Raw genomic sequence first — 576,716 nt, 5'->3', positions numbered from 1 at the left:
TCCTTTCTACAGATAACGTAATGAATTTAAGCATTGCCAATATGTGAAAGATGGGACGATGTAGGCTAAAGGTAAAATGCAGCTAGAAAGAAAATCATTGACAGGGTCATAAGATAGGAAAGGAGCTAAAGAAATGTTATTGTCTCAGTTATGGTTTGTTTTGGTAATGGCAAGAAAACTAAAGGTTAGTGGGTTTCAAAATTCAACAGTGATTTCATATCTATATTTATATTCTTACTACAGCTCATTTTTGCAATAATTGATAAGAAATATAACCACAGAAAACATTTCAGATTTTTTAGACACTTACACACTCCACACCCCACACTTTTAGTTAGAGGTCCCTGATAACTCTGGGATATCAGCAACTACAGTGGATTGTCTTTCCTGGATGATGTCCAGTTTTTGTTTTATTGTGAAGTGGGTCAAAACAAGCATGAAACAAAATGAGGATAGCTGTTCGTTGGGAAAGTAATTAGTTTTTCTTGAAGATTTGGCTATGTTATCCTTTATTTCTCCATTTTTTCACTGTAAAACAATTCTTAAACACCTTACTCTAAGTAAGAGTAATAGGAAAATTACTATATTCTGACTAAAATATCTCTGATGCAACACAGAATTAAAAATTCTGACCAGTAGTGTGGTGGTAAATTTCAAGGTGCAGGAGCACATAATGACAACCTACCCATAGTCACACCCCCAAGGAGGGTCCAAAAATGCAGGTATCTGTGTCAATCCATTCTACACACACACACACACACACACACACACACACACACACACACACAAACATTCCATCAGATGCAATGATGTTATCTGCCAGAGTGCCTGAGTAATTGACAGACTCACCTTGCTCTGGTAAGTGAAGGAAGTGATAACAAAGCTTTCAAGTTTTACTATTGTTTGTGAAATATTAGCAGTCAAATAATGAGACTAGGTTATGACTGCCAGCAGATACTAATAAGTTAACTGGCCCTGAGTATAAGACGCCCCCTAATTTTTTACATTATTTTTCAGGGAGGAAACCTAGTCTTATACATGGAAAAATACGGTACTTTTAAATTGCATTAGCACAGGAAGACTATAATATATACATAACCAATGCCTTGCTTGTATGCCAAGGAGGTATTTTCAGTGATGATATTCTGTGTGTGAAATGTTAACCTATGCATAAGCTGAACACTCAACATCTGAACACAGAATCAAAATCCTGGCAGAATGGTGGGAACTTTAACTCTGTAGCATATGGGATGAATAAATGTGCTTCTGAATTTGCTCTGGTATAGGGTTTTAAATATGGCACGATGACTGACATTTGTTAAACTTCATGCTGAGATATATATATATATATATATGCAGGTTTTGGTGTCCTCGGGTGTCTTCCCGTGTAAAAGTTGGGGTGTCTAGGCGACGTTTATATATATATATATATATATGCGCACTGGTATAATGCTATACCAACCCAACCCATTTCAGCAGGTAGACTTTGGTGTTCCATTCACCAGTCAAAACACCCAAACCTTCAAGGGAAGAATTTGGCCTCAAAGGCATGAATGGTGATTTCCGCCCCTCATCTGAATGTGAAGGGAAAAGGTAAGTCAGTTTTCTTATCTGGTAAAAAATACTTCAAGATATATCTGCTAGCACAGGAATAAGCAATGGGGTGTTCTCTAGATGTTGTTGGACTCCAATGCCCATCAGCCCAGCCAGCATTGCCTACGATCAGGAAGGCAGGACTTGAACCAATGGAGTCAAGTTTTAGTTGAGATTCCTGCATTGCATGGGGTTGGTCTAGATGATCCTTGGGGTCCCTTCCAACTCTGCAATTCTATGATTTTATAATTATAAGAGTTGTAGTCCAACAATGTCTAGATGACATCATCTGTTAGCTAGCGTATGAATGACTTGCTCAACATCCAAAGGGATCATTATTTTTATGAATGAATAGGGGAAAGGAGGAATAAACAATGGAGACTGTGGCTGCACTCACACTCCCATTTACTTTGCACTTATTGCATTTTCAGCAGTGGGTTTTTAATCTGTGTACACACAACGTTATTCAAAATGCATATGCATCGTGTACTTTGTTCTCAAATACTACTGCTTGATGTGTTCTTTCTCAAATCAGCTTCACACCAGCTGAAGTCCTTAAGCCATTCTTAATTTGTCTCTAATCAATGTCTGAACACTTTTGCATATGGTCAAGATATCACAGGACATCAATGCCCCCTAGCATATACACAAACCAAAACAAATATGACACTAATGAAGCCATGCTGATGTGAACAGCTAGCAAGCAAAGTTAGCTGTCAAACACACCAGGTACATCTAACACACCAGGTACATCAGGACACTTCAGTCTAAGGTAGTAGTGCTCTATATGCTGAAGAATAAGCCTGAAAAACAGGAGAGAGAGAGAGAGAAAGTTGGATGAAATGAAAACAGACTGTGAAGGGTAGAGCAGGAATGAACGTATATTCCACAGCAACCTGATTATTAGCACAGGGGTGTCAAATATATAAGTGAGAAGCAGATGGAAACTAGCATTAGATAATAGATACCAGCTTCCTAAAACAAATAATTTGTTAGAACAGGATAACCCAATTGCTAATTCCCATTTATTACTATTTTAAGAGGTCGGCTGATTTATTAGTATTCAGTTTCATTCATTCATTCAGCATCATATTGGGGCGCATCTCTTATTTTGCCATGGGAAAATCAATTGATACATGGTGTTGGAATATATGTTTGTTTCGCCACGCGCACTCAGGCGGGGAAAAGTTAGGGAGGAGGCTTTATGACAAAATTTAGCTGTGGGGAAAAGGTTAATCACATCACCCCCTGGTGCTGCTTCTATTATAACATTCACAATTCCTAGGCTGTATTTCATAGGTGGGGAGATCACCGAGAAGGGAGGTCACACAATTTGTGACTTTGAGGTGCATGTGTTTTTAAAAACAATCAAGTGGTGTATAAATTTTAATTAAAAATTAATGAAAATTCATGGTATTACGTGTAATGTGAGTCTCGGAGAACTGTGATTCTGAAAAGTTAAATAGAGTAGGAACAATTTTTGCCCGATTTTGACTCCGTGTATGAAGGGAATAGAATGGCTGTAATAATAATATACTGCTTAGAGCCATTTATGAAGACCTTAGCAGCACTGCTTTAAAAGTAAAACCATTTAGAAAAAAAAGAACTGTAAATGCCATTGTTTAATGAAAAATACACCAACTGGCCTGGCAAATGCTGTATGTGAAATTATTATAGCAGAATCCATAAATCATATTAAATGGCCAATAAAAGTGTTCAATCAAAAGCTCATTTTAAGATACCTTGTTAATGAACTGTACATAATGATGCTTAATCAAAACCTGACACCTTGTATGGGGGGAAAAAGTGCTACAGGACCTCAGGAGCCCTGTTGTTCTGAACAAAAGATAACAGTAGAACATTATAATTAATAGCTTGCAGTCATGTGGCATTGTCTAGAGAATCTCATTTTATAAATGAAAGGTAGTGTTAGGGGTTTTTTATTTTAAAAGCAGAAATAATGCAGCCCTATATTGCTAATGCCTTGAACTTGATCAAACATTGAGCTTTCACCTGTTAGGTAGATTTTTGCACTGGAGGCTTGAACATCTTCATTGAGAAAGTTCTTCTCAAAAGCCAAAACTCTCCAACCAAGTACAGTGTTTTCAAGAAAGAAAAACGGACCAGTCTTTTAACCTTCAGCACTGCCATTTCTCTGAAGTTAATTAATTGAGTTTTGGAAGGTGTTTGATTACCATCCCACAACTGGAAGTGCCATTGCTGATATTTGCATCGTTGGAAATTGGTGCTGGGCTGAAACTTCTCAAAAGTTTTCTTACTCTGCGAAATACGCTTCCGTTTTTCTGCTACTTTCAACAGGCACGTCATCATTTTTTTACAAGTTGAGTGAGTGTGAAGTTGAGCTTACATTATTGTCTTGAGGTAGCCATGGGTTTCCTGATCTGACAAAGCCACACAGGAGAAGTTTCCTCTGACATTTCCCCCTGAATCTCAGTTGAAGCATGGAAACCAGGTACTAAGCACATAGAATCAGGGCAGTCACTGATTTTGTTTTTAAAGGAAGTTCCCTATTTTACTTGGAGGGGAACGACACCTTTCCTGCATCTATTTCTTGAAAAGTAAAAACAAAATCAGCAACCAGAGTGCAGGCCCCTTGAGAGATTATTTGTAAAACAAAAAAAGGGGTGTGCTCAAATACCCACTGGCCACCTTGAAAGTAAAATAAGCACAACTAAAATCCTGGCAATCCACCCATGAGAATTTTATTGGCATTTTCTCTTCCCTGCCATAATTTTCAAATGTAGCTTATTTTCTTATAAACTAATAGGAAATGGTTGGGGGAGGGGGTAAAATACTAGTAGACACACTAGTGGAATTGCTTCAATTTAATACAGTTAAATCTCTGAGTGGGAGGTTGACATAACTGTGGTGCACATCCATGCATATTCCTGCGCATGAACACTAAGGCATCACCTGGTGCACTGTTTGCAATTTCACATGCTGAGTGAGGCTCCATTTTGGAAAACAGTGGCAAAAGATTGTAGGGCAATTATGTTTTCCAGCCAATATTTCACCATAAGAAAGGGCACCAACCTTGGCTTTTAAATCATCTGTTGCAAAACAAATGGATTCCCTATTTTCTTTAGCGAAATGTTGGAGGGCACGTCCATATGGGGCTGGAGTGAGGACAAGTCAAAGGTTTGTTCAAAAATATCTCCCTGTATGCAGGGACACCCATCTCCCTGCCTGCCTGTGGCCTGATCCCTCTGAGATTAAGCAAGAAGACTATGGGGGATGAATCAGGAAGGTATTCTTATTGCTGCTGTAGTCAAGGCTAATTGATAAAGGAGAGGTGCAGCCTGCTTTCTACCATCCAGCAATTGATGGCACACTTTGCTTGCTGTCCTTTGGGAGCAGAGCTCTGCTGTTGAGGGAGTTTCTGAGCTGACAGCTAATGTATGGCAAGGCAGGGGGTTGAGGCTGAGAGTGAAGAGGCTGAGCCCTGAATAGTGAGCGGTTTTCTAGTTCTTTTACCATCCTATAATATTCATGAACCCTGTCTTTTCATTACAGTTGAGATCCTTTCTGAATGATTTAAAAATGATAATAATACTGGACCATCTTGAGCTTTAAAACTCTTCTGGTATTTCTACAAATATGCCTTGTTTGGATCAGCCTTTAGTATCCTTCATGCACATTCTTGGCTCCACTGTTTTCTGTATTTATCTACCTTGTTGCTCCCTGTTGTTTCTCTCATGGCATCCTTGAACCATTTATCCCACCCTGTGTTTCCCCCCGCTTCCACTAAGTGTAATAAATGGCCAAAGTTGTTTTCATATTTTAAATTCAGAGGTGTGCTCTGTCTCCCCCCCTCTCCTTTTTCTCTTGCTCTTCCATTTTTAACCTTTACTTCTTTCTGCACCGTGCAGCCTCATATAAAATATGAAATAAAAAAAGCAATGAAACATTCAGAAGGGAGATATCCTCCCTTCCTTCTGGGTGGTTAGAGAATATACCAATGTGCTGATGTTTCAGTTCACATTTTATTACTTCCAGTAAGATGCTGAGAATAACAATAACCCACCTGCCTGTGCTTGTAGTTTCAGAGAGAAGCAACTTGTTCCAAGATCTTCTCACCATTTCCCGGAGTCGCAAATAGAAAACTTGAGCAAAGGATTGAGTAGGTTTAAGTGTGTGTGTGTGTGTGTGTGTGTGTGTGTGTGAGAGAGAGAGAGAGAGAGAGAGAGAGAGAGAGAGAGAGAGAGAGAGAGAGATTGCGTGCAACTGCATACTGAAGTGTTTTAAAACATCCTTCAAACAGATTGGTCATAGAAAACATAAAACGGTGGACGGAGTGACGCAATACCCTTGGCAAAGCAGTCTGCACACCACGCCCACAATCCACATGTTGCCAGTTTCAAGAGAAAGGCACCTTGAACTGGTTTCATTGGATTCTGTGTCTGTGTCCTTGCCTTAAGGAGCATTGCCTCATCCCATATTCTTGCATTGTTGTCTGTCATGATTCTTTTGATCATCTGAATCTCCACTGTATGACATAAAATAATCCCTTCATTTCAAGCACCAAATAAGATGCCACTAGTAAGAGATGATCTCTCTGTGATTCTCTCTCTGCATTTCTACTAGTATTTTAAGTGCCACTTCCTAGATCCTCTGCTGGTTCAAGCAAGCAAATCCACTACATTATGTTAGAAGTATGCTCCTGACAGAAAAGCCTGAAGTGCACAGAGCAAGACTATGCAGTTTACAGGATTACGGTAATTCAGAATCATTTTAAACTATGTGGACATTTTTTCCCTATTGTACAATGCCATAATAAGACATCAAACTACTACCATCGGAGCAATCTCACAGAAGCCTTATTGAGGTCTATAGGATTACACCACAGTTATTTTAGTACAGTAAGGGGTTGAAGGACTCCTGCTTGAGTTTCGAGGAGCATTCAAAGAACATTTTCAAGAGCCATTTGAATTCCAGAGAGAACTAGGAGCAATATGGTTCTTAGCTAATCTGGATTGAAGATAAAATTATTGACATATACATTACTTAGAAAGCAATGTCAGCAGAATGCAGGGCCAGGGTGATTGTCATTGACACATGTTTAAGGATTTGACTGAAAGCACCAAAAAGCCATGTAATGCTTCCATGTTTACAAATGTTCTCATTAAATACAACCCTGAACCCTGTTGGATTTGATACCTTTGGTTTTGAATCTGCAGTAAGTGGGCATATATAGAGTTGTACCTTGGATGTACAAGCAAGCATAGCCTGTATGCATGTTAGATTCACATATGTGCAATACCAAGTAATGAGAACATACTGTGGGGGAGGCTGTTGCCTGATTAGCTAAAGGCAGACTAGATGGACCTTCGGTATGATCCAGCAGGGAACCTCTTTGGATCTTAAAGTATTCTTTGCATTCTTTACCCTGTTTTAAGAACCAGAACTTAGCTTAGAAAAGACATCATCATCATCACATGCACTGTCTCAGTGCATATGCAGAGTACAAATCCCTAGAGCAGACTTCCTCAACCTCTGCCCTCCAGATGTTTTGAGACTACAGTTCCCATTATCCCTGACCACTGGTCCTGCTAGCTAGCTAGGGTTCATGGGAGTTGTGGCCAAAAACATCTGGAGGGCCGATGTTGAGGAAGCCTGCCCTAGAGAGTATTTTCCAGGTTGTATCTAAGACTTGCATGTTGATGGCACTTCTTCTTTTTAAAGAGAAAGAGAAATAAAGAAGAGGAATCATAGGTTAGGGAATAAATTAGATACGGGCATTCCCCCCCCCCCCAAATATCCTCCTACTCAGAATGTCATGTTCTGCTTCAGACAGCAAAATGTTTGGGGTGGGCCTGCTCCCATGTGTGAGTTGCCCCTGTGTCTTGGTGCCCAGCCACCTGCAGTCATCACAGCTGAGCTGGTGACCTAGCCCATATATGTCACACATTAGCATAGCTGCGTGACAAACAGGATATAGCTTCAGAAATATCATTCTTATGATATAGTCTTTATGAGACTTCTCTATCACCTGATAAGTCTGAATGTGCAGTTTGGCTCTTAGTTGAGCGCAGCAAAAAAGGCTAAAAAGAGATGGCTGAGAGAATGATTTGGAAAGATGGAGAATAAATGGATGACTATGACATTTGGCTCACAGCAAAGTGCTTTCTGCTTTTTTGAATTAAAAATAGATGCTCAGCCCGATGAAATTTCACATTGGCCGGCTCTCTGGCATTTAGCAAAAGCTTTTTCCCCCCAGTGGTGCTATCAGAAGAGGAAGTATTCTGGGCAGTGCTGGATTTATGTATAGGCTAAGTAGGCTGAAGCCTAGGGCCTCTAAATCTAGGGGGCCTTGCCAGCCCACCCACTCCCCAGTGCCGCAGTCTCCCCTCTCCCAAAATTGCAACCCCAAGACTTCATGCAAGGGAAGGGCAACTCAGGTCCAGCAACTATGAGACTCAGGGCTAGCCAGTGGGGCCCAATTTGAAGCAGTGGGGAGCAACTTGAATTTTTTTTTTTGTACTGCCCCAGTTCACCGCCACAGTCTGCAAAATCTTATAGATAGAAATAAAATCCATCTAGATTGCCCTGGTGCAGAGGCCCCCTTAGGAGCAGCCTGCGGGGCCCAATTTGGCCCAGTTGCTCCATTTGCCTTAAGGTCAGCCCTGATGAGACTGTGCAGGGGTTGGACTGACAAGCCCTGTACCTTCAAGGTCCCTGGTGTCACCATTCAGAGTACAGACTCAAGGACTTGTTATGGAAATAAAGGGGAGGCACTTATTGGAAATCAGTTTTGTCACCTCTCCCCCCACCCAACCCTGGGACAATGAGCCCAGCCACCTTTTATTCACAGTCGCATAAGCACTACACTACAGCATGGCCATAAACCTGTACGTTCAACCGCTGAAATATGCACCTTATATGTAGCAATGGAGATTTATGTTACTGCTTTATGAATGAACACTGTGTTTTATGAATGGACTCTGTATTTTGTGAATTACCTAAGAGCCACCAATAGGGAGCTCTAGAATCTGACAGCTAACCAATTGGGTACTACAAATCAGTGACCCCTATTGCTGAAAGCAGGTAACCAGCATGGAACGCTTCCACTCAGCCTTTGCACTGTTGACTGAACACCGCCTGCTGTGCAGATAATGGAGAAAACTCGTAAATTGTATCCCTTCTGGCATCCTGGCCAATTCTATTATGCTGGTGTAAACCCGGGTTCAGCAGAAGCCTAGAATAGCAGCAAATAAAATCTGCTCATACGTCAGCGACTGATAAGACTTGTCAGCCAGTTCTTTCAAAGTCTTCCTAAATTATAAAGTTCCAAAATACAGGCCAAAAGACAGCAAGTCTGGGAAAAGAGAGGCATACAATGGGCACCACCGGTGAAAAGGCCCTGCTCCGTGTAGCTCCTGCCCTGTCATTTGATAGAGTGCCCACTTGCCCTCCTTCTTGACATGGAATGCTCTCTATTGGAGTCTCCAATTCCAAAAGACTAAAAGAAGGGAGAGCAGGGACCTTGAAGTTCGCAACAGCTGTTAATCAAGCAAGCAAGAAAGCAAGGACACAGGTCACCTTTGTCACAGTCAGGACGCCTCTGTCCTGGCCCAGCCTGCATCCAACCTTGTTTTAGTACAATCTTGTTTGTCCTCAGTAACCAAAATTATATTATCAACATATACAAGCAGAAAAGTTGCTTTCCTTCATTTGCGAGGAATCGTACAAAACAAAGTGGCACTAATAAAGAAAAGTTCCAGGGTGGCAACAGAAAGCAAACTAAAAATGCTTTTGCGGTTCATCAAAACTATCCAGCAACATCAAGTTATAGGAAAATGGGTGCTATTAACAGTAATCCTTTTAGCTTGTTAATTGGTTCGGCAACTTCCATGCACATGACGTGCTAATTATTTCCCTCAAGAGTTAAATGATAACTAATCAGAGGCAGCTACAGTTGCAAATGGCAACAAAATATCTGTGAAAGGAAGAGGAGCAGGTTTGCTCAAGTGTGTTGCAGGTAGAAACACTGTTTGTAATGAAGTGAGAGCAGTAGTTTTCTTGCTTTAATTAACAAATAAGAAAGTTTTGAGAATTTAAATTCTAGATTAAAATTGAGAAGGGGGTTGTAAGAGAAACACTGGGGCCTAATTTGAATAGCAGAGTGCCTGCTATCTGGTGGGCAATCTCATCCTTTATTTCCACACTGTGGCTGCAGACCAAATCACCTGTCAGGAGAGTTATGAGATTCAGGTGAGGGTCAGATGCCTTGTCAATCCCAGCAGGTATATAAAAGGATGAGTGCTCTGGCCAGGCCTTTTTAAAAATCACCATGGTATTTAACAATAATATATTATGTCCTTTAGAGGAGAAATTGTGAATTGCAGAATTTTAAATACCCATCATCATCCTTGGCTTCACTCAATTTTGTTTATAACACACTTCCATTTTCTTCTAGTTGTGGGGGGTGGGGAGGGGTCTCACAAGTGGAGTAGCCTAGGGCCTCTCTTCATCTAAATCTGGCCCTGATTCTGGGGATGTGGCATCAAGAAGGGAACTTACACACTGTACATAGACAGAAGGTATAGGATTTGGGAAAGAACAGAGAGAGAGGATCTCAATAGAGCCTTGGAAGGAGTTACTGGAAAATATAACGGGCACCATCACAGCAAATTAAGTCTCAAATGCTTTTGTGCATATGTTAATTACTTCATTCTAAGCACTTAGAGGCTATTCATGAATCTTGTAATATGCTATCATAAAAAAAAATGTTTTGCTTTCCCGCCTTAAAGTTGTTCATTTTAATGTGCAAAGTCCCTTTGCTGTGACTTTTTGTGAACACTGTGTCCAGTGTTCATGTCCAAGCACTGGTATAGTTACTTCCTTTGAACTAGCCTGCAGAATTGCTTTATAGGTCTGCCATAGGGAATACACATTGTCTCTTAAGCTGGTTATGGGGTGTGTGTTTGTGTGTTCTGAGATGGTTAAGCTCTTCTTCTGAGCAACTCTTCACAATTGTTCTCTTAGCACAGACTAATCAGAGTAGAAAAGTGTTTGCATGCCAGCTGTCTAGACTACACTGCCTATTGTATTTTCCAGGTGCATTCTTGCTGACCTTGAAGATAACAAATAGGTGCAAATGACATTCAGTCCTTTCCACTGCTATCATTACAGCTTCTTTGTTATACTGGAGGAAACGCATTAACATCATAATGTGAGAACAGTGGTGTAGGTGAAAGAGATGCCCAAACCGCCTGGATATTACAGCTTTGGCTCCAACTCCTGAGGCATCAGGCCAAGTGATAACAAAATGTATGTCTAATTGAGAATCAAAACTCTTCTCACATTAGCACTGAAGATCAGGCTTAAAACTGAATTAAAAGGGGGAGAGTATTAACGCTGCGTCAGGACTTACTAAAAGTAGTTTAAAAGGAGCATAAATATTTTCACCCCTAACATGGTGGGAATCAAGTCATGTTTTGAATGTTCTGAGGGATCCAGTTGTTGAACAAGCTATGAAAGCTCAAGTTCCATATATTCATTAGGGTTATATTTATATTATGACAAACTACTAACTAAAATGTCATATATTGTTTCCAAGAGTTCACCTGAACTCTTCTTTAGACTGAAGGTTAAGCACCCTGAAAGAAAAACAAAGTAAAAATTAGGGAGGGGGACAGGACATAATGTGGAAACTCAGAATCAGGCATCTGTCAATTTTGGTTCTATCAGTTGCTCACTGAACCAATATTAAATTCATTCTCCACATTTCTGCAGCAATTCATGAATTTTTTTTCTTAAATCTTCATGAAAATGTATCAGCAGTTTATTGCAAAAAAATTCTAAAAACACATTTTTATGCAGTTTTGCCCAATATACATGATTTTGCAAGCAATTTCTCCCAATATATTGCATTTTCTATTTTATTTTCACTAATTTTTCATTAATGCACACTTTTCCCATATCTTTCGGTTGGAGAATTGCATCACAAAATTCAGGTAAGTGCAAATTTTTGAGGGTTAATTATGTTTCGGTTCTCAAATTCTTTCAGAAAGTTCAGGTGTGGACTTAATAGCATTTCCCCTTGCCATCCCTACCCAGAAGTCTAGAGTCTGCATTGCAGGATGTGATACACAGAAAAATAATAATAGAACAGACCATGTTGTATGCAAATAGGGCCCAAGACATTTTGCTGCTTCAGGCAAAGAACAAAATGGCCACACACAGAAGCCATCCTGACTAGCAGCTGGATCTTAATTCTACACTGCCAATGGGATAGCATCTTCCACCACAGCTGAGGTCAGCAGGCTTGGCACACCTGGCTCTGCCCATGGCTCTTCCACTACTGACTCACCACTCTGCCTGGCACCTGCTCACTATGTGCTTAAACAAATGACGCAATGCAGCACCAGTGTGCAGCACCTGAGCAGAGCATCACATACACGTGCAATGTCTACTGGTCTAGCTGCCTTTCTTCCTGTTTGCTCAGTCAAGAGCCTCTCCCAAAGGATCTGTCTGTAAAATGGATCAACTCCTCTATGAGAAAAGGTCACAGTATTTGGGACTTTTTAGTGTAGAGAAAAGGTAAGTAAGGGATGACATGGTCGAAGTTTATAAAATTATGCATAACATTAGAACTCATGGACATCCAGTGAACAGATAAAAGAAAGTACTTCTTCTTCTTCACACAGGACAGAGTTAAACTATGGAACTCATAGGAGGCAGTGTTGTCCACCAATCTGGATGGGTTTACAAGAGGATTAGACAAATTAATAGAGGAGAGGGCTATTGATGGCTACTAACCATGATGACTATGCTCTGCCTCCACGGACAGAGGCATTCAGGCTTCTGTATACCAATTCCTCGAAGCCACAGGAGGTGAGAGTACTCTTGTGCTCTATTCATGCTTGAAGGTTTCCCTCAGGATCTGGTTGGCCACTGTGAAAACAAGATTCTAGACTAGATGGGCCATTGCCCTGATCCAGCAAATTCCTATGTTCTTAATATGTGCGAAGAAGGCAAATACGACAAGGCTGTGAGCCAGGCAGCCAGGCCAGCAACAAGAAAGCACTGAAATTAATTTACTGAGTTAGGAAGAATGTCTGAAGGGGGGGGGGTCTGTTGCCACTATCAAGACTTGCCCCACTAGTATCTGTCTCTTCCATTGGACACCTCACTCTGCCGAATGTAGGAACAGGCCTGGAGCCCTCCAACTCCTATCTGCCCCAATAATTAGCAATGGTGGGTAATATAGTTCAGCACTATCTGGAGGGCCCAAGGTTCCCCAGCTCTGGTCCACTGGAGCAAGCATCAAGGCGTTCCCTTTTTTCTTTTTTCTCAGAATATGAGAGCTGCCATATATTTTTGAAAGGAAAAGAACCATGATAGGCTAATCTAAAGCCCGGCTGTGGGATCCTGTTCTAAGCTTCATGGCGGAAGGTTGAGATGAACTGTAATAGATAAAATATTAGGCATATTGGAGATATAATGACAAAAACCACTTAGGCATAAGATGGTATTTATTTATGTATTTATTTTAATAAATCTTCAAAAGGAGTATACAAATATATCTTCTTTTAGTTAGGAGATGAAAATTAGTTAATAACCCTCTTGTAGCTGATAATGATGGCCAGCTGGCATTACACAGATAATACAGCAAGATTTGATAGGCATTCTTGATTCATCAAAGAGTGGAGATAATTTTAAGTTTTCTCAGATGGTGCTCACACAACGTGACTTACATAAAAAGTGCAAAAGAAAAAGAAAAGAAAATTTGGGCAGGCATCAGTCAACTCCCACTTGAGTTTCTACACAAATCCACTCAGCCTCATAGAAAAATACCACAGATCCAAGACTGTCTCCGGTGTTTATTATCTCCTAGCTCCGTGTTTTTCAACCACTGTTCCGCAGCACACTAGTTGCCTGGTGTGCCGTGGGAAAAATTGAAAAATTAAAAAAAATGTCAAATTTTCGCCCACTAGGCGGGCGCCGGACTGTGTCCACCCTATTTTCCATCCATCCTGGGTGGGGATCAGACAGGCGGTCCGCTCTCATCCGATTCCCCATAGAGAGCAGCAGGGCTCTGACATCTCCCTCTCCGCACACAAATATTTTCTGGTTCAATGTACACTGCCCTCCTCTGTATTGTCTGCTCTTTGGGGACATATTGTTAGGGGAGGGGTTTAAAACATGGTTTTGGAGTACAGCTCCCACATTCCTGGCCCCTGGGCATGCTGGCTGGGAGCTGTAGTCCAACTGGAGTGCTCCGTGTTGCCTACTCTGCTGGGGAGATGCCTTCAAGAACAGTAATTCCTGTTCAAGACTTAACCCATAGTACTTCTTGCCCTATGGTACTCTTGTTTTGTGTTGTGTCTTCACTGCTCTCTTAATAGCTGAAAGATTGAGGAGGAGGACATGGGCATTAACATGGAGATGGCAGAGATCCCAATCAATAGGAAGGTCTATATTAGGGATGGGGAACCTTAGGCCTAGGGGGGAAATGTGCCCTTGGAACTCTCATTAGGCCACACTCCTGTCCCCAGGCCACACACCTAGCGAGCCCTACACCTTTCACTCCTTGAGTGTTTTTGCATGGGTGGAAAGTGTCGTTGAACTCTGACAATGCCTCTTGGTGGCCTAGCTTGAAGATGGGGAGGGGAGGCATAGTAACTAACCTTCTCGCACAGAGACAACATTTTAATTTGTTGTTTCACCCTTCTTTTCCCACCACTGGTAGGTGATACTTGGAAGGTTGCCCAGATGGGAATGTGGTTGTCAGGCTGCAAAAGGTTCTGCATTTCTGGTCCATCTAATATGGACAGGAAAGGGATCACTGCCCACTAGTAAGCTCCTGCTACAAGTCTGACAAAAATCTCTCCCCTGCTAGGGGGAGTGTCCATTGGTCACATTGTCAGGATTTTCATCAAGAATAGAGGGGGCAGAAAGGATTAAATGCCTCTCACAAAGACACACACACACAACTGCAGTGTCGAGTAAAATCCCTCCAAGCCTGCAACAAGTCTTTTTAAAAATACACACAGAGAGAGGTGGTTATAGTGACACATCTAGTTGAACCTTTAGGGGTTTTTGGAAACCAATTATGTGTGACAGTCTCAGGTATTCAACCTTAACTTTACCAGTTTGTCACGGACAGGTCCTCAACTACCAGTTGCTCACAAACTGGTGTGCCCATTTCTCTCTTTATTTTCTCATGCTCATGTTATTTTAAAATAGTAGGCACTCTGGCAAAAGATTATGACTCTTGATATTTGTTCTGGGTTATGCAGAAACACTAAAAACAAACAAACTGTGTATAGTCCATGTAAGCAGATGACAGTTCAGAGTGATGCATGGCTTGCAGAGCAGTAAGCAAGAAAATTGGGCCAAACCTGATTTTCTTCTTGATGGTGTGAGCCTCTTTCCAAAAAGAAAAAGAGAAAAAGGTTTTAGAAAGATTTACCAGACTCTCTGAATCGCCACATATGTCACACAAACCAGTCAGACAAGATGTTTGTTTCAGACTACTAGACTGTGGAATAATCTTGGTTCAATTAAAAGTTCACAGATTCAGAAGAATACTTACATTATCTTATCCTAATTTAAATGCAGATACAGATGAGCACAAAGGGAAATGCAGTTAAAACAATCCCCTTTCAAAGTATGTCTCAAGGCATTTCGAGCAAACAGTTATAAAGAGACACCACAAGCCATCTGTGCCTCCTCCCTCCCAGTATGTGCCCTTCTGATTTGGCCAGAAGAGAAAATGAAAAACCAATCTATTTAATAATCAGAGCAGTATAAAGCCTAGACTGCATATTATGTGCAAATGCATAGAAATGGCAGCCCAGACCTTTAAGACTGCAATCCTATGCAAACCTTCCTGAACGTAAATGCATGTAGAATTGCACTGCAAAGGTGGAATAGCTGCTTACTGTGGAGGGAACTGGGAGTGGAGAGCCTGAGGTTGCCTTGAGAACTCATGAAACTCCTGCTCTAAAACAGCTGCATAGGCTGACAGTTCTGGGCCCGCTTCAAGGTGTTTAAAGCTCTAAACCCAGCCTCCAAATAGCTGAAGGACTGCCTCCTACCCTACAGATCCTCACAGGTGTAAAGATAAGCAGAGGGTGCCTCTTGGTAGGTCCAACTGGTCTCAGAGGTTTGAGAGTGGTGGTGGCATCCCCAAGTTGTGGTATTCCCTAACCACAAGGTGTGTCTGACATCTTCATTATGTGATTTTTATTGTTTGCTGCAGGTATACCTCTTTACTCTATCCTATGACCCCTGAGATACATATTTTAGGACTTAACCCATTCTCTTGATAGTAATTGCTTTGTTTTTAATACTTGTTTACTTACTTCGTCCAACCTTTATCAGGCATTTATTAGATAAAAAGGTAAAGGACCCCTGACTATTAAGTCCAGTCGCAAACGACTCTGGGGTTATGGTTCTCATCTCGCTTTACTGGCTGAGGGAGCCGACGTTTGTCCACAGACAGTTTTTCCAGGTCATGTGGCCAGCATGACTAAGCCGCTTCTGGAGATCCAGAGCAGTGCATGGAAACGCCATTTACCTTTCCGCCGGAGTGGTACCTATTTATCTACTTGCACTTTGACATGCTTTTGAACTGCTAGGTGGGCAGGAGCAGGGACCGACCAATGGGAGCTCACCCTGACGTGGGAATTCAAACCGCCGACCTTCCAATTGGCAAGCCCTAGGCTCAGTGGTTTAGACCACAGCGCCGCCCGTGTCCCTATTTATTAGATAGGCAATCATAAAACATTCATATATACAATTTTAAAATATATAATGGTGACATGGGACGAAGGTTTTATTGACTTGGGATTAGTGCTGATTTATGTGGGCAGTGTGCTATGTTACTTGGCTAGAAAGACATGTGTTTGATCTAAACCAGGAATGGGGAACCTGTGACCCTCCCACTGTTGTGGGACTACAACTCTCATCATCCTTAACCACTGACCATGCTGAGAGGTGTGAAGGGAGTTGAAGTCCAACAATAACTAAATGCCCACAGGTTCCCCATTCCTGGTTTAAACCTACAATGATGTTTCTATAGAGCAGAATTCTTCATACAAGAAGGCACAAGAAATTCCTTTGATGCTAGAAAAACAAAAGGTAATTTAAAAACAGAATTTGTAAATGAGAACACTCCTGACAATCCTATGTTTCTGAACAAAACCATGTCTTTGGTTTCTTCCTTGCCTTGGGATCTAACACACGATGTATTGAGATCCAGAAGAGCTCCAGTGATAATCCATTTCATTGCTTTTAGAATCCATGCCACCTTTTTCCTTCATGAAACTAACCTTATGAAACTAAACCTTATGAAACTAAACTGTAACTAACTGTTACATCCTGTCTTGTCTAGTTCCTTAGGTTCTGTCTTTAAAGTCTTTGGGAAGCTATTTTTTTATCACTGTAGCAATACTGTTACATTCACTAGGAGTAAAAGGTACTTGAAGGTCAGCTGAGTGACTGTGTTTTCAGTTATAGGTTGATGCTGAATCAAAAAGGGAGTGAGGGAGAATAAATTGTACAGCTGGTTGTATTTAAGATATTATGATTGTGATGCAAAGATTGTATATAATTCCAATATCCCCTTGTAATTAATCATAATGTAATTGTTCTGGTCAATGATGTGTGTGTGTGTGTGTGTGTGTGTAGCTTTTCAGTGTTTTTACGGATTGTTTGCTATTTACCTATCACATTGTGGAACAATTAGTAGCCAGCAAACCTCCTAGAGATTCTAAAACCTCATTAAGATTCTAACTTCAATCAAAATAAGCAATATTCAGTTTCTAATATTAGGTTAAAACAAACAAATGAAAAGGAATCTGGGGGAAAATGTAGTTGAAAGCTATTTTTTCTTCCTCTCTTATCTTTCCCAAGCCTCTCTCTTTGACCTTGCGGTTGAAAGCTTCAGTTTGCTCACAGTCTGATAGGGAGAAAGCATTTTAAGCTTGGATATGCAGCACATGCTGTGGACTTGGACTTGATGCACACACCTGCCTTCTCTTATTCTCTTATTTCTTTTGTAGTCATTTTAAACATCCTTTATAAGTTCCTTCTCCGTCCTTGTAGCCAACCATTCTCAAGAGAATAGCCTATTCACACACACCCACACAGGGTTTTTGACTTTTATAACCATCTGCCTCTTGGCCTTCATTGTGGAGAGGAAGTTTCTGCTTTCCATAGTTTCTGCCTTTCAGAATTGTCTGACAGCGTCAGTCTTGATGGAGATGGCCACCCTGACAAAATACAAATGTTTCCTATTGAAGCTAACAGACACAGATGTTCTGCAGATGATCATCTTCTACTTGGGTGGCTCTACAAACTCCAGATGTTTTTGGGTCTCTTGCATCCAACAAGGTCAATATCTTACACATGTGCCCATGGGAATGCTCAGGTGAATTGTACCTACTTTCACTCATTACAGCCTATTCCCATGCTTCCAGTCTATGGAATAAACTGATATTCTCTGTCATGTTATTAATAGGAATCTCTGGGCTTCATCTTAAGTGTGGCTCCAATATGAACAGGGTGAAATACAGCCAGCAATTTGCTTTCCCAGTGAAGGGTCTTTTTAAATAACATGTGGTACAAGCTGAGAGCTATCTTCTTATATTTTTGACCACAGCCATTCAGTATAGAGAATACATTCTTCTCCAGCAGGGAACAATAATCTGAATCCATGCTTTTGGCTTGCAGATGATTTCTAAAAGGTGAACCATAAAATCTTCCTGAATCCTCAGCCTGGAATGGCTAACCATCAGGGGCTTCTAGGCCAGTGGAGTGTGGGACCATAAGTGAGTGTGGTTACCCACAGTTCTCTCTCACACACACTCATCTTACACATGTGCAGGAAACACAAACACATCAGCTGATCCATATAGATCAGTTGAGGAGGGCGGTTATTGCCCCATCTCCACTCATTGAATGATTGATCGGCAGAAGGAACAATTTATATTCCCATCAGGCCACTAGGATAAACCTCTCCATGCATCTCAGTGTCGTGTCTACTTTAATATTTGCCTTCTTTTTGTTGCTACTGCTAATAATGGCAAGGCCTTGAGCAGCCCCCCCCCCAAAAAAAAACAAATGCTTGGGGGGCTGGATCAGTCACCTTAAGGCTAACCACATGGAATGAAGCTCATGCATCCTAAAGGTTCATTTAGCTCTGGAGTAACTAAAATTCAAAAAATCTATAGGGCTGTATGCAATTGTATTTCCCCTTTGTCTAAAATGTACCCATAAATTCTACATGACACTCAGCTCCCTAAATAGCTAAGAGGGACCAATGTGTGCAAAGACGTGCACATCTTCACTCCAAGAAGAATTTCAACTTTCGCTGCAAGCTGCAAAGCTGGCGTCTTCTAAACGGTACGTGATTGATGGCATCTCATAGTTCCTCATGTTCTCATTCTATCCCCCAAAGGTAAGCTGGGCAAACAATGAAGGCCATTGTCTGCTAGGCCCTGTGCATTTTCTCTCTCCTTGAATAACTCTAGCAGCGTCCTTCATAAGAGAAACACACTATGAAACCTCACTGAGTTGTGCAATTAATGTCAAAGAAATTTATGAAGTCCTGTTTAGCAAGGAATTCACATTAGCCAATATGGTGTGGGTTTCTGTCTGCAGGAACTGTCTCCCCCTGCATGCCATTATATGTGAGAATTCAAGAACCATGCTAGTTCAGAGTACTTGCTCTTCCATTGGTTCATCCAATGTCTTCTTTACAAAGGATAACATGATTATAAGGATGAAATACCTTTCCATCCTATCTTGACTACCAACAACTAATCAACAGGATGGCTGCATCCCCCAAAGAGCTTTACAAGGTTTCTAATTCACATTTGATATACCTATGTCCAGACAGTGCCATTAGACAAAGGTAGCCAATGTACTGCTCTCAGAGCACAATGGGACCAGAACTCATATCAGACAAAATAATCTAATCTTGAAATAAGTCATGTGTGTTGGGCACGTCTGCATGAGGTCCCTCTAAATATCTACGTGCTACAGAACACAGAAAGCTGTTTGGGGAAGCGAAGGATGCCACAGGCTTTTTTAAAAGTTCCTTTTTTATACCATGTTTGAAATCATTTCCTTTTTATTTTGCTACATACTTTCTTGACCTGCTGATTGGCAGTTCTAATCCGCATGACAGGGTGAGCTCCCGTTGCTCTGTCCGAGCTTCTACCAACCTAGCAGTTTGAAAGCATACCAGTTCAAGTAGATAAATAGGTACCACGGTGGCAGGAAGATAAATGTCATTTCCATGCGCTCTGGCTTCCATCACGGTGTCCCGTTACACCAGAAGCAGTTTAGTCCTGCTGGCCACATGACCCAGAAAGCTGTCTGTGGATGAATCCAGCTCCCTTGGCCTCAAAGCGAGATGAGTGCCGCAACCCCACAGTCGCCTTTTCTCACTATGCACTCTAACCACAGTGCTTGCTTCATAGGCTCATCTTGAAAAGAAGGTTTACAGCTTTGTTTTTACTGCTCTAACAGCCCTATTTATACCAGGCAGTATTCATTGCTAGGCAACTCTACCATCCTTTTGCCTGCCTTTCCTACTGCCGACCACACACAAAACTTACCATCTTCCTAATACTCATCCTCAGACCGTAATTCTTCTCCCTCCCAGTTTCCTTTGGGCCGCTCTCCAATTACCCAACTCCCATGTCCACCACCAAGGCCATCCAGTTGTTAGACTCCAAGCCCTACCATGGGCCTTGCTGGATGGGTTCTTCAACCCACAGTTCCTCAAGTTCAGATGTCATGGGAAACTAAGCCTAGTTTTAGATTGAGAACAGAAGCTTTCAATCCCCTTCAGTGATGCACAAAAGAGCAGGCAAAGAGAATGTGCAAACCTGAGGCTCGGGCAACCTCCAAGTCTCCAAGTCTTACTTCTCTGATCCAAGTTAATGAATGTACATTGGGAAGACAATAATGAATACAATGCTCATGTCATGCATGTATGTACTTGTAGACAACTCCACTAAACAAGGAATAGAGTTTTTCCTGACCAGTGATGCAAATTTCATATTATGAACAACATGAGACAATGTTCAGGGATCTTGAAAATACTGATAATTGTGTTTGGCTCAAGCTAACACTTGCTGAGAGCTTATAGGCAACATATTGATTCATCCTAGTCCTCCATCATTAGTGAGTCTTTAAATTCTCTTTGCAGTAAATTATGTGAGTTATTCATTCTTTCACTACTCCAGATTATTTATTAACATAATGGGGAGAATTGTTTGTTGGTCTCCTGTAATCAATAATTTCAGAATGAATGGATGTGGAGTGGATTTCCTTTTGGCTACTGTTTATTAAGAGGCATTCCAGTTTTGATGTACAGTATGCTCTTGGGGAGGGCTTTCCTCTCTCCCAAGAAGCTGGTAAGATGTTTCTTTCAGTGTGAAAGCAATTATTTAATTTTATTTTTTAAAGGAGCCTTTCTTTGTTCCATAAGATGTTTTCAATATGTAGCTCTGTAGCAGTGGTTTTCCAGCTGTGCTTGTGGAACCATCGAGTGCCTTGGAAACTTATAAGAGGTTCCTTAAGATGAAGATCAGTAATGTAGCCGATGCAAGCTCTTTGCTGCAGTTTGCCCAGGGCTACCAATTTTCCCCTCCAAGGGGAATGTTAGGTATGTTCCAGATTTGTTTTTCTTGTTGCAACTTGATTGGACCAGTGTAGAAAATGTGGTGTTGCATAGTCTGTAGGAGCTATAGGAAAACTGTAAAGGAAACTATACAGATTAGGGGTTAGGGGAAATTCAATCCAGTTCACATTTAAGACAAACCTACCTAATTTGCACTTTCAGAAACCTCAATGCAGCCATCCTTCAAAATTCACACGTTTTCAAATTTTGCAATGCTGTTCTCCATCCAAGTAATGTGTAAAGCAAAATGCATATTCCAGTTGTGCATAGAAGTACACACATTAGTGAAAATAAGGTACAAAAATGCATTACATTGGGGAAAACTGCTTTGCAAAAATGTGTTTGTTAGTCAAAGCTGCATATAAAATGTGTTTATTAGGGAAAAAATTGCACTAAAATGCTGATGAACTTTCAGAAGGACTTTTAAAAATCATTATCATCATCACAGGCTGATGTGGAAATATTGAGAACTGAATTTTAGACCAGAAAAATGAAAATCTGAGAGCAACCAAAACTGACAGCTCCACCCATCCCTAACAAGGATACTGTGGTGCGCTCTTGCCCAAGTTGGTGAGGACATGCCCTGCTTAGCACAGCTGAGTAGTGGATGGAGCCAGGCCTGGGGTTCCTGCAGAGCTTTAGGTCAGGGCATCTGTGCCCCCCAACCTGGTGCCCTCCCAATCTGAAAACAATTTCACCATAAAAAGCATCAGTAATAAAAACAATTCTGTGTGTAAATAACAATTAAAAACTATTCCATAATTTCAAAACAAGTGAAAACAAGTCCATATATAGCAACAATTTCAGAGCCAAAACATACTGGCTTAAAGATCTCCACTTAAAAGAATTGTTGACAAAATAATTTATTCAATAAGCACCAATATCCCAACTTTTTCCCTGACATGGACTCAAGGCAGTCACTCCCCTTCAGGAGTCTCAAAGCGGCTAACATTCTCCTTTCCCTTCCTCCCCCACAACAAACACTCTGTGAGGTGAGTGGGGCTGAGAGACTTCAGAGAAGTGTGACTGGCCCAAGGTCACCCAGCAGCTGCATGTGGAGAAGCGGAGACGCGAACCCGGTTCCCCAGATTACGAGACTACCGCTCTTAACCACTACACCACACCAGCCCTTTCCTTAAAAACTATCAGTTCCCAAAAGCCTGTTGGAACAAGAAAGGACCAGCAGAAGGACCACAAGGAGAGAGCCAGTCTCTAGGAAGGTAGTTTTAAAGTCTTGAGTGCAGCCACAAAGAAAACGCTCTCCCACATCCCTACCAAGTATGCCAGTGAGGGTGACAAGACTGAGAGGAGGGCCTCCCTGAAGATCTCAAAGCCTGGGCAGGTTTATATGAAGGAATACGGTCTTTCAGAAAGCTGGGATTTAAGCCTTATGTGTAATGAGAGAGGGACTTCAACTCACAACTCATCTGATAGGAGCTGTAGTCTAAAACATCTGTAGGACACCAGGCTGGGGGACGTTAAACTAAGGCATCTATGCAGATAGTCGCTCCAGAGAACAGCAAAGGTCTTCCTGTCCCATGGCTGTATTTTTCTACCTTTCCCCTGTTTTCTTGTCTCTCCATCAAAAGCACAACTTCTGCACAAGCGTCTCTGCAGCTTCAGTTCCAAACTGCTCCTGGCAGAATCTGATTTGAAAACTCATAGCAACGTTTAACAGTGTGAACTGGGTTTTGATCGTGAGCAGAATACCTTGCAATGCAAAGTGAACTATCACTATACATTAACCGCCCCCAGCAAATTATTATTGTCCTTCCCTGACTTTATAAAGTTTTAATCTGGTCTCATCTCCATTTATATCACAGGCTGTGAAAGCCTGTGTTTAGATCACAGCTGTTCTTAAACCATTATTTGGGAATAGCTCTACTGACATAAGTGGTACTACTCCTGATTAAGTGGCTTGAAGATTGTGGCCTTAGACATTTCAAGAGGAAGAAAAACGTACTGTATATCTTTATTTTATAGCAGTAAAGCATTTTCTGAAAATCTGTCCCCCACTCCAACTACCATTTCATAATTTGTGGAAGGATTGCAACTCAGGAGCAGAGCACATGCTCTGCATACAAAAGGTCACAAAACACCAATCCTGATCCAACTGCACTGGCTGCCAGTTAGGTTTCGGGCTCAATTCAAAGTGCTGGCTTTCACCTATAAAGCCTTGAACAGCTCTGGACTGCAATATCTCTCTCAGATATAGATATAGATATAGATATAGAGAGAGAGAGACTCCCTGGGATCATTGGATGAAGGGCAATATAGAAATTTAATAAATAATAACTGACCCAGAGCCTGTGGTCATCATCTGAGGCCCTGCTTCAAGTGCCCCCTCCACAGGAGGTCCAGAGGGCGGCAACATGCAAATAGGCCTTTTCTGTGGTTGCTCACCACTTGTGCAATGCTCCCCCATACTGCCCAACATCTGGGGATGGGAAAGCAGGACAAACACACAGTGCCCAAACTCTGTGCTCTTTCTCTCCCCCCCCGCCAAATCTCCATATTTCTCTCACCCTCTGCAAACTCTCTGCGCTCTCACTCCCCACCCAAACTCTGCACTCTTTCCCCAACCCAACCCACCTGAACACCATGATATTTCCTCCCACCCCCATCCAAGCTCCACGATTATTCTCCTAGCCGCCCAATCTCCATGAGAGTTTTTAGGAGAGCCCTAGTCCCTTCAATAAGGCTGCCATACGTCTGGGATTTCAAATATGTAATTTGGCTCAACAGCTTTCAAGGCGCCCTGGTTTTTGCATATTGAAATATGGCAATCCTATCCTTCACAGAGTTCTCAGGATGATCAATCTTTCTTTTCACAGAACTCTGGGGATTGTAGCTCTGTGAGGCAAACAGGAGTCTCCTAACAACTTTCAGCACCCTTAAAGAAACTACAGTTCTCATTATTCTTTGGTAGAAACCATGACTGCTGAAGTTGTACCATAGAGCTTTAAAGGTACAGTTCAGATGTACCCTCTGTGGCCTTAAGCAAGCCACTCCCTCTCAGCCTGATTCCTCACTCCTGCTACAATCTGGGCAAAAACTTACAATGTTGTTGTAAAGATTACATCAAAGTAATGCTGGTGAAACATTTTGAACACTTGAAAGAATTGTGCAAGTTTTAAGTATTGTTATTATTAAACTATTACTCGACTATTGTAAGAGCTGTCGTCTTTATTCAGAGAAACTCTGTGTAGATATTCTTTGAACATACAGCTCTTTTCATGCAAGCCATTAATGGGGGAAATGGATTTTTAAAAGCCCTTGAAGATAGATGACATCATTGGGTGCCCTAAAGCCCTTGCGCTTCAAGGAACTGCTAGATGGGGCACGGGAACTATGTGTTCCCTATGTTCACTATGGACTCAGCTAGACTGGCAAAGAAAAAGTGATTTATATGCATTGTATGTGTGATATAACATTGTGCTACCAGATGGCGAAGTGGAGTCCTGTTTTTCTCTACCTGTTTTCCCTGTTTAAATTTACAACACTTTGAATTGAAACGCTTCTTTGATGTGTCTAGATCCAGCCGATGTGTCTAATATTAGCACAATGGCTATGCCCAGTTTCACTGTTTTCAGTCAGCATAATCACGTCTAATTCTATGCTAGATTGTGATCTATGCACATATATTGCATAATATATTTTGGCATTAGTAGCCAGAGTTGGCACCGACACTTTAACATTCTGGATAGGGAAGATAATATTAACAAATGCCTTTAACTGAATCACTGCAGAAATATTTCGGGCTTGTAACATTTGGGGGCTTGCTAGTCCCCAAGCAATACAGAGAGATACATATTTTTATTTATGTACACTAATTAATTAAAATGAAAGAAGGTTTTCATTAACACTCAGTTTTGTCACAACAGATACTCCAATTATTTTATGAAACATTTTAGAAGTGATAATGTTATGTGGATTCAGCCTCCTGAGAACAAAAATACCCTCAGTTCTTTGTGCCCTTCAGCTGTGAATGTGCGGAATCCTTTGTTTCTTTGCTTCTGTCCCTTTTAAGATCCATTCCACACCCCTCTGATACTGGGAAATGTCCCATAGAGAGAGACAAGACATTAGAAAAATGAACTGAAAGTAAAACTAAGAACATATGGAATTGAGAGGAAAGGCTCAGGCTTTCCTTTCTGCTTCTATATTGCCTACAACACTCACTGTTGGTAATACACGCCAACACTCCATATGACATTTCCTTTCATCTCCAACAGACTCTGGAAAGCAATATGTACTTCAACTTAAACACGCTTTCATATGCCAAACTTTAATGGCGACCTCAGCAGCGTTCAGGAAGAGTGGCTTTCCAAACTAGTGGACTGTGTTGGAACCAGATGTGCTAATCTGCTGATACAATAGAGTTTAAAGCTGCTGTGAAGACTTTGGGTGAGATTTGAATGTTCAGGAGAGTGGAAAAGGTGCATTTCTGGAGACTGCCATTAATGGCTAATGGATTGCAGGCATTCATTCTTTGTGGGGTGACAGAAGGCATTCTTAATACACAAATTCTCATAAATCTAGGTACGTTCTGATTCAGTTCCTATCACCTACATAATGGGAGGAGTGTACAGAGAAGAAATGCCATGGTGCACCTGTAGCAGCAAAACCAGACGCCATCATCTGCCCCAACTGCAACAAAACATGTCTCTCCCATATTGGTTTCTACAGCCACAGCAGGCGCTGCAACAATCCAACAGTTTGACTTTGCTCCAGAAGGTGCACTCTTCCATTGTCTCCCAACACAGACAGATGCCAACTATCACATAATGAATACATTCATCATAAGAAGCCATGAAATGATTACACACGTCAGATATGACTATTGAAAGAAATATGACATAGCTTGGGAACTACTTGACCCAGTGCTGTCACTGGAAGCCATGTGGCCTCTGTAGTAAGGGATAACACATATGGCTGTTCTTAGACCAGAACTGTCTGGTGCCAGTCATTCACACTCCAGTAACTTTACAATTGGACTCTTGCAATGCACTGTACATGGGGTTATCCTTCAAGATGGGTTTGGAAGCTGCAGATGACACAGAACTCTGATGCCTGGCTATTCAACAGAGCAGCAGAATGAGACTACAGTGGTACCTCAGGTTACATACACTTCAGGTTACAGACTCTGCTAACCCAGTAATAGTGCTTCAGGTTAAGAACTTTGCTTCAGGATGTGAACAGAAATTGTGCTCCAGCAGCACGGCGGCAGCAGGAGGCCCCATTAGCTAAAGTGGTGCTTCAGGTTAAGAACAGTTTCAGGCTAAGAACGGACCTCCAGAACAAATTAAGTACTTAACCTGAGGTACCACTGTATATATATCACCTATTCCTAAATGACTAGTTTCCAGTGGACTACAAAGCCAAATTCAAGGTTTTGGTATTAGTGTATAAATCCTTAAAATAACATCTATTCCAATACTTGCCAGACCAGGCTCTGCTCAGGTCCTATTGATGGCCTTAGTCCATTGTATGTTGATGCAGGATAGGGCCTTCCCTGCTGAGGCATCCAGATTGTTGATCCCTGCCCCATCCCAAATCACAATTCTCCCCCTCACTATCATTAAGCCACAGCCTCCGTTACCTGGGTTGTGTGGTGCTTGCCACAAGACAACAGCAATAGTTTCCAGCGAGATCTCACAAGATTTTGGCAAAATCTCACGAGAACTCACTGGCAACCAGTGTTGGCACCACTTCTCCACCACCAGTGGAGGTAGTGTGGTGCCCCAGAGGTGCTGCCTCTTTTGTTCATCCAAGTATTTAGGTGATGAAGGTGGCCTGATGCCTCAAAGATGATGTTATGCTCTGTTGGGAAAATGCTTCTTCATCTACATTGGCTAATACTACTCAAAGGCTTCCATGACATTAAAACGGAAGTGAGCCGAATGGCATGGCACAGTTTTCCAGTCTCAGTAGCTCTTTCTCATCAAGCATTATCCATAGCTTTTCTACCCTTGCTAATCTAAGCTCATAATCCAGTGAAACACACTTAAAATCATTGATTCATTGGGTTTAGGAGTACTTATGACTGTGATGGATTGTGGCTTTTCTTTGGACACAGGGAACTGAATATCAAGCAACTGCAGCGGTATTGCATCCTGGATAAAATGCAGTTGCAACAATTTCAAAAGTCCATAGCCACATTGCTGGCTAGACTCAAGAGTTATTTGTTTGGGAGACTCACAGTTTCTTGCATACATGCAAGGCCAGTGCCAGAGGCAGGCATCAATGGGCATCTGCTGAGAGCCAAACCCTCACAGGAGGCCATGTTCCTCCTCCTCACTGTCTCTGTTTGTTCACCAGCCCTCCCTGAGCATGCAAGCAGTGAGAAGACTGAGAAAATGGAGCAGCATCCTCTATTTGTGATTGTCGTCTGCTTGTGCCTGTCACATTCTCTGGTCTCAATCCCTCCTGTGGCTCAGAGGAAGACTCAGAGGGGGGTGAGTCATCACCTGTGGAGCCTCTCCTCACTACTTCAGGACAGAGAATGTGGTTTTATACAAGTCCTCAGAGTCAGGGTGGGCTGAAGGACACATCTTAATGCAATCCTCACCACCTCCATTTTATGGGAGCCAGCAGCTGCAGAACTAGGAAACAGGCATTTAAGAAACACTGGCCTTTCAGAGGAAATGGACTTAACAGCAGGTCCATACCAGCCAGCCTTCCCAAGGCCTCTGCATGCTTCTGAGACAACACATCCTCCTTGGGTAAGCTCCTCCCAGTGCCTGCCACGCCCACCTGCCCAGGGTTCTGGCAGGCGCTTCTCTGCTCAAATCACATCTTTTGACTCTGCCCTATTGGCTAAGACTCTGCCTTTCCAGTTGGTGCCTCTGCTTCTGATCATCTTTTGCTGGTAGCCTTGAGCTGTCCTTCTGGTTGGTTGTACGGAGTTGACCAGAGGGAGAGGACAAGTGTATTCACAACAGTGACAGTAGCCAAGGGGTGCTACTCAGAGAGAGGAACCCATGCAGGGCATCTTGCACAGCTTCCCCTGCCCAAAAGCGGTTGCAGCACTTTAGCCCTGTCTGTCTCAAGCTGCGCCAACCTTTTAAAGTTTAGAGGCGCTCCTTCTTTTTGCTTCAGCTTGCCCTTATCTGCTCCTATCATCTTTTTCCTCTGCAGCTTAGAGAACAGAAGTTTACACTGTCTTTGGTCTTTTGGTGACTATATCTGCAGTTCTAGGAGTGTTTTCTGTTGGCCTACATGGATGGCACACTTTTATTTTGTAAGTGGATAATATTCCAGAGGGCATACAGTGTTCAAATATGGTCTTAGACTTCCTCTGCAGACTGCAGCTATGCAGGCTTCAACAACAGAGCTTGTTCCTCTCCCCCCCGCCCCACGCTAAAGTTTTTAGTTATCCAGAATGCCCAGGCATCTGCTAGATTGCAAATCTGCTTTGAATATATGCAGTGCCTAAGCCATCTGCACAGGAATGGCTTCCAACGTACATGATTAAGTTCTAACCATAACAATTACTGCAATGTATTTACATGTTGCATTTTTACCTAATTTATAGCTTTCTTGGGAGGAAATAGGCTTACATAATTCCAAAGGGAAACATATAGACTGATGACAAATTATGAGTGCTGTTATTAAGGATGTTTGCTCCAAATATATTGTTCAATGTACTCATGACATCATTGTCTTGATATTCTTTGACATTCCAGTGAAGATTTCAGACAATAGCCATGCAAGAATAAAAACTGCAGATTTGTCTTGTTCCCTTTCCTTAAATGTACATGTTATATATCTGCATTTTTTTCTACTTTACATGCAGATAAGAACTGCACGTAGCTTTTCGCAGTCCACCAGGAACATCACCCACACAAAGCCATTGCAATGAATGGCTGTGACTCAAGAACATAGATGAATGTCATTCATTTCCTTTGTAACCTCCTCCACATCCTACTTATGCGGGTGGCGCTGTGGTCTAAACCACTGAGCCTCTTGGGCTTGCCGATTGGAAGGTCGGCAGTTCGAATCCCTGTGATGGAGTGAGCTCTCATTGCTCTTTCCCAGCTCCTGCCAAGTTCGAAAGCACACCAGTGCAAGTAGATAAATAGGTACCGCTGTGGCGGGAAGGTAAACAGTGTTTCCTTGTGCTCTGACTTACATCACGGTGTTCCGTTGCACCAGTAGCGGTTTAGTCATGCTGGTTACGTGACTCGGAAAGCTGTCTGTGGACAAACACCGGCTCCCTCAGCCTGAAAGTGAAATGAGCGCTGCAAGCCCATAGTTGCCTTTGACTGGACTTAACCTTCCAGGGGTCTTTTACCTTTTTACCTTTACCTTACTTACTACCCAACACTTTTGCAAGAACTGAACCTGGACATTTCAATTCAGCAAGAAGAGAAAGGTTATGTAACAAGACATTATATTGCCCCTCCCCCTCCCTTATATTTAGAACTGCTTTCATACTAAGTAAACATAACACACCTGCTATTAAGAGAAAAAGTAGGACAGGGTCAACTTTAATATGGAGTAAAAGTAAGCCATTGCTTCAGGTTGGAGATTCCAAAAGTCACACCAAACTAGTTTTCTCCCTTTAACTGTTTTTTAAAGGGGGGGCACCTTTATTTAGAGTGCTTGCTTGGGTGCCAGATGTCTAAGGTCAGCAATGTTAGAAGCTATGGCTTCCTGATGGGTTAAAGTCTAAATACCTCTTGCTTAAGAAATATATTGCTGGCAGCATACAATTCTAGGCATATATTGTCCTACTCAGGGTTTCCCCGACACCATCATCTTGGTGGTATGGTGTAAACAAAAGGTATTTCTGTAGTCCCAGACAAGCCTAGATGCAATAAATGTCCATGGTTTTGTTTTCAGGAGCAACACTTGCATATTTGTAATTACAGACAAGTGTCCTGACTATATTTATTCACGTATTGAAATTATGTCCCACCCTTCTGACAGTTAGAGCTGTTCAACAGTGGGACGGACTCCCTCTGGAGGTTGTGGACTCTCCTTCCTTGGAGGCTGTTAAGCAGAGGTTAGATGGTCATCTGTCATGCATGATCTAGCTGAGATTCCTGCATTGCAGGAAGACCCCAGGAACTTGGGGTCCCTTCCAATTCTAAGGTTCTATGATTCCCAAGGGACCCAGGATGGCACCAATTTGTTGTCTAGAAGCAGATTTTCTGTAGTGTCTAGTCAATTGGTACCCTCTTGTTCCTGTACAGACCTTTATATATACTAGGGAATTTTACTAATGGCACTGCACTCTATAGAATTTCACAGAGCAGTGACCTGAAAGCAGTGTTCCCCAGCATTTTCCCCACACTGTAGAATGTCCTTCCCTCTGCTGTACATGAAGCATCATCTTCCAGTTCCTTTCAGATATATTGCAAAGGCACATATTTTTTTTACCAGGCTTTCCCTAACCCATAAGACTGGGTGGTGTAATTACTCTTTTCCTGTTTTTATAATGCTCTTTTAGTACATTTGGGGTGAGATTCAGCTAACAAGGCCTGTCAGCAAAGCCTACCATTTGTGCATTTCCCCACTCCCCAATGCCCCCCAAACTGGCTCTTGGGGAGCTGGGAGGACCCCCAGAATAGCATGAGTGGGGGGGGGGGAGAGATGAAGGATCATTTCATCTGGCAAGCTGAAATTATTCTGCAGATGGAACATTTGTCATAGGGTGAGATTGAATCAGACCCTGTATGTTTTATCTCTGTTTTCATGACTGATTCTATATTGTATTTTTGTATGCTGCTTAGAAATTTAAAAATATTAATTGATCTAAACATGTTTTTAATAAATAAACAAATACTTATTTTGCATCTTCCTCCAGTCCCATGAGTTTATCAACAGTTACAAAACTACGTTTCAAGTTACATCACCAAGTGACCAGATTCTCCATACAGTAGGAACCACCCCATAATACAAGCATAGGCAAACTGTGGCCCTCCAGATGTTTTGGAACTACAATTCCCATCATCCCTAGCTAACAGGACCAGTGGTCAGGGATGATGGGAATTGTAGTCTCAAAACATATGGAGGGCCACAGTTTGCCTATGCCTGCCATAATACATTTCTTTAAAGAGGCCTCCATAGGGCAAATGTCTGAACCCAACTTTTCACTTGACTTTCAAGCATGCCTGAACTAATTACCTTTTACTACAGATTCTCCGCTACCACCACTGCCCCATTCTTCTTGTAAACTCTCTATCTTCCAGTTAAATTCAATCTGTTTCAATTTGGGTTCCCTAATTGCTAAATATTCAGATTCCCGATTCTGCCCCAAAGCTCTTGAAAAATGCTTATCAAGCCATACCTTATGATGATCTGCACCATGATTACCGGTACCTTATGGATACCTATAGGAGATGCAAAGTATTATGTGAGGATTAAAGTAGTCAACCTTCTAACCGAGCTAAGCAGAGGAATTAATTCAAGATCCACAGGGCAAGTTGTTTGGAACTGGTTGTTGTCATATTGCAGACAAGAACCAAATGTTGTCTCTCTGTGTGTGGTAAATATCAAAGTATTAAATACATTCCACAGCACAAGGTTCAGAGTGTTCTTTTTTCCAGGAGTCTTCATATAAAACTTTCACCAGGTATAGCAATACTGAAGCATTTTAAGAGTTTAATAACTTCAGTGGTGTTTGGAAATAAAATAAGAAAATCTTCCCATTGGTAGCTAATGAAAATGAACTGGTTTGTGCTGAATGTAGCTTAAGTATATGAGGAGAAAAAACTGCATCCTAAATGGGATAGCAGCTCTTAATTGCAAATTTTAAAATAAATGGCAACATATATAGTTAAATCTTCATAGTGTCTAACTATCTGCATAACTTTTCCTCACTGTTTTGTTTCATTTTGTTTTAATGAAGTTCACAGGAATTGATTGTCTGCAGGGGAAAAAACCCTTTGTTTAAAACATTATTTCCATCTGGTTACATGGTCTCTTCTCTCTGACAAGCAGCAAAAGTACATTCTAGATTCACAACAACTTCCTAACAATATTCTGGACTGATAGTATAAATAGTAAAGGGACAGTTGGCCAGGAAGATATTAGCTGATTGCATTGATAGCACCTCTATAGCTACATTTAGAAATGCAATTTTAAACCGCATGTGGTTACATAATGGCAGTTTAGTTATTGGTTGTTTGATTTGAGGTTGACAATTAGAGATTCCAGAAAGAGACTTACACATAAGCAATTTTTAAGGTAATGTATGAAAAGAGTTATACATTCTTTCATGCCTAAGGTCTGCACCTTAGTGGTAGAGGATCCAAGATTCAATTTCTGGCATTTCCTGGTAGGGCTGAGACACACCTCAGTCTGAAACCACAGAGAGCCCTTGCCCATCAGTGCTCACAACTATGAGCTAAAAAAACCAACGGTCTGGCTTGTACATGGCAACTTCCTGTATTCTTACTACTTTAAATATGTCATTGTGATATTTTGTTTTATTGGAATCAATCCAATTTCTCCAGGTCCTTTTGATTTCAACGCAAACTCTTTGTATTGTTTGCTGTTCCTTCTGTTTTTCTTCGCTCTGAATGTTTGGAGGGTATCTTTCCATCAATTAGTGTGTTAAATGGCACAGGACCAAGATGGAAAAATATGTGGAATGCCATATCTAGTTCAATCAAAACCAATTGCATTCATATATTATTTTCTAGGTACACTTTTCCAGCTAATTGCATACTCACCTTTATCCAATTTCTTGAGCTGAGAGGTGTGGACATTGAGTCACAAGCAGATCAGTGAAGCCACGGTTTCAAACAAATGGCATGTATCTATGTGGTAAAGCAAGCATCATCAGGAATTCAAATCTCTTTCAGTCATTTATTTGCATTTGTGGTTGTTCGATATATGCATGCAGATGCCTTAGATATTTACCTTTCAAAACAAAGAAATTGTATTTTTATATTGGCACAAAGCTTCTGTTTCAAACATAATGTCATAATACCATTTCCCACCTATTCACCCTGTTACAGCCCCACTGAAATCAAGTGGAACGAGTCTGTGATTCAGCCCTTTAATATTTTGTAAAATTTATACTGAAAACGACTCAAAAGACTCATTTAAAATTTCCCCATTTCAGTTTCTACAGTCAACTTTATGTGTCTCTTGGTATAATGCAAGATTGACAAAGGAAGGTCTGTGAGGATTTTCCCAGCCATTCTGATATCGCTTTTCTTGTTTGATAAACGTGAAAGCTGAAGAAAAGTGTTTCATGGCTTCGTTTATAAGTTTTCTGAACTTTCTGATGACATACTCCCTATGGAGTTCCTCCAAGGCTACAGCCTGCTCTCACTCTCTCTATGAGTCAAAATATTGTTGTGCTATCCCAGGTGTATTAAAAAAAGAAAGAAATCAATATCAGTGACTCATGTGGTAATGCATAGAATGCCGACCATCAAAAATACTGCTCTGTGAAAGCACTTTGTAATGACTGCTTTTAACATCCATAAGGCTTCACACTTCTCTGTGCACACCTAGACACTGTTCTCCCTCCATTTCTTGTTGCTATACTAGCAAACAAAATATCATACAAAGTCAACCATGAAGCCAAATTAGAGAATATATAAATTATGTTAGTGAAACTTCAGTGCCAAAAAACACCTATAATAGCTTATATTCAAATGAAAGCAATTCCCCCCCCCCCTCAGTTTCATGCACTCTTTCATTTCAGAAAATGGTACATATTCATAAAGGACTTTGCTTGAGATAAAGCAATGCAGCTATTCAACAAATTTATCCATCTTGTATTTCAAAATCAGCTTTGTGGATAATTTCAAGTGAGATCAAACATAACATTAGTGCATGAGATTTCAGCATTGATGTTCTTGCCCAAGCAGTAGCACCCATGGAGACACAAGCATAATTATCGCACAGAATAATAATCAATGCTTTTTCACATATCTGCATTATACCTACTTCTGGTTTGTGCTTCATTCACTTTGGTTTTTACGGTTATGGTAGGCTGAGATTTTCACTCTGTAGCTCAACACACCACACCATGCATGTGCACACATACAAACACACACACACACACACACGTAACAAAAACGTAAGTCCCAGATCTGCCTGTCCAACCCCTTGCCACAGGTGCTGTCCCCAGCAGCAGGCCTCCAGGAAGAAGCAGAACCAATGCAATACATTGTGCCCAACGCCCAACCCACAGAGCTGCTCCAGAAAAACATAATAGTCCACATAGGAGCCAATGCCTAAGGCCCAATTCCCTTCAGCCCCCCCAATAAAATATTTGAGAGGGTTGGGTCCCCCCAAAGTTTATGTCCATTGCCATTCAAATGGTGTGTTGGGCAGAGCTTACCTGCCCTCCACATTTTATTCAAATTGGCACCCCTGAATTTGGTCAGTGGGATCAAATGGCTTTGAGAGAGCAATGAAAATAATAAAGGTATCTATCTCCTGACAAAGGTCAACAGTTAAGGACAGCTGTGTAGACAAATGAATGCCCACCTAATGTTATACCACTGCCTGGTCAGTCGTGCTGTGCAACATCTTCTCTCTGCCCTTTTAAGTAGCATAGGAAGCACTTGCAATCGAAGTGGCTCCATGCTAAGCATTACAGTCTTTCTGAGCTTTAGTGTTCCTCTTTTTCTCTTGTCTTTATCAAGTACTGCCCCCACCCCAGCTTGTTCTCAAATATGCTAATATCATCCATCATTGTTTCTTATTGGCTTATGTTACCCTGCCTTGAGTGTTGGAGAAAGAGTGTTAAGCGCAGAAAGGTTAGAAATCTGACGAGCAAGGATGAAGATTGTGTGTTTTACAGGTTAGAACCTCCTGCAAATCCTACAGCCACATAAGTGGTCAGAATAATACCGGAAGGAATATGCCTCCTGTCCACTTTAGGATGGAGACAATAGGCTCCTTTCAACAGTGCTTTCAGAGCTACCATAGCTGTTTAAACTTATTAAAAAGAAGAATAACCTGGTCTGAGGCAGCATATAATCATGTACCTTGCAGAAATAGGGGGTTAATAGAGCATGCATTTGGACAGCTGAAAATTTGCTTCAGGATACTGCATTACACAGGGCAGGTGGAATCTCTTTACTTCCCAAGAGCTTCTGAGACAGAAAATGTATTGACTATATTGTGAAAAGGGACAAACATTAACCCATGGAAGAATGGAAAGCACCTGCAATTTAAAAATGGGTTTTGGTAATAAGTGATATAATATTCAGGAAGATCCAGCAACAAAAGGTTTATTAAGATAACTGTAAGCAGAGGAAAAGCAAAGCCACTTTTTGTTTCAGCTGTAAGTGGACAGTGCCAAGGTGTGATGCTAAAAATATGTAGATCTGGCTATAGCAATGCATTTGGGATATGTGATGTAGCCTTTTGTTGTCAAGTTGAATTGATTTCATGTGCATCATAATGTCACTTTTTATGAAAGCACCTAGGATTATTATAGCAAATGCCTTCCAAACACAATGTACACATGTTTATTCTTCTTAGAACAAGGTACATTTGTTACTGATTTGACCATGTATTTCACACAATAAAGTGCTTGTGTTTGGGGGTCACTGGTATCAAGTAAATCTTTCCGTAGATATGGAGAAAGAATCCGTTTCTGTCTACTGTATTCTTCTGTGAAATTCTATTGATTTCAGATGCAATCCAACTCCTTCCCAACACCAGAGCTTTATGAAATGGTGGGGTTGTGCATAGTGACCAAGGCAGAAAGTTGAGGATGCAGTAAGCACATGCACCAGCCGAGAGCTGGAACTGCTATCAGGCCCACATCAGGTCCAATGCTGTCATGCATTGGCAATAAGATCGGCTCAATTCCAACAGATCATGGGATGGCTCACTCCCTCACCTCTAAAATGTCACATCTGGGGACCTTGCACTGGCTATGTCAGGAATGAGCCAGCTCCAAGTGAAGGTTTGCAGTCAGCTGCAGAAAGCAGCCAGGAACAGAAAGGCTTACATGTTAGTAAGGCAGGGGTGAGCCAGCAGCCGCAGACTTCGGCTCCTCCTGACTTTGACAGGCAGGCTGATAAGGCAGTAGCTGAGAGCAGGCTAGAACACAGCCAAAGCTTGCAGGAAGCACAAAAAGGTGTGAATACTCTCAGAGGTAGCCTCTCAGACCAGGAAGAGGTTGAAGCTGATCCACTAAGTCCAAAGAGTCGGCTAATTGGAGGGCTGTTAGATAGGAGGCAAAACAAGAGGTGTAAGAGCAGTAAGTTCAATATCTTCTGTCGACACCAGAAGGAGTCTGCATAAGGGTCATCTTGAGTAATTATGCCAGAGGCTTTGTTAGAGCCGTCCGGAGCTATCTGTTTGTTTTTGCAATAAATCCTGGTGGAATGGTAGAGTGCTGCATCTTCAGTGTTCACTCATATGTCACTCTATCTGCAATGGCTGGCAGGAGCCTGGCTTAGCCATGTGAGCCCCAGCAGAGGGACACGTCAACCTAATCAACCACTTGGATTGCTGTGCCCATGATATTTCCTATGAGCATTAGTCCCAATCTGAATGACTGGGGGCCATATTAAGGGCATCACTTGTAGGCTTCTTGAAACATCATTTCAAATGCAAATACTGTAATCTGCGCAGCCGGCAAAAGAGGTAGAACTTCCCCTTATCTGGGTTGCCAAAATTGAATGACTGTCTCCATGCCCACTGACACATGGTAGTATCTTAGTAGTAATTTGCAGTGCTGTGGTGATTGCCTCTATCACATGCGTAATCTCTTGTTATGCATTGTAAAGGTGGTGTTTCCCCTTCGCAGTAACACTCCGGCACAGTCAGTGTGGTATTTACAGTCTCTATTACATATATACAAGAAACAGCTACAGTTCAGAATTACGTGTCTGAACCTGTTGAGTCAGAATCGGGGAGTGGCTTCCTACGATTCCCGCGCCAACAAAATAGGCGTGGGAATCGCGTGAGTCGTCTTTGATCCTCACGTTTCATTTCCCTCCTTTTTGGTGCTGATTTGAAAGCCCCCTCCCTTCCTGAGTCTGAACTTCCTCCCCGAGCCTGTGGGTGGTTGCAGGGCTCTTCAGCATCCCTGAGCCCTTGCTCTCCCTGGCTACTCAGCGCCCTCTCTTCCATTTCCTCTGTCTCTGGGTGGTTGTGGGGTTCTTCAGCATTCCTGAGCCCCTGTTCTGCCTCTTCTGTCCATTGCTCCTCCAAATCCTCCCTGCCTTGCATCCCTTCCCCCACCCACCACCACCTTAGTGGTAGGATTCAAAGACCTTTATTGAAAGAACATCTCAGGCTTGATTCTTATCAAAGATGCATGTCTGGAGATTCCCTACATGCAGTTTAAGAACACAAAACAAGGAAGCATAATTATTTGTAAATGCTCTTTGTCTTGCTACATTAAGATTTTAGTTTTAAATCAAAGACACTGGATCTGAATTTAATAACATGCAGTGGCATAGGAAGGGGAGTGCAGTCCACCCCAGGTGTCATCACTGAGGTGGGGGTGACAAAATGGCAAAAATATGTGTTTTTAAAATAAGAAATTCCCATCGTGGAAAAAAAGTTTTTAAGTCTCACAATAAACCAGAAAATAACACCTGCAGCTGTAAGTTTCTTATTTTTCCTTCTTTTAATAATTTCAAAGTGGGGGGGCTGACAAGAAATTTTTCGCACTGAGTACCACCTGATTTTGCTACACCACTGATAACATGCTCTTGGAAACTAGAACTTGAAATCAAATTGTGGGTTTTATTTACTAAGAGTCATATTATTCAAGCAGTGAGATAAAAGCAACAGGAAGGTAAAAGTTTCATTTGAAAAGGTAAGTCGTATAAAAGGAGAAATTAAAATTAAAATACAATGAGGAAGTTTAATCTATGCTTTTAGGAAGGAAAAAATAAGTGACTCATTAGTAATATTATGTTATATTAATAGTGACAAATGTATTCAACTTTCTTCATACATGATTAGATATTCAAAATCCTTATCAGTATAAAATATAATGCCAGTTCTTGTAATTAATATATGACTAATTCTTACTATGTGACTGTAATATAACCACCTTTGAAAGGAAAGGCCTCAACATTTAGTAATGTGATGGATTTGTGAACTTCCTTTTGCTTGAACTTTCAGAGCTGTACTGAACATGCCCATCGGATGTGCAGCCACCCTGGTGTGGCTGCACATGTATCACGTATTTGACCTTACAAGATACACTCCTCCATTTGAAGAGTTGTCCGGCCCAATTCTGATTTAAAGATAAAAATAAAGAGCAATAAGAACAGAAGGCAGAGACAGTGAAGACACATGAGTCATGTGGTCAGAGTCTTTCCCACCATGGTGAAAGATTTCTGCTTACATAAATTATCATATGCTTGTTTGGTGGGGTGATCCGTTCTCATTTTGGGAAGGGTGCATATATAACCCACATAATTACTTTAATATTTCTGCACATTCTCAGTAAGAGAGTTGAAGCAGGGAGAAGTCACCATTACGGGCAGTTCACCTACCTCAGTGCAGTTGGCTATCTCCTCTCTGTAAGGCCTTGCACTGTTAAGCACAAGTGAGATTTCCTTTAAAAAAAATAAAATGAGTCATGAATGTCTTCCAAACTTTAAGTTCGTTGTTTACGTTCTTTTATGTTATAAGGGGTCTGTAAATTCTATTTTCCCAAGTCAGTGGCACTACCAGCCATTTTGAGAAGACTGCTGTGGAGCTGAGGTGAATGAGAAGAGGCAATTTTCCTTCTGCAACCAGCAAGATCAAGCTTCAGGGAGAGCAACTGTTGCTTAGAGTGACTGACTGGAGAGCTTCTGTAGCAGCAGCCAAAAAGACAGGACTCTCAAGGAACAGTGTTCTATTTTATGGTTCTGTGTCATTTATGTAAAATCTTTATATATCTATGAATATGTCGTTAAGGTAGAATACTATTGTCATTTGATGCTTGAGAATTTTATGCCATTTACTTCTCTGAAATTCCTTTGTTCTGTGTTTCTCCAGAGACCTTCAATAAAGAATTTTAAATATAGAAAAGAATATTTAAAATCTTTAAAAAGAGTTACACAAATGTGACCACCTAAGCCAAACTGAGGCCATATCCAGGGACCTCTTTCTTTATTATTATTTTATTATTCTTTATTCTTATTATTCTTTATTAACTTAAGGGTGGATCAGAGTGAAATAGCCCCTTCCCAAGTCCACTCTCAATCACGCTCCATCACTAGCCCAGCCATACTGCGCAACGCTGTCTAAGAGATGGAAATTAGGCACTCCTGCTTAAAGCCAATTGTTCAATGATTCAGGTAGCATGCTATTAATACGTATTTGTGGTATTTCTATTTATTTATTATTTGCCTCTGTGCCTCAGTTCCAGGCCAGAACAATTGCAATAAGAATCCAATTTAAACCAAGCAATAAAACAAGATAAGGTGACAGCACAAAGCTAAAGCTACAGAATCATTTTTAAGCACTGTATCCTACAGCAGGAAGGTCTTCACCATCCTTAAAACAAAGGCAATGCTGGCCATCTAATCCTTTCAAGATAGGGAGTTTCCTAGAAAGGGTACTACCATAGAGAAAGCTCTAGATGAGACAGACAGCCACCACACTTGAAAGGGTGAGAGTACCCGTAGCAGAGCAGGGAATATGTTGTTGTTGGCACATGTCTGTCTCAAGAGACAATAGAAAGCATCTCGAGGGGTGAAGACAAACTGCTGCATTAGCAGCACCAAAGTGACCTCCCCAGGGTTCAAGCCTGGGCAGAGTGTATGGAGGTTCTGAGCTGCCCAGACAAGACCCCACTCTCGGCCTCATTAATGTGGTCCAAAGGAAAGCAGAGCAAGATGTTTGGCACCAGCTTGACTGCAGGAGTTCCCAGAAGGAGGCATATTAGGTGCTATCCAACAGTCTTAGGGATTCAACTCTGGAATTGTGTAGGGTTTATTCCTTAGCCTTTTCTTCCCTCAAAGATGTCCCACAAGGCAACAGAGTTTTCCCTCTTCTATATCGGCTACCTTCCCAGGTTAACGAGCTCCATCTACCCACAAGGAACATAGCATTATGAATTCATAGTATTGTTAATTTAATGTGCAAAATACTGGCTAGAGAAATTTAACCAATTTACAAGCCCTCTTCACGTGGCACACAGAGGACAAAGCAGAACTGGAACTGCTGATGCTACCCAGTTTCCTGAAAGGCCATGTTGTCATGTGTAATATGGTGGAAAGCACATAATGTACTAACTACACAGTTCTTCCTAGGCAGGGAATTCTAGAGAGTCAGAATAATAAACAAGTAAAACACCCTCTTTCATTGTTCCACCTAGCTACCATAAATAAGACAACTCAGAATAAGGCATCTCCATGTCAGAAAGTAACTTAAACAAGGCTACTCAGTGAGTTTTAGAGTGGAATAGGGATTTCAACCCTATTATCTCCAACCCGTGCAATGTCACAGCCCAGCTTTCCCCAACCTGATGCTCCCCAGCATGGCCATGCTGGCTGGGGCTGATGGGAGTTGTAGTCCAAGCCACTGAAGAGCCCCAGCCCCTACTATAGCTGCCACACTTGCACAGCACACTTACCTTTTCAGCCTCTTCATCATGCCACTTTTCAAACCACTTAAGATTCTCTTCACCGAAACAATTACAGCTATAGTTTCTCTCATGATCACATCAAATAATTCTTCCTTATGCCCATCAATATGGGCTAGAATGATGATAAAATATGACTTGAAGGGCTATTTTTGAAAGGAGAAGGACAATACAGTTCTTCTCATATCATTTTCTGTGTGGCTTTTCAGGTTGCTGCGAAAGAAATCTCCCAGAGAGAACGGGCAGAATAGGGGAGAATTCTCTGATCATAGTGCTGTGTCTCTTCTTCCCTAGGGTATTATGATTCAAGCCACTTTTATGTTTTAAAATGAAGGGATGAGAATTTAATGGATAATAGAAAGCGTTTTATTTAAATTTAATAATTCACAAATGTTACAATTTTATAAATTAGAGCCCTGAGGGCAAATTAGATGATTGTGAACCTTGCAGATGTGCAATGCAGGCTGATCTAATCAGCCCATGGCACTTGATGAACTGTAATGGAAAGAGAGAATCAATGTTAAATAGATTCTGCATTAATATATATTATCTTATCTAAATATTTATTTTTCTTGATGCGTCTCTGATGCTACTGGGAAATCATTAGAAAGAGAAGATGCAAAACACTGGAGGCTAAATTCTCTTAATGCATCAACTGATGGCTCAGGCTGATGTATTGCTTTGTGTGTTTTGCTCTAGACTTAAATAATGGATATTAATATAGGTGATGATAGGAGACTGGGATTTCATACACCAGTGGTTCTCAAGTCAGGAGACCTATCCCCCATCCCATAGCAGTTGTGTGATAGCGCATTTTCTTTCATTCAGTTTCTGTGACCTGTTTGTCATCTCAACGGTTTTTCACACTTATTCCACTCAATGATGTGGTTAGGAAGAGGCTCATGCAGTCACTGCTCCGAATGGTGCATTCGGAAAACTGTCCTTAGTAAACACTCACATTCTTTTGTTTAGTTCCTGACCACTTATTCATAGTGACCATGCCATCAAAATCATAACACAATGAAGCTGATTAATTACAAGTTTGAACAATGGTCCTCCTAGCCAAATACTGACAAGATGCCTCAAGTGGGAAAGCAGGATATTGATTGGGTAAAATAAAAATAAAAGAAATATTCTTGCTTGCTTTGAATCTCCAGGTGTCTTCCTTAGCTCTGCAACCTAAGATGTTTCTTTAACTTGAGCGATCCTGGGGTCTTATACATGCAAAAACATGTGGCCTATGACTGAGAAAAGCATGTTTGGGATTGAAGCTCTATGTTTTTATACGTCTGCGTACATAGCTGAGATAATGAGGGAAGGGACAGAGAAGGGTCTCAGCACAAAAGACATGAAAGGTGGTATGAGGATAGGGCAAAGAGGATCAATAATCACATTCCCAGATATATATATAGCACGGTAATGAGAAATCTTCTATACAACAATTGTATATTTTCCTATATAAAATATTTTTAAGTTTTAACATATGTCTATGTCCGCAGGAATCTCTCATTTCCTGCATTTCATATGTGTCTGGGGCTGGTTCAGCAACCAAGCGTTCGTGCAATTGGTGTGCATTAGAAGTCCAACTTTCCATTTTGTATTTACATTTTGGTCACTGCAAAATATGTCTTCCAGCTGGTTGGCTTCACTAATAAGCATTATTTTAAATGAAAAGAGCTGTGTTGCCTTTTGCTTTAGTGGAAATGTTTTTCTTTATTCTAAATATTCTTTTCAGTGGACTTTACTGATCACGCCAACTGGCACTCGTTGGCTAATTCAGTACCAAGCTTTGGAGAGGAAAACAGAGAAGCGTTGGACAGTGAAAAAGAGACATTGACAAAGGCCAATTCTGTCCTAGGCTTACCTTAAATAGTGTAGTCTTTTTGGAAGCATAGCTGTGGTGGTAACTAGTTGATCCGTACTTGGCCTCAGTTTTTAATCTCTGCTCTCTCTCTCTCTCCTAGTCATGCAACCCAGCACCAAGATTTGACCTGGGCTAGATGTTTTGCCACTTTCACAGCAAGGAAATGTATGGCACTTGTCCACCAGGCTCCAGACATGCTTAGAAGCCTGTCTGTTAAAAAGGCTTCATGAACGGCCTCCCGCAGGATGTAGCTGATCAACAGCAAACACTCATCAGATTTTTGTTTTAACTTGTTAAAAAAAGCTTTATGGCAGCTTTTGCAGCTCCTGGTTCCTATTGGCTAATAGTTAGGAGGAACAGTGTAGGCAGGAGCAGTCAATAGAATGAGGTATCAGGAGATAAGAAAGCTAAGAGAAAAGATGCCAAGAGCCTTGAGGAAGGGCTGCAGACCAGTGGTAGGGCATCTGTCTTGCCTGCAGAAGGCCTCAAGTTCGATTCCCATCATCTCCAGGTAGGGCTGGGAGAAACTTCTGCTCAAAATCGCTGCCAGTCAATTCTGAGCTAGATGAACTGTGGCAGCTTCCTGAATTCCTGCAGTGGCTAAGGAAAGAGGACAGAACAGGCAAAAACACAAAACTGAAGGAAAGGATACATACATGTGAAAAAGAAAGTAAAGCAAAGAATAGGTGTCTAAAGAAAGGAAATAGGAAAAACCTTGCAGAACCTAATATGAGAAGAGTGTATGCTGTTAGCAGGAAAGGGGGACAGAGAGACATGTTGAGCAGGAAGAAAGAGTCAATAAGGAAGTGAAAGAGGATATGTGCAAAGCTGATAAGCAGGAGGATGAGGAGACATTGCTGGAGGCATCATGGCATTTAGGAAGCAGGGAACAATGAGATAGTGAAGCCCGCCAAAACATCACATAGGATCCAAGGCAAGGCTGGTATGTTGTTGGTAGGAAGGATGTAGATGGGCAAAGTGGCACTGAAGGTTTGAGGACTGCAGGCCAAGGAGACTAGGGAGTTGAGGTCACTAAGGCCACACCCTGAGATGCTCCTATATTTTACATGTTACATATAGAGACACAGTTCTCTCATACAGCTGAGTATGCAGAATATTCCATTTCAAGCCCTCACTTCTCCAGTTAAAAGGGTTGTATAGGAGATGATGGGAATGACTTCTGCCTGCCACGCTACCAGTCAAAGTAGACAATTTTGGCCCAGATTGGCAAATATTCTGACCCAGTAGAAGGCAACTTCTTACATTCACAGAAGGTGTCAACCCATGTCCCAATAATTCAGCACTATGACTGGAAAACAACATCCCTGAAGAAATGTTCTGTTTTAAAAACTGTACAGAATCGTTCTCGAGAAGGGAAGAGAGTCAAACTTCATCAACACACCAATTAACCAATTATTGTGGGGCACGGTAGGAAAAGAAAGCTTTGGGCTGCTCTTGTAGATACAAATGGGTTAAGTTGGTGCTTTGTGGCCTGAGTGGGCTCCTGTGGCTTTTATTTTCATTCTAGCAGCTGAGTGCGGTTTTCTCCTCAGTCTAGTTATGTTATAATAAAGTATGGTTGTATTTGAAAGCCTGATTGTGTATTGTTTTCTCCCTGAACCCCAACACATCAGCTGCATAGCTACAGGCAGCAACCTCTCAATGAAGTGCATGAAAGTGAATGGAGGCAAAGGAGAAGACCAGAAGGATGGCTTCCATCATTCTTTCACTGAATCTTCGAGCTGCTCAAAATATTGACTAACTCAAGAACTGGGTAGTAAGAAAAGCATGATGAACCTAGGAAAGTTGGAGTCATGAAAGGCAGGCGGCCAAAGTGATCAGAGGGAGGGGCTGCTCAGAAATTAGAGGTGAAACTCGGGACAGGGAGTTGCCCAAAGGAATAAAAGGGACAAAGCCAGAGAAAGAATCTGATCCTCTTCATTCCTCTGAACAATCTGGAAGAGTAAATAGGCAATCAAGAAAGGCACATGGCCAGTAGCTGCAGAGGTGAGGGTAGTTGAGACATTGGCTTAAAATAGCATGCAGACCTCTCTACAAAGAGTAGTCAGCACGGTGTCTTCAAATGTCGATGAAATATGATTCCCATTGTCTATGACCATTAGCATGCTGCCTGATAGGATCTGGAGTCCAGCAATATCACAAGGGCTTCATTTTGATGACCCCTGCTCTAGACAATTGTAATATTCTAACACCACATAAAACATATTCAAGAATCAGTATTCAGTCACAGTAAGCATTGTAAAATACGGTGGATCATCATAAAATAAATTCAAATGGATACAGAAGCAGAGGGAAACAATCTGACTGCATTACAAATATTTATATTTTATAGATATATAAAGTTGATGAAAATGTTAAATTTCAGCGTGTGCAAATCATTTTAATATTCACTTCCCTGGCTCAGCTATAGTTCAGGACACATACAATGAACAAATAAGTTGTCATTCTTTTGTTGTTTTTGACAGACCTGACAATGTCTATTAAGACTTTTGATTACTTGCTTCTACAGACTCCTAAATGCATCTGGAGCCTGTTTTGCTTTTGTTTATAGCCAAGTTCTTAATTTGCACTTGATTACACCCAGTCTTCTAGGTTGTTAGGCCAAATGCTGGAAGATCCTGAGCGCCTACAGCTCCCCTAGAAATCATAATTTCTCCACAATGTGATAATTATTGCATTCCAAGAGGATTAGCATAATAAAAGCCATACTTATGGTAGAATAAAATCTGATTATAACGAGGGAGAAACTTCCCTCTGGTCATAATCAATTTTCACACTATCTAAATGGAATAAAAACTCACTGAAACAATTTGGGACTTGCTCTCTATTCACTGAACATAAAATTTACCCAGTGGAGCATGGCGACACAAAAGCATTTTCTATGTATAAAGACGTGAGACATCATTGTAGAGATAATCATTTGTGAAGGTTGCCCAAGTGCTTGTTTCATCATGTATGTGTACAGTTTACATCTGCTGGAATATCTGGCCAATCACAACTTTCCAGAACATGTACACACAGTGACAAAAAATGCATGACACGTACATGTTCCATGCCATTCAATGCATGGCTTGATGGCCATCTGTCATGTAGATCTAGTTGCGATTCCTACATTGCAGGAGGTTGGACTAGATCAACCTTGGGGTCCCTCCCGACTTTACAATTCTATGATTATATTATATGTTTATGTCATAAATGTTTAACATTTGATTCAAAATGGGGAGTTGAAACTGCTGTTAAAAGAAAAGCTGATGTTGCCATTGCTCATTTGTAGAATGATCCCTTTAAATCTACTAAAAATATCCATTACTCAACAGTAAAAGAACTTTTTTTTAAAAAAGATTCGTGCGGCAAAACTTAAGCTCATCCTTTGCAACCTAATCTGAAATATATTGTACACTTGCAAATATGAGTACGAACTAACTTTAAGGCTTTAGAAATTTAAGCAGAGAACTCATATGGGAAGGATGACGTGCTCCAGGAAACTGGGAGCAAAGCAGCAGAATCTACTCCCCCACCAGAGAGATTATCAGTGCCATCATATCTGACATTACCAAACATCTGTTTGGTTGTCAGGAAGAGGGGGCAGAAGGCCTCTGGTCTTAGTCAAGCACCTGCTTCTCTCTCTCCCTGCCAAACCGGTGACTGATACTGTCAATAATCATGCTGATCCTTGCACAGGCAGGATGTACACAATGCATGTACTGTGAGCGCATTAGTGTCCAAATGCTCAACTGTGGTTTTGGAGACCCGCAAGCAAAACCAGAATCTGGCTGAATAAAATGCAGGATGTCTATTCCCCGAAGGTATCAGTAGAGAGCCTTGATCCAATGTAGTGTCGAGTCAACTCGCATGCTTTTCTAATGTAACTATTTTCATAATGATATTGCTATTAGTTTTTCTGATTTTCTGGAAATTCTATATATGTTAGGAAGCGAGACTTCTCCTGCTTCGCTACGCATTTTTTCTATCTGCTTTATAAAAATGCATGAGAATAAAAAAGGCACATGATGTATCATACTGATAAGCTGATTCTAATAGGAAATATTTGAATCTAATAGTCCATATGCCTCTGCAGAAACAGATACCTTTGCTCATATCACAGTCTTGCTCTGCTTAGTTCTCTACACGTAAACTATGATTTAAATTTAGTATAGTTTTCTGTGTCACTCTAAGATTGTAGAATGCACTACACTCAGAACTATTATCAGTACCCACACTCTCCACTTTTAGAAAAAGTGTCCAGAAGCATCTTTTTCATTTGGCCTTCAAAATGTTTTTCTTCTTCTTCCAAGGATTTGTAAAGGATGCTTCATTGTTTATTTTCATGTTTTTAAATGATGTTTTGATTTGTTGTGCGCTGCCTTGGTGCTTTGCAGAAAGGTGGTATAAAAATATGGAAAACAAATAAATAAATTCCACAGGACACTTTTGTGAAGGGTAATAGGAAAGTAGAAGCATGCCAATATCTGAACACAGGATTAAATAGACCAACCTTAATGTAGAAAAGAAAGGGGAGATCCTGTGGGTACATCTAAAGGAACCTCAATTCTAGGGTGCAAATGTATCTCTCAGACCTCTCCACGGGCCATGCCCCTCACTGACCCTGCATCAATTTGCATTTAAAGGTGAAGCATACTCATTCACACTTTCCAAAACAATACGTGAATTTTGCAAGAGGGATTTCCAATCAAGCATTTGCACAAAAATGTCCACATTAGGTTTGAATGTGCATAAAAATGCATATATTGGTGAACATAACATACAAATGTACATTACGTTGCAGGAAAATTACTTTGAAGAAGGAGTGTATCAGAAGACATTTGCACTAAAATGCTGCCGAATTTTCATGGTGGAGGGGAAGTTGCAGATTGCTGTGGAACTGTGGGTTACTGAAATTAAAACTGGGAAAGTGAGAAACTGAGAGAAATCAGATTTGAATGATTTGCCCATTCCTACTTTGAGCTGTGAAGAACTTTGAAGGTCAAAACCATCCATCACTTTGATTTGGGTGTTATTTTGAAATTGTTTGGAGCTGGTGAAGGAGACTGGGATTCACAGTATTTGGGCACTGGGCTGTCGCAGTTCGTGGCAGGCCCTTGGCAGGGGTGAGGGCAGCCAGTTATGCTTGCCCCGGGCCTCAGATGGCTAAATTGGTATAGGGCCCCTTCCAGGGACAAGCTGCTTTTTTGTTTGGGTTTATCACTTTATCCTAAAAAGACTTCCACCCAGGCCTCAGACAAGCTCTGTACAGGCCTGGTTCATTGAGTATCAAAATGCAAAGCCCCAGATCTTCTCTGCAGCTTGGAGTGGGAAAGGATATGGGGATCTTCCTCTAAATTGCATTGCACTTCTGTAGTACTCTGTGTGCTTTCAAAGCATAGCACAAGAGCAATCTGCCCCATTCCTTAGCTCATCAAACTTTTATGGTTGCAAACAACTTTGAGGGTGGTTTATTATTATTATTATTATTATTATTATTATTATTATTATTATTATTATTATTATTACAATCAAGCAGTCTACAAATTTTATGAAATAAATACATGAATAAATAAATAAATAAATAAATAAATAAATAAATACTTGCCAGAGGGCAATGGAACCCTAGGGAATGGGACAAGTGGAATGGTGGAGCTCTGCTTATGTCCAAAAAATCAATATAATTTCTGTTTCACATTCGAAATGGAAACTTCAGTTCTGCAGTTCTGTTGAGAATCTATCTTTTAAAGAGTGCTATAATGTTTTGGAGAAAAGAATAGCTGAATCAATAAATGGAAATCAAAGCTAGTCTGCTTCAAATTAGAAATGAGGCACAAATCTTTAATGACAAAGCATAATTAACTATTCACATTGCTTGCTGGGGAAATACATAGAATGGATAATCCATTATTTACTCATTTAGTCATGAGTAAGCACTTTGTTAAAAGATGTGCTTTCATCCAATAACAACAACTGAAAATGGCCTATGTTTTATGTAATACTGACAGAGGCAATCACTATTTGAATATATACTTGTGCTCAAGTCCTATAAGTGTGCAAGTCTTAAGTCATAAATAAATAAATGATGTTTTATCTTACATAGTGTACATCACCTTGATATATTTTGTGATATGGCTATGATATACAAATACTATACATCCTTCAGGCTGAGGGAGCTGGCGTTTGTCCATAGCCAGCCTTCTGGGTCATGTGACCAGCATGACTAAACTGCTTCTGGTGCAACAGAACACCATGGCGGAAACCAGAGCGCACAGAAACACCATTTACCTTCCCACTGCAGTGGTACCTATATATCTACTTACACCGGCTTGCTTTGGAACTGCTAGGTTGGCAGCAGCTGGGATAGGGCAGCAGGAGCTCACCCCATCATGGGGATTCGAACCGCCGACCTTCCAATCAGCAAGAGGCTCAGTGGTTTAGACCACAGTGCCACCTTTGTCCCTAATATATGTAAAATCACCATTGTGAAGATAAATAATAATTGTACATGGTTTTTTAAAAAAAAATCAAAGGTTTATAAAGGTTGTTGTGGAAGATATGTAGCAACATCAGATATTTTCTGATGTTTTAACATAGAAGCTGTCTTACACTGAGCCAGACCATTGGTCCATCTAATTCAGTCTTGTTTACACTGACTAGCAGCCACTCTCAAAGGTTTCAGACAGGGATCTTTCACAGCCCTATCTGGAGATGGTAGGGGTTGACCCTGAGACTTTCTGAATCCAAAGCCCATGCTGTATCACTGAGCTCCATCCGTTCCTCAAGCACTTTAAAAACTAAAACATAAGCACTTTAAAAAATGGACAATCAAGCATCTCAGTTGAAAAGATTTACTGTTTAAAATATTTATATTGTACAAGCAGTAGTAGACCTCTGCAATGTCAAGAGTTCAGTCTCTTCTTGATTATTATGGGGCGGCGGGGGGGGGACATAATCAAGCACTATAAAAGTTTATTGCAATCAGCAGCCAACAGACAGTAAGTAAACCACAAGACTAAAATGTCGATTCATTCAGTCAGATGCCATCTGTGAAAATTAATGTGTTGAAAATTTGATATATTTAGCAGTTGCACCTGGTTCCTCCCTCTTTGACTCTGGACATTCTAAGAGGCCTGCAGTTCTGGGGAGGAATGATTATATGCATTGGCGGGCAACAGAATGTCCAAATGGAGCATGATCTCAAATGATCTCAAATGCAGCAGGATCTCAAATGAGGCAGAGAAAAATAGGTGAGCTGGGGGTCAACGTCAAGAACCGCCCCCCCCTAAGTCGTCTAATTTTAATTTGAAAATCAACTTTAGTCTTGCAGCAAGATAGGCTACTCAAACTCTCTACCGTTGGAGGTAAATACAAGGGCTGCACACATCCCTCAATCTGATTTACAACCTGATTTGGCAATTCCCATTGGCCCCAATCCAGATTGATGTGGGCCCAGTCCAGCCTGCCTCCCAAATCTGGATCATGATTGAGGGGAAAGAATATTTGGAAATCATTTGATTTGCATTGGCAAACCAAAATGGCAGTAGTATGCTGCATGAAATTTGAAGGCATGGTAGCACCTATAGAGGAAATTAACCCTGACAAATTTCAGACAGGTATCTCCAGGATATTTTGTGCTAGCCATCTTTAAGGTTGCTCCCCCCTCCTTTAAGACTACTTAAGACTACATTGAGGTATGAAGTATCACACTGTATGTTTGCTGGTTGTGTACTTACTGTGTACAATATATTGGACCGTGTACAATGTATTCACAAGACAGTCAACACACATATCAATAGATACCCTAAAGTTTCATTGCCAATTTTCAGACCTGTGGTAATTTGAATTTAGAGAAAGATCACATTTGAGTTTGTTTGCTTTTCACAAAATAAATGTCCTCTGGTCTTACATATTCCTTCTTTTTCCTTAATTAGTTCTAAAATTTTGTCCTTGGATCTTTGTCAACAGTGTTTGACATAATTTAGCAGATGCACACCAAACATTTATCTGAACACTTCCTTCGATGGAGACAGATGCAAAGAATTCACTCTAAGGTAGCCTTCAAATGTTGTTGGACTACAGCATTTTTAAAAGAAAATTATCATGCCTTTTATAGTCATCTCGACTCTCCTATTTAACCAAGTTGACATCATCATGTTTTTTTCCCCCTTTCTACTCTATAATATCCATTTTGTTTGAGCTCTGGTCAATTCAAAACATAAAAAAGAGAAATTCTGATAAATGTAATTCTTATGTATTACCTTAATTGCATTGGTAAGTTGGAAAAATTATTAGCATGGAGAATTTCACTTAATTAAGACTGAGTAAATGGGCTAAACTTTTTGCAGTAACAAAACCTTAACAGTGGAAACCCTTTAAGAAATCATTCTTCACAATTTAATTTTTTGCAGTTATTTAACATGGTAGGCAGAGCTTATACTGTTCTTTTGTTGGAGGATCTGCTTTTGTTTTGTAATCTGGAGGCTGAACAGAATGTGCAGTGCCAAAAAAAGCAAACAAGCTGAGCAAATACCAAATGCAGATTTTAATTTCATCTGATAAATAGCAGTCCTAAAAATCAGTTCTACTGTAAAGCTGTTCATTTCCAAAGGTGCCAATTCATCCTAGGTGAGACAGCTATGGTTACTTCAAATTCTCTCACATATATGATTATAAGCATCCCTTTTCTGAAATAAGGCATACACACCTAAACAGAAAGTCAACGAAAATAATTTTATTTATTTATTTTATTACAGTTATTACATTTATATACTACTTTTCTTCCAAGGAGCTTAAGGTAACATACACGACACCCTTTTTGCCTCACAACACCCCTGTCACAGTGAGATCATGGCTGACTGTGGATTTGAACCCAGGCCTTTGCAATCTTAGACTACATTCAGACAGCACTTTATTCTGTTTCTGTATCAAATCTTTTTTGATATTATACTATACTACACTGAAATGTTTCAACGTTCCTTTGATTGTCCTTGAATCTCCCTGCCACACCAGGCCGGGGCATCCCCTTATATACCTGCTGGGATTGACAAGGCATCCGACCCTCACCTGAATCTCACAGCTCTGCTGTAGCTGCCTCTGATTAGTTATAATTAAGTTGCCAAACCAATTAAGAACGAGAAGGGATACTGTTAATAGCACCAGTTTTCCTATAGCTTGATATTGCTGGATAGTTTTGATGAACTGCAAAAGCATTTTTAGTTTGCTTTCTGTTGCCACCTTGGAACTTTTCTTTATTAGTACCACTTTGTTTTGCACGATTCCTTGCAAATGAAGGAAAAAAACTTTTCTGCTTGTATATATTGATAGTATTGTTTTGGTTACTGAGGACAAACAAGATTGTACAAAAACAAGGTTGGGTGCAGGACTGGCCAGGACACAGGCATCCTGACTCTGACAAAGGTGATCTGTGTCCTTGCTTTCTTGCTTGCTTGATTAACAGCTGTTGGGAACTTCAAGGTCCCTGCTCTCCCTTCTTATGGTCTTTGTACTGGACCTGGAAACTCCAATAGCGAGCATTCCATGTCAAGAAGGAGAGCAAGTGGGCATTCTATCAAATGACAGGGCAGGAGTTATACGGAGCAGGGCCTTTTCACTGGTGGTGCCCATTGTATGCCTCACTCTTCCCAGACCTGCTCTCTTTTGGCCTGTATTTTGAAGCTTTATAATTTAGGAAGACTTTGGAAGAACTGGTTGACAAGTCTTATCAGTTGCTGAGGTATGAGCGAATTTTATTTGCTGCTATTCGGTGCTTCTGGTGCACCAGAGTTTACACCAGCATAACAGAGTTGGCCAGGATGCCAGAAGGCATACACTTTACAAGTTTTCTCCATTATCTGCACAGTGGGGGTGTTCAGTCAACACTGCAAAGGCTGAGCTGAAGCGTTCCCTGCTGGTGACCTGCTTTCAGCAATAGGGGTTGCTGATTGGTAGTACCCAATTGGTTAGCTGTCAGATTCTAGAGCTCCCTATTGGTGGCTCTTAGGTAATTCACAAAATACAGAGTCCATTCATAAAACATCTCCCCTATGTTTGGAAGCAGAAAGTGGTGGAGCACATAAAAAATAAAGAGAAATTGTATGTCTGTGAATCTAAGCATATTACCTTAAAGCGAGACTTGAGGGATTATTGATCCATTCTAAGTGCTCAAAGTCAGGTGTGATGCAACCTCACTTCTTCTCAGTGACTATTTGACCACCCTATAAAGCTACACAAAGAAGGGTGAACATAAGAGCAACCTGATAGAACAGGCCAATAGCCCTTTTACTCCAGCATTATGTTCTCACACATACATGGAGGCATTATGTACATCATGAAGCAGGTAACAAAAAAACACAATGTATTGTGACATAGATTCTTTGTTTGTTTAAATGATTTAGAATCCCTCCCAACCTAATTCTCATGTCCTCCTAGCCTTTACAGAACAAGTGTGAAGAATGGTGTCATCAAAGTAGCTGAACAGAAGAGTAACACTCTGTTAAAAAAAAATTGCAGTGTGTTGCTTTAGAAATATGCAGCAGATGTTTGCAAATGAACTGAGAGCTTCCTATGTTGGTGACAGTCATGAACTTTTTAAAATGAAGGAAATGTTTATTCAGTTTCAAGCAGAGCAATTATTCTTCGCATGAAGTTCCTGTATTTGTTTCTGAAGCACACTTATGGTAATTCTGAAGGAACTAATATATATATTTTTAAAAATCTCTGCACAATTTTAAAATGCTGAATGCACACAAGCTCTTTAGTGTCAAGTTTAGCTAGAGAAGAACAAGAATGGAACTATGATGGGTATTGGTAGGAGGATATATTAATTAGATTTAATCCTCTACAGACCCACATGTGTGGGTTAACAAAGGAAAAATGGTTGGTGCCTGTTTTTAAAACCATAGGGCTTGCACACAGAGAACCCCAGTAGTGGAGCTTCAATCCCATCATTAGGCAGATTAATGAAGCATAGGAAGAGGCTATTAAACCTTATTTTAACACATTCCAGCTGCTTGAGGCAGCTTCCCCCCCCCCACCCGCATGCAATAAAACAGATCACACTTTGAAGTAAGTTTAAAAATGCTTTACTTACTTAATCTGAGGTCACAGCCACACATTTTCCTTTTTGCAACAATTATAAATGCAAGTAACTGTTCTTGAGTAATAAAATACAGCAAAGGCAGCCTCAGACACATATCTGAGGCAGCGAACTAAGTTGAGGCATGTCTGTCTCTGTTGCATGCAGCAGGGAGAGAGTGTGGAAAAAGAGAGAGACAGAACAGGAACAGGAAACAAGCCTACTTCCGTCATCTCAGGAGAAAAAGGCGGATGATCTCACTGAGCCTTCTCTAGCAATTTAGAACTCTGTGGTCCTTAACCACAAAAAGTGCAAAAAGAAGAAACGCCATGGTACACCTGCATCAGCACAACCAGACACCTTCATCCGCCCCACCTACAATAAAACATGTCTCTCCCATATCAGTCTCTACAGACACAGCAAGCGCTGTAACTCTCCAACGGTTTGGCTTCACCCCTGAAGGCATACTTTTCCATTGTCTCCCAAGACAGGCAGGTGCCAACCAGAGTCATTAACCCCTTTCTGTACTAACTTGCAAAATATGCATTGTTTGGTTTTACTGCTAAAATCTCCCACAGAAACAACTTTGTATTTTATTTATTACCTGTATATCATGCCCCAAATAGTACACCTCCCCCCCGACTCTATTAATTTATCCTCACAACAACCATATAAAGAAGGTTAGGCTGTGAAACACAGTTACTGGTCCAAGGCCATCCACTGAGCTTAATGGATGAGTCAGCATTTGAACCCACTTTCCTAGTTTTAGCGCAGTCCTATTCAGATTCCTAATCCTAACTGAAGAATTTCAAACAGAATTATAGCTAGCAGAGCTATAATCCGTCTGCTTCTGGGAATCAAAGGAAATACATTAAATTGCTCAGGGTATTTGTCCATCTCTAGCCCAGTATTTTCTTCCCTCACTATAAACAGCTTTCCAGGGTCTCATCAAGAGTTTACTCCCATCAGTAACTTTCTGACTTTTTACACTGTAGATGCCAGAGATTAAACTTGGGAGAGAGCGATGTATTGAAAGCATGTGCAGAGAACTGCAGGTCCCCTCCCAAAAGAGTCACAACAATAGCCACCAATTGCAAAGTGGGTCTTGCTGATATCCCTGGTATCAAAATGTTTTTTATATTTAGGGTGGAAAAGAATCCTCCATGTTCCTGCTCCATATGGAAATATATTCAGTGTATAGCATTGCCAGGACTGAAAGATCAGTTTTCAATTTCCATTTCACCTACCAAAGGATCTTTCTAAGAAAACAGGAAAGAAAAAAAGGAAAAGATGAATAGCAATACTGCAGATGTGTATTATAATATCTGATTCAGGTTATAGCATGAAAATTCCTGTGAATTCTGACAACTCTGAGAGCCAGTGTGGTGTAGTGGTTAAGAGCGGTGGACTCGTAATCTGGTGAACCGGGTTCGCGTCCCCGCTCCTCCACATGCAGCTGCTGGGTGACCTTGGGCTAGTTACACTTCTCTGAAGTCTCTCAGCCTCACTCACCTCACAGAGTGTTTGTTGTGGGGAGGAAAGGAAAGGAGAATGTTAGCCGCTTTGAGACTCCTTCAGGTAGTGATAAAGCGGGATATCAAATCCAAACTCCTCTTCTTTGAGGCTTTGGGGTTATAGTCGCAGTACCACCTACCCCTTGTCAGTGTCTATAACTCAGGTAGACAGCAATCTGGATTAATAATGGCCACAACTTTATTGATTACAGAATGTAGGTGGAATTTTGGCTCAAGCATTGGGTATATCCATTCCAGCCTTCTGCTGAAGGATTGAAGTGCTGCAGGGTCGTGCCAGGATTGTGGCCTCTCCAAGACGGCAATCTACTGAGTTGGCCACCCTAGGACTGGCGCTGGAAGCCCTATAGACCCATCTGCCATATGCTTGGCCTCAGGGCAGGGACATCCACCGAAACCCCTTTAACAGGATATGCTGAAAATGCCGCTGGATCATATTGGGTGATACACCACTTCACCCCATGCTTGAAGACTAGGATTCCACCCAATGCCTTAATTGCCAAAGTTGTGATGATTTGCTACAAGAAAGGCAAAACCTCTAGACCGGCCAATTTGTCAACAGAGAAAATTCCTTCCTGGCCCCGAATACAGCAACCATCTGCGACCATAGCAAGGTCAGGCAGCAACCTGAAAGCAGCAACTTGAAAGGCAGAAAACATCTAAGAACAAAATGAAATTGACCTGGAAAATAAAGAAGATTAGTGGTAAAGGGGGGGTATGTTTCTCCGCCAACTGAAGAAGAAGAAGAGTTTGGATTTGATATCCCGCCTTTCACTCCCCTTCAGGAGTCTCAAAGCGGCAAACATTCTCCTTTCCCTTCCTTCCCCACAACAAACACTCTGTGAGGTGAGTGGGGCTGAGAGACTTCAAAGAAGTGTGACTGGCCCAAGGTCACCCAGCAGCTGCATGTGGAGGAGCGGAGACGCGAACCCAGTTCCCCAGATTACGAGACTACCGCTCTTAACCACTACACCACACTGGCTCTCTACTGTGCTCTCTCAACTGTGCTGAGACTGGACAGTGCTGCCGGCTTTCATGCCTTGCCATCCGTGAAGACAGGCGTGCAACCAATGCCCTCCCAGACTGCGAGGCACACCCACTAGGGAGGCCTCTGATTGGCCCATTTAAGATGCTGCAGCAGGCAGGAACTTGAGCTGGGGAAATTTCCCTAACAGACATGTGTGCCCAGCTCTGACTGACCAGGGATGGCGGTCGAGCGCAAGAGGTCACAACAGGAGCCCACCCAGGAAGGGGTAAGCGTCCATTGTTTTTACAATACCTATTGCCTCTTTCCTTCCTCTTCTCTGCCTTACATCTAGCCACTTTCCTTCCGGTTTCTTTCTCCCTTACATTATTTTGCTGGGAGTGCATCTGCAGTGTGTGAAAAGCACTTGAGTGTGAAATAAAGCCTTTATTGTAGCGTTAAGCAGAGCCATAGCTATTGGGGTGGGGGCTAGCCTGGTTTTTTTGCCCTAAGTGAAGCCTCCAGAGGGACACCATTGAGGTTCACAGCCTGGGGGAGGGGGGGGGAATTCCAAACTGGGTCTTTGACCCGAGTGAAATAAAGCCTAATTTTGACCCTGAGTTAAATGATGGGTTACATTTGGGACTGGGCCATCACAGTTCAATTTACCACAGATTGATGGACGATGAGAGTTCTATTTCTGAAGAAAGCAAAACAGGGAGGTATCTGTATCAGGCTTGGTGGATCTCTTGAGAATTACTAGATTGATGTTTTTGCATCTGTTGGAAATATTTACAACCGTGTATAACCAATCGTTGCCCTGGCATGTTTGAGATAAAGGGAAACTGCAATCGCCTCTTTCATGTGACTAAGCATGTGACTATGTTTGATTGGTATACAATTTAGTTTTGCCTAACTGGTTTAACAGCATCTCTTATCTTTTTAATCTACTTCTTATCTCAAAAATTCTGAAGTCTCAATATGACCATGGCGAGAAGGCCCAGCCTGTGCAGCTGCCAAAAATGTGTTATTAATCATCCTGAACTCAGCAAGAGTAATTTTGCACAGACCTCCACATGATAGATCGTTGTCCACTGCCAAAATGCTGGCATAGAAGAAAATCCTACATCCACCACTGCAGGTGTGGTGCTATTGAGTCAGTATGGGAGGGAAAATAGAGATGGAGCAGGATTCTTGAGCTTGTGGGGAATGCATCCCAAACACATGCTTGTATAGGCAGACACCCTTCCAGACCTGTATAGTGTTATGTATTCAGTGGTCTGTGTTTGCCTGAGCTTGAGTCTGGACTAAGGATTCTGAGCCCCTGCGTTCTGATTCGATACATGATATCCAATCACAGAACATTTCAGGATTTGGGCCTCTGCCATTGGCCCTTAAACTCTGAGTCATGATTCGCAGCTTGGGAGTTTAGACAGCCAATCACGTTGGGAGTGGGAGTGGCACAGGCCTTCAGAAATGTACGTAAGCAGTTGCTTTGCCCTTGTTGTCCAGTTCTGTTAGTTCAATAAAGGTTCTTGCTGTTATCACTGTGTCTTGCCTCGTGGGAACCCACCTACCATTCAATAGTATATGTATATGAACGCATACCATCCTGCTTGCCCTTCACCTGTCATAAAATACTTGAAAAGGGCTCAAATGATGAGAAATCAAGGGGTTACACATATATGAAGCAGCGCTTTTCCAAGTATTTTTCTCTTTAAATTGATTTGTTGAAAATCCACACTCTCATTTCATCTCTTAAGAGAATCAAAACCAATTTACACAATTAAATATTGCTATAAATTATCTCGCAGTACCACCCTGTCTTGGAATGCATGCTCACCTGAAACCACTCAGCTTCTTTAGCTGATGCATCATAGCAGCCTCTTCCACAAAGAAGGAGCAAGGTCCTGATGACTGATTTGCACACTGTGAACCTCTCTACTCTGTTCCTTCTGCTTTCCTGGCTCTCTCAGGTTGTCCTGAATCATGCCTGCATGATTTACCTACTTCCTGCTCCTTTTTCCCATTCAGCAGGTGAACAGTGTGCATCCTGGGGGACTCACACAGCCCCCAGCCTCATTTTATGCAGCCTTCGGTGCTTTCTGAAACCGCCCCATTTTCTTGCCTCATCATAATCTGTTATTTCCTGTTTGTTCATTTCCACTGCTTGTGTCTCCAGAATGTGTTTGTAAAGTCAGAAAGAAGTTGTTTTCCCTTCCTTTTCAGAACAGTAGCTGCCTTAGTCTACTGTACTAAAACAAAAACAAAATCAAAACAAAAGCATTCTTTATGCAAAACCAGTAGGGCTTACTTCTGACTAGACATGCATAGGATTTTGAATTCTAATTTAAGGTAGCTAGGATAAAATATAGTCTTTATTGTGGAGTAGTCTATCACTTTTTACTCTGCTCTTCGTTGGCTCTGGCTTCAGCAGAGCATCCCTTAACAGATTAACCACTCCACCCCAGAAATGTGGCCCTCAAGGGTGTGGGGAGGCCTATCTCATTCCTGATTCTTCAGTGCACACATGCAGATCAAGAAGCATTTACTTCCATAGGAAGTAAATTGCCAGCAGAAAATCAGAAACCTTTGATAATTTGTAAATTGAAAATATGCTGAGTTGCACGGCCACTTGCATGACCACTTCAGCATATGCTAAACTGCACATGGGTGGATCTACTCTGCCCATATTCACAACATGTTCATATAGTTGTGCTTGTTGAGCATTCATTACCTGTATGCAGAGCCAACTGAAACCAAGGAATACAAGTGAGCTCTGGACCAGAGAAGGAACAACATTTCCATTCTACGTTACCTACCCAAGTGGGGTTTTGAATTTGCATTTGTACATTTTATATTTTTCCCCCTCTGTCCGTAAATATAGCAAATGTTTTGAGACTTTACAGCCTCTGAACAAAATTTATAGGCCACCCAGTTTTCCTCCATAAAAATATTCTCCCATAATTAAAGTGTAAGCAGCTATTATCAAGCACACTTCCAGGAAAATAGTCACTCCTAGTCATCAATTCTGAGGGAAGCACTAAAGCTGTGGCTCTTTCTGGGTGAAATATTTATGTGCGTGTTGAAACACATGAAAACCCATAGTGAGTGTTTGGGGAGAGTATTGGAGGGGGGGAAAGGGAGCTAGCAAAATGACCAGGAGGACATTGCAGTTCCTGTTAAGTTGCCATGGCCTGACAAGCGCCTTCTGATAGTTTGGGATGTGGCCTCCCAGAGGAATCCCTAAAGCTTCCTGGTAAACATATTAATACAACACTACACCTCTAGATTCCTAGGCAGCCTTTAGCAATCTAACAGGGCTGGGCAAGCTTTGACTTATTTAAAACTCAGCAATCAATCAGTTATGTTATTTAGGTCCCAATAAGCAGATGAAAGATATGATATTCTCTTTTTGAAAAGTGCTAGCCCCTAGGTCATTCGCTGCTTGTAACACTGCTTTGTCTTCACTCCCTGCTCCGTCAGGCCAGCCTTGACTGCAGACCTTTCTGCCTTCTGTTCACCAACAGAACATGTAGGGTTCCCACCTGCCCAATTTTAGAGAGGACAAGCCTTTATTTGAAGGGCTTCTGGTACAAGTCTGGTTTGAAGATAAGGAACTGAGCAGGCACCCAGGCCACCTGATCACAGGCTTCCCCACAGAAATAAATGGTATTTCTATTTAAATCATAGTTGGGCTGCCATACACCTGAGATTTCAATGGCGGAATTGAGGAAATGTGGTGCTTTGTCCTAGATCTTAGGCAAGTCAATAAAAATAAAAAAATCGAGATTTTTTGGGGGGGCAATTCAGGGGGGACTCAACATCTTTAGGGTATCCTGGTTTTTACTTTTTGAAATATGGCAACCCTAATCATAGTAGGTGCTTTTACATTTGTATCTATGGCTATAAAGCAGCAATCACACATTTTTTTAAGATCTCTTTCATTGAAATATGGCAACCCTAATCATAGTAGGTGCTTTTACATTTGTATCTATGGCTATAAAGCAGCAATCACACATTTTTTTAAGATCTCTTTCATCTCTTGTCCTCTTTTGTTGATGCAAATCCTCCGTTGGGGGTGAAGTGACCTCCCTATCAACTTATGTTACCCCTTTCCTTCCTTATACTGTCAAGGGGAGCCTCTGGTAATGAGCCTTGTTCTATAGATGTTGTTATCTGAACTCTCTTCAGAAATGTTCCTCATGCTTGTTTTCTCACTGGATGCTGGCTAGAAATCATCTTCCATCTCCTCCTTCCTTCCTCTCTCTTTCTTGCACAAGGGCTGTTATTTTTGCTCTTTGTTTTTAGCTCCTGTTAGTGCATAATTTCACTGTGTTGGTCTTTTGTATTTGAAAGACCTAGGCTCCTATGTAAAGATGAATACTTTTAGTACCTCTACACTTAGAAGAACATCTACTTCTGCTTCATTGACTATGCAAAAGCATTTGACTGTGTTGACCACAGCAAACTATGGCAGGTTCTTAAAGAAATGGGAGTGCCTGATCAGCTCATCTGCCTCCTGAAAAATCTCTATGTGGGGCAAGAAGCTACAGTTAAAACGGGATATGGAACAACTGATTGGTTCAAAATTGGGAAAGGAGTACGACAAGGCTGTATATTGTCTCCCTGCTTATTTAACTTATATGCAGAATTCATCATGTGAAAGACTAGACTGGATGAATTGACTGGATGAATTGCTGGAAGAAATATCAGCAATATGCTGATGACACAACCTTGATGGCAGAAAATGAGGAGGAATTAAAGAACCTTTTAATGAGGGTGAAAGAGGATAGCGCAAAATATGGTCTGAAGCTCAACATAAAAAAACAAAGATCATGGCCACTAGACCCATCTCCTCCTGGCAAATAGAAGGGGAAGAAATGGAGACAGTGAGAGATTTTACTTTCTTGGGTTCCATGATCACTGCAGATGGTGACAGCAGTCACAAAATTAAAAGACGCCTGCTTCTTGGGAGAAAAGCAATGACAAACCTAGACAGCATCTTAAAAAGCAGAGATATCACCTTGCTGACAAATGTCCATATAGTTAAAGCTATGGTTTTCCCAGTAGTGATATATGGAAGTGAGAGCTGGACCATAAAGAAGGCTGATCACTGAAGAATGGATGCTTTTGAATTATGGTGCTGGAGGAGACTCTTGAGAGTCCCATGGATTGCAAGAAGATCAAACCTATCCATTCTTAAGGAAATCCATTCTTAAGCCCTGAGTGCTCACTGGAAGGACAGATCGTGAAGCTGAGGCTCCAATACTTTGGCCACCTCATGAGAAGAGAAGACTCCCTGGAAATGACCCTGATGTTGGGAAAGAAAGATGGCACATGGAGAAGGGGACGACAGAGGTGGTTGGGCAGTGTTCTCAAAGCTACCAACATGAGTCTGACCAAACTGCAGGAGGCAGTGTATGACAGGAGTGCCTGGCATGTTCTGGTCCATGGGGTCATGAAGAGTCGGACATGACTAAACGACTAAACAAAAACACTTAGGGATGCTGTGCAATGAAGGTGCCATATACATTTCTGGTGGAGAGGGAGTTCCACAGCTTAAGGACTGCCACACACAATACCCTTTCATGGGCTACCCTGCCCAAAAGCCTCTGAAGGGAGAAGCACTACCAAAAGGGCCCCCTCTGCCAATCTTTGCACCCAAGAGAGACCATAGAGAAGTAGATAGTCTTTCAGATACAAAAGACCAACACAGTGAAATAAAGCACCAACAGAAGGAGCTAAAAACAAACAGCAAAAATAAAGAGAGAGGAAAGGAGAAGGAGATGAAGGATTTCTTATTTTTATTATTGTAAGTTGCTTTAAGCTGTTCTTAATGTTGTGTTTTAATGTTGTAAGACACCTTGGGACCTTAGAGTGAAAGGCGGGTAGTAAATTAATAATAAATTGATTTCGTCTTCTTCTGCTGGGGTAGGGTTTTTTCATTTTATTGTGGATTTTATTATGGTTTAAATTCATTTGCATGATATCTAGAAAATGACTTCACAAGGCATCTAAGATGCAGAAGTAAATATATGTATGTCTCCTACTCAGCCCCTCCTTTCCCCATGAAATTCTCTAGGGCTGTTTCAGAGAGGTATGCTTACCTCGATGCATCCACTGCTTTCATAGTTTTGTGCCATTAAAGGGGGACTCTGGGGCATGTGTGGGCCATGGGGCACACTTTTCTGTCATTTTATAGTGCGTGCAATTTTTCTGTTGAAATCCCAGAGCGAAGGCAGCGTAACTTAGCTTAAGTACCTCCACATCACATCAGCACACCACCTGGCAAGTACAGAAGTGGAATACTGATTCCATGGCCAGCAGACTTATTGCTTTAGAATTGGTGATTTTGTGGCTTGTGTATAACAGAAACTCATTTCATGGAGAATGAAAAATGGATCCCTTCTATTATAGAAGACTCACCTCAGCATACCTCATCCATTGCTTATCAAGGCAGTGACTACCCTTGCAGGGAGGGTTGCCTTTTCAGCAATAGAAAACATTTAAAAAATAATAATACACCAATGCAGAGAAAAATTGCTTCATTATCATTTATGCTGTGCTACTTTAAAATGTGACCAAAATTTAACACCATAAATTATATTATACATGAAAAAGATTACATTATGAAGCTATCCACATACCTGATTAATCCCAGCTACTAAACTGCACATTAAATAAAAATATATTGTTAGGATCAGAAGGTGCTTGGGCTTTGGCCAGCCGCCAAGAAAAGAGTTTCGTGGGAGACCAAAGAGTCCCATGGCACCCAAAAGGCTTAAGAGTTGGCTTCAGAGCAGAACCATCGATAGCAATGGGACAGTGATAGGAGTTATCCTAATTGTTTTTGTTGTTTAGTTGTTTAGTCGTGTCGGACTCTTCATGACCCCATGGACCAGAGCACTTCTGTCTTTCACTGCCTCCCCCAGCTTGGTCAAACTCATGTTCATAGCTTCGAGAACACTGTCCAACCATCTCATCCTCTGTCATCCCCTTCTCCTTGTGCCCTCAATCTTTCCCAACATCAGGGTCGTTTCCAGGGAGTCTTCTCATCTCATGAGGTGGCCAAAGTATTGGAGCCTCAGTTTCAGGATCTGTCCTTCCAGTGAACACTCAGGGCTGATTTCTTTAAGAATAGATAGGTTTGATCTTCTTGCAGTCCATGGGACTCTCAAGAGTCTCCTTCAGCACCATCATTCAAAAGCATCCATTATTTGGCGATCAGCCTTCTTTATGGTCCAGCTCTCACTTCCATACATCACTACTGGGAAAACCATAGCTTTAACTATACGCACCTTTGTTGACAAGGTGATGTAAAGTGAGAAGCAATTTCATGGATCTGCCATCTAGCAATGGAAAGATCTGCCAGTTTCAGTTCTCTCTGTGTCTAATGCTAATTCAGTTCTCCACATTTCTTCCAGCAATTTGTGATTTATTTATTTTTAATCCTCATGAAAATTCTTCAACATTGAAGTGCAAATTTCTACTAATAAATACATTTTTGTATACCATTTTGACTAATATACACAGTTCTGCAAGTAATTTCCCCAAATATAATGCATTTTTGTATGTTATTATATATATATATATATATATATATATATATATATATATATATATATTCATTTTTATGCACTCTTTTCCTAATATATGCACTTTTGTAAGCACTGTTTTGTTGGAGAGTTGAAAAATTCAGAAAGGTGCAAATTTTGAGGGATGGCTGTGTTTTGGAAAATACACATTTGACAGATGTGACATTAAATGCAAACTGAATTAATTTTCTCCCCATCCTGACTGCCAACACATCCAAGAGGCTGCTGGCTCATGCTTGCCAGGGCAGAAGCAGCAACAGTTTTGCCAAGTTTTTCAGCACATCAGGTTTATTCCCCCCCTTTTTTTTTCATTGCTATGTCAAGTCCAAGTTGGCACATCTGAGGTGCTCAAACCCTTTCAGAGGAATGGAGCAGCTCTGGATCCAGTTGATCCATAGTCAACTGTGCCTGCACAATGCTCCATTTCAGGCATCTGCATTTGCAAGAACACTGCTAGTGGTAACTTTTCACGCACCAATATCTCTACGTACTCAGTGGAGGCCCCCGCAATAGTGGCATCCTTCCACCACCCACAGAGGCTGGTGAGAGCCACCTCCACCTAACCCACTCCAGCAGGCAACATCAGCATTGCTTAGCCATGACTTCAGCAAGTCTACTCTAAGCATGACTGAGTCTGTATCCAACCCTAACACTTTAATCTTGGCTTCAGGTTTTGGATACAACAGCCAACTGCAGGGAAGTGGTGTCCCATAAGAATCAGAATAGCTAAGGCTAATAGCTCCCCAGGTGTTAGATTTTTCAGCCTTAGTGCATCCCATATTTTTGGGAAACAAACCTATCCCCACTCACGAAGGTGGAGTATTCTTATATTTCCAGTGTGCACAATTGTGTAAATATTATGAACCAGAGCTATAGCAATATTCACGAACCTATACATGCAAGGAAGGTGTGCGTATATATAAATTCAAATCAACTTGAATGATTTGAGTATGTCCCAGGGTAAAATGGCTTGTAATTTGATAGAATGTCTGATGGGAATTTCATGGACTCTTTAGAGAGATAACAATCCTTTCATCTGTAAAATGGGGTAGTGATATGTTCGCATCCACACAAGATTGATGTGAGGCTTAATTCAAGTTTAAAAGTCACTTGAAATGCTTCAATGAATTATAGATTAGGAAATGTGAATAATATAGAGTTATTATCTTTAATGGTGACCCTAACGGCTATTACTTTATTAGGTCAAGGACCTCAGTTTAATTGTCACTTTTCACAGTTCTTAACTGGAAGAACAAGGTTAGAGATGGAGTCAGAGGTGTTTGTCACCTTATTACATTTATTAGAAATGTTTAAGCCTCTTCATTTATTCCCAGGTATATAATCCTATTATTCAGCTTTCCATAAAAAGTACCAACTATTCTTAGCTAATCACTGTTTCATGGCTAGAACCTCTTTGTTTAAAAAGAAAGCATTGTAATCTTTGGGATTTAAGCAGAATTAAATGTATTAAACAATTTTTGTAGCAGAGGAGACAACTTCCACAATGAGCCACTACATACAACTGGCGTGAGTTGACCTACACACATACCTCTGTTTGCATGGGAGCTACTTCTCCATGGTGCCTCACACTAGAGCAGTACATCTGCAGGCAGGGCCAAAGATACCAGGGTGCAGTGAAAGGAAAGACATGAAGAAGAAGAAGAAGAAGAAGAAGAAGAAGAAGAAGAAGAAGAAGAAGAAGAAGAAGAAGAATAGTAGTAGTAGTAGTAGTAGTAGTAGTTTGGATTTGATATCCCGCTTTATCACTACCCGAAGGAGTCTCAAAGCGGCTAACATTCTCCTTTCCCTTCCTCCCCCACAACAGTCTGTGAGGTGAGTGGGGCTGAGAAACTTCACAGAAGTGTTACTAGCCCAAGGCCACCCACCAGCTGGAAGAGCGGAGACGTGAACCTGGTTCCCCAGATTATGAATCTATTGCTCTTAACCACTACACCACACTGGCAGCTTGGGATCAAAATGGCCACAACTATATTGATTACAGATGTAAGTTGTCTTTGGCATATGAACTGGGTATGTATCCTGAATCAGCCAACCCAGCTGCTGGCTGATGTCTTCATCAGGGTTGAACTTGATGATAGGGATACCCCACTGATTCAAATCTAATGAGTGATCCCACCGGGTCACCTTTTGGGGATGTTCTATGGCTTGTCAGTCCACAGATTAGTCATGCTGGCCACACGACCCAGAAAGCTGTCTGTGAACAAACACCGGTTCCCTCGGCCTGAAGTGAGATGAGCATTGCACCCCGCAATCGCCTTTGACTCGACTTAACCGTTCAGGGGTCCTTTACCTTTATTTCTTTTTGACTCACTTTCTGGGGCTTCAGACAGAACCCAGCCCCTGGATCCCTTTACTATGGTACCCTGAATTTTATCCTGGGCCTGGAATGGTACACCCATCCCCTAGGTTTAGACACCTGGTGAAAAGGGGCATTGAGTTGACAATGAGGAGGGCAAAACCCTCAGACAGGCCCAATTCACCTGCAAGCAAATTCCTTCCTGGCATCAAATACAGTGACTGAAAAGTTCCACAGTGAGGCCATACACGTGTGCCGCCCGCTTACTTTGGGGCAGGGCCATAACATACAGGGTTAGTGGATCAGTTGACTTATTCCTGGCTGTGCTGCCTATGAGCACAGCAGCCAGCTTTTATAGCCTGCTGGTGGAACCAGCAGAAGACTGGCCCTATCACGTCCATCACCGGGGCATCACTGCTGCTCTCCAGGGTCTTGATTGGCCCATTCAAATGTAAACATTTTTTTGGTGGCCAAAGCCTCCCATGGCATCAGCCAACTGTGCAGGCAATCTGCTTTCCCCACCACCACCACCATCACCCCTGGGTTTCTGGAAGCTGCGCCAGGCCACAACTGCTGCCAGCAGTTGGAATATAGTATGTGGTCTGTGTCAATGCCAGAGGCATGCAGGAAAGCCCAGGCTGGGTTTAAGGAGCTGGTGTTGTCCGATAGAGTTCAAATGGCTTCAGTCTCAAGCATCTGAAGGAACACCTCTCCTTATATGAGCCTGTCTGATTTCTTAGATCTGTTACCTTTCTTGTGTCCCTAGTATTGGGCAGAATGCATCATGTAATAAGAAGATAAAGGCCTTCTTCAGCAAGGGCACCTCAGTTGTGGGATGCCCTAAGCACAGCTGGTGCCAATGTTACCTGTTTGTATAATGCGAATACTAGTCTGATGCTCCAGTGGGTTGTTCTGTGTGGGCTTCTGATTTTAGGGATCTATTGTGTCATAGCTTTCTCTTTAATCTTGGATGGCTCTAAAACAAGGTTGGACAAAGGCTATCAAGAGCTATGAATCTAGATGGATATGTTCTATGTCCATGGTCAGAGGCTTCTGAATACCACAGGAAGGGAGAATATATTTGCGCTCAGATCCTGGTTATGGGCCTCCCATGGGCACGTGGTTGGCTACTTCAAGAAAAGCATGCTGCACTAGATGGACCACTGGCCTGATCCAGCAGGGCTCTGCTTGTGTTTTTTATGTTTTATTCCATTATAACCCATCCTGGGAATGATACGGTGAAGGGCAGTTTTAAAAGACATTTAAACAAACTGGCTCAAGTTTTTCTGCCACTCCAGGTAGGTGAGGAAGGAAACAGGAAGAATGCATTAATTGGGACCACAACTATCTTTCTCTGAATGCATACAATTATATTTATAAAGCCATATGGAATCTTTTATAAGCATCCATGCTGTAAAACAGATGAAATTATACAGTGGGTTACATGAGGACCTCAAGCTAAATGTATTATTATACCAAGGCTCTAATTACGCAACTCATGGCTCTTCACTAATCAATGCCAGTTAAAATGTTTCAGGCAAGCTTAAAGATATAGATATATAATCAGATATTAAGTACCTTCACAGGGCTCACTCTTCTCAGATGCTTTTCGTTTTACATTCTGAATGCTTAAACCATTTTAGCTGAATCAGTATGTTTTCTATTCTAACATCATGAATTTATCATATTAATTTTATTTCATTCTGTTCCATTTCCTCCTATTGTTGTGGCCTTCGTTGTTTTGCCATGCTTAACCACAGTCTCTGGTAATTAGAATGGTCACGGTCATTATTCAAAACGAGCGCATATGCCAGGGCACATGAATACAGTGAATCAGAAGGACCTTTTGAAAGGTGAGGTCAGGTCATTATATAAAGCTGTACATACCTGTTTATCCATGACTCACCATAGCTGAAGAGGGTTTTTTTAAAGCAATTAATTGCATTTGCTCAGTAAATAAAACAGCTGGATACATTTGGGATTGACTCCATATGTCAACACACAATTTAATTATTCCACAATAATTACATGGAGCCCAGTACTACACTACAGTATTCAAACAAGGGTGCAGATCTCTTGGCTGAAAATGAATTAAAGGTCCAGATTAAAGTGCAATTAGGAAAGTTTTATAAATTTGATTGCTTATATCTCCAAATATCTCTTGGCAAGGAACAAAGCCATATAAAGTAGTTGATCCTTGAGAATTACTCTTTCACTTGAACAAATCACCTTCTGTTCATAAAACATTTTTAAGAGGCCACTTTTCATTGCAAGAGAAGTTAAATCTCAATTTGATCCCCTTGATGCTTGAGCTGAAACAGAAGACTTTTGTGTTAAATCAGAAATAACTGTACCACTTAGTGTGCTTTATACTTTGAATAAGACAGTGAAAAATCTTGCAGCGGGGAAGGGGCTGTGTGGAGGGAGCCCAATCTACCGATTGGGAAAGGTAGCATACAAGTTTCATACAGTGTCCATTGATATGACCATTTATAATGTGTGTAGTATATTGTGGGTATTGTAAATTAAATACAGCTGTAGTACAGTGGTACCTCGGGTTAAGAACGTAATACGTTCTGGAGGTCTGTTCTTAACCTGAAACTGTTCTTAACCTGAGGTACCACTTTAGCTAATGGGGCCTCCCACTGCCGCTGCGCTGCCGCTGCGTGATTTCTGTTCTGATCCTGAAGCAAAGTTCTTAACCCAAGGTACTATTTCTGGGTTAGTGGAGTCTGTAACCTGAAGCGTATGTAACCCAAGGAACCACTGTACTAGGAACATTATACATTCATGCTATAGTACTTAGACTGTCCACTTATGACTGTGCAGACCAAGAGTCAGATCACCACTCAGACATGAATCTCATTACCAGTAGATGACTTTGGGCTGGTAACTCTCTCGTAGCCTAACCTAACTCACAGGGCTGTTCTAAGGCTAAAATGGAGTAGAAGCTCCTGGAGCTCCTTGCAGCAAACATGGGATATCCTTACCAGGCTCTGCTGAAGATTTCCATTACTAGAGGAGTTCAGGGAGTGGTGGTTCATAGCAAGGCCTGCTCTGCAGTGGCTCCCTGCCTCTGGAATACTCTCTGGCCTGAGACACATTTGTCACCAAAGCTATTAACTTTTTTGTCCCTAACTTGGACAAGGCTACCTATGCATTAAGATCTGTGGAGGAAGGTCTATCTTGTTCCATCAGTGAGATGCAGTAACACGGGATAGAGTCTTCTCTGTGATGGCACCCAGACTGTGGAATCCCCTCCCCTCTAAGTTATAACCGACACTGATGTTGCTTGCCTTCCACCATCAGTGGAAAACATACCTCTTTCCCCAGGTTTTTACAGTACTGTAGCTTCCACAGTCAGCTAAAGTAATGAAGCCAGCTGAAAATCAATGGTGAATCTGTCTTCTTTTGCTGTGCTGATTGCTGGCTTGAACTGGTGTTTCAACTGTGAGCTGTTTTATCATTACAGGTAGGTAGCCGTGTTGGTCTGCCATAGTTGAAACAAAATAATAATAATAATAATAATAATAATAATAATAATAATAATAATAAATCCTTCCAGTAGCACCTTAGAGACCAACTAAGTTTGTTATTGGTATGAGCTCTCATGTACATGCACACGTAAGCTTATACCAATAACAAACTTAGTTGGTCTTTAAGGTGCTACTGGAAGGAATTTTTTTAAAAAAATTTATCATTGTAACCTGCTCTGGGATCCTGAGTCAACATAAGGGCGGGCGAGAAATGGAAACAAATATATAAATAACTCTATTTTGATTCTGGCATAACATTCTTTTTCCTCCATAAAAGGAATATATGTGAAAATGTTACATCAGAACTTGGAGTTAGGGGGGAAATGTTGAACAGGAACTGTGATCAAAATAATTATGATTGGGATTTTCTAATAAGCAGAGAGAAAGGCTGCATCGCTTTGTCAGCCTGTCTCCTACTGAGGCATTTCTTTCACAACCTATTTTTCGCTGCAGTCTTGTCAAATAATATATATGTGGATTTTTGCCCCAGATCATACAAGTCTATTTTATATTATAGCCTATTCTTTCCTGCAGCAAAGGAGTCAAAAACATAGAAAGGAAAGAGAGAGCCAACAATTTCCAGCAATTACCTGGCTAACCCTTGATTTGTAGTTTTACTGCATAAGGATTGTCTGTAGGGAGAACTGACCTAGCAGCACGCTATGCGCTTTTTGCCTGACTAGACTCTCTATTAAATGCTTACATTTGGCAAGGCAGGCAAAAAATAATAAGGCAGGTTTAAAGAGCGGCAAAGAAAGAAAGTGCATTAGAAATGGGTCATTCTGCTATGTACTATGAAATGATTTCTTTTCGTTTGGTTTCCTTTCCTTTTTTCATATACACTGTTACATGCAACTCTCAAAAAGTGGCAGAACTGAAGTCCACCATGACAATGACTCAAGCGGTTGCGCCAAATCATTCACAGTTATATAGAAACACTCCACCCACTTTCGAAGTCACACACATTCAGACTCCAGTTAAGCGGTAACATGATCCAGCAGTGGCCATCAGGGAGGGCGTCCCATTAGCAGCGTTGCTGCAGTGTACTGGAAAAGTACATTGATGTGGCAGATGGCAGTGAGGTCCAGTGCTTTGTGTGCACTGGCAGGAGTGTTGGATTGGCTACTCTGGTATGCCCAAACTACCCTGAACTCACCATTGCCCTGCCCCACCCCTTCACCATTCAACAGGGGCACCAACTATAGTGGTCTCTGGGTGCCTGAGCGCCCACAATGTTTTTGTTGTGGGTGCTCAGCACCCACACTGCAGGGCCCCCAACGCAACTTCCAGTGCCTCACAAAGCACCGAAAGTCACATCTAATGCCTCGCGAGACCTCGAAGATGCTGTCTGAGGTCTTGCAATACCTCAGAACTTGAGTTCCGGTGCCACCGCCAGGTTCCGAGGCCAGGGGGGTGCATGTGATGTCACAACATGATGTCATGTCGTCACATGCACTGGGCACCCATAACCTCGGGCCAAGTCGGCTCCCCTGCCATCCAAGTACATGGCAGTGGTGCCACCTCCAGGAGACTTGGAGGACTATGATGACACCTCTCTGCACCATCCACTTCTGCCACGATCTACACACAGTATCAGAATTGTAGTGTTGGAAAGGACCATGAGGGTTATCTAATTGAGCCCCTTGCAATGCAGGAATCTTTTGTCCAGCATAACCCATGGCCCTGAGATGTACGCACCTTCCTTCTCAGAGCCACTTCCAAGGGACACAACTCTTTAATGTCATGTCCACACCATATATTTAAAGAACGTGGTTTCCCCAGAGAATTCTGGGACCTGCAATTTGTTGTGGGTGCTGAGAATTATAGAGCTGTGAGGAGCAAACTATAGTTCCTAGGAGTGTTTGTGGAGAGCCACGTGCTTTAAATGTAGCCATAGTGACATTGTAACCATAGTGGTGTTCTTACATGCTAGTCTGTTTTCTGAAATTCTTTTACGTTTTTCAAGATACAGTACCTCTGAGGAAGACTAAGCTCTTCACTTTAGCTGCTAGCGTTTGGTTATCCATCAACACTAAACATCCATTGTCTGCTTCCTTTTATCAACTCATGAAACCCCATATCCAACCACAAATTATACACCCCAAGCCCTTTATTTCCTTGATTTTAAATACCCCTCAGAATCTCAAATTGTACAACTGAATTCTGAATTCCATTCTGAATGTGTATAGAGGACTACTTACTAGGATACGAAGAGCATTTTATTTTGGGAAGTAGCAAAAAAACCCAGCTATTTCAGCAGCTGAGCAGCAAACACCATATTATCACATAACTTCCACCACACTGCTGCTATGTGGCACTGAAGTACGACTTTCTTTATAAGGTGGGAGATGCAGATCATAACAGTCAATGTCAGATATAGAATAAAGAATCTCTTGATATCTATATTCCTTGAAAAAGCTAGAAATTGCATTTTTCCTTTACATAAGAGAGCATATAAGGTATAATCCATGGTTGGATTGGGACTGAGAAGTCCTGAGGTGGTACTTCTGCTTGTGCAATGGAATGTGTTCTCCCATGGGCTCACTGCATGCTCCCCAATTCCCCTGTGGAGCATTGGGAAAAACCTCATAACAGATTTAGTGATAGGAGAGAGAGAGGGGAAACATCCTTCTTGTTGTTTAGTCGTGCTCGACTCTTTGTGACCCCATGGACCAGAGCACGCCAGGCACTCCTGTCTTCCACTGCCTCCCCCAGCTTGGTCAAACTCAAGTTCGTAGCTTCGAGAACACTGTCCAACCATCTCATCCTCTGTCATCCCCTTCTCCTTGTGCCCTCAATCTTTCCCAACATCAGGGTCTTTTCCAGGGAGTCTTCTCTTCTCATGAGGTGGCCAAAGTATTGGAGCCTCAGTTTCAGGATCTGTTCTTCCAGTGAACACTCAGGGCTGATTTCCTTAAGAATGGATAGGTTTGATCTTCTTGCAGTCCACGGGACTCTCAAGAGTCTCCTCCAGCACCATAATTCAAAAGCATCCATTCTTTGGCGATCAGCCTTCTTTATGGTCTAGCTCTCACTTCCATACATCACTACTGGGAAAACCATAGCTTTAACTATAGGGACACACAGGCAGAAATCATTGCACTAGCAGAACTTTTTCATTGACTGTCACCCCTGATTTCAAATCCTTAGTCATGAAGCTGACTGGTGGGAGGACATAGACATAAGTTTTATCCTGGGTTGGCCATCCAGTGCAGTATTGTCTACACTACCCAAAGGCATCTTTCCAGAATTTCATAATGCATCTCTCCCAGCCATATCTAGGGATGCCAGGTCCCTTTTGCAAGCAAATATGTGCTCTGCCCTTCAAAAGGGTGGCTTTAGGTCAGTCATTACCTGCCAGCTTAGCCTATGCCACACAGTTGCTCTGAGCATCCAAGGAGAGAGAGAGAGTGTGTCATCTGTAATGTCAAGAGCTTCACAAAAAACCACAGTGGGCTATAAATAAAATAAACAAATAAGCTATCCCTGAAAATAAGAAAGGCTCTACAGATTGCCATACAAATCATTATGATTTGGCATTCCATGTTGCCAGCTGCATTGCATGCCTGTGGGAGTTGTAAAAATAAAGATCAAAATTTTAAAGTTGCATTTTTCATGTGGTAGGATGGAGATTTTACTTTAGAAGAGTAGCAATGTGCATTTGTACTGTTGGAAAGATAAACTAGGGTCTATAAGCAAAATGGGCATATAGCTCAATATGTGTACTTAAGGACAGGTGAGCAAGGATTTATTTATGAACTGAACAAGAAATATAATTCCGTATATTGTGCATAATTGAAAAGATCCTTTCAAATTTTTGGCAAGTTGCAATGGGCACCAGTCTCTATAGGCAACCCAACACAACCTGTGAATAATCAAAGAGAGATTTTATCACCTTGTAAATGTGGCACATAAGAAAGCTGAATGGAAACAGAGCAGAAAGACTGGTTATTGTAATTTTTAGAGTGGGAGCAGCTGTGGCCTGTTGCAGCCTGGCACAGCTGCTGGGGAGTCAAGGGTGGAAGGTTAGAGGTCCCATGTAGTCAGCTAATGTCAGCTGTGGCATCCACTGGCCCTGGGGGGCTAGCAGGATTTCCCACCAATAAAATTTAAATTTAAATGGGCCAATCAGTGGTCCAGAGGGGCAGGGGTTACCCCACATGCAGACCTGATTGGGAGTATGTCTGGAACTGTGATGTGTGCCTGCAATGTTCTCTGAGTACAGTTTGGAAAACCCTATGAAACATCCAATCATTGGTCCAATAAAATTACATTGCGTGGACAGGTGGAGTCCCCAGATCCCGTGCGGTCCCCCCGTCATGTGGAATAACGACTCAAGACAACGTGCTATGGGATTAAATTGGCCACAACTTTATTAAATTTCAAATGTGGGTAGACCTTGGCTCAGGCATTGGGCGTTCTCCCTCCCCAGTCCCCAGCCGGGGACCTAGGGAGCATCAGGGTTATCCAGTGTGGGGGGGGATGGGCCGGCTCTGGAGAACATATGTTCAAGCAGAGATAGCCGCCCCCGTTACACCGCCGCCGCAGGGGAGAGCAATGACAACCTTTCGGCGTACGGTCAAAGCCTCCCTTCAGAAAACCCCTTTAACGGGGAACCCTGGTATCGCCGCCGCAAAGGGGAAGATGGACAAAAGGATTCCACCCAAGGCCTGATACCGCCAAAGTTGTGATGTTTTGCTATGGGAAAGGCGAAACCTGCCAATGCAGGGAAATTCCTTTCCGGCCCTTTAACAGTGACCTTAACGTAGCAGCGCCCGCATACCTGTGAAGAAAAGTTAACCTGCAAAACCTGTGAAGAAAAGTTAACCTGCAAAATAAGACGTTAACTGAGCGTGGGTAGGGTGGGAGAAGCTCTGGAGCCAAGTGAGGATTCCCAGGTAAGATCCTCCCTCTATTATGTGGGCAGGTAATCCCTCCCCTACCTGGCCTGATCTCCTTGGCAACGCTTCCCCCAGGTGGGATTGGACAACTGACTGAGGTAGGCGGAGACCTCCAGGTATCCCACCTGAGGGAAGGCAAAGCCAAGCCTATGCTGTTGGAGCCGCTCCAGATCTAGTGGCTGCACGCGTCCACGCAAAGGGCACCCCCCGTTTTGAGCGGGGAGCGGTCATTATCTGCTTTGTGAATCTTGGGTCCTTTAATGATCCCTGGATACACCTGAACATCTTTGTGTTACAAATTACACAGTGCATTGAGCCTAACTCTTACATAATAGACCCTGCCAGTTTGTACATTTGAATTAATGATGTGCAAATAATGCCGACATTACCATGAAGAAACTATAAGTTGATTATCTTGATCCTGTGTTTTCTTTGTGCATACAAAGTAGCTATTCGCTCTCTGAAGTTGGCTTGATGAAATCCCATATCATTGCATTATCAGTGAATTCCATCCAAGAATTCAAAATTTAGCATGCTGATATTTTAAGCAACAAGCTTTATTTGGTTCAGTAATAAGGAACTTCAAACTTGTTGAGTAACATTAAAGTGCAATGATTAAAGTTTAATACAAAACGAGTTTTGGAAGCAAGGGGAACCTGTGAAAGAAAGAGGACAATGTAGACCATTTAGCAAACACATAATAAAAAGCAGTTGTTTGAAGACTCTTTTGGAAGCAACTTTACTTAATTTCTAAGGAAATATTAAAGTGGTGCAGAACTGAAGTAAAAAGAAAGTTCTAGGAGCATTATGAAAAAGGTGAATATTCCAATTCCATTTGTTAGTTCTAATATATGCTTGCATTTATTTAAAAGCAGTGCTAAATAAGTTTAGGGGTACTCTCATTTTCCTACTCATATTGAAATACTGCCCCTCAATGAGGCCAAACTTAGATTCACAAAATGTTTAGGGGTATGCATACCCCTGCATCCCCCCAGAAAAAAGCACTGTTTAAAAGTCACTATTTTCAATCCTTTTGAATCACTGTGTCAATGAAGATAAGACTGAAACCTTCATATAGGTTTCAGTTTCCACTGAAGTGCTCAAGCAATGCTCGGGCTCTACCACTGCAGGCGACAGGTTCACATAAATTAATGTTCTTGATTTTTACAAATAATCCCTCACATAGAAAATTTGTCTTTCAGGGAGAAACTAGCCTAGGCCAAAGTTGCTATCCCTGACACTTAGATTTTTTGTTTAAGAATTGTTTAGAATAGACTTGCTATGTTTTTTACTACCTTGAATATTCAGTAGAATATTTATGCCAACTTGAAAATTCAGTCAAAAAGTGGACTATATGTTTTAGTACTGTACTGAATACATAACAAATGAAATAGGCTAGCTTCACCTAAGAGTTTCCAGAGCAGGTACACCATGCAGACAGCACCAGAGAAACACACCCTTCCCATTAGTTCAGGCTTCCTCAACCTCAGCCCTCCAGATGTTTTTGGCCTACAACTCTCATGATCCCTAGCTAGCAGGACCAGTGGTCAGGGAGGGTGGGAATTGTAGTCTCAAAACATCTGGAGGGCCGAGGTTGAGGAAGCCTGAAGTAGTCGATCCCAAAGCAGAAGTGGCATGTCGTGCAAATGGCCCAGAAATTGCTTTAGAAAAAATCAGCAAATACCATTTTTATAGTTAAATCAATGGAGTACATGGGGCACAATTGGACACTTTGAAAGGAAGGCTACATGTTTTAAAAGTAATCTCCATGCACCTACTACCTCTGTTCCACCCCATTCTTTCACACACAAATGCCACAAACCTAGGAACATAGGAAGCTGTCTAAGACAGACCATTGGTCCATCTAACTCAGTATTGTCTACACTAGCTGGTAGCAACTCCCCAGTCTTTCCAAACATTTCCAGTCCTTTCTGGAGATTCCTGAGACCGAACCTGGAAAAGCAGAACAAAGCAGACGTTCTATGACTAAGCTATGATCCTCCCCTGTCACTCAATCAGTTTCGTTTACTGATAGTTCTGGCGCCATCTTCTCTCTCTCCCCCCCCCCCCCAATAACTGCTCAAGTGTTTGTTCATATAGAAAGAAGGCATTTAAAAATAGTCACATGTACTTATGTACTTTAAATATAAAAATTGCATCCAGGAGAAGATGATTTGTAAATGGAGGAGCAGAAGAGAACAGATGAAAAGCGGTGACCCCAAATACTTCCACATGTCTTATTACAAATGCGGATATGTATGTAATTACCCAAAGATGCCATGACACTGTTTGTTACACAGAGCTACACAACTGTGCTTAATATTGAGTTGGGAATTATATAAGAGCTTGCAGCTCTGTATCCCCACAGTTTTGATTGATTCATTGCTCTGAATGAAACAGGGCTCCTTTTTATTTCAAAGTAGCTTGGAACAAGAATGTATGGCCAATTCTTTTCAGCAGTAGGAACAAAAGAATAGTTCAAAGATGGAGAGGTTTTAAACCCCAAGGCAAGTTGGAACGCTATGAGGAAGTTACAGCGTCACAAGCAGTCTGGCAGACATTTTGAAACACTCTGCCTAAGGACAGACTCATAACTTTTCGGGTTTGAACTATTTAATCACTGAATGATTAGAAGAGGGCAAAAGCACTTCTTAAAACATATTTCTCCACAGCTATGGAAATACATTTTCCAAGTGGTTCTCAATTCTGACCACTTTTAAGGCAGAAGGCAGATTTCATAACAGGATGTAGCGCTGAAAGATTTGTTGTGAGAGGTAACTGGAGGACGGTTCCTTCCTCACCCCTCTTGATATATGCAGACTGCAAAATGTGCAGCAGTCCAATGATGAGTTACATTAACTCTTTTTTCCCCATAGGAGTGAATGGCTTCTATATTTCTGTGGGGAAAGTAAGGCAGCTTTCACTTCCATGTAAGAAGTCCCTGAAACTGGAAGACCTAGGAGACCCTCTCACAAGGAGACATTAATCATCTTCCTGGCCTAGCCAGCTGTCCCCTCCCTTCTAGTTTTTATCAGCCTGGAGGGGCAAGGGAGTGGTTGCCCGGACTGATCCCGGCACCCTGTCCACATCCTCAAGCCTTACAAACTGAAACTCAACCAACATGCCAGGATTAGACAGTGCCCCAGGCACCTCTCAAGATTCATCTGCTATTAACAGTGGAGCCCATGTCCTGCCGAATGCCAGTGATTTTATACTTAAAATGCTTTGCAACCAAGCTATAGCCAGTTCTACCACCTCCTTTGGGCCAGAATGTACCATATTTTTCCGTGCATGATGTCCCCGTGTCCAAGACGACCCCTATTTTTTTTGAACCAGAAATTAAGAAAACAGTATTTTAGGGTTGCCAGAACCCTAAACTAGAAGTGAAAATCCACACGATCGACGGCAGCAGCAAGTTGCCAACCATTTGGGGCTGATTGCCACAACCCCCTATGACCCCACCGAACACACACTCCAGCCCAACCAAGCCAAAATCCTGGACATTTGCTTAAAATTGTTTTAAAAAATCTGCCCAGATTACCATGTTCTGTATATAAGATGACCCCCAATTTTTGACAAAATTTTAAAGGAAAATAACCTCGTCTTATACACAGAGAAGGACATGGGTGGTGCTGTGGGTTGAACCACAGGGCCTAGGACTTGCCGATCAGAAGGTCGGTGGTTCGAATCCCCGTGATGGAGTGAACTCCTGTTGCTCAGTCCCTGCTCCTGCCAACCTAGCAGTTTGAAAGCATGTCAAAGTGCAAGCAGATAAATAGGTATCGCTCCAGCGGGAAGGTAAACAGCATTTCCGTGCGCTGCTCTGGTTCACCAGAAGTGGCTTAGTCATGCTTGCCACATGACCCGGAAGCTGTACGCCGGCTCCCTCGGCCAATAAAGCGAGATGAGCGCCGCAACCCCAGTCACGACTGGACCTAATGGTCAGGGGTCCCTTTACGTTTTTATACACAGAAAAATACGGTAAAAGGCCCTGCACTGCTTGGAAAAGCTCTGCCAGGCAGCACCATGAGGATGCAACGGAGGCAGTAAAGTATGCCTTCTTTGCTGTCTTCACTGCCACTGAGTAGGCTCAATAATGAGCCCTCAGCAGTGTCTAATTTCATTCAACGAGTTTTGCTCCACTTGCATTCAAGCCATGTTCCAATTTGTCTCATTGCCCTGAGCTCTGGAGTATACCAAGGAGCCAACTCCACTGTTCCTACCCATTGGCCATGCTGGGATTTGTATTCCAGTGACATCTGGAGGGTTGCACATTTCCCACCCCTGAAATGAATGATACTAGTAGTGTTGAGAGATCCTACCTATTTTGGAATGGTGAGCAAGGGATCTTATTGCCATTTCACTGTGTCATAAGCACCTCAATGCATCCCTGGCATGCTGAGCAACAGAAATAAATGTTTGCTTGACATGTGCTGCCTCAGTATGACCAGCTGAGACTGAATTCAAACATGCAGATACAGTGGTACCTCGAGTTACAGATGCTTCAGGTTACAGACTCCGCTAACCCAGAAATAGTACCTCAGGTTAAGAACTTTGCTTCAGGATAAGAACAGAAATTGTGTGGCGGCATGGTGGCAGCGGGAGGCCCCATTAGCTGAAGTGGTACCTCAGGTTAAGAACAGTTTCAGGTTAAGAACAGACCACCAGAACGAATTAAGTTCTTAATCCGAGGTACCACTGCACACTTAAACATGCAGATGCACATAGAGCGCCTACTTCCGCATCTCCCTCTATTTCAGAGTATATGATTACTTTGAGAAACAATATATTTCTATGAATTGACTTTTTGCACTAATCCAGCTCCTGTACACATTCATTACCTAGGCCAGATATTATACCTGCTGGGAGGAGAAGTTGCCACCTCACTCCTCCAAAATACCTGCCAGAAAAGTTTTACAATGATCCTCCCTTTCCTTTGGCAACCATCCTGGAGAACCACAGCAATTTTACAGCATGCAACTCTCTTAATGGAATGATAATTAGAGACTCGGCCTTTCACTTCTCTGTTGTTGATTCAGCTGTAGTTCAGATGTTTGTCATGCACCCTATTGGTTGTTTCATGTGAAGCAGGATAGAGTTCCTTATCCTGAATCTATCTCTAACTTCTACTAGCACAGCCCTCTGCCTTTATGAGCCAGCCATGTCATACCAACAATTACTTATTTCGCTGGGTTGTGGTTTTTTAAGGGAAATCACACTTAATATCAGAATTGTTTGTTTGTTTGTCTGTTTGTTTTACACATGCATGTTGTATGGAAAGACAAACTGAATCTTTGTCAATCAGATTTCTTACCAAATAAAAACCACTGAACCACATTCACCAATACTTAAGTGCTGTTTTTTCATATATAAAAAAATGCTAATGTTTTAGTTAATAGTGAGAATAAGCAGAATCCAAATTAGAATAGGAAACATCTATACAAGGCCGCCATGCCAACACCACCACAATGTGGTTTTTCCACATATTTGCATAAGCAACTGTCTAGATTTTTGGAAAGCACAACTCTAATGGTTCATATCCCGCATTAAACTCTTTCAACAGCAATGATAATGAAGCATAAAACATGTTCTTTCTTTGGCAAAACAAAACTGACAGTATGAACAATGTGCCGAAAACAAAGCCGATTTAATAATGAAACCATTACCGGCTACATCAATCACTGAGCAGGGTCAGGCGATGCGCCTCTGCCTCGTTTCTACCCATTCACAGAACCCTGAACGTGTAGGCTATTTGCATAATGCTAATTACTCCATCAGCCCAGGGAATCCCCTTGCACGTGATGTCTGAGGGTGACTCATATGAAACTGCTTCAAATAGGTGTGACTAAAATGACAGTGCCAAGTCATTTCAGCAGCACATGTGGGACTGCTCTGAGGTGAAGGAATGGGTATTTCTGAGCACTGAGGCGAAGCAGATGTAGGGCTTTTTCCCCTCCTTTGGCTAAAAATAAGGCACAAATGAACCATATTACATTTTCATGAACTGCTAGCCTGTTTTGTTTGGGAAGATTTGTTTTATTTTATTTTTTATTGGCTCCTGGGCCCTCTCACAGTCAATTTGATGCTTTTAATAGCAGCTACTATCGGACTCTGACTTCAACAATAGCCACACACAGAAAAGCCAGTGACTGTGCATCTGCTAAAACTATTAAGTAGTTAATCCACTTATGGACTCTACAGTGTGCTTTTATTGTGCATAGTGTGTCTCCCCCACCGCTACCCCACCACAGATTCTGACACAGTTCTGAAGTCCTGAAAAATAAAAGGATCCTGTTAGAGATCCATTGGGTCCCATCAGCAAACTTTACTTAACGCTGTTGAATCTGGAATTTGTTTCCGAGCATGCATTTCTTACATGAATGTCTAACTATTAAATCTTTTAGCAAAAGTTATGCTTTTTTTCTCCTCTCCAAAATCCATTTCTGCCTCGGTTCATGTGACAAATTGGAATGTGACCTGTGTATGTATGTATGTATGTATGTATGTTTTAAGCCAGACCTCCTAGGGGAACACACCGCAAATGAATGATCTGGATCACTCATCACTCTCAACCACAAAAATGGCATGAATTTGCATGTCACCACTTAAGTCACATTAGGAAGTTCACGTTTGCAGTTCACATGCAAAATCAGGGTTTCTGCTCATGACTGAAAGATTCAGACATGCATAGTGTGTTCTGAGCAGAGAAAAGGAAAATAAGTGCCTGGACATGTTGAAAGTCAGTAAAGTAAAGTAGCTTATCATTGCCTGCTATCAGCAGAACATGAAAACCACATTTTTTCAAGCTCACACAATAGAAATGTGCCAGCTGCATGTGGCAATTCCAGGTGCTTCTATGTGTTTTTTACATGGAGCAGAAATATTTTGTTTTCTGGACTATGCTAAAACCTGTACCTACAGCTTTTCAGATTATTTAAACTATCCACCTACAAAATAACAGCCATGCAGAAGCAACTCAAAATTAAATCTGCAGTTTGAATGCCATGGACACCACAGGGAAAGGAAACTAGCGCATGGTTTATCCCCATAGTTCCAGGAAACATCCCTGTCCATTGTTTATGAGAGCATGGATAAATCTGTGTGGTGGCAACCAGTTAATTAGGTAGACTGTAGCATCTAGATAGTTCGACATGTGCAGAATTAACCATGTGGGTGGAAGTTCAACTGGCCTCCATTTAATTATGTATGCCAGTGTATGCCAACTGGGACTCATGTGAAGGATATAGAATTTTGCTGAAGGGGCTGGGAGATAAAGCACATAAACACCACTTCAGGCTGCATGTGGTGTACTCATTTTTAGACATTTACATATATGAAAATATCTCTGTGTGTTCAAAAGCTTCTTTGACAAGGCAAAGGATAATTTCTCCTTGATATTCACAGGTTTGTTTGTACAGAGAAGGTTTTGTATGAAGAATCCATTCCCCCCCCCCCAACCACACACACACTGGACCTGTCTAAAATAGTATCTGCATAACAAGAGGCAATGTTTTATTTCTCAATTAAATGAAAGTTTCCAGTTGAAGTGTTTTAAAAGAACCATTAATATAATCATGATCAGCCCTTCATTCATGGAGCAGGGAAAGTATCCATGAGAATGCAAAGGAACGTTTATAGCCAAATCTAGACATAGGTGAGGCATGATAAAAACCCATTTGTTTTATGAGCAAAGGGTGTTTCATGAGCTGTGCTGCTTTGCAGCTAATGTTCTTCTGTATTTATGTTTCTCCTACTGATTTCCTTATGAAAGCTCCAGTTCTCAGAAATGTTACCAGATTTGGAGCTTTCTTCCTTGTAAAGTCATCTATAAAGGAAGGATCTATTTCAAGGCTCTCTTTCAATGAAGGTGAAGCAAAGGACTGTAAAATATGCCACGGTGGGAGGATATGATTATAGCTCTGATTAAGAGCAGCAAGTTGATTGGCACAACCTATGTGACAGGCTGGACTGAATGAATCCCAAGCCAGAATTAAGATTGCCAGAAGAAATATCAACAACCTCAGATATGCTGACGACACAACCTTGATGGCAGAAAATGAGGAGGAACCTTTTGATGAGGGTGAAAGACTAGAGTGCAAAATATGGTCTGAAGCTCAACATAAAAAAAACTAAGATCATGGCCACTAGTCCCATCACCTCCTGGCAAATCGAAGGGGAAGAAATGGAGACAGTGAGAGATTTTACTTTCTAGGGTTCCATGATCAGTGCAGATGGTGACAGCAGTCACGAAATGAAAAGACGCCTGCATCTTGGGAGAAAAGCAATAACAAACCTAGACAGCATCTTAAAAAGCAGAGATGTCACCTTGCCAACAAAGATCCGTATAGTTAAAGCTATAGTTTTCCCAGTAGTGATGTATGGAAGTGAGAGCTGGACCATAAAGAAGGCTGATCGCCAAAGAATGGATGCTTTTGAATTAAGGTGCTGGAGGAGACTCTTGAGAGTCCCATGGACTGCAAGAAGATCAAACCTCTCCATTCTTAAGGAAATCAGCCCTGAGTGCTTGCTGGAAGGACAGATCCTGAAACTAAGGCTTCAATACTTTGGCCACCTCATGAGAAGAGAAGACTCCCTGGAAAAGACCCTGATGTTGGGAAAGATTGAGGGCACAAGGAGAAGGGGATGACAGAGGATGAGATGGTTGGACAGTGTTCTCGAAGCTACGAACATGAGTTTGACCAAGCTGAGGGAGGCAGCGGAAGACAGGAGTGCCTGGCGTTCTGTAGTCCATGGGGTCACGAAGAGTCAGACATGACTAAACGACTAAACAACAACAACAAAAATTCACTGAGAGATTGCATAAAAGCTTCCTTCTTGGTGAAATAAACACTCAGCTTTTTCTAAATTTCAGTGCTACTTCTTCTCAAAGTTTGCACAGCTTAGTCAGAAGTTTTCCTTGGTTTTGGCAAAGCTTTGTGTTTTTGCTCCTGGATTGTTGGAATTTCAACCAATACATATTTCCCATGCATTTAAAAAGAAAAAAAAGATTCAGTAGCATTAGTGTCTAAATTGATGCCTATAAATATATGGCTACATGTAAACTTGTAAGTGTTAGAAGTCTATATTCTGTTATCTCTCTTATAAGTGTGTAAGAGAAGGCAAAGGTAATAAGAGATACTTGACTATTTTTGTATTTCCTGACTCTGAAAAATGATGTCATACTTTTGTCCTTCCAGAGGTTGTTGGACTCAAACTCCCATCAGCCTTGACTATCGGTGAAGTTAGGGTTGATGGGAGATGTAGTACAGCAATATATTAGAAGGACAAAAGTTCTCCACCTTGGCATATTTCATTAACTGTTTTGGTGTTTTTTATTAAAAAAGAAAAGCAAGTGGCAATAATTTCTTAAAGTTATTTATAAAATGTAAAGTTAAAGGACCCCTGATAGTTAAGTCCAGTCGCGAACGACTCTCGGGTTACGGCACTCATCTCTCTTTACTGGCCGAGGGAGCCAACGTTTGCCACAGACAGCTTTTCCGGGTCATGTGGCCAGCATGACTAAGCCGCTTCTGACGAAACCAGAGCAGCGCACGGAAACGCCATTCACCTTCCCACTGGAGTGGAACCTATTTATTTACTTGCACTTTGACATGCTTTTGAACTGCTAGGTTGGCAGGAGCTGGGACCGAGCAATGGGAGCTCACCCCGCCAAACCCCCAACCTTCCGATCAGCAAGCCCTAGGCTCAGTGGTTTAGACCACAGTGCCACCCGCATCCCAAAAAGTTATTTATAAAAGTAGTCAAATCTGAGTCAATGTGCTTAATTTTTATTTCACTTAATTCTTCTATCACAAAAGCACAGAGACTCAAACTCTATTCAGAAGGCTGTGCCTCATGTCTTCTCTGGAATTAGGACTGGTCACTAGCATTCCAGAGATTAAAGAAGATTGCTGAATGCTTACAACTACCTCTTCACATGGCACTACATGTGAATCTTGATGCCACACTACGTGCAAGACTATATTTGCAGCGTGATGCCCATACGCCTTGCAATCAACATTCCTATTTTATATGCAATTAGGATGTGGTTAATAACCTGACAAGACGTTCCAGTTTAAAAGTGCCCGTGTCTTTATACTGTATATCTTTGTTGTGCAGTGAATCAGTCTCCCAATGTCATTTTTATATGGATGTCTTACAGAGGAGCTGACTAGCAGCTAGACCTAAGTGCCACCTCTGTAAGTGGTACAGTAATAATTTTGTGACAACCCTCACAATGAGAAGGATTCAAGTGCAGGATGTGAATGTGGCTCCCAGGTGTGAAACCAGACCAATCTGGAAAGGTGTAACCAGTTCTGCAGGACCAATAAAAAGAATGTGAAAGACTGATGGTTCATAACTCTTAAGGGCTTGTCTGCAGTATAATTTACAGTCAGGTGACCTCCCTTGAACTTCTTTCAACTTTCAGTTTGTTTACATATAAACAGAAGGGAAACTCAAAGAGGAAGAAAGTTAAAAGTAGGCACAGTTGTTTTAACAGGTTCAAAGCCTGCATACTGAATAGAACAAAGGGGTATCCGGTTTTAAAATGGGAATTTTCTATCTACATATTCCTGTTCTGGGAAGAGGCAAGGGGACATTCTCCATCCTTTGATGGTTGCCCCTCCTATGCAATAAAGAGGCAAGGACAGCATGCTGACAGGCTCCTCCTGCTGAGGGACACCCCCCCCCCAACCTTCCACATTTTCAAGAATGCTGACTGGAAATAAAACAGCCCTTGACTCTGCTGGCCTTGAAGCCCTCAGGAGCTCTACAAAATCTCCTCCCCTTGGTGGGGCAGAGGGGGAGAAGTCAACAGAGAGGGAGCCTGATGAATGAACAAGAGGAAGCTGCACTAGAAGTGAGGTGACACAGCCCTGCTCCACACAGCCAATGTTTATAGAAGGTGAGGTACTGCAATGTGGCAAAACTTGCCTACCATGCTGAACTCAAGGTGGATGTCCAGATCAGACATCAACAGTGGACATACAGTGGGAGGGAGGAATGCCAAATTTTTAAGGGAAGGGAAATTTCCTTCTCAAAAAAAAAAAAGTAAAGCAGGGTTTGATGGCAGAATCGTTCCTTGCCACTTTTCCTCATGTCCTGGAGGCCACATTCAGTAAGATGCACAGAGCCAAGTTGGGGAAAATTTGACTTGGCCCCATCCATTGCTCTGCCAATGGCAATGGCCTCAGCAAAGGATGGAAGAATGCGAACTCAGTGACACTACCTCTTCCTCCTTTTCCCATCCTCCAGCCATCAAACCTGGCAGATCTAGTGTTTAAAGCCCCAAATTAGGTACTGGTGCAGTGTGTGCCCACATCAAATAAACAAGCCCAAGCTTGTCTGATTTTCCTATTACTTTCCTTCGTGGAGGAAGTCAGGCAGAAGCTGTTTTGCCATTTCTGATATCTCACAGTTCTTATCCAAATGGGGTTGTTTAGTACAGGTGTGCACCAGCCACAAGATTCGACTTGCACCGGTAGCTTTGGGAAGCAGCCCGATCTCTCGTGGAGATGCACTGTGTCTTCCAATCTTTCTCATTATTCAGTACAGTGGGTACCTTGGGTTAAGAACTTAATTTGTTCAAGAGGTCCTTTCTTAAACTGAAACTGTTTTTAACCTGAGGTACCACTTGGACTAATGGAGCCTCCTACTGCCGCTGCGCTGCCGCCGCACAATTTCTGTTCTCATCCTGAAGCAAAGTTCTTAACTTGAGGTACTATTTCTGGGTTAGCAGAGTCTATAACCTGAAGTGTCTGCAACCCGAGGTACCACTGTACTGAATTAGATCTGCTAAAACAAAACCTCTGTTTTCAACCCATTCACTATAAAGAGCTATAACTCCCCCCCTTTTTTTCCACAGAATTGAATGCAATTTGCTGACATTGTCATCCTTCCTGAGGGGGCAAACTTTGCCCAATTTCAGACTGGTATCTGCAGTGGTTTTCTCCTTTGCCATTTTATGATGGATGCCATAGGAATCATAAGTGGTGACAGCGACTTGCACAGGAGAAAGGGAGTGGGGAAAGAGCATGGATCACTCTCCCAGCAAGGACCCTGTTGGGTCAAGGATCATTGGTGGCGGGCGCCTCCCTTGTCCTAGCCCCTTCATGCATTACCTAGAGCAAAACATGCTCGTTATATAAGGCTGTATTTCTCACAAATATCTTCTCTGGCTAATACCTTTTATAAAAATTGAATTAATTTTCAAGAAAAAATATAAACATAAACATTATCAATACTTTTGCTTTCCCCTTCCCTTCCCTTCCCAACCCCCAAAACAGACTACTAATGTGTCAATTCTTCCAATAAATCAATATGCCTAGTTGGTGTGTACCAGTCACCAGGATGTTCATTTCAATATTTTCTAAAGGGGCATCGTATTTCAACAAAGTTGTCCATATCAAATAAGTCATTCAAGCTGCGGAGTCTGTTAGCTAGTGTCTCAGATAAAGCAATTGTCCCTATGTTCTGATTCCATTATGTGATGTGTAAATGATCAAGTCCTTTCCAATGTTTTGCTATAAGTAATTGTGCCACTACCCAAAGGAAAGTGATAAGTTTTTTTGGGTTATAATTTAAGATGAATATATTTGAAGATTGTTAATAAACCTAGGCATGGATAGCATGGTATATCCTGGTTCGCGATTTTGCTTAGTTCTGCAAATGCTCTATTCAAAAATGGTTGCACTAATTCAGAGGTCCGCCACACATGAAAAGTCATGTCAATTACCTTGCAACCTGTCCAGCATGCTGAAGAGGATGCTTTACCTGTATAGCTCAGTCTTGCAGGAGTTAAATGTCATCTATGCATTAGCTTAAAAGAATTTTCTCTGATGTGGGCTGATGTTGATTTTAGATGGGTTTTTTGTCCATAGATTGCTCCAATTTGTGTCTTCAAATTCAGTGCCTAAGTCCTTTTCCCAGTTTCATTTAAAAACTGAGCATTGTCCAAAAGCCAGATCAGTATTTTATATAAAATTAACAGTATATTTTTGGATGTTCAGTCATTCTCAGAGTCAATCTTTCAAATGGTATTGCTGACCTAATTGCTTGAGATTTAACTGTTGAATTTGAGATAAAATGCATCACCTGATAGATTAATAACCAGAATCCCTATATTCTTTCCATGATTTGCCTTGCTATCAGTATCATTTTTACAAAAGTGTTATCAATCTGCAAAAGCCTTTTTCTTTCCATTTCATAACAACCAGTTTTCTATTAGGTGTGCAAAAGGTCAGGAAGTACATACCTCTAAGTACTTAGAGCCTACCAAGTTCACTTGTTGTCTTTGGCACAGCTAATTAGAATTCATTATTACGTAGATTAGCTTCCCTACCTTCCCCCAATTCAATTCCAGCTGGTCTGGTCTGGTCTATTCCTTAAGTCAGGAAGTCAAAACAGACTGGCAAGCAGCACAATCCTCAAAGTTTTCTCCCTGTTAAAGTAAACAGAGCTTCTTCTGTTAAAATACTTTGATGCATCAGGTAAAATAAGATATTAACCATGACAAATGCCCATGCCTTTCCAGGTACAGTACTGCGGGTTTATAACAACACCATGAATAATAAGCATGATTTGGAAATTCTAAGAAAATGCAAAAGGGTACAAGCCATTCTGAGGGACATGCCCCTCTCTACCTGGAAGTAGTTTAACCATTTCAATCCTTTCCTATGTATGTTTCCTTAGAACCGATTTCAGATGGGATTTACTCCTGGCGGGCATAGGAGTGCAGTTTTAAAGTATAACACATGTCTATTCAGAAGAAAACTCCACTGAGCCCAATGGCACCAAGTCTCAGGTAAAGGTGTATAAGGCGGAAGGCTTTAATCTTCAAGGGCTGGTTGTGGTTATTCAAAGGTGTGGGAGAGGCATTCTGCACATGCTTAAAAGGGCACCCTATTTTTGCTTCAAATGTTCAAAGTGCTGAAATTGCTTCCAGAGCTGTGCACTAAACTGAAACCAGCACCAGACTTTGCAATTCCAATGGTAAACAGGAAACACAAGTCACTCAGGCTTTCACATGGACCATGGAAGTTGTTGTGCTTGAAGCCAGTCTTTGATTAAGCACTGCTGCCTGCAAACTCCTCTCATAATCTATACTAACACTCTCAAAACACTTCTGGCACGAGGTTTGCTTGCAAGGATTTGAGGGCAAAGTGTATGGTTGTCATTAGTGCTGTGGTGAGACCTGCCATGTGACTGCCTGTCACTGGAAAGAGGGTGGGATGCACACATTACAGGCAAGAACAGATACAGAACCGGCAGGGGTGAGGGAAAGAGAGAGTGTGAATGTTCCATTTAAGCAGGAAACAGGTCAGGCACTAAAATCTTCCATCAGTCACAGTGTCCTCAGTTGACTTGCCCTCAGGTGTGGCACTGCTACATAATACATTTGAGGTGGTAATTTACTGAGAGAGATAATTGGATAAAACCACTTGTTAAGACCGATTGCAATCTAGTTCCAGGCCTGGTTTTAGTTGAGAGATAGCCTTGGTATCTCTGATGGATGAATTCTGTTGGGAGATGGACAAGGAGAGTATCTCACCATTAATTATCCTGGATCTCTTGGACGCCTTCTGTACCATCAAAATTCAGTTTATAAAGTGCAAAATACAGTTACTAGGACTACTAACTGGAACTAGACACTGGCTCTTGGTCTGTTACAGAGGACAAATCAAAATGCTGGTGTTCACCTACAAATACCCATACAGTTTGAAACTTAGGGGCACCTCTTCCGACGCCAACCTGTCCATGTTCTTAGACCATCTAGTGGGGCACCAAAGTCTCTGCTTTGGATGCCTCACTTTCTGAAGCAACACTAGCCGCAACCAGGAAGTGAGCCATCTCATTTGTGGCCCTGAAATTTTGATAGTCCCTCCCCAGGGAATCTTACCTAGTACCAACACTGTTGTCTTTTCAGTTCCAACTGAATACCAATTCAATTCTTTGAAGCTTTTAAAATCTTTAAAATTCTTTCAAAAGCTGATTTTGAAATTGGTGTTTTATCACTACTTTACACTAATGTTTTTAAAGCTGTTTTATGTTTTCTAAACTGCTCTGGAAACATTTGTTGAAGGGGGGGATATAAAAGTAACTAAATAATAAGCCCCACGTTCTCCCCTCTGGTGATGATCCGTAAGGCTGCCATTGACATGATGCAGAATAGCTTAGCACTCATTGAAGCAGTAAACCTGCGTCTGGGCTATTTTTTCTTACTAAAGGAACAGGAACTAGTCTAGCCTTCTCCTTGGCATGCTTCTCCCTGACATGCTGTGCAAAGATTTATCTCTGCTTTCATTTATTTTTGGATGTAGAGCATTCAATCATATGAGCTCCCACCAGAGTTCTGGCACAGGTTTACCACCTCACTGAAAACTGGGTTACATCCATACTTGGATTATAGTATAACATCAGGGATCCCAATTTGGCTGTGACCCTTTTTCCATGCTAATTTGGTTGTTGGTCAATCCAGATCTGGCAGCTATATTGTCGTTATGTTTTAGGTTGTGAAAGCCGTACTTGTTTTGATAACATTAGAATTTCAGTCAACAGCGATGAAGTATCAGCTGTTAGCACATCTAATGCTTGCCCCACCCTCCTATCTAATTTCGATCCCCATGAACCCCCACCCACAAGAGAAAGTCAATTATCTCATCACCTTTCCTTCTTCAAAACACTCCATATTAGCAGTATCACCATGTGGTTGTTTTTCTTTCCATGGAAATACATGGAAGTATACACATGTTCTCATGTGTCCAACTCATCCTCCCACATCTCTTCTTAGATATATGGTGTTTTATTTAGGATGGATCCATTGCTGTCAATGGCACCAGATGTTGATTCTTGCTGCCTCACAGAAGCCAACTGAACTGGGTGCTGGGTCTTACTTCAATGCAGCACCCTCCACTGGACCTGTAGACAGATGCTAGTTGAAGGACAAGTTGCATGACGCATTCTGCTTTGCACTCCAGCACCTTGATGCCCTGCCGTTTCCCCCCAGTGTGTGCTGTCTGACATGACCACCTCACTCTGCCTAATGGTAGGGGTGGCCCTGATTCCACGATGGGGGGGGGGAGAGAGAGATTACAAAAATGGCATGCACGCACCTCAAATTCCTGCTGAAAGAGAAGTGTTTATTGGCCTATGAAGAGGACATTTTTTGCCAGGATCACAGTGATTGCTTCAGCCAACTCCCTGCACTGTGCCACTATCCAGCAATTGCTATTATACAAGGAGGGAAATGTACATTCAGGGTAACATCTAGTTTGACTCTCATTAAGGCATATGGCGAGGCTTAGGACATGCTTCCTAACAGGACAAAGTCTCCAATTCATCATGTGCCTATACAAAACAGAACCTTGTATAAATAAAGTGCATGTAATGTAGTCTTCAGTCAGCTACTATTTTCAACTCCCCATTATTCAGAAAAGCAATTAACCTACATTGGATGAAACTTGTTCTTTATTCTAAATTATTAATAACAAAAAACATTCTTTCAGCAAAATCTATATACTTTAATCATTCAGCATGAAAAATAGGATTGAACACATTAACAGTAATAGCACTTTTCTTTGATTAAAAATGTAGCAAATGGTCTCTGCTTTCTTTGCTTTGCATATTACAATTAGGATTTCTTTTAATATATTGATCATATTTAAAGTATATTCATATACCCTTTAAAAGGCTGGTATTTTAGGAAACAAGAGATTAGGGAAAGGTTGTTTTCTTGCGCATGGTCCATCCCGTAGCTTTGCAAAATAGAGAATAAAAAGACTCCAAAGTGCTAAATGCTTAAAATCAAAACAAAGCAAAATGTTGCATTCAAGTGAAATGTGTATCACTGTTTATGAACTCAGTTCCATGTATTTTATGGCATGGTGTTAATGCATACCTTGGTGTGGATTTGTATGAAATACAGTGGTACCTCGGGTTACAAACTTAATTTGTTCCGGAGGTCCGTTCTTAACCCCAAACCGTTCTTAACCTGAGGTACCTCCCTCCTCCCACTGCTGCCACGCCGCTGGTGCGCGATTTCTGTTCTCATCCTGGGGCAAAGTTCTCAACCCAAGGTACTAATTCCAGGTTAACGGAGTTTGTAACCCGAAGCATTTGTAACCCAAGGTACCACTGTATATGCAACCTGGAGCAATGACACAGTTTGATCTATTTGGACATAGGACATTGTCAAAAGAAAATGTTAAACATGAATTAATGGTTTTTAAATTAATTTGATTTAGCATTATTTCGATGTGACAGAAAGGGCAATTCATTGCCTTTTAAGCATAAAATTCCACGTTTCAGATTTCTACTTAAGAATTTATATTAAAACATATAATACACATAGCACTAAAAGGTACTTTAAAATATCAGAACCAAAAATCATATATTTCAGTATGTGTTTTGTTGCATTTTAGTTGCTACAGTGTTGATCAGGGTCAGTTACTGCATAAAAGGGCAGCATGGACTCCAAAGTCTATCGTAATAAATCATGCAGAACAACTATATTTGCATATACTGACACATTTATGGATTTTCTAAATCCATTTTTTTCTAATTAATCTTTTGCATTAGCACTAAGATGATTTTCTGGCTACAATTTTTTTGTAATGTTGCATTTGGTATTTTAATGCTAATTTTTCAACAGCAAGAAGAAGAAAAATATTCAGGTTATTGTTATTTTAGCAATATCATATTTCTCTCTCTCTCTCACTCACACACACACACACACACACACACACACTTCAATAAAATATGTCCAATTTTGCTTTCTGATCCAGTTTTTCAAAAATATTAAAATATTGGATAAATAGTCATACAGTCATATATTTGTAGAGATGGAAGGGATTCCGAGGATTAAATTGTTTCATTTACTCGCTAAATGAGAAAGTGTAATAACCAAACTGATATAATAAAGCAACAACAACAACCCTGTTTTGCTCAACACAATTTTGTTGACATGGCTTTTTCCTAATTGGTATTGGTGGTTGTTGTGATGGTGATGATGATGATGATGACGATGTAGTGGTGGTGGTGGTAGAGGTGTTAGACTTCTCTCCTAAGGAGAATTTAGGGACAAGAGTGGCGCTGTGGGTTAAACCACAGAGCCTAGGACTTGCCGATCAGAAGGTCAGCGGTTCAAATCCCTGTGACGGGGTGAGCTCCCGTTGCTCAGTCCCTGCTTCTGCCAACCAGCAGTTTGAAAGCACGTCAAAGTGCCAGTAGATAAATAGGCACCGCTCTGGCGGGAAGGTAAACGCGTTTCCGTGCGCTGCTCTGGTTCGCCATAAGCGGCTTAGTCATGCTGGCCACATGACCTGGAAGCTGTACGCCGGCTCCCTCGGCCAATAAAGCGAGATGAGCGCCGCAACCCCAGAGTCGGGCCACGACTAGACCTAATGGTCAGGAGTCCCTTTCCCTTTAAGGAGAATTGTACTGCCTCCTTTCTGTCCCATGGCACCAATATCATGACTAGAGATGAACAAACAAGTCACTTTGTTTTCTCACCTCATTTTTCCAAGTTTCAGCTCTCCACATCCATTCTGCAGCCATTTGAACTTGGGCCCTGTGAATCACATTGCTACGTACTGAAAAGGCTCAGGCTATAGGCTCATGACAAAAATGTGCACAATATTTGGATATGTTGATTACAGATACAGATTTTTGTCTCTAAGCAAATTAAGACTTTGTTGGCTGTAAGCAAAAACTGGGGAAGGGGGTTAGAGATCTGGGGCCCAGCCCCTAACAACACTATGAATTGCAACCTTAAGGCATGAATTTGGGAGAAAAGGTAGGAGAAGATGGGTCCTCACATTTCCTTTCACAACTGGTGAAAAAGAGCAATAACTGCTTGGAGCATTTCTGTTTAGGCAGATATCTCCCTGTTGTGAATATACAAGAGCAATACAGTTCCTTATAAGTGACGACAGACCGCTGAGTGATAATTGACACAACCACAATCCTCTTTAGGCATGCCTTTGCTGTCTCAGTACAATCAGGTTTCTGAAAAAGACAAAACATAAGACTTTTCCTGTTTCCTCTTGGCTTTGTTTTGATTAGTTCAGTCGTTCAGTTCACTCACGTCCAAAAGTTGTCTCATTTCCTCACTCCAGTTGTCCATTTTTATTTAAATTGTTTCCTCCTTCTGCAAAAGTAACTAGATTTCAAATGTTGGGATTTAAAATTAAAAAATAAAAATCTTCAGTCCTAATCTGCAGATCCTCCTACAGCAGTGGTAGGCAACCTAAGGCCTGGGGGCCGGATGCAGCCCAATCGCCTTCTAAATCCGGCTCGCAGACAGTCCGGGAATCACTGTGTGATTTACATGAGTAGAATGTGTCCTTTTATTTAAAATGCATCTCTGGGTTATTTGTGGGGCATAGGAATTCGTTCATATTTTTTTTCAAAATATAGCCCAGCCCACCACATGGTCTGAGGGATGGTGGACCGGCCCCCTGCTGAAAAAGGTTGCTGACCCCTGTCCTATAGTCACAGCAGAACCTTTGGTTATGTACAAAGCAGATGTTCTGTACATGCAAACCCATTCTGGATTCTGCCGGGGGGAACGAAAGGGCATATGTAGAGATTTGCTCTCTATTCAATAGGTCAGGTCTAGATGTTTATGCTGTAATACATTTGTTAGTCTCTAAGATGCCACAAGAATCTTACTTGTTTTTGTTGCAGCCACTGAACATAGCTGCCGCTCTAGAAATGTTATTGGATGCTGTATGAACTGTATGGCCTTTGTTTGCATCACCTGTGTATTGCCCAATTAACAATCTTCTGGAAAAGTTCAAAGCCATAAAAACGAAGCAAGAATCCTTAAAACGGCAGTATGGTATAATGGTTAGAGTTTTGGACAAGGACCTGGGAGGCCATGGTTCGAATCCCTGCTTGTTCGAATCCCTTCCACTGGCTTGTGGAATGCTCTCCCCAGGGAGGTTTGCTTGGCACCTTCATTTTACATCTTTAGGCCCCTGGCAAAACGTTCTTCTTTAACCAGGCCTTTGGCTGATTAACATCTAATGCCCTTTTAACTTACGTTGAGAAGGGGGGTGGGGTACTGGCAGTGGCGTCACAACGGGGGGCAGGGGTGGAGCGCCCCGGGTTCCACATCTGGCAGGGTGACAAGTCGGGGCACCGTGAGGTGCTTTCCCTGCCGCCCTAGCCCAGGTGCAGCGGTGCGAGCAGCCATCATGCCACCACAGCCGCATGTGGAGGATCCTCCGTTTGCGGCTGCAGCCGCGAGCAGAGGATCCGGTGCTGGCAGCAAACCGCTATATAAAGCGCATGTGTGGCGTCACTATGTACAGCGCATGCGTTGTACATAGCGACACCACACATGGACCCTAAGTAACAACATCCCACCCCAGGTGTCACAACGCCTTCATTCGCCCCTTGGTACTGGGTTGGTTTTGTTTTGGTTTTTATTATGTATAGTGGTACCTCAGGTTACATATGCTTCAGGTTACATACGCTTCAGGTTAAAGACTCTGCTAACCCAGAAATATTACCTCAGGTTAAGAACTTGGCTTCAGGATGAGAACAGAAATCAGGTTAAGAACGGACCTCCGGAACGAATTACGTACTTCACCTGAGGTACCACTGTATTTTGTGTTTTTATATTGCGATTTTATGTTATAACCATCCTGAGACCTGCAGGCGTAGGGCGGTATACAAATATAATAAATATAATAATAAATCCACAGGGCAAAACTAATTAAACAAATAAAACCAGCAAAAGCCAAATATAAATTCACACAGAGGAACTAAAGATACTGACAACCTTGAAATGATCTTAATATGCTAGGGAAAGTAAAGCGGTGCTGAAAATACAATAACATAGACACTAGGCAAGCCTCCGCAGTGAGGGTGTTCTACAGTTGGGGCACCACCACTGAAAAGGCCCTTGCTCTTGTTGCCACTGCTGTACCTCATTTGTGGTAAAAGGAAATGATGCAATGTCTCTGGAGCAATGTGTACAAGTACTATGGCAGCTGACAGAAATCAGCTATTTTGCTGTCATCACCACTACCCCCTGAAATGAACAGGCACATGGGAGTCCTACCAAATGAGAATCCCACACACAACCATTCATTCCTCTGTGCATTCATTTTGGAATACTGTATTGAACCAAATGAGCCGCCTTCGGTTGAATCAAAGAGAACTAAGCAGACATTTCCATTTCAAATACATCCACAGCTAAACCAGTGATTATGAATGTCTAACTTCTTTCTGATATATCCTCTGGGCATTATGCTAATCACAAATATGAGCTCTCTTATAGAGTCTTCTGCAACAGAAGAGCAACCAAGGATGGTGAATTATATTAAACAAAACAAACATTAAACAAAAATAACCAGGTTTGATCATCCTCATTGTGTGCACATTGAACTTTTCTAAAATACTTCTTGTTTCCAGCAGGTTCTTATTTTAAAATAAAATATAAAACTTTTTAAGCCAATAATGTAAAGAGTTATACTCCTAGCTCTTCTTTCTGTCCGGATTCTTTTTGTGTAGGAGAGGTTCAAAAAATAAAGAAAGAAAGAAGAAATCATGCTTTGTATATCCTGTCTGTTTTATCCTTAATAGAGACTTTTATTTGGCCACCGTTCTGATAATTTCTCAGGTTAAACCAAGTTATAAAGTTTATCTTTAAAGAGTAGGCATTTATTTAATGTACTCTTCTGTATTTTCCAGGACAGAGGACCCATCGAATGCTGATTGTCCTTTTACCATCCTTGCTCCTCTCCTCTTATGAGATGACCTTCCCAGACCAAGGATTCAGCAGGGAGTTATGAGGTATGCTCACCCACAATGTCTTGATTAGATGTCTCTATAAATCTGTCTTACTGCTTCTCCAGTTCAGTAACTCAGGCCTCCAGATAGCATAGAAACCTCTGTCACTGCAACCTTTGCTCTGTGCTTGCACACTTTTGGGCAATAGGGCATGTAACACACTTTTTTTCATCTGCCAAGATGTAGAAAATCAATTTTAATGTCCCTATATAAAATGCCTAGTGAAGCAGAAGGGTATTACATCAGCCACTGTACTAAGGCTAAACGTTTGAAGAATAGCTCTCTATAGAGGGGGGGGGGACTAAATTCCATTTTCAATCAATTGTTATTGTGGCAGCAATTATCAGTGTATAGCGCACAATGAGGAAATGAACTTTAAAATAAAAAACACATTCTCACGTTATACTTCTTCAAAGAAGAGTATTAGGCTTTTAATGAAGGGGAGAGGAGAGATGCTGTATTCCTCCTGGCTCAGGAGATTCTGATTTACCAGCCGCATGTAGAAAGTATAGATTAAGATATTGATATACAGCATATAAATCCAGAGATTTTCATGTCACTCTCTGCAATCCAGCCTGCTGTTACTTATGAGCAGGGAAGGAGGATATTGCTTTCTCTTCCAAACAGCCTACTGTCTCCCTCTAGCAGTACATTGCTTGGAGAAGTTGTAATTTGGAGGGGGCCTGGGGGCAGGGCTCTCTGCTTTCAGAAAAGAAAGGAGAAACCTACCATTGTACATCCAATTTCTCCATGTTCGCCTGCCTTCCAGATTATAATTATGAATGTAAAACTATTGAAAATTATAACAGCGGACCCACCCTTCAGATGACAGGCGCTTGAGAGGAAACACTTGATCATCCATTGGTCGATATAAAAAGCATCTCTAGTGTAATGGGGGTGTATGAAACAAGAGGCTGCCTTTCTGCATGAAGTTCAGCACATTTTCCTTCATGGTTATGCCACCCTCCAGAGCATTTCATTCTGTTAGGTTCAACGGCTACATCTTTATTAACACATTTCTTAACACCTGAAGAAGAAGAAGAGTTTGGATTTGATATCCCGCCTTTCACTCTCCTTCAGGAGTCTCAAAGCGGCTAACATTCTCCTTTCCCTTCCTCCCCCACAACAAGGTGAGTGGGGCTGAGAGACTTCAGAGAAGTGTGACTAGCCCAAGGTCACCCAGCAGCTGCATGTGGAGGAGCGGGGAAGCGAACCCGGTTCCCCAGATTACGATACTACCGCTCTTAACCACTACACCACACTGGCTCTTGAACCAGATTGGATATACAGAAGCCAAGGGGTGTGGTGATTAGAGTGTTGGACTATGGTAGGAAAGAGCCAGGTTCAAATCCCCCCCTCAGCCATGAAGCTCACTGGCTGACCTTGAGCTGAGCCAGTCAGCCTAACCTACCACACAGGGGATAAAATTGGATCAAGGAAAAAGCCATGTATGTAGTCTTGAATTCCTTAAAGCAGCAGTAGTGAGCCTACTGCACATTCTGCAGCCCTCATGCTGCCTTCCCAAAGCCTGGTAACTGAGGTGCTGGGTTTGGGGAAGGAAGCGTGTGGTCTCTGACAGGGTTCTGGAGTACCCCTGCCTCCTTCTCAAAGCCCAGTGTCTCACTTAGCCAGCTTTGTGAAGGTAGCGCATGGGTTGTGGGGGCGTCAGATTTGAGGCTTGCTCCCCACTCTGTGTGACAAGGCAGTGTGCAGCCCATGGGTTCTGTGTCAAAGTACTCTTGCAGTCCACTTCAGATGAAAAGTATAACAATATAATGTAAAAACAACAAATAGTACTAATCAACTCCAGTGGAATTTGTATGTTACTGTTTTATTTCTGTTATTTTTCAATCTACCACTACTTGCATTTTTCTCTTTCTCTATTTAAGTTAAAATATCTTATTTATTGCATTTGCTGCTTTTTTAACATTTCTACTTTATTTTGATGGAAATTCAGCCTATAAATCTTTTATACAAACAAAAATGAATAAACTCATGTTGCATGCTCGGTTCTCTGCCATCTGACTACATATAATCAGCTGGAGGTCTTATGCTCCTCATCCATCACATTCACAGATGTATCACACACAGAGGCCGCCCACAGGTCAAAAGCTCATGTTCTTTGTTTGACATTTTGAAGAATTAAAAGTGTGGGAAGTGCATCCGTAAAGGTCATGTCACCTTGCCTCTTTGGACAGCACTAGTTGTGAAAAAAATGCTGGAAAAGACCACATCCATGGCAATAGGCAGCAAGCGAGTGCAGGATGAAACTTGCAGTGTATGTGGTACAGGTTACATAAGTACCACCGAGAAACCTGGCCTGCATTGCAGTCTCTCTCATTGCCACAGTGCTGCTCATTTGCTATAGAATTCCTTAACCATGAATATGGTGATTAACATGCATAGTTAGGCAATTTTTAGTGTCTGGACCATAGTAGACAACTCCTAAGAGCCAAAGTCCCTTCAGCCCCCTGCCCAATAAAATATTTGAGGGGCAGGGGCTCCCCAAAGTTTATGGGCATTGCCGTTCAAATACCTGCCCCCCCCCCCCAATATTTTATTCAAGTAAATAAAAAATTTGACCGCACACCACAGGTTCAGGGACCAAATGTGGTTCTCCAGTCTTCTCTGTCTGTCCCTTGAGAGGACTCTCCCTAGCCCCCTCCCTTTGCTGCCCCTGTCTGAGTGCTCTCGCCTAGCAGAATGCAGACATGTGCATGCAGAAACCTTTTGACTTCCATGCGGCTGGAAAGTCACATTCACTGCTCCCCCAACTTTTGCCTCTGGTTTTGCCCACTGATAAAAGGTTCCCAACCCTCGTTTTAGATCATGACTCAATTCTATCTTTATTTGCATCATGTTGTTTTGTTTGGATTCATCCCATAGCCTCGCTTGTAGAGACAGTAGAATTCTAGAAGAGAGGTCAGGCCCTGAAACAAAACGTTGCAAAATGTTTCTGGCATGCAGGTGTTACAAAACCCTGTGGCCGAAGGGGCTGAAAAATAAAACTGAGCATCCGAGAGCAGAGGTGGGCATTTCTGCTCTCACTTGAGTCTTACATGCAGGCTTTGAGCATTTGCAAGTGTATCCAGTCTGCTTGGGAGACAATTCAGCAAGGAGGCCTCTATGGGGAGTAGGCTGCTTGGTTTGCTTGGTCTCGAGAAAGGGAAGGCGTTTAAGCAGTTCCACCCTGAAAATAAGAGTGGAATACATTTCAGGACTGCTGACAGCTGCTCTCCTCCTCTCAGCCCACCAATCCAAATTGCAACAGGGGGTACAAGAATGAAATATACAGCAGCACTGTTATGTACTACCTTTCAACACAGCGCTGTGTGGATAAAAGAAATGGATACTACAGCAGAGTTGTCATGAGCTAGGGATTCCTCCAGATGATGTGCTTATTCAGCATTCATCCTGATTTGCTTGCACAAAGCTTACACAGTTGTTAGACTTAACGTCTGGTCTTTATTGAAGTGATTTGTTAATGGGGCATTTATATGACCATGATCATTCACTGTGATATACTTGTGGTGTATTTACAGGTCTTCTGTTAATCATTTATTCGTCCCAAAATGTTTAGTACATTTTCTCTTCACTTTCCTAACCACAAAAAGTCCATTAAAAAAAGAAACAGATTTGTGCTTGAATCCTTCCAGCAAAAAAGTGACAGTATAGAGAGACCCTTATTCTCTCAACTTCAGCCCAAGCTGCAATAGGGGCTCGATATCTCTGCAAGATTGTTGTAAACCACTCAGAACCTGACCTGCAGAGTTTAGTTTAACTTAGAGCACTACTGCTGGGGGGCAGCTTGAGCACTGACGAAATAGTGGCATAGGCTGGTAGCTCCTTTGCAGGACGGTAAACCATCCCTGACTGCTGTTCTTCAGGACAGCTGCAGTGTTCCAAATTTGATTTCTGAGTGGGGTATGCAGTCAGGAATGAGCAGGCCCAAGGATACTAGCATTCAATGCTATTTTAAAGTGTCAAACAATTAGAGAAGTTTGGGGCATGAGAATGACGCTGATTATTTTGCAATCAGGTGTGGGATTGCCTTGCTGTCTTCCTGTTTGTAATGATAAAGGAAAATGTAAAATGAATTAAATAATAATAATAAAAGAATGCTACTGGTGCAACAATTTAGTTGCTGAATTATCCAATATCTGAGCTTTGACTTCTCCTAGCCTGCTTGGTTGCTGTTGCTCTTAGCTACCTTAGTTTTATCAGCTCAGTGGCATGAGCTTCAGGCTATCTCACCTTTGACGCCCATCTATCTGTGATGAGCTTTGTTGTGTTAGCTCTCAGCTTTCTAGATATTTATCCTTTTTGAGGTTGTTGCTTATAGCTAGCACAGCCTTCCTACAAGCTCTAGGAAAATTCATTTCTAACCACAATACAGGAGAAACTAGACATGACCTTAAGCATGTGACTGGTCCCTGTGTTCCTTGGTTTTTTTCATTAAATAGAAGCTGGCATGTTTTTTTGAAAGGGGAATAAAGATCATGCAACAGATTTGGGTATAGTGAGGAGCAGTGGTGATATGAGAAGATGGACCTGCCTGTGTCATGTGGGCTGTACTGCACCCTCTAAGCTGCACACCTTTCTTCCTTCTTTGGTGGAAGACACTTTGAAGGAATTGCCAGGCTGGTCAGCTTCTCTCCATGAAAAAGGAATATGTGACATCTAGATTGGACTGAGACAACTGTAGCCACTTCTTGGGAAATTAAAATACTCATACGGTAGCTCAGGTGAAATCTAGCCACGTCTGAGCATATTTCAACCTTTTAAAAACTGCATCCTTTATCTGGAATAAATGACAGCAGAGCAAACACGTTTGGCTTCTGTTTTATTTTCCCTGTAAATGTTTCACATAATTATAGCATCCTGGAGCTACTTCTGAAAGAATGTGAAGAGTGGAAGGAGCCAAGTGGAGCAAAGCGTTTATGAAAGTGTTCATCAATCCATTTACATGTGCACCAGAACTGAAGATCTATAGCTCTCCAGAAACACCTAAAATAAACAAATGTTGGTGTGAATAACTGTTTCCATTACAGCCCATCTGCTCTCAAGATTTATCACATTATTCTGCAACAGAAGTGGCTTAAATGTATTCTTTCTGAAGCATTCGTGGAATGAAAGGTTTGCATAGATACAGCACTGGGGGGAAATATTTCAGCATACCATGACTTAGCACTTCAAACATTTATGAAGTATATCCACACAATGCCCGTTGTTGATGGCGACTGCAATCCCCTTCATCCCTAACTAGCAAGACCAGTGGTCAGGGATGATGGGAGTTGTAATCTAACATCAGCTGGGGATCCAAGTTTGAGAAACACTAGAATAATGGGCAATCAAATAAAATGAAGAGGGTCCAGCAATAATCAATACTGCATTGATAAGTAGTGCTATGGAGGTTGCATGTTACGTATTAATTGTGGCTAGATAATTTAAGCACTGGACTTAATTGCTTTCCATAAGGAGGCCCCATTAGATAGCTAAGTATTGTACTTCAGTTATGAAGCACACAATTAACATTTATACAAACACCAGCAATAACTACCACCTTCTCAATTAAAATGACTTTTGCATGTTTCTTTCCTAACTGTTCAGCAAGGGTTCACCACAAAGCAGCTGACATTTCAGGGCAAACCAAAAGTGGAAATTTAACACTACAGTTAGGGATCTAGATCTTGTGAGCCCCAATTTAGGTGTTGTCATTGCAGACACCACCATTTCAAAAGACAAAACGCAAAGGCAACTGTGTTGACTTATAAGAAAAACTCCAAAATACTCCGGAGGTCAATATGTTTATCAGGACTGACCAAAAACTTACAGAATAGTGAGTAAGCTTAGGGGTTCTCCAGGTTGGGTGTTAAGCAAAGTGGGAGCAGGAAGGAAGAGAGAAGCTAGCAGGGTGTTAAAGCATCAGGTCTGCATTGGTTGCAGTCTTACATGTTCTGCAGAAAATGAAAGCTTGGTCACCACTGATTTTTTGACTTTTTGTTGATCCTAATAAAAGTATCAACCGTCTGTGTATTTTGAATGTTTTCGTATTGTATGGAATCCTAAAACTAGAGGAAGAGTATTTTATACCTCCTGAAGATGAGGTTTTATTCTTGGGGGGGGGGGGTACATTTCCTCCAACCACTAAATAAAGCTATCTATATTGCTTTCTACTGAGGTTTCTTTTTGCTGCACCACCTAGAATTAATCTCTGGCTTTGCCAGTATAAACACATACATGTTTCTCTTTAGTGCTGTCCTCTACCAGAAGGAAGTTGTGTGTTTCACTTAAGACTAGAGGAAGACATGGGCAACTGTTGGGTTTTATACCCTGTTGTAACAGGGAGGGCTTTTCTACTCTCTGCCTAATTAAAGAGCCTGATCTTCTGACCCTTCCCTGCTTGACATCCAGCTTGACGGAGAGTTCTAGGGAACTTGAAAGCTTGTTTGCAATTTTGTGACCTTTGGCTTGGTCCTAATAAAAGGCATTGCCCTGCTGTGTATTTTGGAGCATCTCAGAAGGGGCATTCTCTCCTGTGGGAGAGCAAGAGGAAGGGAAATGCCTATTCACCGAAAGCTACCCATATATTTGTAAGTATTTATACTGGAAATAATGGACAGTTCTTAAACAGCAACCTGAAGCACACCTTTTTATGGGGTTATTTGATAGGCTAGTTAATTTAGTGACTAAACCAGGGGTGGGAAGCCTATCTGTGCAACTTTTCAAAAGACCACATGCCAGTGCTGGAAAGGGCTAGAAGCAAAAGTAGACAAAGCAACAAATAGGAAGTTACATTTGGACAGAAGAGTAGTTTCTAGGCATGCTATTTTTCACCTAGGTGAGCAAGAATTTAGAGACACATTCCAGCCAGGCAAAAACATCCAAGCTGAGCCAGTGAGCGGGGTGGCCTGGGGAGATCAGATTGGTTGGAGAGGGAGGTGGGGTATGAGGAGAATCCTGATGGGCATATAGCAAGTCCTGCAGCAGTAATTTGCCACCCTAGAGTGTGGCCTGTCTCTTCCCTAGGTAAAAAGGGAATTAAGCAAGGCAAAACGCCCCTAGTTGGGATTAGGTCTATTAAGAGTTCTCTTGAGAGGAATTCATCCTTCACATCTAAAATGCAATTCTATTCAGTCGGCACACATTATTCATTATTAAATAAGCCTAAATCTTTTATCTTTCTGTTTACCATTTGCAAAGGACAAACTGAATTAAACCAGCAGATAACTGTCAGCAAGAGAAGAAACACAAAAGGCAAATGTTGTGTAAATTTATCTTTTTCATTTAAGAAGTGGATATATACATTTTTATTTTTAAAAAAATATCATGGGCTTTGTTGCATTCTTGTTATTCTGACTTTATGAAAATGTGACACTTTAAAAAGTATTCTCTGTGCCAGATGATTGTACAACAGGAAACATCTAGACATGAAGGGAACAATCTGGTGGAAAGTTATCCTGTGGAAGCATCATTTAAAGGAGCTGGTTGAAAGTTTTGCACCTGAAATGTAAGAGAGATGGTGCTGCTAGCCAAGAACCTCTTAGCAGCTTCACCTGCCACCTTCCCAAGCCAGAATTGCTTTTTCATCCCTGGCCAAATTCAAGATTGCACAAGCCCTCCTCTTCAGGGCCACACAGGATGCAACATTAACTGTTCAAATGCGGTTAACTTGCACATTTAAAAATAAAAATAAAACAGCAGCTGAGGGTGGCAGGGAGTGTGAACAGTGTCAGGATCCCTGGCACCACCACCCTCCCATATACAGCGGTTCCAACAACAAAAAACCTCCCAGATGATATTTGCAGCAGGAGATAAGTCTCCATTAGTAGCACTGGCACTAGATCAGGAACAAGGAAGCAAAGACAGGTCAAGCAAAACTCAGGTTCCAGCAAGGCAAGGTCAGACAAAGCAGACAATAGGTTCAGATAAACAAGAGCAAGCAAAGCAGAGGTCAAGGTCCAAAAGGCAAACAAACAAGGTGGTAGCACCCTAGATAGGTCCAAGTGGACATGACATGAGGCAGGCTGAAATGTTGCTCCACCTACCTGCAAGCTCAGACCAAGCTTTAAGCACATAAGAAGAGCTATGATGGATCCAGTCCATTTTGTCATAGTGGCCGACCAGATGCCTATGGAGAGCCAACAAGCAGGGTCTCCGTGCAACAGCTCCCTCTCCACTTGTGAGTGTCAGCAACAGGTATTCAGAAGCATACTGCCATCCTCCATGAATTTGTCTTATCACCTTTCAGAGTCATCCAAACTGGTGGCCATCGCTACGTCTTGTGTGATGGAATTCTATAACTTGACTGTGCACTGTGTGAAGAAGGCTTAAACAGGGTTGCACTTTCCTCTGAGCAGCTACCCCCTACTCCATCTTACAATTAAAGGACCATTGTCTCAATTGACTCCAGTAGTTCAGGACAGTCTGGAGTTTTCCCATGACCTCTGAGACTAATGAAGACAATTGACCTTTTCATGCTGTATCAACACTGAGGCATCATGGTCTTGTGACTGCTGGTCTTGGGATCAATGAAGAGGTAGGGACATTAAAGGCTGGTTCTGAGGGCAATTCATCCTCCTGCACTGAAATGTCCATGACTTCTCCCCTGGGAGTCAGGACCCTGAGCCATGACACAAAATATCATCTACCTACCCAGTTGCTCAGCTCTTGAAGAATTATCTATAAGAATGTGTGAGCTCCCTGTGAATTGGGTGTGGAATCTGTAACTCTCTAGATGTTGCTGGACTGGAACACCCACCTTCCTCTGGGCTGATGCGAGTTGGAGTTTAACAGTATATGGAGGGCCACAGGTTCCCCCTCCCTGTTCAGTTAAACATCGCCGTCTCCAAATGTTTAATAATCCACATAGACCAAAGATACTCAGACATCTCCTGCCAACACCCCTCATCCCAATCAATTTGTTCCTGAGATTACTATTTTAAAAACTTTCCATTCTTTCAAAGCATGCTGGTAAATAAAGTTTGTGGGAGTGTGCCTGTACAACCCACTCCAGCTTTGGGGCTGTTGTGGATTTAAGCCAAACACACACAGACACACACACAAAGTTAATCCACTTCACCATCAGCCCCTCTGGGGGTTCATAACTCAACCATGAATGTTTGTTTTGAATTGAAACTTGTTATGCAGGTTTTAGGCCTAGGAGCAATTTGAGAGTGGAATGAGAGAACATTTGAGCAGGAGTCTTGCACGTTGGCTAGAGGTTCTGAGAAACAGTGGAAGGAGGATTACTTCTAAGACGACGAGAAACAGGAAACCCTTACAATGGTATCTAATACCATGTGGTTGTTTCATTTAAATGTTGCATTATGTATCTACCACAGCCAATCCATCTGATTTACGCTTAGAGCTCAACAGAGGAGAACAATTATTTCCTTAAAATGTCGGCTTGACACAACGTACAAATGACTGCTCACAGAAAATTGGGAAGGGCCATAGCTCAGTTGTAGAGCACATGCACTGTACACAAACGGTCCCATGTTCAATCCATAACATCTCCAGGTAGATCTGAGAAATACTCCAATCTCAAACTCTGAAGAGTTGATGCCAGCCAGTGCAGACCAGGGATAGGGAACCTGTGGCTTCACATATATTGTTAGACTCCATCTCCTATCAACTTTGACCATTGGCCGTGCTGGCTGGGGCTCATTAGAGCTGGAGTGCATTAACAAATAGAAGGTCACTGCTCCCAATTTCTAACAATTCTGTGTTAGATGGTCCAAAGATCTGATTCAGTTTAAGGCAGCTTCCTGTGTTCCTAATGTTGAAAGTGTCTACTCATACATATGTATCCTAATAGATCCCTGGCTGAGGATCTTTGGAAATTTTTAACTAGGGTCACATTTTGTGTGAGAAGGTAAAACTGCCTACTGTCAGATACAGTATTTGGTTTCTAACGTTTCCCAGTTATGATGACTCCTACTTAAATGTTGTGGTGGTGGTGATAGTACTTAGACTGCAATCCTGTAGGTACATCTTTGTATTCACTGAATATAATTGAATTCAGTGGGGCCTTATTTCTTTGTAGGACTGCACTATAATTTAAAACTCTAATTATATTGGACTTTCTTGCAACTGAAAACACTGGGAGTTTCCATCCCTATCCTCTGGCACTTTCTCCAGGAGCCACAATCATATGGATGGCTGCCAGTGACTCAAGTATGCCGGCTGTTTTTCACAAAATATATTGTCTCTGTTGGGTACTCATTTGTATAATCCAGTAGAGAAAATGAATAGTGTGCCCCAGCCTCTTCAAGAGCGAGCAGGTCTTCTGATTGGACAAAGTGGAAGCGACAGGCACAGAGCCTTAAAGGAACTGGGGCTAAAACTGATGTCCTGGAACATAGCAGGTTGGCATTCAAAGCAGAATAATAAAAGCTGATGAACTATTTGGAGCAATTTGATATTATTCTGCTACAAGAAACATGGCACAATGTTTCTATAATGCTTAACAGATACAAATATCACTCACTGACAGCCACTCCCTCAACAAAAGGTGGTAGGCCCAGTGGGAGTCTAGCATGCTTCATCTCCACAAAGTTGAATGCAACCACAACAGCCATGATTTCATGTAACCTGTTTGCAACTACTGTCTTGGTTATAGTTTTAAAAGTGTGTTTAATGCTGATTAACGTCTACATACCACCTTGTCAAAAAAAATCTGTAAATACTATCTGGACAGAACTAGAGAATTATATAGAATCCCTGGAGTCCCTATATCCTACTGCAGTGTTTATCATTGCAGGGGATTTTAATGCACGTATGGGAGCCAACGATGTAAATTTATACACCCATTACAATCAGATTCTGGAACCAGATATTTACTTAGCTGGAGGTACCTCCTATCTGTCTAAAGATCATAGATGTAATTATTCAGGGCTTTGTTTAACCCAAATTGTAAGGTGGGGGGACTTGCTAATATTACATAGCATGATAAAGGGAGATTGGCCCGGAGAATATACCCATTTTACAAACCATGGAGGCAGTGTGCTAGATTATATTGTGATTTCACAATTTGCCTATAGGTTTGTCATGGAGTTTGAGGTGGGCCATAATACTGAAAGCAATCATTTACCTCTAATAATGGTACTATGCCCAGTATTTAACAATTCTTCCCACAAAATTCAATTTACCTATAATGCAAACTTAGGTGTGACTGCAGGCAATAGAATTTAGTAGACACCAGTACTCAATCCAGCGCTGACTCACCTTCTTCATACAAATGACTTAAGGGCTATTCATACTGCTATCATCTAAACTACCTCTGCTGCTGAGACTATGAATTTACTTAAGATCTTGACTGACAGGTTGCAAGACCACTTGAGAACTGAGATCAAGAACAGTGGCTCAGGAAGATCAATGGGATCTTCCAGCTGGTTTGACAAAGAGTGCAAGCAGCCTAAAAGCCAACTGAAGAGAGTTTACCATAAATATAGGAACCCTAATTTACCCCTCTTAATTAATGAATGTTTCCCTCAGACAGAAGTATATGTCTGTCCCTTCTGCACTCCAGCTCACTGGATCCCACAATAGGAGAGGGAGAGAAAAGGGGGCTCGTAAAACCTTTATATTAGCTGGCCCCTCCCTGAGTATAAAGCAGCAAGCCGAAGAATGTGATAGTGTACTTGAGCATCCTCCCAATTTTTTATTTATAGCTTCACCTTCCTTTTCCTCCTCTTTCTTTAACTTTTGTTTTTCCAATGATTTTATATTTGAAATGAATATGTTCTTATGAGAAGACTGACAGGCTGTATGTGTGCACTTTATTTTATATTGAATTGACATTTTTGAACTCCAATCTAGAAAAACACATGAGAAGAAAGGAACTGTCCTGAGAAAAATGTGCAAATGGCTTACAAAATTTTGTAAAAATGGCTTTGCAAAATCTTCCATCTTTTGTAAATGCATTTTTTTTGGGGGGGGTGAGGGTGGGGTGGAGAAATATAGAAGGATCCATGCCTGTGACCAGACAGCAAGATGAGCTAGAGATACATTATGTTATAAAACACATTGGGGAATGATTTAGAGAGGGAAAGTGACTGGCAAGGAATTAAATGATCACCTGACCTATCTCTGTGATGGATTGCAGCCTCTAGTGGCTACTTTTCATTTAAAAAATATCATGTGGAAGTCATATGAAAGCACATCATTTTGTCCTGCAGTAATCAGTACTGTCCTAATAATCTGCAGTACTGATGGGAGAAGGACCAATGTGGGGCATTCTTAAGGCTACAGAAGGTAAAGTGTGCACAGAAGTACATTGAATGTGTCTCTGGGACCCATTGGGACTAGTAGGACGAAAGGCAGGGAGCGCAAACTGCAGGTGGAGCCAGAGCCAATGGCAGGCAGAGCCAACTAATTCTAGCTTTTTGTCCCTAGCCTCTTCCCTGTTGAGTTCTACAAGGGCATCTTGGAGACTAAGGCAGAGGAGAAGGAAGCTGACAGGCAGATCCACCCCTTGTACTGGCTGTAAGTAGGAAACTCGGCAGATGGGTGCTGGCTGAGGGCAGAATGAGCTTGGTGGTGCCCTGTCTGCCCTAATAAACTAGCCTTCACTTGTCCAGGGTGAATTGTTGGAAGAAGCAGTGGTACATCAGTTCAACACATTACCCTAGGATACAACAACCCCAGTGACAGGCCACAGTTTCCTCCTTTTACAGATGAGTGACTGAAAGGCAGAGACTTTCTCTTGGGCTTGCAGTGCCTCTCCTCAAATGCAGGCACCTCTTCCAATGATGCTTTACTGATGGAACAGGAATATTGGTGTGACAAGAACCTCTTTCAGCCATGCCCAGCACATCTCTCTGGTGCCTCCTTAAGAGTGAGGAGAAAGCGGCGGGTGGGTTATTTCTGACTAGGCTTAACTCCTCCCTCTTGACCTCCCACTTTCCAGGAGTAACCCCCCCCCAAAGCATGCATTGCATACAAAACCTGTGCTGGGTGTGTCTTGTTATCCCATGGAAGCTATCAAAAGTTAAGTAAAGAAGAAATATATAACCAGTCAAAACTGTTGCAGCTTGCAAGCTGTGCAAGGCTGAGTGGTAAAGCATGAAAATGCTGACACTGTGTAGGTGTGGATTGTTGGTGATCTTGTGTTTATAGAGTTAATATGTACTTAAACTATGGTCATTTTCATAGTCTGTATGTATTGCACCCACACCCACAATAAGACATATGCCAGTGGACTGAACTAGGCCACACCTAGTTACAAGAATAAAGTTACCTTTTACAAAGAATACGGTGGCTAAATCCTAGGGTAGAGGTAGGAGCTGCTTAGCAAGCCTCTACCTCCCCGCTGTAATGGATGAGCTCAGAGTCTGAGATAAGGCTCCTCATCTTGTCACATTTCTTCTTGTCACATTTCTTTTTGCATTGAAGGAGGCTTGTCCCATCAACTTCCTTCAACCCTGCATCTGAGTTTGTATCAGATGTGACATGACTAGGGATGTAAGAAGGGCATAATTTTCCATCCTGCCCCATGTTTATTGCATGCTGTGCTGTTTCCATTCCGCTGCAGTTCACCTTTCACCAAAAACAATGTTATATTGTCTGTGGTGGTGAAATAATGTAACTTGCATAGTTTATGGAGTAAATTATGTACATTGTGCAAATTACATTGTCATTACATTATTCTACCCCATTCATTTCACTAGAAAGCAAATGTAATGCTAATCAATTAGGCTTCATCTGTGGACTGAAAGCAAAGAGGACAACAAATACTGATCATATTAGCTGAACTGATTTCTGTTCTGGACATGGGATGAATAAGCAAACATCGGTAAAGTCTGCTTTCATCGGAATTATCAGACATCCCTAGACATAGCCCTGATAAAGTCTGAAAGCTAATGAAATATCCCCAAATCCACATTGGGCCAATGCCTTTAATAGGTTGTTGTTGTTAATCAGTGCATGTCCCGTAACTTTCTGCTAAAATCCTGTAGCATTTTATATCCCAAATGTTTTGGTGGTGGCAGTGTTTTTCCACGCTTGTTGCTCTATAGCGCAAGAGTTCATCTCCAGACAGCAATAATGCATTAAGGCTGGGGAACCACCTTAGAAGAACTAATCAAGCAGAATGTTTGTGGATGCTCCAGTCAAAATCTGCCACGAAGACACTATTATTGTGTCAATGACATGTTGCAAAATACCCCTTCCCCCTTAAACAAACAAAAAACAAAAAAAAACCAGTAGTCGGGAGGGGGGCTCTGAAGTGTGCAAGCTTTGGGGCTCTTCAGAAGCTAAATACTGTTGGCGCTAACAAAGGTGGAGGTTACTTTTAGGTGATAACCTAAGAGCATAATAGATGCCTGCTGCATCAATTCAGGGGTCATCAAGTTGAGCATCTGTCCTCACAGTGGTCAGGTGGATGCCTATGGGAAGCATGTAAGCAGGACCTGAGAATAGCAGCAGTCTCCCCTCCTCCATCAGCTGGTATTCAAAAGCTGCTGCCTCTTGTCAGTGGAAGCAGAACATATCCTAAGTTGATGTGATAGCTTAAAAAAAAATGATAAGTCAATGGAAGCTACATTTGGTTGGCAGTTTTATCAAGTTGTTGAAGAAAATGTTTCCTCCAAGGACAAAGACCCATATTCAGATGGTATGAGGATCTTTTCCTTCACTTTAGTAACCTGGTGCTGAACAAGCTACATTTGCCATTCTCAGGTAGCTTCTGTTTGTAGAATAGCTACTATTTAGCATACTGGTCCTTTAAAACTACTCACACCATGGGATTTTCCGAAATGATTGAAACTGGCATAATTGTTACTATTAAGCTAGTTAATGCTTGGCAGCTTCAGGAATTTCCCACTTTTAATGACTAACCTGCAGCTAATTACACCTCAGTAATATTTCTGCATGGCTCTTAACAGATACATCATGACAAGCTTGATGCTCCTTACCATGAATGTAGTAAAGCTTATGTGTGATCTAAGAATAGAACGTTCCCCAGGAAAAAAAACCCAACCCTTGAGGTTATTGGCCAATCTTCTGAGTGATATGTGTGGTTTCGAAATGAGGATGGAGGTTTTGGCATCATCCAAATTATGCCTTGGGATCCAAATACTGTACACACATCAACTGGAAGGAATTAGCAGCACACATGTGAACAAGTGTGTTCGTCATAACCACATGTGCTAGACAGAATATAGTTCCCTGGTAGGAAAAAGGAAATCTGTTAGTTTCACATAAAAGGAGAGCCGCATAAACCACACTCTTGTAGATTAGATTAGAGGAAAAAGTGATTTTGCCTTTGGACTCAGTGTGCCAGTTACTATAGTCTGCTACAATGCAGCAACAGATTATCATTATATATAAAGACCTACTAATCCTAACATTTTTATGAAGAATTCTTAATACAAGGTATGACCAGAAAGTTTGGTGAATGATCATAGAAATCAGACAGCGAGAAATATTCGAACATACCGGTACATGCCTTTTGTTGTTTAGTTGATTAGTCGTTTCTGACTCTTCATGACCCCATGGACCAGAATACGCCAGGCACTCCTGTCTTCTACTGCCTCCTGGAGTTTCGTCAAATTCATGTTGGTCGCTTCTATAACAATGTCCAATCATCTTGTCCTCTGTCATCCCCTTGTCCTTGTGCCCTCAATCTTTCTCAACATCAGAGTTTTTTCCAGAGTGTCTCATCTTCTCATGAAGTGGCCAAAGTATTGGAGCCTCAGCTTCAGAATATGTCCTTCCAGTGAGCACTCAGGGTTGATTTCCTTCAGAATGCATAGGTTTGATCTTTTTGAAGTCCATGGGCCTCTTAAGACTCTCCTCCAGCACCACAATTCAAAAGCATCAATTCTCTGGCGATCAGCCTTCTTTGTGGTCTAGCTCTCACTTCCATACAGGCCTTCAAAGTAGGCCCCCTCTGATACAATGCACCATTGACAACGTTCGTTGAACTGTTGGAAATTTCTGGAGAAGTCCTCTTTTTGTACTGCTTTCAGTTCCCTCGTCACAGCAGCTTGGATGTGTGAAATGTTGGAAAATCTGTGCAGTTTTGGAAAAAGAAAGAAATCCAGTTGTGCCAGATCGGGAGAATATGGAGGGTGGGAAAACGCAGTAACCTCAGTAATGATTTCACGCGGAATATGCAATTCTTCTGCCATCATTTGGATGGACAAACAATGATCCTGCATCAAGAACTCACAAACTCTGTTGACATTTGCCACCGTTCAGCTCATCAACGGTCTACTAGAATGAGGGTCAGCTTTGATGGTTTGCCACCCTTCACAGAAATGCTTAAACCACTCATACACTGTCTTTCAAGTTACAGCTTCATCTCTGTACACAATTGTGAGCATTTCGTGGGTTTCTGATGTCGATTGTATTTTTGAATATTTCACGCTGTCCGATTTCTGTGACCATTCACTGAACGTTCTGGTCACACCTTGTAGATTTGTAACCATTCCTGGAAAATAGCCATTGTGGCTAGCAGCCATTGATAGGCCTAAATTCTACTTCTACCGCCAGAGGCAGTATGTCTTTCTTTTTTTTTTTAATAATTTTTTTATTAATTTTCACACAAATAAAACATACATAACACATCACATTTTCAACTTTAACAAATTTTTCCAATTTTGGACTTACTTCAGCCTCTTTGACAATCATCCAATTTTAAATTTTAAATACACAGTTCTTGAGTTCACTATTACCTTTAGTAAACCATTTACAACTTATTTTTCCTTTTTTGCAATATTTCTTTAGCTTTTACAGAGCTTCTTTGAGTGCCACCAACGTTATTTCTCTATCACTTGTACTTTCCCAATAGTCCACCATCTTTCTCCAGTCCTCGATAAACTTTTGATCTCGTAGATATCTAATCTTCCCTGTCAATTTATCCAGTTCTGCATAGTCCATCAACTTTGTTCTCCACTCTTCTAGTGTTGGGACTTGTTCCTGTTTCCAATTCTGGGCCAGTAATATTCTCGCTGCTGTTACCGCATATAGGAAAAGTATGTCTTTCAATATCAGTTGCTGGGACTCTCAGGTGGGGAAAGTGCTCTTGCCCTCAGGTTCTCCTTGTGAGTGTCTCCTGGGGATGTGAATGAGCCCTGTGGCCTTTGGCTTGACCCAGCAGGCTCCTCTTCTTACGTTCTAAGAATATACAACTCCTACAAGATACAAAGCTTGCAAATTTGGTTCCATTTTCTTTGCACTATTAGTTCATCAGCAGGATTTGTCCTGCTTTGTCAGCATGTTGAGATCTGTCCTTTATGTTTATTTCATGGAAGATGTGTTGTTTATCTACACAACCAAAGTCCATTGAGGTGGTAGAACTAAGGCCTGTATCTTCATGTTCCTTTCATTCAGTTTCATTTACCATATTGTGTTCTTCTGCCCCTGAGCTAGAGGCTTTCAACACACCTTACTACCATGCCAGGCTAGGAAAAGGAGCTGCTATTCAGCAACATCTGGAGCTGAATCCCACTGACTACCCCTTCTCTAGCTGGACTTTTTTTGCTGAACTGAACTTACTTCAACCTTTATGGGCCAAACTAGGCAATACATTAAATGTGTGATTGCATTGTTGTTGATGTTATTTTGAAGAAACATGGGTGTGTGGAAGGAATCCAGATCAGATCAAGACTGTGAAACAAAAATGGGAGTTTTAGCCCATTCCACATGCTGTTTTCCTGACAAAAATAGCCCCCACACCAAAGCTACTATTTGTTCTGGGAGAGAAGTAAATTTTGGGTGCAAACAGCAGCTTGGAGGAGAGATTTTCAACTGGAAAAAGACACAGGAAATCCTCTCCCCTGCTGTCACAGACCAATCTGGATTTGCCCCTCCACCTGCTGTTTTATGATTCATATTTAATATATCTGTTGCTCTCGGAGTTCATACAGTGATTTTCATGCAACACTTGAATTCCTTGGGACGGAGAGGAGGAACTGTGAATATATTGCACACTATTGCTCATGTCAGCTTTGGATAGTCATGCAAACCATTTCACGAGTAAGGTTGCAATCCTATGCAAACCTTAGCATTAAGAAACCAGGATAAGGAGAACATAGAATCCATTGATCCAATCTTTCTTGGGATTGCACAATCCTACGGACTCTTTGCCCCGTGAAAATAATGAACTTGCATTTGAGCAATACTGTTTAGGATTTCAGTGCATATGCTGGGTGGGCTGTGGGAGAAATTTGATAATCTCCACCTGATCTGGACCCAGAACAGAGCAGACTTGGTTTTCTACGCAGCTTTTGATAGCTGGGTGTGCATATAATGTACTAGTTTAAAACACTTTGATGGAAAAGAATTGTATGCTATACCAAAGGCCTTCAGGGCTGTCAGCTGATGCCCTTCTCCCCTGCAAAAGCATCTGTTCTATAACAGAGTTTCTTTAAAATCACAAGATGATAAGATTTCAGAAATGTAATATATTGTTCACTATTTCTATGTCGCAATGCTTTCTATTAGCTGGGTAGCTCAGTCAGTAGAGCATGAGACTTGTAGTAACAGGGGTGTGGGTTCAAGCCCACATTGGGCAAATGATTCCTGCATTGCAGGGGGTTGAAGACATGACCCTTGGGGTCCCTTCCAATTCCACAGTTCCATGGGTCTATGTATGTACCTGTATGTATCTGTCTACCGCCCTTGCATCTCACCATCAACTTACACTGACTTGGGTGGTAAAACAAGATTTCAAGGTCTGGTTGGCCTTCCTCAAGGCCTACAATAGAGTTTCCTTCTGGCAAGACCTACAGGAACTCCCCACAATTTCCAGGTACGTTCCGATGACTCCAGCAGTCTGGGATTGGGGGTCTGTTTCAGGGGTTGTTATTGCTCCTGGCCATGATCTGATCATTGTTGGGAGCAGGGGATCACACACAATCTCACCTTCCTGGAATTCGTCCCCATCCTGGTAGCCATCCACTTTTGGTTAGACTTATTCCGCAACTTCAGGGTGTTATTCTAGTCTGGCAACGAGGCAGTGATAAGGGTTCTGGTAAAGCAGTCTTCTCAGTTCATCTAGATCCTCAGGTTGTTACAGGGCACTACTGAAATTTGAGACCCCAAGATCCGCCACTGGGTCCAGACACTCAGACAGGGGCTGATGTGGCATAGCTCCACCAAGGTGACCTTGAGCAAGTCGCCCTGATTTGGTGTGCATCATAAGGTGACCCACAACCTTGGTTAACACTGGCAAAATAATCAACCAGCAGATGGATTGGTTGGCTTGGGGTTGACACCCAATACCTATGCCAAAACCTGTTGACATCTGTAATCAATAAAGTTGTGGCCTGTTTAAATCCCAAGCATTTGTCCTCTGCTTACTGCAGTTTTAACATGCTCGGACCCCACCACCTGAACCCTACAATGAAATGTCCTTGCTTTGTAGCTCCAGCCTTTTAAATCACAAATGCAGGAGTAAGCACACCAGCCTTTGGTGGGGCTTGCAGTTCGCTGGATTTAGACCATTGATTATTTGATCTACTCAGGTCCTCAAGAGGTTATCATGATTTGCTAAATTTAAACCTAATGGGGCATCCATACACTGAATATATTCTTTTAGATGTAATTTCTCAGCATGAACAGCCTAAAAGATCTGAGGGTTCTTTTCTTCCCTGCTCTCTCTCTCTCTCCTGAAGAGGCTCTAACACAGAAGTAGACTGAGAAAACAAATCTGCCCTTAACACATTGCTAAATAGCTTATATGTACAACATGTCCACGTCAACTTCAAAAATTAATTTACCTTTTAAAAAAAATTAAAAACAGATTTCAGAGCATGTAGCATCACTTTCACACTAGTGGTTTCATCATTAATGAGTTTCATCATTAAGATGATTGATATTCTTAAGCAACATTTTTCTAGACTTAGAAGTTTCACAGGGATTGGTTCATTATTTATAAGAAACTACATATTTTATATGGTATTGGGGATTCGGTGTGATAACAAATCACTTTTGAACCACTTCATGACTTTAAAGTTTTGTTCTATGTTGAACACATTTAGGTAGGTGCTTTCTGAATACATACAAGAAAGTTATGTAATTTGGAAACCTAACAACTACCCCCCCAAGCTCATCAGAGCAGGAACTATGACAGCAGCATTCTAAAACACCTTTTAGTCAGGGTGGGTGGTGATGGTGCGAATTTCATTGGCCCCCATATTAAAGATTTTAGCTGTTAATAAATTCACTTTTGGAGTTAGGCAATAACTGATATTTGATTATTCATATATATATATTCTGTTTTACAGTTTAAAATACTCATTCTGCATCCTTAAGCTATCAATGACTTCCCTTCTTCTCTTTCCATGGTTCATTTTACATTTCATAAATCCCTGAATATTTTACAAAAACTATACCATTCAGTATTCCATTATTGCATCCATCAAAACCTATTTAGACTGTTGAATTTATCTTGATACTGCCAGCATTTTCAGCTGTACAAAATTATTTCACATATATTCCACAAACGTTTTCCAATCTTCTTTAAATGTACGTTCTTCTTGTTCTCTTATTCTATATGTTAAGTCTGCAAGTTGTGTGTATTGATTATTCATTCTTAGGACTTTTGAATAGGTCCACCGGTGTGCACACCTTAAATTTCCTCGAGTCAAAACCAAAACAGAAATACCTACCTTATGCATATAAAAAAAGCCTTGCAAAAGTGGAAATTTTTATTGTGAAAGCTGCCGTAAGAAAGAAACAGCATGCATATTATTGCCCATCTTTAAGATAACTAACGAGTAGATCTTATCTTGCCATTCTCAAGGTCACTCTGTAAAGCCATGCAATCCCTCCTTTGGGAGAAATTTCCCAATATTTGTGTTCAGACTTGTCACTTCCCAGACCACAATGGAGTGTGGATGCCTGAAAGCCAGGAGCTGCCTATGAGGCCTAGCTATGAGGAAACGTGGTTTCAATCTGCTCAGCCAAGCTCAGGTGACCAGGGGGCAAGGACACCATATTTCTGGCCTCTACAGCTTCACATGGTTATTGGAAAGAAAACAGCAGAAAATGATTGCCAATTATATTGTCTCGATCCTATAGACACATATTGCTGAAATTACGCATCGTGCACCTGGCATCAATGTAGCAACAGTAGCATCCTGCAGCCGGCAAGTGGAGCATGTAAATTGCGCTATGCTGCTTGTCAATAGCAATTTCACTGGAAATCATTGCTAGTGACAAATATTAGGTGCATTATGTTGGACTCACATAACTTCTGCTATGATGGCCAGACTCTTTTTAGTATGCAGCACAGGTGATTACATTAATATCGGAACTCTCAGCACCTGATTCTTTGCCTCATGAGCTTTAGAAAAAGGCTTTAGCCTGGTGGTAAGAGCACATGTTTGCATGCAGAAGGTCCCAGGCCAGGGGGGAAACCCTCCCTATCTGAAACCCTGGAAAGCCACTCCCAGTCAGTGCAGACAGTACTGAGCTATGGATGGGCCAACGGTCTGATTCAGCATAAGGCAGCTTTCTAGCTCTTTGTGTAAAGCCATGACACTTGGCTTGTGTTTTATTGCTCCTAGAGTTTACATCACAGTTTGTATACTGAATGCAGTCAAACACATTCATTCATAACATACTGTGCATGTTAGCTGGCTGAGTGGATTGAACAGGAATTGGAGAGTTGAGCTACTCTCGTGATGTACTCAAAATTCATGCTTTCACCATGATAGCTACAATCTTATAATTCATTTTTTTATTCAGATGCTTAGGAATCCACTATGCTTTCGAATTAAATGGATTATTTCGCTCTCCAAAGTAAGATGATAATTCTGTTTCTAATGAGGAACAGGAATTGAAACCTGTGCTAGAAACATTCTGCAGCACAAAGAAACTCAGTGAAGATCAGCACCCAAAGTTATGATAAAAATCTGAATTAAGCTATGAGATCTTCTGTGGTTTGTTTATCACTTGCTATTGTTCTTTACCTAGAATTCAGTTCTATGCAAATTCTACATCATCATGAGTAATGAGAATAATAGTAAATCTCTAGTTTGATCATCCAGGCAACCTAGAACTACAGCGGTGACTGACACTGCAGAAACAAAAACAAAGTTCTGCTCCTAAGCTGTAAGTTTATTAAATTTTCACAACTGGGAGTGCTTACCAATACAATTGCAACTTTTACAATAAGTGAAGGTTAGACTTCCTGTCATCCATATGTGTCACCTGGGCTAATTTCAGCATCCATGTTCCTCTTTAAAAATTGCAAGAAATGTAGCTTTAGTATAGCCCTCACCATCTTCCTATTCCAAAATCAGGGCCTGGTTGGTTTAGGGGGTTAACAGGTCACTAAGGCCCATAAATAAAAACAAAGTCAGGAGTTTCAGAAGATTTCATTAAATCCTGCTTCCAGTTCAGTTTCATCCAATAACTCTACATCATCTCTGACTTCTTCCTAGAATTCCACATAATTTTTCAAAAAGGCCGTGTTTCTACAGAGAAAGGAGGCTTTTTTCTATGTGTGAAAGGAAAATCATAAGAGTGTTTAAAAAGCTTCTACAAATTAAGAAACTGACTTTGCAGTCAACGTTGAGATAGCTGAAAGACAATTCACAGCACAATCCTAACCACTCATCAGTAAGTCTACTTGCAACCTTCAATGGTGCTTACTCCCTGGTAAGTTACCACCTTTCATTCCCATTTTCTTGGACTGATCACTGCCGTTATCTATGTCTGGTCAGTGCAATTTTTTCAAGAAAAGGGGGTGCCAGAGCTCACCACGGACTTCTCCTTTGTTCTCTTAGAATGGCAATAGCACCCACCTGAGAGGTGCCGGAACTGAGTTCCAGTGAGCCCTGGCTGAAAAAAAAAGCCCTGTGTCTAGTGACTAATAAGGAAGGAAGGAGGTAGACCACATCATAACATGCTTAGACGATTTCTATGTACATACGTCAACAAGAGGCTGCATAGTTGCTGGCTTAATGAGAGACTGCTTTCTCACATGCAGCACTAAACTATCCATCTGGTGGCTTACATCAAATCCCTATAGCTATGTAGCTACATCAATATTTAAAAGGCCTAGAATAGGTGTAGCTAACCTGATGTGCTCCAAATGGTTTTGGACAACAACTTCCCATATCCCTGACCATTGGCCCTGCTGGTTAGGCTGATGTAAGTTGAAGTTCAACAACATCTGAAGAGCATCATACTGGCTACCCCAGTGGAAGGGAATATGTATCTGTCCAAGTCTCTTATGCAGTGCTATAAAACACTGAAGCATGCTCTTAATGAACGTGAAGCCTTAATAATGAAGAAGGTGTCCTAAAAAGAAAATGAACTATTAATACATAACAATAATGAAAATAATTTTACATATTTATTTCATAATATTAATACACCACTTGATTGCAAAAAAAGAACAAAACTTCAAAGTGGTGTACACGGTAGCATGTATATTGGATAAATAGACATACATTTTGCTCTGACTATACAGTTATCAAATAGCCATTTTTATGTGGCCTGCAACAAGAAATGTGGCGAGGTTTTTTTGTGCTAAGGGGCACTGTTTAATAATGGAATTCAAAGTTATTCACCACCAGCTCCCTTGCTATTTACACATTATTAGTAAGCCAACACAGTCAATTTGTAAAATATTAGTCAGACATAAATACATATGTATATCTAAGCCTTTTAAAAATGTGTTATGGCACATTTTAAAAATCTTATTAAGGTTTGGAGTGTTTTTGGGGGACACGGGGATTTGTTGAAAAGCAGCGTCTTGAAATAACTGTGAAGCGAAACATAAAAAGTCTTCTTTAGCTTTCTCCAGTCCTTTGTTTCCAGTTCAGTAGGTTTCTCTTGGAGTTAGTTCAGCTCTTTGGTGATGTCATTCCCATTCAGAATCAGTCCTGCTCACTGGGATCAGCCAATCCTCATTATATTTCACTGCAAATGGTTCTCCCAAAATTGCAGCTTCCCTGACAACGAGGGTTTTTTTACACAACCAAAAACCAAATGGGCAAATTCTATGAAGCAAATAATAATGCACCCAGAACGTTTCTGTGAATCTATAAGGCACCACACCAGAACAGTGGATATAAAGCATTAGTGAGCCATTAAGGTAAGCAGATTGTTGCGCTTGAGGTTTGACTATTGTTTAGGAAAGCTTCCCCCAAATCCTGAAAGAGCCCGCTTGATAAGATAGTCTGGTCATTTTTCAAACAGACATTTAAAAAAAGACTTCATAGTGAGAGCTCAGATTTGACTCATAATCAAGATTGTCTGATTCAAGGAAAGGTCAACCTCCTGTGGATTTCTCAAGAAGTTGGAAAAATACCTATCCCACAATGGTAACTTCTTCCTGTTGTTATTTCATATAATTTATGCAGATAGCGTCACATCACACAGTGTAATTTCCCAGTCTTCTAGCATCATCTAACACCTCTGAAAGGCAAAAATTCAACATAAGTAACCAAAATAGAATCCTCTTCCTAGCCAGCCTTCAGACTTTTGGAATCCTAGAGTGGGGGAGAACAAATCCATGGTTAAAAAAGATGCAGTGATCTAATGCCAGAGACTTGAAGTCTAAGTGGCAAGTGATAACAACAGAAGCAGGAGCTGAGTGGAATCCTGGCTGTGATATAGAAGGGACAAGGCCAAGTAAAACATTGGCAAAGGCAACCCAGGAAGTGTAATTCATTTGCCAGGGTCATTGTTCAACTGGCTGGTAGCCATCCTCCTTCCTGTGAAACTGTTTTATTAATCTTATCTAAAAGATGGTGTGCCCTGTCTCAGCAGGTGACACATGGTATGAGCCTCCTGGACTCCTAAGAAGCTACTCTCTGCTTTCTAAGCCCTTTGCAACAGGCTTCTTAATAGCCGACAATCAGGTGGCTGTTGGGTCTTGCAAAGTGCCTTGCAAAGCCCATGCCAATGGTCAGGTCCTGTGAAGCCCTTTCACACAAGTATGTAGGTACCGTCAATCAGCTGATCATTGGTGCCTGCAGGCCCCTTTCATTCAGCTAAGCCAGCTCTTTACCTGCCCCACACCCAATTTCATTAGCTCACAGGCCAAATAGGAAGGCCTAATTAAGCCTGTGGGTTAGAGGTTCCCCATCCTTGCTCTACTGAATCAGGTCTTGGTCCACACTAGAACAGCACTGTGTCTACTCACTGACAGGAGCTCTCCAAAGTCTCAGGACGGGGCCTTTCTCGATCTTGTTGCCTGATTTCCTTTTGATCTGCCTCTCCACAAAGAAGAGGACCATCGGGATGGTTATCTTTCCCAAGTACAAGAAGTAGTTGGGAAGAAATCTAAGATGCAAAGACCTTTCGCTAAAGGGGCACAAAGAATATGGAAATGGAGTTGCATCTTTCTACTATGTCCAGTGGTTAGAAGCAGAACCACAAAGGAGAATTGCTTTTTCACTGGATTCAATCTACTGGCAAGAGGTTACTGTAGACCAGCAGTCAAATCCTTGTATGGGGAACAGCAGCAGAAATAATAGGATGGAGAAAGAAATGTGCCATCTCCCTTGGTTCTGGAAACAGAATCCTGGAGAAATGGCTGCAGAGAAAGGGAACAAGGCATGTCTTAAATATTTAGCTTGAATGAAGGTTCAATCAGTCTTGATTTAAACTAATTTCCAGCTTTCATTCTGCTTCTAGGCCAACATTCCATTTTAATGCCAGGTCATACCAGATACTAAAGACAAAGACATTTGGCGTCTGGTTGGCCAAAGAAAGAACAGGATGCTGGACTGGATTGGCCATTGGTGTGATCCAGCAGGATCTTCTTGGGCAAAGATGACATGTAGTTTTGCTTTTTAAATCCCAAAGACTCAACTTAAGACAAAGCCAATACCCTCTTGGCATTACTGGCCATTTCAGTGTCACTGCCAGCAATATTATTCTGTAGAAGGGGTTTGTGTGAGCAATTTTTCTGTCATCCTTTGAAAGGCATCAGGTGAACAGTAGTCAAAATAGCAGTGCCTCCCTGGGACAACTTCATGCTGTTACTTGGCATGCCGTATTCATGTGACCCTGCCTATCTTTTAGTGAAGTGTGTGTGGGGTTTTAAGCAAGCTTTGCAACACAGTGGTAAAGGATCTTTCAGTTAAGCAGAGATGAATCCTTAAAATAATCCTTTGCACAGCTCTCTTGCTGTCTGATACAAAAGAACCCAGAAGACTAGGAGAAGGATACATAAAGCAATCCCAAAAAAAAGAGTGAGTGGCTTTCAAAGGCAGCTCTTTACTTTATTGGTTAAAGGCATGTTATGAAGAAGGGAAGGAGGAGGGGAAGGAGGAAGGGAGGAAGGGTAAAGCAAAGCAGAGTACAGCAAAGCAAAAGATTACTGTCTACCACTATATCAGCAGTGGCTGGTGCTCATTGCAACTGGCAGAAAACAGGGGTGCCCAACAAGAGGTGGAACCAAAGCCAATAACAGGTGGAGACAAGGCCAATGACAGGTGGAGCCAAGTAATTCTAGCTTTGTCCCAAACTTCCTGCTGAGTTCTACAAGGACAACACTGAGACTAAGGAGGAGGAAGCTGACAGCTGGTTGTAAATAAGAAGGCAGGCAAGAGCTGGCTCACAGCAGACTGAGGAGGGTGGGGCAGTGAGAGGGGCGTTTCCAGCTATCTCACCCCTTGCCCCTGGAAGCCTGATAAGATGCTGCTGCAGCAGAGGGTAGTGTGAGCAATGGGAGGGGTGTTTCTAGGATTGTGAAGCTCCCTTCTTATTTTGCTATTGGGTGCTGCATGTTGTTTAAGTAATCTTGTTATATTTACAGTACAGAAATGTGGGGGTTTTTGTATATTATTATATTTTCTATTGTTTTGCTATGTTGCTGTGAATTTTTTGTAGTGCTTGTTTGAAATGTATTATTGTTTTGTTTTTTTGCAAGCTTCTTTGACCATGACTTTTCCTATGGAAAAGCAACATACAAATAAATGGAAAATGAAATGCTTACAATATCCGTTCATTATAAGAACTAGAGTATAGGAACAGCTCTGCTGGATCTCACCAGAAGACTATGTAGTCCCACATCACAGTTTCCATCCTGGCCATCTAAATACCTATGGGAGGCCAACAAGCAAGACCTGAGCCCATGAGCCCTTTCTCTCTGTTGTTTCTCAGAAACTGGTATTCAAAAGCATGATGCTTCTGAACCTGTAGATAGTATATATCTCTCATGACTAATAGCCACTGATAGTCTTCGTCACCATGAATTTGTCTCATCTCTCCTTAAAGCCAGTCTAAGATGGTAGCTGTCACATCTTGTGGAAGTGAATTCTACTCTCTAACTATGTGCTGTGTTGCAAATGGTTATTTCCAGTATTGTTTTAAGGTTTACCCTAACTAATATGGTAATGTATTGAAATCATTTGGGGTGAACATGGAAGTGGTATCTGATCTGTGAATGATGAGGGTTTTAATGTAGAATGTTTTAGAGACGTGCTTTAGCGCCTAGCACTGTAACTGCATCGCCTCCCTAGGCATTGATGACATGGCTGCTTTGCATCCTAAGTGCCTTTTTTCTACATGTCAGAAGCTCCTGAAAGCTTTTCTTCTACTAGTGGTGCACAAAACCTCCTCAACCTCACACCTTTATTTTAATGTAATAAACATTTTAAAGTAATTGTCCAATTTCCAGTTCCTTTGGTGTTTTGAGAGAGGGGCAGTAATCATTATAATTCAGCCTCTGCTAAGATTTGTCTAATGTAATTCAGCATTAATTAGCTGAATCATTATTTTAAAGTGTTAGTGAATTGCCTTATAATTACCACATAATAGTGCTTGTAAACGAGACAATGGAAAGAAGCGACAAGTCCCCCAAATGTGCTGAATTTAAAAGGTGTAACTAAGAGACCAATATAACATGCTGTTACTGTGAGACAATGGCTAAATGTGAGACCATCATTTCACAAGGGGTAATTTACCACGCCATGCATGTAACTACTCACCACTTGGCAGGACCATTGAACCAAGCTGGGGATAGTTTAAATATTCCTCAGCTTCCCCACATTTCTAATAAAATGGACTGTAACATTCTCACCACCACCTGGCAAGATGGAACAACCAACCAATGCTAGTTTATTGTGAATGCATTCATTGGTATGGAGCACTATTACTTTGTTTGTTTGTTTGTTTGTTTGTTTGTTTGTTTGTTTGCTTGCTTGCTTGCTTGCTTGCTTGCTTGCTTGCTTGCTTGCTTGGTTGACAAGTCAGCCATTTTATGCTGGCACCTACAGCACTTTTCTCATGATATGAGCAGCAGTATCTATCTTTTTTACAACAACAACAAAAAGCACTGCAACAATCAGTACTACTAGTTACCACTGCATCAAAATTCATCTGTGCATTGGAAGAGTAGACAATGCAGAGTCCTCAGATGTTGTTGGACTACAACTCTCATAACTCCCAGCTGGCATGACCAATGGTCAGGGATTGTGGGAACTGTAGTCCAACAAAATCTGGAGAATGGCTTCTATCATGACCAAGGCCTAAGGTGCCAGATGATTCAGTTGCAATTGCAATTTCAGATAGACCCGGGTCAAGTGGGTGGATTGCCTCTCCTCCGTGCCTCCCCTCAATTAAGCCATACACATCTAAAATAGTTCTGGGGAAAGCCCTCCTCAACAGGATGTTTCTCAAAATTTAAATGCAGTCTTGCAAGCTATAAATTCTCTTCATATTTTTCTTGCTTCTCATGATGCGTATACTCTCAAAGGCCCAACAAGAGTGTTAACTGTTGCCCTGACAACTGGCCTACTCTGACTGGGCAATAGTAGCTTCCTGTTAACTTCCTGTTGTCCCTGCAAGTGATTTTTAAAAACGTATTCCACACCATTCAATCCTAGTTTTGTTGCCTCGCCAACCCAACTCAACCAGCATGATTCCTCCCACGATTGCAGGAGAAAAACAGGAGCAGGCTCCAGACCACTGCATAACAGCATAACAGCAGCTATCAGCACCACTATACAGGAACTGACTCCCCTTCCTCTGCACCAAACCTCTGTTGTATAGGGAGCTTTCTGGTCAGGAAAGGAGAACACAATAATAGCCCTGCTGAATCAGGCTGATAGTCATAGGGTTAGAAAGCATTCCAAGGGTCATCTTGTTCAATGCCTGTAATGCAGGAATCAGTTAAAGAATCTTTGACAAATGGCCATCCAAACTCTGTTTAAAAACATCCAGTGAAGGAGGTTCCACTACTTTCTGAGGGTAGTCCATTTCATTCTCTCCCTAAAGTTTAATCAGAATCTCTTGTAGTTTGAATCCATTGGGTTGGGTCCTACCCTCTGGAGCAGCAGAAAACAAGCTTGTTCCATCTTCCATGGGATATCCCTTATGGAACTTATAATAATATAATAATAATTTATTATTTATACCCCACCCATCTGGCTGGGTTTCCCCAGCCACCCTGGGCAGCTTCCAACCGAATATTAAAAACAATACAGCATCAGACATTAAAAACTTCCCTAAACAGGGCCACCTTCAGTTGTTTTTTAAAAGTAAAATACTGGTAGTTGTTTATTGCCTTGACATCTGCTGGGAAGGCGTTCCACAGGGCAGGCGCCACTACTGAGAAGGCCCTCTGCCTGGTTCCCTGTAACCTCACTTCTCGCAGTGAGGGAACCGCCAGAAAGCCCTCAGCGCTGGACCTCAGTGTTTGGGCTGGATGATGGGAGTGGAGACGCTCTTTCAGGTATACAGGACCAAGGCCGTTTAGGGCTTTAAAGGTCAGCACCAACACTTTGAATTGTGCTTGGAAATGTACTGGGAGCCAATAGTTTACATCCAGAGGAGGATAACCTCCCCCACCCCAACCTATTATTATTATTATTATTTATTTTGACTTATGGTTGCATTTACTTTGGCCAATGTCGCATGCCAGATGTGGGAGTGGCCAAAGCAAAAGTGTTGTTGTTGTTTAATCGTTTAGTCGTGTCCGACTCTTCGTGACCCCATGGACCAGAGCACGCCAGGCACTTCTGTCTTCCACTGCCTCCCACAGTTTGGTCAGCAAAAGTAGATGTGGCAAAAGTAGGCATGGCTGCCCTGCATATGTAATAACACACATAAACACACACAGCAGCAGCAGCACAACTTGCATAATTGTTTCTTGGAACCAACATTTTTTCCTGCATCCACATGTGTTCCAGAGGGATCTTTACCACCCAGATCTGCTATTATACTGTAACTTCATAGATATATAATATTCATAACACAAAGCAACTAGTTAGAATTTAAATTAAACATGCTTCCCTGAATCACAGAGGCTCACGTAGCAATAGTTTTTTCCAACTCACTTGACCAGTACAAAAGAGAATATTCAAGAGACCAGCAGATTTTAATTGTGTTAGACTAATGGAGAACGAATGCTGTGCAACCAGTTACACTAGCAAGTATACATAACTTGCATGCCTTGCTACTTCTGGATATTTTCAAAGCCCTTCAACAAGTAGTTTAGCATTTATAAACCATTGTATTTTGTCATATCCTTCTTTTCACTCTTCTGTGTTTTCACTTTAGCAGTGCTTTAGCATTTCTGTTGCACGTTTTAAAATAAATTTTGTCTGTTAAAGTAATTTGTGATGTGCCATTAAATTAGGTACATATGAAAAAATGAGATACTCTTGACAGATTACTCTCAGGGCCAGCCCTACTGTTAGACAGAGTAGGGCAGCTGCATTATATGGCAGATATTGAACAGTGGATAGCAGATGTAAGATGCTGAATAACACAGCCGTGCGTACCACATAGGCTTCCTAGCGCATCAAGTCTGTCATCCATGGGTACAGAGGAGGGCATTCTCCTGTCAACAGGAGGTTTATAAAACCTTAATATTTTGTAGCTTATCTCTCTAAGTTTACTATACATTGCTTAGCTATAATTGTAAATGACTGGCATATAAATTGTCAAAATAAGTAGTGTCACAGTAAGATTCAACTGCCAGTCCCTGTGGCTTTTCCACATGGAGAGAGAGGAGGCACCATCTTGTGTAAACCATCTTACTATTTATCCAAATGAATGTTGTTCGTTTCTTTATTTCTATGGGCTCCAGGCTGGAAGTGTAAACAGGCCATTGTCTCCCATACTACTACTAGAACTGTAAGACAGGTATAAAAACAAAGCTTTTTGTATCTTGTTCAGACTTACCTGAATCTTTCATATTTAATATTTTTTTAGAACTTTGCCGGGGGAGGCCGTACAGCACAATCAGACAGAGAATAAAATATTATTGTAAGTGTAGAACATTGCTGCTGCTGTTGCTGCCAATTCTGCCAATGGTGGTTCATGGCAGCCATGACTCAATGACCTGGATCTGCACTAAGAGGCAGCCTAGATGGCCTCTTTTGTAGCTGGTGTCAGTCAGGGCCCTGCCCAACCAGGCCAGGTGGGGGAAAGGGCCTGCAAGGCAGGGAGCAGGTCTTCCAGGTCTCAAAGCCAGGTTTTTCTGTGATGAGAAATACCGTATTTTTTGCTCTATAAGACTCACTTTTTCTCTCCTAAAAAGTAAGGGGAAATGTGTGTGCGTCTTATGGAGTGAATGCAGGCTGCGCAGCTATCACAGAAGCCAGAACAGCAAGAAGGATTGCTGCTTTCACTGCACAGCGATCCCTCTTGCTGTTCTGGCTTCTGAGATTCAGAATTATTTTTTTCTTGTTTTCCTCCTCCAAAAACTAGGTGTGTCTTGTGGTCTGGTGTGTCTTATAGAGCAAAAAATACGGTAATATATGGTGATAGTATTAATACCAATATATACCATATAGAAAGCGAGGGATATATGACAAATAGGGAAGCAGAATAAGAGGTGGCAGATAAACATGTCTGTAAAATTAAAAAGCAGAAATCTGACAAAATAATTTCTCTGTCTTAAAAGCTGGCCCAGTCTCCCTCTTGAAGTTGTAAAATGAGGACAGGTAACAATAGATCTCGTAGACATTTATATGAACATGCATAGCAATATATATGCACCATACCATTGTGCCTCTGCTACCTAATGGTATGTCAACGACATGATATAACTCTTTTCATTAAAGACTGTAAACCCATAGGAAGTCAGTGAAGGGAAACACAGTAAACATCAAGGGGTGGGGTGCGGGGTGGGGGTTGCGAGCAAAGAAAGAAAACAAAAGGAGCCAGACAGATTAGGACAATAGCACAGAAAACAATGAAAGCTTTATAGCAAATCCCTTTGGAGTTGGTGGCAGTCTTTCCATTGATTTCAGAGGCTCTGGGATTATGTCCAAAAGGAGATTAATTTCTGAAACTTCATGCAACGAAGGGAAAGTTAAACTAGGGGTGGGGGAAGGAACCGTGACACGGGAATTTGGGAGAAATCCCAAACGTAACCTGCCTTAATGGGCCAGTGTGATGCAGCAGATAAGAGCCATTTCACACTTTATGGGAGCGGCCAAACTCTGTGGGTGTTCTGATATGCTTACCATGGTAAAAATTAAGTGTGAAGGGGAGATGCGTATCTCCAAATTGCAGTGGTCATGCTCCATGGAGCTGCAGCGGAGCATGCTTCTCCAACCCAAATGCCTTGAGTGTTTAAGGAAGTGTGCTTCCCCTATAAGCTTTCCTGGCAGTTGTAGGCAGCAGGAAGCTGAAGTGGCTCTGCAGCTGAAAGCTTCTGTACACCTGCCCCCAAGTCCCACTGTGAAGCCAGAGGCTGGGTAGGCATCATTAGGTTCATGCAGGAGACCCATCCTCAACCATTAACTTCTCCATATAATACATATGTCTATTCCATAGAGTAATAATGTATAACCCAGAGAGTAGTGAGTACTACCTTGCAAGAACAAGAACAACATGTGGGCATCTTGAATCAGGGCTAGGGCACAGTAATGAATTGGATGAGGGTGAACAAACTGAGATGATCTATACAGAACCGAAGGAAGGGCAGCAACTCCGTGGTAGAGAAGAAGAAAAGAGAAGAGGAGTTTGGATTTGATATCCTGCTTTATCTCTACCCTAAGGAGTCTCAAAGTGGCTAACATTCTCCTTTCCCTTCCTCCCCCACAACAAACACTCTGTGAGGTGAGTGGGGCTGAGAGACTTCAGAGAAGTGTGACTAGCCCACGGTCACCCAGCAGCTGCATGTGGAGGAGCGGGGAAGCGAACCCGGTTCACCAGATTATGAGTCCACCGCTCTTAACCACTACACCACACTGGCTCTCTTTGCATGCAGAAGGTTCCAAGTTCAGTGCCTCCACTAGGGAACAGACTCCTGTCTAAAACTCTAGAGAACCGCTGCCAGCCAGAGCAGACAATACTAAGGTAGGTGGACCAATGGTCTGACTTGCTACAAGGCAGCTTCCTATGTTCCTGTATGCATGTTGGAAATTAATTGCTCTCTGAGTGAAATCAGGTGTGACAAAAAATGAACCAACATAAAGCCAATGAGAAACAAATGGTAGGTATTGGCATTCTCAGGGGACCCCTCAGGTTTGATGAATAAGCATTTATCGATCTATCAATTTATCTAGGTAAAGTAAAGGTAAAGGGACCCCTGACCATTAGGTCCAGTCATGACTGACTCTGGGGTTGCGGCACTCATCTCGCTTTATTGGCTGAGGAAAGCTGGCGTACAGCTTCCGGGTCATGTGGCCAGCATGACTAAGCCGCTTCTGGCGAACCAGAGCAGCGCATGGAAACGCCATTTACCTTCCCGCCAGAGCGGTACCTATTTATCTACTTGCACATTGACGTACTTTCGAACTGCTAGGTTGGCAGGAGCAGGGACCGAGCAACGGGAGCTCACCCCGTCACGGGGATTCAAACTGCCAACCTTCTGATCAGCAAGTCCTAGGCTCAGTGGTTTAACCCACAGCGCCACCCACATCCATCAATCTATCTAACACCCACCAAAAACACAGCCCAATGAAAACTGAGCATGCTACTTAGCCAAAGCATGTTGAATGTCAGTTGGGAATAGAAAATGTGGTAGGGGCAGCACTGTAGCCAGTTATCCTTGTTAGGTGAGGCAGCCAGATTTCTAGGTAGGGTATTTTGGTTAGGGTGCATACTGCCACCCAATTCCCCTCACTGGCATCGAGGATGTGAGGCTCAGGCCACCTTCATTCTTCCTCCATGCAGAGTGTGGGTTAACTTACATAATGGACTATGTAAAGGTCAAGTCCATTCTGAAGGAAATCAGCCTTGAGTGCTCACTGGAAGGACAGATCCTGAAGCTGAGGCTCCAATACTTTGGCCACCTCATAAGAAGAGAAGACTCCCTGGAAAAGACCCTGATGTTGGGAAAGATGGAGGGCACAAGGAGAAGGGGATGACAGAGGACGAAATTGTTGGATGGTTCTCGAAGCTACCAACATGTGTTTGACCAAACTGCGGGAGGCAGTGGAAGACAGAAGTGCCTGGCGTGCTCTGGTCCATGGGGTCACAAAGAGTCGGACACGACTAAACGACTAAACAACAACAACAACAAAGGTCAAGTTAACATAAAATTTAGCATTTGGGTATGAATGAAGTTGAATCTGATGAATTGTCTCACTATTTTTTTGAGAGATTTCCAGGAATACCAGACTCAAAAACTTTACTTCCACCTGTGCTCTGTGCCCCTCTGTTCTGATTCTTCATGAACTTTGGTAATGACAATGAGCTGCTGAACTGGGCTTTGCTACTGGATTAGGTATCTCATCTTTAGATTCCACCTGAAAAATGAACTTTTCTGGTAAAAAAATAAAATACTTTAGGGTCTCTGTGTTAAGTCCTTCTTGAGGGTTCCTGCTTCTAGTCTTGCTTCTGTCTTGTTAGATTTTCCTTCCTGTTGAACGCTTGAAGGAAAAGTTTTTAACTGGTTGCTATATAAAGGGCTAACTAAGCAATTTGAAACTAATAGTGGAAAGCAGTTCTATCTTCTTTTTTTACTGATTGCTGGGTTCATATTTCTGCACAGAAAACCCCAAAAGGTCTCATGCTGAGCTACTCATGTTGGGGAAATAATAAATTAGGCTAGAGTTATAGCCTAAGTAGCCAGTCAGCTGTCATGTGCACACCGGTGTTTCTGTTCCTCTAGGGCTATTTTCATCCTTTGCCATAAAGAACTCAAGAAAAAGAATTAAAAAAAAATAGCCACTATGTTTGTGAGTATAGTGAGTGCTTTAAAAGAGCACAGTAACTTGTGTAGACTTTTTCAGATCACTTTATCTCTTTATTTCACTCCTTATCATCATCCTAACTGCAGAATAAAGAAACTCGCACGTCTTACAGTAGGCAAACAAACATGCCTCTTTATTGCTGGCTGGATAAAGAGCACATCTGAAATTGAAATACAGAGCAAAGGAAAGTCCAAGATGTGGTGTCTAGCAAAAAAAAAAAAAGTTCTAATATTTAGCTCCTCAGGATCATTTCAGTAATTACAGGGTGATTGTGATGATGAAAAATCCGCCCTCAGTCAGAGAAAGTCTTGAGTGAGCAGCCTGCTTGAGGCTCCTACAGCTTGCACCCTAGAAGAAAACCAGCTGGCTGGAAGCCATTTTGCTGTGCAACAATATGGGTGCCTGCCAGCCAGTTCCCCTCTAAGTGTAGAGTTAATCTGATCCTAATTAAAAATAAAATAAAACCAGCAACTTACATGTTCAGCACAGCATTTTTTGCAGAATAAAGCAAATATGATGCAGCAATGAAATGTGGCTTAGTTCACAACTAGCTGCTCTGTTATCCTCACATTCACAGTACAGTGGTAGCTCGGGTTACAGACGCTTCAAGTTACATACGGCTCAGGTTACAGACTCCGCTAACACAGAAATAGTACCTCGGGTTAAGAACTTTGCTTCAGGATGAAAACAGAAATCATGCTCCTGCGGCGCGGTGGCAGCAGGAGGCCCCATTAGCTAAAGTGGTGCTTCAGGTTAAGAACAGACCTCCAGAACCAGTGGCGTAGCGTGGGTTGTCAGCACCCGGGGCAAGGCAAGTAATTTGCACCCCCTAACTCGTGGATTTGCGCCCCCTAACCCGTGGATTTGCGCCCCCTAACCCTAACTCCCACGCTGCACCCCCCATGCTACGCCACTGTCCGGAACGAATTAAGTACTTAACCCGAGGTATCACTGTACAGTCGTACCTTGGAAGCCAAATGGAATCTGTTCCAGAAGTCTGTTCAACTTCCAAAAACATTTGATAACCAAGGCGTGGCTTCTGATTGGCTGCAGGAGCTTACTGCATGCAATCAGAAGCTGCAGAAGCCGTGCCGGACGTTCAGCTTCCAAAGAACGTTTGCAATCCCAAACCCCAGCCCCGTTTTAAATGTGCATTCTGTATTTGACTTCCTTTAACCATGTTTCCTTTTGAAATCTTCAATATAATTTTTTGTTGTTGTTAACTGCATTAAATGTGCATTCTGCAGTTGACCTCCTTTGTCATGTTTTATTTTGAAATCTTTAAGATAATATTTTAGTTTCCAATTAATTATGTTGCTTTGAATGTGTCCTTTATATTTGGCTTTATTCAGCGATGTTTTATTCTGGATTGTTTTATTTGATGTTTTAATGTAGATTGTTAACTGGTTTGAGATTATTAAAAATATAAAGTGGTATAGAAATAGAATGAAATGAAATAATAATAATAATAATAATAATAATAATAATAATAATACATGTAGTTCATCTGAAAGGCTTTCTATCCATAATGTCCTGCTTTGGTCCCAGGTCAGAGTCTTTATAGGGAAAGGGCCAGAAGTGGGTGGGGAAGCTCCAGAGACAAGAAGTATGACTGTCAATCAGATTGACTGATACATTAACCACCAATATAGCAACCACTTTAAATTTTGCCTAGTCCCCTTTCTCTCCTTTACCCACCAGTCTTCAGGTGGTTGATACTGGAACAGCCCATACATACATACCTGCAATCTGTCAGGGATGATGTAACTACATCTTGTATTGTGGATCCCAGACTAATGACCTCCAAGGTCGCTTCCAAAGTTATCACACAAGCAGTATTTGGCCAGGGGAATGGGGAAGCCACGAAGACAGTGAATTGCTATGATAGCTCCCTTACCTTCCATAGTACATCAGAACAGCAGGTTATACAGTAGGTCTTGCAATAAAAGAACCCACAGCTCCCATTCTCAATGTTCATACTTCATCATGGAGGCTTATGGCCCCAGTCCAATCAAGTCATGCTTTTAAAAAGCATTTATGTACTACTAGAATGTGTCTGGAAAGCAATGCATTTCAATGCATTTACTGATCTAAAAAGTAGCAAGTGCACAGACTGGAACCTGTCTTTGCATGCTGAATTTGTTCTCTGGATCAGGGTGGATATTCTTTTTTTAAAAAATCCTGAAGCCAAAAGGTAGCAGCTCTAGGCATCTAGTTAATAATATTACCATACAACTAGGTGACAGTTACTTTTGCTTTATGACATTCTTTCACTGAGTAAAATGTGTGAGTGCAAATGAGATGCCCAGATAAATAGTGTCTTACTCTGATGCAACTGCAAATTCAAATGCTGCATGTGCTATCAGTGCTTCAACTGAGAAAATTTGCCAGGCTTTGCAGGGCTTGAACCTGGAGCCATGGAAAGCAGTTTCCAGCTACTTACACTAAACCACCAGGACAGCTAGTTGGGAAGTTGGGACTGCAAGATCTCCAGATTAACTGACAGAAGCTTCTAGGCAAAGCCCTTCAGAGAGAGTCTAGTTATCCCTTCCCACCTCTGCCTACACAAACTGCAGGACCTGCTGTTGTTTCTCAGTGTGACTGGCAAGCCATCAACTGTAGAAGTTTGACTGCTCCTGAATGCCTAGCCCAACCTTCCACGACTGCTGCCACCAGTACTTCTCCTTTCTATACTCACTCGACTAGGGGATTGACTAAGGGGCCTACAACAAATTAGAAACACCCAATTTCCCCCTCCCCTTGGTATCCACTCTTTTAGACAGAGCATTTTAGAGCTAGTTATCTGACCAGACTCTCACTAATTTCTTTAAGAAATGCCTTGACTGGGCTGTGTTTCCAAATGATGCCCATTGCAGTCTTGAATGACCACTTCAGCAAGATCCCATAAGCAGACAGACTTTGTATTTGTGGTCAACCTCAGGTGGAAGACACCACTCACTATCTGTTAGGCTGCACCTTATATAGAAACCAAGAGATCTCTTTTTTTTAAAAAATATTTTTATTAGTTTTAATGAAAACAAACATCATTTAAAAATAAACACTGAAAAGAAAAAAAAGAAAAAGAAAAAACAACTGTAACATTTTTCGTTCTGTTTATACAATATCCAAATGTGGGATTTCTCAAATCTGTTGACTCCTCCCTACCCTCTTGATGGTTCCATGATTTCATTATTATTTCATGCATGTCCAAATTGTATTCTCCATCTATTTGTATCTAATTCTGTCTTTTGTCATAAAATTGCAAATATTGGGGGATTTCACCAACGGAAGCAATCTCAGTAAAGAAGCCAAATATGAGAACAAAGTGGATAACATATAGAGAATTATTAGTTGAAGTAGATAATCAATTAAAATTGAGATAATACAATGAAGTAAGAGGTGAAGTAATGAATTGGTTACCATACTTCCAGGTAAATGAATTATTTTAAAATAACAAACAGAAAGGATTTGCTCATGAAATCTCAAAATCACAGAGAGAAATAATAGAATGTGGTACAAAAGTATTATCGAGAATGTACAATTTGTTGTTGGAAAGGGAAACTAAGGATGAAGAGGTCAAATATGTAATGATAAAGTGGGCTAAAGACCCAAGAGATCTCTTTTTGAAACATTTGTTCACACAAGCAAACCGCCACACTCTGGCAGAAATGGTTTGGTTTATTTTGTATCTTTGTAACACAGAGAGTGGCCCTCTATGCATTGGCTGCAAGGGGTGGGGATCAGGAAAAAGGAAAAGGAAAAAATGCTATAAAATGGTTGGTGATCAGAGATTAATCTCAAATCAAGCTGGATTTGAGTTTTCTGGCATCTCTGGTAACCTCTCTCACATCATGGTTGTTGGCAAATTGGATTTTAAAAAGGCAAATTAATATGAGAATTGAAGCTGTCAGAGATGCACAAGGGAAACTGTGTTTTAATGCTCAGGAACTTGCCAAAGTCTTTTTTATTATGGATTTGTATATTATGGATTGTGTTCTGCATTCTTTTATTAATACCACTGCTTAATACAAGTGTGTCATAGCCTTTGGCTAGAAAAGCAAACCTATGAACTGAACTACTCACTTGACTACACTTGTTGCTAACTCATTCCAGATGTTGTTGGACTACAAAACGTATCATCCTTAACTGGCTGGGGCTGATGGGAGCTGAGAAAGAAACATCATCTGGATCATCATCAGCTGGAGGTAGGCTGCTCTTCTACTCAGACCTGAAACTGCACCAATGGGTCCCTGGTCAATGTAGCCACTGCCAAATGCTTGATCAATGTCATATTTCAAACATGTAATGCTTTGCCAAAACTTCAGTGCTGAGCTCACTGAACAAAAGTACAACATTAAAATATGTTTGTAACCTGTTTCCAAATGCCATGTTCTGCCCGCCCCCCTCCAATACAAGGCCGTGGTTGCTAATGTCAATATGCATTAGAAATGTTACTGTACTATCCTTGGAAGTGGTTCAGCCACATTTATTGCTTGGGCCATTAAATGGCATTTAGGAGTGGGGGAGGGTGGGGGAGAGAGAAACTAGGTTAAAAGGGAGCATATCCTGTAATTCAGCTAAATCATTCAAGTATATAGCTGGAGTTGGGACACTAGGAGTTAAAAATAGATTGTGGGTTAAATATTAATGCAAAATAAGAATGTAAACAGAAAGTATAAGATGTGTTGATGTATTTCATTTCATTAGGCATAAAAAGTTGAAAGCATCTCTTTGGAGCCTAGATCATGTTAATAAAATAATCTAGTAGATTACAGAACACTGTATTTGCTTCATCTCGGGGGTCATGTCAAGACAAAGTTTGGTTTTCATTTTGCCTCTAACAAAAGAAAACAGCCTAGTGAAAAATATCTACAGCTGTGGCTCAATTTGACCCAGAGCTTGTGCCTTGGAACCAGCGTAAAATACCACCAACACATGACCTTAAAAAAATACTAAACAATAAGATGATTGCCTTTACATATGGGCAGAGTACCCTGCCCTCATTACGATGAATATAATCATCCCCCTTATACACACATCTGAGAGTAGGAGGAAGGGCTTCCTGGTCACAGAGCTGGGCTTCTAGTGAGTCACACCACCTCTCCTGTGAGAAATTAATCAGTAACAAAAGTTGAAGAAATAACATTTAGAACTGTAATGTTCTATGCGATAGATGTTGATCAAGCAAGGTTGGAATAGCAAATGCCCAGCTGCTTGAACTGGAACCAATTCAAAACTCCATCCACTTCTCAAAATAAGACACATGACCATTAAATAACACTGTACAGTAGACTGATTTGGCACTGCACCATTACTCCTGCTGCCCCCAGTATAAACTCAGTCTAGCTGTAGGGTGGAGGGGAAATGTGACACTTGCTGAACTTCAGCGTAATCTTGTTTTGCAATGCATTATCCACAGCACATTTATCTCTATCTATCTTTGGGAACAAAGATGACATCTGCCACAGAATGGCTTACATTTGTCTGACTGCTGCTTTCAATGTCATGTATCTGACACAAGTTAACCTTTCTTATAAAATCTAATGGAAGGGAAGAGAATTTCTCATCTGAAATGCCCTTACTGCTACTCTTGACCTACTTGGAAATTGTGGCCTGATGCTCTGAGCATTCACTTATTACTGCATGGCTGCAGTAGGTAATCACAACACACTTTTGGCTACATTTTTTTAATAATAATAAAAAAACTCTTCTCGTTTAGATGATGAATCTTAAAACTCATACAATCCTTGATCTCTTTGCACTTGTGCTGTAAGCAGGAAGTGTGTTAAGACAGATATTATGGTATTTTGTAAATTCAGCTCTGCATGGTGGGAGCACTATTTGGACAAAGAGAAAAATATTGTGTTAATCTACCCTGAAAGCATGTTCCACTTAAAATTGTGTGTGTGTGTGTGTTTATTTTGAAGGGCATCTCCAATGACCTAGGGCCTTATTAATTCATAACATTTAGGATTATTATTTTTGTTCAGGATATTATGGTTGTTAACAACAGCTGTTAAAAAGTTACTAAAAATACATGTGTTGCCACTTGCTCCTCTAAGGCACAAATGGAAAGTTTAGGCTGCAATCCTATACACAATGAGGACTGACTTCTCAGTAGTATCTGAAGAAGTGTGCATGCACACGAAAGCTCATACCAAGAACTAACTTAGTTGGTCTTTAAGGTGCTACTGGAAGGAATTTTTTTTTTCTCAGTAGTAATGCAGGCATGCTGTTAGTTCCCCAATGAGTGAGTGGGAAACTGAGCATCCAGGTCTGAATTTTTCATTCTTTCAGTAGCCATCTCTAGTGACACACAGTATCATTAAATATAATCAACTGCATTAATAAGCAAGTCAGTCCATATCTGGCTAAATGTTGCTGATAATTTTATGGCCACAACCTGGAAGCTGTCTTGAGTACACAAGCCATGACGCCAAAAATGGTGAACTGGTACCAAGTGTGCTGAATAAGGTTGGATGTGGTTTGTTGTTGTTGTTTTTTGCAAGTTCTATATCTCAGCAATTGGGAAGTAGGTGGTGACCTTGCAGTTATCACAGTCCTATTTGCTTTTTATGATGCTGAGGTTGGTTCACGGTTCCTTATTCAACAGAGCACTCCATGAATAGCCTAAACCGCTAACTTGACCCAATAACATGCATACACTATATCATACATCTCCATCACTGGGAAACTCTCCTCTTTGAGGTGCATCATCATGTTCTGGGACAAAAAGAAAGTTGCTTTTGTGCAAAGCAGATTAATGCACAATGACCTCAGTCTGCAGTTATGAGTAAGGGAACCGTAGCCGTGCACCTGAAAATAAGCATTAGGCCACCCCAAATGACACATCTGCACCACCAGGGTGACATGCCATAGAGCCCTCAGAGAAGTCCAGCTGCTCAGCCCCATTCCTTTGCCTCTGCCTACCGGCTGCCAACAAGGGAAGACTTCTATCACAGACTGAGGAAGACCCAGCTGCCCTGCTCCACCTGCTTTCCCCTGATATTTTTTGGTTGGAGCTGCTGCCTGGTATGCTGCCAGAGAGGAACAGGGGCAAGGGTAGGAAATGTTGCCTGAATAATTCTGCCTCCATACAGACACCCTGCAATTGCTATTCCTGTGCTAGTTGTGATTGTCTGTTGAGCATCTTCACCGAATGGTGAGGGATGGGCAAGAAGTCCAATAGATAAACAAGCTGGAGGGAGAGGCCTTGGATGAGAAGATGGAAGATTCAAAATAATTGTGACAGGCTGTAAAACTAGGCCAAAGGCAACATGATAAAAAGTCCAGTGAAAGAAATAAAATCCACTAATATAGGGTAGACTGGAGGACTGTCATTCAAGGGAGATAGAGCAGGCTTCTACTCTGTTGTTCCTCGTGGCAGTTCTAGAACCAATGGGTAGAAATTGCACAGAAGGAAATTCCAGCAAAAACATGAGAAACTTCTTGGCTATAGGAGTTGCTCCATGGTGGACCAAACTGCCTGAGCAGGTGGTGGCAGACTTTGTTTTGCTGGAGCAAATGTATCTGAGCAAACTAAAGGCTGGGTGGCCATTTCAGCCATGCTGTGGTTGCATCCTGCATTACAGATCATGCACTGAGCATGGGGTTGTTTTGGAGTGGCCTTTGTCAACCTGGGCCCTTGGCTATATTTTAGACCACAACTCCCTGTGCTGCCTGGGGCTGATGGGAGCTCTGGTCCAGAAGAGCCCCAAGGATGGGGAAGGCTGGGCTAAAGGACCTCCCAACTCTTTGGGTTCCAATGTGTGATTTTGCACCACACCGTCTGGAATCTGGATAATTCATGGTTTGTGCACTGAAGTCGGCAGACATGATACGGCGAAGGCAGACTTCCAGTTAATAAATCATGATCCCCGATGAGTTTTAGCCTGATCTAAGCCCGTTTCACATCGCCAAAGGGCGCATGGATTGCGCTGTGAGCCCACCCGCCCCTCTCCAAACCCACCGAGTGATGAAATCCGTTCTTCTTTCGACTCTTTGGCGCTGTCCTGCACGCAGCCCTCAAACTTCCCCGCGAGAGGAGGGCCCGGTCCTTGTGGCGGGGTGGACGCGCCGGGGGGGGGGGCAGAAAAAGAAACAGGAACCTGTTGTGGCGCGTCGCTGGATGTGGGGCAGAGGGTGGGAATCCTGGCCCGGGAAAGGCGCGCCTACTGTAGGTACAGTACGCAGAAGGCGGAAACTGCCCTCCCCGCTCGGAGCGGGAGCGTTTCCCTCCGCGTGATGCGTGTGCAGCTCAGCCTTGCCCGCCCGCCCGCTCGCTGGCTGGGCTGGCCTTGCGTGGCCTGCTCTACCCGCCTCCCCTCCCTGGGTGTGGAAGCGCGGCTGGGCGGCCAGCCCTCGGCCCTTGCAGCGCTCCCGCCGTTGCCTGCACTTTGGTGCCGGGAGGGGCGGAGAGGCTGCTCTTCCGAGCCCGCTGCCGCTGCTGCTGCTGCGAGACGCGCCTGGAAAGAGAGCGAGAGCGCGAGAGAGGGAGGGAGGGAGGGAGACCGCTAAGCTCCTCCTCTCGCTCGCCTTCCCTTCCCTCCAGCAGCTCCAGGAACCAGCTCCAACAGCAGCAGCAGCAGCCCGCTGGGTGACTGCGAGAGACGGAGCGAGGCGGAAAAACACACCGGGAAGCAAAAGCGGCGAGGAGGAAGGAGGAAGGAAGGGAGGCGTGGGGGGGGGGGAGCGGCGGCAGCAGCAGCAGCAGCGGGAGAAGGTGAAGAGGAAAGGACACGCGCGCAAAGGAGGAGGGAGGGAGAAGAGCGGAGGGGGCGCGCAGTGGGAGAGGGGGGGGAAACCCCCCAAAAGTTTACACCCTCCGAAGCTGGTCTCCCACCCACCTCTTCCCTCGGCGGCGCTGCTGGCGCGGATGGGAGTTTCACCTGGAATGACAGAAGTTTCAATTTTATTTTATTTTGGGTGACCCTTCTCCACGGCGTCTGTCTTCTCATCAAATAATAATAATAACAATAAAACAAAAAGAATAAAACCTGCCGGATCCGACGCTCCCTCCCCTTTCTACCTCCCCACGCCCTCCAGCAACGGTCGGCGATGTGACAGCCAGGGGGCAAAGCTTTTTCGCCAGCCCTGCCGTGCGGAGCGAGCTGTCAGCGCGGAGGCTGAGCCGAGCGGACGACTTCTCGCTGTCGCGGCCCCGGCGCCCCCTCCAAAGAGGCTGGAAGTACGGCGGCGCTCTCCCCCCGCTTCGCTGCCGGGTCTTGCGTGTGAGAGCGTTGCAACCTCCTCCTCAGTCTCTCGCAACCTCCCCCCCCCCCGCTCCCAGCTCCCAGGATTTAACCCCAAATCTCCTCTGGATCCACCTTCTTCCGTGGCCATTCGTTCCCCATTGGCTGCGGTCAGCGCTTCTGGATCGGACTCGCAGAAGTGCAGGGTCTTGCCTCCTCCGGCCATTGCACGACGCGGGGGGTGGCGGAAAAATGAAGGTGAGTACCCGGGGGTGGGGTTGGGTGGGGGGCGGGCAGCTCGCCCCACTTTGCTTAGAGTCCCAGAAAAGAGCTTTCCTTTTTTTAATGGAGGGGAAGAGCTGGAGGTCCAGATGTATTTAGTTCTCAGGATGGTGAGATTTTATTTATTTATTTTTGAAAAAGAGCGAAGTAATTGGGAACACCAGTAACTCAGGATCTCCTCTTGGGGAGGGGATGTGCAGAAAAGGCACTTGCAGGACGCTGCTAACTGCTGGCCATACCCAATTTAAAAACTTGGTTGGGGGTTTGGGGGGGGGCATTGCACTCCGGCCTTGGGAGAGCAATTCGGGAGCTTGCACTAGTTATTCGGCGCGTAGAAACGGGGATCGATATCTGTCAGAAGGGCTGAAACCCGGGGGGGGGGCACGTGACTTCTAAAATAGTCTGCCGATATTGTGGAGGTCTGCTGTGCCCTCTCTCTTAGGAAGAAAACAGTCTTTGCAGTTTTAAATATGCACGAAGCCGAGGTAGTGTGTGTCAGTCTGTCCGCCTGCGCGTTTGATTTTCGAGTCGCCTTTTGGAGCGGTTTTCTCGCTCGTGGCAGAGGTACTTTTTCCGCGAGTCTCTCTCGCCCAGGGTGCCTGGAATTCCATTAAACTTTATTTCTCGGGGAGTTATTTTGGTCTGGGTATGAAATGGAGAGAAACGGGATCGAGAAGGGTGTGTGCGCGCAAACCGAGGGGAGGGGGAAGGCGATGTCTGCTGTCGGGAGGAAAGGGGGGTGGGAATCGCTTATACCGCTGCTGTCGACTTCGGGTTTGGGGGGAGGTCAGCATTTGGGGAGGGGGGCACGGGCGGGCGGAGGTGATCTTGCTTCCTTGACCCCCCGGAAACGTGCGTCATTTCAGCCAGCTTTCCAGACGGAGAAGTGGCGGGGAGGGGGGGGGAGGAAGAGAGAGAGAGAGAGAGAAATGTCCGTGCCTTCCTAAAAATATATTTAGAAACTCTGCCCTCAAAGATGGAGCGCGCGGGGGGAAATGCTCCTTAGCTCTCCTTGGGGGTCTCTTGTTTTGGGGGATCCGGTTGGAGGGCTCCCGGGTATTAGCCCGCGCAACTTTCCTAAATAAAAAGAAAGAAAATGCCCCGAGCAGGACTTGGCGAAGAAGATACCAGACGCAATGAGCGAACCAGAGGGCAAGTCCTTGAGGCGCTTCGTGGGTTTCTGTGTGTGCGTTTTCCAAAGGGGGGTGGAGAGGCAGGAGAGCTGTTTCTTGCATCGGCAGCGCTTGTGTTCGTTTCTTAAAAGAAATTTATTAAGGGGGGGGGGTGACACGAAAACGTGACCGTTGTTGCTTTTGCGGCTCCTGGCGGGGGGAGGCGGGGGGAGGAGGGAGAGGCAACGGTTCGGGTGCAGAACGGAAGCGGCCCCCATCGCGCTCACCTTGGTACAGGTGGAGTTAATGTCTCCGAGAGACCTCGGGAGGCGGGGAAAGGAGGCTGGGAAGCCAGCCCCCGATCTGGATATCGCCTCCATTAAAAAGAAAAATAAAAGGGAGGGGGGAAGGAAGGAGGCGCAGCTTCAGGGCATGGGGGGGTGTGGATCCAGCTCCAACTCTCGCCTGAATGGATTTCTTCTGCGGGAAGGCTTTGCTAAAAAGCTATTTTCCCTTTCGCTGGCCATATGTTTTGGTGGAGCGCTTTAAACATTATCCGATTAGTTTCTAAGTCTCGCTCTTCCCGGCAGCTCCAGCTGCGAAAGGCACTCGGGAGGGTCAGGGGAAGGGGAAGGAAATTTACAGGTCCCCCCCCCGCCCCCCCCCCGCGCAAATCCCGCCGGGGCGCCTCTCCTAGGTAGGCTCTGCAGCTTTAAGGAGAGATACATTTTCTAGCTTGTGTCGCAGCAACTTTGTATCAGTCATGTCGCCCGCCAGGTGACTGACAAAAGCTTCCGCCCAATGGGAAGCGCCGTAGACCCTGGTGCCGCGGCTCGGCTCTCCTCGCCGCCCAATGGGAGAGAGGGAGGGGCGGAACCCGGTTCTGAACTTTATCTGAGCATGTGACATGTTTTTAAAAGGACTTGGCACCTTCGCACGCGCGCCCCCTCCTCTGCTCGCTCTCTCGGCCCTGAATAGTGTCATTGGGCGACACAACAAATCTCGAGTTGGGAATAACTGTCCGGAGAATAAAGCTGGCTGCTCGTTATTTCGTCCTCCGCGCCAAGACAGACTTTCATTTCCGACCGTGGAGGTTGACTTTAGGCGGGTGACACTTGCAAGGGGACGTGCGCATTATGCCTACAGGTGGAGGGAAAGTGTAATAGGTGTGCTGGGCGGGGCGCGCGGGGGGGGGGGGAGATCGTGACTAGCAGGGAGGAGTGACTGCACCCGTTAAATTATAGCAATACTGTGTAGCGGGAGAGTTCAGGGACTTCTAATTAGGAAGGTAAACGTAACTTTTTAAACGTGCATTAGAATCATGCTATATTCGCACGTGGGGACGCAAGTTTCCAATGTTGCGTGTTCTCTCCGGTGTTTCCTGCGCGGGCTGGACGAGCCACAAATGATCGGCCATTCTGTGCAACTTTAAATATTATTTCTGGCAGATACAACCCTGAGGAGATCCTTAGGAGGAAAAGCAGAACCTAAATATCCTGTCTCAAGAGGACGCTTCTGGGTCAGGGAAGACATAAGGAGTCTAAAGTTTTTTGTGGGGTTTGGAGTAATTTGTCCACAGAGCGAAGGAGGCAAATGCTGTTTTTAGGCTGGGTTTGTCTGCGTTGTTTGGATGGGAAACTAGGTTGGGTTAAACTGCATGCTGGGTTTTTAGAGGCTAGGAGAACCGTGTTTGGAGGCTATAGACTAGGCTTTCTGCTGAGTTAAAGGGCTGTGAGCCAGAAAAGCAACCACCAAGCTAAGATACAAAATATAGGATAGCATGCCTTGCAGGAGTCGGATAGTGTGTGGAATTTTCAATGTTTCATTGTCGGGGATTGCTACTTCTACAGTAAAATGTGTATTTCTGTATCAAAGCTGATAGTCGCATTTAGGGTTACTCTGGTTTGCTGGTTTCTGTGGAACTCACAGATTTTACTTCAATGTACTGTAGTTCCAAATGTGACAGCTTGATAAGCGTATTTTAGCTTCAAACTTATGCTAGAAAGGGGACATGCATTAGTTACTGTTTCATCATATTTAAAGTTAACTGCAAGTTCTGTTACAAATGCAAGCCATGATGGAAGAGGCAGCAATTTCAGACCCTGTGACGTGTAGCTTATTACTTTAGACAGTTATAGAATATATTTCTTTTTTGGGCCGGGGGGGGGGGGAGATGGAAAGAAGAAGCAATAATTGAGTGTGAGATTTTATATCAATTTATACTGCTCGTAGTTGTTGTAAAATGGGGGAAGCCTGCTTCAGTTTATAAATAAAAGCATAATCTCCATATAAAATATTTCGAAGTGAAGTGTATCTAATTTTCCAACTCAGTTCTGACATAATGATGGACACCAAAAGCCAGCTTTCATAAAATGCTTTCTGTGTGTGCCTTAGCCGCCCCAACATACATATGGTATGTGCAAAGACCACCCATCTAGAAGACAAGATGGACAAAATAGCACAAGAACCTTGAATTGCAGAAAGCAACAGGGAGTAGGCGCAAATTTCCTTGTAGTGCCGTGAACAGTGTTGACTTAAGATCATGGTTAGCAATAAAGCTCTGGGTGGCCTATGGACAAGTCATTCTTGGCCCACTTGTTAGATGTGTTCATAGGTAAAGTTAAATAATGTTATGCCCCACGCTCCATGGAGAAATGCTGTTTGCTAGTGTCACCTTTGGAAGCGGTGGGCTTCAGAATTCTGTACCAGTGGAAGCTTCCAAGTGGACATAATAGATCATCTAACAGACTTTCAGCTTTGAGGTTATGAATGCATACACAACAGTTGCCAGGTCACCAGATGAATGGGTTGAAAAATCTTTAGGCTGTTCCAGATATCTAAGATTTTAGGTACTAGGAGCCTCTGTCCTCCAAAGTTATCAAGCTTGCACAATACCTAGGGTGTGAGAAAGATACAGGAGTAGCTTAATGTCTTTGCTTGTGTGATCTAGTAACACATATATCTTATCACAGTCAACCGTGAAAAGGGCACAGAGAAATCAGCAGGGTAAAAATGCTCAGACAATCTTCAGGTGAACCTCACTGACCAACAGCAGAAGCAGATTCTCAGTTTCAAGTCCACACTGGGGAGTAGGACATAGAAATCCAGTGTTGGTTTCACCAATATTTGCTTGTTCTCTTACTTAAAAGTTACTTGTACTCCCTATAAAAAGTTTATTTTTATTTTCATTTTCAGGGGGGTTTTTTGGGGGGTGGGTTGAAGAAAATAGTAAACAAAGTAACAGTTTTAAGTCAAGTTTAGTTCATTTTTTAAAAATATGCAATTTATATTTAACTCTAGGGGGAAGTTGAATGAAGTGATGCACATTTGATAGATACATGCCATGATTTGCTACACGTGGCTTCATGTGAGTTAAGCAATGTTATAAATATTTTACGGCTATGACGTTATGCATGAATTTGTCACTTTGCTCTGTAAGATTTCACAAGTGTGTCTCCCTTACAAACCGGTCTCTGTGTGTTTAGGCTAGCATGACCTTTTATCTCTTATTTACTTACAGAAATTAGAATGATAGGCTTCTTAGATTTAAGTCACCATGACTTTATTCATACCTGGTTTTTTCAAGTTCTAGCTAGTCTACACAAAAGTATATCTATTACTTCAGTACAGAGAGCAATATGAAGGGAGAAGACTAAGGACTAAATCACTGAAACAGTAGATTATCAACAGTTTGACAAGGGCAAGTAAACAGATGACAAAGTAACGCTTAAATAAGGAGGCATAATGTTTAGCAAAATTAAAAATGCAAGCATGTGCATTGAATAGAAATAAGGCATGCATTCTGCAAACAGATCACCTGAACATCTTTCAATGCATGTATTTTGAATAACATGCTGCCTTTATTATTAAAGATTTAAATCATCTGGTCTTTTTGTTTATTAGAGTATTATTAAAGATGACCAATTAATTCTTTCTCCCTTTAAAGATTACAGTTCAGTTGCACAGCAAGAATATAGCCTTGTATATATGTTTCTCTAGAGGTTATTGTTGGTCAATTGGAATATGGTGTAATCGGTCTTAATCCTAGATACAGAAGTAAATTCCACTGAAATAAGGTAATTTGCTTGTGGATTTCGGACTGGGGTTTCAGTTTGTAAATGGCTCCTCAGTTATGTGAGAGGGAAAATTGTGTTATGAACAGTAAAGCTGTAATCATAAATGCACTTCCTAGAGATTAAACATACTGTATATAGGAATGTGCTGCAAAGCTACAATCCTATGTACACTTACCTGAAAGCAAACACTGCTAAATGCTGGGACTTAATTCTGAATAAGCATGCTTTGAACTGGGCTCCATATAAAATTATCATGAATAATCTTTCAGCTCAAAGAAAATGTATTATTTTTTAACTCTGCTGATAAGAATGAGGTTTTAAGAATTAGAATTCTTAGACTCCAAAAGCCAGATTTAATTTTGATTTCATTATGCAGATGTTTGGCAAACTGGTTAAAGTGGCAGTTTATGCATCGTGTAAAACCATGGTTAATGGTGCACCATGAACACACCTACCTGGGCTCTTTTCCCATTTAGAAACAAACCACTAATCCTGGCTATGCATTGCATGTGAATCATGGATCATTGTTCCTTTCTTCCCTTCAGTAGCAGGGAGGAGCAAAGCGGTTGCAGTCGGCTTATGCATGGTGAGCCCTGATTTATGGCTAACTGTGACATAATAACTCATCAAGTGTGTGTTGGGACAACAATATGGACCTGTCAGGTCCATCTGCCCTACCTTGGTCTCCATGCATTTGATATAATATCGACACAGTTTAGAGTGCTATGTATGTATGCCCGATACCCTTTGAAATCAGAGCGTTATCAGGTATGTGTAAGACTCTTCAACTATGTTCACCTTTTGAACACTGTGCATTAAGCTCTCATGAATTGAAGGGTAAAACTCCATATTAGCAGATATCCATGGGCTATATTAAAAGAAGATGATGACCAGTTTTTGTAAGAGTGAGCTGTGATGGGACCACAGAAAGACCCTTGTCATCTAATGCTAGTATGCCAGCCTTCCATATCTTACCTTTTAAAATCCCTTTGCCAGTGTCACCACTCACTGAAAATTTTTCTCCACCCTCCTTGACCTCTCAACTGCTAAATTAAAGAAATGGCTAGGAAAGAAACTGATGCCCATTGGTGACCCATTGGTGACCCTTCCTGACTTTCCATCTATGAGGATGGCTTAATCATGTGGATGGAATGGGCTGGTCATCATGGGCCATCCTTGGGACCTCAAAGAGCTTGATAAGCACCCCAGCTCTTAGGCTTGACAGTTCTTATTTAGATGCTAGTTTGAATGTTCAGTTTACACAATCTGCTGAAAGCATTCCAGAGGCATTAAGTGACCTTTTAGACACGTGTTCAGGTACCATAGCATTTTACATTTTATTTGATGTGTTCTGGGAGACATGCTGGCTAGCCTTAAATTGGAGGATGAGGCTACAAATCTATTCGATAAGGATTGCAGATATTCTAATGAATAAAAACATGTTGCATGGTGTTTTTTGGGATGATAAAATTATTATCTTCAGATGGTTTGCATATCGTTATAAAATGTTTTTAACCTGTTAACATTAAGTATGCTTAACATTTTGTGCATGTTCAATGTGCCTTATTTGTGTTCAGCATGTTTGTTTCCTGACCAGTGGGTTTTATTCTAGATTATGTGCATGATGTTAAGTTGAAACTGTAAACATCATGTTTCTAAAGGGTACAAATTTAGAACAAATTAATAAATGATAAACATATGATTTACATTTGTATAGATGTGAGGGAAATACCCCTCAACAAACAGATACAAATGGTTCTGCTTGTCCATATGCATATCATTTAAATTCAATTATTTAAACAAAAAGGGAACATGTTGTATCTTGTATATTTATAGTGCAATCATCTACATTGCATCTCAGAAGTCCCATGTAGTTCATTGGGACTTATTCCCAGGTAGGTAGGTATAGGATTGCAACATTAAGGTAGCAATTTCAGTACCTGGGATCTCAAGTCAACATTCTGTCTAAAGTTGCTGCCTGTAATGTAGACCTTTTTTGGACTACACGGACTATTGATGTGACTCAATAAAAGACATCCTTATGTTCTTATAAAATAGCCAACATTAATACAGCATTAATATTTTGTAATACAAAAGTATGATTTTTCCTTGATTAAAAAATGTGGGTTTGTATTTTGTATCCCCCCTCCCTTTTAAAAGTCCAAATGCAAATCAGGGATGAATTGTATTTCTTATTGATATTACTGAATAATGTCGCTTGGAGATCAGCCTCCTTCCAAGCACAGAATACTTTTCTGTGGCTTCCTCTTTGATTTATGTCCTCTTCCTGTCAGTTTTCTGATTCTTAATGAAGGAACAGAACCATGGGCTCAGTTTATTTATCAGTTATCTTTGATCAATACCTTCTGGGTGACTGTACTGTCAAAAAAAGTGGTCAAACATTGGGAACTATAGAACATCATTTTCATTGGAGATTCTTAGTCCCACGACAGGACCACCATTTATAAAGTTCCTAGAAAAAAAAATCTTTAGCAGTTAAATATGTTATGTTTTGGTGTCAAAAGGGAGGGGTAAGAAACCTGTCTTACTTCTTGCCTACTGAGTTTGCTTGAGTTTCCAAAATGTATTTATTCATTACCTATACCATTGTAAGAACAATTAAAATGCATGGAACATGCAAATGAAATATTAAATGTACTCTGAGGTAATTGTATCCACTGTCAATAGAAAAGATAGTTGAATAACTTTACCAAGTTGTTTTAGTTATTTTGGCTTAGAAAGTTGAAAAAAAATATTTCCCAAGGGTGGGCAAGGTACAAAATATAACATTCAGTATCATAGTTTTAAAAATTAGTTTATATGTAAGTAGTGAGGCTTATTCTTATGTAAGTGTGATTTCAGCCATAGTCTGTTGACATATCACAGTGGTTACATATGCATACATACTTACATTTTAATGTGCTATTTTCTTTTTATAGTTATGGAGACCAAAGGCTATCGCAATTATCCAAAAAGCCTAGATATGGAGAGACGCTGGAGTCAAGGCTCCCAGTCGATGGAGTATACTTCTGCAGGAGCAGAAGAGCGGTCCGAAGAGAGTAATAACTATATGGAGATAGTAAACGTGAGCTGTGCTTCTGGTGCTTTTCCAAACAGCAGTGCTCAAGGAAGCAACAAAGAAAAACCTGAACTACTTTCTTGCCTTCAGCAAGACCATAATCACCCTGGCATTTCACCCTCTGACATAAAAACTGAGTCAGACTCAAAGGAACTTTCTGCAACTGTAGCTGAATCAATGGGTTTGTACATGGATTCTGTAAGAGATGCTGATTTTACCTACGACCAGCAGAGTCAACAAGGCAACATAAATCCTGGAAAGATGTATCAGAATGTGGAACAACTCGTCAAGCTATACAAAGAGAATGGTCACCACACGTCTCCCTTGAACACCCCAAGCAGATCCCTGAGACCTCTAATATTGGAGCGTGCAAGCTCTATGAATGGTGGCATCATGCCAGGCACTGTCAAAAGCCCAAGAGTATGTCGAGAGAAGAGTCCTCCTGACTGTAGTCCTCAGAACATGACGACTTCAGTGTGCAGCCCTCCTGGAATTAATTCTGTATCGTCATCTACACCTACTAACTTTGAAAATTTCACAGTAAATAGCCCGGTCAACCAAGGAACTCCTTTGTCATGTTCACCCAACATTGAAAACCGAGGCTCAATGCTGCACAGTCCTGCACATGCTAGCAACGTGGGATCTCCTCTTTCTAGTCCTATAAGTAGCATGAAATCACCCATTTCAAGCCCTCCTAGTCACTGTAGTGTGAAATCTCCAGTTTCAAGTCCTAATAATATCACCATGAGATCCTCAGTATCCAGTCCTGCAAATATAAACTCAAGATGCTCTATTGCCAGCCCTTCCAATGCCAATAATAGGTCCACACTTTCTAGTCCAGCTGTTAGTACTGTGGGATCCTCTTTGTGTAGTCCAGTAAATGGTTCACTAGCCTTTCCTGCATCGAGCACACCTGTTGGACCTGGCACAGGCCAGGACATCGTTCCTAGTCCAGATACAAAAGACAATAAAGGTGCTCTAGCAATCATATTTCCTAAAATAGAGGAAATGGAAGATGCCATCCCTAATAGTGAAGTAGCTAATCAAATGACTCTTGTTCAGCGTATAAAACCTGAACCCGAAGGGGTATTCAGTAGCTCATGTCTTGGAGAAAATAGCAAAATCAGTTCTGATTCTCCATTTTCAGTATCAATAAAGCAAGAATCAGCTAAACATTCTTGCTCTGGTGCTTCTTTTAAAGGGAATCAAACTGTAAATCCATTTCCATTTATGGATGGGCCCTATTTTTCATTCATGGATGATAAAGACTTCTATTCTCTTTCTGGGATTTTAGGACCACCTAATTCATTTGATGGCACATGTGAAAGTAGTGGGTTTCTAAATCCAGGCCTATCTGTAGGAATTAAACAGGAGCCTGATGAGAGCAGCTATTATCAAGAGAACACTCTGCCACCCTCTGCCATTGTTGGTGTGAATTCAAGTGGACAGTCATTTCACTATAGGATTGGAGCTCAAGGCAAAATATCTGTACACCGACCTGTGGGCAGAGAGCAGTCTTTTCAGCATATGACCTCGTTTCCTCCAGTAAGTACTCTTGTGGAGCCATGGAAATCACATTCAGAATTGTCTGCCAGAAGAAATGATGGGTATCCAGTCCTAGAATACATTCCAGAAAATGTGTCAAGGTAAGTGTGCTCTTCTTGTATTGCATGAAAATAACGCTTGCCTTCATTTTCAATTTTGTTTTTGTTTGGTGATATTCTTCAAAAACTGCACAGTAATGTGTGTTGCAATGTGTATTATTAGAATATTAGTCGGTTTCCCCTGTAAACATGCCAGGTTTTGTTATTGGCTAGTTATGCACACTCAAGCAGCACATTTAAATTTAAAATTGTTAAAACATGTAATAATGTTTTTACTCATTTTAATGGTGATACTTTAGTAGGCTTATGGGTTTCAGCATGAAAAGATCATTATATACAGAACATTAGCATGGAGATTCAATGGGGTTTTTTTTGGGGGGGGGGTTCTATCATTACTCCCAGTGCTTTGCAACCATTGCCTAAAAGTGTGAATCATATGGAGAAAAAATAATAATGTGCCTGTCAGGGATTATATTTGCAAAGTTTCCTTGATTGCATGTATGCATTAGTTTCCAATGGGCTAAATTTAGAAAATTATAAAGGCTTTTAGGAGCATTATTTCCCTGTTTGCACTAATTTATGAGCATGGTAGCTTAATTGTACTCTCAGATGCCTCCTGAAATTAGGAGAGTAGTAAAGCTTAATAACTTCTGAAACAATTACAAGATTGTAGTACAGTCGTACCTTGGTTTTTAAACAGCTTAGTTCACGAATAACTTGGAACTACTGTAAAACGTCACAAACCCAGAAGTAGGTGTTCCTGTTTGCGAACCTTGCCTTGGAAGCCGAATGTCTGGTTCGACTTCTGTGGCTTCTGATTGGCTGCAGGAGCATCCTGAAGCCAATCAGAAGCCGTGCCTTGGTTTCTGAATGTTTCAGAAGTCGAATGGGCTTCCAAAACGCATTCTGTTCAAAAACCAAGGTATGACTGTATAGTGCAGTCTAGTCCATTGAAAACAGTTCCACAGTATGAAATCACTCCTTGCACAACAGACCACTGTAAACAATCCTGAAATCATAACCCTGTTTACTCAAGATGTGATCTACTAAATTCTGGGGGACCACTCCACAGTTGTCATAGTTGTGCAGAATGCTTAACCTTTTAAAAAAAAATACATGTGTGTGTTAAGAAAAGGAGGCTCCTGTTCAGATTTCTAGGGATGTCCTAAGAAAGTCTATGGTTTCTTCTTTGCACTGCTTGTTTGGAGTTTCCTCCCAACCTTTCACATCCTCTTCTCCTGGTTTTAGTCATACCTTTCTCACCAGCCCTTTCTGATTAATTATTTTATGTATTATTCTATATGTTGTACCCAAACACATGCAACTAATCCCTAACACTGTGCTTTAAAATGAAAAGTCTGAATGGGTCACCACTGAGTGGTTGCTCAACCCTTTCCATTGCTCACCATTTCTTCCTCCAAATTGTCCTACTAAGTAGCTTGCCCATCCTGTGGGGTTTCCAAACACTTCTGGAACATTGTTATGGAGGAGAATGATCCGGAGTGGAGGAGGAATTCTGGGTGAATAAAAAGGATCAAGTTGCCCTTCTTTCCCCTGCCGCTTCTTTGTTTTAAGTTTTTCCATCTCCAATCAACTTTTCATCTTGAAAATTGTGCAGTTAGGCCATCAGGAAGCAGTACTGGGTGGGTCATATTCTCTTTACCCTTTTCAGGCTTCCTGTTATTTGTATAATTCATCATTTAGTTTTCTGAATCATCTGTTTGCTGGTGGTTTCAAACGCTACTGTTCTATATACCTGATTGGTTCTCCTGCCTCTCTTGCCCTAGTTTCTCTTGGCTATCCCTGAATCTATGGGTGCCTGTTTCTCTGTGTTTAACTCAGAGCGGGGTTGGGGTGGTGGAGGAAGGGGGAATCTTGTCTTTTCCTTTTATCGCCTTCCTTCTAACAGCCACCTTCCTCTTGTTCCATGTTCTTCTGCTTGCCAATTCTTGTATTTCCCCCCACTTGATTAATATTTATAGGATTTTAGAATTTTCTTCATATTTCTGACTAGCTTGTCAACACAGCTTTGTTTTTAAAATCTGAAATAAGTTGCAATTCTTAAAAAAAACCCGGTTTCTTTAAAAATAATGTTGGTATATTAGAAGTGTGTATTTGCCTTTATAGAATGGAGGCTATCAGTTAAGTTATCATGTATGGTCCTGTCCTTCTGTTCTGGTGACACCGAATCATTTTCCAGATCATATTACATTATGTTGGTAGAACAGACCTTCTACATTTTCTCTAATTTGGGGACTTGGGAACTCTTGTCACTTTGAAGTGCTCTACCATTGATATTAGTTTTATCCTCAAGGTAACCTACTGTCAGGTGGGGAATTAATGCCCAAAGAGTTGTGCATTAGTTATATATATAGTATTTCCTAGGTATGCAATTATCTGGGAGAAAAGGCTGCTTGCAATGTTGAACCTGCCCAATTTGACCGATATTGTATCCGCTCATTATGTTACTAATAAACAATGTTTTCTTTAGAAAATCCATAGAAAAAATATAACAGTTGGGAGGGGACGTCCATTTTACAGCATTGCTAGTTCTACTTTTCCCAGGCACACACAACCTTCAGAGTTTGTTGGCCTCACTTTAGAAATTTGGTTTGTCATTTCCTGATGGGGGGTGCATGGCAACTGTAGTTTCCTGTGTTTTCCAGCCCAGTTAATTTAATTGGGGTACAAACTACAATGTGATGCACCTCAGCTTCTCTGGTCTTCTTCAAGCCAGTGCTTTTTTTCTTAAAAAAAATGTTTAAGGGTTCTCTCATTTTTCTACTCATATTGAAATACTGCCCCTCAATGAGGCCAAACTTAGATACACAAAATGTTTAGGGGGTATGCGTACCCCTGCGTGCCCCCAGCAAAAAAAAGCACTGCTTCAAGCCCTTTTATACTTTCAGCGCCCCCCTCCCCATTCCCAAAGGGAAGTTTGCTTAGGAAGGGGTTAAGTTTCTGGGATTTCTGCAACAAACTTCCCAAGGTTTGTTTGCTTTTTTGAATTTTATTGGGGGGAAAGCTTAGAAAGACCCAACCATTTTCTAGAAGAGTTTTGGGGAAAAGTCACTAGTTAAAAGTGTGGTAATGACTAGCAAACTGAACTTCGTTAAGTGATTTTGGCTATGCATTTATTGGAATCCACACAGGGCTGTTTCACGTGGAAGATAATAGTAGCATCAACTCACTAGATTAATGGTTCTCAAATCAGACACACACTTCCTGCCTTATTTACAGTAATGAATAATCACCTTCTAATATGCATAAAAAATTAGTGTTTTATATATTTGCTTGGCAAAGCCAAACACTTCCAAATGATCTTGGATTTAAGAAGCACTCTGCCTATAATTATCCTAAGTAGTTTTGCATAGCATATTTACCTAATTTTGATCAGAAAGGTACAAATAAGTTACATCTTCAGGAACTGTATAGAGAAATGATCAGCAGCTATGTTTTTTTTTTCTAAAACAGCTGCTTGATACAAAACTGTGCTAGGATTTTCATGTATGTTGAACAATCAGAGATCTAGTTCTTCCTGCGAGTCCTGCAAGTGAGGGGAAGTGATTAACAAAGGAGGGGCTTCCTGTAAGGGCAGTCAGTTTTCCTACACTTTGTTGTTTGTCTTTTCCTTACACAACAACATAAACTGGATCTTTTCAGACCTACAAAATACCATACCTGCTAAATGTTGTTCTCAATATCATCTTTGTTGTTTTATATATCTTAATGGGTTTTTAATTAGCCAATTATTTGTTGAGTGGTTTTTTTTTATACAAACATTTTATATATTTTATTAACAAAATACATTAGAAATACTTGCATATTTTTCTGCTGTAGGAATTGGCCTCCTACTGTTAGAACTTTTTGGCTAGCCAAGAAACAGTCTCTCTCACAAGCAAAGTTGACAGAGAACTAGGGGATACAGTGGTTTGATCAGCAACAGGGAAGACAGATAGGCCTGTGAAAATCCATGCTGGAGATGGATATATTCCTGTGTGGGTTTTCTAGGGAAGCTCAGGAAGTAACAAATGAATCTGGGGAAACCCTGTGTCATTTGTTCACAATTATTTTCAAGCCTAATGGGCCTCCCTGAGGATTTCAGGCTGAACAGGGAAATGTTTTTGGTGATCATAAAGGACATGCTCGTAACTTTTCCCTTGTACAGTACAGTAATGCCAAAGTTCAGGATAAATTGAGCCCTAGTTCTGCTCGAATTTAGCATAAATTCAATGGGAAGAGAAGGCCATCAGTGTCCATACAATCTTCTTGTTCCATTTGCTGAGTATAAAGATTTGGTGGTCAAATTACACCAGTCTATGGAATCCACCAACCCTCTCAGAAAACCATATCACCCTTTTAAATGAGGAAGGGACAAATTCTTCCCTTCCATCAGCTGTCTTTTGAAAACTATATTGCCGTATGAATTTTCTCTTTTGAACCAATCAGTATTTGTTTATGTTTTATTGATGTTTTCATAGATGATTTCCGTAGTATTAGTTTTGTAAGGTCTTGATGTATTTTTTGAAACTGTGGATTATGAAAATAAAAGTTTCAGGGGTCACAATTACATCATTGTATGGAATCCACCGAACCCCTCAAAACTATAGCACCTTAAAACAAAAATACACAGAGGAAGGAACAAATACACAATGAGTCATTATTCTCATGTCTTTCCTACAATGAGTTTGCAAAGGGCTCATTACTTTTGCAGTGTTTGTCATGGCATCGCACCAGACAACCAGGAAGTGATGCAAGCAATTTCTCTCTCACTCAGCTGAGCTTTGCTGGGTTTGGCTTGAGTGGAGGACTATGGGTGGAAAAGTCTGAATGAAATTCCCCCTAAGCCCAATCCTTCACAGGCAGTGTTAGTGTGGGAAGTAGCCATATCACAGATCCCTGCCATTTTCTTTTCTATGTTACTGGAGCAATTTGGGAACAAATCAAACACACAGCTTTTCAAGCAGCTGTTATAATACTGAAACTGGTTCTTAGACCCAAGTAATCTTCCCTGCCACCTCTCAAATATTCGAAACTTTCATACACATGTAAAATTCTTTTTTTATTTCGATGATCAAGCAAGGCTTAAAGCCCACCAGAAAATGGTATTTGTGTCACTTCAGTGATTGAACAATATATTTAGAGTCAAAATACAATACTTTATTAAAATGATTGTCTGAATGAGAGTGCAGTTCTAAACTTGTGATTATGCCAGCAACATAATTTTCAAAAGTGGTTTGGGAAAATGTCACAGTTACTTGAAAAAACAATAAAGCTGAAGAGGCTGACCTTTTGTACAGCTTCAGCAAAAGTTTTCCTTTAAAAAAAAGTCAGAGAACTCTTTGCTTGCAACTTTCTAGATACCCCGCCTAACACATTTATTTTTCCTTAGTTAGGGTCTCATTTTTTTTTAGAAACAAAAGGGGCTAAACACATTGGGTTGGATCCAAACCAGATTGTCCTATTGATTGCAGATGGACTACAGCATGACTAACCTGGGCTGCAGTCATTTTGAAAGTAGGCCAATTGAACTGAATGAGACTGACTTCTGAGTAAATATGGACATTGTTACCCTTTGAGTCTGGATGCAGCCCACTGCATTTGGTCAGAAGTGTGAAGTTAAAAGGGTGTATTGACTAGGTCAATCCAGCATATCAGCAATCACGCTTAGAGTATTATTACTGTTCCCTGAGACTTTTTGTTTTGTTTTGTTGAGGTTTCTGCCCATTTCTAATTGCCCCATTATAAGATTTGCTGCTCAATTGAACAACTGGCATTGTAGACACATTCCCTTGGTCTTGCAGGCAGATATTTGCAGTGTTGCAAACAGTGCAAATATTTGACTTTGGTATACACAAGTTGAAATATAGGCCAACCCAGGAACGGTCACATTTTCTTTGTATTTTGTTCTTTGCTTTTCCAAACAAGACTTTTGATTTTCATCTTTTTTTCCCGACAACTAGGCAAGCATGATGTCCCGTTAGTTTTTAAAACTATGTTTTATAGAAGCATTGTTGAAATTTAACCAGAAACTGTAAGACAGTAAAGAATGCTGTCGTGCTGTCTCCTTGTTTATGCATACTTTCTCCCTTCGGTTGTGTTTTTACTTCTCTTGATGCTTATCAACTTAAAAAAAAAAATACTGTACAAGATGAAATGTGCCTCTCCTCCCCAGGCCTGGAGAAATCATATGTAGACATTCTCTCTGTTTATCAATTTGGGGAAGTTTCTGTTCGAAACTGTTTCTTGTTATGGTGGGAAAGAGGAGCTGTGTGTTTATGCTGGCTGAACCCCCATGGGCCTTGCTGAAGCAATCACATTTAGGATAACTGCCAAAATGAGGATGTTCATATTGATTTTTGGATTCTAGTGATAGTTGGACAAACTTGGTCAGTGACATTCTAACACCTGGAACCCAAACAAATTACTTGGAAATAAGTTCCATTGAAATTCAGGGAACTTAGCTTCCACACAATGTGTTTAGGGTTGGGCAGTAATTTAAGTTAAAAGTTATTTTAATTTAACCTTTTATTTCCTTATGGCTGCCTGTATTTGAGTAATTTTGTGAACCTGCCAACTTTTTAATGGCTTTGAGTTCCCCTTAGTCATCTTCTTGGGAATCCAGGGACTTGGCCAATCATGACAGTGGTTCACAGGGAAAAATACATACCGGTATCTGACATAGACAGATTTCAGGCATGTAAGAAAGTTCAGAGAAAAGATCCCATTGTGTTAATTATTGTCAATTTATGGAAGTGTTTCAGTGTTGGGATGCTTGCAATGGAGCATCTGTTTAAGAAAGTTTGTTTTTAAAGCAGTTTTAAGAATGAGTGTGAAGTCTATGTAACCCTCCGGTTGGAAGGAAACTTGCTATTTTGAAGTTGGAAATTTGAATCGAGATTTTCTCCCTTTATAAATGTGTAGTTGAAGTGTTAAGGCGAAGGCTGCCTTCCTTATATCACTGCATACTATTATTCAGCAAAGATCTTGGCTCCGATTCAGTTCACTATGCACATGCAAACGGCTCTTCTTGCCAGACATGGGAGGCAGAGATCTCCGTGTGCAAAGCTGATCCATAGCAGATAATGGGAAAACCCCAGGAATTACTTTGATGGATTGTAGCCACTGGGTACAATACCAAATTCTACCAAAGAAATTAGCTTAGTTAAATGGGATGTGGATTGCACCCATTTTGGCAGAGCCGTGGGCTCTGTCTAGATGTGGGAGGTCTGTTCACACTGTGGGGCTTCCTCATTCCTTGCAAGGATAGGAGCAACTCTCCATACACACACCGCCGCTCATTAGACTGGAGAGCTTTGGAGTGGAGCCACTATGATTGAGAGGCATGATTTATTTCTACAGTACTTTAGGGCCTCAATCAAAGTTCACTGGAGATGGATAAAAAAAGGTTTCTGTTCTTGCTAAATGCTGAATCAAGGCAGTGGCAAGTGGAAAGGAGGGGGGAGGTAACATATTGCTTATAAGAGCTTTAAAAAGGTCAGTGGTTAATTAGTTACCAGGAGAATAAAGACTTTCTCATTTGCTGTGGGTTAACACAGCTATAATTTTAGTTATAGCTTACTGTACTTTGTGCTGAAAACCATATAGTCTGGGGGGCGGGGTAGGTGTGTTTGAAAAGATAAATTTGCTCAGTCCTAAAAACTGACTTTCTGCTCTTGAAACCTACTGTCTCCAGGTGTTGTTTTGTATGATATTTATGTATTCTGCATTAACTATCTTATTTCTACATTATAGTTTGAATAAAAGACACTTTAAAAAATTGAAATTGCAACAATATCCATTATCTGCTATGTAGTCTAGGAGATCTCTTAAACTCTGGAGAACACTGTACTATTAAAATCTGAAACTCTTGCACACTGCCTATTTCTGAATTAGTCCCTGTCTTTAAATTGAATCTTATTTCGTTATTTAAAACAGCCATTTCAACTTCCATTGCTGTGTTAGAATATACTGCTTGTGGTTTACTGCAAAATTAGAATCGAAAAATGCAATGGAGCAAGTTTCAGTATACCTAGGAAAATTGTTCCTAACTTGATTAAGCCGTCCTAGGCCTATGGTTGACAATTTGGGTTGTCACTTTGAGAAGGCAGAGGGGGTTTTTCAGGGACATATGTGGAGGCAGGACAACACTCGTCTCCAGCTTTGTCAAAATAGGTCATGTGCTTCTTCTTACTGGGAGTGGAGAATGGGAACTCTAGATATGTGCCCAGCCATGCACTTCTGTTGCTTCAACAAACTCAGAAGCAATAACATAGGAGAAGAACTCTGCTTGAAATGTGTGGTTCATTTTAACTAGCACTGAGCCAAAAAGCAAAGAAGTGATTTTTGTGAACTTAGTTGTTGGTGTTGAAAGAAATTTTAAGGGGAGGATTGTTGCAAAGGGAAATAAAATTGTTCACCTGTTTTGTTTATTATTTATGAAAACTTATTTATATACTGTCTTTTATGAAAACATATTCAGGTGGGTTACAATAAAACCCATTAACAATACAGTAACAATGGTAAAAATAAATCCAGCTGCATTAACACTCAGTACAAAATTGATTTTCAAATTATAGCAATTCACTGGCATTAAGAGCCAACAAAGGTCTCAAAAAACCAAGAGGGTTTTTAGCATGTGCCAAAACAGTATCATTGTGTTTGCCGTATTTCCGGAAGTCATGTGCTGTTGTTTCTAGAGAACCTTGCAGTTTTACAGATATGCAAGTGTTTGTGTTAAATAGTCGTTCCATTCTTTAGAGGAAATCTGCACTTCAGTTCCAGACATGTCTCTGAAAATGCCCATTCCATTAATTTCAATGTAATTTACTTCTTTATTTCCAAGAAGGAAATAAAGAACCACATTATGTGGAAGTGCCCATTGAAATTTAAACTGTCAACCAGTTGGTCTAAGATCGGTCAGATAGTAAAATGGCAATGTTTCATTGCTTTAAGGTAGCATTGCCCCACCTACCTAGATTGAATTTGCCCTCAGTGATGTCATCTAGAAGTGACTGACCTGGTGGGGCACTGCCACAACCAGAGCTCTTAGCAGCTGCTCACTGGGGTGAGCCACTTCTGATGTCTTCACCTTTATTATAAGATAAACTAGGATTATCTGTGTGACCTGCCCAGGCGACATAGCATTGTGGTGTCATCATGTTCATGGCATTATCCCTCTAGGAATGAGAAATAAGTCATAACCATAGGAAAAAATGGTGCAGATGAAAACAGCTTAGAAAAAGATGATAACGGGCACAATGAACAGCTTTGAAGGGAAATATCTCTGTCTCCTTGAAAGCCAAAAATCAAAAGTGGGTGAGCATTGGTGCAGCCCTAAGTGTTAATGTGATGGTGCCTTGGTTCTGGCCAGCCTACTGAAGCATATGGGAATTCTAACCGGACTTATTAACTCATTAATATGCTATAGGATTGAACATGGGTCTAGATACCCTACATGAGAGAATTCATATTTGACCTTAGTATTAGGGGTGTTGTCTGCTTGGCCAAGTCACCATTTGGTTATCTAGGTTCTAGGATCGGATGCCACCTGCTGTTCACTGAATACATTGCAACATTCCTTTGATGTGTAGCCCCATTCTATATTAGAGTGGGGGGGGGGTTAGTGCTATCCTTTTATACAGCTGTTAGCTTTAATATATTAGACTGGATTGGTCATATCACAGGTAGCACCTCTACTTTAGATCCAGCCTAGCATTTGCTTCCTTTTGACATCATTGATCACAAATCAATATCCACTTTTTTTCTTAATTAAAGTTGACAGCTAACTAAAAAGTATAGTATCCCCCACTCTCTCTAAATTCTTCAGTGGCTTGGCAAAGTATAGGATTTTTAAGTTAATCAAGAAATTACATATCAAATTAAAGTTAACACATGCAGAGCGAAATCAGAGGCTTTCTGCTGTGGATTATACTGCACATATATATTTACATTGCCATATTTTATGCTGGATATTATTTTCCTTTTACCTCTGACATAAACAGCTTTGATATCAAGTGCAAAAGGATTGTCCACCACTATGCTCTTTATATGTAAAAAAAGTCTGTTCTTTTAATTCTAAGCAATTCTCTTCCAATTCAGTATCAGCCAAATCTAATAGGAAATGTGTGGGCAGACCATGCTGTTTACAACGCTCTAAAGTATATTCCAACGCCAACCTTGTCTCATACTTCAAGAGCCATCAACCAACATAATCCTCTCCACCTCCCACATTTCTTGCTAGATGTTGCACTCACTAATACGTTTCCTTGCTTAATGAAGGGATCTTGCCTGAATTCTAAGGTGAACCTTTAAAGAAGGAATACAATCTGGTATGACATTAATGATAGAATAATTTGTTTCAGAACAGTGGTAAGAACTGTGTAGACCAGTGTTTGAAACTTCCAATGTTCTAGGTGCATTTTGTGACAGGGAATTTCATTAGCGTGAGCAGTTTCTGAGCTCTGGGTGCAGTACTGTGCCTAAGATTTCAGAGTAAAACTGCAGAGTGGAAGGAAAGGAGGACCCTTTTCTGCCTCCCCACTTCCAGCTATTCTCTAAAGACTGGAGAAGGGACCCTCTTAAGAATATTAGGGGGTTGGGCAGGGGTAGCATGGCTTCGTTTTTGCAGTCTTCAGATGAGGACTAGATCATGTGAAAAATGGATATAAGATTTTAACTGCAGTTCATTCATTTTCAGCTTTGTAGCCTTGTTATATAAAAAAATGTGTGCCTGGACATTCTGTTGTTGCACCCATAACCTAGGTTTAAGGTGCTATTTCATATCTCTGTTTCTAACACTGGTGTAGACTGAATGTGCATATAGGATGGAGAAGGATCATACCCACTAGTTCTCTCAATCTACCTCCCTTCCACAATGAGCATAATGCCTGCATGCATACACACACACTGCACACATCAGCTTTGCAGGCATTTATGCTCAGTGTGTGTTGAAGGGAGAAAGGAACAGCATGCATGCCCCCCCCGCCCTCTTTCTCTGTTCCCCAATATGCACCAGACCGGCACTTATACCAATGTTTCTGCATCTCTATGTGCAGTGCCCCTCCCCCTTCTTGTAGAATACTTTATTCCAGATTCTCTATTTGGTGGTGGTTGTTGTTTAGTCGTGTCCAACTCTTCGTGACCCCATGGACCAGAGCACGCCAGGCACTCCTGTCTTCCGCTGCCTCCCGCAGTTTGGTCAAACTCATGTTCGTAGATTCAAGAACACTGTCCAACCACCTCGTCCTCTGTCATCCCCTTCTCCTTGTGCCCTCCATCTTTCCCAACATCAGGGTCTTTTCCAGGGAGTCTTATCTTCTCCTGAGGTGGCCAAAGTATTGGAGCCTCAGCTTTAGGATCTGTCCTTCCAGTGAGCACTCAGGGCTGATTTCCTTAAGAATGGATAGATTTGATCTTCTTGTCGTCTATGGGACTCTCAAGAGTCTCCTCCAGCACCATAATTCTCTATATGGTAGAGTCACATAAATTTATAACTGGAAGAGGCTTGTGCATCCCTTTAGAGTCCATTTCCCTAAAGCAAGGTTGGGGAACTTTGGGCCCAGGGAATGAATTAAGCCTCCAATATGCCCTGTCTGGCTCTCAGGACTTTTCCTGGCCACACGCGTCCCTAGTCCTGTTCTGTGCCCTCCTCAAGTGCTTCAGCGTAGTTAGAATGCATATTTCAATAGTGGTCTTCTTCTTTCTTGCCTAGATGGGAGTTGTGTGCAGGTGTGTATGTGTTTTGTGTGTAGAAACCTATTGACCTTTACATGGTTGGAATGTTGCCTGTTGTAGAAATGTAAGAATCGCGTCCACTTTTGCCTTAGGTGCTACCCAAAGGTTGCCCATGAGGAAATGAAACCCTTGAGTTGAAAAAGGTTGATTAACCTGGCATAAAACATTCCCTTGTCTGAAAGATTAGAAGGAAGTCAGTCACCCAACTTCCCTAGACTAGGCAATTTCTTTCTGAACTGACAGCATTTCTCTTTCCCCACACTAACATTTGACTTAAATAATATCTTCGCCTTGGTCTCAAAGGACAGGGTGAGTGGCTGTTTTGTATGTTCCTGCCAATATCCTTTTATATATTTGTAGCTTTATACTCTCATATGCCCTCCCTCCCATTTTTAAATCTTCCACATAAATTTTACAGATTTATCCACAGAATAATTTCTGTTGTGTATTCTTAGATCTATGATTGTGTACCAGTGATTGTAGACTTTTCTTAACTATAATGAGCATGAGCACGGGTCAGTCTCTTGCACAATAATTGTACCAGTGTAGCTGTATCCATTATTTGTCTTCACATTTGTGTGTGTTGGTCCTAAAGCAAACATTAAGAGGGCAAATTACATAATGATAAGGTGTGAAAGTACAAAGACTGGCAGTGTGCCACTGACATCATTCATTGTATGCAATGGCTGTTAGTACTGAAGACTTCAGAAGCATCTTGGAATTTGGCAGAACTGCTTTAAAGAAGGTGACTGTATGAGCAGGGCCATTAAGCTCATTGCAATATGTTATTGATCTGAACTAATTGTAATATCACTCTGTAATATGCTATAATTTAGTATAGTACTATAATTTAATTTAGTACTAGTTATTTTTTTGTTAACTAGCTTTTGCTTTTTTTCTTGTCTTTAGTTTGAATTCAAGAAAGGAAAGCCTTCTACCCTTTGCAGCAGCTAATCTACTGTTTAATCCATGGGAGCGTCTCTTTTTCTTTACTGTACAGTGGTACCTCGGGTTACAGACGCTTCAGGTTACAGACTCTGCTTACCCAGAAATAGTACCCCAGGTTAAGAACTTTGCTTCAGGATGAGAACAGAAATAGCACCACAGCAGCAGCGGGAGGCCCCATTAGCTAAAGTGGTGCTTCAGGTTAAGAACAGTTTCAGGTTAAGAACGGACCTCCAGAACGAATTAAGTTCTTAACTCGAGGTACCACTGTATTTCTTATAATATGCTTATCCTTTCCAATACCTGCTATAGATATGGCAGTCAATATCGTAAACTCTCACAACTGAAACAGGATGCATAAAATAAAGACAGCCATGGGTTGTTTTCAAGCCAGGGACCAGAAATGCTTAGGAATTACGTTTGACCGCAAGGATCTTTGTGAAATTGAAGGAAGTAATTTACCATCTTCTTTATTAATATAAACAATGAAGGGGCACCAGGTAATGGAGAAAGATTTTTACATTTTGACTCCTCTAGACTGTCTATTGCGCTCTGCCGATTTCTCAGCCAAAACTAATCAACTAACTCTGTAGATTAAATTACATGTGGCCACCTTGAACAGTGTGGAAAGGGGCATGGGAGGTGGGAGGTTGCTGTGGGGAGAAAAGGGACAGGAAGATTTCCTTCTGGGTGATTCTTTAAGTTAACTCATCCCAAGCCATTACGTTTAAGGCAATTTTTCATTAGACCTTAGCTTAGTGAGCTGAAGCGAAAAGTTGTCTCAAACAGTGTTTCTCAAGATGCATTAGACATTTCCCGTTTAAAGATTCTCATCGAAAAATGTCAGGAAGCATCTACCTCTTGCATTTTCTCTTTTCGCTGCTGCTGTTCTTGGTAACCCCCATTACAAAAGAAAATCAAATGTTAGTTTGTATTTTTTTTTAAAATGCGTCATTCTGGAAAACAATTTCTTAGATAGTTCCTTTATACGCAGCTAACTATATAATAAAGAGAACAAATAGGTTCTCTTCTATTTTCTTATTATATTATAACTTAATGTATTATGTTTGAGAAGACTGGCAGAAAAGCTGAACGTTTGATTCAGCCTTTTTTGAGGTTTCTCCTGCCTTTCCCAAAACAAGAGGAGCGCTGGTGATTACCACCAAATTAGTCAATTTCTTCACAAGCCGAAAGTAAATGTTGAGTGGGGTTTCCTAGCAACAGTTGTAAGGTTAATCTTATCCAATGAAATATTGATTCTACTGCACACTGTTCCTTTTTCCCCTTCATGGATTTATGTCTTGGTGTGACACCTACAAAATATACCACCACCACCACCAAGGATGATGTATGTCACTTTTCTCATAGCTGCCCTAATGTTGATAAGCGGCAGCATTATTTGATGCCATGATCTGCATTTTATTAGACACTCTATAGCCATTGCCTAACTTAGTCAGAACCTGTTTGAATTGGATTGGCTTGTTCCTTCTGCAACAGTTGCCCAGGAAAATAGCATTAGCATAGCTTGTTGTGAATAATTTGTAGAATGCTTTGGTTGGAGTTGATTCATTTTATTCATATTTTGAATTGGTGCAGTCTGAACCAATATCTGAATTTACCTGTCATGAGCGCTGCTAAAACTGAATGACATTTTCCCATCACCAGTTAGCCTTACCGATGTAGATTAAATGGTCAATTGTTTGAAGAAAAAAACTAGACTATATATGATATGTAGTCTGATGTATATGCATGTGTGAATCAGGCCTAATTATGTAAAATGTTGTTGTTGGCCTAAATTCTTTAATCTAAATATTTTCTAGGAAAAGTTAGCTATTGTCAAGGGAACTACTGAAAGGAGCGAGAAACGTATGGTAGAAGATAGATTGGAAGAATCAGCAAGTGATGCCTGCAGAATACGTTCTGTCTTTTAATAGGAAAATAAGAAAATTCTATGTCAGGGCTTCCAATTTAGAAGGACAGCATTCAAATTAGTTTTGGGGATTCTTGCAGGGAGCAACTTCAACAAACATTAAAAAATTAAATAAATTTAGGTTAAAAAAAAAAATAAGATTTCAGTTAATTCAGTTTTCAGCAGAGCTATTATCCAGGATCTACATTTTAATTTTAATGAAAACTGATACAGAAGTGCATTACACACAGTGTTTTAGCTTGTGTGTTGGTCTTGCTACATAATTATCCCTGTGTGAACTGGTAACTTATAGATAGCCAGTAGAAAGAAAGGATTGTGTCCAATGTTACTCATACACGGAGTGGAACCATTGGAATTAATGGATATGAGTAATTTAGCACTGAGTATAACTTAGTTGGAAAAAACAGTAATAATGACATAACTTTGTACATTTTTCTATTTTCCCCAAAGGTAGGAGTATGTTTCTTAAGTTCCTTGTTGGGAAGGCAACTCACCTTGTTTTTAAACATGCACACTATCCATCATTTGACCTTACCCCTGTTTTCAAGTCCAAGCTGAAGGGTCGGTGGCAAGCGCTGTGGTAAGACTGGACCAAAAATAAGCCATAAGTTAGAACCAGTACTTTGATACCACAGTTAAGGAAGGTTCTTGCTCAGTGAAAGGTTGGGACACAGAGTTCTTACCCACCAGTATCTATTGTGGGTTGGGGTGGCCACATGAAGCTTTTGTCGTTTCCATTCACTTTTAAACATCTCTTGCTAAAGGATTTTATGACAGGCCTTTCTGCATACTTAGTTCCCTGCTCCAAATGTAGCCTCATTTCTGGGTGACAATGTTAATCTGCAAGCTTTATTCTACAAGCCATGTTGGCTGGCTGACCACTTTTTAAGACTGTTTGAATTATTGGGAACAAGTTGCTGATGGAAAGAATTCTCCTCTACTTGCAACTAGATTAGTGAGTCTAGAGGGAGTGTAGAAACAATGACTGGAAGACGGCAATTGTGGGAGGCAATGCACAAGCAAACACTATATGTGCAGTATTTAGAGGAGTCATTTAATAGCTAATCATAAGGAGATAAGAGGTGAGCAATCCTGAAAAGCTCTTATACTGCTGACTTGCATTTTGGAGACTGCAGATTGGAGACAGAGCTGTTCAATTCAAGACAAAGAAAATACTTCTTCACACAGCACATATTTGGAATTCTCTCCCACAAAACACCATCAAATTTAAAGATGATGGGACAAATTCATGGAGGAGAAGGCCATCAATGGCTGTTAGCCACACAGCGGCTGTGTTCTATCTCCGCTGCCAGAGGAAGCAAGTCTTTGAATACCACTTACTGGGAATTGCAGATGGGACTCAAGTTGGACTCGAGTTCTGCTTGTGGTCTTCTCCTGGACATCTGGTTGGCCATTGTGAGAACATAATGCTGGACAAGATGGGCTTTGGGCCTGATCCAGCAGACTCTTCATCCATTCTCTTTTAGCAGAAACTGTTGCTTTCAAGTAGTTTCATAATGTTTCCTCAAGTTTCATAGTAGGATGAGAATACAAAAGGAGACAAAGGAGTCAAGGGGGGAGGGGGTTGTTACATTGTGATTAGCAAGAAAAGCTCCTTGAAACTTTTTAAGAAGGAGGATATTCTAAGCCAGTCATGGATCTCTTGCATACTGGGAGAAGCGACAGGATTTTTCTTTCTTGTTGCAATTTTGACATCAAATGATAGTCTTTACAAAATTATTTATGGAATGTTCAAACTATTTAGTAGGACCTTATGTGTTCCTTTAAAGATTGGATGCAGGCCCCCCTGCTCTGGGTATCCTTAATCTGTACTGCAGCAATGGCAACCAATTACGGTATGTTGATGTTCCCCAAGAGCTGCTCCTACATAATACAGGAGACATTATATAGGAGGGGGAGGCATGTAGAGATGTTGTAGTGAGACCGCTTGCATCTTGCAACCCTAGACTTAGAGCAATCCCTGATCTCACTGATTTGCAAAGCACTACCAGGTAGATTTCCCATTTTGTTAGAGGCAAGAACCTGCTACTGTCTATTTATAGCACTACAACTGAGGAAGGGATTCATCAAATCAGCAGTTTAGTAGAGCAATACTGTATGGGGAACAGAGATATTTTTAATAGGGAAAAGTAACTCTAGTATTTGATTATGTAATTCCGGTATCATGAAATTATTTTAATTATTACAGTTTTTGTTTTGAATCTCCATGGGCTATACATGTCTTGCATTGAAGCAAATTAAAATTTACAGATAGTATCTAATTGAACCATGGCATGCCCAAGCTAGCTTTCCCTCTTCACTTTAAGTGTTTTAATTTATTTTATTTACTTGTATGTGGTGCTAGAAATGGTAGCTGAGCGTGAATGTGATTTTATGAAGCTATCTCCTGGTTTGAACTCACCGAGTTTCTTCTTGTATTTTTTTTTTTTTTAAAAAATGTGCTAGTGGTGAGCTGCTACTGTGAATGAGACAAGAATAAAAATGACCCTGGCTGGCAAGAAAGAGAAGTAGCTAGTTGAAAACGGATGTGTTTTCTTGGAGATACTGCGGTAGATAAATGTGGGTTCACAACATCTCTTTATTGGTTCTATTGAATATATCTGAGATAGGGTGTACGCAACCAAAAGCAAGAGTGACTAATGAACCTGTTGTTGTTTTCTAAGCTATATTATATTTAGCACATGGGAGTATAGATGTATGCCCTTGAATTGAAAAGAGCATTTCAAATAGAAATCTGAAGAACCTGAGGTTGCTGTATGGAATATAACAGAGGCTTCAATGAATAATTAAAAAGTGAAAGCTAATAAAATATACAGCACACAAGATATTGTAACTCTGCCTTGGGGATGAATACTTTCCATTACTTTTAATTGTTGCCAAGGTTGACCTTCAAGGTCTTTTTCTGGCAGATAATTTGTTATGGTAGGAATAAGTTCAGTAAATATTTCAGCAGAAGATACAGATAAGTTCCTAATATTATGGCATATTAATATTTTCAAGGAGTTTTCCCTTAGGAATCTGTTTCTGTGCATAGTATATTTTAGGCTGTATTTTAAAAGTACACATACCATGTGCACAAAAAGCTATGGAATACTGTAATTAGTAGTCAGTGTTAGCTGGATATTTGTGTCTTACGGAGTTACGAAAGTGTGCATCTAGACTGAGTAATGCGGGTTCAAATTCTTGCTTGGTCACAAAACCTATTGGGAAAGGTTGAGCCAATCACTGGTTCACAAAGTTGTGAATATAAGAAGAGGGAGCCATGGATGCTGTTTGGAGTTCCTTGGAGGGGGGAAATTATGAACATAATTCAATATGGCCTTTGGCTCATAACCAGTTGTCTCATGCCAACAATGTGCGATGATAATTGCTTCATGAAGCCAGCTTAACTGGTGCCTGATTAAAACTTTTTGCTCTGGCATTTTAAATGGAATTTCAGTAATAACTGCTTCTTCTGTTCCTTAATTTTATGCTCTAAACCTATCTCTTACTTTGTTGGATATATTTTTCATATTGTATTAATATGAATCTTCTGATGAAGAGCAGTGAACCTGGAATCTTCTGATGAAGAGTAGTGAAGAAATATTTTAAACCAATAAAACAGATAAATACATTTTATGTTGGACTGTTCTTGAAGCAGTTGGAAAACTGCAATTGTAAAATGCAGTTTTGTGGCTTTTGGCCAGAATGATCTAGAAAGAGTCTATTCAAGAGGCTCCATTGGTTGGTAATTCTTTTCTGAGCACAACTCAAGGCACTCTTGTAAGTCTTTAATGCCCTAATGTTTAGATGCAGTATATATCACACTGTGCTTTCTTTGGTATGAATCCTTTATAATAGTCTGGAGATGTCTTGCACCGTGGCCCTCCCTCAGAATATGAATGGTGGCCTACAGTAATGGGATTGCCTCCCATTACTGTAGGTAATGTAGAAGGCTTCTTAAGGCATTTGGGTAGAGCCAATCACTTGATTTTATTCTTGCAGCTACTTTCATAATTTGATTTTATGAACTGTAACTCATTATTTATTTTAATTGAGTTATATTGTGAGCTACCTTGAATACCAGGTATAGATAATAGTGCCAGTGTAAGTATTGAAAAAATGACAAGAAAGATAAAGCAGAAGAACATATACTCATTTGCTAGCAAGTACAGGTTATGTGACATGTCCTTGGTTGACTGCAGAGTTGGACGTGATGAATCCCATGCTCTAGGAAAAAAGCTAGAGAAATATTGGTTTCCTTACTTGATGACAGTACCCTGCTGCCAGTGGCACCTCCCTTTAATAATTTTGTGCAGACCATGCTGCGGCATTCACAGTTCATAGAAGCGTTTGAGATGGGAATCGAAATACATTGGAAAGTAGTTTGTTTTGGATTATAGGTTGCAGACTTCGGTTAGAAACTGATCTTCACGCCTTATGACCAGATACATGCTGCTTCCTGAGAGGAAAGGTTTTAATAGATGCTTTTCTGGTTGTTTTTATTGATCATGGCGCTCCTCTCAATTCAGTGCTTTTGTTCAGAAGTCACATTTGGTTATTAACATCATCTGTGAAACTACAGTTGTTTTACTCCTAGCAGCTGCAAGTCTTGCTTTGCTAGTTCTTCTTGAAGCAGTCCTCTTATTCACCATACAAACACTGACTAAACCAAGCCAAATTGCTTTAGCCAGCTCTGCTTAAATTGACAGGCAACAGCTGCCATGTTGTTTCAGTTAGTCCTTAAGGCTGGTCCTCCCTCCAGTATGCATTTCTGACATACCTCTAATGTGCCAAAGCCAACTGGTAAAAACATGGTCCCCACCCCCGTATGGCATATAAGAGGACCATCCTCAGAAACATACTCTGATTATGCTACTTGGATTTTTCCAAGGCAACAGTCAGGATAGGGAAAGTGGGATGATAGGCTGAAGCTCTGTAGCAACAGAGATGTGAGACATAGAGGAAAATAAAAAAAATTCCTTCCAGTAGCACCTTAAAGACCAACTAAGTTAGTTCTTGGTATGAGCTTTCGTGTGCATGCACACTTCTTCAGATACACAGAGGAAAATAGAGGAAAATAGTCTAGATGTATTGAGGGAAGGACCTTTCTGAAGCCTGCCAGTGGCTACTTAAAGCTGCCAGAATATGGACCAAAGAGGAGTACCCTGCACCTAACCTAGGATGTCATAGAAGGAGGAGGTATGGGAGGGAGGGAGGAAAGGGAGGGAGGGAGGGAGGAAGGAAGGAAGGAAGGAAGGAAGGAAGGAAGGTGTGAGCAGCAGCCCTTTCTTCCATGATGTCCAGGCAGTTGTAAAGAACTAAGGCTCTTCTTGTTTGGGAGGAATGCCCCAAGAACTTTGATACCCTGTTCTTGCGCCACACCAGATCCTTGCAAGTTTTTTTATGAGATTTATTCTTAAGTTTGGAGGTGTAGCCAAAATAGCACCATCCATGCACAAAAGGGAGGCATCATTATGTTGCCTTGGGGACCCCTAAGGTTGTAGAAGTAGAAAAGAAAACTTATGGAGGGGAACCCTAAGGAGAGAATCCTCAAAAATAGTCCAACAAAGCATGCTCACCATAGAATGCTGGTTGACAGGTGTGGGTGGGTGGAACACCAAGGAGAAGGCCATGGCTGGCTGGCTGAATAATTGCACTTTGTACTATGGCACTTTAGTGCAGGGCCCACTTGCCTTTCCCAATGTTAAAGTTGACAGTGAAACTTCTGTTTTTTGTTTTAAGGAAACATACCCACTATTTATTTTGCATCATGACTACATTTTGCTACCCATCATACAGTTACATTCTTTGTGAGTACAGAAATCTAGCCATGTATGGGCAGTGGCAAGATCATCTATCATATCCCAGCTGAGAGTTTCTTGGAAATTATTCAAAACAGACTTGCTGATTTTGCTTTATATCGGATCAGACAGAAGTTGTAGACATCAGTCTCCCTCCGTTCCCCACCCTTATTTGGGAAACATTTGTTATGTGGGAGACTTTTCGCAATATTTTGTTCTATTATAAATATAAAAAGCAGCATAAGAACACTGGAAATGGGATGCAGTTGGCCAAGTGTATGTGTTAGAGAAATTAGTTTTAGCTTTCATAATTGCCTTTGTAATTTATTGCAGAGAAGACTATAATCAATAATTCTAGAAGTTTGCTTTTTCCATAGTTTTTGTACTTAAAATTCTTCCTGAAGCAGCAACAGCTTTCATTTCAAAATTACAATTCTCTGGTGTGTGACACATACAAAGGTGACCTTAGCACAACATCAGTCCAGAATCTAAACTCTAGAATTATTGGCTCTACAACACCATGGTATAGTATTAGCTCCTGACAAGTGAAAATATAGGCGATGAGCTGGAACTAATCTAATACTTATATTATAGAATACCAGGGTCTTACTTTGAGTTTTGAAAAATGAAAGTGCAGAAAGGGAAGTGACCTACCTGTCATGGGGTTCCTGTGTGCAATTGTGGTATTATGCACCCTCAGAACTTGATTGCACTGGGGTTTTTAAGCAAATTCCTGTCAAAGGCTTGTCTTTGCAAAGTCATAAATCAGAGAGTTATATGCTGAATCATGTTAGCTCGATTTGAATTTTATCCTAGTTACAGTTTAATTCCTGGTATTTGCCTTTAGTCAGGCCATCCTTAGTATTGACACTTCTTAGAGCACATGCTTTTCATCCTCTAATCTTGACCACAATGTTCACATGACCCTTGGAATCATTTCCGTTAACGCCTTCTCTTCCTTATAGTTTGCTTTTCTAGTTTTCTAGCTCAGAATGGGCAGTAAAATGGCAAATACACTTCAGTGTAAATAAGTGTAAAGTGATGCATGCTAAGGCAAAAAAAATCTTAATTTCACATAAATATTCACTGGGTCTAAACTGGCAATGTCTAACCAGGAATGAGACCATCAGATCATAGTGGATAGCTTGATGAAGATATTGACCCAGTGCACAGCAGTTGTGAAGAATGGGAAATCCATGCTAGGGCTCGTTAGGGTAATTAAAAACAAAACTGCCAATATCATAATGCTATTATACAAATCTGTGGTGTGACCTCATGTGGACTACTGTGTGCAGTTATGGTCACCTTACCATAGCAAGGATATTGTAGAGTTGGAAAGGGTTCAGAAAAAGGAAGCCAAAGTGATCAAGGTAAGGGAGCAACTCCCCTATGAGCAAAGGTTACAGCATTTGGAGTTTAGAGATATGGTGAATAAGAGGCACATAAAATTATACATGACCTGGAGAAAGTGGATAGTTGCACACTCACTTGTAACACCAGAATGTGTGGACATAGTCTAATGTTGGAAGATTTGGGACAGGCAAAAGAAAGTAGATCACATAGTTGAACTATGAAATTCAGTCCCAAAAGAAGCAGTGATGACCACCAACTCTGATGGATTTCAAAGTTTAGTCAGACTCATGGAGTCAATGACAACTAGCCAGGATGGCTATTCTCTGTCTCCATGATCGGAAGTAGCATGCTTCTGAAAGCCATTTGCTGGAAACTGCAGGAGGGGAGAGTGCTGTTTTTCTCAAGCCCTGCTTGCATGCTTCCCGTGGACATGTGGTCAGTCACTGTGAGAACATGATGCTGGAGTAGATGGACCATTGGCCTGATCCATTACAGCTATGCTAAATTGGACAGGGAGGACCTGTAGTAATATTTGCTCTGCCCCTCCCCATCTGCTTGAAAGAACCAAGTGTGAAAAGGGAGCTTAGATGTTTTGATAGTATAACATCTGAAGGATGGAACCTCGCTTGGCCAGGGTTTATACAGGCTATGTATGTTTTGCTTTTTTATCTCACCTTTCTCGGCTCTGTGACTGGCTGGCACCTCTAAAAAGTATCACAGAGAAAATGCTGTGCTGGACAAGTTAATATGGTGCCTTCCCACTGAAGCCCACATTAGAGAGTAAAAATGAGCACATTTTGTACTTAATGTTCAGAGTACATTTTATTTGCTTGCTCTTTCCCCCTGTATCTTACAGCCTGAATTATATTTTAAGAGACATCCCTGGGGTCTTTTAAGCTTTAAATATGGGAATTTATTGTGGTAGCTATAATCATAAAAGAGAGGTAATTTCCACCTGTTCTTCTTCCCTGGAGTAATATAGCCCAGAGAATTGACTTTTCATAATGTTTTGATTCATCCAGGTGAGGATGCTGAAATGTTACTCTTGCAGTGGTACAGCTCTTGCAACCCCAGTTAGCTTGCCAAAATGAGTTGCTTTAAGGCCCAGACCTATATTGCAGCTGTTCTGCTGCTAATGTGGGGGAGGAGGTTGCCATGGGCAATATCACCATATCCCAGAAAGTCTGGATAAGGCAGGAATCTTGAATTAAACTGACTTGCAAATGCAGCCATGTGAAGCTTTTAACACTGCTGCAAGTATACAGCTCCTAACACAACAGCTGCAGTTGCCTCACAGATTTCCCTTCCTTGCTCAAAGATAATTCGAGAAGAAGAGAGAGGCAGGATTCTTTATCATTCCTTTACCTTAGATCCTCTGGGCCTTTTTGAGCACATCAAGTAGAAGCAATGAGGGTGGGAGAATAGATGTTTTCTGGATCTAAACCTCCTGGAATTGTAGTTGTCAGTATCACCCTTTTGCAAATGTTTACCAGTTTTCTTTCCTTTTTTTCTGGTAGAAGTATTTGTCCTTGTGTGTGTAGTTTTTGCATTATTTATTCCTCTAGTAATGGCCACCGTTATTGAGATTATTTTGAAAGAAATTAACTACTGAAATAATTGGAGCAGACCAGCTGGCAACCAGAGAATCCTGAACACTTGACATTGAACCAATTTGCTTCAGAACTTTCAAGCTTCTGCCAGGGCTGTGTGCCCTAAAAATATTTTTTTGATTGCCTCACTCAACAGCTCCCTTTCTCCCCCTAACATCACATCTATTGCCACCCTTTATTGTTCATTACTGTTCTGGTTTCCAGACCCCTTCCTTGCCTTCTCAGGCAGTTACAACATACTCTGCCTCTGTAGTTGTGGCTGCTGTGTCACTCAAAATCAGTGAGGCTAGAATCCCCTCCCCCAGAACCAATATTTGCTTTCCTACAGGGATGGAAAATAAAACGCCATCTTTAGGATTCTATAAACTGTTGTATGCTGGATCTGTTATTGGTCGCCCAGGTGACAAAGTACCAGGGCATTTTTATTTTTCCCCCTCCAGTTGAAGACATAAAAATCAGGGCTTCCTTCGAGCCAGGGCTGAGATCCAAACCTGTTTTTGTGCTGGGTCTTTGCCATAGAATGTGGAATGATGAAAAGATTGGCTTCTTCCCCCTAGTGATTAACCACAAAATAGCCCCAATTTTGCTGGGATAGTGGGCATTCGTCGCTGCATCTCTTCATGGAAACTGAGCAAAACATAACACTACATTTTACTAATTTTAGGTGTATATATTAGGCAGATATTTAGGACATGAGAGCTAGTAACTTGTGGTACAGATTATTTCACAGCCAGTATATCCAATGTTCAGGGGAGATAGGAGTTGTAGTCCAACAACATCTGGAGGCTAATGGGTTCCTATTCCTCCTCTAGGTGTGTGCTTTAGGTAGGATATCTGTGTCTAGTTTTGTTGTTGCTGAATACATTTGTATTGACTTGTTAGGTTAGCCTTGTTGTTCTCCTCCTCCCCTTCTTTGAGATCTTTTAGGACATACTCTAAAGGGCTTTTTAAAGTTTAGCTTTAATTCAATAGAAGTGTCTCTTTAAAAAAATATTCCTGTTGACCATGTTGAAGGTTATAGTCCCAATCCACTGGGACAATTCACCAGGTTTTGTCTGGAGCACAAACCCACTGAATCTTTTGTCCTTTGTCTGGGAGAAACACTAGATGCTTACTGTAAATATGGAAGACTGCCAATCTGTGGCGCAGATTCTTTTTTTAATACTGTAAGCTGGCAAGTGTTCAAGAATTACAGTCCTGCCTCTCTTATTTGCTTTCTCCTTCCTTGTGCATTAAATAAGCAAGTTCAAGGGATATAGGAAGGGTACAGCTTTAGCACTGTTGAGTGAAAGAGTCTAGATTGCATAATTTAGTCAATATAAAAGTTAATCTGTTGAGACATTTCTTGCGGTTATTTTTTATATCATTTTTTAGAGGAGGGGATCGAAACATCTTTTCATCTGGAAAAAGTTTAAACATGGAAGGGCTTCTGCAGCATTTTAAGTTTGAACAGAATAGGATTTCTCATGCCTCCTTTTGAAAGTAGCTTTCCTGGCTCTGGTTTGATGCCTATTTGCTATTCCTACCCACTCCTTTAAATACATTTAATCTTAATAATGCATGCTTTATCCCTGCAGGCAAAAAACAGCAACACCATGGAAACATTTATACATTAATTAAAATATGTTTCATCTGTCTATGGTTTTATCTACATGTGTCTAAAAAAGAAGTTAGATTTCCCTCCAAACATAGTGTTAAACTATATAGCAGTCTGGTTTAAAATCTATATGTGGAAGTTATAGAAAGGAGTGGAGTTCTTGCAATTTGTTTTAAAATGCAAGATGTGTCTTCAAGTGGTTTCTTTTCCATTCCACAAGGAAGAGGTTAAGGAATTAACATTGTAAACTTTTAATTTAGGGTGGATTTTGGTACATGCTTGTTTCTTTCAGGCATGCATGAAGAAATTAATTACCTTTTGATTTTAAGAAAGTGGTGGTGCGGTGCAGGGAATGGACCTGTAACATTTTAACTAGCTGCCATGATGCCATACACACAGGGCTCAGAATTGGGTTGTGTGGCCAAGATAAGTAAAACAGGTGGTTAGATAACCATAATTGTGGAAAGCAAAATATAATCTCTTCTATGAATTGGGAATGCCTGACAAACAGCTTTAACACTGTTGTGTGAAAGATTCTAGATTGCATAATTTAGTCAATATAAATGAAGTGCCTCCACTTCATGATACTACTTGAAAAACTTTGAAGAGTTGATTACTTTCAAGTTGGGATACTTGAGGAATATAACATTTGTGAATTCCCATATGATCTGGTCTTATCCATAACTCCCAGGAACAGACTGGAATTTAGCTACCCAATAACGGCCTCGGCCCAGTATACCTGATGGAGCGTCTCCACCCCCATCATTCTGCCTGGATGCTGAGGTCCAGCACTGAGGGCCTTCTGGTGGTTCCCTCATTGCGAGAAGCAAAGCTACAGGGAACCAGGCAGAGGGCCTTCTCGGTAGTGGCGCCCGCCCTGTGGAACGCTCTCCCATCAGATGTCAAAGCAATAAACAACTACCTGACATTCAGAAGACATCTTAAAGCAGCCCTGTTCAGGGAAATTTTTAATGTGTGACATTTTAGTGTATTTTTGGTCTCTGTGGAAGCCGCCCAGAGTGGCTGGGGAAACCCAGCCAGATGGGCGGGGTACAAATAATAAATTGTTATTATTATTGTTGTTGTTATTATTATTATTCCACACTTCCTGAGTATTCTGACATAGTTTTTTCATCAACCAAAGTATCAAAATTTGCTAAAATTATGCATTTTGTGGGGGAAAACTTTTAGAAATGTGTATTTTGAAATACAATACACATATAACATGTTAATACTAATGAGAATTTTTGTTCAGTTTTTTAAAAAAATATATCATAGATTAATGTGAATGGAATAAATTTGTGTGTAAACACATCTGAAAATGACACAGGCTGGAAATGGTGATTTGTTCATCCATACTTTCAATGTTTTTGTGTCTACCAGTGTCAGAGAACTTCATATGAAACGCTCATCCCTACTGGCATATCCATGACTTCTCCTGACTGCACCTTAGCCCAATTTTTCAGAGTCTTGTTTGGGCTATGAGTAATCCCACTGTTATTTATTTATTTTTACAGTGGAAACAACAAACCTATGAAAGGTCACCACTTTTAAAAATTAAACTGCAGCTGGTAACATGCTTTATTTACTAAGATGTGCTCTATCGCATTCATCAGCAGCTAGTTTCTGAACTGCCTTGCAATACTGATCGCAAGATAATTGTAAAGGGCAACAAATATCACCACATCTCCAGACTGGACTAATGTCCTTTATGAAGTTGCATGACTTTTCAGCAGCTGTGAATATTAACATATGACATTGATTTAATAAAAGCATTATTTCTAGGAGTTGTGATTTGTTTTTAAAAAGAAAAATATCCAGCTAATGTTTTAACAGTTAAATATAACTATATTTGGTTCAGTATGAAATGTACTGTGGAGGGTTTAGTTTAAGCATACAAAAGTTTTAGGCGAGTACTCAGAAATTTCAAACATTTTAATGACGCTCACTAGTGTTGCCATTCTTTTTAACTAATGTAGCAGACATAGGTAGCTTTAAAAATAATAGGAAAGAATAACCACAGTGTACAATAGTGCCCTTTCCTGCTTAGTTTGCTTTAATTTACATTGCCATTTTAGTTTCTGCTTAAAATCTGTTCTCTAAATTGCTACTCAACCCCCCCCCCCCTTCTGTAGCTCATTCTGTTCCTTGAGATTAACTGCTACAGTGGTGCCCCGCAAGACGAATGCCTTGCAAAACGAAAAATGCGCAAGACGAAAGGGTTTTTCGGTTTTTGCGTCGCTTCGCAAGACGAATTTCCCTATGGGCTTGCTTCTTGTTCGCTTTTTTCCTAAAGCCGCTTGAAGAGGCACAGTTGCGACGGACCGTGCTTCGCAAGACGAAAAACATCGCAAGACGAAAAGACTCGCGGAACAAATTAATTTCGTCTTGCGAGGCACCACTGTAACTACTTTTTAGTTACCAAATGGAGTTATTAGTCTAAGTTGTGCTCTAAAATGTTGTGCACCCAGGTGCATTGCTGACTTGTTATAAATAATTTGTAATAAAGGTAGACTAAATACAACAGCCCAAAGATGGTATTATAATAAGCACATTTGAGATAATTCTTTATCAGTGGAATACTCTTAGTTCATTTCTTAGTAAAAGCTGCTTGGAACAAGGCTTTGATATTTTCCCCAAAGTTGTGTCTGTCCCTGGAGGTAGTAACCTCCAGCCTTATCTCCCCCAGTGAGGGGGTGTGGTGTGACCTCCTTGACATTTTGGAATATCTGCTTTCATTAATGAAGAAATTCCTGTATCTGAAATTAGGTCAGGGTTTCAGTTTGGAGACTGGAGTTTAGAGTTGTCTCTGAACTGAACTCCTGTCCTAATTGAACTTCAGGCATTTTTTTTATAGGAAAAAGTAGATATCCCAAATTGCCATCTTGGCAGATCTAGAATGCCTTTCTCCCTTCAGTTTACTAACTTTCGAGTTGACTGTTCTGTGACATCTTCATTTCCCAGCTGGGGGGAAATGGAGCACTGGAAGGTGCTAAATTTCAGAGGTTTCCCTTCCTAGTCCAGTGACTTGGAGACAAGAAAGTATTTATAAAATAAATATTGTGAGTTTCAAGAAACGTTTTACCACAACCCTATCCTAAAAATGTTTACTTGGAAGCAAGTCCCACTTACAACTTAATGTGACTTAGTCTGGATGAGCTTTTTTTAGGAATGCAGCTTAAATAAACTTTCAAGCTATCTAGAATTCAGAAAGAATTATATTCTTAAAATGACCTCTGATCATTTCTGCAAATTGGGAGCTAAGGTGTCCAAAATATATTTCCTCTCCCAAAATCCCCCACCAGAAGTGAGTTCGGATAAAAGGTCCTGTGATTGCCAAGTATCTCTCAAAACTTAGTCCACAGAACTTGCTGTTCTTAGAGGATTCTGCTTTGTAAAGGTGGATATTGCCTCTTGGGCAATGACAGAGGTTCTTCTAGTGCAGTCTGACTGAGGAAGAATAAGGGCCTAACAAGTGGTACTTCTCTGCTTTATTCTAAATTGTCTTTTGCAGTATTTTCCACACACATGTGCATGATTATAATCTGATTATGCCATGTCACAGATAGGTGAAATTAGGTATGAAGAGGAAGGCAGACCCTCCAAGTGCCCCTATTTTCCAAGTTACAGTCCCGGATTTACAGAAGCCATCCCAGTTTCTGATTGGATCCCAGAATGTCCCACTTTTCTTTCGGACATCCCTATTTTCATTTGAGAAATGTTGAAGGGGACGTCTCTATGTTCATTGGATAAATGCTGGAGGGTATGGAAGACATCCCTATTTTGATCAGAGAAATATTGGAGGATATGGAATAGGCTGTCCCTATTTTCAGCGGAGAAATGTTGGAGGGTATGGGAAAAGCTAGCACATAATGAAGAGCATTTTTTTTCTGCAGTATGTAGTTTACCTTAGGAGCTAATGTTTGCATTAGTATTAGTGTGGGTGGGGGGCATGATTGCCAGTGCTGATCTTCAAATAACAGTATAGTTGCCACATAGCTGGACTGTGTGAGAGCAGGGCTGCGTGGGCCCCCACCTCACCATTGCTCCACCCAGATCCTGTAGTGTTTAAGCAGCAGCAATGTTGCTGTTAGGAAGGCAATTCTGTGGCACTGCCCCACCATGCAAGCCGCACTTGTTTGGGAGTGTGGACTTCTGTGGGGCATCTTCACGTATAAAACAAAGAGCATCCTGATGTTCATTATATTCAACTGATTCACTGAAGCCTAGGCAGCTTAATGTTACATATTTAATGTGCATCTTCCCTCTGTTACTGTTTTGTGATGAGAATGTTCTATTATCTACACTCTTGCGGTGTAGTGATAAAATAAATAATCTAAATAATCTAGTATGGCTGCAAGGAAGTGCTCTCATCATTTCTGGCTGTGTGCATTCCCAAAATGTAATGTATTCTGAGTTTCCCATCCTCCCCGCTGCCTCTTTTCCTACCCACAGTGCCACGTTCATTTTGCATTTGCATCGTTTTTTTTAGTTCTGTAGCTGTGTACACATCTCCCCAATAAGACTTTGGGGCTGCTTATTTAACAGTGTTTTCAAATGTGTATTCAGCTGTTTGAGGAACAGAGTGGCAGAGAGGATGGGTGCTACACACTGAGCTAGGTTTATATAACAAGTTTATTGCTTATAATTTCCAATGATTTACTGTAAAGGAGGGAGTAATGCAGCAGTGTTGCTGTGGATCATCTGGATGCTGACCGGGAGAAATGGACCCACACTACCTGTGGGAATAAACCGAGGAGAAGACACAATCTGAGAAAACATACAATGTGAGCTGCTGGTAATGCCCGTTGCCACCAACCTGGAGCTATGGTTGTTGACTAGTCCCTGCATTGAACTTGGCTGTGTGGTACCTAGTCTCCTGCAGCCAGGAGACCACTTTGTCTGACATCCTCCCTGAATTGTGGTCATTTCCCAGTGCCTAGTTGCTACTTGTGACATTAAAAATGACATAATCACTTGCGTCAGCCAAGTTATGCTGCAACAACAACAACAATTTTGCTCCAAGGGAGGCATAAACCCTTAGCATGCCACACTAGGAATCTAGTAGATTTGCTTCCAGTTGTGTCAACTGGCAACCAAAGTCAAAAGGAAGATGTCAACTCCATAAGGTGGGTGGGTGGGTGGATATAGAAAGGAAGTGTGCGCTGGCCTTCTAGGTCAGAGCCAGTTTTAAATTCCAGGGTGGAATAGTCCCCATGCATATTAGTTCAAGCCCACCCTCATCCAGTCATCACCAAGCTGGCGACTAAGGGGTGGGACATCCTGAATGGGAGTCACGGTCAGCAAATGATATTGTAATGTGTGGGCTAACCACCCTTCCTTTTCACCTATCCCTTGCTTCAGGCAAAAATGGGGTGGTGGTAAAACAGTACTTTTGCTCCTGATTTATTTTCTTAAACAACCGTAGGCATTTGGAGAGTGTTGAATGCCTTATATGACTCTGCTTCGAAACCTGTTAAGTCTATTCATACATACAGTTCAGCCTTTCTTTTTCTACAACTGGAAAAATAAATTTTTTTTAGTCTGCTTCTGTAATTACATGCTAATTGTTCATGATTAGCTAGAAATTAAATTAATTATTTGGAATATTTGTCATGGCCGTGTGTTCTGGCATTTTATGTAAACTTAATTATTTAGCTCTGCACAATCCCCGGCCCTCTCTTAACTACAGACAACTTCAAATATGTCTACTAAATGCTATTGAATTTTGTCTCCTTGCTGCTTAAGCATTAGCATGAGATAAAATAGCTAACTGAAGTTCATGAAACTGAGTCAAGTCAATTTAAACTAGTTTTGGATTAGAGCTATGGCTGTATTGATGACAACAGCTTTCTGCTGAAGAGCAAAGCTGATATGTAATTAAGAGTTCAGAATGAGGCATCTTGTGTACTTGTTGTGTTTGTTGGGCTTTCCATTTCCCTTTTGAATTGTTAATTAAAAATGGAAAGCCAACATATTTTCTTTCTGGAATAATTTTGTTCAAGATGGTGTTGCAGCAATGAGGGAAAGCCTTTGAAGCATCTATTGTCCTACAGAAAGAACTGCTGAACAACCAGCTAATTTTAATAGCTGGTGTGCCCTGGTTGCATGGCTTTATCTTCAAGTCCCAAGTGTATAGACTAAATAATCACAGCTTATCACAAAAGATTTGGACATGGTTACAAATACCAGAATAGAAATCATGTGCATAATTTCTGAAGGACACATTTCATGTGTTATTTACCCCTTCATTCTTGAGTATAAGCAATTTGTGTCCTTCACAATTTAGGCATGTGTATTTGATACTTTGGTTAACTGTACATAAGTATCTGCTGGATGTTCCACATGGTTGGTGGGGAGGTTTTGGAAAGCCTGGAGGGACACCCTAAGAAGGATTTTCAGTGGGCAAATGAATTGTTTGCAAACTCCATAATAGGTCAGTTTCTGTTATTAAACATCCTGCTTCTCCAAACATCTGCACCTGTGCGCAGACCATCAAGCTCAAGGTAACTCCCCACTCCCTGAATTTCTACAGTGACATCCAGTGGTGCCAGTCTGCTTTTGAAACAGATGTCCACTCATGTGACCAGACTTCTCCTCCCTTTCTCCCACCCTCACTCCCACTGCGTGAGTCCAGAATCTGCTCCAGAGGGTTGAGGGTCATTCCAGAACAGATGTTGGCAAACACAAGGGGCAGCAGAGGAAAGAGAGGGATGGCAATGCATGAGCAGAAGCCCACTTGAACAACATTTGATTTTGCTGCAGTTTTTGTGGCTGAAGTCCAGGTTTTATTATCCAGGTGGTTTCAGACAATCATGATATGAGTGCAAGTGAGTTGGGACCCAGAATTCATGGAGCCCTTATTAAGTGGGGAGGGGATATATGCTCCTCATGTGGGTGCAGCAGACAACACACCCCCTCAGAGGATGTGCATTTTGGATATTGATGATATCTGTGACTCATTTGCTCTTCCTGCACTTTCACATATAACTAATGTGCAGAGCTACATTTATTTAGTTATAGTCCGACAAACAAGTTATCAATGATAGGTGACATGGAGAGTCAAAATTATATTTTAGGAATATAGAAGTTTGCTGCCTGCAATAAAATATTATGCAGTTTTGTCATGAATCTCAGCTGTTTCTTTTTTTCTTATGTGAAATCCTAGACTCTGTGGTAAAGAGAACTATGTTTTGGCACTTCCTTTTTTCCCTCCTTTGTGGTGTTCCATTTCTCTTCTGCAAACAGCTAGAATGAACTAAAGCATTCCCTGTTTTCCATTAGGTCTCATTTGCTACAGCTTTCTGCTTTTAAATTACTTCTGAACTACAGAATCTGGCAGAGCTCATTGGAAGGCATTTGAGGACAGCTATTCAATCTGGAGTCTAGCCATGTACAGTACTTGGAGGAATAGGAAAAGAGTTGGGATTATTTTACTAAATATTTATGGCCTTTTCAGGAATAACATAAGAATTACAGAAGAAATAATGAAATATGTCAATCTATAAATACAAACGTTTGAATATTCGGGGATGCATTTTGGTTTTTTGGTTTTGTTTTTTTAAAAAAACACCCAGACAATTTCACACCACCACCCTGGTTAGTGTCTCAGTTCTAATATTGCTTGTATAATCATGGACAATTAAATTTATATAAATGATTGATAACATCAGACTACCTAATAAGTAATTGAAGAAGATCTGTCTGGCTTAGCAGACTGAATTCTTCCACTGCAATCATATACATACAGTTGATTTCCACTCTGCATTTTTAGAATCCACCTCAAAGTGAACAAAATTGATAGGTGGGCTTGCATTTTTTAAATAGCTTTCATGTCAAAGGTTTCTGTGAGAAACAATTTTTCCCTCTCGTTTTCCAGAAGTGGGTTGAAAACCTGCCCTTATTTTACTGGGCCAAAATTTCAAATATTTTTCTTGTGAATCATTTACAATAGTAGCAGATTTATTTTCAACCGGCATGAAATTTCCCAGACTCTTTAAGTGATGCCAATTAAGCCTGAAGCAATATGAGTCATTCTATAGGGTTTCTCTCTCTGTCAAAAGAGGGAATTGACCAAAAATCCACAGTTGTCTGTATCAATTGTGAATTGTTTCACTCTAAATTGCAGTCTAAAAATAACAACCGCATGCCGTTTTAGTGTTGGCATTCCAAGGCCAACTGATTACTTAACAAGCATAAAAGGGGAAGACACATCTCTAGAACATCTACCTCTTAATTTGCTTTTCATTCTCAAAACCAGCACACTACCAGCAAGTTGACCACTGTAGTTCAAGAAAGTAGACCTGAGAGGCCCAACCAAACAGAAGCTTACTTCTTTCCTATTTGATTTTTTCCCTCCTGTTTCTAAAACTGCTTGACTCTTAAGACCTCTTCTGCCTCTTGTGTGTCTCTTCTTCCCTGCTTAGAACAGTGCCCTGTGCTCCATAAAAGCAGTTCTGCTGCTTAAAAGGTGCTGCAAGAACTTTTTTCTTCTTCTCCCACAAGCTGGAAGCTATTTTGAGCAGTACGAAGAAGAAACTTGGCAGTATTCAATGCATTCCTTATTCAAGCTGAGCTGCAGAAGAATGAGGCAAAAATTGGAACAATTCACTGGTATTAAAAACACAGTTACACCATAATAGACTAATACAGTGTTTGACTTCATCGTAAGGGAACATTCCTTAATCCTACTGTACTCAGCACAGCCAAGATAGTTTGTGTGAAGCTGCAAAACAGGCATGGGCAGAACTACAAGCAGAAGACTTTGGAGATGTGCAACTACTGCTATATAAGTAACAGGAAAAGAGAAATAGAAATGGGAGTCGAGAAAAAACAAGAAAGCTGTAGTATGAAAGTGCATTTCTCTTGTTCATGGTAATCCGACACATCCACATGTGGTTGTACAGATGGAGGTATCTGTGGATGATGGCTAGCTAGGAAACTAATTTCGCTGAGAAGAATATAAGGATTGTAGGGGGAAACTGAAAATGTAAATATTGTAATAGTGTGAAACAAAAATCTGTACAAACTGAGTGTTCCTGCTGACATGGATTTATCTGGATCCACTTCATTTGGGGTTTAGGTCTGATTTGGGGACTTAATGAGCCTTGCTCATCCTGATTGAGGACCTTGACTGAGAGAGGGACAGAAGGAGTTCAACCCTGCTACACTTACCTGATCTTTCAGCAGCCTTTTGATACCATTGACTATGGTATTCTCTTGGATCAAATGTTTCAGCTGGGTTTTGGAGTCACCATATTACAATGGTTCTGTTCCTACCTGAGTGGTTGGGTCCAGAAAGTAACATTGGGGGATCTTCTTCATCTCCTTGGCATCTGTGCCATGGGGTTCATCAGGGCACTATGTTGTTCCCATATATATATAAAGCCACTGGGAGTGGTAATTTAGGAGTCTTGGAGCATTATGCCATCAGTATGCTGATGACACACAGCTGTATTTGTCCATGACATCTGAATCAGGAGAGGCTGTGGAAGTCCTGTAAAGGTAAAGGTAAAGATACCCCTGCCCGTACGGGCCAGTCTTGCCAGACTCTGGGGTTGTGCGCCCATCTCACTCAAGAGGCCAGGGGCCAGCGCTGTCCGAAGACACTTCCGGGTCATGTGGCCAGCGTGACATCGCTGCTCTGGCGAGCCAGAACTGCACACGGAAACGCCGTTTACCTTCCCGCTAGAAAGCGGTCCCTATTTATCTACTTGCACCCGGGGGTGCTTTCAAACTGCTAGGTTGGCAGGCGCTGGGACCGAACAACGGGAGCGCACCCCGCCGTGGGGATTCGAACCGCCGACCTTTCGATCGGCAAGCCCTAGGCGCTGAGGCTTTAACCCACAGCGCCACCTGCGTCCCTTTCGGAAGTCCTGTACCAGTACTTTAATTTCAGTAGTGGGCTGGATGAAGGCTAATAAGCAAAGTTTGAATCCTAGGAAGATGGAGGCTCTGTGTGTAGGTGGTTCCCATATCTGGAAGATAGACTAGTTGTCTGTTCTGGATGGCATTGCACTTACACTAAAGGAGCCTTCACACAGCTTGTGTTTGTGCATTGGGGGGTCCTTCTGGATACATCTTTGTCATTGAAGGCCCAAGTAATTTTTATGGTTAGGAGTGCCCTTTATCAGCTTATTCTGGTATGCCAGCTATAGCCATATCTGGATCAGGATAACTTTGCCACTATAGTTCATGCATTGAGACAGGATGGCTGTAATGTGCTGCATGTGAGACTGCCTTTGGACCTGGCCCAGAAGCTCCTGCAAGTGCAGAATTCTGTAGTTAGATTGCTGATGGGAACAGATGGCTGGCTATATGCTACAGGGCTAGGTTCAATGTACTTGTGTCGATATTCAAAACCCTGAACAAATTGGGTCTAGGATACCTTAAGGACTACCTGAGCCCTTGCATTACAGTTTATTCACTGAAATAATCTGGAGGAGCACTGTCGTTGCAGAGGCCAGAATGTCGTCAACTAGACAAGGCATTTAGTGTTGCCAGTCCCATGCTGTGGAAAACTCTTCTAGAATAAATTTGGCAGGCTCCCTTGCTTTTGATGTTTGGGCATCTCTTGAAGACTTTTTTTTTATGCTGACAAGCCTATCCAGCAGTTTGAAGCTTCTTTTTCTTCATCTTTTTTAACTGGCCAGTCATTTTAATGATTGTTTTGTACTGGTTTTAATGTTGTTTTATGTCTTATTGCTGTACAATGCCCTGATATTGCAGTCTATAAATATTAAATGGTGGCATATAGATAATTTTATAAATAAATAAACACAACATAGTCTGCTTATGAGTGATAATATCATTCAGCTGCATATTAGTAAGATACCATTAGGAAGGATTGTCATTCAGTTTAGGTGGTCATACTTCAAGGGTGATGTCAATCTGAAAAGATTCAGAAGAGAGCTGTGTATCTCTGTGTTTATCTATTGTGTCTGATCGGACTAGGAAGCAGTTCATATGAAGAGAGGCTGTATAAATGGTGTGGTATGGAATACATGTTTCCTCATATTTAAAAAGATGGAAGCTGGAGAAAAATGAGTGGGTCAGTGTCTACAGTCATATGCATCACATGTCGCACATAATTCCCCAAGGCTGCCTGGGGGAAGAAAAAATATGGGGTGTAGCATAAATCAGCTTTGTACAGCAAGGCACATATGCAATCCTTGGGATTGCTTTGGTGGTCCAAAGTCAGGAACCAAAGAATCACACAAGTAGTTCTGCCTGCCCAAGGCAACTTTGGTCATGTGTTTATCAAACAGTGGCTCTCTGTGCCACTTGGTAAATCCTGTTTTAAAACTGAGAAGGCTTTCAAAAAGCTGTTTTTGCAAAAATAAAACAACAACAAAAACAGTCTCACTGGGCATGTCCAAGAATATCTGAAAGGTAATGGTCCTAAGAACCAAAGCATTATATCCAGTATTTGTCATACTTAGAGTAGACCCATTGAAATTAATGGACATTAGTAACTTAGGCCCATTAATTTCAATGGGTTTACTTGGAGTCAAACCATTATGGCGAGCTTTTTATCTAACAGAACTGATCAGTAACCCAAAAAGCTTTTGAGGTAGGTTGTGCAAATACCTCCCATGTTATTTGCGAGTAAAAGTTTAGGTAGAGTTCTTGAGATACTGGGGTTGTTTTGCCTTGGGATCATCAGGCAGTCTGGGGACCATGTGGCCCTTGTGAGAATCTTGAGGTGAATTATTATTTCATAATAATTTTGGTGATGCTTTATTTAAAGCAGTGGTAGAGAAAATTTTCAGCCTGAGTACTGTAATACCGTTCATATTCTTCCCTCTTAAGTGTTTTTGTTGTCCTTAACTAGCCAGCTATTATGGTGTTATTTTCATCAATGCAATGTGTTCCCACATGCCAATCACAAAACAAAAATATATCTTTAGGGCAAACACACTAACAATGTAGCACAAATTATAATAATTGCACAACAAATAGGTATCTGCATCCAATACAAATGTTTGTTTTTATTCACTTTATATATTCTGGTGGTGGGACAAGGAAAGATTAAATGTGCTTTTGTTTACTCTTTTTATTTTCAGCGCCATTTTATTGCTAGTATTTGCAGCAATGGTGCATTACATTTGTAGAAACATTGTACTAAAGGAAAAAGGTGTGTCTATCAGGATAAATTGGTTACTAAATGTTACAAGTGGTTTTGTAAACCTAGGCGGAGGAGGGAAAATTATGATGGCGTGGTTTCACAAATGTGCTTACCTCAATACACTTCTATATCTGTCTACTCAGAAGTAGAATGGGACTTATTTCCAAGGAATCCTGGAAATCCTGCAATACTAACCACTCAGCTGGAATTCAGTAGGACTTGCTTGTGAGAAGGTGTGGTTAAGAGTGGATGTGAGTGCAGAATTGTAGCTTAAATGAGTACAATGGTACCTCGGGTTACAAGCATTTCAAGTTACAAACACTTTGGGTTACAAACTCTGCTAACCCTGAAGTAGTACCTCAAGTTGAGAACTTTGCCGCAGGATGAGAATGGAAATCGCGTGCCAGCGGCACGGTGGCAGTGGGAGGCCCCATTAGCGGAAGTGCGCCTCAGCTTAAGAACGGTTTCGGGTTAAGAACAGGCCTCTGGAACGAATTAAGTTTGTAACACGAGGTACCACTGTAATTGTGTTTTGAGGTGAAGCAGGACCAGCTTGGAATGACTTTTTTCATCTATGAGATAGGCAAGAGAATACACGTGCAAAAGCTGAGGTGACTAACCACAGACACTGGCTGACATTAACTTTATGTCATGGCAGTTTGTTGTTTTTAAATCATAGAGGTTGTTGCTGGCCAAAATCTACAATGGCTGAGTTAACACACCAACGTTTGTAAATATGAGAATGTACTTGGAGACAGGCAGCATGACTTCTGTGGATAAGAAGTATAATGTCTTAACCAGCCCTTTGATGCAAGGAAAAAGAAAAGCCAGATAGGTCATCATACAAGCCAAAATGCACAAATGAAGGAAACCATAAAGCAGTAGGCCCAGAACAAGAACTTGTTTTCACAAAATGCCCGCTAAATGGCAATGCCACATTAAAAAGAAGAAGAAGCCAGTTGTGCCTTCTGAAAGAACCACTTGCCTAAGTTTTTGTGCTCACTGGTGGGCTCACAGGGGTGCAGCATACTGTGTATTAATATTATTTCTCATGCAGTGAGACTGTTATCTATTGCTACACACTGTATCTAAACATCTTTTTTTCTAACTTAAGAGCAAACAAAATTCAAAATATGTGAATGCAATGAATGGAGTTCACTTCTTCCTTTCTTTTAAGTTTACATATGTAAAATAAATACGTAGTCTACAGATGGGGAACCTGTGGCTTTTCAGCTTCCACCAGCTCCATATAGCATATCCAGTGGTAAGGGATGGTGGGAGCTTTAGTCCAATGCCATCTAGGCATGGGCACAGATTCCCCATCCCTGATACAGCATTTGCTGTCTTTGACATTTGATGAATTGAATAGTACAGTGGAGGTCCTCTTGTGGATGCCCTCCGCACCTGAGAAGAAGCGGATGAATACCAGAGAGTCTTCTAGGCTGTAGCACCTCAGCTGTAGAACACTCTTTCCATAGATGTTACCTTATTGTGCTGTTGGTGCCAAAGACCTTTTTTATTTTTACAAGCTTTGCAAATGCATGTTATGGTGCTTATTTAATTATTTGAATTTTAATTCTTTAATTTATAAAAAAACAGCTCTGAGAATACAATTGAAGTGTGGCATAAAAATATAGTAAATAACAGACTGTGCTTTGACAAAAAATTGCCCTTTTGTGCTCTCCTCTACACTATTCTCTCACCTCTCAAGTTTTCTTATCTTCAAGCATCACCTTTCACAGCATACCATTTATCATTGTTTTTTGAACCCCTTTGAATTTGTTTGTATGGAATTCCCACTTACATAATGAGAGAAAACCTATATAGGGTATGGGGAAAACACAAAAATTTATTGGAAAGAAAAATGCTAATGTGGCTGTCAGCAACAGAGGTCCTTGCAAGGAAAAAAATTAACATACAGACAAATTGGAGTACATATAGACTTGCTAACTGTCACCGGGGAGGAATATAAACTGAAAGAGAATGAAGAAATAAAGGACAAGGTGACAAGATTGGTTAAGTTATCGTCAGTTGAATGCAATATTTAAGCTAGATAAAAAACATGAATTTGCAGAACAAAACTCACTATTTTAAAGGGAGCTTTTAGGATCCAGGGTTAAACTATTATCTAAAATGTATAATTTATTACTTGAGTGGAATACAAAGGATGAAATGGTGAAATCAGCAATGATAAGTTGGGCCAGAGACATGGGACACAACATTGATTTTGCACTATGGGAACAATTGTGGAAAGTAAATATACCGGTAACGTTTACAGCATGGTACATGCTAAGGGAAAACTTCATAAAGATGATGCACAGGTGGTATTTGACGCAAAACAGACTAGCAAAAGTGTCAAAATCAACAATAGGCAACTGTTGGAAGTGCAAGGTAGCAGAGAGAACTTCTCACCTCATGTGGTGGTCGTGCTGCATAATTAAAAATTACTGGGAAATGATCCATAATGAACTTTTAAAAAGTTAAAATTTATTTTCTAAAAATCCAGAAGCATTTTTGCTGGGGTTAATAACAACAGAAGTTACTAAAAAAGAGAGAGAAATTGGTTTCTGTATGCGACAACTGCCACCTGTGTGTTATTAGTGCAAAAATGGAAAACAGATAAGGTAACAACAAAGGAAAACTGGCATATTAAACTGTTAGAATATGCAGAGCTAGCAGCGATGACCACTAGAATAAGATATCAAAATGATAAAAAATATAAGGAGGACTGGATATTTCTTATTGAATATATGAAAAAGTATTATGAGCAGAGAATTAACCTAGCAGTCAGATGGTAAAATTATCAGCAGTGTAAGAGTTTACTAAAGTTTATAAGGAGTTTTGATAGATGGGGATAGCACTAGCACTGGAGAGCAGAGTGGCAAGTTGGTGGGCCATCTCCATGAACAAATTTGGAGGCAACAGCAGGAAGATATCGACTTTCCTTCCAAAGCAAAAGACCACCTTCAAAAGAAAGCAGAGGAAGAAATTTTCTCTGTGTGCGTGATCTGATTCCATGAATTATGCCCCCCCCCAGCTGATGCAATTGTCTTTTAAAATTCTGTGCGTTAGAGGCAAATATGCATTAATGTCACTTGTAGTTTTAGCTCTTAGTTTCATTGCATTGGGCTCGGAAAAAGTAACTCCTACGTGTGTGGTTTTTTTTACATATGGCTGTGTTGAAATTCAGTCCAGAAAGTATTTAAATGGAAATACTTGGTTTCAAGCCATTTACATTTATGATGTCTTATTAAGGACTGCATTATCATATCTGCCTGCAATTTTTGTATGACATTCTGGCAAAGCTAGAACGATATTGTTTGTGGTAGCATGCTTATGCAGTAGTCAGTATGCTTTTAGTTCAAGATGAAATATTTCATACTGTCTTAGAACTAGGCTTCACTCCTAGTGGAAACTTCCCTTGAGCAGAGTTTCACTTAATGGGGGAAGGAGCAGCTTTTGCCTATTCCCCCTTACTCCTAAGATTCCCCAGTACCACTTTCCACTTGGGGGAACTCTCTGGTGGGTCCTGTAACAGGCACACGTGATGATCTGGCTTGCTTATTACTTTTCACATGGAAGCACTTTCCTAATAATAATAATAATAATAATAATAATAATAATAATTTATTATTTATACCCCGCCCATCTGGCTGGACCTCCCCAGCCACTCTGGGCGGCTTCCATAGAAACCAAAAATACAGTAAAATATCACACGTTAAAAGCTTCCCTGAACAGGGCTGCCTTAAGATGTCTTCTGAATGTCAGGTAGTTGTTTATCGCTTTGACATCTGCTGGAAGGGTGTTCCACAGGGCGGGCGCCACTACCGAGAAGGCCCTCTGCCTGGTTCCCTGTAGCTTTGCTTCTCGCAATGAGGGAACCGCCAGAAGGCCCTCAGCGCTGGACCTCAGCGTTCGGGCAGAACGATGGGGGTGGGGACGCTCCTTCAGGTATACTGGACCGAGGCCGTTTAGGGCTTTAAAGCTCAGCACCAAAACTTTGAATTGTGCTCGGAAACGTACTGGGAGCCAATGTAGGTCTTTCAAAACTGATGTTATATGGTCTCGGCGGCCGCCCCCAGTCACCAGTCTAGCTGCCGCATTCTGGATTAGTTGTAGTTTCTGAGTCACCTTCATGCCCCATGTAGAGTGCATTGCAGTAGTCCAAGCGGGAGATAACCAGAGCATGCACCACTCTGGCGAGACAGTCCGCAGGCAGATAGGGTCTCAGCCTACGTACCAGATGGAGCTGGTAAACAGCTGCCCTGGACACAGATTTGACCTGTGCCTCCATGGACAGCTGTGAGTCCAAAATGACTCCCAGGCTGCACACCTGGTCCTTCAGGGGCACAGTTACCCCATTCAGGACCAGGGAATCCTCCACACCTGCCCGCCTCTTGTCCCCCAAAAACAGTACTTCTGTCTTGTCAGGATTCAACCTCAATCTGTTAGCCGCCATCCATCCTCCAACCGCCTCCAGACACTCACACAGGACCTTCACCGCCTTCACTGGTTCTGATTTAAAAGAGAGGTAGAGCTGGGTATCATCCGCATACTGATGAACACCCAGCCCAAACCTCCTGATGATCTCTCCCAGCGGCTGCATGTAAATGTTGAAAAGCATAGGGGAGAGGACAGAACCCCGAGGCACTCCACAAGTGAGAGCCCAGGGGTCTGAACACTCATCCCCCCACCACTTTCTGAACATTGCCCAGGAGGAAGGAGCGGAACCACTGTATGACAGTGCCCCCAGCTCCCAGCCCCTCAAGACGGTCCAGAAGGATGTTATGGTCGATGGTATCAAACACCGCTGAGAGATCCAGCAGAACTAGGAAACAGCTCTCACCTTTGTCCCTAGCCCGCCAGAGATCATCAACCAGTGCGACCATGGCAGTTTCAGTCCCATGATGAGGCCTGAATCCCGACTGGAAGGGATCCAAATGGTCTGCTTCTTCCAGGCATGCCTGGAGTTGTTCAGCAACCGCTCGCTCAATCACCTTGCCCAAGAATGGAAGATTTGAGACTGGGCGATAGTTGGCCATCATGGCTGCATCTAAAGATGGTTTTTTAAGAAGTGGTTTAATAACCGCCTCTTTCAGCGGGTCTGGGAAGGCTCCCTCACGGAGGGAAGCATTCACCACCCCACGAAGCCCATCGCCCAATCCTTCCCAGCTAGCATTTATAAGCCAGGATGGGCAAGGATCCAGGAGACAGGTGGTTGGTTTCACTCGTCCAAGCAGCCTGTCCACATCCTCGGAGGTAACAGATTGGAATTGATCCCACTCAACTTGACTAGACAAAACTCTAGCACTCTCCCGCCCCGGCCCTGCTCCCATGGTGGAGTCTACTTCTTCCTGAATCTGAGCGATTTTATCTGCAAAAAACTTTGCAAAATCATTGCAGGAGAACATGTGGCCCGTACTGGGCCCCGATGTTGCAGGTGGTTCCGCTAAATTGTGAACCACCTGAAAAAGTCTCCTGCTGCTGTTTTCTGCAGATGCAATAGAGGCGGTGAAGAAATTCTTCTTCGCCGTCGCTATCGCCACTTGGTAGGCTGGACGTTGAGCTCTAACCTGTGTCCGGTCAGATTCGGAATGAGTTATCCACCACCGGCGCTCTAGCCGTCTCAACAATTGTTTCATTGCCCTCAGATCCATGGAAAACCACGGGGCTGTCCGGGCTCCATGCAATCGGAGAGGGCGCTTCGGAGCCAAACAGTCAATAGCCCTGGTTAACTCCACATTCCAGTGGGCCACCAGGGAATCAGCTGAAAGGCCATCAACATGGGATAAAGCATCCCCTACCACTCTCTGGAAACCATTTGGATCCATTAAGTGGCAGGGGTGGACCATCCGAATTGGTCCCACCTCCCTGCAGAGGGGATGGGTGGTACCTCGGGTTAAGTACTTAATTCGTTCCAGAGGTCTGTTCTTAACCCGAAACTGTTCTTAACCTGAAGCACCACTTTAGCTAATGGGGCCTCCCTCTGCCACTGCGTCGCCGCTGCACAATTTCTGTTCTCATCCTGAAGCAAAGTTCTTAACCTGAAGCACTATTTCTGGGTTAGCGGAGTCTGTAACCTGAAGCATATGTAACCTGAGGTACCACTGTAGTGGGAAAAACACAACACACATTTTTGAGCAACTATTTCTTCCATGGGCTTCTTAAACTCATTTTTGCATAGAATAATACCAGCCACTTAATTTCAGTATGCCAATACTGGATTTAATTTTTGTGTTTTGTAGTCAACATCTGAAGGAAGACAGCTTGGTATCTCAGCTCTTTGAAATTTTGATTTGAAGCTCAGTTCTCATTTACATGTTAGACAAATCCTTGGAGGATAAGGTTATTGATTGCTGTTAGTCATAATGGCTGTGTGCTAGCTTGAGGATCAGAGCTGGCTTGCCCCTGAAGACCAGTCAGTGGGCAAAAACAGTGGGAGAGGACTATTTTGCTAATCTACTGCTTGTGGGTGTGCCAGAGACATCTGATTCTGGGAAGCAGAATGTTGGACTGGATAATCATTTTGTCTCATCTAGAGGGGCTCTTCTTAGGTAATTATAGAAAACAAATGTTCAAGAAGACTTATGTTTAGTTCCGGGAACTTTTGGGAGGTTAAGTAAGCTCAGGAAGACCAAGACCTCCTTCAACAGTTTGTGAAACCACTTCAAAATGCAGAGCCTGTAAAAAGGCTCCTTTTTTTTTTTAATGGCTCAGAGTACGAAAGTTGGCTGAAATGTGATTACCAAAATATACTTACAGCCATTGTGAGGCAAAGTTTCAGAACACAAGCAAAATTAAAAGATTTAATAATTAGGAAAATATTTATTTGTGGTTTTCCTTGCACCAATAAAACAGTGGGAAAGCAGTTGCAATTCATTCTGTGGATAATAAAATATTATACAACCCAACAAATGCTATTGTGATCACTTATATTGTTCTATCTTATGACACATGATTAAAACTATGTGTTGAAAAATTGTCACGCCGAGTTTTTTTTCCCCCTTCAGGAAAATCATATTGCAGCATAAGGAAAAGTCCTTGTTCTACCTTCCTGTTCTCTAACAAAAATAAAAAAGCAGCCGGTGAAAGATAATTAGAAATAGCGTTACCTCAGCCTGAATGTATTCATGGTAGTGCAATGAATTCTGCTTGAAATACCCAGTGATGAATGATGTTAACAAGCTGTGTCAGACATGCTTGCCGTATGCTGCAGGCTGAGGATGGAAACATTTACTTGTGCATGAGAGATGAGTAGAGGCATAGAAATGGTGTTCATCTAGGCCAAAGTTGGGGAAACTTTGGCCCTCCAAATGTTGCTGGACTCGAGCTCCCACCAGCCCTAGCCAGTATGGCCAATGGCTAGGGATGATGGGACTTGCAGTCAAAAACATCTGCAGAGCCCAAGCTTCACATACAGTGTGGTGAAGACTGTAGCTGCTCTGTCACTTTACAAATTTGCCTAGCTGGTCCAGGGCCATTTGCAGGAGCTTCAGAGAATCCTCTGCTGGCCTACTGATAACAGTTCATAGGCTGCCAGTTTGCCATTGCTAGTCTGTAGACGGATAGTTAACCTTAAAATTACATACTGGGCATTTATGCTGAAGAGGTTGGTTGGGGTCCTGATCCAGAGACTTCTCATGTGCAGGAAGAATCCCATAACACACACACACACACACACACACACACACACACACACACACATTATCAGGTTTTTATGTTACTGATCATGTGTTCAGCAGGGAGAAGAAGCGGGTGCTTGGGCTTACTTCTCCTCCAATAGGAATACTCCAAGTGACTCAAAGTTAGTTTCAACTGAAATGCCATTTGCCCAAGCTGGTACATTACGTGACCCATGAGAGCCACCTGTAAGACCATGCAACATGCCACGTGCAACATTTTGTACTTTTCCAGCAGCAGTTAAAGAGTGCTTGATACATTTTACTTTTTCATACTTAAAATTGACATGTAGAGCTACAGATGTCGAAATGTGGAGCTACTGAGCTTTTGGTGTGTTGCTGTTCTTTTAAAGTAGCCTGTAGATATGACAAATGGAAATTGTCTGCGTGTGATGGCTATCTTCAAAGAAATGTTTGAAATCAAAAAGAATTTCTAGAGCTTCCATTGTTTTAAAAAATAGTGTGGGATCCAGATTTATTCTCTCTTCCTGTTTCTGCTGTTACCTAAGTTGACTTTTGAACATTATGACTCAGAGATCCCTGCGGATGTAATGCGTGTGGATTATTAAAACAAAACTATAGTGCAGTATGAAGGGCAAGAGTTTTTTGTGGTTTTTTTTAAAAGCAGTTTCTATACTGCATATTACTATCATTTTCTGTTCATTTTTCTGCAAATGTAACACCATTGCATCAATGTTCTAGAAAATAAATTATTATTATTATTATTATTATTATTATTATTATTATTATTATTATTATTATTTATGCCCCACCTTCCCGGTTCAGAAACCAGGCTCAGGGCAAATTTAAAACACTTAACTGTAATACAACATAGAAGCAGCATAAAATACAGTATAAAAACATGAATAACAATAAAATTCAAAGTTCAAAAATCAATTTGGGGAAAATCCATCCAATACGCATTAGATAGTCACCAGGGCTAGCTGGCTGAATTAGTCCAACTTGGGCCAGCAAGGAGGCCAGGGGAGAAGCTGTGGGGTCTCAGAGCAGGTAATCTTCATAAAAGGGGAGGGGGAGGGAAGAGAAGGAAAATTAAAGATCAGACTGAATTCAAATTAAAGGCCAGGAAAAAGATGAAGGTACAACTAACACAATTATCTCCACACAGCCAGCAGGATTTCTCCTTTATGTCACCGAAAACCACCCCCCAATGGTCTTGCTCAAATGCTTTTGATGCAGAAAGGAACTTCAGAAACTATGGAAGAGCAGCTCAAAGTGGAGCAATGACTCTCTGGGATATAGCAGTGTTTCTGTGCATCTAAACTCCTTCTCTGGACTGTAGTACAAGACTCCAGTTCTTGGCAGATAATGAGGTGTTATGTAAACCTGAGAAGCTGAACTGGTTTTCTTTGCTAAGATGGGAATCTTCCCCATTTAGCTGGAGGGTTATATGCAGGGAAGACCTTGGGGAAGGTTTCCTTGGTTTACCTTGGTTTCCCCTAGGCCTTAGGTCAGAGGAAAGGGAAGAAGGGAGGGTGTGCTGTGTATTTATGCATATAGGAGTGTGGTGTTTTAAGGAAATGTTTGTTTTAATGCAAAGGTTAACAGTTTAATGTTTGGAATAAATAAACTGAATATCATTTGTAGATTTCTGGTTTCAGAGATGTTAGCAAAATTTATATATGTTATGCTCCTTAAAAAAACAAACACTTCTTAAAAATCTGTCAGCACATTCTGTTCCTGGTTTTTATAGTTTCTACTCAAATCTTGAAACAAGAATAGTATAGAATGTAGCTCTTAAAAGTTCTAGATTATATCGTTGCTATTATCATATACCTACAAACAAAAGATCGCCTAGTGTCTTCTAGTTGATTGATGGGACCTGAATTGTGGAGGTGTCAGTGCTGCATGACCAGCACAGGTGGTATTATATCATCTACTAGTGCAATGGAATATCGAGTAAAGTAGGGAAAATCACAAAGCTGTGGTCATTTTCCTGCTCCCCTGCTTATTGCACAGAAGGCTTAAGAGCATGTCCCATTACCTGCCAGCTTGGCTATTCTCCCTTTCTTCTCTGCATCTTAATATTCCAGACATTTCTACTACAAGTGTTATTGGCTTATTCATTTTGGGTGGGGTTGTTTTTATATTTTATTTTATTATATTATATTTTATATTTTAAATTTTATTTTGGTGCTCACCTTTAAAGCCCTAAATGGCCTTGGCCCAGTATACCCCAAGGAGCGTCTCCACCCTCATCGTTCTACCCGGACACTGAGGTCCAGTGCCGAGGGCCTTTTGGCAGTTCTCTCGCTGCAAAAAGCCAAGTTACAGGGAACCAGGCAGAGGGCCTTCTCAGTAGTGGCACCCGCCCTGTGGAACGCCCTCCCACCAGATGTCAGAGAGAACAACAACTACCAGACCTTTAGAAGACATCTGAAGGCAACCCTGTTTAGGGAAGCTTATAATGTTTAATAGACTATTGTATTTTAATATTCTGTTGGAAGCCACTCAGAGTGGCTGAGGAAACCCTGCCAAACAGGTGGGAATGGATTTATTTATTCATTCATTCATTCATTCATTCATTCATTGGGTTGTTGTTTTTATTTTGGTTATATATTTTGTGGTTTTATATTTTGATTTTGTTCTGTGAACCGCCCTGAGATCTCTGGGTATAGGGCAGTATATAAATTCATATTATAAGTTCAAGAGTCGGACACGACTAAACGACTAAACAACAACATTATTATTATTATTTCATGCTTGACTTAAATACCAGGTGTGCTCAGTAGATAATGTACAACTGCAGTGCAGATTTATTGTTTCAGGTGTGTATTGAAAGGGCTACTGTAATTTGTTGAAAATTGTTTTTAATATTGGTTGGGGGTCGTCCGTCGTCCCCCCCCCCCCCCGCAATTGCTACGCCTGCCCTGGGGCTTTATGGTGCAGAGTGGGCAATAAATCAAATGATTATTGTTACTACTAGTAGTATTATTTTATTGATCAAATAATTGATGAAAGTGTAACAGAACAAAGAATTTTCACTGTTAGACCTTGTGTGATATAGTCAGTTTACGCACTGCATAAATATAAAGCGTATCCAAGAAAGATATGCAAGGAATTCTGCATACTGGAATTTCTCTTTCCTCTGCATCTCCTCAAATCTGTTCGGGGGGGGGGGGGTTCCACAACCCCCTGGAGCAGGTTACTCTGCCCTGGTAATTGCAGCTATAGACGAGAGATAGTTCCTGCATTTTTTCATTGGATCACTGGAGTTTCAGAGAATGCCAGGAATCTATATAGTGAAGGACAAACAAATTGCTTATTTGTTAAGGGTAACTCTATGAGGTAATCACCTTATGCTATGTTGCGTAATCATATTATGCAATTTTTGCATACCGTGATAGCAGCGCATTTCTTGTGTTTTCAGTGAGTTGTGATGAGAGTCTAAACGCTGGTAGCATTTTGCTTCTGGCTGCCAAGCAGTAGGCGAATGACAGTACAAACCTTTGATGGTTATTGGCTGATGTCTATTCTGAAAGAAAACTGAATGCAGTTCACGTGCATGTTTGTTCATGCTGCAAAGGCTTGCTTTCCTGCTGCCCTCTAATATAAGCTGCCGTGCCCTTGAACAATGAAATGGGAGTATGAAACATTTTTCTGTTCCATATTTAATTCGTGGCATTATATTGTGATTCAACATTCATTCCCCCCCCCCCCCGCCCATCTCAGAGGGTAATGATGGCTCACTTGCTCTTAGTCATATTAGGAATTAAGGCTGTATTCCCATTCTGGAAAAATCCATGAGAGTTCTGTCATTGACATGAATGGGAACAGGATTGTAGAATAAGTGGGTTGTTGTTTTCTTACCTAGACCATCCTCACATGGCACCTTCCATGATAGACCACATCTTCCATCTTCCCTGAAGATGTCAGCTTTGTTCTGTTCCCCTTTCTCATAAAATAATACAGTGGTACCTCAGGTTAAGTACTTAATTCGTTCCGGAGGTCCGTTCTTAACCTGAAACTGTTCTTAACCTGAAGACCACTTTAGCTAATGGGGCCTCCTGCTGCCGACGTGCCGCCGGAGCACGATTTCTGTTCTCATCCTGAAGCAAAGTTCTTGACCCGAGGTACTATTTCTGGGTTAGCGGAGTCAGTAACCTGAAGCATATGTAACCTGAAGCGTATGTAACCTGAGATACCACTGTAGAATGGTAGAGTTGGAACGGACCCCAAGGGTCATCTAGTCCAACCCTCTGCAATGCAGGATTCCTGCTCACAGCTGCTCCTGGGTGGGCTTGAACCACCAGCCTTCTGGTTAACAGGCAAACACACTAACCCATTGCACCACAGACGCACTTACCATTCATTGATTTGGTCTAATTGGGCTGATTTGGTTGAAATTTGGCGCAGTAGTTTTTATTTCATTTCATCTATTTATTTTAAAGGATTTCACACTACGCCTTTCTCAATGAACACAGTGTTCAAGGCTTTTGCAGTCAAAGCTTTAGCTGGAAGGGCCAATGTGGACTGAAATTAAACATCCAGGGTCAGCTGGAGTATAGGATGTATTCTGATTCTTGGGCCAGGCATCTCCTTATGACAGGAAGAGTGGCAGAAGTCTTACACATCTGAGACAACTGTGAGCAAACTGCTCTCTCTGGTTGTGAGGATTGAAGCAACTACAGTGGTACCTTGGGTTACAGATGCTTCAGGTTACAGACTCCATTAACCCAGAAATAGTACCTCAGGTTAAGAACTTTGCTTCAGGATGAGAACAGAAATCGTGCAGCGGCAGCGGGAGGCCCCATTAGCTAAAGTGGTACCCCAGGTTAAAAATAGTTTCAGGTTAAGAACAGACCTCCAGAACGAATTAAGTTCTTAACCTGAGGTACCACTGTAATAGCAGCTGGTTGCTTCACACCATCTTTTTTTGAAGGAAGGGGTGCAAGTAAGTTCACCTGGGCAGGGTGACGTGGCTGGATGAACCAGACAGGTGGGCAATCAGTTACGGAAGGCTGTGATCTTCCTTCCATAGTGGCCTGGATGAAATGTAGGCTGAGGTACTGCACTCCTTAAGAAAGCTGTGGACTTGAAACCTCATGTGCTTTTTGCCAGACATCATTCCAGCTGCTCTGTGACATACAAGTATGTACACGTATGAGGGCTGGTAGTTGCTTAATTGGTAGAAGCTGATTAAACTTCTGAGTAAGCGTAAGGCACGTGCCTGAAGTAGGGCACAATATTGCCAAGTACTTAAAAGTCCCCGTGATTTCTGCCATACTGAAACCAACAGAACATACAAGAGCTTTTAAATATACATTTGTGCGCCAGTGTTTGACCCATAAGACCTATGGCCGGATTGGTCTAATTGGTCTAACTATGGCTTCTTTTTGCATAGGACTGCACCCAGTGGCTGTATGTGCAGGGCCCTATGACAGGCAAAGCTCTTCAAGGACACGGGCTCCATTTCCTGCTTATGCAGGTCTGCCTGCCTTGCTGGACCACATCCAGTTATTTTAGAAACTGGATATTAATAATAAATTGACTTAAGTGGGACTGAATTACATCACAATTTTTTGGAGGGGGAGCAACTTAGCACCAGTAATAGAGGTTTGTATTTGACTTTCCTAGAGTTCCCACATTGCATCAATTTTTGATGGAATTAATGAAACGTGGCTAATTTTTAATGAAATTATCAGTGGGTAGATGGGAACCTCCGGCCAAAACTAATATACGTTTTGCCTGCTGCTCTTTGTCTTGGTCACTTTTGGACATATTGTCAGTACAAAGTCCTCTTTTTGGATGGAAAACATTATTAAGGACATTTGCCTTTCTACAGTCACAGGAGAACTACTGGAATATCTTTTTCATTACAATTGTTGGCAGAAACTTTTTAGATTGAATTAATGAGGAGGAGGAATCCCAACTTACTCAAAAACATAGACACTGGATTATACTAGTTTAAAACACTGGAGGAATAATAATAATAATAATAATAATAATAATAATAATAATAATAATAATAATAATAATATATCTCATTTTAAAACCACCCTTCCTCAATGAAGTGATCCTAGGGCAAGGTACATCAAATATAAAATCAACAGAACCATTCCAGTATAACAATTCTTTCTCCTTATTACAGGAGTCAGTGGCCTGATATAACAAGATCCCTCATTATTAAAATCTTGGATAAAGAATCACAATTGTTTGTTAACATTGATTCGTCACTGATTTAAAACTAAATTGCTTGTAAATGTGATGGAAGTTTGTAGGCTTACTTGAAGTAAGTTAATTCACGAGGGATGCCTGCTTTAAGGTATTTATGTATAGGATTAGGCTGGTGTTAGTATACATATGGAGCATATTAATTCCTCTTGAAAATCACATTGTGTGATTCCAGTCTCACTCCAGTTTTGCGTCAGGGTAATTTCACTGTCACTAAAGTTTCAACTGGTCTGAAATGGAACATACTGTTGAGATTTTTCTGTGTCAGAAATAATACAGTGCTGAAACAGAGTTGCTGTTTTCATAGTATAACATGTGTCCTCAGGGCAGAATCCATCAATAGTATAGCTTAGTGGTTCTCAAAACTTTTTCTCTGAGCCACAGTTTCAGAATAAAAAGTTGCTCACACCACACCATTTTTTAAAAAAAGAAATACGTTGGAAAACGAAAAGAAAAAGCTCATAGCAGTGCCTGATTTATGACACAGAGCATAACTACTTTATAATATGATTGTGATATTAGGACGTCTAGAGCGTATAAAACAATGCAACTACATAAGAACGTGAATCATTCCCAAAACATAATTATAAACAAGTCTTCTTCAGCACTCTGTTCAAATGGTGATTCTGGGTCATAACTAGAATGGTCCTCAGTATCAGCTGATGATCTTGCTCTCCTTTTAAAAAGATATCTATCCATATTCTGGAAATAAAAAAACTTATTTTGATGCTGTACTATACTAATATAATATAATATACTGAAATGTTTCTTTGATGTCCTTGAATCTTCTCACCACATGCCATCCACTCCTGCCACACCAGTGTGGCATGCCACACCCTTTAAGAACCACTGATATTGCTTAAGATAATAATTCAAATACTGCATGTGGACACAAAGATTAGAAATATTTAGTACTGTTGATGTGAATTATGTTCTAGGAGGAGGGAATAAATATGGAATTCTATATGTGTCATGAGTGCTGTAGATAATGGGAGAATACCACAGATGAATGAAATAAGTCTGGATTTACTTTCTATCCATCTTTATATATCTATCTTTATACTAGCATAGCTAGTTGGGATGCTATGCTTCTCCAGTAGTTCTGTCAAAAACTCCCTGGTGACTCTTGATTATCTATAATTTGGTGCTTCGTACTTGCAGGCTCCATTGCAGGAATAGAGCTAGGGCTTGTGGTGGCTGTAGATATCTGTGAGCCCCAAGGCCAGTGTATCTGTGAAGGGTTCTGAGAAGACAAATAATATTAGTTGTTCTCCTTGACTTCTGTTTCTGCAAGCTGCCCTTTCATCAAAGTTACCCTCCCCCAAAGCCCCACAGAACTTGGGGATTGAATGATGTTATCCTATGCTGCATGTCTTTATATGGTGAGCTGTGTTCCCTTGGTGGTTGTCTGGGCCAGCCCTATGATGAGGCAGAGTGAGGCAGCTGCCTCAGGTGGCAGATGCTGAGGAGCAAGGAATAGACAGAGCAGCAAGTTCCTAAGCTAGCCTGCTGCTCTCAAGTGCCGTGGAGGATACTGTCCTTTCACTGGTATTGGAGTAAGATTCAACTACCAGTCCATTTAGTTTCTCTATCTGCCTTTGGGGAGAGAGTCATTTTGTCCTTTGCCTCAGCCCTGCTGGTTCTTATATGCATCTGTTACTCTGCCCTGTATGACAACTGATTTTGTAGGCTTCCTGCTCTCTATTGTGGCTGGGGAGAAAGAGAAGAAACAGGAACATTTATTTCAGGTTTTTCATAGTTCTGACAGCTATTTTTCTTCTCTAATATTATACTGGTGGGATGCGGGTGGCGCTGTGGGTTAAACCACAGAGCCTAGGACTTGCCAATCAGAAGGCTGGCGGTTCGAATCCCCGTGACGGGGTGAGCTCCCGTTGCTCAGTCCCTGCCCCTGCCAACCTAGCAGTTCGAAAGCACGTCAAAGTGCAAGTAGATAAATAGGTACTGCTCCGGCGGGAAGGTAAACGGTGTTTCCGTGCGCTGCTCTGGTTCGCCAGAAGCGGCTTAGTCATGCTGGTCACATGACCCGGTAGCTGTACGCCAGCTCCCTCAGCCAGTAAAGCGAGATGAGCGCCGCAACCCCAGAGTCGTCCACGACTGGACCTAATGGTCAGGGGTCCCTTTACCTTTACCTTTAATATTATACTGGTACAGGAGGTGGGAGCATGCCCAGGATCGCTGTCGAAATATGGTTTGTTGAATGGTGCTCATCATATAACCAGGGGGACGAAGTAAAGCATAACATAAAATGCCAGTGAATGATGGGGAATAGTTCAGTGGGGATTTGCAAAGACTGGGATGTACGCCATGGAAAAAGAGAAAGTAATTCTTCTTTCAAAACACTAAATCTTCTTAAAGTAAATGGGTATCTGACATTAATTATTTGTAAAATTGAATGGAAAACACAGTTCTCCTTATTATCGGTTGTTTATGTATTGAGATTTTAATAAGCTCTCTTTTATTTACAAAGGTAAATGTGATATCCTGCCAGACAGAACACCTTGGAGCCTCTCAAGTCTGATGAGTTTAGAAGAGATCTACTATGTGTGGGTCTTTCATTTCAGTTATATGTAATAGCTTTGCAGTGGATTAAGGATTACTTTCTATACTAACTGCTCTCATTACGTAGTGCGTAACTGTTAATGGCAGGAAAAAAGGATTGGAAACATATTTCTCAAGTGACATGAATGTATCTAAGCAGCTTTTCTGCTGGAGTTTATTATAATTGAAGTGTGCTATAGCAGTTGTGATAACCAGAACTGAATGAATGCCACATAGTGCTACTTCACAGTATGAAGTGTTTAATAATTCACATTCATTCTGTGTATTCCATCACTTTCTGCTCACCCAGGTTGTATACTTAATATTGTGACTTTGTGGTACATGTGTGTACCTGTATATGATACAAAGGCAGATTGGGTACGTGAAGAGGCTGGTGTGAGAAGTGTTCCATTTTAGCAAAATTTATATACTACTTACCAAAACAAAAGGCCTCTAAGTGATTTACAAGAGTTGTTTTACAGGCATACAATGCAGGTGACACACAATATGGAGATGTGCTTGCAAAATACAAAATTGTGGTTATGGTAACTTCCTAAAGCAAATTCATCGAAAACCCCCAAAGTGATACTAGATTGCCTATGGCTTAATGCATTTCTCTGTGTCTGCAAATGAGAGGGTTTTTTTTAAAAAAAACAAACCCCACAATGGCCTGCTTTCTAATTTTGTGAATAACATAAATACATAAAATTTAGCTCTAGAACTTTATGGCAGCGGTGTTAAGAAACCCAGTGAATTTCAACTAGGTATTAGCAAACTGATGGATTCAAGTTGTGAACATTTCTAGTTTAGTCTTGACAATTCTGTCAAGACAAATTTGAACTTTGTCAGTACTTGTCATCACTTCAGAAGACATGCCCAAAACCTTTGCTGTATTGGTGATTTCAGCTGCAGTCAGATGCATGACCAAAATACTCCATGATAATTTGCAGTCTTTTATATTCACTCTGAGAACGGTTTTTTATTAAACCATAGAAAGCAGGTTAAATAGCTGTGTGCTTGCATATTACGGCCAGATATTATATGGCTAGGAATAGAATCCTAGGTATATTTAGGAGGAAGAGAAGCCAGTGGGACATAATAAAATAATAATAATAATAATAATAATAATAATAATAATAATAATAATAATAATATGCTGCTCATCTGACTGGGTTGCCCCAGCCACTCTGGGTGGCTTCCAGTAAAATATATAAAACTCAGTGAAACATCAAACATTAAAAACTTCCCTATAGAGAGCTGCCTTCAGATGTCTTCTAAAGGTTATATAGGTGTTTATCTGTTTGACATCTGATAGGAGAGCATTCCACAGGGTGGGTGCCACTACCAAGAAGGCCCTTACTTACATAGAAACAGATAAGGGGAAAAGTCTTAATTTCTGTGGACGTGGAGTATAATCATTGACATTTGCTTCCAAGTTTAAATATCAAAGTGCAAGGTTTGGTTTTGCTAGTCTACCTAATTGGATCTCTGTCACAACAACAAACCTTGGTTACTTTTTGTAGTTTGTTTGGAGAGAAACAAACCAGAAACCTGGATTTGGACATCACAACAAGCCAGCAACTGGAGCAGGGAAGGAATGGCATGATAACTTTTTTAGCAGTGTGCTCCAGCAGGCTACATTAAACTATAGTTTGTTTTAAAAAGTGTGGTTTAATGTGATGTGTACACCAGACCTATGAGTAACTTGGTTATAACTTCAGAAAAGGGAGACCGTTCATTGGTGAAATTGAGAGCCAGTGTGGTGTAGTGGTTAAGAGCGGTAGACTCGTAATCTGGGGAACCGGGTTCGCGTCTCTGCTCCTCCGCATGCAGCTGCTGGGTGACCATGGGCCAGTCACACTTCTTTGAAGTCTCTCAGCCCCACTCACCTCACAGAGTGTTTGTTGTGGGGGAGGAAGGGAACGGAGAATGTTAGCCGCTTTGAGACTCCTTCGGGTAGTGATAAGGCAGGATATCAAATCCAAACTCTCCTTCTTCTTCTGAAACACATGCTTTCCATGCAGAATGTCCCAAGTTCGATCTTTGGGATTTCCAGCTCTACATTTATCCGAGATGCTGATGAGTTGTTGCCAGTCAGAGGAAATATGTCCCAAAGCTCTGTAGTTTCATAACACGGGCATTTCCCACAAACTGTCAAGAAGCACGTGTAGCTAGATGTCAAACCAGGAGAGAGGCATGAGTTGTGCCTGGCTACCTGGAGGAGAGGAGAGGTGGTTTGGTGTTTGAGCAGAGCTGTGCAAAGAAGTCGGATAACTCTTACTCCAGGTGTGCCCTCAATAAAAAGAGCTTTTAAAAAAGTGGTCCCATGGAGGTATCTGCGTTTCTGCTCCGTTATGCTGTTTACTGTTTCCTTTTATCTAGACACTACAGCCATAGTAATGGAACATCAAAAGGCAGGAGAATGGGGAATAGATAGAGCCATTGTTGTGTTGGGAAATGTGGGTTGAAAGAAGCTCCACCAATGGGGATAGAACAGGTGGCAGGAAAATGGAGAAGTTGAAGACGTAGACAAGATAACTGAGCATGAATGGAACAGCAAAGGTTGCAGAAAAGTGAAGACAGAATGCAAAACCTGGGCAGCAACGGCAGTGGGATATAGGAAGATGTCAGGACACTTGCACTTTCAGAATTTATTTGCATTAAATTTAAATGGTATCTGCTTTGGTTTTAACTGGCTACTTAGATTTTTTTTTAAAAAATTAATTGCTGGCAACTCCTGCTGGCTTTCATTGCATGTGTTCATTTTGATCCTTTCTCTCTCCCATATTTAGTATTGCTTTTCTTTTCTAATTATCTTGCTGTTGGGTTGTTTTATTTATTGTATAGTTCTAGCCACCTTTTGTTGACTTTTGATAAGATAGGGTGATATATGAATGTTTAAAATAAAACAATAAAAAATGCCAATCAACAGATGATGAGGAAAGAAAGATTTTTTTTATTTTTATTTAAAAAGATATGCACAGGTTGTTGATCTTGTGCACTGGAAACTAGGTTCAAAGTCACTCTCCCTTGGCCTCGTTTTCCTCTACAGGGTTGATGCAGAGATAAATGTCATATAAACTGGAAGTTTCTATTGGCATTTCAGTCAGTGCTGATTAATTCCCTTCCTCCAAATCTGAGATCAGAGAGAGATGGAGGAGAGTTGGTAAATTATCTAGTCCTTGGTCCTTTGGCTGTAACCCAAATGTGCTAGTTAAGATCAGTGGGAATGGATCACTTAAAGTGTTTTATGAGCAAGTTTCTTTTGCAAATATTACTTCAGTTACTCGACCAGGGATAAATCCTTGCTGGGTAAAAATATAGCAGAGCAGCTGGTAAACAAAAAACCAAAAAACAATCGAACAAGCCAAAAGCAATCCTTCTTATCTGACTTGGAACTCAAAATGGTCCCGTAAAAGTCCATGTAAAAGTGTGCTTTGGTGGCTTGTTAGCTTCTGCATCTGTGGCCTGCAAAATGGGTTATTTGGAGTCTGATGGAACTTTTAAAGATTTAAATATATGTCTTGGCTTTTTCTTTCGAAATCCAGCTTCCTTATCTGTGTCACACTGACCTAATTCTACAATGTCTCTTAATATGGCTCTTGCATTGGTATCAATGAACAGAGTGTTTACTGTACACCACTATGATATAAGCCAATTCTGCCTTTGAGGGTCCCTCTACATGTTCCTTCCTCTGTTAAGACTTCAGGTATCTGTGAAAACATAGAAGCTGTGCCAAGCACACTTGGTCCTTGTTTATGTATTCAGCATCTTTTCTATTTCCTATCTGAAGTTCTGTGAAGACTAATAGATCAGTCTGTGTTTTCTCTATCACATAGAGAAGAAGACAGCATTAAAAATATTAACAGTGTGTATTTAAGAATGAATTCATAGGAATGCCTGTTAAATTGGAGGAGAGTCAAACATAGGCACGATTCTAAATTCTCTGAGGAAATATGGAATGATGTGTGTTGGTGCTAGTATTCTTGATCTCCAAGCCATGACCTATTTAAGTTAAAATATGCACACTGAAATCCTAGCTGAAGTTTATGGGGGAGCTATAGCTCAATGGGATAGCACAGGCCTTGCATGCAGAAGGTCCTAGCTTCATGTTCCAACCCCAATAATTAAAAGGATTGGATACAAAGGGATAGGAAAGATGCCTTACCTGCTGCCAGTCAAGAGTAAACAATAGCCAATGGAATGACTGCTTGCCACAGTACACAGCTTTGACAATTTGAAGTATAGGGGTTGCGTTCTGAGGCGCGCACCCTTTTAGTGACATTTCACTGACGTCTTTATGAAGTTTCTGGGTCACTTTCGGGTTTGCACGTACACATGGCCATGCACATATTGAAAGGGGTCGTCTGTACACATTATAGTGAGTTTTCCCGTAAGCTTCCCGAAAAGTAGCACAGTTTACTGCGATGTTACAAATATAATTATTAGCTTTTTGCTTTGTAATGTTTTCTGCAGAGTTCAGTTTGCATGAATAAGGTGAGTTGTGTGGGTTTTTTCTATTATCCAGAATCATTATATATATTACCATAGACCGTTGGGTTTTTTTTGACAAAACAGTGCACATCTTTTTGTCACTTGGCTAGAGCCTGCACAAATGCCTGCCCCAATGGAGTGACTTACATGACTGAATATAATTGACATAAACAAGAATAACAGGAGTGAAGAATTCTTTTGGCTGACTGGAAGCCAGCCTTTGTTCCCATGGCAACTTTTTGATGTTATAGTGCCTGGGTTACTAGCAGTGGGTTTCATTTAGTGTGTGTGCCGGAGGGGGTGGGCAGATTGGTAGCAATTTTAATGGGAATCTCACCTTTGCTAACCTAGTTTAAGGTTTCACAGTCATCTTTTCTCCCCGACCCCCTTAACGCAGCTCACGACTGTTTTGGTTAGAAAGCTTTTAGGTATATAAAACAACAGATAAATATTAAAAGATGTTCCCCTTCATATACTTGTATTGTAATTTGGTGGCGTTTGCAGGAAGATGAATATTCCTGAGTGACTCTTAAACTACAATAGATGGGCTTGCTGTGCTCTGAAATGAATGAGCACTTATAAGGGGTAGTTCACATAAGAACGGCTGCCTAATTGCTTGCTTCAGCTTTACTACCCAGAAGCAACTGTAGCTGCTTACACTGGCCGGAAATCCCAGCTATACTTCCTGCTCACTACCAGTTTACTTTCTGAATACTCTGTGCTTGCAGTGAATTGTGAAGTTCACTCACGCCTCTCAAGCATCCAGAGATGAAACACAAGCGAGTCAAGAGCCTCTACTAAAACCAGGCGGGGCTGTTTTCTATTGAGGCTTATATCCATGTGAATTGCTAGTTACTTCTGTAGGAACTCTTCAAGGCTGTGTGTATTACTTTTCTAATATCCACACATGCTTTAAGAATGGGAATGTAGCATAGTATGTTTTTCTTTCTTTCTGGGGGGAGTTCATGTCTGGTGAATTCACCCCAGGCTGTCCAAGCGTTTTGTTAGATCCTCTGTGTCCTGCATTGCTCTTTGATGAACAGACATATCCTAGGAAGGGTGACCTCAGACACCGTTCTTATACTGTTTACGCAAACAGTGAATGGAGATATCACTCCATTCTAAAGGGTGGTCTGCACACCTGTATCTTCTTGTGGAAACTACCGGAAATGCCACCTGTAAATTTGAAAGATTCTCGCCAAATAGAGAGTCCCAAATGTGGATGTTTCTTCAAATGGTCACCAAGAGCGCCCCATGTTATGACTATATGTGCACTCTATAAGAATTAAAGTCAGTTAAATAGGTTTACATGCCTCAAGTGTGTGGTATAAAGTTTATAAATTAATCAGCAATGATTAACTAGGTCCTTCCATGGGTAAATGAATGTTTCTGCCTTATCTTATCATATAATAGACTGTAATTTGTATTCAGCCTAACTGACACCAATGCTGGAGCTGTTTATGTGGCACTTGTTTTGTAAGTGAACCCAGTATTTAATAATAATAATAATAATAATAATAATAATAATAATAATAATAATGGCACTGTTGTGCCTTGCCATTCTTCTGTGCCAGTTTTCTCCAATCGGGTGCCCACCAGGTGTCTTGCTACACCTTCCATAAGCCCCAGCCACTATAGCCAACAGTCAGGTATGTTATAGTCCAAACCATCTGGAGGGCACCAGGATGCAGAAGGCACCATCTTTTTCTCTGCCTACTGTGCATGGTTCTATATTAGCCTTCAAATATATTCCCAGGATGGTTTTTAAAAATAGTAAGTTTTCTTAAGTAAAGTCATCAGATTAAGATGACTCCCTCTTTGACCTAGATGAGGGCAGTCCAACTTTTCATCCCAAGTGGGCTGCAAGAGTACTTTGACACAGAACTCGGAGGCTGCACACTGCCTTGCCGTGTGGGGGTAAGGGAGCAAGACCCATATTTGATGCCCCCTGCCCTTGCGCTGCTTTCCCAAAGCGGTGTAAGTGAGGCACTGGGCTTTGGGAAGAAGGCACAAGGCTCCAGCAGGGTCCTAGAGCCTTCCCATCTCCCTCCTTAGAGAAAGTACTAACTAGCCTTTGGGAAGGAGGAAGGAGGACTCTAGGACCCTGTCAGAACCATCACTTCATTACCAAAGCCCAGCACCTTGCTCACCCAGCTTTGGGAAGGGCTGCGAGGGGAGGAGGTGTCAGATGTTGCTGAGGGACATCAAAAAAGGTCTCAAGGGCCACACATGGCCTTTGGGCTGTGTGTTGGACCACTCTGATCTAGACTAATCAAAGCCAAGATGCTTAGGCTGTGGATGAGTATAACTGCCTTTTAATGCAGAAGTTGTGGAATTAGAACTGGCTTTTGCACGTGATCCCCCTCCAGTCCTTTGGTTCTAAGTGCCTTGTAATAATGGTGACAGAACTCTGCTTTTCTCACAATTTTTTGGACATGAATTGCTTTGATAGTGATCCCATAAGCTGTGTTTCCTCTCCGAGAAGGCACTATAGTACTATAGTATAGTACTATAGTATAACAGTACTCAGGTTTATCTGTGAGGAATGAATTTGCATTTTACGTGCATTCAACAACGTGCTTGAAGAGAAAGTGGGATGAAGCCTGAAGAAGCGGCCTGATATCTGTTTGTGGCCAACTGCAATTACTAATGGAGTCTGAACTACTGAAAGCACCTAGTCAATTTTATTGAGAGTCTACAGTGTGTCTGAGCACTTTACTGAACATCGGAGTAGCAGAGTTCAGGGTCATGGAAGTGGGATAGAGGAAATGTGGTAGTGGTGGAACTGTTATTTTGAGAGAGACTATGTAGTATATGTATATTGATCTGGAGGAGAGGAGAATGAGTTCCTCAAACAGAGCAGGTGAAGCTGGTTCAGCTCTAAGCAGAATATGTAAATTTTGATAAAATATTCTGTTCACGTGATCAAGGAATGAGTGAAAGGTCTAGTGAGAACGCACAGGCTGTTTTTCCCCATTGGATGCTCAATATGTGGTACCTAGGGGTGTGGCCAGCAGGTGTACCAATATCAAGGAGGTTTGGCTAGCTCATATATTTTTGCTACCTGCTTCATGCATTCAATAGCTATGGATACCAAATAGACTGTTAGGGCTTGTGCCTTCTGTCATTTTGTTTGCAACTAAAACAGCTTTTGCAAAACCCATTCCTCTCTACTCCAGAACAATTTTTCTTTCTCTAAATATGCTATCCTGACTTTGGCCTACCCCATGTTTACTATCCAGGTAGGGTACCAAATGCATGATTACGGTTGTAAAATTAAGAAAAAGTGAATTGGGGGGAGGGTACTGTAGCTCTGTAGGAAAGCGCATGCTTGCATGCAGAAAATCCCATGTTCAATCCATGGCATTTCCCATTTGAAGGATCAAGTTGTAGGCAATGTTAAAGGCCTCTGTCGGAGTTGAGAATAGTAGGCTAGATGGACAGCTTGCTTGATCTGGTGTAAGCCAGCCTCCTGTGTTCTTATGTAACAAAAGAAGAGAAATAGAAGCCAAGAGGCAGGATGAGAAATGAAGAGTATATGATGAAGCACTTCTGGTTTGAAGAAGAGAGGCTTGTGGTACATACCACTGCAGTTCCATTAATTTCTGCCTTCCAGATTAGAGTCTGAAGTCACTTAGCAGTTTGCCATACTGAAAACCTTGCTTCAGTTTTTACACAGAAGGAGGTATGTGTGTGGTGTTCCTCTAGGCTAAATGTAATATAGATGCTTCCCACTGATGACTCATAAATAAGAAATCAGATTTTGAGCCTAAAGAGCTTAACCCTGCAGTTGAAATGCTTTATGATGCCTGCTCTGTGATGTCCCATGGAAATGGTATCCTGTCATCTATGATGTACACATCCTATGCTGTTTGGATAGGATAACTGCCTACTAGTTCAGATTATGTTTGAAATAGATGGGGCTTGTTAATTCATTAGGCTAGTTTGTGGCATTGAGTTATGGTATGGCTGGAACTAAGAACAAGCGGAAAGAATAGTTTTCTCAAGGAAGAGGATGGAAAGTTAGTAAGAAAAATGAACATTGTTACAGAACTAGGTTATATACCATGACCTTACATTGTCCTAACAAAACTGCATGGGGAGTTAAAAGTTCTGCCTGCCAAGTTGAATGTACATTTTCTGTTGTTGAATTATAAGAGGTTGAAACATATTCAGGCTTGCAGGGCAAGACCTTGAATGACTACTGGATTTTGTCTGGGAGACTTAAAGGTCTCTGTATTACAGAATCCTAATATGGTGAGGGCACATTTTAAACTGCTGGGTATTATATGATTTGGAAGGTTCTGTGGTAGTCACAAGTCAAAATGTTCACAGTCCTGGATGTGTGATGTCTTAAGGAGCAAAGGTGAGAAAAGACAAGTGAATTGGTTGGTTGGGAGGACAGCGAAAACTCAAGAGTATAAAAAAGGGTTGGGGCCAAAACCATTTCTGAAGGAACCGTACCCTTTTTTTTCAAGAGTAGATGGACATTACAATCTGGATCTTATTGAAACCATTGCAGCGTTTGCCATTGACTTATGCATGTTCAGTGAAGCTAAGCTAATTGCATGAAGCTTGAAAATATCTGCCTGGTTAGACAAGCTCAGGAATTGCGCAGCATCTTCATTCCCAAGGCATAAGAGCATCCCTGGTTTGCTTATAGTTCTCTGGAGCCTTGAAAATAGCATTTTGATGTGTCTAGTGTCTAAGATGTGGACAAGAAGTAAATAAACTTTTGCCCATTGAAACTGATAAGATAATAAGGTACAGCCAGCATATACACACACACACACACACACACACACACATACACATACACACATATACACATATACACACACTCTAAAAGAACTCAAAACTAATTCTAAATCAAACTGTGGGAAGTTTACATGTCACTATGCACAACATCTCATCAGACCCTTTTATGTTTTCTCTTGGTAGATGAACCAGAAAAAGAGAAAGATGTAGTAGGACGGAGTATATATTACATAATTTCAATAGCCAGCTGAATTACTGTGCACATAATTCAAATTCTTCTACTTTGTTTACTTTGGGATGTGAATTACATAGAGTTTCAATGAAAATTGTTGGTGACAAAACCGTTGAATAACTGAATAGCCCATGAAAGAGTTGTGTCAAATCTAACGTTATTTCTTTTTTCCTTTCAAATGTAGCTAATATTTTAAGAGTGCAAATGTTCAAGGTTGTATGTATTTCAAATTCTTTGTATTTACATATTAATTAGTAATTATATTAGAAAAGGTGTAGAGAGCTAGCTCATAATTACTCATTTGGGCTTAAATAAAATGCAGAAATTTTGGGACATGTTTGTTAGAACTTGAAAACAAGCATTCCAGACATGATTTCTCATAATGGTTTAAATTTTTCCTCATATATTTAACATCTGGTTTGAGAAGGATAATAACCATATAATCAGCTTTTAAACATGATTATCTACCGTAATTTTATTGATTTTTTAAAAAATGCAAAATCCATTCTTTTTAATTAAAATTCTGCAGAAATGTTACCAAAGCCAACTTAGAAAGCCAAAAATGGACTTATGGCAATAGTTTGTCAAGGTTGGTAGTTTAAAGCCACCATTAGCATTGTTAAGCACATCAAATTAAGCTCATTTCCACTCATTCCCTGTAAAAGTGGGTAATGAATTACTCCAAGAGAGAAATGTGAACTAGATGCAGAAAACTTAGCATACAGACATAAAATGGTTCATCTAATAACACAGTGCTACTTAAGCTGCAATCCTGTATCTGCTTACTTGAGAGTAAGCCTCCATCAAATTCAATTGAATTTACACCTGAATAAATAATAGATAGATGAGTGCACTGTAAGCCATTCCAATTTATTATTTGTAAACTCTCAAGAACGCACACACTGAAGCCAGTTACAATTCTCTGTAGCCCTCTCTTCTTTCCTTCCAATTTTCTATTGTTTTCTTTTGCAGAGCCATTGGCCCACCATGGCTAAGCATGACTGAGCAAGGCTGAGATTGCACAGAGTGAAATTTTTGCTCTTCCCCTGGTCCAGTAATCCCACTGGTCCTAGTAATTTTGCTCTTCCCCTGGTCCAGCTGCACTATCCAGAGCTAAGCCATAGTTTGGCTTAGTGTTACGTCAAAACCCAGCCTCGTGCTTCGTCTCCTTCTGGCAAACATTGAGTGATAAGCAAAGAGCAAACCATGGCTGCAGCTTGTAGTATATCTGGAGCAAGAGGAACCATGGTTTAGCTGGAGTGAGACGAACTATGGGCTTGTGCCTAAGCTTCAGGTGGCTCAGCAGCAGGACCAGGGGACTGCAAAGCAGCCATGGTTGTAACTCCATGCACTCACATGCTCACTTGTTCATGCTTTCCCTATGACTCATCTTAGTGTTATATACAAAGCAAGCCACTGTGTTGCTGGTTTATACATTTCTGCTGCCATGTGGGAGGCCACTTCATATCACTTCATATGAGAGTGATTACTGTGAAAAAAGTCTAATGTGAATTGGGCGCTATTCACTACAAACTGAATTGAGAGATGAGAGAGAGAGAGAGTTGACAGCCCATTTGGGAAATGATGATGTTTTGTTCACTCAGTAGTAAGAATGCTATTAAACTGGAGTGTATAAACTCTCTTCTTGTGTGGCCTATCACACACGATCTATCACACACCTCTCACGCAATGGCTATTTGGATTAATGTGTCTGTGAAGTTTCTCATGTTTATTTCTCATTTTTCCTTGTCTCTTAATGTTGTTAGGTGTGCAGAGATTTTGCACAACTGACTTGAAAGTGCTATCACATCCTTGGTTTTTACGTGGGTTGAGGAATAACAAAACGGGGGGGGGTTTCAATGATGTAACCATTGTTATATCTTTTATAATAGATCTGTTATATTTTTTATAAGACATGTGAAGGCAGCCCTGTTTTAATATTTTAATATTTAATAATGTATTGTTGCTAACACTTGACTGGGAGCCGCCTAGAGTGGCTGGGAAAACTCAGCCAGATGGGCGGGGTATAAATAATTTATTATTATTATTATTATTATTGCAGTTTATGAGATGGCAGTATTACTAAAGGTTCTCTAGACCTATCATAGAAATCTCCCCTAAATGTAAAGCTGAATATGTGTGGAGGGGATTTGGAACCACTCTCTCCCTACCTCTGGGGTTGTATGTCTGACAGGTCCTTTTCTTGACATTAATATAATGAGCATGGACATCTGCAAAGTGCAGGCCAGATAACTACATTCAGCTGAAGGTTTCTAGGTTTCTTCTTTGCAGATTTTCAGCATGCGGGCATTCTGGGGGCAGAAGCAATAGGGCATGCATTAGAGATGGAACCAATACATGTGGATGGCAACATCTGAAGATGTTCCTGGCTCCTTGTGTGTGCCTAAATTGGACTAGGAGTTACACAGTGCTTAGCTACTCCCTCCTTAAGCCACTTGTGTAAGCCCCTGCATGCTCTTACATTGCTCCCCTTTATCTGCTGTACACTTGCCATGCTTCCGTTTCAGTGGGGATTTTGCAGGAGAACAGGGAAGATTGTGTCTCAAATCGTTAGGAGACATAGGAAGTTGTGTTCCCAGGCATTTACTGTGAGAGGGGCAGCTCCAATGTTGTTGTTTTGTACCTCATGGCAGAAGAAGAGCACTATCAATTATTCTATTTTAAAAATGGTGTCATCTGTGAAGAAGGCATTATGCCTTGGAACTGCTGGAAACCTTGGTCATTACACCAAGAAAACAGAGCTTAGCTTACTCTCCTTAACAATACAGTGGTACCTAGGGTTACAGATGCTTCAGGTTACAGGCACTTCAGATTACAGACTCCCCTAACCCAGAAATAGTACTTCGGGTTAAGAACTTTACCTCAGGATGAGAACATAAATTGTGCGGTGGCAGCACGGCGGCAGTGGGAGGCCCCATTAGCTAAAGTGGTACCTCAGGTTAAGAACAGTTTCAGGTTAAGAACGGACCTCCAGAATGAATTAAGTTCTTAACCCAAGGTACCACTGTACAGCTTGATTTTGTTCTGATATTGGGAAACTCTGTCCTCCAAATATCATAGAAATAAATTACTTGGGGGCTGAGTGCTGGGAGAGTATTTTTGTTATTGTCATCAAGGTAAATGCTTCCATTGTGATGTAAAGTGCCTCTGTCGGTTCTCCTTCAGTTGCCTTTGTCTGTAGTTTCATTTGACCTAGTAAATTCAGTGAGAGCAGAAATGCAGATTCCTTGCTGAAATAAAGTATGAAACCACATTTAATGCCATCCTGTATCAGGTTACAAATATAGGTATAGATGAATTATAGCAGCGACCAGCCTTAGTGCTGTTAGGCAGTGTTAGATATCACTTACGTGCACAACTAAAATGTAAAATAACATTGCTCATCCATTCATATACATTTGCAAGGGCTTCCCTGAATGTATAATAAATAAGCCATTGTCATCATCCAACAATTGCCAGACAGTGTTATGCTGTTATGTAATGAATGTATAAATATCACAATGAGTAGGGCTAGTAAGCCTCACAGATTAGCAGAGGCAAAACGGGAGGAGCAGCATTATTTCCAGTGTGGGATTAATGCACTGAATGCAGATTCATTTAAAAGGCAGTTTAGTTATATGCATGTAAGAGGCTCAGAGCCAATACAATCCTAGTTCCTAATCTGGTCTGAGCCACTGATATTTGTGACATGGCCTAGGATAAACTACTTGACCTCAGCTGGTGCAGCCATAAACCAGTACAAAGGCAACTGCTTGTATTTAACCTACAAGAAAGGAATCAGGATGAGATCTAATCACACAAGTAGTTCCATGTGCCCAATGGGGCTTTGGGTTTAAGTTTTTCGAAGAAAAGCCACATGACAGATCACTTCTGCAACTGTGTAGGCTCTTAAATTTAGATTGGTAGAAGGTTCCCAGACCCTATCACAGTGTGTGTGTGTTTTTTTTTAAAAAAAATTCCACTGGGCGTGCCCAAGCCCTCGGGTGCACCTGAAACAATTGTTTGGATCCCAGTTTAAATGGCACCCCTAAGTGCTTTTGTTAACTCTCACTTTCATAATGAATGTGAACTCCCACTCTCATAATGAATGTGAAGGTTACATAATTTTGAAGCTGGAGAATTTTTAGACTGCAGACTTCCACTTTCTAATGTCAAATTATCCTGACACCATAATATACCATTTATGTAGCTGTGCACAATTATGAAATAGTCTTTGTATAGCTGAATAAATTTGGAACTTGATCTAAAACTCTTCTGGGGATATTTTTACTTTGCATCATAAAAAGCTGACAGAGTTAAAATTAGTGAGCTTTTAAGATTGTGGAATGTATGTTGTGTGCAAGGGGAAATAGGAGGATGTAAAGGTCACTGTTGAGCTCATCCTGGTTCAGGGGTTTGAGAGTTAGAAGGGGATCCGGAAGCCATGCCTCTCATTACATCGGCATGCAGTACACAGCACAGGCACTGCATTTTAAGCAGCAGAATGTCAAAATCACACGTATAGTTTATAGCATTTTAATTATCACTCTACGATTCACCACTATGCTCCTTCAGTTTAGACACATTAGCACTGTTCACAGGTTCTGTTTTCCTACTTTGAATGCCACCGTGCCGCAACTTATGGAATTTATGGTGGAAAAGTCATCTCCGCATTTTCCTACCTGGATGTTAGCCAATACTGCCCTGCAACAGTAGTCAGTGACATGGATTGATGGTGGTGACAGTTTGTAACTCCCCATCTTTCTGCATTACCAGTGCTCCTGACTCCTTGTCTTTCCCATCTCTCCCTCTCCTGAGCTCGTGGATTTCTAGGAGAAGCTCCTTTTCAATCATAGTACCAGTTTTTACACTGAAGGGCAAGGGAAGACCTCTGGTCAGTTTCTTTAAAAAATACTACTGCTCTGTAGTATTGACCTTGAAGCCTTGACCTTCATTCATGTTCTTTTAAAGGAAGAAATGTGATTATCTTTTTAGAAGACTGAGAAAATATAATAATGACTCAAAGCAGTTCTGGGTCTTGCATCCTAAAATACTGTATTTTTTGCTCTATAAGACTCACTTTTTCCCTCCTAAAAAGTAAGGGGAAATGTGTGTGCATCTTATGGAGCGAATGCAGGCTGCGCAGCTATCCCAGAAGCCAGAACAGCAAGAGGGATTGCTGCTTTCACTGCGCAGCGATGCCTCTTGCTGTTCTGGCTTCTGAGATTCAGAATATTTTTTTTTCTTGTGTTCCTCCTCCAAAAACTAGGTGCGTCTTGTGGTCTGGTCTTCTTATAGAGCCAAAAATACGGTACTTAGAGGGAGCTACAGCAAAAATCCTCCAAGTTAAGGCCCCTTCCAAGTGCTCCCAAGCTGTCTTCTCTTGAATCTGTCTCTTTTTGCCTAATGTCAGTTGTCTTGCCATCAAATAGTTGTCTTTTTCTCCAGTTCAGCTAGAGCTGAGCCTTTCTACCATAGCTAAGAAAAGGAGTACCAATAGCTGAAGTTGTTGCCTGGAGTGTTTGTGTAAGAGCAAGGGTAAACGTGCACTGAACTTTTGGACAGCTCTTTCCCTCACCACAGGAAACTCCTGTTTTCTGTTCCCCAACTACAGGTGCTGCTAACACCTGCCCATCTTGCTTGCTATTAGACTTGTCAGTTTTGTCCTGTGTGATTGCAGCTAAGCAGAGGAGTTGCTAAGGTGAAAGCATGGGGCGAAGGCCTACCATGCCTTGCCATTGTGCAAGAACCCACAGTCCTCTCCGTCCCTTTTAAAAACCTAAAATAGTTGGATGTGCAATCATCCTTCCAACACAGGAGCACACACACCGCCTTTAAAAGGGAAAAGGGCATCTTCCTCCGCGGCCATCAATTGATTTAAAACTTTCATGCCAGCATACCGACAGCAGGAGAGAGTCTCAAAAGTGCTTTAAGTGGCATGTATGAATTCAGTCTCAGATATTGCTGCCAATTACTACCAGCCATTAGCTAGCAAGGGTAATGAGCAAGCCAGTTACCTGAAATGTGCTTGAAGCTCACTACCCCCCCAGAGCTTTCTTTTGAAAATTGCTTCCCCTCCAACATGTAAGCTATACTTACATAGAGCAGCCGTAGAGTCTACCAAGGCAGGCAGAGGTTAGCAGGAGCAGGGAAAAGCCACGGTGCAGCGCCCATGCATATTTCTCCACTTATACTGCAACTGCTTCTCCTCCTCCCTCTCCTTTTATCAGCTAAGAGCCCCGAGTTCCAGCTGTGCTAGGAAAATGGTCACTTCTAAATCCTAACCTAGATTCCTTTATTGAAGCTCTTTTGGCTTCAGCCCCTTCTCTCTTTGCTAAGCAGCACTCCTTTCCCTTAGAGAACTGTCTTTTCCCTGGGCATTCATTCCGGTTGCTATATCTAATGCTTGGTTAAAGGTAACAGACATGGATATAAAATTATCATATGATTCTGAAGCTCCCATTGATGTGCATAATAGTGAAATTAAATACTTCCCGTGGTTAAGGCAGGCCTTCTAGCTCTGAAATTATGCTCTAGCCCCAGAGACCAGCCAAAAAAAGATGTTTATGGCCCAAGATGCACATAGCAGAAGAAGATGAAATCTCACACATCCCCATTCATCAGTACTATGGCATCCTCAATGCCTCAGAAGCAATAGACTTTGGGAATGGCTGTCATAGCTATGGAGAGTAGAGAACTTAATTACAAGAAAAGGGGGCGTTACCAGGAAAAAGAACAGCAGGGAAATGACGGTTCATTTTATTTAGGGAAGGGCAGCACCCCTGATGGGACCAGTATGTGAATTGAGTAGTGCTTACAGGAAGCTTTTAAGCAATTGCCATCAGTGCTGGGGAGACTGCTATACTATCATTGGCTTAGATTGCTGAAAGAGTGGAGAAATCACTTGCCTGCTAGGGATGGTGGAGAAATTCAATTCAGTACACATTTAACACGGAACCCATCAAACCTGCAGTTTCCAAAATAATATGTGAACCAATATACATCTAACCTTCAAAAGTTGCACTTACCAGAATGCTATTTGGAGTGGTGTATGTGTATACAAAGACAGAAGTGTGTGTATACAAAGACAGAAATATTCTAGTGAAGTTTTGTGAGTCCCTACTTTTAAGGTTTTTAATCAGGCCGTGACTAATGGACATACTTGAGTAGAACTTTTCAGTGCACTCATTTAAAGAACTATTCAGGTGTAAGATACATTGAATTTAATGGGACTTGCCTCCAGGCAAGTGAGTATAGTAGTAGTAGTAGTAGTAGTAGTAATAATAATAATAATAATAATAATAATAATAATAATAATAATAATTCCAACAAAATATTAAAAATACAATAAAACATCAGACATTCTGATGTAGTTTGGTTTGGCATTAATCTCAACATTTAATGCCTGTGCATTTGGTCTTCATAAAAAATGTTTTTAAAGCATATGCTGTTTTTTCTAAATGGTTAGCCTACTGTAATGTGTGAATGCTTTCTTCATATGTTTCCTTGGTGATTTTGAGGAGATAAAGGAGGTAGATTCCAAGGAGGAGTTGGGTTTTTTGTGATTGCAGTTTTTGTAAATTGTAAGTTTTCAAAACTATTTTAAAGTTGTATTTTAAATTGTTGTAATCCACCCTTGGGCATTAGGGTGAAGGGCAAGTAATAAATTAAAATGATGATGGAGTTTGTGGCACTCATTCAATCTGACTGCGCTTGAACATTTGATAAATCATGGTTCCTCATGATATGAATGAGCTCAGCATCCTGCTGTGCTGCACTGCTCCCCTGCTCTTTCTGTAGCTGTGAGGAGGAATTCAGACATTTTCACTTTTATTTTTGCTTAACCCATTTGTCATGTCATCTGAACCCAATAATCTCTGATTGATCTTAACTACAGTTTAATTGAAACAAGCCAGCTTCAAACTGTGGCTTATGAATCTGACTTGTTTCAATAAACTATAGTTAAGATTAACCAAAAATTTACAGTTTAGATGCAACACTTCAATGTGACTAACCATAAGCAAAGGTTTCTGATCTCACAGCAGCTCTGGAGGAGAGCCTGAAGGAAAACTAGGTTTGTTCCCTTAATGATAATCGATAACGATAGTTTACTGTGACATTCAAAAACAGTCACTGTGTGTTTATGGGTGGTTTTCATATAACAAGTGAAATCTAACACAAACAATGCCAATGTCAAGGGGTTGTGGCTCCCTAAATTCATGACCCTTCTAGTCATTGAACACACATAACAATGAATTGGAGATTACCTGTGGCAAGTATGACTTGAATTGATCGAACTTGTTTTTTCCCCTCCCTCATAGCTCCTCATTGAGAAGTGTGTCGTCTGGATCCTCAAGACCTTCCAAAGTCTGTTTGGTGTGTGGAGATGAGGCATCTGGGTGTCATTATGGAGTAGTTACCTGTGGCAGCTGTAAAGTCTTTTTCAAAAGAGCCGTGGAAGGTAAATCCTCATGTGGGTTCTTCTTTTATATTCTTTCTTATATGATTATAAGGAATTTTCATTCCATGTTCCACAATGCCTTTAACCTTAAGAACTATCACTTTAAAATGATTCCAAAGATGTATGCACCATCAGCTTTATCTACAAAACACCTGGCCGCAGTCTGCTGTATGCCTCTAAGCTTTAATTCACATTTCCATAACTTTATTTTAAACCCTGATTTGTTTCATCTGCTAGAAGAAGTAAAGTAAAGAATTTTTCTGTAGCCACAAATAAACATGTCCAAACCTTTCATAAGCTGGAGGGGGATTCTGGGTAGAGTCAGGCAGATGATGCATCCAACTGTTCTTCAGAAATCCATAAATAATAACAAATGTAGCTTAAAGCTAATTTATGCATGGTAGTTATACAATCATGAACCCACCCTTTTAAGATTGATAAGCATTTGCATTCTCCTTCTAAAAAAGAAATGTTTAGGCCTGGGGAGGAATCTACTTTTCATTAAGAAGCATGGGTTTCAAGTGCCTGGAAATAAGTGATTTTTTTTTTTTAAGAAGGCGTTTCAAGAACGCATACTTGCCTCTAGTTCTCACTCTGAAAACAATATTTTGGACTATTCTGTATCCCCTACTCTTTTTCACTCATTTGCTCTAGCTCCATTTCACAGTCCTGTCCCTTTATCCTGGCAATTTCTCTCCACTTTCTGTCCTGTTCTTGATCTTAGTTAACACACCTTCCCTTCCGTAGTGTTGTGTCCTGCACTATATTAGACTGTTCATGCCATTCAACTGTACCTATCAGTATAAAGGTTTAAAGGTGAAGGGCTGGAAATAGAACAATTCAGCAAAACAGAGTTTTCGGGTAACTAATTTTCCTCTAGAGTTATGGACTTGAATTCTGTGCCTCTGTCTTCCTACTAAGCAGTTCCGCTGAATGTAATGGGACTCACTTAAAGTGAGTGTGACTGAGGTTACTATCTTAGGGTGTTTAATGATGACACACTGTTGAAAAGGTCAGCATTATAAAGTTCATTGGAATACCCAAATTTATTGAGTGGGAAAACTCACTACTAGATGATATGAGACAGCATATTCTATTTTACCAGGTGTTTCTTATATGGATAAAAGGAGAAAAAGAAGCAGGCTGCTGCTTTGAGTGACAGGCACATTGTCCTCCTAACCTCCAACTCGTGCCTCTGAATGTATCTTTGGCTCAATGTAGATGTCAAGCTTAACTATAGTTTGGCAGGATGTCTGAATTGCAGTTGGCTAGAAGAAGGGAAGAATCTGATTTGGGTTTGCAAGCAAGGGCAGTGATAGCTATGGACTGGTGTGATGTCTGAATTAACAAGTCACATTTACGGCCATCACTCTGCAGTGACTGCTGCACATGGAAACAGGTGTGAATTTATGAAGCTGAACCCTGAGATAATGAAATGTGAAAGAGGTTGTCTGGTGTATATTTGGAAGCTCATACTGTGGTTTGAGGTCTAGAATTATGGTTAGAGATGGTGTGGGGTATGTCTCAGGGTTGAATTTGTGTTTATATGCATGCATGTCTATTCCTTTGTGGGGGCTTATTTGTATAGGGGCCCAGAGGCAGATTAATAGCTCTCTGTCCATCTTGTATTCAAAACTTTTGTAATTACAGTGGTACCTTGAGTTACAAACACCTCAGGTTACAAACACTTTGGGTTACAGACTCCGCTAACCCAGAAGTAGTACCTCAGGTTAAGAACTTTACGTCAGAATGAGAACAGAAATCGCGCAGCGGTGGCATGGCGGCAGCGGGAGGCCCCATTAGCTACAGTGGTACCTCAGGTTAAGAATGGTTTCAGGTTAGGAACGGACCTCCGGAACGAATTAAATACTACTGTACTTGTCGTGCTTGTTTTGCTACCTTTGGAATTGACAATTAATTTAAGCATCCCAGCAAAAAAGAAAAAAAGAAAAGAAGAAAGAAAGAAAAAAGAGGGAAAATAGAGCTTAATCTAACAAAAATATTAGATTCACAGAATTGGTATGTTTTCAGATTCCCCCTCCCACTCATTTGCCAGCAGATATTCTCCCACATGTTCAAAGTGATTCTGCATCCTGTAGTGACTAGATAGACATGCGGTGGCAATGTATACAAGGGTGACTGGAGTACTGCTTTTCAGTATTTTTCTCTATGTCTTTTACCTGGGCATTATGTTACTGTTGACTGCTTCTAGCCTCTAGAGTTTAAATTTACTTTTCTGTTAGGAAAAAGTACAGCAGACCTGCAACTTATGCACACTTAAGTTGTGCCATTTAGGCACTATCCCTGAAATGTAAGCTCCACATAAGTTGTGGGTCTGCTCCATGTAGCAATAGTCTGATATTGTCTTCTCCAACTCTAGCTTCCCTCCTTCTCTAATGAGATTTTGGCCACATTCAATTATTGTGCTAAAGATGCAGCAGAAAAGAATCATGATTGCTTGTGTTCACCTGTTGACTCTACCTTTCTCCCCTAGTTATTCCTTTTACTAACAAAATTGAGATTGTATGTTCTTCAAGACAGAGATCTGTATAGTTTGCTTACATTGCTCTGTAAGGTGACATGTAGGACAGTAATGCTATATACATAATAAACTTGGCAAAGAACATTTATGAGAGATATTAAAGGCAAGACATTTTACGATGGATCATTTACAAGTTGTTGGTGATCAGTGTTCAGTTGTTGCTCGTCACTTGTTGCTGCAGGCTTGTGTGAACTACATAGCAACAGCACAGTGAAACTTAAAGCTTGGAAGGCGTTAGGTACATAGTACAGATGGAATAAGCTTGTCTGTTACCTGATTAAAGCCCTTCATTTTAAAAAGGAGCAAGGAGCGAGTTACCATTTTAGCTGATTCAGTAGCACAGTTAGCTACAAACAGAAGCTGCTTAGGATGGTGTGGATTTTTTTTTAAACGACATCAATTTTTCTACTCAAATTCAGAAAATACTAGTATAGTATAGACTTGGTGTCTAGTATAGACTTGGCGCTAGTATAGACTTGGTGTCTGCAATGGGGTGGGGGTTGAAGTTGCCTATTAGTATTCTCTGTTTCTCATTAGGTTTACTATCTGGGTGAGCACTTGTTTGGAGTGTCCCTCCCCTCCAATGTGGACTATTGGGGCACATTAGAGATCCTGTACCACCCATCTCTGCATTCTCCCTCTGCCTGATCTGATAGTGGTGATCTCAAACATGAGGAGGAGGAACCTCCAGAATGGATGTTCTGGGAGACCTCAATATCCATGTCAAGGCTTACTTGTCAGAGGTAGTTCAGGATTGTCATGGCAACCATAAGGTCATGGAGCTGTCTCCAGTTGTCAGTGGCCCAACATGTGCTAAAGGTCATGCTATGGTATGGGAATGAGAGGGATTTTTCTTCTCTCCTTTCATGGCCAAATCACTTTTGATTGAGATTTAGGCTTGCCGTGTCTTCCTCTCTCTGCATGGGTGAGAGAACAATCCATGGGTGAGAGAACAATCCAATCTCAGGTTGATGGGTCCTAGAGAGAGTTATGAGAGCACTTGCAATATTTCTATTAGCATGGCTGGTGGTCCTGTCAAAGCCCTGGTTGCTTTGTGGAATGTGGAAATGACTCAGTTGATGTAATTGCTCCTAAGCTCCCTTTTGGTGCTGCTGGTTTGGCCCCTTGGTTTACAGGCAGATATGAGTGGTGTATGAGAACAGACAGTGATGGGAATGCAAGTCAGAAGTGGATCCTGCAAAACACAATGAAAAGCTAATCTCAGAGTCTTCTGTGACTTTATTTGCTAAGCACTTGGAAATTTGCTTCCTTAATAATTTGCATGCCACTTCATTGCCATTAAATGGGTCGCTAGTGAACTGGGATTAATTTCATTTATTGAGGCCTAGGGACATAAACAAGGTGCTTGGAAGAGTACAGGGTGCCATCTTTTTGCTTGGCCGTTGCTGCTTCTGGCTCATAATATTGAGCAGGAAGTAATAAATACCTGCTTGCTAGAAGGTGAGTTCTGAACCACCTTAAAGGACTATTCCAGCTCTCAGCCAATGTAATATTTTTGGACACTGCTCAAGTGGATGGTTGTTGTGCAAGACTTGGATGGCACTGATTATCTAGATCCATTTCAGTGTACTTACAGGGTTGAACTTTGCACTGAAAAGGCTATTTGCAGATAAACAGTGATTTGTACACTAATAGTTACCTTGGCTGTGAACATGGATAAGTGGAAAGGCTATTTGTAGGATTGGCCAAAGCAGTCTAGGTTCTCTATTATTAGAAAACTGTAAGTCTTGGTGAAAAATAATGCAGGTTCCTACTGCTCCCCTCCCACTTCTTGATCCTTGTGCATTTTCTTTCTCTTTTTCCTTTTTTCATATCTGGGACCAATGGATTGCAATCTTTGTCTGTGCATTTGGAATGAACATAATCTTTAAAAAGGAAAGGCAACTTTATTAATCTCTGTGTCTGGGAGTTTCACATTTCTCCTAAATGTAATTTGATACCTGAAGCCAAGAACTCAATCATTCATTCTCTGCCACATGGATCCAGAAATAAGACACTTCTGTTAGCCTGTGCACCGCATAATGCATGCAAATGCTATGCTTAACAATGCTAGCTGGAATTGTGAAAGTGATAGGTGCTTATTTGCTCTGATATTGTGTCATTATAATGATATACTATTGGGAGAAATTAATAACAGCACTCATTGTTTAGTATGCACTAGCACGTAAAATCAAAAACTAATGAAAGCCAACACTGTTGGAAAGTAATAATCTCAGACTTGCCATCATAAAACAGAATAGCCTAGCAGTGAGGAGAAATTTCTGCAGAATCAAACATAAAATGCCAAATTGAAAGATGGGAACTTTACAGGCTTTGGGAATTGGGACGGATATCTCATATTTGTTTTCCCACTGGGTCACCTTGTCGGTACTTGCATGCTATTCAGTTTGAAACATAAGAGGAAGCCATTTTACAATAATATGCCTTTACACTGATTACAGGCACACAAATGTCTCTATCCCCAATAAGAGTGTGACATTTAGTCTTGATTTATTAGAACCAATTGAAATGTGATTTATTGCTTGGTCTCTGCTTTACTCTTTCACAATTAATTTGTTGAGGACACAGTATCCCCTAGTTTGGAGAATGTTAAAACCTTGCAAGTTAGAAATGCGAAGGAAGGGGTGGGCGTGGCTTGTTGGAAAGCTAAATGGCAGCATAATTCTGTGTCTCCAATCATCCTGGGACAAAATCTAAGCAAAGTGGATCCTATTGACATCTGATCAAAAGTTTTATATAGCCTCGGCAAGGAGATGATTCAAGGAATACATGGACCAAAAAGCAAACCTCCAAGGTTAGTTAGAGGGAGCTTTATCTGAGGCTTCAGCGGAGGCCTCAGACACTGACATGGCTAAAAGCAGCATGGAAGTGGCCAAGGGCAGGAAAGTAGCTGCTACAATGGAGGAGGCCAGAGACGCAGATGTGTACATTAACAAAAGAAGGCAAGCCCTAGCCTTGGACTGGAGAGCAGCCCTAGCTCCACTTGAGAATAAATTCGATTTGCTATCTGACCAACTGTCAGGTGTTTCTAAAACTGCAAATGATGCACACAATCTTGCTCTAACCACCCAATCTGAGATCCAGCTCTTACAAATGGAGACTGAATATTTAGCTGTGAAGCTGGAGGAACAATCAGACAGGGACAGGAAGAGAAATGTGAAGGAACAACTGATGCTGGAAATGAACTTTTAAAAGTTGCAGGATGTAGAACACATATTTGGTGCAGTTTGGTAGCCTGCCAAACATATTGCTTCTGCAATATGGTGGCAAGGCATTTGTACAGCGTAACATTTGACCCAATATCTGGCTTAGTTCCTGGTGATCATACGTAGAGCCATATCTTTTCTCTAGCTTTCTGGAGGGCTGTAGGCAACACAATGACTGGGCAACAAAGGTGAGCAGTTTGAAATTAGCATGGTCAAACACACATGAGAAACTGTCATAGGGTTTCCTGTGTGGCAGTGATGATGGCTAATAATTCCTACTTTTCCATCACCATTGCATTTTTGATACATTTCAATAGAAGAAAAAACGGAAAGTAATAAACAATAGGAAAAAAGAGTTACATATTCTATTACATTCAAAAATACCATCACTGACGGACTTCCCTTCCTTAGTTCCTTTTATATTCCACTTCCTCTCGCATCATCTTAGTTTCCCCAATCTTTCCCATTAATTCTCATTCTGGGCCTGCCTTTTAAGATAATTTGAAAACTTCAGATGGTGCATTTAAAAAATAAGCTGAGCCTCCCCGCATGCTCACTCACTGGTGCAATTGTGGGGAAGAGCTCAGAAGCTTTCTGATTAACTATAATTTCTCCTGAGCCCTGTCCCTTCAATTATTTTTTAAAATAGATTAATATTTATCCCACCCATCCCTGGATAGCAACAGTAGTCAGTGGGGTGACGCCACAGCCCTTACTTGGCATCACTGCCTACTGAGAGGGAGAGGTCAAAGGTCAAGGCGGAGGCATGGTCAGCACAGTGCAAACTCAGTGGTGGGAGCACTGATGATGCCAGTGATGGGAGGTCAGGCAACTACTGCCTCCCTGCCCTGCCGCTGGATAACATTCTGAGAGCACTGCCCAGTGTTTCAAAGAGCATTTAAAACTTATACGAGGACTCCCAAACATCATGCCTGCATATAGCAGTTCAGTGCCTGGTTGCAGTTGTGGACTGACTGAGGGCTAAGAAGCTGATAGAGACATCGATGACAGATAATTCCTCTAGATGAGTGAAGTCTGGAGTGGGTTTATTTGACAGTGTTCTCTTGGCTGAGGAATGCTCTTCTTAAAGAGGCTTGCTTGGTGGTCCCACATTAATAATAATAATAAAAACTTCTCCCAATAAATGCTACTAACGATATATATTTACCTCTGCACATTGATGTTTGTTGCTTGCTTTTCAGCTAACATAAAGCGTTTTGGGCTGTTTTGTGTATTGTTATCCATTTCTATATGCTTAACCTCTGTTTTACTTTCTGGTGCTGGTTTGGACTTCAGCATTGAATTGATTGTATTTTATTGTGTTCTTAATTTTGTGTTACATTTAAAGTGTGCATGTCTTCTAGAATTCATTTTGTGCAGTGACAAATAAGGGTAAATGTATTATAATCGAGATAAAATGCCACATTAGTTTTACCACTACTCTGTGGTAAACAATGTATGTAAACAATACTCTGAAACAATATGCACAAATTTATATTAGATGTAAGCCTTTTTATGAATCCTTTGGTGGAAGCAGCCTTGGCTACAAACTACACGATGAATGAATAAGATATATTTTTTCAGATGCATGTTGCAACTGATATATCAACAAGCTATATTTCCATTAAGGAAAAAATCTGATATTCAGACTACATCATGACTAGTAGTCACAATATAGCCTTCTGATCCATGAATTTTTCCAATCTTCTTTTCTTATTATAGAATCCTATAATAAAGCTAGGTGTCTTCTTTTTCTTGTCCAGCTTGTCAAATATGGGGGTTTCACAATAATACTATTTCAAAATTTAATCAAGTGTTTAAGTAGGTTGAAGTCCTCACATTATTTCAAATTGCTGTACTTATTTTCAGCATTTTCAGAGTTGAAACAACTTATTTTCAGCATTGTATATGAATACTTTCTATTAATATCACCAGCTGCTGCTTCTTTTAGCAGGGCTCTTAGCATTAATAGCTTCATGGCTTCTTCTTCTTGTTGTTGTTTTAAAAGCTGTTGAAAATCTTCCTGCCTGCAGTTTGTAGAGGCCTTCAACTAAAGAAGTTGGCAAAACTATTGTCCCTTAGCAGGAGACACACACTTAAACAAAAAGTGACTGACAGACTAAATCAGGGTTAATTGCTTGGCTAAATGCATTGTTGTAAGTTAACTTGTGCCCATTTAGAGGTGTCAGAAACATGGAGTTTGGCTTTGAGCCCTTCTGTGTGTTTGCATAGTAGGCATTAATCATTATACTCATTACCGGGGTTAACTGACCACTTCCGAGCAATAGTGAAAATTGAGGTCATCAGTCTTTCTTGTTAAACCAGAAAGAGAGATCTCTCTCACATTATATTAATCATTAGCTCACAAATTGTGCAACATTTATACTTGATTTTTTTCTGCTAGGAACAAACTTTATCTTCTTTTTCTTCCCTCCGCCTTATATATGTCTATCTATAAATGCCATCTTAATTATGGTGGGTTAACCTCTGTCACATCTACATAACAAATTATAATAATAAATGAACTCGTTACCTAATTGAAGTACAAGCACTTGTTCTAGACATCAGTATTCATTAAGTCCTACTGCCAGATTCAATAGCTGTAGCTGGAATTGGTCAGTGTGATTTCCTGATATGAAGCAACATTTTTATGGAGATCGTTACTTCTACACTTCTTTTGTATTTTTACTTCTTTGTGTGTGATCAACTTGTGTTACAGTATCAGTGTCTCAGTTTGGAATGTCTCAGTTTCATTTGGAACGAAGTTTGATGAATGGAACAGTTAAACATCAGGACCAACAAAATGAGCAGATTAGTCAAAGAACATGATACTTCTTTTTAAATTATTTCTATTAGAGGCCCTGAAATAATGCTCATTGCCTTACTACCATGAAGAAGATTAATCTCTTAAAGCTGAGATTTCCCAACATCTGAAGTACTGGGGCAATCAAAAAATAATCTGAAAGTTGACTTTTAAAGTGCTTTCAGTACCCCTGGTTATTAGATAGGAGAGCAACAGATATTTCATAACTAATATTTGTTCATGTTCATGGGTTTTTTTTTAAAAAAAAAACCACCCTCCAGTTTCATTGACAATTTTAGGAAACTGCCTTGTATGAAATGAAGTAAGGACATAAACTCTTTGTGAATGAAATATTGTTTAAAATCGAGAACTTTTCCAAGCAAGTGGAGAATTGCTATATTTTTAAACAGGTTTTTGTTTGTTTGTTACATTTCTCTGTTTAGCTGGCCTTTGCACGATTTGAGTTTGGCACCATATTTTAGGGTTATTAAAAATTCTGTGATGCGGTGGGGTTTTTGTGTTGGCATAAGGAGTGGAGCCAAAGAATTGGAATGTGATTGTTGTTCCATACGTTTCCTGCATCTTCTGTTGTTTCAACAATACTTGGCAAACAGAAAAACTAAGAGCAGCCTGTAAAACGTTATTATTTAGTCTAAGAAACTGAACACACTCTTGAGCTGCAATAAGCATGCCCGTGTTGGGAATTATCAAGGACTGATGTTGACAAATAAATGAATTAAAAGGAAGACAAAATTCTTAGTAAAAATGCTCACTTCTTTCTTTGAGGCTTGTTTTCCTGGTGGTCTAAGCATATATTGCTTGTATGGAAACAGTAGAAAGGCAATGAGTAATTACATATGCAAGTACTGCTGTTTAATATTTACTTAATGCCAGAACTGTGTAAGGCATTGCAGTGATATGAACCATGCCCTGGAGGCTTATGTGGCACCCCAGACATAACAATATGCTAAACATACTTTCTTTCTTAGGATAATGGCATTCCAAGTGATAGAAAGTGACGGATTTCATTTGCAAATAGAATAACTTTGATTCCTCACTTTTCCTTGCTCACCTGCTTTAGTGAATTTGCATAGGAATACTTTAAGTATTGTAATCATCCCTGTGCAGTATTGTAGAAAAGCAATTTCATTCTGTTTTTTGTATGTGCAATATGCTACAATTGACCTTTCTGGATTTGGGGCTCTTCATTTTATAGGCATTAGAAACTGTGATTTACTTATTTTTTTAAACCCTACAAAACTCCACTACAGAAATTATGCCTTTTAAAGTGTGTCATGTCTCTCCTCCACCCCCCCAATGTTGGTTTTGGCTACTTTCCAGCTTTGAAAACCTCACACTGCTTCAAGAGTGTACATAAGTGGGAACATACTAATCAGTTATATGAAATATTTTACTACGTTTCATTATAATCTACTTACTAAAGTGGAAAAACCTTTTTAGCACGCTAAATTCATTTGCTCTAATTTTTGTTTGATTTAGTGCATGTGGCATTTTCAAACACACCTCTTACAGAGCTAATTTTATCTGGTTCACAGCCATACTAAGAGAAATTCTTGATTACCACCATCTTTTAAATCAGAATGCATTTTATGCAGTGCCAGATTTACATATAAGCTAAACAAGCTATAGCTTAGGGCCCCACTCTCTTGGGGGCCCCCAAAAAAATTTAAAGGAAAAAAAACCTGGATGTACATTTCCAAAATATAAGATAAAAAACAAATAAAATAAAACCTACATACAGCAACAGTGTTTTATTTTGTGTTGTGTAGGCTTTTGTGATGTAAGTAATGGGCCCCACCTGCTAGCCTGCTCCCTAAAAGATCACTGGTTTGCTCATTTCTATATATAGGGTGCCTACATTCTGCATGGACTGGTTGTATGGCAACATGTGCAAATGGCTTTAGATAGCTATTAGGTCCATAAATTACCATATAGCATATATTCAACACACAAAAAACAGTGACAATTTGTTGTTGACAAAGGACAGCTGGACATATAAAAGGCTCCATTACCTTCAGTAGCTTAGGGCCTCCTCAAACCTAAATCTGGCCCCGATTTTATGGAATATTTAAAAGCATATGTTTAAAAATAGGATTGTGGTGTTGCCATAGCAGAACCCTTCACTTTAGGCTTCAGAATACCAGTTGCCAGAAACCAAGGGAGGGGACTGTGCTCTTGTGCTCAGGTCCTCAGGAAGCTCAGGCTTCCCATAAGCACCTGTTTGGCCACTGTGAGAACAGGATGCTGGACTAGGTGGGTTGCTGCCCCATCCAGAAGGTTCTCCTTATGTTCTTACATGAGTTAATGCTGACATTTTTTGTCGAAACTGCAAGCCAGGATCAATGAAGTTGGTAGGTCCCAAGGCTCTAATGCTGGTAACATGCTTGGGCTGGAGAGTTCCAGTGTCTTAACCAATACCTTTCCATTCACTTCATTCTCAGGAATGGGTCCACATGCAACCTCTGTTGTACACACAGAGCTCTCTGTGACACTGAAGTGAATGGGGAAAGCTGTGATCATGCAGGAGTCTCTTTGTCTGATATGAATTGCAATAGCACATGCTTGAGATAACTAAACATAGTGACTTCCCCCCCTCAACCATTTTATTGAAAAAGCTTTCACTGATAACAATGAACCCAAATCCCCCATCCCACTCTATCAGGTAAAGTGCAATCACAAAATCAAATATGTAAGCTCGTATTCTCTCACTTTCCCCTGCGCTCCTAGGATTATGGCAAATATTTGTTTCCTACAAGGATAAAACTGGTGAAGGGGACTACTCTTTTGCATTCATAATAGAGAGACCAAGGTGATCCAATGCATGGCCCAAGGGCAGCATGCGGCCCTCGAGGCCTTTTTTGGTGGCCCTCGGCAACATTTGACATGCCCCACTCCCGTCTTCACACTGCCTTCCCAAGGCTGGGTAGTGCTTTGCTCACTTTCAGAAGGATGTGGGAGGGCTCTTGGACCCTGCCAGAGTCTCACACCTCCTTTCCAAAGCCCTGTAACTCACTTATCCAGCTTTGGGAAAGCAGCATGAGAGCTAGGGTGGACGGCTGCCAAATTTGGGACTCACTCCCTGCCCCCCATGCAAAAAGGCAGTGTGTAACCCATGGGTTCCTTGTCAAAATACTCTTTCAGTCCAGTTGGTATGAAAAATCGGACCACTCTAAGATAGACTATGGTAAATTGTTGTTTCCTCCTTTTTCAGTATACCGGTATGCTTCTGATGGTGATGAGAAGGAAGCTCAGGGTGGGAGTCCTACTGAATATACTTGTCCAAAGAGTGTGACCTTTTCTGTATGATATTAAACATCAAGCACTCTTGAAATGAGGCCCTGAATACCAAACGTCGCTTTGCTTTCCCATTTTGCTTCTGCTGAGTTTCATCATTAAGTCTGCTGAATTATGTTGTTGAATTCAAACCTTCCCTCTCCACCCGGTTGCTTCTGTGCTCACTCACAGTGTTCGCTCACAAGAAGCTCCCTGTTTGCCTCAAAGCAAGATGCATTTCTGTATGCATTCTTGGGTGCAACAAAAGTTCTTCCATCCATTTAAGAAATCCCATTGTGGTGGAGCTCATCCATTGCACCTGTATCTATGGAGGCAGCCTATGAAATACATTGAGGCCACCATGATAGAGCTGCTGTTGAACTGCAAATAGACCTCCCATTTTGGAATTCAGTGTAGACTTCTAAAATTTAAATGTTCTGACGAATGTATGCTAGAAACACTACAAATAACTTCCCGTATCTCTTGAACCATCCAAAGGAACAAGATAAAACCAGCATTTATCTTCCTGATAAAGTTACCCTAAATAAACAGAGTCCTTTTTTAGGCCTCATTAGGACTTGAAGCAAAGTTAAAGACATGCTTTGAAAGTCACCTTCAGCATAATAAGGCTTCCTTTTTATATATGCATTTTGAACCCCCAATATAGTTGATGTGCCTCCAATTATTACATTATTGGCAACCTGTAAAAAATCATCCATCTTAAAGCACTAGATCAGCAGATAGATGGATTTACCGGAGTATTTTAGTGGCACTGTTTAAGTATAATTGTTTCATAATCTACACAAAAGAAACAGAGGGGAAATGAATATTTGGAGCATGTTGAAAGACACATGCAAAAAAAGGAAAAACATCTACAAGGCCTGCTGAGAAAACTGTAACAGCATAATTGTAGAAAATAGGAGGGAGGGAGCAAAGGAAGGAAGAAGGGGGCAAATACATATTAGAACAGAGATACAGAACAATCATGTGTTTGTTGTAATCTGATAATGGAATGGGCAGTATGATCTATGAAAGATAAAGCAGGAGACACAATGCCTTTTAATTGAATTTTGTTATTTTGTTTTGTTAAAGTTTAACATATCCTGTTTATCAAACATTCACAGTTAACATAAATGGCCTTCACTATTTGTGCAGATTATTCTAGCAGTTCTGTTCATTTAGCTCAGAGTATCGCCTGCTTTCTTCCTTCGCGTCCCTTTTGAAGGGAATATAGGAAAAATCTTTGTAGCTGAAAGTGCACAAGCATTTTGAGCTTCACAGGCATATTTGAACTTGTCTATGAGAAAAGGTGAAAGAGGCAACAGGGCAGGGGCAGGCAAAGAAGAAAAGAAATAGGAATATCCACTAAAGATAAAAGATACGTGAATCTATAAAGTCCGACATATGCTGGCCCTATGAAAGCATATTAAGTTATTGGTTCCTTTTGCTGAATGTAATGGAGGGAAACAGTGTTTCCCCACCCCCCTTCCTAGCATACTGCCTCTCATTGGTTTTCACATCTTCCCAGTGGGAATAGATAATGCTGTGTTACATCTTCTAAAGCACACAGGAGTGTTAATTAGTGTAAAGTGGTTGTGTAGTATTGTCAGTTTCAATATATTAACCATATCGGAGATCTGAAGTACTGAACTTTCTTGTTTATATGCATAATTACTTAGGTATCCATTTAATTGAGTTTTTTTTTACACTGGCTGCCAATTAGCTTCCAGGCCTAATTCAGAGCACCGGTTTTGACCTATAAAGCCTTAAGCAGTTCAGGGCCGCAATACCTCAAGGACAGCCCCTCCTCATATTGCCTGCCCTGGGCCCTGCGCTCATCATCTGAGGCCCTTCTTCATGTGCCCACTCCACAAGAGGTCTGGAGCATGGCAGCATGAGAACAGGCCATTTCTGTGATGATTCACTGTTTGTGGAATGCTGTCTCCAAGGAGGCTTGCCTGGTGTTCTCATTACATATCTTTCTTTGTGAAAACAAAATTATATGAAATAAAATCCCACCACACCGAATAGAAATGATCAGCATGTTTCTGTACCTTAGATAGGTGTAATTTATGTGTCATTTTTTCTTTCAATAACTAAATTCAAAATAGAATTTGGTTCAAGTGGTTAGTGCATCTTTCTAAATGAAGAATAGGAGAGATCTATGAGACTAAGGGTTTTGAGCCAATGATGGTTGAACCCTATTGAGCTAGTCCTCTTTGCCCCGGACATTTTATTCATGCTTAGAACATGGTGAAAGAGAGCTGGATGGGCATATTGGAAATGTGCATATATCTCCCAGTGCTTATTATTTATTTGCTTGTTTTATGCATTTGTACTCCCCTTCATCGATAGGAAGAGCTGTAGCTCAATGGTAGAACATCTGCTTTGCATGCAGACGGTCCCAGGTTCAGTCCTCGTCATCTCCAGCTGTATAAATTTTATTGAATGAATGAATGTACCTGCTGGTCTCTTGTTCTGCCTGTATATGTACCTCTGTGTGTATGTACACATAGAACTAAGGTGGGAAACACCTCCCTATCTTAATACTCTTTGTAGAGATGCTACACCAATGTTGTGAGTGTACACTTTTGAACTGCCCTTGGGATGCAATTGGAAAAGAAGCCAGATAATATCATGTTAAATCACTTTGTAGTAATATTAGACAATGCCGCTTTTATAAAAGAATATTTGCAGAAATAGTATCTTGGGGAGAAGATAGTTTCTAAAAATGAAAGTGGAAACTCTAGATGGTATAGAGAGTTGGAAGACTGAAGATGTGAAGTCAATGTGCATACTAATTATTATGAAATATCTAATTTACTTGGGAAAACGAGCCATATTCCTTTTGTGCCTTGCTTAAACATTTGCTTTTCTACTTTTAATTGTGTTATTTTAACATGTGCTTCAACAGAAAGGTGAGGAGTAGAAAAAATTATGAAACGGGGAATTAAAGTACTGTAATGAGCAACTGATCTCTCCATCGTTGATAAAGATACTTTGGCTGCAGTTCCCAGTCCACTTACTTGAGAATAGTTCCATTTAGTCAGCAAAATAATAGAAGCCACGATATGGAAGGAGGAAACAGCAGAGATATTCAGACTAAAGCGAAAGTTAGAATAAGAGAGAAGCAGAGATAATGGATAAAAAAAGGAGAAAGAACACTGAAGATAAAATAAGTAGTAGAAGCAATCTAGGTCAGCAAAGAAAGATGAAATAAATGGTATAATCCACCAGAAACTTGTGCAAGCCCTAGGTAAATTGTGCTCAACCATTTTAGAAAGAAAATAACCTTAAAAGGAATGACAAAGTAGTTGATTGAACTGAAGAGGGGGAATATTATCACATGGTTTTAATGCAGGGGGGAAGTATATTAAAGTTGCATATGTATACACACTCTGGAATTAACTTGTGAGCATAGGTGCATGAGACACTGTGTGAGGGTTCAGGTTTTTGGAGCCTGTTGTGTTTACTCAGATGGTGTGAACATTGTGCCTTGATGACTCAAAATAGGTGTAGTTGTTGGTTGGTTAATTAATTTACCGCTTAATGCCAAAATAGTCTTTTAAGTGATTTACAAAATATTTCTTTAAAGTTACACATTATAAAATACACCATAAAACAATCCCATTAAAACATTAAAACCTTTAATCATTAATGTTGGTGGTTAAAATATGCAATGAAATAATCCTCAGGTACACTGTGTCATGTCTCTAGGGTCCTCAGGCCTCTTGATTTAATTATCTTTTTAGCTTATTTAGCAACATGAAGTTGTTTCTGGTTACGGCCATATTGTTACTGATGCTCCCCTTTGTTTATAAAAATAACTAATGATTATGAATGTAATTTCCTTCTACAATACCAGGTGGGCTCTTGTTTAGGAATGCCATGGTCACGGTGATAATCTGTCACTCTGGAGCTGGGTGGCAGAGGCACATGCATCCCAGGCAGGATCAGGGCCCGCTGAAGGTAAATCAGCAGTCTTAAGTCATCTTTGGAACAGGAGACTAAGCATCTCACCAGAAAAGGATGGCTTCTCAGGACAAAAGGAAAAGCAAATGGCTGATAATTCCAAGAGAGGTTAATCCAATAGCCGAGAAATGGGGCAAAGAATATGGAAGGTGGTGTGACAAAGCTGGGGAAAGAATAAATGGGTTAACCTTGAATTAGACTACCTGTGACCTGAGAGTTCAGTGCTCAGGTGTACTGAGTCCTATGCTAGCACAATGAAAATGATCAGTGTGCAGGGAGAATGTTGATTATGAAAATACATTGCATGGAGACAGACTTTAAATTATGGGAGTATGAAAATCGGTTTGTGTGTGCATGCATGTATACACACAGAGAGACATTTGCAAGTGTGTGTGAGAGAGAGTGTGTGTGATCACATCTTGCTATTTTTTCCTTGATTTCTTCTCTTTTTTTCTTGAACAGACCTCTGGAAATTTACATTTGTTCATGACACAACTGTGCAGGCTCTGATTCCTTTAAATCTGTGTGCTGCAACTCAGTAATTCCCAACCCCTCCCCCTCCCCTCAAAAAAAATACTTTGCAAGCTTCTGGCACACCCTTGATCTACTTTTTGTAAATTACAATTAATTAAATTACTGTACATACACCTGAACAATGCAGGCCATTATTTATTAGTTTACTGTTGCTACTGCATAGTCAGAATGCACTGGTTTGAACAGAATTGGGGAAGTTAATTATCACAAGCTTTAGTTTGCTCTAATAATAAGTAACCAGTTATGGAGAGAAACTGAACATAAGTGTAATATTTTATTAAGTGGTAGGAATTTGGGCATGTAGTTGAATTTGCATTGCAGAATTTTGAGGGACTGCCTAATCTGTTTCCCGGGTTGTTCCAACCAGTTCAAGAGCAGTAAAACAAGGTTATGTAATTGACATGTGATGTAGCCTAAAATAGTGAGTGCAAACATAGGCTGCTGTTGCTGGGCAGTTGGCAACTGCTTTGAAAAAAAAACCTGTTCACTGTATAAGAGAGAACATTTTAAAATCGAAACGTATAGCTCAGTTTTTAAAATCTCACAAAATGGAAAAGTTTGTGGACTTTCCCCCAGTAAAATACAGTGAGGTGTTTTTTTTTAAAAAAAGCTTGAAACAACAGATGTTGTCAATTGTGCTTTGTTTTAAAAATGATGAGTATTAATATTGAAAGAGAGAAATGGCATGATGCCTGTGTGCCTATCTGTCTGTGTTTTAAAACATATCACATGCTGAGGATGGGCTTGCGTTGTACCTAATACAGTAAAAGTGAAATATTATTTAGCAGTCATGTTTCACCACTTAGGAGATTGCAGGCATGCGGTGATATAACAACACTGATTTAAGTAAGTGAGGTATTGACTTGAAAGCTGCCAGGAAAAGATGTATTTCACATGCAGCTGGGTGAGTCGAAAGGAAAGGCTGCTGCTGAATTATATGATTTTTGTTCTGCAGCAGTAAAGACTGCTTCACTGAGCTTAAGGCAGAGAGGGGCAGATCCCTCCACTACAGAGAAAGGCCTGTTTGAGAGCTAGATTTCCAAGAGATGCGTCCTCCCTGCTCCCAGTCGCCTTTTCCTCATTGATTTTCCACAGCATATTTTCATTCCATTCCACTGGGCAAATAATTAAAACAGCCAGTTTCAGAAGTGAAACGAGACCCAAAATAAGTATGTGAAGTTAATGTAGCCAAGGGGCTGTTAATAATGTTTATTTATGAGCATGAAGCAAGCTTATGAATGTGAAGAAAGAATCTGGCCTTGGTTCCATCCCTCTGTAAGTTAGGAAGAACAATCTGTGGAGCTGAGTTTTCTTAAAGCCCAAATGAAAAATCACACAGGTATGCATGCCATCATTTCACTACATTGGTATCATCAGAATAAAACCCCTTTTTTAAAGTTCAACACCCATTCTAGGGATGCCCTAGGACCTAGGTAATATATTCCCAAAGTCCAAATTACTTAATTAGCCCAATATGCAGAAACATTATCCTAGCTCTGAAAACTCTACATTCTGTAGCCATTTTGTCAAGCCATATCGCGCTTATTAACACATACCAAAAGCAATTCATTCAGCATAAGGAGCAGTGGATTTTTTATCCTGATTATCAGCTGTTGTGCGACTGCCTGTGTTGTGGTTGTCATTCTCTTGGTCCACTCAAGGGTGTTGTGGATCTTGCTGCAAGGGATGGGAAGGCAGGGAAATTAGGCTGCTATGCCTCGTTGTTAATTTATTGCAACATGAAAGGCTACTTCCCAACAGCCTTGTTTTGGAGTTTCTCATGGGCCTGTTGGAAGGTTAGATTTGATTACTTTGTGTCTTTAAAACGAACATAACATAAAAAGTGCATGGGCAGAGGGGATGTTGCATCTTAACAGTTCAGCTAAATTCAATCTTGTGAAAGTTGCGCCCTAAAACATACAAGTGTGGGGGGAAACACAGTACAGTGGTACCTCGGGTTAAGTACTTAATTCGTTCCAGAAGTCTGTTCTTAACCTGAAACTGTTCTTAACCTGAAGCACCACTTTAGCTAATGGGGCCTCCTGCTGCCTCGCTGCCGGAGCATGATTTCTGTTCTCATCCTGAAGCAAAGTTCTTAACCCAAGGTAATATTTCTGGGTTAGTGGAGTCTGTACCCTGAAGCGTATGTAACCTTAAGCGTCTGTAACCCGAGGTGCCACTGTACAGACCAAACCTGACTGTTTCTTTTAAGCAAGAGCAGAGTTCTTAATTGCTCATCTGACAAAACCTGGTCCGTAAACTTTGAATAATGCACCTGACCAGCTTTGTGGTTTTGGTGCAAAGAAAGGGTCCTCTTTGGCTGATGTGAACATAAGAACATTCAATCTGGATCAGACCAAAAGCCCTTTCTAGTTCAGTATCCTATTCTCGCAGTGGCCAACCAGGTGCTTAGGGGAAGCCCCCAAACCAAATATTAACACAACAGCCCCCTCCTGCTTTTTCCCAGTAACTCCTTTGGTTACTTCTTTCCTTGGTAGGCATAGTACATTCAGAGGGTTGTACGCCATGTGTCCCTTGCACCAATGGACGGGCACCTTTGTGCAAGTGACTAAGGATCCAGCACAGACTGCTGTTTGAGAGTGGGGGGTGTATTGCTGATGCCTCTGCATCACCTGCTTCTGCATCACTTCCCATACTGTTGTGGTGGAGGATCCCCAAACCCTACAGTGTTTTCCTTCAGGGAAGGAAAATCAGAAACTCATACCTGCATTCCTCTAGCTGGAGCATACCACATATTGAGTTCCAACCCAGGGCATGCAATATGGCTGAATTTTGTAAACTGGGCTTTTACCTTTTGCAGGTGGGACTTGATTAGCAACAACACAAGTATTTATTTATTTTGCAATATTAGGGTGATTCCATTAGCTCAATTTCTTCTGTAGTGCATGATTACTGTGCTTATTTTGCATGCATTTAAGCCAGGGCCATGATCACCTCTGGTAAAACTCTGAAAGGCTTTGGTCAGCATGGATGTGCACAACACACACAGGCACACTCCCCTAGTCTTCGGCTGATCCATTTAGATCAGCTGAAGAGGGCACATAAAACACACACGGAACAAACAGACAGACACACTCTCACACACGGGGATCAGCGCCTCCTTTTTGCTTATCAGATCACTCATCTGATGAGTGAGGGCACAGTCTGTATCTCCAGCGTGGCACTGGACTAAGCAGAGAAACTGAAACCTCTCTGCCTGGCCCAGCACCATGATGAGGATAAAAAAAACGCACCACCTCTGCTGCTGGCGCTCTGTATTTTCCTCCTCAGTGGTAGTGCCGCTACCAGAAAATTAGATCAGGGACTGCCAGGCCACCAGGGAAGGCTTTCTAGACTAGATCAAGCCTGCAAGCCAGCGGTTCACCACCCCTGATTTAAGCTTTAATTGAACTCTCACTAGCCAAGCTTTTCGCGTGTCTTTTGCCATTTTGACCCCATTTTGTACAGTTTGCCCTCTGTATCCTTGTGTTTATAAACCTGTTAACTCAGAATAATGCTTTTTTGCATTTGATAAAGTGAATTCTAGTCCATGAAAGCTGGAACTCTAGACTATATATATAATGTGCATTAGCCTTTATGGCACTACAAAGGTCTCTGTTGTTTTTGCTACCTCTTTGGAAGTTTTTACTAAAGAAGCAACTTTCCTGATTTTATGCTCTTCATTTATGAATTCTGTTCTGCTCTCTTGGGTATTGTGCTGGAGGGCTCTTTTCTTTTAAAAATTGTTTTATGATTTAATGTGGTGTGCTGCATCAGGTGCTCTGGAGGGTTTGTATTTAAAAAGATGTAACATTAGATTGCAAACAAGGGAGAAATCCCTTCTTTCATCGCTAAGTCTTTATACAGTTGAATGCAGTAGAATATAACTTTTTTTCTTTTTCTTTTTTTGTTAATGCAGGGCAACACAATTATTTATGTGCTGGACGGAATGACTGTATAATTGATAAGATTCGAAGAAAAAACTGCCCAGCTTGCCGATTACAGAAATGTCTTCAAGCTGGAATGAATTTGGGAGGTAAGCATATATCACTACTAGATACTCACTGAGAAAACATGTTTTAAACATGTCTATTCTTAAACTGGTATCAGCTGGATGGTCTCAGAAGTTTTATCCTGAATTACTCAACTAAGAAAGAAGTATTATACAAAAGCTACTAAAACCCTATTGTCATTCTAGGTTTTTTCCTTTTTTTTGAAATATGTATTTTATAGCTCAGAATAAGGAAGGTGGGTGTTAGATGATGACAGTAATTTTAGTAGAGTTTCACACAGCTAAGAAGATTAAAGCATCAGGAGTTGTGCGGGTTTTTTGGTGGTGCTGTGGGAGCGTTCCAAAAGAATATCAAAATAGAATTAACTGAAAGAAAGTTCAAGCAATGTGTTATCTGCCAGATTTCCTGCTAATTTCCAGCCTAGTAATATATATATTTATATTAAAAATGGGCAGAGTGATCCAAGAGGGCGGGGAGAGCAAGAACCAAAGGCAGACAGACCGCCTCTTCCTAGGCTTTTGCCGGGCTTCTGCTGGCAGGTTGGAAGATGGTAGTGATGATGGTAGGTGTCCCTCCACTTTTTTCACTTCCAGTTCATTTTCTTTTTGTTATTTTAAAAGCAGTTTTATCTCTCATTGATACCAACGGGAGAGAAGCAAATTGCATGTGTAGCATAGTTGGTTTTCCTGTTGTTGGGTATGTCAGAAGGAGAGGACTGTGGGATCTTTGCTCTCCAGCCTCTTCTCACACCCCCTCAACATGCCTATGGAAATCCTTCTCTTTTCCCTTTCTGACATCAGAGTCAGAGATGAACCAGCTTCAGGTATTCCCACAGCCTCAGAAAGGGGGTATCTGATGTCAAGACTCTGTCTCTGAAGGTGAACCTCTTTGTCCGTCCTCTGAGAGGAAGTGTTGACAGATTCTATGTACCCTATATTCATTATTAAATTGAGTAATTGCTTTTAGCAGTATAATTTCATACCTGCGCTATGAAGATACAAAAGTCCATTTCTAGCCAGGCCTCTCATAAATGTAAGGTTTCAAGTTGACCTGGGCCAAAGCATCACCAAAATATTTTTGTGTGTGAGGTGAAAGGGGTTGTTAGGTAGAAAAAGTGTTCCACGTACCTTTGTTATTTTTATGGGTGTTTAGCCACTCTGTCGTTTTTACCTGCCTTCTGTGTATCTCTGAGCAGGGGGAAGTAAAAGGACAGCTGTCGTCCAACATATGTCCAACATATTCTAATATCTTTCTAATTACAACTGATTTCATAAATCACTCACTTGTAGGGACCTCAAGCAGAAGGAAGCATGTCCCCAAATTGCCTAAGCAACATCTCTTTTTGTGTTGCACTGCAACCTTGCAGCACAGCAAGGGAACAAAGGAGCAGGTCCTTGTGCTACCGCAGCAATGCAGTTGTGTACTTCCTTCCTCTTGCCCCTTGCAAAGATCAAAGCCCACCAAATATGAAGAGCTTTCTCTCTTTACAATGTGTCTGTGAAAGGGGGGCAACTTCTTAGCCAGCAAATCTTTGTTTTGACTCCACTGCAGAAACTGTAGTGAATGGAGGCTTAAGATGATGTAATCAGTTTGGAAACAGCGTTTCACGGGCAGAATGCCCTCTGTCCTTGAATTTTAGAAGCAAATGACATGTAAAATCAGCAGCAGCAGCATCATTAACCTGCATTTGCAACAAAACATATTTATGCTATAAGTATTCCAGTGGTGGTAAGCTGTAGCTGGCTAAAAGAAGAATGACGGCCGAGGGTAGAGGGAGGGGGGACTTACAGAAATTGCCCTTCAGTTGCACAGGAAGGAAGGAAACTAAAGACTCCAGGCAGGAATTGGGAGGGAAGGGTGAAATTCTGATGAAGAGCAGGGACTGGCTCTTGGGAGTAGCAAAGTTCAGCCAGAGGGAACAGTTGGGTGTGGAAGCAACCAGGGGTGGGGGTGGGGAGCTGGAAGGAGGATCGGCCAGTCTTAATTCTAGTAGAGACTAAGTTGTTTCAACAAAGTTAGCAGGAGGGTGCGATGAAGGTGCTTACTTTAGCTACGGGATAGTGCCAGAGAAATTAAGGAGGGAAGAAGGATGATGCAGAAAGATGGTTCTTTAATATTAGAATGTTTGCTAAACCTGGAATATGCTTTTAAAGAACAAAATATTTCAGTTGCTCACATAAATAGCTCATTTCTAAATTTTATTGATGAATTGTATCTTGTTCCTAAAGTAATCCAGAAAATAACTTAGTCTACATCCGGCATTTAATTCTTTTAATTAGCTCAAATGAACTGTGAATCTGGTGAATCAGTCTAACGGATTCACTATTTTGGTCAGTATGGTTAGAGTATGATAACTTTTCTAGATTTAGCAAGAAATTTGTGCGCTATTATCTAAACTTAAGATAATGTTTAGTTTCCATGGAATAAGCTGGGATCAGTGAGGAGAAGAAGAAAAAGACCTGTAGCCTGGTATGTACTTAAAGGGTGTGTTATGTGAACTTTAGTGCAAATTGCATCAGATTTAATTTGAGCACTATTTTCAAAAGAAAATATTTGATTGACTTCAGATAAGATCAGCAGGGTATTCTATGTTTTTGTAGAATTTTGCTCAGTTGTTTGTTATTTTAATGTGAGATTTATATTGCTAAAGTATAGGGAATCTGTAAGGTTTTCTAGAAAGGAAGAGCATTACAGCATTTCATGTTGAAATCAGTAAGATACCTCCTCATAAAACAATGACCTCTAATTTACCTACTTATCTTCCATATTGTCATTTAAGGCATGTTTACTCTGGCCTATAATGTAATCTAAGAGGCTCTGTACCCTAGAGCCAGACCACCTATGGCCATGAGCTTGTTGGTTTTCATAAATTAAGCAGCACCTGGCTACTCTTAGAAGAGAGAGCTGCAAGTAAATCCAAGTTGCTAACAGCAGTTGAGTTGGTGATTTATTATAAGGTGTTAACTTGATATATTCTTTCCTCTAAGTTACTGCTTGACATCCATACCTGCAATTGTTCCCCAACTGTGTTTTTGGCTTTTTGGGCTAAGCATGACCCGGTCATCCTCAACCCACCCTATTTAGGACACTCGAGACTTAAATTGTTCCATTCAGGAAATAGAAGCCCACTTATCTTGTCACATGTATGTCCTAGATAATTGGATAAATTCTTTGATTTGGCATCTATAGTGTCAATCAGAATTTGGTCGGGCAGTTTCTGTCACACAAACCACCACAATGTCTTCCAATTAGTTCTTGCAATGTGTTCCAATTCCTTGGTGTAATATACATTATCCACCGGGCATCCCAGCTTGCAATGTACAAGGCTGTTTGTGTAGACCCATTTGACTCTGAGTTCAGATCTGAATCAACCTTGGTTACCCTAATGGACAACCTTTATTGAGGTCCCATCAGCATTATACATTTAAAGCAGTATCAAATTTTTAAATAGTTTTTAAGTGGGCTGAGGTTTCTTAGGCCCTGTTTCCTTCACAGAGCTGTAATTTCCAGGGTGCTTTAACAGAAGTACCTCTTTTCAGGAAAGTCTGGAAATAGTAGCTTGGGGGCAGGGCGGGGGAGTGGTTCCTATGCCTAAACAATAGATCAGTTACCTGCTCTGGACAGGATGCACTCTCTCTGGAGGAACAGGTACACAGTATTGAGGTGCTTCTAGATCCATCTCTGTTGCTTGATGCATAGGTCGCCTCAGTTGCCAAGCGTGCCTTTTATCAGCTTTGATTGCTAAGATAGCTATGACTGGTTTTGGTAAGATAGTTGTGACTTGGTCCAGGCATTGGTAACGTCAGTATTGGATTACTGTAGAACGTGAGGCTTCCCTTGGAAATAGTCTGGAAGCTGCAGGCAATGCCGTTGTTCAGGGTTTTGCTCCTAGCATTTAAGGCCCTGCACAGCTTTGGGCCAGGCCACCTGAGGAACCACCTTCCATCATCTACCCCTCCTGGCAATAGTATTCTTCTGATGGGGCCTTGCTAAGAGGGGTAGCTGGCAACAAACGAACAAAAATACTCTTTTAGTGCTGCAGCTCCAGCTCTCTGAAATCAGATTCCTATCGAAACTAGACAAGCAGCTAGCATTCTTGCTTCTGGGTGGCATCTGAAAACCTTTATTTTGAATATTCTTCCCTGATTTGTAACTCAGCCATTTTGTACATTGAATTTGATATTTTAAGACTTGATTTTACTCTGCTGTGTATATATTTAGTTCTTCCATGCATTCTAATATTTGTATTGTAAATGGCCGGGGAGCCATTTATAAATTCATTAATTAATAATAATAATAATAAAATAATAATAATAATATTCTGTCTGTGAAAGGCAGAACAACAAAATAAAAAATGTATGTATGTGTGGGTGTGTGGACGCATGAGGTTTTGCTAGCAAGGGCACATAAGGGCACAATATAAGTAGGCAATCTGCATTTATGGATCTCTTCTTTCTCATGTGGTTTGCTGGAGTTCTGGTTTCAACACATCTGAGTAAACAGTGCAGGATCTTTCTGAGTGGGAGTACATGTCTATGTTGGTTATATATTATGATCTCTTTCCACACTTATTTTTCTTTTGTTGATTACATCCCACCCTGAGTAATCTCTAGAAAAGAATGTGAAATTATCCTAAATAGATAAACTCTCATTTTCTTACCCATTACTTCCTTATATATTTCCTTCCTGATAAATTTAGGAATGGGTTGAGAGTCAGACCTCCCTAACTGTGCATCTTAAAGCTAAGAAACTGAGACTTGCATAGCCAAGCATCTCCTTAGAGCTACTTCTTAACAAGCACCTTTTAAGATGTTGACTGGAGAAAGTAATGTGGGAGCCAACATCTGCCCTGAATGAGCCTATAGTCTCTATTTCTGAAGAAGCCCATCATTGGGACTAGATGTTCTGCTCAATATGTATTACTTTGGTCTTCTTTCCATGTATTCAGATCATGCTAAGAGATCCTGCTCAGAGCACCATTCTCATCATATGAAAAGCTCATTGTCTCAAGGAGTAAGATTCTCTCCATAGGATAGCTCACCAATCTCCTCCTCTGCTATGCACTTGTTTGATAAGCATTTGGATACATTAACTATTCTTATTTGTTGTAGCACTTTTGATAGTTCTCATTCATCTCTAGGCATTTCAGAGATCTGTCCCTTCAAATTGTTTAGAACACTGTGTGTGGTGAAGCCTTATAAGATCAGTGGGCACCTTCCTCTCTATTCATTAAAGGTAAAGGGACCCCTGACCATCGGGTCCAGTCATAACCAACTTTATTGGCCGAGGGAGCCAGCATACAGTTTCCGGGTCATGTGGCCAGCATGAGTAAGCCGCTTCTGGCGAACCAGAGCAGCACACGGAAACGCCGTTTACTTTCCCGCCGGAACAGGAAAGTACTTGCACTTTGACGTGCTTTCAAACTGCTAGGTTGGCAGGAGCAGGGACCGAGCAACGGGAGCTCACCCCGTCATGGGGATTCGAACTGCTGACCTTCTGATCAGCAAGTCCTAGGCTCAGTGGTTTAACCCACAGCACCACATTAGGTTGTGGCTAATGTCTTCACTTGTCTGTCTTGAGCACCCTTTCATGAGAAAACCAATAGGATAGGGCATAAACATAGCCTTGTGACTCAGTGATGTTCCTTTAGTCCAAACATTCTTCTAGTGTCAAGTCAATAAACATCCATCTGACCTTCATGATATTTTGGTCTACATTCTAATGTTCGTGTTTTCCCCGCACTACCTTTTTTTTGTCACACTGTGCACGTTTTGCTTCTTGTTTCTCTGCAGCATCTCCAGAAGTCCTTCTTCCTGATGCCCAACTCCAAAGTTCTTGTCCTTGCTATTTCTTAACTTCACTAATGCAGCCTTCACTTTCCCTTCCAAGTTTCCACGTCATCATATTGACTGCATCCAAAATGATTCTGCAGAAATGAATAACCCAGTCTGCTTCATTGACAGATGCAAGCCTAATTTTAAAAAGAGGCATAATATACACAGAGCGACATTATCAATTTTTTTCTGCCTTCCAATAAAATCTCAGTTAAGGTAAATGGAGATATAAGGTTGGCAATTTTAGCACAATGGAAGCCCTGCAGACACAACAATTTCTGTTGGATACCAGCACTTCCTTTCTGGAAGAGAAGCCGTATGATGACTCCTGAATTTGGCATCTGCACTGCATTAGTACTGTTTCCTTTTCAAAATTCTACTTTTATATATTTTTTTAAGGGGGGTGGAATCTAGAGTTCTTTGTATACCCATAATAAAGTCGCCCAATAACCCTATTCAGGCAATCTGACTCACAAGTTGAATCAATGCGTGGGGCCATGCGGATTAGCCTAACCCTCGATTTGTCTTGCTCTGAATCTCTCTGCTCCATGGCATCTGCACAAACGTATGGAGAAAGATGAAACTTCACAAATACAGCTGTATACACTTAGAACTCTCATGCAAGCTGGAGCCTTCTTTGAAATCGGGGTTCTGGGTTCAATAGAAGCCATCACATGCACAAATGTGCACATTAAGCAGGGTAAAGGTTTCATCTCTGCAGACAGTCATGGAGCACATGCATGACATCTGGGAAAAATCCTAATTGGAGCACCCAGCATCAGGGGTGGACTAGCTAGTGTGGCCTGAATTGGGTGGCCTGAACAGGACTAATGTCTCCTATCAAAGCAGTAGTTGTGCATTTGAAAAACAGATAGTTCTTCAAGACATTCCTCTTGAAATATTCTCAGAGTCGAGTAGTAATTTCATGCTTTTTATTTCAGCTCATAGGAACAGTGATTGAATCCCCCCCCCCCAAACCTCAGGCTTTATATACATTATTTACACAATGGGTACCGTCTGGTTGATTATGTTTCCCTCCTGGCGCCTGATTGGCTGCTGCTGCAGGCCAATCATTTGTTGCATCCTAGTATCCTACCAGCCTCATAGGCTGATTAACTTCCTCCTGGGGTCTGATTGGGCTGCTCCTGCAGGCCAATCAGGTTGTTGCATTCTAGGATCCTACCTGCCTACTGTTCTAGGATCCAAGCTTAGTACATAACGCCCATGTATTGGGATACATCATGATCTGTGTATCTGAAAAACAAGTATGTGTCAGGAAGATCCTGTATATTGGGGCACATCTGAAACTTCCAAACTCAGTATGTATATAACCAAGGCAGTGTAACAAAATACCTTAGTCTAAAGTGCTAGAGAAAAGAATTTTTACTGATTTAAGCATCTCAAAAGTCTGGGCACATCCGGACTCATTTAGAAATGTGGAGAAGGGTATTTCTAGAGTCTCCCTTAGAAACATTGAATTGTCCATGTTTTGTGATTTATCCCTGCCAGATATATGAGAAGAAAATATATATACCAGATCATACCATTTATATGAATGAATGAATGAATGAATGAATGAATGAATGAATGAAGGCAGCAGAGAGTAGAAATCATTCATGACTGTAAGGCCAGGTGACTTAATCCATTTGTTTTTCACAAGATGCAAGGGACAGGTTCTTCATATGCACATGCTTAACATACAACTGAACAATTTTCAGGGATGCTCAATCTCTATTAGGATAATTGTCTTCCAAATATGTATTCACATACATACACACATACATACATACATACATACATACAGTGCAGTGTAAATAAATTATTGTAGCAAATCTTTTTTTTTAGTTGGCACAGAGTTAGAAAAACATTGATAACTGCTAAATCTTGAATGTCTGTCATTTTATGGCTGGATGTCTTTCCAGACATAGTTTTGCATATTTCTAAAATCCTAACTTTTGCCTAACTTTTTTTTATATATAACTGGTAAGGTGAGTGGAAGATTGGAGAAGGGTATGGTCTGCAGTCATTTGGACCCCACCTGCTCCATCCACATATAAATAAACAAATCAATAAATTAAAAACACAAGGTTCATTTTAAAAAAATACTAACTGATCTTTCTGGTTCTTACTGTATTATGTCATTGACCTGGTTACTATTTCCTTAGGTGTCATTCATACTCTCTTTTTTATTGAAGAGACAAAGAAAGCTGATAACATTTTCCCCTCTCCCCCACAGCTCGTAAGTCAAAGAAGTTGGGCAAATTAAAAGGGATCCATGATGAACCGCAGCAGCAGCAGCAGCAGCCGCCACCCCAAAGTCCAGAAGAAGGAACGACGTATATCGCTCCAGCTAAAGAACCTTCTGTAAACACAGCACTTGTTCCTCACTTATCTGCAGTTTCTCCGGCACTTACTCCCTCGCCTGCTATGGTCCTTGAGAACATTGAACCTGAAATTGTATATGCTGGGTATGACGGCTCCAAGCCAGATACGGCAGAACACCTGCTCTCCACTTTAAACCGTCTTGCTGGCAAGCAGATGATTCAGGTGGTAAAGTGGGCAAAGATACTTCCAGGTAAGGGGGCTCCTCTAGCACATCCCTTTAATAAGGGCCTCGTGGCTTTCAGGCATGCCTTGCCCAAAAGAACTTGGTAAGAATACATTCCCTGTATCAACATTTAATTAATAGCTTCCTCTGAGAAGCAATAGTCCTTTGTGTGTGACCCTGCTTGTGTCAGTGAATGGAAATTTAAACTTCCTCTCCCAAGAATGCATGCGTTTTGCATAAGCTATTGCCTAAATAAAATTAATATTTGTTTAGAACACATGAAAACATAGCATCCAACTGCTCCAAGTTGGACAGAAACCCAACAGCCATTCTTAGGCCTTCTCCCCTAGATATATATTGTTTCATTTTTTTAATGGGCTCATGAGGACTCTGACCTGGAATTATTTCAAACAAGAGAGGCTTAACCATGAAAATTGTGAAATGACAGTAAGGACTTAAATTGTCCCTTCCTAGAGAGAGCCAGTGTGGTGTAGTGGTTAGGAGCGATAGATTCATAATCTGGGGAACCGGGTTCGCGTCTCCACTCTTCCACATGCAGCTGCTGGGTGACCTTGGGCTAGTCACACTTCTCTGAAGTCTCTCAGCCCCACTCACCTCACAGAGTGTTTGTTGTAGGGGAGGAAGGGAAAGGAGAATGTTAGCCACTTTGAGACTCCTTCAGGTAGTGATAAAGCGGGATATCAAATCCAAACTCTCTTCCATATACTGGCTGGATTTCCCTCCATTTCCTTGGGATTAGGGTACAAAGTATGTCAATTACGCATGATGTTAGCCATGTAGTTTTGCCATTAAGGATGGTTTGTGATGAAAACTAGCCAGTGTGGAGGAAGGGCCATATGGATCGGGACCATAGTGTGTTAGGGCAGAGGGCTCTGCCCCCCCCCCCACTCATGTGCTTGGCAGTTGAAATTGCAAGTGCAGATGGCCCAATCCAGATTGGATCCATAGCAGGGCAAAGGGTAAAAGACACCCCTCCCTACATACTTCCTTGGATTTAAGGGTGGAGATAAAGTCAGATGCAGTTTGGACCCTGGAGGGCGTGGTTTCCTAGCAAGCCTGAACCTCAACACCTCTCTCTAAAAATTAATCACTGATGCGTCTTCAAAACGTAGCATATTTCATTGTTAAAAATGAATGTGGATAAACTGCCTGCACAATGGTGTTTTGTTTTCCATACTTATGATGGTGGTAAAGTAGCTCACTGATCTATTAAATGCTGTTTTTGATTTGTTGTTCTGTTCTTCAGGTTTTCGAAGCTTGCCTCTTGAGGACCAAATTACTCTAATCCAATATTCTTGGATGTGTCTATCGTCATTTGCCTTGAGCTGGAGATCATACAGGCATACAAATAGCCAGTTCCTCTATTTTGCTCCTGATTTAGTCTTTAATGAGTAAGTTATCTGTCAAATATTTGCTTTTACAAAGGAAGAATAAATAGAGCACTATTAGATAGGCAGAGATGCAAAGGCCGCAAAATATGGATGCCAATGAAAGAGAGCTCAGGAAATATCTTTCTGAGAAACCTTCCTCCTACCCATCCATTTGATCCGTATCTGCCATTGTATCAGATACTGTTTCCAAAGCATTAGCATTCCATTGGCTTTGAAATTTAGCCGATACGAAACCTAGATTAACAGAAAACATCATTCTTCCCTCCCCCCCCCCCCCGCCTTTGGTGCCTACTGTAGTTTGGAGGACTCTCTACCTTTCAGTATACAAAAACACCCATATTGCTGGATTTCTAAGCACATTCACAGAATAGTTATTTTGTATACAGCTAGCAGTTTGCCCAGTGTGTATTCATGACGATTATAATTCCTTTTCTTTGCAGTCTTGAAAGAAACCAAAATGTTTTAATGAAGCATTCCTAGCTTCATATCATAGCTATAACTGCTGGGGGAAGGGAGCCATTCCATGTCTGTCTTCCTTTCTGTTTTAAATTCACCTTTAAAGTCTTGCCCATGCTATCCTCCAGATTCTTAAGGCGCTCTGTCTAGCATGTGCCCTTTTGCTGTGTGTGTTGAAAGTATTTGGAATGTATTAAACTGTTACACTTGCATATTTGCTATACCGTTGCAATATTGTTATTGCATATTTGCTATACCGTTGCAATATTGTTATTTGTCCTGTGATACATATGTTATGTGGGTTGCAGTGGAACACTACTGTTGTAAATGTTTTCTTCTACAGACTAGCAGTTCAGGTCCCCCCTGAGCTTCATTTGTGGATAAAGTAACATGTAAACCAGACTGTCCCAATGTAGATAGCAAAGTAGTCCCCATAATCTCAGCAGCTCAGTCGGTAGAGCATGAGGCTCTTAATAATATTTTATTTGTAAATCGCCCTCCCCAGCCGAAGCTGGGCTCAGAGCGGCTAACAACCAATTCAAAATCAAATTGATGGCAACCATTGGGCTAGAGTGCTATGAGGATTACAGAAGGAGGGAGTCAGGCTGTGCCCTGACCAAAGGCCTGGTGGAATAGCTCTGTCTTGCAGGCCCTGCGGAAAGATGTCAAGTCCCGCAGGGTCCTTGTTTCTTGTGACAGAGCATTCCACTAGATCAGGGCCACAGCCGAAAAAACCCTGGCTCTGGTTGAGGCCAGCCTAACCTCCCTGTGGCCCGGGACCTCCAAGATGTTTTTGTTTGAAGACCACAAGGTCCTCTGTGGGACATACCAGGAGAGGCGGTCCCGTAGGTACGAGGGTCCTGGGTCGTATAGGGCTTTAAAGGTTAAAACCAGCACCTTAAACCTGATCCTGTACTCCACCGGGAGCCAATGCAGCTGGTATAGTCTATGAGTCTAACATCTAAAAATATTTTCTATTCTTCAATTCCTTTTATTAGCCCAAAACTGTTGGAATTGCTCCTTGGCCCATATATAAACATTAAGCATGGGGATTCTTTCTGTGACTACAGAGGGTTTGATGAAATTCACATATGATTTTACTATTCATCAGGTTTAACTTACTGCTAGTACCCCTAGTAGAGTCCAATGCAGGGGAACAGTATGCTCAGATTAATATGAAACAAATAAATGGAACAGCATAGCTAACAAATAAGTGCAGGGGTTTTTTCAATGTTAGATTTTAAAAGTGTTTCCCAAAAAGTAGGTCAGAAACCAGTAGTGTGCAGCTAGTTTATTGCCTAATGAGAAGCACTGGATTTTAGGGCCAGATAACATATATCTGGAGTTTGGAATCAACAAATAGATATGGGCAGTGCAGCTGGCGTGCTGTATTTTGAAGGGGCACTTATTTTTAGGAAACTTTTTGTGATGCAACTTTTCAGTTTAAATATGCTATACCGTGGTGATACTGAAAGGCAATTCTGAAAGCAGGTTAAAGGTAAAGGTAAAGGTACCCCTGCCCGTACGGGCCAGTCTTGACAGACTCTGGGGTTGTGCGCCCATCTCACTTAAGAGGCCAGGGGCCAGCGCTGTCCGGAGACACTTCCGGGTCACGTGGCCAGTGTGACAAAGCTGCATCTGGCGAGCCAGAGCTGCACACGGAAACGCCGTTTACCTTCCCGCTGGTAAGCGGTCCCTATTTATCTACTTGCACCCGGAGGTGCTTTCGAACTGCTAGGTTGGCAGGCGCTGGGACCGAGCAGCGGGAGCGCACCCCGCCGCAGGGATTCGAACCGCCGACCTTTCGATCGGCAAGTCCTAGGCGCTGAGGCTTTAACCCACAGCGCCACCTGCGTCCGAAAGCAGGTTAGGCAGCTAGAATTCACATGGGATGAATAGGTGTCCTTGGCTACTGCAGACAACTCTATGTCAGTGAATCATGAATTGAAATGGGCAGTGAAGATGGGTAATGCTAAGAACCAGTCATATTTTCAGTTAAGATCCAGTACATTAGGCCTTAGTTATAGCTAGGATTTTTAAAAATTTCCTTTTCTAATTGATTTTATAAGTGTTCTGGTCAAATAACCATTCGGATGAGTGCCTTTCTATTGTGTCATGTGCAGTCACTGTGGGAATCCTTGCTGAACTTGAGAGCAATGGGTTTATCATTGCATAACACACTGTAAGGCCGCAGCTACCTCTACGTGACCTTTCAGCTATTTCAGCTTGTAACTCTTCCTGGTATCCTGAACAGCTAATTCTGTGTTAACAGTTAAGGAGGGAGGAGAGTAAAATAAAAGGCTGCGTTTTCAAGCATATCAGATTTACTTTAATTGTATAGTTTCAGAGGAGGAAAAGCTCGTTTGCTGTCATTGTTGCATTTAGCAGAGTATTATTCCACAACTTTCGTAGGTCATTTGCTATATTGCCTTTCCTACTGACATTCGTTTTGGTTTCGCTCTGTTAATCCCATGGGCCTAATTTTAGGAAGCCTTTTATAATCTTGTAAATATTAATAAAACATTAACACCTATGTTATTTAAGTATTTGGCCAGAGAATTTTTGCAATTGGTCTGACAGTGAGATGTATACAGTTGTGCATTTAATGGGTAAGGGTTGTAATTCATGATCTTGTTGGAGAATCAACCAAGTATTTTTGGTATACTATCCCATATATTTTCTGCTTCAGAAGGCCTGGACTTCATGGAAATGTGTACCAAAAGTTTAACAAGAAGTTCAGACACACACATTGGATAGATATTCTTATTAACAACTTACATCAGTATTTCTCAACATTTTTTTTAATCCCATGCTCCTTTTAGCTAATATTTTTAAAAATCCATACCTGGCTTCCCTAATTTTTAAAAATCCTTCAGGCCTGGCTTCTCTAATTATTTTATTTGACTTTCCAAAAGGATTGAAATATTGCAACTTTAATTATAAATCATATTTTTGGGCTTAATAATGAAGGCAAATGAAATTATTTTTTAAAAATAAAAATATTTTTGGGCTTAATAATGAAGGCAAATGAAATTATTTTTTAAAAACTTCAAATTTTCAAAAAGAAATCACATAAAATTTCAAAGTGTCCGTTTCAATTATGTGATAAGTTGCATGCTTGCCACAAGCTTTTGGATTTAGGGTGTTGTGGAAGACAGAACACTCCTTAGGTCACTTTCAGCATCCAGACTGTTGTGCTGCTTTGTTTTAATAGCTATAAGAACGGAAATACCAAATCTACAAAGGCATGTATGCAGAGGAAAATAGCAATTTCCATTCCAAGCTGTACTTGTCACAATCAGCGCTGCTTCCATTTTGCTGCACTTAGGCTTCCCACCAAATACTGTTATGCATCTCACTGTCTGCTATTTAGCAGAAGTTATGGATATATTTACAGAACTTTTGTTCCAATGTAAAGGAAATGTCAAAACAGTGTAAAAACAAGGCCATTAATTAATGTGATGTGAAAAAATTCCATTCTTGATCAGAGAGATACATGCAAACTGATGCAATTTCCACTTCCTTTTCTGCCTTCATCAGTATTCTCCAACATCTGTAGCTGACAGCACCAATTATCTAGTGGGCTGGACATGAGGGGAAAACAGGTCCTGGACTCTGTTTAGGTTCCTCTTGGTCCATACCCCGATAACTGCTGCTGTCAGAACATTTGTTGTTGTTGTTGTTTAGTCGTTTAGTCGTGTCCGACTCTTTGTGACCCCATGGACCAGAGCACGCCAGGCACTTCTGTCTTCCACTGCCTCCCGCAGTTTAGTCAAACTCATGCTGGTAGCTTCGAGAACACTATCCACCCATCTCGTCCTCTGTCGTCCCCTTCTCCTTGTGCCCTCCATCTTTCCCAACATCAGGGTCTTTTCCAGAGAGTCTTCTCTTCTCTTCTCATGTCAGAACATACAGTGCTACTAATCTTGCAGAAACACGGTTTACATACATTTGGTGCTTTATGTGGCATACTGCATCCCTTCTCCCTGGCCCAGTGCTGGTTATGTATTTCTCAGATGGAGGGGAACTTATCCTCAAGTGGCGTAGCAGCCATAGTTCTTCTGTTGCACGGAGTATCTTTGGAGCTTTATAGGACATAATGCTTTCTGTAATACATCTTCATGCGTAGTCTGTACCTGCACTGCTGTAACTTGGTGTTGCACGTGGTATTCTGTTCTTGTAAAAGTGGATATGGGGGATTATTGGGTTGCTGTTTTTATTTTGATTATCTATTTTGTGGTCCTGTATTTTGATTTTGTCCTGTGAACCGCCCTGAGACCTCCAGGTATAGGGCAGTATATCAGCTCAATAAATAATACTAATACTAATACCAAAATACTACTAATAAAAGAATAATAACTATCAAGCACACGTGCCATTGAATTCTAAGCAAACTGTTACTGAAGGAGATTTTTCCACTGCTATGGAAATAATAATAATAATCAAACATCAGGATCATGAGAGCATTTGAAGGTGCTGGAATAAATCAGTAGTATAAGGTTGAGTTTCACAGTACAAGGGGGGGAAAATAATATTTTCATTATACCTGACTACCAGTTGTTGGGGAATATACGTTGGGAGGGTGCTGTTGCACTTAGATCCTGCTTGCGGGTTTCCCATAGGCATTTGGTTGGCCCGTGTGGGACAAGGATGCTGGACTAGATGGGATCTTCTAGCAGAGCTCTTCTCTGTATCAGTTCCTTGCTTTGTAGTGGTGGCTACTTAGTCTTGTGAGCAGGTCATGGCCTTCTCTGTTAGAAGCTTTCTGTATGACACTCCCTCCCTGGTTTTTAGTGCTGTCTTAGTGCAAGCCTTGACACTGGTGGAGGAAGAGGAGTGTGGAGGGAGTGCCCTGCCCCCGGCAGGGCAATCCCCAGGGTGCCATTGCGGCTGCTCCCTCCCACCCGCATTGGGTGCCCCAACCCTGCAGGTGTACCCCGCCCCCAGGATGGGTGCCAGCCCTGCCCCCGCATGCTCTCCGCCCCCGGTGCCAAAGCATGAAGCTCTGCTACAGATCCTTGATCCATGGCCGGGGCCACAATATCTTACCCTTTTGGAGATGAGCACAGAGCCTCCATAGAAGAAATGTGGGGGGGGGGGATATGTCAGGATATATGTAGTTGTGAAAGCAGAATGGGTAGTATCTTGATGTTTGGCCTTCTTTGAGATTTGAGTGCTACAGTGGGGAAATGCTTGGTTGAGAGAGAAATGGATAAATAAGTAAACATGTTTTTTTAAAAAAACGGGGTGTGTTGCTCTTTGCCAATGACATCATGGCCACTATCTGAATAGATGTCTATCAGATTTGCATAACTGCTTTCCGTACAACAGTCTTTATTGCAATAGATAGGGAAAGGACCTCTGCATTCCTTGAAACATAAATAACAACTGTGCAGTTATTGTGTAACAAAATGATTACCTTGCTTGAAAGGTCTGAAAATGGTTTTAGACGCTTTCACAACTTGCTGCAATTCAGGTGCTGCAATTTGTACAACCCAGCTGGAGATGGGCCTTTGAGAGAATTTTGCACCATTGCTTTCAAGTCTGTACAGTGGTACCTCTGCTTACAAACACCTCAGGTTACAAACACTTCAGGTTACAGACTCCGCTAACCCAGACGTAGTACCTCGGGTTAAGAACTTTACCTCAGGATGAGAACAGAAATCTTTTGGCAGCAGTGCAGTGGCAGCGGGAGGCCACATTAGCTAAAGTGGCACCTCAGGTTAAGAACAGTTTCAGGTTAAGAACAGACCTCCAGAACAAATTAAGTTTGTAACCAGGGGTATCACTGTAGTGGCTACTTAGAGCTTTCTGGGCACAGTTTAAGGCACTGGTTTCTATTCGTATATTCTTAGGGAGATAGAATGAACATTCTTCCTCAAATGACTGACAAAAGCATTAGTTTGATAGTGCTATGTAGAAGGGATGGCTAACCTGCAGCCCTCCAGATATTTGCTGGACTACAACTTCCTTCAGCCCCTGCCAGCATTACCAATGGCCAGGGATTATGGGAGTTGTAGTTTAGTGCCATCTGTAGTAACACAGATTAACTACCACATATCAATATATTTTTTATGGTGGTTGACAGGAGCGAGCCAGCAGTAAATCGCACAATGCACATTGGAGTCACCTCTTTATTTGCAAGAACAGTATCTGCACAGACTTGGCAGAATGTCAGGCCTAATGATCATGGAACTCACCCCCAGTATGCTCCCCCGCCCATGGATCAGTTGCTAAGACTGAAGGTACCTACAGCAGCCTAAGTCCCCTCCTCTCTGGGGTTTCTCCCAAGCAATCTGAGGAATCTGCACCTGTGTGGTGCTATCTTATCTTTTGCCCCTTTCATGCCTCTCTGGGTTCTGGGGTGGGGGTGGGGGAGGAAAGCTGGTTGCAGTAGGAAATAGAGTCACCTGTGACTCCCTACCAGCCAGACGCATCTCTGCCTTTTGCCCTCCCTCCTCTCCTGCTTCAGCTTCTGCCTCTCATTCTGGGTTCCTCTCTGCCACAGACTCTCCCAGCTCACCAAGCCCTGTTACCTCTTCACCTTCTGATACCTCCACCTCCCAGTCTTCTCCCTCTGACCACTCATTGTCTTCACACCACCACTCCCTGAACTCTGAGCCTTCTTCCCTGGGGGTTCCCCAGCCGATTCCTCCCATCATTCCTTTGTGTCCAACCAGTCCATGACAGTGGTCGATCTCTGGCTCTGGGGCTTCATCAAGCACAATACAAGTGTTTGTATTTAAATGGATGCATTTCGTCCTCTCTGTTCTCTCTCTCTCTCTCTCTCTCTCTCTCTCTGTGTGTGTGTGTGTGTGTGTGCTATTCTCCCCCTCTCCTAAATAACAACACTAGTATGACAGAGTGCCCAGCCTTTCCTTGTTGCAAGCAGCACTCTCTCAGGTACTTTTTGGGAAAACACTCATATTTATGGTTGGTGACAGCTGGATAAATCAAAAAGCACCAAATTACAGGAGCTGAACTATATTGCTTTATCTACTGAAAGAATCAGCTAGCTTTCAATGTAATGCATGACTTACAGCTGAGTGGGTGGTAACCATATACTCCTTCCTCTGAGACTGTTGAAGAAGTACAGAAAACAACTCTGAACATTTGTCCTTACAAACTTCCTTTTTTGCTTTCAAAACACTATCTAAGAAGTGATACCTGAATTCTAACATAAGCCTTCATAAGAGCAAATTATTCCTGTGATTCATTCTCTTGCAACACAAGTATTCTCTTTTTTAATATCCTAGAGCTTGATCTGCTATATTTCCAGGAAAACATGTATCATTCACTAGTTAGAAAATGAAATCTATTAGGGTGGCCTTAATGGTGTATATATTTAGAAATATGTAGTGGTTGAGGAACTCTTCTATTTAATTCTGATGTTCACTTTAATATACAAATGTCCTTCCACAGCATTAACCTGTGAACTCCTTGATAGTTCACACTTCACTTCTCTGAAAGTGGTTGCACAGTACTGCACATCTAGTTTGACCAGTCTCTTGCCTTTTAGAAATAATTTTACACTAGACTGGGATGGGGTAGAAATTGAGCAATTTGGTTGTGAAAGTTTTTCTAAGCTGATGTATATAAAATCAATAATCATTGGTTTCCTCTTATAACTTCACTTGCTCAACTAAAATATCAATTGATGTTCCTTCTGTAGTTCTCAACGCATTTTGCAAGCACTGTATGTTTAGTAATACTGAAGTTTTGCTCCCAACCAGGGAAAAACGTTACTGTGGTTAAAATTAAAAGTTTTTAAAATGTGTAGTAGCATTGTGCCACTGTTGTTCCCCAGCAACTAGCGTTCAGAAGAACACTGCCTGGGATATTTGATGTAACATTTAGCCATCATGGCTTGTGGCTGCTGATGGCCTTCATTCTCCATGAATTTATCTATTCCCCTTTTAAAGTCATCTAGTAAGTTGGTGGCTTCTAAAGGTCTGATCCTTGAGTTTTCTCTTCAGAGCAAGATGAATGAACAGTGGTGGCCAACTCCCAAGAGACTGCAATCTACTCACAGAGTTAAAAACTGGCAGTGAGTTTAACTCACAGAGTTAAAAACTGGCAGTTTTTGTTGAGTTTTTTTCATGGAGGAGGTAAAATGTTGAGCTTTTTTAGGGGAGCCACAGTTGTTCAGCTTCTTTGGGGGAACCAGTGATCTACCGGTGATCTACCGCACACTTCCAGTGATCTACCAGTAGATCACAATCTACCTGTTGGACATGCCTGAATTATAGAATTGCTCGAAACTGATGTGCTGTATGAGTGTTGCCTTCAAAGTGTGTCATGAGATGCAGCACTAAACTTGACTGTGTCACCAGTCTAGGGTAGGAAGTTTCCATGATTTCATATATATCTCCAGTTCAGGAATTTTAGGACCAACAAGGACCTGTCTGGCTTAGGAGGAAGTTAGCCGATGGTTGAGCTGCATCAATACTTACAACTAAACATGTCCTACTTGTGCTTATTTCACAATGTGTATATGGCTGTGTGATTTGACTCTTAAGTAAGTCGGGACTTGCGTAGCCTTGGGACTCTACCAACCAAGCTTGCCTATTCTTACCTGTATTCTGTCCCTTTTTTTTCTTTTGCAGAGAGAGAATGCGCCAGTCTGCAATGTTTGAGTTGTGCCAGGGGATGCACCAGATCAGCCTTCAGTTTGTTCGCTTGCAACTTAGCTTTGAAGAATATACTATAATGAAAGTTTTGCTGCTATTAAGCACAGGTAAGTTTGCCAGTTGATTCCAGTCATGATTGTCAACTGTGCTAAATTTACATATCATTCTAAACGACTAATCCAAATGACTCACTAAATGGTGAAAAAGGAACTAGATTGCAGGAGCCACAAGGCCTTGGTGCCAGTGTTTTGAATCAGACACCTACAGCAAATTGTTTAAAACAAAGACCAAATGCTTCTGAGGATGATTGCTGTAATACATTGTATGTGGATCTGCCTTTGAAGGCTTCAAAGTCCATTAAAAATACAGCCACTTAGCTACTAGAACATACAGTGGTACCTTAGGTTACATACACTTCAGGTTACATACGCTTCAGGTTACAGACTCCACTAACCCAGAAATAGTACCTTGGGTTAAGAACTTTGCTTCAGGATGAGAACAGAAATCATGCTTCTGCGGCGCGGCAGCAGCAGGAGGCCCCATTAGCTAAAGTGGTGCTTCAGGTTAAGAACAGACCTCAGCAACGAATTAAGTACTTAATACAAGGTACCACTGTATTGGTTGTTGGGAACATGACATATGGGTTGCAGAGCCCTATAATATTACTGTACTCTCAGTCTGTTTCTGAGCAAAATTCAACCTGCTAGTTCTTAGTGTTAAAGCTATTTAAGAATGTCTGTTCTCATACCAACCTGCTCATGTGAAGAGTTCTTTTCCAGCACTCCCAGCTGTGCTAAGATGGGTGGTAAGCAGAGCGAGGGCTGTTGGGAAAGCGACAGTTTGCTTGTGGAAAATCTCTCTCCAGGAAGGCTCACTTGGCACCTGCATTGTTGCCTGCTTGGCACCAGGCTTTTAAAATGCTCACAGCATTTTAACTGCTCATTTTAACTGCTCTCTTAATTATTGTTTTGCTTGTGTACTTTATTATGTTGTTATTTTACTGTCAACCTGTCTCTTTCCTGTAAACTGCCCTGGTTGTTTACATGGTAGAAGGGCATTCTAAACATCTATGCAAGAATATTTCTGCTTAAGTTCATCATAGATCTAAAAATAATAATAATTCAAAATGCTAGGTGCCAGGATTAAAAGGTTAAGCGCTACAGTGATCCAAAACCTAGGTCTTTTCTAGCATTAAATGCATCATATGAAATGAATAGCCAAGAAACATTCCAAGAACAGATTGACATTTGTGGGGGAGACAGAAGGGAATCCTGCTGTGTGCATAACTCAGTTTTAACAAAAACAGCGAATAGCTGTAAATGGCAGCTCAGTTCCAAATAATGCCACCCATATACTGCATTACAGTATAGATTTCCAAGCTAGTTTGATTTTATTTTTTTAATCATTTGACTAGCTGTTGGAATTTGTTTAGGAACTTGAATGATGGCCACATCAAGGAAGTTTTTCTCAATTAACATTGAAGAAACCACACATTACATCTCAATTGTTTTCTTGCTTTTCCCCAGCCCACAGAGTAGGGACGTTTGCCAGTTGCCTCAGCACATTTAATAATCGGAGAAACAACTGGGCGTATGTCCAACAATCTGAAGTTTCAATTGTGTTTCTGATTATTGTAATTTTATATAATTAATTCTGTTTGATGCTAGTGTAATAATTTTCATATTTGCCAGTAAAAAAAGCATTCAGTACTCCTTCACACATTTATTTGGGTGCCAACATCGTATAGGCACATAGAAATGATCTTTATTAAAATGAGGCATGCAACGTATGTCTGCTTATGCAAACCTGAAACCCTCGGGTCTTCAGTGGATCTATAAACATTGAAACCATTACACATAGAGTGGTAGGCAACCAAATCATACTAAAGAATAGAGACCGGTGGATCCACTCTGAATAAGACTTAGTTGCATGCTGCCCCTTGAGCACATGATGTTGGATGTGCACATGAGTGTGCAATGCTACCATTTGATTTGGACAGGCACTGATTTATTTGCAAAGATTGTTGGGATATGATGCTTTTTGAATACATGAAGCATTAGAAAGAGAACAACAATTTTATTCTCTTCTTGGAATGAAAATAATTATTGCTGTGTGGCAGCTTTCCTAGAACGGACTCACATAGCAAGAACACCTGTCGGTGGGGGTGGGGAAATGGGCAAAGACCCAATATATGATGAAATGCCCAATGTGTAGTCAGATTAGGAATACTGGGTCAGGGCCAAGCCGTAACATAGATTACTCCCATCTCACATATGGAGGGCATGGCTACCTTTCTGGGAGTGGAACCTTTCCAAGAAACTCATTGTTTCCAGAGCCAGCTTCATTAATGGGTGCATGTAGACCTTCTGGCTTCCTCTCCCTGGGAGATGCCAGTTGTGATGACACAATTATAATATTACAGAAGCCAAAAACCTCCACCACCATCCACCAACAGAGCCCCTGCAACAAAAGCGAAAGGGTCTGTTAATTCCATAGTCCAGGGGTACCTGGGAAAAAGAGAGAGAAAAGGTTCCCAGCCCAATTGCCTTATGAATAACAATACCCATAGTGAGCCTGGGAGGAGAAGCAGGGACTTTGCTGACCATTTTAGCCTTACTCCCGTATATGCTGCTTCAAGACCACAGCAGATAAGTTCACCCCTGCCCTTCCCTCCAAACAGTGTGCAACTTATTCTTGCTATTCCGGGATGGCCCATTAGAACTTCTCCTCCCAGCGTTAGCCCAAACAGGCTCCCATTCAAATATATGATCTGCCATTTACCACCCATTAGGCATTTTTTCAAAACCAAGATTGTCTAATAACTGCTCCCAGAACAGCTATTTGTTTGTAGGCAGCTTGTCTCATGTTGCTAAATTATTTACATGCACATCTAAAAACGAGAGCCATATTGAAACAGCTATTGTGCTTTCCATTTCACTCTCACTTTTAATTTTTTCCCCCAATTCTAACTCCTGACATCTTTTTGCAAAATCCAGCAATTATTGTTGTTGTTTTTAAATTAAGTGTTGGATAACTGGTCTGGGATCTGAGTGTGTGGAAATCGAGGCAAGGATTTCTCATTTCACACACCAACTCTGACTGGTCACAGGGAGCAGCATGCAGCACATATTCACAAATTCCAGGGTTGTCTCTAATGGAAGGCAAAGTCTTGCCACTGATCATCCCTTGTCCTCTTGTAGCCTTCACCAGGCCTCACCAGAAGGTCAGGGAGACCTTCCAAACATTGTTAGGGGCATTGGGAGCGGGGAATTGCCTGCAATCAGACCAGGGCATCCTGTGATTCTCTTCCACTGCATTCTCAGACGACCCACAGCCCACAATGTATGGGAGGTTGCCTCCATCCCTCTAGAGAAGCTTCTTTTGGGAGAGTGTGTGTTTGGCTGGGGGGGGGGGAGAAGAGGGATAGATCCCGTGTCCAATCTGCCACCTCATTAGGAAACTAATCTGATATTTGTGCAAGTTAGAAATTAAGTACTACTACTAATAATTAATAATGACATTGGATACACCCCCCTAATGTTCTGTCTGAATTATGCTCCCCGTCAAAATATCTTTTTTGTAAACTGCTTTGAGGGGTTTTTTTAAACACAATCAAGCAGTATATAGATTTTTAAATGAGATAAATCAATCAAAATATTTGAACATGAAATCTGAATCTAGCGAAAGGCAGGTCGTCTCTATTAACAGCATTAAAAAGTAATGCATAAAACAGAAATTGAAGAAGAGGGTGCAGTCAGTCATAATAAAAGAACTGATTATTCTTAAGGTTATGACTAGGTGGCTTGGTTTAGAGGAGACGTGAAATAATCTCTCTGCCTAATAGGTTACCAACCATCAGAACAGACATCTTCTGTACAGTGCCGAGATTTGTGAAGCCCAAATAGAAACCAACTGATGTTGCTTTGAATCCCCTAGTTATAATACAAGCATCTTGATGGTTGTTCTAATGGCAATGGAATTAGATTCTGTAGCCTTCTCTCTGCAGATGCAGTCCCGCCACCAGTGCTCCCCTTGCCACACCTAGGCTTGGAAAACCCATCATATTGGCTCAGATGGGGGGCTTTTTTTCAAGCTGAAATGCAAACCGTTAAAAATGCAAACCATCACTATTCGGTAAAGAATGTAGTACACAGACCCTGAGCGGAGTTTGGGAGGGGGGCGGAAAGGCAAAACCAAAGGTTGAAAGTATATCTGAGAGTTTTATGCATATAGGCCATAACGTGGCACTGGATTCCAAGTGGTTCATAGATTAGTGAGAGGAGATATCCTTGAATCAGAAGGAGCAGCCTTCTTGTAGCCTTTTGATCAAGCATGAATATTTGCAGATGACCCATGCCTGAGTAGCACTACTGTGTCGATTGGAGAGAGCACACTTTTAAAACCTGGATGCATCCTAGCACTGAAATTGCAGTCCATGGCACAACAATATTTCATTTTATTCTGTATAGCATAAAACTCCATTTTTATTTCAGCACGTGTGCTCAGAAACATATTTCCAACCTAAAAGCATTTTCATCCCTAGGAATAGATTTTGAATTCATCGTAAAAAGCAATTATGTGTATTTTTATATTTTTACGCAACTGTTTAAGAGTATGCAGTATTAGAGTTGACTGGAAGTTTAAGAACCTATTTTTTTGTTTTCTACAAGAAAAATCTCTCCCCTCTGTGTGTGTGTGCACAGGCAGGCATGGTTTTCTCTTAGGTCAAAGTGGGTAATCAACACATTGCTTTTTACTGTTCTCCAGCAAGGTCTTTCCCATATACTCACCTGTGAAGAATGTTTGCAAAACCTCAAAGGATTTATGAAGCTGCTACGTTTTCATAATGCACAAGAAATATGGGGAATGCATTTGTACACAGTAGCAAGCTTTTCTGAACGTTAGTGAATGGCCTTGTCGCAACACATTGTTCTCCTTTTTTAATATATATGTAAACTTAATAGTTCATTGATTAATAAATATTTGTATCCTTTTATGACAGTACCCAAGGATGGCCTCAAGAGTCAAGCTGCATTTGAAGAAATGAGGGCAAATTATATTAAAGAGCTGAGGAAGATGGTAATTAAACATCCAAACAGTTCTGGGCAAAGTTGGCAGCGGTTTTACCAACTGACAAAGCTCCTGGACTCCATTCATGATGTAAGTAATTGGCTTGATAGTTTGCAGGAGACTGTTATATACTGTAGGAATCAAACAAATCCCTTGACTGAAGTTGATTGGTATTGTGATGTAGTGTTGTTACAAAAAAGTGAGGTGATACCTGTTCATCAGCGCAAAAGGTGAGATGGCAGGCAAACGTGGCTCGTCAGTAGCAGAAGTGGCACTGAGCAATGGCGAAGTGGTACTAATGAACCCCCCATTACATCACACCATACAGGAAATGCACAGTGTGATGACATCATACATTTCCCTACCTACCTACCAACTGGAGAAAAGGAATAGTGGGATTCAGGTTGCTGTTTTGAGTTGCAGGCGCATGAACAGTATTAAGTCTTGTTCAGTTAACAAGCACCAAATACGAAAAGAAAAAATAACTAGTTTGTAGATTTTTGTATAGAAAATGAGTGGTATCCAAGTGACTGCCTTTATGGACAGGGCTTCAGCAAGGGCACCAACACTGCCCACCCCCCTGTATTGTACTGCAATCTTCCATGGAATAATATTTACTGTTGCAGACAGTCGCCCAAACCCTCAGGAACAGCTTGTGGGTGGGATAAGGTGGATGCAGGAGATAGTTTGGTGAAAACTGGCTGATCTGACTTGCAGAAAGGGAAGCGCTTCCACAAAGGCAGTGCCACCATTGAATACAACCAAGTGAGAAAGCTACTTTCTGGGCCTACTGGGTAATGGATCTGCTTATGTGCTGGGAGAAATAATTTAATGAGTAATGTTCTGCAAGCAAGAGGACAGGAAGTTGCTTTTGAGTCATCACATGGTTTAAAACAGAAAGCAAAGTTCATGAACTGTGCTCAGAGCTAACCTTGTGAGTCAGTGCAAGTCAATTTTAGGCACTCGATCAGAATTCCATTGAAATGTAAGGGTGTAATTACAAATGCTGAAAATCTTTGTATGTGAAACCCAAGTTTTCAATTGCTGCTGTCCTCTGCCCCACCCTCACCCTCGCCACCCCCTGCCCTCCAGCCACAATTCTCAGTACCTCTTATTTCTGCGTAATCTTATTGAAGTCCACGCAGCCATTTCAAAGTACGGCTATTTGTGAATAGTATCTCCAGTCTTTCAAAGACAATGCAAATTGCTTTGAACCAGAATGAGTCAGTCATATGCAGGCTTTAAAATTCACCAACTCATTTAAATGTATTATTATTGACATAATTCCCAACTTATTCTCCAAAGGGATTTGGGTTTCTTTATGAGCTTCTGTTTTGTGGAACCACTAGTTACAAGAGGACAGCCTACTGCTAAGCGCCTCTTTAAAGCTGTTTAATTGTACAGCAAGAGCAAGCAAACTCCTCAGCTCCATTCTTATGATGTAGCAAGGAAATACGCTTTTGATACACATGCTGTGCACAGAATCTTTGGCCTCAGTATGTGAGAGGCCACATATAAATGTGCTTCTTTGTACTTGACTGGCTTATTTGTGAAGACGCAGTACAGTATGGTGCATTTCAGGTCAAATCTGCACCAAAGCCTGAGGTCTGTTTACAGAACATACATATGGAATTATTTGTCAAGTAATGTGCTGTTAATTAAAACACTGAAATATCTCGGTGGGAGTCAGAGTATTATTAGTACTGCAGTAACAGCTCATTCCTTTGAGACTAGCTTTTGCTTTTGAGGAGGGGGGGGGGTAGATGTTTTTCTGCTCAACATCAGCTTGCTCTGCAAACCAGATTAGTTAAAGTCCTTGGATTCAAGCCAGTAGAGTTGCATTGAAGTCAGTGAATCCAAGTCAGCATCAGTTCAAATGCTTCAGATTTACCGTTTTATGTAGCAAGCTGCCTGTGAAAGTTGGGCTGGTGCGTGCGTGCAATATTTTGAACCGTGCCAGTAAAATGGTGCATCATATATTTTCAGAGCCAGAACTAATTATACTCTCCATATATAATTGGACAGAATTTAACAAACACCAGGGGAAATATCCGTTATTTGTGGGCTGTTGTACTGTCTGAAAATGTGTTGGGGGACACTGCTGCAAAAAGTTGTTCATGTGGCGTTCCCCCACATCGGAATCTCTGTGCACATGGAAGCCTGTTGAAAGGTATTCAACGAAGCTATGCTGACAGTTAAAATCCATAGACCCAGCTTTATATTATGAATTGATTTTAGTCCATCTATCTACTTGGAGTAAAACTTAAGTTTAATGCCAACCAATGTGTCAGGGAGAAATAAGAGGGTGGCATTGTTTCACACAGAGTAGACCCTCTAAAATTCATGGGCCTAAGTTAGTCAGTGTTTGTTCATTTAAATGGGTCTACTTAAATGAGTAATATTTCGCTGACTCCCACCTATTGTCTTCTGAAGAAGGAAAGAGCGTGTGTGCTCTTGTCCAAATTGGTCTGAGGTAGCAAATCTCATTGACCGGATCCAGCAGTTTTTTATGTTCTAATGCTGGAATTTTCTATGGGTACATGGAGTCCATTGATTTCAATGGGACTGACTCCTGGGTATGAGGGTTGCAGGCTGTGAGGATGTAGAATAGAAACAAAATTAAGGCAACACAATACTCTGTAATATAGGGAGCACAAGTGAAGGGAAATATTTTACATTGCTCAGTGGTTTTAGCTGGCCTTCCACATGGTGAACATATGTGCATGCAAAAAAATATGCCAAGGTGTGAAAAAAAATTCCATGAAAGGAAAGGTAAGCAAATACGAATTTGAAAGCATCAGCAACTTTATTTACGGAGCCCCTAAAAACAAAACAAAGCAATTATAGAACAGCTTGAATTCAGACCTGCAGAGGTCACAATGCTGATTAAGGCAGATTTGTGCTGATTTAAGGCCCCTTAGTCATTAAGTCCCACCTGCAAGACATGCTTAAGAACATTAGGGTATGATGTCTTGGAGGGGCAGTGACTGGAGCATAGCCTGTATGAAAAAATAATTGCAGGTAAATACTTGAGTAATTTTACATTCAAATAGTTTGTGTCATGGGAGGGGGGTCAAAGCTCTAGTTAGTCCTCTTCCTCCCAAAAGAAATGTTTCAATGTGACATAATGGCAATTCCTTTTAAAAATGTAAACGAATAAAATTATGAATTGAGCACTGTATAGACTTGAAACAATTGGGGGGGTCCCTTTTCCATCCATTTCAGAAGGGTTTTATGCTCAAGCTCCCCACCAAATTCAGAGACACAAAATATCAGCAGGCATCTGATATGGACGCAGAAATGCATGTTATATCACTTTGGGTTGGAGAGAATGGGTGACAGCTTAGGTGCTGATATAGAGTCTTACTGGTTGAATTGAGCTGTTCACTTGCTAACACAAAAAGCACTTAATAGCTACAGAAGCACAGCTACTTAGGGATACATTCAGTGGTGAGTGGAATTTAGAAAAGCCTGCAACTAAAGAACGGACTTCAATTGACGCCTACTTGGTATCAGGTAATACTTCTGTTTTTTTCTCTGAAAGGGAGAGAAACCCTCACTGGCGGATCAGGGCTTTTCCATCTCCTCTGCACTGCAACCACCAGCTCTCTTAAAAAGTTACTCCTGAGGGAACAGCATGGGAACTAGCATGGTATACTGCCAATGAAGGAGAGTGAAAGTTTAGACCAGGGGTGGGGAGCTAACGTAGTCCAGCATCCTTGATTTTGGGTAATGCTGAGGCCAATGAGAGTTGGAAGTCCAACATCCGGAAGCCCCAAAGTTTCCCATCCCTGATGTTGACCAATGTGTTATTTTTGTCATCCAGCAGTTGAACCAGTTCGGAGGGGCGGGGGGGGGGAGATGCCTATACCTTTATAAGCCAATTTTCATGGCTTAATGAAAAGAAAATGCATTAAAATGATGGCTTTTGTTTGGAGATTCTAAGCCTGAAATCCAGCCCTGGAACAATGAAAACCACAGTGACCACACTGAGTTAATTGCATTGCACAATTGTTATTTCTATTGATAAGATTAGGGAAGAACCATTTGTTGATCGTCCACCAAAATAACAAACTCACTCTCTCTCTCTCTCTCTCTCTCTCTCTCTCTCTCTCTCTCTCTCTCTCTCTCTCTCTCTCATTGGAATCATTAGAATTTCTGACCGGTCTTAAAATCTAGAAAACATAAAGCTGAATTGATAAGACACAAATTATTATTGAAAATTTTCACTCCACTTAGTTTGCTTGAGCTAGCGGTGGTAATCAGAAAGGGATCAAAGTCAGATAAGAATAAAAAGAATGTACAAATCAATTTATAAATGGAAAATATTAGATGGGCAAATAAAAATAATTACCCCATCAGCTACCAGTAAAGCATATATAATACTAAGCCCTTAATTGCTTGCTCATAACCTTCCACCTGTTCAAACTAGTTAAAAGCTTACTAAATCCCTAGCCTTACAACAGTTCAACCTAAAGATTAAGGGGTGGGTGGGGTTTAGCTACCATTCCAAGAAGGGATAAAAGAAACTTTTTTTGGACCTGGGGCAAAGTTGAGAACGATGAACTCAGGATCTAGTGTAAAGGCTTCAGCATCGTCCAAATGGTAAATAGGTTCATGTAAAAAATAAAGGGAGGATGTTTAAAATTGGAATTGCAAGATTTGAGTCACACAAGAGAATAAACAGAAAGTAAAATAAAAATAAATAGGATTTTATGGTAAAGAAACCTGCATCTATTCAAAACTGTCCATCAGCCAAACTTCCAGACCAAAAAAGCAGGCTCAGAATAAATGAGCAACTTCTAAAAATGAAGGTGGGGCGTGCAGAAAGCAACAAATCCATTCTCCTATCAGAGAGGACAAACTGGGCTCCAAAAGTCTGATCATAGGACTCCTTTTAGAAATCTCTTCTTCTTAGTAGACAGCCCCATGTGGTCTTAGCAACATAGTTCCTACGTGTGCTCTTTTGCCAGTGTGCATAAAACATTGTTCAGGAAGAAAAGGTGTTATTGAGAATCTGGCTTTATATTCAGAGGCATGTCTGGTTTGGTTTGTTCTTATTTTTTATGTTGTGAACAGCCCTAATCAGAAGTATAGAATAAACTGTGGTTGCTGGTGATGGGAGCTCTCTAACGAAGTCATAGTCAGAAAAGAAGCAGTTTGAAAAAAGGAGCTCTTCTGTAACCAAAGGTTCTATTTCTTTTACACACACAACAGAGAGGAACATGGTGTCTGTGTGGACTATTTACATGATTGGAACAAATATTCATTTGTCATAAACCAGAGCAAACCCCATTGATTTCTGTGGGAATTAATTGGTACGAAATTTCTCTGGCTTCTAACTACTCTTTACTAGCACATCCACATATGAGTGGTGGGTGGGGAGGTTACTTACTGGTCTTTGTCCGATACCTATTCTACTAAGGAAAATTGTTTCTTAACGCTGTTTGTTTTTGCATCATGAAGACTTTCTACATCAATTTCAATGCGCGCCATTCCTGACCCTTTTCCCCTGTTGCATTTCAGCTTGTTAGCGATTTGTTGGAATTCTGTTTCTACACCTTCCGGGAGTCTCAAGCTCTGAAAGTGGAGTTTCCAGCCATGCTGGTAGAAATCATCAGTGACCAGTTGCCCAAGGTGGAATCTGGGAATGCCAAGCCCCTCTACTTCCACAGGAAGTGACAGAAAATGTCTTAATGGAGAGAAAAAAAACTTTGCCTTAAGTTTCCCTGTGCTATTCCACACCCATGAAGGACCCGAGAAGCCAACATTTAAAACATGCTATACAAAATTGTTCAATGGTCTCTAAATAGTCTGAAAACCATAGCCAGGGTTTGGAGGATGGAAAGCAGCTTATGTGAACTAGACGAGCAAAGTCGTCAAGATGCATCTCCCCCCCAATAACCCAACATTTAGGAGAGAAAAAAAATATGTTCCTGTTCCTCTGGATGAAAAGCCATATCTAGTCAAATAACTCTTTGATTTTGATATTTTAAGAGATGAACATTTTAAATATGCCATGTAGTTTCTGGTATTGTTTGCTTGTTTTAAAAAGGGTTCAAGGACTAATATGAACTTTTGAAAAGCTTACTGTTGGTTTGCACATAAAACAAAGTCAATATGGGGCATTAATAATTGTACTATACACACACACACACACAAATCCCTGGATGTGTAAAATAAATAATGGAGCATTTGGTGTGGAATAATCTTGGTATATTAACCTGCGGCATTTGTTATCCCATATTATCCATCACAGATGATCTACACTGTGTTAAGTGTTCATTTATTATTTAACTTGAAAGGATAAGATGTTAAAACAAATGCCCCGGTTTCGATTTCTAGTATCTATTGTGCTGGCTTTACCAATAATTTTTCGCAGTCTTTTGCTGTATTGTACATTGCTGTATGTATAAATTGAAGGACCTGGAAAAAATGGTATAAGGAACTTTTGTAAATGAGACCTAAAAAATCTTTAATGGTTAATAGGATGAATGGGAAAGTATTTTTGGAAGAATTCTATTTTGCTGGAGACTATTTAATTACTCTTTTTGTCTAAACACAAGGTAATTTTTTTTGTAAAGTGAATTGTTCTGCATGCATAATGAACCGTTTACAGTGTATTTCAGAAAGGGAAAGCTGTGCCTTTTTAGCATCATATCTAATTTACCATCTGACAGTGTCTGCTGTAAATAACCACCCATAGCCATTTTCAGTTGCACTTCTTTTCTGTCCATTTTCATCCATAGTATCTGTCTGCTTTTACATGACTCTAGCACACAAGAGTTCTGCTCCATGCCTCTAGCTAGCTGTGTTTGCAGCTATCTGCACATTTCACATCTACCAAGATAGACTCCAAAGGGCACAACCCACTAAGAAATTGTCTCGCTGAAGTGAATGAAGATGATGTAGCACACAGTACTTCATACATTTCAGTACAGCTTCCTGAGGACAGTATCCTATTGGGTTGTGCCTAGAGTCTCCTCAAAGGCTCGTCAGTCCTGGGACAAGGTGAGATTCTGCCTGCCAATCTGTTTTATTTCCAAGGCTGCAACTCAACACACAGCTAGGCTGAAATCCTATACACACTTATCTGGGACTCACCTTTGAGCAGACATGCATAGGATTGCACTCCTTGATTTCAGTGGGGCAGTTTGGGTGTCTAATATTGTAACAAAGTTGTGGCTAAAAGGGAGAGCTAAATAATAATAGTGGGGTTGGTTTTTTTGCTTCTCCTTTTCAATCTGGAATGTACATAAACTACAAAAAATGGGGCTAAAAATGTGAGAAAATAAATTTCAACACACATACTAGGTAAAATTCTGGAATGATATAATTATGTGAAAGAAGATACGCTTTTGACAAATTTGGACTGGGATGTGTGTGTTATCCTAGATCATAAACCTACTTATTTGGAATTATGTGCTACTGACTTTTAGTACAAATTATTTCCTTGTAACTATGTTTAGAATTACTGCTCAACTAGTTAGTAACTTAATATTAATACCATAACACTTTTACAAATCAGTGCTAAAACATAGCTAACAACTTTAGGCATGAGCCTTTAATCTGGATTTCTCTCAAGACTTACTTTATGAACTGAGATGATGAAAAATGTATCTTTCTTGGGGTGATCAACATTATACATTTTATAAATAATTTAAACATTGAAGTCTGCATTATAGCAACATTTCCTATGACCATTGATATTAAATACAAATGTAAAGAGAATAATTGTCAGAGTTATACTTCTGGTAAACTTGTGTCTAGGTAAAGTTTGTGAAAATAAAAGAAACCTTAACAAAGTCTGGGATCCAAAGACCTCCAAGTAGGCATTGCCCAGTGGGATTTTCTCTCCCCCAGCTGAACACCAGATTCCAATGATGTATCATAAGCTGCTTTTGAAGGTGCCCTCAGTTTCAAAGTGGTTTTCTATGTGGCACAGAGAGAAGAAAAAGAAGCCCAAAGTTTCCTTACAAAGTCTCTTTGTATCCTGCCCGCAAACTCTCAATAATCAAGTGTGCATTAGATTCAGAAATTTGAATGTTTGCATCTCATAAACAGGATGCAAACATTACTACTACTATTTTTAAGTCACATGTCTCATTGAATGGGAAATCTGTTAAGGTACGCTCAGAAAGAGTCAATTTACACATGCATATATTATTTGCAGTTTTAGAAATCTAATTCATAAATCAGCTCCTTTGATCTGCACAGCAATATGAAAGCTGCTCTTCTAAAGTGATAAAAATACACCGCATGCAGACTGGTTGTTTATATTGAAGAAGTGGTCACAAATCTCCCTTTCATTTACTGTTTTTTTAAAAACCATACTGAAATTGGAATTTCAAATTATTCAGGTTTGTGGTAAACGCAGTATGGTGCTGCATTTTTTTATTAACAAAGTTACTGAATCTTTTTTTATCACTAAGTAACTTTGCCTAATTAAAATATTAAAGCCATATTCTTTTTTTAAAAAATCCACTGTTAGATGTCTGTCCCAATTCACGTTGTTGTCTGATTGCTATTATTTTTTGTACCTTATTGCATATAATCTTGGTTTGGTACAATTCATAATTCACAGAAATGTCATAAGTAAAACACTACATTAGTTTTAAAAACAGTTTATATCTTTATGCAAAATATATGTCTGTCTTTGCAAACAATTGTAAGCAGATTATAATAAATCCTTTACTTTAATCACCTGTTTATGAAACCATTGATTATTGCTTAGAAATAATAAAAATGAAAAATGAAAAAAGGAAGAGATCAGGAGTACATTGTACTTTAGAATGAAACAGGCATCTGTCTCCTGCAAAATAAGATAAAAGTTAACTTCAAAATGTCAAAATGATAAATTGTGTTGATCGAGTGTAATGATTTTGTGGCTATGAATGACTGAAAATATACAGCAAGAATATTGTATTCTTAAGTAAAAAATGTAAAATAGTTTTAATTTACTGCAGTGGGTATTTCAAGAATAACATTGCATTGCAGTGTGTAACCATTTTGTTGCACAGAACAAAAGAGAAAAAGGACTAAAAGCTTGCAATATCAACATCTTAATAAAATATACTTTATAATCAATAATGCAAAAACCTAATTCACAGGGTGGTATTTTCACTGACTTAAAAAAAAACCTTTATGAATTTAACCCATTCTACATTTAATGCACTTTTGATTGTCTATTAAAGATGTGACTTTTTTATAGAGGGGGAGGGGGGAGAGAGAGAGAGAGGAGAGAGAGAGAGAGAGAGAGAGAGAGAGAGAGAGAGAGAGAGAGAGAACGAACGCGCAGGAGGGTGCAATTTCATCTGGCAGGTGAATAACCTGATAGGCAGCAGTTATAATGCCAGGATTCTCAGTTATGTTTCAGAGTTCATGGAGTTGAAGAGCACATTCCTCTGGGAACTTTGCACTTGTGCAGAAGAAGTTCTTGGCAGATTGTGTCCTGATTATATAATGCTAGATGAAAAATATAGAGCAGGCAGCAACTATGGTGTAAAACGACATCTATGCATAATAATGCATTAACAATTAGGGGCTTGCTTCTGTATGTTTAAACTTTTTGAATAAATAGAAGATTACTGTTTGGCCTTTATGTTAATGTCTTTAAGTACCTAATTTTTTATAAGTTGTATAAATATACACAAATTAAAATGGTGTGATTCCCGGTATTCCTTGCGCTTTGATATCAACCACACTCACCTCAAGATGCATCTGTTTCTTTGGGGAAATGCCCTTGAGTGAAATTAGATACATTATGCAGTTTTTGTAAGTCTTATTTGCAACACCTGCCTTCGTAGTAACAAGGGCTTTGATGGTGCAAGTTGCTTCACCTGGGCTTCACCATTCAGGTAATCTCCCCGATATTGTAGACTGGCACAAATTGCCCTTAACATCCAAGTAAACTTATTCGGATGAGGCAGCTAAGGGCAATTTGGCTCCAAGAAGCCAGTATTGGAGCATTAGGGTTGTATCCTTAATTTAGCACCACATGGCAGATGGCTTTTGAAGGGAGCCCATTGCTGGATTTCCCATTGGAAAAGGACACGATTGCCAGTGTGGGCTGGAGATAGGAACGTTTTATGACACAAACGTAGGGGAACACTGAAAGGGATGCCTTTCACAGAACCTTTGTGGGCGGCAACTTGGCAAAGATGTTTAAACCATGCCTGGTGCAAACGAAAGCCCAAAGCTTTCTCTGAACACCTGAACCATTTTATACATATACTGCTGGCAACAGACTTCTCCAAAGCTGGCTGCTACTTTTTTGACCTTCTTGATATAAGTAATTATAATTTACACACCCATTGGTTTAAAAGAAAATTGGACCATGTTCCTAAAATAATATTCACTGGAATACTAAGGAAGCAATTCTGCCTTTGCAGATAATACTGAAGGTCAAGCTACCCACAATCTTTATCATGGGGACAAAGCGGGAGAAAGATTTCAGTGTAGTCCCAGCACAGCAGCCATTAATTGGTTGAATGGGTGATGTTCTTTGACCTGGCATGGAGAGTTTCTATGTGACCACCATCTTGTCAGAAAGTGGGAATATAACCATGCAACTTCTCCGTGTAATACCAGAGCCTCACTTCGCAAATCAAGAGTACAGGGCTCAGCTGGTTTTTAATTCATGCTGGCAAAATGCACATTCCCCCTCCCCCCAAGTTAACCACCAGTCTTTGGGTGGCAAAAGTAAAAGTCAGAACCAAAACTGTTCCAGTCTGATTGTTTCGTCTGCACATATACATATCCTCCCTAAAACACTTAAGAATCACCTATGCCTCTCTCTCTCTCTCCCTCTATAATTTCAGCCTAGTTGTTTATGCACAGTCACAAAGTAGCATGACCAAGCAGTAAGTTGCCACCAAAATGTTGTCTATTATCTCAACTTTCCACGTTCCCCTTCAAATCAGCACCCGACTTCTGCCCCACATACATACGATTGTATGGAGCAGCAGGATGCTTGCTGACAGCTCCCCACATCCAATCCCACTGCGACTCTGGAAGATGTTCAGGCTTCTTCTCCATGCAGAGGTCACTCTCAACATGCAGAAATTATGCAAACGGCACCTTTCATGGTTGCACTGAACGCTCAGGGCTAGGCCATAAGGTACAAGTCTGTTTATGCTATGCACATTCTTTACAGCAGTAGTGAGAAAGAGTGAAATGACTTACATCCATAACGTGTGCCTCACTCTCTTCCCCCCACCATGCCCTTGTAACAGTTGGAAAAGAAGAGAATCTGATTTCCATTACATTACTCCGCAAGCATCTGCACTGTTTTCGGTCACATTTCCTAACTGCTTGATGATCTCCCAAGTAGAATCACCTTAAAGCTATCTGGCAAAGATTATAGCCTCAGACACAAAGAAGTATATTAATGCCCCACAGCCTGGGAGAGTTCCAGTTGGACCAGGGAGGCAGAAGTACATTGGATCACAACTGCACCATCTGGAAATGATTTGTGAACACTCTGAGGGCCTTATAGTTCTGGGCAAAAGAACAGACAATGATTGTCAGTTAAAGCTCATTAAAGAAAATAATCTGAAAGTATAGTAACTGTGAAGTGTTTTTTTAATCAAACTAAGTAGACAAAGCTCTTTTAAAAGATTATTATTTTTTTGCCATTAGTTAGGGAGTTTGCACAGGTAAAATATTTACTGTTTATTTATTTAGGAGTAGGTGTACTTTTAAAGCAGATTAACAGTTGATTAAGTCATTTCATTAAAATCCCTGCCAGTAAGATATACAGCAGGCACCCCCAAACTCAGCCCTCCAGCTGTTTTGGGACTTCTATTCCCATCATGCCTGACCACTGGTCCTGTTAGCTAGGGATGATGGGAATTGTAGTCCCAAAATATCTGGAGCTCCGAGTTTGGGGATGCCTGATATACAGCCTACGTGAACCAATTTTGGTTTAGGAGTGAAATTCCCACAAATACGTATCTGGTAAGCAAGGTATATGGAAGGCCAAACAGATCTAATGGGGCCCTGTCTCTGTTGTTTTTCAGAATAAAAATGATTGTCATTTGGGGTGGGTAGGATTTCCTCAGCAGCTGTAAGTTTCTTCTACTTGTAGCTTTCTTTGCTCTATCAGGTCATGTGTGTGCAAAAGCATACCACCATAATGCTTTAAAAAAAACAACATTCTGGGATGTACACATAGCAACAGTTGCTAAATTAGGACCCATAGCTGCTCTGCTTAAGTTGGTAAGTGAATTGTCCCAAACACATGAAAACCCTTGTCAAAACTGATGACAGGGGCCCTTTCTTAGGCTGGTCTGCCATCAGGCAGCTTCCTGGCATAATCGGGAATCTGTTGACTGGGACCAAGGCCTTTAAAACATTTAATGCAAGTATTTTTAAGGGGGGATTGGGCCTTCTGACACTTTCCGTTCCTCAACTGACACCCTATTAAAACAGTTAATAGAGGGATCACCTCTTTATTGTTCTTGCTGCAAAAGACTTAAAGAGTCTTGTGGCACTCTAGAGGCTAACAAATTTATTAGACAATTATCGGTGAAGTGGACTGTAGCCCAGAAATATTTACTAACAATATAATTGTTAGTCATATAATTTAAAGTCAATTCAGATCTGACACTTTTCACAAATTTGCACTTTGGGCTGAGAGTCATCAATTACATGGCCAGCAAAGGGATGTGTTTGGATATAGGAAGCATCATCTGAATACTTCTGTTTAAGTAGTTCCATCGTCTCCCTATCAAACCCGGAGGCAGAAGAAAACAAATCCTTTTTATAAAAAAAGTGTTGTATTTAAACAACTCTGGTCATAGCAAATTAATAATACATGTGAAAACTTACAATCATGAATGAACAGTATATTGCAGTAAAGTGAAGCTTCTTTCTTTTCACATTAACTGTGATGTGAAACTGGCAGTTGAAGAGCCTTTCCATTATTCTGTTGAAAATAAGCAGTGCATAAATTATCCCTGATTGTACGCAAAGTTACATGGACAACTAAGACTCAAAGTAGATGTGATACGTAGTCAAGTGTATCAAACTTAAAAAAATAAATAAATCCAAAAGCAGCCTTGTGGAGAGCAGGTTCCTTAAATCTTTCCCTTTCAGTTTTTTTTCCTGGTAAAAAAAATCCCCTCCACTCAGCTGCTTGAAGATGAAGGGTGGAGGGCTTCTGGGGTGGGGGTGGGGTAGGAAAATAGTTGCAGGAGAAGAGTTAAGCAGTACTCCTTCCAATTCCTCCATGTCAGTTTTGGGACTTGTCTTAAGGGAAAGAAAAAAGTAACAGCATGCTACTACTAGTTTGAGCCTATGTAAAAATGAACTTCCATCAACATATTATCAAAACAGTAAACATACTTTCCACAGCATTCCACGGAACAAGATGTCCTGATTCCAATAAGTTGACAGTAGGAGGAAACCTACAGAACTCAGAGGATCATATATGTGCCTTTAAAATATATAATAAGTGAAGCCATATAATTTGTTATAAATTTATCTGCACCACTGTGGACATTTGAAAGCTGTATTTTATTCTTCCTTCCTGTGAGTGTAAATTAATGATGCTTCCGCCAGCTAGATTTCTCCCTTTCAAAATAAGGGAAAACTAAATTGACAATTAACACTGTAGCAGCCTGCTGTAACCCTCACAAAGATACCAGCTTACACTGAACTACCAACATTTCCCCAACTTTTTCAATAAGGTGGGTAGGTCAGGCTGGCCGGGGACTGGGTTGGAACCAGAAAAGATTCAAATGTCTCAGATCGTTAAGAGTAAAAGTAAATACTGCACAATCAAGTCTTTTTTTGATTTAACATTCATCTTACAAACATACATATGTATAATTATGACTCTTTACAAACCTAAAGTACTATTTTTAAAATTACCCACCCTTTCCCCTCCCCATATAAAATTACTGCTCAATTCCTATTTGGCAAAATATTAAGTCTTTATACAGATGAAGGTCTTCCATCTCATTGTCAGGTCCTGAACTGATTAAAAATAGGTGAAGCCAGAGAGAAGCAACTGAATCATAAAATCCATGGATACCATGTACACCTTCCAGGCATTCAACGATGAAAACTAAAAAAACTGGACATAGTTTTGGGGAATGAGTCCTCTCTTCCCATTTAGTGTTCCTTCTAGCCAGCCGGGTTCCCGTGAAAACTGCACTGTTGAAAGAGGGGAGAAAACAGACACACTCCTATTAATCCACTATTAATGACAGAAGTCACAGAATTGTACAGCTGGAAGTCAACGATACAGCTTAAGTCCATGAAACTCTTTTACTCACAATCACAAAGAGATAGAGGGAGTCTTTTGAGTCTCTATTTTTCCCAGAACTACTGCTCATTTAATTACAGATTTGTATGAGGGCCAAACTCTTGGATGAGTCTTGCATGAGCCCCCACTTCAGCGACAGAACTTTAAGGAGGGTGGAATCTTGAGCAGAGGATCTGGTGATCAGTGGGAGCGAAAGGGCTGCTTTAATGTTTCCCTACCCATCATTTGCTCAGCGTTCCCCAACCCATTCTGATGTTTCTCCACCATCAGCAAGGAAAGACACAGGAACTTGTACCATTTAATACTATTCTATTTGAAGATGAAACTCCAAACAGAGCAAAGAGGTAAGACTACCTTTAAAGGCTTATTAGAGATACACAAATAGGAATGTGGTTCTCAAAAATGCCCCCCCCCCAACCAAGCTTCACCAACATTTTAACGTAAGATTGGCACCGTCTTTTGTTTTCACAAGAATAGCCAGTCCGACGATGAAACCTTGTAACAGGCAATTTAAAGAAATTTCAGTATTTGGGAGAAGAAATGATTGCGGATATCTTAAAAAAGTTAGCGAGGTAGGAGGGAGATTTTACCTCCACTTTCAAGTCTATTTTTGCAGGCAAAAGGGAGAGATTTGTATTTTTTTAAGTATGATATTCTGAGGCTGTTCAATTTTGCGTTTGTGCAGAATACTGAAACACATGAGCCCTGAATATATTACACGTGGGGAAAGTAAATTTAAGCGCACACACAGGATGAATTTTCTTTAATTATCTTTTCACATAATTGTAGAGTTGGAAGGGTCCATGAGGGTCATCTATCTAGTCCAGCCCCCTGCAAGGTAAGGAATCTTTTGCCCAAGCTGTCCCTACATTGCTTGAAGTGACTGCGGGAGCATTTCCTCATGCAGGAGGCACCTAAATAAATAAATATCCCTTCATTCCCAGTAATACCGGGGATGCCAAAGGAATGTTCAAATGGACTTGTTTTTAATACTGAATCCAACAGGAACCCTTTGTCCACCCAGGAACTCACTGGTTCTCCCAAAGATATTTGGGGGTGGCCTCCACTTTTTCTAATCCCACACATTAAGTTACTAAGAGTTTTGCAAACAATACCAACGCAAATCTATAGGTAGCACAGCAAACACTGCAGTAACTGGATACTTACTACAAATGGCTTGTAGGAGGACAGTGAAGCCATTATCACTCCCACTTGTCAAGGTGCACCAACGTCTTTACAAATGTTTGATGCACACAGCTTCAAAATCACAAAATAGGTATTTACACTGATGCTACTTTTGGAGGGGCGGGGGGAGGAGGACACAACATAACTCAATGGAAAGTTTTGAATATCAAAAGGAATACCTAGAAAAATACCACTCTCAAATGGTATTAAGATTAAAAAAACTATAATTGGCATAACATTTACCCTTTGTAATTTTCATTGCACAAGGTAAGCACACGTTTTAAATGGACTGATTCCACATCCCCACAATTGGGTCTCTAAAAAGTTCCTTCATAGCAGCTGACACACGACGACATACATATTAAGATTGCCGAGACAGTACAGATGAATACACATTAATCGGGATACAAACATATTAGACAGACTACTTCTGCCAGCAATTATCTTAAAGGTTAAATTATAATTGGCCCTATTTTATCCATACTAAGCAGCCTTTATTTTGCATTATAAAGCTCACAGGAGTCTTGTCAGTGACAGGGCGATGGATCAAACTGATGGTAATGGATATACCAACACTGTTTACAGTTCAACTGGCCATTTAATTTTGAAAGAAAGAAGAAGAAAAAAACAGGTTTTTTTACCCACATGTAGTACTTTTGTCTTAGCACTAAGATTGGAAAATGTATGCGGTGGTGAAGCCATTGAGACATGTCCCGGTAACTTCATGGCTGAAAATGCTTACACTGGTGACATAAAAACGTAAAGGTAAAGGACCCTTTACCTTTACATAAAGGTAAAGGTCCAGTCGCGAATGACTCTGGGGTTGCAGCGCTCATCTCGCTTTACTGGCCAAGGGAGCTGACATTTGTCCACAGACATTTGTCCACAGACATTTTTTCATGTGGCCAGCATGACTAAACTGCTTCTGGCGAAACCAGAGCAGCACATGGAAACGCTGTTTACCTTCCCGCCGGAGCGGTACCTATTTGTCTACTTGCACTCTGATGTGCTTTTGAACTGCTAGGTTGGCAGGAGCTGGGACCGAACAACGGGAGCTCACCCCGTTGCGGGGATTTGAACTGCCAACCTTCTGATCGGCAAGCCCTAGGCTCAGTGGTTTAGACCATAGCGCCACCCCTGTCCCTACTGGTCCTCAGCTGCAGAGCAGAATGCTCATGTTCCCCAAGAAAAGGCCATCATAGATGCAAAAGAGAGGCCTTGCGAATTAGCCATTATCTGAAGCTCAGAGTTTAAATGCTACTTCATGAAAGACACAACATCTGCTCATCTTCAATAGTTATTGTCCACAGAAGTAAATTTAAACTCAAGAAAGCTATACCAGATCATTTCATACCTGTTGAATATCACCAAGTTTGTTCTGGGTATAAGCTTTCTGAAGAAGTATGCATGCACATGAAAGCTGACATTCAGAACATATTAGTTGGTCTCTAAGGTGCTACTGGACATTTTTTAATTTTTTCCCGACTGCGTCAGACCAACACAGCTACCTGCCTGAATCTAGTACCACCAGGGGCATGGTACTTAACAGAGTGACTATCAAAAATAGGTCTCTACGGTAAGATGCCAACATACCAAAATTTGAAACTGAAGAGGCAACAGACAGGAAACAGAAGGAGGTATAGGCGACCAGGGTAAGAGTATGCATGCATTCAGTTCAGTTCCGCATACTAAGACTGAGTTTTAGCGAGGGAAGAGAGCTAGGGAATCACTAATGCCAAACAGAGTTTGCTACTGTAAAGTTTTCTTGGATGCCTGCTGGTCCAATTTAGGCAATTCTGAACATGGCACATTCAACTTGGATGAAAACTTTCTCAGAATTAGTTCTCAGTTCTCCCAACAGATTTGTCTCTACCCCAAACCTATATGAGGCATCTCTTCTGCACTATGTCTGGCTAATGACAATAGAATTGGGCTCTTTTATAAACACAGCTTTATTCATACAACATAAAGACTAAAACGTGAGAGACTGTGGTTGTACAGACCGAAATCAATGAGCTTACGCGGACACTTCTGCATTGGGGCTGCCTGTATGCAACAAATTATATGCATAATTTCTGCCGCATTAACTGAAATGTCTTTGCACTGCACAGAGTCTATTAGGCTTCCATTTGAATCACTTAAGCTATTTTAGTCCCACTAAAATTGGTGGCACAGGAGTAATTTCAAAACGAGCAGGGTATAATCCTGCTTGATGTCTGTGGGATCTCTCTGGGATACATGGTTTTAGGACTGTGGCACTTTAGCTTACACGACACAAATCAGCTCCTCTGTAGTTATAATTATATAAGTTTTAACAATCTTCCTCCAGCTAACCATGATAAAGAAAATCTACTCACTAAGACATACAGCCTTTCCCTCAAAACTGACATATTTTTAAACAAATACAAATTGCCTTCATGTGTAGTTTTGATTTGCAGAGGGAAAGATAAATATGTCCTTTCACTTCAGTAAGCTGTACTATTTCCTGGCAGTATATTTTTAAATCTATAAATATCAACCCTATATTTATCACAGAGAAAGCAGTTGTGGTGCAGGGAGACGAAGTCACCTTTCATTCATGCACACCACACATGCCCATTCTCTCCCCCTGCCATGCTCACTCTTACCCACACCATTCTAGTACTCCTTAGATTTGCTTCTCCCATGTTGCACACTCCAAAAGTCTCATAAGAGGGGATGTGTGTGAGCCAGCTGACTGACATTTATCTACTTTCTTGACCCCAGTGGTGAGGACCCTTTCCCAAATCCATTCCTTCATGGACAACCTGGGGCCACATGCCAATAGTGGGTGAGGCCAGAAGCAAAAGTGGCTGAGCTACAAATGTCTCTCTTAACTCTGTGCAGCAGGAAACACTTGAGGAGAGTGTGGAGCAGGGCAGGGTGAGATCTGGGTGTGTGTGGAGTAGAGTAGAGTCTCAAGGAACAGATAGAGGGGTCTGGAGGGCCACATTTCCATTAGCCTCTCAAGGGAGTTACTCTGAGGCTATTCTAAGTGGAGGTGACACCGATTGAACCTGATACCTTCTTTTTGCTAACAATGCACCATAGCAGATCACATCACATGCATGTACAATTTGTATGGTGGTGAAAGTGTTAGTTATGACAGCAGTAGCTGCAATGAAGTGGACACCTCATGGCACATGAAAGGGAAGCTATCTTGAGGGCACCCTTTGCTCTTGACACTGTGTGGAATATTGCACTAGCCAATAGTGCTTGGACTAAATCTCCTCTGCCTCCATTGCCCAGGTTAAAAGTGCATGGGCAACTTAGCTCACAGATGCACGTGATAATTAATGAGATGCCCAGACTCTCACTAAGTTATCTGTTACCTCATTGTCACATTGGCTTTTTCCCCCTTACTCCCAGACAAAAAGTGGAAAAGGTGTTAAGAACAACTCTCATTAGATCCTCTCAGGTGATACTTATTGTTCCCCAGGAACTATCATAAAGTGACTGCCAACCAAAGAGGAAATTTTCTCTTTTCTGTAGTACCCTGCAATGATGACAGTAGCTACTTGAGGTAGGAAGGAATGCACGCTATTCATTTTTTAGGAAAGTTAAAGATACATATGTCATGTCTTTGCTGTAGCTTCCACTGGGACAGAGGCCACAAGAAGTAGAGTATATTTGATTAACAGGCAGTGGTTTCCACCCCCAAAAACAGTTCTTGTTGCAAAAGGTACCAATCTTGCACCTTAATAAAACAATCCTTATAGTTTCAAGATCTAGCATGTGTGAGAGAGGTCCAATAGATTTTCACCTCATTTGGTTTCAGATTACCAAGAAGTTAAGGACTACTGGCACCTATAGCCAGAGTCACATAACCATGGTAGTTATTTATTTAGATGTCTCAGTTCTTCCACCCCTTTCAGAAACCTATGAATGAAGAGAAGCAGCTTTTAAAAGTATTTTGACAATGTTTAGAAGTGTCTGCAGCTAGAAAGGATAGCAATGATCTTTCTTGCACTTCCTTCACCACTACAGACTCCACTTTATACGTGACACCACCATTATTGTGGCTGTTTCTGTTTTAAACATTGCATATGTATGCACAATGCATTAAAACCGAGTGCCAGCCATGCAGATGGGCACTGGGAGACCCTGGAAGGAGCTTGAGCTTCCCAGAGATGGCTTCTGCCCACTTTTGCATATGCCCCTTGGAACACTGCTCACTGCTCAGAAGGGAATGTGGCTTTCAGGAGGGAAAAAAATGTTCCCCACCCCTGCTCTACAAGCATGCATAGATGGGAGCCTCTTCTTTAAAGAGGCAGAATAGCAGGTAAAAACAGGTTAGGAAGGAAGCAAGCAAGAGCGATCTCTTTACTGTAAGCTTTGAATCAGCAGTTTTGTCCTTGGGGAAAAAACTGCTTGGGAAAAACCATTAATCAGTTGCTGAAAGGCTGTCCAGTGCCCTAGCCTGCTATTTGCCTTCTGCAGCATCAGGCTGAAGCAACAGCTCTGAGGTCCAGTCAGCAGATTCTGGATCTGCTGCTGTATCCAGCCTCTGCCATTCACTTTTTTCACTTTGAGCCAAGTCCAGCCGACATCTGAGCCCCCTATCCCCACCCCCGTTCAAGCAGGAGGGGAAAGAAGCTAGGCAAAAATGGGGAAGCTCTCTTAATTCCACAGCCACCTTAAGGGTTCCTCACTTTAAAGTATGAAAAAGAAAGGGGAGGGGAATACAGATGGAGGGGGGGCCAAGAGGAAAAATAAAATGGAGGTAGGGAGGGGTAAGAAAGATATAAAATTTCCCTTAATGGAAGTGGCACCTCATGTCAGACACTAATTTAACAGTTATTTTAATGGTTGATACTAACAGTATGTCAATTTGATTGATGCACTGTCACTTTGATAGTTAAAGTTATTGGTAGAGCAGCAGAAATGATGTATTATTATCTTAATTCTTCATTTAAGGGCTTATTAAGGCATGTGGGAATTTAAACTGAGTGATGAATTTGAATTGATTCCATGGAACTGGTACGCAGTCTAAGTGCACAAGGGGATAGGAAGGGAGATCAGGAATGGAGGAGATGTGACTTATTCAGAGGACTGTTGAAGGGCAAACGAGAACAAGATGGTTTTACAGATTTAGTAAATATGGGAGCTTAACTAATCATTCCCTTCAGTAATGAAAACTTCTGTTACACTGTGTTTAGAATTACCGTGCTTTTTAAAGCTGAAACCACCTGCAATAAATGGGTTTTCACAATGGAGGGAAGTGAGCAAAGGATCATACTTGTTCCAGACTAGAGGCAGAAGAATTGTAAGACAGCCAAGTTTGAACACAACACCTAATTATTCAGGATATTAAGATCTCGAGCAAAAGTAAAGAGCTTAAAACAGCAAAAAAGGGGTAACATTCAATGTAAGTTACTTCAATGTGTAGGTATCATGGTAAGTTACTTTATAACAGGGTCAGATAATTTATCCATGTAGTCTAGATTTTCTACCCTGAGCAGCAGTGGCTTTCCAGGGTTTTGGCAGAAGTCTTTCATATCACTTGTCACCCATTTTTGAAACTGCAGATATGAGGGATTGGAACACAGGAATTCTGCATGCAAAGCAGGTGCCCTACCATGAGCCAGAGTCACGCCCCAAGACGCCCAGGAAAGAAATCTTAGAAGAACAGGATGTTGCTGAACTGGCAATAGTGTAGAACAGAGAACATGGAAATCTTTCTCGCATTACCCTATGAGCACATCTCCTTTCCTATAGTGTGAAGGGAACAGCAGAAGCCTTGGGTCATGTGGGAATAGCTGCAGCCTGATCTTATACGTGGTTCTGAGTTTTCTGATCTTAACTTCGCAATGTGGGGAGAAGCCATGCCACAGAAGCTCATATGCGGGGGGGGGGGGAGCTGTACATTTACTGACTGGGGAGCATTTCCTCATGCCTAAGAAATTTTAGTTTAGGACAAACCCTGAAGCTGAGAAGTGGTGGATGCTCTAGTTACTGTTGGAGTACAACTCCCATCATGATGGCTGATGGAAACTCTAGTCTATCACCACCTGGAGGGTCTCCTCTCCTAGAATAAAGAGTGGCACGCAGCAGGTTTACAAAATTTATAAATGGTGCATGGGTGGTCCAACGTCTTGGAAATTGCCCTGAGAGAAAAATTAACTAATGTGAGCAGTATAAAAAGAGGTGTGAAAGACTAGTTTATAAGCACTTGGTATCTACTCACTGTGTATACAGTGAATCAAAGCAATGTTAAAACTCTTGGGCGTGATTTATTAGGTTTTTATTTTGTTTACCGCTCCCTTTTAGCAATCCCTTTTCTTTTTTTGTTGCTATTGTGCTCTTATAGGTTTGTGCCCTACCATGTAGCTTGTACTGTATTTGGAAAAATGGAAACATTCTCTCTCTCTGACACACACACACACACACACACACACACACACACACACACACTCCTTCATTATCAACATCATCATCATCCAGGGCCATCTTATTACTTCATCAAATATATACAATGAATGTAAAAATCCTCAAAGTGGTTTACAAAAAAGATAAAACAATAAAACCGGGCGGGGGGGGGGGAGAGAATTACAACCCCACTTTAAAACATATCAAAGTTAAAATACTAAAACAGATTAAAATTACCTCACCTTTCTAAGCATCTGGGGAGGCTTGCCTAAGCAATAATGTTTTTAGCAGGCGCTGAAGAGTACAGTGAAGGTGCCTGCTTGATCTGAATAGGTGGGAAGTTTCAAAGTGCAGGTCCTGCAACACTCAATGATCTGAGTTCTTACAACAGAGCCATACAAGGAAACTTGAATGGCTGCGGGGTTCTGTATTAAACCAAAAGCAATACCTTACGCAATGCATAATTAAGCTACAGAATAATTCATTGCCACCAGATGTGGCTACTAGTTCAGACACCTTCCGAAAAAGACTTGCCAAATTCACAGAGGATTGGTTCATCAGTGGCTATAAGCTACCATAATGGAAATATCAACACTGTGTCCAGAAGCAGAGCAGCTCTTAGCACAGCTTCCAGCCAGCCAAGACTGGGCTAGACTTTCAGCTTGATGTAAGTAAAGAATTCTCACCACAGAATGGGTTCAAGGAGGCCCTGAGTGGAACAAGCAGAAGGGCTGAAATATATGCTCTGATTTTTATTACAGGCTTCATTAATAACCTTGGCTGCTGGGTTGAGCTGACGTAGAATGTCCGAGAGGAAAACCTGGGACAAGCCATTTTTGAAGGTAAGAAGAAGGTCATCTTCTCCTGTCCATGAACCTGTCCAGAAAACGGGCTTTAGAAGCCCAAGAGAGCAAAGCTGTCTCCCTTCTCCTTCTCTTTCACCCAGAGACACAGCTCGAGTAATGGAAGATTACACAGCAGTGCTCACATTACATTACTATGGGCACGTGCACATGTAGTTGGGGCAGCTTGTCTGGTTCTGAAGCACTCCCACGATAGCTACCTGATCTGGAAGGCATTGCTGTGGTGGTTCAGAGCCACAGGTTTGAAGGTTTCAGTATGTTCTGGGAATAAAGACACACATGGAAACTCCCATGCTGCTACAGTATTTCTTTCAGCAGGACCTAAGAGAGAGGACCTTAGTGCTTTCCCCCTTTTGAGGAATAAACACAAGGTGTGACATGCCTGAAAATTCCTGTGCTGTGAACCACGTGCTCCAGGAGACTGTCTTGTCCTCAGATTTGACTAGAAGAGTTCTTCACGGATATGCTAAGGATCCCCACCCTTACAATAAATTTAAACTTGCTTTCAAGAGAAAGCTTTGAAGAACTATATATTTATCTAATTCTTCTTTTATCACACTTGACTCAAACACAATCTGGCTGCAAGGTAGATTTTGACAGGAAGCATCTACACCAGGCATGTTTTCTTAACAGTAAATATTCAGGCCAGGTGCATAGGAATAAAGGGGGGGGGGGAATAAGAGGAGATGATAGGAAAAGTCCATTTCCCCCCTATCCGCTGCAACAAAAATAGCAGAATCCAGGGACATCTTGTTCAACTAAATGCATATCTGCAAATTCAAACAATGGACTTGATGCAGATTTCTGGTTTAAATTATTCCTTTCCTCCCTTCCTCTGTGCCCCCTTTTCTGGATTCTTTACACGCCACAGCCTGTTTTAAAAATGAGAAGAATATATTGCCAAGCCTTGGGGTGATGAAAAGATTAGGTTCATGAGAAACTTTCCCAACTTGTATTTTTGGGATAATATATAAATGCCAGTAGGGAGCACTATGGGAGAAACAGGCCATATTTAGATGACTTCTTTAAAAAATGATTTTTTTAAAAATAAAAAAAGCTTTTTTTCAACAGCGCATTTTATTGGCTCCCATGGACCTAAAATGGAGAGCTCAATGCTTTCTTTCAAAATATGAGTGAAGGGATTGTTGGTTATCCCTTTTGATTTGCCCTCTTACTGAGGATCCATGCTGGCTGAGAACAACGTCAACTATATTCCTATTGGAGACGAGGAGGGAGCATGACTCAGAACACTTTCCCTTCTGAAACCCAGCTAGAACCAACCCACATGTATTTTAGGCACTAGTTGAGCATACAACTTTCTACCTGGGCATATGCAAGACACTAGTCTGGAGCCTATTGTTCTAGTGTTAATTATCTTAGTGGTTTAAATGGACTGATATTCCTTTTCAGCCAGGTTTTATTGCACTGTCTCTTATTAAAGCTTATAAACCTCTTTTGGATTACCTCTCTGGTAACGAAGAGAAGGTAATTAATATTTTAAATAAACAAATGAAAGATACAGGTAAAACAACCTATGAATGGTTTGCCTTCTCATTTCTCAAGGAGGCAGCTATTAATAAAGAATGAATTGGTATTTTTCTATATGAGAGGGCAAGGGTGTAGAAGGCATTTCTGCAATGGCTTTGAACAGAGGTGTTCTGGGTCATAACTTATCAGTGAAGATTCTGCTGTCTGTTAAAGCTGAGTTCTCTTGTAAAGCATGCAGGTGGCAGCTTTCAAGCAGCAACTGAAGAGCAGAATTAAATGAACAAGGAGCCAGTTCACAGCTCCTTGTGGCTATTGTATGTGAAGCATTCCTGTGTAGTTTTTACCTTTAAACTCCTGAGGCTCTGGCCTTTAGACACTGAAGTTGGAATGAACACCTAATGGATATTTCTGTCGCTGTCAGAGCTGTCTCCTGCTGCCGCACCATGAATAGTGACTTGGTTTTTGCTAGAATCTACCTCAGCCTTGGATTTGGCAGTAGCCTTCCTTATGACACCATTTTTTAAAGAGGGCACAGGTACTTCCCCCCATATCTCAGGAGATATATGTTTAAACCATTCCTTTGCAAGCCATAGTTCAACAGATTTGATTGTAGTTGGCCCCGAAAGCTATAATACTTACCATCTTCAAAAACTGCCCCAATTTGAAAAGATAATTCAGAGCTATGCTCCGCCTCACATGGATACACTGCTCTTGCTTTTCTGGTGACAACAATAAAAGAATATCAAAGATTTTGTCAGCATTAAACATTTTTTTGCAAGCTTAAAATTGTTTAATTTTGCACAACATTGTGCATACAGCTATATAGGGGGCAGTTCTATGTGCTCAAATAGTCAACTGTACTAAGACAGCAAAAACCTTTTATGGGAAATATATTACTCTGCCATCTGATCAACAACATGACTAATGCAGGTTATGTATGGTGCTAATTTGCATTTAACACAAAATATACTGCAAGGCATGCAAAAGTCTATGTTTCCAATCATGCAAAAACACAACATGTTTTATTGGACAATAACTACTACTACATCTCTGTTCAAATACGTATTACTACCCTTAGGTTAGGAAGTTACATTCTGGTTTGCACATAAAGCAGCTGATCGGCATAAACCAAAACTGGTACTTAACAGATTAAAGTAAGTAATTTGGCTATTAAAACTGGAGAAATTACATATTCCCTGTACAACTACTAGCGGTTCTGTTCAAAATTAATGTTGAGGGAGAGGGAAAGAGGGACCTGATGAAAATGGCAGCTTCAACTGCTGCATGATAGCTCCTGTTCCACCCAAAGAGATGATGCACAATGCAACTGCTTCACACAACATGAACAGGTTCTGCCCAAGATAGCATGACACAATTGAAAATGCTAGTTTAAGTGAGTGGAGATTACTTTGCCTCTCGCCACTACCAGTTCGATTCACTTACCTCATTATGGGGGGAGCCACAGTCAAGGCCCATAATGGGGCAGTCTAGTCTAGGCTTTAGGTTTATTTAGACTCTTTCTCCTGTTTCACTTTGATGCACAACCCACACACCAAAATATAGAAATCATTCTTGTATCATGAATGGTATTTTTTTTTGTTTATCTCTGTAAGTTACTGAACTTAATATTTAAAAGTTGGTTTCTTAGCATGCTGCCTGACTCCCGTACAGACATCTTTACAAGGGAACAAACAAACCTCCATGTTTTGCTTTTATTATAGCATAAGAGTTAGCAACAGAAAATTAACTAAGTAGCACAATATTACCTTCCAGATGGTCTGTCAGTCTCTCTTACAGGGAAAGGAAAAGAGAACGTTGATGGTGCTGGTGTGTCCGAGGTAGATGCTGTACACGCCTGCGCTTTCATCCAAGAGACCATTGATGAATGAATGTCACTGGAGCTGAAGGAAGACATTTTCAAGCAATAAATTAATCATTTGTATCTTCAGCTTCATACCATTCAGTAGTGGACTTTTGTGAATAGGAAGCTTAAGTTTTTAGACCCGTGAAGTCATTAACATCATTTGCCCACTACATTTCCCCCCCCCCTTATATTATCTTTTAAAATATGCCACCAGGTCTGTACAAAAAGCTTGTAATCATAGCAACCCTCCTAATAAAGGAAACATTTCTGTTTGTATCATGAAAGCAGATATGATTTTACTCTTTACTGAGCTTTATTGCTGTGTGAACCATATAATGCTCTTAGACAAAATAAAATAAAGAGGCTGAGTTAAATACTGACATTTATACTGAACAGGGTTAGTTGGCAGCTAGTGTGTTCTAATGAAAGCCTGAGAACATCAAACAATTGCTAATAGCTTGTCTAACAAGGAGTTACAGGCTGTTATAGTGCCATGAACACTGGTTAATATCCCTCAAGGAGATATGAATAACTATAACAGTCTATCAGCCTATTTTGACCTTTTTTTTTCCTTTCAAAAAGGAGATTCCCTTCTCTTTCTAAAGAAACTACACTCAGCTGCATGGCAGTGGCAAGGAGAGTAACCATGAGAGTGATGAGATGCCATCTAAATTCTAGTATTTAGTCTCTTAGGCTCAACTGAAGTTCATATTTCAAGTTGGTTTACCAGGTCCTTTTAAAGACTTTACAGCCTCCCAGAGACTGGGTTTTTAAAAATATAATCCCTCCTCCAAAAATAGAGCAATATTTCATGTAATTAAAACTTTATTTGCCCTAGACTGACTTTAGCCCAGATCTTTGAAGTGAGAAGGAGCCGTGACAGTGATTGCTGCTCTTTCCTCCCTTCACTGCTGTTCTGGGGGTTATTCTGAACCCCAAAAGCCAAATTCGGGGGCACATAGGATACACATGGAAGGAGATGGGGCAAGCCCTGTTGCACAAGCAGAAGTCTTTGTGCAGGACTTCTCTGACAGGGTGTGTTTGATGAATTCCGCTTGTTGTATTTACATTCACATGCCATATACATTCAGTATGCCATGTGACATAGTGCATGCCAAATGTTATCTAATGGGTATAGTGCAAACTGATTATTATTTAGAACAGTTTCCAACTGGCAAAATAAATCTTGAAAAGGGCAGAAACCTTTGAGCTCCATGCTGCTTTCTCCCCAGCTTTACGAGAAATTCAGTCTTGCTGTAGAAGAAATCACTGCAGTGCTCCTGTCAAATACAGCTTGTGGATATATATGAAGGGTTCACAGACTACAATGCGGCAAAGACAAGCTCTATTTCTGAAAGAAGTGAAATCTTCTTGGATGCAAGTGAAAAGGACTCTGCCTGTGAAATAGCAACATGGACCATTTGCAGCTAAGCTGACTCTCTAAATACACACATTTGGCATATGCGATGGTAAAACCAACTCCTGAAAAGTCAGATCCCTTTGATTACCAATATTACAGTAAGTTAAGAACATATTAAAAGTTCTTAATTAGAAATGTGGGAGCACATATGTACATTTTTAAACTATCACTGATGAATGCAGAGGGTGGCCAAAATAGAAGCAGTAACATTGTCTTCAAAGGGGGGGGACCACACACACTTGTCAATCATCTTTCCTTGACAAGAAAAGTCGTTGGGGGTGGGGGCTTGAAACCTGGCAGAAAATAAGCTACAGATCTTTGCTGATATTCAGGAAACAACTCCTGAAAAAAAGATTTTATTGGATATTTATCTGACTCGTTCCTAAGGTAACTCTGGTAAACAGAAACCTCTTATCTCAAGAATCAGTGAGCAAAGATGCAAAAGGGAGAGAGGCCATAGAAGGAATCTACACCGACTCTTTGGTAAAAAAATCCATCTTGTTTAGCAGAACTGTCATAGTTGTCAAAGTCGGCATGCAATGGGCATGGAACTTCGTGTGATTTTAAAATGCTGTTACTATAAAAACTCAGATAATGCACTTTATATTCAATATGCAATCCAGAAAGAACTATACAGGCACCAAGAAATTGATGCGTCGTGCATATTAAATATTCCATGCTGTATGTGAACTTCTGCTGTTGACTGGGGATAAGGATAGGGAAGAACTGTATCCTTAAATCTCTTGTTAGAATTTTGCAGCAGGTTGACCATGACTCAAGGGCAGAAGTTCTTTACTTGGATGAAAAGGAGAAATCCCCCTTGGGAGCAGGATTAGACAGGGCTTCCCACCACATGAAGTGCTTGAGACATGCACAAAATACTGCAGTGGATAAAAGCATAGCCAGCCTAGGCTGCTATACTTTCTTTAAATGTAGACTGTAAACCTCTCAGTGAATCAGCTAGCACATTAGCACAATGATCTTTCATGCCAGTCTAGTGATAAATTTGAAGCTGCAGTTGTCCACACTAAAGCACTTGAAAATTATAATTTAGCTGTAAAGAAATAAAAGTAGAAGTTATTTAATCCGGCAGACTACTGACTAAATGAGTTGCTTTATTTGAGAATCAGGGGGATATGTTTTTCAGTTCCCAAAGAACTACTTTGTAAGGAAACTAATACGTTAGGCACCCTTGGGCAGAATTGCCTGCCCCCACAAAAATACCATTGTTTCCGCAGTAATATACAATTTAAGAACTAAATGTTAGCTTTATTAACTGCACAACATACATGGATTTATAAAGGTGTTTCAAAAATACAAGGGCTATAAAAATACAGGATAGCTTATAGGATAAACAAAAATATTTGCTATGGGGAAAGGCTGTGGTACAGCACGTTCTTTGAATGAAGAAGGTCCCAAGTTCAATGCCTGGCACCTCCACCTTTCTGAAATTCTGAGAGTCATTGCCAGTCAGTACAGACCATACTGAGCTAAATGGAGCAGTGATGTCTCTTGGGTATAAGACAACTTCTTATGTTCCTGTAAGAGCCAGCAACTCAAACCTATTTGCGCCCATGGGAAGGCCTAATTTCTCTACTATTCCCCCTCTTGCCCCAAGAGTCATGCATGTTTTAAAAAATACAGATTTAATCCCCTAAGCATCTCTCCAATTCAATCAATGATGAGCTGTAGTATGGCATAGCTCTGCTGCCCACCAAGACAAACCAACCCCATAAGAAGACTATTAAGTGCCAGACAGTGTTTGAAACTCCCATTGTTCTAGGCGCATTTTGCCACAGGGAATTTCATCAACGCAAGTAGTTTCTGAGCTCTAGACGCAGTACTGCACCTAAGATTTCAGATTAAAACTACAGAGTGGAAGGAAAGGACTCCCCACTTTCTGCCTCCCCACGTCCACCTACTCTCTGAAGACTGGAGAATAGACCCTCTTAAGAATATTAGGGGGTGGGCAGGGGAAGGATTGGGTCATGTGAAAAATGAACATGATATTTTAGCTGCAGTTCATTCATTTTCAGCTTATTAAAAAAGTGTGCCTAGACACTACGTTGTTGCACCCATAACCTAGGTTTAAGGTGCCATTTAGCGCCTAGCTTTCATATCTCAGTTTCTAACACTGGTGCCAGATCTACCCACAAGGAAAGCAAGAGCTCTCAAATCCAGCCCCTACTTTCAAAGTATTGTCACACAGTTTAAGGGGTCTTGCCTACTAATTTCTTCAAAATTCCACCTTGAGTGAAGACCTCATGGAGGTACTTTGGATTGTGACATACTGTGGCCAAGACTGATGTTTTTGGTAAGCCATTTTACCATGGTGAATGAGGCCACTGGCTGTATAGAAATTTTTAGAGGCATTAAAACCAGTCCAATCTGATTGTGTGATCAGCTAAAGTCTTTGTCGTAACACAAGAAAGAGCAAAAGCCATAGCAGCAACTTTTTAACAAGCAATCAGCCATATAGGCTTCCTTCTGGGTGCTTTGAATTGCAGTAAAAGATTCACTTCTTTAAAAAGGCTTAGTATTATTCACTTTCTACAAAAGGTTTAGCCCAGAATAGAATGTTTCCCTGGGCTACAAAGCACAGAAATGCTATTGCGACTGCACCAGTCTTCAATCTTCCACTGTGACTGCCACTGTGATTCCACATTTCTCTTTTCCAAATGATTGCACAGAGGGTTGAACTTTTAGATGCCATATTATTGGGGGACAAGGGAGACGCTGCACTGCCTCAACTGCTTGCCTTTATAATAATTCTAGGTTAATTACAAAAATGTTTTGCACTTATTATTCCAAAATACTAAGATACTGATGCATTTTCCCAAATGCAAAACAAACCTAGGGCCAAGTGTTTCCCTACTTTATGTGCACAAAGAACTGAAAGAGGAGTTTGGAAAGTGGGGGGAGGGGAGGAACTTTACTAAGCTGGAGTGTGTGTGTGTGTGTGTGTGTGTCTGTCTGTGGATGGAAATTGCACAGACTGCCTGCATCCCTGAACTGTTTTTCCAAGAAGGCAGGCAGGCAGGGAGGAACAGGGATATAGTGAGTTCTACCGGGATTCCTTTCATACAAAGTCACTATTGTTCTCTAAAATGGTCCAGCCTCATTTCAGATGCTGTTGGCTGATATACTTTACAACAATCAGAACTTGCACCATAAGCGTTAATTATTTGTAAGTGTAACTTACAGGAAACACCATGCAGTACAAGTGTTTGTCTTGGGTTTGCCTGTTGTTTAGGGTTTTTTTTGGGGGGGGGCTGTTGCTGCTTTTCATATTAACTTTTGGTATCTTTTAAATTGTGTTGTGATTTATGTGGAAACTGTTTGATTTGGTTGTGTAGTTTTTGATGTTTTATTTACTGTTTGTGACTACTTTCGCTATGTTTGTAATTGTGTATTTTTTCATGTTGTAAGCCGTTTCGTGTTGTAAACTGCTTTGAGCATGGTTTTAAGTATGGAAAGGCAGCATATAAATATAATTATGTATGTATACATATATGTCTTCAACATGAGCTTTAATAATCAAACGTAACAGAAGCAGCTGCACTATTGTCATGCTTTTCCTTTTATTTTCATTAGAAAGAACAGAAAATCTGCTTCCCCCCCAAAAAATGGTAAACATTGCTTTCCACTTTCTTTAGGGTTTGTGAATACAAGAAATCGGTATGCCGGGAAATTTTGAAATGACGAATACTTACAGACTGGTTGTCCCATCTGCTATGTCACCACTGTCAGCTACAAGTTGATTTTTCTCTGCCTCTGGAGGGCTGCTGGGGGCAGCAGTCGTAGGAGACTGAGAAGACAAGGAATCCATGCTACCAGTGGGTGTGCATTCTTTTGGAGGGCTAAGACTGTCACCTGAAGAATGAGCGAGAAATATACATACTGAAATATATAGAAAGGATACTAATTGAAGGCAAAACACAACACAGATAATACTTGCACAGAAATCTAGGACTCCTTTTGAAACAGATTCTAGTGAATGACTTACGACCCTGGCTTAGAATTGGCTTCAGGCTAAATGTAAATTTAACTATTCATGAAACCCCTGCTCACTAAAACTGGAGGAAAATCACGTGTCAGCTTTTCACCCATAAAAATAGCACATGCCACTGACATAACTGTGGCATCATCCAGAGAAATATGAGTAATGTTCATAATGGCTGTCACTAAACAACTTAAATTTAATATTTAATATCCACATCCAGCAAATATCAGACATGCAACATTAAATAGGAGCTACAAGCCAGCACACACGCAGGTACATTACTTGATCATTCTTTGGTTAATTATTTCAGTACACTGAGTGAACTGGCTGCACTGACAGGATTTTGAGGCAGTGTCTGAAGGCATTTAAGGGCAATCAAGAGGTCATTCTATTTGTTCCATATATATATATATATATATATATATATATATATATATATATATATATCCATCCCTTACTCCAGCACCAATCTTCCTGGTAATTTCCAAGAAACACAGTAACTATGTGACTACTTACAATAACACAAAACCAAACACACTGATGGGGGGGGGGAATGATCTGAATATGTCACCCTGATAAGCAAAATTAGCTTGTACTTCAAGGTAACTTTGAGGAGTAGAACAATAGTTTCTGAAATGCTGCATTCAATTTCCAGCCTAATCACACTATGGCACATCAGATCCATTACTTTGCTTTTGTGCATCATACGCTCTGAGCTGCTGATTTTTAGATGTTGCAGTTCCCATTTGCATGGCATGGCAAGAGCTCTTGTAGTAAATTAGACTGTGTGATATTCCAACATCTAATTTGCAGGTACACATGTCACAATACGAAACATATTCTAGGAGATTAAGCGGCAATACAGTAATCTTTTAGAGTAATTTGCTCATTATTATTTTTTTCCAACACAGAGATTAATATTCATATCTTAAAATCATGTTAATGTGCAAATGGCAGCACAATATTGCTTTTTTCATCCTGGAAACGCACACTGGAAACAAAGAGCTGCATTGTAACTACCACATGTGGAAGACAGCTTGTGGAAGAGAACTGTCAGAAAAGAGACCAGGCCAAAAATGGATGCATAACGACCACTTTATTTCCAAGAAAAATCAAAAACAGTAGCATAGGTGGCTGCCTCAGTTCAGACTCAGTGCCACCCATAGGGGTTATAGCGGCTGAAACTCTTTATTAAATGTCTTATCCTGCCCCCTTGAAAAGTCTCTCTAAAGGGATTGGGGGACTCAAAGTAAGGTGGGGTGCAAACAGCTGAGAAAGGAGGAATGGTCTAAAATCTGGTGGTGCCATTTATCACATAGTACAATTTATATGATTCCTTTCTCTCCTGGTCCAGCAGGCCACATGCCACACCCCACACTGTTAATGCTTGAAAGGATTTTCATGGGGGGGGGGAGAGGTGACTCGAAAGGGAGGTGACTGGAAAGCCTCCTTGTGTGAGCTTCCTTCTGCTCACAGCAGCGTCAGATTTAGGGCACTGTGGGCTGTTCCCCCACACAGGGCGCCAAGGCGAGGGGCACAAAACAAAAACAACAAAACCTATATTTATATGGGCACCTGGTGAAAGTACCAAAAGGAATCACTGTGAAGAGAAGAAATATTTGGGGGGGCACCAAAATCTGTCCTTGCTCAGGACGCCATATTACCAAAGTCTGCCCTTGGATTCAGCTCAGTGAAACTAGCACCCAAGGCCCCGTTCCAGCAAGGGAGAGCAGTCTTCCACATGCACTGCCATTATGATAGTAATCCAGCACCACATCTTCTGATGCAGACAGAGACATTCACCCTACCTGAGGCTACTAGCTATTGCATATGACCAGGGTTGCAAGCATTCTTAGTTGAAACAAAGTCCCAATGACCTTAACAAGACTTCAGAGTAGACAGTAACAGACTGCAGTATTGACACGAGTAGAGCTGGATTGAGACCCTGGTTTTTTTTGCTTCAAACGGGGTGGCAGACACTTGTCATTCAACCCTAATATTCATTAAGTGAAATATGTAAACGGAATGTAGTCATAACAACGCGAACTTGTGAAAAGCTCTTTAAAAAAAAAATGCAACATTTTACAAATATTTTCCAGACCAGTGGCAAAAGAGATACAATTGCAGGTTTTGAGTGTGCATGTTGATAATAATATGTTACAACTGTGAATGTCAGAATCAGCTGCATTGAGATATCTGGATAGGCTTAAGAAAAGAAGTCACAGAGTATGAAATTTATGTCCCTTTATTAAGCGACATTATGATGCCAAGAACAAAAACCTCTTCCAAAAGGTCAACAGAAGACAGACAACATGAATTAGATTGAGAAGCAAGAAAGACAAATTAGGTTAGAGTGTCGATACAAGTCAAAGCAAATTAATTTACAGTGTGAAGCAGCATGGTTATATCATAACAGCAGCAGACATCAAAAGCGAAGTCCCTCTCTCTTGCAAAGCATTCTCAAATCCTTCAAAAGAAAAAAACTGCATAGGGGTTGTACCATTCACTCAATAACCAGCTTGCAGTTCAGGTCTGGAGAGGAACAACAGCAAAAGCAGATAACTTCTCGTAAATATTTCCTTTGCTACCTTTTTTCCAAAGAGGATTGTCGGAAAGCAACTGTGTAACTCGGATAGTTGTTATGGCAGGAATAAAAACCCTACATTGATTCAGGGGTGCATGGAGTGTTAGGGGAGAGTTAGTACCACTTGTGAAGGACATGTGGTGCTCCTTCTGGGGTAGTCTGTCCACCTTTGGTCCCAATCCTGCACTCAGCTCTCACGTGTAGCTCCTAGCAGCTGTCAGCATGCGACAGCAGCCACAACCCAGGGAAATGGTTTCAATTGGCCAGCTTAACCGGCGGAGGGTAGCCAATGGGTCTCAAACCTTTGGTGAGTTAGGAACTTCCCTTACAAGTCTTAGGGCTGAAGAGGGCACCAGATATCTAATTCCTTCATCAAGACAAAAAAAATCTTTCCAAATATGGGACTAAGGGGCTTAGTATCTGCAGTACATATTTTAGCTTAATTAGCAATGTCTGTTTTACTACTTTGATATGCAAAGCCATGGATGAAAAGAAGGTTCTGTTGCACTTTTCTCCCAGACTTTATCCATGGGACTCAAAGGAAGATAGTATCCTCAAAGCAATCACCTGAGTCCAGTGAAGTGACCAGGTAGCCATCCAGAGAGGGCAGATTGCAACCTCCCATTGTACTCATTGTATGAGTCCTGTTGACTGAACAGGACCAGGTAAAAGTCCTGTTCTTGATAGAGAAATTCCCATTCAGCTCTGAAGATAAAGACCTCACCTTAAAACCATGGCAGAGCTTCAGGTTGGACTCTTGTATCTGCTTATACACATTCCTGCTTGTTCCTCATATACACATCAGCTTCCTGCAGCCAACCATCTATTACCTGATATTCCCATCTCTACCCCAAACTTGCCTCAGCCCACTTCACAGGAGTACATGGTAACTGGGCAGGGGCTGGAAGCTTGGGTGCTAAACCACTCATTTCCCACAAGAAGAATGCTCTGCATGTGCTTCAGCAGTTTTTGCTGCTTAGGTGCTTCACAAAGGCACTTGCTTCATCTCCTGAAATGTTAGCCTTGTTTCACTCTAAGGCATGTTTGCTCACTAAGAACCTCTGTTCTCTAGTAGGAAGGAAATGCATTACAAGGCAATTGGCTGGCTAGAAGAAGACCGAGCCACGCCTAGCATCTTCAAATAAAAAGAACCTACAGATGTGCATCTTCCTCTTATGTGAACCTCTCATCGAGACAGCTAAAAATAAAAGGATCAAGAAATCACAATCTCATCAAGTTGTTGGAGAGAGTTCACAGCAGAGTCACAGATATTGTGCCAGGGTGTTAATTTAGACCTCATAATTAAAATGCCAAGATATGATAGATCCGAGGGTTGCCGTATAAAAAGAAATCAGATACAAGCAGAGCAGGGAGAGGAACGCCATGCTAAATTGAGATTAAAATGGGATGCAGAAGCGTTATCAATTAGAAACACACACACACACACTATCAAACAGAAGGGTGAGCACACAATCCTGATTATCTCAGACAAGAGGAAAATGACAGTGACTTGTTAAAACAAAGGTATTTCGCGATTTCTTGTAATATTATGCAGTATTACTAATAGCTTTTAGTCTGACCTACTGCCTAAATGGGAAACAAAGCACATGCCCCACTTTGCCTCAGAGCTGTAGAGACCAGAATTCTATTTCAGTAGGGAGGTGCAAGGTTCATTCAGCAAGAGGAAGGGCTATGCATGCTATCACAGTGAGCTGGGTAGGGACATGCAAGGGCAGAAGATGGCTGAGAGGAGTTTCCTTAAAAAGCTGTATGAAGGCTTCAATCTGCTACTCAACTTAATGGAGCTCAGCAAGAATTTCAGCAACTGCTATTAACTATCTTCTTAATGGCAAATGAGAACCTTTAACCTGTTCCTGTTTTAATATTCCTAAATATATTAATAAGCAGGGGTGCCAAGCATGTAGGCTATTTACAGTTCTCAAGGTACTAGTGAGCTTTTATAGCATCCTCAAAATACCAGGAGTTTAACATCATGGTCTAAAAATAGGTCATTGTTTTGAAACTCTTGGTAAACATAAGCTGTAAAGCCCAATACCTTAATTCAAAATGAGCTAGCAACTTAAAGACAATGAACCAGTTCGCCTTTAAAGTGCCACAACAATGTTGATGCTGCTGCAACAGGCTAACATATCTAACCTGTCTAAAATTAATTTAAAATGATAGTTCTGACAGAATCCCAGAACATGATTTTTAAAAATAACTTATGTCACTATAATATACATAAACAAAGCACATACTAATTTCCCACCCAATCTTATATTACAGTGTGCATGTGGCAATTGTGTGTTTTTTTTAAAAAAAACTAAGCACACACAAACATGCATAATTTTTTTTGAGGGGGGAATCAGCTATTTTAAGACAGAGTGAAAAAGTACAGGAGGCAAGCAATATCATGTGCATCTATATTTTAAAGCTAGCAGTTTGACAGAGTTGTTCTGCATGTGCTTAGAATTTGTATTCACAACTTTTGTTTGCACCTTTTATTCATCAATAAATGCAGTTGATTTTAATAAGTTTATCAATATGCTCCATCTGTCTACATAAATCCTAAAATTAAAAACCCTCTAGTTTCATCTCCATGCTAGAAACAATACCATGTAACCAAGCCCATTTTACTCTAAATACAGATATAATTCAACAATGATATAGGGAGAAACAAGACAAAGAGGATGCAATAATTTAAACATTCAAACACCTGTCAAGAACAGCTCATGCCCACAAAGAAACGAAAATGGGTAAGACTGTATGAAAACAACACAAATGCCATCCTTTATGACTTGCACAACAGATTATCCAACACATCCTGCTTTAACACTTGGTAGTCAACTGTTTACCTAATGGCTAGTAGCTGTCAATATTACTATTTTCCAGACTGGCTTCTGGTCCAGATTTGAGCATTCAAGTACTGTACATTCATTCTCCTAATTCAAGCAAATCTGCTTAACATTTTGGTTCATATCTTCCATTTATCTTACAATTTTATAATTGTCGACAGAGGTCAAAGAGATTCAGCTTAAAAGAAAACTGAATCCCTTGTTAAGAGGAATGAGAAAGTTCTCCTGAAGTTCCAGATATATACAGTACTAAGATATAAGAATGTTACTCTCCCTGCCTCCTCTCTCCATTTTCCAATTTAAAAAAAAGAAAGAGATAATAGAATTTGTGAAATGGAAAACTACTGTAGATTGCCCTGATGACACAAGATATACTGCAACTCAACTCTGCTGCCAAGATAGAAAATATAATTAACATCTTACTGTCATCCAGCTCAAGACAGAGATTATATACAGCAATGGGCCTCTTATTACGTTGCCCTTGTCTTCTTGATTGTCGTGGTGGGGCATTTGGAGGAGATACCGACACAGGAATTGGCTCGGGGAAAGTGGCATCAGGCAGAGTTTGAAAAATCTGCAAAGAAGAGCACAAAGGGCATTAATTATTTGCTATGAACAGCAACCTGTAAAAATGCAACTGTAAACTATTATCAACTAACATTTGTCTTGGATGCTATTCAGGCATGAAGAAGCCAAAACTATTCTTTGAACGTGGGGAGTGTGCCATTATTCTTTTTAAAAAATTAAAAACAAAACCAAATTTATAAATAAGCATAAATACCATCTACACATCAACTGTTCTGCAAATCATTTAATCCACAAACCTAAGTATGTGCAATTGTTCTTGCCAGCTAGCAGGGCCCACAGAAATAAGATTTATTTGTGAATCACAAAAGGCAAGGTCACTGGTTCAAAAATTTCACTGGGCCATATATTTTAGCCAAGTCTTTCATTTTAATTATCAAAATGGATAATAGAAACATGAGACAATAGTTTCTTTATAATTTTGCCTTTAATATGATTTGTGGAATCATGTCTTTAATATGATTCCCCACACCTACCAAGTTACTAAACTTTCTCAAATTGGATCATACAAGGCACATATTAACTACTGGTACATGAACATAACCCTTGGTTATGCTCATTTTCAGTAACTGACTGCTAAAACTTTCAACAAATGTCCCCACTGTCTGGGGCTAATGGCAATGGAGGAGAGGATCTTTTTCAGCTGTTGTATCTTGCCCGTGGGACTCTCTCCACAGAAAGTCACACTGACACTAACGTATTTTAGGCACCGCACGAAGACCTCCTTATTTTCTTAGTCTTCCAAGTTCTGGTGTGTAGGGATATCTCCACATATGTGGGGGTTCCGTTCTCGGCCCCTGCACACATCACTGAGTTGCACACAAGTGGGGATAGCCCCATTTCGCTCCACTTCCATTCCGCCCCCTTTTGTGTGTGCTGATTGCACACAGGTGGGGAGATCCCTGTATTTTTGCCCAGCTGCAATTGTTTATCACTGCCTTTTACTGTGTTTTTATTAGTTATTGTAAACCGCCTTGGAAATTTTGAATTGAGGGGCAATACAGAAATGTTCTTAAATAAATAAAATTAAACCCTTTTGAATTACAGATACTCTGTCCACCCTTACCTACTTGTACTGCCAGCCTTTCCTACCATTTGCAGCAAAGCAATAAATACACCTGCTTGCTTTTGCCGTGCAGGTACAGGTGGCTAAGCTCTTGCAAGAGAATCTCATGTCTTCCAGCAAACATAGTAGCAATGACCCTAATTTCAATTGGCCCTTTTGCCATGTGATGCAGAGCCCTTTCACACACATTGGGGCGTACACTCTCTCTCCCTTGTTCTCCATGCGTTGTAACCACAGCGTAACAAGGAAATGCTTCACACAAGCATGAGATACAGGTTTCAAAATCCACCTGCAGCCAAGGGGCGTCCAGCTAATCTGTGTTATGAGTTAAAGGGTTGTAGTTTTGCTAGGCCATTCTGTCCCTCGCACCCCCATTAGCCCTCTCTTCTGTAGCACGCAGGCAGATCAACATTTCTTTTTATTGCACGGGGGGGGGAGTGTTTGTGTCTGTAAGTGTCTGCTGGAAAGGGTCAAAGCAGCTATTAAATGTATGACATTATCAAGTTACTGTTCTCCAATAAAATCAGTGGGGAAAGACGGCATTTTGTCAAGTCTAGGAAGACAGAACTTACATATACATTTTTGTTTCTGCATACACTTGATTAGATTTCTGTTTTTTTTTCTATTTTCAGGCATTTACAAATATTTCATTACATCTCATACTGGTGAATGGAATTTCTTTTTAAAAAGCAATTGAAACAAGCAGTCCATGAATAATAAAATATAAATACCACAGCACAACGAATTACAAATGTAAGGACAACAAATAAGGCAGCAGGGCGAGGTGCAACAAATGAGTTTATCAAAAACTGTTGGGCAAAAAAAAAAATAGTTCAATAAAAATCCACATACCACACTTGGGAAATAATCAGAAAGCAGTGAAACTACTTTGCAAGTCCAAAATGACTGTCCTAATAATAGCTCAGATGCGCCACTATGTTGTACAGTGGAAGAAAAGCACTAGCCTAGCTACTGTGAAGAGCCACGTCATGGTTCCCAAAGGCATCATAGCAATAACACACAATATTTGACCTTAAAGTACAGAAGATAAAAATAAACACACGTCAGGTCTACTTTGGTATAATCATAGTCCCTGAGCAGCTCAACCTGAAATGCAGCAACAGCAATATCCTGTGACCGACACAAATTTGTAAAACACTAGCTTTCCTTATGAGTACTATGCCATGTGAGAGTCTCCTTTGGGCCTAGGCCAACCAGGTGCCTCCTGACATTTTTAACTACAAGTACCATCAGCTCTAGCCAGCACAGGCTGGTGTTGACAAGGTTCATAGCCCTTGGCTGGGAGGTGGTATTGATTGAGTACTACTCAATCAAAAGGTATTGGTTGAGTACTACAGTACTGTAACCAGGTCCAATCCACACTGGAGCATAGGAAACAAAACAGAAAATATACATTCCACATGTCATCTTAAAAGCCTCTTTGGAACTTATGGAAGCCCCTCAGGTTAGTAAAACCCACGCACATTCCAGAACTGAAAGGAAAAAATGATTTCCCAACAAAATTTTCAACAGTGAAGGAGATTGTTGCTTTAACTCTGTCTAATTTATATTGCTGCTGCTCGGTGCTGTATGGTTTTAGACTGGGTTCGATATGGCATTTTACTGACTCTTATTGCTTTAAATGGTTTCATTTTTATTCTTACAGTTTTGTTAGCTGCCTTGAGAACCAGGAGAAGAGATATCAATATGAAAAATTAAGAGCTAGCCCACAGAAATGCAAGAGACTGGTTTCTACATAAAATTACCAGCAGGGATATGTGTGAAGTTTCTTTACCTACAGTTCAGTGCTTTAAACTGCTCATCCTGTGTACATCAAGGATCTCTTGAATTGAAAATTCAATTATTCAAGGAGTCATTACTACTGTCTTTCATTAGACACTAATGTAATTTAAATATATCTCATAAATTCCAGGTTTCATTAAATCAGGGTAAACTGAAATAATTTAAACATTATGAAAAAAATTTCCCCGAAAAAGCTTGAAGTTTGAGTAGGGAGCCTGTGACCCTCCAAATGTTGGACTCCCAACTCCTATCAGCCCCAACCAATAGTGACAGATGGAGAGAACTGTAGTCTAGCAACATCTTGAAGAGGGGATCCCCCAAGTTTGTCCTAGAGTATTTGATCAGCATAAAATGTTGCAATGGAAGTGTCTCTTAACCCTTGCAAGGTGACATTTTATTCTGCATAACTATTATTAGCATGCAATCAAATTGCTATGTAAGATGTTAAGACACAACTGACTCGCAACATTTCTTAAAATTATGTCGTTTATGTTTAGTGTACCAAACTATAGCTATTTTAGCATTCTAGACATAATATATAAAAGGAATCTGCTGCTCATCTTCCTGAAGATCCTGGTGCTTGCAGACCCTTCGGCCACAGTTCATCTTGCCCACCTGCACAATGGCTTGAAATCCACCCCATCCTTTTATTCACACACCCGCACAGCTGTGCCAGTCATCCAAACCAGTCCTGGTTAGAACCCTCAGCTGTCCTCTCTATGCCTTCCAGTGGTAAGTAGGTGAGTAGGTGTAAGGCCACAAAATGAAACAGAAGTTAATGGTTCCAAGTTTAAGGAAAAGAAAAAAAGAGTTCCATGTCTAAATCCTATACACACAATTGTATACTCAGCAGTAAGTGCTATTGGGTTCAATGGAACGTCTCCCACATAAATGTGCATAGGATTGCTGCCAGGGTGCTACGGAACTGACAGAGGCTTTGCATTCATGGGCCCATCAACTCTGCAGAAGTTTTGTTATTTACCAAATCTGTTCTAATTTTCTCATGTAAACTGAGAGCCAATGTATTATTATAGTGGTTAGAATGGTGAATTAACACCAGGAAGACCTACCTTGAAAAGCCCACTCAGCCACAAAAATTACCGGGTGACCTTAGCCCAGTTATTCTTTCTCAGGCAAACCTACCTCAGAGGGTTGCTGTGAGTATAAAGGAGTGGATCATGCATACCACCCTGAGGTCTTTGTAGGAAGGGAGGAAGGATGAGTGATTGGACAAAACAAATAAAAAGGTGTGTTAGGATTGCATAACATGCAATTGAGTTTTGGGGAGTATTTCACCTGGTTATAGATTGATAATCTATACCGAGAAAGGAATATTATTATTATTATTATTAGTATTCAGAAACCAACAGAGTTAATTTAAAAAGAAAAGGGGGGAAACCTGCCAGGTACCTTCAGATTACTTTTCTCTCTCTAAGAAGACTGCAAAAATAGAAACAGGACAGAGATCCTGCTCACTGGTGCACACCATTCCAGCTCTAATGCAGTTCTCCCCAGCTGTCAGAGAGATGTCTCACAGGAAAGTCAGGAGTTCAGAAAGTATGTATTACTCCCAGCAATTCTTCAAAATACTTCCCTAGCATTTTTTCTTGTCTCCTACCCTTTGATTTTAACTCTTGCCAAAATCTACAGATTACAGAAGCTTTCCTCAATCTGGTCCATTCCAGATGCTTTAGGCTACAACTCCCAACAGCTTCTGTCAGCACTGGCTGTGGCTGATGAAAGTTGAAATCCAAAACATCTGGACAGTAAGAGGTTCAGGAATGCTGTGCTAAGCATGTGTAGAATGACATGTAGGCGGAGTTCATCGTGTGCCATTACACTGTGTATGTTTGTGCAGAATGGGTTTAAGTACAGAAAAGCTACTATAACTATACACTGTAACTTTCCCCATTATCATTAGAAAAAGACATTAGAAGCAGGATGGTCAGTTATAAAACTGTATTTTAAAAAACCCCAACACCAAGGTTAAAACATAATGTATGCTCTTTTATCATGCATATTTTACACATTCGTTAACTCAGCCTTTTCTAAAAATAGCACTCTTAGCAAAAAGGCAGCGACTTCCTCTGTATCCTGATCATGTCCCACATTTAACAATTCATGACACGAACATTCCCGATAGTATGCGCTGGACTGCTGTCATTTGAAGAATAGGAGGCAGAGTTAAGCATGCTGGGATTGAAATGTAAACACCTGTCAATGACATGAGCAAATACAATGGAGTCATCCAGTATTCTCCACTGCTGCCTAAATAGCAAGAATATTAAAAAGAGTGCCAGTTCTGTCAAGCCACAGACAGAACAGAACAAATCTGCTTTTCCTGGCAATTAATGAACACAATCCTATTCTACAAACTTTCAGTGTTATATTAAGTCAGAGATGAGTAAACATATATTTTAGTAGTAGCTTCATTCTTCCTCTACCGACAAAGACAGCAAAAGAAAAAATACTGCTTAACAAACCTTTAGCTGTGTACAGATAAACCTAAGAACAGCTAACACAGAGGTAAATGAGCTATTATTTTGCTTAACCCCCTGGTTTTATCTTTGTTACCTGGAAATGGGGAAAATACACATTGCCGAGATGCCCATATTTCATTTTGTAGAAAATCAAACATGAGAATTGAAAACAAATTGTGTTCTCTTAGTTACTTAAAAGTAGTCAGTTGCAAGAGTGCTATTCAAGCTCATGCACTTAGTCTAATCCCCCCCCCCCCCCCGGTTACATCCATCCTAGTCATTGCATTATCTCCTTTATTATTTCCTTTATGCACCTAGTCATGCCTATAAACTTTAAAAAGTGCCATCATCATCATATTATTATTATGAACAAAGGGCACAATCCAGCCAAAACTAAGCATTTTCACTGACCCCTGAATTTAAGGACAGATCTAAGCACATGGCTTGTCCTAAATCTATGGAACATAAAAACTTTGGTTGAAACATTTAATAATGTAGCTCTCAACTGACAGCTTCTAAGAACCACCATAGGAATGGGTCACATATCTGTTTTTTAATGAGAATGTGTGTAAAGACGCATATGTGTATGCAGAGGGAAATTTTGGGGAACCATCTAGAGCACACGGGGCTTTGCTGACGCGAAATGGCAACTGGCTGCACTTGACAAAGGCAGGAACTGAATGACAGAGGTCCTACCTCCCAAAAGGTTGCTACCTGCCTTCAACTGTCAGGTGGAGACAACCCACCCCACAAACCAGATACTAGGGACAGGAAAACAGGGGTGTTTGCTGGAGGCAACAGAAGCTTATAATTAATCTACCTTGGAGGTCTTCATCAGAGGACTCACACTGGGGTCCCCTGCCCATGTGTTCAATTTTTTCTTTTCTTTTGTTCACAGAAAAGCTACAAAATACAGAAGGTTCAGAAAGGGGGTTCTGAATAGCCCCCCATACCAAGAATTATGCCATAAGATTTCTCAAAAATACTGTTGCATTGTTTGCATCCCAATTCATACTTTTTAAAAGTATTTAACAGAATTCTCCTCAGTCTTCATGTGCCATCTTCAAAGACTAAACATAGGCAAAAAAGAAAAAGAAAAAAGTACCATGGTGAGTCTTAGCAGCCAGTACTAAAAGGAGTAGTAATAATCTGTATTCACTTTCTTATTCTTGCTTCCGTTTGTCTACTAAAAAGTCTATGACGTTCTCTGTTTTAAACAGCAGGAGAACAGCTGTCTATTCCATTTGGAAATTTTATATTTGAATCCAGAAGATGTATTCCAAAATGATCTATGGTATATGAAAATTGAGAAAGCATGCTGTGGATGTTAGAATTTACAATTTGTATTGCAATGTTTTGGCAGCTTGTTTTGAAAATGAAAGATTCTCTCAAACTATGTTGATTTACACCGTACATTTATTCTTGTTTCTCAAAAATGTACATCTGAGATCTACTCTGTATGATGCCAGAGGCAGATGCTCTCAAACACAAGGTAAGTGCACGACCATCTTAGAATTTATATGATACCACTCACTGGAAGAAGAAAGAAACAGAGCACAAATCACCTTACTCAGGATATGTGGAAAGGACAAATAGAAATGGTTTTACAAGGCGGCTTAAATTAAGAAAAAATGAAAATGTATTTGAAGAATCACCTTCTTTGTAGTTTTAAATAAGAAGACTGGCTAGAGATGTGCTGGGGTGCTATAGAACAGTCTTGCACAATATTTTCTCCCACACAGGGAATGTACCTAATTAAGGCAATGGTTTGGCCCAGTGAGCATGAGTTGGTCAGTATGCTGGCTATGTAGCTAGTTGGTATATTAACATAGTTGGCCGAGTTCTTAGACATGTACTACCCTCTAGTGGAAATCCACACTTTATTCCCAGATTCTGTTTTATTGCCAAGGATTTTTTTTGTCCCTTAATTTCAAATGGATGTAGCATAAGGGAGTATATGGGGAGAAATGGCACTGGGGAGTAGCACAGTGTATTGGAGGAAGTAGACTTAAGATATCTGTAACCTTTCTCTTGTTCCACCTCTGCACCTAGCTCTTTGTTTACAAAGCTTCCTGCTTATTTGTCTTCTGTTCGTTCGAAATGTCATGTCGGTTCAAAACAAACACCTATCATTCACAATACAGATCTGGAATAAAGCTGTCCCAGCATATAATATGGAGATCTAGCTAGGTGATAAAGACAGTGGCAGCCACTCCTTAAAAGCCTTCTTTGTATTTAATGGTACTGATAACTTCTGGCTGGTCACGAATCTCCCTTTTTGAAATGAGGTACTTGAGAGTGGTGGCTGGTCAGTTTAGGTATTAGACACTTAGAAGAGACCCATTATCTTGATCAATTTCAGTCTGATTTTAGGTCCTAAAACGGTCTTTACTCTGACAGTTTTTCTTTACAGGATGAGTAAAACCCTTTTGATTCTGCTAGATCTCTTGGGAGACCTGCAGATATGCATTCTATCCCCAACATTTATGTTAAGTTGCTGGGCGAAGTCATCAGGAGACTTGAGAGTTGGCAGCCATCAACGCCTCTTTTCTTGTCATCTGAATTAGATGAGGCAACGCATCTGGATTGGTGTCTGGCCACTGTATTGGCTGAATGAGGGCTAATAAATGGAAGCTAAATCCTGTTAAAAGACCAAGATACTATAAACTGTTAAATTCCCCTTGAAATTACAGGTCTGTAAGTCTGAGGATACTTGTGGACTCTAGCTTGTTCTTGGAAACCCAAGTGTCAGCAGTGGTATGGCGTGCATTTTCCCAGATACAGATGTTCCTGGACAGGGATAGCCATAGCCAAAGAAATTCATGTTCTGGTTAGATTACTGTAATGCAGGCTATGCAGGATGCCCTTGAAGGTGACTCGAAAACTGCAGCAAAATGCAGCAGCTTGGCTTCTGAGTGGAGTCACAAGCCCAAACCATATTGTACTTGTTCTTAACAATCTACATGGGCTGTCAATGTGTTTTTGGTCTGAATTAAAGATGTTGCAGGTGACTTGCAAAGCCCTGAACACCTTGGGACGCAAGTACTTTAAGAAGTATCTCTCCCTGTGTAGTCCTGCCTGAGAGTTAAGATCAGCCAGGGGAACTCCTTTGCAACCCACCATTGGGAGCAGCACATCTGGTGGTGAGCAGGACTTCTCCATGGTGGCACCCTGAGCTTAAAACATGGCTTTTTGCATAAGCATTCGGAAATGTGAACTGATGTCCACACTGACTTTGATATAATATTTGTGATTTTATTAATACTGACATGTCTTTTTAAGAGGAGAATGTAAATAATTTATTTATAAATGAATAAATTGCTGCTTTGTAAATGCTACTTATTGTTGCAACCTGCTTCCAGGGGCATTTCTGGTGGTAAAGTTATGTATACATTTTAATATAAATAAATAGGAACCTGTCTTCAGATCTACTGAGAGAGACTTTCCTGTCTCTAATTTCCTTAAACGTGGGGAAAGGGGGGGGGTTATTCCTTCTTTCCTGCATAGTTATTTTGAGAATATGTCAGTATTCTTATAAAAGCAAATGGGCTTTTGTATTACCAAAAAAAAGGTTTAACAGATAAAGCGTTCTAAAACTACTTAACCACGCTTTTAAGCTTTCAGGTTCGACCCAGCATGTCTGCTGTAAAGTATTATACTGAAACCACATGAGGAAGATATAAGAATACTGATGTTTTATACTGTAAAGTCCTTTCCTTATGAAGGAACTATTATAGTAACAATGTCTAACATAAAGTGGATGTGGAAAACCTGGTTAATGTGTTTTATGTGCATGATCATTTTGTAGCTAATTACCACCACATACTGTAGCATGCATATATTTAAAGTAAGAGAGCCATCTCTTTCTCCCTTTCCAATGGGCCCTCAGGTTTTGCAGACTCTGATGGCCTAATATACTAAGCATGATTGAAAACCAAGACCATGTTTCCTTGATCTGATTTTAACATTCAGTATTCAATATTCAAAAAGCAACTGAAAGTGTAGACAAGGTGGGGGGGGGGTTTGCGGTCTTAGTTTTAATTTACTTCAGTATTCAAAGTTATGTGGATAATCTATACAATTTGGAAATATCTGAAAAGACCTAAGATTAAGTAAAAGGCTATCGTATTTCAAAAGAATTTAGGATAGTGTCGGAAGTTGCTGGATTGGAAGCTGCCCCATGTGGTGAATTACTGAACTGCAGGTGGCAGCTTCTCTGTGAAATACCTTCAGGGCCTGGGCTGACTCTACCCACCTAAGCGATCCACCTGGGAAGTATAAAAGGCTTCAGATGAGCACTACATGAGCACTGGTGTTAGTCTTATAACATATACTTCGTTCAATTCTAATGAGCTTTGGTATCCTTCTTTAGTGCGGAGAACCGATTTGCCTGAAGGCTTCTTGCTTGCCTCAGATTTGCTGTCCATAGCCCAGCCCTGACACATAAATGCATACACACACCCTTATTTTTTCCTATCTAACACAAGAGGTATGGAATTTGTGGATTTAACAAATCATCTTAAGGTGAAAACTTCAGAATAAACTATTATGATCTCAGTTTCAACCAATCCACACTCAGTCAGGCCCGCCGTAAATACTTTTTGTCACTCTTTAGTACTGGTGTAGCCCTGACAACATGTCTGATAAGTTAAATATCTTTGGTTAATTTAACTGGGCCGTTAACCCACTCAATAACTTCTTAAACCCTTCACCAACAGTTCCTATCTGTTATATGAAGATAATATTGTTGAACTCATGTAGATGTCATGAGTATTAGTGACACGGTGCATGTGAAGTTTGATTAATAATAAACTAGATTTCTTTCCTACCATGAATTTATTAGCTAGTCTCTTGCATCTTTCCCAATAATAAAAGAGACGTGTCTTAGAATGTCAAGAGTAAGTAGAGTTCCTTTTGCATGGGAGCTAAAGTGCAGCCTCTGAAAAATCCATTTGCCTCTACTGCCACCTCTCTGATTTTACTGTCTGGGAAAATAAAATTAATTTTTAAAAAGAAAACATTTCTAGACTGCATTGATGTGGTGCTTCTATAGACATCTGTCTGCCAGTTTGCCTATAAGGAATCTAGCCGAGTCTCCACCATACCAAAAGCAAGCTTTTTGCCAGTCTGGAAAGCAGCAGGAGTGTGTGTGTGGGAGAGAAGAGTCAGACGAATAAGCAGACACTTTCTGGCAAGTGCAGAAGTGGTGGCAGAAATATAAAAGCAATTAAAAATATTAAAGTAAAATATAACTTATATTTCTCAGAACCCTGAGGAAAGTATGAAGACTGAGCAAGAAAAGTCAATACTTTTCATTCTCATTTCCCTGGATTTTTATTTTTTGGAATGAAGATAAAAATACTAAGACTGCAACCTTAAGCATAAAGTCATCATTAATTTCCTATAGCAAAAGCAAGAAGTCGGGGGGGAACCCTCTCTAGTCTGGTGCCATTTATATAAATGGTGAGGTAGGACAGCAATATGGATACGAAGGGACCAATGGCGATGGCTTATGAGCCCTTTCTTTGCTATAGCTGCCACTCAAAAGTTTTCAAGCAATGCTTACAAATGTTTAATGGACTAAGTAATGGTGTAAAACTTGCTGTTGCACAATTCATTATTCTATTGTGCATTGATGAGAATAGATTGGTATGTGTTTTGAATAAACACACCTCCAATTCAAGCATGTAAACATGCATCAACCTAGGCACCTCAGTCAACTATTTTATTTAGTCCTGTTTCATTTATATGCTGCTTTTTGTCCATGGAATTAAAAGCAGTGCACAGAGTTCTCTGGGGTTCTCCTATCTAGGCATTGATCAGAACCAGACTTAGCTTCAACGAGGTTATTGCATCAAGGGCTTCCAGACCATACCTTGGCATCTTTCTATATGGGCAACAAGTTTCCTTGCCTTTAACATGAGGGAAAAGTTTCTCGTCAATTTGATAACAGAGAATATTTCTGAAATTCAGTGCTTGCCCTCAAAGCTTCTGACATATGAAATACTGAGAAGAGTTTTATTGCAATGGCACACAATGTAGTCCAAAGCCCATACTGGGGAAAGGGGCAGTTTAAAAGTTCCTAAGAGGCAAGCATGTTCCTGCCTTCAGCACTATAGGTAAAGGTACCTCTGACCGTTAGGTCCAGTTGTGGACAACTCTGGAGTTTCAGGCTCATCTCGCTCTATAGGCCAAGGGAGTTGGCATTTGTCTGCAGACAGCTTCCGGGTCATGTGGCCAGCATGACTAAGCCGCTTCTGGCGAACCAGAGCAGCGCACGGAAACGCTGTTTACCTTCCCGCCAGAGCGGTACCTATTTATCTACTTGCACCTGACGTGCTTTTGAACTGCTAGGTGGGCAGGAGCTGGGACCAAACAACAGGAACTCACTCTGTCGCAGGGATTCAAACTGCCAACTTTCCGATCGGCAAGCCCTAGGCTCTGTGGTTTAGACCACAGTGCCACCCGCGCTTAAACACTAGGAGGCACTAAATTCACTTGGGTCCAATTGGGCAGCATAGGAGAAAAGCTGAAGCAGTGGATGCTGAGAACCAATGAGCCGGAAATGAACGAGATTCTATAAAGTCACATGTGAGTAAAATGGGAGATTGTAGTAGGGAGGGTGTGGTAGGGAGAAAATGGAAGTGAACAGTTTAGAGAAAATGAAAGGTTGCAGAACTGATGTGCTTTAGGCATAAACAGACCCTATTGAGAAGGGGGTGGCATTTAATGGTGTTGGACTTCTTTCAAATTTTCATATTATTTGAAGAGCTAGTATTACTGTCTTACACAAGTAACACAAGAAATAAGACAATATCATGAACATGGAATAAAATCAGTGTGAGGCACCTGTCCAAGAAGCCCATTACACCCTTTTGCAAGACATTCCATTCACTCTTCCACCAGTTTCCTGGGTTTCCTCTCCAACAGTCTGTAAACAATTTGCCCACTAATCATTTGTAATGCTCACTGAACAATTCCACCCCCTAAAGTTTTTTGGGGGGACTTCTGCAAACCTTTTCCCCAAGTTAGCAGATACCTTTTGTGCGGATATTATTTTGACAAGGAAAAACAGCAATCAGTCTGAACATAGGAACACGTTACATTACATATTGTGGAATAAAAGCAAAATCCTCCCTGTTTCTCCCCATTTACCTTATCATGGTTTTCAATTAGGATCTCCACTACAATATTCTGAAACTTCAGGTCCATGAGGGCAGCCACAGTTTCTTCCTGTGGTCGCATTAATGTTGGTCCAAACACTACTCCTAAATTTGCTACAGTCATGAGATTCTTCTTGGCATGCTTTGAAACGCTTTTGAAGAACAAAAAGAAAAAGAGCTTTCAAAATTATGAAGTTATAAAGCAGAACTTTCAAGGTGGGCGGGAGCAGATTTCCCTAGCTGAACTTGTATAATGCTTTCCCCACTTTTCTTTCCAAGTTTAGAAATAGAACAAAACCTGATAGTTACACTCTAAAACCAAATGAATCTGAAGATACACCAATACATTAGACTATCACAAGGAAGCAGTGTGAAGCCAATTTAAATTTACCAATGAATCTCCAAAGATCCACAAAAAACCCTCTGTTTACCTTTGATCAAACCCACAATAAACATCTAAAACTGTTAAGCAAACACTTGGATGACTTCATCAATGGATTGCATTTCAGCTTATTTCTTCTAAGAAACATATAGAACAAGACAAGCTTCACATCTGTGTTGTAAATTATGTTCCTGTATAGAACAGAATCCAACTCTGAACATAATGAAGCCTACTTTTTTAAACATCTGAGAACTAAATTAGAAGACAAGATGCTTACTTTGCTAAGTGTTTCACCAAAATATCGAGCATTTCTTTGTTCTTGTCTGGAAGTTTATGAACCAAGAAATGGATAGCGTTAACACGGGACTCGGGGGTGCCACTTTCTACATAAAAGAATGAAGCAGTAATTATTAGTCATACATTTGACACAACATACATTATTGATTAAAAAAAAGAAAACTAAGTATTTCCTCATTTCTCCTTATTCCTGGATTTCTCTCTCTTTTTTGGGGGGGGGGGGGAAGTATGGTATTTTAGTTATCTTTCTTTTCTACCCTCAATAATTTTTTTAGATCAATGCTATTATTTTGGTTGGCCACTTCCATTTCTCTAGAAAGAAACTGCAGAGTAAAAAATTTTATTACTGTAGCAGAATGACCTTTTTATTCTCTTGACATAGTGAAATCAAATCAAGCAGAGGCATCTGCTAACGTAAGAGAAGGCGAGGCAATTTTCTTCAATTCCGTCTTCCTGCTGCTGTGTCTTCCTGAATATCTGTTCCAGAGGGTTGCAGGACCCACAGGAACAGTGTGGAAGATGAGGCAGGGGGGTGAAGGGGAAGGGAGTAGGAAATCAGGGAAAAAACACTTAGGGGCAATAGAAATGGGGTAAGGAAACAGGTAACAAAGGAAAGAAGGTGCTAATGGAATAGCAAGGGGAGACATGGGCCAGAAAGGCTCAGGCTCAGTAGCTACAGTCTAGTTGCTATAATCTTCATATTGGAAAAGAAGAGAAATGATGCCAGTTGTGGAATCTAATGTCACTGCATCATAACCACAGGTGGTAATGAGAATGAAGAGGCAGCATAGGTGGGTTGAGGCAGAACATCTCTCTCATGTACACAGATTTGAACTAGGTAGTCAATCTTTTGCAGCTGTTCTGCATTGTGCCTTGTGTGTTCAGCCTACTTAATATAACAATGAATAAACGAGGCTAACCAATGAAAGGGTAAACTGTCTGTTGCACACCTTTTAAAAAATAATAGCGACTTCATTGCTTTACGGAATATTTTAATTTCACTTGCTTAGGTATCTCATTGATATTTTGCCAAAATCTGCTGCCCATAATGTCTTTTTCACCTTAAAATGAATTATATTTCTGCAGCTGTGCTTCCTTCTCCAAGTCTTCCTTTTAGTTGATAAAAGTTTAACACCACCTGTACATTCATGACTTCTAGGAACACATAAGAATCACAGAATTGCAGAGTTGGAAGGAAGTCATTTAGTCCAACACCTTGAAATGCAAGAATATGCAAGTGGTCCATACAGGGTTCAAACCTATGAACTTCATGCTATCAGCACCACACTCTAACCAACTGAGCTTGAGATATGGACCTCACAAGGATCTTGGTGCAAAGAAATATCAGGCAATAGGAGATTTTGAGATGTAAAGGTTTATGTGACACTACCATTTCTGGGGTATATTATTTTGCAGGGGGAGGAGGAATTAACAGGGACATGAAAAGGTACTTCCGCAGTAAGGCTAGCACTAGTTTTAAAGTAAGCTAAACAATGTCGTAGGTAATATTAAAACTTTAAGTATATCCAAGACTGTCAGTGTTTTACTGCACGAGGCTATTAATATGCAGATCATTTTTATGTATATAATATATTGAGGGGAGGGAAGAAAAAACAGTTTTCAAATGATTTCCATGTAAAAAATGTTTGAGTTAATTTACTCAAAGCAGAAATTTAATCTGATCTCCATCGTAACTGTTTTAAAAGAAGTAAGATGTATTTGTAAGTCAAATATTTACTGGCAGGAACGATGAACTCTCCGTGTAAATCATACGTCATCAGGGGCTCTGGAAGGCTTCTGTTAAGACAAACGGTGTGGAATTATTAAGAATGCCTATTAATATGTATTACTATTCCAAGTACAAACACGTCCAAAGAATAAAATCCATATACTTTCTCCCTCCGCATTTGGTGCACTTTTTATAACAGTGGGAGGAATCCCCATCTCACCAGATATCCCCTTGGGTATCATTCCCCTGGTATACAAAAGTGGGGGGAAGCGTTGGGTATTCTTACCAGGGTAAAGAAATACCCCACAGCCCATGTGTTCTGCAGGACACTCCATAGGTGCAGACTATGAGAGTTTTATTTTTAATATTTCCACAAATATTTCATAACCCTCTATAATAAATTTGCACTTTTCAGTGGAACAGTACAATGTTTAAATCAGGCACAGGCAAACTCGGCCCTCCAGATGTTTGGGGACTACAACTCCCATCATCCCTAGTTGTAGTCTCAAAACATCTGGAGGGCTGAGTTTGCTTATGCCTGATTTAGATCTTCAGTATGTCATAACTAAGTTAGATTACAGTAACTTTAAAGCTCAATGTTACCTTAAGTATAGTTTCATTGCACTTGTTATTGTCTTCACTTCCCATTCCATGGAATTTTCCAAGTCAACTTCATTACTTGTTTTTGCATCTAGAAAATAACCCACAAAAAGTGGGGGGGGGGGAGATTAGATTTGTACATGGGTTGAAACATTCATTGATCCCATTGGGAGCAAGCAGGCACTAATCTAATATTACTCTTTCAATCATGGCATCTCTTCCAATGCAAACAGCCAACCTCCTCTCCCAACTTAATGCATATCTTGTTGATAGGCTGTGCACCACAAAAAAACACCACAATAAACTAGACCAAATTATGTTATTCCATGTTGCTCCCATGAAGTGTAATTGTTTGTTGTTAAAGGAAATGGAGTGGGGAGGGACATCTAGGCAAGCAGTGGGAAGCTAAGCTGACTTTCTTGCAAGTGTTCAACAAGAGAAAATGTGCAAGGTGCTATCAAAAAGGAAAGCAAAAGGTCAACATCATTGTCCAGCGATCAAATAAAAATAGCTTTTGTTTGAAAGTGTTGTTTCAGATGTTGATACTTCCAATCAACACCCAAATGTTTGAATAAAGAAGCGCCCGTCCCAGCATACAGATCACATATTCAACTAATGGAAAACAGACTTTTAAGCGATAAGAAATTTAAGCTAATTTTATTTCATTACCTCATTAAAAAGAAACTTAAGAAATTGTTTGTGCAGTGACACTTTGAATACTCGCCCCCCCCCAGCCTTCCCAAAGTGTCACTGCACAAACAATTTCTTAAGGCTGTAGGGGGCAAGTATTTTCTTTTATAGTAATAATAAACCTTGCTGCTCAAGAGCAATATAGTAAAAACATATTCACATGTAATGCCTGTTTCTGTGCAAGAAATTGCTAGAAAATATTCACTAAAGCTATGGCATCTAACCAGAACACGGGGGAGTATGCTGCAGAATGAATCTATAATTAAAGGGAGTGAAGTAATGAGTGAGTTATACTTCCACATTTCTTCTTTTACCATCAAACAACTCAGTCAATGTTACACAATACATTGGCCACCATATCAATTTCATTTCCTGTAAGTAGGAAGTGGCTCAGTAAAACTGAGCTCTAAAATGCCTGACTGATCAAACACAACAGATTCTTCTTGACAAAGAAATGAAACTGCATTGACGATTTCTTTAAAATATAGTCCTGTTTTATCTTGAAGATAGCATGTCACAGTCCAATACATCACAAATTGACTGAGGAACTTTGTGATTTAAAAAATATATACATGTCAATTTGTTTTTTCTTATGGTGAGTGATAGAAAATTTAACAAAAACTAAAGCTGTAGTAACTGACACCAATACATTTTAGATTTCACATATAACTGGGCTTGCCAGAGCAACAACAAATCAAATTAGGTCTCCTTATTAAAGGTGTAGTCCTTTCTAACAGAAACCAAGTAATTCTCTTCTAAAAGCTATGCCAACCAATTAATTCTTATAACTGAATATTCTGTCTAATTATGTCAATTATTTAAACTTAATTTAAATAATACAAATCAAGTAACATTTTCGACCAACTTGCAAGCATTAACTACTATCCAAAAGGCATGCCTAATTTTGTTCTTGTCTTTCAGCATGCTATCCTCTTCCAAATCTTGAAATGTCTGAGCAGAGCAGAGCCTGAGGAAAGGGAGGGGGTGAAGGCTGTGAAAGGAAGAGAACTCCCTCCTCTGTAGCTATCTCGATAAGCTCTCTCAAGACAGAAAGCTGATGGGGCTTTGTATCCAACCCTTCTCACCAAGAACAGCCAAAACTGGTGCTCTGAACCAAAATGATCCAGAACTTGAACCCAAGAAGTGAGCTGCAAGGGGGCAAACGGGAAAAGAGTTGGGTGTTAGTTAGAGCCATCCATTTCCCTATACACATACCCAACAAATTTGCTGGGCATTTTGCTAGTTGATATATTATATAGTTACATATGAAGATGATGTGTTGATTGTTATTTAGGGATTAGTACAGAGATCTTTACCCAATGCCCAGTAATGTTCTGCAGGTAAGGAAAAAAAATGTATTTGAACAAAACAAACTGGATCAGATTTTTGTTTGTTCTGTTACCATACCATGGGTTGGGTCCAGACTTCCAACTGTTGATAATGAATTCCTCCATTAAGAGATCTATAAGCTCAGGATATGATCTGAAGGAACATAAAGCCACTACTTTGCTGAAGCTAACCTGTTGTGCTTGAATGTATGACCAGCTTGGAACTACGTGTAAACTACCTTGGGTTAATGATGAAAGTCAGGTGGGATATAAATAGACAGCAACAGCACCATTGTATGTTTGTTGGGGTAGTGAATCAATATTGTGTGATATCCACAGTCAAGACCAGTTTTGTGACTGGTGCGTACAGCACTTTTTCAAAACTCAAAATGTGACAGCTGGTTCAAAGAGATTGGCAGCCCCTGGCCTACTCATAAACCAGAATGTGATACTTGAGTGAATTAACTATCACTTTAGACCAGTGTTTCCCAACCGGTGTTCCGCGGCACACTAGTGTGCCGCGAGACGTTGCCTGGTGTGCCGTGGGAGGGAGGCAGGCGAGTCGGGCGGCGAGAGGCCTTAGGCGCCCTGCAGAAAGGCGTCCTCTTTGTGGGTGGGTTCTCCCCCCTCCCTTAGCGCATCGTATTTACTTGGGGATTCTGGAGAGGGGGGCGGGGGCGCGCTGGCCCCGAGCGGAACAGGCGCTCCGTCGTCCCCACCTCCCTCTCCTCAGTAGCTCCGAGCCGACTGACTGAGGGTGGGACGCGGCCAGCGGCGTCCTCTCTCTCTCTCTCCGACTCCCAGCACCGCTTTTCCCGAGGCGGGCGCGCGCCTAAGGCTGAATGGGAGCAGCCTGGAGGCTTGGCGGCCTCTCAGCGGCTCATGACAGGCGTCCCCGAGGCGGGAGGTGCTGAGCAGGGGCTCTGCGAGAGGGCGCGAGGGATGCGTGGTGGTGCCTGCGCGCGCGTGACTTAAGAGGGCGACCTGCTGCCTCTCCTCTCTCTCCCCTCCCTCCCCTCATGGGCACGGAGTCCCCGGCACAGCTTGGCGCTACTACAGCTACAGCTGCTGCTGCTCCTGCTTGGATGAAGGCGGCGGCTTCTTCCTAACGCCCAGCCTCTGAGGGACCGCAGTCTCCCGCCCTTTTTTTTTTTTTTTTGGCGGGATGCTGAGGTAAAGGATCCCCTCGCGCGCGGGTGGGCATCTCTTTGGGCAGGGCGCGTGTGGAGGCTTAAGGTGGGGAGTGTGGAGGGGTTGCCGCTTGCGAGGGGAGGGTTCATATTGTATTGGGCTGCGGTGTGGGCGACACGGCTCTCCAATGGCCAGCCCGCGGAGGAACATTGAGTTGGAGCATTATACTGTGGAACTATATGACAGTACACGCTTGGCTGAAAAACACCTTTGCCTCCCAACAAATTATGCAGCAGTGCAGAGCTAAAGAAAGAAAGCACAACTGCATAAGAATATGTGACTATCTTAAACTCTCAAAATATTTATTTAGCTAAAATTATTTTCATAATATCACGGACCTAGATCAGCAAACCTCCCTTTAAGGTAGTTACCATTTCATGTGAATGCAATAATTCACTTTATTGTATTCATTCTAAATGAACATGGAACTGCCTTCAGTTGTTTCTTTGCTATTTTAAATATCCCAAGTGTATTGTTAATAGCTAAACAACTTCCTTATGAAAACTCTGAATTCCAGAGCAACCACCCACATCTATTTTGTTTCAGTGGCTTTTGATAATCTTCTTTTTCAGTTCCCAATACTTCCCGATGCTTCAAGATTCAGGGAGGTTTATATGCCATCTTTGAACACCACAAAATTGCTAACAGTGATTAAAGATATCAAGTAAATTAATATTTAGCAACATCATTATGACAAACTGACATGACATGGGATACAAGATCTCAAGCCTGACATGCTATCGTAACTCCTAATAGACAGCCTGTTAAAACAGAGCCATACAGGTGGCAAGGATTTGACAGCAGCATATAATATAAAAGTGCTTTGCCATTCACATAATGTCTGGGGTAATGAAATGAATTCACTTGCTGGTTTCCTCTAGTTTTCTCTGCCAAAGAACACTGTGTTATCAGCACAGATGGAGCATGCATGGTTCTGGAGAGGAGCCTGTTGCAAACTAGCTTCTCTGAATATCAATGAATCCTTGAGAATCAGACCCATGCTGCTGTGAGGTGACAGGTCTGGGAGACTCAGAAAACTGAAATAATCCCACTGGTCTCATCTGACTGCATGTATTGTCAAGCGCTCTGGACAAGAAGTCTGGAAATAACGCAGTTTTGACTGCTGTGGCGGGGTTAGATGATAGGCAGGTGAAGAATTTCATCTAAATACCCATACCTTGGGGAAGGTGATGAGGTACAGCCAGAATTGTGGGTTGGGATAAAGAGAAAGTTAAAACTTCACAAAAAATGGTACTAGGAGAAAACTTCTTACAGGATCACTACCAATCAAAATAATAAAGGATATTAACATATAAGGTTTGCACTTAATAGATGTGCAACAATATTCAGCTAGGAAATTTAATCTGAAATAATTCATTCATTTACTATCAACTACAGTCAGTCTTCTATCACTCCTTATATGACATTTCCTCTTGATATGAAGCTACAAGCTCCTCTGATCTACTTTAAGAATTAGTTTATGTGCCATCTATGATTTCTCCAAAACAGTATACTGAACATCTTAGGGACCAAGATTCTAGAAACCGAAATGCAATTCACTTGAATCCTTCTGTAAGTTTTTATCCAGTACAAATGGGCTGAGTATGGCATGGTAGAAGAGGATAGAAAAAGTGGATATAAAAATAAGAGGCATACCCATCAACAAATTCAGAAGTCTCTGGACCCTTGAACTCACCCCCACAACTCTGTACAGTCCTTGGTCATTTATACCTGGTGGGGATACAAAAGCATAACCCGAAGGCATTAGAAAGGTAAGCTTTAAAACGTCTCCTGAACAATCAATCTCAAAACTGCATTCATTATCATAACTTCTGTAAAAAGGGTGCAAGACACCTAGGAAAGAGAAGGTAAGTGGGAAACATGCTTTAGACTTATTATATTTATTTACACAACTATTGAGAATTAATTTTTTCATCTGGAGTAAGAGGAATGCACACCTTAATTTAAAATTCCTGAAAAGACACTGAGATTTCATTTCATGGATATGGTAAGTTGAGGGACTGTGGCAGCTTTGGAGTCTCTAAACAGGAACATCACTCATACACATGTATCACTGAAAACATTTTCATATGTTCAACGCCTTTCTCTCTGGATGGTCTAGGCTGTAATGAATGGGTAATTTGTCCTCAGTTACAGCACACAGCAAAATAACCAATTCAGAGAAAGCTCCTAAGAACAAGGCAGTGGTCAACAATTGTCAGGCTTTGGGTCAGATTTGGCTCACTGTTCACCAACTGCTAACACTACATTGTTTCCTATAACATGGATAAAGATATAACATACCAGCTCTCTCTCAACACCCATTTCAAATCTGCCACCAGCTGAGCTGGAATTCTCACCCACAAAACCAGGTGACAAAAGGAAAATGGGGGAAGATTCAAGAAGGAAAGAGAAGGATACCAGTAGCAAGGAAACAGGCATCTCTTAACTATAAAGTGCCTACTTTAACAGAAAATAGTAATTTCTGTGGGATTTGTCATCCTGTCACTTCAGTACTAACAAAACTTGTGGCAAACCGACCACCCATATATGAATAAAAAGCCTGAGGCATGTGTAAATATTCATCTACAAGTATGTCTGATGCCTTCATGAAAATTATTATGCAACACAAAGCCCAGAAGGATTTAACTGGAAGTACTTTTAACTATGTGGATACATTCTGAAGACAAGAGTAGGATCAAACTACATCCCCCCCCCCCCATTAAACATTGTTTTATCACTGATATGATTGGGTGTACCAAAACCACAATAACCACTTTTCAATCAGTAGAAAATCAATCAATCAATCAATCAATCAATATCTCTCTCTCTCTCTCTCTCTCTCTCTCTCTCTCACACACACACACACACACACATGATACTTTGTACAAGTACTTGTATAATTTATACCATCACATTCCTCTTCCTAGTATATCCAGCATGAACTGCCCAAAGAACCAAGCAGGACTGAGTAATGGAACAATTGCAATTTCTATGCAGCAATTATGAATAGCCTTCTCTGAAGTCCAGAGACAGAAACTGGAAATCTAGGCTATTTGTACTTTCAAGATGTTTCTGTACATATTATTGATCACTGTCAGACTCTTGATTTTATTAATCAATGTTACTTATGCAAAATTCTGAGCATCCCCATCTAGGGGAATGGAGTTATCACAGTGCAGGGCAGTATCATACAAGTCCTACCATCTCCATTCCTAAGCCTGCATTTTATAGGTGAACTCTTGAAACTGTTTGTCACTTGCTACACATATGCTCATCAACATACCTTTGTCAAATGAACCAAATCCACATAGCTATGACTTCCAAAGTAAAGTCTACAAGATGTCATACCCCAGAAACCTGGACAGAATTTTGGTTACATTGCAGAATACTCACTCTCATTCCTCTTAGTACTATTAGTTTAATAAAACAGGCTGGCTTTTATAGGATCCCCAAGCCCATGACTGGCTCATGAGCCCTCAGTAGTGTGCATACAGCTCCTGTCATAAATCCAAGTGATAATGAAACCACAAAGCAGAACTTGAGATTTAATCAAAAATTTGATGGCATTACATAGTGTAAATCAGGGGTGAGGGATCTTTGACTGTCCAGATGTTGCTGAACTACAACTCCCGCCAGCCCAGCAAACATGGCCAATGGCCAGGAATGATGGGAGTTGTAGTTCACCAATAGCAGGTTGCCCATAGGTTCTGCACGCCTGGTGTAAACAGTCAGGAAAGTGTAATTCTTCAACTCAGATCTCAAGGGCAGTTTAAAATTTAATAAAATAAAGGAGCGAAACCATGAGATAAAGGAAGATATTTCACTTTTTCATGTCATTTGCAACCCAAAACTTTTTTAATGCATAAAGGAAAGTTAGATGCTGATACAGAGCCTGCTACATCACTAGGTTTAATGCTAAGAATCTCAAAGAGCTGAAAACATTCTTGACAACCAATTCAGCTTATTGTTTGTGTACGTCTCAAAAGTTGCAGCTCTGATTGTGTATTGATTTTCTGAGTTGCTAACATTACAGACATTAAGAACAAGTATGCTGACTCAAGAAACTGGTGACTTCAGTGGATACCACAATAAGGATCCAGGCCAAGCCTGAAGAACCATATGAACATGCACTACTATAGAACCATATCACAATAGTCATACTGAAAACTCTAAATAGGTAACTATATAATTGGTTAGATGGCTGCCCTCAACCATTAATTACAATAGGTAAGGCATAATAATGAATGATAATATTTTTTTGAAAAAATATACACGATTTTTTTGTTGTTGTTTAGTCATTTAGTCGTGTCCAACACTTCGCCAGGCACTCCTGTCTTCCACTGCCTCCCGCAGTTTGGTCAAACTCATGTCGGTTGAGAACACTGTCCAAGCATCTCGTCCTCTGTCGTCGCCTTCTCCTTGTGCCCTCCATCTTTTCCAACATCAGGGTCTTTTCCAGGGAGTCTTATCTTCTTCACGAGGTAGCCAAAGTACTGGAGCCTCAGCTTCAAGATCTGTCCTTCCAGTGAGCACTCAGGGCTGATTTCCTTAAGAATGGATAGGTTTGATCTTCTTGCAGTCCATGGGATTCTCAAGAGTCTCCTCCAGCACCATAATTCAAAAGCATCAATTCTTTGGTGATCAGCCTTCTTTATGGTCCAGCTCTCACTTCCATACATCACTACTGGGAAAACCATAGCTTTAACTATATGGACCTTTGTCAGCAAGGTACTGTCTGAAAACCCAATACATTTTCTAAGAGTATCTGATGGCAGCTATTAAATATCTTCCCTAATATGCTGAATATTAAAGCCAAACACAGGAACAGATGTAGGACTTTCCCAACATATTTTTCTTTGACTATAGCAGCTGAAAATTCCCCCAAAATTGCATGAAGGGCCATGTTAATTGGTGGGGTGGGGGGATTTTTAACCCTTTCTTACCAAACTATAGCCCAATAGAAATGGTCCCTTAAGATCGTTGGCTGGTGGTATAGAAGGCAGGTACACTACGTGTACCTATCTTGTAGCAGCTGGAGGGGGTGATTTCTATTGAGAAACAGCATGGGGGATTAATCCCCACAAGCACCACACCCCCAGTCAAATTCTGTCCCTTGCCGCCTCCCCCACTTACCTAAAGGAAAAGGCATTGGGAGAATCTATCATATCTATTCCAGCAATAAAATAACCTTAGTCACAAGGTGACTTACTTTAAAAAAATTGGGGATGCTGTAAGAACCAGTTGCTGACTTTATCTCAGCCAGAAATATTAGTAGGAAACTTAGTATAAAAGACAGCACATTTTTTGTTCAGCTACTAGTAGCATTCTTTGGAAACAGGGTATTTCTAACATTGAGAAAACAAGTCCATGGCCATTGATGCAACTCTGTACAAGTCTCCTTGAGGGTTGTATAATACAGAGTAGGGTCAGTAGCACCCTTCTTTCCAGCTTCAAGACCACACTTACAAGATGTAGGAGTTATCACTTTCTTCTTTTTTAAACCAGTCTTTACGTATGATGAAAACCTTCACCTAATAAATTTCTGTTTCAGACTGCTGTTAAATGTGACAATGCTTACCATTTAAATTCTCCCTAACAGATATGCTTGAGGTCTTTTATTATCTTGTATCTCCCAAGCACCACTGGTAACTTTGAGGCAAAAGGCTTACATTTATTTAGAGGATCAAAAACAACATTTCACTGATACCACAGCAAACCTGTAGTATATTTAATTTTTTAAAAGAGCATTAGTTTGTGACAGTAAAGTTAAATATACTACAAGCACATTTTGAAGATCAAAATGTTTATATGACTGGCATCCTACAAAACTATTCTTTAAGGTTTTTATGATTCATTGCATAAAAGACCACCTATCTGCTGGATAAATCACATTTCTTCTCCATCGGGAACTTTCCCCCCAGTTTCTCACGAATGAAGCATATATACATTTGCTACAGAAATACAAAGAATGACAGCTTACTGCTGCCCTCTATCTTCACAAAATGTATACTAGATGTTTGTCAGAGAAACTTAATGAGTTCTAAAAAGGAGGAAAGAAAAATGTACTCCAAACATATAAAATATATAATGAATGTGGATACAGGTAAGACCGAGCTGCATAAACAGTGTCTTTTACCACTGCCACTATTCACCACGTTAAAACATAACATAAATCAGTATGGAATTCTTATGAAGCTGTTCTGTGTTAGATGCTTAAAGGCAAGTGATAGTTGTGTCCTACAAATGTTAAGCCACATCACGCTATATACTAGATCAATGGTTACTGAAGCTCCCCCCGCCCCCTTGAAAATTGATCTGGATAAGTTACTGGAAAATCCAAATAAGAGGAATTAAACTGTCTAACTATTCATGCCCTTATAGTATTTCAAAGGGTCAGAAGATACTGCAGCCTCATGAAGGGAAGGTGATGAGATATACAGTGCATGTCAAAAAGTACAGTGAAATAAATGAATCTCACATTGATTCACTGGGCCCCAAGTTAAGACTAGGTATCTGAAATATTTAATGCAAATCTCAAATTGACTTAATACTTTTTAATTATACCTGGCTTTTATAATTGAATTCAAGTTAATGCTTGCTTCTGCAGTTAAAGAGAAATGTTTAAGTAAGAAGGTCTGATCCACATAATCTAAAAAATGCAGAATTAACACTTAAAAATTATCCTGCTGTTGCCCAAAGAGCTGCCTGGTTAGGCTTGTCAACTTAATATTCCATTAGGTATGTAGAAATCCTATTTAGTGCTTCTATCCCATCTTCAAATGTAAATTGGTGGTGCATTGACAAGAGCTATGGCAAAGTAGAATGACAGTAAAGCCACATGAAATAAGCCCAAAATAAATATTTTCTGATGCATGATCCTAAGTAACAGAGACCGCTATGTGCATCCCCTCCCACTGTATCCCCTACCAGTGGATTTCAAGAGTGAATCTCCAGGTTGCAATCTGGCAACCATAATCAGAATATATGCAGACACAACTACACACACACACACACACACATTTTATCTTCCATCACAACAAAGCTGCTACATCTGGGAATAAAACCTTAGGTTTCTAAGTTTGGAGCCAGTGCATGGTTCTTGTAAGGACTATTCCATGGTATATGAATACTATGATCCATTAAGACAAATGCTGTAAAACTCGCACCCATTCCCCCCAAAATGTATTGTCATTTGTCTTCTAGCACTTTTGCGCGGAAATGTCCTTTCCCTCTCGTAATACCGAAATCCCTATTAAAGCTCTGACGATCACTCTCTGCCTCTAAGCTCAACCAATAAACCTTCATGAAACACAACCTTGAACTGAGTTTGTCATTACCTCTTGTTTCAACAGCATTTATGCATCTTCTCAGAATTGTGAACCCAAGCTTATCCAACTGTGCACCTAGAAGGAGAAACAGTTTGAAAATATCTCAGGTCTATAGTACACTTCCCTTACAACAATATAAAGACTAACAAAGGGAAGAAATGCAAAATTAAGCTTACTCAAACTTATAACTGTTGCTTCTTCAAAATCAAGGTAATTTTTAACAAAATTACAACTGAAGACAAGTACTTACTTCCTTCTCTTTTTATGTTAGCCCTGTTCAAATTGAGAAACACCTGGCAAAGAGAGAAAGAAAAAAATATATGTACACTCAAATGCAGCCTTTTTTTGGGGGGGGGTGAGAAAAAATAATCAATATCTTCCCTGCTAAACAGGGGAAGTGGGCTGTTCCATCATAGCCAACAAAAAATTATGGTGCATCAGTACTGGAAGTTAAGGATCAGTCAGCCCATCACTTGTAGTCCATGCTGGCCTGATTCACATGTCAAATTAAACCAGTGGTTCTCAAACTTTTTTCTCTGGGCCACACTTTCAGAATAAAATTTTGCTCACACGACACTGAATTTTTTATCGATAAGAAACACATTAGAAAACAAAAAAGAAACAACATCTAGAGGTGCTTAATTTAAAACACAGAACACAACTACTTTCTAATACGATCACCAAGAGAGTATAAAACAACGCAGCTAAATAAGAAACATAAATCATTCCCAAAAATTGAATACTAATTGTCCTTGAAACTTTCTGACACAGTTGCCATCCTCTCTGGCCACATCAGTATGGCATGCCACACCCTTTGAGAACCATTTTAACTAGATTTTAATGTGGTGTGCAAACCAGGTTGCTGTGACAATGCTCAACCTATATTAACAGCATAAAGAAACAGGAGGTTGGTCTATGTTGTAATATTTTGCCATCTCAACAACAACAAAAAATCATAGTTTTCTTCTTACAGCTTCTTTTCCATCTAAGGCTTCGAACCACTGGTTTCTGTCCTCTTCTGAGAATGCTTGCATGGTAACAGGCATACCAGGTCTACCAAAGCACAAATGAAGGTAAATAATTAATTTTTAAAATCTCTAATGAACATTAATAATCCTGTCTAAATTATTATCATAGGCACTCTACAAAAGCAATATGGGCATGTTTGAAACCATCAAATATCCTTGAAGTTGACATGTAATATAGTCCACTATAACCCTTATTTTAAAAGAAGTATTAAAGGGAAGATACAATAGTCAAACCAAAAAGGATTGGGGAACAGGCAGGACAATAGATCAAAAAATTGTTATGCAGTATTATTTCTAGTTGCGTTAGTGTTATGTGGATCAGGGGCACAAGAAAGAATCTACCTGTCTTACTTGTTTAAATTTAGTTTAAAAAGTGCTTAAGATCAAATGAGCAGCCTTTGATCCCATTTTACACAAACTTATTAGAAATCCTGAACATCATTTTTACGCTGCTACAACGAACATAGGGCTGCCTTTACAGGCTATCTGCAAACAACTGTTAGTGCAAAATACTGCAACACAGTTGGTTATTAAGTGGGACTAGACATAGAACACAACTTTGGTCCTTAAGAGAGTTACAGTAGACTTCCTGACCATTTTGGAATGCAATTCATAATTATGGTTCTGATCTTTAGGATCTGGTTAGGGTCAGGATCTGGTTACTTGAAGGACTGCCTCTTCCTGCATAAATGTAATCTGCACATTAAGATCAGACTTGTTGGCCTTGCTCTTAGATCCTGCCCATGAACTGGATGATGACTGCTTTAAGGGCCTCCTCTGTTGAAGTACCCCATTTTTTGAATTCCCCTCCCAGAATTGCACCATTTTGGGGTGTGTGTTTTTACTAGCCCAGGCCTTTTTCAGTGTTTGTTGTAGTGATGTGGTTTTGCGCTGGCATTTTATTTTATGGCTGGGTGACGCAGCTACATGTTTTATTGTGATTTTATAGCTTTCTTGCTAAAGAGCATCCTATAAACTTTCTAAATAAATATGTAAGTTGCTACAAGGTGAACCGGGTGAAAAGGTGAGCAGGCATCCAGGAGTGGCATGCTTTAAACTTGTTTGGTGTTATGGTTCAAGTAAGTCTTTTTCATAGAGATTCCATGCTTGTATTCACAAACCCAAAACACAAATACACAAAAACTGGAATAAATGAATTCAGCTGTCCTTTACTGCCATAAAACTGATATGTCTATTTAGGGAGCGGGGAGGCACTGAGGGCTTCATGCCAGCACTAGGTATGGTCAAAGCAAGTAGGTCGAATGTTTCGGCTCCCGAATGATTGAAAACTGGAAGTGACTATTCCAGTTTTCTAATGTTTTTTTGGAAACCGAATGTCCAACGGGGCTTCTGCGGCTTCTGATTGGCTGTAGGAGCTTCCTGCAGCCAATCAGAAGCTGTGCTTTGGAAATGGAATGTTTCGGAAGTTGAACGGACTTCCAGAATAGATTCTAATTGACTTCTGAGGTACGAATGTATGCCCAAAGTTGCCATAGGCACCTTGCACTCACTGCTACACAAGACACATGTCTCTCTTGCTCACACAAAAACAAATACAGTGGTACTTCAGGTTAAGTACTAAATTTGTTCCGAAGGTCCATTCTTAACCTGAAACTGTTCTTAACCTGAAGCACCACTTTAGCTAATGGGGCCTCCTGCTGCCGCCGGAGCACGATTTCTGTTCTCATCCTGAAGCAAAGTTCTTAACCTGAAGCACTATTTCTGGGTTAACGGAGTCTATAAACTGAAGCGTATGTAACCCGAGGTACCACTGTACACAGAAGGTGCCTCCCAGCCCGCTTCCTCAGCTTTGTCTTGTTCATGAACAGGGATGATATCGTTATCTCCAGTCACATTGGGGATTTGCAGAGAGGCTGAAACCTCTTTGCCCAGCTCAGCATGCAAAATGGGAATCAACACCAGGTCATTAAAGAAAGAAATATGCCATCAAATTGCAAATCTTATGGACCGTGAACAATTGCTTGGAGGCTAGAAATGCTCACAGGACAGCTATCAATTTTTCCTTGTTGGTAGCCATAACTTCCCTGTTTTACTTCTGTGCATTTGAAAAACTTGAGATTAAATGCATTATAGGGGAACATAATATTAATATTTACCTGACCAACTTACCGATCTAGTGCTTCCATGTCAAAACAGAACCGCCTATCTATAGTATCAGTATTCCTTTTGGTACAGTACTTAAGGAGAAGGACTTCCAGCTCACCCTGAAAAATTTCATTATATGAAACCTTTAATATAGGAGGCATTATTAAAAACGTAAAGAAAAATCATAAATCAGGTAGCACATGTTTATTTAATATTGCAATTTCTAGATTCTGATGTGCACAGAAATTTACTTATTCTTGTCATTCAGTTTCTTTATGTAAGTCTTCTTCAGTATCGACGACTTCTTGGATTCAAACATGCTTTACACACACACACAAAATGCACCATCAGGTGTACCTCCAACGTGGGTTGTCTATAAGTATATCATGGTTGGGTAACACTTTTTAGACCAGGAGCTGCATTCTCTTTTTAGTGTTTTACCCAGGAGCATATGCAAGTGTGAGTGGGCCCTTTGAATAGAATTCAAGTTGCAACCAGGCAAACACACTTGGGTACAGAATAGGACTGGTGAGGGGTATGGCCTAGAGACAGTTTTGAGGATCAGATAAGAGTCCTACCTAGAGGGCCACAATTGGTCCCCAGGCCTGGGATTCCCTACCCTGAGCGGATGTGAGGGTGATCTAGCTGAGACATCTGTCACCCTACCCTGAGCTATGGAATGAGAATGAGAGAGGGGCACAGAAAGAAAGACTATTGCTATCAGAAGGCCATGGAGAGTCACGTGGTTGTATCCAACAAAGTTGTTTCATTAATGAAAGGACTTCTCCTCCCTCTCCTCCCCTATGCACTCATAGATCTGTTCTGGGGATCCCCCTAACCCTTTAGAGCTGGTGTGGAGGAGGCATGAAGAGTGAAGAGGCAGGGAAAATTCTGTTATATAATTTTTGCAAGTTCACTGGATACAACCCATGGAGTTTGCATCTGGTCACAGTCTTAAGGTGGTACAAGGCACAAGGTAGTAGACATTCAAATGAGGCTCTACTAAGTGATATGCCAGGTGTGCTTGGTTTGCGGTTTCAAATATGGGGGAAATCAACCACTGTATGTTCTTTCTTCCCAGCAGCCCTAAGTACAACCTGATGCCTGCAGACCCTGATTTGATTGTCTGCTACTCCTATCATTACCACACATGGTGTCTTAAGACTGTGACCAGATGCAGACTCCATAGCTTCACCATAAGACAACTTTTTCCTTTCTCTCTACCCTGTTTACTATCTAGCCTGATGAAGAGTTCTGTAGAACTCAAAAGCTTTCAAAATATTTCATGATATTTTGGCTGGCCTGTGAACATATTGCCCTAATCTGAATTTTTGAATTTGTTGAAAGGTTCCAGATATTACAGACACAGAAAGCCTACAAAATAAAGTAGACATAAAGCTACTAAAAAACTTTTCAGATGAATGTACTTTTTTGCATTCCCCTAGCTAGTTATTCTCAAACTAAACTTTAATCCCTTTGGCATTAATGCAATATTGCAGATAAAATAAGAACATTTTGGGATAGCATCTCCTCTGCTCTTTACAACCCAACCCTAGAACTTTTCCAGAATTCTAATCATTTCATTATTATACCTTACTATACTTAAAACAAAAAATGTCAACTACACAGTGAAGAACTATAGAGCATGCCTTATCTCTCATACTCTCATTTAGATACAGGGCACAAAGTACAATGAAATGTGAAATGTACTCACAATCTTTCCTCCTGACCTGTGCTCAAAGGGTATCATTGTAAACTTCTTAGTGTCCTTCTTGTACATGCAGTAATGTTTTACCCAGCTGGACCCAAATGGTGCAGGTCCTTCAACAAAACAGAAATGCTCAGTTTTAGAAGTATTTAAACATACATACTTTTCTATTTACATACATTTCTGCTCTGAATCTATTTTACAAACTTTTGTACTGAAAAGATCTCTGCAAAATCTTACGAGTTATCCTTCACCCATCTGCTTTTAGAGAAGGGAATGAATAAAAACAAAGAACAATAGTGAGAAGTAAGAATAGGAGATCTGGAGAAATGTGGGCAGAGACTTATAAATGTGGGAGTGTTTCTAAAGGGATTGCAGTGGTAAAAAGGAAACACTCTGTACAATCGTTTGGTTGGATCCCAAGGGTGCCCTTTCACATATGGAAGGCATCGTCCACTCCCAAAGGGCACTGTTATGTACTGAAGTTCTCACCCTGGGCCAGCAGGGGGATACTGTAGATAGTTCAGGTCCACATATGCAAATAAGGGATCGAAAGTGACGTTCAGTGATTGGATAGTTACAGAAAGTTGTTACAGTTACATTGTACTGAAGCTCTATATAAACAGGCTGGCTGAACCCTTCAGTTCAGTTCTGTTCTGGCCTGTGAATAAACAAGAGCTGTTTGAAGAATCGCTGTGCCGTCTGATATGTTCACCCACAACCTAACAGGCACTGTTCTACATCTTACAATAAAGCACTGCATGCAAAAATGCATGAGGTGCAGAACTCAAGGAGCTCATTTTTTTGCTCACAGTTCTCTGGCTACCCATTGTTCTGAAACCTAAACCTAAAACTAACATTCATAATTTCCTTAAATACATTTCCTGTTGCACATTTGTGATTCCTATTTGCTTATTTTTTTAAAAAAAAAACTTGCATTCAGCAATTTCATTTTTTAAAAATCACAGTGGTAGTATATACGGTTGGATCAGTACAATATGTTGTATGTGGGGCTACCTTTGAAAATGGTATGAAACTGCCAATGGTTCAAAACAAGGCAGCAAGTTTGCTACCAGGAACTGGACTGTATGATCATATACCCAAGCATTGTCACCTGCACTGATCTAACTATTTCAATATTTGTTCAAAGTGCTCAACAGCAAAACTTATGGCAACTTCTTATAGCATATTACAGCTCTTAAATTACAAAGGACAAAGAGACAGCATGGAAAACCTACAGAATTAAAATAAGAAATGTGTGCACAAAACTATATTAACTTTACTCCTGACTGTTGTGGATCCTAAGGAACTATAGGTGAACAGCTTGGGGGGGGGAATCAGTAGTAACCTAAGGTAAAACCCCCAAATGCGAGCTGAGCATCAAAATGATTACTATAGTTATCACTTGTTATTTGCATGCTATCCTTCATCAGATGATCTCAGGGTGAATAAAGTAAATTATTATTTATTGATTAGTTACAGTCACCTGTAACACTAAAAGGTCTTCAACTGACTTACAATGTATTTAATATTTACCACATTTTATCTAATCCATATGTAAAATCACAGCACACTTTAAAAAGCAAAATTACAACAATTACTAAACATCAGAGATTTCCCTCCCAAAGCCCAGACATACTTATCAACTGACAGAAAACAAAAGGCAATTCCAAATCCTTTCCCCTCAGCATCAAATGTATGGTCACCCTGAGCAACCTTCACAAATATCTTACTTTTCTCCTGCACATAAAGGTAGCCTTCCTTTGCAAATTGGTTTGCTCTTTTATGCTCCAGGGGATTTCGCTTGATTTTGTTCATGAGATCTTCGACTTCTGATCTTGTCCCTTCAAAACGATTTCTTGTCTATATAAGAGAAGGTTTTAGAAAAGGTTTTAACGAGTGAAAACGGTAAACGGAGTATCCCTATTTAAAAAACCAAAAGAGCCAGGATGATTAACACGCCTCTTGGGTGTCTGACATCCCTAAAAACTAATTGAAGGTTTCTATTGTTTTTTATGAGCAAGAGAAGATTTAAAACCAAAGCTACATAAAGCTTCAAGAAGAAAGTTTGGCAAAACAGCAGGTGGTGCCTAAAGACTCTGTTGGCTTGTTTCAAAGGGCAGGGGGAACAAATGATGGAATGATCAATAGCCCTTTCAGAAACTGATCCTCGTTCTTCATATAATATATGGTAGACCAGGCTTTCCTGGTCTTGGGTCCCCTAATGTTCACCATCTCTGACCATTTAGGATGCGACGGCTGGGGCTGATAGGAGGTGGAATACAACATCATCTGAGGACCCACGGTTGAGAAAGGCAGTGTGCACAATTGGTAGCAGCTTTACCTACTACTAAGTCCCACTGGATCAAGCCCTTTATCCCAATAACATTATATTGGAATTTTGTTAAGTGCACACAGACATTTAGGGTTGGTAAAAACAAGTACAAACAAGTGGATTTATATTACATAAAGTTACATTTTATTATAGTACATAATGAACGGATTGCCCTTGAAAAGGATGAAACCTATAGTTGTGGTTACTACCTTCAGCAAAGTCACCACAAACCATACAATACAGAGAACTGTCAAAAGTTCACATTTCAAATAATTCTGCATGCATGTTATAATATCATCATAGGAAAGGTGTTTCCAGCCACCCCACCTTTTGTAATTGGAAGCCCTGTAAGAAGCTTCTGCAGGAAGAGGGGACTGTGAGCAACATCATGGTAGGGTTGTTTCTAGGACTGAAGTGAAACAGTGACACTCCCTTGTTATTTTTGCTATTGGATGCTGCATGTTGTTTAAGTAATCTTGTTCTATATATAGTGGCTTTTTGTATATTATTATATTTTTGCGTTGCTATGTTATTATGAAATTATTACTGTGTTATTGTTTTGACATGTTACTATGAAATTGTTTGTGTAGTGTTTGTTTGAAATGTATCATTCCTTCTTTGCTGTAAGTCACTTTGAGCATGATTTTTGGGGAGAAAAGCAGTGTACAAATAAAATGAATGTTTTTTTTAAAAAAATAGTGTCTAAATGAGCAATTTCCATGTATACAGCATGTACGTCAAGAGAGGAAATTATTTTTCACAAGTTCAGCATAAAATAGCTGAAAGAAACACTGAATCAGGTTACTGTACAGAGGCCTAACAAGTCATTCAGCCTTTTAGCCTGAAGATGGCATTGTATTCCCTAAAGCTTATTCGCCTCACTTTTCAGAAATAATAAAAATAAAAAAATAGCAATAGCATGGACAACTTGTGTGGAAGGACATTTAAACTAAACATAAAAAGCTTAAATTAAAAGAGTACCTTCACTTACATTCTGGATATTGATCTGCAGAGCCATTTTGTAGTGATTAAAATCTTTGGCAAGCTCATAACCCTGATGGTAGAAGGTGAACATTCCTTGAAAAAATGACAGGACCTGAAATACAAATAATAATAATTATTATTCCCAAATTCCTGGGAGTAAGTCCCAATGAATACAAGCTGAATAACTAATTATTAGTAGAATTCCACAGCATTGCACAGAGATATTTAAAATTAATGTCAAAATCCATACAGATATTCAATACTCATATTCAATACAACTAAATGTCCTGAGCAAGAAAAACTCAAGAAGGAAACAGTACACAATAGTACAATTGTGGAAGACAGCCTCCTTAGCTTAAGCTGGTTTTTCCAAGCCTTAGCACCCATCAAATACATACTAACTCACTTCTTTATGTTAATAGTTACACAACCAGCACTGTCCACAAAGCTGTGATAGTCACACAGAGATTGCAACAGTGAGAAATATTGCCAGATAGAAGCACCTTAAACATGACTATGTGAATCTGTGAAGGAGAACTTATTTGGCCACATATTGAATGTATCAGATCAGCATGCAAATGAAAAAGAAAATAAGCTACACTGATGTAGAGAAAGCATGTGCAGGGCCTTGCACTGTTTAACCAGATTTCGTGTTTTGCTCTCTGCTACACCCATTACACTTCACTACATCCTAAAATTTATATCACAAAGAATATTTTACACCACAGTACTTACAGGTTCTACAAATTCAAATTTCTTTCGTTCTTGTATCTCTTGTAGCTTACACACATATTCAAGTGACAGTTCATAAAAATGTTTTCGGTTTACCTCCACTTGGTAATCTGCCTGGATAAAAAACAATGGAACAGTGCTTTAAAGAGTCACACATCCTATTCAGACTGATACAAACTATATTCTGCACGGACCACCACAATCCAACACAGTTGAGTGCATCTAAGTTAACTGCTCAGTGGACTGAAGCACACCTGATTATGACCCAAGCACTTCAAATGACAAAAAGGACAAACTTCTACGCATGGCCCAGGATTCATTCCACAGTGTTCATTAGATTAGCCTGTGTATTGCAGTTTGAAGTGCTCATGCAGTTTAAAAACAAACAAACAAACCCATATATGTAAACTAATAAGTGGATAGGTAAGCAGATAGGAAAATTATATTTACTTTCTCACTTAAGAGGGGAAACATCTTTGACAAGTTAATACAGGCATTACCTCCAATAACTGAGTTTCTTTCTTCTTAGCTGACATATTTAAATGCTTGTCTAGTAAACTGTAGTTCTTTTCTGTTTCTTTATCAAATTTCTTCTTTTCTTCCTGTAAGTACAATTTTAAAATTACAAGAAAATTTAAACAGTGAAATATGACAACACATTTGCTTTTATTTTGTTATCCAACTATTTCATTATTTTAAGCAAAGCTAACCATTTATTTTTGCAACATGTCCATTGTTGTTTTTCACATCACAAATGTACAAATATGCTTATAGATGGAATACATGGTTACATGCAACTTGCATTTGCACAGGGAACGTATTCATTTTCGCTTTCTACATGGGAAACCTCTGCAATTTTGGCCAGTGCTGCTCTGCTTAAAATATGAAAAGCAAAAACAAAGTGTGTGCATCCTTCAACATTTCTGAACTCAATCTTGTAATCTTAAGTGCTACACTATCATTTATTAATTTATAAATCAAAAATGTGTAATTCTGTTCCAAGATCCTAAACATACAAGATAAGAGTATTTTTATTTATTTAATCCATTTTTAAAATGCCCGTCATCACTTAAGATCCTAGGATGGTTTATGATATATCCATTAAAATTAGCAAGCAAAACCACTATAGCAATGCATCAAGTAGACTTCATCAGTTACTGCTGGATTGTAGTCCTTTGGAGGTGCATGTGGTAAATTATTGTTGGGTTTCTCCAGCATTGTTTAAATAAATCAATTTTCCCAGTTGTTGAATTTGATTTTCCCAGTTGTTGAATTTAACAACTGGGAAAATTGAATTGTTTAAACAATGCTGGAGAAACCCAACAATGATGTACCACATGCACCTCCAAAGGGCTACAATTCAATAAATGCGATTCCACCACAGAGAAGACCCTATTCCATGTCACTGTCCAACAGATGACACCTATCCGCAGAAAAAAATGAAACATGTTTCGTTTCCTTTAATCAAGTGACAGTCTAACCTGCGGATCTCAGGGCCCAGACAAGCTGATTCATAGATGAACTCCACAATGCAGCTTACGCTCATTATGTTCTAGTCACTTGATTAATGAAAACAAAACATGTTTAAATTAATTTAATTATTTAATAAAAACCGCATGAATGTGCAAGTGAACAAAACAATAGTTCAAAAGAAAAAAGCCCCTTCCAATTTTAGATGATGAACCCATTTCACGGCCTTTCAGAAGAGACATTCCCTCCTGTTTGGGAGAAAATGAGAAATGCCTCTTAAGAAGGCATCTTCTCCCTCATATATTTGTAGAAACTTACATGAAAAATATATGAGGCTTTATTTAACTAGGGACACATTTTAATCAAGCATACTTACATTGCAATCCTAAGCATGTTTAGCCAAACATAAAAAACCCACTTTTTTCAATGGGGTTACACTGAGTAAGTGTGTTTAGGACTGCATTCTTGATTGACTGATCAGCTAAATGTTGGTTATAAGTGCTTTCTTCTGGGTTACATAAACCTAGAATAGTAGAATGGGGTCATTCATCTTAAATGCATTCAATACCTGTCTGAAACTAGAAGAACTGAAAATTAGTGTTGGTAGATTGGAAATGGCCCCTGTTTTTATATGCTTTTGGTACATTTTTGCCCTTACTTCTTTATGAGCTAGGCCTGCAAAAGGATTGTTTTTTTAAACTCCCCAATCTGTTCAAAGTTAAATGTTCTCTAATTTTACCTACCAAACTAACACACACAAAATTTAACTACAAAGGCAAAAAGCTACCAACAAACCTTTACAGCTCCAAGTTGCTCTTTTCTGAATCTTTCCAGAGGTTTGATCAGCGTTTCAGTAACACTAAGGGCCTTCCAAGGAAGAAGAAAACCAAATATTAGTCTTACAAGCTTACACCGTGTACTTACAAATATTTCAGTTTGCAGAATTATTGTAGATCTGTTTCCATAATTTCAAAGCCGAAGTCAACCTTTATCTCAGGCCAACAGCTACTTTGCCATTAGAAAAAGCTCCATTTGTACATGTACATTGTTTTATCAGTCATAAATATTTGTTAAAGGGGTTGGAAGAGTCTTGCCAGAGTACACACCCTCTGTGCCAAGGTCATTTTGGGTACTGGTGCATGAAGGTTGTGAATGCATGCACTAGACCCATATACACAACCAGGCTCATTTTCAGAATTCTGTTTTCCTTGTTTATAGAATCATAGAATTGTAGAATTGTAGAGTTGGAAAGGACCCTGAATATCATCTTGCCCAACCCTCTGCAATGCAGGAATCCTGCCCACAGCCATTCCTAGGTGGGCTTGAACAACCAACCTTCTGGTTAACAGCCACACACGCTGACCCATTGCATCACAATGCACACAAACTATAGTATATGTACTACACCAGCAAAGTTTGAAAGTTAGCATGCATTTTAGTAGGGGATTTCTGCTTTCCTCCTTCAGCAGAAACTCCAGATACAAAGCAAGTTGCACGCTAGACGGATACAGAAAGTATTTAATGGAAACAAAAAGCCAATAATGTCCTTTTTAAAAAAAACTTCAACTATATCAATTGAAAGAATATTAACTTCTATATTATCATACAGTCAGAAAATTATACTAAATTAATGACTGACATTTTAAAGTCTATAGGATGCAGGAAGTTGATAATACTCTATGCATACCCTTTAAGAGTGAATGAAAAGCCTACACTTTGCTTTCATATGCTACAGTGGAAGAAGGATGTGTTCTATGATGCCTAAATTATTAATACCTTCAGTATTTGTCCATATAAGAAAAAAGTACTGTTTTGGGCTCATTTCAGACTAGATATTAAGAACATGGTGTCTGTTCTAAAGGCATTCTTCGAAGAGTCTCCCACGACCCACATACTAACTACTCTGAGTTCCAGTCTGAAAGAACATTTTGCACTCATTCCATTGGCAAAGGAACAGCTGACCTTTAGTTGGTTAGCACATTTTTTTCTTTTTTAAAAAAGGGAACACATTTTTTTAAAATATATGATTTATTGTAGCAGAGGAAAACAAGCTTCTCAGATGCTGAAAAAATTATTTATTTACTTACTGCTTGAAATACACAGAACTATAGTAACTTATACATAGATAAAGCAATCTTTTAGAGCAGGACTTAAAAGTCTTATTCATTTTCATTTTTCCCTTTTGTTGTTGTCAAAACATACCTAAAGCATTTTCAAGCGCCCCATCAAACTATAATCTTTTTTTTTACTTCTACGTCTTCAGTTTAGACAGCTCCCATCCCTCTTTCCAATATAGCCTCACAAGACACGTCACATGTAAGTTCCTTAGTAGAAAGGACTGTGCAGAATTTGAGTTGGTCTGATCAAACTCAGGAAAGTTTCTCAACCTGACTGAGCTAAAGTTTAGGTATATGCCTTTATATTATTTCTATGAGGCCTTTCACCATCCCACATGACTGGTAACAGCTCCTTTCCTACATGCACCCACAAAAGCTAGGGGAAGTATTTTCTTCCCCATCTTTTTATGAAATAAATCTCTAAAACGAGTCTGTAAAAGGTGTCAGCCTTTGAAGGCATTTACAGAGTTCTGCCTAAAGTATGATTAGTTTTCAGGGGTTGGAGAAGTATTTTCAAGATTCATGCAATTTGCTTAGCTATTCATGGAAATGTTCAAGGAAACTCCAGCATGCACATTTTGAAATGAAAATAAGACTCAGCACAATCTTTATAAACTGGGGAAGGTACATTCTGAAATATACAAAAAAGCATGAATGAGCACAAGAGACTTGCCTGCTCTACCAGCTTTACATGTGATGGCGTTAACTGGATACAATGCTAAGTCATGATTTAGAATTAATAGCATGAACTTCAACAACCCTAAGACTTGCATGATGTTGCATGAGGAAAAAGGAGTTCAGATGCTTCCACTAGCATTTTAGATTAAATACAGTTTAATTTGTCATCTGAACCCTAAAACTGTGGCTAATCTTAACTACAGCGAGTTGAAACTAGACAGCTTCAAACCATGATTTCTAGTTAAGATTAAACACAATTGTTGAGAGAACACAACAAGCTGTGGTTAATCTAAACTGTAAACGAAAGCTTCCAAATTCATGCTCACAGCCATACCAAAAGAGGAGGGTTGTGTGCAAGTCCAATACTCCTTTTTCATAATGCTAGGCTAGAGATAGGCAATGTGGTACACTCCAGATGTTGTGGACTTCCAACTTCCATCAGCATTAGGCAACATAGCCTCTGATAAGAGATTATGGGAGTTGTGATCCAGAACATCTGAATAGTACCATGCTGCCTACCCCATGCTAAGCCATGGTTCAGTGTTACATCAGAATGAAGCCTGTAAGGAAGTGTAAATATGTGTGAGTAACAGAACACAGATTCAGAAGGCTAATGTATTTACAATTTTCATTGGTTGCAAATACATTCGGTTTCAAATAAATTATTTCTAGTAGCTGAAAGTAGAATGCTAAATTATTGACCATTGTCTGTTTGTCAAACATTGTCAAATAGGAATAGTGTTGTAAATGAATTTATTATCAGACAAATGCTAGAACATTAACAGTGGCAAAGTTTTTATCGGTGGTTGCAAGAACAAATAATCCCTATATTCTGAACAAAATGCTTGTTTAACCTGGAGGTAAGCTGTATGTATTGTGTATTGCTTTGTAATGATTTGATGGGTTTCTGGACCGTAATAAAGATTGATGATTATTATCTAACAGAAGATAACCTTCTGAAGTATTTTCACAGCTACAAAGAAAAAGGTTTTTCCAAATTGTAATTCTTATTTACGACTACATTCCTTTAAGGGTATCAACAAATACACTTGTAATGCCTAACCAGCTGGACTTGTATTTTTGGAAACCACCCAAAATATCCCCAAGTGACCAAAAGAAAAATCTCTCTCAATTTCAGCCTTGGGGAATTTAACCAAGTTACAGAAAAGTGTGTTTTTATCAGAACTACCCAATAATAGCTTGTGGGAATTTTTTTTAAGCCCCATGTTTTCTTTCAAAAAATGACTCATTTATTTCACATCCCTATGGAAAAAAACAACATTAAGAAAAAAAGTAAATGGGCTACTGATAAAATGTTCCACATTCACTGATCTAAGAGAACAGGCAGGATGTCAACACTACAAGCACATATTTCCTAATCAGCAACCTGCTTTTGAATTTGTGAATATTATTGTAATGAGGTCTTAAGGAAGGAAATGGGTCTTTTAAATTAAAAAAATAGTCTATATTTTCATACATTTGCCTGAAGGGACTATGTTGAATAGGTCACTGAGTGCCTTTGCTGGCAAACAGGGAAAAGGGGGAGAGAAAAGAGAATGGGAACATGAAGAACTCATGGTTTGAAACTGGCTTGTTTTGAAACTAACCAGAGTTTGCACGAGCCCTGGTTCAAGCTATAGAAGCCAACATTAATGGAAAACAAAAGCTTCCAAGCTCCTTCTCTCAACTGCACAAGCCCAGAAGGAGGTTAGGCTCTGTCATACAGTGGTAAACCTCAGACGCCTGTGTCCTGTGAAGCCCACTAGTTGCCCTTGCACATCTGCAAGCAAATTTACTCTTCCACCACTGTCTTGCTACCAAATTTGCCCCACCGCTTTTTGTCACTTCTTCTGTCAAAAAATCAAACATTTACTTTCCTTGCCATCTTTTCTTCGGTTTCTGCAGTGCACTGCAATGCTGAGCTCAGTATTGCTCTTGCTGCCCTAACTTTATTTCCAGTTTCTTCCTTCATACTTCTTTCGATCACAGATAACACTAAGCAGTTGTTCTTTTAAAGTTGCTTAGTTTTATTGTTATTTTAACTTTTTGTAAGCTATTCTGGAAAGCTGTTGAAGGGTGGGCTATACATCAAAACAATTTTTATTGCTGTTAGCCACTTTGGGAATTCTATATGGCAAGACAGCAAACAAAGAAAGGGCTGCCATATGTTGAGGAACTCTACCAGCAAATTCCATTAACATACTTCTGTGCAGCTACTCAGAGTAAGACATATTTGTGGCATATACTTCAAGTTTTCAAAACATTTTGGCAGTAATAGTTTTAAGGCCAGTTTACACCACAAAACCAGGTGCTTTACAAGGCATTCTATGCACAGAATGTTGCACTGAAAAGCAATTTCTGTGAACAGATGCATTATGGCACAGAAAAATCAATAAAAATTCACATCAGCCTACGGTGTCTTCAACAGATTGTAAAAAGAGAAGTCAGTGATGCAGCTAATCCCAAGACACTACATCACCTTTTTTTTTTTAAGGTTGCAAGAAGAACGAGCTGTTAAAGAGTTGGAGGAGTTCCTCTGGGAAGACTTTGTAATTTCGACTTTAAAAAAAAACAAACATCTGAGAGAGACTTTTATATAGCTTTGGCCTGGAACCAAATTTTGTGTGGTGCTATATATCCTAACATTCCATTGGTTTCAATGGAACATCTGTGGAATGTTGGCACTACTAAAATGTACAGTGAGCTGAAAACATAGACAAGATGAAATATAGTCTCATTTTATTCCATCTGCCAGCACTAAGGTGACATACACACAAAAGTCAAAATATTTGCTATAGCACCCTGAAAGCAGAAACTCACAGCGAAAAAGGTAATGAAGAATTTCATTTTCTGCACTAATTCCTTCAACTTTCAAACTGAAAAAACTGTGTCCTTTAATTCCAAAGAGTTGATGATCCTTTGCATGTGTGTTCATGCAATTTCCTCGTATGAAAGGTTTGAAGAACAGTGGAAAGTGCTATGAAAATGAGGAGTCCGGTAGATACAGTGACAGAAAACAAAAGCTACAACCAAGTGTATTCTTAGTGTTCTGAAGAATTCAGTTTGTGCCTGCTAAAAACAATTTCAAATGGAGTCTTCTACCACTGCCTTAAACAGAACACTTCAGTGATAAGAAACTGCTATGTACCGAGTCAGACCACTAGCCCATCTAGCCCAATGTTGTCTATATTCAGCAGTGACCAGAAGGACAGCATGAGCTGATCTCACTTCTCAATGCCGCCAAGAACTTACCAGTATTTCTCTTTGTTCTTCTAGATTTTTCAGAAAGTTAGAGAATTCATGGAGGGATGCATCTGCAACAGGAATAAAAACATCAAGACACATGGTATACTATCAGAAAAGTAGGAAAAACTAAAGAATATTACATGCTCATTGCCCCTCATTAACATACCTATACATCGTTCATCATCTGTTTCTGCATCACCAATAAACTCAAATTTAAAGTCTCTCAGTGAATGGGCAAACTTTCTTTGGGCAGCTGAGAGATCTGTAAATAAAGAAAAAATATAAATTTCAAATCAAGAACCTAGAAGAAACAGAGTGGAATATTTACGTTTAATTCAACTTAAATTGAAATTTTCCCATGAAGAGGTTTGTAGATCATGCCACAAAGGCACAAAAGATTAAACTATAATAAAAGTTTGTGTAATTTTATGCTTCTTAAAGCTACACTTTCAAATCCTTTAACTAGCAATAGAACCATTCATAATTATGCAAATGTATTATGAATTGAGCTTGGCTGTATTATGAATTCAGTATCATTTCCGCCAGTTTTATCTGGCTCAGGATTGCACTAATTTTTTAAGAAAATGTAGATCACACAATGCTAAACTCAGCTCATCTGCATTTTAAATCACTAGGAGAAAACAGACCTAAATCACTGATAAAATAACATTTTACATTCGCAGTTCAGATATTTTCTAACCAATGCAAACAAAGTGACTGATACAGTCATTAACACTTGTTAGACAACTAAAAATGCATATGTCAGATGAGGGCAACCAAGCTACTGGTTGCTTAGAATTTTGGTGAATATAACTTGTGATGGACCTACGAACCGGACCTGCCACATGGACCTGCTCATAACACTTCACAGTCCACATCCACAACAACCTTCAACCAGTTTACCTAACTAGGTAAGATAAATCTAAATTGTCAGTGGTGCTTATGCATAGGCCTAATAATTCATAATATCCATTCTCATTTGGACAGATAAAGGATATTGCATTAGTCAATTGCTTATTTTCTATTTCCCTTCAAGAACATCTTCTCCTAAAGTATGGCAGCCACAGATCAACTTTTCCCCAAGAAAGAAACACCTAATGTGAAAACTAGTGATAGAAAAACTCTTAATGTTGTGGACATAGGGAAAATGATTCCCTTTGGAATAATGGAAATGAGATATATTCACCTGAAGTATGGAAAAGACAGGCCCAGGATAAAGGCTAGGCTCCCAGAATCTCATATTCAAGTTATTTATAGTTCAACAGACATGGCTGAAATGGAGACGCTTTACAGATATGCAGACACAAAAATTTTAATCCTGTCTGAAAGTTAGAAGGCAATTGGAATTACTATCTTCCCTTTTAAACATGGATGCTATAATAACGACAAAGTTATCAAAGTGTAGCTACATATTACCGTAATTCCTATAAAAACCAGATATCCCATTACATCCTTATGTGATCTAATATGATTTTAAAACTGTAAGAACTGAGTATTGTCTCAACAATGAAAGAAAAAAGGGACTGCATTGGCTCCCCCCACCCACACTAAAAGCAACAATTCTGCCAAACCATCATATTCCAAAGTACAGTTTCAGATTCCATGCTGATATGCCAATTACACCCATATAGATTTCTACCCACTTAAGACTGTTGGCATTTATAATTAATTGGTGCACTTAAATTCACCACCTACCAATACAAAGGCCATCCACAAAGAACATCTGAAATGCAAATAATATTGTGGGGAGGGGCAACAGGTAGAGGCTAAGATTTTAGCAGCCAACTGACGGTGCATTAGCAAGAGGGGGGGGGGGGAATACAATGTATTCATTCTGCTCTCTCATTGTGGATTGCTGAGAAAGAAAAGAAACCAGCAATAAGAACAGAGGCAACGCATCCTAAAAGCAATTGCTATGATAATGGAACTACAACAAAAATATTTTCACAAAATAAACAGCACTTGAGTCTAACAATGAAACCGGGGAGGAAGGAAGCTGTTTCCACTGCTTAACATGCACACACCACACAAATACTAAATAAAGCCACTTCTGCACAATGGAAGTTTGACCCTTCACAGGAGATCCATGATTAGATTCCTTAATGTCTTTATTTCTATATAAAAGCAACTATGACATGTTCTGAGCACCACAATTTGAGGAGGTTATTGACAAGCTGGAATGTGTGCAATGGAGAGGGCGACCAAGATGATCAAGGGTCTGGAAACCAAGTTATGAGGAATGGTTGAGGAAACTGGTTAGCTTTAGCCTGATAAAGAAAGGACTGAGAAAAGGTATGATAGCCATCTTCGAATATCTTAAAGGACTTTCATCTGGAGGATGGAGCATGCTTCTTTTCTCTTGCCCCAGGGTCTAGGACCTGAACCAATGGCTTCAAGTTATAAGAAAGGAGATTCCAACAAAACATCAGGAAGCACGTTCTGACCGTAAAAGCTGTCGGAACAGACTCCCACAAGACTCTCTTTCCTTGGAGGTTTTTAAGCAGAGGTTGGATAGCCTTCTGTCATGCATGATCTAATTGAAATTCCTGCATTACAGGGGGTTGAACTAGATGACCCTTGGGGTCCCTTCCAACTCTACAATTCTGTGATTCATGAAATTTTTCACTACAATGCTAAATCAGCAGAGATAAATGTTTACTATATCTTAATATAGTATGTTTAGGATCAGGGTATCCAAATCCACTTTTATGCCAGGACACAGTATGATATGTGTGTAAGAAGCTAATTAGTTGAATGTATAAGTTCCTTTCCTTTATTTGCTCTGCACTTTAACTTGGATGGGTCATATGGCGATAATAAAGAAATAGATTCTGAAACCCCCAGGTGGTTGTCACCAATGGAAGCAAAGGCAGTGAAAAAACTTAACATGGACTCTAATTGGCCTAAATATTGTGAAATTTTAGAATATGATGGTGAAAAACTGAAGCTTCAAAGTTTTGAGAAGCTAAAGCATAAAGTTCGAGATTGGCTACATTATCGTCAGATAAATGAGACATTTAAGCAGGACAGGAAACTTGGTTTTCAGAAGGAGAGGTCAAAGTTAGAAACAGAATTGTTAGAATCCAATACTAAGAATTTATCTAAAATGTATAATTTGCTGCTGAAATGGAACACACAGGATGAAATGGTGAAATCAGCTATGATTAAATGGGCACAGGACATCGGTCATGATATTATGTTTGTTGACTGGGAACAGTTATGGACCACCGGTATTAAATTTATGGCATGTAGTGCCTTGAAAGAGAACATAATGAAAATGATCTATAGGTGGTACATGACCCCAGTCAAACTTGCAAAGATCTACCATCTGCCCAATAATAAATGCTGGAAATGTAATGAGACTGAAGGCACTTTTTATCATCTTTGGTGGACCTGCCCAAAGATTAAGGCCTACTGGGAAATGATCTATAATGAAATTAAGAAAGTCCTTAAGTGGACATTTGCAAAGAAACCGGAGGCTTTTCTCTTGGGCATGGTCGGCCAATTGGTACCAAAGAAGGATAAGACATTTTTTATGTATGCAACCACAGCAGCAAGAATTCTGTTGGCAAAGTATTGGAAGATGCAAGAACTACCTACTCTGGAAGAATGGCAGACGAAGGTGACGGAATATATGGGATTGGCAGAGATGACCGGCAGAATCCGTGACCAGAGGAAAGAGACAGTGGAAGAGGACTGGAGAAAATTTAAAATATATCTCAAAAATTATTGTAAAATTGTGGACTGACAAGATGTCAAGGGGTAAGAAATAAAGAATTACAGCCGTAAATGTTAAACTTTAAGTAAATTTAAAAGGGACTTGCTTGAAAAAAATGGCAAAATAAGGATGTGGTGAAAGGAAGGTATGGGGAAGTCAAATTTTTGTTGTATGTTTTTGATGTTTGTGTTTTGTTCTGTATTGTCTTTTATATGTGTAAAAAACCAATAAAAATTATTTAAAAATAATAATAAAGAAATAGATTCTGGATGCAAACTTTGTTTACTTCTTCCTTCTTCCTTCCAGCATGTTTGCTTTCAAATTAAGTTGAGTCAACTTCTTCAAAGAGTTACGGTAATTTCTGCCAGTTTCCTCATAATTATATGTATGCACACACTGTTTTAATTACCATGTAATTACTAAGCTAATAAATAGTTATAGACTTTATCATGAATTGGGCTTAGGACAGACAAGTATATAAAACTATACACATTAAGAACTACACAAGGCCTAGTTTAGTTCACTGAACCCCCTATTTGTACCCAAATCACATTAAGAGGATAAACTCAAAACATATTTTCATATAAATTATTCTGATCTTATCACTTCATATTTTTCAAAAAATATAATAACCACCCTAGGTACTCTTGTATTTTTAATATAGCACCACAGTATGCAATTTGCAGTCTGTAGGCATCTCACTGCAAAACATTCCTGGAAATGGGAATGCTTATTTATATTCACATATACAAGTATTTTCAAGAGTTTGGCTGGAAGTACAGAGTTATCCTCCTGTTATAAAAGTAGACTTCAGACATTTTGAAGTACATAACTAGCACTATAACTGATCTATTATGGGGAAATGGATTTATGGGGTAGTTCTTTCAAGGAGAACAACAAAGCAGGTGGCAGATTAAAATACAGCATGCTCACTATTTCAAGATTTCATTTTGTGTCTATCCATCTCAAAGGGCCAGTACAACCCAAATACTTTGGCTAACGCACCATCAACTACATGCCTTCTTAAACAATCCAGCAGTAAAATCAGCAGCCACTAGGCCCTTGACCACCTTCGAAAACCTTCTCCTGACAGCAGAAGGACACGGCAAAGGGACCACAACTATTAAAAGAAACTACATAAATGCCTCACCCCTCCTTGCTGCAAGTTTTCTACTGGCTAAATTAGTTTCTCTCCAGTCCAAAATGCAGATTGTACCACGTAATCATCAGTTTGCTGGACAAACTAAGAATCAAAGTAATTTTACTTAGGTTGGATCAGTCCTCTTAGATCTGCTACACAAAGCAATTAAGGCAACCAAAACTTTAAATTAGGTTAACTAAAGATAAATGCTGGATTAGGTCCTAAAGGTAAATGCCTGGATTTGTACCCAAACATCTCATTATAAAGGAAAGTAGGTCTCAGGGTTCCACTTACAACCTATATTTTAATAGAATACAAGCAGAAGATTAAGACATGATTATACTACATTATGAATAATATTGTAACAAGATGAACCTGTGCTATGCTAAGTTGTCATTCATAAAGCTGAAAGATGGGTGTTACATGTTGCTGAATGTCAGCTTCCATCTAGCAGCAGAAATCCATCCAGGAAACACATTCTAATTTGTTTTCATTTCCTTTTATCTAACAAAGCTTAATTCTAGAGAATGAAAGAATAATCCTAGACTAATTGATGGGGACAGTGATTACCATGTTGGTCATTTTTGGCAAATGTGCCACAAGTCGAGTTCAAAGTATATGATTACATCACTCTGATACATGCAGCATAAAAGTATGTCAACATAAATATAGTATTGAATAATAATAATTTTATTATTTATACCCCACCCATCTACCCCATACCATGTAACTGGTATGAAAGGTACTAAAAAGCAGTGAATTTGAATATTCAAGTTTGTACATGAATTAAAATATTTTAAAGAATATATTCCTCTTCCTTTAAATGGAGCCATTAGCAATTAACCTACTGCATGAAATGGAAAGAAGGGGTGGGGTGGGCAGAAAAAGAGACAAAATTTGGAACACACAGTAAAGATATTTAGATAAATACACATGCCAGAACACATACTGTATTCATTTTTTTTCATATTCACAGTTAGAATCCTATGACTCAGCTGCTGAACATTTACAAGAGGATGTTCGATGTCCTTGTGCCAGTAGGAGCGCAACTGACAGATGCTCATCGTAAACCACATTCCACAGCATAGGCATGTACTTTTGTGTCATGCACAAACCTCAAACTGTAGTGGCACATTTAAGACTAACAAATGTGGCATACACTCATGAGAGCCAGAAAGCTGGAGCCCACTCTCAGATCCTCCAATTTAAAATAATAAGAATAATAATATTCTGATGCTTACAGTGCAATTCTACACATGTTTACTCAGAAATAAGTCCTACTATGTTCAACTAGGCTTACTCACAGGTAAGCTTGGATCAGATTTTAGGCCTAGTAATTAAATTGAGATTTATCCATCTTTGCAAGTGTCTTATAAAGGCTACTATTTAGGGGGGGGGCATATTACAAAAAATGAGCAAGTTATCCCACTTGAAATGCCTACTCCACTGGAATTTACCAGTCACAGAAGTCATTATTGTTTAATGTTAAAACAGAGCTTAGAAAAGTATATATTTTTCTTCATATCTAAGATCTGAGATATGGGTGGCTTCATCCAGACTGTATAATTTAAACTTTGTTACTGAAACATTTCAAGCACTAAACAACAACAAGAGATTAAAACTAAGACAACTTTATTCAAACAGGCATCTATAAGCTACAGTGAGATCACTGATCTAACTCTGGCTGATACTTTAATAAAGGTTTTGTGAAAACACTATGGAAAGACAACAAGCGATAGCAACAAATGAAAATGTAGCAGCCCATAATTAAAACAATATGAAATAGGCAAGGCAGTGGACAGAAGAAAATATTTCAGGCGATGGAGAGAGAAATAAAGATTATGCAATATAATGGGCACCCCACTCTTGGAATATATATATTTGCATTTACTACTTTGAACCTGGATAGCCCTGTGGTAACATCAAGATTAACAAGATGACTTATCTATAAGCAGATTCAGTGTCTGCATTAAGAGACTTTTCTCCTGTCAATCAATTTATTTTGTTTATTATTAACATGAGTGCCTGTCATACACACACACGCCCCACATTAGTTTTTCCAAAACTGACAATATACAAGTCATAATTAGTTTCAACCACAGAAGCTGAGAATCTGCTGCCAACAATAGGTTGGTGTAAACAAGTTTTGTCAAACCACATTTTTGTCGGCGTGTGTCTAAAAGGTATGATCTATCTTTTTGTTTCATCATTGTGGACTTTTATCACTTAGTCATACGAAGTATATTTATACTTGTAAAACTCTGTGACTAAAAGTGTAAAAACACTCGACACATTCGACTTCATTTTTGTCCTGCACTGTTCAGAACTCATCTTTCTGCATCTCTTGTTCTGATTCTCCCCCCCCCCCCCGAATTGCAGGGGGTTGGATTAGATGATCCTCATGTTCCCTTCCAACTCTACCATTCTATGATTCTATGACCGCTTTTCCTAGGGCTCTACTTGCAATGTTCAAACTCAAATATTAATAGTCCTTGTGTCACACTTATTTTACTATTTGTTAAATTTGTATAAATGTCTTTATGTTAAAACTTGCAAATGAAATGGGGTTACAAGCTCACACCACTCTTCAGTCAAGTTATAATCACATTTGTATACAAGCTGCTTCATATTCCTAGCCAAGTAGAATAAAAACTGGCTTCATTTTCCCCTGATGATCTGATGTCAGTGCTTCTTACTTTAAAGAAGAGGGAAGTATACGCTATGCTGATGTTGTAGTAGGAGCTAAATAAAGAATGTTCTGCATGCACACTAAAGTAGAACAAAGGGTAATTGTAGGAGGTTGTCCGTCAGGTCATAACAGCTGGCCCAATTCTCAATGTGGTTAACCACATTTTACTCAACTTACCCACATTGCACGTTTTAGCCAAATGCTATCTTACTTCAAATCACGTTTTAGCTAGCCCAATAACAGTGCTTTTCCCAGACTTGCACTTTTTCAAAGGACAATATTTTACTTCTCTAACTTAATATTTTAGAAACAAAAACTTCAGTTGTATTTGCAAAGTTTTCAAAAGTTTTCACAGGAGGTATTTCATGCTAGATTGTTGCTCCAAACAACTCAACAACTTTCCGTATCAGTTGGGGGAGGGAATAACTAGAAGAATAAACATAATGTTTGGGTACATTTGCTTATGTTGAAGCATTTTCCCAATTACCACTAACTCCATCTGCAGAGAAATCAGATGCAGTCCTTGAACCCTTCATGGCTTGGTCCTTCCCAACTCCCCTTCCTCACTACTTGTAAATGTTAACTCTGAATCTGGGAGGAACCAAGGCCCATCCCTGTTCACACTGTGTATAAGAAAGGTGTTAATGTCTCAAAAAGAATGAAAACAGCAATGTCCCTCTGAAATTCCACATGTGGAATTGCAGGCAGCCAAAGTGAACTTCAGACAGAGGTCTTTTCCTACTATACAGTACTTGCCCCACGCTGCTGCTTGAGAACTATGGATACAAACACAGCTTTATTATATTGACCGATGTTACCACAAGCATGCCGAACAGGTTGGTATTTCCATAACTAATCAGCATTTTCACTAAAAGATGATTTCATGACAGATACAATGTGCGATCCACTTCACTGCACAGGGCTGGTGACCCCCTCTGCTGCCAGTGCCAGCAGTCAAGTGCTGGCAAACCTCAGGCATATCCTGGACAAGGGATACTAACTAGTCCCAAGGACGAAACAAAAAAAATTCCTTCCAGTAGCACCTTAAAGACCAACTAACTTAGTTGGTCTTTAAGGTGCTACTGGAAGGAATTTTTTTTGTTTTGACTATGGCAGACCAACACGGCTAACTAGTCCCAAGGAGCATCAGTGCCTTCTTCATAGGCTATGCACACTGTGGCATCTGGATCCCAGGTGTATCTGGTGTAGCTGAAGAGGCAGTGCTGTACAGCATTGCAAATCTGTGAAAATCAGGCACTGACTAATTTTTAGAAGTCTCATTTTAAGCTTTTGGAAGAGAACTTGCCCAATCCTTCTGCAGCCCTTTACATTTCTACTCCTGCAGCTCTAACCTGTGATAAAAAATAAGCCAATGTTGATTTGTATTGCAAAAGAAATTTACCTTTCCCTTCCTGTTGTATTCATACCTACTTAGACGTCTATTCTGTATAACAATAATTATCTATTTTATGTGTCATCGTAAACCATCCTGCTAATTATCTTATAGAGAACTCACAGAAACTTGACCCATTTATCTATTTGAAAACAAACATATTTTCTCCAAACAGGAAACAATACATTTGCCTATCCTTATCTATCCTTTTTCAATGGAGACTTATTATGCTGCAGATTCTGATTAAAAATAGTTCACAGCCAGGCAGTTGCAAGTTCACACCCCAATTCATTACATTTATATTTTTACATTACATTGATATTCTACAGGGTTTTTATGCAACTTTCTCTGAAATTACAGCCTCATTCTTATATCATTCTTATCTCCTTTCAGAAGTCTGCTGAGATGACTTGTTTGAGGCTAAACAGAAACATGTTAGACAAGCAAAGACCTGAACTCTGTTTCCCAAAGTCAATCCTTCTTTGCATTACATTTGCCATGGAGTAATTTTGATTTGAGGCTTAAACGTATAAATGTGTGAGGCAGCTTATATACACTTACCCTACAGACAACGAACACAGTGAGACCTGTTTCTAACTAACTGCACTATTAGTTTTGAAGAAATGTGTCTGTGGCCTAATTTGCATGTAACACCAAACCTTTGCTTATTAAACCATAGATTAGTGTTATCTGTTTACCAAGCCCAGGAGCTGAACTATGGTTTATTAACTATGGTTAAAGATCATTTGTTAACCAAAGTTCGTTGTTGGTTTATAAACCTTAGCTTGCACTAACCAGTCAGCTTTATATGCAAAAACTGGACCTCTTCCTTAACTTCCTTCTGTCACCACCTGAAAGCCACAAAGCTATGAGTGAGAAAAAAAATCAAACTTGTCTCAAGGCCCAGATATTCTCGCTAGTGCATTCAGCTATTTGATATGTGACATAATAAACCAAGGTTTACGTGATCATCAGCTAGATGCCTCAGCATTAACCATGGTACAGTGGTACCTTGGGTTACATACGCTTCAGGTTACATACACTTCAGGTTACACACTCCACTAACCCAGAAATAGTGCTTCATGTTAAGAACTTTGCTTCAGGATAAGAACAGAAATCAGGCTCCGGTGGTGCGGCAGCAGCAGGAGGCCCCATTAGCTAAAGTGGTGCTTTTAAGAACAGTTTCAGGTTAAGTACATACTTCCGGAACGAATTAAGTACTTAACCTGAGGTACCACTGTATACTATAATGTGTGAACCAGGCCAGTTATTTGACATGTGTATCATCTTACATAAAAGTGTTCAGAATTTTGAGAAAATAAAGCTGGTCTTTAAAATATTTTTTCTTATTCCAAAAGAAAAAAATACCACCATGCTCATTCAGTATCTCCCAATTTCCATTGTTACTATCAGAATATGAAAAGGGAGAGGGCCCTTGAGAGAGAAAATATATCCTTTTTTTTAATACAGTGTAAGATATGAAACCAACATAATGCATACAACAGATGCCTCCATGTAGCATGGATATGTGATGAAAGATAACCCCATTCAGACAATCCAACAGCCAAAGGCAATCTGGCACTACTACACAAAATGAAAAAGTGGTACGATCCAAGGAAATTAGTAAATAAATGACATCCCCAAGGGGGAGTTTATTCTAATTTTACCTCCAGTTGTGAATATTAATGTTTATGTTTATGGTCAGCTTCCTCAGCTGTAAAATCTGCCAGCACACCTATGAAGCTCTCACTGCCAGGTAACTGAAGTTACAACTGCTTAGATAGAAACCTTTATTGCAGGAGTATTTCCTGTTGCACACATAGACACAAATATATCCATATGCTGTCAGGCAATATATGAGTAACTTTTGCAACAAATTAATCCAGCCTCACGCAATGAGTCAGAGAGAAAGCAAACCCTTTATCAATTGCCAAGTGGTAAAACATTTGACCTCTTCCAATCCCTTACATTGCAACTCTCATAAATAGGTTATGAAGCAATTTTGCATGCACAACTCCTGGCTCTCAAACCACCCAGAGAACAGAAAGCAATGTGAATGCAGGGATTACAAAAGCAGGCCATAGCTATGCAAGCAATCATTTAAGACTACAATAGCACCATTCACCTAAAGATTGGGTAGAGGAGCTGCAGAATTCCTGCTAAAATGCCTTTGCTTGGAAATAAACTTCAGAAATAAGAAACACAATGAAAGCGATTATTCCTATTCCATATTCATTTTTCTGTGTATATTCAGCACTCTGCAACTGCTGAGGTAAGAAGTGTGAGGAAAAAATGAAGGGGAGGGATTTGGAATTCAACTTTGTGACAAAAGAGCTTTTGATACTCTTTCTAATAGCAAACTCACTTGCTGAGAGCCAACAGAATGGTATCTAAAACAGGACATGGAGAAACAAGAGGTTTATCAGCAGGGCTGGATAACCCCAAATTTACATTAATGCAAAAAAAGCTTTTTGGGGGGATCAAAAAGGGGGAAAGTCAAACAACACAATAATTAGTGACAACAGAATGCTGAATGTGTCTTTGATGAGTAGAAGCATGGGAGAGCACAGATCCAAACTAGGATATGTCTGTTAAGAAACAACACTGGCAGCTGTTTTAAGTTCTTGGATCTTGCCAAACTTTGTTCATAACTTGTGTTAATTTAGTCCAAAGTATTTCACCTCTCAGTAGCCCAGTTTGCACATCACATCAAACCATAACTTGAAACAAACTATGGTTTAATAGTATGGTTTAAGAAGCAAAGTGCTAGTGCATGCTGCTTTGGGGTTCCCCCAGCACTCGTCTTCCCGCTCTTGCCACGCTTTAAACAAAGCTAGTCAAGTCTGGCCCATCAATGTGTCTGAAAACTGGACTTGTGTTTTGTTTCCTCCAAACAAGCAATGTGGGATAAGCCAGAAACAAAGCTTTGTTAACACTCACGGTTTAGCTGGAGGAAGCCAACCTGGGGTCTGGCTTCTTTTATCTGCAATGCAGCAGCAGCAGGACGGGAGCAGCATTTCTGAGCAGCATCCACCGGCATGCTGTTCATTCACATTAAACCATGGTTTGTTCTAAACTATGGTTTAATGTGGCATGTGAACCAGGCTGGTATCACCTTGTAAGCATGTCTTCTTACATAGCTGTTTATGAAATCCTTCCAGCCAGAATCACTGCTCCATCTCTCAGAAAGCAAACTGCCAATAAATTATAGCCTCAATTATCACATTTACTTGACTCATTTCACCTTTGGCATAAGTACAATCTGCATATTGCACTCATCAGCGAAAACAAGAGGTGCTATGAAGCAAACTATCAGAATTCGGTTTCAGAGCAGACTCCACCTCTAAGAGGCCTTCAATGGCTAAGACAGAAAAGGAACTAGTTCTTGCTTCACTTTCAATGCAGCAGAGCATTACAATTGGCCCAAATACTGTATACATTGTGTTCCTAACACTGAATATTGCGAAAATAAATAATGGATTAATTTTAAACTTTGGACCTAGTCCTCCGCTTTCTCCCTTCCCCCATCTCAAAAAATGATTGTACGACAAAGAGAGACAATCCTATTTTATCTTATTCACACATAACGTCCTCCTAATGATGGATTCCCCTTCATTTTGACTGATGAAAAGTTGTCAAGAGTGATTACAGCAGAGAAAACAAGTTATGCTCAGCAAACAGAGCAACAGCTTTGACATCTATTTTATTTCCTACATGTCTTTTTGCTTATTGTGAAACTATGAACAGCATACCTACTCATCTGTGCATCAGACTACCCTGTAATCCCTGTGTGCACATGCTCAGTTGCATGCTGAATGAATAATGGTTTGCTTCAGGCTGTTCAACTTCTCAGTCAAGAACATAAACAACCAATCATCACAAAGTAGATGTAGTATATAGTTATTATTGTTCAATATGTGCATTTGTTGCACAATACGTGCAGGGCTTTGGATAGTGGACTTCCTGCAACTTACTTTCTTCCTTGAAGCGAATGGTTGTACATTGTACTTTGAAGAGCCAAACAAGTCACGGTTACTAATCTAAGTCACGGGCACATGACTCCATCTGACTTTCAGGACTTAGCTCCATCAGAACTAATTACCACATCAAGCCTGACAATATCCTTTGCAAGATTCCATGAATGCAGGGCTTACAAATGCACAAGCAATTCATCATGCAGCCAGCTCAGCTTGATATAACTCTGATTTAGGCTTCTATCTTATGCACATTTACTTGGGAATAAATCCTGTTAAATCCATTGAGACTTCTGAGAAAGTATCCATAGGAATGAGACATATTTCTCTACTCTCTTTTAAAAACTCAAAAGAGATTACTGTACTGAACAAATAGTTTGCCGAATGCGTAACAACCAACATTCACGCAGTATAATATGACTTTGCCACTTTATGAGGGTTGATTTGTGTACTGTTCGCAAAGTATTGAATAACTATATCTATACAGATAAGGCTTCCACCTGGTTGGCAGCTTACAAGCAAAGAAAACAAAGGTACCAGTACGTTAGCTTCTTACAGATATACAAAAAGAGGTATTTTTTTAATTAACACATGCACCAAAAGTATTAAAACTTTAAAAGACAAAATAAGTAAAAAAAATAGATATAGAAACAGCAAGGAACCAAAAAACAATGCCATTAATTTCCTCAAGACTTCTCCCTGAAGATTGTGAAATTGTGCTAGTGGTAGTAATTTGGACTTTCTGGGACCATTTTGAATTTCCAAATTTTCCAATAACCCAAAAGACACTCCTGGTCTATGGTGAGGGCTGGATACAAAAGTAACTAGCCATCCAGGGATCACACTGACAGGTGGGTAAGGCCACCTACTGTCATTTAGCTCGCATCATAAGATATCAGGTGCAGATACAATCCCCAAAGAACTCAATGCTGCTTGTATTATGTGACAAATTTTAACAGCGCCCTGTAGGTAGATGTGAAATGACCATTTAAAATACCAGTAGTTGGTGTGATGAATTGAATTAGCATTTGTTAGTAAACCATGCCAAAGCTAGAGAAAAGCTTGAGTTTTGAATAGCAAGATAACATGGCTCATAACTTTATTTCTTCTTTTGATAGAGGGTGATAAGCAGCATTACATACTCAAGAGTAGACCCATAAAAACCACTGGCAAGTAATACGAACAGACAACAAATCTATTCTACACGTGAGTTAGCTGGGTATTATTCAGAGTATTAATTGCTTTCCCAACAAATGAAATTTGTTTGCCACTTCATGAATGGGCAAAAATTTATAAAAGCAACTTATTAGTTCTAAAACACTATGTTACAATGAATGCCATTTACTTCACTGGAACTATGCACTGAATATGAATCACTCAGCTACCAGCTAATTATATATATAAAAAGGAACTGTTACTTATACTATAAATATGGCTAGTGATTGTTGGTCATTATTTTGTTCTGCATTTTATTCTAAATTAAATTCAGCTAAGTCCTACTCAGAGTGAAATTAATGAATGTGAGTTAGTCAGACTCATGTTCATTAACTTCAAATGGACATTCACTCTGAGTATGACTAGCACTGAATATCACCCCCAGCACACAAAGACCATGAATGCCACATTTATGGATCAGCTGGGGTTGGACATCTATAACACATGCGAACATGGCATCAACTTTTTAAAATTTCTAATAATAATTAATAATAATAATAATAATAATAATAATAATTTATTTGTACCCTGCCCATCTGACTGGGTTGCCCCAGCCACTCTGAGTGGCTTGCAGCAAATATAAAAACATTTTTGGAATGCTAACAAACTGAAGTACATTTGGGTTCTTTTTTTTAAGCTAAACAACTCTGCTGTAACCTGTACTTATATAAGCAGTCCACAAGGAGGTCAAGAGAGATTAATATTCACATGCCTATGTGTCAAAACAAACACACAGGGCTTTGGAGGAACTTCAGACATGACACAAAACAGAAAATAGATATGAGACATAAGCCCCACGCCTTCCCTTCCAACAAACATCTCAATCCTCCCCTTGAGTATTCATATAATTTGGACTTACTCAGAAGCAATACAAAGGCATTAGAACAGAAAATCATATTTTCCAGCCCTACTGTACCCTACTGGGAGCTGTAATTAATTCAGGATTTAATACAAAGAACACTCCAATTCTCGTTTTCAGCGTCTCTGCTACAGGAAAAACACAGAATGCCCTGCATGCATATCTATGTTTCTAAAGGCTTGTCTACTTTTTACAATGGGGACTCTCAAGCCCAGGTTACATGTGATGGCAGAAAGTAACCGGTTTTATTCCAGGTTTACTCATTATTTGCAAGGGGATGGTAGGGTGCTGTTTAAAGGGCCAAAAGAGAACATGTATAAAGGTGCACCCATGATTTTTTTCTTAGACATTTTCTTTTGAGGCACTTGCTACCTCCCCAGGTAGGCTCCCTTCTGGTAATGGAGCTCAGCTGGGGAGGAATGGTCAGCACTCCCCATGAAAGTAAATTTTACAGCTGAGTGAAAATGAGCTCCTGGGTGCAAGGGCTCACCATTACCTGCGGCATACTTCTCTCTATTTTCCTTAAGGGGTGTGTTGGGATCTAGTATGTTGGGATTTTTAAAAACTGAGATGTAGGCAAACCTCTTAGAAGAAGAGAAGGGGGAAAATGGTGACAAAGACAGTGAGAAAGTGGAAGTCAGGCTTATATAGGACAATAAGAAAAAGGTCCCATTTTGCAGGTTTGGGTTAAATTAGGTCCAGCTCAAAAAAAACAAAAACAGAAAACCATTGCTCTATAGCAGGATATCCAAAACTTGGGTCTCCAACTGTTTTTGGACTACAACTCCCATCATCCCTAGCCAGCAGGACAGGTGGTCAAGGATGATTCGAACTGTTATGTACTGAAGTTCTCACCCTGGGCCAGCAAGGGGATACTGTAGATAGTTATGCAAATAAGGGATCGAAACTGACGTTCAGTGATTGGATAGTTTTAGAAAATTGTTACAGTTACGTTGTACTGGAGCTCTATATAAGCAGGCTGACTGAACCCTTCAATTCAGCTCTGTTCTGGCCTGTGAATAAACAAGAGCTGTTTGAAGAATTGCTGTGTCGTCTGATATGTTCACCCACAACTTAACAGGAGCTGTAGTTCAAAAACAGCTGGAGACCCAAGTTTGGGAAATGCTGCTCTATAGGAACTGTAAAACTTCTATCCAGCAGTACATCAACAGTCTATCCTTTCCTATGGAATAAAACAATGGAGCAAAGACCTATTTCCTAAAATTCACATAGATGTAGTCTTTACACATCCATCAAGCCCCAAGATCTAGATGCTCAAGCCTGTCAAATCATCAGATTTTTGTGATTAAGAAAAGTTTCCTCCACCCTCCGTCTTGACAACACACTAGCAACACCTACTGAATAAACAGATGATGCAAAAGACTTTCAAACAAAAGTAATCTGAACTGCTAAAACTCTGATTATTAGTGCCTGAATGGTATCTATGTCCTCAAAATATCTGGTGAACAATAGAAAGGGAAGAAAGAGAGAAGTGTGGCTGTATTAACTATCATCAACTGTGGTCAAAGTAAATTCAAGAATGGTTCCACCAAAGGTCCTACCCTTCCACTTCTAAAATTCCAATCAGACTCACACATCTAGTGACTCAGTCAGAAAACTCAGCCTGAAAACTCAGCAGCTGTTCACATCTTTCTCAATCATGGCACTAATAATAGTTTTCAGGAAGCAGCATTCCAACGAGAGCAGCGATTAATAACCTCATGACATGGAGATCAATTATTAGGTAGACCAAATGCGTAACAAAGCCCATATTTTCTTTCTGCATTAGAAGAATCTAAAACCACTATTAAAAAATAATAACCTGCCAAACTCTAATGTTCTCCTTAAAATTATATCTTTTTAAGGAGAATATTAGATTTTGGCAGGTTGTTATTTTTTAATACTGGTTTTGGTGTCAAAGTAGTTGGATCAGGATAGAAAGCATAAAACCAAGAAGTTCACGCATGCAACTTTGAGAACAAGAATGAAAACAAATCTAGAGGGAACTGTTTCTTCTTTTTATTTGAAGCTTGACTTTTCTCCCCATTTTTTTTTTTTAAATAGCAGCGGTATTTCTAAATATAACTATGAAGCATTTCTCCCTTGCTAGAAAGAGAAATGCAGATATGCACAACTGAAAAAAAATGCTCTTAGAGAAACAATGTCATTCAATTACCACTTAAGAACTATTATGCTTCTACACACACAGCTGCTGCCCCTCCCCATTTCCTCTGGAGACTCAGGCTGAAATCCTGCACAAGATTCCCTGGGGAAGTAAGTCCCATTAAACCGAGTGGAACAAACTTCTGAGTAACAGGCTTCCAGTTTAGGGTGTAGGGAAAACAGGAAGATCTAGCCATGTGACTTCTGTGCTTCTTAGTCGCCATGGTGTTTGAGAGACCAGAAGAATCTGCAGATTACTGGAGGGGCTACTTCTGTTTCTTCTTCTTCATATTAATTATATTTATAGTTTAACTTGCATGACAACTTTTCAAAAGAAAAAGGTCTTCCAGAAAAGCAGCTCATAATCAAAACATAATCAAAGACAACAAAGAGATTTGACAGGCACCCACTATCTGTAGTTCTTTCAGGAAACAATTTATTTCAGGAAACAATTGCTTTGTCAAGCTTTTCCAGCTGGATGAAATGGCCTCTGCTTTAGGTGTTCATTTTCCACTGTGTTTAAATCTATTTTCGGGAGGGTGGTTTCTTTTATTTTAGTTATAGGCCTTGTTTACACGTGATAGTAAACCAAGCTCACAACTACTTTGTTCATTCTAGATCTTTTGTATTCCTGCTTTTTTCTGAACTAAGCTAAGGTTTGGTGTATCCTTGGAGCCCAAATTAACATGTTTAAATCTGTAGCTAACTTCAGAATTAAATCCATGCGCCTCTCAGCTGAATATATTAAAGCCTGGGTTTTTTTTTTAAATAGGACAGCCAACAACAAGGAAAAAATACCTGATGTATCAGGATTCCTTTGCAGCTCTATTCCTGGATTATAAGGTTGGGACACAAAGAACTGGAAACATGAAGGTGGGAAGATGAAACAGGAAGATGACTTTCAGCAGGTTGAATGTGCAACGGTTTGAGAAACATTTTAGTACCCAACTAATATGTTTCCATCTGTTTATATTATACAACACTTGGTGTTTACCAAAAGGTAAAAACCAAGCAAAAACCAGTGTGGAATCTATGAATACTGTACTTTCCTCAATAATATGCATCAGTTATTATCCAACGACCACTGTGAAACCAAGTGTGTTTGAGAATTTCTTGTTCTTAAAATAGCATTTGCCCCTTCAGTGAACTTGGAAACTCAATATACCATTGAAAATGTATGAGAGGGGATACTGGGACAGAGATTCAGACTTGATTCTGTAACTTGCTTTTCTGAATGTAACCTACTCCACCCCCCACCCCAATCAGTTGTATATATGCAATTCATAGTTTTCAGTATTTTGTTTCAACACATGCAAGGCTTAGTTGTTAAGCAAACTACATTACAAAATACCTAGCAGAACAGATACCATATCAATATGCAGTATCTGAGGGTTACAAAATGTGAAGTCGTCCATGCTTGACAAAAAAACACTAATGGAATAATCCAGTTGGTCCTCTAGGCACAGCAACATTCATAACCAGCCCTACTGCATGCCTTTGGTGCACATAAAGGAGACCAATGAGAGAGATATGAAGAATTCCATGGGAAGAGATGTGGCTTTTCGGAAGGGGGGGGGGAGGGATTAATTGGAAAATTTTCCAGTGCCTATACTGTAAATCAAAAAGATTTTCCAGTGGTCAAATTTTCCAATAGCCAAACAGTGGTTAGTGTACTCAGACAAATTCTAAGATTTACTTGGAAATTATTTTTACTGGACTATTTGTAAATATTTTAAAGATGCAAACAGATAGCTTATACCTCTGTTGCTTTAATTTCGGTTGGGGGAGATCATAAAGGCACTGAAACCTGATAATGTACAAATTTTAGCACACCCAAAGAGCAGGATCCATGTGCTTCTTAGGGGTAGTCACCTGTAAAATAGTTAATTACAACTCTGAAACTGCCTAATTTGACTAGTATTCATTAGTTACATTATTGATTGATTTTATGTATCAGTGCATTTTTTAAATGGAAATTCTTTCATTAGCATTTTTCCACCCCACTTCTCTGATGAAGGGAATGCAAAATATAGAATCACTCCCATGAATTTTAAATGTATGTCCTAGTGATTAACTTGTGACTAAGGAAAGAATGCCCCTGTTTATTATTCACAGGTTCAATAATTTAAACCGAGTCATTTTCCTGACAATTTATTCTTATTTGCATCCTGACCATGTGTTCTGCACTTTAGGGAGGTTAAATGTTTTGTCAAAAACAACTTGTTTTAAAAAAAGTAATCTTTAATAATTCAGAACTCGGTATGTGCACATTAGTATCAGTATCTATAAAGTTTCAATAATAAACTGCAAAAAAGGATGTATAAAAAAAAGCAAGTCTGTTTATCACCAGCTGTTCTTTAGAGCAAGAGAAACTCCAATAGATAAGCTCTGGAATACAAGTTAGCTGTATAGAATTGCTGATCAGAACAGAAGTGTTAACATTTTCTTAGGGAAGGCATTTTATCTATTTCCCCAAGTATATATATGCACAGTAAAACCTCTGTTATACATCCCCTGCTAATCAGGAGCCTTACTGATTCCATGAATTCCATGGATTCCCCACAAGTTAAGCTGCAGGTTTTTATTTTATTTTTAAGCAAAACTAAACACTAGCAGTGCTTTATCTCCTTGATTCCGAAATCACTTCCTATTTAGATTACTGTTCCCAAAGGTATTTCTTCAGAAGAAAAGCAAGAGAGGAACTTCAACAAATATGTGATTTTCCACAGCAAACTTGTTCTAGGCCATGAGACTTCACCAGAAACGACCCACATACTTCCACCCAGTTCTTCTGAAATCTAACTAAGAAAACAAATTAGGTTGAGAAGATTCAGATTCTGCACACATTGGATGCATCTTCAAATGCAACACACAAACCTCTCATAGTATTTATGACATACCCCATGTTTTGAACAAGCTTTCTTTCCTCGCTCTCAGATAATAACTTTCTATAAAACACTGAACATCAAGTTGCAAACCTCAATACCTGTTAACATAAGTTTTATCCAAGAAATACTAATTAGAAGCAATGTTTTTCTCCAAGCTGTGTTCTCTCTTAAGACAGTGGTTCTCATACTCTCCTGCCATCCCCAGTAGACCACATAGAAATTACTGTGGGTCATGAACCACTTTAGATAAAGTAATGTTTTATTTCAGTGCCACCATAATAAAAAAAAACAGTGCCATATGATGACAATCATTGTCTCTAGGTGTCATAGACTGGCTGGTTACAGATAGGTAGCCGTGTTGGTCTGCCATAGTCAAAGCAAAAAAAATCCTTCCAGTAGCACCTTAAAGACCAACTAAGTAGTTACAGATAGGTAGCCGTGTTGGTCTGCCATAGTCAAAGCAAAAAAAATCAAAAACTTAGCAAAAACTTAGTTGGTCTTTAAGGTGCTACAGTGGTGCCTCGCAAGACGAAATTAATTCGTTCTGCAAGTCTCTTCGTCTTGCGGTTTTTTCGTCTTGCGATGCACGGTTTCCCATAGGAATGCATTGAAAATCAATTAATGCGTTCCTAGGGAAACCGCCTTCAGACCAGGTCCGGGGACAGTCTGTCCCCCGACCTCTTCTGAAGGCTGGGGGGGGGGGACAAGGGCTTTTCTTCCCACTGCCAGCCTTCAGAAGGCTGTTCTGAAGGCTGGCGGTGGGAAGAAAAGCCCTTCTTCCCACCTCCCGCCCCGCAAGCTCCGGGGACAGGAGGGCTTTGCTGCCGACCGCCAGCATTTTAAAAGCCCCTGCTGTCCCGGGGCGATTTTAAAATGCTGGCGGGCGGGAGCGAAGTCTCCGCTGCCCCGAGGAGATTTTAAAATGCTGGGGGTTGGCAGCGAACGCTTCGCTCCCGTCCGCCAGCATTTTAAGATCGCCCGGGGCAGCGGAGAAGTCTCCGCTGTCCCGGGAAGGAAGGCGGGGGGAGCAAAGACTTTTGCCCCCGCTAGCCTTCAGAAGAGGTCCAGGACCTCGTTCCGATGCCCGGCGGCGGGGTGAGAGGTTCCCGCCCCCCCGCCCCGCTTCGGAGCAGCGTTCCGAAGCGGGGCGGCTGGGGCAGGTGTTCCCGCCCCCCCGCCCCGCTTCGGAGCAGCGTTCCGAAGCGGGGCGGCTGGGGCAGGTGTTCCCGCCCCCCCGCCCCGCTTCGGGGCAGCGTTCCGAAGCGGGGCGGCTGGGGCAGGTGTTCCCGCCCCCCCGCCCCGCTTCGGAGCAGCGTTCCGAAGCGGGGCGGCTGGGGCAGGTGTTCCCGCCCCCCCGCCCCGCTTCGGGGCAGCGTTCCGAAGCGGGGCGGCTGGGGCAGGTGTTCCCGCCCCCCCGCCCCGCTTCGGAGCAGCGTTCCGAAGCGGGGCGGCTGGGGCAGGTGTTCCCGCCCCCCCGCCCCGCTTCGGAGCAGCGTTCCGAAGCGGGGCGGCTGGGGCAGGTGTTCCCGCCCCCCCGCCCCGCTTCGGAGCAGCGTTCCGAAGCCGGGCGGTGGGGGCAGGTGTTCCCTCCCACCCGCCCGGCTTCGGAGCACCGGGAGAAGCGATCTCCCCGCAGCCCCTTGCTTCAAAAGAGGTCCGGGGGCAGCGGGGAAGAAGCGCTGCGCTTCCCGCTGCCCCCGGACCTCTTTTGAAGCAAGGGGCTGCGGGGAGATCGCTTTTCCCCGCAAACCCTTGCTTCAAAAGAGGTCCGGGGGCAGCGCGAAGCGCTTCCCGCTGTCCCCGGACCTCTTTTGAAGCAAGGGGCGGTGGGGAGAAGCGATCTCCCCGCAGCCCCTTGCTTCAAAAGAGGTCCGGGGGCAGCGGGGAAGAAGCGCTGCGCTTCCCGCTGCCCCCGGACCTCTTTTGAAGTAAGGGGCTGCGGGGAGATCGCTTTTCCCCGCAAACCCTTGCTTCAAAAGAGGTCCGGGGGCAGCGCAAAGCGCTTCCCGCTGTCCCCGGACCTCTTTTGAAGCAAGGGGCGGTGGGGAGAAGCGATCTCCCCGCAGCCCCTTGCTTCAAAAGAGGTCCGGGGGCAGCGGGAAGCGCTTCCCGCTGTCCCCGGACCTGGGGCTGCGGGGAGAAGATCGCTTCTCCCCGCCGCCCCTTGCTTCAAAAGAGAAGACCCGCTGTCCCCTGGGCAAGCTTCGTTTTGCGAAGCAAGCCCATAGGGAAATTCGTCTTGCGAGGCAACTCGAAAACGAAAAAACCTTTCGTTTTGCGAGTTTTTCGTCTCGCGAGGCGTTCGTCTTGCGGGGTACCACTGTACTGGAAGGATTTTTTTTGCTTTGACTATGGCAGACCAACACGGCTACCTATCTGTAACTGGAACTATGGAAGGCACCACATTGAGCCGCATGAAATGGAAGTCCATCAACCTCACCAAGAAACTTGCACAGGTACAGACTGATATCTTCTTTCTTACACTTAGTTGGTCTTTAAGGTGCTACTGGAAGGATTTTTTTTGCATAGACTGGCTGGACACCGAGGAACCCCCAAAGGAAGAAGGCTCAGAACCCAGGGATTGGTGGTGGGATGACAATGAGTGGTCAGAAGGAAATAAGGGAGCAGACTGGGGGAAAGAGGTCTTGGAAGCTGAAGATGTAACAGGGCTTAGTTAGCAAGGAGAGACTGTGGCAGAGAGAAGTGCAGAAGCAGAGGTAGAAGCAGAAGCAGCAGAAGAGATAAGCCAGAGGGCAGAGATGGGTCAGGCTTGTGAAGAGGCACAGGGGTGTCCCCCTCTGCTGTGAAAAGCTTCCCTCCCCTGGTCTCTCAGAACAAGGAAAGGCATGGAGCGGGATGAGCAAAGACAGGAGCCTTTAGTCTCAGGAACTAGTTCTTCGGGGTAAGACCCAAGTTGCTGTGCTCACTAGACCTAACACTCTTGCGCAGATCTTGTTTTGCTAATAAATACTTAACTCCATCTTGCTGGGTGTGATTTTCTGCTGCTCACTCCTGTCACTTGGCCAGGGCCTTCTTTGCCTGTTCAATAACTGCATTCTTGGTTAAAAAGGCCAGAATTTCACAAACAATGTATTTCCAAGAGTCCATTTATTTATTTATTTATTTATTTATTTATTTATTTATTTATGCCTACCCTTGCATGGTGGCCACCATGGTAAGCATCCTGAGTCCAAGTAATTTTTTGAGCTGTACAAAGGGAGCATCATTTAGTTACAATACACTTGAAAGCACAGCAGAAGTGGAAGATGATCCTCTGGCTCTGACCCTCCTCACCTACTAACCCAGGAGAAAGACAGAGGCTGATAAGTGTCATTATGATTTATGATACCAGCAGTAGTATAATGTACTGCCCTATAGGAAGAAGAAACCATTCCAACCTGCAATCAAACCAGTGTGAAATGGTAAATCCTAATACCGTCAATGAATCTTACAAAATGAGAACATAGGAGAAACCTTGGAAAAGGTGCATACCCAAATATGGATGTAAGCTGCTGAAAATACTTGGGGAAATTCCACCTGCTGTGGGAGGAAGATGGGAAGCTAGTCCACACTGTCCGATACTTCAGTCATACTCCAAGTGGCACAATCTAGCCCTATTCACTTTCAGAAATGAAATCCTGGACCTGCGCTGAACTTCAAAGGTGCTCTGGTGTGTCATCAGCTGCAAGCCCCAATTGTTCTATGGTCTCAGCAACCACAGATATTGGTTAGACCCCTGAGCATTTCTGATTCTGATTCAAGAGGAGTACCAGATCTTATTAAAATGGCGTAAGCAAGTGAGTACTGTTAGTGTTTACTGAATTTTGCCTGTTAATCATTTCTTGACACTTGTATTCTGGCTCTCAAGGAGAGGAAACAAGATAGGAAACAAACACTACAGGGCAATCCCTAAAGTCTACAATGATTATTTTTCACTGATTTGCTTAAAACAAGAGCGATTTTGTAAGAAGTGTGCTGTTAATATTAAACTTATTACAAGATAATACGATTCCATAGACTTTACATTAGGTCTGTCTCTTAGAGAATATTCTAGATAACTACAATGTTATTTTATAACGCAGTGTTTCACAGCCAGGGACCAAGGGGCCCCCTGGGAGGCCCCAGGATATTCAAAAATGGCCACAGGTGAAAAAACACAAGGATATGGGGCCACGGAGGGAAGTGAGAAGTGAAGAAAAAAATCCTGATTGGCCAGCTATCACTTGGCCAATCACAAGTGGGTAAGGGGGCCTAACTCTCCTTTTTGCCACGTGTGTTTTCTTGGAGCAGTCCTGGTTTGTTTCCAACAGGGTAGGGCAAGTGCTGAGGCTCCTGTTTTGACCAATAGAATCCCTAGGTCAGGTAAGTGCGGTGATGGGGTTGCAATGAGTAGGGCTGGGCGAGCCGGAGCTGCTTTTTGCCTAGTGGATCAGGGACTTCGGATGTTGCCAAGGGGCACAGGGCCCGTCAGCAGCGTCTGCCCAGCTCTGCAAGGTGTGGGGTGAAATCTACCCCAGCGCCTAGCCAAGTGGGGCCGTCTGGTGCTGCAGACTTGCATCTAGTAAAAAACTAAGTATCTACTCGGAAGAAAGCTGCACTAAGTTCAGTGGGCCTTACTCCCAGGTATATGGGGCTGTAGTGTTTTATCTAGGCAGCCAGGGCTCCTCCGAAAGAAAAGACCTTTTTGTACCAGGTCAGTGAGGACCACTTGCTTTTTAAATTTCTCCCACATGTACAGGAACTCCCTGTGCGCCTTTTGGACTCTATCTGTAGGTTCCACCCTCTGTGTCAAATAAGTGGGGTCAAATGAGTGTTGTTTACTTTTTATAGTACATGGAAGATGTATCTCCCTTGGGAAGTTCTGGACTTTCCTTCCTTGAAGGTTTCTAAGCAGAGATTGGATGGCCATCTGTCATGGATGCTTTGGCTGAGTTTCCTAGAAGTTGCACTAGTGGATTGAACTAGAAAGATGACCCTTGAGGTCCTTTCCAGCTCCATGATCCTATGTTTTTCTGCTCCATGATTCTATGTTTTGCATTATGTTCCATTCACTTTACGTAATTGTATTTTGTAGAAATTATTTTAAAAAGTTCTATTTACAAACAAAACATTTAAATAGCTACCTTTCTACCAGTAGAGAGGGACATAGGCATAATCAGAATTCTTGTTGGGGGAGGCAAGCTTTTGTGGACGGGGCAGAACCTCAGATTTGTATTGATTTTTACTTATTTGGGTGGGAAGCTGCCCCCCCCCCGCTATGCTCATGGGACGGCCATAGGAAGAAAACAAGGTTGGAAGGGGGCCACAGCCGGGCAAAGGTTGGGAAACACTGCTAATGGCCAGAAATTGTGGGTTATTTTCCATTTAAAAAATGAGCAATTGAACATAGGAATAAAAGATACTGACTTCAAGCCAATTAAAGTCAGTCTTGGCTAAGTCCCACTGAAGGTATGGAGCTCACATTAGTCATGATTAACCTTAGCTGCATGAGAGTCACAATACATAGTATCTTGAAAAAGAAAGGACATAGCATCACAGAATTGTAGAGACAATAATCATATACAGTACCTAATGCTGCCTGTTCAAAAAAGTACTACTCTTACAACAAATTCATGCATCCCATCACCTTATATCAGTTCTCTTTCATTAGTATTTTTAATAGCAATGGCAAATGTCTGGAAGGGCTTATGAATTCTGTTTGAGTTACTGGGGGTATTGTAAAACAGCGACTGTAAAACAAAGCAATTTTTTCCCTATCTTTGGACTCTTTAAATGACAATTTCGTTGTTTTGAAAGTGAAAAAGCTCCAGTGCCTGTCCATTTGCATTTCCAATTACTACTACTACTACTACTACTACTATTATTATTATTATTATTATTATTATTATTATTATTATTATTTAAAAGCTCTTCTGCACTATATATCAAAGCTCAGTTACCAGAAAGCATAAAGTTTAAAGTGTGGTTTTTTTATTTAAAAAATATATAATGATTTACTGAATAATAAGATCCTGCCCCCTTCTCTCTGCTAGAATTTATTTGGATTTATTATTAACAACTATATATGTAACATCTGAAGTGGAACACTTTCTTCAGCCTTACTGAGTAAAGCTCAGTAGCAGTCACCCTGCTAAACTAGGCTGTGATTTGCAGAATTCAAAGATTCAGTAGGTTCCATAAGCTGCTGAAACCAACAAATCCTCAGAGAGCATAGAGGGGCTTGCTTCCAACTACACATGCTTAGGATCATGCTGTAACGCGATCTAAGATATGTGCAGATTTCATGTCACAGCATTTTGCAAAGAAGTTCTATTGGAACAAGTATAGTTTCCTTTACTACTTCCTTTGGTAAGTCTTCGAAAGCCAAAACAATAGCTTTACTTCCTGTTATACATGCCACTTAACCACAGATGCAACACTACTCCAAGCTGAATGCACTAAAGGAAATGTTTTTTATTATTATTAAATTTATATCCTTTCCTTCCTCACAAAGGAACCCAGGGCAGAAAGCAGCAAAACAATTCAATTTTTAAAAATACACATTTACGGAACATCTGAAAATATTTTAAAGCGTGATGAACAATTCCAGCTACTGTATCTTCACAATCTCTAACCCAAGAATAAAATGAGATCTTCCTAGGAGACAGGTTTTTAAATACAGACATACCAGTTAGATTAACATTTTAATTTTTTTTTTACCTGTTGCTACTTAAATAGTAAATTTCTGGTTACTATTTTCTTTTTTTGCTTCAACCTAGGCACTTTGACTATATTAGCTGTAGACAAAGCCTTCTTTATGAAAATGGACCGTATTACCTGCATCTAAACCATTTTGAAAACCAGCTGTTTCCATACATCAGATTATGCTGGTACAGTAACAGAAGTGTATCCAAAAAGAGTTGTCCACCCCACCCCACCCCAACCCAACCACCACATGAAAGAGGGGCCTGCCACAATATTGTAGCAGTCAAGGATACTCAAGATTTGGTCCTAGCTTCTCAGTCAACCAGAGAGAGTTCCAGGCTCACCCCCTCTTCTAGACCCTATGAAAATAGCTGAAGATCTTTGTGCACCACTTAATGTGCTGTGCTAAATGATAAAAAGGTGTTTTTTAAAAAAATGTATGGAATCAACATTTTAATACAACAAAATATAGAGTAAGAAATAAAATAAGTACAGTGGTACCTCAGGTTAAGTACTTAATTCGTTCCGGAGGTCCGTTCTTAACCTGAAACTGTTCTTAACCTGAAGCACCACTTTAGCTAATGGGGCCTCCTGCTGCTGCCACGCAGCCGGAGCACGATTTCTGTTCTCATCCTGAAGCAAAGTTCTTAACCCGAGGTACTATTTCTGGGTTAGCGGAATCTGTAACCTGAAGCGTATGTATCCCGAGGTACCACTGTAATACAACTATTGTAACTCCACAGCTGGGCCTATTGTGTTAAAGAAGTTCTTTGATGTTTGATAGATTTCTCAGTCAACAATTTCCACTCTGAGTCATTCTCTTATTCTTGCATGTAACCGCTGCGTCTTTCATTCCCATATGCTACAGTACTGGCTCTGCACTCCTTTCAAGTGCCTTGTCAGCTGCTTTTTCCCTGTTCATTGCTTCCTCACCCCACCCCCATCCAGGACAAACCACTGGAGGAGCTGCTGCACCTGCAATTCACAGAGAGACTGCTGACCACCTGACCGCAGCTCATGGACCACTGGCAGTCCACAGGTCACACTTTGGAAACCCTTGGTTTAATGCATACTGCTTTACTGTGCCACTTGCCAACCACACCACTCCAATGGCTCATAAACGCAGAAACAAAGAATAATTGTGAAAAAAGACCAAACAGAATAAGTCAAAACCCCAAGAGGAATAAGAGATTATGACTGCTAATAAGGCACCAGGGATCAGTTTTTATTGCCCACAGAATGTAATGTTATCATTCCCAGGACTTATTATGAACATTAGCGTGCAGTTACCATGCTACTAAAAAGGAAGTATTACTGGGGAGGAAATCATGAGTCCAGGACACATTGAGTAAGAAACAGAAGGAATCTGGAAAGGCATGTTATAGGCTCTTCTTGTTCTCCAATTCAAACAACAACAAACCACATTCCTTCATTATTGTGCAGCAAACAAGATAATGTGGAAAACACTGTCAATATTCAAAATACTGTATTATTGAGTCCACTGCTCAGATATCACCCAACGTATTTAGAACAACTGGAGTAATGATACGATTAAATTATATTTTCATTTTAATGCCAGTGCATGCAAATGAAGAGATTTGGATGCTAGCACAGGACTACAAGTTCTGGTGCTGAATCAATTCAACATAACACCCAGGATGTTAAACCAGTGCAGCAGCAATACTGCAGTTGTGTCATACAAGGCCTCACACAGCTCAGATGTGGGCAGCAAGAGGTGTGGTAGGGAGGCATGACAGAGGAAAGACAGCACTAAAGAACAGCCCTAGTCACATCCAGCGCTCAAAACTCCCACTGTTCCAAGCGCATTTTGCGACAGGGAATTTCATTAATGCAAGCAGTTTCTGAGCTCTGGGTGCAGTACTGAGTCTAAGATTTTAGATTAAAACTGCCACTGCTGGAAGAAAAGGAGGAGCTCCCCCCCCCCACTTTCAGCCACTCTCTGAAGACTGGAGAAGGGACCCTCATAAGAATATTAAGGGATGGGAAGGGGGTGTATGCAGTCTTCTTATGAGGACTAGACCATGTGAAAAATGAACGTAAGATTTTAGCTGCAGTTTATTCATTTTCACCTTTGTATTCTTGTTATAAATAGCACACCTGGACACTCAATTACAACATAACCCATAACCTAGGTTCCATTTAGCTCTTAGCAGTCATATCTCAGTTTCTAACACTGGTCACATCAGCGGGGGTCAGGCCCTCTCCCATCACTTAAATTGTTGCAATGTTGTAATCACAGAACATAATTATTATCCGAGAGTACCATAAACTTGATATCTCACAGTGTACCAGTTCTTTGTCTCATACACACAGTCAAATAATCATATGTCCTACACATACTGATAGTGACCCAAGACGCCCACACATCCACGGACTACAAAGAGAAACTGAAAAGGAGGAAAATAGCAAGGAGAAAGGACACTGCACAAATAAAGGACACCTACAAATAAAACACAATGTCACCAAGGAACTCTAGATAACAACTAGGAATACAATATCAACAAGCTTAACTTGGGCTGGTGCAAATACAGATGCCAATGCAGCTCTCTTGAGAATATTAAAGGTAAAGGTACCCCTGCCCGTACGGGCCAGTCTTGACAGACTCTGGGGTTGTGCGCCCATCTCACTTAAGAGGCCAGGGGCCAGCGCTGTCCGGAGACACTTCCGGGTCACATGGCCAGTGTGACATCGCTGCTCTGGCGAGCCAGAGCCGCACACGGAAAACGCCGTTTACCTTCCCGCTGGTAAGCGGTCCCTATTTATCTACTTGCACCCGGAGGTGCTTTCGAACTGCTAGGTTGGCAGGCGCTGGGACCGAGCAGCGGGAGCGCACCCCGCAGCAGGGATTCGAACCGCCGACCTTTCGATCAGCAAGTCCTAGGCGCTGAGGCTTTAACCCACAGCGCCACCTGTGTCCCGGTAAGAGAATATTAATGACTGCTAAAAATGAAAAGCTTGCTCTAATTAGCAGCTATTTAAGAATGCCACGAGCCTTGCCTGAAGACATAAGAAGAGCCCTGCTAGATCCGGACTATGGCCCATCTTTTCCAGCATTCTGTTCTCACAGTAGACATTCCAGCTGCCTATGGGAAGCCAGTAAGCAGGACTTGAGTGCAGCAGGAGTCACCGACTTGTGATATGGTCTTCAGAGGTTTGCCACTTCTGACAAAGGAGTTAGAACATAAACATTGTGGCTAGTAGACCTTGTCCTCCATGAATTAATCTAATTGTCTTTTAAAACCATCCAATTTGATGGCTATCACTACTTCTTTTAGGAGTGAATTCTATAATTTAACTATGCATTGTGTGAAGAAGCATTTTCTTTTGTCTCCCCTGAATCTTCCAACGTTTGTTTTCATTGGATGCCCCTGAGTTCCAGTATTATTGGCAGGGGGGGGACATTTCTTTCTCCACACTAAGCATAATTTTATACATATCTCTCATGCCCCCTCAAGCAGTTAAAAATACCCTAAATGTTGCAACCTATCCTCATAGGAAATTGAATTGGAGTCATATTATTATGCTGTTTTAAATGAGTATTCTATATTTGACATCCTTTACTAATGTTTTATTTTGAAATGTTTAACTTTGCTGCGTTGTGTATTCTATACTTGACCTCCTTTGCAATGTCTTATTTTGAAATATAATATTTCAGTTTCCTGTTAATTATGTTGCTCTGAATGTATATTTTATACAGGAACAACACCACCCCCTACTTGCGTGTGACCTCGTATATGTGTGGCGCCGGAAATAAATAAATAAGTAAATAAATAGAATCACCTCAGGAAATGGCAGGAGAGAGCCGGAGAGTCCTCACGGCTTGCGATGAGACCCTTCCTGAAGCCCAAAGAGGACATCAGTGAGGGCAGAGGAAGCCCTGAAGAGACCTGAGGTGCAGCAGGGCTTTGTTCAGGTGGCTCAGCCTTGCCACTAACAGCTCATGTGCGGGGTAGCGCAGCAGCAGCAACTACTTTCCTACACATTCTCTAGCGTTCTCCAGAGCTTCAACACTAAATATGTTGGTCTGGATTGGGGAAGGAGTGGAAGAGAACTGGAGAGCAGGGGGAAATAGGCATTTAGAGGCATTTTAGAGGGCGGCCCCCATTTTACACAATTTCACTTATGCACCCAGAGCGTGACCCCCCCCAAGGAAGTGCATTTGATTTTCTTCTGGCGTTTTAATATAGGTTGTAAACCACTTTTAGACTTTTAAAATATATATATGAAGCTGCATAGAAATGAACTGAATAGTAATAATAATAATACACACTCTCTTGATTATTTAAGTTGCCTTTTTCTGAAACTTTTCCAGCCCTACAATGTATATTTTGAAGTGCAGTGACCAGAACTATGCACAGTATTCCAAGTGTGGTTGCACCATAGAGCATTGATATTCACAGTCTTTTTTCCCCCAATCACTTTCCTAATGATTCCTAGCATGAAACTTGTCATTTTCACAATTGCCGCACACTGGTTGACATTTTCATCAAGCTATCCACTACAACCCCATGGCCCTGTTCCAGTCACCAACTTCACAAGCATTCCAGCTTGCAATATAGACCAATACTCCCTCTCCCTCTGCATTGTGGTGGGGGTTCTCCTGCCAACACAGAGCCAATTTCAGACAGGTGCAGGGGCACATGGGGAAGGAGAGAGAGAGAGAGAGAGCAGAGCCCTGCTGCAGAACATAAGTCCTTGTGCAGGGCTTTCACTGATAGGGCTGGTTAGGTGAATCCAGTTATCAAGATATGAAAGAGTTACTAAAGGTACTACCAGAAACCTGAAATGGGGCACAAATGTATTCCAAGATACATTTATGTATAATATGTTTCCTCTCTCTCAAACAGAAAACCTGAAGTGTTACTCAGAATAGTTAATACTGGCATTTCACACTTGCTATAGAAACCTTGTAATAGTTTGTGTCATAATAAGAGACTAGTTCAAAGAAGCCAAGTCAATTTCCACCAGCTGCCAGGAACATGTAATCAGTATGCTGACATAATGCAAGTTGAATTTACTATGGTATAAAGATATGTCTCAAAACAAACACTAATTTGAACATGAAACACAAAATTTTGCACACTGAATCAATGGAACTTGTTCCCAAGTAGAATGTGCAGCCTTAGGCAACCGAGGCCAAAACTCGTAAACACATTTACCTGGAAGCAAGGCCCACTGGACACAATGGGACTTACTTCTTAATAAACATTTATAGGATTGCACTATGAAAACCAGAATTCTGGCCTAATGACTTATTGCAATTATATAATTGAATTCCTCCACAACATGACTGAGGTATATCATGTTCCCAGTTCTAGAGCATATTAATATCCATATGTGCACATGCAGATAGATTTGTGAACAATGCAGACTAAATTCCAAAAAGTTACATTATGTGTATATGCCCAAAAGTTTATTTAATCACTAGTGCTTCATGGCTACTTGTGGCACAACAGAAGTACTCAAAAAATAAAACAAGCCACAAAACCCATAATGAAACCACATTTTGCATACATACTAGCCTTAGACTCTGGTTATTAGAGGCCTGAATGACAGCCAGGAACTGTGGTGGTCATAAAATTTAATATTAGAAAGTCACTGGCTGTCTTTAAGCTTGCTTTATTTTTAAAAATCAAATATGTATTTAATACTTCCTGTCCTAAAAGGAAGAGAAGCCTGAAATATCATCTGCCAGAAGGCTAATAACTGATGTCACAGAAAAGCTTGATATACAATCAACAGGAAGTTATTTATTTGTATGGGAATTCCTTCCAGTGTTTGTAAACCTTGTGTTTCATAATCCGGCTAGCATATGTGCTGTGTCAGATTTTTCTATTATTATTTATAATCACACAAGTAATTTCAGTTTGCATCCTGAAAGTTATGAGAACCTCTAAAGGGGAGGGGGTATACTTGTATTCTCCAAGTATAGTGGACCTTTTGGCGGTTTTAGGTGTCAGGTATCAGAAAAGCTTGAAGTGTTTCATCATCGACCTGAAGAAGGGACAAGCTAGAGAAGTTTGAGACTTTCCCCTTGTCCTCAGACAGGCACGCCTCGGCAGCATTTGCAGATGCTCCTTTTCGCATTTCTGCAACTCCGCCGCCCCAGAGCCAGGAAACCCGAAACTCTCTGCAAGATGCGCCGCTACCCGCCTTCGCCGCCCGAGGAACCAGATTCGGCGGAGCAGCAGCAGCCTCGGGCGGCGGCGGCGGCGGCAGCAGACCTTGTAGGGGCAAGGAGAAGCTCCCGTCTCGCGGCATGCCGGAGAGCGGACTTTGCAACTTCCAGCCGCCCCAACCAGCCCTCCTGCCCCCGCTTGCCCAACTTCTCCCCACTCACTCTTGGTGGCGGCGATGAGGCTCTTGCCATCCTTGAGCAGCTCCTTGATGAACTTGTTGGTTTTCTCCAGCTCGGCTTCGTGGGCTCGGATCCTCTCGCGGAACCAGGGGCTGTCCAGGTAGCAGTCGCTGAACTCCAAGGGCTGCAGCCCCATGGCGGCGGCGACGGCACCCGGGCACCACTCCTCCTCCTCCACGCAAATCCCTCTAGGCTAAGCACCACCAGCAAGCCGAGCCCCGCTCTTCTCTTTCTGCTCTCCGCGCAGCGCCTCCTCAGCAGGGCGAAGCAGCAGCAGCAGGCGGCGGGGCGGCGCGGCAGAGCCTCTCCCGGCGCAGCATGGGACCCGCGCGGCTCCGGCAAAACGCGCCCCTGGAAAGAGCCAAGCGACGCGGGGAAGGGAAGGAGTCGAGCGCCCGGGACTAAGATACGGCGCTACCGGGGCTGCCAACGTAGCAACTCCTTAAGGGGGGAAAGCAGCCTCTCGCCGCGGCCCGGTTGCGGCGGGAAAAAGAAAAACAAGCAGCTCCTCTCGGCATCCCAGCCCGCTTGGGCGAAAGAGGCGGCTCCGCCCCAGCGTGGCCTCGGCGCCGCCTTTTCCACAGCCCTAAGCTCCCACCCAGCGCCGGCCTTCTCCTCCACCTTCCTTTCTTCCCGCTCGGGCTCCTTCCAGCGCCGGCCGTTTGCCTGACGGCTCCTCCCCTCGCAGCTGCCCAGGGTCTTGCTTCTCTCACGCTCCTTTGCAGGCCCCACTCGAAGCAGGGGCGGCTTCTCTCCTCAGGCCACAAACTCGCTCCTTACAACCAACACGTTGTTTACTCTTGCCCTGTCCTATGGATGCATTCAAATCTATTCGTATCATCTATTCGTATCCTCTCAAGATTCCCCAGAGCAGGAAACAGCTTATAATTTCTTATTGGTGAGGGTTCCGCCCACCCTTTCCTGTTTTAGCGCCTTTATATTCTGCTCCCAAAGGTTACCTTAAAGGTCCCTTTCCGCTCTTAACAATTTTTGGGAATTTGTTTCCAGTTGGGTGTTTGAAATTTGCAGCTTCCAGTGAAGAGACAAATACGGGACTTGGGTCCACCATTCTGACACTAGCAGCCAGCTCCAAGGTGTTGGTGAAACTGAAACTAACCACAATATGATACTGTACTCTGCCATATCAATATTGCCTTAAATAATGTGTCTAGTTAAGGGTGTGGTTCTTGGCTGTAATTGCTCGGATTCGTTTTGTTAAATGGATAAAAGGCATGTTGCAAGTCGGGCTTGCCTTAAATGAGCCAAGCTCCCTGATGGATGGGAGATAGTTCCATAGTTTTGGAACTAAAACAAAAAAAAAGTGTCTTGTTGCACCTTAAAGATTTGAAGATTTGTTTGTAGTATCAGCTTTCATTGAGGAGAGGCCACTTCATCAGAAAAAGCCTATTCTTGCAGTAAACTCTTGCTGCTAGTTCTCAATGGACAGGCAGCACACATGCAGGACTGGGTGCCCCTCATTTATCCACAGATTCAAAGTACCAACACTTCCTAGGAACAAGCTTATCTAAAATCTACCTTCTTGTTTTCCCCAGCTAAAAGTTGCACAACTTTTCGTTCTGTTTGGGAAATGGTTTGAGCTGCTCACTATCTTGCATTTTGTGAAATAGGGCTGAGCTAGTATGTTTCCATTAACTGTCCATTTTTCTCTCCTCTCCTTTTTTTTTTTTGGCTCCCTGACAAAAGAAAAAAAGATGTGTAGGATGGAAAAGCCCCATCTGCTGCTTGCAAACATTTTGTAAAGCGCTGCATCCATTCCATCTAAAATCTGTCACAAATTGCTTTTCTAATCACACCCACTAACATCCTTTCTCGCTCCCTTTTTGTTAGCATCCAGCCTAAAAAGTTCTGCTGGACTTATAAATTCGTTTCCTTCATGAAGTTTTAGGTGGATCTAATAAAACTATAGCGCTATTGTTTCTTTCGCCCCCACCCCCCGCTTCCTTCCTATTGTTTTGTTTTTGTTGTTTAAGCAACTCATTAAGTTGAAGTACTGTACAGCAGCCTCTTCGCCTCCTTTCTGCTCATGCGCAAACTTTATTGTAAGGCGGCGGTGTATTTTGCGCATGCGTAAAATACTACTACTACTCTCGTTTGCACAATCTCGGCGGAGAGGTTTCCAGGTCAGCAGACGGCTCTGGAAACTCGTCGCTATCGGTGCTAATCCCGTGTGCGCTACGGAGCCCTGATCCCGTTTACGTTTCTCGCGATACTTCCTTCGCCCTACTCTAAGATGGCGTCCGTAGGCTTCTGCTGGAGCGTGTGAGAGTTTGCCTGGAGTTGTCCGGGCTGGTAGCCCCAGACCGCCCGGATGAGTTGCCGAGGTGACTGACTCGCCATTCTTTCTGGCTGGCCGTCCCTGTTTGTCTCGGCCTCCCCCGGTTCGCTTTGCACGCCCTGCGAACAAGCTCAACGGCGTCTCTTCCCACGCCGCATCCATCCCGTCGTTCTGCCAAGTGCGCATCTCCGCCTGCCCTGGGCCCTCATTATCGTTCTGAGCAATTGGGAACCTGGGCGATGAATAAAACAGGTCCAAAAACCTTTTAACAAATAAACGTCTTTTGTTTTTAGAGCAAATGCCCGGTTTGCTTGCCTGGATGGCGTGCAGCAGTGGTTACCATACGGCGTGATCCACTCATGTTTACTCAGAAGTAAATCCCACTCATTCCAATTGGATTTACCCCCAAGTAAGTGTGCCTGTTAATGTAAAGCAAGATTGCAGTTGCTTTTTGTTGGATAGTTTTTGTTGGCTCCTTCACTAGTTCCATTACAGCTTTGATTCGCCTCCACTGCCCTTTGTCCTCACTCCACAGTGAATAGAAATACATCTCCCCTATATATGTCCCTTTGTCTGGAAGGAATAGATTCACCAACCTCTCACATACTAATGTCATATTTTGTTAAAGACAAGCTGCATGTGTACAATTGCTTATGCCTGCCCATTTCCCTTCACTATTACCATGATCTGTTTGGTTTACACTAGTAAAGGAAAAGGTACCCCTGCCCATTCGGGCCAGTCTTGCCAGACTCTAGGGTTGTGCGCTCATCTCACTCTATAGGCCGGGAGCCAGCGCTGTCCGCAGACACTTCCGGGTCACGTGGCCAGCGTGACAAGCTGCATCTGGCGAGCCAGCGCAGCACACGGAACGCCATTTACCTTCCTGCTGGTAAGCAGTCCCTATTTATCTACTTGCACCCGGGGGTGCTTTCGAACTGCTACGTTGGCAGGCCCTGGGACCGAACGACAGGAGCGCACCCCGCCACGGGGATTCGAACCGCCGACCATGCGATCCGCAAGTCCTAGTTAAAATATTACTGTCACTGCCTTCGTACTCCTTTAGTGTTTTTTTAAGCTGAGTGAAATTCCTCCTGCATATGTTAATGTTCACCTCTGTTCTTAGAATGAATTTATCAATCACATGGGCATCTGCATTACAAAATGTTTTAATAACACATGATATATCAAATTCTCATTAACAAATTCCTATGACCAGTAATAGTCACTAGGGCACAGAATAAATGAGCCTTGTCTGATCATGTCTCATTATAAAGATGTTATCCAGGCCCCTTGATAATATGTATATTTTGGAATCGCACAACATTCAATTATCTGTAATAAGTTGTTTTAAAGTGCAGCTTCCCATGTTTTGCCTCCAGCAGGATCACAAGGAACAGAACTTTTTGTAAAAAAAAACCATTAACCATGTGGTAGTGAACACTGTTCCTAGCTTTAACTGACAGATCAGGATCTGCAATTTTGTCATGGTCTGGCATAGCATGGATCCCATCATATTTATTTATATATATATGGGAGTGTGTCCCATAATTTATCTTTGGTTTAAAAGTGAGTTCCAGGTTAGAAAAGAGTGAAGATTGATGTCCTAATCTTCAGTTTGTGTTGCACTCACAACAACAATCACACAGAGTCCTCTACTACCACACTTGGGAACCAGCATGCATCCAATTTGCAAAACGCTGCAAATGAATCTATAGGTGCTGCATTCATAAGCGCTTTGCTGGAACTCTAACATGAAAAATAGTAAGTGCATTTGCATGAAATGTCTGTTGCGTATATTAAAGGACTTTCACTTTTGTAGCAATTGGGCTACAAAATGTGTGTGCAAAAATGTTGATGCAAACATTTTGTTTGCAACTTTTTGTAACATTGCAATAAATGTTTTTGTTTTGGCAGTTCAGAATGCCTAACTCTAAAAGGAGATCTCGGCATAGGCGCAATGTTGGTCAGGAAGCTGGGAGGCGTGAATTAGTGTCTAGATCCTTGCAAAGTGCTCAACACTGTCTGGAAAATCAGGACTTTGGAACTGCATATGCCCACTATCTCTTGGTATTGAATCTAGCTCCTGAGCTTAAAAATGATGTCAAGGTAAGCAGTTGTTCTTTGTTCAGTCATTCTCTCTGACAAATAGGTTTATTTGTGTACAAGTTTAGAGACAGAAAATAACATGCAAATAGGCCATTGCATGCCATATATCTATTTACCAATAAAAACATTTTATTAGTGTGAATAAACTAATTGTTGCGACTAAACTATCACTTTCCTTTAGGAAACATTTCAGTATACCCTTTGTAAATGGGCAGAAGAGCTGAATTCTCTCACACGATTTCAGGATTTATTTGATTGCTATGAGCATGCTCTGGAATTATTTCCTAATGATGAAGTTATATGTAACAGCATGGGGGAACACCTTTTCAGGTTTGTAGTTGCCCTTGGTTGTGTTGTATTTTGACTAAGAATTCTAGCGTAGTGCTTCTTAAATTTTCATTAATCTCATACATTCCATTAAATACTTAATCCTAAATGCACAGGTATCTAGCAGTGTTGTGATTACTTCTTAGTGTAGGGCTCAGAAAGGAGAAGTCTTGCACAACTAAAATGTGTTATAATGCTTTTCATGTCCACAGTACTGTTTAATGTACAATGTGCTTTATTTTTTGGTCTGAAAGTCCTCCACACAGCATACAGTTAAACTATTTAATTCACTACCACAATATGAGTAGTGGCTGCAAACCTGGATAGTTTTTAAAACGGAGATAAGGCAAATTCTTGGCTACTAGTCATGATGGCTGTGTACTGTGTCCAGAATCAGAGGCGCAATGCCTCTGAATATAAATTGCTGGGATGCATGAGTGGGAGAGTGTTGCACTTTGGTCCTCCTTCCAGGTTTCCCATATGCATCTGATTGGGCACTTTGAGAATGATGCTGGACTACATAGACCTTTGGTCTGATCCATCATGATTCTTGTTACGTTCTTATGATTTGGTCACAGCAAATCTTAGTGTTAGTTGATTAGTAGTTTGACAAGTTGTAGTAGGTGCCCTTTTCATGTACACAATGCAGTCCAGATTTGTGCTCTTTGCAGTCATTGGTGATGTGTTCTCAAAATGTAAGTGTAGATTTTCGTATAATATTTATGGCTGAACGATCTGCTTGCTAGTTTAAGCTTCATTTTGATTGTGTCACTTTCTTCACAGAATGGGCTTTAGGGATGAAGCAGCTGCATATTTCCATAAAGCCGTGAAGCTAAACCCTGACTTTCCAGATGCAAAAGAGAATTTTTATCGTGTTGCCAACTGGGTGGTAGAACGATGGCACTTCATCATGCTTAATGACACCAACAGGAATTTGCTGTATCAAAAAGCAATTGAAAAGGCTGTCTGTTCAGGGTGCAGAAGTGTTCTTGACATTGGAACAGGAACAGGAATTCTCAGGTTTGTTGTGAATTCAGTTAATGTAAATGTGTTGATATTTTTTTCTGAATATTACGAAACTGATAATAAATTTGCTTTGCTAGGGGGTTTTCTGTGTGTTGTGTTAACTTATTTAATGTGCTCTTCTAAATTAGGTTGAAAGTGCCCTGTAATTACTATGTAACAAAGGGTGGTCTGAAAGGTTAAATAAATTAAAAGTCTCCTCAGTCCCAATTTGATAGAGAGGGCCCATTTAAGGTTATTTAAATATTTTAGTTAATATTTGATTTGAAAAATGTTATATTAATATTTTGTCAAAACAAGAATCTCTGATGATTTCTGTTTAATGTCCTCTAATGTTTCAGCATGTTTGCCAAAAAGGCTGGTGCACCTTCCGTGTATGCGTGTGAGTTATCGAAGACCATGTATGAATTGGCTTGTGAAGTGCTAGCTGCAAATGATTTGGATGGAGAAATCAAACTACTTCACATGAAATCTCTTGATATAGAAATCCCAAAGCACATACCTGAAAGGTTACTCTTATATTTTGTTGTGACATCTTACTTATTTTTCTAACAGAATTGACAATTTGCACTGACAAATTGTAATCTTGTCTTATTGTAATCTTGTCTTATTTCTAACAGAATTGACCTCCCACACTGCAGGTGCTAAACATTTTGTTTTTTTAATCTTCGTGGCACATTTCTTTCATCTTTAAGCCATCCAAATAAGCTTCCATTAAACAGTGTGCAGCTGAATGCATTTATAAACTGTTCCTTTATATTCCCTATATACTGTTACTTATTTATTTCCTGAATAACTCATAACATCTGTCCAGAATGTTTTTGTTTTATTTTAGAAGGGCAAAACCTTCAGAATTAATTTCAGTAAATACCTTACGATCTAGGGGGAAAACTTTGCCAGCCTGGTATTCTCCACATCCTTTGAATTGCAATTCCCTTCAGCCCAAGCCAGCATGGCTATGTCAGCCACAGCAGATTGGAGCGGTAGTCTAAAGCATTTGCAGGCATCACACTGGCGATGGCTACTCTACCACAGCTAACAGTGGTGGCAAAGCATAGAATCATATGCTGCATCCCCAGGACCAATCGAAATGTCACCTCCTTGCTCTGGAAGCTGATCCTACTTCCTTTATCAAGACAGTAGCTGAACAGAAATGCCTGCAAGGGGCTTTTCCAGAACTGAGGTGTAATGGGGAGATGGTTGCCTATGGCCTGCAATGCAGCATTCCAAATAACTGCAGACAATCTCTTCTCTGCCATTCCACTCACCCCCCCCCCAAAAAAAAAACCTGATCATAAACTTTTCTGGTATATTAGAATAACTAAGAACTGTGAGAAGTAGTTTTAGGGCCAGGAGGTCAGAAAGGATGCTGGCTTATCTTAAGCAGAGGCCAAAACCCCAGAATAAAATTTGATTACTCAACAGAAGAAGAGACTACTGATTTCGCGTTAGTAAATTTTAAGTCTTGCTTCAGGTTTTATAATTTTCTTCCATTGCTGATTACAGTGGCTCTGAACTACTGCTTTCTTTTTATAACTGTATATTTAATAGAGTTTCCCTGGTTGTCACTGAAACGGTAGATTCTGGTTTATTTGGAGAAGGAATTGTGGAAAGCTTGATCCATGCTTGGGAGCATTTGCTTTTACCGCCAAAGGCAAGTATCTATGGGTGTCTTAAGGCCTGATACACTGTAAAAATGATTTTGCACTATGACTGCTACGGATAGCAATGAGATCAAGGCTCTGCAGCCTCACAATAATGTTTTAACATTTTTCTTTTATTAGTTCCCATAAACAGCGAACTAGAAACGTGAAATGTAAACATTACTTACACAGGTCTTCCAGATCACATAAGAAAGTTTGCTTGCCAGCACTGCAGCTCCCTAGAGTCTAGTAGCATTGGCATGAAGACTTCCCATGCGATCCAGAAAGAGCACATGGGAAAGAACATTTAAGTGTCCTCACAGTTAAGTGGACCCTTAAGGCTGGGAAAGTCAATTGCGGTAGACTGTACCATTCTTTTCGGTACGGAATGAGAGATTAGACAAGTGTGAGAGAGAGTTTTTAAAGAAGTACTAGCCTCAGGCCAACTCTATATATAGAACATGTTTAAAGTTTTGGGATGGATTCAACTAACCCATTCTGCTAGTGGAAGCCACTGCAAAGACTCCCGCTAGCGCTGTGGGGCTTTTCCCTTCTCCTGGCGCTGCCCGCCCCCCACCTCTCCCATATCCACTATGGAGGGTCAGGAGAACCCCCAAAACAGTGCACAGGGAGAGGAGATGGGAGATGGTTCCATCAGGCAAGCAGAAATGCTTGCACTAACGAATCAGTCTCCTTAGCACTACATTGAATTCCATACATTGAATGTAATGCGAGGAAAATGCCATGACTTAAGAGTGTGCAGCTGATGCAAAATAAAAATGAATTGTATCCACAATTTAATTTTTTGAATGTGTCTTGAAGTTCTAGATTCAAAAGCAATGAGGGCATGTTTCTTACCCCTCCGTTCATAGTACTGTTTACTGTATTTTTTAAAAAAATGAAAGATTTCCCCTTCTCATAGTGATTAATTCCTTATCTCAAAAAACCCATTAAGGGTCTTCCATTGTAAGAATTTATGAGATGATGTTGCATATTACAACAGTTAGAAGACAAAATAGTTATGGTTGTGGAAGATTATTCTTCAATAAATATAATAAATGGCTGAAATATTTTCTCTTTTAAACAACTGATATAGATATTCTTTCTGATATCACTAGTGCTGAAAGTTATCTAACATGCTTTTCAAATAGCCATATGTGTTATACCATAATATCTTTATTTTTAATTCAAGTCAAAATGTGTTCTAGACTGAGGGTTGGCTTGGCAACAATCTCTCATTTTGCACAGTGAATAGAGCAGATTGAAAAACAATTAAGACAGACCTTTTTTCCACTCAGCTGAAATCCAAATATTTATACTTAACTTGACGCAGCCAAACCCTAACTTAATCTGTGTACAGTGACTGAACAGTTTATATTAATTTTGTGTTTTAATTGTATGTTAATCTATTTTTAGCTTAATGGTAATTTTAACAGTTTTAAGTGTTTTTAATGGTTTGTAACTTTTTTATTGTTAACCACTTAGATATTGTACTATTAAGCAGTATATAAATTTAAAGATAATGGAATAAGTTCTTGTGAATAGTAGTCTTGTTGTATAGTTTTGTAGCTTTGTAACTTTATCTATTTATCAATCAGCCCAATGATGGCAGAGCTAATGCTGAAAACTATGGTAAAGTTATACCAGCAGGAGCTATTGTGTGGGGCATGGCAGTGGAATGCGGAGAGATACGCAGACATCATAGGTATGTTTGTGCTGCTGACATACGTTGGGAAAGCATGTTTAAACTTGGACAGGGAAGAGGAAATGTCTCCCTTTTAAAGATAAGATTTTTATTTTGCTCATCCTGCTTGTTAGGTTGGATTCCACATAAGTGGAAATAACAATAACTTTGAGTTTTCTGCACTGAAATTCATAAAACTCGAATCAGCCTTTCGCCAAAATGAAGCTCATCCCACATGGAAGATGTCAACCCATCTTCAATTTGGTCATCAATTTCCACTTACATCCTGTTCTTATAGAATCCTCTCTTCATGTGCAAGAGCCCAACGTAATTTTTAAGGAAGGGAGTAAAACTTTCAGGGTATAAATACTAGAATGTGGGAAGGCTGTTAGATTAATACAATTTATTCTATGCTGTTAGTTTGATTGACTGTGTTTTTACATTGTATGTTATTAACAAAACAACCCTGCCCTTCTTATGGTTAAAAAGAAAGGGATATACATGTTAAAATAGAACACAATCGTTACGTATGTCTTTAAGCTCAGCAAATCTTTTTTTGTGAGCCTCTCCTTAATGTGCCGAGAACCAATGCTGAGTTCAACACATTCAAAGTGTTGGTGCTGACCTTTAAAGCCCTAAACGACCTCAGTCCTGTATACCTGAAGGAGCGTCTCCACCCACATCGTTCTGACCGGACACTGAGATCCAGCACCGAGGACCTTCTGGCGGTTCCCTCATTGCAAGTAGTGAGGTTACAGGGAACCAGGCAGAGGGCCCGCCCTGTGGAACGCCCTCCCTTCAGATGTCAAGGAAATAAGCAGCTATCCTATTTTTTTTAAGACATCTGAAGGCAGCCCTGTTTAGGGAAGTTTTTAATATTGAATGCTGTATTGTTTTTAACACTCAATTGGGAGCCACCCAAAGTGGCTGGGGAAATTCAACCAGATGGGTGGGGTATAAATAAATTATTATTGTTGTTGTTGTTGTTGTTGTTGTTATTCATGAATTGCATGATTTTGTCTTGTCAAACCTAATTTCTGTCTGTTCCTTTGTTTTCTCAGGGTGGGTGCAAAAGAAATTGCTGGTGTGTGCTTGCCAGAAACATTGGAGTTCCACAGTCCAGTGTACGCTTCTGTAAACTCGGATGAAAGTCTTGAACCTTACACCACTGAAAAACTCAGCAGAGTTCCTGGTGGCTATACGGCCCTCACAGAACACTTCCAAATTTTGACAGCCAACTTTAACAACCTGCAGGTAACTTTTGGATCACATGGTGAACGAAACGTTTATCAATTGCAAAAGGATTAATACAGAGGTAAAAGAGAGGTTCATCTGGATTTTATTCTGTATGGTGAGATGGAGGTGCACAGAAGATAAAAATATGACTGAGGGTATTCTACAACCCCAGAGTGGGATTAAGAAAGGACAGAAAGTTGAGACCTGAGATGGGGAGCCTGTGGCCCCTAAGAATGTAGTTGAACTTTCATCAGCACCATCTAGCAGAGCCATTGGTCATGGATGTTCAGAGTTGTAGTATATTGACATCTGAAAGGCAATAGGTTTCCCATCAGTGGAATAGGAAGACAGGTTTGCCATACAGTTCTATAAACTATTTAGGAGCAGTAAGCATTGCAAGCTGCTATAGTCCTTCTAGATAGGCTCTGAGCTAGTATCAGTTAAGCCTGAGAGGGTAATGTGTTTCGTCGATCATGCAAGCATGCCTCTTTGATTTTTGACCCATGGGAAAATGTTTGCAAGCAAGATCTTAAAATACACCCCCTTGTATACAGGCAATTATTGCCATGCTCTGAATCAATAACTCTGTTTTCACCTTCACTTTATCTGGCATCTGAGATTAATAGGCAGAGTACAGCAAAGCACTTTAATAGAAACTATAATGCAGTGATCTGTGGTATATTCCATCAAGATTTAAATACTTAATATTATATGTTAAATTTTTTAATACTTCTGGCCAAAACTGTTGTATGCTGAACTTGAGCTGCCATTGAATCCATTGAATCCTAAAATATCAGTTTCTTGCAAAGGAGAAGCATATAAAGAGTAAAAAGGCCATGTAGAAAAGGGTGGGTACCAGGGAGGGCAGGAAGACCCCATTGTTGAACAATGAAACTGGACTTCAGTGTTCTCTACTTGACACCTGCATATAAATTTGCTATTAATTGGTGGTGGTGGTGAAAACCCCCCATCCTTTGAAAACAAAGAATTAAAATAAATAATCTCAAGAGTGGTTTACGTAAGAAAGTTTTGGAGCATGACATTCTTTTTTATTTTGGTTTTCCTTACTCCTTGGAACCCAATTATGACTAGCAGTTCGACAGCACGTCAAAGTGCAGGGAGATAAATAGGTACTGCTCCGGCAGGAAGGTAAACGGTTTTCCGTGTGCTGCTCTGGTTCGCCAGAAACAGCTTAGTCATGCTGGCCACATGACCTGTAAGTTGTCTGCGGACAAACGCTGGCTCCCTCGGCCAGTAAAGCGAGATGAAAGCCGCCACCCCAGAGTCATCTACGACTGGACTTAATAGTCAGGGGTCCCTTTACCTTTACCTATAAGGCAGACAATTGGAGGTGCTCAGCCAGCAGTGGGGACTTGACTGAAGAGCAAGATGTGATGATGCCCGCCAATTTGGATGGCTTTAAAAAGGGATCAATCAAATTCATGGCCATCAATGGCTCATAATCATTATGACTATATATTACATCCAATATTGGAGGCAGTGTGCTAGGAAACTTCAGTAGGAAAGCACTGTTATGCCCTTGACCTGCTTCAGAAATCTGGTTGGCCATTGGGGAACAGAATGCTGGATCAGATAAGTTTTTAGTGTTATTCATCAGGGATCTTATGTTCCTATTCAGAAGGGCTCTTCTAATGCTCTCCAACATATTTTGCTTCTTTTTTACCATTCTTGGTTAGGAGCTGAAAAGCTTTGCAACTCGTAAGCCATCCAAGATCAACATGCCTGTTATTAAAGCAGGAATACTAGATGCCATTGTGGTCTGGTTTACGTTACAGCTTGATGATGAGCACACACTCTCTACAAGTCCAAGTGAGGACACCTGTTGGGAACAAGCAGTGTACCCCGTACAAGGCCTCCTTGGTATGTCTTCAGGGTTTTATTTTTACAATGACATTAAAATGCCTTTTCTTTCTAGGATATCTGTCTGGCTTGTTTTGTACGTTTGAGATGAGAGGTGGGATTTCTAATAAGCAAAAAGAGTTTGCAGGTAGCATTCTTAGGAACTATTTATCATACTGAGAAAAGTGAAGGTCCTCAACACTGAAAGCTTACACTTTATGGAAATGTCATTTCAGTATATCTGGGGTGGGGAACTGAATTCTGATGGAATCCTTACCTTCCCGCACAAGCCAACTTTGATGGGTGGATGTCAAATGCCTGATGTCAAGGGGCATTGTCAAAGGGGCTTGATGTAACAGCCAAACAACTAGACCTTGGTTAGTTTGCAGAGGGATTCAAACTGTGCCAGCAAATAGGCATCTTCCCTCTGCTTATGAGACAGTCTCTTGTGCAGCTGCTCTCAATGAGCCCCACATTAAACAAGTGGAAGCACACTTTCAATTGCATTACATGATTAATAAATCAGTCAAATTTACTTGAATGAAATCCTTAAATAGAAGTGGCAACTGAGACGATACCAGCCATGCATCATCAGGATTCCCAAACAAAAAAGGCTTGGCAGAATAAATTGAAAGCAAGGACTAGTAAAATTTGGCAGCTGGGAGTAGGAATTAGGAGTAAGTAGGGATGTAAAAAGGGAGCTGTAAAAGTGGCAAACCTCATTTATCCTAAGCAAGTTCCTATATTTTCAGTTTAAAACAAATGCTTACTCATAGTTAATCCCACTTAGTTCAGCAGCATTTCAGGGAGTACTTCCACTGACCTCAGTGGGAAACATGCTTAGGAACACATGGTTAATTTCCAATTTAATTTCTAATATATATATCTTCAACTATTTCAGCCTAAAGTCTCAGAATTTTGAAAGATAATATGATTGTATTTTAAAGTTTATGTCTGTATTCATCAGGGCAAGTGTGTGCTAATCATTACTCTGGACACAGGATAGAAAACAAAATTGTGAAGTTTTACAGGATCAGCTTGGCTGAGCAGTTAATCCATGTTCCTGTTGATACCCACTTTCCCCACCACCACCTCCTTTCTAACATTTTCTCATATTTCCTTTCTATCATGCATCACTGACAGATAGTTTGAGTCATTTTTAAACAGAAACTTTGTTTTTACTGTGTAAGCCGCTAACATTGATAAATTTGTGAAAGCTGTAGTCAGTTGTGCTCTGCATTAAGACACCCACTGGGCCTCTTTTGCCTCCACTCTAATAAAATCTGCTTCGCACGTGTTGCAGCAGCAGAGGCTGATCAGAGGAGCTGTTAAAGTAGTGAACGTTTTAGGAAGACTGGAACAGTAGCGAAGGCACAGTGAATAATGTATTTCATTCTTCATCCTTGTGCGATTTGAAGATTACTCTGTGAGATCTGGGGACTCGGTTACAATGGAAATATCATGCCAGGACTGCTATCTAAGGATCCAGAAGATTTCTCTTGTGACCTCAGAATATGGAATGGATGTGGAAAGAAATTTCAAGGAGAAGAATAGTGAGGCTGAGCTCTGCAGTGCTCTGGCCAGCCTTCAAACAACAAATGCACTGGGACAAGAATGCATGCTGGAATCTACTGAGATTGCTTTACTGAACAATAGGAGATACCACGAATGTTTTAAAGCTGCAATAGGCAAAGTGCTGTCATCCTTAAGCCTCCGTGAGCACTCCATGGATGTGGACAGCCACAGTAATGAACTGAATCTTGAAAAGAACCAAAGCAAGAACTCAGTGACTCCTGATCCTTTGTATGTTTTGGACGTATCAGAGGGCTTTTCAATTTTGCCAGTAATTGCAGGCAAATTTGGGCCAGTTAAGGCCTACAGCTCTGTTGAAAAAGAACAGCACCAAGTAGCTCTCAGCCTGATTTCAGAAGCTAACAAATTTCCTAAGGAAACTTTAGAGTTTTGGCTCAACCACCTACAGGATGAAAACATGGTATTACAGAGACCAAAATCTGACAAGTTATGGAGTATTATAATTTTGGATGTCATAGAGACTTCTGGTCTAATTCAGCAGGACGTGATGGAAAAGGCTGCAATATCCAGGTATTGTATGACATGAAATTTTCCTGGACTTTATTTTACTGTTATATTCATGCATAAAAGCTTAGCCAACGTAATATAATTTGGAATGATACTTAGCCAAAAGACTCTTGGAAAACAGTTTGTTCTACATTGAATCCATATGTGGACAGAACTTTTCAAATTAATGAGGCGGTTGTAGCTTTATGGGTCATAGCAATGTAGTTTCGTGTAAGACTGAGAATAAATCTATTTAAAATTAAGCATATAAAATTAAAAGAAGATGGAGTTGGCTCTTACTGTTTGGCCATGCTTCTTTGCAAAAAACAAAAACAAGCATAAACAGACCAAAGTATTTTAAACAGAATGCTTCTGATTGATGGTCTAAATCTTGATTTGTTAAAGGAAGCCTGAGGACAGTGTGGAGAGAATAGTTGTGAACAGTGCTTTTTTCTGGGGGGATGCAGGGGTACGCATATCCCTAAACATTTTGTAAATCTAAGTTTGGCCTCATTGAGGGGCAGTATTTCAACATGAGTAGGAAAGTGAGAGTACCCTAAACTTTTTTTTTTTAAGGAAAAAAGCACTGGTTGTGAATGTTAACACTATATTTTTTATAGATGTTTGCTTCACTCTGGAGGGAAGATATTCCCACAGCATGTGAAGATGTATGGAATGCTTGTGGAATCTAGGTCATTGCTACTTGAGACCACAGTTCAAGGGACAGATCCCACCCTCGGTTTCAACATTGCACCTTTTATCAACCAGTTTAAGGTATGAAATGTGTTATATTCATCTATATCCAGTTTAGCATACTGTCTCAAAGATTAGGGTGCCAGAAAAAAGCTTCAGTGTTTTATTAAGGCCACAATCCAGAGAACATCAGTTTCAACCCTGTATGCCCAGGGGAAGGCCTTTCCCTTTTCTTAAAAAAAATTAAAATGAAGGTTTGCAGTGTGACACAGTGAACTGCTGATCAAAGAAAAACATCTGTCTCACTGGATATGCAGCTGTCAAATCTTTATCAAAGCCTAATTAATTTCTTCATGTAATGTTTTGCAAATAGTTTTCACTATTTTACAGTAACAATAAGGACATCTGATTTAAGACTTGGAAGAACCAGCATTTATTGAAAGCAGGGGAACTGTTAATTCCAATAGTTTTGTGCAGAGCAAAATTGATGACCAGCATTTGCAAGGAATATGTTAAGAAAGTAGGGCTATTTGAGCTATCCTGATGCTGCGGTACAGACTTCCTTTTGCCTAAAGTGGGACAAGACCTAGAAATATATGCCCTGGCAACCGAACTGGTCACTTGCCAAAGACACACCACAGCTTTTTGAAAAGGTGTCACAATGATACAATTAATCTCAAAACATGGTATATTCCATTTCAGGTTCCTGTCCGTGTTTTTTTGGATATGTCCACACTTCCACACACACCTTTGAGCAAATCAGTGGAACTTCTGCGAGTGGATCTCATGAATCCGTACTTGAATTGCTCTAGTAGAGAAGTTAAGGTAAATCTAGGAGATGGTAGATATTGCATGCTTTAGTTTATTACTCTGTCATTCTTTAGTATCAATGTTGCATTTATGGAATTGCACAAGTAACTGACATGTTCAGTGCTTGATACTTTTGGTACTAGTACTTCACTAAAACGTTACCCCCTTTTAAAGCAGAAAATCACACCATTTCTATTCTTGTTCATTTGGTTCTGGCTTGTGTGGAGTTTACTGCCTGCAGTCAGAATTAAGTCTCATTGCATTCTAGCTGGGATACCAATTACCAGATGAACATGGGCCATTCATCTTCACAAGAGAAATTATGGTGGAGCAGTGTATCTGAAACCTAGAGATACACTGGGATTGTACTATGCAGAGACAGCTAACATTTTGCCCTCCACCTTCCATTACGCCTAGACAATATGGGCACTAATCAGGGATGGGAGTAGTCATTCAAAACATATTGGAACACCACAGCGGCTAACTCTATCTTCCCTAGCCCTCTTGAAAAACTGATACACAGAATCACTGAAGATAAACTCTTGGGTGTCTGAAAAAGCATGATGCAAATTGGCAATAGAGAAATCTTCCTCAAGGAAGCTTGAATTTAAAGAATACAAACTTTTGTTGTTATATTGCGGGGGGAAGGTAGATTGCTATATAGTAACATAAAATCTTACTTTTGTAGGTTGAAGTTTGTAAAGCAGGTCACGTGACTGGTATTCCATTTTGGTATCACGTGTACCTCGATGAAGACACTGTTTTAGATACATCAAGCAAGTCATCCCACTGGAAACAAGCTGCTATTGTGTTAGATAAGCCCATTCAAGTTCAAGCAGGAGATGAACTTGTGCTCGACGTTCAGTATCGCAACAGTAACGTTAGCATTACAGTAAAACAGTGAACTGCCATCGGCTACAGTGTTTTTACTGTTTTAAAAAGCCTACAGTAGCTTAGTTATTTATACTTAAGTTAATCATGTCTTAGGGTCACACTTTTGAGTCTATTTGAAGGTCTAAACATTGACTGAACTATTGTGAAATTCAGCACAACTTGTTTAGCAATAAAGCCATGGACCATAAAGAGTGGAGAAAGCATGCATTTCTGCCTAGAAGTCTGTGTAAGATGTCTACAATGCTGAATAACTTAATATTTGTATTCTTACTTGCCTTTTGGAGAACTATATGAATTTGAGTATAAAAAGTAAAATGGAATGGAATGCCACAACATGCCTGTTCACATCTCACTTTGAAGGTTAATAGAGTAAAAATGAATTTGCTGGACAGCAACAGTGTTGTACAGATTGACTACTCATACACTCCCCTGGAAAAACAGATTCTTCAGTTACAGAAACAAGTAGTTTCTTGAGAGGTGGCAGTGGTGAGAACCTTTTTGTTGTAAATGCCTAAACATGAATTACAACATGCTAAACTTTTTTTTGTGAAAACTAGCAGATAACAGATCCAGTAACACTAGTTTCAGGAAGGATGAAAAATCCTTAATGGGTAAGAAAAATATTTTAGGTAAGGTTTGGCTGTATCTAATTGTGAGAAGACAAACAGCTTCTTTTAAATCATGGGATGTAGTTCTGTTTCTGCATGTAAAATACCATAATCACACAGATGTTACTACTGTCTACTGAAGTATCTTGGCCAGCATGAACTTCCTTTCCCCTGTGCTGGGAGCACTGAAGTAGCATCACTTGCAGTGACTGCAGTATGAAAGCAGTGTCCATCTAAAGCAGCTGGCTAACCAATAGCGGTCACACAAAGCAGAAAGACGAGTAATGAGTATAAAGAAGGAACAGCGCTGGAAAGACTGAAATGAGGGAGAAAAGGACAAGAGGAAAACAAAGAAGGCATGGAGAAAAATGAACAAAGCCCCAGAGTGGACGTTAGCAGACCAAAAAAGGGCAGTGGGGAAAGAAAAGGCACACAGAATAACCCTACTCTGCAGCTCCAAACTGCTGGAGCTGCAGTAGCTAGTCAACCAGAAACAAGGCACCATAAACAAATGTTAGAAAGAGGCAAAAAGCATAAATCGGTTTAGTTTAATGTTCACACCCCACTCCTGGGACAGCCATCAATGCAGAGTTGGTTAAGTTACCATTAATAAACTTGGAGGGAAGATACCACCTCCTTGAAGGAGCCAAAAGTGGCTCACCACAGATTACCCCACCATCCTTTTGCTGAAGTCCATGTTCATTGCTAAGATGTCTAAATCAAGCTTACAGGCAGTATTCCCAGATGGCAACAAACCACAGGATGAAAAGCAAGACAGGGAAGCACCAGAAAATTCTAATTGCTAAAAGACAATGTACCTCTATAGCCTAGTCTTTGCCCTTTTTTCCTGGAGTAAACCCACCTGTGATTAGGGAAGGCATTGTTTACACTCAAGAGAATATTTGCCCCTTTGAAATTAAGCATAGGAACCAAACTATTGGTGAGCATTATCTTTTGGTCTTCCCTTGATTTGTGTGATCTAGGAATGGGGGGGGGGTGAGATGCCTCTCCCATCAGAGTCAATAGTTAACCATTTAAAAAAAATACCATGAAAAGGAGCTCAAGAGTATTATTCGTTGATCTCAACATTGAAGGAGTGCAAAGTAAGAGTTAATAAAATTTTATTTGATTATGTACAATAAAGGCAATGATTTGCCCTTTAACCACTTTAAGGACACACCAAATTTATCCATAAAATATGCAGCCTAGTGAATAAGGCCAAGTATTTACATAACACACTAGTACTGCAAAAGCACTTGTAGGATGAGTTCACCGTAGCAGCCACAAAACAGTTAAAAACTCAATTCCTGTAAAGGGCACCTGAATGCTAAAAATAGCTTGAGTTCTCTCTGAAGATGCCACTTAATGTAAACCTTGCTGCAGCATTTTATATGAAGGTAAGACAGCAAGCATGCAATGCAGATACAAATGTGAGAATGGGTAACAAGTCCCTTTTGTTGACCAGATGTGCAAGTCCTTAAAACAGTAAGTTGTTACATTCTGCATTAGTATTTCAAAGCTTACTTGATTCTAGATACATTTTTGGAAGGCAAATATACTATAAATTCAAGAATAGTAGGCATTAAAATGGTATCCGCATGATAAGAGGAGCACAGATTAATTGACGAACCATTGGTAATCCTATGAGTTTTGTGAGACAAAAATACAGGAACACTGATCAGTTTTTCAGTAAAAGCCTTCTTTCATTTTAACTCTCTAATTAGAATGCCTTTAGACTCCGAGTTGTGTTCAGTTTAGCATCAAGTAGATCTATTAGCACAAGAACTACCACAAACAACAGGAATTCCCCACCTCACCCCGTGCATCCCCTAAATCTGTTTCTTCAATCCTCTGTGACACATCTGGGGAGGGTGTGGGGAGGAGCTCTGTTGCTCTAGTGGTAATCTCTGTGCTAACAGGAAGCAGTAGTAGATTACTACCCTCCAGAGCAACTTCCAGTATGCGAAAGGCCAAGATACACTTAATACATTAACAACAAAATTTAGAGCCAATGCAGCATATAATGCTCAAATCCAAGTACTTCTGCTTAACTGGACTGTGGCACATATATGCCAGTATTGTTAAAAGAATGATTTCATTTACTGCTCCAGCTAAGGTCTCCAGCAACTCAGCAGCAATTCTGGCATGCTGATGAGACGGTATTCTGGGATGGTGCAATTAGGAGAGTCAACATCATGAACTATCTACCTCACTCCAATTACAGAAGCAGGTTTTTGAACCAAGCAGCATTGGCTACTCAACTTACTGTAATAATTTAATTATATGTCTGGCACCAATAGGCTCTTTCAGTGAATAGTTCATAAATTCCCCATTTAAAATTAAATTCCATTATCTGCTTTGTTTTATGTGCCGCTTGGTGCAGCTGACATTCTTCTGGGAAGAATGAGGTCCCCAAGGCCAAAAACAAACAAACATAGGAGCATCATCCAGGCAAATCCCAAAACGTTTGAGAAAAGAGTTGTCTAACTTTCATCCAGAGGCTTCTCTGTTGGAGGAGTCTCACTCTCTTCTGCTGATTTACACAAGACATCAGATATTGGTTCAGGAGGCATTGTTGGAGTCAGCGTGTGCCCAAACCCTTGATAGTGGCCCACAGGTGATGATGGTATTGAAGAAGCAGTAGAAATTGGATCCTGGGTGGATGAGGACAGCAAACTTGTATGTTCATTCTGTTCATAATCTTCACCAAAAAACATTTTCCTTGGCTGACCAAAAACTGTTCTTCCTAAAAGGAAGGTATTTAAAAACAAATTATTCTTACAGGTCTGGGACTGCAGTTAATAGAAAAATGACCTAGCAATACGGCTCATGTGGCATCTTCAGAAAACTCAAATGTTTACACCAGTTTTTCCTAGGGCTGCATTTTTATCCTTCTCACTTACCAACGTTGCGAACTTGTTCAGTTACATCTGCCCTGATATCAGAAATATCCCACATTGCAAGAAAAGAATCAAAGCATGATCCTTCTTCAGCTTGCTGCACATAAGGTTTGTAGGAAAAACTGTAGTGATGAGCAATTGCAGCAAAGAACATCTCCACGCAGATAATAAAATCCTGAAACGAAAGAATCCAAATTCAGTCCTATTCAGCCCCACATATGCAACCATGTAATGTATTCCTCGCAGCAGCTCCTTTAGCCTTACTTGAAGGCCAATTAACCACAAACTACCTTTTACGGAATAATAGTATTCCAGAAACTTCCTGTGTTTTACACCAGCTTAAACATATAGTGGGACCATCAGCCAAGTCTGTTCTCGTACTTTGGTTAAATTAGGAAAGCAATCCCCAGGCAACCAACTAAATATTTAATTTAGAGTAAATATTGCCTTCTCGCACCTGCTAGAGAAGACAAAAAGCAAAACATGATACTGAAAGGACTGCACTCATGCAGGCCAATGCAGGTAGCATAGCTATTAAGAGTATACTAGTCACACCATTAGAAAACTAGTTTTAAGCGCTTAAATTTACCTGCATATTTACAGGTATGTGTTGTAGGACAGTTTGATCAATGGAGCTGGTAACTATTGCTCACTCTCAGTAAAAAAAGTATCCATAATGCTTTTGCTTCAAAGACCAATCTGCCCCTTTTATCTATTCCAAAGGATGTGGGGCGCTGGAAGGCTTATGTTTACAACAGCAGTTCCAACTTACCTGTAGACCAGTTGCCACTGCTTCAACACTTTTCCATTCCCATGTGTGTGTTTCAGAGATAACACCGACTTTCACCAACAATGCAATAAGTGCAGCTTGCCTATGCAAAATTGACATTCTTAGAAGAGATTGGGTTATCACCACACAGAAGCTAACACAGCTGAGAGGCAGTTTCTGGTCTAAAGTCCTAGTGAGCTTTTATTGTAAGGTTAGAAAAAACAAAAACAATCTGTGAAAGATACTAAGACCACAAAGCAGATCAATAAAATGCTAGAAATATGAACTTGCAAGCCCTGTGGCCATTATGCTCACACAGGAACAGTGAATGTGCATCACCCACAAAAAAAGGAACTTCCACACAAACTGTTGTGCTAGGCTAAGTGGTGTCTCTGGAAAGAGATCAAAGATGATCTGTCAGTATGGAGAAAGGTTTCAGCATAAACTGGAAATCTGCTAAAACTTTAAAATGAATTAGATAAAAGAGAGCTAAAACTTTGATTGTACCCTTAGCTATTTTGAAGTTGCATGAAAATGTTTTTAAACACAAAACTTTTTTTAAAAAAACACCACGGCAATTTTAAGCACAGAAGACTGGTCTGTTCACTATTGTACAACACCTTGCATAGGTGAATCCAGTTTGCTATAGAGAGCCAATATGGTGCAGTGTTTAGAGTGTCAAACTAGGATCCAGGAACCCAGGGTTCAAATCCCTGCTCAGTTATGAAGCTCACTGAGTGACCTTGGACCAGTCAGTGTCTCACAGCCTAGGCTACCTCACAGGGTTGTTGTAAGGATAAAATGGGGAGGGAGAGAACCACGCACATCATATTGAGCTCCCTGGGAATGATAAAGGTGGCTATAAATGCACACACATATTTGGAAGTAAGCCCCATAGAGATTTACTTCCAAGTAAACATGAACAGTATTGTGCTGGTAAGCAACTTAAATAAAAACAGACTTATTATATTACTATTTGTTTTCTGACAAACACTTAAGTATCCATATGCATTTAGCCATGTGCACAACAGGTTTTACATAAAAAAGCTTACAACACTCCACTTACCAAAAAGAAACAAAAACCACCATCTTTACACACAGAAATTTCCCTACAGGTTTGATTGGGTTTAGTTCTTCCCGCAGTACTTTATAGAACAACACAAGGCAGTACATGGCAAACTAGAACAGAGGGATAGAAATGTTTAGCAATTTGCAGTGGGAACACACACAACTCCTACATTTCATCATACCAATAATCCCCCGGAACACATCAAGCCAATTCAATTATTGTTTCAAACATTTAAAAACATCTATGGCTAGGCGGTCAAATCTCAGTGCCAAAGCACATGCATATCATGCGAAAGATCACAGGTATAATCACTGACTTCTCCATCTAGACCTGGGAAGAACACCTGTCTGAAACCCCAGAATGCTGCTGCCATAAGCTTCCTTTATTCCCAAGTATATTTCTCTGTTTCTTTCTGCAAAGAGAAGGAAGCCACCACTTTGCTGAAGCTAAGCACATCTTGGTCTGATCAGTGCCTGAATGGGTGACCACTAGGGAACCACATGTATATCACTGTGGGTTTCATGATGGAAAATACATGGGATATAAATATAAAACAGTATCATGATGGAAAATACATGGGATATAAATATAAAACAGTATCATCCCATCTTTCAGAGTCCTCAGGGCAGCCTCTAAAACCAATTAAATAGATGTACAATAACACAATAAAATCCATAGCACCATATTTAGAACCAAAGTTAAGGATTAGTTTTCATATAATCTTAATTTTCTATGTGAAATGTATGTAAAGGTAAAAGCACCTAATCAAAAATATGTTCTGCATACCACAATTGTTAAGATCTTTAATTTTTTAAAAATAAAACACTTAAATATCACTCCAAAGAGAAAGAAAACTCAAATTCTGTTACTCACAAGCTGGGAGATATTGTTGAAAAACACCAAATAGGTCCAAGCATTTTTGAAGCTAAAGTTTCCTTCATCGTATACACCAACCAACTCACATATTCTGAAAGAGTTTAATACAAAACATTGCTCAGAAAATTCAGGAGCTATGGTTGCAATCCTCCGCACAGGAGTCCTATTCTATTCAATTGTCCAGTTCAAATGTCATGTTAAACCAGCATTTAAAACTAACTATGGGTTAATGTGAACAAGCAGTGCACTAGTGCATGCTGCTCTGAAGCTCCCACAGTTATCCTCCCGTTGCTGCTACAATGCAGATTAAAAAAGCCAGAGTTTGGCATGTTATCTGAACCGGGACAACAGTTTGTTTCTGCCAAACATACCATGAGTGGTAAGCCAAGAACAAACTTTGGTAGACCTTATGGATAAGCAACAGGAAGAGAAGTCATTTTTGTACAAGAGGGACACAACAATTGGCTATCACTCAAAGAATTAAAACCTGATTAATATAAATTACTGTATTAGAGAAAAATTACTTTGGGGATGGTTATGCATAGTAAAGCATGGGATGAAACACCATCTTTTAGATAAAGCTCCACTTTAGAAAAAGTTTATAGTTGATTGTCTACATGAGCAATTGTCTTTAAGGTTAGAAGACAGAGTAACAGCACAGCTATCCAAGCCAAAAAAAGAGTGAAAAGAAGAGCAAAGTAGTGATGTTAAATTCTCTTTTTTTTTTTTTATAAAAATTTTTATTAAGATTTTTTACAGATACATATTTAACAAACAAAATAGGTTTCATAACATCTTTTCATTCTATTGCGGACTCCCTCACGTCTCCCGCTTCCACTCTCATCATTAAAAACGAATTTTCCAAGCAAATTATCATCTTGTTTATACTCTTAAGTGCAATATTTAGGTTAAACTCAAATAAAAAATTATAATTTAATGGTAGACAGTTATTTCTGCTCTGGCTTCCTTGTTAGGATTCAACCAAATTACAGTACTTTTGTAAGTAAATCTTAAATTTCTTCCAGTCTTCTTCAACCCTCTCCTCTCCCAGGTCGCGGATTCTGCCAGTCATCTCAGCCAGTTGCATATAGTCCATCAGCTGCATCTGCCATTCTTCCAGTGTTGGTAGATCTTGGGTTTTCCAGCTCTTAGCAATAAGTATCCTTGCCGCCGTTGTAGCGTACATAAAAAATGTTCTATCCTTCTTTAACACGTTCTGGCCGACCATGCCCAGAAGGAAGGCCTCTGGTTTCTTGGTGAAGGTATACTTAAATACCTTTTTTAACTCATTATATATCATTTCCCAAAAGGCCTTCACTTTAGGGCAGGTCCACCAGAGGTGAAAGAATGTTCCTTCATTTTCCTTACATTTCCAACATTTGTTATCAGACGAATGGTATATTTTAGCCAATTTCACTGGGGTCATGTACCATCTATATATCATTTTCATTACATTTTCCTTCAGAGCATTACATGCTGTGAAGTTCAGCCCGATAGTCCATAACCTTTCCCAGTCCTCAAACATAATGTTGTGCCCAATATCCTGGGCCCACTTTATCATAGCCGATTTAACCAATTCGTCTTGTGTGTTCCATTTCAGCAGCAAGTTATACATTTTTGAAAGTACCTTGGTCTTAGGTTCTAGCAGTTCTGTCTCCAGTTTCGATTTCTCCACCTGGAATCCTAACTTTTTATCAATCTTAAACACTTCCTTAATCTGAGCATAGTGTAACCAGTCTCGCACTTTATCTTTCATTTTCTCTAAACTCTGCAGTTTCCAATTGTCTCCATCCCTTTCTAGTATTTCCCAATATTTTGGCCAATTGGCCTCCATATTGGGTCTTTTTCGGGCCTTGGCCTCCAAAGGTGACAGCCACCTCGGTGTTTTGTTTTCTAATAAGTCTTTGTATCTTGTCCAGACATTAAATATTGCTTTTCTGACAATATGGTTCTTAAAGACCTTGTTGATCTTAACCTTGTCATACCATAAATATGCATGCCATCCAAATGCATTGTTAAAACCTTCCAAATCCAGCACATCCGTGTCCTCCAGAAGTAGCCAGTCTTTTAGCCAGCAGAAAGCTGCGGCTTCATAGTACAACTTTAAGTCTGGCAGGGCAAAGCCCCCTCTTTCTTTTGCGTCCGTTAATATCTTAAACTTAATTCTGGGCTTTTTGCCCTGCCAGACAAATTTGGAGATATCTTTCTGCCACTTCCGGAAGCACTCCGTTTTATCTACAATCTGCAATGTCTGAAACAAAAATAACATTTTTGGCAATACATTCATCTTAATAGCAGCTATTCGACCTAACAATGAAAGTTTCAATTTTGACCAGCTATCCAAGTCTCTCTTAATTTCAGACCAACATTTTTCATAATTATCTTTAAACAGACTCAAATTCTTTGCTGTTATGTTTACCCCTAGGTATTTAACTTTCTTAACCACAGTTAACTCTGTCTCTCTCTGAAACCGTTCCGACTCAATATCTGTCAAGTTTTTTCCCAACACCTTGGTTTTTTGCTTATTTAGTTTAAATCCCGCCACCCGACCAAAATCCTGGATTAGTTGTAGTACTCTTTTCGTACTAGATTCTGGCTCCTGTAATGTCAGAACTAAGTCATCTGCAAACGCTTTAAGTTTGTATTGTTTCGCTCCGACCTGTATCCCTTCCACCAACCTGTCCCCTCTAATCGTGTTCAAGAGCACCTCCAGGACCGAGATAAATAGTAACGGGGAAATCGGACAGCCTTGTCGTGTTCCTTTTTCAATTTTAAACTCTTCTGTAACCACATTGTTAACTATCAGTTTAGCCTTTTGTTCTGAATATATTGCATCAATCCCATTCTCAAACCCCCGGCCCACTCCCATTTCTTTTAGATTCCCTTTCATAAACTTCCAGGATATGTTATCAAAGGCCTTCTCCGCATCTATAAAAATTAAAACAGCTTTAGTATTTATGTCTGTTTGTAAAAGCTCCAATATATCTATAATGTTCCTTGTATTGGCAAACATATGTCTACCTGGGAGAAAGCCTGCCTGGTCTTTATGGATTACTTTGTTTAAAACCCTCTTGAATCTACTTGCCAAAACGTCTGCGAATATTTTGTAATCCACATTTAAAAGGGAGATGGGACGGTAGTTCTTAAGCTGTGTCTTTTCAGTTTCCGATTTTGGTATCAATGTGATGAAAGCTTCTTTCCACGATTCTGGCGCCTTCTTCCCCTCTAAAATTTCATTGCTGACCTCCATCAGTGGTTGTATCAAATAGTCTTTCAATGTCTTATAGTACTTGGAGGTCAGCCCGTCTGGTCCTGGTGATTTGCCCTGTTTCATATTTTGGATGGCCTGCTCAATCTCTTGTCGTGTTATTTTGCCATTCAGAATTGATCTATTTTCTTCTGACAACTTTGCCAGTCCATTTGTCTTTAGAAATTGTTTAATCGCTGCTTCATCTTGTGGCCCTTGAGTGTATAATTTTTTGAAATATCTCTGGAAACACTTTCTAATCTCTCCGGGGTTCTGGATACATCTTCCTTCAATCTCTAAGTTTGTCACTGTGTTTAACTTTTGTCTCCTCTTCAACTGCCAAGCTAGCAGTTTTCCACATTTATTAGCCGACTCAAAAGTTTTTTGTTTCATTAATTTGATTTTCCATTCTATTTCCTGATTTATCAGTTTACAATATTGTGCTTGGTAAAGTTTGATTTCTCTCAGAATCGGCTGGGACTTCGGATTAAGTCTTAACTTCTTCTCCAACTCCTTGATTTTTTCCAAAATTTTATCTTTCCTTTCGTTTTGTTTCCTTTTCTTTACTGTGTTCTGTTGTATCAGGAACCCCCTCATCACGGCCTTACTTGCGTCCCAGATAGTTCTTTTTTCCACTGTGGTGTTCATATTGATCTCAAAATAATCCTTTAGGGCTTTTTGGGCCTTCTTAGTGATCTCCTGATCTCTAAACAGGCCATCATTCATCTTCCATCTGAAGGAACCGGTTGGAATCAATGTCATGTCCATTCTCAGTGCGTTATGGTCGGAGCATGTCTTTGGGCAGATTTCCACCTTTCTGATCTTAGGTGCCAGACCTCTAGTTATCCATATCTGGTCGATTCTTGTCCAAGTCAGTTGGGCTTCAGAGAAAAATGTTCCTTCCCTTCCCAAGGGGTTTCTCACTCTCCAAATGTCAATCCAGTCCATATTGTCTGTCATTTCAAAGAAGGTCTTTGGTAGTCTCCCATCTTTAGAAATTTTTTGGCTCTGTGACTTATCCATATTGGTTGATACAACTCCATTCATATCTCCCATCATAATGATGTTGTTGTAGTCCAGATAGTCCAGCATGGTCTCATGCAACTTCTTATAGAATTCCGATTTTCCTTCATTTGGAGCATAAATTCCTAATATTAGTATTTTTTCCCCTTGATGTTGTATTTCTATCGCCAAAATTCTTCCATGCTCATCTTTAAACAGAAATTTAGGTGAAAGGCTCTCTTTTGCATAAATTACCACACCTCTCTTTTTAACTGTATCCGAAGATATAAATTCCTGACCAAGTCTTTTATTTATTAACACTTTTCTGTGGAGCCTGGTCACATGTGTTTCCTGTAAGCAAATAATGTCCAAATGTTCCTTTTTTAAAATGTGAAAGATTTTTCTCCTTTTTCCTGGAATGTTACAGCCATTTATGTTCCAGCTCAAAAGTTGCAGAGACATCCTGAATATATCTGGTTATTCTTGCTGTGGGGGTACCTTATTGTCAGATTTTTGGGGGTCCGAGGGTGCAGGAACCCCCGGAGGTTCAGGCCCTGGGGGTAATCCAAGTCCCTTGTGAAGATCTTCTCCGTGTGCCACCAAAAACTTGTCTCTATCCTCCGGCGTTCTAATTTTAATCTTCCTCCCTCTGAAAGTAAACGACAAACCTTGGGGAAACTCCCACCTGAAGATGATTGAGTTGCTCCTTAGCAGTTTTACTAATTCCGAGTAGTCTGCTCGAAGATCCAACAGCTGTTTAGGAATATCCTTATAAATTTCAATTCTTTTGTCCAAAATATCCAGTGACTTTCCGTAGTGCAGGCCTAGAATCTTGTCCCTTTCCTCCTTTGATCTCAATATTATCAAACAGTCTCTGGGCTTCTCCTTCTTTATAAGTCTTCCAAGCCTAAAAGCAGATAGTATTTTAAAGTCTTTTTCTTCTAAGTTCCAAAACTTGGAAAATTCCTTGGTAAGGAACTCAGTTAAGTTACCTTCTTCCACTTCTGGAATTGAGCGTATCCTTAAATTGGCCTCCCTGTTCCGAAGTTCTGTCATGGAAAAGTAGATCTGGTGTTCTCCTACTTGTTTGCTGAGTGGTCTTACTTCTTTTTCAAGCTGTCCCAATCTTTGGCTAGTGTCTTCCGCCAGTTTCCGATTTTCACCTACAGCCTCCTTCAATTCTCCAATAGATTGAACATTCTGTGCAACTTGTCCAGTTAGTCTATTTAAACTTTCTGTGTTTAAGTCAATTTTAGCTGATTGCTGGTCAGCCTTTCTGTCCAGAGCCTCCAATTTTTCAAAAATTTTCTCCAAAATAGTGCCACTTGCTCCTGAGGCCATATCTTCCAGTTGTAATTCCTCAGTTTCTCCCTCCCCTGATTGTAGCAGGGAGGCCGCTTCTGCCTCAGGAGGCAAAGTAGTAGGCAAAGCAGGCACAGATGATCTACGCTGTGAGACTGTCGGTAAAGTTAACGTTGTTTGTCTGGTTCTTCCCCTTTTTCTTGTTCCACTCATTCCAAAGTTATCTAAAAGCCAAGGTCAAACTGAATTGTTCCCATGAGAAAATAAGAGCCCAGATGGTAACACTCAAACAGGAGGCCGGGAAAGAGAAAGTAAAACAAAGTCACTGCTGTAGATCCAAAAATCCTCTAGGTGGAGCTTAGAATGTCTTTGGGGAGGAAGTCCAATCCAATTAAAGTTAGTAAGTCTGAATTGATCTCCAAAGATCTTCACAAAGATAAGTTTTAGCAGAGTTAAAACTTAAAGCCAAACATTGTTTCCAAAAGTGCTTAGACCACAAGTGTTTCAAAGTAACAAATTCAAACTCAGTATGTTCCAAAGTTCAGATTCAAAGTATCCAAAGCTTGCAGGCTGACTGCTCAGTTACTCAGGCAGCTCCGGTACCTGGGTTTCTTACTTTTATTTGTAATCCAATAGATCAACAGAAGACAGGTACCCTTGTCTCAATGAAGGTCCAAAAAACAGCCACTTAAAGTCTTTAAATCAGCCAGAAACAACAGTTTAAATAGATGCCAGATCAGTCAATGCAAAAAATTACTCTTTGTCTCCACTCCTCCTGCTCTTTACTTTCAAGTTCAGTGTCAGCGGAAGACGGACTTCCTGTTTTTCGTCACTCCGCTTTCAGCCAAATTCACAATTTTTAGAGGCTTTAGAAGTATAGTGTCCAAATTACTCACGGGTTGTTGCTTTCCAAAGTTAGCAGTTTCAAGAAGAAAGGTCAGCGCTCACCGGCAACAGCGACGCGGCTTCGCTCCGTTGATCGCGCAACGACCCACAGCGCCGCTACCCCCTCCGCGGTCCGGAGCCCCTTACGGGGTCCCTTCGTCGTTTTAGGGGCTGCTTTTGGCGCCCGCCGGGTCTCAGGACCACAGGCTTCTGCTGCCTGTGGTTTTTCTGGATGGGTCCCCGCTTCGCCGTAGCGGGCGACCCGTTTCAGCGGAGCTACCCTCTCCCGTTCAGGAGCTGGCAGCCATTGCCGTTCGCGCCGCCTCCGGAAGTCCGATGTTAAATTCTCAAGAATAATCTTTTGGAGAATATTCTTGAGAATATTCTTGATTAAAGAGATATTAGAGAATTTTCATTTAAAATATAATAAATAATAATAATAAATTTTATTTATACCCCACCCTCCCCAGCCAGAGCCGGGCTCAGGGCGGCTAACACCAATAAAATCACAGTAAAAACATAATGGGGGGGACCAATTTAAAATACAGGTTAAAATGCAATTTAAAATTCAGCCTCATTTTAAAAGTAGCTGATAAATCAAGACCATAAGGGGGAGGGAAACATAAGAGTCAGATTGAGTCCAAACCAAAGGCCAGGCGGAACAGCTCTGTCTTGCAGGCCCTGCAGAAAAATGCCCCCAAGAGACAGGGCCCTAGTCTCTTGTGACAGAGTGTTCCACCAAGTTGGGGCCAGTACTGAAAAGGCCCTGGCCCTAGTTGAGACCAATTTAATCACCTTGCGATCTGGGATAATTAGTTAATAATAATTAGTTAATATATATACATGTTTATTCATGGGCAACCAAAAACTGTACAGATACTTTTATTCAACGGGGCAATGCAGTGAATTCACATTCTTTGATTTTTTGCACCAAACTTGAAATTGAAAATTCAAGTAAATTCAGTAATAGGCTATCTTGTGCTTCGAATAGCTCTAACACTTAATAACTATATGCATGTGACTAAAACACAGCTTGATAAACAATATTATATGCATACATATAAAAAAGAAGCCATTAAAATATATTTATTATCATTATATGATAATATATTTCCGTATGTCAATCTCTGGTAAATGGCACTGTGTACCACTGAATGGCCCTGCAAAAACCAGTTACTGGCACTAAATAAAAATATAGAAATGTCAACTGTTTAAATCAAGGTCACCTCACATGCTGTTACACATAATTATATAGGCCTAGGTACTTTAAGTGTATAAAGCATTAAAGCTACTTTCTGTATAAAAAAAAACACACACTATGGCCAAACGTATAAAATTGCTAAGAATAAGGTCACACCAAAATAGAAAAAAGGTTATTGCACATAGTTGAAATACATACAAATTCAAATGTTCATCAAATTAAAAGAATAGCATTTTTTAAACTAAAAAAAAATTAAAATGTTTTCTGTAGCTCACATTTCAGAACTGTCAATGGTGAACGACACAGTGCCCAGTAATGTAACTGGATCAAAAAAATCATTATTCACTACTTACACTGGAAATATCACAGCTTGACTTATTATTTACTAGATTTTTAAAATGTGGGTTGTAAAACTGGTTCTTACATTAGAATTTACAGTTTGTGGAGAATATTTTCCGGAGAATTTTCTAGCAGAGAATATTCTCACCTCACATCACTAGCAAAGTGATACATCTATATATAGCATTTTGAGGCTAAAATATTTCTTCATACTTACAAAGCAATAATAGTGGTGAATGGTCTGACCACTGTATACTGCAAAACACCAAGCTTGCACCTGAACAACAGCACCCTATGAAAAAGACACAGACTGAGTTCAGTTCTTTCAAAGCTGCAACACAGACAACCATATATTCTACTTTTACTGTAAATATTAGCATCCGGAACTATCATTTCACACAACAAGGTTTCTGTACATCACAAAGACTAACTCAGAATATAGCTGAAACCCTTTATGTAATATCTTCTGGGGGGGAAACTTACAGAGTTAAATATAACTGCTAGCAAGAATACCCTAACATTCACATACCATTGTGCTTTTCAATCAAAACACTTTTAAAATGTTAAGTCATAGTTAATAATGTGTCCTAGACATTTTCTTCTTGCAGCATCTTTATAGACTAAACTATAACTGATGGATTTAAGAATCACCATTTCATATGGGAATATTTCTAATACTTTATCTTACATTATTACAATATATTTTCCCACTTCTACAGCTCTACCATGTGGAAAAACACGGGCACCTGTAGAGTTCTACAGTATCCTATACAAATTGCAGAGATACTGTTTTGCAGACAGATCCAGCAAGGTAACAGGATGGCTACATCCCTGCCTAACTAATAATTATTACTTTTAGGTTCTAACCATCACATAGATATTCAATGAGCTGTATGCTGCTATTTATCAAAATATGTTGATGGTATCTCACCTTTCAAAGACACAGCTGCATAATACGCATTAACCTTTGACATTTATAGTTTCAAAGAAACTTGTTACAAGTCTTGAATTTCAACTGCACACCTTTTATTGGAAGGGTTAAAACTAGAATAGAAACTTTGGCAAAACCTTCATCTTAATTGTAGTCAAAACGTTCTGTCTTATTTCTTCATATCCTGTTGTGTCCTTTCAATCAAAGAGTCCAGACATTAATCATCATTGGAAGGCTACCTTGCTGGGAGAGAGACTGCACCAACAAGGAAACTTGGGTCATTTTGTTCCTTCCCAGGGCAGGCTGCCATATGATGGCACTACAAAGGTGCATTCTCCATCCTGTTGCATTCTGGAATAGAGAAAGCAGCAGCCCCCACCGAAAGCTACTACAAGTCAGGGGGAGAAGGCTAAGTGAGCAGTCAATCCCTGAAATCTAACTGCTGTACAGTACTACCCTACAGCATTCACTCATTCTTTTAGAGCAGTCAATGAAGCTACCAACTGCTTCTGGGAAAAACAAATCCTTTTGATTCACTAACAAGTCCTATTTTCAGGAAACAATTTCCCAAAGTATTTTTTAAAAATGTGTTTTTCAAGAGCTCTTTGGAGCATCAATGGAATCTAGTGCCACATATAGCAAAAAAAGTGTGTTAAATCTTACACGAATCCAAGAGGTAATATCCATAATGACATGAACATAAGCTTTGAAAAAAGAACAGTATGATGTACTCACTCTCCCATAGCCCATGGTGGACAGCAACACAATGGTGGTAAATGCCTTTGCTGATCTTTGGCTTCTAGGATTAACACTAGATTTGGATACCGATTGGTCAGGTAATTTGAAAGGAAGACCATGAAGTTATAGATGACATAGGCTTCATAGCATTCTCTACAAGTATCCACATATATTGCAATACTGGGATATTTCAATGCTATCCACTATCAAAGAAAAAGGCATTAGATTAGACACACACGCACTGCAGTTTACACTGAGATTCCATTCTATTACATTTTCTTTCGAAATATTATTGTTTGCCAGTATAAAAATTAAATAAATAATTTACAGAACTCTCTGCTGCAGTTAAACATTCAATAATTAAGAAAGGCTTAATCCATAGCTCAATCCTATGGTTTAACTAAATTAAATCCAATTGAGCTAAATGGGACGTACTTCTCAAGATATCCTTTAGAGCCTGTATTTGCTGTTGCAAACAAGGCAAACAGTGTTACAAAACAAAGCAAACAATGAGCTAGTACTCTGCAAAACAGAAGCAACATGCTCTGTATATAGGCCTTATGGTTCACATTAGATACAAATATGTACTTGTCTACTTTCAGTTGCATTACATCTTATTTTCCAATGAATTAATAATGCTCAGTGAGTTGTACAGTGGTAGCTCTGTTTGCGAACGGGATCCGTTGCGTAGGCCCGTTTGCAACGTGAAAAGTCCGCAACCTGAAGCACCATATCTGCGCAGGTGCGTGGCATGATTTGGAGCTTGTGCGCATGCGCGAAGCGCGATTTGGCGCTACTGCGCATGCGAGAGCAGCGAAAGCCGGAAGTAACCCTTTCTGGTACTTCCGGGTCGCGCAGGATGCAACCTGAAAAAACATAACATGAAGCAAACGTAACATGACCCACTGAAATCAGCGTGCTTCAAACCATCAGCACAGAGTATGACTTACTGGATGAAACTCCAGAAAAGCAACATATTAACAAATGCCTCAATCACACACATCTGGGCTTCTGCCAGGAAACCTTAATGGAAATGAAGTTACAATTTTACAAAAAGGTTGTATCGTGTGAAAAATCACAGTATGAGAAGTTCATTAGATTATTCAACTGGTTTCTAAAGCAAGAATTCAATGATCCCAAAAAGAGAGAAAAAATACTTACGCTGTCTAGGCTGTAAATTGGCACCATCCATAGAATCCTGTCATAAGAAAACACATTGGCAATTAACCAAGTGTTCGTATTGCTAATATGGAATAACCAGCAGAAGCATATATGATAGGTTACCTTATTATTGGTTTCTGTAATTCAGGTTGAGTATAATGAACTAAATGTTGCAATATTCCCCAAAGAGATACTGGTATTGTCATCAATAAAAATATCCCAGCAATAAACCATGCCTTGGTATGGATTCCAACCTTGAACAACACAAAAAAGAAGAGCACAAGCACAAGAAATTACAGTCGGAAATTTGAGAAACAATGACAGTAAAACCGATAAAGCAGTCCATAAATCGCTTTCTCTGAAGCAGCAGTACTATATTTAATGGCTCTTCTCTTCCAAGAGCAGAACATGCATTAATAATTAAAACATATAGTATTTTTGCATTATTAGACTCAAAATTTAAAGTGTAGTTAGCTACAACAGCTGCTACAACTTCTTTTAGATCCAAGTATCTAACACACACAGTTCTAACCAAGAATCAAGTTAGGAACACTTAGAAGAGCAACTTGCAGCATAAGAGGTTCCTTCACTTCTACACTAAGATTTAAGTTAGTAATACACATACTGCTAAATGCCAAGAACCTGGTCCAGATCTTTCCATAACACACTTCTTAGTAGTTTAAGGGAAAATGCATGTATACCATCTTGTTTGCAATGGGCAGCTCTAATATGCAACATTAGAGTGCTTATTTTAGTGTGTGTTTTATGTATGCATCTTCTTAAATGTTACTGTAAACATTTAAATGTGAGGAGCCATTTTTCCTTGTGTCATGTAAAGCAGCCACAAGGACAGGGTGCATAAAGACACCTACAGCCTGTTTCTTCTTTATACCTTTATGTCTAAGCAACAGATTATTGGGAATAGTTAGCATCACCACAAACCTTTATACTTACAGATCCAGCCTGTGAGCAACCTTGTTATTTGAAGGCACAGAAATATCTGCAATAGTTCACTAAACAATTAATTAAACTTCCAAGCCTTACATAAGAGTAGCAGGGATTCCCTGGTAGTTGCCTACTTTAAATATGGAAATGCTAAAGGGGGAGGCAGGAGCACAGAGATTCAAAGAATGTCTTATGGTACAGGGAAGGGGTACTAGCGCAGGTGTGTTTTACTTAAGTGCCAGTCCACATGGACTAGCAAATGTGAAGACAGAAATTACCATAACTTACATGTAGATTGAAGGTGTTGAGATTCATTATTCTGTATGCTTTCATTTGCAGAAGGTATCACTTTGCATCCATCACTTAGTGCCACAAGTTAGACAATGTGGTGCCCTCCAGATTTCCAGACTACAACTCCCATCAGTCCCAGCCAGCTTGACCAATGGCAAAGGATGATGAGAGATGTAGTCCAAAACATCTGGAGAGCACTACATTGTCTACCTCAGAGTAAGACCCACACCAACCAAATGATGTCCATTAACAGGCAAATGCACCATCTACCTGCCTGTCTCTTTGGATTAAACCCTTCCCTGTCATAATGATCTTATGTCAAGTAAGTATCTCTTGTGAGAGATTCTGGAAATAGAAGACAGGAGTATACACACCCCTGGCTTCAGGATTTGCTTTACGTTACTCCTTCTAACTACCTTCCCCTCCCCAGCCAACTTATCCATGCACTATGGAACAAATTGTTCTTTAAGCGTGGGAGCTACTGTTTGGTTGCTGGTTTTGAATCCTGTTTTTGAAAGATGGATCCTGTTCATCTGTTTGTGTGTTTTCATAAACTCCTTTAGCCTCGTATGAACTGCTCTGAGTGGGATGGTAATGAACTAAAAACATGAATATAGCATCTTTGTATGTGGCACCGCCTACCTCCATGAACACCTGAATTTGTTGTAATCTTTAGTACATCGTACAGACAAGAGAAATCCCCTTCACCTGCTGACACTCTAGTCCTCTCCACTGATGCTCTTGCTGTCTCACTATAGGGTGCTGGCCTTCGCAACAGCTCCAGATGAGGAGTATTTATGTAGAAGTATGTATTTCTGGACTTCCTCTTACTTGCTCCCTATGTAGCAAACATCACATTTAGGTTATCTGGAGTCAAGCAAGCTAAACATTCTTACTTGAGCTCCGCAACCCAAGATGACCCTAGGATACATATGCCCTTCCAGAAGTGAGTTGGGCTGCAGAGTTTTGAGAGGATGTGTAAATCCTCTTTCTTTTTTCTTTTTCTCATTTTAATTACTGCTGTTATTTATTTTCATGGTGCAGAAGATAACTTTTAAGAAAACAATGGTTACAACAACCCTCTTTCTTGACCTCACCTCTGAACCAGGCAAAACTTGCTGGAGGTTCTCTTTTTCCTTTCTGAAGGGGTAAAGGATGCTTGCCAAGCAGTACCTAGAATAATGCCCACGGTGACACGTCTGGCTTTACAATGGCTGGGGCCTACAATGGCGGGTGATTCATCATCATCATCCCTCAAGGCCAGAAACCATCGGGATGGAGAGCAGGGGGGACACGTGACACATTCACCTCCAGCACCGTCCGTTGTTTCTTTTGCGTCTCCCCCCTAAGCCTAGAGCGCGAAGCGCATTCCCACATGACGCACGTTCCATGTTGTGCGCGGAAGAAGCGCGTTTCAGGACGGCGTTAAGACTGTCAGCAAAGCCGAGCGCATGGGGGAGACCCGAGGGCGCGGGGTCTGCGTTTGCCCCTCTTCCCCCCATTCCCACCCCGGAGGCGCCCCTGGGCCGCCTCTCTCCGCCCCCCGGCGCCGCTCCGCCCTCACCTCCAGCTTCTGCAGCTCCCACACGCAGAGCGGCACGGCCAGCAGCAGCCCCACGACGTAGACCGTGGCCACCAGAGGCCGGATCCAGCGCCGCCAGTTCCCGCAGGTGCACGGCATGGTGGTGGGTGGCGGGGCTGCGGAAGGTGTCTCTCGGCGCCGCCTCAAGGGCCCGCCCCACACCGCCGGCGCCGCGGAGCGGAGAGCATCGCGGCCGCCCCTCCCTCCGCAGCCACCCCTGGCGGGCGAAGCCAAGAGAGGAGGGGGGAAGGAGGAGGAAGGACGTCCGTCCGCAGCCGCCTTGCCGGCGACGCCCCGCCCCTTTTCCCCTACTCAAAGCCGCAGGGTGAGCGGAGCCACGCCCACCGCCGCAGCATAAGACCAAGCGCTGCTTCCGGCGCCTCAAAGTAAACAACCCGCCCCTTGCCGGAACCGGCGCCGGATTGGGTAAACCGCGAGGTGGCAATCAAGCGCTTCTCTCTTGCCCTATACATCGACGCAAGTGCGTCTCGACAGGGGAAGGTTAGGTAGATGCGAGGGACATTTGGGCGTTCGCATCGCAGCCGCGAGCCTCTATGCCTTTCATCTGTGCGAATGGTGCAAGCCTGCGCATTGCTGAGCGTTGGAGAAGAAGCTTTGAAATATGGGGTTTAGTTAAGCAGCGTTTGCACTAGGAAAGCAGTCACAAGAGAAGGGGTTTACAAAAACACGTTGCTGAGCACGATAAAAAAAACACGATTCTTAAGCCCCGGGCTTTGCTTTTTACTTTCCCGCTACCTGAGAATGATAAACGCCAGAGTTGGGACAAGAAGGAGCCTTTTGTGTTTCGTTTCAGGCTTGCAAGCCGATATTGTGACTGCTCATAAATGGGGAGCAGCCCTTGCTTCTTTACACGCCCCCCATTCTAGATGTGCAAGGCTGAAGTCCTGGCCCCACGTCCGTAGGACTAAGCCCCAGTGAACCCCTTGGGATTTGCCAATGAGTAGGGCAGTGCACAAGGATCCCCCTGGTACCTGTGGCACATGGGGGGGGGAGTTATGTACTGAAGTTCTCACCCTGGGGTGGGGAGGGGGTACTGTAGATAGTTTTCACTCAGGTCCACATATGCAAATAAGGAATTGAAAGTGACGTTCAGTGATTGGATAGTTACAGAAAGTTGTTACTGTTGTGTTGTAGTGGAGCTCTATATAAGCAGGCTGGCTGAACCCTTCAGTTCAGTTCTGTTCCGGCCTGTGAATAAACGAGCTGTCTGAAGAATTGCTGTGTCGTCTGATATGTTCACCCACAACTTGGGGGGGCTTCCTCAATCCTGCAACCTCCACCTTGGAACTGTGTCTGCAAACTCAACGGATGGTTACAATATTAGCCCAGTTTTCGTACTTTTTTGTTTTTAGTTTTTCCTCGACCCCACCACCACCACCACTTGCTTTGTGTAACATTTTGCCTGAGGAAGAGTTCTGGAGGCCTTGAAAGCTCTACACACTTTTGTGACATGTTGGTTAGTGTATTAGTCCTAATACTGTAAAGGTATTGCCTAGCTGGGTGTTGGAGGGTTTCTTTCCTTATGGACCAAAGCCGCTTCCTTTGCTTTCTGTTAAATAATGTTTCATGTACATTGCACCCTGCCAAATTTTACTTTCTGTTCATAGAATGTATAACAATATACATTCACTTGGCATAGACCTATGTTTGGTAAGCTATTTTAATTCTTGCATACCTATATGAGATATATAATGTTCATTAGACCTTGATTTTCTGCATTTTGTTGTTTCTTTCTTCCCACCCACTATTCTACAGAGGCTTAATCTTATGCCTTGGACATAGCAAAGGCTCCTTTCTCTAGCCAAAAGGGGTTCCCATACAACACTTTTATTTGCACTTAGTTTCATATATGCATTATTTATAAATAACAAGTATCTACCTTATACATAACATTTCTAATATATTGTTTATAAGTATCTCAAATCCAAAAGTATAAATACATCTGTCTTAAATCTCCTTCCCAAAAATACTTCTCAAAATGTATAAATATATAACAGATTAGTGACAGACAAAATGTTATAAGCATTTACAAGCCTTACAAGCATCAGGATTGTATCTGCAATCCCAGCATATACTTGGAAGAAAGTATTGTTGATTGCAATGTAAGAGGACACTCCTAGAAAATCTGGGATGTACATTCCATGGCAACCAGTATCACAGACCCTCCAAGTGTCCCTATTTTACAGGGACATCTCAGTTTCCCAGTTTCTGTCCCAGTTTCTGATATAATCCCGGAATGTCTCGCTTTTCCTTAGGATGTCCCTGTTTTCACTGGAGAAACGTTGGAGGGTATGGAGTTATCTGAGCCGTCTGAAGGCAATCCTGTATAGGGAAGTTTTTATGCTTTAATGTTATATATATGTGTATTTATATATGTTGGAAGCTGCCCAGAGTAGCAACCCATTATGGGGGTATAAATAGTGGAATTATCATTATGGAATGGGACGTCCCTATTTTCATCAGAAAGGTTGGAGGGTATGCTATGGGTACTAGGTTTGTGAATGCTCTTGTGCAAGGCACACTGCATGGGGCCCTCTTCTCTGGAGTCTTCCTCCTCACTGCAACAAGTCTAGGGGGGCTTTTGTCAGTGGACACTGCTCTGCAGCACCCAACTCAGAACCTCTATCCGGTTTGATGAGGAATTTTTGAAGAGCATGCTCTTTTCCAAACCAGCTGGAAATCCACCAGTCTAACCTTCATTTAATCTGTTCCCTACCCCAGATATTACAGCGAACTTTGTCAAATGTTTTGTGGAACTCAAGATAAATTTGTTCACGGTCCCACAATCCACTAAATTAGTAACCCAATAATAATAACAACTTGGAAAACTGATAAGATTAGTCTGGCATAATCTATTATTGACAAATCCATGCTGAGTTCTACCAATTACTACAATGTTATCAAGATGCTTACAAACAGACTCCTTTATCATCATTCCAGAATCTAGCATCAAAGTCAGTCTAGTTGCCAGTCTAGTTGCCCTCCCACTTTAGGTGCCGTTGAACAAATAAAATTATTATTATTATTATTATTATTATTATTATTATTATTATTATTATTATTTATTTGTACCCCACCCATCTGGCTGGGCTTCCCCAGCCACTCTGGGCGGCTTCCAACATAGATAAAAAATACACATTAAAAACTTCCCTGAACAGGGCTGCCTTCAGATGTCTTCTAAATGTCAGGTAGTTGTTTATGCAGAAGGCCAGAGACATATGGAGAAATGTGCATTCGAGTCCTGATAATAATTATTGTAGACACAAATTTCCTTTTGTTCATTTCCATAAAGCATAGATTGTGTACTACACTAATCCACTTCTAACATAAATTCATGAATTTTAAGCATCAGAATGTTGTGTATTGAAAAATTAATAATATGTTGCATATGAGAGGCCATTTCCCCAAATGTCTTGAACTGCACTACATTTTTTTAAAAAAGCGTCTGCTTGCACTTAAGTGTTTGCAGGATCAAAACCTTTGCATTTGCTAATTTTATTGCTGCATAATATATATAAAATTCATATTCATATACAAAAGTTATAGCCTCATTGCTTATGCAGGAAGTACAAACACCTTATGAATAGTTGAAACTCAAAATAGACTCTGACAGTGGTTACATTTACATATTATGAAATTCTGTTTATACAGTCCCAGCAGCTGCCTACCCTTACAGCCAGCTGCCACTTTCTTTCCCAGCTGCCAGATTAGAGGCACCTCCATGTGTTGTCCCATCTCTCCATCCAATAGCTCAGAACATTCTGGCTCCAATTTCTGTGCAATTGTTTACCCAGATTCTTAAATCAGATGAAGCCTTTCTGATACCAGAGTTAAATGAATATGACACCATCCTTTTCCCTGCTTGCTTCAGTCCTCTCGAGGCTGATCTACCCAAACATGACTTAACGCTGGAGTCATAACAGCAATGTTTTTATTCCTGTTTGTAATGTATCCATAATCATGTACATTTGGGTTATATAACCGTGGAAGTACATGAATCACAGGGAAAACAAAGGCTCTGGGCCAGATGGCAAATGGTTCTGGCCCCTCCCCCAACTCAGAGTTATTTAGAAGACAAAGCTAGACTTGAGAACTTTATGTGATGTGACCTAGAGGTAAAAAAAGGGGGGGGGGGTTGTAGGCTGGGAAAGGCAGAGAGAGAGGCATGGTGGCTTTCTGCTTGAATCCAAGGCTACAGAAATGGGAGAAACAAGAACCTTTTGGGGTGTTAATGCTGTGAACCCCTCCATCGCAGGCTCAGGTTGTATATATGTGTAAATAAACCATATATCATAAAGACTTCACAGTCTCCACTGTGGCTTATTTCCAAAAGGAAACACAGACCTTGGGATACCTGGGATATCACACAGCTCAGAGATTGGGGTGGTATGCAACAATGCTGTCATTTCATTGCATGCCAGGACTGGACAGCCATCCTCCTATCTTTTCTGAACACAGGAGAGCGGCAATGAGCTTCTCTCTGTGTGTCCACCCCACCCCCCACCCCCAATGAAGAGCATGCCTGTCCCATTTTGTGGTCCTATGTCTTTTCTTCTTTTTAGACATAGCAGCCACTGTACCACACTCCCACAACAACTGTTTTTACTGGTAGCACCAGTATTATGGAATCCACTACCTGCTGAAATATGAGAGGCCCCATCTATAGTGGCATTCCACCAGCTTCTGGAGATATACCCTTCATCTTTTGATTGGAGCTTCCAGTTTTAATTGCATTTTTTTTATTGTGTTGTTTTATTGTGTATTGTGATTATGAAAGTTTATATGGTAATGTCTGTTTAACAGGTTTTTATACTTTGCAAACCGCTTAGAAAACTGCTGGAAATCTTGGCATTTAGGCAGTATATAAAGGGCTGTCTGTCCCATTTTGCCACCTGAGGCAAAAAGGAAGGCGCCCCACACCGAAGCCTCGCTTACCTGGGTCATGCAGTGGCAGCTTCCGGGTTCCGGCTAGATCTTGTGAGAGGTCTGTAAGATATTGATGGAACCTGGAAGCCACCACCACCACTGCTACTCTTGTGGTTTCTGTTGCCCAAGGTTGCTGCCTCAATCCGCCTCATGGATGGGCCAGCTCTGCTTTATATTAATACATGTAAAAGTATTAGAAGTAATAAAAATGCATACACTGTTTGAAAAGTATACTGACATTAGGATCAAAGTTACTTCTTTTGCAGCCCAATGCTAGGAGCAGCTAGCGCAGCAGGTCCCTGAAGAGACCAGAAGAGACTGAGCAGGGTGCCCCCATTGGAGAAGGAGAGATGCTTAACCAGCTGGAGGATAAAGGTGTGGCGGGCAGCACATTTAGAGGGGGTTCCAAGCAGGAATGGGGGAAGAAGTAACAGAAAGAGGAAAGAGCTACAGTAGGCAGTGGGCAAGCCTTGTCACAGCGACTTAGGACGCAGTCCAGGAGGAAGGAAGAAGGCATTTCTGGAGCCTTGTTACCCCAGTGGTGACTCAGGGAGGGAAAGGGTTATCTGAAGGGAAAGACTCCTTGCACACCAGTTGATAGAAGAATTAATGGGGAAGTAAGAATGTGTAGGGACACGGGTGGTGCTGTGGGTAAAACCTCAGTGCCTAGGACCTGCCGATCGTATGGTCGGCGGTTCGAATCCCCGCGGCGGGGTGAGCTCCCGTCTTTGGTCCCAGCTCCTGCCCACCTAGCAGCTCGAAAGCACAATTAAGTGCAAGTAGATAAATAGGTACCGCTTTATAGCGGGAAGGTAAACAGCGTTTCCGTGTGCTGCGCTGGTGCCAGAGCTGCTCGCCAGAGCAGCTTCGTCACGCTGGCCACGTGACAGAAGTGTCTCCGGACAGCACTGGCCCCCGGCCTCTTAAGTGAGATGGGTGCACAACCCTAGAGTCGGACACAACTGGCCCGTACGGGCAGGGGTACCTTTACCTTTACCTTTAAGACTGTGATGCAGGTGGCGCTGTGGGTTAAACCATATAGCCTAGGACTTGCTGATCAGAAGGTTGGTGGTTCGAATCCCCGCGACGGGGTGAGCTCCCGTTGCTCAGTCCCAGCTCCTGTCAACCTAGCAGTTTGAAAGCACGTCAAAGTGCAAGTAGATAAATAGGTACCGCTCCGGCAGGAAGGTAAACAGGGTTTCTGCGCACTGCTAGAAGCTGCTTAGTCATGCTGGCCACATGACCTGGAAGCTGTATGCCGGCTCCCTTGGCCAATAAAGCGAGATGAGCGCTGCAACCCCAGAGTCGGCCACGACTGGACCTAATGGTTCGGGGGTCCCTTTACCTTTACCTTAAGACTGTAAATGAACAGTTCTCCAAAGGGCTCAGAGTGAAGAGCTCAGGGTTTTTCTGAAACGAGAATGCCTGGGGCTCTGAAGACACTTGAGATCTATAGCAGGAGGGTTGAAGCTCTCTCACACAAGGTGTACAACAACTTCTTTTCTTACTGCCAGTATCTGTCATATCTGAGGGCATGAATACAGATACCAGTTCAGAACAGCATAGTGTTTCCTTTGACATGTTGCTGGGCTGCCATTCAAGCTTGTTTATTCCATGTCTGTTTGTTGGGTAGTGGCTTCTCTACCCGCTCACTGTTCCAGAATCATGTCTCCGTTGTATATAGAATTACTCTGATCTCCGTAACTGTCACTAGGGGGAAATTGGGGACATTCTACTCTTGCTGTTTCTAAACGGAGTGGCCTTTTAATCATGAATTCCTGACATAGTAAATTATCGTCTCTATTTTCTTGATATGGTGCTGGCTCCATTTTGTTTATTTATTTGAAGTTCAGGGGACACAAAGTGTATTATGCAGTCAGAAGTCCAGAGGCTGTGCAACATAAAAATGCTGGCCATAAAACAATCAAATATAAATAACTCACAAGCAAGAAGTCCTTTAAAGGGCTCATCTGTCATTACTCTGACTTGTTAAAATGTTCAGAGAATGAGCACAACTGCTCTGCTGCGCAACGAGCTGATTTTGAAGTCTGTCCACAAGGTGCTCCAAGGATGCATTGGCCTAGTTTTGTTGAGTCCAGGAATATGAATCTCTCCAAAGTTTCATCATATATGCCTGGCAGTATAGGATAAATGACTGCACCAACTGTTCACTAAAATGTGATAAATCCCAGCTACAGTCTCAAGAGCCATGTAGCTCACTAAACAGGGGGTGGAGAGAGACACAGATTGCTTCATAGAACGCTGGACGGGATATGCGTGTTCTTTTCTTTTTGCAAAGAACTGTGGAAAAGTTTGTAAGTAATATTTTTAAAAAGTGAAATCCTGCCCACGGTGACACAGGTAAATGTTTACTGGTACCTAGGTAGTTACTTAGAACATCATTAGGAAATGTATCACAAAGAGAAATGACATTTTCTGAAAGCCTTCAGAATTTAAATTACAGTCAAAGCTGTTCTGTTTGATTCTGTGAAGATGCTCGTAGTGCTCCTCTAAACTGACAAAGAAAATATTTCTGGGGGAAGCTGTGTTGGGCTATTGCTTGCAAAGTGAAACAACAATTACATTAGAAGTACATTTCCTCTCAAAGTGGGATACATGGTTCATTCTCCCCTTGCCCCACATTTTATCCTCACAACAGACATGTTAAGTTAGTACGAAAGATTGTGACTTACCCAAGGTCAACCAGTGAACCTCTGAGGCAAAGTCCAACAGTCTAATAATCACTATACCACACTGACTCTGAAATGCACACTGGTGACTGTGGAACAGAAGAGAGCCATTTGGCTCTGCTTTGCTTCCTAAGAAACCATAAACCTGTATCCCTCCCAATTTTTTTCAGCAAAGTTGCTCCAAATTCTCTGGCTCCTATTGGGTGCTGGTGTACGACTCTCAGATCTAGGTACTAGCACTGATGCAAGGGGAAGGGCGTGAGATTGCGCCCTCACACTACCACTAGTGCTCTCATGGAACTAAATGACACATCCAGCTTTGGATGAGACGAAGAGTCCATACAGTCTAGCATTACGTTCCTAACAGTGGCCTGTGGATGCTCACAGATGATATGATAGCTCCATTTTGTTGTTGTTGCTAGGTATATTACCTCCATACATGAAGCCCTTTTTACCTATCATGGCAATTACCTACTGACCAACCAATCTTCCATTAACTTGTCCAATACTTTTTGAAGTCATTCCCTCCCATACACACATACAAAGCAGCATAAATACAGAGTGGAGTTTAAAGAGTTATGTTGCACATTGCAGGAAATATGCACAAACAGCCGCAACTCTTTCACAACCACATCCAAGGCAGCGCTCATCATAGCTCATAAAATACCACAGCAACAGAAGTGCAACCTTGAGTGAAGACATCTGGAATGCTTGCAACAACCAATTCGCAAATGCTGAAGTTATATATTAAGAACATATGAAGAGCTCTGCTGCTGGATCTGATGAAAGACCTTATTAGTCCAGCATCCTGTTCCCCACAGTGGCTTCTGGGGAGCCCAAGAGCAGGACATGAGTGCAAAAGCTCCCACCTGCTCTTGCCCCCCCCAGTGGTATTCGGAGGCATGCTGCCTTTGATCCTGGAAGTTACAGATAGTGAATCATGATTAGTCAACCTTTGGATGGCTTTATAATCTGACTGTTCCTGGAAGTTGCAGATAGCCAGTCACGATTAGTAAACTTTTAGATTGCTTTGTAATCTGACTATGTGGAAAGCCCCCTATGGCATCTCAAGGTGAGAGATGACATGTAGACATGCAGACAGAGGAGTGGGAGGTGTGGAGTTGCCTTTGTGACCTCACTGCCTCGGTAGAATTCATGTTCTGTCTTTCGCTTGGAAAGGTGGACAGTGTAGGATTTTCCATTGTGTCGTGTGTGTTTGTAAACAGCGTTTCTGTGCGCTTTGGTTTCCATCACGGTGTTCTGTTGCGCCAGAAGCAGTTTAGTCATGCTGGCCACATGACCTGGAAAGCTGTCTGTGGACAAACGTCAGCTCCTTTGGCCTGAAAGAGAGATGAGCACCACAACCCCAGAGTCGCCATAGTGTGTGTTTGTGAAGATATTAAGCTGCTGTATACTACTGGTCAAGACTACTGGTCCATCTTACTCAGTACAGTTTGCTGTGACTGGTGGCTAGGTGGGGCAGGGGGGCAGTTGCCTCCCCAGTCAAGTAAATAAATAAAAATAAATAAAAATACTTAACTAAAAGTAGAAATAATATTTGAAACTGAAATGCTCACTGAGGTCACTTGGATGATATTGTGGCGCATTCTAGCGACACAACTGACAACCCAACTGAGTGATAGACCTGGATTCCATGAACTGACCGATCATGTCACAGGTAGCTCAGTCCTGCTCCCTGGCCCCTGCCAACATAAATCCTGGCTACGCCCATGCTGATGGCTGCTTTCAGGCAGTGGCGTAGCGTGGGTTGTCAGCACCCGGGGCAAGGCAAGTAATTTGCGCCCCCTAACCCGAGGATTTTAGTAGGGGCAGAGTGCTGCGAGTGCGAGCGCGCCCCCCCCAGATGTTGTGCCCGGAGCGGCCGGCCCCCCCCTGTGCCCCCCACGCTACGCCACTGCTTTCACGGTCTCTGCACCTATCTGATATTACTGACTTAAATCATGTGGTATCTTCCTTAATTCCACCCAACTCAGTCTTCTTGAGATCCCCACCCCAATAACTGATATAAACTGTCCTAAAGAGATTGTTCCAAGATATTAAGCACTTGTTATTATATACATATGGTTTTGAACCTTTAAGTAGGTCTATAAAAGAATGCAGCGATTTATATTTGCAAACTCTGGCCTCTATCAGTGGTATGTAAGATAAATGCTGCTACTGACCACTAGGGTGTGCTACAGTTCTAAAAATAGAAACTATTCAACATATTAGCAAGGAATACAAGCAAGCTATTAATATTCTTGTGTTCCTTTACAACTCTCTCTAAAAAGAAGCACTGGGTGCATTTCTTTTTTGTACAAAGAACGGTTTCTGAGCTTTGATAAATAGGCTGTTTCAATTACATGAATAGTTTTATTCATCATTGAATAAAATAATTTACAAATGGGAAATCACTTGCAGGAGGGCATTTTTTTTTTTAAAAAAAATATTTATATCAAACGATGCATGCAGTCAAAATACATTATGTTTATACTATATCTAGGGATAGATCAGAACTGAAAGTACATATGTTTATAACAACATTTCAGATACCATGATATTCTGTAAACCTCAGTGGAGGCTGCAAATTCAAGCATTCTCAAAGCTCAGGCTTTCCACGGTTATAACGTCACAATAGAAGAGAAAATTACTAGGAACACAACAGTATGGAGGAACAGTGTTTGGCCTTCTTTGACATTGCTCTCTGATAATTCTGGCCATCTCTCTCGCCATTCTCCCATCTATCAGAGCTCCAACTCACACAAAAAACATGTTAGTAGGGAATAGTGCTTGCATATATAAACAAGCCCTATCTCTCCCTCTTTCCCAAGTACTGTATATTTGTGTTTCCACAGATATCCCCCAGCACTCTATATGTTGTGTGGTAACTGGTGCTCGGAGGTGCTTAGGGGATGGACGGAGGAAAACAAACTGAGGTTAAATCCAAACATGACTGAGGTCCTGTGGTTTGAGAGAAGGTGATTTACAACTGGTCTTAGATGGGCTGCAGTTCTACCTGAGAGGCCAAGGACACAGTCTGGGAGTTATTCAGGTCTGTATGCTAACAGGGGAGGCATAGGTGGTGGTAATAGCAAGAGTGTGTTTAACCAGCTTGGGCTGCTGTATCAACTGCAGCCTTATCTGAAAAGGTCAATAATCCATGATCTAGTCCAGGGGTCAGCAACCTTTTTCAGGCGTGGGCCGGTCCACCATCCCTCAGACCATGTGGTGGGCCAGACTATTTTTTTTTGGGGGGGGGAATGGAACGAATTCCTATGCCCCACAAATAACCCAGAGATGTATTTTAAATAAAAGCACACATTCTACTCATGTAAAAACACACTGATTCCCAGATCGTCTGCAGGCTGGATTTAGAAGGCGATTGGGCCGGATTCGGCCCACGGGCCTTAGGTTGCCTATCCCTGATCTAGTCACATCCAGGCTTGACTACTGTAATGTGCTCTATGTGGGGCTGCCTTTGAAGATGGCCTGGAAACTTCAGCTGGTTCAGAACGGAGTCTTTGATTGAGGTTAAGCTGCTGGGCTCTATAACATCATTATTGTACCAGCAGCACAAGTTGTGGGTGGTATTTCTGAACTCAGTTTAAGGTGCTGATTTTGATCCCTAAAGCTTGAAACAATTTGGGCCCAAGTTACTGGGGGAAAAATGCATGCATGTATATCAATGTGCCCACAGGCTGAGCTCTACAACAAAAAGATATTGCGCCTGTCACCTAGATTGCTGAGATGGGTAGCCATGTTTCTGGAGAGGGCCTTTTCCATGGTGACCCCATGGCTTTGGAACTCCCTGCCACTTGGTCTCAGGAAGGCTACCATGCTACAATCATTTTGGAAGGCCTTGAAAACACCTCTTTTTCAGGTGGCCTATTCATGATTAATGTTCTTGATGGCTAGGCTTCTCAGTTGCTGCTTCTATGGACAAAATGTTTTATATGGTCAGATAAGTATCATTGATATTGAAGGATGTAGTATATTTGATCTTGTTATCTTTTGTTGTATTGATGGCATTGTGTTACTTTTGTAATTAACCCCACCCCTCCTCTTCCTACCCGGTACAACCACTAAGCTTGCTCTTCACCTTCCCAACCCCAAGTCCTGCTTTTCACCCCTGTTTTCACCTTCACCTGTATTGGATTTGGAGATGAGTGGCCTCAAAATCTAAATAAGTATACTAGTAAAATAAACTGAATGTTGTTTTTTTAACTCCAATTCATGACTCAACACATCCACTGGTACTTTATGTTCTCTGTATTTTACCCTCTAGGGTAAATCTAGAATTCTAGTTTAAATGGTGTGGGGAGCATGCTGTTTAACGGACTTTTAAAATTTGCTGGGTGAAAGTGAAATTTCTTTCAATGCTATTACACACTAGCAGAAGCCAACCAGCCTCTGGGACCAATCTTTTCAGTTTCTCTAGTAAACACATACAACACTATTGGGAAGTTTCATCTCCTCTGACCAATTACCTGTTTAGCACTTTCAAAAGATGTATCCTGGATGCTTTGGGGAAATGCAGCTTACACTACTGAAATATTGCATGTAAACTGAAATGTTGTGTAATTCCTACTCTGCCATGAGACAGTAGGTATGTCATGTCCTTTATACAAAAGGATCAAGATAAAAAAGTAACATTACGGTACATTGAAATTATTGTATACAATGGAAGAAAATTATAGCCTTCTTCTTTCTAAAAACAAGTTCTGATTGTCACATTTCTCATTGCATTAGTTCCAGTTCCAGTTCCAGGGATTACTCTTAATGTTTGTAGTGGAAAACACTGATGTTAGGTCAAGATAAATTTGGTAACTTTCCTTTGGATGAGAGACTACAAATATACAAGTAGAGCTTAAATGGATAAGCTCTGATCCCCCAGATGTTGTTGAACCACCAACTCTCATCATCTATTGCTATTGGCTGGGACTGATGGGAGCTGGTGTCCCACAACATCTGCAGGGCCAACTTATGGCCTGTTGAAAGCAAGGAAGCTTTACATAATTATTAATCCTGGATTAGGTGTCTTAAAGGGAGCAACTACAGATTCATTTTAATTTGGTTAGAACTGCTTAAGATTTTCTTTTATGATGTAAAGAAGCTAAAGTAGGGTGGCTTCAGAAATGTTCTGCATTGACAGGTCCAGGAAATTTACAGGGGTTCCGGCCTTGCCTGTTTACCACCTTTTCCTTAACCGTGGATCCATCAAGATAGCTTTTTGAATCTCTTATCACTAAAGATGGAGGAGGGTCCCATTCAACAATGCATGTGCAAAGTCCTGCCAAATAAGCTGCTATGGGCAATAGCTGAACCAAATATTCTTCCCCAAAAGATGATTTGAGTACTTGTAATTTATTTCACAGCGTTATATATGTGCCCCTCCCACCCACACAAACTGTTGGATGAGATTGGAGAATCACACATGAACAGCACACATTTGTAACCACAACTGCCTGTACAGCTTCGGCTATATGTGGAAACCTCCTTCAGTGTACACAGGGTCAGAGCTACTATTACATGAGGCAGCTGCCTCATGAAAGGGCAGTAAATTACAGTGGAACCTCGGTTTTCGAACGTAATCCGTTCCGGAAGTCCCTTCAACTTCCAAAATGTTAGAAATCCGAGGATCAAAGGGCTGTCAACAAGTTCAATGGGGAAAATTGAGAAACACACCTCATAAGCCATTTGACTTCCAAGGTGCATTTGAAAACGGAAGCATTCACTTCCGGGTTTTCGGCGTTCAGCTTCTGAAACGTTCGGCAGTCGAGATGTTCGAAAACTGAGGTTTGACTGTACTTGTTATTGTTGCATTTTTACTCCCAGGGTCAGCCCTACTGTTAGACCAGGGGTCAGCAAACTTTTTCAGCAGGGGGCTGGTCCACTATCCCTCAGACCTTCTGGGGGGCCAGACTGTATTTTGAAGGGGGGGGAATGAACAAAGTCCTATGCCCCACAAATAACCCAGAGATGCATTTTAAATAAAAGGGCACATTCTACTCATGTAAAAATACTGATTTCCAGACCGTCCGCAGGCTGGATTTAGAAGGTGATTAGGCCAGATCCGGCCCCCAGGCCTTAGTTTGCCTACCCATTTTTAGACAGTGAGGCAGCCACCTCTGGCAGTGGATGCTAGATGGTGTGCAAGGGCGCAAGCTCCTAGGGGCTGAGGCACTGTGGGGGCCCCCTCAATGTTCAGATGTACTGACGTCATGCACATGATATCTTGATGTTGCTTCAGGCCACCTCAGTCCTCCAGAGAAGGTGGCACCTCTGGTGATGTGGAAGGTACAGCTGCAGCAGCCCAGTTTTGGATGAGAGGTGTGTGTTACACGTGACCTATTCTAAGACCCCCAAGCTAGCTTGCTGCACTCATTTGCCATGGAGTACCCCACCACTGGTGTTGAAGCAATATTCAGCTAGCAGTCTGGAAACCTTCTATACATAAAATGACAGGGTTGCCAGTTTGGCTCAGGAAGTTGGGCTTGCTTTGGGAGTGGAAGAGGTGTTTGTGAAACGTTCTACTTCAGGTGCCAAAATAAATGGACTAGCTTTGGATACCATACACGACATTGGCTTGTGAGGGAGGGGAGGGGAAGCACGCCATTTGTCGCTCCACCTCAGACAGCAAAATGTCTTGGGCTAGTCCTGAGTCACCAGATATACGGGGATGATATCTTTTTCACTTTTATTACCTGTAAATGATTATTGTAATAATTGGCATCAAAGTAGTTCAGGAAAAAAATGTTCTTCAATTATCTCTTGTAGAGAAACTTAAAAGCCCGTGAGACTTTAAAGCTGATTATAGCCTTTTGGATATATTTAATTGTGGTCAATTTTTAATACAAGTGCCATTACTAGTGTTTTAATACAAGAAAAGTATGTCTTTTGCTTGCCATATAAAAATCTAAAGGTATTGAAGGAAATCCTGTCTTTCATGTGATTAATGACCTTTTAAAATAAAGAAGCTATAGAAGTTACATTCACACCTTTGCAAAGCAATTATGTAAAACTAGTGAACTTTTTTTGAGTATTAGAAAGAAAATATGGTAAAATGCTGCATCAGTGAAAGCCGCTAGTTTGGTTTTCTTCTGATATGGGAAACCTTAAAGTGTCTTGGAATACTTCTTTATTTATGCTGATGCTCAATTGGAATTTTTTCAACTGAGGTGTTTTAAAACTATATCAACTATTTTTGTGATTTTATTTTATAAAACCTCTACCCCATCTCTTGTCCCCACAAGAAAATGGCTTCCAGAAGAGTTTTCACTGTGATGTTAATCTGTGTCTGGGGTGCACCATATCATATTACAGGTTGGGACTCCTATCATTTAACTGAATGCTCCTTCACAAAGAAAGCCAGATGTCAGGAAGATGAAGGGTTCTCCCTTTGCCTGTTCTGTAACATGCCAGCTTCCTGCATACAGGGACCTTTTTGTATGAAGCAACGTTCAGTCATAGGAGTCTATACCTAACATGGGACAGGCCATGCACAGCTTGCTACCTCAGTGAGAAACAAGGTCAGGATTTCTTCTGGGAACGGCATGACTGAATTCCAGTTTTCACTCAAAGTTTATTAAAGTTTTGTGGGAAAAGAGCTATTTGGCAGCATTCCAGTCAGTATTTGGTCTGAGAATGATGTGTCAGAAAGACTCAGGAGGCCCAACAGGCCACTTAAAAATAATAAAGACATTTATTTTTCCGGAGGCCCAGTTTTAGTGTCTTTTATAGATGTCTTTAGTCTCCAGCACAAAAGCAAATAAGTCAATGCAGGCACCCACAAATACCCTCGTATGCTAATCAACACTGCTATTGGAGAAAGGTTTTTAAAATTCTTTTCTTGATTGCTCAAAACTATTTTTCAGTCGGTGAGTAATCTCAGAAAAAGCAGCTTCTAGGGATATGTTTAGTAAGATGAATGTCTTCCAGCCACAGTTCTGTTTCTACATTTACAAGGCTCAAAGTCTATTTTCACCATCATATAGCTCCATGTTTGCCTATGCTTCTGTTCAAAAATGTCTGTTTCATCATTTTATTCCATAATGAATGCTTACAGTTAATCAAATGCACAGGTTTACATGGTATTATCTGCACATCTTTGCAAAGCTAATATAAAATACATGTCCACATTAGCCATTTTGTTCTCCCCCATCTTTCCAACAACTTGTCTTTCTTCTGTAGTGTGATTCAGGTAAAAATTCTTAAAAGGGGTTCTTTTTAATGGCTATGCTTAAAGCAGAAAGGTCTTGAATTTGTCTGCATTGATAACAATCCTGTACAGAACAAAACAAACTTCTTGGACTTCACAAAAACCTTTGATGAAGTCCCCTACCAAAATCTCCTGGGTAAACAGTAAGGACAACTGCTAGTGGGGAGTAGTAGCTGGTTAAAGAACAGGAAGCAATGGAGAAAAATAAATGGTCATTTCTCACAATGGACAAAAGTAAGCAACAGGTTTTTCCAAGGATCTGTAACGGAACCAATGCTATTTAGGGTGTCTGGAACACCCTATGAGCTATCTCTGAACACTGTATGAGCTATGAAGCTGGTGGTTGTACCATGTTCCTCAAAGGGACCACCTAGGCTGCATTCAGTCAGCTGAGCCAAAGAACCAATCCTGGTTCATGAAAACAGATAAAAAAATAACTTAAGAGCCATCCTTCACACTTAGTAGCTTGCCTTGCTGTTGCTTCCTTTACTCACACTACTTGCCTGTCTCGGCTACACAACTTGTTCCTGGCCCTTCTGACCTTCAGTTTCAGTTTTTGGAACTTGATCCTTGCCTGCTTTGCATGGTGCGACTCACTTTTGTCTCCATTAGCATAATAGATGACTTCAACCAGCCAGCCAAGAACAGTCCTAAATGATCTGGAGTCAGGGGTGAGCAATGGGGTGGCAAAGTTTACAGATGACACCACACCAAAATATTCAGGATGGCAAAAGTTCAAGCACAGAACTCCAAAACGATTGCTATTAGCCGCATAAATGGGACAACAATATGCCAATTGGGAATTAATATAAAAAAGTATAAAATTACTGAGGCAGTTAAAAGAAAAAAAAACACTTTTGTAGATGATACTAGGCAAGAAGAACAAATGAATGCAAACCCATGTGTTCACTCTATGGGAAGGACAATGACAAGTGCTGTCCTGTTGCTTGTGGGTCAAGAAACTGCCTACAGCTGCTTAATGGAGACAGACCTGATTATTTCAAATGTACCCATTATCTCAGCAACGTGACTGAGGAGAGTAATGTGATTAAGAGAGAGAGGGTAAAAAACTAGATCCTTCTTTTTAAGGCACGGGGTGTGATATGAGAAGTGTGGAAAGAAAGTAAAATGATGTCAAATGTTGACTTTAGATATATATGTGCTACATGTTGTATTCTCTGTCTTATTTTACATCGTTTTGTTAAGGCATTATTGTGCATGCTGATCTATTATTATACAGAACAGTCACCATTGTGAATAAAGGCAAAAAAGATCAAGTAGGGCTTTTAAAATGACTTAAAACAAAGAAATATCTTAATAGAACTGCTTTTCATTTGAGGCAAAAGAAGGGATTATGCATCATGGGGGGGTTGAGTTTTTCTTTATCTAGCTAATAAATGTCTCTGCTTGGCCTGCTTTGGAAAGATGAGGGGCAGCTGCAGTCTGCTTCTGGTAGTTAAGCAAACCATAAAAGAAGGGGGATTGTGAAATAGGTACATAACAGATGCTTGTGATTGTGAGATGTTTGCTGGCAGGATGTTATGTCTAGCCGGGTGTGGACAGTTCACTACTTTCTCAACACAGGATATAAGAAGAAAAGGTATCAGTCTACTACCATGGGAGTATAAATTGTAAAATAAGTGACAGGGAATGTTGTATCTATGAAACTGGAGGCCATTATTCATTTCTTTTGAAAGAGGATAAGTTAATATATTCTTCTCAAGACTCACTTCTCAACAATTTACCAAACTTTGGTTAAACGTTATGCTTTTTCCAGCTGTTTGAGGAACTTTCTGAAACAATTTTGGAAAACAGTCAATAATGGCGGGAAAACCAATGGAGCAATTTTCTGAAACTATTTCCCCCCCTGAAAGAATGCTAAAGAACTCTTTAAGGAGCAGCAACCTCAAAAAGTAGGTTGGTTTGGAATTCCAGCATAGCCAAGTACATTTGTGCAGTGTGCATAGAATTCCAGTGGGAAGTGGAAGTTTGATATATTTTTGTACAGAACAGCCACTGGAGACTAACAGTGACTGCTGTAACGCATAAAGCTGTGAAAGTGTGAATCAAGCAGCAATTGATTTCAACAGCAATCATGTCTACATGGAGGGAGAGAGAAATCTTGCTGACAGTTGACTGAGGTTTCAGAGGTCAGTTCACTTTTCATCTTTCTCTAGAGAAAAAGCAGTTGACCTACATTTTTTAAATCACCCCCTCTTTCGGCTTCTTCAGTGGTACACATGGCATCTGTGTACTGTATCAAGATTTGTCAAGCCCCTTCTTTATGGTGTCTTACGTGTGCCCCACCAATTGTAAAAATATCTGCCCTTTTTAATAGGCCGAAAAGGCGCAAATTAAGAGATAACTGCTGATCTGTGTTTGCAATGGTACAGTTCCCTTAGTGGGATTATGTGAGGCAAGGCAAGTAGACACTTAACAGATGGTGTCATTTTCGGAGAGATCACTCTATTTGGCCTTACAAAAAATTGTACTTCTAGAATACCATCATATTTGATTTTAATGCTTCGACTGTCTTTGTTTTTATGTCAATAGTGTTAGGAACAAGGGAAGCTGCCTTATACTACTGAGTCAGACCATAGGAACAAAAGGAAGCTGAGTCAGACCATTGGACCATCAAGCTCAGTATTGTATACACACTGTCTGCCAGTAGCTCTCCCAGGTTTTGCTTTGGAGTCTCCTCCAGCCCTACTGGAGATGCCGGGGACCGAACTTGGAGCTTTCCCATGGATTACTAAGCTATGGCCCTTACCCAAAGTACATTGTAGAAGGAGTCTTCTTTTGTACGAAACCATCTGTTTTAAATATATTTTTGAAGATATCTTAGCCTAAATAGATCAATGTAAGGTTTACTTCCATGGGATAGTATCTTTACCACCAGCCAGCCCCATATACTTTCTGCCTTCTCCCTCCAAAGCAGGAATGGGGATCTGTGGCCTTCTAGATGTTTTTGAATTAAAATTCCCTTTTCTCTGCCCACTGGCCATGCTCGCTGAGGCTAATGGGAGTTGAAGCCTAGCAACATATGGTGCCTGGAAGCTGGACTTCCATTGCCAGGGACCAGAGAAGATTGTATGGCTGTGTCACACATTCCTTTATGTTCGCACCTTTTTGCAAGCCACTTTGAGAGCCATCCTTGATTGAAAAGTGGGACATAACTACAATAAATAATGGATATTAATATAAATAAAGCTATTTCAGAACCTGTACTTACGTATACATAAAGAATGGCAACCCCATTTTTGTTTTTGTTGCTTGCAGAAATCTCTCTTCCACTGACCATGTTCAGTAAATGCTCTGACTCTTTCAGCTGTCGTCTTCTCATGGTTGGTAGATGGAACAGCCACACTTTATTACTCACCTTAGTTGTTTTCCTGGTGGGCCAAGCACACACAGTGTAGGGGGCTAGTGGGTTCTCCACATTGCTCATATTGGGGGAGAGTCTGCAACTAACAATTAAGATCATAAACAAAAGTGAGGGGAGATGGTCCTAAAAGGTCAATGTTTTTCTGTTTCCCTGTTTCTGAGCCAGTGTGGTGTAGTGGTTAAGAGTGGTAGTCTCATAATCTGGTGAACCGGGTTCGTGTCTCCGCTCCTCCACATGCAGCTGCTGGGTGACCTTGGGCCAGTCACACTTCTCTGAAGTCTCTCAGCCCCACTCGCCTTACAGAGTGTTTGTTGTGGAGGAGGAAGGGAAAGGAGAATGTTGGCCGCTTTGAGACTCCTTCGGTTAGTGATAAAGCGGGATATCAAATCCAAACTCTCTTCTTCTTCATCCCTCATTGGTGCTGATGTGATAAATTAAGCAGAACAGTATTACCATGAGGTGGGAGAAAACCAGTAGGCAATGGCAACCAAGCCAAACTAATATGGTAAACATTCTGGGGCATGATTGTGTCAGTTATCTGAATAAGGATATATTGTGGTGTTGCCTCAGATATGTGTCTTTCAACTGTGATACCAGAGTCAAGGCTTCATATAGGTTTATTTGTGTATGCTATACCAAGCTTGTGTTTTTCCGCTGAGCCGTGGCTGCAAACTGGACACATTTAGCTTTGATTTTTGTGGCCCTGCTTCCTAGGTACCATGTGTGCAGCAAGATGGGCAGGGCAGGGCATAGAAGATTATGGCATAGGCTGAGCTAGTGGGAGACTACAATGGTGCTTGTATGAACCTGCATTTTGTCTGCTGCTGCCCCAAGACTGTGATTAGGAAGTAACTCTTATCTAGTAGCATTCCATGGCCAGTGAGCATGCTCATTAAATATTTTGTGTACTTCAAGTTTCCCTGAGCCTGTTGCTACCACTCTCCTGTGTGGGGCTACTGTCATTTTGGCTACATATTAGAAAGCACTTACCTTTGAATATTGGAAATAGAGGGAATGCATATTAACAGGGTAGAACCAAGACACTTTTCCACTGAAGGACGGGTTGTTGTCCCATCTCCATTCCAAGCACAGAAGACAATTGGACTAGCAGCTGAATCCTACTTCAACACTGGTGATCCTCCACTGAGGGCATCTACTTTGCTTAGGGCTCACAGGGTAGACTAACTCAAGCAAACAGCTAGGAGGAACAGCACTCCAGCATTCCTCACTTGAGGCAGCCGCCTCTCTCTGCCCAGCGACAGGGCCAGCTCATAATAAGAATAATTATGCTACTGAGAAAGGAGCACGAAGAATATACAGTCCTTTTATTACAATTAGAAATGTGGTAACAGAAATATGGTTTCCTGAATTGTGGTAATGGAAATGCAGGCTTTCAAAGGGCTGAGGAAAGGAGGAGGGGGGAATGAAAAATCAAATATTTCACTCTACTCATGGCTCTAGTAAACCACTGCAATGTGAAGTGGTAAAATCAGGAGTATAAATGGCTCTCTAGAGAAATCAAATTGTTAGCACATTGCACGTCCTGTCATATTGACACTGAAGTTGACTCCACTGTCTCGGAACCAGAAAAAGTTATTTATGTCACTATATAAGGATATTTATATTCCTACAGTGTTATGCGTAGGCTGTTTAGAATACAATTTTTAAAAACTTTTGTTCCTATTAAAAATTACACATTACTATTTTGCTTGAAATCATGAACATATACATATGTATACAAACAGACAGAAGCAATGAAAATAAGCACTCATAAAAACACATAGACATTTACACAGGGTAGTTAAATATATATATATATACATACATACATATTACAATATTACACTCTATCTGTAAAGCTTTTTGGAATTGTTTAGCAGATTTAACTGTAGGCACCTTGGCCTAAACCCAACACAAAGTTAGGCCAGCCATTGATTTGCATCTGACTTAGTAAATTATGCACAGAATTGTGTCTTCCACTTGAAATACAGCTGAATGTTCAGATTCACGTGGCTATTTTCCTCAGCTAGGCATCACAGGTGCTATGAATCTCCTGGCAGTTTTCCTGTAGCATGCATATTGTATACTACACTGCTAGATGTAATACATTTTGATGGCTAATAAAATGCTACCTGTATGGCAATAGCAGCCAAAAAGAACCCCTGCCACATGGTAGAGGTTATGACAATGATGAGGATGTTATTATGCAGTTACACGGATTCAAATATGACTTTTTTTGTTGTTATTGTATTTGTGAGTTGCCGGTTCCTTCAGGAGATGCTCAGGGCAACATACATCGATTCAAAGTGGGAAACTGATAAGATATCAAAATTTAACACCTTTAAAATGCTACATTGCCAACAGCAGTGGTCTGGCTGATTTATAATTGTTGCAAATGAATTCTGAACAATGGACTATGCCTGAAGTGACCAACCCCCCCCCCAACTCATGTACAGAAGAGGTAATAACAGTTGGGACTGATTTCAGGATTTCCCTGTGCAATTCTGAACATATTGGTTGCAACCTTCATTACTTATTTGTATATTCCACTAAAGCTAATAGGACTCACATATCAGACAATAAGATCTGGAGCCATTGTGAGCTGGATATGTACTGCAAAACTGAGGGGAGCAGAATGGTTTGTAGCAAAACTGAAATGCTGCATGGTCTAAAGCAATGTGGAGATAGCATTTTTTTTTCTATCACTGTTGTACTCAAAAGGGGATTTTGATGCACAAACAACAGGAGCAAAGAAGGATATAGAAAATGCTTTTACAATGGACTTACTTTCAGGAGTTCCTTGTATTTGTTAGGGATTTTTTCTTGTTTTATTTTTATTAAGAAGCCTTGTGCAAATTTCAATCTAGTCTAAATCAACCCCACCATCACTCACCCTGGTTTTCCACCATGAGGGATTTGGCCACAAAAACAATATTTTGCCAAGGCATGCTTGGATGCATGTTCCCCATTCATGTTACAATGAATTCATGTTCAGCTGGGCTGAACTGGTGGATTAGGGTTCAACTAAATGAAATTGGGGGGGGGGGCTATCAGGGCCTCCAGATTTTTAAGTTCAGAGCAGGCATAGGCAGCACCAAACTAGAATAGGAGCACAGTCTTGGAGAAGGGAGGTTTAACTTTCCTGCCTGAGCTGTTTTCCCTATCTAAATAGACCCTCCAATGCTGCTCTTTGACCCATGGGGGGAAATGTACAGGAACCCCAGAGCAGCCTGAGCAGCCTTAAGCAGTTAATTTAAATAGGAAAAACAGTGTAGGGAAAGTGCATGTGTATATGGTTATTTAAACTTTAATTTCCTGTCTTAAAAAAAAATTACAAGGCAACTTAAAAATACAACCATGAAAGCAGAAAAAAGATTAAGATAAAAAGCAGTTTCAAACAAGTAAGCAGGGCAGCATACACACGTTAATAACTCCTGAATAAATGTTTTCATAATGCTATTCGCAGAATTAAAATGTTTTCAAATGTTTACTACACAGTCCTATGCATACCTACTCAGAGGTGTCCCACAGAGACTTACTCTTAACACAAATGTGCATAGGATTGCAACCTTAAAAGCACATATTGGTCCTGCCGCAAGAAAAGCCCCTTCTCTGGCACTAGCAAAGCACATTTGATTTAATGAGAGTCTAGAGAGCACAGCCTCAGAAGACAATCTTCTGGAACTCTTTAGGTGGGGTGGACAGAAAGCAGATTGAGGTGATTTGCAATCGTTCAGCAAAAGTCTCTCGCTTCCACTTGTTTCATGATAGAAATTAGAAGTACTGTGGCATTCCCATTTTGATTTGCCCCCATAACAGATTCTATCAGATTAGAGCAGGGCTTACCAAACCTGGGTCTTCAGCTGTTTTTCAACTACAATTCCCTCATCCCTGACCACTGGGTCCAACAGCAGCTGGAGACCCAAGTTTGGGAATGATTAGAGTATAAGGCTCATCGTCAAATAAGAAAAATGAAAACATAGCTAGCAAATGGGTCTTCAAATGTGATTTCACATTTTTGCTGAATGATATATACAAATATACCTGGTTCATAAGGAGTCTGCATATCTCTTTTATTTCAGTACCTTTTGGCCCTGAGTTTGTGTCCTAAGCATCTAACAATGAACACAAAAGACAATTATCCCGTCAATGCGTCGTTTCTTCTGGCTTACTGAGAGGGAACGCGAAAGGCATGGGGAGATTGCTGCAGTGTTGTGTGTGGCAGTGGGGCCAATCTGATGCCCCCATTGCCAGGCATTGTAATGCACCAAGCTCTTTTTGCCTCATTCCTCCCTCTTGGTAACATCAGTGACCTGCTGTGTTGGAAAGCCAGGAGGACAACGGAAGCCCACCTGCCCTGCCTCATTGGCCCCTGCTATTAAAAAGGCTTCTGGCTGAACATGCTTTAAAATGTGGAATACACTTACTAAACTATCTCATGTCAAGAGAATGGGAACACAGGGCATCTATAGGTCCTACATTTTGTCAGTCTTTCAAAACAATTCCATCATGACTCACAGTGACTTACGAAATTCTTCAAAACGGCAGCATGCGCAATGCACTTACTGAGAATGTCCACCTGGAGTCTGCAGATAGTTTGCAGGACGCTGTGCAGATTCCTCTTGTTTTCACCAAAATATTTCTTTGTAAGGGGGAGGGCAAAGCTTTCTTGCTACCATTTAGAAATCTGTACAGAGCTTCACTTGTGGATGCTTTGGTCATCTTTGGACTTAAGTGCTAGGGCACTGAGCCTTCAAATGAAATGTGCTTATTGAGTCCCAGATTGTTTTTCTGTTTATAAAGCTGCAGTACACCGTTTTTGCTTTCACCCATCGCAAAGTGCAGTCTCCACCAATACGTCAGTTTAAGCTGTCTTTGTGGATGCTCCGTTCTGTGTAATGATTGTTCAGTTCGTTGTTTTTCCACTGAATACTTGTTCCGTTCATAGGAACAGATGATACTTGACTCCCTGTCTGGTAGCACTTACAGCCAAAGCATGACTGGCAAGAGAAAGATTCCAAACCATGTTAATATTCCATTCCTTTATGAAGGATCATCCCCTGTCTTCAGTGGAGAGCAGAAGCTTCCAGGGCAGGGGCAGAATTAGATTTCTAAAATACTGGATTGTTTTTTCTTATGATACTAAATATAGGCATATTTCAGACAACATGCTAAACCATGGTTTGCACCAACCATAGTTTGGAACCCAAACCATGGCTTCAACTTCTAAATATACAGCATGCAAACCATGGTTTAGAGCAACCTTCCCCAACCTCATGCTCTGTAGATGTTTTAGACAAAAGCTCCACCAGCCCAAGCCAACAGGACCAGAAGTCAAGGATTATGATCAGGGTGTTGTAGTCAAAAACAACAGGTTAGAAAAGTCTAATTTAGTACTTCCATTTTATATCTTCTTAGAGGTCAATGTCAGAAGGTGACCCTTGTCTTAATGACACTGCATTCTCTGGAGGCAAAGCAGCAGCTGCAATCGCCATTTGCCCATTTAGACATTACACCAAATCACAGTTAGCACAAACCATGGTTTGCAAAACTACTTCAGAATATGGTGTCTGTTTCTGGTTTGCTAGTCAACCATAGACCATGGTATGTCAATACAAACATCGCATCATATCATAAGTAAGCTTCCTTAGTCATGGTTTGGTGCAATGTTTGAATTGAGTCACTCTGTAAGTACATCAGGGCCTGCATTCTACAGTCCCAATTTGGTCAAAGTATTGAATTCAATATTAGCTTTTCCTAAGTAAGCTGTTCAAGACATTCCTGCATACCAGCTGGACCAATATTTATTGGTTTGCTATTAAAAGATCTCCAAATAAGCATACCAAAGAATTAATGCCATAAGCTGAATAGAGATTGGGCCACATTTAAGCTCGCTGGTTTCAGTGAACTTTAGTGCACCTAACTTTGTATCTTATCTGTTTCACCATATTCATATAGATTGCAATATAAAACATGCATGCTGTTATTTACTCATCCTTCCTATACTCCTATATCAATCCCTGTTGCTGTTCATCCTGGAGAGCTTTGTTCATATCTGTCAACTTTTCCCTTTTCTTGCGAGGAATCCTATTTGGAATAAGAGAATTTCCCTTTAAAAAAGGGAAAAGTTGACAGCTATGGCTTTGTTGTAGTGGGAAGATTTGAAAATATGGCCCTTGAGAACAGTTAACTACCAATCAAAGCACAAGGGATACTTTCACAAACAACATGCACAAATGTGATGAGCATTTCAGCTAATTCTCTCTCCCACCAAATGAAACAGGTTCCTCAAGACTGAGGAGGCTGGCTTATTTGAACAGAAGTAAGTGGTTGGTGAAAAGAGGATTATCCTCTTTGTTATGAAATCTGACAGCAGAAGGAATCTGGCGGACAAGTCAAGCAGACTAAATTGCAGAAGAAATAGGCAAAGACTGAATTGATTACACTGGGCACAGTCTGGACATGATAGTGCAACATTCCTGGGGTCTCCTTCACTTTAGCTCTTTATGAAAAGCTCGGGAGTGGATTTTCTCTATGGGAAGCTGTATCTTACAAAGGAAAGGATGTGGGTGAATTTACAACCCTCCAGTGTAAAGCTGAGGTCAAAATCTGTAGTGTGGAATCAAAAAGCTCAAGTTCTTAACTCCTGCTCATTTACTGAAGAGCCAACTGAGAGCCATGCTACAACTTTTTTTACCATAAATTTCTGCACCAGAAGTAATAATCTATGAAGTGACCACAGAATTCATAAAACCACAAAATTCTATTGCCCTGTGGAATAAATCCCTCAATACACTCCCCTCCCCAATCCAAATGCCTAAAAACGAGGCACAGTATTCTAAATTCTGCCTGCCTTTCAGGAATAACATATAGGCAAACAATAACAATTTCAGGCAAATGTTGCTGAATGTTGCATGAGTGGATCGTTTCATGCGTTATGACTAAAAGATTCTCATGGGTCTCCCATTGGTTATGTGACCAATCAGTGGGTGGGAAGAAATAATGCTACTCTTTCACATTTTCTCCCTTAGATGCATATTTTGACAGCTTAATTTCCTTCTTTATAATACATCACAATCCTTACCTGGAAACAGTTTTTGAACTTCTTGCTGACAAAATAGAGTGCTATAGGGTTTATGCAGGAATTTATGGTCGCTAAATTCATGCCGATATAATCGAGTGTCAACAAAAAGCTAGGGTTAAAAAAGAAAGCAAAACATTACAACCTTTTTCATTCTGGGAGCATATTACATATAGCTTTGTGAAATCCCTTCTTGGGTACCTACCTAGCAAAAAATATGATCATAAAGAATATGTGTCCTGTTTGACACATGCATAAATTAGTATTAAGAAGTGCCAGCGCTAGGTAAAAGCATATTTCTTCTACCAGGCATTTGGTGGACTATAATACAGTGGTACCTCAAGTTACATACACTTCAGGTTACAGACTCCACTAACCCAGAAATAGTACCTTGGGTTAAGAACTTTGCTTCAGGTTGAGAACAGAAATCGTGCTCCGTCGGCATGGCGGCAGCAGGAGGCCCAATTAGCTAAAGTGGTGCTTCAGGTTAAGAACAGTTTCAGGTTAAGAATGGACCTCCGGAACGAATTAAGTACTTAACCTGAGGTACCACTGTAAAGGTTGCTGTGTATTGGTGAAATGCAGTGTGTAATGAATGTCGTTATGTTATGTTATGATCTTTTAAAAGTCACTCAGAGATGTTTTCGTAGCAGGTGACATGTAAGTCAGATAGATAGATAAACAAACAAACAAACAAACAAACAAGCGGGTCTTGTTGTACAAAACCAAGTAGAGGGATCATGCTCTAGTGGAGCCCATTCAGGCATGCCCCCGGTCCACAGCGCCATGCAAAACAGTCTTCAGCAGGTAACCCAACACCTTGGAGAGGCTTTTCAGGACTACAAGAGGAGAAGAGAAGGGAAAGCTTGTGCAAGTTGCCTTTTGTGTGCATAACCATTGGCTACAACCCTCATTAGATAAATCACCCTGTGCTAACCACAGTAAGGGGTTAGAAGAGAAAGATGGAGAGCATCGGCAACAGCAAGAGCTCAGAGTTTGGGGTTGGGTTTTTAAAATATAAATCTGTACACCACTTAGAAATCCTGAATATCGAGTTGTATATAAATAGGTGAAATAATTAAGAAATAAAACAGGGCCAGATAAAGTATGCTCTGGGATGTGAAAACTTGACCTAGCCTCTTAATTCCCATTATTATAAGATAAAAAGAGGGTATTTTAAAATAAACTATTTGAACAGGACAGGTTCATGCAAGCATCTTGGCGACTGCAAAGGAAGGCAGTGATCCCTTGGGTGTGCCTCTATTTTTCAGTGTCTGACTGCAAGTAGTTGAAGGCTTTTATGTGCTTTTATGTTTCCTTTCACGAAATGTGTGTCTAGAGCCACAATATTGTGCGTGTCTTCAAGCACTTCATAGATGGAGCACTTTCCACATTTTTTCCTGGATATGATGAGCTTCAGGTTCAGCTACACACAGCGGCGTTTCGACATCCAAATGTGCCACATTACAAAGCGCGATGTACACTGATGGCTCTATAAATAATACTAGGAATAATAAGAAATGCTTCTGTGTGACCTGAATAATGATCTGTGGAAAAGAGATGTCTGCTTTTTTACAGTCTGCACTAAATCCTGCTGACATAGCTAATCAGGGAGGAATCGATTCAATTGTTTGACTAGAAGCAATAAAGAAGTAGAGACACGTGAGCAAAGCAATATGGAGCTGAACCAATAATGCCCCACCAACCATCTTGCATAAAATGTAAAACAAAGCGTGTTCTCCATAATAGAGAGCATGTGTTGCGGTGGGGGCCAAAAAGGCCACCCCACTGTTGTTGGGCAAATTGGCCACATGCCGTGATTGGGCAAGGAGTGTTGCTGGGGAGAATGTTGTGTTGCTAAAGTGTGGGAGGGGTCAGAGGTCTTAAATACAGGGCTCGCAGCCTGCGGCCTTCTCTTGGGTTGCGTGCACCGGATCACCCGCCCACCCTCCCTGAAAAGGGGGGGGGTTCGTTGTCCTCTGACCTTGCTATGCCTGTCATGGGGTCGTCTGCCTTGGAGCAGGGGCCTGGTAGGAATTTTGTCCATTTGGCTGATTGGCTGTTGCCATTTGGTTTTTGCCTACTGCGTAGCAAATCGTCACAACTTGTAAGGTTGGCAGTTAGGCATTGGTTAAAATTGGTTGGTGAAGGGATAAGTGCCTACCCCTCCAATGGTGGTGCTGAAAGGGAATTCCGTTAAAGGAATCCAGGGGCTTGCCATCCCTTTCGTCCTAGTCCCTGGCATTGGACTTGGGCCATGCAAGCCCCAGGGGGCATGTGGGTGAGAGATGAGGGACTGATGTCCAGCTTCATTTCTCCCCAATATGGTTCTCCCTGACTGGCTTCCGCTGGAATCCAGAAGTCAGTTATGTCCCTGGGGCAAGGACAGATAGTCGTAGCCAATGCCTAAGCAACCACTCACGTGTGTGTATTTAAATAAAGTTGTGGCCAAATTCATGCCAAAAACCTTAAACAAAAATTGATGTGTGAAGTGTGAGTTATTGGGGTGGCCTGGGGGACCTTGACGCACAAGTAGCTTTCAAATTCCTAATTCCACAGGCGCTGATGCCAATTGGCTTCTCTGGCTACTCTGTTCACCTGCCCCCTCGGCACATTATATACAACCCAAATTTAAAACCATACCTGAGCAATTCACATCTTTTAGGGTCTTTTTCGGAATACAACATTTGCTTCAAGATCCGGCTCAAATGGAGAGGAAACCAGCAAAGGGCAAAGATGACAACTAAGCAGAAAACCGTCTTTGCGACTTCTCGTCTCTGGAGGATGAAAGGTCATGTATGAATTCGCAGATGTGGGCCAAGCAAAGTGCAAAGCTACTGGGAATAAAATGGAAGCTGTCCAAATGTAAGAAAAGCTTATGGCTATGAAGGTATGCAGCTAGTGGCTGATGATATTGCAATGATTACTCAGGGGAAACAGCCGTCTGCATGAGGAGCGTTCACCCAGGATGCTTCCACACCACAGATTACTGTGGACTTGGTGCAGCTCATGCATGTAGGATTTTCACAGCATCCACATGGTGTCATCCTCATCCAAGCTGGGCTTAGTAGCCAAGTTCATATCCCCATTCAAGTCATGAAACTCCCTGAGCAACATTGGGCCAGCGACTGTCTTTCAACTTAACCTGCCTTGCAGGGTTATTGTGATAAAACACATCTTTGAGCTCCTTTGTGTAAAGGTGGGATATAAAGGTAATGATAAACAATAAAAGTAAAATGAGATCTCATGTTTTTCCTGCATCCCATATTATGTCCCCCCCCCCAAAAAAAAAAATATTCGGGATTTACCATTTCTCTGATAGTGTTGGCAGCAGCGATTTATTGGATTTTCTGCAGAAATGATGCATCCAGTTTAAGTGGGAAAACAGTATGGGGCTGCATTTTGTTGAGGATGGAATTGTGTGGACTCTGCACAAAACTTGCACTCTTGACCAAACCTGAGTCCACAATAAACTGTTTGGAAACACTCTCATTCTAATGGCCAGCTGCTGCAGCCTTCTCACCAACTCTTCTTATCACGTACAGCTGCAGAATGGTCATGAGTGGATTTCTGATGTACATCCATCTCAGGAGCCAGGTGAACATTAAAAAAAGTTCCAAACAGGATTTGCAAAACGTTCATAACTACATTAATCATACCCTATCACTGCTAGAAATGTATTGTTACTCAGACTTGGCTAAAGTAGAAATGATAATATGTTGAGAAGCAAAAATGTAGGAATGTATCTTTGGCACATTGTTAACTAGAGTTCAAGGAATCCAGAGAGTGGGATTTTAAGGTTAGAAAGTGAGTGAGCAAAGCTGTCACACTTGTTCTAAAAAAGCAAGGAACCCTGCCTGGCCTCTGAAGCATTGCGTCTGCATCAGCTGCTTGCACTTGAGATTACCCTTATGTTCTGAGCTTGCCTGAATACCTTTGGGTCAAAACTCATCTTTCGCCATAGCTTCTATTTTGGGAATGCCTTTGATTACAGCTCGCTCTAAAAAGTTCGGAAAGATAACGCACGGAAAATACACGTCAGAAAATGTTTCCTAGGCATTTCCCTCCCTTCCTTACCTGCTTCAGATGTTCACTGAGAGCTATTCTCAAATTGCTCTTCCTCCTGTTCAGCATTTCACAGGTCATGAGGGTGTAGAAGAAGGCGGTGCACGCAAGCGGCATGCAAAAGTAGAAACCAAAGAGCCACCAGTCCTTTGCTTTGGCATAAAACTGCAGAGGAGAGAACCAAAATGGAATAACTTATTGTTCAATGCAATGCTTTCTTGCATTGACACCCACCAAGGCCAACATTCAGAAATCAAGCAGAAGGAGAACATTCCGTTTCATTACCGTTAGACTGCCCTGTTCACGCTCACATGTGGGTACACACAAATAGAACTGCCAGTTGTGACAAGATAGTGTCTTTTACCATACCTGAGGCAGCAGACAAGATTAGGTCCTCTAGAATAGGCCATGTGGCCCCAGAAAAGAATAGCTAGAGGGGGGCTTAAGAAAGCTACTTTTGCTCCCTAACATCTCTAACATCTCCCCTGACGTTGTCTGCCTAAGACTAGAGGCAGCCCTGTTTACTCAGGTCAAGGCACCTTCCAATCTGTTTTGGCTTGGGACTTGGGACCCTTTGTAGACGTGAAAGCATGTGCAGAAAGAAAGCAACTAGGCAAAACTGACCCAAATCTCAACTTTCGAATCCCAGGGATCCGTGACATGGTTACTAACATTTGTGCTAAAATCAAAGGGCAATAGAAGTCTTGCTAAATAGCTTGTCCCAGTGAAAACTCTGCTTTGTTACCTTTTAAGGCTTTTGCGAATGGCTTTGATTCCAAAAGGTCCAGGTTAAGAATGTCTTGTAAGTGTAATCGTGCTCTGCTATCAGTAGCAAGATTAACTGTCTTGCTCATGTACCAGGCAGAAAGAGGCCACTTAAGCATGCACTAGTCTGGAAAATGTGGAGCCCAGATTGCTGTTTCCAGTGACTTTCAATGTATGGTTTCTTTAACCCCCCTGGCCAGAATGTAACCCTTTACATGGTATGTTTACTATGTGACAAGAAGCAGCGGGTGGCTGGGACATCCCAGTACATTTCCCAATTAAAGTTAAAGGCTGCTGGAGATTTTGGGTGAGTATCTTTTACAAAACACTTCACAATTTTGCTAATAACAATAAACATTTATTTGCCATTTCTAGAGATAACACACATGCACAAACATGATCCTATCCCTTGATTATTGGTCACTGGAAGGTATGTGTATAAAGGGGAATCCTTGTTTTCTCACAATATTTTCCCATCGGTTGTTAATTCTTAGCAGATGTCATTTTCCTTGTTCCCACACTGGAATATGATGATGTTAATAGCTGAGGATTACATGTGGTTCCTCGCTACTGTTCAAAGGAGTCAGAAGTCTGCCGTTCTGTTTATGCATATTTCAACGGCAGAGCTAGCTTTGGAAGAGGAAGATTAAAGCTTTTACCACAAATTAATATATTCTTAATGAAGCAATATTTTTAGCCATTTTATAATTGCAGGCTTTGGCGATATGGAGAGGGGAGGAAAGAAAAAGAGGGACGGGGGGGGGGGTGAAGGAAGGAGGGAGTTGCACAGGAGAGCAATTTACTTCAGGCCCTTTAGCCTGGGGCCTGAATGTAAAACTTTCTCATTTCAAAGATCTTTCACAGATGATGCCACTGAATCAATGGCAATGCTGTGAGAAAGTGCTAGTTAGCTAACTGTTGGCAGCCATGGAACTGAAGGAAATGCTTCCCTTGAGATATTTCACGTTAAAGTAGGGCAAAGTTTAGACCAAAATGGATTCTTATCTGTTTGCTTCTTTCAGCTATTTAGATGGAATCAAAACAATAAAAATAGCAAATTAGAAAGAATAACACTGAAAGATTGTCAGGTCAAATTTAGCCTGAGAGAGGAGGGAATTGCCTCAGTTTTGACCTCTATTGTCCAGACAACTCATTCCTTACAATTGTCCTCCTCCTTGTCGCATGGAACGCTGTCATAAGGTGCTTGAAGAAGTTGGAGGTGATAAGCACCCTGCAGGGCCAGGATTATGGTAAATGTATTTCTGCACTACAAAGCAGGAAAGTGGTTACTGTGCTTTCGTGGATTCCTAAAGGTGTAACTACACCAGATCTTTTTATTACTCTTGAGAGGGCTCTAGGAACTGGTCTGAGTTTGTTGGCTTGGTCACTATTTCTCCATGCAACAAAAAAAACTTCAAACCTTCTGGCTCTTTTGCATGTTTCAAGGCCTCTTCACACAGCCACCGATAATACAGCAACCATGTATAAAACATCTGCCCATGCAATCATCTACAAGTGCCTTTTGTTGTTGTTGTTTAGTCGTTTAGTCATGTCCGACTCTTCGTGACCCCATGGACCAGAGCACGCCAGGCACTCCTGACTTCTGCTGCCTCCTGCAGTTTGGTCAAACTCAGGCTGGTAGCTTCGAGAACACTATCCAACCATCTCGTCCTCTGTCGTCCTCTTCTCCTTGTGCCCCCAATCTTTCCCAACATCAGGGTCTTTTCCAGGGAGTCTTCTCTTCTCATGAGGTGGCCAAAGTATTGAAGCCTCAGCTTCACAATCTGTCCTTCCAGTGAGCACTCAGGGCTGATTTCCTTAAGAATGAATAGGTTTGATCTTCTTGCAGTCCATGGGACTCTCAAGAGTCTCCTCCAACACCATAATTCAGAAGCATTCATTCTCGGCGATCAGCCTTCTTTTTGGTTCCATACATCACTACTGGGAAAACCATAGCTTTAACTATACGGACCTTTGTTGGCAAGTGCCTAGTACATGCGATATTCAATGTAAGCTTGCAAGCTGAGAAGAAGTCAGGGACTCTAGAGAGCTGTTGCCTGTCAAAGTGGACAATACTGAGCTAGATGGACCAGTGGCCTAACTGGATATAAGGCGGCTTCTTCCTGTCTTCCAGTGAATAAAATAAAAGCATGCTGAATCGGGCCAGTGGCTTGGCTAGTCCAAAATCGTGTTATCACAGTGGCCAACCAGATGCCTGTGAGAAGCCAGCAAGCAGGACCTGAGGGCAACAGCAATCTCTTCACAGAAACTGGTATTCAGAGGCTTACTGCATCCAACAATGGAAGTAGAACACAGACATTTTGTCCAGTAGCCATCAATAGCCCTACCCTCCATGTTTTTATGCTCTTGGATCCTTTCCCACATGACTTCATATGAACATATGAAAATGCTTTACAATTAATCAGGCAATTGGTCTTTCCAAACCACAACTGCTTACATTTACTTTCCTAGCCCTCTAAACAGGAGAAGCCAGCAGGGAATTGGACCTGGGACCTTCGTCATCATACAAAGTATGAAAATTCATAGGAAGAAGGAATTTTCCTTGGTTATATCAAAACAGTACACCTCATGTAGATACAACAAATCTATCTTCTCCCACTAATGCTAAATTGCTGTGCTCCAGGGGGGGAAAGCAATGCTTGAAAGAATACCAAAGGCTGCATCCAACCAATTTAGAATTTTAAAGGAGTGACACTTTGGGCATTTTAAAGCTGTAAAAGCTAAACTAAGATGTCTGCAAATGATTAATTATGGCAATTAAGCTTACACGGATCTTCCATCAAGTTTTGTACTTTGATGTAAGTGACACAGGCATTCTTTTGTTTGCCGTACGACTACACATGGAACTAGTCTTCTACAGGAAACGTGCTCTTTCACATGTTCCCTAAAGCACTTGGCCTTTTGGGATTTACATCCTAGCACAAATATTTGAAAGAAGGGCTATCAAAAACAATAATAGCTAAGAGGTTTCTAAGACCACTGAAAATGAGATAACCATAAAGTTCTACTAAAGTCAGCTGACATGATTTATTGTAACATTTGCTACTAGACTTAAGGAGAGGCTTTCCCTTTTAATCCTCCATTCATTTATTTGGAGCTTACGTGACTAAGTCTTCTCTCTGCTCTACATTCTCTTCTTCAGCTACACAAAAATTAACATTCTGGAATTGGACGTCACCAAAATATAAGGGGGAGGAAGCCTGTTGCAATTGAAAGTTTGCTTTTATAATGTTTTGAGAAGGCAGAATGGCAGACTATTTTTTTTAGGGAGAAATGGGGTGGGGTGGGATTTCCTTATGTATTTAATAAAAACAGATTATAAGCAGTTGCACATGTCTTTTGCACAGTGTTTTATTGGGCTAAACAATAGCAGCCTCTGAGTTTCACTGGCCATGAGTTTCAGCAGAGGGATAACAGAGGAAGAGGCTATTTAACACTTTCCCTACCGACATTTGCCCCCACTCAAAGCCTTTCCCCCTCCCTGCCACACACAATGTTTTTCCTTCTGCAGGGAAGAAGATACTGGATCCCTGTAGAAAACAATCAGGATTGAGGGAGGGGAAAGGTAAGAAAATGAAGTTATAAACAGCCCTTCCTTCCACTGAAACTTGCAGTCCCTAGATGTGAACATTTTCAGGAACCAGGGAAAAGTGTTCAGGAAAAAGAATGGTGTTATTAACATGATTTTAGTAGAAAGAGATAAACAGAGTGAGGCCGCTATAACCTTTCATGGCTGTCTATGAGATGGAAGGACATCTCTAGTGGCTAAACCATGGTTAGGAACCAGCTGATACAAGCCAGCTAACATTTAAAGAGTTTTGAATAATTTTATTAAAATAAGATGGGAACATTTTGGATTTCTCCCACTGAGCTATGCTTGGGCACCTGGGGTGTTGTCCTAACCTTTCCCATATTTCCATCTCCACATGAGCCAACCTTTCTCTCCATCCACTCAGCTCTTGCCTCTTCTCCCATTCTTAGTCCTTTTATCCCACCACTCCAGAATGCCCCACTGCAAATGGAAAGATAACAACTGTGGCTGTATTTTGATACATACGGACAAAAATGTGGTATTAGTTAGGAGCATACAGGAAACGTAGAAGTTGCCGTTGTATTCAAATTCAACAGTGGTAAAACCAATTGCTTCAGGGATAGCCAGGACAAATGAAAGAATCCAAATTGTAATGATTTCAATAGCGGTGATCAAGGGGACTCCAATTCCTTGAACACGACTCCAGGAGGCAACCGCCCGGTACCTAAATAAAACACAGAGGTATTAATTGCAAGCTTCAATTCTTTATTAAAAGGTGGAGTTTTGAAGGAAAGCTTAACATAATAGGCGCCTTTCATGACTCTTTACAATATGAGATACTTAATTACCCATAAGATGGCAACAAATGATTGGATTCATGTTTTGTAATCTTGGCATTATCATCATGCAAGTGTGTGGAAGAAAGGGTCTCCATCTAATCATTACATTTGAATGGTTTTCGCTTAAAAGCATTATTTGGGGTCTCATAATAAAAATCAGTGCAGCTTTGAATCAGTGCATCTTGATTCAAAATGGAATCCAATCATATTGAAAAAAACGACTACTTGATCTCAAGACCATTATGCAATCAATGTTTGGTTACAATATCTTAAGGTGTCCAAATGCATAGTGAATAGACAAACAACTTTCTATAATATACAGACAATTGTGGACATAATCCCACACCACAGCAAGATAAACAAGAGGACTTAATTCACATAATGTGGGGTTAATTTGTTTGTTTGTTTATAGTACAGTTTTCCCAGGGGAGCAATTACAAACATTTTAAAAACAAAACAAAGAAATTTAACAATAAAATTAAGCAATTTGATAAAACGATAGGACAAGAAACCAGCAGCTGCATCAGAATAATAATAATAAAAAATCAATGCTCTTTGGAAATAACTCAACGGATGATTTTCAGTCCTAAGGAATTTTTTTAAAAAAGCTTATGTCTGGGATACAAAAGGCAGAAGTGTAAGTAGATCAGATGAGAGTGTTCTGTAGAGAGTGTTCTGCAGCTGAGGTGCCACATCTCCCCCAGGTGTCTAATTTCAGAAGGTATGGGGCCCCCCAAACAAGCAAAAAGGAGAGACCAGGCAAGCTGGCAGCAATGAAAAGAAGAAAAAGAGGAGCAGAACCATTGGGGCATCCTCACAGGGCAGGGGTCTTGACAGGGGCCCAACAATGCTGATGCAGGCCTTGGCTAAAAGCTTTGCTCCACTCCTTTGCCAAACATCATCATTATTATTAAATGTATACACTGCCCTTCACCCAAAGATCATATGGCAAGAGGCTGGAGTTGATCAGCCCATTGGGGTCCAATCAAGGGAGAGACCCATACATAGGATTGGTATGGGCATTTGAGCCTCTGGTGCATGCTGCCTTCAGGCAGGACATCTTTGACGCTTGGTTTAAGAAGTCTAGATATCATGTCTTCTTAAAAATGCTTCACTCAATTAAGAGGACCTGATCATTTCCACACTTTGTCTAGAAGCTATTAAGAAAATTATCACATGGGATTACAACACAGGATGAAAGCTTTAACCTTAAAATAAAACCAAGCAGCCACAGTGCAATCCTGTCTACTCAGAAGTAAGTCCTACTGAATTCAATGGCGCTTTCTCCCAGGTACATGGGATTAGCAATCCAGCCTTAATATCATAAGCAGCCATTAGTTCTGTAGCTTTCAAAATCCAGAGTCATTACACTACTTTTTGACTCTCTTCATTCTTGTTCTAGGAGAAATCGTTCATAGAATGAAATTGTAGAACTATTTACCTGTCCACGCTTAGAGCACAGAGGTTAAGGACTGTGATCCCCACTGATGCTTTCTGAAGAAAAGGAAAACAGCTGCAAAGAAACTGCCCAAAAGGAGACATCCCAAAGGGCCACTGACCATGAAGCTAAAGGATGGATAAGAAAAATAATGGGAAATGTTAAATGGCAGTGTAGAAAAAAATGAACACATACCTGAATCTCACCTTGCCTGTCCTCGCAACCAATTAACATTCTCCATATCAAAGTGTATGTTTTTCCAAAGTCATCAGGTGACCCCAGGTTGTCCCAATGAAGAGGGGGATTCACCTACATTTATTGATTTGAAATGTGTATATACTTCTTTTCTATTTAACATTAAGAATTCATCATATAAAAAGTGACATTAAAAACAGCTTAACCGCTTTAAGAGAAACAGTCTAAAATCATGTAAAACTGGGGCACACACAAGTGTGCGCAACAGAGAATGGTTGAATAATCTAGCTGCTCTGTCTTTCACTCTATTAAGTCTTAGCTACTGAAACCCTGTACCACCAATCAGGTGTTCAGGAGTTGGTAGACAGGGAATGATGGAGGGAGTGCAGCCAGCTAAGGAACACAACCTCACTGATTACTTTCAGTCAGCAAGGAAACAGTTTTAAAGCTGGCCTCCGCAAACACACTCAAAGGTTTGATGCTGCATGCTTCACCATAGACAAACTGAAGGAAATGACCCCCCCCCCACACACACATAAACAGTCATCGAGGGCTCTGCTATTAAAAAAAGGCAGGGGGCTTTAAAAAAAAATAGAAGCTCACATCAGCACCTTCAATAATGAAGTGGGGGAAGTGGATTCTAAAGTTATTGTATCCTTAGAGATAAGTGTAAACAGTGATCAAAGCTTACAAAATAAAGGAGCTTAAGTTTTATTGTTTGGAAAGACAGGCAAAGAAGGAATATTTGCATAAGAGGTCTGGGAAAAAATCTGTTGCTGGGGAGGATATGATCAGTTTCTTAATCAAAAGGTGGGAAGAATTGCTCCCAGATGTCAATAGATATGCTTATGCAGGCTAAAAGGATGCAATAGCATTAGAAAACGGAGATGGCATATTACACAGAGCAGTGACAAAGAAGGCAGCACACGTCCTCTTTCTCTTGAACTTCCAGTACTTTGGGATGAAGCTCAAACAGTGCACCTTGGCCTCAATATAACACTCCAATATGGGGCAACATACATTTGTGGCTAAAATGTTTAAAATCTCTCTCTCTCTCTCTCTCTCACACACACACACACACACACTGCATTGATTTGCAGAGTGACATACCATGCTGGGAGGCAATCTTAAATTTGACTGTAATCCCACCATAGATAGATCTGCCGCGAAGGGGCCCCTGCTGGAACAATATGGGCACCACGACTGGCACAGAGAAATACCGTAATTTGAAAGACGCTTGTAGGCTGCAGTTCTAATGAAAAATGGGCCCTCTCAGTCCTGGAATTTAATTTTTATAAAATACAGATAGGGTTACTAATCTCACTATTAAAGAAACATCTGATTTGGCCCTTTTTGACACCAGAGAGCACATAAATTTCTGTAGTCTGTTTTTCCATTCATTCAAGGATAACATCTGATTTAGTCTGCAAACAGATGTCAGATCCTATGCCTTCAAACTCTGTTGGCTTTCTAGATCCATCCAGATGTCACATTTGAATGGTTGGATGTATCAAATACATTTTACAGATGATACATTCTGCAGCCTGTGTGGTTACAGTCATCCTAAACCCTGGTATAGAAGACACTGCCCATGTGTACTAGGCAATATATTTATGCTAGGCTCCCAGCTAATTATAGAAGTGCACCTTCTGGCTCAACCTGCTTTGTTCACTCACTGAGTGGAACCTTGGGAAGGGAAGAAGGGAAGCCTTAACTGAGCTCACTGGATAGCTCAGTTGGTTAGAGCGTGGTGCTGATAATGCCAAGGTTGCAGGTTCGATCCCCATGTGGGACAGCTGAATATTCCAACGTTGCAGGGGTCTGGACTAGGTGAACCTTAGGGTCCCTTCCAACTCTGTGATTCTGTGAATGTGCAGGATTCACAACAGGGCAAGGAGCTCTGTGCTTACAGCTGTACATGTATACACTCTTCTTCTTCCCAAATATTCCTTGAGCAGATGGCAGATACAGGGCCAGTTCAGCTGTACACTCCATGAGTATGCCAAATGGATGCAGAGTTCTCTTGTGAACAGCTCCTTGGGGCCCGGTCTCTTAAAAGCTTCACAAGGGAGGAAGGTTTACTGTTCAGTACTGTCCAGCCTTACTGTGATTTCAAAGCTATTGTCTTTCAAGGCAAATCTGCAGCAAAATGTCTGACAAGAGTGGAATTCTGTCCACATATTTGCATGCTAAAGTCAGAAACTTTTGAAAGATTTCAATACTCTGCTGTGGTAATTCAAGAAAACTAACCAGACAGCCACAACTTCCTGAATATCCCCTCCCTCTAATCTTGCGTTTTCCACGCTCAACCCTGTGAAGCCGTAATAAACAAGACAGAACATTCCATTTGGATGATTTCTAAATGTCACCAAGTGGGCTTCAGTTTACTTGGTGGTATTTATAATTTTTTTTGGCACCGTTCTTGCACTGCTGTATAGAAGACGCTTCTGTGGAAGATGCTTTTAACATCTACGCAAGCATGCTGATTAAAAATGGACCGTAAGATCCAGAGGAGGGAAATCAATTTCCAACCATGCTTTGGAAGGTGCATGCTACTTTTGAACATGGTCAATTAAAGCTTCTGGCTTTGGAACACAGCCACCTTCCAAACTCTGCTGGTATTAAGATGGTATGGATTTAAGGAACATAGGAGTTCTCTTTCTGGACTGAACCACTTAGTCCTGGATTCAGTTCCCAATAATGGCAATCTTGATTCCCTTGGAATATATCACAAAAAATGTAACGACTATGCACCGACCCATTCAGGAGGCTTTTATATGAGGCAGTTACTGGCAATGATCCAACATGGGTGATTTGCGTGGAAGGCATAATAACAGTGTACATTTCGAATGCACAAACCAAATTAGCGGTACATGGTGTGGACCAGGGAGCACATTTCTAGCCATGTGGCAATGGAAACAGGCACATTCAACCAAGGAATTCAACTGGATTTGTAAATGTTTTTGGGCTGGGATCCATATGTCTACTCTACCCCATTGACTAATGATTCTGTCCATGCAACATTACACTTGCGCGTGCGTGCGCGCACACACACACACACACACACACATATTTAGAATGATAGCAAATCCATCCTTCTTCCTGATATGCTTATCAGCTGGTGTAAAAGGTGGACTGTATCTCGTTCTTGGAATCAGTTAAAATATTCCCAAGTGGAATTTCTGGCTGACCAACAATTTGAGAGCTGGAGGAAGTGATCAGAGGAACGTTTCAACAGGAAATGCAAACATCCTAAAAGTGTATATTGCAGACTCTGCAGTGCTACTAGCTATGGCTGTCTTGGCACAGCTTCTGTCCCCACCTGCATTTTGTAGTAGAGGCCAAGCAATTAACATTCTTGCATTTATCCAGTTTCCCATCCCACCCCAGTTGAACAGAACTGTGTAACTACGAACGGGCCATATAACCCTTGCATGGAAGCAGAAATGCTGATTAATGAATTATACATTCATAGTAGCTCACATACTGGCTGGATTAAAGGAACGTGCAAATGTTACATTGAAAGAACAAGCTGATTGAAAGAACAAGCTAATAGTGATGCATAATGGCTGATGCTTGACCGATAGTGGTCTTCCTATATACTAATAGCAGATTAATCAAGTGCTGATCTTTATGTAGCCAAAACAACATCATCTACATACAACTTCCAAAGAGGGGGTTTCAGTAAGCTTGGAGGACCACCAAGGTTTGCAAACGTACAAGCATGCTTTAGGAGGAAAATACTGTTTGGAGTGGGGAATGAAGACACCTCCAAAAACCCCGTTGAGGCACAAGAATAGTCAGTGGTTGTAGAATGCTGAGTATGAAAAAATGGAAAACCATAGAAGTGGGACACAGAATGAAGTATCCTGGAAAAGGGCATGGCTGGCTGAACAAAATTTTGTTTCAGGTTCCACTTGCAGAGCTCTGTTCTGTGCTTTATTTCTTTAGAAGATAAATAGGGCCCACAATTTGTTTTCTTAGATTCCTGTTGTTGTTTTTTTAAAAAAATGTGTATATATACACACATACTCAACTCAACAACTCAACTCAACAACTAGAGAAAATTAAGGCTTGGACATACATGGGCACTATGTGTATGTACATGCAGACAATCTCTGTCTCTCACAACTTGAGAGAAAGTGACAGGGAGTGATCTGTGAGCGATCGGAATGGCTTGTGGTTGAGACCGTGTGGGAGGAAGTCTGGCCCAAACCATTTACAGCTAAATTTTATTCAAAACAAAACCAAAACTTTGTACTAATGCCAGAGCATCCGTCTGTTAGGACTCAATTCATCTTCAAAGAACGCTAAGCAAAAAAAAAATAAAAATGGTTTTATAACCAGATCCATTGGACTGAAGAGAGAAACAATTCTGGAATAATGACAGAAAGATTTTAATCCAGTTTTTAGGAAAGGCAAGTCTGTTTTTCCAACATAAAATCTCAACTAAAATGTGAAAGTTCATAGTTTTTTTTGTTTTTTTTAAAAATGCTTCCCCCACCCAAAGAGTCCTACGTTTAAGAGGCAAGAGGACAGTGATAGAGAACATGCTTCTCCTGCTGAAGCTCCTAGATTTAATTCTTCACAACTCCACTTAAAAACAAAAAAGTCTGCTGGGCTAGAAATATATTTTTTATCTGAATCTTTCAAGAGGTGTTGCTGATGAGAGTAGTCAATACTGGGCTAAATAGGGAAGATATATAAGGCAGCATTACGCATGGGCTGGTTGTTCCTCGCTAACGTGTCAATCTTTCTATTGCTGGACAACTTGCAAAGCAGCTCATAAAATGCATACACCAGCCTCTAAAACTTGAATGCTTTAAGGAGAAAAGGCTCCAAAACACACAGTGAGACTTACTTCCAAATAAACATGTATATGATACTGTGGTAAATTAGGGAAACAGGGGAAGTTGCCTGTACCAAGTCAGACCGTTGGTTCATCAATCTCAATACGGCACTGAGCAGCAGGGCTGCTCCATGAATTCAGGCAGGGGCTTTCAAAGCCCTACTTGGAAAGCCAAGAACTGAACCTGGGCCTCTTCTGCGTGCATCTTTCTTCACAGGGGAGTTGCTCCATCCCTTTGATAATTTTGGTTGCCCTTTTCTGAACTTTTTTCCCAACTCTACAATAGCATTGTATAATTGCATTATTATATTGGCAGTTTTATTTTCAGTTCCCTCATCCCTGCATGCCACATGGGACATTTAGAGCAAGGGTATGAAAGGTTCCTTTTTCTATGGGCAGGAACATGGGTAGGAGAGAAGTGAACCCCACTCCACCCCTCTCCCCTGCTTTACTTTATTGCACTCTGCTGCTTTCAGCAGCTTTCTCTCAGCCCATCTCTGATAACTGGACATAAGCCAGGCAGGGAGGAAATTGCTTAAAGCAATGGAGTGCAGTGAGATAAGGCAAGGAAAGTGTGTGTGTGTGTGTGTGTGTGTGTGTTTTGTTCTCTTAAAGATTGCCACCCTCCCACTCATATACGAATGGATCAGACACATGCATAAAACACATGTGGCTCCCCCTATCACATCTATTTTCGTCCCACAGGCTGGTTCACACAAGCATGCTGACCACACTGTCGAGAGACAATTGGCATGTTTGAACGTGGCATCACACATTACCCAAGCGCACACTGTTTTTCAGTGGAGTCAGTTCACACATTCAATTATCTACTTGTCAGCATGTGTGTATGAGCAGGGCCCTAAGGCTACTACCTCTGATATTCTGCATATGGGGCAAAAGAAACTTAAACAATGGTATACAGTGCCATAACTGTAACATGCCTTTAAAGGCGTTCAAGATGTCACACTCATAACGAAGTTAAAAAAGCCTGGAGATTGATTATTGCCAGGCATCTGCACACCATGTATAGAAACTGTAGTTTCATTACAACTAAAAGCTCACCAAGAACAGGCGCCATATTACACACAGATATAACCATCATTTTGCGATACTAAGAAGGGTGGTAGGAAAACCATTAGGCTCATGAACTTCAGTGAAGACTAAAAGGAGCGGGGAAAGTGGTTTATTCGGGTTTATTATTCTGTCACATAATCCAAAGTGACTAAGACTGATCCCAGCACTCCCTACAGTTTTAAACTTGAGTCATGGCCAACACCACATCATAAATCAGAACTCCAACACATTCATTCTGACAGTCTGGAAGTGTTACTTTGTCTTGCAGAGAATATTCTCATCATGCATCGCTATAGTTTACTTGGCCAAGTCTCTGAAAAAGATACCATGAAATGAATCTCCCAGTGGTGGCGGTATTATTATTATTATTATTATTTATTTCTAAACCACTCTTCATTTATTGTTGTCAGTGGCGTAGCGTGGGTTGTCAGCACCCGGGGCAAGGCAAGTAATTTGTGCCGCCTAACCCGTGGATTTGCGCCCCCTAACCCATGGATTTGCGCCCCCTAACCCTAACCCCCAGATGTTGCGCCCGGTGCGGCCGGCCCCCCCTGCACCCCCCACGCTACGCCACTGATTGTTGTTGTTTTGACCATCATGGTCTTTTCAACCTCAGTGGCACACTATATAGTCTCCCTTATCCGCAGAAATACAATTGATCCCCATCTCGAAAATTTGGCCCAGTATAGCGAGAGGCTAAATCTTCTCCTTATCCCAGTTTTTACATTGCTTTTATACTCTTTACACAAGTGGGAGTATGCTGGTTTTTCCCCTGTGTTATGATAAAGGTGCAGTCACTATGTTCTCATTTAGTGTGGGATCTCATAATAGCCCAGCATAGAAAACAGAGCAGGTTTGCTCTCCACATAGATGTGATGTTTCTTAAATAGGCACCATGCAGGAATTTTATTTATTTGTTGGTGGCATTTCTTCCCCGGTTTTCACCATAAAAGATCAAGGAGGCAGCTTACAATAATTAACTATACTAAATACAATTCCAATCAAAAAGATAAAAAGGCAAAAAACAAACAAACATAAAAATAGCAGATAAAATGAGGAAGTAAAGAGCCATTAAACGCTCAGGAGAACAGGACAGAATTCACAAAGTGCCTAAATGCCAGCAGAGATAGCAAGGGAAGTGTGAGGGCAAATAGCACAAGATCCCAGATTCTGGCTAAAACATCTCTAGATATTTTAACATCTCTAGTTAAAAGGGTCAGGGAACATCTGATGTGGAAGACCTCCACCTCAAATTCTGTAGAGCAGAAGCAGCTAGCCTTCAGTTTGGCAGCCATTTTGTTCTGGCCCAGAACTTTTTTTCAGCCGGAACTCGCTAGAACTCAGTCCAGCACCTCTCAGGTGGGCGCCATTGCCATTCTAAGAGAAAGAGGGAGGTGTTTATGGTGAGCTCCGGCACCTCTTTTTCTAGAAAAACAGCACTGTTCTGGCCCAAGACCAGCTTTGACAGTGACAGCAAAGAGGAAAACAAAATTAAAGCTGGGCAATAGCCCTCTTCAGCTGCTCTGGGAAGATTAGCTGAATAGAGGGGTTGTGTGCCTTGTGTGAGAGAAAGAGAGTAGCATGGCCTCCCTTAGCTAGTCCATCACTGATTTTAAGCACTGGTTTGTTATGTCCACAACTGCATCTGGATCTGGTAAGACAGAGCTGAAAGTCATCCACATAAAGACAGCACTCAACTTCAACACTACAGATGCCATCTCACAAAGGCTTTTAAATAGCACAAGGGAGAAATACAACAGCCAGTGAATACTGTGACACACCTTCTACAATCTGATTGCCAAGTTGGGGCAGGGGGAATGGGATGACCATTAAACAATGCCTCCATCCCCTAATGTGTACAGATGATCAACCACAGAGATCCAGGAGAAATATGCTTCCACTGTCTAGCACTGTCTAGTTTTGGGTAATTTTTATTATCTATGAATGCCTGGAGCTTAGCTGTCAATGCTCACCTGTCCTCCCCAAGCCATTACAGTTAATGGATTACAACAACAAGAAGAACATATTTATATGCTGAAAGGAGTGAGGGGCATCATCTGTCTGGCCCACCCCTTCCTTCGCATCAGTGTTTCAGCTGCCCTCCACAAGTCAGCTTCTGCATACTGTAAAATGAGTGCACAAACTGTAAACATTGCGGTGTTTTACCTTATATATGTTGATAGGGATATCAATGATTATATAGATGAGGTCTCCCAGGGCCAGGCTAGCTATCAGTGCATTGGGGCCATTCCTCATACACTTGTTCTGGTAGATAATCCGCAGCAGGGTTGCATTCCCAACAAGCCCAATGATGAACACTGCACAAGATATTGCTGTATTGATGTATTTGAAAGTGTCCATAATTTTAGGACGTTGTGAACAATAGATATAGGTGCGGTTGGGTTTATGGGTAGGGAAGATCAGCTTAGATTCTGTTTCAGAGGAAGTTGTGACAGGGTTAGTCAGGTTTGACTGGTAGATGTCAGAACCATCAATGATGACAAATCCAGTTATGAGAAGCACCAAGACCATCTCAAAATGAAACGCTTCCATCTTCAAATCTTCTGTATTGGGAAATCTTCTGTATTTCAATAGTAGCTGATGGACTTATTTCACCTACAATAAAAAAGAAGGTAATATTTATGTTGCAATATTGGCAAACTGAAACATTTATTTGTATATTTTCATAGAATTGCAGAGCTGGAAGAAACCACAAGCGTCGTCTAGTCCAACCCTTTGCAATGCAGGAATCTTTTGCCCAAGATGGGGCTCGAAACCCACAACCCTGAGATTAAGAGCCTCACGAACTTTTAATTCTAGACAGAAATCCAAATTAAACTTTTAAATTCATTCATTCATTTGTAAACTTATATCCAGCCATTCTATAAAACTATAAGCAAAGCAGCAAAGAAGGAGCAAGGGCAACAAACGTACAGTAAATTACAATAACGTAAAATAGTATTGAAAGGTATTAAAAAATAAAAAGCAGAAGCAGACAGATCTATCTTAATCGTGCCACCTTTGGATCCAGCTCAATACATTCAGAACTGGGGGGTTGTTTATTATTTAAATGGTTGATTTTAAACAAATGTTTGTGAAGGTAAATTCTGTTCCTTTAAAATCAGTCTCTGTTTATTTACACAACTTCCATTTGCTTTTGTTAAACCCGTCCCATCTTTCCCTAAGCATATTTCTTTGGAAATAAATTGCTTTGATATCAGTAAGGAAAATCCAGACATGTATGATTAGAGATTTTTAGAGAATTTACAGCTATAAAATTAATAGTGTGCATACTGGATGCTGAAAAATGTTTGGTTGTTGGAACATAAGCAAGACTACTTTCCTTAAAATTTTAAATTACTACTACTACATTTTTATTATTATCAGAAATACCCAAGTCTCTTTTCTACAGGGTCAACAATCACCAAAGCAATAAAGCTACTGCAAGCCATAAAGGCTGCTGCAAAGTCCTGATCAGAAGCACGTAAACCAAGTAATTCCCATCCTATGTGTCATGATGCCTCATCTGGGGGGAGTAGTGAAGTGACAGGACTCTCCAGCCTCTGGGAATTTAGGCTTCTAGGAATGACTTTGTTTGTTAATAGAACACCAAGATCTACCAGCTGGAGAATGGTGCAATTGATATAGTCTTCAAATTAAAGACTGTGGAGCCCAGGATTTTCCCCCTGCCCCCGAGAACCAGAACTGAACTGAACTTACAGTCCTCCAACACAAAAAACCCACTCCTGGTTTTACCCACCCCCTCACATACACACCCACTCTCTTCATTTTCTCTGTACAGTACTGCTGTTCTGTTCATGTTATTATTGATGGGCATTGTGGTTTTAATTTTATGACTTTAATGGATTTTTATTATTACTCTGATACTTCTATAGCCCATCCTGAGACTATATGATGAAGGAAGGGAGTATGAGTATGAATAACCACAGCAGTGGCAACATATCCAGCGCGGTGGCGGCGGCAATTTCTTGCTGCCATTGTTAAAAAACTGGGAATCAAAATCTTTGCTAGTCTACTTCAAATCTCGCTGCCACCGCCACCAGTGGGTACGATCTACCAGTAGAACTATAACTGCCTCCGTAACTAACACAGAATATAATATGGAGGGGAGAAGCTCAGCTCAGTGTACAATCCAACCAGGTCACCCACATTTACTTGAAATTGAGTCCCACTGAATTTAGCAGGGCTTACTAACATGTAAACATGCATAGGTTCACTCTCCACTTGGCCTTCATTTCAATAGTCTTTTAATTACCTTTAAAAATATATACCGTATATTAAGAAGCTGGGGGACGTTAAGTGCTAAATTTCGGCTAGACTGTGGCTCAAGACTACACTTTGCACTAATTGTGTTTTTCTTTCACAAACAGCCAGTGTAGGACCCCAATCCAGACCAGGGTCATAGCTGAAATTGCTGGAAATGGCGAGGAGGCAGATTTCATCTCAACATGGAGATAAACTTCCTAATTGTTAACAGCTGTTTGGCAATGGAAAAGGCTGCCTTGGGAGGTGATGATCTCTCATTCACTTGATGGATATGAGTCTGGATAGCTGCTTCTCAGAGATTGTGTAGTTGCATTCTGCACTGCATTCTCACACAGAGCAGGTGGTGGGACTGGATACCTCCCAGGCCCCTTTCAATTCTGTGATTTTATGAAAGTTTTAGGATTTCAATTAGCTCAAGGTGAAACTACATCTATTGACTCATTTTTTTAAAAAAAGACTTCCCCAAATTTACAGTTAGGCAATACTTTTATTGGGACCAACTGGAACGTCCCAAAAGTCGGGCAAGTTTTCAAGTTCTGCAGAACTCTTCACCAGGCAGACTGTACACAAAGCAGGCAGCGAGGAGGAGGAGGACAGGTACAGTGGTACCTCGGGTTACATACACTTCAGGTTACATACGTTTCAGGTTACAGACTCCACTAACCCAGAAATATTACCTCGGGTTAAGAACTTTGCTTCAGGATGACAACAGAAATTGTGCTCCAGCGGCACGGCAGCGGCAGCAGGCCTCATTAGCTAAAGTGGTGCTTCAGGTTAAGAACAGTTTCCGGTTAAGTGCGGACCTCCGGAACAAATTAAGTACTTAACCCGAGGTACCACTGTACTTGTAAGCTGAATGAAACTCACTTCTAAGTAAAAATGGACAGCACTACAGGTCTGGGTATAGTATGGCAAAGGGCACTTTAGATTGTTGCTATTTTGAGGATGAGATTCAATCACATATCAGCAAATGCAGGTTGTGCGATTAAACTGGATTTGGTGCTCTCACACAACAAACTTGATTCCTTTATCTTCTTTTTTAAAACTTTTGCAATAAGGAAAGTGATAGGAAAATGCGCTGAAATATGCAAGATAACAATAACACCAACTTCCTAGCAAACATATTAGAATGAAAGCTCAACAAGTAGCTGACGTTATATAACCCCCTTGTAAGCTTTCTGCAAATCAGAGTTTCTGCAAATCAGAGTATTACTATTGTTATTAAGTGTGTTAGGATCACAGCCTTACTTTTGACATGACTAACACTGACATGTGATACAATCAAGCCTAAACACATCCAACATGGGCCATTGAGTTCAAAGGAACGGAAGTTTCTGCCACAGCATGCGCCCTGAATGGAATACACACACACACACGAGATTTTATGATCTACTCGTGCTAAACTTGGGTTTACTTGGAAGGATTTACGTGGAAATTCTTCCAAGCGATGGCGGTGTCCGCTGATAGCAGACGGGACCCGGGATCCCACACCTGCAGGTGAGAAAGCAGCAGGGAGCGTAGGAGCCAACTCCTAGGGGTTGAGGTCCCTTCGCCCCCCCCCAAAAAAAAAATATTTGAGGGAACTGGATCCCCTCCAAAAGAAGTTGATGAGCACTAGCATTCAAATAGTGTGATCATGTGATCGACTATGCGGAGCGGGGCTTACCTGCCCCCCCCCCCATATTTTATTCCAGTTGGCACCCTTGGCAGGGAGCGATGTTTAAAAAAGAAAAGCGGCAGGAGGGAGAAGGGTTCAGCAGCAGCAGCCCCCTCCCCTTTTCCGTGTCTGTTCCTCCAGCAAAGCAGCAGCTTCACATTATGGCTGGTTGCAAAGACCCAGCACTTGCTTGTGTAGGGGAGCTTTCCCCTACAAATAGAAAAAGAGAGAGGGCGCGCACACGAGAAAGGAGGGAGCGCAATAGACGAGCACCGCTTGCTTCCTACCCCCAAGAACCAGAGGCCAACTCTCATCCCTCCTCCCCGTCCCCGGACGCCGGGTTTTCCAAGCTCCCTTCTTCCCTCGCAGAGAGAGACAACAGAAAAGTACAGTATCCCCGACGATCAGCCACGCGGCGTCGGTCCACCCACCGTTTTGTCCCGCGGAATCTGCGCGCCCGCGACGTCTGGCGTGGCTCCCGCCCGGGAGAAGAAGGACGAGGCGAGGAACACGCCGCCGCCGCCGCGAGTCCAGCGGGGCGCATGGGAAGCTCTTTGCAAGAGCCGCGCAGCGAAAGTTGGAAGGAAGCTGCTCCCTGGCTGCTTTCCCTCTCTGAGATCCCTTTCCTAGCGAAGGCTTCCTAAATCCTCCAGGCTCCGTCTGGTTGGGTGGGATTCCGACTCTCCACCTCCGGGCAGAGGGAAGTCGGATCAGCCCCCTCCTTTACCCAACCCCCCGTTTCCGAGGAGGGGGAACGACTCTCTCTCTCTCTCTCTCTCTCTCTCTCTCTCTCTCTCTCTCTCTCTCTCTCTCTCTCTCTCTCTCTCTTGCAATGTTCAGAAGAAGAGCATGCAACCTCAAAGACAGCCTCCTCCGCCCCCAGCAAAATAAAAGGAAAAAAATGAGTGGGGGGAACGCGAAGGGTCGTGTTTTTTTTAAGCAGTTCCTCCCTGGATAGGAGGAGGGGCTGGGGCTGCTTCTCTTGAGAAACCAGGATGAGGCATCCCACCACTTTAGGGATCTGCCCATGAGGAAAGCTTGGGAGCTGCGAATGCTCCCAAGGGTGGGCTTCACTGAAACAAAAGTGGGCCGCAAATGCCTAAAAATAAAAAAGCAAGGAGTGGATCCTGAGTGGGAAAGGGATAGGTACCAGGAAATAGAGGGGATTGGTTCCCTCCAACCGACCTTTTTATAAATACAAGTGTTCATAGTTGTACTTCTTTAGTTATGTTTCAAGGTCTGTGGGGCTCCCTGCCACAGCAGTTCTGCAATGTGACCTTCCTTCGCAGCCCCCCTTTCCCCAAGAATGCTTTTAAAGCCTAGTACTGTAGCTTTCAGTAATAAGACTTAGGTATCAGATTGACACCCACACCGGAGGGGCAGCAGGAACTATTAACAAAGACCATTCATTAAAGGTTACGTTTTGTTGATTAAGGGAACACTGAAATTTACTTTGGGGTCCAACATGTGCTTGACAAACCCTTTCTAAGGACTCAAGAGCCTCTGACACCAACCACTAAGTGGATTTTACCTCAGGCCAAATTCCCTAAACTGCCACCTCGACCAAATTTATTCATGCTACAATGTGGTCCAGCTACTCCGTAGAATCTGCCTTTGATGCCAAAGCTCTCCCAGTTGTACTAAGATGATTTTAAAAACTTGCTCATGTTACCTTGCTGTAAGACTTTTACACAGGGCAGCCTCCTAGCCGAACACAGTCGCCAGCTTCCTTCTTCTGACTTCACCAGGAATTAAAGTCACACCAAGGATCAGGGCTACCAACTTGAATAAAATATTGGGAGGGGGCAGGTAAGCCCTGCACCATGTAATTGATTACATGACACAGTGCAAGTACGCCATTTGAATGACAATGCTCATCAACCAGGCAGGGGTCCCCTCAAGTATTTTATGGGGGGGAGGGAGCGAAGCCCCTAGTTGGCTCCTGTATCACCCATTTTCCCAAGTGACATTATGCTAACACAGTTGACTGCCCAGTGACTAGACTCTCCAGCCAATCAGAATCCGTTGTTTCCCATACCAGCCAACATGAATTTACCTGATCCAGGCCCTGCCTATGAATACAAAAAGCAATACTGTGATCTAAAAGAGATAGACCACATTAACAGGGACAACAAGTGATGGGGAATAGCAATACAAGACCTTGAGAAACTGGAAGGATGACCCTGGAAGTAGAACGATGTTTTGTTTGCATGTTTTTGGTGCCTGAGTCACCCTTCATAAGAATGATCCTGTAGAATCTTCTGCATTCATTTTCTAATCTGAAGAGCTCTCAGAAACGTTTTCACTAAAATGAGTTGGGAGAGGAATGGCACCCTCCACCACTACCTCTGTTGATTGTTCACTTCTTTCAACTTCTTACATTGTCAGCCATCATAATGGCCGATGGTGCTCAGTCAGCAACCTCAGTGTTTTCAGGAAATGTCCAGAGGCCATTTGTTCTCTGAGGCAGTACTGAGGATGGGTATGCACTAGATCAGGGACCCCCAAACTTGGCCCTCCAGATGTTTTGGGACTACAATTCCCAGCATTCCTGACCACTGGTCCTGTTATCTAGGGATGATGGGAGTTGTAGCCCTGAAACATCTGGAGGGCCGAGTCTGGGGGTGCCTGCACTAGATGCTCCATAAATAAAAATGGGTATATGTTCTTTGAAGGACTTGGTTTATACATCACATTGTACTTCCTTAAAGAGAAATGGGGGGAGGGGGGACATTTCAAGTTCCTCATAAACCGCTTCCTTAATCCATCTCTAAATGAAAATAAATCTTCAGTAGGTCATACATAACATGGAAAGTTAACAATCCTGTTTCTGTTGGTTGGGGTTGCAGTGTAAATTATGTTACAAATCTGCTGAAGGATAGATGTATTCTAATATTTTTCTCACGATGAAATTTGAGCTGTCCTTCTTTCTTCCAAGGGATAGATTTTTCCCAAGCCATTAATGAAACTATCATCTTGGAACTTCTATAGAGTGCAAATAATAAATGTGGAATTAGGAAAGCAAGGGAAAGTGTACAGCCTCTCTGCATAAGGCCTGTCTGTGGTGCCTGAAATATATATTGTCTTTTTGTCCACGTGGAATGCTCAGAGATGAGTAATGTAGTTTAGTTCAAAAACAAAACACGACTTTTTTCCAAGCCATGAATTGGAATTTTCCAACAATTTAGTGACATACGTTAATTCTGAGTTGTTAAAATGTGACCAAACATGTCACCTGTAATGGTTCTAGGGGTTGCTCGTGCGTAAGTTGCTGCCACTCCTGGCTAGGTTACCTGGTTGAACCCTTTCTGTCTGGACAGCCTCACACCCGTGGCTGCCTCAGTCGCTGGCAGAATCCGTCAGTGGGCGTTTCTTGAACTTCTTCCAGCAAAGAAGTTCTTTGACGCCAAGTCTCCTCCTACTCTCCCTGTGCGGAAGTCTTCTGCGCAGGGAGGGTGTGGGCAGCGGAGTACCCGTGCTCTCCCTGCTGGTCTCCGGCGATGAGTCCTGGAGCCTCCTCTCTGATTCCCCCATCTGCCCCCCTTCTCCACCGGTGTTACGCTGATTTCCTTCCCCAGCAGATGGGCTGCCTCTCTCCCTACTGGGACCCTCTCCGGCATCCCTCTGGAGCCTTTCCCCCGCCTCTGGCTCCGATGGCAGTTTCCTGACATCACCCATCAATAGTTGTGTAAACAACACAATATTTGCGAGTGATTGATGTTAATAGTTTTCACACACAATAAATGCCTTTTGAAATTCTATTTATTTATTCAAAATATTTATAGACTGGTTCTCCAAGGCTTCCCATAGGCATCCACTTGGCCATTATGAGAACTGGATGCTAGACTGGATCACTGGCTTGATCTTGCACAGCTAATCGTATGGTCTTAAAACACTGTTTCACAGCAACAAAAGGACAGTTGTGATTAAATATAAAGTGAGGATAGCAGTATGTGGATGGAATAGCTTGTTAAGCAATTTTCCACATTAGCACTGTCCTTCAACTGGTTAAAAACAGGCCGCCTGAAATAAAGAAATAAAAAAGGTATTGTAAAACATTTTCCATGGTTTGTGCCTGATTTTTTTTTAAAAAAGGATATTATAAAACATTTTCATAGTTTGTGCTGTGTCAGAGAAGAAGTGAGTCACGAACCACACAAAAGTCATTTTACAATTGCCTTATGAATTTAATTGGGGCTTTAATTGAATTGCCTAGAAGCATGTGGCTTGTGGATTGCAGCAGGAGAGAAAGGAAAGAGGGGGCTATATTTTAGCCTTCACTTTAACTGATGTGAGGGGGCAGCAAACAGAAGCTTAGGCAAAATACATCGCAGAATTTCACATGTGCCAAGTGATGTACTAGTCTGATTACCATTAAGATGGACCAGCAGTTGCCATATCTGGCTTCAGCTCCAACCATCTGTTGCTGACATGGTGCTATAAGTGCTGCTGATACTTTTTTAACTGCTGTCATTTTTGCTGCTGGTTGTGCTGAAGCTCCACATATATTTTCCTTAAACTGCTCATTCACTTGAAGGCCCCAGGATATGGTCTAAAGAAGGGATGGGGAACCTGTGCCCCTTCAGGTGTTGTTGGACCAAAACTGCCATCAACCACAGCCACCATGGCTAATGGCTGGGGGTGATGGGAGTTGTAGTCTAACAGCATCTGGAGGGCCACAGCTTCCCTGCCTCTGACCATAATGGTTTGTTGAAACTTGAAAGCATGCTTTCACTATCTATGAGACAGGGAGATAAAATTTGCTTCAATTAATAACATCTTAATTCCTTGGTGTCAAAGAGTTGGTGGGGTGGGGGAGCAACCATCTGGGCAGAAGACACTGTTATTTTTATTGCTTCCTCTACATATTTTTTCCCCCACTCAGCTTTTGTTGGCAGATCATAGTTTATATTCTGGCATGGGTTTTAAAGTGAATTCCATGTGGTATACACTTTTTATTTTCAGCGATCAAAGACTGGAGTGTAGAAATCTGATGCTGATTCTTGTTACCGCTCATTTCCATGTAGCCAATTGTTAAGGTAACCCACACAAGTACTTATAGCTTAAAGTCTCTTCTTTGTCGTATGAGCTAACATAAGACAATCTACGGTCCATCTAGCTCAGTATTGTTTAAACTGACTGGTAGCAGCTCTCCAGGTTGAACTGTCCATTTCCTACCTGCGAGATGCTAGTTACAAATCTCTCTTTTGGACATGCATATGTGATCACTAGGGAAGAAAGGACCTGTCCATTTTGGTTCTCTCGGTTTCTTATTTTCGCAAACCTAAATTCACTTCTCCCCATTTTACAGCAATTTACAATTTTTAACTCAAATTTATCTTAAGCACATTTTTTAATATGGAGTTTTGAGCAACGTGTGCATTGTTGCAAGCAATTTCCCCTTAGAATGCATTTTGGTATGCTATTTTCACTAATACCTTCATTTTTATGCACACTTTCCCCTAATATGTGCATTTTGCAAACAAAGGTGGTTGGGGAACTACACTGCAAAAATTCAGATAAGCTGCAATAGTTGAAGGACAGCTGGAGTTTTAGTTCACCTATTGTTTCAGAAAACGTGTGTTTGATAGATTAAAATAAAGCAGAAGAAATGTAAAATCAAAGCTGCTTCTGTGTGTCTGTCACCTTGCAGAGGAGTCCCCTTTCAGAACACACAGGGGGAAGTAATTCCCCCCCCCACTTCCAAATACATTCTGAAATCCAAGTCACGTGGAACCCATCATATGGGTTTACAAGGGTTGCTTTCCTCCTGTTGTCCCATACACACACAAGGCAAATAATCTCCTCTAGCCATGAGTTAGTAACCTTGAACCAAGCAGCCATTATCTCTCAGCCTATCATATCCTACAGGGTTGTGGGCGGGAAGAAGAGAATCGTATATACTATCCTGAAGTCCTTGGAGGAAGTACAGTATGAACAAAACCAAATATTAACAGGAGACGCCAACCCCTGATTTCTACAAAACAAAAAAGTTATTTTAACCAACCACATTTATAAATGAAAAGTGGGGAACGGGAAGAATCTCTTTCCCTTGGTTACTTAAAAAAAAACAAAAACAAAGAAACCTTGGGGAAAATGAATTATAAAATGGTAAGAAACATTTTGTGTCACATGCTGGAACAGACCCCTCTCTCCTCGATGTTGTCTTGATGTTGTCTTCTTCTCCTCCCCCTCATCATAAGGATTTTCATCTTTCATGACCAGGGTTGGCATGCTTCGCAGAACATTGCCCAAAATATAGATATACTGAATTGACATCAAATATTTATAACATTGGGAAAATAGCTTTGTTTTCTCAGAAATGCAAAATGACCACACACACACACACACACACACACACACACACAACAACAGCCTTACGATTGCTATTCTTAGGATATGTTCTACAACTGGCTCCTGGCATGAACTGATGGAAAAAGTCAAAACCTCTTTATTCAATAGTGAGCTGGTCGTCTTGAGAAAAAGAAAACATTTGAAGAGCAGAAAAGGTCTTTTCCAAACCAATTATTCCAACGTGGGTTTTTTAAGATGCATAAAAAGAGCCTTCCTGTACCAGACCAAAGGCCTGCAGCATCCTGTTCTCACACTGTGAACCAGATGCCAAAGGGCGGAGGCAAGCAGGACCTGAATGAAATAACATTCTCCTCCTCAGGATGCTCAGCAGCTAGTATTCAGGGGCACACTAGAATGACTAATGGTCGCCATTAGTCTTATCCTCCAGGAATTTCTCTATAAAAGCTTGTCTTCCTTGCTTCCAAGCTTGATCAACTCATGCCTGGCTATAACTGAAGACTGTTGGGTGAACAGAAGTAGTCTTTTTAAAGTATCAACCTTCCTGCACATTAAGATTAGTGAAGGACCCTCTCCTGGTGGGTGCTGCCTTAAATGAGGCATTTTCTCATGTAGGAAATGCATTGCTCTGCAAACCCCTGGATTGTGTGCTTTCCTCCATTGGTTTTTACAGGGAGGCATGCTGCAACAGAAGCAAAAGCAGAAAGCTGTGTGCGCAAGCATGCATGTGGAGTCAGAGAAAGAGTGACTGGGAAAGTTCTGAGAAGATGGCTGTTATGAACATGTTTTGAGGCCGGGCTGTCCATGCAAAGTGCCCTCTTCTTATGCAAAGTGTCATTTCTCCACAATTTGCATCGTGTAAGTACTTTCTGTGACATGAGACAAAAGAGAAATAGCCTCATGCCATGCACCCTGTCATTAGTGCCGGATTTACGTATAAGCTAAACAAGCTATAGCTTAGGACCCCACTTTCTTGGGGCCCCCCAAAAATTAAAGGAAAAAACAACTGGATGTACATTTCCAAAATATAAGATAAAAAATAAACAAAATAAAACCTACATACAGCGAGTGTTTTGTGTTGTGTAGGCTCCTATGATGTACATATTTTTTTATATGCAAATGGCTTTAGATACCTATTAGGTCCATAAATTACCATATAGCATATATTCAACACAAAAAACAGTGACAATTTGTTGTTGACAAAGGACAGCTGGACATATAAAGGGCTCCATTACCTTCAGTAGCTATGGGCCTCATCAAACCTAAATCCAGGCCTACCTGTCATATACATAAAGGGCTCCCTGGCATGGGTTTATAGTCTGTGGAGGGGGCGGGGAATGGTGGTGTTGTGTACAGAGTTAGCTAGACTCTTCCTGCTTCACAGCATGTTTTGACTCCCTATTGAGTGTAACTTACACCACCTCTTTTTCCAGAATAATGTTACATCACCAGAAGTGTCAGGAGGCAAGTCCAAGAGAGTACAGGATTCAGACTAACCCTGCTCTTCCCCTGATACACTCTTGATCATGCCCATTTCTACCACTCTTGTGCTGGTGAAATGGGACAGTAGCAGGAATTCACTGACAAAACGTTCCGTCAGGGTATCTCTGATCTCAGTGTCAAGATCTTGGCAGCAGCATAGCTCCAAGACCCAACCAGCACAGGCTTTCTTACACTAAATCCTAAAGCTCTTCAGGCAGTGTAATTAATTTTTTAAAAATTAATTGCGGCCATTTAAATTAATTTAAACATTTCAAAACAGATAACAGAACAAATTGTTTTCTACTGCTCCAGATGGCAGAATCCAAACAAATTGACTCAAATTCCCAGAAAGGGGATTTCCACTTCGCAGTTGGAATAACTTCCTGATGGTACCAAGCTGTTAGACAGTGGAACAGACTTTCCTCAGGTGGTGGGGATAGTGGACTCTAGCTCCATTAAATTTTCATCAGCAGCTTTCCTGATATTGTATAACATGTATATTATGTGATGTGTAAATGGAAACTGGAAAATTGAGAAAATGAAATTTGTACAGCCCTACAGAAACCAATATGAAGCACATGGCTTCATAAGGTGATTTAAGATAGTGGCCATATAGCTTGGAGAATAAAAATTTATGTTTGGAACTCCATTGTCCAGGACAGAGTAGCCTTTTTAGTAATGCCCACAACAGATGTCATATAACCAGCCTGAATTACCTATGTGGTTTCACTTTATAAGGTTTAAAGCAATGGCAATAGAGGCGTGCTACATTTTGATTCAAGCTTTCCAATCCTGTATCAGAAAAGTTTGCCTCTTCCTGTTAAATTTCACATTAATTGTGCACTTTCTGTCTGATTTCATGTGTCTGGACTGGTGGAGAGAATTGCATATTCCAGGAACTTGGAGAAGGAGGATAACAGTCACACTCTCCCTGGAGATTATCATTGCATTTTCTTGTCATTCGTTACCAGTTCAAGCTTGTGGTTTTTGTAAAAAGCAGCGTGTCCCACAGGACCAACCAAGTTTCAAGAAAGACTCACAGTCTTAAGGGTTATGTAATTTGCTTTTAAGATTAACACTTAAGCAGGTCTGAAACTGTATCTGTCTTCAGACTTCCAATTTTACGCCCTCATCCAAAACACATTTAGTTGAAGGAAGTTCTCATGGAACTTATTTCAAAGTAGTTGTCCTTAGAGCCAAATAACACAAAACAAATACGTTTAAACGTATCTCTCTCTCAAAAATACAATATCCACTGGAAGCCCTGATCAGGACCATAATGAACAGTGAGCAGCAGCCACCCCCACACTATTTTCCTGGTTAAAATCAAACACACACACCCCAGCGCAGCAAAAGTATATGAATGTTCATTTTCTTGCTGGGAAAAATAAAAGCAACACATACACAATTTTTATTGGGATAAAGATACAGAGAAAAAGGTTAACTCCATCCCTCTGCTGTGATCTCAGTCCTGATTGTCCTCTCTTACATTAACTGTTTTTTGATTGGGTAAATTAAAATGAAAGAAAAGTGTTTACGTATCTGCATTGTGATATATAGTTCAACATTTTGGATTGGTGTGCTAGAGAAATACAAAACAGACCACAACTCTGATGAATATAATACATATTAAAAGTTGGCTGTGTTGTTTGACCTTTGGGCCTGCTTATTGCTACAGATGTATGGCATGAGTAGTGCAATATCTTTATCCTTAAATTCTCAGACAAAACATAAGCGTTCCAGTCTTCTTGGCTGAATTGTGCTCTGATTAATTTTTTTTTTTACTTTTTCATCCAGCAGGCACGTATATGTGTTAAATGAACAAAGTCATAACTCTACACAGACCTTTGCATTTCTCACTGATTTTGTTAATTTCTTACCTAGATAGACTTGCCATAGCTGTCATAGTACCCAGAATTCAAAACTTACATCCCAGATAAGTTGCATTTTTCGATTGCAAAATCTGCCACCTTTAGTTCTGTTTTTTATCCTAGGCTCCGTAAACCTATCTATGTTTACTTGGAATGAAATATTCCAGTAAGTCAGGTGGTGCTTGTCTCTGTGAGACAAATGCTATTTGGATTACGATAACATACTCTACGTGGGGCTGCCTATGAAAAGTTCTCAGAAAATTCAACTGGCTCAAAGAGCTGCAGCCAGATTGTTGAATGGGGCTGGTTATAGGGAGCATACAACTTCCTTGTTACAACAGCTCCATTGGCTACCATTTTGTTTCCAGGCACAATTCAAAGTGCTGGTTATAATCTATAAAGCCCTATATGGCTTAGGTCCAGGCTATATGAAAGACTGCATTCACTCATACAAACCTGACCAGGCTTTGAGATCTTCGGGGAAGATCTTGGTTCTCCAGCCCTCACAGGTACGCTTGGTGGGGATGTGGAAAATGGCCTTCTCAAGTGGCTGTTCCCAGACTTCGGAACTCCCTTCCTAGAGAAGTTGGGCTGGTCCTTCCTTCGTGGCTTTCTGCTGGCAGGTGAAGACCTTTTTATTCCAACAGGCCTTTAGAAACTAACTTTTTAAAGGAAAAGGCTGGTATTGTTAAGTTTTATTGTTATGACCTGTATTTTTAATAATTTTAAAAAATATTGTTTAAATTCTATTGGTGCTTAATTACTTTTTAATGGTTATCTTTCCTATGTTTTTAGCTTTTTCTATTTTATCTGTGCTTTTGTATATTTATCTGTAAGCAGTCTTGATTCCCAATCTGGCAAAAAGGTGGAATAATAATAATGCTCTTCAACCCTCCAAAATTCACCTCCTCACACACATACACATAGTAAGCTTGGGAAGAATCGTTCTATTGTCACCATGTCTTGTCTTCATTCTTATTTTACATGTTTCCTTACATTAGATCAGTAGAACAACACTGGAATGGATTTAAATGCATTTCAGGATTTTGATACTTCTCCTAAGCACATCCAGTCATTCCTTTTACTTGACAATGACCTGGATTTCCTTCTCATGGGGGAAGCTCTCAAGCTTTGCAATTTGTATTTGTATATTTATTTGAATCCAGACGTGTTTTCCCACAGTGTTTTGAGCCCAACCATGACCTGGCCCTGGACACTTTCCTAGCCATTTCACAGCTCCTTTGCAGAAGTTTTGGTTAGTTTTAAAAACCAAGCATAGGTCGGGGGGGGGTTATTTTATTCAGAATAGTTTGCATGGATTAACTTGATCATAAGTTTATGAACTCTCATATGCATAAATGAGTTCAATAATGTTCTATAATGAACAGACTACTGGTGTCAGTGTGAACAATCCACCTTTATTTAAAAATAGGAAGTTTGATTTGCTTTGCCCAGCTACAGGCTGCAGTTCAAACTCATGTCAAATGAAGCTTTCTCTCCTTTACACTTGTAAACTGTACATATGATGGTCTGGAATGAGAATAAACATGCCTTTACCCTCCTCTATGCTGGCTCATGACCCTTTCCCTTGTGCCTGTATTAAGAAAGCTAGATTTTAATAGGACAAGTATTTTTTAAAAGACAAATAAAGAGTAACAACAAATAATGTTATCATTCAGGATGTGAACACACTTCTGGGAAGTATATAGCTTTGAGTGGCCAGAAATTATTACTACTTTTAATGTCCCCATTAAATGTTGACTACAATGGATATACTCTGCTTTTTGTCATACATGTTGAGACAATCTACCCAAAGTGACTAAGTGGTTGGGGCTTATGATATCCTTCAGCAGGCTCATTTAATCTTAGTCAGGCTGCTTTAAATAAAGAAGGTTGTCTGTGGTTTTGTGTTATTAGTCACCTGCGATATCCCACCAACAGACATACATGCAGACTCAGTGGGAGGATGAGGAAGTCCAGCTTTGGTTCAGAGAGGCTAAAAGTTCTGCCATCTTCGACATTAACAGAGTATCTTCTCTTTTTTTACAGAGCATTTGTACTTTAAAGGATGTCCCAAGAATTCTTGACCACAGGCTGCTATAAATCTTATCTCGTCCCTTATGCACTGTCCTTATGATGTGGCAGTTATCTTTGCATAAGGACCGACATTGATGCCGAAATCCAGCACCGCCTGAACTCTGCGAGTGCAGCTTTCTCCCAATTGAAGTGCAGAGTGTTTGAGGACTGGGACATTCGCAGGGAAACCAAAATGCTTGTTTACAAAGCTATTGTACTACCAGCTTTCTGTATGCTTGTGAAACAGAGACTACTTATAAACACCATCTCCAACTCCTCGAAAGATTTCACCAACAATGTCTCCAAAATTTTTTTATACATCACTTGGGAAGAGAGGCAAATTAATAGCAGTGTACTGGGAGAAGCAAAGATCACCAGTGCTGAAGCAATGATTCCTCGACTTCAACTTTGTTGGACTGGTCATGTTGTGCAGATGCCTGATTATTGTCTTCCAAAGCAACTACTCTATTCTGAACTTAAAATTGGAAAGCGTAAAGAGGTTTAAAGGCTGTCTGAAGGCAAATTTTTTAAAATGTAGTATAAACACCAACAATTGGGAAACACTTGCCTGCAAGCGCTCCAACTGGAGAACAGCCTTTACCAAAGGTGTCATGGGCTTTGAAGACACTTGAACTCAGGATGCAAGGGAGAAATGTGCTAGGAGGAAGGCATGCTTGGCAAATCCACACTGTGATCAGCTCCCACCCAGAAACCAATGTCCCCAATGTGGAAGGACATGTGGATCCAGAATTGGCCTCCACAGTCACTTACGGACTCATTGTTAAAACCATGTTTGTGGAAGACAATCTTACTCAGCTACGAGTGATCACCAAAGAAGGAGAAGATAGCCAACTCTGAAATTGTCTCTGGGGGAACTCCTTACTGTACATACTTGGCTGCAGTGCTATTTTTCTAGAAAAAGAAGTGCTGGAACTCACCATAAATGCCTCCCTTGTTCTCTTATAATGGCAATGGCGCCCACCTGAGAGGTTCTGCCTGGGGATAAAAGCCCTGACTATAGATACTTGTCTGCCCAATGTGACCCACCTGGGTATGACCATATTGTAGTTTGATATAAGAAGCACACCCCACCGCCAATCATGAGAGAAACAGAAGCTGACACATTATGACATTAGGTAAAGGTAAAGGGACCCCTGACTGTTAGGTCCAGTCGTGACCGACTCTGGGGTTGCGGCGCTTATCTCGCTTTATTGGCCGAGGGAGATGGCATTTGTCTGCAGACAGCTTCTGGGTCATGTGGCCAGCATGACTAAGCCGCTTCTAGCGAACCAGAGCAGCACACAGAAACGCCGTTTACCTTCCCACTGGAGCGGTACCTATTTATCTACTTGCATTTTGTGCTTTTAAACTTCTAGGTTGGCAGGAGCAGGGACCGAACAACGGGAGCTCACCCTGTCGCGGGGATTCAAACCGCCGACCTTCTGATCGGCAAGTCCTAGGCTCTGTGGTTTAACCCACAGCACCACCCATATCCCTCATTATGACATTGCTTTGTACTAAATTGCACTCTTGCTCCATACAGCTCAGCATGGTCTGCTTTGACTGGCAACCAGAGGCACCATCTTCTCTTGTTGATTGAGGGGGCCTGACATGATGCCAGGTTTCCTAGAGATGCTTTGGTAAAGCTGGGAAGGAAAAGCCATCAAGAGGCAACTGTATACAGGCAACCCTAACCTCAGGTTACATACGCTTCAGGTTAAAGACACTTCAGGTTACAGACTCCGCTAACCTAGAAATAGTATCTCGGGTTAAGAACTTTGCTTCAGGATGAGAACAGAAATTACACCATGACGGCGCGGCGGCAGCAGGAGGCCCCATTAGTTAAAGTGGTTATGAACAGTTTCAGGTTAAGAACGGACCTCCACAACGAATTAAGTTCTTAACCAGAGGTACCATTGTATTTGCCTGTTGACACTTTGTTCCTTCGATCCTCTGATCAAGATTCAGGACAAATATCTGTTTTGGACAAGCTTATTCTTTGGCTTCATCACCTCCCCAACCCTGTCTTCTTGACAGCAGGAAAAACATTTTGCGCACTGCTATTTTTGTTATTCTGGCAGACAGTCAAGCAAAATAAAACTCACACTGTCAGTGCGCTGTAGAGGGCCTGTGAAGGGGCATGGGCCTGACAGTGACCATTAATGGTGGGTAAATTTGCAGTGCTCACCCATGTGTATCCTGTACTCTCCCACAATTTATTGTGCTTTGGACTCAGTACAATTTAATTTGTCTGGCTTTCAAACAGAAAATAAATCTCTGAGAGAACAACATGAGTGGGGGTGGGGTGTGCATGTAAAAGCTCTTAAAACAAATATCCAATGGTCAAAACCCCTTGGGGTTAAGTGAAGGCCGAAGCAGCTTGCTTGTTCACTCATGCACAAAAAAGCATGAAAATTAAAGTGCCCCCCTTAATTTCTTAGCTACCCATTTCAGCAGTAGTAGTATGATTAATTAATTAGATCATATTGCTATTGTGAATATTTTGTTTTGCAATTATTACTAGTCATTTACTATTTGATTTCCTTGTTCTCATTTGTGACTCATGGTTGAAACAATTAAGATTGGCTAGCTGGCTGGCTTTTAGACTTCTGCAATATCCTTTATTTATTTATTTTCAAACATAATCTTAAAAAGTAGGCACACAGTGGATTACAATAAGAGACTTCAGCACCTCATAGCAAAAAATTCATACATCGCTTCTTCATGGTTCTCAAGCATTCTTTATCAGATTTTTCTGAAATTTGGCCAGATCATACCTTGCACAAAGCACATTCTCCTGCCCAGATTTTATACCGACAATACAGATCTTCTTGATTTAGGAAGATCTGAATTTTTAATCTTCATAATGGAAGAAAACAAACAAAAAACCAAGCAGCAGCAACCATAAACAGCCATCTTAATTTTATAGCAATTACTCCACTTTTATAATTTGTAATAGTTGATTGAACTGAGAGGCTTGAACCATGCAGATAACCTCTTCAGTTTAGAGGGTTTAAAATGTGGTTAATATTACCACTATTGTTAGTAGTAGTAGTCGTCGTATTAAGATGAATCAAGGAAACATGGAATTAAGTAAGACACTGTTAGAATTACCTAAGCATTCAGAAGACAATCCTCTCTAAATTTTCTGAGAGATAGAAGACAAATATTTAGACACTGGCAAAGAAATAAGCATTATTTAGTCCATGCGGTAATATTTTAATATTTCAAAGGTTTCCTGTACAGATGCACACAGAATTTTACACAGCTGGAAGGGGAATATCCCTTATTTCAAAGAGGTTTTTAAAAAGACAAAAAACAAACATGTCTATCATTAAAGAGGCCTTTGTTGTTGTCTCATTAGGGTCAAAATAATTATGACCCCGTATTGCTACATGGTTGCTGAGAGACATTCTCCCCCCCCCCCACTAGTGATCTATTAATGAGAAGGAGGACTTCAGCTTGCCCATTGCTACAGCAAGTTGAAGACCTCCCACTTGGGAGCAGATGACCCCACAGCTAATGTTCCTTGGGGTCTATGTTATGGAAATTATGAAAACAGTAAGGGCCTCATTGATGCAGAGCAACAGATTGAATCCAAAACACACCTGCAGACAGAAAGTTTAAATGGGACTGTCTGTTAGGAGTTTTATTTTATTTTTTAACTACGTTTTCTTTCATTATACAATTACAAAATCACATCCATATTTTCACTTATATTTAATGTATAACAATCCATGTCCTGTTTACCTTTTCTTCCCCAGTGACTTCCCACCACCACATTGCAGCTTCTTGTATTTACATTTTGTTTTCTATTGTGTTGTATATCTTGTTATCATTTTTGTACCAAATAAATAACTTACTTTGCGAAGTTTAGTCAATACATACCAAGGGTTTAAATTTGGAAAAAATGTATTATCATATATTCTTCTACATTTCCCCATTCTTTTCTAAGTTTCTGGTTTGATTGTTTTCTAATTACCACTGTCATCTTAGCCAGTTCAACGTGCTCACATACCTTGTTTTGCCAGCCTGCCTTAGAGGGGACTATGTCCTCTTTCCAATTCCTGGCAATTAACATTCTGGCAGCAGCTGTGGCATAAAGTAACACCTTTTTTCTTATCATTATGAACATCAATTGACAATATTCCTAATAAGAATGTTTCTGGTTTTTTTCTCAAATGTGATCTTAAGCATCTTTTTGAGTTCGTCATATACGGTGTTCCAAAACTTTTTTATTTTCTCGCATCCCCACCACATGTGAGACATTGTTCCTTCCCATATGTTGCATCTCTGGCAAGTATTAGATTTTAATTTATAGATTTTAGATAGCTTACTTGGGGTCATGTACCACCTATACATCATCTTCATTAAGTTTTCCCTTATTGTGTAGCAAGCTGTGAACCTTATATCCTTTCCCCACAATTTCCCCCATTCATCCATATGGATGGAGTATCCGACACCTTGTGCACACTCGATCATCACCTCCTGGGTGGAGGCTAGACTCAGATGAGAAGTGGGAAGAGCTTGGAGAGTTAGATCGGAGGAACTGGGGTGGAAGTAGCAGATTCTGATAACATCACAGGTTTGACTCTGTGTGGTCTTTACTGGACATTTTTTCTGATTTGTTTGCAGGGAAGTTATAAAACAATGAGAATTCATCCCTAATTCATTTTAATTTCTTCTGAGGTGTTTATTCATATTCCTCTTAATCATTCATTCTTCCCACACATTTCCCCTCCACTTTCCTAACCATGATAAGTCCTTTTTCTTTTTAAGTGGATTTGTTCCACCAGGACAAGAGAGTTCTTTGACCCACCCTAATTACAGAAGCCTGAATTTCTGCTATGCACTTGAATCTCTGCTGCAAAATGCTGACAGTCTGGAGGCAATATCAGAACATGGTTGAAAGTTGAAAGCCAACAAGTCAACAGGGAGAGAAACAAAGCCAGAAAGATTCAGGAGGGAGAGTGGTCTTCTTAAAGTACAGTCACACATCACAACCACAACTTTTTAATATATGCAGTTGGGATAGTGTGCCATTCCATTTAAAAATAAACTTACGGAATTATCATAAAAGCTAAAATAGGACCAGGGTATGATTTGATTGATTGTAAAGAAAGACTAGTGGGCAAATAAGCACTGAAGACGGATAACTGCAGCTGGAGAGAGAGCATGTTTCTTTCAGAGAGCTGAAGGCAGGGCTTTTTTCAGCCGGAACTCTCCGGAACTCAGTTCTGGCACGTCTCAAGTGGGCGCCATTGCCATTCTAAGAGAACGAGGGAGATATCCATGGTGAATTCAGGCACCACTTTTCTCGAAAAATATTACAGGCTGAAGGTTTATAATACAATGTGTAAGGCAAAGGGACCCTGACCATTAAGTCCAGTCGCGGGTGACTCTGGGATTGCGGCGCTCATCTCGCTTTACTGGCAGAGAGAGCCTGCGTTTTGTCCGCAGACAGCTTCCGGGTCATGTGGCCAGCATGACTAAGCCGCTTCTGGCGAACCAGAGCAGCACACGGAAACACTGTTTACCTTCCCGCATGAGTGGTACCTATTTATCTACTCGTATTGGTAGGTTTCAAACTGCTAGGTTGACAGAAGCTGGGACCGAGCAATGGGAGCTTACCCCATTGCGGGGATTCAAACTGCCGACCTTCTGATCAGCAAACCCTAGGCTCAGTGGTTTAGACCACAGCGCCACCAGCATCCTTCTAATATAATGCGTACACCCCAGGAAATGATGGCTCATGCCACCTCTTGAACAACTACTGTCTATCTTCAGACTAAAAGCCACTGCTTTGCTGCCATCACTGAAGTCTGACCTTTTCTTATATACTATATTCTTCCAAGGTTCTACGGATACCTGGAAGTTCTGCCTCTTCCTGGATATTTTGAGTCCTGAAAGTTACCTCAGTTTGTGCTCAATAGCATTAGGATTATGTTGTTGCAGATTTTCCCAGTCAATAACGACACACAGGGGTGAGCGAAGGCATCGTGATACCCGGGGCGGAGTGTCGCTATGTAGGGCACATGTCTGGCACTGCTATGTATGATGCATGTGCTGTACGTAGTGACACCGCACATGTGCTGTACATAGCGGTTTGCCGCCGGTGCCAGGATCCTCTACTCGCAGCAGCAGCTGTGAACAGAGGATTCTCCACATGCAGCTGCGGCGGCGCGATGGCTGCTTGTGCTGCTGCGGCAGGGAGAGCCCCCGCAGGGTGCCTTCTTGTCACCCCCCCAGACATGGCACATGGGGTGCGCTGCCCCCCCATTGCAACACCACTGGCAGACAGGGGTTCTTCCAAGAAAAGTCAGAATTAGTTTTTTTTAACTGCACAGTGTCTCAGCGAGATAGCTCTCAAAGGCTGAGGCCTGAGTGCCGTTTGGGGCTTCACTTTTAGAATGCGTGATAAACAACCTCACATTGCAAAGGCATATGGAGAAACGTGATTTACACCAGCAAAAACCTCCCTCTTCGGCATCCTCCACCACCACCCCAGCTATCTTCTGCACTTCTTCTGATAATTTGCTCCTCCAACTGCCCCACCTCCAAACGGCTGACTTCTGTACTTCTGATAAGTCACGCAGTCCGTTTCTGATGTCTATATGACATGGGTATCGGTGGCTTGTGATGCACTTTCCACAGCTCTCTGTGAAGGGGGGGGGTTGTTGGGGCTGATAGATAATATGCGTCCCTTCCCTCATTTCAGAGCAGAGCCACTTTTTATACTGTGTGACAAACAACTTCCATGATATAAGAGCATGTGCAAAGCACAATTTTGCAAGGAAGCAGATTACGAAGATTTCCATCTCAACAGTTTCCCTTCCCTTTCTGCTGACTCCTGCATCCTCTGAGAAGGCAGGAGGGGCGATCTCAGAAAGTCAGACTGCTTGCAGGGTGGTTTGGGGGCTGATGAGGCACGATAGATTCTATTTTCTCCATTCCTCAATGTAAATACACAGCACATAGAACACTGTGGGAAGAGCTGTAACTCACTGCATGCAAAAGATCCCAATCTGGCATCGCCATGAAGCTCTGGGAAAGGGTCCCATCTGAAATCCTTGAGAGTGACAGGTACGACTAAGCTAGAAGGGAGAATGGTTTGACTCAGTGCAAGTCTGCTTGCTGTGTGCCTTAAAACACATTTTGCAAATGGTTCCTTAGATTTTGATGTTCAGGTTTTTTACTTTAAAAACAACAACCAAAGTAATTTTCTCTTATTGGATTTCTGGGAATGACCAGTGCTTTTATTAGTTAATTGTGAATCCGATGAACACAGTAATTTTTGCAGCTGGTGGTCCATAGGAACACTTTGTGAAAATCTCTGGCCTGTAACTTGACACATAATTTACTATAGCCAACACATGTTTAAGACTCCTTTGGGAAATTCTAGTGCTATGTGGGAAATGGCCCATTTATATTTTCCCCCCATTCACTGCTTTTCAGGTTTCCAACTGGCACTTTAGTCTGAGAACTTCACGAAAGACATTTTCTAATATAAATATACGACTAACATAAAGATAAACAAAAGATGTACTAGCTCTCCCAATATTTTCCTCAAAGGGTTGAGCACGTGTAATAATGTGTAGCATTTCTAGAACTTACTCCCCCTCCCTATTGTGTGGGTACCATCTCAGTAATTCTTACCATAATCCTGTAATGTACATAGGTTAGCATTTTCCCTGTATTTACCAATAAAGATTCACTCACTCACTGACTCTCCTTTTGTGGTGCCTTGCTTTGTTTTCATGTCTCATTGTGTTTAATTTTTACTATGGCTAGGGGCCTCAAAAGCTGTTCCCTATCAGGTGTAAATTGAGATCTTACCCAATTCTGATAGCTCTTTAAGTTTACTGTATAATGAATTGAAAAAACTGTTTAAAATAACTTTTGTAAAAACAAACAAACCCAGAAGCCTTTTATTAGGAGTTTTAGGTACCGACATTCCAAAGGAACAGAAAAGACTTTTCATGTATGTGACAACAGCAATGCATATGCTACTAGCCCAGAGATGGAAAGAAGACAAAGTCCCTACCAGAGAGGAATGACAAACCAAGCTGTTGGACTATGCTGAAATGACAAAACTGACCTGAAGGCTCAGGAACCAAGAAGACCAAAACTTCAACGGAGCACAATTTCTGTTCTCATCCTGAAGCATAGTTCTTAACCCGAGGTACTATTTCTGGGTTAGCAGAGTATGTAACCTGAAGCGTATGTAACCTGAAGCCTATGTAACCCGAGGTACCACTGTACTACTACTACCACCACTACTACTACCACTAATTTATTATTTCTACCCTGCCCATCTGGCTGGGTTTCCCCAGCCATTCTGGACAGCTTCCAATAAAAGATTTAAAATACATTAAAACATCAATCATTAAAAACTTCCCTAAACAGGGCTGCCTTCACATGAAGTTCTCTCTCAAAACTTTATGCATGCAAAATAGATCCTTCTCCTGCTATCTGCTCATACATTTTTACTATTAAAAAAGGTGAAGGTACCCCTGCCCTTACAGGCCAGTCGTGTCCGACTCTAGGGTTGTGCACCCATCTCACTTAAGAGGCCGGGGGCCAGCGCTGTCCGGAGACACTTCCGGGTCACGTGGCCAGCGTGACGAAGCTGCTCTGGCAAGCCAGTACCAGCGCAGCACACGGAAATGCCGTTTACCTTCCCACTATAAAGCGGTACCTATTTATCTACTTGCACTTAGGGGTGCTTTCGAACTGCTAGGTGGGCAGGAGCTCGGACCAAAAGACGGGAGCTCACCCCGCTGCGGGGATTCGAACCGCCGACCATGCGATCGGCAAGCCCTAGGCACTGAGGTTTTACCCACAGCGCCACCCACATCCCTGTATTTTTTTTTACTATTATATTGGTTTTAATAACTGTCTTATGTAGATTTTATATTTGGCTATTGTTAGATGCCCTAGGCCAGGCTTCCTCAACCTCGGCCCTCCAGATGTTTTTGGCTTACATTTCCATGATCCCTAGCTAGCAAGACCAGTGGTCAGGGATGATGGGAATTGTAGTCTCAAAACATCTGGAGGGCTGAGGTTGAGGAAGCCTGCCCTAGGCTCTTATGGGAAGAAGAGCAGGAAATACTGTTAATATTTTATGTAAAGTACACCTGAGAGCACTCGGTGAAGGTAATAAAACACATTTCATCATCATCATCATCATCATAATTCCACACATAGATACATAAGTTCAACATTATTAGGATGCCTGAGGAATTTGGAATTTGTGTATTCCAATATGTACTAAGCTATATTTTCCAAACCAATGTGCAGATTGGAATGTAGTTATTCCTTTGATTTCTTACTACTTTTGAACTTTGCAATAAACTTCTTGGCTCAAAAAACATATCAAAATGTGTTTTAAAATGTCTCTTTTTGAATAAAATACACTCAATATGTATTTAAATGCTATTTTTGTGTGTAGATTAACTGTTATAGATTTATTTTTGCAGATTAATGCAGAACAGGATGTAAGAGTCTTAAGAATGGGCACATGCAAAAGTGACATGGACAGGCAGTGCTCTGATCTTCCCATCTTGATGAAGAATGGAAGGTGTCTTCAAAGGTTTATGACCATTTATAAACGATTCTCACACAGGGCACTAATGAGGTTTCCAGGCATGGCAAAGCTTCCACAAATCCCTTTTGATCTACCCTTTGTACTTGCATACCATATTTCTGAGGGGATTGGAAAGATGGAATACACATCTAAAAGTCCATAGAGAAGAGAAATGATGGGAGTCTGTAACATTAACTCATCAATCAGTGAAAAATGGGGAGTACTGTTGATATGGATCTCAGACCATAATTTCTTGTCTGTGTTCATAAACAGTCTTCTTTTTATCTTGAAGATAGCCAGCTTAGCTCTTCTTTATAATGGCACTGAAACAGTGCTTTTCTTTTTCTTGCCAGAGCAACTGCACTATCTGTCTCCTGTTCTTCTATAGCCACTCTGTTCACATTTAACATAGCTATTTACAATTTAGCTGTCTGATTTCAGAGTCACCCTAGGTCCTGGGAACATACAACCCTCATTTCTTGATCTTTCCTTAGGAGCTTCCTGCCTAATTTCCTTTCAGACTTTAGCTTTGAGAGATTTATCTCTGGATGTTAATGATCCTTCCCCCAATATTACAATGCTAAGATTTTGTTCACTAAGCAAGGCTCTCTCAGGGAGACTGCAGGATTTGGGACTTTATCTAAAGCTCCCCCACACAGTACAACCCCAATATTGGTAAGTCATGTGTTACTAATTTTATAAGGTGCAATGGTTATTTGATTTAAGCAGGGACCATAAGAATTAATTGGCCATATTCATTCTAATGGAAATTAACTGAAATGTGAAAACTACCTCTCAACATATCACGTAATGGCAAAATGCATTTCCTCAATATCATTTTTAGTTGAAAAGTTAGATATTGGTTAAAAGTCTACATAAAAATGCAAAGTAAAAAAAAAAATCAACTACAGTGGTACCTCGGGTTAAGTACTTAATTCATTCCAGAGGTCTGTTCTTAACCTGAAACTGTTCTTAACCTGAAGCACCACTTTAGCTAATGGGGCTCCTGCTGCCGCCGTGCTGCCGGAGCACGATTTCTGTTCTCATCCTGAAGCAAAGTTCTTAACCTGAAGCACTATTTCTGGGCTAGCAGAGTCAGTAACCTGAAGGGTATGTAACCTGAAGCGTATGTAACCTGAGGTACCACTGTAATAGAAATCAAAGTCCTGATGAAATGGAAACTTTCAATGAACGTTAATGGGGTGAGAACAAAAAGTCCTGATTAGGATGCTTATCTAATAAAATGTCAAATGTTTATAACTATTCTGATCCTTTTGGTAAATCTTATTATATAAGCAGCCCTTAAAATGAATGTGAAGAAGGGCCAGTTCACCCTTGCACCTTAATTCTAGTTACAGATAGGTAGCCGTGTTGGTCTGCCATAGTCAAAACAAAAAAATGTTCTGAAGAAGTGTGCATGCACACGAAAGCTCATACCAAGAACTAACTTAGTTGGTCTTTAAGGTGCTACTGGAAGGAATTTTTTTTTGTTTTGACCTTAATCCTAATCAGCCGCATTGGTATTTCCAGTTATAATATTGTTATCACGCTCCTGTAATGCAGGTATAAGGTCATGGTTTGTGACAATCTTCCGGAAAGATTTGTACTTCTGGTAGAATCTGGATTACAGGAAGAGCAGGGTGACTCTGCTGCATGCAAAAGTACACACACACTTTCCCATTTCCGCTCCCTTCCTTTCTACAACATAAGGGACTTTTAGAAAGCATGCAGTTGCACGGAGTATAATATTCCTTGTATTGATGGGGAGGGCAGATTTTACTCATTACGAGGTCTTGACAGATAGCTTGATGGAATACCACCACCACCCCTTAGGTAGAACTGGACTTAGATGGTTTGCTTTCCTGAATGAGTGTATCTTCATTCATAACCCTCATGCTCATGTCAACTCAAATTCCTTACTCAGCCAATATCTGTCTGTCGCACGTTGGATTGCCACATATGCCACACTTGTGGTCTAGATAGAGAAACTTAATCTGTGAGACTGCCTATGGTAAGATGATCCTTCCTTTCAATGGGATTTTTATATAGATGACCCTTTCAGTTCTTTAATGCTACATAAACTTTAGTTACAACCTAAGTCTTTGTTCCAGTCTGACTTCCCAAGAACGGATTCATCCTGCAGAGATTTCTATGTTTAAAAAGTGTGTTCTAATACTCCATTGTCTCTTGAGACAGACGGATGCCAACAACATAACACTACACTGTGCTTCGTCATACTTCCATGCATAGTAATCAAAAATACAGTCTTTCATGAGATCTGTAAAACCTTCATGCTTCTTTTATCACTGATAAAAGAATAGAACCTCAAGGTATAATGTCAAATACATCTGCTTTACACTAGCCTCTCCTTCACTTTTTAGCTTTCAGGATTCATACTGTTTTCCTTTGGTTTGTGTGTGTGTGTGTGTAAAACATTAGTGAGAACTGAGTCATGACTCCTACACATTTGGAGCTAGTTAAGCACCGTAATTCAACACAGAAACAAAAGTCCCAGGCTTTTGTAGTTTTGCAATAAGCAGGGTTGCGTGTAAACTCCTACTTTGTGGTTTTCATTACTTATGTCAAAAGACAGACATGGTCTTTGCTGCAATATTTTGTAATGCCCATCTTCCAAGATTCGTTATCAAGACAAAACATTTCAGCCATGGCTAAGGATCTTCAGGAATCCCTACAATATGTCTCTACCTAGTAAGCTTCAGTTGGTTCAATGGAACCTAGTCCCAAAGTAAGATTGCATACAATAACAAATTCTATAGCCACAAATATATCAAAGGATTTTTTTTGCTGATGCTGAAATTTTGTATTTCACAGAATCTTGCAGTAGGCCCTATAAAGTTTCTGTGTATGTTTTTGCATAAAGTCTACAGAGGAAGCGTGCAATATGTTTACTAATCAACTGTTGTCCTAATTATATTTGATATATTTTGCTTGCCTCTCTCACTGTCAAGGGTCATGGGATTCTGAAAAATGGGCCTTTTAAAAAAAGAGATGGAGGCACCCAGATTCTCAGTCACTGCCCTGTTTGCCACAGTAATGCACTTGTACCCCTCTTGTGACCCCAAACTGTATTTTCCCCTTAAACCAGTGAGGTTATTACCCAAGTCAGAAACATTGTGAATCCCCAGACCAGCTCTGCTATGGGGGGCAGCTGATGGCAGCCTAATTCAGTGTGATTTAAAAGGCAATACAGAGAGAGCTCTGTGACCTCTGCACCATAACCATTCCTTAACCAGTACATCTCAAGAGAGGATTTAAGAAAACACAAACAAACTGTGGTTGCAAAATCCCGCTTTCAGATATTTCAACAACATGAATCCACACGTAAGCTAGTGCTTGTCTTCCCACGCCCACCATTGTCCTATCAGCACTCTGGGAACCACAGGATCTTCTCCACAGTGCGCTGCAATGACTTTTTGACAAAAGAACTTTGCCCAAAGTGTTGGCTGCCGGTACACTTGTGGTGAAGTGACATTAAGCACCAATTCTAGAAGGCACAGGTAAGATTATGCTCCTGTAGTTCACATGCTAGATATGGAACCAAGAAAGCTTGTGCAATGCACTAATGCATTATCACAGTTTTAGATGGTAAATAATTATTTAAGTTTTCTTAATAAACTAGAGTTCAGGGGAATAATCCCTTTAGAAAAGAATCTGGGGTTGTAAAGCCACAGAACAATTGCTTTTTTAGTAAACGTCCCAGAACTCTTCTCAGAACTGATTTAGGAACATACCGGTATTTATCTATCCATTATCACATGGTCATTCTATCTGAGCTTAGATAAATATTCATAATTGAAATCACATCTGGACACAGTGAGATGTGGATTTAACCCAAAGCTATCACTGACCGTCAATGGCTTCTTGCACTCTCTCATCATTATGGAGGACCTTCATTTCCTGGATTAAAAAAAATAAATAAATCATCCCCTGAAACCAAATTTGGTATAAGACAAGGTCAAATAATTTTTATACATTTACTGAAATATGGAAGTAATAAAATAACCCTGTAAAACAAGATAAACCTGGAAATAATAACATTAATTATTTTGCATTGGCTGTTATTCTCCCATGAGCCTACTCACAACTCATTGAGTTATACCTTCTGTGGTGTTTGTTTTCATGAGCTCAGGGTAATATTTTGCTTCATTGTTAGAGACTGAGCCATCCATGTGACAGCTGAAAATGTGCTGCTGTTGTAGTTGAGAGTGAAAACATTAGCTGCTCTGATTTGCTGGCATTTCACACAACACAACCTCAGAATGTGAAATTCTAGCATTGCTAAAAGTCAGTAAGTCTCTGAAGCTAGGAACAGGGGAAGAATTAAATTTATATGCATTTAAATAAGAAACTGCCTCATTCATTCTTCTTGAACAGATACACACCTGCCAGTTGAAATTCACACTTCTCCAAACTTTGTGATGCAGTTTTCTGACCAAAACAAGTAGTGCAAAAGTGGCTATACAAGGGGGAAATGTGCAAAGTGTGCACATGCTGGAATTGCTTTTTGAAAGCAATGTGGAAATGTGGCATGCTGAATTGAAAACTTGGAAAATGAGAAACCAAGAGAAACCAATATTGAACAGATTCGTCCATCCCTACCAGGCTGAAAGAAAGTTGTCAAAATCCAGAATTTGGGTACTGAGATGAGGTCTGTTGTTAGAACTCAGGAATATTTGGTGGGTGCATGGGAAAAGTGCACAGTAAAATCTGTATGTTCATCTAAGATGTTGATCTAAAAGAAGAAGAGAAGTTTCTGTGGGTTTGGGTGTGTGTGTGTGTGTGTGTGTGTGTGTGAGAGAGAGAGAGAGAGAGAGAGAGAGAGAGAGAGAGAGAACCTTGATCTTTGTATTTCTGGCAACTGCCTGAAAGTAAAATAAAAGCTGAAAGTAGAATAATTGAAATAGCTAATTTCTAAACACTCTGGTTGATTGTCAAAGGTTCTGTGATTTGGTACTGAACACCATATGCCGTCCCCTGCCCCAACATGTCCTTGCTACTAAGGAACACAACTGGGCTCCAGGGAAGCAAAATATGGCTTTGGGGAAATTGCTTTCTGACTTTGTGACCAGTGCATAAGAATGACTAGATAAATATTTATGTAAAAATTCATGTAAACAAAGTGATGTAATGAAGAGGCCAAAGTGACTTCCCAAAATGTCCATATGATAGTTGCAGCTATCAGTTATCATGTGATGAGTAAGAATATACAATCTCTTATCACTTTGCCTATTGCATAATGGTGGAAGCCCACTGGAAGTGATAATTCTAGCATCTCAATAACCATTTCTCCTTAAAGCAAACATGCACATCTCTCTAAGTAAAAATTCACTTTGTGTATTTTGCTTTGCTCCATGTGATTGAGATATCTCTCCCATGCTTGTCCCACCTTGCATTTTACAATCTGAAACTTTCCCACACTTGGCGTAGCCTCATGTTTGCACATACACTATCAAACAACAGTAGTCTTTTCTAGTACAGTCGTACCTTGGTTCTCGAACAGAATGCGTTCCAGGAGTCTGTTTGACTTCCAGAACTGTTTGAAAACCAAGACACGGCTTCCAATTGGCTGCAGGAATGTCCTGCAGCCAATCAGAAGCTGACCAGATGTTTAGCTTCCGAAAATCATTTCAAAACCGGAACACGCACTCCGTTTTTTTATTGTTCGGGAGCTGAAACGTATGAGTTCTGGGGCATTCAAGAACCAAGGTATGACTGTACCAAAGTTCTCCATCACTGTTTTCTTAGCACTGCAAACTCAGAGCAAAGTAAGTTGAGCAGTGTAGACTGTACAGAAATGAAGCACTTTACTGTAGAAGTTGTCATCAGAATAAGTTGCTACTTAACATATCTTCCTCAGTGAGCTAGATTTTCAGTAGAAAAGTGGCGTGAGAAGAAAGTGGACAAGAAGTCCCTCTTCCCCTAATCTGTCACTTCAAATTGCAGGTTCAGCAATTTGTATAAGGAACAGAAAAAATCAAGAAACTACAAGTACTATGTTGTTCTGCTTTAAGATGCCACAGACCTACTGCATGGCACATAAGCATATTTTGAGCTGCATGGTGGAGCAAAAAAGTAATCTTTTCCTATCTGATTTACTTACAACAAAAATCACAGTCCACTTTGAGAAATTTATTTTGCTGCAAATAATTTATAGTTTAGGCAACCTCATCTGAGGTTCATTTCAGATATAACCTTTCCCCTAGAAAACACACACACCTAGGAAAATGTATACTGCCTTTTGGTTTTTCAATGTTACTGCTGATGTAACTGGATCCTTTTGGGTTAAGGTTGGTTTTAATTTACTCTATGCCTATCATCTGGTGAGAGGCCGTATTCTTGTTTACTTTTCCTCCCTGCTCTCCCCTCGTATTGCTTTCATTAAAGAACTTTCCCAATAAATGTAGTTGAAATGAAATGTTGGTGGAAGGTCCAAGTCGCTTAATTCCTGGTCAGTAAAACAATGGAATATTGTTCTGTGGTAGTAACTGAGAAGGAAAAGTGCAGACAAAAGCCAAATGGTGATTCTGAGAACTTGACCACAAGACAAATAGATATTCTTGACTCATAGACAGTTGTGGGGGATATTTAAAGTCAGGTTGGTTATTGATGGCAGCTCTTTTAAAGGGGCGAGGAATCTTTTTCAGGACCCACTTTGGGTGTGCCCAGAGGCAAAAGTGGGCTGTAAAGTTTACCTTTGTACAACAGGTTAGTAGCCATACACCTCCATCTGTGTTTTCTCCATCCAGGGAAGTAAGCAGCATTGTCAGAGTTCAAGGACAGCCAGGGACAATCAATCAAGGGTAGTGCGAGGCAGGGCTAGCAAGGTGTATGACTGGGGAGAGGTATGGCCTGCAGACAGGTTTGGGGTGGGCACATTTGGTCCCCAGGATTGAGCTCCTCCACTCCTGGTGCAATAGGCTAGTTCTCTCTCTCTCTCTCTCTCTCTCTCTCTCTCTCTCTCTCTCCTCTGTCTTCCATCTAGGTGAGCATTATCAGAGCTCAAGGACACATCACAACCTGGACTCAAGGTGAGTGCAAACATGGCCGGTAAAGGGTGTGGCCTAGAGAGAGATGGGGGGTTGTGGAGGGGATGCAGTATGGGGACAATGCCATGGGTCAAATGGGGAGACTTGAAGGGCTGCATCGGGCCCTCCCTAGGTCATACCCTGCCTTCTCAAGCCACACACTTCACATGTCTTGCTCCAAGATCCCCTCAAGTGTTTTGGCCTGGCAGGAATGTATCATTGGCCACCTTTGCTGGGCTGATGGTAGTTGGAGTTTAGCAACGCCTAGAGGTTCCCCACACCTGATCTAGCCCAATCCCTGCCCTTATCCTCTCCCCATCAGGATTTTATTTTTATTTTATTTTTTTGCCTTTGTGGATTTATTCTTCTGGCTTAACACAAATCACACTTGTTCCGTCTGGGTTGTTTCTTGGATTATTTAGTTGATTCCATCATTGGTAGAACTCTAGTTGCCACCCCTTAAAGACCTTCTATGCTTCAGACCTTATGTTCTTAGACCCCACATCTAAGATCACAGAATAACATACAGTAGAAATCTAATTTACCTAACAATGTTCTCATTGAATCATACAGGATTTCCAGTTAGAGAGTTTCGATGTGTATCTTTGTACTTATACTCTCTTCCTGAATCACAAACCCCTAAAAAACCTATACATTTTTTCCCCTTGCTTTTATCTTCCGTTGCACTCCCTCCCCCCATCCGCCTCTTTCTTCAGCTCCTGTAAAAAAATGTAGTAGTGAAGGGTTAAAGGCTAGTCTTTCTTCCCCTCCATCCATCACCAGGCATCTGTTTATAGTTATGTCTGAAACAGAAGAAATTTCTCTATAAGCAGGTCTGTGGCAGATACAAAATTGCTGAATGTTAGATTCTTTATCACTAGTTTAATCTTACATTGCATTGGTGTATTAAAACCATATGTGCTTCCTTATATATGCCAATTTACTGCATCCATCTAAGGTTTGTCTCATATTGTTCCTCAATTAAGTGCCTTTCCACATGATGGAAAACCCAACACACACACACACACACACACACACACTTTTCAGCGTTACTGCACCCCTTAAGAAGCCTCACAAGCAACAAAGCATCCCCCCCTCCGCTTCCCAAGAAATGGGGAGAGAAGAAAACTACACTTGCAGGGAGGGGGAGATTAGATTCAGTCTGCATTTAAATTGGATCTACCTAATTCACATTTCCCAAAACAAGACACAAAACCAAAACAAAGCCATCTTTTGAAATTTCTCTGAATTTTGCAATGCATTTGTCCAGCTCAGTATTGTGTACAAAAATGAATATACACAGGGATGCGTGCATAAAATGCATATTTTAGTGGAAGTGACATACAAAAAATATTTTTATATTAGGGGAAATTGACTTGCAAAAAAAAAGGTGTATTAGCCAGCATTGCATTAAAAATCTGTATTTTAGGAGAAATGTAGTTAAGAATGCTGGTGAGTTTTCCTGAGGACTTCAAAAAGAATTCACAAACTGATAGAAAAATGTGGAGAAACTGAACTTAAGATTGTGAAAATGAGAGAAACTGAAATTGACAGATTCACTCAACTTTACATTACAGGAGGTGGTGAGGAGGGACAGCAGTGTCTCATCTATGCCAGCATCTTGCCTAACATTTTCTCCCCAAGTTGGTATCCTCCACAATTGGGCTGGCAATTCTGTAATAGCTGGGGACCAGAATTTGGGCTAGTGAGAGATACGTCTGTAGATGCTGTGGTTTTTTGTAGGCAAGCTACATTTGGCAGACTCTTTGGTGTCAGTTGAATGGCATGAACTTGAGGTCTCTTTCAATCCAAAAAGTATCCCTTTCCCCTTGGCCATCCCTCTTCCCATTCAAAATAGAGAAAGAATTAGTCTGTCTCTGATCTACCTCTTCCCCTTCCAATTTGGCTGAACCTGATGTGTGGGTTCTGATGTTCATCATTCTGTGAGTTGGTTTCCCAGGGCAGCTTCTCACAAAGAAAATAATTGACAAAAACGCACAAAAAAGCAGGGCCTTGTTGAGGTGGCTGACACAGCTGCTTCCTATGTGGTTGTTCTTTATTTCAGTTTAGTTTGCATTTGGGATATTTGTTTGCTTTTAAAAAGACTTTTGATCAGGTCCATTTATGCTGTCTAATTTTACCCCAGTTCTTCTCCGAATGATGTCTAATGCCTAAATATGTGGGAAACTGTTAGTTGCTAACTGAATTGGCCATTGCTGTCAAAATAACACTGCCAATGTCCCTGTTGGTTTTGTAGACAGAGGACAGCTTGATTATTAAGAGTCTGGGCTATGGTCTGCTTTGACTGATTATTGCATTCGTACACCATCTTTCTGCCAAGTCATGCAAGGCTATTTACATGATAAAAGGGGAAATCCTATGGCAAGATCTGCTGTGATGAGCAGTTCAGTATGCAGCAGATCTCTGGCTCAGCCAGGCTCAGGCAGGCTCAGATAGTGTTAAGTCGCCAACGCTGTTCCAGCCAAAGATACGCTGGTGTAAAGTAAGTAAAACATGGCAATGGTTTTTATGGCTATATACAACTCCTATAGCTGGTGCCCTTGACTCTGTTTGCAAAGGTCTTTATCACTGGAGTACTTCAATAAATTCATTGAAACATTTAATTATTTTATTCTGTGGAAATAGATGGCCTTTTTTTGTATTTTCTGGACTTTGTCCAATAGTAAATAGTTTTATTGGAAGAACAAATCTCCTCTAAACTAGAAGTTGTTTTGACAACATAACTCAACAAGGACTTTAGGGCCAGGCTAGGTTTTCTGCCAAAACTTTTGCATTTATAGTTAAGACTCAGAGTCAGCGATAGTGTGTGAAAAGATTATTTTGCAGTGATTTGTGAACTAGACAGGCTAGGTGGAAGATAACTACTCCATCTGTACTGTGGCAAACCACAGGGTGGTTGAGAAATCAAATCATGGAAGTGAAACTGGAGCTCTTATTGTTACTTGAGTTTTAACCTAGTGTGAGAAGTAAAACCACAATCAAGAATAAAAAAGTGATGTGTGCATTGTATTCCTTTGTGTTAATACTACTACTACTACTACTAATAATAATAATTTATTTATACCCCTCCCATCTGGCTGGGTTTCCCCAGCCACTCTGGGTGACTTCCAGCAAAATATTAAAATTGCATTACGTGCCTATGATGAGTAAGTGTTGACAGATATCCAGTGAATTTTGACTCTGGTTTCATCATACTATGGTTTTCAGTGGGATGACTCCTGAGTAGACCTAACATGTTCTATGATAGAAGATAAATTGTTTGTGTTGATTGGCATGCCTATTCAATAACTTTGGTTACAAATCATTTAATCATAAGCTCTTTTTCCCCCACAAAATATTTTTAAAAATTATTAACTATGGATAAATGAGTTATCTTCCAAGCCCCAATAAATTCACTCATGAGCTCTGACTTCAGTAATGAGTGAATTAGACCACTGTTGACTATGAAAGCCTGGGAACAATTATTCTGATAAATCAACACATCTCTATATCTATAGAAAAAAGAGAAAGAAGAGACCTTATTCCTGTCATTTTAGCAGGAGCTATACTTCTAAATTCTACACTACAGCATTCACCCAAATCTATGCAAAGACTTGGGGGGGGGTCCTATTTACCCTGCTTAATTAATAAGAAAAATAATTTAAGGGCATTTTGTACTTAAATATTTATATAGTTTCAGTGATATACAAAGGGGGCACAAATCAACGTATTTCTAGCAAATTGTGCCAGTTTTTCCTTCTATGTTTCATGCCAGGTTCAATGCAATTATAACAGATTGTGCCATGTGTCATACACTCCAGGGCCTTAATGTACTCTCAGGTAGTGATTGGTGAGGATCAGGTAGTGATTCTCATTGGCATTCCTGTCCTGCCTTTATCTTATCCTGGGCAGACATTTGTGTTAGATGATCCCAGAATAACGTTACCAGCTCTTCATACTGTATAATGATAATGATCTTGATCAGTGAGCGTTCATTATGTCACAGTCACATAATTATGCTCCATTTGAAGCACTTATAAAATGCATTCAGCTTCCTTATATTTGAGAAGATCATGCATTCCAGAAATTAGCCATGTATGGTAGAGAGCTGTCCATGGACATAGATGTTCTGGTCTAACCTTACATACCATTCACCAGGGACTCAGCTACATCAGCAAAGAGAAAGCGCTTTATATGCATAGTTTATGCATTCTAACACTGTGACACCAGATGGTGCTGTAGAGTTCCATTTTTGCCAACCCAATTTATCGTACAAAGTTTGCAAAGTGTTTAACTGAACCACTTCTTTGGTGTGTGTAGATCCAGCTCGAGTCTTATAAGCCTGGAAAACTACATTTCCCATGGTTCCTTGTCCTTGGAGCGTTGCTGCTGTGGCATTCTAAGCACTGTAGAGAGAGGGAAAGAGCAACAAAGAGACAGAGGCCTATAATGAGAGAGCTTGCTGCCACAGTTGCTACCCTGGCCCTGACACCAGGTATGTTTGGAAGAAGAGAAGGAAAAGGATTATCAGGATAGGGCTCCTGGGGTTTGTGGTAACACTGTGAATCACCTAATACAGAGGTTTTCAACCTTTTTGAGTCCACGGCTCCCTTGACCAACTACATTCTTTCTGCGGCACCCTTGTGGGGCTCAGGAACCCAGTTATGTCACCCCTTGCCTGCAGAGTTGTGCCGCCCCTGGTCTCTAAGCTGCCGCCACTGCCCCAAAGAGAGATGCTTCCTCACACTGCCCCACAGGGGCCTGGGAAGAGGATGCTTCCACTGAGTTGACCCATGACTTGGCTTGAGGGGCTGCCTGGACCTGGGCTCATGGTTTAGCTATCCCCAGATTAACCAAGAGCTGTAACCCGGGTTTGTATGTAGGGATGGGGATGAATGGACTGCACAGAATGAAATTAGAGGGAGGCTGGCTACAGAAAATTATCATTCTGCTCCAACTCCTGTTTTCCAAGCATGATTCATTAGTCACCGTTAAGAACTTGAAAAGGGGCAGGGAAGTTCACATCAAAAAACATTTGTGTGGATGAAATGGAAGCTATTACTCAAACCTAATTCACAAAGCAGCCGCCTATTTAATGAATAAAATATTAATAAATCCTAAGCCACCAATCATTAGGGAGGAAATGTGACATTATTTTTATACTTGTAGGGGGAAAGTGATGTTAAGAAGCATGGAACTGTATTAAAAAATGGATTTCCTGAACTCTAAAGGGGACACTGTTGAAAATGTGTTGAACTTTTAAAGCCTGAAAGGGCTTGTGACCCAAATGTCTGAAGGAGAGCTTCTCTCAATGTCACAGTCTGCCTGTGCTCTGAGATCTTCCAAGGAGGCTCTTCGCTTCTGGGTACCACTTTCAAGAGGAGAATAGTTAAATGGTGACCAGAGGAGAGAGAGAGAGAGAGACAGGCTTATCTACAACGGTGTTCATTTTACAGAACGTATCAATCTTTCTATCCATTCAATTCCATTTATGAATTGCTTCCCATAAAATATCTCATAACAGTTTCACGATAAAAAGAAAACGACAAAAAAAATTGCACAACCAACCAACGCTGGTAAAAGCCACTCCCACTCACTGGGCCCCTAGTACCAGAGATGGAATGTTTTGCCTTAGTACAACCTTGAATTCCTCTCATAGTTTTAATGGGGTTTTATAATACTGTATACAGTGGTACCTCGGGTTACATACGCTTCAGGTTACATACCCTTCAGGCTACAGACTCCGCTAACCCAGAAATAGTGCTTCAGGTTAAGAACTTTGCTTCAGGATGAGAACAGAAATCATTCTCCAGCGGCGTGGCAGCAGCAGGAGGCCCCATTAGCTAAAGTGGTGCTTTAGGTTAAGAACAGTTTCAGGTTAAGTACAGACCTCCGGAACGAATTAAGTACTTAACCCAAGGTACCACTGTATATTATTATTATGTACACTACCCCCTTGGTAGGTAGACTAAAAGTATCCCTAATAAATCAATGTCAGTCTTACTGCTGTAAAAGTTGCCTTGCATATTGGGCCTATGGAGAGTTTGATCCGCACGCAAATTATCTGAAAAGGCCATCTTAGGAAATGTGAAAGAAAAATAGGGCATGCATTTTTTTAATTAATAAAATGCAACATAATAATAAACATATATTATTATATTGTATAATAAAATCTGTATCTGAGTTATAGATAAATAATATGATTAAGTGGGTTATTACGTTTTGTGACTCCCCTAAAAGAAACCCAAACCAGGCCGGGGGAAAGAATGATAACTAATTGTGATGACTGCATATTACCTACAGAATAAGAGGCAACATGCCTCTGAATACCAAGGAGTAACCAGGCAACAACAGTGAAAGAGGGTTATTGCCCTGATGTCCTGCTTGCAGGCTTCCCAGAGGCATCTGATTAACCACTGTGGGAAATGTGACACGGAATTGGATAAGCCTTCGGTCTGATCTAGCAGGGCTGTTCTTAACCATAAGAATGATTTATGTTATAATGATGTGGCCATAAAGTAGTGATAGAAGAGGGCACATCTTGGATGTATGAAGTCATTCTGTTCTGATTAATGAATTTGCCCATTATTTCTCATCTTGGAAAATAGTATGGTGGATAGCATGAATGAGTTGCTATAAGCATAAACTGCTATTGGTTTTATCCATTTTCCACTTATATTTTGCCGTTTCTCCAAGGAGCTCAAGGCAGTGTCTTCCATCATCCTCATAATTTGATCCTCATAATAACCCATGTGAGATAGTGATTGGCCCAAGGTAACCCAGAGTGCCTTGTGGCTGAAGGGGGATTTGAACCCAAATCTTCCAGGTCCTTGTCTAGTACTCCCAACTCAGTGGCTCCCAAACCTTTCCAATTATGGACCATTTGAAAATTACTAAAGATACTGATGGATTATTATTATTATTATTATTACTGTTGTTGCAATTGCAATGCGCTGTGTTAGATGCTATATGATTTTGAACTGAATGAAGCACTGGTCTGCAAGCCACATTTTGGGAAACCCCTGCTCTAACCACTACAGAACACAGTTCCTTATGAATGTGCCAGAAGTTTGTGAAATCAAACTGCTCCACTCAAAACCAATTCAAATAATTGTGTAAACATCTACTACACAGTGGGGTATTTTCTGCAGTTATTAAAAATTACCCAGTCTGCAGTACTACAGATGAACTCTTTTAGACACATGAGCAGAATAGTCATTTTCCACTTAACACTCATTTTATCATGTTGACCTTACCTCTGCAAGCTTTCATATTTTTGAAAGTTTTCAGTTGTTTTGGGGGAGATAATAAATTTCACAATTCTTCCCACATTCCAACCACGTGTGTGTGTGTGTGTGTGTGTGTGTGTGTACACACATCCATACTGTCCCATGGCATATTCTCCCACCCGCCTCCGATTTTTCTCAATGTTGTCTGGCTTGCTCAATCATCCTTCCCAGGCTTCAAGGCTTTCTTTGTGCTTCCTTGTGGTCAGGACCTTTGGCATTCCCGAAGCTCTCCCTGACCCGATTCTGCTTTGGGCTGCATCCGGTGTGGGCTACACAAACAAAAGTTCACTTCAGCGTCAATCGAGGGAAACAAGTGCCTGAACACAAAGCAAGAAAAGTCAAGCAAATACCTTCCCAGGGCTCTCAGTTCAATCATCACAGCCGAACTCAACAAGGGAGCCCAGAGAAAGAGTTAGGAGGGGAAAGAAGAGACCTGCTTTTCTTTCATGTAAAAAAGAAAAAGCGAGCCCAACTTACTTTATATTTTCAAGGCAACAGAACGTCAAGGAAAGTTGTGTTGCCTAAGGCTGCAATGCAGCAAGGGGATTTAAATGTAACCTCGATGTACAGAAACAGGAAGTCCCTTAATTCATTCAATATTTCATTAGAAATCTCTTAATGCTGGTCTTATTCCTAAAGGTAAACATCTTGGAGGCTCTTCAGAGCTTGTATTTCATTATTTAATAATCTGTTCTCAGTAATACGACTCCCCAGGTTGGAACTTGCAGCCATGTCTGTCCGCATGCTGGAAATATTAGCAATCCAGGAATTGTTAAATAATTAAGTTGTTGGTGCCTGTAAGTGTTAGGGCAGGAATCACTCAACTTTTCATATTATTCCAAACAGTCAGGGAAGGATGGTGCTGCAGAAAAAGAACAATAAATATCACGGACTAAGTCTTGTCAAAGGGTTTGTGTGGAGTGTTTTAAAAAATAAATAAAAATTAGGTGGCAGATTAGTCTTACACTGCCTCATAGGAACGGGGCAGAAATTCAATTCAGCTCATATTAAAAAGCAAACCTACTTACTTTGCACTTTCTGAAATAATACACAAACCGAAACATAGCCATCCTTTGAAATTTGCACGTCTCTGAATTTTGCAATGCAGTTCTCCAGCCATGAAATGTGTACAAAACCATGACTTCATATTCTGGCTTGTTCTGGAGTCATTAAGAATAGTTTCCTGGTTTGGACAAAACAGGAAACTGGACTGAATGGGATATTTCTTGGTTTGGTTTGCTCGTGTGAATGGAGAAGAGAAGAAAAGTTGCATCTATGGTCAAAAGACCTGCACATATCTTGGCTTTTGAAGCCAATATGATCAACTGAATGTGATCATGGTGTTGCCCTCCACATTCCCGACATGTGGTGTGCTTCAACATGCATTGATTCATAGACCAAGGGTGGGGAACCTCAGGATTAGGGGCCAAAGGTGACCTTCTAAGCCTCTCATTTTGGCCCTTGGGACCTTCCCCTGGTCACACCTCCTTCCCAGCCAAACCCCATATTGGCCCTGCATCACAATAACCTTGGGTACTTTTGCCTGGTGTTATGTACTGAGTTGAATAGGATCCAAAATGCAGCAGTCTGATTGGTCCTAGAACAATAGGATTCAGAATACAGCAGTCTGATTGGTCCTAGAACAATAGGATTCAGAATACAGCAATCTGATTGGTCCTAGAACAATGCAGCAGTATGATCGGTCCACAGGAGCCACCCAGTCCATCTCCAGGTGGGAGTGAATCCACAACCTGAGTGGCCTACAGGAGAATCCTGGAATTAGCCAATCACGTGCGGCCCATTGTGTAAATAATGTATATAAAGCAGATATTTTGAGGGAACTTTCATTCCTCACTACTATGAGCTGAATAAAGAGCATGAAATCCACACTCGACTCCGAGTATATTTCACCTGGATGGAGCATGCAGAGGTGTGTGTGTGTGTGTGTGTTGAAACTAGCCTACTGTACGAAGGTAAACTTGACATTCATTGCTCCACCCACTTTTGTTCCTGGCCCCACCCACCACCGGCATCTGAACCCTCGAAGGTTGGCCAGAAGGAAATGTTGTCCTAAAGCTGAGAAGGGTACCCCACTTCTATTGCAGATCTGCAAGGCTGACAGTGATGTGAATGTCTGTGCCATTGACATGGCAGGAACCTCTATATGTATTTTATTATGTTGTATCCCACTTACCCTGCATATGGTGTTCCTATCAGAATGCCTATTACAACACACAGAGAGTGAAAACAATCAATGAACGAAGAACATTCCTGCAGTGACCATTTTTGGTCAAGAAATGTGTGTGGTCACTCTGGGGCTGCTCTCTGTGCTCCTTCGAGGAATTCAGCAGTTTCCATTGGCAATGAAAGGAACCGCTGCGACAGCTGCAGAGGCAGATCCAGAAGTCCTTTAATTTAAAGTCTGTGGGCATAGACACCCGATCAAATTTGCCAGCAAGGGCTTGAGAAAGAACAAGACGTACAGAGACAGGTACTCATAAAGGACATTCTTCATTGGAACTAATAGGCAAATTAGCCAATTCCTCTTTTAAAGTTGTATGGTACAATTGCCTCGAGACATCATTTAAATCCGTTATGGCTTTTCTCATGTTGCAACAATTTCAATTGTTCTTTGAGGGTGGGGAAGGGTTGGGGGGGAGCCTGTTTCGGGTGCTTATAAGAATCTACTCGATAGTTCTACAAACTTTGCTGGGCATCATTAAAAGTAGAAACTAATGCAACATGCCAGGCTCTGGACTATTATAAATCAGTTGGCACCAGCATTCTTGACATTAAATCCCTTTTCTTCTCTCTGACTCCAGTTACTAATTATACTGTACCAATAATAGGGGGAGGAAATCCATCATTAACTTTCAGTATTGAAAAATATTCCAACAGCAGCTCTGCTGTACAATATTTGTTGTATAATATTCCAAGAAAGAGTGTGTCTAATATGCCCCACTGTTTCAAAAATTAAACCAGAAGATCCTTCACAAAGGCCATTTTATTTTACAGTAGGATGAATAGGCTGCAATTTGATTGTATTGCAACAAAAGTCAATCACTTGCCACATTCCTCAACTGGATGTGGCTGTTAGGCATGAGAGGGAAGCTGCCATTGGCACCTTTGGGTGGTGCAATTTTAGAGCTAAATTTAGAAAGTAAAACAGGTATGCAAGGGCAAACATAGCTTTCAGTATTTAGCATAAGACAAAACCTGTAACATCACATGTAGGTTGTTTCAAATAGCCACCAATATAGGTGAACAGAAAATAACAGTAGGTTACTACTAATATATAATTATCCAGGTCTTCTTTTACCCTACACAAAATCCTAAACAGCTTTAGAAATTTCTGTATCAGCTCACCTTTCTTAATATTAAGTTGCCTCTCATTCTTTCTTAACACATGTCACTTTTTGCAGAAGGGCCTGAGATTCTTGTTCATTTCAATTCTTGCTTTATTTTCTTAATTTATATAGCTGCCCCATAATATAAGTTCTCTGGGTAGTTCACCAGATACATAAAATTAAAATACAGATTAAGACGATGCAAAGTATTATTGTACAAGCAAACAGAATGGAAGCAACTTGAAAGGCTTTTGAATTTAACAACAGTGCATCAGTAACATGATTTCATCTCCTGGAAGTCAAAAAGCCTATTTTGAGATTTAAAGGTAAAGGGACCCCTGACCATTAGGTCCAGTTGTGGCTGACTCTGGGGTTGCGGTGCTAATCTCGCTTTATTGGCTATGGGAGCCGGCGTACAGCTTCCGGGTCATCTGGCCAGCATGACTAAGCCACTTCTGGCAAACCAGAGCAGCGCACGGAAATGTCGTTTACCTTCCCGCTGGAGCGGTACCTATTTATCTACTTGCACTTTGACGTGCTTTCGAACTGCTAGGTTGGCAGGAGCAGGGACCAAGCAACAGGAGCTCACCCCATCGCAGGGATTCGAACCGCCAACCTTCTGATCAGCAAGTCCTAGGCTCTGTGGTTTAACCATGTAAATGAAGTTGTTGTTGTTGCTGTTGTTTGTTTGTGATAGTGGTTCCAGCCCATGGGGTTGTATGGTGGAGGGTCTGGGTCAGTTGTTCTGCTACTTAGGAACTGGTTTAAGCTGGAAACTTGCTATGAAAATAAGATTCTACAAGAGCTTTGTAGAAAAGGAAAAGTATTAAGAAATGTGAAAATAGAACACTTTAAAACAGGCTGTGAAAACTGCTGGTTGGTTTCCTGGAAAACAACTGCAAACATCTCACTCACACAAGCAGAGAATTGTCTTCCATAGAAGCAGCTGTTATGTCAAAGCACTGGTTGTCTAACAAGTTGCACAAGACACCAATTATGATCCTTCCTGAACTGGAAAATTGGCCACCTTGTGCTCTTCTTGCTCCCAACAACAACAGAGGAGACACAGATGACTGAGAAGTAGGACATTGGAGGAGAGGGGAAGAAAGCTAATATAGAATAAGAAAAATGGATGAAACATCCATTTTTCTTTTAACTAGTTGTAAAAAAAACCTGATATATAAAATGCTACCATGCTCAAACAAAACAATGGTGTGATTGCAATTAATATGTCTGGTTTTATGTAAATATCAGCTGTAAATCTCTGGATCAGGATTTGGAAAACAATGCTCAGGGAGGGAAAGTTCCCTTCATTGCAACCTGCCTCTGCCATGTAGGCCATTAAACTTTTACTCCTTGATGTCTAACCTTGGACTATCTCCATGCTAGCACAACCATGTACTTTGGCAGGCTGAGGATAACTTGGCAATTTTGAATGTGTCTTGTTACATAGCAAGCGTCCCCAGTGTTGTCCTCTGTAATCATGAATACAACCCTTGCTGATCATTTCAAAATTATTTAAAGAGGGGGGAAAGAGCTTAAGTAGATAGCATTTTCTTGTTGAACTTTTGAGCACCTAGGACTGAAGACATTCAAATTGATATACAGTAGGAGACCTCTGGATTCAGGCCAACAGTTGTATTCAGGAATTATTGTCCTGCAAGGAAGCAAAAGTATGGGCGGGGTGTTGCTGAGATCCCCAGAAACTCCAGGATTCCTTCCAGACCATCCAAGGGAATTTCTTCAGTCTGGAGCCATGTATATCCATGTGTTGGAAGCCACCCAGAAAACCTTGTGTTATGGGATGGCATACAAATGCTGAAAATCAACCAATTAGGAAGCTTAAACTCACACTTGCCTTCAGCTGAAAGGATGAGAAGTGAAGATATCTGGTTCTTCTGACTCAGTAGCTGCAATGATAAGTAAAAGATTTGTTGGAGCAGTATTGGATTCTTGTATGCAGAGATACTTGTTTAGGTTGGGATCAACATGATGATAACTTGAGTTCATGTACAGCCTTCTTCTTCTTCTTCTTCGTCTTCTTCTTATTTTATAAAAACACAATACTGTACATCTCTGATGTTTCTCTGTCCTCCAAAGGAAACTATTCTTACAGAGGCCATTTTAGTTTGCTGTACCTTGAACTTCAGAACAGAACTCCATTTGCGACACAAACCTTTTCAAGGGACATTCTCTTCTTTCCCAAATCTGCTACAAACCTCTTGTAGATTAAACTAATCATTTCAACCCAGTCACTGCAATCCTTCCTGCTACGACCTTTTTATCATGATATGCAGATCTTTTCGAGCTTTTTCCTGGTTTCCAAATTAATCAGAAACTGGGTTGCTTTCCTTTTAATTGCAATCATTATGAATATCTGTCAAGCGTTTTTCTTGTTTTCAACTATACAGGTGATACAGACCCATATATTGAAATCATTTAACATCCCAAGCAGCTTGAAATCTGGTCAGCGCTGATGAACAATGGGGAAGAAGAATAATGACTATCCCCACTTCAAAGAGGTATCAACATCTATTCTTGCCACTGTGTTTTTAAAAGAATTTAGCTGGCTGGCTTCCTTGCTTGGTGGAAATGCCAGATTCATTCCTGCTGATACTCATTTAACTTTCAGGTTTTTTTGTTTTGTTTTGTTTTTTTAAAAAAGACTATAAGATTCACTAGAAGTTGTAAGTTAAAACATTCAAGTGAATTTATCTATTAAGCAATTACATGAAATTGTTTAAAAAAAACACCCATGATGCGCCAAAGAGGAAGCTGCAGCCCACTGAACAGGCACGAAAACCCATCAGCCACCTCTCTCATGGCTGCTTCTCCTTTCCCCCTGCAGGCATAGGGACTGTTCAGTTTGTAATAGAGTGGAACATTTTTTATCTGAGCTGTGAAGTCCAGCCACCTACCAGCCCTTTATCTATTATTATTGGGGAGGAGATGGGTAAAATGCTGTTCCCCTTGTTCAGATTCTGTGGGAAACTAGAGGGGAGCATTGAAATAGCCACCTTTGTGGATGTCGCTCAGCACCTCCATCTTCCAAAACCTCTCAGGATTCTGCAAAGAGCTACGAAAGGGCTTCCCCAACTCCCAGCTAGGCAAATGTCTGTTGAGTGCTGTTTTGTAGGAGTGGCAGGGCATGGCAGGAGACGCCATTTTCTGGTTTGCCTCAGGCAGCAGAAGGTCTTGGGTCGGTCCTGCATGAGGGCTAGTTGGCTGAAGAGATTCTTGAAAGAGGGAAAGGGTAGATAGCCTCAAGGTCTTTAGGAAGCTACTTACTGAACACAGGTGAAATTTCCAAAAGGCCATGTTAAAATATATATATATATATATTGCAGGGATTAAAGGAAAACCTTGAAGAACAAAGGAACCAATCCAACAATCTATGGTAGGGTTTGATAGATTGCCTGGATTGGCTATATTCTGTGATAAGGATGAACCAGACTACAGTAAGGTCCAGTGTTTTGAACACCAGCCCTTACAGTAATGAAACATGATGGGATTTGTTCATCATTCAACGACAAGGGTTTTTCTTTTAAAAAAAAAGACTGTCACACTGCAGTTAAAATTACAATAATTCTTTTAATGACAGGATAGCTATCAGCCCCCTCCAACACTGCTAATGACTACGAGTTGCTACTCTTGTACTACATGCAATACCCCTTGGGCCCATATAGCATTCAGCAGCAGCAAAAGACTTTACAAGTGCCCCAATTATGATAAACTTTGTTTTCAGATATAATTTGCCGTTCACCACTGTTGAAGAATGCAGCTCGTGATGCTTCTTCAGGCTCCTTTTACCAAAGGAAAATGGGAAAATGGTGGTGGAGGAAAGCAGTCTTCTATTTAAATGAGTAAGAAATAGAGTAGAGATGAGCTCTCCACTTAATCATTTCAGTTTATATGTTCTTTAGTGTTCAAACTGGGTGAAATCACAACAGTTACAGACACTGTAAGCCATGGATGGGAAACCTGAGGCTGTCTTGATGCTGCTGGATGTCAACTCACATACAGTGTTCTGGGCCCAGGAAATCTTGCTGGTATTCCTGGATGGGAGTGATGAGAATATGTACATTATCCAAAAAAAGTTTGATAGAGGCTGGTTCTCAAATGAAATGTCCCACTTTTCCTTTGGACGTCCCTATTTTCATCAGAGAACTGTTGGAAGGTATGGTAGGACATCCCTATTTTTTCATCAGAGAAATGTTGGAGGTACGTTTTCATGAGAACCATGAATTTTCCTTGGTTGGATATAGATCCTGGGCCACCACAGACAAATGGATACAGCCATTTAAAATACCATTTTCTTTCCCATTTTGATGAATTGGATCAGGATTATTCAGCAGTTTTTCCTGGGGAAGGTGGTGGGACCAAAACACCCCCACCCCACTTTCAGACCCGTGCCTAGCAATCACAGACCTGTGCTTAGAATCATGGTACAAATAGAAGTGTGGATGAGCCCTCAGTTGTACAATTAGTCTGCGGCAAAAATAAATAAACTGTCCTTATGTGGTTCTTCTGTCCTTATGTGGTCAATGTAATTCAAGACCAGATGGCTTTTGCAATTTAAGTGTCATGAAGAGAAAGGACTTAGGGTGGCTTTTAAACTTTCACATCCAACTTGCCTACATGTCGTACATTCTGTTCTTGTGATTCTACAGTATTTTTTTACACTTTTCTCAGAAGTGTTCTTTACAGCCTTTCCCCCCTTTATTGCTTTGCTGCTGCTGCTGCTTGACTGCTTTTAAGCAGGGCTCCTAATTGAATCTGGTTCCTAAATCAACAGCAAAGGAACATAATCTAAGCTGGAAAACATTCCTTAGGGGTAAATATTGGATGAAGGTAAGTGAATCACCAGAAGCAAATATTTGTATTAATACCAATGTGGGTGGCCTAATACACATCACTGAAGTTGCCTCATGGGGTACTAATATTTTTAGGGGTCCTATAGGAGCAGCATGCGATCTCTTCTTAGGTGTAACACTAGGAACTCTTGCAATGTCCCACAGAATGGTAGAAGACAGCTTTGGAAATGTGCAGTACAACACTGCTGCTTAAAGTGACCTAAAATTCCAAATTGGTACCGCAGTATGTCTAAATATTATTTATTTAAAATGAGACTAGGTAACTTCAGACCCAGGGGCTGAATGTGGCCTTCCAGGCCTCTGTATCTGGTCAGTAGTGTTCCCAAGCAACACTTCTCTCACTGGTCCAGCCTCACACATCAAATATTTTTGCCTGGCTGGAATGTGTCCTTGAACTCTGCTTGTCTGGATGGAGGACAGAAAGAGGTGCATATACAGCCTTGTGCAAATTAATTGAAACAAACAATGAATTTAGTAGTTTATTGTACAAAACTAACATGTACATGTACAAAACTCACATATAAATACATTAGTAACGGATATGACCTCCGCTATTTTTAAGTAGCGTTTGAACATGGCTTGGCATGGAGTCTACTAGTTTCAAACATTCACTGTTGATTTTTGGATCCCTGTGCCACACTTGAATCAGCGCCTGAATGAGCTTCTCCATAGCTGTATAGTCTACAGCACAGAGGCAACTTTTGCATGTAGCCCACAAATTCTTTTCTCCACTGGTCTTTCGTCCATGCCTTGTACTTTTTTGCCCATTTATACCGCTTTTATTTCATTTTTTTGGTTAAAAGCTGTTTATTGACAGGTCTTCTGGCTTTTCATCTGACGGCAATAAGGAGCCTGCAAACTGTAGAGGAACTGATTTGGATTCCTTTCTCCTTCAAATCTGTATTCAATGTGTCACTCGTCTTGTGGGGATCCTTTTTGCTTTGTCAAAGCAAGAAAGCGTCATCTCTAGGAGTTGTTTTCTTCTTACGACCACACTTTCCTTTACGTTTAGGAGAAACCCATCCGGTTTCCTGCTTCAGCTTGGTAAAACGGCTGACAGTTGCTAAACTCACACCAACCACTGAAGCAATCTCTCGATACGTCTTAGCTGTGTATTCGTGCAGAGTTACAATCTTCATACATTTCCTAGGTGTCACATCCATCTTGAACGGCGGTCGAATCAAAAGCTGATGAAATACTGTAACTGATGATGTAATGATTGCATCATACACTACGGCGGTCAGACAGTATTCTACAATCTGATGCAATACAGTAGCTGCTGACATAACGATTGCATCATTAAAAGATAAAAAATGATGAAACTGACTTTTTGTGTTTGCTTTGAGTACAGAATTACAAGTAAGATAAAAAACATGTTTTGTTTCAATTAATTCACACAAGGGTGTAGAAATTAGCCTAGTGCACAAGGGTAAAATTTTGCACAAAGCACGAATGGAAGCAAAACTTGGTAACAGTGGGTTTGTGGTTTGTTTGGAGTGAGACAAACCACAAACCTGGGTTCACATGTAATTAGTCAAAGCTTGATTTATGCCCTGGTAGCATGGCAGGGATGTGGGTGGCGCTGTGGTATAAACCACAGAGCCAGGGGGTTGCCGATCAGAAGGTCGGCAGTTCGAATCCCCGCGATGGGGTGAGCTCCCGTTGCTCGGTCCCAGCTCCCGGCCACCGAGCAGTTCAAAAGCATATCAAGTGCAAGTAGATAAATAGGTACCGCTCTGGCAGGAAGGTAAACAGTGTTTCGTGCGCTGCTCTGGTTCGCCAGAAGCAGCTTAGCCACATGACCCGGAAGCTGTCTGCGGACAAATGCCAGCTCCCTCAGCCTATAGAGCGAGATGAGTGTGCAACCCCAGAGTCGTCTGTGACTGGACTTAACGGTCAGGGGTACCTTTACCTTTACCTTTAGCATGGCAGTAGCAGAACTGATGAAGGAATGACTTTCTAAATGTGCAAATTGAGTATGTGAAATTGCCTTACACTGAATCAGATGTTTGGTTTTTCTGGCCCAGAACTTGTCTGTCTAACAGGCAACAGTAGTCCAGGACCTGGAGGTCTCTGACGTTCAGCTGAAGGAATCTTCTGCACTTGATGGATGTGCTCTACAACTGCACTACTGTCCCCTGTTGGTACTATATAAAGAGATAGAACACCAACTATAGCAAGCAGAGACATATACACTGGTGCAGTTATGTCAAGATCTGTGAGACTAAAGTATTGTCAGCAGCACTTCCATGGGCCAAGAGTGTGCAAAGCAGACAGTTGCATGTAATTCTATTATTGGGCCACTTATGCACTGCTAGCTTTTCAAGAGGGTTCACTGCATCTCTGTAACACTTTCGCCCATTGAATAAATAAATAAATGCAGCTGCCCTGTGGTGGCACTGTTGATAATGTCACTTTGTTATCTTGGATGTGGCTTAAAATAAATGGCTGCCTGGATTTTTCAACAGAGCATCAAGGGAAGCAGTGGCTTTGCACCTCCTATAAATAAAAGCAGCTCTGTCTCAGGAGTGAGGACTGCCAAGAAACACAACATGCACCTCCCTCCTCACACTAGATATGGGGACCAAGGACCGACTTTGTGCAAACACAAAGTAGCTTGCAATGATGTTGAACCCCCTGCCAGAGGGACTATACGTGCTATTGATTTTGAATCATGATTTCAAATGGATTTGAACCATGATCCCAATCACACTTACTGGAGGAAGACATGCTGAATAAATGGGACTTTCTTTTAAATGTGTTCCGACTTATTCACAACTTGTGCTGGCATTACTATTTTAATTTCCTGTTTATGCATGATGACACCATGCACATGTGCCATAGGCCTCAAAAGGCAACAGTGGGAATGAAGCTATTTTTCTAGAAGAGTGCCAGTGTTGTCCATCACACATTTCACACAATTTTTCACACAGTATTTTCAATCCATCATAGCCAAGGGATTTTGTTTTGGTCAATGCTTGTCGCATGTTTTTCTGTGATCTAAGATATCATCAAGAGGTTGAAAACTCACCCAGGCATGATGATGATGCAGGATAAGCTCCCAGAGACAGACATTCAATTAAATAACCATCATTCATTATGCTCTCATTCTCAGGGTCGTCCAATGAAGCTGAATGTTGGATGACTCAGTAAAGACAAAGGAAAGTACTTCAAATAGCACGTAGTTAAACTACGGAATAATTTGCTCCCTTGGGATAGCATAATGACCACTAACTTGGATGGCTTTAAAAGAGGATGAGACAAATTCATGGAAGAGAAAGCTATCAGTGGATACGATCCACAATATACGTAGCTGTGTTACACCTCCACTGTCAAAAGAAGTATGTTTCTGAATACCAGACCCTGGGAATCAGAAGGGGGGGGGGAGAATGCAGTTTGCGCTCAAGTCCAGCTTGCAACCTTCCCATGGGCATCTGCTTGGCCACTCTGAGAACAGGATGTAGGGCTATATTTGTCTTCTATTTGATCCAGCAGGTTTCTTCTTGTTCCAAAGACTAAAGGCTCCATACAATCTGCCACCACAGGGAACCTGCTACAAATAACTTCCATATGACTGAGGTGATGGAGAACAGCTGGAATTCACATGGTTGCTCCAAAATGCAGGGGAAATCTCCACCCTGGCACCAAAAGCCCTGAGGACTGTGCCAAATGGTGTGGTTTATTGATTTCAAATGTTAAAACTGCTGCACAAAATACCACCACGTTGATTTAATCAGTGAATTGCTGCTTTCAGCCTTAACACGACACAAAATTAATAATTTGTAAACAAAGAGGGCTTTAAAAAAACCCTACTAATGCAAATTAAGCAGGCAGACAGATAAACAATTTGTGATTTCTTAAGCAGTGCACTGCTTTCTCTCTACCTTAGCTCTAAACGCATAGCCACAAGTTAGAAGTCATTAGTCTCTTGCAATTGCAAATGTCAAGTGAAACAGCCCTTAGCAGGGCCAGCCCACTCATGAAGCGGAGTGAAGCAGCCATCTTAGTTGGCGGAAGCCCCCGAGGTGGTGCCCCTGTGAGTGGCTTGCCACTTCTGCCTCCTATTTCTGGAGAAATTTCACAGAGCACAAGAGATTTCACTAGATTTCAGCAAGATCATAAATTGGCACTGATGCCTGTGCTGCTTCTCCCCCAGCAGCAGAAGTTGCATGGCAAGAGATGTGGCAGCACTGCCAGTGGCGATGGTAGCACAGCAGATGGCATGTAAGAGCAGGGTTCCACTTCCCATCTCACCTCATGCAGTGAAACAGGACGCACCTCTTGTGTCCCTTAGTACATCAGTGGGTTGCATATTCTTGAATCCATGGCTATTATCACCATCACCATTGCTGTTGCTAAATCAGTTTGTGAAGAAAGTGCCAAAAATACATTGTACATTGTTTTAGGAAAGTTGTTGACCTGTTTGTTTGGCATTTGGAAACCTTTTAAGATACTGTAACTAGACTTTTCATGATGGTTCCTGAGATCAAGGAACAGGTTTCCCTGTGATTGGATGCAACCTGACACTGTTTTAAAACAAGATGGCAGAATAAACCTTTCAAAACTGCCCTGATTTTAAAACTGCACTCATTTTGTTTGTTTGTTTCCTAGAATTCCCTTTAAGAATGCAATGAAGTCAAACTCTAGATGAATTTTGACTGCAACCCTACACCTACTTAATTGAGACTAAATCCCACTGAACTTACTTATTTTGATGTATTTTTAATCTTTGTTGGAAGCCACCCAGAGTGGCTGGGGAAACCCAGCCAGATGGTCCGGGTACAAATAATAAATTATTATAATATTATTATTATTACTTCTGAACAGACATGAGCAGGATTGCATTGTTCTTCATATAAGTCTACATTAGTATGGCCCACTAATGCCTGAGCACTCTGAAAGTTATGCTTTCCCTTTGTTAGCCCCTTTCATCACTGCAAAAATAAAACTATGCTCCTTACCTTGGAGAAATGAGAAGAGAAGGCCATCACAAGCAAGAGGAAACCAGTTTTTCTCCATAGATATTTATCATTGTTAGTTAGAAACTTAATGTTATTATGAAGGGAGAAGCAGCAGAAATAAATGACAGTAGGCCAGCAGTGTCAGATATTTGGGGAATGACTGTGTGTGTGAAAAGGCCCTTAGATACCTGCCTAATGAGACAGGTGGCAGAAAGCCAGGCCAAAGTTACACTTACAGCTCTCGTGAAAACTCCTAAGTGCATTGCAAAGAAAGTGCTCCAACTCAGCCGGATCCCGTGGTTCAGTCTGAGAGTTGAAAGGGTATGGAAGAGGAGCCTTCACCTGTTACAAGGAGGACAGCCCTGGCTGACTTCATCTCGTATGCATGGCGCATAGTTGCAGTCTAACTTTATGACTTTTAATGACTCCGGAACACCTCATCACTTGTGAAGGAATACGCTGGAGTTTGCCTTCACTCAGCTTGACAAGGTGATGGGGAGTTATACATTGCCCTCCCCTTTCCCCACTCTTACATGAAAACACTTGTCAGTTCTATCAAATTTGGTAAGACAAGTACCCATGACACCTTGGGGAGAAATGTAACTCAGTTGACACCCAATGCATACGCACACAGCACATGCAGCAACATATATATATATATATATATATAGACATACATACATACACCCTGGAAATAGGGAAAGGCATATATATATAAATGCATTTCCCCATTTCCAGGGTGTTCTCCTGCAGTGGAGCACATTAGATGATTAAAAGTACCACAGACCTTTCTCAAAGCAATGAAGGACAATTGCCTATAGCACTGATGTACAGCTTTTTAAAATATCGTGGCTCTTTAGGAAATGGTAGCAAAAAATAACTATATGCCAGGTAGCTGAGTTTAATTTTTTTAAAGTCCTTTAAAAACACTACCTTAAAAAATAATTGTAGGAAATCTAATTAGTTTACAATGATCCAGCTTTTAAAAATGGCCTGACTCTATGTGTACAAAATTACTGTTGCTGTGTGTCCAGTACTCGGGGACCAGGGCCCTGTAATTTGCCAGTGCGGGATCCAGATTTATATCTCCTCCTCAGCAGTGAGGCTCACTACTGATTTGATTTTTTTAAATTTCTATGCTGCTTTTTATTCAAATGAATCCCAAAGCAGCTTACAAACAATAACATGATAGAACAGAATAGAACATCTCAAATACAGCATAAAACATATTGAATAATTAACAATCAGTGAAACAATTACAGCCTTTAAACACTGTTAACAAAGCAGCAACTAAACAATAAGCTAAACATCACAGTTAAAGCAAAAGTCGTATCATGTGATTAACAAATCAATTTGCAATCTATAAAACAATAATAACAACAAAATAGAAACCCAAAAATAAACTAAGCACTTTTAAGTTCATACACAAACTCTCTCCACACCCCATGCCTTATAACCTTCACTCTATTCAGCTTATTGAAATACACATCCACATAATGCTCATTACAGCAACTCCCTTCTGAAGGTACCTCTGGCTGGAGGTGCGGCAGCAAAGATGGAACCAACCAGCCGCTGATGGCAAACAGAGTCTCCCTCTCCTCACAGTTCTTCCTCTGGAAACATCTCCCTTATGAAGGCTCCTAGGGCTGGACGGTGGAGCAAGGCAGGTAGAAAAAGCCATTACCTCACGCTATGTAGCCCAAGGCTACATAGGCCTGAATTGCAGGACACAATCTGTTCACAAATTTGAACACTTTTATGAAGAAGAAAATATCCCAGTAGCTCAAGAGTGCTGTTTATGGATAAAGAATTCATTGGGATTGGCAATAAGCCTGGTGGCTTAGAAGTGGACTTTGGAGCTCCCATCCAGCACAAAGACACTTTTAAAGAAAAGTGTCTGTAGGGTACATATGTACAGGATATGCATCTGTCTGATTTAGAAGCTATTGAATTATTTTACAAGATGCTGTTTCAGGCCAGTGTTGTAGACACAGTATGTTGGTATCGTAAGTCTGAATTTGGGCCAGAACATCAGCATCCATCCTCCCATGCCTCCTCCCCACCCGCAAAAGTTCAAGGTTCGAAAGCACCCACTCCTGAGAAATGGCTGTTCTGTTGGCATCTCTGAAGAATCTGGGCTGGCCAAGTTCCTGCTACCACTTTATCAAGGGAAAGGGGATTCAAGATATCACAATGTGAAGGTGTTTTTAAAAAAAGAAAAAGAAAAAAAGATAGAAATGAAAGTCACCATTGCTTTTGTTGGTGTTGCAATAGCCGATGATGTGAGCCCATTTCTTATAGTAAACAATGGACACACTTTGTCACCACAATTTGCAGAGGGGGGAGCTGAAAATGGTGTCACTTGAATCTTTCTGTCCCACTTCCTGTGCAATGTTGTCAGCCTTCAGGGCACTGTGAATTCCGACACAGGCCATGGCTATATTAGAGGTGAGGAGCCACCCCCACCTCACCCAGCATCTAGACTAGTTGTGGTCCCCATCTGCACTATACATTTAAAGCACTATGATATCACTTTAGTCATAACTTCCCCCAAAGGATCCTGGGAGCCGGAGTTGGCTAAGGATGCTGAGAAATGTTAGGAGATCCCTGTTCCCCTCATAGACTTACTATTCCAAGAGGGATTGGTTGTTAAACCACTCAGGAAAAGTGAATAGGGTGTGAGGGGAATACAGGGAGCCATGACTAGAGTGGTGAATTAGCGCTTTAAATGTATGGTGCAAATGTGGCCCACACCTAAACTAGATGTTGGGTGTCTCTTAATCTCTTGCTCTAGACAGGAGGAGTTTTCACCATGCTGTGTATATGATGTACATGCTTCCTATCTTTTGGCTTTTAAAAAAAGGCCCCTTACAAAATATAAACAGCAGCTCCAAGAACCTCACAAAATGTAGCTATTTCCAGCCACTTTCCCTTAGTAACATCCTGTCATTCCCTTTAGTTTTGTTCTGCCAGAGGGACCACCATGTTCTTATTTATAAATGAGCGGTGCCTGCTTGCCAACACAAGTCCACAACAATCAGTCTTCATGCTGTCTGGTTTTAGGGTAGCACCTGAGAATCCTATAGCTCAGCAAAACTTTCCTGGGAACTGGCACTGCAGCAAATTGCATGTGTGTGTCCCCCACTTCTTTCCCTCAGTCCTAGCACTCTTTCTTTGTCATCTCCAGAGTAACTGCAATCAAGCAAGCAGTTTTATATGGCTCGGAGATGCCTTTTTGTGAACACACAAACACACACACACATGGATAGATACCCACCTGCTTGCCTTCCCCTCCTGTGCAATGATGAATACTTTAAATACTTTTTAAGTGCTAAGTACATAGAGTGGGATTAAACCACATAGCTATTACTGTCTCCTAATTTTATTCGGATGGGCAGTTCAGCTAAACACCAGGATTCTCTGACTAAATATTTGTAATATCTAGTAAAGATTAAATATACTGCAAAAGGGCAACAGTTCAGTTTTCCTTCGTTTCTCTGTGAAAGTGGATTGTTTCCCGTTCGTGATTTGCTCTGCTGCCAATTTTTTGGTGGTCAGAACTTATCTGTTTGGAAAATGAAGGAAGGACAAAGTAATTTAGGCCACAGAAAGAAAATGTTTCCGTGGTGTGACTCGGATTTCCACTCCTGGCTGTATAAGATTTCTCTTAACTGGAAATAAAAGAGAGAAAGCCAGCCAAAACTCCATCTATTATATATTTTGGAAACTTGGTTGTTTGTTCCCCGTTTTGTATGATGGCTCCTGAGATGAAGGAGCAGGTTCTCATCCATGCTTGGAGCAGGTTTCCATTTATGTATAGATGCAATTGAATGCTATTTTGGATCCAGATGTCAAATTGGACATTTCAGATTGCACTGATTTTAGCCACATTTCAAAACTGCACTGATTTGGAGGCTTCTTAGTAACCCAAGGAATGAGGCTGCTGGTACTTTATATAATGTGAAAAGAGAATGAACCTATTTTGTTATGTTTTACATGTTCAAAAATGATAAAAAACATATACAACCATTTCCAGGAGGTAATCAAGAAGGAGGTGCTGCAGGAAATACGACAAACAGTCTTGTAGACCTTAAAATCTAACAAATTTATTACGACATAAACCTTTTGTGAACTACAGTCTACTTCATCAGAACATTCAAGGGTTATCTTGCATTGCAAACCTCTAATTCAGGAGAACATTTCATGCCTTTGATGAAGTGGGCTGAATTCCTTCCTGATCCTGACACCATGTTGAGCAGCAACTTCCTCCTGAACCTCACAGGTGAGGAATGCTCATCTTACACAATGGGGTTAGGCATGGAGAGTATTCATTTACACTACATTTAAAGCACTCGTAACAGTCATGGCTTGCCACAAGGAATCCTAAGAACTATTGTCGGCTAAAGGTGCTGGGAATTGTGAGGGGTCTCCTAGTCATTCTTCAGCGTCCTTTAAACTGCAGGATTCTTTGGGGGCAAGCCATGACTGCTTAAAATGGTATAAGAGAACTTTAAATGTATGGTGTAGATGTTGCCTAAATAAATGAAGCAATTTCTATTGATTTGGGACTCTGGAAGCAATATGGAATATGGAACTTTTGGATCAGGGCCCCTTTCTATCCCTTGGGGATAGAAAGTTAGGTGCATTTCCATTTCATATTTGAAATCACATACGACTTTCTCAATGCCAGATTTCTGCTTAGTAGGATTTCAAGCGAGTCTAACTTTTTTTGGGATTTGCACCCACTTACTGTCAGTGAGTGAAGCCAGACTTCTTTTTTCCTGTCTCTAGAAGAGATGAAAAACATAACTTTCTGGTTTGCATATGCAGCTAAATATTTTTCTTTTTGGCATTTGGACTCGCGTCTTAACCATTTTGATACATATTTCCCCAAAACATTACCTAAGCTTTCAAAGTAAAAGAAAGAGGATAGAAAACACCACACAACCACACTGAACAGTATAAACAAAACACTTTACACAACAAGTAAATATAAGTGGTTTGTTTCAAGAGCAAAGCTGGGCAGATGGAGAAGAAAGGTAGGCTTGCTTTTAATTAGCATTTTGCTCCAAGCGATGGCTTTGGTGAGAAGAGGCCCCTTTATGGTGGCATATTGTTTCAATGAGAATAATGGAAAGGATTCTGTTGTTTTCGGGAAGAAACTGATGTCATGCCTGGTGGAACTGGAGATCTGTGTTTGTATGGTTCTCTTATATTTTGTGAGACTTTTTTTTACACAATACTTTTAGCAGACAGGCAGCACATTTTGATCTGGGTTCCTTATGGGTGTTCGTTTTCCTGCAAAGTGCTGGAATAATTAACTCCTTCAATGATTTAGTCATTGCTCCCCGCCCCCCTTTATGTTTCTAACATGCAACCTTCTGATATATTTCATTGTGACCACTTAAGTAGGACAGTTTACAACTTGTGTTAGCTGCTCTGTGTGGTGTTAATTTGTGAAGAGGAGACTTTCCCTTTTTATAACTGAATCTGTTACAAACAACAAAGCACAGGTAGCCCTGATTTCAGATTCCATTCCATCCATTTCTTGTTGCAACAGGTGGGCCAATGGATTATAAGTTGAGGTAGTGTTTTCATCTTGTATTTTTATGCTGTGAACCACCCAGAGATCTATAGATGAAGAGCAGTATATAAATTTAATTAATGATGATGATGCTGCTCTCTGGGTGACTGTCGGTCAGGTGCCATTTCTCAGCCTAACCTACCTCAGGTTGTGGTGACGATAACATGGGGCAGGGTCTGAAATGTAAGAAAGATATGAAATTAATCCTATCCTGTCATTTCACTGCATATTTTCCACTCATGATTAGCATAACTGTGGTATGTCCATCTTTCTTTTTTAAAAAACCCTAATCCAAAAAGAAAAACAGAACAAAAAAAATGGCACAATTGTGGAGGTTGACAGTTAATGCACAGCATCTTATAAAGCAGAAGTTATAAAACTGAAACTCCTCTACCTTTCATCTTTCCTTCTATTAAGATCTTCAGCTGTACCATGCTGTGACTTTCTAAAAGTAAAAACTCTGCTTTAAAAGCCTCTGCAATTAAAGTCCACATTTCTTACTCTTTTCGGTGTATCTAGGGATTTAATTACAACTCCGCAGTTTGAGAGGACTGGAGCCTCATATCTTCTTGTGTGGACTCCTTGCACTTGTCTTTTGTGATTTATTTTGCTTTTATAGTTGCTATTTTATCCTATGCAGTGATTAATAATAATAACCCAGAATAACCCTGGGCAGAATGGGAGAGAGGCTGTCCTTTTTTAGACACCATTTGAGATCACAAACAACAACGAGCAACACATGATGCAATTAGTTTGTTTTTATTGCATTCTTTCATAGTATTTTGGATTAACGCCTGTTTGGTTTAATGACACAATCCTAGGAAATATTGTATAGCCTCATCACAAAAGATCGTTTATTTAGAATAATCCAATGAACAACTACCGGGGTTCTAGATTTGCCCTTACTCAAATTTCAACAGGGCTGGCCCTACCACTGGGTAAAGTGAGACAGCTGCCTCGGGTGGCAGATGTTGGAGTATTGAGGAATGGCAGTCTGGTGTTGGAGAACAGAACTATATCTGCAGTATGGCCTGCCCTGTGCCCCCTAGATTAACCTGTTTCCCTCAGATACAGTGGAGGAAGCTGCCGTGTCAACCAGTGTTGGGGTATGAGTCAACTGCCAGTCTAGTTTAGTAATGATGTTGGCTTCTTCACTGGTCTTTACTTCCACTAAATCACACTACTGTATAACAAAAGTGTATAATGAAAAACACTGAGCAAAGTTCATGAAGCTTCCTGATTGCTTATTAGTCTTATTTTAGACAGCATTTCAGATAAAAGCAAGATGAGTATGGGGAAGGATATGGGATTACACCTCTGGCTCCAGTCCCCCGGTCTTCAGGTGTTGGTCCCAAGTCTGTAAAGAGTCTTAAAAGGTAAAGGGACCCCTTGCCATTAGGTCCAGTCGTGGCTGACTCTGGGGTTGCAGTGCTCATCTCGCTTTATTGGCCGAGGGAGCCGGCATACAGCTTCTGGGTCATGCGGCCAGCATGACCAAGCCACTTCTGGTGAACCAGAGCAGCACACGGAAATGCCGTTTACCTTCCCACCGGAGCGGTACCTATTTATCTACTTGCACTTTGATGTGCTTTCAAACTGCTAGGTTGGCAGGAACAGGGACCGAGAAACGGGAGCTCACCCCATCACAGGGATTTGAACCCCCGACCTTCTGATCGGCAAGTCCTAGGCTCTGTGGTTTAACCCACAACACCACCTGTGTCCCTTTTGTAAAGAGTCTTACATGCATACAAATTGTAAGACACGTTTGCCACTTTCCCCCATTGGTTTTACCTAACTGTCATCTGAATAGGGCTATTGTGTTTGTTTGAATGGGCAAGCACTTGGACGAGCAGGTGGTACCTTGATTAATGCGCAAACATTACAAAACCCTTTTATTGCCAAAATAGGAGTCACAGCCATCCTATAGGGATGCCTATCATAACATCTAACTGGATGTGAAGAAAGGGTCCTTGGGCACCTTCAAATCTAACTGGACACAATTCTAAATATGTAGCTTTTGTGCCACTATTATCTGTGTGGGTCTAGGCAAATTAGTAAGTTAATTATGATGCAATGTTGCATGTGCTATGCTTGATATAAGGCTATTGAGAATTGGTATTTGCCCTATATTTAAAAATGCCCCCAAAGTTGCAGAAAGCCAGCAGTAAGTCTTCTGGATGATCCACCAGCTATGGAATCTTCATGAATTATCTCAATGAACAAGCATGTCTAGCAGCCTGAGACGAGTTTGTGTGGCTTACTGCTTTTCCTTACCAGCACTCCAACGCAGATCGTACCTTCCCTGGCTGCCATGACTTAACTTGCAAGTCCCCATTTTTGTAGAACTAAAAACTACCTTGAAAGAACAAAATACAGGGGCATTGTTTAATAGTTTGTTACTGATAAAACTATGAGAAATTGCTCCCGTTACAATTTTCACCTGCTCCATGCAGTGCCAGTAAGTGGGACTGGGGAGCTGCAGGCACTTATAAAATGGCAAGTCCTCTTAACTTCATAAGAAGCAAACACCCAGGACCAAACATTCAATAACTTCTGACTTCTTCACTGTAGCATCAACTCTCATATCACCATGTTCCCCTCTAGCTAGGACACTGGACAACTCAAACTTATCAAGGTCTGAGTCTTCTCAGAAGATGTTCCCTCCCCCCTTTGCTTTCTGTGAACCATTTTATTTCCAAATAAGGAATCTACAGCCTCAGGAAGCATCTGCCAAGCTCTTTCAAAACTTTAAATATGGGACAGGGAGCCATCTGGGTTTTCTTCTTCTTCTTTTCCTTTTAAATGAGGCGGTGATGTCTCTTTTGCAGTAAACTTGCTTGCTATTTCAGTAATCTGAAGCCAGTAACTTAACCTGCTTACAGTTCCACTTTTATTTGTCTTCTGCAATCATCGCACTGTGGAAATGAATCCACTGCAGTTTAAATGAAAACAGTAATAATAACAAAAGAAATTGTGAACGGACGCTTTCTGAAAAAATGCACCCAGATTTCCCTAACTAGGTAAGAAAGCACTTTTTCGGGGCCAGCCCTACCACGAGACAGAGTGAAACAGTGGCCTCAGACAACAGATTTGGGGCATCGGGGAAGGGCAAAAAATTGCTAACGGTTTAATTTGTTGTTATTATATTGATACTGCCAGGAAATGGGGACAGACACTTGTGGAATTTTCTGCTTTTGGTGCAAAAAACTTGGCTAGCCTTAGGTTTTATGCACCCTTGACTTGGAAAAGGGACAGGGCGTAACTTGTTGCTCTGCCTCAGACAGCAAAATGTATTTAGTTGACCCTGCATGCTTTGAAGATGTACTCTTCAGTGTTCCATTTGTTGGTATAATTTTCTGGTCATTTGTAGTCTTTAGATAATCTCTGAAATGTGGTGTTCTCTTTCCCTATTAATATAAGAAACATAAGGTAAATTTTAGGATGAATGTAGGAAGTGGCCTTATACTGAGTCAGACCATTGATCCATCTAGCTCAGTATTGTCTACCCTGATTGGCTGCAGCTGTCCAGGGTTTTAGGTGGGAGTCTGGCGATGCTGGCAATTGAACCCGCAACCTTTTGAATGCAATGCAGATTCTGTACCACTGAGCTATGGCCCTTCTTCAGCACTACACTATAGCATTCTGGGCACGACCTCAGAAAAAGGAAGTTTAATGAAATATTACTAGAGGCTTAAGAACACAATTCACTACCATTATTCTGCATATTATATGCACCGTGGCCATGTCTGTGGACACTTCTACACAGCAGCTTATTGTGGACTTGGCGCTGCTCATGCAAGTAAGCTTTAAGAAGGGCCCATCATTTTCTGTGAGTAGAAGCGTGGCTGTCTGAAGCAAAGTCTTTTGCATTAAGAAGGAAGATCTGAAGAGGACTTCTAAAGCCATTCAGCCTCCTTGGGATCAGGAAGTTTGATAAGGCAGGCTTCCCGATCAAAAGAAGACTTCTAAGTGGGAAGGAACTTTGCACAAGTAAAGATGCATTGCTCTTTAACTCAAGGACTGTCTCTCCCCATATGAACCAACCAGGATCCAGCTCTCATAATCTGAGGTCCTTTGTGTGCCCTCTGCACAAGAGACCTGGAGGGTCTAGACTGGACCTTTTCTGTGGTGGCTCCCCATTTGTGGAATGCTTTGCCCAGGGAGGCCTGCCTAGTACCTTCATTACATATCTTTAGGTGCCAGGCAAAAACGTTTCTCTGTTACCAGGCCTTGGGCTGGTTAAACATTCTATGGCCCTTTAAATGTGTTTGTAGGAGTGAGGTTATTAGTTTATTTTTGTTTTATTGTGCATTTTGTGTTGTCATTTTGCAACTTTTTTTCTGTGAAGTGGCCTGTGATCTTCGGGAGAAGGGTGGTATGCAAACTTAATAAATAGCACATGCAAATAATAACTCAAAAAAGTACTGTCCAAATATAGTTAAAAGCTCATCCTTCTCAATTAGCTTGCATTCACCAAGATTCAATTAGCATTAGCTACACACACATTTTTGTAGCAGGAGGGGAAAGATACTATAAAGGATTGTGGGAGTTTTATCACTGTAGCTATGAATGCAGTCCTAACTTCTGCCCTTTATACAAATGGTGCCACATTGTCTGTCTATTTGTTATAGCTTCACCAACGACTAAAGAGTTCCTTCCAACCACTGAAATAATTTATTGGTGATCCTGATCAGTGCCGGGCCAGATCATTTGTGTCAGCTTAGATGTAGAAACTTTTCATTGAAATGTTTCCCTTCTCTTAGATAATGGGTAGATTGTCCTCAGAAGACTTGAACAGGATGTATAATTAGTACAACATTCTAAATTATGTGGTGTAGTATGTATATGTGGATATATCTTAAAGGCTCATTAAGTTATGTGGTGCTCTGTTTTGCTTAGTTTTACCCTGTTGAACTGATTCTGAGTCCAAAAACAACAGAGTGGGGGGGGGGAGAGACCCTTGACATACATTCATATACTGTCCGCAATCCCAAAAGGGTTTAAAATAACAATGCTATTGGAGAAAGTGTCATCTCCCAAATGAAAGATTGGTTAAAAAAGAATAGGACTTCCAAATCAACAAATTATATAAGACAAAAGACAAAAGGGGGATCCTATTATCATTAGCTGGTCATCTTTTGCTAATTTTTGTAAAAATGCAGTATTTTCAAAATGTGAGCAAAATTTGGTTTATCTGGTTCATCAGTGGACTTCATAATTATATCATAACGAAATCTGTTATCAGTTTGATATGTTTTAGAAATGAATCTCAATATATGGTAAATAAACACCATGAAAGAAAACTCTAAGAAGAGGGTTATACTTGTGGTGGTTTAGTTTGGAGTCATTTGAACTCCTTTTTATTTTTTTAAAAATAACCACTGTTTTTTTGCAAGTCTAGTAGACATGACAGTCTGAATTCATTTAAGTTACTTAGATTTATGTTTGATTCGAACATTAGCAGTCTGGGCTAGGCCAATTAACGGCTTCAGCATTTTGTGCTGACAGAACACCCAATGTGTTAAATGGCAGATTTGGTCCTTCTGATAGGCAGCCTGCTGGCAAACGCTGCTAAACATAGTCAGACATATCACAATACAAGCAATGGGGAGTGTGGTGTTTCTCTGACAGGAAGTGAGCACTGTGCACTACAGACGTTTCATTTATCAATCTCATTTTGCCCAGAGACTGAGCTGGAGTTCTTTATATTTATCAGCCAAAATCAGTTCTCCCCAAAGGATCTGCTACCCACAGAATCATTTTGTCTGATGGCTGCTGAATTTCATCATGGCCTAATCGCTGGATTATGACATGCTGCAATGAAAGAGGAAAAACACTGACCAAAAATGCAGAGACAGGTTTTCCACCCTTCAACTTACACCAAGAGGGACAGCTCTGCCTCTGTACAGTGGTACCTCGGGTTAAGTACTTAATTCGTTCTGGAGGTCCGTACTTAACCTGAAACTGTTCTTATCCTGAAGCACCACTTTAGCTAATGGGGCCTCCTGCTGCTGCCGTGCCGCTGGAGCACGATTTCTGTTCTCATCCTGAAGCAAAGTTCTTAACCTGAAGCACTATTTCTGGGTTAGCGAAGTCTGTAACCTGAAGTGTATGTAACCTGAAGTGTCTGTAACCTGAGGTACCACTGTACATTACTGATCTGTGTCAGCCATGATGATGTTATTAATCTGGGATGGGGCAGATCTCCTTAAATTACAGGGTCTAATAAAAGTGAGAATTAATCAATGCTTGGAACGTTAAACGGAAAGTTAGGCTTTAAATAGCTGGACTCAGCTTTCCTTGTCCAGGAAACTGCCTGACAGAGGAGCCATCAAGAGAACCCAAATCTGTGGTGAGCTTGTCAAAAAGAACAAGGTCTTTATGGATGCATAGGGAAGAGTCAACACATGATTTAAGTGCATTTATACAGTCAGATATTATAATCCAAAAGAAATGTACATACCTATTTCTCAGTAAGACATCTCTACAGGTTTCCTTAGGTCATCCGTATATAGGTATCTTTCCCCTCTGGCATATTCTAGACTTCCTGGGGCTATTCAGGGATCGGAGCATCCCAAGTGGCTCACCTTTCACATACCTGATCCATATTAATTGGAAAGTGTGATGTAGCCTAGCCAAGGCTCTTCACTGGTTTGCTCCTTAAGGCTGGAATATAAAAATTTAAAGAACATGATAAATACTTAGGCATCCCGCTAAGTGTTTATGTCAGATCTGTGAAGCTTTCCAGAGCTTTATAGATGACATCCAGCACAGAAACAATGGACATTTCTGCAGTATTTATACTTCAGCCTTCACCATCCTCCAGCTGGCTGGGGCTCATGGGGGTTGTATTCCAAAGCATGTTGAAGGCACCAGGGTGGTGAAGGCTGTCTGTTCTATATTAGGTAGAGTCATTTGTGGGAAATATACATAATCTCCAGGTTCACACAAATGGCAACACCTCAAAATGGCAACCTGGTGCCCTTCACGTATTTTGGACTACAGCTCCCATCAGCCCCAGCCAGTTCATCTGATAATGTATATCAGGTTATATATGCATCTACACCATGGCAGAGTACTTTACTGGAATTTTAACTGCGTGCCTCCTTGTGTGATAGATAGCTTTCTTCATTCTCCCACAAACATTAATTCTCCTCCTCAGCAGTTTACAGGCAACTTCCCATTTATGTGGGGGTTGTGTTCCAAGGCTAGGGACGCGGGTGGTGCTGTGGTTTAAACCACAGAGTCTAGGACTTGCTGATCAGAAGGTCGGCGGTTTGAATCCCCACGACGGGGTGAGCTCCCGTTGCTCGGTCCCTGCTCCTGCCAACCTAGCAGTTTGAAAGCACGTCGAAGTGCAAGTAGATAAATAGATACCGCTCCAGTGGGAAGGTAAATGGCATTTCCATGTGCTGCTCTGGTTCGCCAGAAGCAGCTTAGTCATGCTGGCCACATGACCTGGAAGCTGTACGCTGGCTCCCTTGGCCAATAAAGCGAGATGAGCACTGCAACCCCAGAGTCGGTCACGACTGGACCTAATGGTCAGGGGTCCCTTTACATTTTACCTATGTTCCAAGGCACTGAGCATTTAAATGAAACTGCGTATCTTGGGAACACCTTTGAAAATGCCTGCAAGCACCCTCTAAACCTCTGGAAACCCTTGGAAAACCCTTAAAAACAAAAAAACCCACCAAATCCCACCACAGTCGCTCCCTCCAAACCTCCTTGCTTAAACTCCAGCTGTCCACAGACCTCAAAGGTCAGCGCAAAAGCTCCTGGGATTGCACTTGCGAAGACTTGTGGGATTGCTAGACACTATTTTTGTGCCATTTTTGCTAATTTCACTTTTTAAGGGCTGTTTTTGCCGCTTTCATGCCACTATTCGGTTCATGGCAATGAGCACATGTGCGGTGGTGCATGCCTTGAACATGTGTAAATGGGGAGTTTACTATAAATGCAATGCCTGTCTCTTGGAAGCATATATTTTTTTGCTAAACCAGATGCAGCTTTAATCAGCATCTGACTTCCCATCCTTGTTGTTTTGCTTTACCAAAAAAAAGCCATGCTCTCCCCTGATTCAGATCTAGACTGTGCTGTGGCAGAGGAGGGGAGTGAGGCACATTGTGTTCAAAGTGTGAAGCACATAAGTGGCATAAATCAAGTGAAAAACAGCTTGCCCAGGCATAAACTTAGACAGGGCCACCCCTACTGTTTGACAGAGTGAGGCAGCTATCTCAGGTGGTAGATGCTGGGAGATGGGGTGTGGGACTGGGTGTTCTCTGTTATCTGCTCTACATATCCTAAGTAAACTGCTACCCTTGTACATAGCAGAAGATGCTGGTCTGTTGCCAGTGGTGAAATAAGATTCATCTGGAATGGGGGGGAAAGGATTTTGCCCTTCATCCTCAGGCAGCAAAATATTTCAGGCTGGTCCTGCTGAAAGAATATATGTGGCTGATTTTAAGCACATGTTGTTCTGCTGTCATCACTCTATGTACTTACTACAGCTATGTAACTCTGCTAAGTTGGCTCACAACTATTGTGCCTCCTGTTTGTTGGTGGATATGATCTATCAGCATGTAATCATGTCATTTCTGTTTTTCCTGTTTTCAGTCTTCCTTAAACATAAAGGAAACTTGATGAATCCCTCCTGTTGAAAATGCCTTTGGATTATATTGGAAGACAAGACAACTTTGATCTGCTTTGAGCTTGGATGGCTCTTTTGATATTTCAGAAGGAAAGGCTGTGAAAGTTATGAGTCTTTATCTCTTGGAAGGACATCAAAACAAAACCCACTAGAACACTCAAGCTAGGATTGAACTAGATTTGCGTGGCTCCTTTTAAAGTTAATAGCAGGCTCAAGAGGCCCTGCTTTGGATTGGGACCTGGCGTGATACATGAAAGGGGCACTTTAACTCTTCACCCCCCGTGGTATAAATCTGGATTGTCCCCCATCTCCTATTTGCATTAGAAGGAAAGTCTACTTTTGTGGCTGCTGTTTACTTTGTAAATGTGATTCACTCGATCGGAGCTGGTGCCTGATGTTGCCTACTTTGTTCCCTGTATCACCTGGCTCTGATTGTGGAGATACTGATGGAAACACACATAATATTGTGGGGTGCCTAGAACCAATGGGGGCTGGTCCAGTGGGCAAATAGGACACCAACCTGGCTTGATTCCGTCAAGCCCTCCTGTCTTCTTACTTAAAACAACTTCAAGGGGTGGTCCAGGACTCCAGGCTGTCTGCTTTCTCCTCCTTGATCTTAGTTTTGCTCTCGTAGAGAACCCAGGAAGGAAAAATGTCGGTTGGCTGAATGACACTCCTTAGCACCACTGCTCAGCCTTCCAGCATTTTTGTAGGGTAACCACAACCCATTTGAAGCATATGAGATTCAAACAGGCAGTAAAGCCTTTTAGAAAAAAACAGCAAGCATTTATGCAGCCCACACAATGCAGAATGAAGCACTTGGGGGCAAGTGTCTTTGCACAGGGCAAACGTCTTTGTTATTCTGCAAAAATGTGGCATTAGAATGTTCAGTTCCTGGAGGAATGCTGTTGAAACAAGTTTCTTCTTTTGTGCTTCCTAAAAGAAACAATTTACAGGCGAAGAATCACCATCTGTGTCTACAATTCCAAGTGCTTCTCTTTTTGAAAAAGTGACACAAATCCACTTCGCTGTTGCAACAGTAATAAAGAATTACATGCCATTTGTATCTATTTACACAATGTATTTAACCTGTCCCCGTGTAGTTGCTGAGTATTCAGAGGCTCGGACATACAGAATTTGCCATTATTGTCCATTATAATGTACAAGTATTATCAACTGAGATTCTAAGTCAATTGCCATCTCTTTGTGTAGATTGTGCCAATTCTCTTTGTGGAGAAGCTTTCTCAAAAAGGCCAGGTAGAAATTAGTTAAATAAATAAATAGCTGCGTATACATCTGAAAAAATACTTACTTGACTTACAGATTTTACCAGTTGGGTAAGCAAGCTCATTAAAGATTTAAAATGTCAAAAGTAAGAAAAATGGGGCTGAAATTTTTGACTGGAATATCCATGCAGGGCAAGGTTTCGGATGCAATCCTGACCCCAGCCACTGCCCAACAGGACTTTAACAACGTGGTGGTTCCATTGACACATCCTTGGCCCTGCCTTCATGCCATCACACGACAGCGACAGCGGTGGGGCTGGCTCAGAATTTAATGGATGCCTCTGATCACTCCCCCCCCCCCCCGCCATGGAGCTGACTGTATCATGTTAGTGCAGCTTGTGTTGGCTAATTCTGGAGTAGAAACTTTGGGTTGTTGTTGTTTTTAATTAGAAGTAAGATACAAATCAGAGTTATTCTAACCCAAGCTTTCCAGGAATACCATTTATTGCTGAAATTGTTCCATCCAGGACATTAATTAGTCCGTTTCTTGACAAAACTCTGTGTAGCTTGAGGAAAAGAGGAAGAAGGGAGAAGCTATGCTGTGTGAAACATTTACCCTTTTAGCAGAGTTCAAAGTTTAAAATGTCTGGCTAAGCGCCTAGTTTTTGTATGGCTGTTTGTTTTTGTCAACCCCTTATATTATATCTGGAATGATGGCGAAATTGCATGAAGAGAAAGTGAGAGATTGTGGGAAACTCTTGCCTGGCAAATGGTAGTAAACAAATCATTTTGAAAAGGGAGACACTTTCACTCAATCAGCTTAAATTGCTCTTGATAAAGAGGATGCAACAGGAAGCGAATTCCAAAATGAACTATAGCATGAAGTCAGTAGCTGTCTTTATGCATTATATGTGAATGTTCCTACTCTGAGAAGAGCCTACGTGTAGGTTTTTGGTTAGCAGACCTGGATGTCAGGGTGGGCCAGGGTGAAGCTATGTGATTTCAGGAATGGCAACTGCAGTAGCGCTGCCCTCCTGCCCTTTTGATTGCATGGAGAACCTCCAGAACATAACCCTCCCGCTCCACACAATTTGGTCACTGCCTGTATATTAGACCAGCAGTTTCCCAAACTTTCTTTCCCTATGGACCATTGAAAAATTCCTGATGTTCATGATGGACTTAGTGCTAAATGCTTTGTGGTTTTTCGTTGTATTTTTCTTGCTTCTTTTCTTTCTTGCATTGTATTCTATCGTCTTACAACTTGAATTTATATATAAATTATAATAATAAAAATTACAATATAAAATTAATAATCAAGGTGAATATTTAATGTGCTACTCCAGCCATTCACAGCCACTGCTCCTGCCGTTCTTCACAGACTCATCGTGGATCACCTGGATGAAGCTCATGGAAAACTGGTGTCACAGTTGGGAACCTCTGTTTTGGATTATCGGGATAAATGTGGTACTATACTGAACATTTTTCATTGGACAGTAATAGGATCTTATGAAATTTCTTTGAGCAAAACAGAAGTAATATTATGACAAAACCAGGAAGCACTCTGAACAGTAAACTACAATTTTGTGACCCCCCTTTATAAGACAGGGAGGGAGAGCAAGAGAACGGTGGGATTTGTAGTTTGTGAGACTAACTCCCCAAAAGTAAAACTCCCAGAATTTCTCAGTTGTCCCCCCCCCCCCAGCATTTCCTATGCATGGGCTGGAGGACAAAACAGAATTTGGGATGATCACGCTGATAATAAAAAAAAAAACTGAGATGCTAGACACAGTTATAGCCAGAACTGCTGATAGGATCTATAGACCTAAGAATGTATGTGAGTAAACAAGTTAGGTTTTGGTCTCCAGAGGCAATAGAAAATTGACGATATACCCTACATATGCCGGAAAAAGTACATTCGTTTCTTCCATTCGTTTTAAGACTGAAAGCCTCAGTTGCTTCATATTTTAGTTCTTAAAAACCAGGTTCGTTTTGCTTCATGTATTAGCTTTTCATTTGTTTTGCTGTTCCAATCTGTTGTCTTCCACCGATTCCAATGAAAAACTCAGTTGCTTTTCTGCTTCTGTGACTCACTGTTTTCCTGGGAATTGGCCTTTTTGAGCATTCTACTACATCCTGCCAAGGAATCAGACCCCCCCCCCACTCCCCAAATTTCAGGCAGTGAGAAAACAGCTAGCTCTGTTTTAGAAGTAATTTTCAAAGACACAGAGACAAATATAATTTCATTTTAGTCCAAGTGCTGGACATCAATAGCACGTTAGCAGGTGAACCTTTCAGTGATCCTCTTGCCTCGCTGTGGAATGGTGAGGTGAAGAGGGCTCCTGAGCGCAGTCTCTGGTGCTGTGGGGCCCACGATGCCCCTGGTATTCTAGGGAGCTGCGTGTGATGAAACAGGTTCCCCATCTCTGATTTAGACCCTTGTATGATTTCATCGCGAATTCACTCATATACTAAAATCACTTAGCCTTCCAACAAGGATGTCCCTCAATTTCCGGTTTTAAAGCCCATAACACACACTTTGTCATGTGCTATTAGTTACAGAACATGTCACAGGAGGACAAATGGTGGTCATTAGCAGAGGTTCCTGGGATGGTTGTTTTTACTATCTCTCTTTTTCCTTTTGGTCCCCTCACATTTAACAGCTATTTCATGTTTTGCCTGCAGGCTAAAACCTTGACTTATGCCAGAAGCATTTCTACTTTCTCTGCTATACACACCCCATGCCTCCCCCCCATTAACACTTTTGTTTTTAAAATAAAATGGGGAAGCCGTGTGCAAAACAGAGAATGTAATTGATGTTGAACACTTGCAAAATAATTGCATTGCTTAATGCAGTGCCAACAAGAACGCAGAATCACCTTCAGTTTCATAGAATAGAGGTAAAATAAAGTTAGGAAAAACTTGTTAGCTTATTGGAGTTTGTTTTGTGATAGCATAGATTCCAAGTACATATTATGAAACTTTGCTAAAGTCTGTCTATCTGTTTGTCGTGTGTTTGTGTGTGTGCGCATGTAGTTGGGCAGATTGGTACAAAAAACGAGATGCTGGAACTCCTATATGCAGAAAGTGTCATAGGTGCTAGTGCAAAATGACTGCCATAAGAAGCAGGGAAAGAGGGGGTGGTACTTCATACCTGTGAGTGCTGTCACACACAAAAAGTCAAGTATTAGTGTGAGATCTGCTATGTAGCTCTGCCTCACTCTGTGCAATAGAAGCATTGGTCCTCCTAAGGACAGATTCCATTCATAGGTAACATCCTCAGAAGAGCTTCCAACAGCACAGGGCCAAACTACACATTCTGTTAATCATGTAAGTGCAATATTTTCTTTTTACAAACAGGTTGGGACCCCGGCTTGGAAACTGTGGGCTTTAACCTCTCGCTCCATGTTGTGGTCCTGATCTGGATCAGGGCCTCCATGTCTGCATACTTGCCTTGGGGACAACAGCTCCTCTTTGCTTTAAAGGGTAAACCACATCATTAAGGCAATGTGTAGTTTGGTCCAAAGATACACTGAACACAGAATAAGTCAAGATGGTTTGCATCTCCTTAAAAAGAACAAGTACAGCACACATTAAAAGTCCTATTAGTGCAAGCGAGGTCATAGAAGTTGCTTTGTTATGAACTGTTTATTATGGTTCTCAGTCATGTACAAATGAACAAAATGTAAAACATTAATAAGGTTATTCTCATGTATAGCCTTTCACACCCTTGTGTGACTATACCACCTCTGGCTCTGGAAAATGGAAGAGCAAATTAAACATAGGGAAAAAGGTAAAACTTTTTTAACAGAAGGCAATGATATTTCAGGTGCTTCTCTCCTCAGCTGGTATACAACCCTAAGTATTTGCCTCTCATCACATCTATAAAATTGTCTTCCTTCTCATGTTTTACCAATGTTCCCAATCTGTGGGCTGCTTGGTCTAAAAAGGCTTGTAAGCCATGATCCCATGGAGATTTCTTTGATTTCAAGATTCTTAACCTCATTCTGACTTTGTTGCTTTCCAGCATCTAGGCACCCATCCTGCGTGTCTTGGGAGTTATTTAAAAATATTGTGCCAAATGCAACAAAACTGTGGGTGTCCTTCTCTTTTCACAGGGTATTGTGTTCATATCTCTTTTTTTCTGCACCTGAGCACTGCAATTATTTTGTTTCAAGTTATAATACAATGCACAACATTTGTTTGTAGTTTGTAGATGTGCTCCTAATGGCCACTGGATGTCACTATTGGTCTTTGCTAAGTAATTCTGTAAAAGTTTCAGAAGATCTTAATATGGTAGAAAAAACAAAGATTATTCCTGGTTTCCTGACTACGGTGAGTATCGTTATTATATTCTGAAATGTGTATTTGTAAATAACTGTGGAGAAATACACAATAGTATATTAGATTATATTTAATGTAACAGTGAAGCAATTGAGAAAAATATTGTACATGACTTCATGCACATAGGTAACAGGCTAGTAATATTTCCTGTAATGTTGTCTTCTTGGGATTAAATTGTCAATAAGAGTGCTTGAAACCCATAACGAAACCTGAAAATAAACTGATTATTCTTCATGCATCACAAAAAAACCCTACAAAACAAGTGGAACCAATCAGTACAAAATTAAAGCAATGATAACAATTCTAATATGGGAAATGATTCTTAATTGAAACTTGGAGAGGTATTTTCAGCCTGCTCCTGCTGGCCTGTCACAGTGCCAGCAATAACTCTGGCATTTAAAATGTGGAACATGTTCCGATTTCTTTACTGGATATCACTGTGGGTGTCAGGAGTCAGTCTAACAGAGACCATGATGGCATCTAAGGAAGAGGTTTGGGATCCCACAGAAGGTTCCAACACATCTGAGGAGCCTTTTAAGTAACCTGGATACTGGGAAATCTACTTACTAGAATTCAGAGGACTATGGAATGGTCTTATCCTAGTAATCATTTCACGTGGAACTGACACAAGAACCCACAAATACTTGAAGTTCATCCATTTTCCCACTTTGCTATTCACAACTTTGAATTAGAAATTTCAGTGCCAAATACAGATTTTGAATGTGATGCTTTCACCTCAGGATTATACATTCTATTGCTTTGGACTCGTTTGGACATTTCTTGACTATTTTGATTTTGACAATCTTCAGTGTGGAACATTTTCCTGAAATGGAGAAGTTTGAAAACCACTGTGGTACACCATTGCATGTCTGCTGTCAAGATTGACGAATACGAAATGTTATGTTGTTATAGATCAACTCCCAGGTATGGAGAAAATATCAGCTGCCATATATCAAACATTGAAATTAAAAAACCATTGGATGCCTAAAATAGTGACATTTAATATTCAGAGAATATTTGAGCACCCAGTGGACTTGTGAATAGTATTTTTATTTTAAATAATGACAAAGGAGATTTTTGAGAAGCATCTTTAGGAGCAAGTTCATTTCAATTCTGAACTGTTAACAGCACTCTGAGGTATTTTTGTTGTACTTATAAACGAATTAAACACCACACTTTTTTTCCTAACAGGTTGCAGCAGTTAACAACAAATCACAGCACTAATTATTGACATAATAAACATGTTTACATCCTTTTTGAAATCCAGAGATGTTGACTTCTCAACCTCCTCTGACAGGACATTTTGGAACTTAAGGAAGAACACTATACATTTTTTTCTGCCTGAAGCGAAGGAAAAGACGATTCTCTCTCTCTCTCTCTCTCTCTCTCTCTCTCTCTCTCTCTCTCTCTCTCTCTCTCTCTCTCTCTCTCTCCTTGTACAGAATCTGACCCAACTGGCTGTTGAATCTTTCTTTGATAACTCAGGTAGAATGGTGGCTGGACTGCTGCTGTTTTGTATCAGCTGCCGCCTGAGGCAGATGCCCCACTCTGCCTAATGTTAGGGCTATTCCTACTAAGGAAGCTGTGCAGTGAATTCCTGGTAATAGCAGCCACAATCTAAACTGACACACGGAAGAAACAACAAACAGTACCTGTTGATCAGTCAGACCTCAGTAGATTGTCAATGACGGCTACATGGCCACTTTAATCTATAAAGACAGTTGCCCTCAGTGCTCTGACAATAGTTTTTCCAGTTTTGTTACCCATCACTGCACTTTTTAACAATTCTAATAGATCCTTTTTGGAAAGGGATGCTGATAACTATTAACTCAATATTAATATTTCATGTACAAAAATCAAATAAAGCTGAAACATTTTGTTTTCCTTACCATGTTAAACAGGTTTCTACGCCATGCTTTTAATTTTTTTTAATATATATATATTTACTGGAATTTTCAATACAGAAAGAAATGACATATACAGCAACATGCCATCAAAATTAAATAAGTACATCAAGACAAGATAAAGCATATATATAAGGTATAACAAGAAAATGTATAAATAAAGGAAAATGGAGCTTACATATACTTGTAAAAACGAAACCAAGAAAATATTTTCATTTAAGAAAATGGAAGAAGGGTTTTTTTCCAGTAAAATGTTTCAGTATGCTATGGTGAATAAACAAAAAATAGCTGTATTAAGGGTATGTTATGCAATCAGACAAGAAAATGACAATATGGTAGAAGCATGTGCTAAGGGAGGGCTCCCATCATTCTTTTTATTTGATATATACCTGGAGGTCACAACCATTCTGCACAGAATGTATCTTTGTTGGATTTTAACTGTCAATTTTTCCATTTTGGGCATAGCTCAGTCAAGTTTCCATTCATCTGCTTCCACTTATGAGCCACCACAATGCATGTTGCTGCAAAGAAAGAGCTTAACAGGTCTTTTTTTAAAAAACAACAACAACAATCTTACCCTCGTCAACAAATCTAGAGAGCAATGCCATGAGTTGGTCAGGCATTAAATTCTGTCCAAGGATCGGCTGGATTTCACGAAATATATTTTCCCAAATATTTTTTGATCACTAGACATGTCTACCACATATGGAAAAATAGACATACCTAACTCTCCATACCCTCTCCAGCAACTGTTACTTTGAGCGGTTCCTCTTAGGGTGTAGAGTTGGGTCCCATCTTTGGGCTTCCTTGAAGGAATGACACCAGAGTTTGTCCAAGGAAGAGTGAAATGGATTCCACTCTCAGATCCTAACCTATTTTTCAGAGTCAAGGCTTTAGATCTTTTTTTAGCAAACCAATGTTAACCTTTCCCCCCACTTTCTCTCTTTAATGGAACACAGTTTGTCTCTCTCCCCATGTCCTCATTTTGCAATTTGCTCTTTGCTCTGAAGTGAAAAAGGTCAAGAGTGAAAAAGGTCAAGAGACAGCAAATGAATGCAGATCACAGCTGAAAGGAATGGGAATCCATAATAGTTTCCAGCATTTATAGTATGAAAATTTTGATGCAGTGATTTTTTTTTTGTAAAATGCTATGTAAATATTAATTATTAATCCTGTTAAGAGTGGATGAGTGCTTTTCAAAATAAACAACAGGTTTTTAAACCCCACACAGACTCCCAGGTTTCTAGAGAATCTTAGCCTTCTCCATTGGCATTCTGCAGATGAGAAGCTTTTCCCTGCCTGTGACCATATCATGGAGGGTCAGAAATTAAGAAGTTAAAGTGTAGAAATTATATATAATTTGTAGCGCTCTGTGTTACCTTTGTTTCTTCCAACCCTGCTTCCTTCTTAAGGGTCAACAATACATTTTGCTATGATTGGTTAACCTTTCTTTCACCCAAACCCTAATCTGTCTTCCATTTTAAGGGGGGCAAGTGTGTCCTGCTACGACTGGTTAATCTTTGTTTCACCCCACCTTGTGACCTGAAGCAGTCACACCATTGCATAAATTTTACAAGGGGGCTATAAATGTGCAATTAACTATTATGTTAAGGCTCTTCAACTGGGTTCAATTGGGCTTTTATTCTGCATCTTCTGGAGGGTAGAGAATTTTCATTTCAAAACACAAATCAATTGTCTGGTATTATTGATCTTCCAGTACTGTGTAAGATCTGAGTTATCTTTGTACTTCTTTATCAACTCAGGCAAATATTAGAAGCTTTTCTATAGTTGAAAAATCATCCTGATATGAGCAAGTTTGGATTGTGACGTTGTAAAGAAATCTTACACATTGTAAGAGATTTAAAAGACAATGTACAGCAGATAGGCTTGTTCATAAATCACTGGAATCTGAAATATGAATGTAATTTTAAACTATATATTATTTTCATTGATATAAGTCTGAAATTTTCAACTATTGCATATTTTCTATCCTATACATATTTGGGTTTAAATATAGGATGATTTAATAGTAAGGTTTTTGTATGTATTTTCATAACTGTAATTATGTAATTAAAATAAAATTGTAATTAAAAAACAACCTCTGTTTTTGACTTACCTGAGGTGCCAGGAAATGGTCATTGGACGCAAAATTATCGAAAGAAGAAGAGTTTGGATTTGATATCCCGCTTTATCACTACCTGAAGGAGTCTCAAAGTGGCTAACATTCTCCTTTCCCTTCCTCCCCCACAACAAGCACTCTGTGAGGTGAGTGGGGCTGAGAGACTTCAAAGAAGTGTGACTGGCCCAAGGTCACCCAGCAGGTGCATGTGGAGGAGCGGGGAAGCGAACCCAGTTCCCCAGATTACGAGTACACCACTCTTAACCACTACACCACACTGGCTCAAAAGAAGTAAACACAAAGAAATATTTTGAATCAGCATAAATTAGCCAGCCCATAGATTTTGAGTTTTCTGAGCACAGTATTGGGATTCCTTGAACAATTTGGATTCCCCTTAGTTCAGTATACAAGCTTCTGTTTATATGCAGTCAAGATGGCAAAATGATCTTAAGAACAAATCGCCATTTGCCTAGTCGTAATACTTTTTCTTTCTTTCTTTTAAAGGTTTTGCCCTGGCTAAAGTTATCTTGTTCTGATGGAGCATCTTTCCAGGAATTAGGGCACAGTGGGAGAAGATAGCCAAAACTGTCTTGCTGTTTAAAAACTTTTATAAAAGTGCACGCACGCACACACAAATTATAGAGAATAGAATCAATTTTCTCAGTAGGGAAGAAAGCAGGGATGTATTATTTAAGAAAGGTATACAGCCAATGTGATAAAAGTATCTTTCCACCACATCTTTTGGTCAGGTGCTCTGTGCATATAAATGTTTCAAGTTAAGCTTTAAGATCAAGGGGAATTCTGTAGGGAACCCGAGTTCCTGGAGACCTGCTTGCTGGAGCAACTCCGCAGCACTGACTACCCTTTTTTATTATTATTTCATTATTAAGGATGAGAGGATGAATCATTTTCTGGTACACATTAGTTCTTTGCCCGCCATTAATTTTCGCCCATGATTCTAAAGAACTCTAAAGAAGCAAAGTGTGTTGGATATCTTGCACAGATATTTGGCCTAAAGGTTGGGTTAGCTGCTTCCCATGTTTTAATACAAAGTTTTACACCCGTGGTTTGGTGGAAAATGGGTAAGATTTCAACTTCTCGCAACAAGTAAGGCGTTGGCAGCCTCCGATCACACTCAAGTAAAATTGTATTCAGTGTGTGTGTGTGTGTGTGTGTGTGTGTTATCCTCTCTTTCATTCTGTGTCTTGGGGAAGATGTTATTTACTTATTTTCGGCATTTATATGCCACACAATTAACCATGTCCTCTAGGCAGGTCACAAATTAAAATCAACAAAATTCAAATACAAGCAACAAGCTGCTAAAAGAGTCAATACGAAAGCAGTACTAGCACAAAAAATAGCACAAAACCATAAAAAACAGCAGGGCTTTTTTTCATGGGGGTACACAAGCAGCACTTTCATTTAAAAAGGGGGGTGTTAAAAGTGTGGCACTTACTGTGACAACTTCATGGTGAATACCACCACCCTTTTTTTCAAAAAAAGCACTGTAAAACACAATCTTTTATAAAACTTAATCGATAAAGCCCTCTAAACAGTTTACATAAAGCAATATAAAATATTCATTAAAATACAGATAAATGTTAAAAACAAATTCACATAAAATTATTTAAGTAGAAATAAAATTAGCAGGTTTAAAACAATTATATATAATAAAACTCCATGTCAAAATTACTTGTAAAAGAATGCTTGCTTAGCCTGACAGCCCAAATGTAGATTCTTCTGTTCATGAGAAATTATTTTTATATTTTAACAATGTTTAATGAGAAATGCCATGTATGTTATATCTACTACTTACTGGACTTTTTAAAAAATAATAATAATAAAGTGCAATAAAGTTGCATCCATGCACTAATTCTAAATCCTAATGACTTCTAAACTCTGGCCTTGGGTAGACCTGAAGCATTCGAACACTTTACCGGAAAAGTTGTGGCATCTACTGATTTATCCTAATGTTGGGAAGGAGATGCCAGGGAGCTTTGGGGGGGGGGAATAGAGGTGATCGCATTCTGTATCATTTGGAGAATTTACACACCCACATTTTCTCTTACACTGCCCTCATGCAAAATGCAAAGCTAACAAGGACTGATCCATATTCCATGGAGCTTAAGAAGTCGACTCTCTCTTCCGCTGACTCTGGAGAAGAGCAATTACAGTGACGCTTGATTCCACTACACCTGATTTTTTAAAAGTAATAGTTGGTTGTGTGTGTGTGTGTGCGTATGAGAGAGAGAAAGAGAGAAAATCTTTACATTCTCCTTTCATTAGGCTTCTGTTGCCTATCTACCCCCCACCCCCAATTATTTAATATTCCACATTCCCATGCCTTAACACACCGTTACAATTCCAGTGTAACTTGGCTGTAACACTAATATATGTATTTTGTGACATTGTTCTGGCATACATGTTGGTAGGTATACGCCCTTCCAATCGTTTTATATATTTGGCACAGCAAGTCTTAAGGGTCATATATATGTACTGGATAGCTCAGTTGGTTAAGAGTGTGGTGCTAATAACGCCAAGGTTGCAGGTTTGATCCCCATATTGGACAACTGCATTGCAGGGTTTAGACTAGACTAGACCTCAGGGTCCCTTCCCACTCTACAATTCTGTGATTCTATGATCTGGACATAGAGTGGGCAGATCCAACACAGAGAGCAGGGCACCTGCACCTTTAATACATGTATAGAAAGGGAATTTCAGCAGGTGTCACTTACAATATACTCAAATGGCATCTATTGAAATTACCTTTTATTTGTATTTTTTAGCTTGGAATGGCATGAGAAAAAGACATTTTCCATATACTGCCCCACTAGCTGTGTGATCCAGCACTCAGCTGAGGCCTGTATTGTGCAATTACTCCATATGATGAAGATGCTGAACTGGTATGGTGCTGTCTGACTTTCTCACCAACTATAATAAAATAAACCTTTATCATAAAAACATAGCTGCCTTAGAAATAAATGCATGCATCACTCAGAGACGGACAGCAAAGATGGTTTATTTTCCCTACCCTGGCTTTCCTATAGCTGACACTCACCAAATTCTGACATTTATTTTTTCCTAGCACAGCTAAATAGTTGGTGTATTTAAAAATAAACAAACGTAAGATGAATTTTAGTAGGTAGGCACAGCATCCCACAAATAAACAAGAAATACAAGTAAGAATTTTAGAACATGTACTTTTATTATGCATAGTTGCTTTTAAATTCTGTTGATGGGATCTATATTTTGATAATTGTTTTTAAAGGTTGTTGACTTAAATATTTTATACTATTTCATGTAAACCACTTAGTGTGTTTTTTTAATTAAGAGATTATTACATTTTGTTAAACAATTTTTTTGTTACCCTATTTTATGTAAACTGCTTAGATTTTTTAAAATTAAGTGGTCTATAAATATTTTAAAAAATAAACTATCACTCTAGGAAAAACAAATGACTGGCAATGATAAATTGCATTAGATGAAGATATCATATAGGTTTGTGTTTATTCCTGTTTCAAGATTTTGACGTTAATTTGCCAGAGGCATACTCCTTTTAAAATTCAGCATCTTTTCCTCAAAGGTTCATATATTGTCTCATTTTCATGAGAGTTCTATAGCAGGGGAGCTACATTCTGGAAATGAAAGGTAACTAACCTTGAGCACTACGTGAACCTATTTCTTTTTTAAAGACAGCTTTAAGCAGAACAGTTTGGAGTCACAGCTCTACAAACTGAACATAGCCTAATGTTGCAATTAGGGATTTTGCATTTTAAGGAAAAATTATCAACTTTCCAAAACAATGTGAGAACTGAACACACAGACAGCCTTCAAAACTTGCACTTATCTGAACCAGATTATTTGTACTTATTTGTAAACCATGTTTCCAAAGATTGGGGAAGGTGTGAATAAAATTAATATATTACTGAAAATGACATAGAGAAAATACACAATATTAGGGTTATCTACTTGCAAAATCATTCATCAAAACTGCATACAAAAATGTGTTTCTTAGGCAAATTTTCATGAGGATTTGGTTGGTTTTAAAAAAAACAACCACTGCAAATGGCTGCAGAAATGTAGAGAACTTAAGATGGGGAAAATAAAAATCTGAGTGGCCTGAAATTATCAGATCCTTTCACCCCTAGCTGCAATCGTTCATATTTAGGGAATATTTGATATCTGTTTTGTTGACCAGTCTCCCTAAACCCTTATGGCAGATAAATCTGTCTGCTTTAAACTGACCATTTGGTTGGTTTGCCAGAAACAGTGTAGAGTGCAGCTGTGCAAAGTGGTGAGAAAATGTTGTCAGTGATTTCTGAAAACAAATATTCATTTTAATTTATAACTGCTCATGCTGGGAAATACCATGCCTTTCCCACTCCAGTGTATTAGGCATTGCCCACATTACTTCAAGTGTTGCATTTTTGTCCATCTGCAATTATTTATGACACTCCTGTTGAAAAGAAAATGGGCCTCTCTAGGAAGCTATATAGGATGAAACAGAATTAAGGAAGTCTAAGTACTAACAAATAGAGATATTTAAATTCATTTTGTTCGCAGGATAAACATAGATAAAAGCACAGTAAATAGGAGACTAATATCCTTGGCACAGGAAGGAGACAGACAGTTTTCTTGGCCAGGTGCCTTTGCAGCTCTTTACTTCACCAACCTACTCAGAGTACATGCAATATATCTGAGTCTATTAAAAGAAGAAATAAGAGAATTCTGTGCTTTAAAAAGCTGTATCAGGATGAACAAACGTTTTGGGGAAGGAAAATAATCACCCATCAAGTACGGAATTAAGGTGATTTGGATTTTATCAAATACTATTTTACTGTGAAAAACAGGTCATAGCCCAGCACCCTATTAATCTGTTGTGGTGTACAGAGTAACATGTACAGCTGGCTCTGTGGTCATGAGGTAAATGATGCATAGGAATGTAGGGATCCATTGTAATACTGGGTAAGTATGATGACCTGGGATTCAGACTTGGAGGCTGAACCTGAGGAATCCCAGCCTGCACAGAAGTCCCCGCCTCCAGAACCAGCTGAGCTGGGGCTGAGGCTTGAGCCTGAAGGGTCCTAACCTGTGCTGGATCCTCAGGTGCAGGCACCAGCTGAGTCTGCTCTGGCTCCTGAGGTGATGGAGGACCCATTGCCTGCAGGTGCTCCACTCTCAGCCCCGTCAGGGGAAGCTGAGGTTGCCTCTGGGTCCGGTAACCCTCCAGCCTCTCCTGAGCTGCAGAGGCTCATGGAAAAGAGGCGGAGGGAACTAAGTTCCCGCAGGAGGAGTGCTCGCCTCCAGGCCAGGAGAGGCGAGTCACCTGTGGACCAGGGCCACCCTATGTCTCAGGGCAGATAAAAGCCAGCCAGCCCCAGTCCCAAGTTCTGGGAGCAACTTTGTTGGTAGCCTGTCCTTGCCTGCACCCTGTCCTGCTCTTCTGCCAGAGTTCCTGACCTCCCCCGACTCCCTGCCTTGGACCCAGCTTCAGCTTTGATGGACAGCCTCCATACCGCACCCTCGACCTTGGACTGGACTCAGACCTTGCCGCATGGTTAACCCTTGGGACCAGCACAGTAAGAATATTGGACTGCCTAGCTAAGCACTGTCTACATCAGAGCTTGCCATCCTTATTGAGTCTATGGACCCATTTGGAATTTTGAGAGAGTGCCCATCGCAAAATGACTGCTCAAGGGGCATGGAAGGACATAAAATGGCTGCTGTGGGGTGAGCATAATAGATCATGGCTGCTGTGGGAGTGTGGCGTAACACAAAATGGCTGACGTGGGGCATGGCTTCAATGTAGGAGATGGCGACCCAGTGCAAACAGGAACTGAGTAGAAGTGCTAACAGTTTCTTGTGTACTACAGATGTTTGAGGGAATATTTACTGAGACCTCTCGTAGGTGCCATAGCAGGTACTGACTGGCACACCGGCACCTGTGGGCACTACACTGGTGACTCCCAGTCTATATTGACTTACAGTGGCTCCCCTGGGCTCTCACTTGTGGGGTGCCTCAGGGTTCTGTCCTCTCCCCCATGCTTTTTAATATCTATATGAAGCCGCTGGGAGAGATCATCAGGGGGTTTGGACTGGGTGTTCATCAGTATGCAGATGACACCCTGCTCTACCTCTCCTTTAAATCAGAACCAGTGAAGGCGGTGAAGGTCCTGTGTGAGTGCCTGGAGGCGGTTGGAGGTTGGATGGCGGCTAACAGATTGAGGCTGAATCCTGACAAGACAGAAGTACTGTTTTGGGGGGACAGGAGGCGGGCAGGTGTGGAGGATTCCCTGGTCCTGAATGGGGTAACTGTGCCCCTGAAGGACCAGGTGCGCAGCCTGGGAGTCATTTTGGACTCACAGCTGTCCATGGAGGCGCAGGTTAACTCTGTGTCCAGGGCAGCTGTCTACCAGCTCCACCTGGTACGCAGGCTAAGACCCTACCTCCCCGCGGACTGTCTCGCCAGAGTGGTGCATGCTCTAGTTATCTCACGCTTGGACTACTGCAACGCGCTCTACGTGGGGCTACCTTTGAAGGTGACCCGGAAACTGCAATTAATCCAGAATGCGGCAGCTAGACTGGTGACTGGGAGTGGCCGCCGGGACCACATAACACTGGTTCTGAGAGATCTGCACTGGCTCCCAGTACGTTTCCGAGCACGATTCAAAGTGTTGGTGTTGACCTTTAAAGCCCTAAACGGCCTCGGTCCTGTATACCTGAAGGAGCGTCTCCACCCCCATCGTTCAGCCCGGACACTGAGATCCAGCGCCGAGGGCCTTCTGGCGGTTCCCTCATTGCGAGAAGTGAGGCTACAGGGAACCAGACAGAGGGCCTTCTCGGTAGTGGCGCCCGCCCTGTGGAACGCCCTCCCATCAGATGTCAAAGAGATAAAGAATTACCTGACATTTAGAAGACATCTTAAGGCAGCCCTGTTCAGGGAAGTTTTTAATATGTAATGCTGTACTGTTTTTAACACTGATTGGGAGCCGCCCAGAGTGGCTGGGGAGACTCAGCCAGATGGGCGGGGTATAAATAATAAATTATTATTATTATTATTATTATTATTATTATTATTATTATTATTATCCCTACAGTCCCAGACAAGGTCTTTTCTACCCCTGCCTGGAGATGCCAGGGACTGAGCCTGGTCTCTTTGGAATTCAAAGCATGTGCTCTGTGCTGAACTGAAGGTGAGTTATTCCTAGTCTCAAGCCATTTGCAAGAGCAGCACAATTCTTGTGTATTACCCAATAGTGACATCTTAAGAACTCTTCTTGCATGTATTCCAAACACATGAAAGGCATACACTAGGGGAGATGTGTTTCTCTTCAGAAGCTGAGAATGTACGTGCTACCTGGAACTAGCCAAAGCACATGAGGAGAGGGAAATTCGTCAACGAAGTATAATTTGTGATGTAGTGATGTAATGTGTGGTTGTATTTAACGTGTTTGGTTCTCTTCCCTTTACCAAGAGCAGGTTGTGGCAGGGGGACAACAGAATTAGACCGTGGTGCATTTTGAAATAACATGAATGGTTCAATAGCCATTCTTGCATAGCTCTTTGAGGCATATATCCCATCTTGCACACAGTTCTTCAAAACACACAAAGCCAATCCATGCATCACAGTAAGCGGCATGCAGGATAGATTATGCTTGTCAACATGCTGTACATCACTTCATTTACTGCTCCGTCCCTTTCAAATTGAAAAATGTGGTCATTAACAGGATGACTTGCAGTAGGAAGGTACGAACTGAGCTGGCATTTATAGCAAAGCGGAATATCTAGCCTTGGATTCCTCTCCTACAGGTCACTTGTCCTGCTAGCAAACTGAGTGGTTGCTCCCAAGGGAAAGAAAATTGGCCCATTATGTCAGCTCACACTCCGAGAGAGGCTACCAATTTCATAGTTTTATTTGTACAACATCTTCAGCTCTGCCCTTTCAGTGGGGTCAGTGTTGTAGCAGCTGAGAGAGAAGTTTCAGCTTTGAGTTGGGTGCATGTAGAAGGTTGTACCTCACTGTCAGGAGCGAATAAAATTATAGACTGGCCCATTTGGTGCTGCATATTTGAAAACACTTATATGATTTGTGTCTGTGTCTGTGTCTGTATGGATCATTGATTTAAATGTCAGGCAGATTAAAAACATCATTCCCGCCATGCCTTCATCATTATTCTAACAAGTATTCCTTTCATGTTAAAGAGCACTAAAGAATGCCAACTTTTGACATTACCAGAACAGCCATATCAGCTTTCATTTTCCTTTGTTTGGTTGTCAGGGAATGGACAGAACAAACCGTGATATCAAATTGATTAACTCAATGTTATTTTCTCTATCTGCCCACTCCCAATCTCTTTTCCTCTATAATGACATTAAACCATGTAACAAGATTAGCATTCGTTAGGAAAACGCAACAAAACATGCACACACACTTCCAAAAATGGTTTCAGAACTTTCCAAATATTACTTTGATTTAACAGATTCATTCTTTACAACCAAGATAGCAAGAATTAGCATAATACAGCTGTTCTGCAGTTCCTGTGCAATATTTTGAATCTAACCAAATAAAGTACCATTTGGAGAGAAGCCAGATTATATAACATGTCCAAATGATCACATGATGATTTGAACAGACATATATATGGCTATAGTACATAGTGGTTGGGTTTTGTTCCGCAATCCAAGCCTGTGCTAGTTGAACTAGAAGCCCTGTTCATAATCCCAGATATATAGGAACAAGCTGAAGGGTTTCAGAGAGTAGCAATGAGCAATGGTGAACTGATCAATGTCAAGGCTAGTCCAATCACTTTGACCCTGACAGCTCCATCATGTATGCACTCACAAACCTTGATTTCAGAAGCAGCTCAAACAGGGGTTTGCTGCACGTTTGCTGAAAGGGAGGGAGATCCTAACATGGGTGGCACTGTGGGTTAAACCACAGAGCCTAGGGCTTGCCGATCAGAAGGTCAGCGGTTCAAATCCCCACAACGGGGTGAGCTCCCGTTGCTCAGTCCCAGCTCCTGCCAACCTAGCAGTTTGAAAGCACATCAAACGTGCAAAGAGATAAATAGGTACTGCTCCAGTGGGAAGGTAAACGGCATTTCCGTGCGCTGCTCTGGTTTGCCAGAAGCAGCTTAGTCATGCTGGCAACATGACCTGGAAGTGAACGCCGGCTCCCTCGGCCAATAAAGCAAGATGAGCGCCGCAACCCCAGATTTGGTCACGACTTGATCAAATGGTCAGTGGTCCCTTTACCTTTAGAGACATGGAGGCTGCTCCAAATCTTGCAAGCACATAGCTGCTGAGCACATCGCAACACCTGGTGCAGGGTCAGGCAATGTTGGCAGTGGTCCATGCTGGGCACTGCTATCCATTCAGAAGCCATGTGCCCACATGGTGATGAAATACCAGCACACACATTGTTATCTGATATGATTAGTGCTGCTAGAATTTTTTATGTGAAATGTTGGCAGCAAACTTCAGTCACCCACTGAATTCAGTCACTTACTTCTCTGTAGACATGGTTAGATTTACGCTGTCAGTTCTTCTGTGCGTTCATCTGGTTGCACTACAGTCCTATAGCCATTTACATGGGAGTAAACACCTTTGAACTTGATAGCAATTACTTCTGGGTGCATGTATCGGATTTCACTGTGGGTTACTTTAGTTAGAATACATTTGTTGTTGAAACACCAAAAGCAAGCAGAAAGTGATGTGGATAAAGAACCCAACTAGCATGAACTTAAAAGTTGTTTTTCTCTTCTTGAGAGGATTGCAAACTATTTCAAAGTCTGACTCAATATATCACATTTCATTTCGGCAGTAATGAAAATAACTGATTTATGCAACCCAGTCAGCTGGAGAGAAATTAAATTATACAGTTAACCAAGATTCAAATTAATTAACACTAAAATATTTGAATAATGGACTCTGGGAAAAACAGAATTATGGTGGGAAATGCTGACTAATTAGAACCAGGGCAGTTGCATGGAGAGCTGCTTTTTAAGTAAAGCTTCAAATTGCAAAGGTCACTATGAGTGTATTCAAGCAGAGCAAGTCATGTTCACCATCAGATCTGTTTCAGTAGTTTTATAGACCTGATTTGCTATTTCATCTTTCAACAGGAACTTGATATATATTTTTAAAAGAAGCATACGGTGAGCTCTGTTCCTGTAATAGACTGTAGATACTAGAGACAGTATATAAATATAGAACTTGGCAGTTCATGTTCATTGAAATCTAAATTGTGATTCACCAGGTGTATTCCTCCTCTGTCCTGGGGCTCTCACAAGTCATTCAGTTTCATCTCATGTTCGTGTGATTAAATCAATTTACTCTCTTGGCTTTTAATGCTTTGCCAAGAGAGCATGCCTCTGTCCACCATGGGCCTGTGCAATGAACAATGATACGAGGATGTCACATTGCCAAGCGATTTAGCTCTTGATTCCCTCTGTGATTTTTATTTTGTCTCTATCCCTGTAGGTTCCTCTGGCCTTTGGCCTCTGGGTAGGATCACATAAATTTGGATTGGGGAGGTGGCTGAATAGACGAGCTCTGTGGAATGTGCTTGCTGTGTGTTGTGAGAGCAAAAGAGAGAAGCACCGGGGAAGCAGAGTTTCTTCTTTGTCTCGATGACTGAAGGAGGCCTGTTCAATATATGATGCAGATAATAAATATTACAAGTTGCATCACATGAATTGTTGACATCGGGAGACAACGTTAGGTACTGTGCTTTGTGAAAGACAACGATTTAATAAGGCAAGCATCATTATGAAAGGTAGAACGGCATGCAACTTCGTGCCTGAAAGAGTTATTTCGAGACACTTCCAGTTGTGTACATGGAAGTGACACAGAACTGTCTTTCAGTGTTAAAGTTTCCCTAGATACTGTTATGGGGTGGGGGGTGTCAGTCTGTATGAAACCCTGGATCCCCTTCCAAACCTGTGATTGTCTATCTCCAACGGTAGAATGCATAAGGAGAAGTTTGCCAAACCATTTCCTTTGTCAAGGTAATGGCTTTGGGTGGCTAGTTAAAAAACATGATTTAGCATATCCAAACAAGTTGCTCTGTACCATAGAACAAAGGGCTGGGCCTTTTCCCTCACTTGGCTGGTAGGTAGAAGAACGATGGCCAGCATTATTGTGTGAGAGAGCTGGATGCTGAGTTCTCTAAGCTGCAGACAGAGGAACACATCTTGCTCTGTGCTGAACCTAAGCAGGGCTTTGGGGCTCCTCTGGAACCCAATGAAGAAACAAGATTTGTTGAGGTGCAGTGATAATGCTATGAACCCCTCCATCCTCTGCTCAGGTTGCATATGTGTAAATAAAACCACATATCCTAAAGACATTACGCTCTTCGCTGACCTTCATTCCAAGGAAATCAAACCTGGGTTAGTGGAGGAACCCATGAACTCTCTGACCACTCAGAGACTCAGATGGCAAACTTTTTGCTTGCTTGTTCATGTATTTGCTGAAACACTACAATTAAAGCAAGAAGACGACTTTTTCTGGCCTTTGCCACAGGCTCTGTGAATGACATTGCATAAGAGCAGAAGAATATCCCTGTTGGATCAGGCCAGTAGCCCATCTAGTCCAGAATCCTGTTTCTCACAGTGGCCAATCAAATGCCTATGATAGGCTTGAAAGCAGGACCTGAGCACAGCAGAACTCTCCCTGCCTTTGGTTTCAAGCAGGGGAGCCAACGGGTCCCGGTTATGGGTGCCCAGTGTGTATGTGACATCATGACGTCATGTGCAGCGTGACAATGTCATGCCCCCACCTCGCTGGAACCTGACTTCTGGTGGCACCAGAAGTCAGGCTGCGAGACCTCGTGAGACCTCGGAAGTTGCATTGGGGGCCCTGAAGTATGGGTGCTGAGCACCTACAACAAAATCTTTGTGGCTGCTCAGGCACCCAGAGCCCCCTCTAGTTGGCGCCCCTGGTTTCAAGAAGCTATTATTCAGAAGCATGCTCCTCTAACCACAGAGGCAGAGCACAGCCATTGTGGCTAATGGCCTTATCCTCCATGAATTGGTCTAACCCTCTTTTAAAGTCATCCAAGTCTGTGGCCATCACTGCCTCCCGTGGGAGTGTATCCCACAGTTTAACTGTGTGGCATAGATTCGTATTTTGATTCTCCACCTAGGAGCTCAAGATTGTGGATGTTTTCCTACCCTTCCCCCTTTTGTATTTTCAACAGCCCAGTGGATAAATGCCAGAAAATGGCGATGGAGGCAGAAACCCTGATCATGGCTTGGAGTTTATAAGGTAACAGCCCAGTGTGGTAGGCTAGGTTAAGTTAATATATGTGCATAAGAAGCAGTTCTTGTCAGTAAATTGGGGGGGGGGGGACAGGGAGAGATGCTGTTGGCATCCCTGTTCTCTGTGAACAGTACTCTCAAACTGACTATTGTAAGGGGTGTTCAGACAACAGCTTTGCTACCAGCATCTCTGTTATGGACTCTGAATAAAGAGTATTGTGGGATCACAAAGAACCTACCATTTCTGTAATAATTTTGTATATTATGATAGGATTACTTGACAGTCTCTTCCAACAGCATTGCATCGTCTAATCTGACAGGTGGAAATGTGAGCCTTAGGACTATTAAAATGGATTTTCTATTATGTCTGGTACGTGTAGCAAGGCCCTTGGTGAATGGAAGTCCTAATACAATCTGAAAGCTTACAATTTTCAATAGCTTTCAGCATTTCCCATGGCTGCCCCTTGGTGAGGAGGCCTGTTGATTATACATATGGGCTACAGTAGCAGCAGACATCTGTGTCTGAGACGTTAACCTTCCTGTGAGATACATGCAGGATTTCTTTATTTCTCTTGGAGAAGTTCCCTTCCCGAGTACTTAGATCACTGCTGAGCAGCAATAAATTGGACAAATCATTGCAGTGTATGCGCATCATAGTAGAAGAATAACACTTACATGAGAAACACTTAATTTTATGTATTTTCAGTGTCTGCATGATGACATCATACCAACCTGTGTTCTAATGCATGTTAAAATGTTAATACTTTAATCCACTGGTTTTAATGTTTTATTATTTTTGGCATGAGATAAGATGTGTCTGCAAAAGGAGAGACCAGATGAGTTTCTATGAAACAAGAATGATGATTAGCAAGCAGCAATGCTCACATATTAAAACACCAAAGCTGTTCACAGGAACAAAAAACATGATTTCAACAAGTTCTTCAAATCGCATAGCAACATTTCTATGGACTGTCTTTCCAAAATGACCAGCTTTTTTCTTTGCACACTGCAGTAGTCATGCTTTTCATTTTAATCATATACACATTGTTATAGGTTTGTGGGTGCCAAACTCCCCTGAATGCCAGGAGTTCAAATATAAGCCAAACCAGTTTCCTGATGAGGTAATCACCTGGGAGAGGAGCCATTAAGATATCAAAGGAAAGTGAATGGGGCATTAAGAAAGCCAAGGATAAGGGGCTCTGTGCCAGACAGTAATTGGGTGGGGCCCCTCTTCCAGCTCTGAGTAAGTTAGAAGACAAAGCCAGAGTTTAGAGTTGAGTTTAGCTATGATGTGAATCGGGGGATAAAAAGTTGCAGGGTGGTGAGAGGGTCAGAGCCAGAGCACATTGGTTGATGTCTGTTTGAATCCAGGGCTGTAGCTATGAAAGAAACAAGACCCTCTTGGGGTTTTAATGCTATGGACTTCTCTACCATAGGCTCAGGGTTTATATTAGTGTAAATAGCCAGATAGCATAAAGACACCACAGTCTCCACTATGTTTCATTCCCCAAAAGAAACACAGACCCTGGAACCCCTGGAATCTTGCACTGCTCAGAGATTAGACTGAAGTGCAACAATATATATTTATTTGGGCCAAAAAGGGCATTTGTGCAAGCTGATTTTATGGTGCCTCTCTGGCACCAAAAAGGATGGCTGAAACTAGGTAAGGTGCTTTACTTCAAGGGTTGCAAACATGAAGCCTTCCAGAGGTTGTTGGACTCCAACTACAATCAGCTCCAGCCACCATAGTCAATGATCAGGGATGATGGGAGTTTAATCCAACAATATCTAGAGGGCATTATGTTGACTCCTCCTGCTACACATTTCCCAGTGGAGGATAGTCTCATGGAGTTTTATCCAACTAAGCTATAAACAGAACAGACTCAGTGAAGTTAATGGACCTAGCTTAATTATGTCCATTGTTTTCAGTTAGTCTACTTTGAGTAGGACTAACATTAGATACAACCCATGGGCTTAGTATTACTGAAAGTTACCTGACATGCATACTTTGCTTAAAGATGTTAAATGTGCACAAAATGGAGGAACTTTATAGGAACTGAAAATAAAGACATATCTTCATTAAGGATAGGCCTGTCGTTGTGTGTTCTGATTTATATAGCCAGCTCTTTGAACCCATGCAGTGCCCCAATATGACTCAAGCAAGCTTATCTCCAGAGAAAGCCAACACCCATAAAAATAAAATGAAAAAGATAATTCCAAAATTGCCCAAAATGACCTTTCTCTCTTCCTATCCCCTCATGCACACCTTTAATTGCAAAAATAAAACATTACCTCAATGAAATCAATTTCCCTTTATGTTCACTTTGGGTCTAGCTCAATTGCCCATTAATATTTTTTAGCATCCAGAGCTCTTGAGCTCCCTTTTAAATGATCCGAAATAAAAGAATGTGGGGTTGGTTTTGTTGTTTTAAAAAGTCACTTGAATTGAGATGGTGAACCTGCTCTAAGAAAAGGCTAGGATAAGGTAGAAGCAGCCAAGTCCATACCTACATGTTGTCATTATGGAACCTGAGCAGCCAACAGTGCTTGGAAGGATTGCTCCATCTCTCGTAGACCACATTCACCACAGAGGCTTCTCTGCCAATGATGTCATTGGTGATTTTTAGTGCTTTTGAGGCCTTTTAAAAGGCCTAGCATAATGTGACTCTATCTTCCAATGTGCACACTCATCTCAAACCTGCTTCTGACCTGACTGGAAGCGTTGATTCATTTTTATATCAAAAGTCTGGGCATATAGATCTGTCAATGTCAGTTCTCCCAGTTTCTAGTTCTTTTCAATATTTAGTTCACATTTTGCAGCAACTGCCAATCAAATAAAAATACTCACGAGCAATTTCTACTAATAAACAAAATATATGCAGTTTTGGCCAATGTATACCTCTTTGCAAGCAATTCCTCATAATATAATGTATTTTTAATGAACATTGATTGGAAAGTGTAGATTTGATAGATTTGGCTTTAAATGTATATTGAATAAAATTTCTCCTCCATATCACTTGACACTGCGCTTCCTACAGAAAGTTCCCTTTGGTGGAAAAAATAGTTGTTTGAAGCTTTCTTAAAATGTCAGTGGAATAATTCCACAGACCTGCTACCAACCCAAACAGGTCTCATGTCCACACAGATCCCAAGACCACTGTTTGACTACAATCCTATTCTCCTTGAAGCAAGCCCTTCCCTTCTAAACTCAGCGGGACATTTCTGAGTAGGCACAAATAATGTTGCAGTATAAGTTCATCACTCGTAAGAGAGTGTTCCTTAAGCAAATGATTGTTGACATCAGTAATTTTATTATTAAGGAATGAATAAGGCTTTAAGGAATTGGATTAAAACAATTACCTCTTACTGTATTTTTAAAAAACGAACAGGTAAAGTGGTTATTTGGCAGATAATAAACGAGTTCAAAACTTTATTTCATACGATGTTATTCATAAATGTTCATTGAAAGTATTGTGCCTGGAGAAAAAAGTATTAAAGTTAATAAGCTCCATTGTGTGATAAACATATTTTTCTCTCTCTACAGAATGAAAGATTTCCTGCAATTCATATATTTTCCATATTAATTTTCTACAGAACTATGTTCATCTTCCCTTATAAATACTCATTACTGCATAACACCTACAGCCTGCTAGCATCTTCGTTTTGAGAAAGCATGGCTTCTTAGCAAACATCAAGGATTAGGTGTGGAGAGAACTTCTCAGGATGTGAGACAGTTTGAGTCTTTGGTGAATTCTTTTGTCTTCAAAGTAGTGTGTGCAACGGGCTGAAACTCTGACATAAAGAATAGCTGAGAGCAAATTAAAACTGTAAAACATGTACAGCAAGCAATACCATTTCAAGATACTTCCTCAAATATTAAAGCAGATTTCCTTACGCAAATGATGAGCTCATGAAATGTTCATGGAAATGTCATGAGTATTTATTCTAGGTAACGTGCCCATAGTCCAGGACCCCCCTCTGAAGTTCATGTGAAATTCTGTTTTGTTTTATTCCCTATATTTTCTACCTTTAAATATTGTAAATCAAAACAGTCATCAGATCAGATCTTTGAATTCTTCAGGAAGACCCCCTACCGTGCTCTCTGAATTTTTAACCTGTTTGGTATCTTGTATGACAGACACTTTTTTATAATAATAATAATAATAAAAAACCTGGACATAAGCTTGCAGGCAGAATGTCAGCTTTTTAAATTTCCATCATTCCAAAGTAACTTCAGAGCTCCTAATTTATCTTATTCCTGTTTGCATTAAGTGCTCAGTCATGAATAAAGAGCCACACCTCTTGTGGCAGAATAAACACCGCTTCCTCTTTCCTGGAATGGAGCCTTAAACAGATTTTTGCTTGCAGCTGTTCTTTCCTCTTCAGATTTAACTTATGAAGCAATCCGTGCTCTTTTTTTAGGGTTGCTCAATGCACTCCCTCTAGTGATAACGATGTATAAACATTGTTGCTTTGTGCGTGAGAGACGGAATTTCCCAGGTGGCCTGCAAACCATTTAATGAAGTGTACAGCACAAACATTTCATTACAGCATATCGTGCACTTTTACCTTTAATAACTACATTCCTCATCCAGGAGGTCTCCATAGTTTTCACAAATGAATTACGCTAGTATTATTTCCAAGAGAGTGTATCCCCCACCCCCACCCCGTTTCATTGCTGAGAATGATATTTTACTAAACTATTGCATTGATTACCAAACGTGTTGGCCGCTGACACCACTGCTAATTTAATCAGATACGATTAGATGTATGCCCTGTAAAATAATTTGAAATGATTAGCCTGGTTTTATTTTGTCAGAGTGTTTTCACAGCTCTGCATTGAATAAGGAGGGAAACTTGGAATATGGAATGGCAATGACTACAATGAAAGTAAAATGAAGTATTTCACCAAGACAGAATCTTCACACTATATCTAGACTGGAGAGGTGAATCTCACAGGGCCAGTGAATATCCTAGCTTTCTGAAAATCATTATGATATTTTGCTTCTGTTTTGTTCAGTACTCTCCAAATTTTCCTCTAGAGAGTCTCCAAATCTGGCTTTGTTAGGAACATAGGAAGCTGCCTTATATTAAGTCAACCATTGGTCCATCTACCTCAGTATTGTCCACCCTGACTGGCAGCAGCTTTCCAGGATTTCAAACAGGGCTTTTTCCCAGTCCTACCTGGAGAAACCGGGAACTGAATTAGGGACCTTCTGCCGGCAGATGCTTTAGCACTGAGCTATAGCCCTTCCTCTCCATCTCTGGCTCCTTCTTGCATCCAGTCTTCTCTCACAGTTGGATTCTCCCACTTAGCCATCAGTTATACCACAATAGTTTTTCACATATATAGTTCTGCCCTTTTACTCCTTCCTTCTTCCTTCTCTAACAGATTATCAAGTAGTCACAGGTGTATCTGCTCATTTCATCCCTTCAACCCAATCTGTCACCTGAGACAAGTGCTTCTATGTGTCTCGTGTTAGGGCCAAGACTGGCTAGCTTTTAGAGGAAATGCAAAAAGTAGTATTTTGACACAGTTGCAGTCATCAAGGTAGGGTAGGGTGGTACTGCTTAACAGGTTTCCCAATGGCAGGGTGTGGCGATCACACAGGGTCCCCGGATGTTTGACGGTCTATTGATCCCTGTGCCACCACTGTGATTGCTTCCCCGCTGCCACCAACCCGTTTCTCTCGGGTACACACAGAGTCCAGACAGTTGTTAACATTAAATCAAATAAGCAAGTTTATTTTATAAGCATTAACAAGTTTATGGTTTTGGATAATTTTTCTTGTCAGTTTCTTAATCTTAGTTTCTTTACTGACCTATACTTTCCTGATAACTTCCAACTGATTATCCCAACTGTCTATCTGACTCCTCCTAACAGATTCTCTCACTCTCTCACATCAAAACCAGACCAACCCACAGACTTATCCTCCCTCTTCCTTCTCCAACTCCCAACTGACTTCCCAACAACTCCAACTCTAACTCTAACTCCTCCCCTTGGGTTCCCACTGACCAATCACTTCACACTCATTTAACCCTTTCCTTATGACCCACCTAGGAGGGCAAACGCCACACAGGATCACTGAATTACTAAGAGGAAAGTGATGAGCTGGCTGGGAGGTCAACACATTGCAGAGTACAGCAGCAGAGCCAATCTGCAGTTCCTGCACCACACTGATGTTGTGCCTGCACCATGGCTATCTGCTTCTCTTACCAGGTTGTTGTAATTGTGTGTTACTGACTCACACTTTTGTACATAAAAAGAGTTAACCTGAGCCCAGAGCTCTCAGCAGGCTCTGCCCCACCCCCTTCTCAGTCTTTTTCTTTTTGTGCTTCCTGGAACAAGTGAAGAAGGAGCCATGCGGCTTGGCTCCCAGCTCAGAAAAATGCTTCAAGTGGACTGAATCTTTCCAAAAGAGAGCTTTTTCAGCCTTTGGTAGGAAACCAAGTACTTTTTCTTTTAAGTTGTTTGGGACCTTTCTTCAGTCTTTGTTTTACTGCCAGAAGCTGGAGACTTGTAAATTGTAACTCCTGGAAATGCTGTGAGTAAAATCTTCACATATTTGGAAAACTAAGTGTCTATGATTTATCCTAGCTTAAATATTTGTGTGGGGAATGTTTGTAGATGAGGACAGATGAACGTTTGTAGATGAGGACAGATAGATGAGGACAGATGGAATTTTAACGGAGTTTTAATGTTCTTGGAGCAATCACCATTGTGCTTAACTCTACTACTGAAGACCAGGAATCTCTCTTCCAAACCTCTGTCTCCAACACAGGTAACCCTACAGCCAGGGCTCACCAACCTTGGAGAGGGTTCACATAAGGCTACTTTGCTGAGGATCCCCTCAAAACTGGAGCTGGCATAAGAAACAGATTTATCATGTTAAAAATATGCTAGCCATCAAGGTGCCACAGGACCATTTCTTGTTTATTTTTAAAGAGAGAGGGGAGGGAGGGAGGACAGGCTGCCTGATGCATAGTAGAGTGATGAGACTGACATGTGAACCAGCATTTGCTGATACACATTTCAGTGGCAAGCTCAAGAGGAAACCAGGTTTGGAAGGTATTTATGGGAGCTGCTTCTTGTACTATGGGTGAAGGCGGATGTAAGACTCTAAGCATGGAGAAAGACATATGCATTATAATGTGTGTTGAAAGTGGTTGGAAGGAAAACACATTCACTGACCTTAGAGCAGAGAATGTGTGTTCAAACTACTTCCAGGATTCCGTCTGTCTTTACCCCAAGGGATCAAGCCTGTTCCTCTTTTGCATCCAATAAAGAATTAAAAGCTGGGAAATGCCCAGGATATGGTGAGCTGCAGCATGACCAAAAAAAAGAGAGAGAAAAGCTTACCAATCAAACCACCTGATATACTTAGCTTCTTATTAGCCAATACGAATGATTCTAACCTTTGCTCTTCACACTGGGGAATGTGAAGTCAGAGATGCTGCTTCCCACTAATGCATGGCCTATTGTGGTCAGCAAACTTCCACCCTTATGTGCAAAAGCACATCAAGTAGAAGACTCACGAGCTATGACAAGCAAGTCAGGACCGAAGAGGATAAAGGAAAGCATTTCTGAAAAAGTTATTCCCCAGATGATTTGTGTGCACTGTAGTATTACATGTAGATTTTATTTTGCCAACTATGCTTTATTTTGCCAACTGTGCTTAAAAATATTGCAACTTGTAGCAGCAAATGTGGATGGTGGTGTCTATTCCAGTGTGCACCCATAGAAGAAAGTAATGTCATGTGCATAGACAGCAGCGACATTTGGACATGCCTTCATGTATCTAGTTTCTGCCTACAATTTCTGATCTCCTTATTTGGCTCAGAACAGCAGTGTTTGGTTACTGAGAACTTAGTTGCACAGATCAATCTGTAAATAGTGATAGATGAATCTGTCAATTTTGGTTTGTCTCAGTTTCTCATTTTCGCAATATTACGTTCACACCATTTCTGCATCAATTTGAGATTTCTTTTTTTAAGAAAATCCTTGTGAAACTTCCTCAGCCTTTTAGGGGCCATATATACACATTTTTCTGTGCAGAGATGTATTCAAGAATTGTTCCTGATGTAATGCAATTTTATGTGGTATTTTCAGTAACGTATGTATTATTATGCAGTTATAACTTTCTGTTAAAGAAAGCTCTCCCTCCCTGCAGACTGCAGTTCCCAGGGTTCCCTGAGGAGAAAGAATTAGGTTTGCCCTGATATAAACAGAGGGAGGAAGATGAGTGACATGTATTTTAAGGAATTTTAAATGGATCCCATGTAGTACAGTGGGGCAGTAGGTTGGGGTCCTGGGTCTCAAAATGCTGAAGACTACTGTTCTAACCCCTCTGATCTTTTAAACTCAGATACTTGGCTTATGCATCCATAAAATGCTTTTGTGTACAGGCGATGTGCTACACTTGCTTTGGAGCCTACTTCTTAAGAATACAAAGAAGGCCAATACCATCAATTCATGCCTTTGCAAAGCGTTTTGTTTATATTGCAACTCTGATTGTAAGAACATTCATTTCTCTATTATTTTTTTAAAATTAAAATGGATAAAGCCATAGATGAAACTATTTCATGCCATTTCCACCTATGCCATACATTTGCATACAACAATTGAGAGAGAATATTTTATCTTTCTAACAAAATCAGAAATAATAGATGTCTTTCCCATGTTAGAATTCTGTCCTTGGGGCATTGCAGTTATTCTGAGTGTAGTGCTTCTGGCAGATACTTGAAAAGGAAAGCTCTACTGTGTGCATAGACATAGTAGCAGCTATGTCTCCAGTCTCCACCTAAAAGTATTTACTCTCACAGAAGATGTTTGAAGATTGAGCTATCCGCTGAGGCCAAATTCTGCACAATGAATTGATGAAGCAGGTGCCATGTTGTTGTGCGAGTCTTGGATTGGATGAGATAAGAGGGGCAAATGTCAGCATCTTTGGGGGTCAATTGCACACAAATATCACGGTGCACCCACTGAATACATGCCCCTTTCTAGCCTTCTGTGTAGTTTGCCAATTATTGTTTCGTAGCACATGTGTTTCTTCCACCATGGAATTCAAGGCAGCATTCAAGGGTCTTCTCTACATAATAGCTTTCCTGCAGGACATTGTGTTGCTGTGTGACATCCAGTTAGTTGTTATTCTGCAGTCAGGCCTATCAGGGAGGGTTTTGATTCCACAGCATTTTGCTTGCTGGGAAACTGCTATCACTTCCTCAGCAAGACAGGTCTGTTTTGCTTTGAGGATGGTGTGTTGTTGCCCAACAGGGCTGTCTTTCTTAGGCATTTCAGGTAAACTCAAACACAAACAGACATGCTTACTCCTAGGCCTCTAAGGCTCACACTGACTTCCTCCCTTCACTAACTGTTACAGGAAGCTCTCCCTTCAAGAACTTAATATTGACCCTATATACATAGGTGGGAATTATCCAAATGTCCCAGGCATCTAATTGTGAGAATAGGGAGATCATTGTCATTGGCTAGTCCTATTACCACACTAGCCAATGAAAGCCCTTCTCCTTAGATCGAGGGTCTGTCAGCTGCCAAAGCCTACCTATGTATAATTGCTCCAAGATGGAGGCTTATGTTTTTACTCCAGATAATTGTACCTCTACATTATTATTTTTACTGCCATGGCAGGGTTGGCATGAATTTTCATCTGTGGATGAACTTAGTGAAGCAGCAACGTAGCCTCCTTTTTAATGTATACCTTCTAAAATGTGTCCAGGAACTTTACGAAAGGAGACCCACTTGCAACAGCTTCAGAGTAAATGAAGAGCCAAGTTCCCCTTTTTAAAGAATAAACAGAAGGGAAAAAATCTCTATCATTCCACACACACCGTACCCGGCACACACACAAAAAGGAAAATAGAAGAAAAAGAAGTGTAACAGAAGGAAGGATCTTAAGAGTTGCATCAGTCAAACAGTGCTCCAAAGGAAAGGAGTAGCTCAAACACAATTTTTGCACCTCTGGCTTTCAGAACTCAGTTGGATGTAATGTCTACATCAAGGAACTGACAGAATGAAGCTAACTGGTGTGAAAAAACCACTCCTTCTGAAGAAGCTTCTAAATACCAGTTGTCTAAATCTATTGATAAGCATGGATGCATTATTTATGAGGCCTGCAGCTCGCCTGGTGCTGCTCAGATGGTTCAGGCATTTAGTAGGAACTATTTCTGTGAAGTGTTGCACAGAATAATGACAGTGTCTGTCTTAAATCGAACAAATGACTCTAGCAGGCTCTTGGGAGGCTCCGAGCAAGCAGATGCTTTTCCAAGTGAAAGGCGGCGAGGTACCACCTGCTGTAGGCAGGCAGGCAGGAGCAGGCCACTGGAATATTGACTCGTGAATAATTCAAGGCAACAGGAACCCCCAGCTCTTCGAACATCGCACTGCCCCTTCATCATGCGCTTTTCATCACCCTAATGAGTGACTTGAAGAATTAGATGCTAAAATATCTCCCAGCACTCCCCAAAGACTAGGATTCAAAGTGCCATACTACTGGATAAAAAAAGGCAGTAGTACACGCAACAAGAATAATGTTGTGAGTTTCCGAAAGTAGGTAAGAAAGGAATCCATGGGTTAAACCTTTTCAACGGAGTGTGAGTTACAGTAGGTACTGTATTTTGTAAATGTGCTGGGACAAGGGCAAAAGTTGGGTCACTTGGCAATGTTACTTATTATAATTTAGTATAATAATTTAGTAGTATGTGATCCCAAGTTACATAGTACAGTGGTACCTCAAGTTAAGTACCATACTTAATTTGTTCTGGAGGTCCGTTCTTAACCTGAAACTGTTCTTAACCTGAGGTACCACTTTAACTAATGGGGTCTCCTGCTGCTGCCGCGCCACCGGAGCACGATTTCTGTTCTCATCCTGAAGCAAAGTTCTTAACCCGAGGTACTATTTCTGGGTTAGCGGAGTCTGTAACCTGAAGCGTATGTAACCTGAAGCGTATGTAACCTGAGGTACCACTATATGGAAAATTGGAAATGTTTTCTTCAAAAGAGCCATAGCATTGGATAGGTTTTCAACGTTCTGTTTCTCAAACTAGGGTTTTTTTTATAAAGGGAGTAGGTTGGATTCAGGCTTCAGTTACACCCACACAATACAGTTAAAGCACTCTTATTCCACTTTAGCATCTTTGGCTTTCCCAAAGAATCCTGGGAACTGTAGTCCGTTAAATGTGCTAGGGAATTGTTTCTCTGTGACAAACCATTGTGTGTGTTTTTTCAGTTGTATACCGTCTTGTTATCTTTCCTGTGAAAGTGTGGTTTATAAATGTTTAAATAAATAAAAATAAAATAGATACAGTGGTACCTTGGGTTACATATGCTTCAGGTTACATACGCTTCAGGTTACAGACTCCGCTAACCCAGAAATAGTACCTCAGGTTAAGAACTTCACCTCAGGATGAGAACAGAAATCATGCTCCAGTGGCGCAGCGGCAGCGGGAGGCCCCATTAGCTAAAGTGGTGCTTCAGGTTAAGAACAGTTTCAGGTTAAGAACGGACCTCTAGAACAAATCAAGTACTTAACCCAAGGTACCACTGTACTTGGACCAGAGGCACTTAGGGCATTACCAATATGTTGAACTGAGCCTGGTAGCACACAGGCAATGAATGCAGTGGTTTTAGGACCGGTGTGACATGATCCTATGTAGCTGCCCGAGTTCATAACTGGGGAGCAGCATTCTGTACTAGCTGCACCAGCTTCCTAATCATTCTCAAGGGCATTGCATTACACAAAGCCCATTGCAGTAATCCAAATGCTAGGCCACCAGAGCATGGATTACTGGTGTGTTTCTGTGAATCTTTTTTCAGGGGCGTCTTACCCATAGCGGCTAGTGGTGCAGGGGGCCAGGGCGCTGAGTTCTGGAGGGTGCCAGGGAAGAGGCTAGACGCGGCGCCTCCCAGCATCAGCTTGTCACCCTCGCCCACCTCCGTCATGCTGTGCTGAAGCAGCGCCACGCCCGGAGCCTCCATTTGCTGTGGCCACTGTGGCACGAAGCAGCCAGCTGAACCGGGAGGCGCCACGGCCAGCCTCTGCCTCTTCCCTGCTGGAGGAGCTGCCCTCCAGCCACTGCCCCCCTCCTTCAGCCCCGCCAGCAGCACCATCCTCCCTAAAAAACTCTGGGAAACATGGCGGGGCATCGGAGGGAGCTTTGCACCATGGCACTGGATATGCTTAAGATGGCCCTGTCCATGTTTTATGTGTTATTCTTATAGGAACATAGGAAGCTGCCTTATACTGGGCCAGACCCATGGGTTCATCTACTTCAGTATGACCTACACTGACTGGCAGCATGCTCTCCAGTGTATCAGGCAGGGATTCTCTCCCTTTCCTACTTGAAGAGTCCAGGGATTCAACCAGCAACCTTCTGCATATAAAGCGAATGCTGTACCACTGAGCCACAGGCGTTCTAATTGTCGCTGGTATGGATATCTCATAATAGCGACCTTTTTTTTCTTCTTTGATCCACATTTGCCTCAGTTACTATGCCTTACCTTTGGTGTATCACAGCTGATACTGCAAATTCAAGGAATTATTTGTATATTCAGAGCATCAGGATGCAACTGAAGAAAGAATGTGAGCGGTAATTGTCCCTATATTTGATTCTTCAGCAGAGAAAAAATATTAGTTCATAGAGAAAAGGTTTGTGGTATCATTGGTGTTTGTGTATGTGTGCATGTTGTACAAGTACATTACACTAATGGGAGCACCCAAAGGAAAGCTGAAGGCTACAGTAGCCTTCTAAAGAAAATACTATACCATGGCTTCCTCCCCACCCCCTGAGGTTAGCCTTTTTAATTTTGGTTTTCTGCTACAGAAAGCCTTGGGTCATTGCAGGACAGTAGAACATTATTATCTTGAGTGGCATGAAAAGAAACCTGTTTTTATTTCTCACAGTATGATGCCTCATTTACACTGACTGACTGGGCATGGTGGCTTATTATAACCTTTTGGAAGCTGCCGCATGTAAAACCATCTGTATCATGCATTTCCATAGGTTGGGTTTTTTTTTTTTAAGTTTTGTACTGCCAAGGTGAAACTCAGCAGAATCATGTGGTAAGTTTTGCTATGGCAGTACAAACAGGGTGGTGTGGCAAAAATTCCTGTGGTGCGTGGCTGCACACCAATGGTTCGATATTTAGAGCTTAGGATGTGCAAGAACCCCAAGTTCTGCTTTGCATCTGTCTGTATTTTGTTCTGTGCCCTTTCTGCTTTGATCTGTGCTGCATCTTCCAAGCCACTCGGTATGAAATGAAGCTCTGTTCCCTGTTCATTATAATGGGGAATCTAAAAATGGCTTTAACATTCTTCCCTTTGGGTCAAAGTTGGTGGAATTTACAGGCACAGAGCTCCTGTAGCAAGCATGGGTTAAGCCTGCCAAACTGTAGGCAGATACACCCAGGATTTTTCATTCTCTGTCAGAATTTGATCTTCAGGAATGGTTGTACCTTCAGAGCAGAAGAAGCTTGCCTAACTCTGATATGATATATGCAGAGATTGTCCTGCAAAGGCATACCTTACCATTTGGGGGCAAGAACAATCAGAAGCAGAGATGCTGGCAAAATAACACGAACCCTCCCCACCCCCCAAGCAAAGACCCTTTTAATGTCTGGTGGTGGCTGGGTTTCTGCATCCCTCCCCTTACAGATTTTTGGAGATTGCACGGAGATCTCTCTATTGCATAGGGAAGCAGGGTGGAAGAAGGAGTTTGGGGGATACAATTGAAATTTCTCCACTGACTTGTATAGGGAGAGGCATTAAAGCTCTTTCCCCAAATCACAGTGATTGGCACGCCCTGGGGAAATAAATCATTGTGATTAAAAGCTGGACCTGTTCATCAAAATGAAAGACACCCCCACAACTCTCCCACACCTCCCCTCTTGAGCTCTGGGTACTTCTGCAGTCAGTTTGCTTTTGTATCTCAGCTGGTAGGAGAGCGACACAGCCACACCATTTTTGTAGAGCCAAGGCCTCAGAGCCACTAAGAAACTTGCAGAGTCCTTGATGTGCCTCAAGAGACATCTTGTTATGGCACCATTGAACTCAGAAATGTGAAAATCTTCCCAGAATCACCCTGATTCATCTTGTGATTGAGAGTACAGACATAATTGATGTGTACCCTTAATGTTTTCGTTATACACATGCATATCTGAATTATGACTATAGCAACTTAAGAAGAGCCCTGTTGGATGATGATTTATATGCCGTCCATCTGCTGGGGTTACCCCAGCCGCTATGTAGTCTAGCATTCTGTTCTCACAGTGAGCAAGCAGATACCTGCACGAAACCCACAAGCAGGTTGTTAGTGCAAAAGGACTCTCCCATCTGTCAACCCAAGCAGCTAGCATACTGCCTCTGATCCTGAAGGTAGTCTAAACCTACCATGACTATCAACTATTGGTAGACTGATGCTCCAAGGAGCTAAAGTTTCCTTGGAGATGGTGTTGAGACTGCTGGTACTGTCCTAGCCAACTGATTAATGTATTTGTTTTATTTTGAAAAACCCTTAAACTTGCCCACATCAATAAAACACAAAGTCAGCAAAATAAAAAACAAAAACAAATGCACATGCCTAAACTGTATGTTACTTACTTTTACTTGACTATACAAACCGAGGACAGCTCACAGAAGTGGCTCACCAGGTGGGATGGAGCTATTAAGCCAGCTTCCAGGCAGGTGAATCGCTTATGCTTACCAGGAGGGAGAGCTGCAGAAGTGAAGCAGTGGAGAGGTCAACACAGTGCAAATACACCAGCAGGAGTGCTGGACTGGCTTTGCAAATCTTACAGATCTTCAGGGCAAACCTGGGATTTTTTTTGGTGCTAGGTCAACTATGAGTCTGTTACCGAAGCTAACTGAACTAACACCTGAGAAAGGGCACACATTGCATTTGATGTGTCTTATAGTACTGCAGAGGAACCATGCATTATTTAATACCAAAATAACAGTCACACTAGGTCAGCTTTCACCAACTTGGCACCCTCTAAATGTTCTGGACTACAACTTCCATCAGCACGGTGGCTGGCTAAGGCTGATGGGATCTGTAGTCCAAAACATCTGGACAGTAAGAGGTTGGTGAAGGTGGTGCTAGATGATTCCAGAGTGAGAGACAATAAAGCCTCTCCCTTTCCCCCTTTGCTGTGACAGCATCACATTTATCCTGATATTTGCTCCCTGTGTAGACTTTAATTATTCAATCAATAGTCTTAATATTCAATAAGGCCCTTGGGGAAATGCTTTGAGTGAAGGTGACTAATCAGTATGACCATTGCTCCAGATCTATATAGCTCCATGTTCCATCAGAGAACACTTTTGCCAAAGAAATTAGAGAAGTGAGAGTCTTTCCTTCCTCATCTTTCTAGAGAAAGAGCAGGTTCGTCTTACACATATCTTTAAAAAAGTTTGCCGTTTTGGCATCTTACGGTGTGAGTGCCGTGCAATGAACCATAAATGAGAAACATCAAAAGTAACTTCGAAAGATTTTTTTTAATATTAAAGTGATGAATCAGAGGCCAAATTAACAAGTGAAAGAATCCACCTATAATGAAATCTTTTTTCCAACATAACACTTCATTATAAAGGGAGTTTTTCTATAATAGTAGCAAGTGTAATTACATTTTTATATATAATTAGGACATTATTATCATTTCACCATATCAAAGTTCATTATAAGACATCTCCAATGCATTTTTCATAGAGCAAAAATAAAAAGAGAACAGGGGTCCTTCAATTAGACTAGTATAAGGACATCCACAGAGACTGACGGAAGCTGATCAAACAGCTTAGCCCAAAAGGGACCAGGTAGGCTGCTCATTGCTTTTAAGGCACAGAGAAGTTGCATTTTTACATTCCCTGCTTGGTTATTAATTATATTTTTCACCTCACTCATAGTTTAGTCCATTATTTAGAATAAAACTATGTTTCAAAAGTTGTCCGGAACCAAAAATGCACAGACCACCAAACTCATTAGCTTCCAAAAGAGGAAATACTGACTCACATACAGATTTCTTCTGAATTTGGCTGCGTGGAAAGCATAGTCCTCCACACATTTTCTCAGAAAGAAATTGTACTGTGTACAGTGGGACTTACTTACAGGAAAATGTATGTGGGATAGCTTTAGAGCCTTCAGGTGTTATCAAGGATGAATCTGGTAGTTTGAGTATACTCAGATATTTTTCCTTAATTGGGGCGGGGAATATTGTTTTTATAGATTCTCAACTTCAAGCCAGAAATTCCTGGCGAACGGCCTTTTAATTAGTTAAACAACTCATTCATTAATAAATAGCTATAAAAATAAGGCTGTGGATTTCTAGACACTTAGGACAGGAAAATTTATGTAGTTATCTTTGAAACATATCCATCTGTTTACAGAGGAGGAAAGTAACTTGTAATATTTTTAAAGCTACGATAATACAAAAATGTGAATGGTAATTAATTGATGTATAATCACAGTCATATTGCTAATACAATTTCATCTTCAGTGTAATTATATTAAGTCAGTGAATGCTCTTTTAAAAGGAAGATGACTTCTACATCATGTGCAGTAGGCCTCTTACAAAAGAGAATATTCTGCACTGTTGGGTCCTTTACAGAGAAGGTTATACATATACCTTGCACTCCAATTTCACAAGATTCTCACAAGATTTTAATTTTTTTGTAAGGCTGGGTTGGCTTATGAGGGGTTAGACACTCCTGAAGCACATAGGCTTTGGAAAAGGGATGCCCACCTTCTTAAGGCTAGGGTAGAGTAGGGCATATACTTTAGCACTCAGGTATTTGAAGGATAAGGGATGCGGGTGGCTCTGTGGGTTAAACCACAGAGCCTAGGCCTTGCCGATCAGAAGGTCAGTGGTTCGAATCCCCGTGAGGGGTTGAGCTCCCGTTGCTAGGCCCCTGCTCCTGCCAACCTAGCAGTTCAAAAGCACGTCAAAATGCAAGTACCTTCTGGTGGGAAGGTAAATGGCGTTTCCGTGTGCTGCTCTGGTTCGCCAGAAGCGGCTTAGTCATGCTGGCCACATGACCCGGAAACTGTACACCAGCTCCCTCGGCCAATAAAGCAAGATGAGTGCCGCAACCCCAGAGTCATCCGTGACTGGACCTAATGGTCAGGGGTCCCTTTACCTTTATTTGAAGGATTGGTTCATTTACACAAATATATGATTAAGTTTTACATATTCTATAAAGGGCTATGGTTTTCCCCAGGAGGACTGGTTTGTTTGTTTTTTAAATGATATTTATTAAAAGTTTAGAGATTACAGAAAAGAGAAAAAGGAAACAACCAGCAAAAAAATTAACAACATATACATTACAATATATAAAAAATAGATAGAAAAAAGAAAAAAAATATATAAAAATAGAAAGAAAAATACAGCAATAACAATAATTTTTTTAAAAAAAAACCACACATCCAATATTCCATCTCTTTGTCTTTCATTTACTTGTTTCATCGACCTCCTCACACCTCCCTTTTTGTATTCTAGTTTAATTATTTGTTTCAGCAAATTCTTTCCCTCTTTCTCAATTTTTATTGGATAATTTATCTTAACATTCTAACCTATCAATTAACTCAGCAAATCCTTTTCATCTTTCACAATATTCTGTCATTCAATTCACCTTAATTTATTTTAACCTTATCTTATGATAAAATACCTTAAATCCTAAAACTTAATACTTATTTATACATAACTCCTAATATCATTTCTACTGAAGCCAAATAATTTCATTCCACCATTTTTCCTAATTCCCAAAATAAATTTTACCCTAATTCCCAAAATAAATTTTTAAGGCTTTCTTCCAATCTTCATCCAACATCTCTTCTTCCTGGTCTCGGGTTATGTCAGACCTTACTGTCCATTCCATCTAGTCCATCAACCTGGTAGTCTTATGTCCGAGGCTCTTAAGTCTTTTCCATGTCCCTTCTGCGATTCTTCTTCTTGTTTATACCAGCGCTTTGCCTTGTCTTTTGTTGGTCTCTTTCTTAATTTCTTTCCTTTCTCATTGAGGAGTAGGTCTCGGGGAAACTCCAACCCAAAAATATCTCCATCTCCCCTCAATAGATCAGCCCATTCCCCACAGTCCCATTCCCCACAGACAACCGGGTAGTCCAGAAAATATTTAAATGCATGTTTCAAAGTCCCTCCAAAATTAAGGACCCCCACAACTCCAGACCCCCCCTGGCCCACTCCAGGTTCAATCTTCAAAAACAGCGGCTTATGCTCCTGCAGGGCCTCGGTTCTATCCATTTGTGTTGCTTGAGGTTCAGCAACAACCTCCTCCATTGTCTTCTGCATTTGCACTTGCCCTGTCAAAACAGGTTCCTGGGTTGGGTCCTGAGTGGTTTCTATATAAGTATTCACTGTTTGTCCAAAATTTTGAACTGCAACAGTCATCAAATTCATCTTCTCAGGCATCTGCTCCAGCAAAGCGTTTGTCTTGCAAAAAGCAAGCACCAAAACTTCTTCTATATCCATTTTTGTTCAAGGTCAGAGTCTGGTCTCACGATCCTAATCTCCACAGCTCTGAGATCCCCAGATCGACTCCAGCAACAATTTAACAAGCTCCCTCTAGAGGGAACAATTTCCATTTGTATCCATCTTTTGAAGGCAAGTCCAGCAAAAGAAAGTTACTTTCATTTTTCAAATTTTTGTTTCTTTTAAATGCAAAAGGTAACTTTGGAATCAATTTGTTTCTCTTCTTTAACTATCTGTCAAAGAACATTCCATTCACAGTTGATGGGCTTCCCCAAAAGTTTCTGTCCCTGACACCCTGTTCCCAGGTTTGAGACGGAAATTTATCTTTCTTTACTCTCTCTCCGCAGGCTTAAACAATCAAAATTCCCCCTCTTTTCCCCTGCTTCCAAGAGGGGTTTTGATGGTTAAAAATGAAGGAAATTTAGGTCTTTATAAACAACTTTCCAGACTTTGGCTTGCACAATTTTTGCTTCAGTCTATATACAAAAACGAGAAGGCGGACTTCCTGTTTAGACCTTCCCACTTCAATGCCAAATTAAAGTGTTTCTTAATCCAATTTTCCATTCTACTCACGGGTACTTGTTTAGAGTCCAATTGTCCACAGGAAAAAGTCAGCACTCTCCGGCAACGACTGTGCAGCTTCACTCCGTAAAAATAGCGGTCGATTCAAGACACCACGCTGCTCACCCCACGTCGCTTCGGATCCCCCAAAAAGGGGTTCCCCTGCGAGTAGGGGAGGCGCTCCCCAGGAGGACTGGGTTTTGCCACTCAGCCTTCGGAAGTAGTTGGTATCCCAAATATGGAGGCAACACAGCCTAGTCTAGAAGTCACAGGCTCTAGAGATTTGGACAAAAAGCATAGGGAGGTGCTATATGTACTGCATGTTTTTATTTGTCCATTCCTCTTTCTGATTATTTGTAAAAATGTGTACATTATGCAAAATATACATATACAAATATGTGTATATTGGGAGACATTTGCACTATTTTTTATGAAGACCTTTAAAAAAATAAAATGTGGAGAGATTGGTAAAATGACTGTATTGTATTCAGTGTAGAGCTCTGAAGTTTCAGCCAACCATTGGTCCAGGAGTTAGAGAAAGTTCAGAACTCCTTTCTAAATAAAGTATTGACTTTACTTGTTGGCAATCCGGCCATTTATATTAGTGCAGAAGTGGTTGGCCCTCTGCTGGGCTAGAATACTAGTCCAAGTCTTATATTTCAATAACAGAATGTTAATTGTGCCATTGCACGCCTTTAAAGTTTCAAAGGTGATTAGCTGGTTTAGGTACACGTGCCAGAGATCTTGATAGTGAACTGACTAAGATCTAGTCAGTGGCTAAGTGACAGTTCAGGCCTATCCTATATGGGAAGGAAGGCTTAATTAACTGATCTGCTAATTATCCATTCATTGAGACTTTCTAGGCTGTATCCCTGTATCAAGCCAGATTATCAGAAAGCTCACTGTTTGAATCTAATTAGCTCCATGTAGAAATGCCTTATGGGATGCGGGTGGCGCTGTGGGTTAAACCACAGAGCCTAGGACTTGCCGATCAGAAGGTTGGCGGTTCAAATCTCTGTGACGGGGTGAGCTCCCGTTGCTCGGTCCCTGCTCCTGCAGTTCGAAAGCACATCAAAGTGCAAGTAGATAAATAGGTACCGCTCCGGTGGGAAGGTAAATGGCATTTCAGTGTGCTGCTCTGGTTCGCCAGAAGCGGCTTAGTCATGCTGGCCACATGACCCGGATACACTGGCTCCCTCTGCCAATAAAGTGAGATGAGTGCCGCAACCCCAGAGTTGGCTATGACTGACCTAATAGTCAGGGGTCCCTTTACCTTTACTTTTTAGGAATGCCTTTACAGAACTAATACTTAATGTTACGCCATCTGCTTTTCTTGAAAGAAATTACCCTTGGAGCCACTCTTTTGTGTGTCCCGTGAAATGGTTATAGAGGATATTGTTCACTACATTACTCTGTGTCCTTTTATAAAGGTCCTGGAGAAGAATAATTGTCCAAGTTAGGTTTCAGGAAGAGTTTTGTCACACTTAGTGAGTTCGGGTGTTTTTTGCTTCTTGACGTTGAAAATTGTATTACAGTATATTGCCTGTTTCCTTGTTTGTGTTGGCAGCCAACAAAATTTGCAGCCGGCTAAAATTGTGGCTCAATTCTGAATGTTCTTTATGTTTTGTTATGACTTATAGCCAAGCAAGTAAAACTATTATAAAGAGAACTTAAGACTAGAAAAACGATAAATGGAGAGAAACCAATATAGTCAGGTTCACACATCCCTAGGAAGGAACCTCTCAAGACAATTCACCCTACTGCCCAGCACCTTTTACTGTTAGGAAGCTTCTCCTACTACTTAGCCAAATTCCTTACAATATCCACCCTGAGCACTAGTGTACTATGCATTTATGCATGTGAAGCAAATGCTCCATTCGTACATCCCCTTGGATAGCTCAGGCAGTAGAGCTTGAGACTCTTAATCTCAGGGACATGGGTTCAAATCCCATGTTGGGCAAGAGATTCCTGCAATGCATGGGGTTGGACTAGATGACCCTCATGATCCCTTCCAACTCCATAATTCTATGATTCTGTGTCAGATGCAGCTGTGAAGAGCCAATCCAGAAATGCGTCTTCTCTGCACACAACTCAGCATCGAGTGATGCTCAGTGCCGCACTGCAAGTGACAGCAGAAGGATTCTGTATGAATCAAAACGAGGTTCATTTTCCACTTCTGTTGTCAAACTTGAAGGGCTGGATCTGCGTGTGAATAGGCATCAGATTAGGTACGTGCATCGAACCTTTTCACACACATGCATGCCAAGATGACCCCCATATCTTTTTTATTCCAATCTCCATCTGGCAATGCAATCCAGAAGATGCCCCAATGTATACAATGCAAGCAGGGCTGTTGGTCTGCTGGCTCTTCACGGAAAATGTTTGCACCTGAGAGCAAGACTGTGATCATGCAGTCTAAGCCTGAAGAAGCACTGAATGAGAGATGACTGACTCTATAAAACTATTCCTTATGTCTAATTATTAGCAGGCATGGAGCTGAGCAGCCAACCATTCTATTTTTATTTTTTTTAAGTATCCATATCTCAGGTTCTCTGAACTACAGTGGCAATGTTGTTTAGATTCAAGTTATTCATTTACACCCAGATGCTTTGGAACAATGCGACGATCTATGGTTTACACCTAACAACTTGCTCTCCTGACAAGTAGGGAAGTTAAATTATGAAGCCAACTTGAGCTTTGAAGAAATTTTTTATTTAATCTGTATTCCCCTGTTTCATCTGCTCATCCATCCGGCACAATCTGCATCATTATTAACCGCACCATATTTCTAAAAAAAGAGCCTGAAAAGTAAGACATCTGTGTTATAGCATTAATATATTCAAAGGTTTTTCACTTTCATCTTCCAGGCATTAACACTATGTAAGTGCAATGTAGCCGCAACTTGCAGCATCAGTGAATTAGCCATGGGGTGGGGGGAGTGGCGACAGCAGAGAGAGTCATTTAGTGACAAAAAAGGGTGATCATCGTGGTGGCAGTGGCAGTGCAGAAGATAAAAATAGTCAGGGCATTATGTAAAAAGCTGGCTTTTATTTATAAACAGAGCCTCTCTCCTTTTTTCTTTTTCTTTTTTCCCCCTTTCTTTTTGCCCAGTGCTGCTGTGCACCTTGATTTCTAATTGCCAGCACAATTTTTAAGGCACTGAGGCAAGCCTCCAGCAGTGTGCTGAAGGTGTGTTTGTGCTGTTATGCCCTCTGGCTTGGCTGCCAGCCTATTCCCTTAGATCAGAGCCAGAAGGCAGACTGTTTTCGAATACCGATCACCTCACCCGGACCTAATCCTTTGAGTTCTCTTTGGCATCCATTCCTTCTGCCAGTTTCCTCTTCTGTTCCTCTCTTTTCTTCTGAAGTTGACAACAAAGACATCCTCAGGGCCCTCCTTAGATGTAAGACCACTCTTGATGTTGCTACAGTGGTTGGTTTTTTTTGTACCCTAAAGTTGTGCTACTTTTACATTCAGCTAGCACAATATTTGCACACCAGAAGATAAAGAAAATGTGAATAAGTTATATGGTTTCTTTTTAATTTGTACACCTTGGTCATTGGGATGGAAGCCCCGGTTGATGCCTCTGATATTCATCTCCATACCTGATCAAGAACCTTGAAGGTTTTGGGTGTTTTAACACACACACACACACACACACACACAGGCTACGTGGCTTATATACCTTAAATTGGCCTGAGCTGCCACTTTTAATTTTAAAATGATGGCTGCATGGGATGTGGATGAATATGGAATTTCTATGAAGCACAAAACTTTTGAACGGTTCCTGTCCTCTGTGATAGTGAGTTTTAAAAGGGAAATCTCCAAAGAGCTAATTAGTAGACAAGTAGAGCTCAGGCTGAACAAAGCTGAAAAGATAGCAGATAACTAAAAGGACCTGGCCATAGCTGACAAAAATCAAAGCACTGACAGAGAGCTGGCAGTAACCTTGGGCTGCTAACTGACAGGGACAATAAAAAAAAAGCCTCTGAGTATGGCTGAGAGTGACAGCTTCACCACAGGCTCTCTAAAGAACATGAAGCCTCCACCAAAAAAGAAGAGATAATCTTCTGACTGGCAATAACATGGGCCTCAGCCCTCCTCTCTAATTCGGGAAGAGCTGAGCTTGTTTTTATTATAGCCTTTCATACAATATATGGGTCAAGGTAGAAAACATGCAAGGACATGATGACCCAAAAGCAGGGGAACAGGGGACCTTTGACCGTCCAGGATTACAATTCCCATCATCCTTGACCAGTGGCCATGCTGATGGGTGTTGGAGTCCAGCAACAACTGAAGGGTTGCAGGTTCCCCAGCCTTGCCTTAAAGGCCATGAGTTAACAGAGAGTAGTTTAAGAGGATTTGCTCTAGTGTGAAAGGAATAGTTGGTTCTTATGGTAACATTTCTAATTTTGATTCTCATTTTTTACTAATCCACCTCGCCACCACACCACTCAGTAATGCCATCTGTGTGCCATTTTGGGGCAGCAAAGAGTTGAAGATTCATTCCCCGTGTCTGCAGTCATGGGATTTTTGTCTTTCACATGACGGTGTATGTTTTGACTCCACAGAGTGGGACGTGACGGAGACAGGATGTTTGTGTTACTGTGTTCCGTGAAGTGGGACTATTGTCCTTTGTTCATTCTCTTTGCTGTCTGATGCTAGAGAGAGAGGGAGGGAGCCATGTTGCAGTGCTCCGTGTGAGTTTATATGTAAATACAGTCATACCTCATGTTACGTTTGCTTCATGTTATGTTCTTTCAGGTTACATCCCGCGGTGACCTGGAGGTACCGGAAAGAGTAACTTCTGGGTTTTGCCACTTGCACATGCGCAGAAGCGCTAAATCGCGCTTCGCACATGCGCGCAAGCGCCAAATCGCACCACGCACCTGCGCAGATACGGCGCTTCAGGTTGCACTCTTTTCATGTTGCAAATGGGCCTCCAGAATGGATCCCATTCACAACCAGAGATACCACTGTAAAGTAGATTAGCCAAAATGCTGAGTTGCTGAGGTCTGTTATGCAAGCTGCGAAGACTCTGCGGATCCCTAAGTATGCCGATGTCTGTTGGCATCGGTCACTGTGGTGTTTGGGCTGAAGAAAGCTTTTGAAGCTCCTGAACGAACAACCAGGAGGGAGAGAACATGCCAATCGGGCATGTGACTCTACCAGGGTCCTACTCGAGTGTAGGACGAGCTCCTGACACAAAGATGCGCAGAAGGGAGTTTGGAGTGGCTTCTCCATAACTGCAAAATGTCTGCTCTGGGAAATCCACCAAAGGACATGCCTGAAAATCTTTTGTAAGTCTAACACCACTTTTTCCATGTTGGTTTGTTTTTTTATTTTAGACTGTTCGGTTGTGTGTTCATAGGGTTTTCATTATATATTTATATTGTCATTGGGCTACATATATACTCTGACTTTCCGTTTTTCAAAACTGTTATTTCTTTTCCTTCTGTCGTCTCTAAAATGTAGAGTCATGCCCTTCTGCCAGCTTCTTTTTTTATTGGGATAGGTGGGGCTGGTCCCTACCTTTAGACATAGTGAGGTAGCTAGAGATATTGCAGGTTTTATAGCCCCTAAGCTAGCCTGCTTCCCTCAAGTGCAGGAGAGAGGTCTGCCTTGTCACCAGAGCTGAAATAAGGTTCAAATGCCAATCTGGTTGACTTATTTTTATATGGAATCAGAGAGACATTGTCTTGTCCTTTGCCTCAGGCTACAAAATGTACTGCGATGGGCTTGACAATATGTGTGCTATGTTGTAGCATCACGTCTGGTCTGTGTAATGCAATCATTCTATAGTTGTGCCAACTCTGTGTGGCTTTTTATGGTCTCGTGGTTTCTCCCAACGTTGGCTTTTCCACTGCAGCAAGTTTGATGTTTGCTCTATATTTTCTTCTCAGTGCAATGATGGAGTCCTTGATAACAAGGATTACACGAAGAAGAGTTTGGACTGGTCCTGGTACCTTTGCCTCCCAATAACCAGAATGAATTTAGCACCAAGTAGAAATTAAGAGACGAGCCTTAATTTACAATATACATCCACAGAATCATTCAAAACTCCATATTACTGATAATTCTATGGCACTTTTGTTTGGATTAATTGTAGTGCCTACTCAGGGCTTTTGTGGTGAAGTGGAATATAGATTCAAATAAATAAATAGCCCTTGGCTAGCAATAGGTCACCAGGTCCTTTGCAACTATAGTTTGTGTTCTGTTCAAGATTATCTATTTACCAAGCATCAGATATATGTGCTGAAGTGTCTGCAGGGGGGAGAAGGGTAAGGGAATAACACAATGAAATGTATTAATAATTATATATATATAAGAGAATAATCATGGAAGCCATCGAGATAGAGAAACACCCTCACAACATGAACAAGCGTGACGACACATCCCGCTTGCCAGACATCTGGAAATTAGCCCTCCCCACAAAAACTGACACCAGATCCAGAGGCACACAGAACGCCATCACCAATCAACCACACCAGACCCAAACCCAGACCCTCTCCACAGATAAATTACAGACACCATCCAGTAGCCAAACCATGGTGGCACCTCCGGATGCTGCACCCCCCTGCAATCCCTACACAGATCTGGCTGACACAGGCCACAAAACCACAGCTCGCCCCTATACACGAAGCCAAGCCAGAGCACAACTAAGTGCAGTACAGCCATCTTCTCAGAAAAACTCTTCACAAAGTTCAAGAGGTCAAGACACAAAGACTTTAGCAACTAATCCACACCTAATGACCCACCTAAGTGGTACTCAGGATATCACTCAAGAAATCACTCAAGATATCCCTCAAGTAATTAAGGAACAAAAGAAGAAAAGGCACACTAGCCTGGGAACTTCCTCTCTGCCCAGAACATTGGAGGCTATACACCACACCCCCTCAACAGTATTTATAGGAACTCAAACACTGAGATCCTGCTCTGTTCCAGTAACAAGAAGCCGAAAGCACCAGCCTGAAGATGACGAGTGAGACCTCGTCGAAACGTCGCCTAGACACCCCAACTTTTACACGGGAAGACACCCGAGGACACCAAAACCTGCATTCCTGTACCCGTGAAAATCTACGAAAGCATATATATATATATATACACACACACACACACACACACACACATGCACATATAAAATGGAGACACTTACTTGGCTTAGGACAGAGTCTGCTTTTACTAAAAATGTGGAGGTTATTCCTATGTGAACCAACAGCCCTGGAAGGATCAAATTCACTGAAGTACCACTGCCATACATATTCCTTCAAATGATGTACAGCCTTTAAAAGTGAGCAGTTTTATCCCATCCTCCATTTCCTAAAAGTTTAGAAAAAGCTAATAATAAAATGGACGAAAAACCCAACAGAAATTGATAAGCTTCCCCCCACCGAACGCTCACTGAGAAAACTCGTGCATTCCATAACTCCAAGTTGAACTGAAGAGAGTTTTGCCCATGATAATCAGACAAGTGAGATTTCCTGCATCAGAAGTAAGGTTTATGAAT

The 576,716-nt window shown here is 41.0% G+C and overlaps 5 protein-coding genes and 3 long non-coding RNA genes across 19 annotated transcripts; 5 read left to right on the top strand and 3 right to left on the bottom strand.

The window, feature by feature from the left end:
• The first annotated feature begins 108,599 nt into the window (after positions 1-108,599).
• On the top strand, positions 108,600-137,575 carry LOC309378283. Its single transcript, XR_014171995.1, has 3 exons — positions 108,600-108,641; positions 108,783-108,872; positions 135,572-137,575. It is a non-coding gene; the product is annotated as an uncharacterized lncRNA (long non-coding RNA).
• A 2,264-nt stretch (positions 137,576-139,839) lies between these two features.
• On the top strand, positions 139,840-275,720 carry NR3C2 (nuclear receptor subfamily 3 group C member 2). 8 transcript variants are annotated; one of them, XM_081925974.1, is made up of 10 exons: positions 139,840-140,907; positions 145,344-145,410; positions 149,059-150,844; positions 222,143-222,294; positions 242,574-242,690; positions 250,738-251,076; positions 252,317-252,461; positions 261,524-261,654; positions 266,550-266,707; positions 272,144-275,720. In XM_081925974.1, exons 3-10 carry the CDS (start codon positions 149,061-149,063, stop codon positions 272,297-272,299), a joined length of 2,982 nt encoding a protein of 993 aa, XP_081782100.1. In that variant the 5' UTR covers positions 139,840-140,907; positions 145,344-145,410; positions 149,059-149,060; the 3' UTR covers positions 272,300-275,720. The 8 variants fall into 8 exon arrangements, with proteins under 8 accessions (XP_081782100.1, XP_081782104.1, XP_081782098.1 ...); XM_081925975.1 differs by lacking the exon at positions 139,840-140,907 and adding an exon at positions 141,403-141,495; XM_081925977.1 differs by lacking the exon at positions 139,840-140,907 and adding an exon at positions 141,874-142,103.
• Positions 275,721-279,377: 3,657 nt separating this feature from the next.
• Positions 279,378-380,527, bottom strand: ARHGAP10 (Rho GTPase activating protein 10). 2 transcript variants are annotated; one of them, XM_081926026.1, is made up of 23 exons: positions 379,673-380,527; positions 346,754-346,849; positions 346,594-346,655; positions 341,342-341,413; positions 339,577-339,678; positions 339,080-339,190; positions 338,352-338,456; positions 336,759-336,888; positions 335,032-335,138; positions 333,342-333,436; positions 331,155-331,236; positions 330,434-330,476; positions 330,193-330,258; positions 324,509-324,583; positions 319,647-319,734; positions 319,053-319,111; positions 317,295-317,400; positions 316,628-316,787; positions 303,962-304,112; positions 297,810-297,969; positions 292,579-292,713; positions 291,452-291,531; positions 279,378-280,772 (listed from the first exon to the last, which is right to left on the bottom strand). In XM_081926026.1, the coding sequence occupies exons 1-23, from the start codon at positions 379,824-379,826 to the stop codon at positions 280,519-280,521; spliced, it is 2,493 nt and encodes an 830-aa protein (XP_081782152.1). In that variant the 5' UTR covers positions 379,827-380,527; the 3' UTR covers positions 279,378-280,518. The 2 variants fall into 2 exon arrangements, with proteins under 2 accessions (XP_081782152.1, XP_081782153.1); XM_081926027.1 differs by having other exon boundaries at positions 280,514-280,777.
• A 1,135-nt stretch (positions 380,528-381,662) lies between these two features.
• On the top strand, positions 381,663-396,674 carry PRMT9 (protein arginine methyltransferase 9). 2 transcript variants are annotated; one of them, XM_081926024.1, is made up of 14 exons: positions 381,663-382,032; positions 382,280-382,395; positions 383,901-384,092; positions 384,274-384,422; positions 385,203-385,439; positions 385,784-385,951; positions 386,994-387,096; positions 388,684-388,790; positions 389,831-390,023; positions 391,703-391,886; positions 393,284-393,968; positions 394,565-394,718; positions 395,340-395,462; positions 396,136-396,674. In XM_081926024.1, the coding sequence occupies exons 3-14, from the start codon at positions 383,907-383,909 to the stop codon at positions 396,349-396,351; spliced, it is 2,505 nt and encodes an 834-aa protein (XP_081782150.1). In that variant the 5' UTR covers positions 381,663-382,032; positions 382,280-382,395; positions 383,901-383,906; the 3' UTR covers positions 396,352-396,674. The 2 variants fall into 2 exon arrangements, with proteins under 2 accessions (XP_081782150.1, XP_081782151.1); XM_081926025.1 differs by having other exon boundaries at positions 381,663-382,164.
• A 1,379-nt stretch (positions 396,675-398,053) lies between these two features.
• TMEM184C (transmembrane protein 184C) lies at positions 398,054-416,403 on the bottom strand. 2 transcript variants are annotated; one of them, XM_081926144.1, is made up of 10 exons: positions 416,170-416,403; positions 413,493-413,623; positions 413,370-413,406; positions 412,206-412,411; positions 410,757-410,831; positions 402,561-402,654; positions 401,685-401,797; positions 400,622-400,721; positions 399,853-400,024; positions 398,054-399,695 (listed from the first exon to the last, which is right to left on the bottom strand). In XM_081926144.1, exons 1-10 carry the CDS (start codon positions 416,284-416,286, stop codon positions 399,433-399,435), a joined length of 1,308 nt encoding a protein of 435 aa, XP_081782270.1. In that variant the 5' UTR covers positions 416,287-416,403; the 3' UTR covers positions 398,054-399,432. The 2 variants fall into 2 exon arrangements, with proteins under 2 accessions (XP_081782270.1, XP_081782271.1); XM_081926145.1 differs by lacking the exon at positions 416,170-416,403 and adding an exon at positions 415,314-415,420.
• Positions 416,404-435,875: 19,472 nt separating this feature from the next.
• Positions 435,876-437,142, top strand: LOC309378292. The gene is made up of 2 exons (XR_014172004.1): positions 435,876-436,226; positions 436,273-437,142. It is a non-coding gene; the product is annotated as an uncharacterized lncRNA (long non-coding RNA).
• EDNRA (endothelin receptor type A) lies at positions 436,732-466,040 on the bottom strand. The gene is made up of 8 exons (XM_081926151.1): positions 465,662-466,040; positions 461,453-461,902; positions 453,172-453,296; positions 451,417-451,615; positions 446,586-446,738; positions 445,152-445,285; positions 442,512-442,620; positions 436,732-440,427 (listed from the first exon to the last, which is right to left on the bottom strand). The coding sequence occupies exons 2-8, from the start codon at positions 461,837-461,839 to the stop codon at positions 440,287-440,289; spliced, it is 1,248 nt and encodes a 415-aa protein (XP_081782277.1). The 5' UTR covers positions 461,840-461,902; positions 465,662-466,040; the 3' UTR covers positions 436,732-440,286.
• Positions 466,041-503,257: 37,217 nt separating this feature from the next.
• On the top strand, positions 503,258-535,280 carry LOC309378263. Of its 2 annotated transcripts, XR_014171967.1 has the most exons (4): positions 503,258-503,383; positions 506,651-506,761; positions 533,738-533,863; positions 535,064-535,280. It is a non-coding gene; the product is annotated as an uncharacterized lncRNA (long non-coding RNA). The 2 variants fall into 2 exon arrangements; XR_014171968.1 differs by lacking the exons at positions 533,738-533,863; positions 535,064-535,280 and adding an exon at positions 512,229-513,692.
• Positions 535,281-576,716: the final 41,436 nt, after the last annotated feature.

Source organism: Podarcis melisellensis (assembly GCF_964234715.1).
Source record: "Podarcis melisellensis genome assembly, chromosome: 9".
NCBI classification, from domain to species: Eukaryota; Metazoa; Chordata; class Lepidosauria; order Squamata; family Lacertidae; genus Podarcis; species Podarcis melisellensis.
This window is presented reverse-complemented; position numbering and strand designations above follow the sequence as displayed.

Coding starts and splice junctions, on each gene's coding strand:
- NR3C2 (XM_081925972.1), top strand. CDS start 141,402: ATGCACGAAGCCGAGGTAGTGTGTGTCAGTCTGTCCGCCTGCGCGTTT. Junction 261,655..266,549: donor TTTGCTGCTATTAAGCACAG/GTAAGTTTGCCA, acceptor CTTTTATGACAG/TACCCAAGGATGGCCTCAAG. Junction 266,708..272,143: donor TCCTGGACTCCATTCATGAT/GTAAGTAATTGG, acceptor GTTGCATTTCAG/CTTGTTAGCGATTTGTTGGA.
- ARHGAP10 (XM_081926026.1), bottom strand. CDS start 379,826: ATGGGGCTGCAGCCCTTGGAGTTCAGCGACTGCTACCTGGACAGCCCC. Junction 319,112..319,646: donor GCAATGAAACTATACTTAAG/GTAACATTGAGC, acceptor TTGTCTTAACAG/AAGCCTTCCAGAGCCCCTGA. Junction 316,788..317,294: donor TTGGTGAAACACTTAGCAAA/GTAAGCATCTTG, acceptor GTTCTTCAAAAG/CGTTTCAAAGCATGCCAAGA.
- PRMT9 (XM_081926024.1), top strand. CDS start 383,907: ATGCCTAACTCTAAAAGGAGATCTCGGCATAGGCGCAATGTTGGTCAG. Junction 388,791..389,830: donor GAGATACGCAGACATCATAG/GTATGTTTGTGC, acceptor TTGTTTTCTCAG/GGTGGGTGCAAAAGAAATTG. Junction 393,969..394,564: donor GAAAAGGCTGCAATATCCAG/GTATTGTATGAC, acceptor TATTTTTTATAG/ATGTTTGCTTCACTCTGGAG.
- TMEM184C (XM_081926144.1), bottom strand. CDS start 416,286: ATGCCGTGCACCTGCGGGAACTGGCGGCGCTGGATCCGGCCTCTGGTG. Junction 413,624..416,169: donor GGGAGCTGCAGAAGCTGGAG/GTGAGGGCGGAG, acceptor GTGTTGTTCAAG/GTTGGAATCCATACCAAGGC. Junction 400,025..400,621: donor CAGTGGCAACTGGTCTACAG/GTAAGTTGGAAC, acceptor CTTTCGTTTCAG/GATTTTATTATCTGCGTGGA.
- EDNRA (XM_081926151.1), bottom strand. CDS start 461,839: ATGGAAGCGTTTCATTTTGAGATGGTCTTGGTGCTTCTCATAACTGGA. Junction 451,616..453,171: donor TGTGCTCTAAGCGTGGACAG/GTAAATAGTTCT, acceptor TGTTTTATTTAG/GTACCGGGCGGTTGCCTCCT. Junction 440,428..442,511: donor AGTTCAAAAACTGTTTCCAG/GTAAGGATTGTG, acceptor TTCTCTTGCCAG/TCATGCTTTGGCTGTAAGTG.